The sequence below is a fragment of the Uranotaenia lowii genome, chromosome 2 (assembly GCF_029784155.1).
Source record: "Uranotaenia lowii strain MFRU-FL chromosome 2, ASM2978415v1, whole genome shotgun sequence".
Classification (NCBI taxonomy): domain Eukaryota; kingdom Metazoa; phylum Arthropoda; class Insecta; order Diptera; family Culicidae; genus Uranotaenia; species Uranotaenia lowii.
Genome location: NC_073692.1, coordinates 177,532,664 through 178,098,386, shown reverse-complemented (window position 1 = coordinate 178,098,386; position 565,723 = coordinate 177,532,664). Strand labels below are relative to the sequence as shown.

General features: G+C 36.0%; 11 protein-coding genes and 1 long non-coding RNA gene across 17 annotated transcripts; 4 read left to right on the top strand and 8 right to left on the bottom strand.

Annotated features, from left to right (window-relative positions):
- Positions 1-56,381: 56,381 nt before the first annotated feature.
- LOC129745867 (uncharacterized) lies at positions 56,382-70,678 on the bottom strand. Its single transcript, XM_055739238.1, has 3 exons — positions 70,375-70,678; positions 57,628-57,858; positions 56,382-57,560 (listed from the first exon to the last, which is right to left on the bottom strand). The coding sequence occupies exons 1-3, from the start codon at positions 70,454-70,456 to the stop codon at positions 56,650-56,652; spliced, it is 1,224 nt and encodes a 407-aa protein (XP_055595213.1). The 5' UTR covers positions 70,457-70,678; the 3' UTR covers positions 56,382-56,649.
- Positions 70,679-100,673: 29,995 nt separating this feature from the next.
- On the top strand, positions 100,674-168,058 carry LOC129749396 (uncharacterized). Of its 4 annotated transcripts, none has more exons than XM_055744363.1 (5): positions 100,674-100,839; positions 108,662-108,756; positions 133,111-133,410; positions 166,255-166,749; positions 166,862-168,058. In XM_055744363.1, exons 3-5 carry the CDS (start codon positions 133,263-133,265, stop codon positions 167,920-167,922), a joined length of 1,704 nt encoding a protein of 567 aa, XP_055600338.1. In that variant the 5' UTR covers positions 100,674-100,839; positions 108,662-108,756; positions 133,111-133,262; the 3' UTR covers positions 167,923-168,058. The 4 variants fall into 4 exon arrangements, with proteins under 4 accessions (XP_055600338.1, XP_055600339.1, XP_055600337.1 ...); XM_055744364.1 differs by having other exon boundaries at positions 108,557-108,756; XM_055744362.1 differs by having other exon boundaries at positions 108,533-108,756.
- A 16,981-nt stretch (positions 168,059-185,039) lies between these two features.
- LOC129746593 (uncharacterized) lies at positions 185,040-319,295 on the bottom strand. Of its 2 annotated transcripts, none has more exons than XM_055740331.1 (6): positions 319,016-319,295; positions 250,027-250,507; positions 198,649-198,792; positions 198,492-198,587; positions 186,580-186,680; positions 185,040-186,518 (listed from the first exon to the last, which is right to left on the bottom strand). In XM_055740331.1, exons 2-6 carry the CDS (start codon positions 250,087-250,089, stop codon positions 185,456-185,458), a joined length of 1,467 nt encoding a protein of 488 aa, XP_055596306.1. In that variant the 5' UTR covers positions 250,090-250,507; positions 319,016-319,295; the 3' UTR covers positions 185,040-185,455. The 2 variants fall into 2 exon arrangements, with proteins under 2 accessions (XP_055596306.1, XP_055596305.1); XM_055740330.1 differs by having other exon boundaries at positions 319,124-319,295.
- Positions 319,296-335,432: 16,137 nt separating this feature from the next.
- Positions 335,433-345,347, bottom strand: LOC129748348 (metallophosphoesterase 1 homolog). Its single transcript, XM_055742920.1, has 5 exons — positions 345,084-345,347; positions 344,878-344,993; positions 344,561-344,823; positions 336,026-336,560; positions 335,433-335,955 (listed from the first exon to the last, which is right to left on the bottom strand). Exons 1-5 carry the CDS (start codon positions 345,125-345,127, stop codon positions 335,780-335,782), a joined length of 1,134 nt encoding a protein of 377 aa, XP_055598895.1. The 5' UTR covers positions 345,128-345,347; the 3' UTR covers positions 335,433-335,779.
- Positions 345,348-349,353: 4,006 nt separating this feature from the next.
- Positions 349,354-366,107, bottom strand: LOC129749324 (enolase). The gene is made up of 3 exons (XM_055744264.1): positions 365,955-366,107; positions 359,556-359,829; positions 349,354-350,889 (listed from the first exon to the last, which is right to left on the bottom strand). Exons 2-3 carry the CDS (start codon positions 359,820-359,822, stop codon positions 349,855-349,857), a joined length of 1,302 nt encoding a protein of 433 aa, XP_055600239.1. The 5' UTR covers positions 359,823-359,829; positions 365,955-366,107; the 3' UTR covers positions 349,354-349,854.
- Positions 366,108-377,166: 11,059 nt separating this feature from the next.
- On the bottom strand, positions 377,167-416,138 carry LOC129744840 (structural maintenance of chromosomes protein 4). Its single transcript, XM_055737569.1, has 6 exons — positions 415,829-416,138; positions 415,145-415,763; positions 413,728-415,002; positions 412,596-413,670; positions 377,809-378,408; positions 377,167-377,745 (listed from the first exon to the last, which is right to left on the bottom strand). Exons 1-6 carry the CDS (start codon positions 415,947-415,949, stop codon positions 377,374-377,376), a joined length of 4,062 nt encoding a protein of 1,353 aa, XP_055593544.1. The 5' UTR covers positions 415,950-416,138; the 3' UTR covers positions 377,167-377,373.
- On the top strand, positions 385,639-412,564 carry LOC129744842 (plasminogen receptor (KT)). Its single transcript, XM_055737571.1, has 3 exons — positions 385,639-385,975; positions 386,041-386,281; positions 411,054-412,564. Exons 1-3 carry the CDS (start codon positions 385,892-385,894, stop codon positions 411,185-411,187), a joined length of 459 nt encoding a protein of 152 aa, XP_055593546.1. The 5' UTR covers positions 385,639-385,891; the 3' UTR covers positions 411,188-412,564.
- Positions 398,399-399,353, bottom strand: LOC129744841 (uncharacterized). The gene is made up of 2 exons (XM_055737570.1): positions 399,216-399,353; positions 398,399-399,137 (listed from the first exon to the last, which is right to left on the bottom strand). Exons 1-2 carry the CDS (start codon positions 399,329-399,331, stop codon positions 398,606-398,608), a joined length of 648 nt encoding a protein of 215 aa, XP_055593545.1. The 5' UTR covers positions 399,332-399,353; the 3' UTR covers positions 398,399-398,605.
- Positions 416,139-432,624: 16,486 nt separating the features above from the next.
- Positions 432,625-435,476, top strand: LOC129744762 (probable ATP-dependent RNA helicase DDX23). Of its 2 annotated transcripts, none has more exons than XM_055737457.1 (2): positions 432,625-432,792; positions 432,878-435,476. In XM_055737457.1, exon 2 carries the CDS (start codon positions 432,907-432,909, stop codon positions 435,418-435,420), a length of 2,514 nt encoding a protein of 837 aa, XP_055593432.1. In that variant the 5' UTR covers positions 432,625-432,792; positions 432,878-432,906; the 3' UTR covers positions 435,421-435,476. The 2 variants fall into 2 exon arrangements, with proteins under 2 accessions (XP_055593432.1, XP_055593433.1); XM_055737458.1 differs by having other exon boundaries at positions 432,625-432,797.
- A 6,105-nt stretch (positions 435,477-441,581) lies between these two features.
- LOC129743666 (uncharacterized) lies at positions 441,582-443,458 on the bottom strand. The gene is made up of 3 exons (XR_008736647.1): positions 443,259-443,458; positions 442,007-442,530; positions 441,582-441,937 (listed from the first exon to the last, which is right to left on the bottom strand). It is a non-coding gene; the product is annotated as an uncharacterized LOC129743666 (long non-coding RNA).
- Positions 443,459-497,584: 54,126 nt separating this feature from the next.
- Positions 497,585-498,610, bottom strand: LOC129747063 (farnesol dehydrogenase-like). Its single transcript, XM_055741076.1, has 2 exons — positions 497,875-498,610; positions 497,585-497,812 (listed from the first exon to the last, which is right to left on the bottom strand). The coding sequence occupies exons 1-2, from the start codon at positions 498,448-498,450 to the stop codon at positions 497,639-497,641; spliced, it is 750 nt and encodes a 249-aa protein (XP_055597051.1). The 5' UTR covers positions 498,451-498,610; the 3' UTR covers positions 497,585-497,638.
- Positions 498,611-509,393: 10,783 nt separating this feature from the next.
- LOC129748641 (basic helix-loop-helix neural transcription factor TAP) lies at positions 509,394-510,736 on the top strand. The gene has a single exon (XM_055743306.1). It carries the CDS (start codon positions 509,853-509,855, stop codon positions 510,600-510,602), a length of 750 nt encoding a protein of 249 aa, XP_055599281.1. The 5' UTR covers positions 509,394-509,852; the 3' UTR covers positions 510,603-510,736.
- Positions 510,737-565,723: the final 54,987 nt, after the last annotated feature.

Below are 565,723 nucleotides of genomic sequence, written 5' to 3'. Positions count from 1 at the left end.
GACTTGCCAAACCAGATATTTCTTCGCAAACTTTGACAGTTTCATGGGCTTGAAAATATCTGCTACCTTTCCCCTTCCTTTTGTCGTATAAAACTCCTGTCCCGGAAGCTGCTTGTAGTCGGCTTTGACATAGGTTTCGTCGTCCATTACCACGCAGTCAAACTTCGTCACCATCGTCGTGTACAGCTTCCGGGATCGCGCTTTGGCCGTCGTATTTTGTTTATCATCGCGATTTGGAGTCACTACCTTATTGTTAGTCGATAGTCCGGCTCGTTTTTGGTTCCATTCACGGTTGTAGACGATACACCCAGCTTATGTGCGGCATCTCGGAGAGAGAGGTTAGGGTTTCGCTTGATACTACCGGCAACTCTCTTTGTCGTCTCAGCGGCTTCCGGTTTTCGATTTCCCCCCGATCCAGACTTCCTGGCTGTCGACAAACGTTCCCCAAACACTTGAATTAATTGTTGGTGGTACTACACATTATTTTTTAATGATCAAAATAATTTGTAAGAAAAACAAAACATAAAAGGTTGAGTTCAAAAATATCATATTTGATGTATAACCTTTCCAATAGTTGATAAATTTTATCATTTTATTTCATGAGTTGCATTTAAAATTTGAAAAGATTTCAAATGTTGGGCCAGCACTCAGCATTCAAAAAATACAAGATAGGAAACAAGAAACCTTAGCCTTCTCAGATGAATTGACTGTTTTCATTAGGGCTTGTGATACGCTGTCAAGTCAAGTTGGCAAGACAATTGTCTCCTGATCCGATGTTAACGAGTTCGAGCCAGAGAATAAACATCCAACATAGTTGTACCGGATATTTTTTTCAATGCGGTACAACCATGCTCGTTCCTTTGGTTGGTATGACCTTGAATTAAAAAAAAAAATCAGTGGGAATGTTTATCAAGAAAAAGAATTTATTTTATTTGCCGTTAGAAGTTAGAATTGCATTTAAATTTGGGGTAATCCACTTTCCATAGGCCGCTTCAGAAGCGTTTTTTCTATTCACTTTGTAATCATTATTTAATGTTACCCAGGAAACCCCATTTTTTTGTTTGCTAAAAAATCACTGAAGTTTTGTTTTATGTGTCTATACAACTTTAGTTCAAGAAATAATTTAAACATGACTTAAAGAACTTAATTTCAGAACTTTTTTTGTCATTTTTCCCAACCCCGCTTTTAGATGGGTTTTATATTTTTTCTTTTTTACCTTACATACGATCTTTTTTTAACAAAAACTATTCCAGAATGGTGGTGAATTTTAGATTAAACTGTCAATAGCTATTTTAGACCGAAAAACATACGAACCAAATATTTGTTGTCTGGTTGCCAAACAGTTGCAATCAGCAAAGATTGTTAAATTAATTTTTTTTTAAATTTTCTGTGCAAAAGTTTAAATACATGATTGGCTTCAGTTTTAAGCTGATTTAATAAAACCACGTATAAAGGCGCTAGATATATTAAACCAAATTTGAAGAAAACAAATAAGCATTTTTCCAAGTTGCAAAACTAAGTTCGAATTTTTTGGAGGCACTGATCCCTCAAATATGCTCTTTTTTCTACCACCGTTAATTTTCTTCTAAGATAGATTTCCTTTAAAATTGCTTCATTTTCAAAATTGTTAACGTCATATCGCCATAACTAGAGGTGATAGACAAAATACAACCGACCGAATATTCGGTACGTCGAAGTACAGGTACCAAAATGCTGTTCCCTTGTGTAGGTTATGAATCTTCTTTTTTTTGTAAATCTTTATTTGAAACGGCTCACGCCTTCAGGTTTTAAGGAGCCAAACTCGTTTTTTGTTTTTACAATATTTTGCTTTGCTTTACACTTTTATTTTAAAGAGAAAGAGGATAGGAAAGGAAAATATGAAAATAAAAAGAATTATAGCCGAAGATCGATAGCTTTTAAAAAAAGATAGATTTCGAGCATGTAGTCCAAATCTAGCACAGCTAGTACATCTCTCACTGGGACGTTTTTCTAAGTTATGAATCTTGAAAACAATAAGATAATAAATTCATGTGTTTTTATGATGGTTTAATGGCATTGCGGTGAACTTTTTACTTCGAAAATTCTTGATAGAAGAATTACAGATTGAAATTAAATGACGGATAGAAGTAATAGCGAGAGGCGCAATTACGTTCACCCATACATCCAACCCGATGGATTGGCAAAGCACGTGCTTCCCAATCGGACAAAAAGTCTAGACCGCATGGCTCTGGTGAAGCTTTCCTATTGCTGAGCCAGTTCAAGCGATGTGTTATTGGTTTTTTCAGATTCCGTTTTTATCGGCAGCGCTACTTATTGTTTTCACGCAAGTACCGTAAACGTCCCTACTTTTGCCAACTATTTTATTTTTTGAACTGTATTTGAAATATTTACCCCCAGAGCCATGCGGTTTAGACTTTTTGTCCGATTGGGAAGCACGTGCTTTGCCAATCCATCGGGTTGGATGTATGGGTGAACGTAATTGCGCCTCTCGCTATTACTTCTCTCAGCCATTCAACTGATGCGGGACAAAGGGTCTAGAACGCACCTTTGAAGCTTTCCATAAAAATATGCTCTTGGCTCATTTTTCAACATCTTTCAATTTTCTTCTATTAAGCATCTGCTTTGTCTATCCGTCATTTAATTTCAATCTGTAATTCTTCTATCAAGAATTTTCGAAGTAAAAAGTTCACCGCAATGCCATTAAACCATCATAAAAATAATAATAAACGGTGACTATTCGTTAAAAAGAAATTCATGTGTGTGTGTACATTTTAAATCTTAAAAATATAATTTAAATTTTGGTTCTGATTTTTAGTTTCCCATTACAAATCTTTAACACCATGTATGAAAAAATGCAGCTATTTTTTTTATATTTGACCCATTCCAGCGTGACGTCACAACGTTTGCAAAACAATTTTTTGGTATATTGTAAGTAAGTTTTACAGGTCATATCGCACATTGTTTAAAATCGTACATTATAAGGTCAAAATTTAATTCTCTACAATTTGAAACCAAAATTATTTGTCTAGAATAAATAGTTAACAAAATATAAGCAAAAGAAATCGTGACGTCACAACGCGCCTCTTTTCCCACTTTTCAGTTTTTTTACAACGCCGCAATTTTCTGCTCTTCTATTTGATCAAATTTTATGAAAATTTCAGGAAAGTATCGATTCATTACAACCAACAAATCGCTGTTTTAGATTTTTTCAAGTTTTGATTTCAATTTATTTTAGAGCGATTCAGTTTCGTGACGTCACAACGCACCCTTTTTTAAAGCAGGGTTTTGCAAAGCGTTGTGACGTCACGAAATTTTATGGTTAGCTACATGAAATAAATCGAAGCATAATCTTAAAATGAATGCTAAGTTTACTTAAAATGCTTAAAAACTTAATAAATAATGTGATTTGGTGATGAAATCGATCCATTTATTCCGAAAAATTAAAAGGAATTACGTCTCAAGCAGATAAGGTTTGCAACACTGCTCACATCACTTTTATTCGAAGTTTTTTTGTGCGATCATGTGAATATCATTTAGGACAAAACTAATACTAGGAAATATTTATTCGTAAAAGCGTTGTAATGTGTTTCTGAATCTTTTTAATCTTTAATTGAAAAAGAAAGGAAAAATAAATGATAATTTCGAAGCCTTCGATCTTTTCATAGATAGTTAATCGACACTAGAGTGCATAAATCAGCCATCTAATAAAAATCTTATAAGTTGCAAGCTTAAATAGATCCTAGGCCCAATACAAAGTCCAGTGCCAAATTTGGGGATTGGCCCACGGAAATAGAGGGCACAATGGGCCTAAAATTTGTATGGAATTATGAGAAATTGGGTTTGGAAGGACATTAAAACCAAGTTATGCACCAATTTCTTAAGTCCCTATCGGCTGATTTGATTTAATTATAGTCATTCACAAAAATTTCATTATGACAAATAGTTTATCTCAAGTTCCCATTTCGACAATGGTTTAGTTAAAAAGGTTTTTGAGTTTCAAAAATTAGCTTCTGATGAGTCAAATACAAAAAATACCTGAATGATCGTTAATCGACGCTTATTTTGAACGTTATAGCTGTTTTATGATAATTCTAATTGAAACGCGTTCCTCAGATGAAATATTGTCATAATCAAAGCTTTAAAAAACCCAAATGAAAAGAAAAATTGGTTGATAAAGACCATAATTATCGACGAAAAACGGTTTTTTTTTTATCATGCCGAACAAAATCTACATAATTTCATACAAACTTCAGGTACATTGCGCAACCCTTTCCCTTAGAATAATCTGACCCAAATTTTGCATGAGACCTTGTGCTAGTACATATTTGAATTTATTTAATTTTGTCATTCAGTTCAAAGTCTCTTTTGTGAGATTTTATGTGAATACAGGGTTCGATTTGGATTTTCTAGTGACATTTTTTGAGGTGGAAATTTCAATAAGGGCAGTTTTCTATTAAAAAAATTTAATTAATTTTATTTATTAGTTTTCTATGAAAATCTTATGAATTTTTTAATAAAAAAGTTAATCTTTTGAGTTTACCATGTTCAAAGATTTTTTGAATCTCATTACATTTATTTCATAGAACTTATTTTGATTGAACATAATGCCAGAAAGAAATAGAAGTTACTAGCGGTGTTTTTCATTGTAACATAGATATATGAAGAACTTGATCTTTTGCAAGATTTTTATTCAAATCACAGATAACTACCTGCTTTATGATTCACAAATTTTCTTTTACAAAATCGATGAGGATTTTATTTGTTTGATAGTTTGTTTATTCTTGAATCAACCGTTTTTAAGCGCTGTTTTATATGTTTAATTAGAAATGTTTAAAAAAAAACTAAGTTAATGCAAAAAATAGTAGTTTCTTTAAAAACTTGATAGTAGAATTCGTTTATTGGAGCACATTGTGGTGTTGAACTTGTATTGAAGAAATACTATCAAAGTGTTGAAGTAAAAAGTCTTGAACATTTTCGAAAAAAAGTAAATAAATTTTCGTGACGTCACAACGCATTCTTTATCCGGGTGCAACTCACAACCTGCTAAACCGATTTTCAATCTAAAAATTGCATTAAATTCCACTCAAAAAGTTTGAAGAGACCTTCAATTTTTAACAATATGTGAAATTTTAGTAAATCATAAATTTAAAAACAGTAGAATTTTTGTGACGTCACAACGCTTAAAAATAGATACCTTTATCAACGATTCTAGAGCGTAAACTTACAGTAACTGTTATTTATCTTATATCATGCTTAAAAAATGGCTTTTCTACCCTCATTTTGCAGTATTTTTTTTTGACATAGCTAGATTTTTGACAAAGTTATGTTATAAATAAAGAGTATTTGCAAAAATCAATTTAATTTCATACTAAAATTTTTAAATTTCAACGTAAACATACTCAATTCTAAAAAAAAGGTAGCTAAAAATCTTTTAATGGAAAATGACACTCAAAAAATAACCTTTCTAACGCTATGTAATTTATTTTTGAATAATCAAAAATAAAAATCGGTTCTCCAGTTGAGGGGTGCTTGGAATGGGTCATATATATATTTATTATAGACATTTTACCACGGTTGTGGCTTTCGTGTCTCTAAAAATTCAGCTATGCTAAATAAAAATCGAATATAAAATTTTACGAATTTATAAAATCAAGTTTGAAATCAGGCGACTTTTTTCTAAACAAGATCTTGAAGTAATTTTTTACCAATATCGCTGGGTTTTAATATACCCACCTATCATATCGTCATTGTGGTTTCCAGATCATTCACAAGATGATAGTTAAAATTAAATTATAACCCATTTTCATATTTGATAAAAAAAAAAGTTGATTATATTGGATGCAATTGATTAAGACTCTATGCTATGTTTAAGTTGCTCATTTTTGTTAAATAAATAGTCATAAAACCGCATCCAATACTGGCTTTACATATTTACAACAACTGATCAAAAATTAAGAACATGAGAAAACTGCAAATGGGTCGATTTTTCGAAAATGATACATTTGGTAGCCTCAGAAATCCTTGGCCAATGTGTTTTTCGATCTCAAAAAAATAATCAGATCCGATATGTCTAAGAGTTACCACCATTCTGGATTGATTTTTTTGGAAAAAAAATATCCTCAGTTAGGAAGGAAAAATCTCTAAAGGCAGGGTTGAGAAAGTACGACAACAATTCGAAACTATGCTCTATTTTTACGTTTCATGTAAGTTGAAATATCTCTGTTATTTGTAGTCCAATTTTAACAAAAACTACATAAATATATAGCCAAAGGTTAGTGTTAAAAAGTTTCATAATTGAGGAAAAATGGGATGAAGTTTTTACAAAGTACAACCAAATAAACAGTGAAAGTTAAGTTCCTTAGCCCCTGTGCTTATGCAATTTTTGGAAAATAAAATCTCATCGATAAAGTTTTTCGTAGAAAAAAAGTTTATTGTAGTAATCATGAAAGTGAGCTTCAGTGAATTTTCCAGCGAAAAGAAAAATTTGGGTACTAGAAGGTTAATGGAGGATCAAAATTTTGTCTAGATTCTCTAGTTTCAGAAGTACAATACTTAAGAAAATAATAAAATTTTACACATTTAAAAAAAATTATTTGAAAAAAATATAAATATTTCAAACATCACAAAAAGGCGTATTTATCATTATACAATTTTTTTAAACCTGCAATGCGCTTGCTTTCAAAAATACCTTAGATTAATTTTGATTCAAATTAGCTTTGAAATTTTATCAAATTCCCAAATTTTCTAAGCACTGGATAGTAATAATTTTTTTCTTTTCTTTTTCTGGGATTTTAATACTTTGCAGATGATTTATCCCTTAGAAGAGAAGAAAAACTTATGTAGCCTTTTCCAGAAGTCACAATTTTTCACAGCCCTCGAAAAAGATTTTAAACTTTTATTTTAAATTGGGAAAGTGTTATGAAATTGATCCCATATTTTGTTTTTAATGTTTAATCAATTCAAGAAATAGGAATAATGTCTCCATCAAGGAAAAAAAACATTGTTCACTTTAGTCATTCATTCTTAGTTGCAAATTTGTTGCTTTTCTAAAGGAAGGTCTTTTTATCTCAGTTAAATCTGAAATGAATGAAATGAACTTTAACATTTCATTCATTTCAGATTTAACTGAGATAAAATGTAGTATGAGAGCATGAAATTCAATAGCAAATAAATGAAAGTAGAGTTCAAAAGGCTTCAGAATCACATTGCATGATTTTATTTCAGAATTAAATAAAGGTTTGGATATAAAATTCTTCGCTCACAATTCACAATGAGAAATGAATTTCAGAGAATTGATAAAAACAATAAGCCACTTCCAAACACCTATCCAGAAAAATATACCAGAAGTGCAACAAAAACTCAAAATTTTCAAACTTTTTTCATTTCATAGCAATTATCATCAAAAACTTATCTTAAATATTTGCATTCTCGTACTTGAAGATGCAAAATGACAATCATAAACATTTCGTTGCTTTGACCTTACGCTGATATAAAAAATGTCAGAAAAAAGATGTAATTGAAAGATTTTTTGAAATTTCCTTTATTTTCAACAACAAGCGTATTGAGCTCATGAGTCGATAATTTTAAATTTCTTAGTATACTATTATCAAAATCATGTTTTATTTAACATTTTCTCGCGTGGAAAATTATTGATTCGTTTATTGAAGTTGTATCAAAATATATCAAAGTATGTTTGTATAGATTATATGGATTTGAATGGATTATAAAAGTAATTTTTTTCTCTTATATGTATTAAAACTTACCTTTTCCGCTTAATATTAAAGTTGTTTTCATTGGCCGATTTAAGAAAAAAAATGTTAAATCTCAGATACCTAACCAATAGGCCAAATCGTCATATGAAACAAGTCAAGCTGTAGCTCTCTAATTTAGTCGATTTCATCGAGTTGAATTCGCTGCTAGATTCTACGGCAGATAATGCTCATCGTGTCCCGATTAATGGTGCTGATACTGCCCCAGTGGGAGTTCTCATTATGCCCTTACAGTAACTGATTTTCAGCTTTTGGTTTAAAACAATAAAATGCATTTGTAAACATTTTAATCTAATTTTTCAAATTTAAGCCCGTTAAAAAAATAGACTTTTTGAGTGTCTGAACACGAAACAATGAAGTAATTCACAAACTATAGCTGTTTTCGATGATTAAATTAGCGTCCTTCTCAAGGTGGCCATTCTACCCTCATCTCCCCTAGTTTTTTTTTTAAACTTTGATCCATGTATTGAAAATTGATAAAATAAAAAAGATAGTTAGGGATTAAGATTGAGATGCTCCTCAACAGATTGCTTTCTGTGACGCAACTTTTACATCATTGAGCGAAACAACTCCCATAAAATTCTCCTCCCCAGCAGCAAGTTCAGCGCCCTGTTGTTTTTCCAGCCGTGCACTTAGACACCTCATAAGGAAAAGCGCGACAGGGCGGCTCACTGACATGCATTTTCCGGATTTGGGCCTCCCTCGTCTCGCAGTTGTTGTTGTTGTTGAATGAATAAACGCATCTCCCGAGGGGCTTTGATGCAACTTTGGCAAATTGATGAGGTGGGGGTGTCTGTCACCTCGCCTACGTTGCCTTCATCTTCCTTTGCTTCCCTTCAGGTCGGTATTTTTCGCGATCAGCCTCTCGAGATCGAACGTGAGGTTCCTCTAAACAGGCTGTGGAATGTTGAACCGAAACCCTGAGACGGCTGCTTCTTTTTGCTATCTGCCTATTGGCGTAACATTTTAATAAGTTTTTTTTAGGCTGAAAACGATTTCTTGTGTGTGATAAATGAATAATTGCTGCCTGGTCCGGTACCTTATTGGCATCGAGTGTATTTCAGTTTTTTTTCCTTCTCTGGCTACCTTTCAACTCACCATTTAGGTTCATTTTGCATGCCAAACCCGTTTCGGGTACTGATTGGTGTTCAAGTGCTCTAAAGCCATACCTCTATAGGTTTACAACAGCAAAAAACGAACAATATCTATCGACGAGTGTTTTGAATTGCAAGTGCTGTATGGTGAAATGCAATTTTCGGTTTCATTGACACCATTGCGTTGGTGGAATTCGTAATTAGATCGGTGAGACTACTAAATTGGCTGTTAAAGGATAGAGATATAGCCATCTTTTTTATGAGAATTGAAACATTTTACGACAATCCTTGAGACGTTTTTTTAGCATGTGTAGATTATAAACATTGTAATGACAAATTGTACTCTTAAATGACAAAATCTGTTTTCGTAATTCTGCCACCAAGTTGATTTAATGGTTTTTCAATTTTCCATGAATCAATGATTCACTATAATTCATTGAATCATCAACTTTTGCAGAGGTTATCGTAAAATCATTATGAAATAAGGATTTTTCAAAAATTTTGACGTGAAGAGACAATAAAACACCCTGCTTTGACCCTTAAAAGTTTAATGACTGTTATAAGAGTTAGTGAAATCGTTCTTTTACGAATGAAGCTTCAAAACTTATGTTAAAACTTGCATTGCTACAGCTTACAATAATAAATTAAATTTGTAAAAAAAAACTAAATTTAGATTTTCTTGAAGGCGTAATTTTAAAATGAGGGTTGCAGTTGGAATCAGTGCTCGAAACAGTCACCTTCATTGACAGAAAACGGGTTGAATGTGAGAGAAAAAGCTCTCCCTTTCATCTTCTTCGGCAGTCGATGAAATAATCTCCGTTTGGAGAGAGTGAGCTTCTTGTTGACTGTGAATGTCTTCTCTTTTGTTTCACCATTCGTTCCACACTCATTCGTTCCACAAAGTCGTGACAGGATCAAACGTTCAAAAATCATTCAATTGGATCCTCTTTGAATGTGTGAGCCAATCATATTTGTCTGTGCTACTTTGCATATACCAAAAAAGTGATCAAAATTAATAGCGACTAAATGGTAAACGATAGACACTTGGTGTCTTCGAGACAATTTCTCTACGCAACAAAAACTTTCGTATTCTATTGAAAAACATTTGAAAAATTCATCTAGAAGGGAAAAATGCCTATTTTCAATCAACTTATATAGTTCGGCTGAGTTCGTACTTTTTTATTAGTGGATTCATTTTTCAAAGTTATTAGCTTTCAGACGATGTAAGCGCACGAAACATTAATTTTCATTAGATGAATTGCAAACTGATGCGTCTTTACCTATAAAAAGTCAAAAAATGAATGATAAATCACAACAACAGAAATAACTCAATAGTGATTGAATGTATACTAATAAACTAATGCAATCTAATGTATCGTTTTTACATCATTGAAAAGCTGATAACTTGAATAATTGAATCAAATGATAAAAAAAATACTCTTGAAGTAATAAATTCACTGATTTTCTGAAACTTATTCAAAAAAAATTATTTTACCCTCTAGTGGTAAACCCGACGGGGTGTACTAAAATCGCCATTAAATCAATTTTTTTTACTACAATAATTTAAATTTACTTTTTTCGCAGAATATTTCTAAATAAGTTAAGCTAACAAACCATACTAATGCAAATGGATTGACAAGCAGTAGTCAAAAGCAACAGCAAAGAAAAGTTTAAAAATATGAGAAAACTAAAAATTGACCTATTTTTCGAAAAATGATCAATTTGGTAGCCTCAGAAATCCTTGGTCAATGAGTTTTACGATCTAAAAAAATATTGGCAGTAAGGTCAAACAGTTACCGCCATTCTGGATTGATTTTTTTATAAGACAAATTCCAAAGTTAGGTAGGAGAGATGAACCCCGCTTAAAGGTGGGGTTGGAAAAGTATGGCAACAATTCGAAAAATATGTACAATATTTACTTTTAATATAAGTTGAAATATCTCAGTTATTTGTGGAAAAATTTCTACAAAAATTACTTTAAAATATAACTATTGGTCAGGATTTATATATTTCAAAATTAAGGAGAAATTGGTTGAGTTTATAGAATCTACAATCGAAAAAGTACTGAAAGTGAATTTCTTTAGCTCCTATGCAATTGTCAAAATTTCTGTCTCATCTTAAAAGTTTTTCAAAGAATAAACCTTGTTTGTAATCATAAAACTAGGCTTTTGTGGGTTCTGGAGGATTAACAAAAACTGAAAAATTCTCATTTTATTATTTAAATTGCTAATAACTTTTTCTGCTTTTTTCATTCGATTTCTGTGATGTCCTCGACAATTTTTTTTAATTGCACGATCTACAGATCTATTAAATAAATCAGGTGTATACACGAAGTATTTTTTAAAATATTTTTTATCTCCCTTCTATGTGAATCAATCATTTATTTTTAAATAGAATATGAAATATCTTGTTACGTTCATAAATTCTCTCAAAGACATCAAGGTTCTATCGTTTACCGTTTAGCCGCTATTAATTTGATAGCTTTGCGCCGGGAACAACGCGTAAGTTCAACTTTTCTCAAACGGATTCCATTCATTCAAAATCGAAATGACTGAATTTGCATCGAAGCTCACAGTCATGTCCTCGAAGTGACTGTGACCGTAGGCCAAAACGAATGGGAAGATGGGCGAAAGAAAATTGTAAACGCTGTCAGTCAGAGAGAGCTTTTTGAGTGAGAGAAGGCAATGGGTGAAACGAAAACGGAAGACTCTGAATGGAGAGAAATTTCAGTGGTAGTCAGTAGTGGTCATATCACCTCTTGTCTGCAACTCCGATTCTCTACCTCCCCGTGGTGCTAGCTGGGGTGCGAGCAACCTTAGCGGAGATCGGGTACCCAACCCCGGTGGATGCTTTGGTCGCATGCAAACTGAGTTCTGCGAGATAGTGGTGTTAGCAGCGGGCCTTGCGAGCCCGTGACTACAAAAAAAACATAAGCAACGAACAACGAACAACAAATTTCGGATGGAAATCAGCAAAGACCCACGCGACGAAAAGGGAATAGCGATTGGAAACTTGGAACATGGAACTGCCGATCTCTTAATTTTATGGGCAGTACCGACGTGCCCTCCAACGAATTGGAGAGCCGCAAATTCAACATCGTAGCGCTGCAGGAGGTATACTGGAAGGGCTCCACGTTACGAACGTACCCAGATGGTCGTGCCATCTACCAGAGCTGCGGCAACACACACGAGCTTGGAACAGCTTTTATAGTGATGGGAAAGATGCAAAAGCACGTGATCGGATGGTGGCCGATCAACTCACGAATATGCCGGTTGAGAATCCAGGGCCGGTTCTTCAACATCAGCATCATCAACGTGCACAGCCCTCACCTCGGAAGTACCGGTGACGACAATTTGATAGACAGCCAGCACTCCTCGGATTTCATCGACCTCAGATCCTGTCAAGGTGCCAACATTGAGTCAGACCACTATCTGGTGTTGGTGAAGACGCGCCCAAAACTCTCCGTAGTGAACAACACACGAAACCGATGCCCGTCTCGGTTAAATATCGCACGACTGAAGCAACATGAGGTCGCGGTAGACTACGCGCTATTGCTCGGAGCAGCGCTGCCGAGATGGCTAGTTCGGGTGTTCGTTTTCGTGAGAAGAAAGAATTACTAAAATAAATTGTTTCTGGATACTTAGCAGCAGCTCACTCTCCCCATCTTGAGGTTCAAACAGTGAGAAATTACTGCTATAGGCAAAGTGTGTATGCTCAAAGTGTTTTGGTCAATAGCGGCAGCTAATTTACCTCATTTAAGGGCTCAAAAAGTGAGAAGTGTCTTTTTTTCTAATTCTATATTGTTGTTATCAGTGTTTTGATCAAATTGGGTATTCGTGCGCCAAGAGCACTGGGAATAGATTCCTAATACGTTTGGTGTGTGGTAAGGTCATTCTCTCTCTTTTGCAATACCTGTGTGTAAAACTACCTCCAATTCGTGTTGGTGTAACGCGATGAAAGCTTTGAGCATCTTTATATCACACGACACTCTCCATCATCGAACTTCGGACAGTGTATTGTGCATATGAAAACAAAAATCTGCCTTCCTTGCGGGAAATCTTTGATAGAGCAGTTATTCGATGGCTTCAAAAATTTATTTCCAGGTATTTTTTCTCGAAATCTTACAACTTGGCTTTATACGTTTAGTATTGGTATTTCCCATTATTTCAGTACCAATACTGTAGCTAAGACTTTCACCTTTTGTTTTTATTTACGGACCACAGCACTATTGTTTATGGTTCTTTTTCGAATATTTAACTGCTCGCATTTTCGCGGTTTTTATCAGTTCATCGTTGGCTCTGTTAACAGCATTTTAGTGTTCGCGTTTGCATTTTGAAGTGATCTAAGTACATCAACCACAAAAATGTCTAAATTCGACCTGCCTGCCATGGATGGGATTGACGAAGGAGACCTTCTGGCCAGCCCAATCCAGAGTTCCGGTAGGGTGAAACGTCCAGCCATTTCACCGGTGGAAAACGACGAAAAAAGAACAACGTACGTCTCGGTGGTCGAGCGGTTAGCGTGGGAAGACGGTAATCGCTGGTCCACTGATGGCATGGGTTCGATTCCCATCTTGGTACTGGGTGTTAAATGTTAATCTTAAGTTGTCCACGTCATTTATTCAGTCTGCAAAGCCTAAATCGGCTAAGACGGTGTATGTCTTTTAAGAAGGACAACGATGATGCAAACCGGCTTATGGTTAAGCTCATCAATGCTGATGTAGATGAGACGTTCTACGGCAGCCTAACTTCCAAAATTGTACGCATGCAGCAAAAAATCCCTCAAGGTGACATTCAACCAATTTTTCTGGGATGTAGCTACATTTCGGGTGAGGCGTGCTTCCATGCCGTCAACTTGGAAAGTTTGGAATGGCTTAAGGAGGCACTAGGCGCGATCCAGTACAAAGGAAATCTGCCAGAGTTCGAGATCTTGCCTTACGAACCAGAGCCCTAACTGAGGCGTGTGTCTGCCGTTTCCCAGCAATTCCGCCGGTGGATCGAAATGGGACTCAAACACTGCTTCACACCATCCAGAAGCAGAATCAAATGCTAAGCGTGCGTTTCTGGAGGATTATAAAAATCAAGCGGATTCCCGGTGGAAAATTTTCGGTGCGGATTGAATTGACGAAAATTCAGTCTCCATTTTGGAGGAAAATAAGCGAAGAGTTTTCTACGCGCTTTCGAGAGTTGATTTCAACATTTTCGATAAGAAATAATACCAATTGTGGAATAATTAGTTTTTTTAGTGAACTTAAAATCTAAATGGAATAAATAAAAATTGAACTTATCTACTTCTGATTTGTACATTTTTTTCTAAATGCAGTCTGAAATTATTGTGATATTCATCTGAACATTAACTCTATGGAACACACACATATAGGATCTCAGTGAAACTTCATGTTTCTTTGAAGAGATCTAAATACTACTTAAGACTAAAGCGTACATCTTTCAAGGATATAATGTCTAGCATTTTACTAATGCTAATACCACCAACCCGCAGAACGAGTACTACGTATGCCGTGACCGAGACTCGATCTCATGACCTCTGGCTCTGGAATTAATTAATATTTATAATTATTGTTATTATTAATTTTAATATTATAATGATTATTATAATTTTGAGAACCAGTTACTCAAAAGGAGGGTACAACAATAGTGATTACTGCCATCAACTCAACAACACAAGGTGTCTCCTCCGATAGTGTTCCCAAGATTCAAGGTAGGGAAACTGGGGGTAAGACGCCCACGTTAAGCGGAATCTTTCATTACTCGTAAATGAAGAATGTAATCCAGTAAATTCGACAATAGTTTTGAAAAGGGGACTGTTCTTCACCAGAAATATACAAACAGGAACGCCTATACCAATTATTTACGTCTTAAATGTTAAATTTTAAAAGGCTTTCTAAAGTATGATTTCCATTTCGTTTGGGGCGAAGTGCGCATATGTGTGTACCCAAACGCGCCGTTTAACGATTAATAAGTGTTTATTAATTCAAGGGCTGGCGAACGTGGGGTGCCCGAGAAATTGGAGAACGGTTGCTATGAACCGAGTGAATTTTAGGAATTATGTTCGTCAAGTTATGTCGTAAGACGGAATACTATGTAAATAAATAAATAATAATAATTCAAGGGCCTCCGAAAGTGTTTGTCAGGTAAAAACACTTTTTTTCTACTTCACAGATGGAAAAATCTATTGCTACGCGCAGTGCTGCCAGATATACTGACGTTCTTGTGAATAGTTAATTTAATCTATATTAAATTTAGGAATTTTAAATATATTCGTTTATATTCAAGTTAAGTTTTCCAATTAAACATATAAATATTCTAAAAATTAAATCTTCATATAAATTTAATTTAATATGAAACATGCTTAAAGATACGCGGACATGGCGCGTTTTGCCCTGCCTAGACATGCTTTTTAAATATCTTTAAAAATAACAGAAAAAATAATTGAATAAGGAAATTTTTCGTTGTGTGATGATTGTCAAGACCAATGTTCATCATTGGAACAGATGCCAGGTAAATATTTTGCTGATAGATGTCGTAATTCTTTACGAGAAATGCTGAAAAATTGCAAGAAATGCTCCCAAAAAAAATTGTTTTCTTTTTTCGTCAAATTTACGCAATATAAAAAACTTAGAAGGCCCACAAAAGTTTAAAAACATATAAAAGTGTAAATAGAACAAACTAGCATTTTCAAAAATGTTAAACAATGTTTCTTTAGTGAAATACTGATGGTGGTGCGCAGTCGTCCCGACTGCGCATTTTATACCCAGTTCCCCTACTTGCGCCGAGGAAGCTCGTAATAATGAGAGTAGGGGGGACGCAAAAGATTCTCTGTCGTCTCTAATGCGCTCAATATCGCTGAATCCGATTTCTTTTTAATTCACACATTGATGATCAATTTAGTTCGATTGAAATGTATGAATAGAAAAAACGTAGTTGCTGTTTGTTTTGTGTTCTACGTTGGTTTGAAGCCATGGCTTCGATTAAAGTTGCACAGATTAACCTTCAACATAAACAAACAGCAGCAATAAATTTATGTCGGCTCGTCCAGAATGAGAAAGCATCTATTGCATTGGTTCAAGAACCTTATTTCAGAAAGAGAAATTTTTATATCGGGAACATGGTCGCACCTTACTTTACTGTTTTCAGCAAAGTAGGAATGACAAACGCTCGAGAAATGCCTCGTGCTTGCATCCTTGTTAATAATGCTATCAATGCGATTTTATTGCCGGAACTAACTACTATGGATATCTGTGTTTTAAAAGTTTCTTTGTTGAGCAACAGCACTATGAGGAAATACATTTACTGTTTAGCTTACTCGCCATATGAACAACCATCTCCAACGGAAAGTTTGAAGAAAGTTGTTACATACTGCAAATTTCATAAAATTCCGCTTATTATAGCTTGTGATGCAAATGCTCACCATGCTATTTGGGGTAGCTCAAATATCAATCTAAGAGGTGCCAATCTCATGGAGTATTTGAGTGGCAATGATTTAGAAATACTGAACTTAGGAAACAGTCCGACTTTTGTTCGTACCGATAGATATGAAGTCATTGTTATCACTCTTTGTTCAAGATCCGTTTCACTGGAATTATGTAATTGGAAGAAGAATCCTTATCTGATCACAGATTCATCTACTTTGAACATTTAGGAGCGTTCCTAAATACTGTCTCGTTGAGAAACTCAAGAGCTACAAATTGGGATCAGTACTTGGATAATTTAGCTACCCGATTTCATGGATACTTTCCTCAAATAAACACTCCTACTGATCTAGACGATGTCGTGGATAACATGACAGAAATGATAGTGAGCTCCTTTGAAGAGGCATGCCCACTACGCACTTTAAGAATAAATAAAAAAAACTACGCCATGGTGGAATTCAAACCTTGCAAAACTGAGGAAGTGCTGCAGACGTGCGTGGAATAGACGACGTACGGAAGGGTTTGAAGCTTTTAAGTCTGCTCGAAGGGCCTACAGGAAAGCCACGAGAGCGGCTGAGCGTTCAAGCTGGCAGACCTATTGTACAAACATTTCAGGCTTAAATGAGGCGTGTAGACCCAACAAAGTCTTGGCTAAATCAAATCATTATCAGGTATCTAATCTCAAATCCTCAAATGGAGTTTACACTTCAAGTGATGAAGACACATTAGCATGTCTGTACAATATTCATTTTCCGGGTTGTGTTCAGTCAACCTTTGCTGTTGAACAAGAATTTTTCTCAAGTAGTTCGGAAAACTGGTTTTTCGCTCGCAAAGTTATAACTGATGAATCTTTTAAATGGGCAATCGATGGATTTGCTCAGTATAAATCTCCCGGTAGAGATGGGGTTTTTCCTATTTTTCTTCAAAAGGGATATGATCACCTCAAATTCGTAGTTAAAAAAGTAATGGTAAGCAGTCTTGCAACCGGGTATATTCCTAAACTGTGGAGAAAAATAAATGTAAAATTCATTCCAAAAGGTGGAAGAGATTCATATGACGAAGCAAAAAGTTTTCGTCCTATAAGTCTAAGCTCATTCTTTTTAAAAACTCTGGAACGTTTAATCGATAATTATATACGAGAGGAATGTCTAACACATTATCCTCTCCATGAGACGCAGCATGCGTATCAAACTGGTAAATCATCGATTACTCTTTTGCACAATATCGTGTACCAAATTGAAAAAGCTTTTGCCCACAAACAATCTTGTCTAGGAGCCATCCTAGACATAGAAGGAGCATTCGATAATGTATCATTCGTCTCAATTGTAAATTCAGCGCAGCACCACGGAATTCCCGATGTCATCATTAATTGGATACACTCTATGCTTAGTAACAGACATCTTCACTCGCAGTTAAGACTGGCTGAAATTGAAAAAGTAAGTACTCGTGGCTGTCCTCAGGGGGGTGTTCTTTCATCCCTTCTTTGGAATTTAGTTGCGGATAGTTTGCTGAAAAATCTCAACGATCAAGGAATACCTCCTTATGGATTTGCTGACGATTATCTACTTTTGATATGTGCACCAGCACACTTTTTGACATAATGCAACAAGCCCTACGATCAGTGGAAAGTTGGTGTTCGCGAGTAAACCTTTCTGTCAATCCCTTGAAAACCAACTTAATTCTATTTACAAAAAAACGCAATATTCGTGGAGTTCGAGCCCTGTTTTTTATGGCTCGCAAATTTTCCTATCGGACCAAGTAAAATATTTGGGCGTTATTCTAGACTCCAAGTTATTTTGGTCTGCTCATATTGAATTTAGAATTAAAAAGGCCTGCATGGCTTTTGGACAGTGTCGACGAGCAATCGGTAATAACTGGGGACTCAAACCCAAACATATCCACTGGATATATTCCACTATAGTTAGACCAATTTTGCATTACGGATGCTTAGTATGGTGGCAAAAAGGTGAAGTTGCTACAGTTCGGACAGAACTAAATCGTATTCAAAGAATGTGTCTTTTGGGGATGTCCGGATCGCTCACAACAACACCTATAGCCGCTCCTGAAGCTCTATTCTCTATAAAACCTTTACATGTGTTCCTTAAACAGGAATCCCTTTCATGTGACTTTTGTTTACAGGCGGTCAGTTTTTGGCAACCTGACTATGCTGTGCGACTTCCGATCCATACAAATGTTTGGAATGAGATGAATTTCTCCGAACAAATTTGTTCCATACAGCACCCAATTATTTAACACTTGCGAATAACTTTCCCTATAAAAACTTCAACACAAAATTTTGTCAAATCCAAGAATGGACATCAGGTTTTGTGGAGGAACAAATGTCCTCGCATATAGTTTTCTATACAGACGGTTCACTATCAAACGGCCGCGCTGGTGCAGGAATCTTCAGTCACGAGTTGAACATAGAACATTCTCAACCTCTAGGTAAATACTGCACTGTTTTTCAGGCCGAATTGTTTGCTATTATGTATGGTGTGCAAATTGCGCTGCAAAAGAAAATCATGTTTAGGACGATTTGTATCTGCCCAGACAGCCAAGCGGCTTTAAAAGCTTTAAACGCCTCTAGCACCAGATCTAAACTGGTAATCGCATGCCGAAAAACAGTTGTAGAACTTGCTGAAAGCAACAGCCTAAACCTTTTATGGGTACCTGGCCACACGGGAATTTGTGGAAACGAGTGCGCCGTCGAACTCGACAGAGCTGGATCGGAAAAGGAATTCTGTGGTCCAGAACCGGCTGTCCCAATTTCGCCATGCTGGGTCAGAAACCAAATAAATTCTTGGTCTTCTGTCCAACATGAACGGTATTGGGAGGAGTTGGACACTTGTCGCCAAACCAAATTATTCTTAGAAAAACCCTCTCAGATGGTATCAATATATTTGTTAACTCTGTGTAAATCTCATTGTAGCATCCTGATCAGAGCAATCTCTGGCCATTGTAAGCTCAACTATCACATGCATAAAGTTCAGCGTGCTGAATCTCCTGTGTGTGGAAGTTGTGAATCAGACGTAGAAGATTCTTTCCACCTGATATGTAGCTGCCCATCATTTGCTCAACTACGTTTTCGTATTTTGGAACAACACGTTATAAGTGAATCCAATTTCAAGAACCTAAACCTTATACACTTACTATCTTTCATTACTCTTTGTGGAAAAGAGCTCTAAAGCTTTAAATACTTTTTAAACTTCCTAACTGGACATAGGTTTTCTCAGGCAAATGATGAAATCTATAAAATAAAAGGCCAGGCATAATTTTCCCGATTGTTTGGATAACGTGCCGCTAATTGAGCCAACCCCTTTCTGATACCTGATACCTGAACATGTGGTCGCGGCAGACTACGCGCTATTGCTCGGAGCAGCGCTGCCGGCAGAGGACGAGCTTGACGAAGCTTCTCTCACGGACTCTTGAGACACCATCAAGAAAGCCATCAACAGTGCTGCGGATAACGTCATCGACACGTCGAAATGTGGAAAATCACCCGACAGAGGAAGAAGCAGCGAGTCTCAACGCACCCCGCATCCCGCAAAGGCTTCGTGCCGCAAGCCGAAATGTGCCGGGATAAGAACGGAGGCATCCTGACGGACAATCGTGAGGTGATCAAAAAGTGGAAGCAGCACTTCGATGAACACCTGAACGGCGCACACGCTGGAGATCAAGACGGTGGGGGAAGGTACATCGCCGGCGTAACCAACGACGTAGAGGAGCCACTCCCAACGATGAGTGAAGTTAAGGAAGCCATTCGCCAGCTGAATAGAAACAAATCGGCTGGGAAGGATGGCATCGCAGCTGAGCTCATAAAAATGGGCCCGGACAAGTTGGCCGATTGCCTAAACCGGTTGATAGTCCGGATCTGGAACATAGAACAGCTACCGGAGGAGTGGAAGGAAGAGGTAATATGTCCCATCTACAAGAAGGGCAACAAATTGGACTGTGAGAACTACCGTGCGATCACTGTCCTCAATGCCGCCTACAAAGTGTTGTCCCGAATCCTACTCCGCCGCCTAACGCCACAAGCAAACAGATTCGTGGGAAGTCATCAGGACGGCTTCATGGAGGGACGGTCAACGACGGACCAAATCTTCACATTACGGCAAATCCTCCAAAAAGGCCGTGAACACCAAGCCCCTACGCATCATCTATTCTTTGACTTCAAAGCCGTGTGGTATGCGGTCGACCATAACGAGCTATGAAAAATCATGGAAGAGAACGGCTTTTCCGGGATGCTGACCAAACTGATCAAGGCACCGGTAGATGGAACGCATTGCTGTGTACGGATTTCGGGTGAATTGTCGAGTTCATTCGAATCGCGCAGGGGTTTTTGACAAAGCGATGGTCTATTCTGCATGATATTCAACGTGGCGCTAGAAGGTATTATTTGACGAGCGGTGGGTGAAATGCGGGGCACCATTTTCAACAGATCTAGTCAACTCATCTGCTTTTTCGACGACAATGATATAGTTGGCAGATCATCTGCGGTGGCGGAGGAGATCTACCGCAAAATAAAGAGCAAAGCAGGAAGGATTGAATTAATAAATTAATACGTCCAAGACGAAGTACATGCTGGCCAGCGGATCCAAGACCGACCGAGAACCCGCTTGTCCAGTAATAACAAGGTCAAGACTTTGTCTATCTCGGCTCACTGATGATCACAGACAATGACACCAGCCACGAGATCCGGCGGCTAATGATCAGAGGAAATCATACCTATTCTGAACTCCACAAACAACTGCGGTCGAGAAGGCTTAGCTCTTGAACGAAGTGTTACCTGACGCTCATGACGGTTATAAGACTACGTACACTCGGAGTATTCAAGCGACGAGTGTTAACACGTTCGTCGCCATGGGACCCATATTCGTGTGACGGGTGTATTTCCTGGGAGGCCCCGTCACATCAAAAACGTGCGACACTCTCTTACTCAAGTTAACCACATGTTGCAAATCATTAAGTTCTCCCTGTTTTCTTTCTCGCTCCGAGTACTGCTTTGGGCCCGGATAGTAAGGCTACCAAAATGAGCGTGGCGACGAACGTGTTAAGAACCATCTTTGTCGGCGTGCAGGAGAACGGAGTGTGAAGACAAAGGATGAACCACGAGCTCGAGCGACTTTACGTGAACACTGTATCCAGAAGGTGGTGAAGGCTGGCCGGATACGCTGGGCCGGACATGCAGAGGCGCAATAAGCGAGATAGTAAGACCAAGTAGAGCATGATCTGGCGAATGTAGGATGTATGAGAAATTGGACAATGGTTGCCATGGACTAAATCAATTTTAGGAAAATATGCTTATCAAGTTATGTCGTGAGACGGAAAACTAGGTAAATAAAAATAAATGAAATAATGCCAACTATTTCTCCTTAAAAATTATTGTATCAAAACTAATGTTGCACGAAACAGTGTTTTTTTTTCTCTTTCGCCAAATGGCACCTAATGTATTATGTAAGAGAATAAAAAAATCATTGGGTTTTTAGGGCCAATCGATTTCCAGATTCGGATGTTTGGTTTCCTACCTACCTGATTGAAGAACTTTAATAATTAATTCATAATTTTTCTGTCGGTATGGCAGTCTAAAGAAGAATTTAAATTTCGTTGGAACAGTTTTCAGTGTTGAATGAAAACATCATTCCCCTAGGGATAATGCGATGCAGTCCGAACTCCGTGAAATGTCTCTTCACAAGTTCATTATTATCAACCATCGGTTCCTTCATTAGGCAAACATACAGTCCAGACAAATTACCCCTCACGCGGGCTTGTCTTGTCGCGCCTCGAATGTGAAGAATATGGTCATCGATGACATCGGCCCCATGCTAAGTATTTAGGCTGACGTCTCGCCTGTTTGTTTTGTAGGTACCTTCGTTTGTAGGTAGGTACTATTGGAGTTGGGTTTGGATATCAGGAAAAAAAACTTTCGATTTTCATTTACTCAATGAAAGCGAAATTTTCACGTTGAGAGGTAGTACCATCCAAGAGTGTCGTCAATTGCCGCGACTTGGTGCTAGTTTTTCCTTTTTTTGCGCATCACATCGTATCGGGACGGCATTTGCCATATTTGCCGGGGTACCTATTCATCAATCTGTCAACTAGAACCGGTAAACGATCGATTATGGTATTGTTTGGCATTTCGCGATCGCACTTGACGCGCAACTTTGTTTCTCTTCAGGAAGAACATTGGTTAATACTTGCAGTTTGAAAAAAATAAGTGCATATGAAAAATAAATTAAAATATCGTCAACAATTTCCAAGATTTATTCCAGGAAAAACATTTGATCATTTGAAAATCTTCACCAATTAATCAAATTTTGGTAAATATATTTTCCCAATGTTTATCAATTCAGAGCAGAGCGCGTGGCGGTCAGGAAAATAAGGAAATATTTGTTACGCAGCTTCGTACCGATTTGGACTGATATGTCTCGCCCAGGTAACCAGTTATCTACACACTTGGAATAGTAAGATAGGATGCGGATGGATGCTGTGGAATTGTTTACTACGGCGCTTATGGAAGTTCATTGACGGGCTCGAACGATCGAGAAAAATCGAGCGAACGTAGTGATAGTAGACAAGTATGAATGAAATTTGTAGCAATGCCTCCAATGAAAAATAACTCATTACATTAGTCTGCGGACTAGGATTCCATAATGTTGTTAGATTTAAATGGTTCGAAGTTTTGTTAGTAAATGCTCATATAATCGGTAAGTATGACGATTCTTCTTAACCTTGCTTTGCGGATAAAAAAAAAGGAAAATTAGCCGGTAATTGTCATAAAGTCCAGGATTACTATTTTGGCTGAATCTTAAAAACTACTGAACCGACCATCTACAAGTTTACAATCTATTTGTGAAGAGCAGAAATTATTAGGGGATAGTGGAGAACCGTGGGCCACTCTAAATATCTCAGCTGTGTGTTGAGAAAAAACTCAATCGTCGTCGGTTTGCGTGAGCATGTTTTTCTTTATGTTATTGACTTATGCACGAATCATATCTTTATTGAACTAGCCTAGAAAAATGTAGGTACAAATTGAACAAGCACCCACAAAATTGCATCCATGGGACACCTAAAGTACATAACAAAAATATGCTCGTACGCCTATGAACATAGTTTTGTCATATTATTTCACGTTGAAAAGGAATTTTTGATAAATCATCAATATGTCACACAAACGCAACCAATTTATAAATCATTGCTTGTGGGGAATCATATATCACATTTTGCGGGGTATCTTGGGCCTCCTATATTTTGGTGTTTTTATACACATTCAGAAATAAAAAATACGTTTTTCCTATCTGTAAAGTTTTCTTATGCTAAATGAATAGTTATGAAAAATGTTTTGTCCATCTTTTCGATGCGATAGAGACTAACATAAATCCTATATAAGGAATTTTGCCGAAACGTTCGCGAGCAAGGAAAATCGAAATTTTTGATCATACACAACTCTATTTTTTATTTACTCATCTGAAATTGCTTTAAAATAACTAAATAAATTATGAAATTTCAAAATTAGGTAAACTCATAAGCTTTGCACGTTATCTAGTCAATTTGGATTAGGTTACCCACGTTTCCCCACAGTTTATCAAAATCCAAACAAAAGTACATTTTTTACAGTCGGAACTTGGGAAATTAATGTTTTTAAAAAGTAAAAAAATGCTAAGTGATACCTTAAAAATGTAGAAAACCTTTCCATTTATTTTGTTCTTTTTATCTTTTATAATAAAGAAGTTATGAAGCAAAGAAAAAAATGGCCCACTCTACCCTATTTATATATATTTTTTAAGTCAACAAAATGGTCAAAAAAAGATGACGTTTTTGAACGAAAATCGTGACCATTCCGGTTTGGATTATGAAATTTCACTATGTCAGTTAAGTTTTGGCTGATTTCAAGATTCAATAAAAGTAAAAAAAGGTTTTTGGTTCCAGTTGTCATATGTCATAAATGAAAATATAATACAATATTAAAAATCAATGATTGTCTTTTGAAAACCTTTGTTTTTTTGACTAAATATTTACCTTTTAATTATGAAATTGGGCTGATTAATTGTATAATCCATAAAATATGAAATCCAATGGAAACTAACTAAATTTTATTTTTTTGTTAATATTTTTATCACATTAAAAAACCGCGAAAAACATACAAAGAGAGATTTTAGAAAATTACATAGCTGTATTACAACATGAAATGGATTAAATATGCAGATTTGAAATTCTTGATCAGTCTCTTCATTATATTCATCGGTTGGAAATGAATGTAGTTGAACATAAAGGCATTTTTTATTAAAATTTTCTTGATCCTTTTAAAAGTATAGCTATAAGAGCATTGATTTTTTTTAGTAATCTTTTTCAATAATCAGCTGTGGTCTGTAAAACAAAGCACTTTTATTACTTTAATATGAGCTCTCAATCTACCAAAAATTCATATCAATTATACATTTTTCAATACGACTTTTACAAAATGAGTAATTTTTGAAGCAAAACACCCATTTTTAGGGACTTTTTAGCTTTAAGGTCGTTTTCTGAAGTCCACAAAAATCAAAACTTTAATTTAGGAAACATCCAATGACAGACACTTGGACGTGTAGTAGTTTATGAAAATCGGTTCAGCAGTTTTAATTTTATAACCAAAACAATAATCCGGGTCTATATGACCTTAATCTAACCGGATAAAACTAGACGTACTTAATTCAAATAAGGTAGAATATGATCAAACTTAAAAGACAATAAACTGTAACAACACAAAACCAGATTAACCAATGCTTAAAAGGTGATGGAAGTTATACAAGAGTATCAAGATAAAAAAAAGTCAAAGTAAATAATTAATTTATAAAAACTAACCAGAAAACTACAAGATACATAATACTAAAATCATGTTAGCAAAATAAAACAAGAAAAATCAAAACAAAAAATAATGAGACAAAAATAGAACAATTTTAAACAATACAAAACAATCAAAAACACCATGAAACAAAAAAAAACAAGATTTTTCATAATGCAACAAGATAGAACGGGAATAGGAAACAAGAACAAAAAACACGGTGTTATATAAATCAAGAAGCAAGAGTAAACAAAAACACTAGATAGATATTTTTGTTTTATTATTATCTTGCCTTGTTTTACATTTTTTCTTGTTTCGTCTTATTTTTATGTTGCCCTATATTATTCAATAATGGATTATTCTGTTTTGTCTTGTTTACAATGTTTTTTTTTCTGTTGAAATAAACCACGTTTAATCTTGTTTAGTATTGTATTATTTTATTAAGCCTATATTTTTTCTTGTTTGCTCTTGTGCGGTCAGTTTTATTTCCAATCATTTAGTTTTGTCAGGTTTAAGTTGTCATCTTGTTTAAGTTAGCTTTGCATTGAAGATGCCTCATGAAGTTTTAACTTGATGTACCTGATTTCAACTAGTTATGTCAAGCTTCGCTTTGTTTTATTTTGTAAATTTTTTTAATTTTTGTTTTGATTCATTCGAACTCTTTGAAATCGTTGGGCTTTTTCGCCAGAAATTTTGATTGTTTCATGTGATTTTCAGTGGTTAAAAGAAATTTTAAATTTAGTGGAAGCCGCCATCTTGGAGTTTAAGATAGCGACAGAAAAATTTGACTTCTTCTCGTTTAGCCCTTTCATCGAATACCCAGAATGTGGGGCTTTCAGGCGATCTATAGTCATTTACAGCATTTACAGTTCAACGGAAGCCGCCATCTTTGCGCCAAAGTGCTATTCGACTTCTCTTTTTTTTTTTTCGTTTTCCGCTTTTGGCACGGACCAGAGTGTTCCATAATGCCAAATACGACTTCTCTTCGTTTAGCCCATTCAATTTATTGCCATATTACGGGGGTTCTAAGCGATTATTTCTTTATTTATTATTATTAATTCATCGAACAATTGTGCTTAAATCAGAGCTGCAAATTATCAGTGTCAGACAGCCAATATCAGCCGACTTTGATACTGATTAGCATGTCTATGTCACGCGATACTGATTTTTGGTCAGCGACATAAGCTAACAATCCCAGACAACCAGAAGTCGTATATTCTTTTACAGGTTATATCGTATGAATGTTATTTAAACTCATTTTCGTATATCTGCACCTACAATGTGCGGCCCATGCATATCCTTTATCGTATTTTAATACATTGCATGTTTTTATTACGACAAAATAAACCAAATCAAGAATATGTGTGCTAATGTACCTATATGGCCTCCAAAATGATACGTATATACTGATTTTGCTGAATTATATACGAATTGTTTACACGTTTATTTGCACGTATATTTGTGTTGCAAATTGGATATACCTACCCATCAAATGGTTGTCTGGCATGTCATGACCAAGTTGAATGAACGACATCATGCTTGCTATGACTTTCTTCTTACAGCCAACAACTACATTTTCTCAACTGTTGCGCAACTTATAACGTCAAATCAATCCCAACAGAGTCAGAAAATAAAATAGAAAGATGATCGTATGTGTGATGCGAGTGGAGTGCAAAAATGTCGTTCGATATTGACATTGCTGCCTGACTGACATTGTAGCTAGGTCATTCAACTAGACGTTGGTCAAGAGAAAAGATATTGACTGAAATTTATCAGCCTTGGTTTAAATGAATAACTTCATTGGTGTAACCGACGAATAAAACGGCTTGATGGCTCTCCGAACTGATATATGTAAGTGCTCAACATCCTGGAATATGCGCATCATTGCGCTGATTGGTTCATTGTAACCGTAGGATGTCCTATGAGTTCGACTCGATAACAATGAATTAGATCGTGACATTCTGAGCATGCTAAGCAGGTTTGGTGATTTGCACATATGACTGTGGAGTTTTTCGACGACATTCGAGAGAATCTAGTCCTAAAAGCTGGTTCCGATGAGAATAAGGGGATGGTTCCATGGCAGATGACGTAAGGTGGACTTGAAAAACCGCTTTTGCACTCGTTTGATTCGTAAGATCCAATTCACAATCCGCAGCGCATTCTATTGGAACGAAAATTTTGAGATCGTCTGCATATGCAATTTTTGTTCCATTATCTAAACTAGCATTCAAGTCGTTGAAAAACAAAGCAAACAACAAAAGTCCTAAAAGGCTGCCTTGAGGGACGCCGGATCGGATTGTAAACGGAAAAGAAATGCTATCATCAATCTTAATCCTTATGCACCTGTCATTCAGCCAATGAATCATATTGTTGTGAACACCAAGCTTAGAAAGCTTTGCAAGTAGAATTCGATGATCAATCGCGTCATATGCGGCTTTAATGTCGGTATAAACAGCATTCTCTAGTTGATTCAAACATAAAGACGTGTATTCTAAAAGGTTCGTATTTACATACCGATCTTTCAGGCATAAGCCCATGTTGTTCCGATGAAGTATACTGCAAAGAAGTTACTGGAAAGGCTTGGCTAACTACAATTTTGATCAGTTTTGATCAAGCAGACAAGCTTGTTATTCCACGGTATTGTTTCACGTTACGACGTTAGCCAGTTTTAAAAATCGGAAACATGAACGAAGTTTTCCACAGCTCTGGAAACTTCCGTTGTTGGAAAGATCGGTTGAAAATTCGAGCCAGAGGAGATAACACTGCTTCGATACATCGACAATAAATAACTGATGAGATTACGTCAGGTCCTGGGACAAAGGAGCTCTTAAGTTTTTAGCAGCAACTTCGACAACTTTTTGATTGACTTCAAAGGTGTTAAAGTCTATGGCATCGATAGGAACATGGCGAATGGCGTCGATACACTCGCGTTCTGAGGAGGTCTTGTCCAAAAGAACTGACCGAAAATACTCAAAAAACAAATCGCAACACGTTTGTTGGGAGTGAGCCTCAATCTAATGGAAAAACACTGACGAAGGAATTGCGTTTGATTTCTGTTTTGAATCAACAAACTTCCAAAAACGTCGGATTACTGCGCAGACCGGATTGTAAACACATCACATGAAGTTTGTAGAGAAAGGTATTGAGTCGACGATATGCTGTCGACGTTTTTTTTTTGCACACCCTAAAGTGCAAGTATCGGTACCGCTTTTCGATTCGTAGATTCTTATCACAATAAAAAGTGTATTTCTTTATCAACGCCGGTATGACTCGTGCTGATCTCCTGAATAGCCTTGGATTATCCCGGACAACTGCAGACTATCTAGTGGAAGCCGTCAATAGGACTTATGAAGCCTTTTATTTTGCCGATTTATTCATCGAAGAGTGGAATTTTGTTTTTTTTGTGTCGCAGCTAATATTGCAACCCAACAAAACCCGTTCTACTGAAGAATCAGCGTCACCTGACAAGCTTGATGATTCTAATCTAAAAAAAAAAAAACAAAACATTGTGGCAGCTGCGATCGAGATCAACAATGACGATGATCGTGAGTCAACATCCGATCAGGGTGGTCCAGAAATCACTCTTTTAGAATTGCACCAAATGATCAAAAACGGCATTTTGACTGCTAGCAGTTCAACAAATATAAGAATTGATAACATTGCGGAAAATATAAATTAATCAATTGAAAAGCTACAGCATGAGGTTGAGGAGGTGAAAATTTATCAACAATTTATTTCTAACGAATTCGAACAAATGAAAGTTTCACTGGATGATCATAAATCTATTGTTTCATCTATGCAAAATGAGGTAGCTGAACTTATGAATGATCAAACACAAAATCGACAGTATATTGAAGAACAGGCTTGGCAAATATCATCGTCATGAGGCGTGAAGCTGTGACTGTGAAGCCTCTTGGTCCGTCAAACTCAATTGACTGTTCCTTAACGACCAGTCACTTCGTTTGCCAGTCATTCATTCCCCATTCATTTGAAGCTAAAATAATAACCTAGTCAAACAATAGCATTCAAACGACTGATGACGAAAAAGAAACGCATTTATTATTATTGTTGCTCCTGCCAGCAAGCCGAAACGACCGAAGAGGAACAAGAAAAGCATTTATTATTATTGTTGCTCCTGCCAACAAGCTCGTTTTCAGTTTTTTATTGCTATTGTTGCTTTCTGCTAGCAAGTCGTTCAATTAGTTGTACCTGCCGTCAGCAGCCGATCGAAGTGTGAAGAGATTTGCCAGTCACTCTCAGGAGAAATTTTGACCATGTGTAGGAGCTTCGCCAGTCGATGATGTAGAAATGTTGTTTGTTGTCGTGCTTTATCCGTCATGCGAGTAGTGAGGCTCCGCCAATTGAGAACAGTGCCAGTCGTTTGATGAAACAAAACTAATCGGGTCAAGCGTGACGGGCGAAATTTACCATCACTGTTGAAGAGTTGAAGTTCGAAGTTAATATGATCAAACAATCTTCAATGGAGGGTCACCTGCTTATTTCACATGTGGTGCAGCTTATAAACGAGGATCTTGTTCATCAGTTAAACAACATATTAAGTAGCCTGGGAATATCATGTATTTTTTATGACATTATTGATATTACACGACTGTCTTCGTCGAATGACAGAGGTCTATCTCCGATCCTGGTCTGCTTCATGAACATAGCACTTAAGGCTTAAATAATGAGAACGGCGCGGGAAAAACCACACCCAGAATAATAAGGAATTTTTTTCTACGGGATTTTTCACGTAAAGTAAGATTTTCCTACAAAATATCGATTCTACGTGAATCTGTAGTATCCACAATGTTACAAGGAAGCGCTGGTGTGAACTACTTTGCATCCACATAACTGAATCATGAATTTCACGTAAAGTTTACGTGATCTCCTGTTAACTCGTTCGTTTGATTTCCTCTTGTCCTCACGCACACAAACAAACATTAGAATCGTGCATTGAATAAAGTTGCCCGTGCTGTGCTGGTCTGGAGTTTTGCATCTGTTGGCGTTTTTCGATTTTTCCGCGTACACAAGGTCAGTGTTTTCATCTTTCACACAAAATGTGAGCCAGTTTTTGACCAGATAATAAAGATACGGCTTCCTATTACAGATCCAAAGTTGCGAATCTATCAAACGTATGGTGATAGACAAAAAGTGGAGCAGCGGCCATATTCCCAACATGAACGCCTTCAGCACCGCCTTCGTCTCGGCCGAGCCGGAAGATAATATTTAAAACCTCTGCAGTTTCAGCAAAAGTTGACCCTTCAGCAGCTGCAAAAACAACTAGAAAATCAGGTAAGTAGCTGGTTTGCTATGCCATCAAGTTGTAATGATATTTTTTTTCCATAATTCCCTGGCAGCGACAATTGCAATCACGGAATTCAGCAAAAAACTGCTCCTGGCCCAATGCAGCTAACTCGAGAAAGCTTCCCAGGGCGAGATTCAGTAGCTGTATTGCAGGAATCGGCCTCCGTCGCCCTGTCTGCAGGATGTGCGAACTGTCACCAACCGGCGGAAATCTCCCAATTGTTTCAACTCCTTCGATTAACGGCCTCTTTGTTTGGTTCCACGCTCTTTGCCGCCCTAGTTACACACTTCCGGCATGCGCCAGGCTAGACTATGAAATGTGGTCATCCGAATGAAGGAGGAAGATACGTACCCGTTGACGATTCAAAAGAAATTTTGTGAAATGATTGAGAAACGTCGGTTCCCGTCTGCCTTCTACAAAAAAAAACTGTCCCATTTAGGTGCGGTTCCAACAATCCGTAAAATTGTCGGGAAGCGACTGTACGTCAGATATCTCGACAGCCCGCTAGAAAATAACTTTGTTTGGTGCCACGGAGACTACCCTGATCCATTCCGTCGGATGGGCTACCGTTGAACCTTTCATCGATCTGTGTGGCCACGTACGGTGCAGACGAGAGTGGAGCCGATTTATATGGCTTCCTTGAAAAATCTTCCTGCCGGATTTGCCTTTTCCAAACCCATCGTGCTAACGCCTCCAAAGGTTTTTTTTAAATAGGTTTAAATTTAAATTTTATGGAATTTTGATCTAGGAACAGAACTTTGTCAACATCAGGAGTGAACCTACAACCGAAGATTTTTTTCCTCAACTTTTATAAGGCAGAGGAGGTTAATTCTAATACTAGCATATATTGTAGTCATTAGTCTAAAATCTACATTTTCTCCAGGTTGCGAGGAAACTGGCATCGGCGGAACAATATAAGTGACGAAAGCAAACGTCGAGTCATCCAGCTGAGTAACAAGCTTAAAAGATGTGTAAAGCACCATTCCGAATCAATAAATTTAGGGTAAGCAATTGATGTTACTTAGTAGGATAATTTTTTCACTAATTACTAACAACCGCATTTCGATTGCCTTGAAAAAAAAAGTTACACTGACTGTTAGCAAAAATTGTACATTGTTGGTACAGGATTTAGTGGAATTTTTACTTCAATATTTGATGCTGTTTAAAACTTTAATGAAGTGTTAAAAACAATTTTGAATAGGCTTCCAAAATTGGCTCTATATTTTTTGTCTCGACATTCTCAGTTGAGATTCCGTTACAATTGTGTTGTTCAAATTAGATGTAATGTTTTAATTAAATTAAATAATGGACATTTGTTAATTGATAGGTTTAGTTATTAATGAGCTATTAATGAACTATTATGTTTTTAATTAAAAATTGATTTGTAATTAAATATATTTATTTTATCAAATTCTAAAAGTATGCATTGTCCCGTTTCTTATTATGTTCAATTCACGAAGGTCAAAATCTTCTCTAAACTAACCAATTTCTTTAATCATAGGTTTTTAGTATGATATTTTACTTCGAAAGTTTAGTTTTGCTGAGTTTATCTATGTACTTATTTTTTGTAAATAGAAGGTTGTCAACCGTTTCTGATTATATGAATTCCCATTACAGCATTCAAATTCGAATGATAATTTCCATGCTCGTACTAATTAATCAAATACAAAAAAATTTCCAAATTTTATATCGGAATCTGGTTTTAATGATTTTTGGAACGGATTTGTTTCTCTATTTTATTTATTAATGCTATGTTATTTTTTATTTATTATACACACTTTATCACGGCTGTGTCTTTCGTGTCTCTAAAAATTTGTTCATGTTAATTATGTTATTAATCGATTATTGTTTGAGGAAAAAACTAGAAGTTGTAACGGAATGAAATTCTTGAAATCATCTATTACTCACCACAGTAGTTATTAAAAGACAATAAATTTTCAAAACGCATACAACTCTAGATAGTTACAAATTCATTAAAATTTCATTTTAAGTTTTTTAAGCTTTTTTCGGAAAACAAATAAGACTGATAGAATTTATTTTTTCAGCTTCCCAGGAGAATTCCAGCTTTAAGTCAAGTTTCGCCGAACGCCTGCGTAACTGCTACCAAAAATCATGCTGCTAATTGGTCGTTGTATAGTCAAGATTGTTGGACTACACCATTTTTTTTTTAAATTTGTGAATGATTTGCTCGAAGATTGATTATTCTGAACTCGAAGTCACTATATAAACTGTCGTCGTTATATTTAGGTACATTAATTACTGCTACAGTTCAATATATCAAATATAGTTTCTCTTCATGTAAACTTGTTTTGTTATAACACATTTTTTTTTGAATTTATTCAGATAAATATAAAGGCTAATAATGTATTAGATCAGGGGTGAGCAACCCGCGGCCCGCGGGCCGCATGTGGCCCGCGAGACCCTTTTATGTGGCCCGCGAAGCTTTTTTTCAAATTTTTATGCCTTAACTTTTTTCTACAATGGATTAACTAACCTGGAAAACTTCAGATTGTTAAATCTTTTCTTGCATTTCAAGCCTTTATTATATTCTGTTTTAAGCTTAAATGCAGTATTGTTTATTGGCATAACGTAATATTGGGGTGTTTTTTTTATTCAGCATACTTTTTCCTTATTATTTAACTCCTACCCCCCTCCTACACATGATCAAAGGAGTTTCGAAGCCCGTTTGGTGAAGTCATTATTTACATTTCAAGCTAAAATAATGTTGAATGATAGAAAATATGCTCAGCAGATAATTTTCTTAAAATTATTCTATCCAATTCGGCAAAAAGGTTTGTTCTGTTAGCATTCAAATACTGGCAAAAAAAAAATTAAACCAAAACTTGAAATTTATTTTTTATTTCTGAATATTGACGGAAATTACGAAAATTAAATAATAAAGTCTGGGTGAACGACTTTAGGTTGTTTATCATCATGAATCATCAAAGTTACCCACGAAAATTATTAGTTCTTGAAAAAATCAATAGATATCTGAAATTCTCTGATTCCACCCAAAATATCCTTGACGATTTTCTGTGATGCTTTTTTTCAGAAATTTTATCAAAAACTTATCACAAACATCGATAAATTGGGTTATTTCACTAATTATTCGCAATCCACATTACCAGTGTCAAAATATTGCTCTAGAAATCCTATCACAATGATATCTAAATAAGATTAAAAATGATAAAAAATATGGATAAAACTTCTAAAATCAAAAATGTAGTTTTGAAAATAGTTGCTTTAAAGTTTGTGAAATTGAACATTTTTCAACCTTTTTCCACATCTGAATGCACTGATGTAATACTGAACTTCAATTTAAAAAACGGGGTTTTTGACGTTTGTAGAAAAAACAATTACAACAAGTTTTAATTGTGGAAAAAAATATCAGAAAGTCAAATAGCGATCAAAAGTACAACGCTAAGAAGACAATGATTTCTTTAAAAATATTTTTATCACACTCTTAGTTATCACTGTGGTAAGATCCGGAAATTTTTTAAATGGAAGTGATGACGGAAAGTATCATCGATTTAAACAAGAAATTGAGAGAATTTTATAATGACAAAGATTTAGCGAGATACCTTTTCAATATCGGGTATTTAAAAAGCCGTGTTGAATTACTGTTTTTGTGCATGTGAAATCGTTTTATCTTTGTAGTTTTATTTGTAGTTATGAATGTGTTTTTGAATGTAATGTCGTGAAGCTCTGATAATTATCACAAAAAAAATTAAGTGCGGCCCACCGGCAATATTTCAAATTTAAATTGGCCCGTTGGTTCAAAAGGTTGCTCACCCCTGTATTAGATTATTATGCTCTTATTTATAATCATAAGGTTGGATTGTCAATCTTTTAAATAAAGTTAAAAGAAAATTTTGAAAAAAAGCTGTTTTAGTTTAACTATCTGATCGTCATAAAATTTAATTTATATTATCGACTCACGAGTGAACGATATGTGTTCAAAAGTAAATAATAAAATTGAATGAATTTTTTTTGCAGATTTCCATAACCATGAATGGCGGAACGTGCTGTAGGATGACTCAAAGTATTTGCTTCGTCTGATTTCAGAGCGCGTAACAAATGGAGAACGTCTGAAGTGACTTTTTGTTAGTCTAGAGCGCCTTCTGATGTCAGGCGAAACAAATATTTTGGGCCATCACGCGGCACGCGCCGTGCGGTATATTTTCCACTATTATCCAATGCGATGAATTTGATTAAAATTTCGGGTGAGTTTCATATTTTGAAAACATTTGATTTTATCTTTATGAAGCGTCAAATTCATTAAAAATTCACGTAGATTTCAATAATCATACCAATACATTTCACCTTTATTGATAGTTGCATTCACTTAAAATTCACGTAGATATGATATGATAGCACTTCCTGCACCAATACATCCATAAAATAATCCACTTATTTTCTGCGTAGAAGCTACGTGAAAATCAATTGGATAAAAATTATGTAGTTTTTCACGTAGCCACGACGTGCAGATTATTTTGGGTGCACTAAGCTGCATTGACATTGGACTCAATATCGTTCAAAGGATTTACTTCAACCACCGACTGACGCACTTAAATCAACGCCTCCTAGAAATAGCGAGAAATTTTTAAACAGATCACTATTACAAATTTGTGTGGTTCTCAAACGGATTTGTGTTTCTAAAAAAGTTAAAAAATCTAAAGCTTTTAAAATAACGGATATCCAAGATTTGCCAAATCATAATTGAATAGTGGAAACATTCTCTGATAGCAACTGATATGTTTTTTTTAAATTTTGTTATGATGCACGGTTTGATATAACGAAAATTTAATTTCACTGGTTGTTTGAATTGTATAGAGTTAATTTATAAGATACTTGCACTTGTTGTAAGTCAGTAGTGTGGCGGCTACAACAGTTTTTTAAGCTACTTTGCCACAAAACAACCTAAAAACTAAAAAATTCAAGAATCTAAGCATTTCTCATGACTGAGTTATAATAATAAATAGTTATGTACATGTGAAATGCCACAATAGAACCACAATAAAACTTTGGCATCGTTGTGCTTTCAAAACTCCTTAGATTTTTTTTGTTTTTATACAGACCCCGTTCGATTTTTGCAACATCCAAGCGAAAACCGTTCGATTTTGGCAACATCCAAAAAAGACGGATTTTTTGGTCACTTTTTTATTTTTTATTTTCATTTCAAATTAATCAAAATTAATGTAAAACGTAATAATAATTTAATATGTTCATTGACACGTGCGGCGAGATGAAACGCTAGGTAGAAGAATTTGTAAAGGCATGAAGAATAGGCGGATAGGCAAGCATCAGATGAGCTTCATGCCTATTCTTCATGCTTTTACAAATTCTTCTACCTAGCGTTTCATCTCGCCGCACGTGTCAATGAACATATTAAATTAATAAATTTATCGGCGATTAAAACTTATCATCAACCAATAATTTGGCAAAAAAGGGGGGTTAATAAATGGGAATAAACAAATTACGATTCACTTAGATAATTTTCGCAAAGTAGGGACGCCGAGAAGATAAAATGTGAAAAATCAACAAGTAGCAACAACTCTAAGCGAAACCCAAAAATTGCAATCATCGCTAGAATCAGGTGCGCATCTAATACCGTATTTTTTTTCACCTGGAGGCAAACTAGAGGCAACCTAGGTTCGCTCTAACTGCTGTCATCGTGCTCATTTATTGCTCGAGAGGCAACCTAGGTTCGCTCGAAAAAGGGACGGAGTCGCCCTGAGAAAAAAGTCAGTTTTGCGAGAAGTTCACCAATACTCTCAACGTTGTTGTCAAAACATTAAACAGCTGCTTTTGGCTGAAAACAAAACAGTTGAAATAATGAACGGGCAAATGATTATTGCCGCGATTTTGAACCTCTCAGCCAAGCAAAATCGTACTATCTGCAGTCCAGTGCAATCCGGACACGAAAAACGGCAATCCGGATGTGAAGAACCGAATGAAGAAATACAGAAGGGAGAACAAAATGACAGCTGCATGTAAACATTGCGCTCGTTCTCACGCACACCTACGTATGGAATAACTCGAAATCCGAAACTTGCTTTTTTATTCTGACGGTTCCAGAGCCAAATCCGGAATCAAAAAAAAATACGCCATAAGAAAGCACATGTAAGTCGGTGTGATGCTACGTTTTTGCCTGACTGTGTATTGACAGTACACAGTCCAACTGGCCTGCTGTGTTTAGGAATGTGTTGATCAAAAGTCGATCACGCTTCCTATACATAGTAGTCTGTTGTACGGCAAAGGCGTACCACCACACTTTCATGCTTTCCAATAAAAATGCCCTAGACTTAAAGTTTCAACACCTATCCAAACTTTATCCTACGAAGCTCATCTGATGCTTGCCTATCCGCCTATTCTTCATGCCTTTACAAATTCTTCTACCTAGCGTTTCATCTCGCCGCACGTGTCAATGAACATATTAAATTAATAAATTTATCGGCGATTAAAACTTATCATCAAAACGTAATAATAGCATGAAATTTTTCAATTCGGCTCATTTATAAAAGTTTTAAACTGTAAAAACACGATTTTTTTCATGTTTTACTGCCTAAAACTAATATAATTGAGCCAACTTTAAAATGTTATGCTTATTTAAGGTTTTACATCAATTTTGACTAATTTGAAATAAAAATTTAAAATAAAAAAATAACAAAAAAAACCGTTCGATTTTGGCAACATTCGATTTTGGCAACATAAAATTTACGGGTGCTAAAAACGAACGGGGTCTTGTAACCGTCCATATTTGAACGATCACTGGTTTATTTGAAATTCCTCAATTTTCTTAAAATTATTATTTTTAAATATAAGGTAAAATCACACTTCTACCGAGTAAGATAGTTAGGGTAGTTTTAAGAAAAAAAGCCAACCAACAAACTAAAAATGCAATCAAAAATTCACTAAAAATAAAACAAATAAAAATTCAAAATATAGAAAAGAAAAGAGTAGGTTGCGGCACAACGTCTTTTTCAAATTTAAACCAACAGTACACTGCTAGGTTTGTAGACAGAAGCAACAACACCACACTCTCCACAAAACACCACAGAACTTTACCAAAGTGGTATAATATTGCCCTATGGTAAAAGTTCATGGAAAAATGGAAAAAACGGAGTTGGAAAAAAGTGAGACTTCCGCTGATCTTCCACTTCGTTTCGGACCAGCAAAGTAGCAACACTTACGTTACAAAAAAGTGTTTGTTGAACAAGAACATCGAAAATTGTCTCTCAACTATTTCCGGAAGTGTCTATCCGTGTTGAGTGACCCCGTTGACCAAAACCTTTGGCTTAATCCGTGGGTAGCGTCCATTTCTACCAGGATAAGCCTTGGTGAATAGTCTGGTCCCGAAGAAGGCTGAGGTGGCATACCTCGTTTTCCGGATATTCCGAAGGAGCGTCCATCACCATACGCTCTGGCAGACTCGTGGTCGGACTGACCAAAGACTGGTGTGGAATCCTCCATTGGTGGCCCAACCGACAGAAAAGCAACCCCCCGAAGGTGAAACCAATATCCCGACGGCCTCGTGGTGCTGATTCCATCCGAAGGATTCAGGTGCGAATCCTAGCGAACCTAAGCGGACCAAAGCTTTCCGATCGGCGAATCGGATCCTCGAGGATAAAGGAGCAAGTCATCGGTAGCGGCGGGCCCAGACACTGACACCACACACTTAAAACGTAAGGGATTGAAGTGCCGAATAAAATCCAGACTTTCGGTAACATAAGTGTGATTTCTATCTCCTCTTATCACTTTCTTAATTACGGCAAGCTTGAGCCGACCCTGGGAATCTTGGGGAATCTCTTGTGACTGAGCGGGCGTAACGAAAGGATAGTTACATTTTGGCGACTAACGTGAAAAACAGCTTCCCTGTTTTTAAGATAACTGAGGGGGGAGAACGATTAAGACCATCGTTTTCATCGGTGTTTCTGAGAAATCCATGTTTAGTTACCAAAAATCTTGACGTGAACTTCATGTAATGGAAAGTTTTTTGTGTTAAATGTAAAAACACGAGGTAAAAGTTAACCTCACCTTCGAAGAAAAACTTCTATTATAGTTCAACGATTCGATCTCGCGTTCGATTATATGGTGCAAAAATCAACAAAAAATAGATCAAGATCAATATAATCAACAAGCAAATCAAATTTTTCTAAATTAAATCAGCAAATTATTTATTTTCCAAATTATTAGATTCAGTTTTCAAAAGCATCTTTTTACCGTCCATAAAAAAAAAATCCACAATGGAAAACATCATCCCACAGTATTTCACTATGAATGTAGCACATCTCAGCGACGATGAATTGATCCACGAGTTGATCATTCGCCGCATCGCTTTTGTAGGTGACTCTCGATCTGCGCAAGAGCGAAACTGCAGAAATGCGTTAAAACAAGAAAAAATAGACGGTCAATCCGATATCGAATATGTAGCGTGTTGGAACTCAGTTCAAGAAGAGTTGCAACTGTGCGACTCGAAAATCACAGAAATCACGAATTTTCTAGAACCGGGACGGAACAAAAAAGTTCCTGATCAAAATTACAAATCGCGTCTTTTGCATTATCTGTTTCGTGTTTTGAGATTGAAACCGCATACGGTAGACGAATTCGAGCTGTCTAATATCTCCGAAACAGCAAGTCTTTGCGTTAAACTATTAAACAATTATTTTTCATTAGTTTCACCTTTTCCGGCAGTTCGGAGAGCCGAGAACGACAGCATAAATGACACTTTAATTCGCATGCGTAATGAATTTTCGAATCCAATTAATCAAAACGAACCCATTGATACTCAAAATCCCACAAATAGTTCAGAAATGCTAGAAAAAAATAACGATGAGCGAGAAGAAGATCGTGTAGAACAAACTCCATCTCACCGCGAGGAAGAAGAAGAAGTGGATGGAGCAGTTGGTGGTTCCTTTGATCCGTCTGTAGATCAAGAAATGCACCGATTACGTACAGAGAATTCGAAATTAAAAGCACTGCTCGAAAATGTATTATCGCGTATGGAACGTCTCGAAGCAGATCGTGTTCAACAACCAATCGTGGCCTTAAATAATGAAAAACAAATTTCCACACAAAATCGTAAAAACCCAACAGAATCGATACCGGAGTCTAGTTTGTCTAGCCCAACTGGGCCAAAGTCCAATTATAAAGAAATTTTAGGTTGGTTAGAAAAAGAAAACGCTTCTTATAACGCGAATAGAACTTACCGGGAGAATCCGAATAATCAAAAGAGTATTAACCAGGATGTAGATGTGGTGAAATCCGTTAAAGTTGATCATAATTTGAGCCACAATTCACAGATTCGCGATCCCGCGGGAAAAAGATATCCGATCCATAAATGGAATATTAAATACGACGGTAACGACAACGGCCGACGTCTTAACGAATTCCTTAGAGAGGTAGAGTTTACCGCTAGATCTGAGGGATTTTCCGAAAACGAACTTTATTTTTCCGCGTATCACTTTTTCACAGGCAAAGCTCGTACCTGGTTTATGGAGGTCAATGCCCATAACGAGTTGCAATCCTGGTCAGCAGTTGTTTCAGAACTCAAGAGGGAAGTTTTACCAGCTGATCTTGACTACCAATATGAGAGACATGCACACTTACGTAAACAAGGCTCAAAAGAGCGTTTCCAAGATTACTACTTGGAAATGTCTCGCATATTCCGAAACATGTCTATCCAGCTCGACGAGCACAAAAAGTTCCAGATTCTATTTCGTAACCTCCGCTCGGAGTACAAGAGCGCCATGCTATCCGCAAATATCACTACAGTAAACAGTATGAGGGAATTCGGGAAGAGCTTCGATTCCATCAACTGGCAGTGGTACGTGAGGCCAGAACGCGATCGAGTCTCCGATCGGCAGGTTAACGATATCGTCTCTAATAGTAGGTCCACTAACAATAGACAGTGGAAATCAGGGGAAAAATCTCAAAGAGAGTTCAGGAACTCAGAACGGTACCCAAATCCGAAGAACAGCTCCAACGATCAACAGCCGAAACACAAACCTCAGTTTACGAAAACCATCCAACCTGATAACAGATCAGACCAAATTGGGAAATCTGATAACCCGAAGCCAGGGCCCAGTCGAGTTTTGACTCCTCTGGAACGAATCGTGAAAAGTTACCTCCCACCGAAGGAAGGTACTTGTCTGAATTGTCATAATTACGGTCACAATCACAATCAGTGTAAGGAAAAACGATTGACGTTTTGCGAAGCATGTGGTTTTCCCGGCTTTTTCGGAACAGATTGTCCCTACTGCACAACAAAAAACGTGACCAAGACTACCCAATGAGGCGGGGTGGTCAAGCGTCACTTCTCGAAAGTCCTCAGTCAGAAATCGAACACACAACAGCTATCCTAAGCCAACTTGGTTACCATGAAGTCTGTTGCCATCCACAACGTGAGCAGGAGGTTAATACAATTTTTCTCCACCCACAGCGTTATGACAACAGACCTTATGTGAAAATCGAGTTGCTCGGGATTAAGCTCATTGCCTTATTAGATAGTGGTTCAAATAAAAACATTTTAGGAAAAGGCGTCCATAAAATAATTTCCAATCTTAACATCAACTTGTCATCTACTGATTTGACTTTAATCACAGCAGGAGGTAGCCCAGTTCAGGTATTAGGAGAAGTTGAAATACCCGTTTATTTCAACGGAACAACTAAACTTGTAAGTTTCGTTGTTGCACCGTCACTTAACCGACAGTGTTATCTCGGCATGTCCTTCTGGGATCAATTTGGGATCTACTCATCGCTTCGCGAAACATTCATCGAAACAATGGATGATTCGGTCGAGCCGATGGATGAAGAGCTCAAATTGAGTCCCGAAGAACTGTCCGAACTGGAAGACATTAAAAATCTATTTTTAATCCCAAAACCTGGTGATATAGGTCGCACTAGCCTGCTCACCCATACAATAGAGATAGCCGATGAGTTTCAAAGTCTGCCTCCAATCCGCAAGAATCCATACCCGTGGAGTCCAGACACGCAGCGAAAAATAAACACAGCGTTAGACGATATGATTCGCGATGGCATTGTTGAGCGCTCACAATCTTCGTGGGCACTGCCAGTTGTTCCTGTGGCAAAACGAGACGTAGATGCCATTCGTCTGTGTCTTGATGCGAGGAAGCTCAACGAACGAACTAAACGCGACGCGTACCCGCTTCCCCATCAAGACCGGATCCTTAGTCGTCTCGGCTCGTTTCGCTACATCTCAACGGTCGATCTCAGCCAAGCTTTTTTACAAATCCCACTAAACCCCAAATCACGTCAGTATACAGCTTTTTCCGTCCCTGGGAGAGGGCTGTATCAATACACTTGCCTTCCTTTCGGTCTTTCAAACAGTCCCTCTAGTCTCTCAAAGCTCATGGACATCACGCTAGGGTTCGGGGAGCTCGAGCCCCACATATTTGTATATTTGGACGACATAGTTGTCGTGAGTCGAACGTTCGAAGAGCATGCAAATATGTTACGAGAGCTAGCAAAAAGACTTAAAAGGGCCAATCTTAGAATAAACTTAGAAAAGTCTAGATTTTGTGTACCTGAATTGCCCTACTTAGGGTATATCCTATCAACAGACGGTTTGAGACCTAACCCAGATCGTGTCAATGCGATCGTGACTTATGAGGTACCCAAATCTGTTCGTGCATTAAGAAGATTTATCGGTATGTGTAATTATTACCGGCGATTTATTGCTCAATTTAGTGCACTTACCGCCCCACTAACAGACCTTCTTAGGAATCGCCCTAAGAAGGTAGAGTGGTCGGCTGAAGCGGATCAGGCATTTCGGCGCATAAAAGAAAGGCTTATCAGCGCACCAGTAATGGCAAATCCCGACTACAATTTGCCATTCACTGTACAGACAGATGCCAGCGATCATGCTGTTGCAGGAGTATTGACCCAAGTGCATAATGGGGATGAAAAGGTTATAGCTTATCACTCGGAGAAGCTCAAAGGTGCTGAGCTTCATTATCATGCCGCCGAGAAAGAGGGATTAGCAGCACTGAGGTGTATCGATAAGTTCAGATGTTACATCGAAGGGACTCGATTCACCTTAGTGACTGACTCTTCCGCTCTCACCTTTATAATGAGATCTAAATGGCGAACCTCATCCCGATTATCACGCTGGAGCATACAACTGCAACAGTATGATATGCTCATCAAACACAGAAAAGGAAAGGATAACATAGTTCCGGACGCTTTGTCCAGGTCTATGGAAGTCTCGGAACTTGTCGAAAATCAGGACTGGCATTCGAAATTGTTTGCCTCGGTGAAAGAAAACCCGGAAAAATTTCCTGACTTTAAGATCGATAATAATCTTTTATATAAATTTGTATCGGCCCAGTCCGACGTTCTCGACTATGCTTTTGAATGGAAGTTATGCGTGCCAACGGAAAAGCGAAAGGAAATCCTTGCACAAGAACACGATAACTCGTTTCATGTGGGGTACGAAAAAACCGTAAAAAAAATCAAAAAGCGCTTCTACTGGCCTCGCATGGCGTCTGACATTAAAAGGCACGTCTTGAACTGTGAAACCTGTAAAAGAATCAAACATTCCACCATATCCGTTGTTCCAGAAATGGGAAACCAAAGAGTCACAACAAAACCGTTTCAGATACTCACAATCGACTACATCCAATCACTACCAAGAAGTTCCAAAGGCAATGCACATTTATTGGTTTTAATGGATGTATTTTCCAAATATTGTCACTTGATTCCGGTTCGAAAAATTTCGTCGAGTAGCGTTTGTGAGCTTCTGGAACAGTTTTGGTTTCGACGTCTTTCGGTTCCCCAATTTCTGATATCGGACAACGCCTCCATTTTCCAATCGAAGGAATTCCAACAGTTCCTCGCTAAGTACGAGGTAAAACACTGGGCAAGTGCCAGACATCGTTCACAAGCGAACCCAACAGAGCGACTGAATCGCACAATAAACGCGATGATTAGGAGTTACGTTAGGGAAAACCAGCGAGTGTGGGATTCTCGAATCTCCGAAGTAGAGTTTGTGTTGAACAATACTGTTCACACAACTACTAAATATACTCCCTATTATGTGATATTCGGTCATGAGATAATAACAGCAGGTAGTGAACATCGTTTTCAAGATCGAGATACTCTTTCTGAAGAAGAGAGAATTACTAGAATGCGTGTAGTAAACCGAAAAGTATACGATAGGGTTACCGGATTCTTACAGAAAGCTCACGAGAGTACGAAGCGTAGGTATGACCTGCGGCATAAGCGATATGCTCCAACCTTCTCAGTTGGCCAGCGAGTGTTTAAACGAACGTTTAAACAATCGTCTGCTGCGGGAAATTTCAATGCCAAGTTGGGTGAAGTGTATGAGCCGTGCGTTATAATCGCGAAAAAAGGGACATGTGCGTACGAGGTGGGAGACGAAAAAGGGAAAAGTCTGGGAGTGTTTTCTGCAGGAGACCTCCGGGCTTAGTTCAATGACGAAAATAATCTAAAAGTGCATCGTTGATCTAAATGGAGTTTCAACGACGGAGTTTTGGCATTGTTCAAAACCGTTTCTCAATACCAAACCAATTATCTCGTCGCATTCGAGCAGTTTCCTCTTGATCGAGATGTGCAAGCAATGCAGACGTGCATTTGCAAATAGATTGCAGTTTACTAAAGGTACCTTTGAAAAAGAAAACATATTTACACATTTGTTATTTTCCAAACAAAACAAAGCTTTTGTTCTTATTATTTATACTTTTGCTGAACATAATATAGTTAAAACACATTTTGTATTATGAACGCGGTTAAACAAAAATTCGAGCAGTTTTGTTCTTTGTTCCATCTTTGAATATGAAAAATAAATGAAATGACGTCACTCAGCTGAGAACAGTATTTATTTGATTTGCTTGCTTTATGATGCCGAATGAATTGAAAAATAATGACAATAAATGAACATTAATGATCATTTGGCCAACTTTTAAAAAAATGATACTGTCTTATTTCCCTCGAAGTAATTTGGATTATTTGAAGATCGAATCGATATTTATTATGTTTCTAAAAAAACAAAATCTCTTCTAATAAAAAAAAATATTGGAAGCAAAAACAAAATGGAGTATACCCTCCAATACTAAAATGCACCTCGCGCGATTTTTCTTTAGATTTTCGTTTTAAAATTTTCAACCATCTGATCAATGGTGAAAAGAAAATCATTATTTTGTTATTTATTTACGTTTTTCAAATATTTATTCATTTGTTTACTTTATAATCATCGAGTCCCATTATTTATTTATGTGCAGTTACGTACAGTTTCTTTTTGTCTTAGAGCTGTATATAGTTGTTCTTCTTCGTTTATTTATTTGAAGTAGTTTAATTAATATCTAGCCAAAAAAAATTAACTGGCTTTGCTAAACTTGAAGTGAAGTGTTGTTTGAAGATTGATTGGAGGTTTCTAATAGAGTGGTACAGGTGCGGTACTACGGTGGAAATTTGAAAGTCTCCCTATGAAAAAAATTGCTTCCACAATTTTTTTCTCCTTCGCCGTGGGGTAGTGTAACCGTCCATATTTGAACGATCACTGGTTTATTTGAAATTCCTCAATTTTCTTAAAATTATTATTTTTAAATATAAGGTAAAATCACACTTCTACCGAGTAAGATAGTTAGGGTAGTTTTAAGAAAAAAAGCCAACCAACAAACTAAAAATGCAATCAAAAATTCACTAAAAATAAAACAAATAAAAATTCAAAATATAGAAAAGAAAAGAGTAGGTTGCGGCACAACGTCTTTTTCAAATTTAAACCAACAGTACACTGCTAGGTTTGTAGACAGAAGCAACAACACCACACTCTCCACAAAACACCACAGAACTTTACCAAAGTGGTATAATATTGCCCTATGGTAAAAGTTCATGGAAAAATGGAAAAAACGGAGTTGGAAAAAAGTGAGACTTCCGCTGATCTTCCACTTCGTTTCGGACCAGCAAAGTAGCAACACTTACGTTACAAAAAAGTGTTTGTTGAACAAGAACATCGAAAATTGTCTCTCAACTATTTCCGGAAGTGTCTATCCGTGTTGAGTGACCCCGTTGACCAAAACCTTTGGCTTAATCCGTGGGTAGCGTCCATTTCTACCAGGATAAGCCTTGGTGAATAGTCTGGTCCCGAAGAAGGCTGAGGTGGCATACCTCGTTTTCCGGATATTCCGAAGGAGCGTCCATCACCATACGCTCTGGCAGACTCGTGGTCGGACTGACCAAAGACTGGTGTGGAATCCTCCATTGGTGGCCCAACCGACAGAAAAGCAACCCCCCGAAGGTAAACCAATATCCCGACGGCCTCGTGGTGCTGATTCCATCCGAAGGATTCAGGTGCGAATCCTAGCGAACCTAAGCGGACCAAAGCTTTCCGATCGGCGAATCGGATCCTCGAGGATAAAGGAGCAAGTCATCGGTAGCGGCGGGCCCAGACACTGACACCACACACTTAAAACGTAAGTCAAACTGTAAAAATTTAGCTAGGGACGACAGGGAATGTTAGGGATTGAAGTGCCGAATAAAATCCAGACTTTCGGTAACATAAGTGTGATTTCTATCTCCTCTTATCACTTTCTTAATTACGGCAAGCTTGAGCCGACCCTGGGAATCTTGGGGAATCTCTTGTGACTGAGCGGGCGTAACGAAAGGATAGTTACAGTCTGTATTGACTTTTTTTATTTTTTGTATGTATTAGATGCATCGTGAAATGAAAATAAAATTAATAAAATAACAAAACCTTACTGATGCCTAGTTTTGCTATGACAGAGAAATCAAAACAAAATAATGCGTACATTAAGCTTTTGGTGATTGAATACGTGGTTTATTCTCAACTCGATTTATATTTTAGATTTTTAACTTTTCATCGCAGAAATTAAAATATGAAAGTAGTATTATTTCAGGTTAATGTTGGTCTTATTTTTCTGATCTATGAAAGTGAATGAAACCTCCATGATACCTTATTTAGCAGTCGTTGGAAAATCAACAATGTTTCGTGCTGTCATTTTGCTAATAATGCTTCACTTTGGTATTGTTTTGTCATCATATCATGCTATCATTTTGGAATTTATAGCTCATTTTGGTTACTATTTGTCATTGATTTAGACATCAAACACATTGGGTAGTACAGTAAGTTCAATGTAAACTATTTCGAAAAAATTCGAATCGACAAAAATAGTGGGTAGATAACTGTTACATCAGCATCAAGGAAATTTACCGAATAATACTTTCGATTACGTCCACATTCAAAGCGCAAAGCAAATGCATATTCGATATCAAACGCAACTATAATGACATTCTTACCACGTCCGAGAGCTTCCAAGTACATTTTCCATTGAAATTAACTTTCATCATATGCCGACCGAAAGCTTAGACCTCCAGCCAGACGAAATAAAAAAAAAACTTTCATTGCGGTAAACCACACACAGCTGCAGCAGCCTTCCGTCAAGGTTTGCTAGACAGAAGTCGAGAGGACAGTTGCTGCCGGTAGCTGTCATTTCGACTCACATTTGTCAAATTGTTGCTAAATTTATGCTTTAAAAGACGTTCGCTGGCAGATCCATGCGTTTTCGTATTATGGACGTGGATTTACTGAAGATTCCGCTTTAAAATAGTCTGGATGATTTCATACCTTATTTCAGTTGAAATGATGAGAAATTGTTTGTAAACAAGCAAGGTTTGCATTTATTGTACCTACTAACGCGTTACTGAGAAATCCGTTTCAAAACACCTTTTTCCGATTGTCTATAAAATATATTTTTAAACAACTCAAATTGCGCGGAAATATTCTACAAAACGTTAAGCGCCACGCAACGATCCGATTTATCAACCTCAATTGAAACAAACATTCTCATTTTCGTACAACATCAATTAGTAGCCAAGTAACCGCCATCAGAAATCGCTCAAGATGTTGATTAATACAATAGGCGATGGAAGCGCTGACGAATTTGGGTGATGGTTTTGCATTAGTGCAAGTGGGATGCAGCTATAATTTCACCCAACTTTTGACAGTTCTAAAGGCGTTTTTCTTAAGGAGAGAAAGAATAACTTTTCGCTTCCATCGCCCATTGACTGTATTCAAACAACTCTTCACGACCCCAGCTCCGGCTATCAGATTGCGTTAATCTCACATAACACCATCCACCGTTCGACGAATCATGATGGTGCCTTGAATCGTCAATATGCATGAGCGAGCGACATAATGAAGGATTCCAAGCGAATTCTCAGAAAAAAAAAACGAGCCACGCTCTGCTTTTAACACTAGCGCGAAGATCTTGGCCTTCATCTCAGTGCCACAAATTCTCCCATCAAAGATAGACGAAGAAAAAAGTCGTGTAGCCCCACGCATTTATCTGAGCGTGGCCAAAAGTTCACTCTCGCTTTCATTCAGAGTTCAAACTCTACACCAGTTGATGTTGGAGCTTCCCAGGCGCCTTCAAGCGACCCCAAGCTGACTAGTTGCGAAGAAAGAAGTCACACAAATCTCCGATCGGCAGCGAACGTAAGAGCATAATCATGATATTACTGCATAGATACATGGAGGGGCTATCCATATCGAAGAAGCATCCACCTACACATGAGATGAGCTCTTCGCGCCGACGACCGCTTCCTTCCATAATAAACAACTCGAACTTTGATGCAGCTGTCTGCCTGAAGCCGCATCAACATGTTTGTCTTGATAATCAATTCCACATAATAAAAATAAAACGAGCGAGAAAATGTGAAACCAAACAACCGTCACGATGAGACTTCACGCAGCATCTTCACAAAACTTCGTCATCTCTAAGGATGATGCCGTAATCGTCTCGTCAGAAAGACTGCTGTTTTGCGCTTGAGAATCATCGTAGAGATTATCTCGATAGTAGCATCATCGTGATAAGAGCTTTTAGCTCGAGCGATCGATTCATCGCGTGCTTCGCTGATATTATGTTGCATACATATTTGAAGATTATGCTTATTGGATAAAGGGGAAACAAAAAAACCGGCTTAAGACTCAAAACATAGATCAGCATCATCAATGCTACTCGGAGACAGTAAAGATCGTCGATCATTGGGCTCTCTTTTGTTGATTCGAATTTTTTTCGGTTGGATAAGGATTATTACACTCAGAGAGGAACTCAACTCTCACCAAGCAACGATCGTTCTCTGTTCATCGAGACTTTTTGCTTTTGGTTTAAGCCATACTGATTGATGATAAGGGAAACAACAGTAAAGAGAACCAAGGTGTTGATCAACTTTGAGAAGAATTGCTGAAAACCTGTCTCGAATATTTACAAAATCTGTGTATTGGCTTTTCTGGTTGATGATATTCGGAGAATTTGAAATCAAATAAAAACAATTCCTTTGTTGTTTCGGCCTACTCACTTCAGCCATCCTCAGAATACTATATTATAAGACAAAAACTTCAATTAATACAACATTGGAATTCTTCACAATATTCCATCACAATATCATTGCACTTTTGCACTTACGATTTGTATCGCCGCTACGTCAATGACTGTTTGATAGCAGGTTATGAAAACGAAATAGATTGCGTGCTAGCCGAATTTAACAATCAATGCTAAAGCATAAAATTTACGCTGGAAAAAGAAACTGAAAACTCGTTGCGTTTCTTGGATCTCAAACTTTCTAGGTGTCAGGAAAAAAATGAGAAAAACTGGTACACCAAACAAGAAAACGAAAGATATTTGGATTATTATTCAGAAAGTCCATATATACACAAAAAAAACACAACGATTGCATTGATTGACCGGGCATTGAAACTTAGCGACGTTGAAAAACGTGAAATGAGCATCAATAAAGTTTGAAAAATACTTCATTTAAATAATTACTCATATGAATTTGTCAAATATATTAAAAAAAGAGGATAGATGCTATTTACAACTCGCTACGCAACAGCACTACGGAAAATTGAAAAAAAATACGTCTCACTAACATACATTCCTGGATTGAGCGAAAAAGTTAGAAGAGTACTGAAAAATCATGGCATAATTGCATTCTCGAGACCAATCAACAAAATTTAAACCTGTTTATTCATAAAAACGAAAGATAAAATTCCAAAATTGAATCATTCAGATGTGGTATATTCAATTCCTTGTGAATGCGGGAAAGACTGTGGACAAACATCTCAAATTCTGGAAAAAAAGGATTAAAAATCATAAAATGAGTCTCAAACAAAACACCAGAGCTACAAGACTGACACAACATGCCATAGAACAGAACCATAAGTTTAACTTTGCAAAGCATATATTTTGGAAAGAGCAAACCAAGACGGAAAACGAAAAACAGCTAAAACACTACACATAAAATTAAAAAAAGGAAGATCAGTGAACATCAAGCAAGATTTGATTGAAATTTCTAAAATATATAGCTCTTTTATTAAAAAAAACTAGCGCTCGCCGCAATTCGCAACTTAAACGACGGATTCATAAACGACGTCACTGAACACGACGACACCAGGAACGATAGACGCCAGCTGCTAGAAGCAATTCAAAACTGGACTTAAATCAAGTAAAACAGCCGTTCAGGAAGCACGCAACGATACAAATCTTTTTTTTATTTTTATGAAAGTTTAATGGCATTGCGGTGAACTTGATACTATGAAAATTCTTGATAGAAGAATTAAAGATTGAAATTAAATGACGGATAGACAAAGCAGATGCTTAATAGAAGAAAATTGAAAGATGTTGAAAATGAGCCAAGAGCATATTTTATGGAAAGCTTCAAAGGTGCGTTCTAGACCCTTTGTCCCACATCAATTGAATGGCTGAGAGAAGTAATAGCGAGAGGCGCAATTACGTTCACCCATACATCCAACCCGATGGATTGGTAAAGCACGTGCTTCCCAATCGGACAAAAAGTCTAGACCGCATGGCTCTGGTGAAGCTTCCCTTTTGCTGAACCAGTTCAAGCGATGTGTTATTGGTTGTTTCGGATTCCGTTTTTATCGGCAGCGCTACTTATTGTTATTGGTTGTTTCGGATTCCGGAAAACGGAATCCGAAACAACCAATAACACATCGCTTGAACTGGTTCAGCAAAAGGGAAGCTTCACCAGAGCCATGCGGTCTAGACTTTTTGTCCGATTGGGAAGCACGTGCTTTACCAATCCATCGGGTTGGATGTATGGGTGAACGTAATTGCGCCTCTCGCTATTACTTCTCTCAGCCATTCAATTGATGTGGGACAAAGGGTCTAGAACGCACCTTTGAAGCTTTCCATAAAATATGCTCTTGGCTCATTTTCAACATCTTTCAATTTTCTTCTATTAAGCATCTGCTTTGTCTATCCGTCATTTAATTTCAATCTTTAATTCTTCTATCAAGAATTTTCATAGTATCAAGTTCACCGCAATGCCATTAAACTTTCATAAAAATAATAATCAACGGTGACTATTCGTTAAAAAAAACGATACAAATCGTAAGTGTAAAAGTGCAGTGATATTGTGATGGAATATTTTGAAGAATTTGTTGTATCAATTTAAGTTTTTGTTTTATAATATAGCTTTCTGAGGATGGCTGAAGGTAGTAGGCCGAAACGTCAAAAGAATTGTTTTAATTTGATTTCAAATTCACCGAAAAGCATCAACCAGAAAAGCCAATAAGAATTAGCGGTGATCAAAGCTCGTTAATATAAAATCTGTGTATGTTTTCTACATCTATGAGCATAAATCTATTTTCTGTAGAGGGCTGGTGATATAGCTCAGCTGCTTCTATGAGTTCGAGCCCAAAAGTAAACATCGAACACAGTTGTACCGGATAAATTTTTCAATGATTGTTCGCCAACTGCATCGTTGATAAAGGGCGATCACGAAATTATTGCGACATCGAAAATGTCAGTCCAATTTTCTTATAATGTTTAGAATGAAACCAAAGTTTTAGGATAGTTTTATACATATATTTACTTCAAAAATCAAAAGAAAAGTTAATCAATGGAGCCTTGTGTGTAGAATTGAACGCAATTTCGCTTGATGACCTCCATCAAAGTCTTTATGTACAGTGTCATCCGGTACGAGTTTCTCAGTTTTTTTTTTTTTATTTTCGGAACATGTCCTACTCGTATTTGACTGTTGTCTTGCTCTCCCGAAGATCCCGCTTCATTATTGCCCAGTACTGCTCCATCGGGCACAGCTCCGGACAGTTTTGCGGGTTCAAGTCCTTTGAAAAATGCACAGAATTGGCCTCATACCACTCCAGGACACTTTTGGAATAGTGGCATGATGTCAAATCTGGCCGAAATAGCGGAGCTTCGTCGTGCTGCTGCAAGAATGGCAAAAGGCGCTTCTCGAGGCACTCAGATTTGTAAATCTCGACATTTACTGTGCCTTTTTTAACGAAAGGCTCACTCCTCAGTCCGCAAGGTCACATGGTCTATCAAACGAGATATTTGGAGGTGAACTTCGACATTTTCTTCTTCTTAAATTTGTCGTCCACATTGAACTTGTCTTTTTGTTATCCTGTCCCGATTTTCTTCCAGCTCCTTTGCCGTGGTCCAATGTCAACCGCTCCTAGAACAGCTTCAACACTCTGGAGATGGTTAAATGTTGAATGTTCATTAGTTTTCCCAACTGACGGTGCGACATGTCAGGAAATTCCAGGTGTTCGGAAAGAATTTGTTCTCTCGACTTGCGTTGGTTCACCTCCATTTTAGTTGAATCGAAAAACATGACTTCAAGTTTGACAATATTTAAACAATACACAGCAATGAGGAAGTGTGCAAAATTTGGTTGATTTTTACCCAATAGTAATATACACTGAACCTCGGAAATACCCAAACTTGATAACTTTCCCGCCAACCCGAATGAAACTCCCTCCCTACAGGTTTGGCTATTAAGCACAAAAATAAGCTCTTAAAGGAGAAGAAAAAAAACAGTTCTTCGCTTGAAGGACAAGTTTGGCGTATTTGAAAGCTGTGATTTTTTCACAAACTTGAGTTGTAAATATTGAACTCGGGTTTGGGAGGTGGCAGTTCTCAAGTTTGGGTATTTCTGATTTTCAGTGTAGTTATGCTATTATCCTTTTCCACCCCTGTTGGTGTGAAAATATTTTCGAATAATCTCCTATTTTTTATTTTTTTTTAAATCAATATTTTAATAATTCAGTTACCAGTTTGGGGTAAGGGGTAAATAATAGGGTAATTAAAAATCAGAAAGGCATCTTGTAAACCTTGTTTATATATGCTAGAATTTTATTATCTTGCATCATGCGACTGTTCACATTACAATTTCGTTCATCCAAATATTTATTTTTATGATTTCAACTTGTAGAATATTTTTTATTATTTTTTACCGCTAAATGTATGCTGCATTCTTATGCTTTTTCATAAAGCAGCTTCATTGACAAACCAAATGTAAAAATATGTTCTTAAAACAAACCAAAAATTACTGCAATTAGTGTTTTTATGCTGTATGGGCTTACGGAATCCCAAATTGTGTTGCACATTTCCAAAAAAAAAATCCCAAAGGGTTTTTTGGAAGCCTAATTTTTGAGTAAAAATTGTTTAAATTAAAATGATTTAAAATTTTTTTCTTGATTTTTGTTGAGTTATTCCTTAGTTTTTATCAAATTCGCCCGGATAGTGACCGGATTTTTGGTCGACAGTTTTTAAATCAAATTCCTGAAGTTTTCCAGATTTCTAGATAAAATAGGACAAATTTCTCCGGCCTGGCTCTGTGCTGCAAAAATTCTGACAACCTAACCTAGAGTTGCCATCCGTCCCGCAAAAGCGGTACATGTCTCGCTTTTTTTTCGAAAATGTCCCGCCGTCCCGCTTTTTTCAACAATTTTTCCATTGAAAAAAATCAGTTTTTCTGATTTAATTTGATTTAATTTCTATACGCTTGCTTTTTCTTCGACCACCACATTCTTAAGAAAATGATATTCTTAAATTTTGCGATGCAAGTCACATTAAGACTTATAATATGTTTCATTTTCACATATCCCGAAACACCACGAGATTTAATTTTGTATGAAATATTATTTCTTCAGGAATCTCATCTATGCATATCAGGAGATTTTACTTGATTTAAATTAGAAAGACATTAATAGGTACATTTCACTTCATTCATCAAGAATGGTAAAAAATGGGTTTCATTTGACGAACTCATGGCAAATATCAATCATTCAAGCTTTGTGAGCCAAAGTATTGCTTTTTAGATTGTATGCAAAACTAATTTAAATTTATAAATATTTTATTTGTTAATATATTTTTATAATTTTGTTTCGGTCAGGCTCTATTTTAATATGTGACTCGCAATTAAACTATGTTGTTTTTATATGTTCGAACATGATGAAAATTAGTAAATCAGTTTTAAAGCATTTTCTTAAATCAAAATAACGTTTAAATAAATAAGTATCACATAAATGTTATCGTTAATTAACTCTTTCGATAACAACAGAGTCTTTTAAAGGGTCAAAAAGACTTCATTTGGGCTATTCAAGTAGTAGACTGCTTAAATAATGATCCGCTGACTCAATTTTGCAATCAAATGAATACATTTGATTGGTATACAAAATTCTATGATTTTGATGTTAACACTTTTGGGTTCAAAATCGAAAAGCTCGTGTTCTACCAACTGAGCTATGCCACAGTTGTTGATTCATCAAATTTTCATATCAAGAATATATAAATCCACTGCATTTTTATACCCAGAGTATCTACCTACAATAAACAAACATAGAAACATATAAAGAGTTTTTATTAAACATTTATAAATTTCCCCCTTTTTCGGCTGTGTCCCGCTTTTTTTCTCAAAATGTCCCCCTTTTTTTTGAAAACCATCTGGCAAGCCTAACCTAACCAATAAACCTTAAAACTATTGATGCTTAAGATGATGATGATTTTTTAGAAGCCATTAAAGTTGAAAAGTGTTGCTTATTACCCTAGTTGAGGGTAACTCTAAAATCATTTTTTTTTATTTTCTATGAATGTAACATGATGTTTGTTGTTTGATGCGTCGCACAAAGGGGTGAAAAAGGCGAACAGAACTATCTTCTGTCTTTACTATTTAGACCTATAGCATCTTAAAGACAAACACAATAAGGGCTTTAAAATTATTCTTTTAGAAATTGATTAAACCACCAAGCAGTGGGATAAATAAATCTATCTTTTTTAATATCTACTTTAAAGCCAAAAAGTCTAAAAAGTGTACCAATTCTAGCAACTTTTTCTAAAAGTCATGGTATCAATAAACATTTGGCCAGCTGGCCAGCTGGCCAGCTGGTATCGTCATCTCGTCCTACGAAAAAACCTAGAAACCTATAGCAACTATATAGCTCACCTTTTCCGGATTACGCAACGACGGAGGATTGATCCGGATTTTCACAACCTTCCACTGAAGCTCGAAAATACCCAAACTTGAGAACTTTCCCCACCAACCCGAATAAAATTCCTTCCCTAGGTTTGGCTTCTGACGGCTTAGTTCAAAGCTGAGCTCTTTCAACAGAACTCATCCTTCAAAATCTGATACCGCAATAAAATCGAAACCTAAAAGTAAATAAAAAATCAACAGAAATGGGAAATACATCAACGTATATGAGAGACTTTCTAATGAAGCAGGAATAAAAATTATCCACCATCAAAACAGTTCTTCGCTTTGAATTTACCGCCCAAACCTAAATCTGCAATGGAGGTAATAGAATCAGATTTGACTACAACAAAAACTTTCAGAAAACAATTCTCCGCTTGAAGGGTAAGTTTTGCGTATTAACGATTGTAATTTTTTTCACAAACTTGAGTTGTCAATATACAAGTTCACCACTCTACTTGAGTTGTAATTTCGCATCACTACACAGCTGATCACGTGGCCACTGATAAAACGTGGCTATTGAAAAAGTTGAGTCTATTCGAGATATCGGTGTTATTGTGGACAAGGAACATTCAGCTGTAACGGTGACAAAATCAAAAACATTCCTAGAATTTTCGGTCAGGGATACCAAAGGATGACATTACAACTCTCAAAGCTTTATATTACTCGCTTGCTCGCTGTGGATTCGAGTATAAGGTTCAAATCTGGGCACCAAACACGGATTGAAGCTACTCGAGTCAGTTCAAAATTTCTTGTTTCTGGGATGAATCATCCAATAGGAAGGAAATCCCATTAAATGTATTTCTTGTTTCGCTTGAATGTAGTAGTCATCCATCATTTTGGTTGGGAGCTGGAGTCCTTGTGCCAGTAGTGCTTTTTCAAACACACCGTCTTCGGCACAGTGTACATTTCAGCACATTTTCGGCACAGAGATTTGCTAAATAGGCATTAGATTTTTGCAACCTCTTCTCTGGGTGTAGGAATCAATTTTATAACCCGTTTGACATATCTTTTAAATTGTTCAACCAAAAGTATGTTTATTTTGATATCAATGTTAAAGATAAGATTAGATAATCCGTCTGTATGATATTAAATTTTCGTTGACAGTGATCAATAAATAAAATAATGATTTTTTTTTTAAATATCTTAAATATTCAGATTATGATTCATAATGTATATTGCGAGTGAATTTTAGGCATGAAATATAATCTAGAAAGTTTTAAAAACAGCAAAGTTGAACTCTTTTGCTGAATATGTTCCATTGAAAATTTTAAGTTCGAACGAGATTTCTTGAAAATCGATTTTTAAAGTGACAGTTTTAAACTATTCATAGAGCTATGTGAATACAAGAGTAAAGTTTTTCTATTCCAGCGATCCTGGTCTTTGTTAAAACTTCAAATTGCTATTTTAATATTTTCAGCTTGGTTGTTAAGAAAAGCTGTTCAAATTTCATTAGTTAACTCAAGTACACACGATTAAAAAAGTTTATTCATTATATCAATATAATGCGTTTGACATACTTTAAATCAGTCTTATGAACCTTCCGGATATTTGTATAAATATTGGATATTTTTCATCATGGATCAAGGCCTTAAAACTAAATAAGAACGTTTCGAAGGTTAATACTACAAGCGAATTAAATACTTTCTACATTAAAGAAACGGTTGTACTCTACTCTTTTATTTGTTTGTTTTTTTTTACAATCACTTTCACTCAGGTTCACTCAAACGCTCATTCACGCACACCGTTTATTTACTTAAGAGAGCATCCTACATCAGTTTTCCTTGTCAGCCATCGAAGATGTAGATAATTGTGTACGTCTACTGTTTTGTTCGTTTTAAATAATTAAATTAAAAATTTAAATCACATGCCAGCGTTAGGTTTGTTGATTCCGCCTTTCATTCACACTTGCTCAGGAGGAACGGTCGAGTTTTGTCCTACTTTAGCACGTCCTTTATGCCGTTTAGCGGTGGCATTTCCTTTATCGTTTTTCGGAAATCATTGAGCTCACAGCACAGGACATAGCCCAAACTTGGGTTGCTGTAGGAATCATTTTCTTTGAGGGAGTTGATCCAGGTGATTTGATCACATATGCTGGTACAGAACGTATCCTTTTCCCGCTCTTTGTCGGGCAGTTGCGCTTTGTTGAATACGGCAAAGCCGACAGCTCGATTGCCTGATTTTACGACAGTCCAGTGGAATTTGGGCACCGGAAATCGTTTGTCCTTCAGGTACACATCAACAGGGTTGTCATTTTTGTCTTTCAGCGACAGAACTCCATGTGCTCCGCTGTAGATTTCTACCTCTCGCTCGGCTAGATCGCTGATGTCACTGATGAGGTTGTCAAAATTTTCCAGCTCTTCTAAATCTTTCACAATTTGGTAGTTCCACGCCAGTTTTAGTACGGCCTGGTATTGCTTGTGCGTGAGTAAATCCTCGTTAACATATCGGCGTGACTCAATCTTGGGGACATTTTTCGTTCCAAATACTCCCTTAAATCGTTCGGCTTGATCATTGATGTTCAAGGCTTTGTTGAGTTCAACTTTGTAGCGCGTAGTTGGATGTTCTTGAATGAAGTAACTGGCATTGTTGAAGGTTTTTAGTGACAAGGCTTCAACGGTATTATCTCCCGATCTAACCTTGGTATGGACAAATAGAGTCTGACCTCTTTTGACATCATAACAGGCTTCTCCCAAGATGTACGATCTTTCATTGACCGGATTGGTGTAACCGTATTCAATCGAACGAGCAGTTGAAGGGCAACCCCGAACCGGAACGATAATCTCTTCTATGGAACGAGCCATGCAGGAGAGCTCCGAAACGAAATTTTTGTCCTCTCCATCGACCACTGAAAATGAAAAAAGTTAAAAATTAAAATACAAGTCTAAACCAAACAACGTTTCAATAAATCGTACCAAAAGTTTTATCCTTCTTGCAGGCTGCTTTCAAAACTCTCTCCGAGGCAAATTCCCGGAAATAGTTGGGGGCACAGGAAATCAGCACCTCGTCACCTGCACTTAATGTGATGTCTTCAGTTTCGTCACTGACGTTTTCGGTTGAAATAAGTCGCCCATCCTGACTGAAGATCAACGGTGAAAAAAATGACCAGTCCGGTTTCAGGGGCACAATACAACTTCGGTCGATTGCTATAAGAACAAAAAAAAAAGAAAAACAAGTTAGATCAATATCGGTTACACTAATTAATGATGTCAGAAACTTTCTTAATCAGGTCAGTGGCATGTTCTAGAAGTGGTACGGTGATGCTAAATAAGCTCACTAAATAATCACCACGACCACATGTTGTGACCGAAAAAATACTCTGTAGTATTTTGTTTCCGGTTTGATCCGGTTCAAGGCTTCATTATCAGTACGCGGGAGCCAAATTTCGGTTTATTGTTACATTTTTTGCACACTAATGAATTTAAATGACCTTTATGTGCTCTGATTTACTCTCGAGCGAATAGCTCGTATCAGTCACCTTGCTACAATGAAGTTCATTGATTCCGTTTACGCAAAAATTGTTTTGTTTTCTTTCGCGTTGAAACATTTCAGGCAGAGGACGAAGCATACTGTCATATTTATTTTTAAACATATGATGAATGTTAGTTGGTATGATAGATGCTTATCAGATTACCTAATTAATAATAAATTTAATAATTCACTGGAATAATAAAAAACATTGATTTTAGATATTTATCATGGTAGAATAAACACTAGAAATAGAGCGAATGGATGAGAGAAGTGTAGTTGCTGCATTTGAATAATGTGATTTAAGGGGGAAAAAGTCCCGGAGCTCAATTGTCACTAAAGCAGTCACTAAAAGCACTGCATTTTAGGAAAAGTGTTCTGTACTTAGAAAGTGAGTCCTATTCCATTACACATGACTTTCTCTTACTATATTTATTTTTTACATAGTTTACCGTCATCACTTGATGAAGTTAATTCCTAAATTTCTCGCAGCATGTCCTGCCCAGCATTTACCACCATCTGGATACTGGGTTCGCAGTAAATCGCGCAAGGTCGTGGTTTGTCCTTCGCCTCCGCCTCCGAATACTCCGAACACTGGTCTTCCACGTTTCGTGTCTGTAGAGGACAACCGGTATAATAAGCGTAGTGTACAGGTTACACTTCGTGCGAGGGCTAAGTCTTCTCGACCGCAGTTGCTTGTGGAGTAGACTGAGTCGATTTGGGGTCATTTTTTAATTTCTCAAACCCTGGGGTCTAAAAAGCTTCGTCTTGGTCCAAAACTCATTCCTGATTTTTTGCAGAATTTTTAAGTAACTTTTACATGAGTAAATTTGAACTTTTAGGTTTGTATGAAAAAATTGAATATTTTGTACTGAAAAATCCACATCATTTTTGTTTTTCTTGTGGAACCGAGCCACCTGATGGTTTTTGTACCAATTTATAAAATTCCTAAAGGAAATTTTCCGCTGAACAACTTTGTCGAGGACACTAACTTTGTATCTAATTAAACAAAAAAGTTATTAGCTGTTTAACAGGGGTATGTCTTTTCGCATAGATAAACAGTAAATTCAATTGACATCACTGCTCAAGCCTCGCGAATTATTGCATGAAAAGTAGTCATGCAATACCTCGCTAGGCACCCAGCAGTGATGCTAATTGATTTTATCGTTTGGACCGATCGAGTTTTGGACCAAGACGAAGCTTTTTAGACCCCAGGGTTTGAGAAATTCAAAAATGACCCCAAATCGTTTCAGTCTATTGTGGAGTCCATAGTAGGCACGACTTCCGCTGATCATTTGCCGCCGAATCTCATGGCTGCTTTCATTTTCTGCAGTCATTAGTGAGCCGAGATAGACAAAGTCTTCGACTTTTTCCAGCTCGTCGCCATCGAACGTGACCATGTTATTACTGGACAAGTGGTTTCGATCGGTTTCGGATCCGCAGGCCAGCATATACTTCGTCTTCGGCATTTAAATCATCTACCCAATCCGTCCTGCTTCGCGTTTCAGTTTGCGATTGATCTTCAGCCACCGCCGCAGATGATCTACCGGCTATATCAATGTCATCGGCAGAGCAGATAAGTTGACTGAATCTTTTGAAAATCGTGCCCCGCATTTCGCACACCCTCGTCGAATAACACCTTCTAGCGCCACGTTGAACATCATGCAGGTCAGACCATCGCCTTGTCGAAGCTCCCTGCGCGATTTGCATGAACTCGACAATTCACCCGAAATTCGCACACAGCACTGCGTTCCATTCACCGTCGCCTTGATCATTCTGGTCAGCTTCCCGGAAAAGCCGTTCTCGTCTATGATTTTCCATAGCTCGTCACGGAGGAACTTTTGGAGGATTTGCCGTAATGTGAGGTCTGGTTCGTGGTAGACCGTCTCTCCATGAAGCCGGCCTGATGACTTTCCACGAATCGGTTTGCTTGTGGTGTTAGGCGGCGGAGTAGGATTCGGGACTGTGCTTTGTAGGCGGCGTTTAGGACAGTTACCGCTCGGTAGTTCTCACAGTCCAATTTGTCCAATTTCTTGTAGCCCCATCACCCTCCTTCCACTCGTCCGGTAACTGCTCAGTGTCCCAGATCCTGACCATCAACCGGTGTAGGCAATCGCCAACTTATTCGGGCCCATTTTGATGAGTTCATCTGCGATTCCATGCTTCCCAGAGGACATGTTGCTATTCAACTGGCGAAAAGCTTCCTTAAATTCACTCATCGTTTAGAGTAGCTCCACTTCGTCGTTGGCTTCGCCGGCGATGTTCTTCCCTTCTGATTACCTCACGATTGTCCGTCAGGATGCCTCCGTCTTTATCTCGGCATATCAAAACAGCTCAGGAAAACTACTGTCAAATGGTCCTGTAATTCGAAACCAAGGTTGCTGATATTCGTTCAGAATGATTTTTTATCCGATCCTAGTAACCAACGATTTAGCTCCTCGACATAGGTAGTCTGTTTTCTTTACAAACGACGCCTTCCAGCATCGAACGACGCATACCTACCTGGTTTATTTTTCTTCCCCTCTTTAGTGATCAGTTATTTTCTGAGTAACTATCGACAACCATCAAACAATCATTATTCGTTCTTAGTGAAATCATTGCCCGTAGACACATTCATCAATCAAGAAGACAGTAAGATGCTATCGAAGTTTGAACTTTTCTTATACCGTGCTTGAATTAAAGGGAAACTTTCGATTGACTTTATTCAATTGTCCATTGTAGTTCAAGAAAATTATTTCTATATCTCAATTCTGGAATAAAATTTTGGAATATCTCTATTTAAAAACATTATTAAATTTGAAACGGATGAGGTGAAACTTTAATTAATCAAAGCAATCGGAAGATTCCTTTTAATTTAACAACGGTATTATTTTTTTTTGTTTCGATTATAGTCGTTTTACCATCTTTATGGCATTCGCGACTTTATTAACGTTACAGTTGGCGGATCGTTATTGAAAAACTTATCCGGTACAACTGTGTTCGATGTTTACTCTTGGGCTCGAACTCGAAGCCGCCGGCCGTGGCCTAGAGGATAGCGTTCCAGTCTTCTAAGCCAGAGTCCATGAGATCGAATCCCGATCACGGCACACATAGTACTCTTTCTGTGGACTGGTGGTTTTAGCATTTGTAAGATCCTAGCCAATAATATCCTTGAAAGATGTACGCCTTAGAGTTAAGTAAATTAGATCTCTTCAAAGAAACATGAAGTTTCACTGAGATCCTATATGTGTGTGTTCGTTTTTAAAGCAATAATGGTAACCAGTGAAAAAATTTGTCAGCTTTCAAAACAAACTATCAAAGGGAAAGTTTAAAAATTTCAAGTTGGAAAAAAGCCAATGCACAGTGGTTTAAAACTCGAAAAACGTGATCATGGGCTTTTTGAAGGCTTAAATGTCAAAATAGCTTTATAGTATCTTCTACAATGTTCCATCATTTTAAAATGCGCATCTTTTGTTGTTATTTTTTTTCTGATCATTCCACCTATAAGTGAGATAGTTTTTCTATTTTTTGTATATATCTTTTATTACTATGATGTCTTCAAGAAAGTTGTAGATCATCAAATTTTAAAACTTTGTTGAAGACATCAAAGCTCTATCTTTTAAAACAACATGTTTTAAAGACAGTTTTTCAAAAACTAACCTCAAAAACGAAAAATTCGTTTAACTTTTTTCGAAGCGAGTTTTGAGACTAACTTTGTGTGAAAGAGTTGTGACAGTTGTAAAATTACACAACTTCATTGAAGGTGTCACTATTTTCAAGTTTAATGGTACTTTTTGGGTGCTTTCTTTAAAAAATTTCATGTTTTTATCGTTCAATATCTCTGAAAGTTGCAAACATAAAAAAACAAAAATATATACATTAGATAGGACAATCTTTCAACATTCATGAACATATAGTTTCATTTGCCAACTGAAAGATGCCAGTTTTTAAGTTTTAGTATATTCCTCGATCAGCCAACTATGCCACAGTCGTGTTGAAGCGGGAACTTATTGTCGTGTTCCCAGAAGATTGAAAAGCAGAGACTAAACTATAAGATATGTTTATTCAAGCAAGTGTGACAACTGAATGACAGAGCTTTCACACAAGGGGTGGCATTTATACCAGCAGGTACTCCTAGCGTGATGATAGCATGCTGCGACATTCTAGTAGCTTCTAATTGGTCGTGTGCTCGTGGCCTACCACACTTATGTAAGTGTGTGAAAAAATACTGCAAATTTGCAAATCTACCATCTATTTGTCCATAAAAGTTGAAAGATTGCTTTTTCTAATGTATGTATATATTTTTCTTTTGGTATGTTTGCACGTTTCAGAGATATGGAACAATAAAAACATGCAATTTTTTAAAGAAACCATCCAAAAAATACCATTAAACTTCGAAATAGTGACTTGACACCATCAATGAAGTTGTGTTGTTTTACAATTGTCACAACTTTTTCATACAAAGTTAATCTGAAAGCTCGCTTCGAAAAAAGTTAAACGAATTTTTCGTTTTTTGAGGTTAGTTTTTGAAAAACTGTCCTTAAACATGTTGTTTCAAAAGATAGAGCTTTGATGTCTTGAACAAAGTTTTAAAAATTTGATGATCTACAAATTTCTTGAAGACATCGTAGTGATAAAATGATATATACAAAAAATAAAAAATTTATCTCATTTAAAGGTGAATTGACCAAGAAAAAAATTACAACAAAAGATGCGCATTTTAAAATGATGAAACATTGTAGGAAAAAACATAAAGCTATTTTGACATTTAAGCCTTCAAAAAGCCCATGATCACGTTTTTCGAGTTTTGAACCACTGTAGCAAAACAACAATATTTCTAATCATAAAATGTGGAGTATGTATTTACCATTGCATTAGACTAGTGGTCGGCAACCTGCGGCTCGCGAGCCACATGCTGCTCTTCGGGTGAGAAGTTGTGGCTCTCTAACGTTAATTTCAATAACAATGTAAATTATATAGGGTGTAGCAAATCCCTATATTGCTTAAATATAAAGTGATGTAGACCTAAGCAAACAATTGTTAATACACAATACGTTAGATACAATAGTTTGACTCCTTAAAGCCTCAAGTTATAAGCCGCTTCGAATAAAGAAATTTAAAAAAATTTGTTAATTTCAAATATTGTTTATTTTAGTCAAATTTAGACCTACTTAAACCAAATATTAATCTTTACTATGTAGAAAACCTGATACAAATTGTTATTTTTGCCAGAAATATTAAATTTGAATACCAAATCGAAATAAACATCACTAACTTTAACGAGAAGCATTTTTTTTATTAAATTAAAATAACAAGTATAACTATGGAATCGAGGTTTGAAAACAAATACATATTACGACAAGAGAAAAAAAAATCCAATTAGAAATCAGAAATGCAAAATAGTTCCTCAAATTGAATAGACACATATCAAACTTTCCAGAAGTTCTATTCAGAGTATCATGAGATTCGTTTGAGACTCTTTTTAAACCTTATTAATATTATTTAAAGATTGAATCGATACTCTTTGTAGAGTGTTCTAAGAACATTTATTATTTTAAAGCCATTAGATGTTCTTCCAGGACTCTTCATATTCTTTTGAACCTTTCTTCAAACTCATTGAGGGCTATTTTGAACTCGTGAGATTGGTCTGAGACTGTTTTTAAATTTATCTTAAACTTTTGCAGGACTTGTTGAGACTCTCTGAAGGATTTCCGATGCTCTCTGGAGCTCTTTTTAGAGACTCTTTTGAGTGTCTTTGGACTTAATTTGACACTTTTGAGCTTGTTATAAAGTTGTTGTCAGACTCTTTTGAGAATCTTAAGGACAATTTAGAAACTCTTTTAATTTTTTTAAAGATTGTTTCGGGATTTTCTGGCTGTTTTGAGGCTGTTTCAAAGCTCTTCTGAGACTCTTTTACAGTTCTTTCAGGGCTCTTACGACTCTTTTTGGTATTTTGGAGACACTTTTACGACTATTCTGAGACTCTTTTAGGACATTTTGAGACTTTATTTTTAGGAATTTTCGACTCTTTTTGAACTTTCGCAGAAAAGATTGAAATTCATTGGATCCCATTCTTTGGAGTTTTTTTAATCCTCTGATGTTGTTTTCAGACTAACTTTAAACTTATTAGAGACATACATATATCAAGACTCCTTCAAGACTCTGTTTTGTGGGGCTCTCTATCAATACTCTTCTGGGAATTCAAAGACTTTTTTGTTCCAATCCAAATGTGAAAAATTTTAGAATCAAAAAACAAAATTTGAAAATTTTAGTTCATAGGCAAAAAAACGGTGAATATATAAAGTTTGTTTTTTTATATCAGTTCCCAAATTTTACAAAGGAAAGCTTATGTTCACATAAGTTTGCTCAAACAAATCACATAACAGTATTGTAACATGTATTCTATTGGAGGAATTCATCCACAACTTTTTTCAAAACATGTTTTGCTTAATATTTTGGTTTAAGAGTAATAATCTCAAATTTGACAAAACATTTCTAAGTCCCTTATACTGAAGATTCTAATATTTTTTGCCACCATGTGATTGACCACAGTAAGTTAAACTGTATGCTTATAAATATAAAAAATAATAATTTGTTTAAACATGCTCAAAAATTTCATGAAATTCTCATTTTAAACTGAATGAGGTCAAAGAACAGAAAGAAAAGTCAATTATGATCTTAGAGCATGCTGATTCTTGATTTTAAAGCTTTAGTTTGAAAAAACAGAATTAAATTTCACAGTATTGCAGGAAAAAATGAATTTTCAAAGTTCTCTTTTGAAACAACCCTTGGTTTTCAAAAACTAGAGGTGCTGAAGATAAAGTCTGAAACCTTGTGTTTTTTGGGATTTATCGTCAAAATTGGAAATAAAAAAAAAAATAGAAGTTATAGATCGATATTTCATTGCAACCAACAAATGTGTCTCTTTCGAACATACAAATTTTGAAAAATTGTTATTTTCGGCTCTTCTGACTCAAAAAGTTTTATTTGCAAGCGAATTTAGTTGTTCGTGAAAATCACAATATATAGTTGAATAAAATTTATTGTTATATTTATAGAAAAGCAGGCAAACATTCTATACTTTAGGAAATATTAATAAAAAGTAGAGATGTACCGAATAGTGGTATTCGGCGAACGGCCGAATACCGAATATTGACCTTTCCAACTATTCGGCCAAACGAATATTCGGCCGAATATTCGGCCGAATATTCGGTCGAATATTCCATTGAGTTTTAATGAAAAAAAAACTTAGCGATTATTTCAATGCTCTCTATTTCTTCCATATTAATGCCCCTTATGGTTTTAGTCGATTATTTTCAAAAAGGTGATATTATCGGATGATGTATTCAAGATATTTTTTAAGTAGGGGTCTTTCTGATTTTTAAAATGTCACCAATAACCGGAAAGACATTAGATGACTATTCCCTTCTAGGGCGTTTATAACCAAAGATAGCGTTTCTATGAAATCTGGGACAAAACTTGTCGAAACAGGTGTAAAACTATTCGAAATTGCTTCTTCGATTTCGAACTAGACGAAGGTCGAATTTGAGCAAGATATCTTCAAAATAGTTGTTGAAAAGAAAAATGATCTTTAACCAAGCATACCATACTTTCAACCACACGATTTTTTTACAAAAAAAAAAAATTTATTTCGAAATTAGGAAAAAAATTCGTAATGGAACACAAAATCTGAAAGGATAAATTTGAGTTTTTTATTTGATTTATTTAGCAAATAATCTTAACAAACCCGAGCGAAATTCGGGAAGCTTTAAACAACATCTGGACATCTCGGCCAGATTGGACCTATCTGGCATGTTTACTGGATTTATAGGCAGGCATGAAGATATCAAGAAAATCTGGAATAAACTATAATCATAGTTTAAAGCGATACTTGTCTCCTGTACGATCAACAGTGAAAGATACGTGGATACACCTTAGATGTTTTGCTGAAACCATAAGTTTTGTGTAGCTTTTACAACATTACTTTTGGAAATTTTTATAAATTATCCAAAATCATTTGTAAATTCTGAAAGTCTGTAGTAGATATTCGGCCTGTTCGGCCTATTCGGCCGAATACTTAGCTCAACTATTCGGTGAGCCGAATATTCGGCTTAACGGTTTTTTTGAGGTATTCGGCGCCGAATATTCGGCCGACCGAATATTCGGTACATCTCTAATAAAAAGTAGTAAAACCTATCAATATTTACCAAACAGTTGTAGGTTTCTCGAATAAGGAAGACTCAAATTTGAAGTTTTTAAGATTACTTTTTTTCTAGGAATAGATTTTGCTGATAGATTTCTGGAAATTAATATTGCTGAAATGGGCTTGTGATATAGCTCAGTTGGCAAGTCTGTTGCTTCCTGAGCCGATGTCCGTGAGTTTGAGCCCAAGAGTAAACATCGAACACAGTTGTACCGGATAAGTTTTTCAATAACGATCCGCCAACTGCAACGTTGATAATGTCGCGAATGCCATAAAGATGGTAAAACGACTATAATCGAAACAAAAAAAAATGCTGAAACCTAGAGGAACAAAAACCCGCAAAATTTATACGAAACAGACAAAAGAATATATGTTTTTACCACTTCTACAATCGAAATCTTAGGATTTCGTTCGATTGAACCTTGCAAATTCCCTTCTTTCACGGAAAAATTCATTCTCACTTGTATTCAAGTTTTAGCTAAACCATTAGATTTCTAGATTCAAGATTGTATTTTTTCACATGAACAATAGTCGAATAGTTGAATTACACCACTTTCGGGGTCTACTAGAGGATTCTGCCCAAAAATTTTGTTCAAAGAACTTTTTCATTGAACGCTATCTCAAAAACCACTCGACAGATCGTCTTAAAATTTCGCACAAAGTTATTGAAAAAAAGAAAGCGTTGTGTTTTTTTTTCGAATACACTCATTACATAAATATTGAAAAAATTAAAATGAATAAAAGTGTGATAATCATGTTGCTGATTGAATTTTCAAATCGTTTTGATCGTTAGTCACACTCATAGATAAGGACTATATTAGTTATTTTCATAGGTAAGCTGCAGAAAATAAAGATCGTCAACAAAAATTGCCTTGATTTAGAAAAGGCGTAGTTTGTAGTGTACAAAATAAATGGCGTATATGTTGCACAAATATGTTGGTCAATAAACTTATTCATTATTCGTTATCTTAAAACTACTTGACACATCGTCACACAATTTAGCACATTTGAACATAACATTTTTACTAGGTTGCATCACTGAAAATTTTATCAACTTTCTTCACCCATCCGTTCAAAAATTACTCACAAATAACAGTGTTGATTTTTTTTTTCAATACACACCTTATGATTTTAAACTCAAGGTCATCTGCCACTTTTCTGATAATGCTATATCTAAGTGAGCGAAAACCAGTTGTATTCCATTCCCATATTTTATCAAAGTTTCGTACTACTTCTTTTGGTATTTGCATGGATATTTGATGCCAGCGGCCTTGGCTTAGAGGTTTGAGTGTTTGTCTTCTAAGCCAAAGGTCATGAAATCGAATATTGGTTATGGCATACATAGTACTTCTTCTGGAGGCTGGCGGTTTAAGCATTTGAAGCACCCATAATACTCGACAATCGAACTGTTTACAATGCAGTAGATCTAGCTCGGCCTTTCTTTGGTCAACGTAGAATATCTTCTACAGGACCTACTAAATATAACTCTTTACCGCAGAAAATAAAAAATTCTCAAAACCGTAACATATTTAAAACGAAACTAATACAACATCTTAAGGAAACGCTGAACCTATAACAACCAATCATCATTCCAGTTTTTTTTTATTTGTAATATTTTTAATTTTTATTTCTCATTTTAATTTGTAATTTTTTGAACTTAATAATTAAGCAGTAGTGTAATGTCCTTAAATATATTTTTTCTGTTATTTGTTATATTTACTAAGTAAGCAAGAAGGATCTCTTAAAAAGAAAACCTTTTTCCACTAAGATTCCCTTCTCTAGAATAATACTTTAATCTTAATAAACATTTCCTCGCATTAAATATATTTGTGTTCTCAACATGCTTAAATTTTTTTCTCGCGTTTATTTGTAAATTTTTGCTGCCAGACATGTAGAGAACTGAAGTTTCCATTACCAGGGGACTCAGTTGAGTTTTTTGGTTTGGGGGAGTGTGGCGATCCAATAAAAAAAAACAAGCATGATAGTACAACTTCTGAAAGTTTGTACGCTTGAGTACATACATAGCTCTGGATGAACCATTTAAGGGAACATACGTTACACTTAGGATAGCTTGTGTTAACTGAGGTAAAGTAAGGTTGCACTTAGGATCTAACATATGTTGTTATGTCAAATGCTCAAACAGTGTTCAACTGGCACTTATCAATAGTGGCAGTGTATCTGAAAGCATATAGTATAAAGAAATAACGCCAGTTAATGTTACAAAAGATCTAACAACTGGTCGCAGTGGTCTCTCCACATCAAAAAAATAGATCTGTGATTGGTGATTGGCTTATCTTGCTTAACGTATGTTATTTACGTTATCTCGTGCGTTGCAACATAAATTACACACAATAATCATTGAAAGATGAATTACTGATTAAACCATTATCTTTTTTTCAAAATTTTGAACTGTTAGAGCAATATAGTAACATATTCGACAAGAAAACACAAATTTGTTGAAATTTCCTAAGAAATCAAAGGGCAAACCTACCGTCCACACTTACTCCATAAATCAGGATAAGTGTTTACAGAGGGAGAATGACAACGAAGGTTCAAATCCTCTATAGAATATTATAGGGTAAGTGAAGACACCAGCAGTCCATAACAATTTCTTACGTGATAACCTTTCTCGCGTTGCTTCTATCAAGCTCATCTCCTCGCGTTTGTAAACAACATGTTCTGCACCACATTGAACGTAGTTTTATCCAAATTGATCCACTGCTGATTTTTTAAAGTTGAACCAGAGGACTGAGATCAACGGAGAATCATCGTCAATGATCAAACAAATTCTGCAGCCAATGATTGAATTTGTGGTAATTTACTAGAGAACTAGAAGGTTTAAGTTAAAATGAGAGAAACCGGTGCTCAAAGAGAATGAAAATGTGCTAATTGTTGCAATTTGTGAAGCAGTTGTGGAATTTTGATCATTACCATTCCAAATGCAAAGAATTCGCTCTCCACTGCAATACCTTGAGTTGAACTATACGAAAAACCGTCCACACTTACCCTAGGGTACCTTACTAATCACAATTCACATTCACGATTTAAACTGAAAAATCCAAATTCAAAATAACAGAAATGAACAAATTCCAAAGAATACGAATACCTGGTAAAGATTTTTCTAAAATCACTATAAAACAACGGTTTCTAGCTCTGTTGAGGATCATTACTACAAATAGGGCGTGAATCTGAAAAGGAGCAGGTGTTGATTCTTTTAGGTTTTAAGGAATCTAAATTTTTTTTTTTGTTTTGAGAATACACAAAAAATTTACTCTATAGATGTGCATTTCAAGCATGATCTCCCGTTCTTTTATACCAAACAGTATTTTATCGATGAACCGGATTCCCCGTTATAGTAAAAATACCCCCAGCAATAAAACTCAGATTGTTCCACACTTTGAGACGTTCCAGTCCAATTGCACTTGTAATCGAAGCTCTAGCACACCCGCTGCCTCCTTCCATACCGCAGAATTCACAATTCCTTTGTTGTATGTACAATGCCAAGCCACACTCCAGAGCTCTTTAATCAAGCTTCACTTTACACAAATTGTTTTTCATTTGACCTTTCCGGCTGGAAGCCAAAAGAAACTGCGATTTCTCCGGCCAATGCTGATGCCGTCAGCATTTCGTCACTAAATTCCCAGATTTCCAGCTCATCCTCCATCCGCCAGACACCGACTACAGACTGTCTGGCAGAGCTTCGAGCAGCTGATTCGGCTCAAGCATCGCAGACATTTTTCTTGGTACAGTTACGCAGATCCAGCAAGCTGAACAACGAACATACTCAACCATTTTGCCTCAGAAGCGATCAAAGTCGTTCAACCGGAGCGTGTAATCACTACAATGGATTCTATTGAAAAATTGCACATGCACTTCCTGAAATTCAAGCACTTAGAGAGAGACAAATTACGGTCATTTTCAGATATCACGTAGGTAGCACTCTAGAACACACCCCCTTTTTACATTTGATCATCTAATACAGGAGGAAAATTATCCAAGTATAAAACCGTACCACTTCCTGTGACGAAATTTCTTCCAACGGTGAGGACGAAACTGATTGTGTATATCAGCAGATTTGTGCTGTGTCTTGCCATTTTTTCTACTGTTTCGATTTGTCTTCTGGGTTTCTTTTTATCACAGTCACTCGAAAGGTCTTTGGATCAAAAGATCCTTCCAGGCGTTAAGACCTCCGCACTACAACCGGATCAACCTCTGATCAGTACTGAGTCCGAGATACACTTTTTAGCACCACGTTTTCCTGTAGAATCCGGGATTCCTTGTTCTGCTCGTAGGATTGAAATGTGACTAGCGAAGCATCCGTTGCGGTTGTCAAATTTATAACCTCTCCAAACATGTACACGTTCTTATTGGCGTACACTACTGATAACAACCACCGACACTTAGCATCCGCATCAGACTTTCTTGGAGAGAAGAAGAGAGTGAAAAAATCTCCCGACAGGATTCTGATCATTCAAAATTAGAGATGATTTTCTTAAAAAGGGGGCTCGCTTTCTCTAGATCGCAACGAAATCAAAAGCTCTCTCCCTAAATCCAAGCCAAGATCTCTTCCGTGCTCAGAATACCCATTCTCTCACCATAATTGAACTGGTAACTCTAATCACAGGGCGCAATCAAATGCTCCAATTCACATTATCAGCGCCGTTGCTCTTGACAATGGGCCTATGACGACGGATTGGGATGGTGATAAATGCTGAACCAGAACATGTGAACGAGAAAATCTCCCGGCTGGTCTTCATTAATCATCATTCTGCTTGCTTCAGCAATTGCCAAGCCAGCTCATAAATGTATCATAGAGCGATCAAGGCTCATTATCAACTAGAGTACAGGGAGAAGCAATGTACTTTATACGATCCAGTTTAAACTAGTTTGGGATTGGGTTAGAGATTATGATGAAGGAAAGAAATGCTCCTACATCCAAGTCATTGAACGATTGAAATTTATAACTGAATCAATTAGAACAGATTATCAGGATCTGAAAAAAGATAGATTAGAACAGAGATTAGAGGAAGAAAGAATTAAAAAAAACCGAAGAATGCAGGAGGAAAATGATAGAGTAAAAAAGAACTATGATATCAAAAGAGTTTGTAATAATGGTTGAGAGCAGTGAGATTGCCCGGCCTCAAAATAATGAACAAAACTAATAATTTTTTCGCTTATACATTTCAAATTTCAACCATTTTTACCCATCAGCGAATTCCCTTACATTATGTGTTTCTTTTTATTTGGGTGTATGTTATAAATTTGAATGGACTCACTTTTATGAAGCTGCTTTCTCAGCCAGGCAATGCTTCCAGTGCTTCTCGGTGTCCCATCGTAGAGATCTGCTTCAAACCTGCGCCAAACCAGTCGAAATCCTGGGAGCAAGAATGATCCCGGTGGGCGGAATGTTCGACCGTTTCCTTTTTCCCCGACATCGATCCCCATTTTCCTACGACCACCAGTCGCTGGTCCTGATGATGCACAGGCATAACTTGTCACTCCAACACAACGAACGCTCGACTGCGGATGAGTGGTCCTATCACCACTTGTTGCGGCCGGTGCGTTCTTTTTTCCGCATGCTTAAAAATTCCTGCTCGACTCGTCCAAAAGTGACTGATGATCCAGCGTCGCCTGCTGCGGTCCTGGATTTTAAGAGGGCCTTTGAAACGATCGATCGGTTATTGCTGATAGATGTACTAGTGAGAGTTGGTATCAATGATACGGTTCTTAACTGGTTTAAAAATTATTTGGATAACAGAATGCAAAGAACAAAATTTGGTTCATCTTACTCGCGATACAGAGAAAATAACTTAGGTGTCCCACAAGGAAGTGTCTTGGGTCCATTGTTATTTATACTGTACATCAATGACATGAAACAATGCTTACAGTACGGTCGTCTTAAGCTATTTGCGGATGATTCAGTCTCCTACTGGAGTGGAAATGACTTAGAGCTTGTTATTCAAAAAGCAAATGCTGATTTGAAAAATATTGCAGATTTCCTAAAACAGAGAAAATTGTGTCTGAATCTCAATAAAACCAACTGGATGATCATTGGCAACCGCAAAATCGGAGAGTGTTCAAACTTGTTGATTGATGGTTGTGCAATCGAAAGAGTACATCAGGTTAAATACCTAGGAGTACAAATAGATGAAAAGTTAAATTTCATAGCTCACATAGACTACACTATTAAGAAGATTGCCATAAAATATGGAGTACTTTGTCGGATAAGCAGATATATGACTTTCTGGTCAAAAATTATCTACGTGAAATCTGTTATTATGCCACACTTTGATTATTGCGCTACAATATTGCTCCATGCATCAGACACGCAGACAAAGCGGCTGCAAAGAATACAAAACAAGATAATGCGAGTGGTAATACGATGCAACCGATATACTCCTAGTGCTCTTGTGCTTGATATGTTGCAATGGTTGTCAGTAAAGCAGAGGATTGCGTATAACAGTATGATTTTTATCTACAAAATTAAAAAAGGAATGTTACCATCTTATTTATTGGACGGTCTGCAATACGGAATTGACATACACGGATACAATACAAGGAGAGCCCAAGATTTCAGATTACCAAATACGAAAAAAGAGATGAACAAACGATCTGTGTTCTACAATGGACTGAAAATGTATAACAGCCTACCACGGAGCATCAAAGACAGTTCAAACTTGAATATTTTTAAGAAGCTGACAATAGATTATATAAAACATACAGTTTGAAACAAGGACTAATCCTAAAAAGGATCATACAATAGTGATGAAGATCTGGCGGAACATCAGATAGAAATTTGTACGGTGATGGACATACGCGGGAGTAAGACGAACAAGTCGTACAGAAATTGACAACATAAGTAAACAAAACATATTATCCTAAGGATAAACTGTCTCTCCTTCTTCAAAAGATGCGTATGGGGTGGAGGAAGGACCCAGTTGGGCCTGTGGGACCATCACTAAAAAAAAAAAAAAAAAAAAAAAAAAAAAAAAAAAAAAAAAAAAAAAAAAAAAAAAAAAAAAAAAAAAAAAAAAATATGCCTGTCCAACGAACTTCCTTTGGCTTCAAGAAAGCTTGCGCAAGGTTGTGTAGATCGGTGGGAGAAAATCAGGAGTGAAACGAGAATGGCTAAAGAAAGGGCTGCCTACATGAGGCTTTAATTAATATCAGTCGCCATAGCTTTTTGTGGTAGATTGTGCTAACCTTCGCGAGCCCTTTCTGTTTTCCTTCTTTGATGATCTCTTTCTGTCGATTTTTCTGTTGAGTTTGGCTGGAGGGATTAAGAAGAGCATTAGATGGGCGCCTTGGTTGCTAGAGTAATCGAAATACCTGCATGTACTATTGACCAGTTAGCGTTTTTGACGTCTGCTTCATTCCGTCCGATCTCCTGGTCGAATCTTACTGGTCTTGTGACCTTTTGCCGCTCGTGGAATTCCTGAACTCTTCCGTCCAATCTTTCAGTTTCCGATGTGTCAGCTCCACAAATCTTCGGGTGCAGCCTCGTGGTAGCTTCGCTTGCCGTCTTCATCGAATCTTGGCTTTGTGGCAAACCTTCCGCTCTCGACCACCTTTTTTCTACCTCCCTTTTTCCTCACTTTGACGTTACCCGCGATTTTCCGACAATTTCTTTTTTCTTTTTTTTACCTCTCGTTAGTTTTCCGGGAACTGCACAAACTATGGACTGTCGTGTTTATAAAAATTGGTTCGATACAGTGGGTACGATTAGGTCGAACCAATTCACGCTTAGTGTATGTGTTTGGGGTTTTAAATTGTATTTTGCGGATTTTTGCTCAAATTATACCATTGATAAAAGTTTAAAAAACAACTGTAACAAGTTAACTACCAAGCTCAGAAAACATACAAATGAAAATATCAAGGATTAAAGGAATGATAGAATCGAAGAACATCAGTATTTCAAATTTCTACACATGATAACTGGCCAATAACTTCACCTTAAAGTAATTTCTCAGAAATTATGTATAGAATTGACATACAATCCAAACCACATAAAATTTTCAAGGAGGAACTAATATCAATACATTACAAGGTTTTTTCACCTGCCAGCAGGACTGGATTAAGCCATTCTACAGTAGGAATTTTTGACCAAAAAGTCGCTTTCTGATTAAAAGACTCTGAATGCCTCATTTTGACTTATTTTCCCTATTTTTTGGACTGTAAAGGTGTGATTCCACGTTTAAACCGCTTGCTATCTTATTTGGTTATTTAAAGTATATTGCATGCATTTATGAATGGGGAATTGATAGGGGAAATTGAAGGAAATGAGACCTTTCTCGTTAACTTAATGCTAAGCGGTGTTAAGCAATAAGTTTAAAATATGATTCAATCGTTTTGGTGCATTATCTGACGCTTTCTCATTTGTTAATACGATTTTTTTTGGAAAATATAAAATATATTATGGGAGGAGGGTAAGTTGGGGTGATTGAGGCTCTTCTCGTCAACTTAACGTTAAACAGTGTACATCATTCGATTCAGCAATATATTTTACACCTGCTTTGATCATATTTGTGTATTTTCTGAAGCATTATTATTTGTTATAATGATTTTTCCAACATATCGCTCGATTATAGGTGAAAACGAGGTGATTGCGGCTATTCTAGTAAGCTGAGTACTAAGCGGGGTGAACCAATCGATTCAGCGACAAATTTTACACTAAATCACTTGGTTTTTGCAGTTGATATGTGAATTCCTCGATTGTTACAGTGAAATTTACACACAAATTTAAAAAAAACTAGGGGAAGCTGAGGATGCTTAGTCGTTTCTATCCATTCTAGTGCAAAAAAGTTACACGATTAGCTAGAGGATGAATAAAGCTACCAAAAATGATTGTTCATGAAGAAAAACTGTTGGATTACACTTTGTTTGACCGCACTTCTTTGAAATATTTCTTAAGTTTAGGGGAAAAGAGGAAACAAAAATAAGAATACATCAATAGATTCAGCCGACATTTTTACATAAATAAGTATGGTTTATATTATTTTTTTGTTGGAAGGTAGACTGCTACAATCGGAATTATAACTGTACCCCAGACTAGTTCGCTTTTCGGCTTTTTTGCAGATCAAAGCCGGACTCATATGGGTTGTTCCTCATGCATTTTCAAATATATCTGCCAAATTTGAGATCAATTGAACCAATCTCTGTTCTGCGCAATAAGTAGGTATATGTGAAAAAAGTCAATTTTTCTTGAAAATTTTCTCATGAGAGTTCTAGCAGAGTTCTAAGCAAGTTAATATAAAACGATAATTTTAAGATGCATGATGGTTGATATTATTAGCAAATTTATGGATCTGTTTTAGATAATCGTTTAAAACAAACCGAAAAAATTTAAAAAAAATCATAAACTACCAACTTGTTCAGAAATTTTACTTACAAGTTGAAGCTTTAAAATCTGCAGTAAATCCAAAACAATTTTTTTTCACAAAATCTTTTCTTGTCAAGATAGCCATGTTTTTTACCATTCATTTGATGTTTAAAATGTAACTATCGCAAGAATTGGAGCAAAGTTATTCAAATATTTATGCATCAGTTTTTAAACCATTATTGTGTTCCTAATCAAGTTCTAGCATCATACAACCTGAAAAACGTTGCATCAAGAGGACATGAAAATATCTTTGCTTGTGCACAAGTTGGTGTGGGGAAAACTTGAATGAAAAATATTTTATCAATTCAAATTTGTTGCAAACATCTGTAAATAACTTGACCGCTTTATATCCAATTTGTACATTTATCATATCAAAAGCAAGGTTATAAACAGGGCTATCTTGATAAGAAAAGATTTCGTGAAAAATATTTCTTTCGGATTTACGGCAGATTTTAAAACTTCAACTTGTAAGTAAAATTTCTGTACAAGTTAGTAGTTTATTATTTTTAAAAGTTTTTCGGTTTGTTTTGAACGATTATTTAAAACAGATCCATATATACTTATACTAATAAAATCAACCACCATGCATCTTAAAATTATCGTTTTATATTAAATTGGGCTTGTGATATAGCTCAGTTGGCAAGTCTGTTGTCTCCTGAGCCGATGTCCGCTAGTTCGAGCCCAAGAGTAAACATCGAACACAGTTGTACCGGATAGTTTTTCAATAACGATCCGCCAACTGTAACGTTGATAAAGTCGCGAATGCCATAAAAATGGTAAAACGACTATAATCCAAACCAAAAAAAAAATTTTATTTTAACAGGAGCTTGCTAGAACTCTCATACGAAAATAAAAAAAAAACTTTTTTCACATAAACTCATAGAGCAGAACAGAGTTTAGTTCTATTGATCTCAAATTTGGCAGAAATATTTGAAAATGCATGAGGAACAACCTATATGAGTCCGGCTTTGATCTGCGAAAAAGCCGAAACTAGTCTACTGTACACCAAAAAAAATAGAGGGAGAGGGGAAACCTATCTAAATAAAAGTTTAAAGTCATTTTATTAGAAAGTGGTGTAGACTGTAGACCATTCGATTCCTCGTGTTTTTTTTTACAGAAATAATGGTTGTGTATTGGGTGGCCCGGGGCAATTTTTCTCGGGGGGAGAGGCGGGCTGTTATTCTCAAAATTAGATTCGTAATTCATTTCATAAATCTATCAACAATTAAAATGTTTTATTTAGGAAAAATCAAAGATAGATATTGAAATATTTTTTATTTTATCGTTGATAGCTAGGTATGTACTTCATTAATAGCAGGATAAATATTTCCTCCATAACAATTGGGATATAACATTAAGATTTCAGGCTTGGAATCCAAAGTTGAAAAAAAAAAACCAAAACAAGTAAATTTAAATTCTATGGAGATACGGATATAAGAGCTCAAGAGTATAAATCGAACCCTGAAATCAGATTTTATTCAAAACCATAATTTAGTGTCCAAAATTAAAATAATATTTATCTTCAAATAAATATTTGAGAAACCAACTTTAATTGCAACTCAAATTCAAAATTGAGAAACAAAGTAACAATCAGGACCAAAAAACCGTTACTATATTTTAAATTTAATTTTTTTTTTCAATTTCATATTCATAAACACAAAAATATTGTTTATATGTAATGTAATGCGGATTTTAAATTTCACATCAAATATTGGAAACCGAAAAGGTTGATAATAATTTCTCTAAATGTGTCAAAATATTTATTTGAACAGGTAAATTCAGAATGTAGATTAGATGTTCTAAACACATAATCTGTTATCATTAAAAAATCAGATGAATTTAGAAGTTTCAACAAAGATCTCGAGCTCCAGAAATTTAGAAAACTTTAAAAACAACATAAGACTTGAAGAAGGCCATTAAATTCTCTATTTGCTTCGAAAACAGATTGAGAATTTCTTATTTGAAAATGATATGCTTAATTCATGATATTTACTTCAGTAAGAAAAAATTTATAATAAAAGTAAGGTACACCGGGGTGAGTTTGAACGATTTATCGTATAGTTCAACGCTAAAAAATCATTAAAGAATCAGCTGTGGGTGAATTTTGATAAAATTACGTTCAACTTGCTACAACATCTAGCCAGGCTAGAAATTCTGGGACTGAGCGAAGTCCGTTGGCCTAACACTGGAGAACACAAGACACAATCCGGGCAAGTCCTGCTTTACTCTGGCATACGAGGAGAAAACGCTACTCGGGAACGAGGAGTTGGTTTCCTGTTAAGCCCGCAGGCCCCTGCGGCCCTCATAAGATGGGATAAACGAAAGAATAATCGTAGCCAGATTTAGAACACGGGTTAGAAACCTTACAATGGTCCAGTGTTGTCCAGTGTTTACGTTGCCGATTTGCAGGAGAAAGAGCAGTTTTACAGTCAACTAAACAGCGTGGTTGAGAAAATTCCGAAGGGTGATTTTCAAATTTCTCAAACCCTGAGGCATTCAAAGCTTCATTTTAACCAAAAACTCATCCATGATTTTTTGCAGAGTTTCGAAGTAACGTTTACATGATTAATTTTAACTGTTGTGCCAATTTGTAAATTTTCTCAAGGAAATTTTCTGCTGAACAGCATTGTCCAGCTTTGAACAGCTTTGAAAATCGTTAAGACTTTGTATCTCATCAGATAAGGCAGGCAGGGCAATCAAACCCAAAAAATCATGGATTAGTTTTGAATCAAAAGAAAGCTTGTTGAACCTTATGGTTTGAGAAATTCGAAAATGTCCTCAAATCATCTCAGTTTACTTGTCATTAAACAGTTCATTTAGACTTCGATTTAAGCAATCAAGAATACAAGTTCTAAATGAAATGATTTGCGTTTGGCAATGCTCCTGTCACAAGATTTATACATTTCTTTCAAGCTAATTTGAAAAAGATGAAAACTGGTTGGAGATTTAGCATCGAACTGGACACACTTGAACCATTATCGAACACTGCAAATCTGAATGTAATGAAGTTTCACAGCTTATTTTTTCCGAATTTTCTTGTAATGTTAAGCCACTTTTAATATGGATTAAAAAGGATTTTATAATTTTTTTCTCTGGTAGAACACAAAAAAATTAAATAAATTTTAACTTCGTGCTTAATTTGTTTTTTGTTAGGGCTCTTGCGCTATATACTTGTTATTTTTTTTAATAAAAAAAAATATATATATACGTAGGTAGATAAGATGACGTTTCGATTGGGTTTTTTTTGAATACCAATACTTACACTTACGAAATTTTTGAGGATCCGGAATTTGAAACTTATAGCGCTTTGAGTGTCGTCTTAATCAAGTCTGATTGAGCTGAAATTTGATCTGCTTTTGAAATTTTACGACAACATCTCTATTTTTCTTTAAAAAAACTGAATAAAATTCAGCTCTATATAGAACTTTATTGAAAAACCTCAATACACCAAAATGAATTTCTGAGGTTAGAATACAAAAAAAAATAAAAACCTCTGTCGAAAGTTTCGTGTTCCTGAAACATCGTCAAAGCAACGAATATATATGGTTAGTTTAACTACTTGATGGTTTGATTATGATTTCTTTTCCAAGATTGATCGATTTTCTGCTGCCAATCATTTAATATGGAACCAATTTGGAATCCAAAAATAATTCCTCATGAATGGTCAGACGTCATATGAACGCCTTGCCCGCTGTATGTCGGTCAACGAACTAATTCCGGTCCCCCCAATTGGTCGAACGGTTCAATTCTCTTACTTGGGCTAAGTTTAGAACTGAACTGCTCTCCGAAAAACCGTACAGCGGAGTAAATTTGATAAGAATTGAAACTTACTATTCCAAGTTTCTGTGGTGGCAAAAAGTATTATGCTCACAAACTTTAACAAATAAGCTTTAAAGATTCCGGAATCTTCTCATCTCCGGTCACGTGCAGCGATCAACCGCTCTTAGGATTACAGCTGAATTATATTCGTCTCAATCTGATTCGTGTGGATACAAAGACTCCGGGCGTCGTTGTTCATAATGTGCTCAATTGAGTCAACAGTTGACGTGCGGAATTGATTCCACTTAATCTTTGACACCCGCAACTTCTCGAATCTTGCTTGTGTGAACCCCAGTCGGACCGAAAAATCTACGCTGTAGTCTGGAGGCATCATGACGCCGCCATCCGAGAGAGAGTTATGTGCTGATGATGGTCCTGTTACTGGGCGCTCCTCGCTTTAGTTACGCGTTTTAGTTATTTGCCAATCATTGTATAAAATCTACCCGGACTTCGGGTAGGACATTGATAACGTTTCGGTTCACTTGTTCTCTCTCTAGCGTGGCTGCTGCAGTCGTAATCAATCATAGTTTTGTCAACAGTTTGACATCGTGGAATAACCATCGGGAATGTGTTGCCCCGGGATGGTTATCAATAGTTTGTGTTTATGATATTTTAAATATTACAAAGGGGGAAAGGCAGATAGAAGTTGACGTAGTTTTACAAATAACAGGCGTAGTAAACAAGATGTTTTAAATGCCTGTTAAATAACCTTTTTTCATTTAAAAATAAATATCAAGACAAGTTGTTTGAAATAATGTTGCGATTTTTTTTCCCAAGCAGTAACCGAGAATAAATGAGTATGGAAATTTGTTTTATCATCTTTATCAACCTTTCATTCTCAATTACCTACCGAGCGTTTGGTAAAACACAACTATTGCTTTGAAATATCTCTATCAACCTTAAAAGAACTTTCAAACATAAATTATGTAAACACAATGAAAACATTTTCCTAAAGAAAGACCAAATAGATACATATAAGGGTGGCAGCCAAATGGGTCAAGTCGAATTTCGCAAACCGACCATATACATTTTGTAGATATGTTCAAATAACTGACCTGTACAAAATTTCAGCTCAATTGGCCTTGATTTAGGGGTGCCTCAAAGCGCTTAAAATTTCGGTTTTTACCATCAGCAATCACCAAGTCTGAAAAATCGATATTTTTATTTTGATGCCAAATTAATCAAATACATATACATAAAACTTCAAAATCTGGTGTTATCCACAAAAAATTTTTTGTGAAAAAATACTTAAGAAGGTACGGGAATCGGAAAAATCGAAATTCAATCACGACTTTGCCTAACTGTTATCCAAACAAAATAATCTCTTTCTTAAGTGCCGTACAGTTTATTTCTATAAAAACCGAAGCGATTCAATAGGACTTCAATCAATCAGAAAACTTTTGAGAGTAATATCATATGGCCAATATGTCGAGTAAAGGGAAAATAATCATCAATCATCTCACGTATATTTCATTGATTTTTCCCATATGTGCTGAACAATGTATGTACAGCTAAATTATGTAACAATCTAGACACATAATATAGTTAACTACTTGAATGAGTCAGTCAACAGCCGGCAGCCATTCCGAACCTGCGGCCTATGGGTCTCTGGTTAGGGTTCCTCTTCCTGACAGACGCCACGATTGAGGTAAGGAACATGAGTGAGTGCACCTCACAACTTCAACGATCTAATTGTGACAACGAGAGCTTATTTAACCCTTGAAGCGATCGGCTTTTGTTTACCATTAGGATGGACAGTGCGGGACTGGGCAGCTGTTTCCCTCTCCTTCTTAGTCCTAAACCACGATGGACTTCGGGGTGGTTTGTTGACGTACATACTTGCTGGTTAGTAGCTAACTTACTCTTCATAAAATTATTGCTAGCAATCGGGTAGCAATAATTTTATGGAGATCCATTTCGCTTGCAGAATGGTCGTTCATACATAGTACATTAGAGTGTTGTACCTGTCAAGTGCATTTTGCGGTACCAGACGTGACATCGCACGATGTGAAAGTGACTTTTGAGCAGTTAGGTATAGATTTATTGGCGAGTTAGTTTTCTCACAGCCATAAAGCACCGCACATGTGCAGATTAATTTATTGTTTTCAAACTTAACAATGTATGCAAACAAATTTTCATTAAATGCTTTAGCTGTAAAATTTTAACTAGCATAATTTACATGACAAATTATCACAACAGAGCATCAATTTCAGATTGATTGAATTTTTCGACAAAAATTATACGAATTAGTTCTAAAACCACATAGCTTTTTAAGTGGTTATTTGTCATAAGCTAAAACAAGCCGTTTTGTATGAGTTTAAACGTTTTTTGTTTATCATACTTTTTTCTCGCAATATTTTAAACATTTGAATTCAGTCACTTGTCATGAAGATACTGCTTTCCGATGAATAAAAACTAATCATTTGATTTCATTTGCTTCTCGCATAATCATTAGAAAAGATTTCATTGCATATGAAATTAATGTATGTTGAATGTTGGATATCCTCCATGAGTGCACGGATTCATCGCAGTTTCTGCCTAAGTATGTATTCACGTGCATTCTTTAGATTATTAAGATCAACAAATCTCAAAATTTGCATGAATTGCCGAAGAAGTGTCTTAACCACGGGAAGCATAACTGTAGTTATACTTCAATATGAGTCGGGAACATTGAAGTACCGTAAACTGGTTGAACAGTGATCACTTTTTTGATTCATTTTCGAATATTTTGGAAGGGGTTGCATTTTTGTAACACCTCGAAAATTCAAATGACTTACTGAAGTAAGGAGTATAAAGCATGATCATTGATAGCAGAATATTGAAACGACATTAGTGGCTATAACTAAAGGTTTGACACTATATAAGATTTCATGTTTCCGGGTAACTTTGATCACTATGGTTTTTTTACGTATCTCAATATCTTCAAAATTATTGTTTTGATGCCATTTAGACAGAAGGCTTAAAACATCAATAACAGTGATTTTTTGTTTGGACTCATTGAATTTTTAAACGTTTTCTTTCAAAAGCAATTATACTCAAAAGATGGACAATTATTTTGCATACATTTAGGGGCAAAAATTATTGACATTTCTCAACGTTTTTGGCCTCAAAAACTTCCTTAGGTCCTCCTACTGTTCTCTTGTTCTTTTTTTTTTCTTCAAACCTAGCCAGTTTTTGCTATTTTTCAATACAGGTTTTCTCAAATAAAAATGTCCTTTTTTTATATCAAAAAATTTTCATAGAACGACCATGAAAGTAACACTAAAACTATGCCTATACAAAGGAAAAAGGATAAACTTTCACATGAAACAATCCATTTGGCTCTGAATGCTACCATTCTATAAGGAGAGTTGGTTGTTTGTGAATTTTCGAAGAAACGGATATTTTAAAAACTTTAAAATTACATTTTAAGTAATATCAAAAAATTACCAACTAAAAATCAAATTAAGCCGATATTTGATACCCAAGTTATAGGCTGTCAAACGTAGAAAACAGTTCAATTCCTTGTGAATGCGGGAAAGAATACTGTGGACAAACATCTCAAACTCTGGAAAAAAGGATTAAAAATCATAAAACGAGTCTCAAACAAAACACCAGAGCAACAGGATTGACACAACATGCCATAGAACAGAACCATAAGTTTAACTTCGACAAAGCATATATTTTAGAAAGAGTAAACCAAGAAGGAAAACGAAAAACAGCTGAAACACTACACATAAAACTCAAAAAAGGAAGAACAGTAAACATCAAGCAGGATTCGATTGAAATTTCTAAAATATATAGCTCTATTATTAAAAAACTAAGAGAGACGCCACAATTCGCAACTAAAACGACGGATTCAAAAACGACGTCACCGAACACGACGACAACAACCAACATCACGACGACACCGGGATTGATAGACGCCAGCTGCTAGAAGCGATTCAAAACCGGACTTAAATAAAGTAAGACAGCCGTTCAGGAAGCACGCTGCGATACAAATCGTAAGTGCAAAGTGCAGTGAAATTGTGATGGAATATTGTGAAGAAATTTTTGTATTAATTTAAGTTTTTTGTTTTTATAATATAGTTTTCTGAGGATGGCTGAAGGTAGTAGGCCGAAACGTCAAAAGAATTGTTTTTATTTGATTTCAAATTCACCGAAAAGTATCAACTAGAAAAGCCAATAAGAAAACAGTTTTGAGATATTTTTACTTCAGACTCAGTTGATGATGATTATCTGCAAAAATTTCATGTTGATCAAAGTTACCCCGATGATCAAAGTTCCCCCAGTTTACGGTATTAAAATATACCATTGATGATATCAGTAATTTGGTTAAAAAATTGCATTCTTAAGAAAACTTTCATTTTTGTCAACTGTTAACACTTCAGTCAAAAATGTTGTACACACAACGAAAAAAATCTGTAAAATCACATCACATGTGATGTAAATAAAAAGAAGCATCATATATGACGGAGTTTTCAGTGCTAGTTGGAAATTACACGCCAGTGAAATGTTGCAACGTGTAAAATAAAAAATGATGTAAAGTATGGCAACATGTAAAATAAAAATGATGTAAATTATAAAACCACTGAATATTGGAGGAAAAACTTTCCAATTGGAATCTGTTTTGTTTTATTTATTGGTATTTATGATTCAATAATGGAATTATCTCATGTCATAATAAAAATAAAACCTTTTTGTTATTAATTTAGTTTATTTCATTTGGTGACAATGATTTTTTTAATCTCACAATTTTTTATATTAGGAGTCACATTCACACTTATATTTTTTCTCGAAGACCGGATCCAAAGTTGAATAACTTGGAGCTGCTTCCAACACCGCTTCCTGCTTCACGAAGATCTCTGGGAACTTTAATCGCGGGAAAACTGCTTAAAAAATACTTTTTGGTGCACGACTTTGACTTGACACTTTGTTTAAATTTGTCTGATCCTATTAAATTGAAATTCAATGTCCTCATCACATTCCATGTCGTGTAATTTTAAGAAATTTCTATTTCCATTACATCACATATGATGTAACGAAAACGAAGCATCACATATGAAGGGATTTTCAGTGCGAGTTGAATATTCCACGTCTGTAAACTTCAAAAGACGTGTAAAATTTAAAGACATGTAAAATATTAAAGACGTGTAATATTTAATTCGCACTGAAAATTCCGTCGTATGTGATGCTTCTTTTTATTTACATCATATGTGATGTAAATTTACATCAAATAATCGCGTTCCGTGTCAAGTAATATTTGTGTCATATGAATTCAGTGCTGTTAAGGATTCAACTTTTTTTAATTTGTAAATTTACATCAATAAATCGAGTTCCACGTCATGTAATGATACAGGTTTTCAATTTCAGTGTTGTTAAGGATTCAGATTTTTTTTCTGTGTAGTTCAAAGTAATTTAAAACCCCGAATTTGAAGAAAGCTTTTTTTATTTTTTTTTAAACACACACTACGAAAAAAATCTGTAAAATCACATCACAAGTGATGTAAATAAAAAAAAACATCATATATGACGGAATTTTCAGTGCTAGTTGGAAATTACACGACAATAAAATGTTGCAACGTGTAAAATAAAAAATGATGTAAAATTCGGCAACATGTAAAATAAAAATGATGTAAATTATAAAATCACTGAATATTGGAAGAAAAAAATTCCAATTGGAATCTATTTTGTTTTATTTATTGGTATTTATGATTCAATAATGGAATTATCTCATCCCATAATAAAAATAAAACCTTTTGTAATAAATTGAATTTATCTTATTTAGTGACAATGTTTTTTCAATCTCACATTTGTTTTATTAGGAGTCACATTCACACTTTTCATTTTTTTCCCCCGAAGTATCGGATTCGAAAATGAATAACTTGGAGCCGCTTCCAGAACTACATCCTGCTTTCCGATGATCTCTGGGAACCTTTCTCGCTGGAAAACTGCTTAAAATAACTTTGGTGCACGACTTGACTTGACACTTTGTTTACATTTGTCTGATCCTGTTCTTGACAGTTCATAATTTTACATGACATTATCACGTTCTACAATACGCTGAATATTGATTAAATTAAAATTCAATGTCCTCATCACATTCCATGACGTGTAATTTTAAGAAATTTCTTATTCAGTGTTGTTGTTAAGAATTGTGTGTGACCAAAAAAAATTTGTAAAATTACATCACATATGATGTAACGAAAAAGAAGCATCACATATGATGGAATTTTCAGTGCGAGTTGAATATTCCACGTCTGTAAACTTCAAAAGACGTGTAAAATTTAAAGACATATAAAATATTCATGACGCGTAATATTTAATAAGCACTGAAAATTCCGTCATATGTGATGCTTCATTTTATTTACGTCATATGTAATGTAAATTTACATCAAATAAAGTGTGCTTCATTTAATATTGGAACACAAGCAATTTTCTTTACTCTTTCATAAAAAAAAATTTAAAAAATTATTCATTGCTGTTTCGACGAAATTCTCGTACTTTTCCCGTAATACGGCACAGTAGGCGGCGCACACCCTTTTCGTCCACCGTTTTGGCGATTTGATTCCACCAGTTCTTTATTTGAGTCATGTTCCTAACAAGTTTTCCCTTTGCCTTAAGCCTCCGCTTCGTGATTGCCCAGTATTTCTCTATCGGCCGGAACTGGGGGCAGTTTGGGGGGTTGAGGTCCTTCGGTATTACGCTGACCCCGTTCGTTGCGTACCATTCCATAACCGTTTTGCTGTAATGGCAGCTTGCGAGGTCCGGCCAAAACATTACTGGACGGTCGTGGGCACGAATAAAAGGCAGAATCCGTTTCTGTAGGCACTCTTTTTTGTAGACTTCTGATGTCATTGTCTTGTCAGTGAGAAAGACTTTGGTTTTCTGTCCACAACTGCATATCCCCTGCCAAATCATGTACTTGCGGGCGAATTTATCCGCAAACACGAACTTAAATTTTGCAGGTACATCCCCCCGAGCCGTCGCCAAATAAAATTTTTGACCTGGGATTTGCCCAAAGTCCGCCTTCACGTAGGTCTCATCGTCCATCAGAATACATCCGTCGAACTTGGTCAGCACTTGGTCGTACAGCTTCCGAGCACGGATTCTGGCCACATTGTTCTGCTTCAGCGTCCGATTTGGCTGTTTGCTGGCTCGGAATGACCTTATTCCTTCCCGGAGACGAATTCGTCGCACCGTACTGTGAGCGGCCTGGAACTTATTGGCCAAATCGCGGTCTGAAAGATTGGGATTCCTCTTGACGGTCTTGATGACTTTCCCACGCAGTTTCCGGTCGACAGTTCCACTCCGACGCTTCGAATGCGGCTTCCGAGCCGTCGTCAATGTTTCCTTGTACTGCTTGATAACACGCCATACGGTATTTCTGGGCATTTTAAGCTGTTTAGCTAGCTTCGATGCCGACAACAATGGATTTTCAAGAAAACTGTGCACAATTTGATCTCTCCGTTCGGCTTCCATGGCGGTTGTTTACAAAATGCTATCGTTTGGTGTTATGACATAAAAACATGGTGAAAGGTAATGAATTTCCCGACACGTGGGTGAAAAAAGTTTCCAAATCCGTCCTCTAGGAGCGCCACAATGAGCAAAAGAATTTGTTCCAATATTAAATGAAGCAGACTTTAATCGCGTTCCGTGTCAAGTATATATTTGTGTCATTAGAATTCAGTGCTGTTAAGAATCAACTTTTTTTATTTTGTAAATTTACAATAATAAATCGCGTTCCACGTCATGTAATATTAAAGGTTTTCAGTTTCAGTTTTGTTAAGGATTCAGATTTTTTACTGTGCAGCCTTTTTCACAAAGTCTTATAAATTAGCTCGTCTATTCATTCATTGCTTGATTCAAAATGGTTGGAAATAGACTTTCTCCTTAAGCTGTACGTTCAGGGGATTCTGCTAGGATTCCGGAGAAAAATTATTAGCCATCCTCTTTTGGAAGCAACTTTAAGAATATTTCTTTCAATAGAAAAATACTAACATCGCTGGAACGTGCTCAAAACAAACACTTAACTGAAGCCAATTGCCGATTACGAAGCTAATTTTTGACAGATCGTGGGCGTGCAAGAAAATGTAAACAAACGCGTGGAAATACTTGTTTGTTTGTAATAAATGAATATTTTTTCCGATTTGGTAGCGATTTTCGAAAAATGATAAATACAAACAAAAAGTAGAAGGTTTAGAGATTATTGTGTGCCATAGGATAAAATGTGTATCTGCCGTGAAGCATCGTGAATCGACAACAAAAAAAAATGTAATTTTTTACTATTCCAAAAACTTTTTGGAGTATTTTACATATTTTTGTAGTAAAACATAAGCCAAATGCATATTTTCAAATGCAATTTGTTAAATGAGCAGTCAATTAACATTTCTTCAAAATTTAGAAATACCAAAACAATTGATAAGCTAGAAATTTCTGTTCTAAAATACATGAACGTTTGCTATGTTCTACAAGGTTTTTTTTTCTGCAGATGCATACAATCAGGCGTAATAACCTAAAAGTTGAAGGGCGGATTTAGATATTTGATGGTGGTTGAAATGAACAAAAATTAGATTCATGGATTACTACACAATTTAAGTTTACTTTGATACTATCCAATTGGCATCGTTCAATGGTTATATTATTTTTTTTAACTGGGACCTTATCGTCTGATTTTTTTGGGAAAACTTTATTAAAATTAATTTTATACCGAACAGAATTTTAAAAAGAATTCACTCTTATATGTGTTGTGAGCCTATTTGGTTAAATAATTGTACTGAATCAAAGCAATCGACATTTTTTACTGTCTTGAATTAAAATTTAACTTATCTATGAAATGTGATAACTAAACCCAATCAAATAGTTTATGGTTACAACGAAGAAATCGTTCATGCATATATACCAGCGCAAAGTGCATGAAGTTCAATAAATATGTAATGTTTAAATGAAGAGAGACTTGTTGGATTTTACCACCGACTGACCATTTTAAAATGGAACAATCCGATAGAATTGACTCTTCAACCGGGCTTATTTATTCTTATTTAAGTGAAAATAAACTTCAATTTTTCAAAGAAGTGTTTTTTTAATCATTTGGATTTATGAAAACTTGAATCAAAAAATTATAAAGTCGCCTATAATTTATCGTTCACTCGCAATGTTGCTCACGCAACATCGTACTACTTCAGATGGCAGCAGCGCAGCTTCAAAACTGGTGGTTCTAGCTGGCAGTGGTGATGCTAAGATAGGCTTGCCAGATTGCCCGGTCTTACACGGACTTGCCCGGATATTGGACACAACAGCTTGGTTCGACCCTTTTGTAGAAAAAATCCTGGATTTTGCACGGATTGATTCACTTTATTTCCGAAATTGAACAAAAAATCATAAATTGAGTTATTTTTTTTTTAATTTGCGTCCAAAAACGATTTTTCTTTAGAAAGTTTAATCTAAATAATCATGAACAATTTTTCGGAAGCCTTAAATACGATTCAAAACATGCTGATGACACATTCTACGCGCTTGTACCGCTCAAAAATGATTTTTATACGTTCACGTATCAAAAAATCTCAAACTTGTCTATAATTTTGATAATTCAAATCACACAAAACCAACGGAAAAAAAAGAGAAACATTTTTTTAACATGTTTTATATGATATTGAAAAACTAATTTTTTGTTGGAAAAACTGGTTGTTTCGACAACTTTTCCAAAATAATTAATTAAAATATATGGATTGATCTTTATAGGAACGTTTTGAAGCCAAAAACACAGCTTTGTTTTGTAGAATAAAGAATATGTTTATATCCAATGTGGTTGTTTTGGAAAAACCAACAAAAACAGTCGCATTTGAGTGAATTCACGTCACATAAAAAGTGAACTTTTTAGTTTTACGAGAAAGATTTGAGATTTTCTGACATAAAAAATGAGATCTTTTTTGAAAATGATAAGACGATTCTAAAACATTTTTTTTAGAAATCGGTTGGAATCTAGCTGAGTTACAACAGCGCGAATGAGTGATTTGATTTTTTATAAAATTTCATAAGGGTAATATGCTCTAAAAGCTAATTTGACCCTCCAGATGGTCGGATTTTTACAAATCGTACATAATTTAGTTGATTTTTTTTTAATAAGTTCGTTATTTTGAAATAAAAATACAAAAATATTTTAAAAAAAATCAAAAAAATGTTTTGAGTGAATCTTTAAATGAAGATTGTGATAAACAATAGTAATTTTAACGTATGATCCCTCAATATGTTGCTATTCAAGTGCCAATCAAAATAAGCAAAAAAAATAAGGTGAAGATACTGAAAATTAATGATATTAAAAGTCGGAACAAAAAATATCGTTTTTAAAAGTGCATATGAAATTTGAAGGCACTTAAGAATGGTTCAGAATAACTTAATACTTCGTGACGTGAATTCAGTCAACTAGCGTGTTCTAATTTAAACTGCGAGTGAATTCACGTCACAACTTCAAATCAGCATAACTTCGTTCGTTGTTGTTTGATTGGGAAGTTTTGCACATCAAATTGTGGGTAATTATTTTTTCTACAACTTTTTTGAAGACTCCAATATTCTATTTTCACAGAGAGAACAAAAAATCAAAGTTGTATGTACTGAAGTCAAAAATGGTCAATTCCAGCGGGAATTCAAGTCACAAATGTAAACGATCACAACAAAAACAACTTAATGTTTTTATTGATCAAATTATATTTATTTTGAAGGAAATTCAATTTGCTACCGTTTATACCATTTTCAAGTAAATTGGTTGACTTCTAAAGTGATAACAGTTCAGAAAAATCCGGAAAAGCGATATCACGTCACGGTGGAAGGTGCCTGATGTATTATGATGTAAAAATAAATTTTCAAGTGTATTCTTTTTTATTTCTAATGAATAATTCCGTTGTTTTGACCAAATTTGCTTGGATATTGCCCGGATTATGGATTAAATATTTTGAAATCATATGCCCGGATTTGACACGAATGCCAAAACGTTGGTAAAGTGTCACAAATAAACAAAAAAAAAATATGCCCGGATCTCGCCTGGTTTTAAAATAATATTGCACGGATTCGCCCGGTTTTCTGGCAACGTTAAATGCTAAGAACTAAACGAGTTATTGAATCTTGTCTTATATAAACTTTGAAAAAAAATGCTGCTGGTTTCTAGGAAAAAAACGAAAACATTATATTCGAATGACTTTCTGTGTTGAACCAATGAATTTATATTAAGGCTAAATTTTGGATTTCCCAGTATTAGTCAGTGAAACTTCGTAAACGTGTTATCTATTAAATTTTTTAAACCTTATCGGTCATGTTCTTAAAGTAGGAACATTTCTAGTTTTGAAAATCATAAATGGATGAAGGAAGATAGGAAAAAAATGACAGAAGTTGATATGATCGAGGAGAGATTCTATAAAAAGCGTTTTCATCAAGCACGGACCAACTTTTTTTAAGTGGTAGAATCGGAGAAGTTTGAGTCTTCTACTATAATTTTATCAAGAAAAAGCGAGACTGCGGGACATTTCCCTAAAAATGCGGGACATGTTCCGCTTTTGCTGGACGGATGGCAACCCTACCTTAACGATCATCAAATGAAATTTGTTTTATAAACTTTTTAGAGAACAAGGAAGAATTGTGTCCTTAGAAAAACGGTTTACAAAGGCTAAAATATGTTATTTTCTTGTATATTCAAAGAAACAATCTGTGAAAAATAAGAACGAGTACGGAATTATTTGAAAGAGCATTAACAGTTCTTGCAAGGTGTGAAGGGAGGTCTTCCATAAAGTTTTAATAAGATAGTTCATGTTTTCAGATTGTAAAATGATTGCTAAAAAATATACTTACCAAAACTATTTTAAACTATAAAATTAAGTGAATCAAATTGTGGAAAGGTTTTCATAAATAACTTTTAAAAACTATTTTAAAGTTTCAAACATCATTTATTTAACAAATGGGCTTGTGATATAGCTCAGTTGACAAGTCAGTTGCTTCCTTAGCCGATGTCCGTGAGTTCGAGCCCAAGATTAAAAATCGATCACAGTTGTTCCGGATAAGTTTTTCAATGACTGTTCACCAACTGCATCGTTGGTATAAGTCGCGAATGACATGAAAATGTTAAAACGGCTATAATCGAAACAAAAAAAAAGTTTATTTAATAGCTTAGACCATGTATTAAATTCTCTGATTTTTTCTGTTCTGTGTTGATGACCACATCCAATCTCATTTGACGAACAGAAATAGAGAAACAAATATTTCTGAACTTGTGAATTGAACAATTGAGGAATATAGGTTATGACAGCTGCCAGAGATTTGTTCGATGGGAAACAAACGCTGTTTTTAAAATCCCTTCAAGGTACAAGAAAACAGGTTTCGCAACGCTAGAGTACATTCCTGATATACAGTAGGTTCAATCGATAAGGGATACCTATTAACTAATCGCCCTGTCAATAAAAACCAACTGCACTCAGCCACATTACCCACCCAGTTTTCATTCAACAAAGTAGGTAAATTTCTTCGCTTATCGATGCCTTGCTGTCAGAAATAAGTGGTGGCAGAAGTAGAAAAGTAAAAGTGATAGAGCTCTGACCATGGGTTATTTATTTATTTTTCTCGAGCTCAAGTTTCCCTGCTGCAACGGTCGGTTTCCAGGCCATCAGTGACAACGCAATCTGGACTGGGCCACTGGGCGGACATGCAAAGCCGGCTGAGTGAAGATCCTGGGGCTGCTGTCCAAATTTGCTAATGAACTTTAACCAGCCAGAAGCATTTGAATGATAGCCAACGCGCTCAAGTGACGCAATGGCCTGATCCAATTTGTGTTTGAGGATCTCGCACGCCAATCGGCCAACCTTATGGCCTGGTCCAAATAATTGCCAAGTCTGGCATCATTTCTTGAGCTCTGCAGACATTTTGTTGTGATTCATTTAGAGCCCATAGCATCGATACCAATTTAAATTAGCGAATGATTTGATTGCACTGTTTTGATGCAGTTAAAAGTTAAAATATCCGACATATAAGCTTTTCGGCAGATCGATTTCAATGAACTTGAATTGAAGAGTGGGAGGTCAAAGTAAATACGTAGGAATTCGTATGCAACATTTGCACTTTTATTTTTGAAACTTTCCTTAAAATAACTCTTAAAACCTAGGGTCAAATCAAAATTTAAAACTTTCGCGTAACATCTAGCCTAGCTAAACATTTCACGCAACTTCATGCATGATCAGGCGCTGGCTTGCATGTCAGGAAAAAAAAAACAAACCTATTGCAAATATTACGTGACCGACATCCTAACTAGAAGTGGACGCGATTGTTACGCGCGAGGTCGTCCAAAAAGCAGAGACCCCACGAGTTTTCTTGCGCCTGTGCTGCTGCTCATCCTACTACCCAAACCAAATATCAAATGTGCATACATATGAATGCAAATTAGGATGTAGGAATTTCATTGAAACACTTTCTTTTTTTCCCTTCTGTCGGCCGGAATCGATGGTCGTAGTCGTTTGTTGTGAACACCCCGCGCCACGCCGCGCCGTGTCGTTTGGCTCGATGTCAGACGTTGCGACAAATTTGAAGACGACCGCGTCACCAGATGGATTGCGGGTGGACTCAAAGTTATGCGTCGATTTGACTCGGACTGCAATAGGAAGCGCTATTTAAGTTCCAAGAAAGATATGGTGTAGTTCCGCGTTGGAATCACAGTTTCGGGCGATGGCATAACAGTTTGTCCGGATGTTTTGGGTACTCTGTGGAAGAAGATAAACAGAGGAGCAAAGAAAAAATCTATTTTTAAAAATTCAAATTTTTATGAGTTTATTCGTTTATATTTAGTAGTGTGGCCCTATAAGTTATATGAAAGTATTTCAATGCAAAAATAAAGCACAGAAAAAAAACGTTGCTCTTTGTATTGATCTACTCAAGTGAGTTACAGACGATTCAAAATTTAGCTTTGAGTAGACAACTCTGATGGGGCCCTCCAACGCCTTGAAGGTGAATTGGTGATCGTTTTTAAAAGCGAAATAAAACTTTTTTTTCAGAGATTTACATCCAATTGGATAATTCATCCTAGAAGCAAAAGAAAGAATAAAATACCGACGGATAGTGAACATCAAACTCAGTACATCTGTCTTAACTTTCCTTGCTAGTTGCACCACTTTATCCTGTGCTAGGGAGAGTTAGTTGGAGAACGAGTGTTTATTGCCACAGTATTTCTGCTTGGCCGAATGGGTCAACAGGCCAAAGGATGTTCGGCCGAATAGGACATTAGGCCGGTTGTAAGTCCGAATGTTCATCAGGCCTATTGGTTGCTAGGCCGAATAATCGTTAGGCAGAATAGATATAAGGCCGAATGGTCACTAGGATGAATTAATATAACGCTGAATGAATATTTGACGAAATGGATGTTAGGCCAAAGAGATATTTGGCCAAATGGATGCAAGGTCAAATGGTCGTTAGACCGAACGGTCATAAGGCCGAATGGAGATTAGCAGAACGGTCGTTACGCCGTTTGGTTGTTAGGGTTAGGATACTTGCCTTGGATGAGATATCTTTTCACTGGTTACCTTACCGAAGGACGGAAAAACAAGCAAGCGCAAAACTGTAAATAACAGCACTAAAGCCTCGTCCACACTCGGCAACCTGAAATGCAATTTCAGTTGCTGAGACTTGTTTCTGGTTACACCTTGGTTGCAATAGGTCTCCCATACTTGTCGTGAGACTTTAAACATGCATTTGTTCCGCACGGGCCAACTACTATGAATTGGTAGATACAAATAGAGTTGCCTCTACCACCAGACATTAGAAGGCCAAGCAGGAAAACTTGCAGTGCGAACGAAAAAAAAGATAATATGTGATCGCTCAGATAAGCTCCCTTTAACTCAGAAACGCATTTATCGATGTATAGTCTTCTCAGTTTGTTATCATCGCATTTGTTACTATTCGGCATGAGAACCATTCGTCTCAAGACCATTTGGCTTGGTAACCATTTGGCCAAATCACTATTTGGCTTTATAACTATTGAGCCTAGTATCCATTCGGACTAAAATTCATTCGGCCTAACATAAATTCGGCCCAACATGAATTCGGCCTAACATCCATTCGTCCAAACATGCAGACAAGCGTTAAGAAACTCTTATCCATTCGACCTAGCGACCATTTGGCCGAACGACCATTCGGCATAGCGACTATTCGGCCTAACATGCAGACAAACGTTAATATGTCATCGGCCTTGTATCCATTCGGCCTAACAGCATTTAGCTGAATAACCGTCGGATCGAAAATTAACAAAGCAGTTGCTGCGGGAGCTAATGTGTGTTAATGCCAATTTGATACAGCATTTTGTACTTCTTCACCGCAGAGGACAAATTCGGCGTTTCGGAGAAGATTCGCAAGCAGAAACTATCCAAGTTTGCCAAAAAGTACATGGCGTGGCAAGCGAACGGCTCTTGCGGAAAGCGGAGCGCACCCTTCGTGACGACCGGCACGATAAACGGGCAGGTTTACCTTCAGGAGTGGTGCCTACAGAAGCACTTACTACTACCATTGAAGCAGCACGAGGGCTCGACCATCTTCTGGCCGGATCTCGCTTGGTGTCACTGTTCAAAGGACGTGTTGGAGTGGTACGAAGCCAACGGGGTCACCCTAGTGCCAAAGGAAATGAACACGCCCAACACGCCGATTATGAAGTAGGCCGAGCTTAGGCTCAAAGTATGAATAAAAAGAAAATGCCAAAAGTTGTTTATTAGTTTTTATTTTACTGTCAAAAAAATTTCAAAAGGATCGGTCTACTGGGCGAATTTCTACAGCGTTTTTTCCGTGATGCAATTTGAGGTGACACACCCTTTAAAACTTCTTTCATAATTTGTCAAAACTCTTCGTTTATTTACAGAAAAAAGAACTGTATAAGTACAAAAAAACTGCTTAAGCTTTTTCCACAACTTCTTTTGCCATCATTTCATATTTGGATTCATGGCTTCCAAATTATCCAAATTAAGCTCTTTTTAAGTTCATTGTACCTCGGAAAAATGTGTGTTTTGTTGCCTTGTGTAATTTATTAAAACCCTTTCTAATATATAATTGAGCAATTTGAGGGATAAGAAACAATAAATTAAGTAAAGACTGAAATAGGGTTTTTGAAGAATATTTCATATAATTATAAAATTTGCTATGACTTAAACAATTTTTTTTAAAATAAAATGAGTAGTAGGTAAGTGATTACTTATAAAATAATAGGATTTGGGGTTTGTTAATTTTGTTGTGTATCGTGAGTTAAGTTGATGTGTTAAATAAATAATCAAAGTCAACAGTTTTTATAAACTTCTTCGGTCATAACCAAATAAAGAAAAAAAAAAAAAAAAAAAAAAAAGTTAAAATGATCGATTTGAAATTCTGAACTTGTTTAGTTGCACTTCTAAAGGAAATCCCGTTTTAAAAAAGTAGAGTTTTGAGATTCAAAACTTAAGGTTATGGAATTGCAATTCGATATTCACAATCAGAAATTTGTGCCAATTTGTGAACGTCATATAGTGTCGTAGAATGAAACGTAAACAATTCATATTTTATTTTTTTCTATGAACTATTTTAGTTGAAGGAACATATACATATGTTCCGGAGAGATCATTAAAATGAGGTTTATAACAGTTTCTGGAATGTTAAATATTTTTCGGCGATGTCCCGCTGTTTTTCGTGAAATGTGTCTTTTTGATTTTTTTAAGAGTATTGGGTAAGCCTAATAATCAGTTTTTAATCCTAATTTTATTTTTTATTCCAACTGTATTTGGAACATTGTTATAAACAGCAGTTTCTAGAGCCAAATACCAGATTTTTTTTGCGATGCTACAACATTATTAAGTTATAACCAACACTTTAAGGTTGTAGCACATTCATGTTTTAATTTATATAATGCAATTTTGCATTTTTTTAGTAAACAGTTTTATTAAATATCTGGTAGCACTAAAAACCTGTGGAATTAAATATTAAAAGGTTTTCCAGTTTGTAAGGTAAACAATATCTAAGATAGCTAACAACCGAGGAAAGCGGAAGTTCCCTGAATTTTAGTTTGAAATAAACGAAAATGGAAAAGCTATCCTTATGTCCCTGTAACGTTTTACATTTGTTTTAAAAAGTTTCAAAATGTTTCTCTAACTTGATATTTCACTTCTACAATACTAAATACAAATTTGAGGATATTTAAGGTTCGTCTTAGAGAAAATTGAATAAACTTAGGATTTGAGGGCTCAGGAACGGGAATTTAGCGAGACCAAAATAATAACGCAGAAATTATAAGATTTAGACAAAACGTAAAGGGTGATACGGTCAAAATTTGGTCAAGGGAAAACGCGTGTAAATCGGTGAAATCGTTTATTTCATCAATAAATTAAATTTATTTTTCAAGATTAATTAGTAAAAAATTCAAGAAAAATATTCAGTTAGGGTTCCGCTTTTCCAAATCCGAATTGCCGGGCCATACGCTTAACCCCTGCCATCAGATTTTGTACAGCCACCTTGTCCACCTTCAACGCCGCAGAAAGCCAGTTTTCCTTGAACTGCTGCTCGTCCTTGGCAGATTATTTGGTCTTCTTCAGGTTCCGCTTGACAACAGCCCAGTATTTCTCAATTGGGCGGAGCTCTGGCGTGTTGGGAGGGTTCTTGTCCTTGGGAACCACCTGCACGTTGCTGGCGGCGTACCACTCCATGGCCTTTTTACCGTAATGGCAAGATGCCAAATCCGGCCAAAACAGTACGGAACAACCGTGTTTCTTCAGGAAAGGCAGCAGGCGTTTATTCAAACACTCTTTCACGTAAATTTCTTGGTTGACAGTCCCGGAAACTATGTATTACTTGCTCACTCTTAAGGAGGTCGCCAATAGCCCCTAGTTGCTGGTCAAGCCACGGCAACCGTCTGGGGTGGGCTACAAACGCCTCTTTTGCTGGGCCAGCTAGAGCTTGAGAACCACTAAGGCTCAAGGTCGGCTCTCGCTTTAAGAGACTGGTCGGATATCCAATAAAAACACTACGGACTCTGGTAAAAATGTTATGTATTATGACACTTACGTTCGTGTAGTGTGGGTGTGTGGTGTGTAATCTGCTGCTGCTGGTACCGGCCGGCCGTAACGGGTGCGGGGCGCACTCACCATGCGCTCGGGACTGCTTCGATGCTGTTTCAAAACGTGGTCATCAACTATTGACCATTCGATGCAATGGAACCGGAGGGTAGTTGATTGAATTATTACGAACCCGTTTGAAGGGATCAAACAACACTCTCTGGAACCAGATCGAGATGAGTCAGTTTGGCGGGTATGGTTGTCGTGGTAGATACCGGGACCTTCTGCGGAACTTCTTTTGCTCGGAATCTTGGCTTCAGGACGTATCTCAGAACATTGGCGGTTCTGATTAGCTTACTGGTTCGTTGGATCCTTTGCCTCGGGCACACGGCAACTTGTTTGGATCCAACTAGCGGATTCCGCTAACCAATATCTGCACTGTCGCTTGTGGACCTGGGAATTAGGCTCACTAGCTCGTTTGCCTCGTGCAAATTGATGCTTCGTCGACGCTAATTTGCAGAATCCAGAAAACTCAGGATAGAAACGGGATCTGGCTCACTGGTTCGTTCGCCTTGTGTGAACCCAAACAAGGTCGAGTCGATCCGGTCAGATTAGCTGTGACCAGAATCCTCGAGACCAGAAACTTTTTGGTCAGAAACTTTGGGGTCCTAAATCGGAACAGGCATTAGGATGGGTTTTTAGAAACAGCTGTGGGAAACTCACTTGACTAAGGCTCTTCTCTGGAAAAACAGGCACTTTCCACTTTAAAATTGGCTTTACTTTTAGTTATTTAAGTAAAACTTTTTGCACTACGATCTAGTCGCTATCGTGATTGCAAGCGGAAAGACTTAACTTAGCCAAGGAGCGGATTTTCCCACCCTTGCCAGTTTCCGTTCCATTTTCCGTTGACATTAGTATGTCCGTCGCCGTTCAGTTGGTGTTATGTGTTTTTGTTTGTGTTCTGTATTTGAATTTTTAAACTGCTGAATGTTGTCCGTTACTTTTTAATTTGGAGTGCTTAAATTATTCGTTTTTATTTTATTGAACCTATCTCCTAATCTTTCCTGTTTAACAATTTTGTGTTCTTTTTATACAAAATAAGGCAGGAAAATCGTCGATATTTAATCGACGAACTTCTTGAGCACTCAAAAGGAATGCTTCAACCCGGTAAATTTGAATCGGCAGAGAGGTAACTCAAATCGCCAGAGGGATCGTAACGATCTCTCTGGCGATTTTGCATCATCACATCGTTAGAAAGGAACACACCATACGCGTGCCTTGGGTGAGTGCCACGAATTAAGCTAAGACACGCCCTCCAGAGAAACACACGAACACAATCCGAATCGTGTTTGTATGTTTCCCTCCGAGACGCGTGTTCGCCTGCCTGAGAAGTCGACAGCTACGATTGAAAGCACACACGGGACACGGGGACAAAATGCGACCACACCGTACGAGTGTACGATTCAAACTGATTTCGCATGTACGCATTCGTATTTGTCGCCTCTAAGTATCTCGGCAGGACAAACCGAATGAAAATATTTGCGTTCTTGGAGTGTCGCCGAAGTTAACCGTTTTATTCTAAGTTCGGTGACTCAACTCTCAATTTTTTGCATGCTCTGTCGATTTCTGAGAGGACGCGCTTACTGGGAAGTGGCTCGCTCCCTATGGGTCCAATGGGGCAAAATACCCTAACGGTTACATATGAAAATGCTGCTTTTCTAGCCACAGGTACAGATGGCTTGCCAAACCAGATATTTCTTCGCGAATTTTTACAGTTTCATGTGCTTGAAAATATCTGCTACCTTTCCCTTTCCTTTTGCTGTAAAAAACTCCTGTCCCGGAAGCTGCTTGTAGTCGGAATTGACGTAGGTTTCGTCGTCCATTACCGCGCAGTCAAACTTCGTCAGCATCGTCGTGTACAGCCTCAGGGATCGTGCTTTGGCCGTCGTATTTTGTTTATCATCGCGATTTGGAGTCACTACCTTCTTGTAGGTCGATAGTTCGGCTCGATTTTTGGCTCGATTCCCGGTTGTAGACGATACACCCAGCTTATTTGCGGAATCTCGGAGAGAGAGGTTAGGGTTTCGCTTGAAACTACCGGCAACTCTCTTTGTCGTCTCAGCGGCTTCCGGTTTTCGATATCCTCCGATCCAGACTTCCTGGCTGTCGAGAAATGTTCCCCATACACTTTAATTACATTTGTAACGGTTGATTTGGCAACTTTTAGCTATTTTGCATACTTTGCGTGCGAGTAGCTCGGATTTTCGCGATGCGCGAGCAAAATTTTGATACACTGCTCTTTCTTCTTGGGCGGCATTTTGACAACTGAAGAGTGAATTCCAAAATCAAAATAGGAGCAACATTCTACACACACACACCTTCAAAATGAGGGGTGTTCAGGTTTTTAAATGCAAAATTGAAAGAAATACGTCAAGTTTATATTGACCAAATTTTGACCGTATCACCCTTATTCATCCAACCTGGCATGGGATTATTTCTAAACCCAGGTAAGTAGGAAGGAAGAAAAAAATTTTGAATTTCAATACGATTTTCTTTGATTGGGATGATTTAAAAACATTTTTGTTTTTTTTTTCAATTATATTCATACCAACATATGAAAATTATTAACTTCGATGAAAAAAATTTCTTGGATGTATTGAAGTTAATGAACAAGAACTAGGTTTGTTTTTCTTTCCTCAGCACAACGACTAGGTTCTCTTGAGTGCCATCAACACGTGTGTCGATGAAGAGCATGGAATCAATGATTGTGCTCATTCTCTTTAACCGTAACTCACGGAAAAGCGCGCGCAGCTTAAGTCACTCTTCTCAACCGTAAAAGCGCACAGCATACGCCTCAAGCATGTGTCGCGCACATGTGCATCCAGTCTGACATCATAATACCTACCCATAGCAAGGGGGACCTCACACAGCCATCCAGGTCCATCTATGGGGTCTCTCTTCTCTTGGGTCGATCGGGTGGCTGAGCTAAGTTGCATTATTGGCACAGCATAAACAACGAGACAACAACTGAACCGAGCCAAAGGAAAAGAAAAGCAAAACAAACACACAACACCAACAGATTGACTGTCTGGTTAATTCAATTTCAATCCGCCAACAAAAGCCATCCGGAGACCATCCAATCAGTCGTTCCGCGGCAGCTAAGCCAATCGCACGCACTTTTGAGGAACCCCTCGAATTCGGTCCTACATCATTCGAAGACACTTGTTGTCACCGAGAGAGTGAAAAATCAAGGAAACAGCTAAAAATAAGGGTTCGTAGCTTGTCGGTCGTTGAAGTTCCTTTTATCCGCGCCGAAATAAAATTGGCGACGCGTGTGTGATCAAGTTTTTCGGTGTTTTGCACTGCTGAGGGGCAAAAATTTGATTGACGGGAGACATTATTTTTAAGGTTCGCGCAATAATTTACACTGGAGCAGCGCAGCAGCGGTGTGATTAATAACTGATCAAATTGAGAAGCTGCTGGGAATGAAAATTAAACAAAAAAATTATGTGAAGAGTGTTGGTACACGAAGATTTTGCAGGAAATTGAATCGACTCGAAAAGTGAACACTGACATGGCCAATCGAAGAATGATGAATTGATCTTATTTGGACGGAGCTGGTTCAAGACTTCCTAGAAAAAAAGACAATATCGTGTGAACTGTTGAGAAAAAACTGACATGGTGCAATTGTTTAAAGCAAAATTATTTTGTGTAGTGAGAAAAATTTTGAAAAAAATCTTCAAACTGTGTAACGTTATAGAAGGTGGATATCGACTGGGAAAATGTTTATGAAAAATTGCACAACATTTTGCTGAAACTGTTATAAAAAAAAATACACCTTACGATCGACTTCGAAAGAGAAAAGCATGTATTCCGAGTAACAAACATAGATGGATCATAGTGTGGAGAGCCTATTTTTTAGTTTTAAACAGACTAGAGAACTTTTAAAATAATACTGTTCAGAAGGCCAATAAAAAAAATTAAAGAGACTTCAAAGAATAAAAATGTAATTCAAGTGACCAGATTTTCTTTATAGATGTCTGATTTGCAGAGCATTACATTTCAAAATATTTTTCTTAATTAAAATTGATTTGCATTCCAGTGTTAAAGGCTCTAAGATCAAGAAAGCGTAATTTTTTTTAACTCGAAGTGCAATAAAAAATGCATTTAATATGTTCATGTGAAACTTCATTTTTTATGAGTTAATGATTTCTGTGATAAAAACCCGATTCAATTCAATCAAATTGGACAATTCACACTCTTACTTAACCAGGATCAATAATTGATTTAAAATTTTGATTGATTTTTGTCAAAATCTCAATCATGGCCGTAGGATTGTGGAGGAAGGGAGTCTGATGGTTATTCTCTCCCCCCTTCCCATGATCATCTAGAAAAAGAAAGCAAAGTTTTCTACTTTACACAAAAATTTTAAATTCTTCGTGAAATTTTGATGATTGATTAAGGTAATTCAAGAACAACAATCTTGACTCAGAACTGAGGTCAAAATTTCGAAAACGAATTCCAGCTTTGGAGTCTTGCTACAGTTTTTCAAAATTTTCTTACATATTGATAGAAATTCATTCCTGAATATTAAATTTTAAATGAGATTATTCTCGAGATGATTATAACAACCAAAATTGTATTTTTTTTTTAATTTTTTGGATTATGTATCCAGTTTAGGATTCTGGATTTTCGATTCGAATCATCATTAGAAAATTGATATTGATTTTTTATTATATTCGTTTTAAAATATTTAATGGCATTCACGGCTTAAAAAAGCACTGTTAAACAAAAACGACTTTTTTTACTCCAACGTTTCGATCCTTATTGGATCTTCATCAGGGGTTAAAATTTATTGCTAATTTAGGGAAAATCGTCTTAAATTTTTTTTTCATTCTTACCGATAAAGTGTCGTTTTCTTGTAAAGCTTAATTCGGCTTATCTTGAAATGCTGTCTTTGGGTTTTTGTGTTGGATTATGTTGGTTATAATTTTGTGCTCTATGTGTTTTAAAGTTAGTTGAGACTTACTGTTGACGAATTTTCGTAGAATATTCGTTTGTCTGTTGAACATTGAGTGTTTTAAATTTGTCTGCAGTGGAATTTTGCAATGTGAACTGCTTTGGTTTTCGAGTTGTTTTTAAATATGGTGTTCATAGATTTGTGTTGATGTAATTTAATATTTGTGATGTTGTGTTTTGATCCTTCGTATTGTTTTTTGCTTCTTGTTATTGATTTATTTTAAACACTGAAAAATATTTGTGTATGTTGAGTGTAATATATCTGTATCATTTTTTATGTTAAGTGCATTCATTAACATTATGTATATTGATGTGGAAAATTTAATATCTTTAATTTGCATCGATTTTGCAAGAATCAGATTTGAATCACACCAATTTATTTTTTTCCACTTTTGTAAAAAATAATCTAATCTCTAGAGCTTGATAAAATTAGCTTATTTGTGTTGAGCGTGGAATAAATTTTTTTTTAATAAATTGAAGGCTTTTTCAAAATAAAATCAAGTCGTTGTTCGATTCAAATAAGCTTAATTCAACAGACTTTAAAGCAAATTTTAAATTTCAACCATCGTTGAAAGTAAGTTTCCTATTTTATTGCTTTAAGATTCCTTATACAAATCTAGTTATAAAAATTGAAAGATTTTAGGAAATTTTGATTTTTTTATATATTAAGTGAAAAACGATCAGATTATCTCAACGAAACTTCATGACTTTATTATTCAGGAAAAAAGGAAATCAAATAAAATTAATACAAAATCTGTAATATTTCTACATATTTTCTGATTCTTATTCAAATTAATCTAACAGGATATCGTTTTTTTTCTGATGAAAGATTGATAATGATTTTTTTTCTTCCAAAAATCCAACGACCCCGTTTACATTACACGAGATTGCAATAAAATTTATTCATATTCATTCAAAAATCTTTTCCAAACCATGAAAATTTAAAAAATGTGATGTTTGTGAAATTTAAAAAAATCATCCATTCAAAACCTCAAAAAATAAATTTAAAAGATTTACGTTACCTTTGAGCTAATTTTGATTCAGAATACAAAAGAAGTCATATCAAAAGTAACAATTTTAGCTTTTTTAAGGTCAGCAAAACTTCGTTAGGACTATTGCATTAATTTTCATTAAAAACTAAAACACAAGTCTCTAATAAAGCTAAAATCTGGCTATTAGGCTCTATCCTAGAATCGTCATCAAAACAGTTTTATAAAACTCGATAAAATCATCATTATGTTTAAAAATTTAGCAATTTCTGCTTTTTTTTCGGTTCTGTGAGTTCTCCGTGTTTTTTTCTATTTTTTCTAGCAACCATGATAGTTGATGAATGATAATTGCATTATTGAGATATGATCTGGTAAAATTAATAACCAAAAGCCAATGTTTTAAGCATATTATGAGTATCTTTCTACTGCCAGTCAATATTTTAGGTAAAATGTGTATGAAATAGTATCTTCAAATACATGCGCCTCATCAAATCTGATGGTCAGTCATTATGAAATTGATAAAAATAGTCTGAAAAAATATTTTCAAATACCTGATATTGTAAATCCATCAATATGGCGTCATTTTGTGCCTTTCGATTTTGCATCCGACATGGCGTTAGTCAATTCAATGCTTAATTGCTTTATTATGGTCAGATGAATGGCTAGTTTTATTATGGTTTTATGAGAGCCATATGAAAAGCTCAAATTTGACATTTCTCATGCAAGCCAACAAATTACAAGCTAAGAATGAGTTCCTCATTTCTGAGTCGTTAATCATAAGTACAGTAAATGAAGAAGTAACTTTTAAAAAGTCGAATTTTGTTGTCTGACGCTTTCTTGAAATCTAAGATGGCGGCTTTTGCTAAACCTTAAAATGCTGTAAATGACTGAAAATCTTATGAAACCTCCACAATATGAGAACTGAGTGAAAGGCTAAACTAGAAGAAGTCAAATTTCTTGGAATCGAAGAAGACAGCTTCCACTAAACTTTAAAATGCTGTTAATCACATGGACCTTCCACAATATGGGTATAAGTTGAAAATGATCGACGAGTAGAAGACACACTTAGCTATCAGACGCTATCTTGAAATCCAAGATGACGGCTTTCACTGAACATTAAAATGATTTTAATCACATGAAATATGGCTCAATAAGTTCAAGAGGAATTTTTCTAACAGCGATTATCAGTCGTTTACAGAATTTTAAAGTTCAGTGGAAGCCGCCATATTGGATTTCAAAATGGAGTCAGAAAGAGAGATTTAATTTATACGTGTTTAGCCTTTGAACTCAAAAACCCAATATTGTTGGCGTTTCATACGATTTTAAGTGACGAACAGCAATTTTAAGCTAAGTGGAAGCGGCTATCTTGAATTTTAAGATGGCGTTAGATAACGAAATTCGTTGATCTCTTTCTTCTCGTTCTACTCGTTGATCTCTTTCAACTATTACCCATATTGTAGGGGTTTAATGCGATATTCAATCATTTTGAAGTTGAATGGTAGCCGCCATCTTGGATTTCAAGATGGCGACATACAACGAAATTCGACTTCTACTTAGTTAGTCCTTTAACCTAATACACCTTATTGTGAATGTTTCATGAGATTTTCAGTAATTTACAGCTTTGAAAAAAAAACACAACAACCATTATCGTCAAACAGCAAATTTTGGGCCCTTTCATTTAAAATTCATATTCATCCCACTTATGGTGATTTGAAGTTTTCGAAGATTTTTTTATATTTTTTTTTTTTTATTTTAACTCAAAACCAACACACATAACTTATCAAAATGTATAAATATGTGCAATCTAACCTGAGCGTGTCCTGATTTGACATCTTGATCGAGAACTGTTACTAAGTTTTATGACGGTTTAATAATCAAGAACTGAATGCTATTATAAAACATGCAAAAGAAAGCTTAGGGCAAACTTCTTAGTTTGTGTTTCTTTGTTGTTTTAACAGAGCATTCAGAACTCTTTCAATACAACTAAAACAGTATGTGTAGTAAATGCTTTATTAGCGTTCTCAAAACTAACTGAAAACAAAAATTCAAAACGAGAAAACAAGCATATTTCATGACCATAATAAAACTATCATAAAACGAGCTGCACAGAAAATGGGATATTAAAACTATAATAAAGCTTCTCATGCTAGTTGGCTTAATCTGTGTTACTTGGATTTTTTTTATATTTTTGTTAATTTTTGATTTAAATTAACTCGATTTTTTGGCATCTATTCAAGGTTTATTGTATGCAAATTTTTTTTCTTTAAAAGATTTTACTAAAAAAAAAATCAGTTTGTTGATTTTTTACATTATTTATTTTGCAAATCACAACAACAATAAATCGTCGGTATTGAAAGTTTAACAAATAAAGTTTCTTTTTTTAACAAATAATTTTTTTAAGGCATGCAAACAAATAAAGTTGTGAAAATTATTTTTAACAGAAATATTGAAATTGATGTCAAAATTTGGATTTTTTTTTTGATCGGTTGAAAAAAATATCTGCAAAGCAAGGACTGATGAAAATAAAAACACTTTTCTTGGTAATGCAATCAATGTGGTAACCTTATGTTTAAATCCCACATTGCATTTGGGTGAAATGATTTAATTTTCAAAATTCAAAGTTTTTAAAAGTGTCTCTATGGAAAAAGCACCACGTTAGTTTTCTTAATACTATATTAATGCTTTTTTGTTGTTCAAAGAAATTGATGTACGGTTTTTTTTTTTAAATTTCTTCTCTTATTATTTTAGAAACAAAGGCCATTCTACATTTTGTTTGTCAGTTGCATTCGTGATTTTTGGAAATTTTTAATTCAAATTAACTCGATTTTTCGATGCTGTTCCATGTCGAGTGCATGCAATTTTGTTACCCACAGGATTTCGTCCAATTTATTCTCATTTATTGGTTTTTGCATTTATTTATTTTCTATTTATCATCAGTTTTTGCCAGAGAATATTATTTCATCAACCTCAAACTGAGAAGTTTCTGCCAAAAAAAATAATTTTTTTCTTTGTTTTAATTGATTCAATAAAGAAAGAAATAGAATTGAAGTTATAAACAAATTCTTCTTTCTTTATAAAATCTAATTAAATTTTTGATAAATGAACCTTCATCCGTCCTTAATATTTCTTCCGTTTGAGTGTCTGGAGTATTGATTAGATACTCCTGACTAAAACCTCTATATCTCTCTTGTTTTCCAACTTATTTGAAAAAAATATTGTTTAAAACATTATTGTTACAAAACTTAAATTTTCCGTTATCCTAAGTTAAAGAAAAAAAATCCGAAGAAACATGCTTCGGAAAAATGACCTTAGATCAGTTACGAAATGCTCTTGAAAAATGGCACTTAGTGTTCACGAAGCTGAAGTTAGAAACTAAAACTGCGCAAAAGGATTTGTTTTTTGAAATTTTTAAAGTTCGTGACCACACAAAAAAGTGAAATAGTGGTGTAAAAACCAAATTTTTCAGCTTTTAAACTTTTCAACCGTCAAAATTGTTAAAGTCATACCAGATGAATTTTGAAAAAAATGATTGAGAAGTTAACTTAATTTGGCACATTTTTGCATCTTTTGATTGATTGATTGTTGTTTCGTATACACAGAGTTTTTGACATGTTTTTTTCATCACAAGCAAGAGGTTCAAAGATCAAATCCCGTCACCCTAAATCTAGGTTAAGAGAATTTTGTAAGTCTTCGGAGGTAAAATGAACACTAATACCACAAAGTGTAACAATGTATCGAAAATTATAAACTCTACTTAGTATAAAAGAATGTTAAACTTCTTGACGGAATCAAAAAAATCAAAATTAGCTGATTTTCAAACTTTTTTTCAATTTGGTATTTTTCAGATTTTCCAACACTTAAATTTTACTTGACGCTGAATTTTAAGTACATATATCTATGAACAGAAGAATTTTGCAATAAAATTATATCCATCAGAAAGACACCTTCCTACCGATTATATTAGTGTTATTACATTAGCGCTGAGATACTTAAAAAAATTATAAAATAATTCAATAGTGTCATATTGACACTCAAGAGCGAATAAGAGTTAAGAAAGTTTTGAATGCCTAAGCTACTGCCATTAACGAGGCTAAATGATTCCTTGGATATAAGGATTTGTAGGCAGTAGATAATTTGAAATGATTAAAAAAATGTAAAAAACTGAAATCCGATAGTTTTCTTATAAATAGGATCAAAATCTAAATCTTAAAATTGAAATTGTCAAAGTTCAACTGCTGGTTTGCCGAAAGCCAAAACTTCTTCATATAAAAAGTGAAACCCCTTACATTAACTTGTCTCGACGCAACCTCAGGACGGAAACAACAACATTATCTGCGAATTCTCAGGCGTGTCAAAAATGATTTACTTGTGCGATTCCGATCAAAAAGACAACAAAACCTGCCACAACTTGCACAAAGTTACTTATGTATGTCCTTTTCCTCTAGGAGGGAGGCAGGAACCCCCCCTCGACGATCATCGGTTTTATCGGACAAATAATAATAATAATGAAAAAAAAACTATAAGCCCGGGACCCCCCGGAGTCTGCAACCTTTTTCGTGGGGAACATTTTCGAATCACCTTTTCGCGCGCGGACACGATCAGCAAACACGATGACGATGGGGCACACTCAGCAATTCGGTGAGGACACAAAGGAAGGAACAAGTTTAAGAAAAGGTGTTTCCTCCATTTTTTCCTCCATTTTTCCTCCATTCAGCCCCCCGCTTAGAAAAGAAGAAAAAAGCCCTACCAGTGAAAACGGAAGAGAAATATTGATTTCGGTCAAGTTCAAAGTGATTTCTTCGGCCATTTCTTTGCAAACCCCGAGCAACGACCAATCTTTGTCATCGATGTTTGGGGAAGGCTCATTCATCTATGTTTGCAGACTTTGAGAAACAAGCATTTCGAATTAACGTGAACACAACGTGACTCAATTCGTTTGCGGGATGTTGGCTTCAGGAAATTTCGAAGTGTTATTTACAGAGTGACTGAAACGCATTTGAAAAGATTGTGTTTGTGAACCCTTTTGCAATCTATTTTATTCGTCCATTGAAAACTCACGTATGGTTTATTTTTTAAATGTTCAAGAAAAAGGAAAATTCAACTGCATGGAATGTTTGAGAAGTCGGAGAGAATAGTGTCCTTAAAAAACTAGTAGAAACCTGAACGAATAGTATTGCAAGGTAAGTAACACTTCTTTAGATTAAGAGTTACCTATAGCTTATCGAGTTGACTTCGTTGTACCATAAACTCAATAATAAGTTATTAATATTGAGCTGTTCATTCAAATAGCTTTCTTTTCTTTGATAGGCTATTTTGTGGAAGCATTCCCTTACTAATACTGGTTGAATTTTGGTTTAAAGTTCCGTTATATTGAAAAAAATGCTTTTAATACAGGTTTGAGCAGCTTGTCCATTTTTTGGACAGAAATCTTTTAAGATTTGTTCATTCCATATATTTGGGGCCGTCCATAAATGATGTCACGCGTTAGGGGGGGGAGAGGGGGTTTCGATTTTTGTGACAATTTGTGACATGGGGAGAGGGGGGGGGCAGCTTGAGCGTGACATCACTTATCATTACAAAAAAAAACACAGCAAAACAATAACAAATAATTTTATCCTAAATTCAATAAAACTATACGTGCACCATTCATTTAACTCACGTAAGAGCATAAGCATAAGAAAGTTCACAAGAACACTTTCATTGCAACACTCAGGAAAGTCCTTCCCACTTAAATTGTGGCAAAACGTGAACGGATTGCTTGGCTATTCTAATCTGTGAAGAAGATTTGGATTGCGAATGGATTGAAGAAGAGGAACTAGATTTGGATGGTTGGATAGACTAGATTTGGTCATTGATATGGAATGTCATCAACATAATCCTTGGACTCATGATTGAAATGTGTTTTAAGCAATGATTGAAGGCTTGTTAAAAGTTGTTAACCTTTTTTTCAATTCTTTGAATAAAACTGATGAATTTAAAAAAGCAACATTTTTAATCAAATTTCTAAGAGTTGAAAATTTTACTCCAGGGGGGGGGGGGGTTAGGAAAACGTGACGTAATACAAAAGGGGGGTTACGGAATTTGTAACAATATGTGACGAAGGGGGGAGGGGGGGTAAATTTTTTCCAAATTTTGCGTGACATCATTAATGGACAGCCCCTTTGTATTACACAGTTTCCAATTTGACATGTGGTCTGCCAAACAAATAAGTATTGGCTCGACCGTAACTCTCGAAAGGTTCTTCAAATCGCCTAACCTTACCATAATTCTCGTTATTTCTACTTATAACATCATCACTGGTTTTTCCAAGAAATTTTGTAAGTCATTATCATTGTTCTGATGACAAGTCACTTCATCTCTGATTTCGAGTTATTGCACCTCTCCAGATCCAACCAAAACAGAGTATCAACTTTGTAATACCTATGGAAGTATCATTCGGGGAAAAAGGTCAAATTTGGAGACAGCCTTCTTTGTGTATTTAGCCATTTATTTTGTCAATAGTTATGTAATACTGAATGATACTGAAAAATTGATGTTTAGCAATTGAGGTGCCTGACGATCTGTGAAGGCTGCAATCACAGATCGTCAGGCACCTCAATTGCTAAACATCAATTTTTTTTAGTTTTTCCTCCTTGTTTATCTCTGGAATATCCAGGCGAGACTTGCCAACGAAAAGTTTTTGGCTAGAAACCTGCCAGGAGTCCGCTAAAGAGTTATTTTTGCTATCCATTACGGTTACAATATTTTTCGCACGATTTGATCATCGTATTTTGTTTATTTTAACGGCGAGTAGCTTTTTTACCTTGCAGAAATGAGGTCAAGCCTGTTTATAAGCCATCTAGACGAGCCAGTAAAATTTTTGTTTTACTTTCGTTATCCAAATTTTTGGTTTGCGCTTAATAAAATCTCTAACATTCCTTCACAGAATCATTTCATCTTCACTTTTTGACTAGTTAAATTTGGAATGAAATAGCTCACCATTAGATCCTCTAGGACTCCATGAACGATTTACCATATGAGTTTTGGTCAAATATTTGATTTCCAGCTGTTTTTAGGTCTCCTACAAGGACTTTCCTGAATGACAATGACCCTCACTGACCCTCTTTATTGGACGATATCTCAGAAACTACTTGACAGATCGTCAAAAATTGCACATGTAAACCATGGCCGTAGGAACGGGGGGGTGAGGGGGGTTATTTTATAAAAATTTTATAAATTTTATCAAAATTAATGTGAACGACTGATGTATTTCGATAAACTAAAGTCAAGTGTTTTTGTTCATATTTTTGTAATAATTACTAAAACTCGATGTCAGTGATAACAATTCGGATTCTGTATGTCACTGAACTTCAGTTTAGATCATCATTGAAAAACAATCCTGATTCGAGTTTTGGTATGGCATTTTAAACTTTAATTTTCGAAACTCATCCTTTCGGAATATGAAAAGATAACATCTAACATTTAAAAGGTTTGAATTTTGACTTTTGAATTTTACGTAGAATTAGATCTATAGAAAATTTCATGGTGATCCACATTTGAAAAATTTGAACAGTTTCATAATTCGCAATTTTCCTTCAAATTCACAAATTCAATTTCGAATGAATTACTAAGAAAGAATTCACATTGAAAGCCAACAATTCAGAATACAAATAAAAGATTGCTGGTTGAGAAATCTGATCCAAATTTCGAATTTTTGGCTAATAATTAGCAAGAATTATTATCTGGAACTCAGATTCTAAAAGTCGTTTCCGAATTCGGAATTCAGATTTTTAATTCAGGTTCAGGAGGCAGTACTGAGATTTGGAGTCAAAAATAAAAATTCAGATTCAGCTTGAAGTTAAGTTTTAAATCAAGATTAAAATATCAATGTAAGAATTTTATTAAGCATTCAAATGACAGACGATCGCAGTTCCATAATTTTTATTCTAAATTCAAAACTTATATTTTATATTCAATCAGAGTTAGTTTGGAACACAAACCAGAAGAAATCACAAAGTAAGAATAAAATTTTGGTTGTAGAGAAAACTAGATATTATTTTCTTTAATTCAACTGAAAAAATAATTTACTGGTTTTTTGTTTAACATTATTTAATTGCAGATTCTTCTTAAACAAACTTTCAAACTTAATTTTGTTTTTATTTAAAACGAGTTTACAGAAGAAGAAAATAAATCTGGTTTGAACCACAATCCTAATTTCATGAATTTATTCCTAAATATTTTTTTACCAATGCCTCAAATGATCATGCTTGTGCTTAATAGAACCTGCTTACTACTTCCTTTTATTTAAGAAAATATATTTATTTTCTTAAAAATTAAATCTTCAAATTAATTCATTCCATTCTTTTTTAAAATTTCTTGAATGAAAATTTGGCAACTTCTAGAACTTATTTTCAAAAATAAAAATTAAAATAAAAACTTACTGTTAATGTGAAATAACTCAAACTTGAATAATATTATAGGACCTTTTTTTTTATAATTATTCTTTTTGCATGCATTGTTCATACAAAAATGTAATAGAAAAAATATTTTCGCCAAAGCCCCCCCCCGCATGAGCCGGTTCTTCCTACGGCCCTGATGTGAACTATACACCAGTAGCTTGCTTCACTGAAAATTTCTTCAATTTCCATTCGTGCATGAAGAAGTTATTCACAAAACAAAGTGTTGCAATTTTTTTTTCGAATACACTTTTGTTTCAGCTTACTTGCATAGGGTTGACCAACACAGAATATTAACAAAAAAAAAATGACAAAAGGCCTTAAACCAACTATGCAATAAAAATAAAAACATCAAACAGTTTTGCTTTGCAATAAAGCAAACTAATGCGAAGGACCCGTTTAGGGGGGGGAGGAGCTAGCAGGTTATTTAGAAGTTCAAATAAAGCTAAAAATAATAATAATAGATAAGTACCTTAAATACACAATACATATGAAAATCAATTACTTACATCTTAAAGGCGAACCAACCTGTGGCTGAAAACCGCTTAAATAAAAAAAAAATACTTACATCACTTTCTTACTCATGATTACCACACAACTCAAAAAATAATAAATTACACTGATAAAATAAATCCAAATAACTACAGATCACCATGACATATTTGAGTTTTTGATATTTTCGGCAAGTCATTGATAATTTTTACAAAATAATGTTCCTTTTCCTAAGCAAGAAATTTGTTTCAAAATAATTTCTAAGCAGTATAGTTTTCAAATTTGTTATAACTATTTTCAAAACACAGATTTAAAAAAAAATCTGAATTCAAATATGAAAATAAAAATAACCTAGATTAATGTTAGGACAATGATAATATTTGTTATTTATTATTCATCTTAATAACCATTTATTTTCCTCATTTTCAACTGAAGGGTTGATTGAAAAATTCTAATGTAGTGCTTTGAATTTGAATTTGATTTGAAAAAAAAAATGCATATGGTTGAGAACATAAAAATTTAGGATTGAAATACAAAACAAACTTATCAAAAATATTCCTAAACATTTTAAAAGCTTGACTTTAAATTCCGTCAACTTATTTTAAAATTGAAAAAAAAGTTTTACAAAGTTCGGCAAATTAATTTAAATATTCATACAAACATTAAGATGAAAAAGACAAGTTTTTTTTAAACATTATATCAACTTATTTATAGCATTTATGTTTGAATGTTTAAATTGGAAGATTTGAGCGTCTTGAACTCGAATGATTTGTCAAATTTAGACTTTCACATTTAGTATTGTTCTTTTTAGTTGAAAAATGTGTCAGTATTAAATGAAATCAATTATTGAAAACTGACTATTAATCCAATATTGAAGAAAAAATCTGATTCTAATTTCGTTTATTATACTTCATTAAATAAAGAAATTATATTTTGATGATTATGATGATGCATGATCTAAACAAGTAAAACTCAACAGTTTAAAAAAATTTGGAATGACATCAATACACGTATTGATGACCTTACAGCAGAAAGTTTTAACCAAAACTTAATTTCATTCACAAATTTGTTAGAACCTGCAAAACAATTAGATTTATGCTTCAAAAAGTATCTCAATTTTGTTTTAAAACTTTTGTTTAAAATTCGCTGAATGAGGAAAAGTAAACAAATGAAAAACTCTTATAACTTTTTCACAGATCCAAAATTACTTGAAATCTTGTTAAAAGTTAATAAGTGGTAAACAATTTTAATTTTTATTAATTAAGAATAATCACCGTGATTTATGTTTTGAAATTAATTTTTACGGCCTTAGCGGTGAATGTTATGTTCTCGTAGTGAGAACATTTCAAGAATTGAAAATTATAGATGGATAGAAGAAGATTAGAAGAAAATTACAGGTGTTGAAAATGAGCGGGTAGAAATTTTTAAGAAGCATTTTCACTATTGTTCAATCACGGATCAACTATTTTGAAATGTTAGAATCGGACAGGGTTGAGTCATTACGCATTGTGTAGTATTTTATACATGTACATAGATTAAAACTTGTTTGAAAGCTGCAAGATGCATCACTGTAATGAATCATCCTGTTTTGCCCTATTGATGGAACTTTTTCAAAAATTGCTCAAGATGTATCGTGTTTTTCATTAATTGTCTATGGCAACTCGTAGGTTTGAAAAATGAATTTGGGCCATTCCATACCAAGTGGCTATGAAAACGCATCGTTTTATTTTTATTTACATAGTATTCCGTCTCACGACATAACTTGACGAACATCATTCCTAAAATTCACTCGGTTCATAGCAACCGTTCTCCAATTTCTCGGGCAACCCACGTTCGCCAGATCACGCTCCACTTGGTCTAACCACCTCGCTCGTTGCGCCCCCGCTCGTCTTGTTCCTACCGGATTCGTAGCGAACACCTGTTTTGCAGGACAGTCGTCCGGCATTCTCGCAACATGTCCCGCCCAGGGTATCCGGCCAGTCTTCACCATCTTCCGGATACTGGGTTCGCCGTAGAGTCGCGCGAGCTCGTGGTTCATCCTACGCCTCCACACTCCGTTCTCCTGTACGCCACCAAAGATGGTTCTCAACACTCGTTGCTCGAATACTCCGAGTGTACGCAGGTCCTCCTCAAGCAATATCCATGTCTCGTGCCCGTAGAGAACAACCGGTCTAATGAGCGTCATATACAGGTTACACTTCGTGCGAGGGCTAAGTCTTCTCGACCGCAGTTGCTTGTGGAGTCCATAGTAGGCACGACTTCCGCTGATAATACGCCGCCGGATCTCACGGCTGGTATCATTGTCTGCGGTCACCAGTGAGCCGAGATAGACAAAGTCTTCGACTATCTCCAGCTCGTCGCCGTCGTTATTACTGGACAAGCGGGTTCGGTCGGTCTCGGATCCGCAGGCCAGCATGTACATACTTCGTTTTGAACATATTAATCATCAACCCAATCCTTCCTGCTTCGCGTTTCATTTTGCGGTAGATCTCCTCCACCGCCGCAGATTATCTGCCGACTATATCAATGTCATCGGCAAAGCAGATAAGTTGACTGGATCTGTTGAAAATCGTGCCCCGCATTTCGCCCACCGCTCGTCGAATAACATCTTCTAGCGCCACGTTTAACATCATGCAGGATAGACCATCACCTTGTCGAAGCCCCCTGCGCGATTCGAATGAACTTGGCAATTCACCCGAAATCCGCACACAGCACTGCGTTCCATCCATCGTCGCCTTGATCAGTCTGATCAGCTTCCCGGAAAAGCCGTTCTCTTCCATGATTTTCCATAGCTCGTTACGGTCGATCGTGTCGTATTTTGGAGGATTTGCCGTAATGTAAATATCTGGTCCGTCGTAGACCGTCCCTCCATAAAGCCGGCCTGATGACTTCCCACGAATCTGTTTGCTTGTGGCGTTAGGCGGCGGAGTAGGATTCGGGACAACACTTTGTAGGCGGCATTGAGGACAGTGATCGCTCGGCAGTTCTCACAGTCCAATTTGTCGCCCTTCTTGTAGATGGGGCATATTACCCCCTCCTTTCACTCCTCCGGTAGATGTTCTATGTCCCAGATCCGGACTATCAACCGGTGTAGGCAATCGACCAACTTGTCCAGGCCCATTTTCATGAGTTCAGCTGCGATGCCATCCTTCCCAGCCGACTTGTTTCTATTCAGCTGGCGAATGGCTTCCTTAACTTCACTCATCGTTGGGAGTGGCTCCTCTATGTCGTTGGCTACGCCGGCGATGTACCTTCCCCCACCGTCTTGATCTCCTGCATGTGTTCATCGAAGTGCTGCTTTCACCTTTTGGTCACTTCACGATTGCCCGTCAGGATGCTCCCGTCCTTATTCCGCAAACTTCGGCTTGCGGCACGAAGCCTTCGCGGGGTGCGTTGAGTTTCTGATAGAACTTTCGTGTTTCTTGGGAACGATGCAGCTGCTCCAGCTCCTCGAGCTCCTCCTCCTTCAGGCGGCGCTTTTTCTCCTGGAAAACTCGGACTCGCTGCCTCTTCCGCTGTCGGTAATTTTCCACATTTCGACGGGTGCCTCTTTGCACTACTGCCGCCCGCGCGGCATTCTCTTCGTTCATCACCCTCCAACAGTCCTCGTCGAACCAATCGTTCCGTCGAGTTTCATCGAACCTCTCCGATTTAGCACTTATTCAGTAGGATGACTTATTTTAATGTAAATAAGGAATATCAAAAGTTCTTCTATTGTAAATATCTAAGAAACCGTAGAAGCTACAGATGAAGTAAGACTTTTGTTTCGAAGATTAAGTTATTGTCAATCAAATGACTTTGTTGAATTGTGTGTACAGTGATTTCAGATCTGATATTTTTATATTTTAAAACTTAAAATGCGATTTTCTCAAAATAATCCCATTTTCTATTATTATGGCGTCAATGTGTTCAGCGTAAAATTTCACATAAGAATCACTCATTCACTCAAAACAATTTTACTTGTTCCGAAAATATTCAACTTTTAAAATTAAAAGATCGAGAAATTCAAAAAATTAGGCTTTTTTTCTAAAAACAGAAATTTTATTTTTTGAATATCTCATTTTTATGGTCACTCGGTATGAAATAGCCCATTTGTCATTCATAGCCAGAAACCATCTGTAGAGTGTCCATTTTCCGGCCATATTAACGTTCTGGGGAATCTGGAAATCTGACGTTCCATTTTCCGGGTATTCCCTTTCCGCTTATCTTTAACATATAATTTTTTTTTATTTTCAAGTAGTATCAAAGAATCGTATTTGGGATAAAAATCGAGTTTATTTATTATTCATGCAGTGACTGTGAAAATAACAATGTTCAAATAATAGAAGAGAATATGATCTGAAAAGCAAACTTTGTGAGTATTTAACCGACAAAATTAACTGATTTTTGTTGTAAAAGTTTGAAAGTTTTTTCACAACCCATAGAAGTTGGTTGGCTTGACTCTAGGTTATTCATAAAACGTAAATTTTAGGGTAACTATTCATTTGTTTCAAAAAGTATTTTGCTACTGTCAAGTTGACAGTGTCAACAGTTTGGGAAGCGACGGTTCTAAATCATGAGTGTTCCAATTCCTCTCATAGCGTTTCTTTATTGGAATTGCTTAGTTTTACAGAGTCTTCTCGTGATTCACTTTTACATTTAGTTTCCGAACGAAAAAGAATATTTTTTTTTTAAATTTATTTTTCTGTTTATAGAAAATCCATTCTTTCATTTTTCGATTTTTTCCAATTTGGGACGTGTAAAAATTTACAGCTATTAAGGTGTATTTATTAAGTTCGGGAATTCCTAGGATTTTCCAGCCTTTCCCACGATTCGAGAATTCCTGAATTTTTATTTTTTTGCTGACATTTAAAAATTTGAAAAATTTAAGCTTTGCAGTAAATTTGAGGCCAAATCAGATTTTTTTTTTGTCTGGCCTCTCAGGGAATGAGGTAATGAGGTTCCAGAAACGAACATCGAGAACAACAGAAAGAGGCAACTAAAACAATTTTGGGCAATTAAATGATTTTCGAACTTTTGTAGTATCATGAGTTGAAAGGAGTTTGTGAGATATTTTACTCTAATATGAGGTTATAAATTATGTTTATTTTTGTGCAGGTAGTTTTTTAATGTTTATGGTAGCCCACTATATTGAATTCTGCTCTTTAACCGTGGGAACTTTGAAAACTGCTTAAACAAACCATCGAAAGCATCCTCGAGGATCTTCATCGGAACTCGTGAAACAAGCCCAGTTATTAATCCGGGAAAGCTAAATAAATAGCTGTTTACACGCAAACTTCCCCGAGTTCCTTCCTTTTTCCGAATGGAGGGTTCATGTTCCTCAATATTATTATTATCGTGGTTGTTGTTGAAGCCGACGTTATGTTTTTATTTTGTTTAATCGTCAAATCGTGCGTGTTCCTTTACCGGCTAAACTCCACCCCCTTTGTTCGCCCTTTTCGCCTTTTTCGCAGCATGAATGGGAATAAAAACATGAATGGCAGAAAAAGGCTAAGCCACGCATCATCGAAACATAAGTGCTATTGTTGTTGATGTTTATACTGCTGATGTTTCTAGAGCTAGAGATGCTTAATACGCACGACACGGTCGGCGTGGCGTCTTGATTTTTTCGCCAGCTTGTTTCGGCCACCCCCGCGGGGATTGAATTTTGCAGATTTGTGCGATTTCACGTTTTGGCAAGAGAACGTGAAGATCGACGATGATGTTGATGATGCTTTGGGGCGTGTGCTGTTGATGGTTTAGCAGCAAGCGGGTTCGAAAACGAGACGAAAAAGAATCGAAAGTAATTTTAACATCGAATTGAGCTTTTTGCGATGCAATCTTGCGCACTTTTAGTAATGGCTTTTCTTCGCAATATTTTGAGAAGGTTTGATGAAATCTTCTAGAAGTACGTGATGAAAACAGTCAGGTGATAACTGTCACATATTCAGAATACAAATAAGAAAGGTTCAAAATGAACCTAAACTTTTAGTTTTGGATTTATATTATTGGATTTTGAAAATTTTTAAACACACCACCCCCTTTTTTTTGAAATTCAAGTTCAGCGCCCTCCTCAACAAATCTTTAAAAATAATTAAAAATAAAAAAAAAAGGAATATTCAAATAAAAAATTGTTGGTTTCCGGCAATGATTCATCGTTAAAAAAACTGACAAATATTTATGATATTTTAAATTTAGGTCAGAAATTGAAATAAATTTGCTAGAGCTAGCACAAAACCAATTAAAAAATTGGTCAAAAAGGGTGCTCCTGATTTTCCTCAATTTTCGGTAAAAATATCATTTGGATGTCATGATTTATTAATATTTTGAAAAAAATACATTTTCTTCTGAGTTGAATAACAACTTTGATCAGTCGGTTGGGTAGACTCGAATTATTATTATCCATAAATTATGCCAAACTGAAACCGTTTACTTCTGAATTTGACAAGTTGCATCAAAACCTACGTTGATTAATTGAAAAAGTTATCTGAAAAAATGGAATTTTTATCACAGATTGAGATTGAACCTTATTTAAATAATCAAAATTCAATATTTTCACTAGATTTGAACTTTCGAGAAATTTTCCAAGAAAAACTAAAGTCCTTAGTTTTACAGAACACTTACTATCAATGGGATTATTGGCCGATGAGACCGATCGTTTTTTTGCAAAAATCATCGTTTCTTTCAATCACTATTGAATGTTTTTGAACGGGAGGTGAGCGAAGGAGAGGATAAGTTTCATCCTTACCATAAATTTCACTGAAAAAAATCAAAAGTATTTTGAAAAACATTAATTTAGAGAAGAATGATGGAAACTTTTAATAAATTTTCTCGATATACTGATTTTGATACCCTTTTATACAACTCATATGTTGATATTTATAAAGAAAATTTTCATAGACTCTCCAAAGAATCTTTCGAGTGAAAATATTACAAACATTTTTGAGGAAGAAAATGAAAAAAAATAACTTCAAATTATCAATAATATTTTTTTTTGCGACTATATACGACTATAAGTAAAGTTAAAAATTGAACAAATACTATTCCTACTTCGAAATTTCAACGGCAAATTTCTCAGCAAAATTGAAATATTTCTGTGGACATTTCCTCGGTTATATTTCACCAGAAGTTACTTCAGAACTTGTATGGAAAACTTATTTTAAAGCAGCATTTATTTATGTTTTGTAGAAAATGCATCAACAAATTAAAATATTACTTTCTGATAAGAATCGACATTTTTTTAAGTCGAAAAGTTCAATAACGACTATTGTGAAGATAAAGTTTAAACCTTTTTTATTACTTTTTTTAAATAAAAGATTTTTTTGCGATTGTAGATGTCGGTTACAATTACAGTTGCTGTTGATATTCTATGGGATATTTGAGAATCTTTTAATAAAATAACCTTTCCGGTTCGACCGAGTATGATGCAGCTTTCCCAGGGAAACCTCTCAATTATTTTAACAATATATGAGAAAAATGGTGAACTCTTTTGGATTTTTTTTGTAATTTCTTGATTTGAAACGGCTCATACTAGAGGCTTTAAGGAACCAAACTCGTTGTGAATGATTCCAATTGTTTGCTTAGGTCAAGACCGTCACTTTTTTGAGAGAAGGGAAAAGAGATAGGAAAACATGAAAGTGAAAAGAATTTTAAATGAGGATAAATAGCTTTTACGAAAAGGTATATTTCGTACATGTTATCAATGTCTATCGCAGCTAGTACATCTCTTACTGGGGTGCAGTCTTTTGAATTTTCTAAGTGTTTTAATTCTCTAAAAGCCAAAAAGCAAAGATAAAATGAGAAGGTATTTTTATTAAAATTGGAATTATGCAATTATTACATAGAAAAAAGTCGTGTAAGACCGAATGTTTTTATAACAATCTAAAACATGATTGCGAATTAAAGTTTTTTTTAAATGGTCGGGTAAAACGGACACTGCGTAGAAAAGGTATATATTGCCGAAAAAATGCTGGACTAGTAAGCATTTGATAATGTTTTTCAACCAAAAAGGGAATCAACTGGTCCAAATCCGGTAGCGGAACAGTGTGGTTTTCGTAATTCGTTCTGTTTTCACCAGGGATCAACTTTTAGCAATTTTTATGGCCTGTTTGAGATACTGGGTACTTTTTGACAAACAATTGCACTTGCCAAGGTCTGCTGAAAGCATATGGAGGATCAAACCGATAAAAAACTTGAAATATCTGGAGAAACTTATGTGTCCGTCTTACCCGACCTAGCAACTTATTTTTCATGACGTTTGTTGCTCAAGCCTGTAGTTTCCTCCAGATGGTCAATGAGAAGCCTTATAAACATTCTACCGTTGAAAACGATTGAAATTTCTGATAATGTTGAGAGTTATGGACTATTTTCTGAGTAGAAAAAATTACATCGAATGGTGCAGCCTGAAAGTTTTTGTTTGTTTTGTTTACTATTCTGAGACTTTGATTGCTGCAAATCAACAAAGGGTCTCCAAAGTGTTAATACATTTAGGAAAACATATTTTCATCGTTATATTTTTTCTAAACATTGTAATTTCCGAAATACTGAAAGTGTCCGTCTTACTCGACTTTCCCCTACACAAAAGTTTGAGATCCCCCACTAAAAAACATGCACATTTTGATCATTCATATCTCAATCGTCTTAGGACATATTGCATATCTGCTGATCTCATTTGAAAGATAATGAGCAATAGCTATTTTCGAGGTATTTTGCCCAGAAATAATGTTTAAGTTTTCTACCTTAAACTTATCCTCAAGTTGAAAAAACAACTATTCCTAAGCTTCCAAATGAACGCTTCTCATCTGCAATACGATGTTAAATGAGAAAGATATAATTGATATAGGTTTGTATGTTTTTAAAAGAATGATCCCAAACTTCTGGCCGATACACCTTACTAATGGGTGATCCCAAGCTTTTGGACGATAACTGAAGTGTCTATTTTATTTATTCAAAGTACAATCTTAAATTTTTGCACGAAATTTTTTATTGTGTTCTGAGAAGTAAAGAATAAGGATTCTTATGCAATTCAAATTTTGAATTTGGTTCACCCTATTCCGAGATGGTCGGTTTTGAATACTGAGTGCGATTTTGTGAAAATATTTTAAAATTTTATTAAGTTTAAGGTACAAAACTAAAACATTATTTCTGGGGAAAAAAACCTCCGAAATAGCTATTGCTCATTATCTTTCAAATGAAATCAGAAGATTTACAATATGTCCTAAGACGGGTGGTCCCAAATTTTTGGCCGGCAGTGTATATCAATCATATCGATTTGATATTTGATAAATGTAGTTGATCGACAATCAATCCACCAACTCTAATTATTCAATATTCAATTTTATTTGTATGATTAGTTTCAAACATTCAATTAAAAAAATTGATATGTTCAACTACAATTTTATGATTGATTTAATCATGATTATACTAAATTCATCCATAATATGCTGATTGATGTTGGACATTCAACAATATATATTGAAGATTCAACTATAGTGCTATTGTAGATTTAACTATAATTATTATTGAATCAATTATACTTCTATGATCTATATTATATGTTCAACAATGTATTTACAGTTAATTTTTCGTATTTTTCAGGCACTAATAATTTTTATTCGAATTGAAAAGAAAGAAATTGTAACAAGTTTGCAATAAATGATCTATAAAGAAAAAGTGGATAATCGTTTTTTTAGTTTTTTGTATACTTCTTTGGAATTTTTTGAAATTTTTTTAAACATCATAAAAAAATTTAAATGAAGTGTCAATTTTGATAGCTAAAACAATTTTGTTAACGAAGAGTCTTGATCAATTACACTTGAACAAACCAAAATTTTGAATTCAGAGTGGATTATATACTTCAATTCTAAAGCTTGCTTTCTACTTACAATTGAAATTATTATTCTGTGGATGAGCAGGGTTCCAGAACTTTTCCAGCACGTATCCGGGCCGGACAAATCCGGCTAATTTTATATGAAAACCTGACTAAATCCGCGCTATGATTTCAAAATTGACGACCTAAAATTCGTGCAATATCCGGGATGAATTAGTCAAAACCCATAAATTACTCAAAAATAATCAAGAAAAAAATTTAAAAAAATATATTTTATTTGTAAAATTTATCGACATTTTAAAATCGTATTTAAGGCTTCCAAAAAAACTTTTCATAGTTATTTTCATAAAATTTTCCCAAAAAATTTCGGTTTGGAACAATGATTAAAAATCACAGCACAATTGGTTATTTTTTGTTTAATTTGTCAAATAAAGTTCATTAGGCCAGACAAAATCCGGCATTTTTCAATAAAATCCGGACAACGGGCCTCTCTTCAAAAATCTGCCATAATGTCAATAACAACTATCTAACAAAAATTCGATTTGCAACTAGTGAAAACGCAGGTTTACATTTTTTAAAGTCTTTTGAACTGTAAACTATTATATACAATTCATTTTCAGATACTCGAACATTGTCATCTGTAATTTATCTTTTTACGTATATTTCATTCTAAATAATCCTAAAACAGATTTTTAATATCATGAAAAATCTTTATTGTTAATCAGTTTTTGTCGAAAAAACTTTCTTTACAACAATGATAAATCAAAAATATTTCAGCTTTGTACCTGGATGGAAAATTTCAAGGGTAAAATTTATGGAATTAAGGAGAGGTCGACTGGATAATTTGATGCGTTTGTTATTCGGCAGTTTAGTCAAAAAAATTCGAAAACAATTTTTCGATCATTCCGACGTTTCGATGCTGTTTAGCATCATCTTCAGGGAATTCTAAAATATTATGTATTTCATCTTAAATTTTAAATATTAACATACAAATTTGATAATCTTCCTTACAATCACGTAAAAATTTATTGCTTATGTGAAGTTTATTGTCCACTTAGATAACACATTTAACTACCACACACTATAATTTTTGGAAATGTGCCACATATTCAACAAAACCAACACAGTCAACCAATCTAAGCGCAATTTACTCTTCAATATTCAACTCTCTCAAAAAACAGATCTACAGAAAAAAAAACCAAGGAAAAATTTCAAAAATATTGCAAAACAAATGGACCAGATCTAGCCGCTACAATATCGTCTCTTGGTAGCCATATTGGTAGCCATTTTTTTTTTAATTATACCGCTTCGATCAGACCTCGTTGATCGTAAGAATTTTAAAAATTTAAACGTTAGTATTTTAATATTTAAGTAAGTTTGAAATGAAAAAAAATCATTTCTGGTTCATTCACAGTGCAACACAAAAAACAATAGGGAAATAAGGCAAAAACGTGGACAATAAGCTTCACATAAGCAATCAATTTTTACGTGATACGATCCGATTGTAAGAAAGATTATCAAATTTGTATGTTAATGTTTAAGATTTAAGATCAAATAAATAATGTTTTAGAATTCCCCGAAGATGATGCGAAACAGCATCGAAACTTTAAATTTTTCTCAAAACGATTGGCTACTCAAATCAAGGACCAAAATGATCGAATCGAATATACAATCTGATAATTATACGACTTATTTAGGGTCACACCGGCAGGCATCCATCTCGAACCCGAACTTAACGCACTGTTTTACAGTGTCGGCTAAATTATACCGCCACAGCCAAAGCCAAATGATCGACGCATAAATGGTTAATGATCTGGTAGGGCATTACGCGAGATAATAAGCCGAATAAACCGAAACCGCCCCAACTTTGAACAAATTAGCCTTCTTTCAATAGATTTATTGAGCCAAGCCGAACGAAGGGGCAATCAATGAAGCGATTCGATAGGGAAACCAATAGCTGCTAGCTACGTTTCGCTGTTCGGGGTTAGGTAATCACTTACTTAAATTTTTCTGCGTTTATCATTGATCTTTCTCGATGAAGTTGTGAACGATTTTTTTCCCTCTAAATAAGTATGTTTATGAAACCATGTCAATTACCCTTGTTAAAAAGCTCAGATTATTCCAAAAAAATAATCCAGACACCGTCATTGTTGATCAAGAACATAATTCAACATGATTAAAGTGTGCTTTTTGGATCATATATGATTGAATTTACCTCTCAAAATTTACATCTAAATTCAACAGCCCATAAATTTATCAATCAAGCGTTGATTATGTCAGTATGAAAGCAAAACGCCACATTTGACACCCCCAAAAAAGGGTCAGAAGCTGTGACCGAACAATTTCGTTCGATGTCAATTCCCCTATATAGATGTCTTGTTCCAGCTATTTTGACAGATTGAAACGAAAACAAAAGTGCCGAAGGGCTTACAGTATAAAGTGTAATGGGCGACTTGTGCTTGTCAAACATCTCCAGGGGTTCAGATTTGCCTTTTACGATTTGAGGTGGCCCAGTGTGTTTCATAATATGGATAGGCATATGTATTTTTTGGTGTTCTCTTAGTTGCTCTCAACATAAAGATAAGATTATGCTTAAACATCGTTGGGGGTTAGTTCTCCGCGGAATTTTTCATACTTTCTAAACGTTTTGAAAAGACATCTTGCAAACCATAACATGAATATGGAACAGTTCCATTACGAGGTCTGAAATGACTGGGTTTAGTTAACATGATGCAACAAAAAACTACTTCTTAAATCGCATAGTTTTTAAGTTTTTATTTTAGGAGGTTGACAGTAAATGGAGCTACCTATTAAAGAATTCAAAATTAAATTGTAATGGTTAAAAAAATGATTCTGAAATGATGCTTTTTAATTAAAAATTTGCCTAAACAAACAGTGCATACAGTCGCTATAAAAAGGTTATTCCGTTTTAATTTATTTAGAATTTAAATCCTGATCGACATTTTAAGATCTTATTTCAAACATTCCATACTTTTTTCAACACATATCTCGGCAGTGCAATTTTTTTAAGATGAAATCCGGGCAAGTGAATTAAAAATTTTAAACATAAAACTGGACGGAAATAACGAAAGTTATAAAACTTGCGTAAAGTACATTAGAATGACAAAAATGATTAAAAGTTTCAAAATTTCTAAATATCTTAGAAAAATTAATTACAAACACAACAAATTTGACACAAGCATTTTTGCGAGGAAAACTTATTAACGTACACCATACTTTACCCCGCAACATTTCATTATTTAGGAGAAGTAGTACCGGGATAGAAGTGGCACTACCTTAACCTATACAATGAAATCTGGTTGGTCCGAAGTCTACATGTGGTGAACACGTATACTCTGGACGGGCTTGCCCGGGTAAAGTATGGTGTACGTTAATAAGTTTTCCTCGCAAAAATGCTCTTTCGCTCTTTTCAACATCTGTTAATTTTCTTCCACTTTTCTATCCATCTTCATCAATTTCATTTCTGATATTATTTCTCCAAAAATATACATTTCACCGATATGCCGAAAAATAATTAACAAAATTTTTTAGAATTTTTAGGAATTTAATCCCCCTTCCCTTTAAACTTTTCTAAAACAAGTGTTAACAAACATATCAGAAAAATGATTTGCCTTCTGCGGAATTTAGCGTTTTATCATTTCAAGCCTAACAAATTTTATTTTATGACATTGAAATTATTAGGAACGTTGATTTTGAATTGCAATTCGACATAACTTTGGTTCTGAAACTCAAAAATCCTACCTCGTCTGTGATATGAGTTTTTCTCTATGAACTGTAACCAAACAGGTTAAGAATTTGCAAGCAACCAATTTGACTTCGAAATTCATTCATCTGAAACTAATTTAACACATCAATAAGTTAGTAGTCTTGTTGGCCTTGTGACATGAGTGTATTTTTAGAGATAGTCAACTGAATGAGCGAAAAATCTAAAACAATCAACCATTTCTTCATCACCACGCTATGATTATAAAAAATAACAATTAGGTCTTTACAAATTTTATGCTGTTCAGAAATATTCCTTAGAAAACCAATTGCAGCTTCAATTTGAATTTGTGATTCTGGTTTCTCTAAATGCTAAACTTCACAGCAAAAGAGCTTTGATAAATAACACAAAAAAACACATTTTTCTAAGGTGCAAAGAATTTGTGAGCTTATTTTAGTTGATTTTGGTGCCTTGAATTCAAAACTTTAGTAGATTTTTTTCTAACAGTTTTAATAATTAAAATAACTTTTGAAAAAAGTTAAAAAAATGTTTACGAAATTTCGGTACTTTTTGATAAAAAAATTAATTAAGTTCTAAATCTATGAACAACTTTCCCCAAGACCGCAACAAATTTTGAATTCTACAAAAAAAAGTAAAATTTCTTCTGTTGTGGTATGAGCCTACTTGGTTGAATGATTCAACTGAATCAAAGCAATCGAAAGATTCCTTTTTCACTTTTCATTCACCGTGGTTGAATTAAAAGGAATCTTTCCAAGGCTGATAAATATCAGTCAATATCGTTCCATCTGAACAACGTCTAGTAGTAAATGTTATCGAAAGAATATCAAAGTCGTCTACCAGTTGAATGACCATGCTACAATGTCAGTAAGTTAACAATGTCAATATTGAATGACATTTTTGCATTCCACTCGACTCACACGTACGATCGACTTTCTATTTCATTTTCTGACTGAGTTGGGATGGATTTCATGTTATAAGTTGCGCAACAGTTGAAAAAATGTAGTTATTGGCTGTTAGAAGAAAAAAGTCACAGCAAGCATGATGTCGTTCATTCAACTTGGTCATGACATTGTAAGCTTATGTCGCTGACCAAAAATCAGTATCGCATGACATAGACATGCTGAGCAGTATCAAAGTCGGCTGATATTGGCTGTCTGACACTGATAATTTACAGCTCTGAATCTTTCGATTGCTTTGATTCAGATAAATTTTCTTCTTGCTAACTTTTCCGTATTCTGAAAAATACAGGAATTTTAACGATACAAGAAAAAGTTTAAATGAAACTGAATTCAGGACATTTTTTTAAACAGAATTAAATTTGATTTAAAAAAAAAACTTTCTTTAGTAATGTCATTAATACTTGTATTAATATCTTTTTAAAAACCTAAGAAAAAATTTAAAATTTTACATTTTTTAGATAATCTCTTAAAATTTAATATCCAAGCTGAAAATTATTCTTTAATTCAATGTAAGATAATGAGTATTCTGAATCATTTATTGATTCTCATGTAATTTTTTTTATCAGTTTAATTTCGTTCTAGTCTGGTCCAGTTTTGAATTTACAAATTCTTCATCACAAAAATCAGAAGTGATTGACAAATTCTGACAAAAAAATTAAGTTATGGAAGCCGAATTCATAAGAATTCGGATTTTTCAATCTATTAAACTTTTTCTATAGTCCCACTATTCTAAATTTTGATTTTTTTTTTTTTAATAAGTATGTATTTGCCATTAAATTATGAATTCTTCAGAAAAAAAATCTTCTTGCAAGCGTCGAAATCTTTAATATAAGAAAAACACTTGAAGGTGTTTAATTCAGAGCTTAAAATTTTGAACTATAAAATTTGCGCTTGAAAATTTTTAATCGTTTCCCTTCTTTCAATTACACTAATTTTCAGCATTTTTGAACTTAGTAAACTGAAGATCACTTTGAATGTGAAATCGGGCGCTGAATCCGAAAATGAAATTAAAAAAAATACAGTAGAACAGTTTTTGAGTTAAGCTCCAAAGATAAAATTTTGGAAAACCAAAAAAAGTACTTGTATTAAAATTCAAATATCTTGGAAGGAATAATATAAATATGAAATATCTTTTTTGCATATTAAAGATGAATGAATTAACTATCGATCATCCGAAATTCATTTTTGCGTTTTGCCATGCATAATTTTTCCTATACTAAAGCTTGATTCTTTTAGAAATGGGACACATTCTTTTGCTTATAGCTCGTTAACTAGTAATCGGACATTCGAAATTTTGACAGCATTTTGCTGCGTGTGAAAAGTTCTTTCCGACCTATTTTTTTCAAAATTTTAAATTTACGCGTTTTTGAGATATTCACGATGCAAGAAAAAATGAAAAAAATAATTTTGCACAGTTTCCTTCAAAATCCATCATTATCAAATTGATAGCTGACAAAACCGTTGATTATTCAAAGAATTAATGTGTGTGAGTGGTGGAAAAGAAGAGATGAGAAGTACACCGCGTTGCGTTAAATTATTCAAAAATGCAAAAAATACTGTTACTTATGGTGAAGTAACCATTACTTCTTCAATTTTTAACCGATTTTGATAATAAATCACTTTAAAACTTTGTTTTGAGTTGATGTAAATGGCTTGTAGAAACTCAGATTTTTTAAAAGTTAACTTTGAGTCTTAAACTTTCGCTAAAACCAAATTTTCTTAAAGTCACTAATATCATACGCACAATCAGATCATACGCAAAAATGAGGTTCGGATGATCGATAGCAAATTCATTCACCTTTAATATGCAAAAAAAAAATTCAAATGAATGTTATGCATTTCTTGATATAAAAATTTCAATACAAGTACTTTTTTTTATTTCTCCAAAGTTTAATATTTGGAGCATAACTCAAAAACGGTTCTACTGAGATTTTTTTGAATTTCGTTTTCGAATTCAGCGCCCAATTTCACATTAAAACCATAGATCAGCGAGTTAAGTTAACGATTTTTTTTAAGTGTTATTATAAATTTTCTTTATTGAATCGATAAGGATTTTTTAATTAACCTGAAACAATTAAAGAAAATATTTGAAAGATGCAATTACAAAGCTAAATTTTAATGCGTAATGTAAACAGTATATGCTTTGTGCTTTCATTATTTTCGAAAAATTTCCCATATTCCTTTTTCATTTAAATCAGTTTTTTTATTGATCAATCAAAAATTTAAATGTGCCTATCAATACTTTGTCAGTTCTATCAATGGTGAATTGTACATAATTTATAACAAATATGTAAAGTTAATCTTATGAGCTTCAAGAATGAGCTTTGTGAACCCTTTATATTGATTTTTCAAATAGTTTGTCTCTGACATTGATCACTAGAAATAAATTCTTCTTTTTATCAAATTTGAAATTAAATCATCATGTGTTTTGAAAATATTCGCTTAAGTTTAAAATGGATGTATTTTTTTTCCTTATCAAGGATTCTTATTTCAAATCGTTTGATAATCAAGGTAAGTTTCTGACACTACCAGAAATTTCTATGAGGTTAAGAATTGAATTTCTTCACAAATCTAGTGTTATATTTTATTTATTCAATTTTAGATAACTAATTCTTATGTGCAGTGCTTTAAATTTTGGTTTCTTTCGAAATTTTAATTCGTATTTGTTTTCTGGTGTTTCGGAAATATTAAATTGAAATTTGATAACAGCTTAAATTTGTTTTTCAGAATTTGAATAGTTTCTTGAATAGTTAATTAAAGACTCACCGGAAAAAACATCGATTTAATATTTTAATTCTTTTTATAGTTTCATTAAATTTATTACGTTAACGAGTTTGTGTGATGGTCTTGAGCAGGATAATGGTTTAAGAAATAAATTTTCTTATATTTTGAGCATTTATGTTATTCTTACTATTCCTAGATTTGAATTTCGCAAACAACCCATACAGGAAAAATTTAAAAAAAAATGTAGTTTGTCTATGATTGTACACACCATATTGTTGTCTTTGACCAGACTAGAAAATATTCGAAATAGAACATGATTTTAACTTAAAACATTCATTTTTTCATCCTTATAGCACCATGTACAAGACATGTGCAAGTAATTTGAGTCATTTTTCTACGTTTTGGTGCAATTGATGCCAACTTTGATGAAATAATTCTTAGACAACACTTTTTGAAAATAGTGAAAACTTACTTTAAATTATATTTTGTTGTAATATAGTTTAGTGATCAAATTATTGATGCTGTTCAAATCATTAGAGAAACCCATATTTACAAAAATATATTTTTGAAGTTATTGCTCAAAAAACCTTAAGTGTCCGCTTTTAGACCAGTTCCCTCTATATTTTGATTTCTCGAATTTTAACGAGTTAGTTAACATTGGATTATATAAGCTTTTTTTAAAAATAATTTAATTGTTCGCAAGATAGAATCCTATGACCTATGACAGTTTAAATATTGACTGAAATTGATTGGTCGCTAGGTGGTTTAATGAATTTTTCAAAAAAAAAAAAATTTATAGTCCTTGTAATGTTGGTCATTTGTCTCGAAGACTCTATTTATAGGTCTGAAACGCATAGTTTCGGCAGAAAATATTTTCGATCCCGTTTTCCATATTATACCCTTGCGTAAGGCGGGTCAAATTTTAGAAATGAGAAACATTGCCTGGTCACAACAATGTTTTCTTTAATATTCAAAGCATATAAACAGCAACTATTTGCTTGCTGAGAACATCCTCTCAAAAATCCATTATTGATGTACGGAATAAATCTATAAATCCAAATCAAATTCATTACTACACTAAAATGAACAATCAAAAAAATATTTTCCAAAAAATATTTATGAACGAAAAACACATTATTGGGATTCACTACAGATTTTAACTGATTCTTCTTCGTTTGAAAAAAATTTATTTGAAAAATAATTTGAACAGTGTACAAATGAGTAGAATACCATTTTAGTTTCAAATATCCTGGAAAATATGTTTTTTTTTAAATCAGCAGAATATAGCGAGAATGAAGAGATTTTTTATAATTTGGAGAAAATCTGAAGACACCCAGTGCCAAGTTTAAAGACACTAAAGTGTTTAAAATTAAACCATTTTTTTTTGCTCTTCCATCTCTAGGAAAATTCGAAGAATAAATCGATTTTTCAGTAAAAAAAATTATCAAATTTAACTTTATTCCCCTCTTTCATTTATTTTTAAAAATCTAAGCAGGATAAGGAAAATATGATTCGGTATCCGATTTAAAGCTGTAAAGGGTGATACGGTCAAAATTTGGTCAAGGGAAAACGCGTGTAAATCGGTGAAATCGTTTATTTAAAAAATCAAATTAAATTTCTTTTTCAAGCTTATCTAGTATAAAATTCAGGAAAAATATTCAGTAAGGCTTTCGCTTTTCCAAATCCGAATTGCCGGGCCTTACGCTTATCCCCTGCCATCAGATTTTGTACAGCCACCTTGTCCACCTTCTTCGCCGCAGAAAACCAATTTGCCTTGAACTGCTGCTCGTCCTTAGCAGTTTTTTTTTTGTCTTCTTTAAGTTCCACTTGACAAAAGCCCAGTATTTCTCAATTGGACGAAGCTCTGGCGTGTTGGAAGTGTTCTTGTCCTTGGGAACCACCTGTACGTTGTTGACGGCGTACCACTCCATGGCCTTTTTACCTTAATGGCAAGATGCCAAATCCGGCCAAAACAGTACGGAACAACCGTGTTTCTTCAGGAAAGGCAGCAGACGTTTATTAAAACACTCTTTCACCTAAATTTCTTGGTTGACAGTCCCGTAAGCTATGAAAATGCTGCTTTTCAAGCCACAGGTACAGATGGCTTGCCAAACCGGATATTTCTTCGCGAACTTTGACAGTTTCATGTGCTTGAAAATATCTGCTACCTTTCCCCTTCCTTTTGCCGCATAAAACTCCTGTCCCGGAAGCTGCTTGTAGTCGGCTTTGACGTAGGTTTCGTCGTCCATTACCACGCAGTCAAACTTCGTCAGCATCGTCGTGTACAGCCTCCGGGATCACGCTTTGGCCGTCGTATTTTGTTTATCATCGCGATTTGGAGTCACTACCTTCTTGTAAGTCGATAGTCCGGCTCGTTTTTTGGCTCGATGCACGGTTGTAGACGATACACCCAGCTTATTTGCGGCATCTCGGAGAGAGAGGTTAGGGTTTCACTTGAAACTACCGGCAACTCTCTTTGTCGTCTCAGCGGCTTGCGGTTTTCGATTTCCTCCCGATCCAGACTTCCTGGCTGTCGACAAACGTTCTCCAAACACTTTAATTACATTTGTAACGGTTGATTTGGCAACTTTTTGCGATTTTGCCAGCTGCGTGCGAGTTGCTTGGAATTTCGCGATGCGCGAGCAAAATTTTGATACGCTGCTCTTCTTTATTGGATGGCATTTTGACAACTGAAGAGTGAATTCCAAAATCAAAATAGGAGCAACACATACACTTCCAAAATGAGGGGTGTTCAGGTTTTTTAAATGCCAAATTGAAAGAAATACGTCAAGTTGATATTGACCAAATTTTGACCGTATCACCCTTTAAACATCGAACACAGTTGTACCGGATAAGTTTTTCAATAACGACCCGCCAACTGCAACGATGATAAAGTCGCGAATGCCATAAAGTTGGTAGAACGACTATAATCGAAACAAAAAAAAACTAATATCCTATTTCCACAGAAAAAACAGGAAATCGAGGTCGTGAAGTAAAAAATAGTCAATTCCAGTGTGAATTCACATCACAAAAGTAATCGATCACAACGCAAACTACTTAAACTTTTCAATGACCAATTTATTCATTTTGAAGGAAATTTAATTTGCGACCGTTTGCTACTATTGTTTATTTTCTAGTAAATTGGTCGACTTCTAGATTGATAACAGTTCCGAAAAGTCCGGAAAAGCGATTTCACGTCACAGTGAAATGTGTCTATCGATTGTTTTAGCTCTTACATTGTAGGGGTGTCGCCACTGTTTCTAAAATTGAAAAACTCGATTGATTAATGTAAAATAACAAAAACCAGATCCATTTTACGATTTTTTTAGTGCTCATTGATAAAGGTTTTTTTTTCAATTTTTATTTTTCAGATAACTTAGTCAGCTCTTTCCGGATTATCTAACAGCAGAAGCCAGCTACGCCCAAAATCACCTTCAATCTTTCAAAAATTCAGTGCAACCACAATTCCATAGAATAGCATAAGCCGACTGCAACATAACAGGGCCGGCCACACGTTGAAGCCATGAGTGTGCAACGCTACAAATTAATATTTATACTGGTGTTTTTCGCGCAATTTGCTTTTCTGGTCCAGGCAAATGATCCCCCACACTTGGTTCATCAAAGGCATGGTGGCATCAATGGCCAGCGACCTACTGCCTCCATAAACTCAGGTAAGGTCACCTAACGATACTGGTAATGCTGTTTAAATATGGAGGTCACCTTTTTCTCTTATTCATGCAAAAAAAAAAACAATCTGATTCGAACCAAAAAGGTACCACAACCTATCAATTTTTATCTTTCGAAACACATGTACACATTTCTTGGACCTGAAATTACACACTTGTTAAGCACAATCTCCGGTGGCAGTTAAATATTTTTATGGCACACACCATAAGTAATGTTGAAACTTCAATCACGAGACGCAAGGTTGAAAAAGAAGCCGCCAAATGATCGGTCCTTGCCGAGGTCGAAGAAAAAAATCAAAAAGAAAACCCGCAGAGGAAACCATTAATTATATTGGTGAAATTATATTTATCAGTGTCGATTAAGACTGTCAGTTCGGATCCAATTGCTTATAAACATGAGCTTTTAACGATGATTTGGATGCGTAAATATTTTGCTTCCAAGATGATACCCCTCGGTTGGGATCAGAAGGGGAGCCGGCCGCCTTTCGTAAGATATTTAACGTCTTTGGAGGTATTTTTTTTTATCTGCATTGGATGTCAACTTTGTTGCCGCTTCAAAGAGGATTCAATTATGTCTAGTTAGTATAAAATTTAATAAGATACCTACCTTGATGGTCAAGTGCAAGCTGTCATTGCCGGTAGCTTAGCCGGAAGGTACCTCGTTTATACGATCAGAGATTTGTTTATTTTCTAGGTTATGTGAGGTGGTGTTTTTTCTTTGGCAGTTTGACTCAGTTTAGAAGTGAATTTTGTATCAATCGTAAATAATTTCTCGTCATATCGAAGCGTTTACCAAAATTTGAAAGTGGTTTTAGTAATAGACTCTTTGAACAAGAAAAATTTATGATATTCTGAAGAACAAGGCCATGTTACGTATTTACTTTGGTTGATCTTAAATCCGTAAGAGCAAAAATTCAGTGAAACTTGGTCATCACGGTTGATTCCAGTTAAAATTTGTGATCAGATTTTCAGAATCAGATTTTTTCTGCATTGTGGCCATCAGTACTTCGGTATATAATGCTTGTAAACTTTTTGATAACTTCACCCTGTCCATCAGCTCATTCATGAAAGTACTCTCTAACTTTTTTTGTAGAGAAATGAATCCAACTGTGTTAGATGAAATTTCAGGGACTAGATAAGAGAAAATCGATTTCTCATCATAACTGACAACCCGTGCAGGATATGAGAAGGCAATGCAAATCTTGCCGTGCTTAAAAATGTCCACACTTGATTCCAACTACCGTAAGATGAAAATGATGGGAATAGAAATAGACCAAGAAAAATGATTATGATCACATGGGAGAACTATTCCCTTCATTCCGATAGACATCGACACTCAACCAGTATAATATTCGTACGCCAGGTTGGTCTCCTGTAGTAGAATGTTAATACATGGGCCCCGGAGAGGCGCAAGATGTGGGTTCAAGTCCTACCGGGAGACAAGGCGATTTTTTTTTCGCATGTTTTTCAACATCTAGTCCCTGAAATTTCATCTAACACAGTTGGATTCATTTCTCTACTAAAAAAAAGTAGTACTCTCTAACTATCCACTCTTCCGCAACTTTCTCCAGAACAAGATGTGTATATAAAGGAGGTGTAACGATATTTTAAAGTCCTGATGTAGCCATTTTGATTTGGCTACTGCGGAGTTCGTGGTGTTTGTTTACCAACAAAGCCCTCAGCTCGAACAAATTTGCCGATGTTTACAAACAAACTCACTGAAACTCACCACGCTCTCCTCGCCTACTTACTTACAAAGTCAAAGAACCTTGTGATCTAATAACCTTGCTCCAGAGTGCCACTTCAAGTTTTTGCGTCATTGAAGGTTTCTTGAACTTTCTGGATCTTGTAAGACTAGATCTGAAATTTAATTTTCAGGACCCAATAATATTTTGATCTAATATGCTGAGATACTCTGTTAAAAATTTAGTTGAAGCTTAAAAAATAGAATATTTTCATAAATTGGCTGTCCACGAACTGCAAAATAAGCCAATTTTTGTAAAAATCTTGGACACCCATGATCCAGAGCCTGTATAAGACAAAATCGTTTAGGCCAAACCCACCGGGCGTTGCTATTTCGGTATGTATTTTAGATGTTTTGATTGGTTGCGTTTTTATCTACTTACTGATTCTCGCACCCAGTGTTGACATCCAGGTTGCGAAAGGACATCCTACTGCTCGAATGCTATTTCTCGAATCAAGTTAGCGACTGTTGGTGCGATGATGGGTTGATAAATATGTTGCTAAATGTACTCGAATCGAGGTTTAGCAACCATTGGTGTGCTTGGTCTTAGACGTGTCAAATACAACAAAAATAACCACCAAATTTTTGTTCTTAAAAAATACCGATTTAACAGTGGATTGAAGCCTTTCTTGCAGAGTGTAAATTATATTTGGGTTCATATGACTAGAGTATCCTACCCGGGATTTTCCGATAAAATTCTAGAATCCCAGAGTCCCGGAAACTGCAAAAAAATCCCTGGGATTTCCGAAGCCAATAAAAACTACTATATTGATCAAATGGATCAAATTGAGCAAGGAATATTATATGGCTTAGACTTAAGAATTTCACAATTTGTTTTTTAGTGTGATTTAAGAATGAGAATGCGAACAAACCCAGGCCAAATCCGGGCTTTTCCAATGAAATCTGGGCAACCGGGTCGGACCGTACTTTTCAAAAATTTCATATCAAATATCCGGGTCAATCCGGTTAAAATCGGACAATTCGGCAACCTTATCATAGAAATTCAGGTCTGAATATTAAATTTTCAATTGAACTCATTTTGGAGGTTCTAGTTCCATATTCCTATTACCAAAATTGTATTTCTACATATTTTCGTATTTCTGATTTTGTATCAAGTTTAGGATTTTTGATTTTCAGTTCGTATAATCATAAAAAATTAGGAATGAAAAGCTGCTTTGCAATCCTTGTTTGAACTCGGGTTTTCATTTCATATAAAATTTGAATCATGTTTATCGAAAATCCATTTTCAATATTTTGATAATAGTTTTCCGAATATGGAAAAAAAAGAAATTGGTTTTATATTCAAATTCGAAGTTCTTAAACTTTATTCTAACACAAAATTTAAACATTTACAGCAAAAGGGGCGATCCAAAATTGAAAACCAGATTCTGCTTCATCAGTCGAAATTCACATTTAAAATCAGATTCATAAAACAGATTTTAAATAAATAATTGAAATCATGAATTAGAATTAAACCAGTACTACAGAATTTAAATAATAGATTCATGTATGAGGGCTCTAAGATTTGGCTCATGACATTCTGATCTGGAATTAAGATTCGGAAATCGTATTTTTTGTTCGGAAATCGTATAGGAATTCGAAAACAGATTCAAAGTTCAATTTTTGAATTCAGGTTAAGAATTCAGTTATAAAGATTTAGGTTGTAAATGAGTTTTTCAATCAACATAAAATTGTTCAGAAATTCCAGAGAGCATAAACTTAAAAATTTGCTTGTCAAATCAATTTCAAGATTTCAAAGTTTTTAATCAAAATTAGTTTGTACACAGCTGAAAATCACAAATATAAAGTAGAATTTGAGTACATTTTCTAAGTTTTGAATCATGCAAAATATCCCATATTATATTTTTAAAAAATCATCCACAGGATTTTCAGTATAGAGTTTATTCTTTATGAAAAATATTTCCTGTTTCAGAAACATGTCACCTAAAAAACATCTTTTCCTAAAAAATCTGCACATTTTTTTTAAACTAAAATCATAAATTTAGTTTGCATCAAGCATGATTGCATGATTGAAATATTTTTATCTCCAACTGTTTTTTTTGTTGAAAATTTTACTTATTTTCATAAATGGTTAGGATCTTGAATTTTTCAAAATAGTTTAGAAGATTGGGCTTGTTTGATTTGAGTATAGAATAAGTTGGTTTTTTAATTGAAGGCTATCGTAAAAAGAAATTTTTTATGCTCAAATAAAATAACTTTGATCTAACAGACTTTTAAAGAAATTCAAAAATTTTAACCATCGATGAAAGCAAATTTCATATTTTGTTTCTAGAGGTTCCATGAAAAAAAATTAACGCACCCTTTAGGCTAAGGGCCACTTTCTTTTTTTTTCTAGAGTAACTTTTTTAAGGTTCTATTAATGACACTTTACCATCCTTGTGGAATTCGTGTCTTCTAATTTCATACGAAAACTATGAATGAGTACTTGAAAATGTAAGAAACAAAACCACACGCCTCCCCCCCATGAGTCGGTTCTTCCTACGAACTTGATATGCACTATACTGTCTATATATCCTGAAATAAAAGAAAATCTTTGGAAAACCCGGAAAATTGGTAAAGTGTCCAAAAATAGGATACCTTTAACCATGATGTTCCATTTTTTGACCTGACATCAATTTTTTCAATTCTTATTAATCAGTCAAGATGCAAATTTCCATAAAGGCTTAATTTAGAACCTATAATAACCATTTACAACATTTGGTTTTGTCAGCTTTATGTAACCACAAGAAAACACAAAAAATTAGCTTAGTATGAGGAAAACATGGATTTATATAAACTATAGCTTGAAAGGGTCCAATGTAGGGCAACTAACCCTACAAAGAATCTATAAATCCAAACAAATCCAATAAAGAAACGTTACGAAAAGAATTTGAATGTTCTATTTTGCAAGACACATCATTGGAGAACTTCCGTTTTGCAAACTGATGACAGCAGCAAAATCGTCGGCAAAAAACTGACAGATTTTGAAAAAAAAGTATAGTTTTATGAAAATTAACGAGTTTTGATGAATAACCTGAAATCTGGCTATCCAATAGTAAAAAATCTTTTTCAATAATTTCAAATTTTTTCAGCAAGAACCAGTCAAGTTTGTCGGTTAAAGTACTTAGTTTTTTTAATTTTTGAAAAAGGCTGAAATGATTTGCCAAGCTTCTCCTAAAAATTTAAAAATACCATAAAGTATGGTTTCGTATGCAGCAGAGTGACAAAATCATAATTTTCATTTTTTTCACGGGATCCTGAGAATACGGGAACGCTTAAATGGCCGGAAAATGGACAGTGTTAAACGAGAGATTGATTTCCAAAACTCTTTTTTGTAAGAAGACTTCACAAAATAATCGCAGTCTTTAAAAATCGATCAAATTTATAGTCGAAGGCGTTTTAACCCGCAAGGGAATTTCGAACAGAAGTACCCAATGGTGGTGGATCATTTTTTGAAATCGAATAAACTTGAAACGGACAAAATTTCTTTTAATTATGCAATCTTATCAGAATTTGAATCATTTAAAATTCGAGCGTAAAACACGTGAGCTTAAGCACTTTCTGCCCCAATTTTGGTACCATTGTTTTTAGTAGAGAATTGTAGGAAGTTAGTGAAATATAGCAAAATATTTATAGTCATTCGAAAGTTAATACGAAGGTATAAACGAAAAGCTGCAGTTTTATCAGACTGCGCAGACTGGTTTACTATGAAACCTTCTATGTTAAACATGAAAAATTACAAATTTTACACAGATTCGACTGTTTCTATCAGAATGGCGTATGCTCAATAGCGACACGTTATCCAAACATACGGGAAAATTGATCCTAAAGAAATGAGAGAAAAGAATATTTACCACAGTTTAAAGGAAGAACAACATAAATCGAAGCCAAAGGTTAACATATTTTTGAGAAATAATGGCATGAGCCATCTTAACCCGTTGCACAAAGGTCAAAAATGTGAAAAACGTGATCGTTGCTTATAACTTTTTTGCTTAATGTTTTATCTTCTAGGTGTCACCAAAGAATTTTTACAGTAAAATAAGCTGTTTAAGAAATTGTAATGATATTTATGATTATACTCCCTGAAAGTGAGACAAAAAACTTAACTTCTTAGCCGCATCTCTTTGCAGTCTTGGACAAACTTGTTCAAAATAAAATTCAATGAAACGATGAGTTCCTTAAAGATTTATCTTCTGAGTTACAGGTTAAAATATGAAAATAATCTTTAAAAATCAGTTTTTTCTAGCATAACTTTTTTTTGGTAATTTTAAAATTTTCAAAATATTTTACAAAGTTGTTTAAATAAATTAAATACATTATTTTGATGAACATTATAAGCATGTATAATGTGATATTTAAGATTTGAGATTGAGAAAATGCATTAAAAAGTGCTATGCCAGTCTCAATTTTACGAACTTTCGGCATCACGGTTTCGTCTATTTAACACTGTAACCTAAAAGGTAGGTTCTTGAGATATTTATGTGCTTGTTGTGATTGGATTATTTCCACACCTTCTATTATTTTTCTTCATCAAGTTCAACATTTTAAAAAAATGAATTAATGTAGGTACCTAAATGTTGCTTTTAAGGTCCTTATTTTACTTTAGGTCGGTGTCTATAAAAGATGTCAGAAAATCAAAGATTTAAGTTTTTAATCTATCTTGGTTGTTAAGCAAAGAAAATGATCTCCGTTAATTTGACTCATTAACAACTCATAAATGGCTTAAAGGTACCTTATCCAACCATTCAGAAGTAACTGATCCTTGCTCTCAACAAACACTTGCCGCGTATCGATGACCGATATCATCCCTAAATGGGTATTAAAGATTACGACTGTGTGACAGTCGTCAACCGATACAAATGGCTGAGAAAATTGCGCGCGTAAGAGATCTTTTTTGTTGCTTACCAATTCCATTGATTTGTAGTCATTCACCTGGCCGGCAAGCAGCCGCTTTTTGTCCACAAACCTCGAACATCGAAAGTATCGGAAAACCTCAGCACCGCAACCGGGAGAGGAAAAAAAAATCTAACCAATGCAACGAATAAAGTGTTTAGTTGATTATCAGCCTCGTGGGTATTAACCATTTCTTTTACTTTTTCGCTTCTTTTTGTACCTTCCATCTAGTCGCTTCTTCAATCGATTGGCGCTGATTTTTCTCGGAAATAGACAAGCTTTTTGCCGGTTTGCTAAATATATGAGTTTAAGCTGCTACTCCATCAGTTTGGCGCGGCGCATGCCTTCCCCCCAGCTTTGCACTAAAGACCCTAATTTGGACAAGGTGAATCCACACGCCTCAGTTTTTCATATATTTAGTATCCTTTATTGAAAAAACTTTTGAACTTTGATTTCGAATTGAATTCGATTATTCGAACCATTGAGACATACGTAATTATTCAAATTCAAAGAAAAGGATCAAGTTATGATTCTTGATCGTTTGATATTCACTTTTCAGTATCTTAAACCTAAGTTGTTCATTTCATGATTTTTTTTGAAAATATTGATTTTTTATTTTAAGCATAATATTATTAATATTCAAAATAATCCAAATTAATTTGAACAGTTATTTTTGTATAAAATATTTTGAGCCCACGGTGATCGCCATCATTTTCCTGGCAAGAAACAAACTGCCCGGCTCGACCATGCTTTTCCAATTTATTATGCGATTCGCGCGAATCGGATTTAATCATAGATGCAAACAGCGAAGAAGACTCAGCTCAGATCGTGAATGAATGAAACTGTCTATTTATTTTTTGTTTGTTCATCTAACTTGAACTAAACGGCTAGCTTAAGCTTGCCAGATTGCCCGGTTTTATCCGGGTTTGCCCGGATATTTGATGCAGAATTTCGAGAAAGTCCGGTCCGGCCCGGTTGCCCGGATATCGTGAAAAAAGTCCGGATATTGCCCGGATTTTTTTACAATTTTCACAAAAAAACCCAAAAAAAATGAAGTTTTTGAGTAAGTTTCAGCAAAATCGATGAACGGTATGGAAATTTTCAACGGTTGTTTCAAATAATTTCGCTGATTTACTTTTATAAACCTTTAAATATTTAAGTGTTCCAAAAAGTTGTTGGAAGTCTGCAATTACATTAATAAAATATTAATTTCATATTTTTTGCATTTTTTCTTTGCTTTTATGTATAATAACACCTAAATTTTGCCCGGTTTTTGCTCGGTTTTTGGATTTGAAAAATTGAAATCCATGCCCGGATTTTGCCAGGATTTTTTGAAAAAATGCCCGGAATTGCTAGGCCCGGATGGGAGTGAAAAAAATACTGGCAACCTTAGGCTAGCTCCACATGATGCTGGAGAGCCCCGGCAGATTGATGCTGGTAAGTCGCATTTTGCAGAATAGATACCGGAAGATTTAGTTGTGGTCTTCGCTGCATCGTTTAGGATTGTTGTAGGTTAAAGTTAAATGTTTTCGATGTTAGATGTGTTCGGTACAAAAGTTACGCAACCAGACGTTCATTGATTAAGCTGTCGTTTGTTTGGTTTCCCATGAACAGGAAGATGCGTCCCAAAATCAAATCAATCGTTGTACTGTTCAAAACTTTTGCAACCCTGCCGCAATCTTCAATTTCCCGTAAGCTAACAAAGCTTTTAAAGGAAATTCCAATGAAAACATTTTGTAACTTGAGTGCTTAAAGTAAAAATATAAAAACGGATATACAATAATTTTTCATTCTTACAAGAAACGATCTGTTGTCAATAACGACAAAACTAGTAAACCCACTGTAATAAAGCTTAGTTCTTTTAGAAATGGGACACTTTCATTTGCTCGTTAACCAGATATTGGATATTAAAAATTTTGACAGCATTTTGTTTCCTGTAAAAAGTACTATTCGACCTATTTTTTTCAAAATTTAAAATTAACGCGTTTTTGGGATATGCACGATGCAAGAGAAAAAGAAAAAAATAATCTTGCACAGTTTCCTTTAAAATTCGTCATAATCAAATTGATAGCTGACAAAACCGTTGATTATTCAAAGAATTACTGAGTTTCGTGGTGGATAAGTATGCAAACACTGTCAATAATGTCCACAAAGTTCAAATCAAGCATTTGAGTGAAGCACATGATCGGCAACAACGGTTCAGGGTTATCAAGGAAGTCAAGTCTCATACCAGCATTTTTATTTTTCAATAAACGAACAACTAAGGGTAGATCGCTGAAATGTCCAAAACAATTTTCTCCGTTAAGCTGAAAGTGTTGCCTAGCGAATACTCATTGAAATCCAACCTCAAACAACCATTTTTTGATAGTTCCAAAACTCCTAAGCTGTAAAACCGATACCGAAAAAAAACGTTCAAAAATGTTGTCAAAAATAATCAAATTTGTTCATTTCGAAACAACTGTTTCCACTAAAATGCTTCCAGTTTTTTTTTTTTTCAAAGAGAAGTATTGGACCGAAAAGTATCAGAAATTGAAGAAGGAGGGTGAAACCACCTAAAATATTGATTTTATGAAGTATAAGTTGGAGAAACTGATCAATACCATGACTGAAAAAAGTGTGCGCCGGCCAATGGGAGATACCAAGAATAAAGTAGAAATATTTTTAACAAAAAACGGTAAATATTTTTTTTCAAATTTTTTCATGAAATATCATAACATTACCTTCATTTTCTTCATAGAAAGTATTTCGTTCAAACGAATGGTTTTTGAGATACATGCATTCGTAACTGTCTCATTTCTAAAAGAACTAAGCTTTATCCGAATCCAATCCAGAAGTTTATTTTTTATCAAATAAGGTAGAAACCAATATTTTTTTGGAAAAATAAATTGATTGCACTCAGTACGAAAAACGTCGTTTTTTGAGTTTTTTGCAACTTCCTGGTCAACTATTCAATTTTTCCCTTTTTTTCTAACTTAACTGATTACTATGATTCCGGATATTTTTTTTTTTAATACAGGTATACATGTAGTCTCTTTAGTATACTAAAATAAGGTTGCCAGGTTGCCCGGTTTCATCCGAGTTTGCCCGGATATTTAATTCAAAATTTGGGAACAGTCCAGCCCGGCCCGGTTGCCCAGATTTCATTGAAAACTGTCCGGATTTTGCCCGGATTTATTCACTTTATTTGGCAAATCAAACAAAAATAAACAAATTTTGTTGTATTAATGTTCTCTATATGCCTCCAAACGAATTTCTTTAAGCAAATTTTATGAAAATAATCATGTATTAAAATTTATCGATGAATTTTGATGAAAATTTTTTTTTTTTTAATTTTTTTTTCATGATTTTTGTTGAGTAATTTCAGAGATTTGACTAAATTTCCTCCTGCCCGGATTTTCGGTCGTCAGTTTTTAAATGAAATGCCCAGATTTGCCCAGGTTTTTAAATAAAATTGCTCGGATTTGTCCGGCCCGGATACGTGCTGAAAAGGTTCGGGAAACCTTATTCTAAAAACAACCACTTTTCAGAATTAATTGAAAATATATCACAAAATATCCGACATAAAAGCACAAAAATAATTTTTTCCTACTTTGGAAATTAAAACTTCCACGAACATTTTTCAAATTTGATATACCTATTGAGAAACAAGCATAAACATTTTGATGTGATTGAAATATTGTCTTTTTTTTAATACCAATCCAGTGTCGGAGATCAAATCAGTACAAACACGTGAAAAAGGGTCTCTGTTAATTAGGATGGCAGCCAAATGAGTCATGTCGAATTTTGCAAACCTACCATATACATTTAATAGATTGGTAAAAAAAACTGACCTGTGCAAAACTTTTTCTCAACGGGACTTGATTCAGGGGTGCCTCAAAGTTTCGATTTTTTTAACCTCAGAAATCACCAAAAGGAGGACCAAAGGAAATTAGAAAAATTGACATTTTAATTTTGATGCCAAAACGACTTAAATGCACAAAACGTCGAAATCTGGTGTTATCTGATAAAAAAAAGTCAAAAAGCTACCTTAAAACTTCAAAAATTCAAAAAGATTTTGTCAAAAATCGACTTCAATATTTGAAAAATCACGTAAAGGAGGACCAAGAGAAATCGGGAGATTCTAAATTTTAATTTTTATGCCAAATGACTAAGAAATGCATAAAACTATAACTCAATGATCAGGTCCCAATCTCGAAATAAAATTGGGCCGAAAATCGACTTTCTTGGACTAAGTCGTTTTTCCGGAAAATGTCTTAGTCACAGAAAGTTGATTTTTGATCAAAATCACTAGATCTCGACGTTTCATGCATTTTAAGTCATTTGGCATAAACGTGATTTAATAAATATTTAAGTCGATTTTTCACTCACTTCCATCTGTACCGTTGAGCCGTCAACACGTACGCCGGAGCATCGTATCGTTGCTGTGTACCTGCAGGAACATTTTACATTATTTATTTTTTCCTTACCTGTATTTCAATCAGCACTTTTCAGTGCTAAAATTATTTTCATTTTCTTTTATTCATATTTTCTCTTTTCTTTCCAGCATGGGGAAGTCTTCGGCCGGCTCAAGGGCCGGAAGAAAACGGATTGCTGAACCTAATCCAGGGCCATCTGCCAAAAAAGTTGAAATTTCCAATTCATTCGATGTCCTTCATAACATCGGTGATGAGGAAATATTCATATTTAATTCTGATAAGAGTACTAAGAAACCTTCTTCTTCTTATACTCTTAAAAACGAAAAGGTTCCACCAATTACGGTCACGATTCCTGACTTCAATGCCTTTCGAAAAGAAATCGTCACTTCCGTCAAGGATGTGAAGATTTCTTTTCAGATCGGTCGAAGGGGAACTGCTCGTATATTGGCGGAATCTTTTAATGATTTTCAAAAAATTTTAAATTATTTGAATAATAAAAAACACCAATTTTTTACGTACGACACTAGAGGTGATCGTCCTTTTAAAGTTGTACTTCGTGGTCTCACCGGCGATCAGACACCGGATGAGATCACAAATGAATTAAATTCTTTGTTAGGTTTTTCTCCAATTCAAGTAATTCAAATGAGGAAAAGAACCAACACGAATAATACCAGTAGTGTTGGGTTTGCTCCTGAACTTTATTTGACCCATTTTAAAAAGGATCAGGTTAATAATTTGAAAATTTTGGAAAAGGCTCGTCTTATGTTTCATTGTCGAGTAAAATTTGAACCTTTTCGTAAATCCCATACCAATTTTTTACAAAATATTACGCAATGTCGTCGTTGTCAAGCTTTTTGTCATGGCACTAAAAATTGTAGAATGAATGCCAGATGCATGTTTTGCGGCTCATTCGATCATGAAAAATCTAAATGCCTTTTTGGTGGTGATAAGCCAAAAACAGAATTTTTTAAGTGTGCGAATTGTGCAGGTAATCATTCCTCGAATTCTCTAGATTGTCCCGTTAGGGCAAAAATTGTTGCTTCTAGGAAAAATCCCAAAGTTTCCAGAAAAGTTTCTTCTCCTCCTTCCTCTTTTTCGTCTTCACACGTCAGACCGGCAAACAACCTGCCTGTTCGCAGTCAGCCTCGGCCTACATTGGAATCACGGCTGGGTAATACCCGAAGTGATTTTAATGTTACCTGGGCTGATTCTGCGCCACAGACTCGTTGTTTATCGTTCTCAGAGGTGGTTGAAAATGGGTTGCCCTCTTCAGGTTTAACTAATAAAAATGGGAAAAAACCAAGTCTCAACGTTCATGCGAAGGCTTGGGAAAATCCCCGAAATTCAAATACTTGTTCTTCTCCTTCCTCTTCTGATTCTAACAATTTTGTTGATTTGGGTGAGATTACTGAGGAAAAATTAAAATTTTTGCATCAAAATTTAATGGAAATGATGCAACTTATGTTGAAAGCAAATTCAATGTTTGAAGCTTTCCAAACTTCTTTTAATTATGCTAACAAAATTATTATGACTTTACGATTCCCTCATGGATCCAAATAGATGTTTAAATATTATGAATTGGAACGCTAGATCTTTGCTGGCTAACCAAGATGAATTCATTTTATTTTTGAAAACTCAAAACATACATATTGCTGCCATCACTGAAACTTTTTTAAAGCCAGACAATAACTTGAAAAGCAATGCTTTCTTTAAAATTTTACGAAATGATCGACTTGATCGACAAGGTGGGGGTGTAGCTATTGTCATCAATAGTCGTCTCAAATTTAGACTTCTTCCTTCTTTCAATACAAAAGTCTTAGAAACAATTGGAATTGAATTAGAAACTTCTATGGGGAAAATTATAATTGTTGCCGCATATTTGCCTTTTCAATGCAGCGGTGAACAGAAAAATTTTTTGAAGGGAGATTTACAAAAACTCACCAGAAATAAATCTAAATTTTTTATTATTGGTGACTTTAATGCAAAACACCGATCTTGGAATAATATTTCATCAAATTCAAATGGGAATATTTTGTTTAATGACTGCTCTGCAGGTTATTATACTGTTGAATATCCTAATGGGCATACTTGTTTTTCTTCAATTAGAAATCCCTCCACAATTGAGCTGGTTCTAACGGATTTAGGCGAGCATTGTAGTCAATTAGTTACTCATGCGGACCTCGATTCAGACCACCTTCCAGTAACTTTTTCTTTATCCCAAAGTCCCATTGAAAACCCTTTAAAATCAACTTTTAATTTTCAAAAGGCTAACTGGGAGCGATATATGTATTTTATTGAACGTAATTTAGATGTAAACGTTCCATTGAATTCAATAGAAGATATTGATTTGGCTGTAGAAAATTTGACAACTTCAATAGTCAATGCTAGAGCCGCTTCAATACCTAAAGTTAAACATAAATTTAATCAACCTTTAATTGATGATGATCTTCAGTTTTTGATACGACTGAAAAACATTCGTCGACGCCAATATCAACGTACTAGGGATCCTTATTTGAAATTAATTTATCGCGACCTTCAAAAAGAGATCAAACGTCGTTTGAATTTCATTCGTTATGAAAATTTTGCTAAAGCAGTAGAGGACATAAAACCCTACTCAAAGCCATTTTGGAAATTAACTAAAATTCTAAAAAAGCCCCAGAAGCCAATTCCTACTTTGAAAGATGGGGATAAACTTCTTTTAACTAATTCAGAAAAAGCTCAAAAATTAGCCCAACAATTTGAGTCTGCTCATGATTTTAATTTAAACGTTGTAAGTCCAATTGATGCTCAAATTTCCCTAGAATTTGATGATATTCTTTCTAAGCAAATTGTGTTTGAAAGTTCTTGTGAGACAAATATTGATGAACTTAAATTGATTTTCAAAAAATTTAAAAATATGAAAGCCCCGGGGGAAGATGGGATTTTCTATATTCTTATTAAAAAGTTGCCTGAAAGCACTTTAAATTTTTTAGTTAAAATCTTCAATGAATGTTTTCACTTGGCTTATTTTCCCAATAAATGGAAAAATGCCAAAGTAACTCCAATTTTGAAACCTGGAAAAAGTGCTTCAGAGCCTTCAAGTTATCGACCAATTAGTTTGCTTCCTTCTTTAAGTAAACTATTTGAGAGAGTTATTTTGAATAGAATGATGATTCACATTAATCAGAATTCTATTTTCCCTGATGAACAATTTGGTTTTCGTCATGGACATTCTACTACACATCAACTTTTGAGTGTAACTAATATGATTAACGCTAGCAAATCTGAGGGTTATTCAACTGGTGTTGCTCTTCTTGATATTGAAAAAGCTTTTGACAGTGTTTGGCACAAAGGTTTAGTAGCTAAATTAGCTCGATTTGATTTTCCTGTATATCTCACCAAAATTATTCAAAATTATTTGACTAGCCGAACTTTGCAAGTAAGCTATCAAAATTCATGCTCTGAAAGGATACCCATTAGAGCTGGTGTCCCTCAGGGTAGTATACTTGGGCCTATTTTATACAATATTTTTACTTCTGATCTTCCTGATGTCTCAGAAGGAAAAGGTAGAAGATTATTTGCTGACGATACTTTGCTTTCAGCCAAAGGTCGAAATTTACGGGTGGTACGCAGTAGATTGCAACAAAATTTAAATTCCTTTTTGAATTACTTGAAAATGTGGAAAATTTCTCCTAACGCTTCCAAAACTCAACTTATTTTATTTCCCCATAAGCCAAGAGCAAATTTTTTAAAACCTAATGAAAATCATTCCATAACTTTTAATGGGGTTTCTTTAGAATGGTCTGATCACGTGAAGTACTTGGGACTCACACTTGATCGGAATCTTTCTTTCAAGAATCACATTGAAGATATTCAATCTAAATGTAATAAATACACTAAATCTCTTTATTCTCTCATCAACAGGAAATCCAGGTTGTGTCTGCGAAATAAGATGTTAATCTACAAACAGGTATTCCGACCAGCGATAATGTATGCAGTTCCGATTTGGTCTAGCTGCTGCGCGACGAGGAAGAAAGCCATCCAGAGGATTCAGAACAAGGTTCTGAAAATGATTTTGCGGCTTCCACCTTGGCACAGCACCGAAGATCTTCATCGATGCAGTCTTCCATCGCAGAGATTCGTTCTCTCTACAATTAGTTTAATTTTAGGATAGCTTTAGTTTTTAGTTTAAAATATTTTTTTTTTCACTACAGGATGTTCTCCTTTATAAAAATGCTTGATTGTGCTCAGCAAATTTAAGTCGAATAAATAAATTTTAGTGATTATTAAACTATAGGGCTCTGAAAGTTCATTATTGAACTGAACACCTTATTTAATGTATTAATGAAATATAAATGTAATGATGATTTTATACAAATAAAGACATATTTAAAAAAAAAAAAAAAAAGTCGATTTTTCACAAGTTTTTTTTTTAACACTAAACGTACCGGAGGCGGTCAAATGACGGTTTTTGAACTTTAAACGATGATTACGCCTTATACAATTGTTTTTTCGCAAATTTAACGACAGGACTATTTTTGTTTTTGAAATGCAAGTATTTTTGCGTTTTTAAATTTTTTTTAAGTGTTACGGTTTTCGAATAACGTATGTGGTATACCTATTCATACCGCGAGCGGTCAAATGACGGCAAACACCGTTTTCGCTAAAACTCCCTTGTTTCTCAACCGATTTCTATCAAATTTAAAGTTTTGAAAAGCTTATAACTCGACTCAAATATGTTTCTCAGACAATTTTCAGCTACAATCAATAACTTTAAAGTTATTTACAGTACAAGAAAAATTTTATGAAAAAACATGCTTCAGGAAAAAGGTTGTAAATCAGTTATTAAATGCTCGAAAAAAATTTCACTTAGTGCCTGAGAAAGCTGAAGTTAGAAGCTATATGTTGCACGTAAGGAAATTTTTTTTAAAAACTTTCTAAGATCATGGCCACAAAAAATGTAAAAAAGTTGTGTAAAACTCGTACTTTTCAATCAATCAACCGCCAAAGCTGTTCCTGTTACAGTAGAAAATTGTGAAAAAGTGAATTGAAAAGCAGACGTAATTTGTCACATTTTGGCATCTTTAGATTTTTTGAAATACGAAGTACATAATTTATGACGACTTTTCAAAGGTAGCTGTTTTTCTAACTTTTTATCAATTTGAATTTTCTAAGACAATTCCTACACTTAAGCTCAGCTTTGCACTGGATTTTGAGTACGTTAACGTAAGGTTTAGGCAATAAAACTATATGCAAAAGAAAGCTTATTTCATACCGGTTCTAGTGGTGTAACTGCATTGGCGATGCAATGCTTGGCAAAAATATGATAAATAAAACACTGAACTAGTTTCTGAATTTTGAGAAGTCAGCACAAATTCTTGCTTGGCAGACGGGCGCAGTGGGTGGTAATATCTTAAAGCTATTTTGCACACGAAGACGGGTGAAAGGAAACGAAAAAACAAACGAGCATTCGCTCAAATTTTCTGGTTTTATTTTCAGAAATATATTTATTATATTATTGTCAAGCATCGCACCGCCAATGTAGTTACGTCACTAGAACCGGTATGAAATTTGCTTTCTTTTGCATATAGTTTTATTGCCTAAAGCTTACGTTAATGTACTCAAAATCCAGTGCAAAGCTGAATTTGGGTGTAGGGATTGTCTCAGAAAATCCAGATTCATAAAATGTTCGCAAAACAACTACCTTTGAAAAGCCGTCATAAATTATGTATTTAGTATTTCAAAAATCTAAAGATGCCAAAATGTGACAAATTACGTCTGCTTTTCAATTCACTTTTTCACAATTTTCTACTGTAACAGGAACAGCTTTGGCAGTTGATTGATTGAAAAGTACGGGTTTTACACAACTTTTTTACATTTTTTGTGGCCATGATCTTAGAAAATTTTTAAAAAAAATTTCCTTACGTGCAACATATAGCTTCTAACTTCAGCTTTCTCAGGCACTAAGTGAAATTTTTTTCAAGCACTTAATAGCTGATTTACAACCTTTGTCCTGAAGCATGTTTTTTCATAAATTTTTTCTTGTACTGTAAATAACTTTAAAGTTATTGATTGTAGCTGAAAATTGTCTGAGAAACATATTTGAGTCGAATTATAAGCTTTTCAAAACTTTAAATTTGATAGAAATCGGTTGAGAAACAAGGGAGTTTTAGCGAAAACGGTGTTTGCCGTCATTTGACCGCTCACGGTATGAATAGGTATATACAAAGTGTCGGTATGTTTAGTGTTAAATAACAACAGAATACGGCGTTTAATAGATTTCTAAGTCATTTGTTTGTGTACACGCTCGAATTTTACTACCCATTTATGGTTCAAGAATAAACGACCTTTTTCCGCGTTATACCATTTTATGACATCTCAGTGAGAACCTCTAAAATGACTTCTCCTGAAGAAGTTGGAATATGGTTATTTTTTAAACATAGCAAACAAGGGCAGAGAAGTTGAAAAATGGTTATTATTATTTAAACCAGATTTGAATTATGGATTTACAACTACACAACTACAAAATTTATCGAATATTCCGCATTCGTGTCGTTATACCCATACAATCACGTTACGGAACTGGTCGATGAAAATCTTTTCTGCATCAGAAAACGCTATTCTTCGGGAACATTACGACCCATCCAATGCAAAAAGATGAAAGAAAAATACTACCGAAGTGGGACGGTTTTCCGGTAAACCCTTTAAAAGTTTTAGATTGAAATTCTAGGTATTTGAAAAAAAAAAGGTAGAAGTGCACAGATGCTTCTTGACATTTTGAGCTGGGAGATCTCTGTTGCAGCAAGTTCTGCTAAAAACATACCGACAGCAAGCAGTTTTTTTGCAGTCCAATCCAATTCAGCTTTCCGGATGGTACGGAAATTGACCTTACCAGCATCCAGCTTTTCAAAGCTTTAGAATCAAGGAGAGCCTCCAGATTTCAGCATCCTATTGTGGAGGAAACCATTTGCAATTTAGTTTTCATTTCAACCACCTAGCAAATAGTTGAAGGTTTACCTTCGGAAGAGGATGTTCACCGAAAAAAATTGATAACTGAAGCAGTATAAAGTTATAAATATTCATTTTCGTTAAACGCACCTGGCTGCAGAATCAATCATCTGCAAAATGGCAGTGATGAAGCACCAAATTGTTCAAGCATTTTGTGGTTAATGCTCGAGAACTGCAAAAATGGTTAAAATATTATCTAGAAAAAAATATTCAAAATAACCATATTAGCGGTTTTGAAGCAAAAACCATAAAATGGTTATTTAAGAACCATAAATGATTATAAAAAATTAGCGTGTATATATGTATTCAAGATCTCATAAACGACCCTCTTAACTGGCAGGTATGTTACGCTAAAGTAACTATATTATTCCATTTGATTAAAACTGCTTAATCAGGGGTGCTGATGGTGTTATTTAGCTCTATTGAAATTCCAGAAACCCATTTCAGAATAGCAGCTGCACAATCCGAGGTTACTTGAATGGTGAATGAATATAACGTTTCTTGAAATTTTATACAAGGAATGACCTCACCTTTGTTTTTGTGTTGATTCATTCATCCTTCACATTTGGGAACCACATTTCCAGGAGACCGAGAGAAGCATCACGTTGCAATGCAAACGAATCAGAGCAGATATCCTTAGATTCGTTTAACTTTATAAAAATTAGTATGATTACAGGTGAATCGCAGGAAAAAATCAATCGCAGCAAGCCGAGCGCAGATAAATACATTTGCGTAGACCGCATAAGGGCAAAATAAATCACATCAGAGCCAATCTCTCTATTAGTTAAATCCTTTCAACAATTAATTTATGTATGTTATTTTCGAGGGTTCTTTAACACAGCGCACCCAGACCCTCGGCCCTCGACACAATAAATGTATCCCCTAATAACTCCAGACTTCCACACGAGAATGAAATTTAAATTCAATGAGTAAACACTCCGTTTCTGCAGCAACCGGTTTGCTATTTTTTATGAAATAACACTTAGGTATTCCTCTCTGAATTTTCGAAACTTCCGGTGGACACTTCTGCACTTCCTTCCAGCTTTCACTTCAAGCCATTTCTAATTTATTCCCGACTGTTTTACGTACTGCAATTAACAATTTTGTTAAATTTTCGCGGACAGTAAGAAAAACGCGTGCGCTTAGCAAAAGTCATGGCCTGCCAGCGTTCAGTTTAGATCCTTTGGTCAAATTGCATTTCAAAACTATTGAGAAGTGATTAACTTATAATGGTTTTTATGATAAGTAGAGCTTATATTGGGCTAACTGGATCCACTGAAAACAAGTTTTGTTTACTCTCACTTATATACCCTTTTTAAATGTTGGTGTTGAAATTTTATTTTTCATTTCAATTTATATTTTTTTCAAATTTGGTTAAATGCTAAAATTGGATTCCTGAATTTTCAGCTCTAAAAATATTTTAAATGCAGTTGATTTGCTAGAGAAAGCCCATTCGATGTTCAGCTAAATCATTTTTTAGATCAAGTTATTTATTTAATAATTGGTTTTTATCCTTAACTCAGATAGCAGAAGTCAGCTTCTGAGCCCAGGTTCGAAAATTTTATTTGAAAATTGAAATTTTTAAATCCAAGCCCGTTAAAAATTCAAAACTCAACTTGAGTTTTCAAAATATTATGCTCGTTTTTTTCAGAACAAAATTTTACATTTTCCAATATATACCTGAAAGCTAAAATTAACTCATGGTAAATTTACATTAAAGATTTTTCTCTGATTTTGGCAACACGAAACTTGTTGGACCTCAGCGTTTGAGAATTTTTAAAATGACCTCAAATTGACCCTGTCTATTTGAAATATTCATTTAAGTTTTAAATTTACAAGAATCATGCTTGGATCTCAATTGTTCGTTGTCGTTGCAAAAAAAAAAGAAAGATGAAATCCTACATAATCACTTACTTGAGACCTGGCCAAACTGTTGTTTTTCCATAATTTATTTAGCGCAAGTTGTTTAAAACTATTTTAAGTCTCAAGTTTTAAGAGTCCTGAATTTCCTAAAGCAATGTTTCTCCTCTTAAAACAAACTTTGAATCTACACTAAAGTGATTGCCAGTATTTTGTTATGTTCGTCTTTAGCCATTGCCAGACATCCTGGTCCTGGGAAAATTTCCTCCCCTGACAGTGCAGTGGTTCGATTGGTCGCTCATTCAAGGCTATTATAGACAACACTCAATCATTCACACACGCACGACGACGTCATTTAATTCATTGGCACAGTAAGAAATCGATGTGGTTTCAATGCGGTTTTTCTCGTTTTGGTTTCGCATAGCTGAGGGAAGATACCTATGATGGCATAATGTTCCGGTCAGCCAATTGACAGATGATACTTGACGCGAATCCGAAAAAGCTTTTCCGACTCACGTGTGCATCTTCAATGACTCCCAGCACCTAGTTGCAGGTGTGCTTTGGCGTGAAAATTTCTTCAGAGGAACAAAAAAAAGCAAACTGGCTTATTTCCATCGAATGTTGAATGGGATGGGATTATTTGCGGCCGGCTTCCGATGAAGTATGAAGCATGTATGTCGCTGTGTTATGTTACAGAGGTTATGTTTTGTCGTGTGGTCTATGCTATGCTGTAATAGAGAACAATGAGGGAAGTGTATGATCGATGAACTGAAGAAGCTTAAAAGTTGGCTTCCCCTGCCTGGTATTTTCTTTCACTTTTGTTGTTGTTAGATAAGCGCACCCCCGGAGTTGTTACGGTGCCATTGGCCTTTGACTTTGCGATTTAATTGTGCTTTTAGTTGCAGTAAAAAGCGGCTGTAACGTAAGAAGAATTGAATGTAATTGAACACAATTTTTTCGAGATTCTTGTTCTAGTTATTTGCTTTAATATTTACATTAGCAATAATCAAATGATTTTTTTTTATTGTTGAGCATAAATTCCAAATTTACTAGTTTCAAATTATCAATTTTATGCTAAAGTAAAAATAATTTCGTTTCGGTCTACTCAATTCCATTTTTCTCATATGAATAACATGGGATTCATTTTGTTTTTCTTAAAAATTTTAAACGGTGCTCCGATCAGTCTGGTCGAAGCCCGACTAATTTAAAACGAGATTCAGTATTTTGTTTCAAAAATGAGTTTCAAATTTCTCATGAAAACTGTCCAACAACTTAGTTATTTTGATGGAAGAGATGCGCTTTAATGTATATAGCAATATTTACAAGCTTGTTCTATTCTTGTGATTCAACATGATTAGCCTAATCATAAAACAGAAATATATGACCCATTCCAGGCACCTCTTAACTGGAGATCCGATTTTAATTTTTCATTATTCAAAAATAATTTGCACATCTTTAGAAAGGCTTCATTTTCGATCAAAAATTTTCAGTCACATTTTTTTTAAAGAATTGAATATGTTATCGTAGAAAATTAAAACGTTTAGTATGAAAAAAAAAAGATTTTAATAACTATTCTGTATTTAAAACATAACTTTGTCAAAAATCGAGTTATTTCAAAGAAATTCATTGCAACATGATGTTAAAAATTCCGTCTTTAAACATGCTATGAGAAAAAGAATAATAACTGAAAGTTTACGGTGATTAAAGTACCTTTTGTTTGTTTGTTGTTGAATTATAGAGACAAAAGTACCTTATTTTTGAGCGTTGATTCCTTTAAATGTCACATAAGTATTGTCGAAAATTGAGGGTCTCTTCAAAGTTTTTGAGAGGAATTCAATGCAATTTCCAGAAACTTGTGAAAATAGGTTCAGAAGCTTGTGGGTTGCACCCAGTTAAAGAATGCGTTGTGGTGTCACGAAATTTATTTGCTTTTTTTAAACGTTTTGGACTTTTAATTTCAATACTATTATAGTATTTCTTCAAAACAAATTTATCATAACAATGCGCTTCTAGAAATGAATTCGATAATCAAATTTTTCAACAAAACTAAGAAACTTTTTTTTCGCATAAAAGACGTTATTTTAAATGTCTATAATAAAATTCTGATCAGAATCACAGATAACCTGTGATTTTAAGAAAAATCTTGGAAAAAGGTCAAGTTCTTCATATTTCTATATTAGAATAAAAAAAATAGCTAATAGCTAAAATAAAATTCCATGAAATGAATGCAATGAGATTCAAAAAATATTTGAACTTGGTTAGTTTTATATATTATCTTTTTATATCAACCTAATTCATAAAAATTTTAAAAAAATGATTGGTTGCAAAATTATTTAGAAAAAACTGTCCTTTATTTAAACTTCCACCTCAAAGGATGTTACTTAAACATTCAAATCTAACCTCATATTCACATAAAATCCCAAAAAAAAAACTTTAAACTGAATAACAAAATTTAACAAATTAAAATATATACTAGCGCAAGGTCCCATGCAAAATTTGGGCCACATTATATTATGGAACAGGGTTGCGCAACATTCCTGAATTTAAAATGCAACTTTGTGGTTTTTTTTCGGGATGAACAAATAAAAACAGTTTTTCACCAATAATTTAGGTCCTAATCAAGAGAATTGTTTTTATAATTTGAGTGTTTTTTATTCTTTAATTATGACAATTTTTCATCTTAAGAACGCATTTTGATAAGAGTTATCATAAAACAGTTATTAAGCTTCAAAAACGGGATTATAAGCGTCGATTAACGATCATTCATGGATTTTTCGTTAATTGATTCTTCAGAAGCTAATTTCTGAAACTTAATATCTTTTTTTTTATCATAACCCTTATCGAAATGGGACCTTCAAATAAAATATTTTTCATAATTAAAACTTCGTGAAAAACTATAATAAAAATAAATCGGCAGATACAGACTTAAGAAATTGATTGAAAACTGGGTTTTCATTTTCCTTCCAAACAAAATTTTATTTATTTAATTTTATTTATTTCACACACCGTCTTGGATTCAAATGTCCTACAGACTGATCTTAATATCTAAGGTTCTTAATCCTATGTTTAAACATCGTTTTGGACACAGTTAAATCCAACAAATTGTTCACAACATTAAAACACTGAAAACAGCTGGTCAGAGGATTATTCTGTCCGTAAGTAGTGCGGTGCATGCCTAGTGCTAAAAGTTGTCTTCATCGCAGATGTCTGGATGGTGCAAGAAAGCATACTTCATTGAGTAGAGCTGCACAATCCACGTTGCCGGTAACCAGATCAAACACAAAAAGCCGTTTTAGTTTTACACGTCTGGAAGAGAGGGTTCCAAATTGATAAACATGCACCGACTCTCATAATCCGGAAGATTGCTGGGATCGTTCCACGGAAGTGACCTGAGAGCGTAACGAATGAAAGATAGCTGCCTGCACTCTTTCGATTCGAAGACTCCAAGATGTATGGTAAGGAGCCCACACACAAACGGCGTACTCCAATACACTTCTCACCAAGGAACAGTACACAGCTTTAACAGTGTTTACATCCTGAAAAGATTAGAATTGCGCCTCACGAATCCAAGAACAGAGAAAGCCTTCGCTGTGATGGCACTGATATGGTCGCTGAACGTTAGTTTTTTATCAACAATGACGCCCAGATCGTTCATGTAGCTGACTTGATCGATGCTGGTACCGTTGATACTATACTCGTAGAAGACATTGGACTGACGGCGACTAAAAGTTATGGACTTGCTTTTTTTTATGTTCTGCAACTGCATCCCATTTTCCAAGCACCACAGGAGAAGCTCGTCGATGTTAGATTGAAGAGCGTGGCAATCTAGAACCGATGAGATTATTTTGTAGATCTTAAGATCATCGGCATATAGCAGCATACAGGATTTCAAACGGATAGCCAGGTCGTTAACAAATAGAACAAATATCAAAGGGCCTAGAATACTGCCTTGCGGGACACCTGAGGTCAAGTCAAAGATACGCGAACGTGATCTTGACAAATGTTTTGGCAAATTTCGCATAATTCCTTACACATTTCAGGATCATTGCACCATCTCGTTTCTTGATCCGATCCCCCAAATTAAGTATTGGACATTGTGCTAGACCTAGGATCAATTTTAGCTGGCAAATTTTAAAATTTTCATTAGTCGGCTGATTTGGGCACTCTATTGTCCATTAACAAACTATTCATAGATGAATAGCTTTTGAAATAATGATTTATTTTTTCTTTCCTTTGCAATTAAAAATATTCAGAAACACATTTTTACGAATAAGTTATTCCTTGTATTGGTTTTTTTTTTTAAATAATATTCACTTGATCTCATAAATAAATTAGAAATAATATTGATGTGCGCAGTATTGCGAACCTTATCTGCTTAATAAGCCTTTTTGGATTCAATGCACTTAATTTAAACTTAAATGAATTTATGTCATCACCAAATCACAAAGACTTTTTTTTATTAAATTAAGCATTAACTACAATATCATAGTTTGATTTATTGTAGGTACTTAAAATTTCGTGACTTCACAACGCTTTGCAAAACTGTGTTTCAAAAAAAAAAAATGGCGCGTTGTGGCGTCACAAAAATAATTCGCTCTCAAATAATTGAAATTAAAATTCAAAAATAGAGATTCGTTGGTTGTAATGAATTGATACTTATAAAGTTTGATCGAAAAAACGAGCAGAAATGAACAGTTTAGAAAAAAAAACTCAGAAAAGTAGAAAAAGAAGCGAGTTGTTACGTGACGATTTCTTTTAATTATATTTTGAAAACTATTCATTCAATACAAATACTCTTGCTTCCAAATTGTAGCGATTTAAATTCTGAAAATTTGTTTTGCAAACGTTGTGACGTCACGCTGGAATGGGGTTTTTTTATACTGTTCTCAGTGTCGAAAAGCTCACTTCTCTTAATAAAATTGGGGCCTAGAAATTTGGCTGAAACTGTAATTTTCAGTATAAATTAAACTTTAATATAGAAAAAAACAATTCCAAACAAAAAATATTAAGACTACGTTCAGGATCCATGTCCTGATCAGATAACGATACTGATGCTGTTCGAAAAACTGTTACCGATTATGATATCATCCCGAAACCTTAATCTAATTCTTACTCTAATCCTAAGCAAGATCAATATCTTGATTCCGATCCTGACCTGGAGACTGCCTCATCCTGATTTTTATTTTGATTATGATCCCGATCCTGATCTTTATCCTGCCCGATCTGCACAGAAAATCCTGATCCTGGATCCCAATTGTGGATCCTGGATTTTCCACCTGGATTTCGATTCATCGTGAACACTGGTCCCGATCCAGATCTTGGATTTAGATTCCGATCTCAGTTCCTATGTGATCTAGGTTTTGAGCATAGACCTTGAACCTGAACCCTGATCGCGGATCCAAATGATTATTCTAGATTCTGATCTCTTAATTCCATTTTAACTTAAGAGAATTTGAAGCAAAATATAAGTGTTTTTACTTGGAAAAAAAACTTTAGGGGGCACTTGAATCAATCAACATGTAATGAACGTTAACTGATGCGTTTGGGTACACACATATGTATGCGCACTTTGCCCCTAACGAAAAGGAAATCATACTTTAGAAAGCCTTCCAAAATTTCCCTAAAAGCCGTATCTTATCAATTCAAGTGTTCCTGTTTATATATTTTTGGTGAAGAACAGTCCCCTTTTCAAAACTATTTTCCAAATTACTGGATAACATTCTTCATTTAAGAGTTATAAAAAAATCTTCTTAACGTGTGCGTCTTATCCCTAGTTCCCCTTATATAAAGATGAAAAAGATACATTACAAAGGCACCAACCTTTGTTTTAATACGCCAAAATCTACCAAATCAATGGTATAATAATAATTGTTTATTAATAACCATATTAATTTACAAATCTTTCTTCTTTTTCAATTGCAGGGTTAATTAAAAAATTCCTCTATTTTATCTACTATTTGAAATAACACTTAATTACGATTTGTAATAGGAATTTTCTTTAAAAAAGTATCAATTAACAAAGGAAAATTTATTAAAAATACATTTATAATAGTTGAATTTAATTTGATTACAAACTAAAAATTCAATATTATTTCAAGAGTGTCAGTGATCAAAGTGAGAGATAAAATTCTTTTTTAAATTCCAACTCATTCAGTGATCAAATTAGCAGGCTACAAAAGTTTAAATATAAAAATAAAAATTAACCCTTTCCTTACCATAGTAGCACAGATGATCCACAACTTTGCACAGCTCTCATTTGAACAGGGTGCTTTGGATGAACACCATTTTCTCACCGAATGTGTAGATAGAAGTTAAGAAACATTGCACGAAATTTGAAGAAAAACGATTCGCTAGGTTTTGCTCGGCAGATCAAAAGCTGCAAAAAAGTCGGATTTTTTTCGAATTTTATTCAAGTCGTCATTTGTTGTTCAATAACTTGATAAGTTTTTTTAATAATTTCCCTCAAATAAAAATATTATTGTGCAGAAGGTTGCTTATGCAAGCAGAATCAAATGATGGTTTACTTAGATTTCAACTAAAACAAATCGGTATCGAATTTTGAATACGGCGAATGCGCCAACATCGCTGTTTCATGAAAAACGCGTTCAAAGTTTGACAGCTCCATAAGCTCCCAGCAAAAATTTTATTTTGCTTTCTTTATTTCTCGAAAACCAAATATCCTTCAGTTAACGTTGTAAACTTAAAATGTAGGTCTCTGAACGTACTTTATCACCCTGCTGATAACTCCATTTGTTTACATTTGGCTCATTCGCCCTATTCAAAATTCACTACCGATATAAATTTTCAAGTAAGTAAATCACTGGTGATACACTGGGAACAAAACGGACTTTTCTTCTTGTGAAGCTTTTTATCAATACTCATAAAAATCATGCCGTCAATAAAAATTTTTGCTTCAGGATAGTTAATTCATCTGCTAAAATGACCACATGTCTCGAAATTTTTGTAAAGGTTCGTGATTTTTTCGAAAAACGGCATGTCTTGTTTTCCTGGCACAAAGTGTCATGGTGGCTATTGTTCAAGGCAAAAAATGAAAATTTCAAAAATTTAATAAATAGACTATTGAGGGATGGGTATATCAATGAAGTTTTTCACCATATAGGATCGTTTTTGTTTGTGATCAATAAGGTGATGAAATTCCATGTTTTTTGCAATAATTTCTTGTTTTTCATTTACACCCTATGTGTTGTTATCTTCCCAATGGAGCATATATGATCCATCTCAAAACCCAAATTTACCGAATGGATCATTAAATTAACCCTCAATTATGCATCTTTTTTTCTAGAACTTTGTTTGTAAATAAATATTCGTATTTTTAACACGTGTAAAACCTCGTGGGAAGGAAAGGGTTTAAACAATAAAAGAAAGTAAAATGTTTATAAATTTTCAAGCGCAATTATAGTTTAGAATTTCAAGCTCTGAATATTTTATCGTTGTCAGTTGAAATATTTGGGTCCTGGAAAGGACAATAGGTAGAAATTAGGATTTCCTTATTTAAAATCTAGATTTATTGGCTCCCAAGAATATTATGTTTGTAGAACACAAAAATTTAGAGTTGAAAAACCAGGGTAAACTAATTAAAAATATGTCAGAATATTTCATTTGTTTGAGCTTGAAATTCCGTTAACTTATTTGAGAATTTCAAAAAAATAAAAAGTTTGAATTCCATTCGGTAAAAGTAATGTTGTTTTCTTTAAATAAGAACTAGCTGACCCGTTGTGCTTTGCTACACCTTCCGGAAATAAATGTAATTTGTAAAAATTTATTCAAATTTAGATTTTAGAGAGCATTTTTTTAAATCAAACCAACAACTTTGAAATGTGAGCTGCAGCTGCAATTCTGAATTGCAATTCAAAGATGGTATATATTATTTACTGAAACTTGATCTCTGAACTCGTTTTTCAAGATCTGAAATTTGTACTCTGTACCCAAAAAAAACCTTTTTAAATATGGTCCCTTCTTTGAAAAGCTCATTATCTTAAATTTACATGGGAGCTCTCCCATCTTATTCAATTTTGTCCCCCACTGCTTGAAGAAGGTAGGCAAATTTAACCGGCTCGATACCCAAACAGCACTTATTATGGTAATGAAAAATATATTAAATTAGTTTTGTATTAAATACAGTGCAAATTTCTTTTTTTCTAAATAAATTTACTACGGTAAACATATAAATATTTAAAAAAAATAACAGTTGCATCACTAAATAAGTTCTCAGCGTTTTTTTATTTTCTCTTTGAAAGTCAAATATTCAAAAATGTTGGCTAAAACAAATTTCTAAGTTTACATTTGTCCCGTATATTGGGGCAAGTGTCAATGCAAAGCTTATTTACCGATGCGTCAGAGTAATGGCTTTGAAGTGAATTTAATACGAATTCCTGTGTTTTGTTCTATCAAGTTTCACTGATATATCTGCAGTATTCCTGCAATATAAATTTATGTTTGTTACTCCAATTTTAACGAATGCTGTTTAAAGGGAATGACCTTCATTTACAAAGACATTTAAGAATTTTCAATATCTGCTGCAGTTTCAACATTCGGAATACCCCTTCTGGTCTTTCCAACATATTGAATCATTTTGAAGATGAATTTCTTAAAAGTTCGACTTTTGCCCTTTCCCCACCGTGTAAGTTGACAGAAGGGAATATTGTTTTTAACACTTTAAGGGTTAACTCAAAATTTCTCTTAAAAATTTTGCGTCCAGTTGAATATCAGTTCTAAAGTCTCGCTTTTCAAAAACGAAGCGGATCAAAAGTCTCTTCTATGCAGCCATGTAACACAAAAACACTTTTCATGTTAAGTACGTACTTGAATTGGTATGTAAGCAAAAAGTACGATGGCTCCCATTTTCATTTCTAAATTCATTTCAGTTGTGTATTTGGGCCGAAGTAACAATTTCTAGAAGAAAACATAGTTTTTAATTTTTTTAACAGAAAAAGTTGAACGATTGAACATGTTCTAATGTTCCTTGAATGAAAAGTCGAATGATACCTACATTAACACGAACTAAATATGGAAGTATTTTTTGCAAATCTTTCAATTGGTTTTGATTCGATTGATAAAATTAAAATACCAATCCGTGTCAGATCTAGGCGTCATTTATTACCACGTGCTGTGTACAAATCAAATAAGCAAGAAAAAAACACATCTAGGTTGCATATCGCCCCATGTGTTTGAGAAACAGGCGCCTTTATTGTTAAATTTTCCAGCAATCAATGAACAGTGTGCTTTGGTTACTATCCTCTTGCGACGACGTTTGCTCGCCCGCCCATGGAGACGAAAAACAAACGCCTCAAAGAAAATATTCTTGGTTGAGAAATACGCGCCAAAATATTCCCACTGATCAGTATGCTATGCCTGGGTTACTATCCTTTTACGACGTTGGCTCGCGACGCCTCGACCATAGAGACGAAAAACAAACCGCCCAAAGGGTGAAAAAATCTCGGAAAATGGATGTCATGACTTTTATTTGTTTCGAAAAACTACAAATTTTGTATGGTAGCTCTCCCTCCCTTAAGTCGGATGTAGTTTTGACTATTACAGAAACCATCTCCGGCCTCAAAAACCCTTAGATGCCAATTTTGACGATGATCGGTTCAGTAGTTCCCGAGTCTATAGGGAACAGACAGACAGACAAACATTCATTTTTATATATATAGACTAGCTGACCCGTTGTGCTTTGCTACACCTTCCGGAAATAAATGTAATTTGTAAAAAATTATTCAAATTTAGATTTTAGAGAGCATTTTTTCAAATCAAACCTCATCATACTTCAGAACCAACAACTTTGAAATGAGAGCTGCAGCTGCAGTTCTGAATTGCAATTCAAAGATGGTATATATTATTTACTGAAACTTGATCTCTTAACTCGTTTTTCAAGATCTGAAATTTGTACTCTGTACCCAAAAAAAACCTTTTTAAATATGGTCCCTTCTTTGAAAAGCTATTATCCTAAATTTACATGGGAGCTCTCCCATCTTTTTCAATGTTGTCCCCCACTGCTTGAAGAAGGTAGGCAAATTTAACCGGCTCGATACCTAAACAGCACTTATCATTGTAATGAAAAAAATATTTAATTAATTATGTATCAAATATCGTGCAAATTTCTTTTTTTTAAATAAATTTACTACGGTAAACATATAAATATTTAAAAAAAATATCAGTTGCATCACTAAATAAATTTTCAGCGTTTTTTTTTTTATTTTCTCTTTGAAAGTCAAATATTCAAAAACGTAGGCAAAAACAAATTTCTAAGTTTACATTTGTCCCGTATATTGGGGCAAGTGTCAATGCAAAGCTTATTTACAGATGCGTCAGAGTAATGGCTTTAAAATCGAATGCTGTTCAAAGGGAATGATCTTCATTTACAAAGACATTTAAGAATTTTCAATATCCGCTGCAGTTTCAACATTCGGAATACCCCTTCTGGTCTTTCCAACATATTGAATCAGTTTGAAGATGAATTTCTTAAAAGTTCGACGTTTGCCCTTGCGCCACCGTGTAAGTTGACAGAAGGGAATATTGTTTTAACACTTTAAGGGTAAACTAAAAATTTTTCTTAAAAATTTTGCGTCCAGTTGAATATCAGTTCTAAAGTCTCGCTTTTCAAAAACGAAGCGGATCAAAAGTCTCTTTTATGCAGCCATGTAACACAAAAACACTTTTCATGTTAAGTACGTACTTGAATTGGTATGTAAGCAAAAAGTACGATGGCTTTTTCAGAATTATTTAAAATAAAAAGCTCCCATTTTCATTTCTAAATTCGTTTCAGTTGTGTATTTGGGCCGAAGTAACAATTTCTAGAAGAAAACATAATTTTTAATTTTTTTTAACAGAAAAAGTTGAACGTTTGAACATGTTCTAATGTTCCTTGAATGAAAAGTCGAATGCTACCTACATTAACACGAACTAAATATGGTAGTATTTTTGCGAATCTTTCAATTGGTTTTGATTCGATTGATAAAATACCAATCCGTGTCACATCTAGGCGTCATTTAATACCACGTGCTGTGTACAAATCAAATAAGCAAGAAAAAACACATCTAGGTTGCATATCGCCCCACGTGTTTGAGAAACAGGTGCCTTATTGTTAAATTTTCCAGCAATCAATGAACAGTGTGCTTTGGTTACTATCCTCTTGCGACGACGTTTGCTCGCCCATGGAGACGAAAAACAAACCCCTCAAAGAAAATATGCTTGGTTGAGAAATACGCGCCAAAATATTCCTACTGATCAGTATGCTATGCCTGGGTTACTTTCCTTTTGCGACGCGACGCCTCGACCATAGAGACGAAAAACAAACCGCCCAAAGGAAAAAAAATCTCAAGAAAATGGATGACTTTAGTTTGTTTCGAAAAACTACAAATTTTGTATGGAAGCCTCTCCTTCCTTAAGTCGGATGGAGTTTTGACTATTACAGAAACCATCCCCGGCCTCAAAAACCCTCAGATGCCAATTTTGACGATGATCGGTTCAGTAGTTTCCGAGTCTATAGGGAACAGACAGACAGACAAACATTCATTTTTATATATAGATAAAACTTTAACCGATAATATTGATGAAATAAATGAACAAACATAACCCACTTTCCATAAAATAAAATATAGGAATATGAAGATGAAAATGATAAATTCTTGGTTCCTTTGATTTAATTATTGACTTGGTAGATATTGGCGTATTGATCTCGAATCTTTTGTCAGATTGTGTCGGTTATTTGGTGATATGAAGATTATTAGATTAAGAATCAATCAGTTATGAGTTTAATCAATAAGTTGATAACTGATTGACTAATGTACATGAAAAAAACTAAATTTGAAATTGTTTGTTGATCTTTATAAAATTTAGGAATAATATTTTGATGATGATGCTGCTGCATGATCTTTAAAAGTAACATTAAACAGTTTTAGAAGGATTTAGAAAGTAAAGTATTGCTGACATTACTGAAGAAAGTTTCAAAAAAGATTTTAATTTCATGTGACAAATTTGTTGAAGTCTGCAAAACAATTTGATTTTTGCATTTCAAATTTTCAAAATTCAATTTAGTGAATACATTCTTAAAAATTCGATAAAAATCACTTATTTCACAGAATTAAGAAAAGTGCAAAAATAGAAAACTTTTATAATTTTTTACATAGGTGTCAAAATTTCTAAGGGTTTGTTGATAGATGATAAAAGCGCTTATTTTAAATTTTTTTGTTTTGTTTTAAAGTTTTGTCAGAAAAACCCAAAGTTTTCTTAAACCTTCATAATTTTCTGGACACCAAAATCAGTCAAAATTTGCTTTTAAAATCTTTGCACCTCAGAATAATGTGAATTTAGAGGCCATGTGTAATTTATGAAAACCCTTTTGAATGTGGAGTTGAAGAACAAAAAACACAAAATAAAATTAAGGCTAAAATTGATTTCTTGAAGAATATTTCGTATTTGCTTATAATTTGTAATGATTTAAACAACTAGTTTTTTATGGACCCGTTAATCGAATCCATATGCTGATTCTTTTCCTGATTCTGGAATTATGATTCTTGATTCTTATTCGTCATCATGATACTTGTCCTTCTAAATTCGGCTTTCGGTGACTGGTCCCGGATCGTTATATTGCATCTAGATTTCAGATTCTAATCACATCAGGATAAATTTACATTTTTATTCCATTATACAGCTGCGCTCAAAATGAATGGAATCGCGTGAAGCAGCGCGATGTCTTCCAAACTTGAAACTTTAGACTGCTACACAAAATTAACTTCAATTTTCTAATTGGTGAATTTGTAGGTTTCTTATATAAGAAGAAAATGTTTTCCATTCATTTTTTAAACCAAATGTTATGTTAATTGTCTCCCTTAGAGAAATTTTGAAATTAAATATAGAAATGTAATTATTAAAACACGAAAAAGCTCATTAAATTTGATGTTGTTACAGATCCCCAAAGTCGAGCACTATTTTCTCCACGGTTCGAGTACAACGAATGGCATCCGGTAGGACGCGGAGATCCATTGAAGAATGACCCAACCTACGATTACAGCCCACCAGTTCTGGATCGAGTCCACTACTGGAACGAAGGCTTGGCAGCACATAAGGAGAAAACTGGAGACATCCTGTTGCTGGGAGTTCCCTCGAAAAAGTCCAGTTCCAAGGTGGCAGAATCATCATGGCCTGGCCCGGTTAGTCCTGTTTCAAATGGCCTCCCACTTCGAAGAAATTACTACCCTCAACAGATTAACGATCTTCCCACGGTTCTGATGCCACCGCCTCTCAACAACCATCTTCAACCGGATGCGGGCACAGGAGATGGCTATCTATGGGCACAGGCGAGTAACCACCAGCCGCAGCGCTATGAAGCACCTGCTGAGGGCTTCCGGTATCGTCCAGGTGTGCAACCTCAAGCCAGTCATAACTTTGTCAGTCATTATTCAGGTAACCGGGGTAGAGTTGGGTGAAAGTTTGGTTTGATGGGAGGAAAAGCTGTAGATGAATATCACAGAAATTTAACGTGGATGATTCTGTCTTTTTCTTTTTATGGTTTTAGGTCCCAAATACCCGGATCCAGCTGTGAATCACGTCGCTCCCTACCAACAGCAGCTGAATCCCAGCCATCAGTACACCACCACTCTTCGATTGACCACTCCCGATGGCTCAGGAACTCCGAAGAAGTCTTTCCTGCAGAGTATCCTGAAGAATGAGAAAGCTTATCCATTTACAAAAACTACTACTACAAACTCCGTTACGGAATACACCTCCAGCTATTACGATGCTCAAAATATCAACGCCATGGCCACTACCATAGTTCACAGTCCACAGACGACCGAGTACATAGTGGCGGAATCTTCAAGCGCATTACCTACGGTCAGCACCGATATTAAGGCACCTTATGTTACCGCTACAGGTCTATTGGCTCCCTTCAGTACAACCACTAGCACCACAATGTCTCCTCCACCAGCCGTTACAGCAGACTCTCTGTTTTCGCATTTTGACGAGCCTCCAGCTCCTCCAAAGGGACCTCTCTTCGTGGTCATCGAGGGACATAGTCGAGTAAAAACCTACGGCCTCAACACCAACGGAACACTTCTTCAGCTACCCAAAATGGTTCCAGTGGTTGGATCCGAAGATCCGGTCATTCGACACGTAGTTCATCGGGACGAAACCGGAAGTGCCATCGAAATTCCTCACGTTACCATGAAACCCACAACTCCAAAAACCATGACCACAACTACGCCACCTCCACCAAGCTCATCAACTGCCAAGCCTCTCTCGTCCAGTGAGGAAACTAGCGAAGAACGATCAGCCATCAACTCGCTGCTAAGTCTCTTGGATTCCTCCTTCGGAGATTACCTCAAGAACACCGGATCCGATAACGAGGGCAACGCCATCGATAGTGGCGAACGGCACGATAAGGACTCCAAGGCTCGAAGGAATGTACGAAGTACACCCCAGAAAGCACACATCTTCCTGGTGGGTTCATTCGAGGTTACCGGAAATGGAGCCGAGAGTTCGGCTAGTTCGGAATCTTCAAGCAACCCGAACAACAACTATCGGAAAGGAATCGTCCTGGATGATAGTCCTCCACTGGTCGGAGAGTTGGGTTATTGAACTCCTATTAGTTGAAGTTCAGCATAAGACAGCCAGAAATTGGATCACTCTCTGTTGATTGTTACGGACTAAATGCGCTCAAATTGGTGATACATAGAAGATCTAAAAAAAAAAAGTGTTTCAACAAATCTCGCAACCATTTGTACATAGATCAAAACGTAGTTTTTTAAGTTAGTTATGAATAAATTTTAGTGAATTGTTAAGTTTTTCGTAAAATTTGTTTAAAAAATGTTGACAAAATTATTCCAAAAGAATTGAGAATCTACTTGAAATCATAAAAATCAATTCAATTACAATAAAAAATGTGAAAACACAATAGTTTGGAATCGAAAAATTCGCTCTCTTCAATTGAAAACAAATAAATTCAAATAAAAAACCTTTAAAAAAAAAGTTGAATGCATTTTCTGTTTCTTTCTCGATCCGAATTGGTTAAATTCCGAATCTCTGAATTATATTCAGTTTAAAGAAAAAAAAATTTCAATGTAGTAAAACAAAAATGATTTGAAACTCCGATATTTTTTCCAACCGTTTTTTGAGTAACCAAGATTTTTTCCAATCCATAATGTTTACATAAACCTTGTCAATTTGTATACATAAGTCATGTCGTGAGATTCAATAAACCGATATAAAAAAAATCATGTCCTTTCTGAAATTAAGTCGTTCTATTTCCTTCTCTGAATACCGCAAAATCAGAATCCCGGGAACTACTTGTTTGATATCTTCGATATATCCTTTTCATTTGAATACGTCGGTAAACCTTTAAAAATTTAAAACTAAAGTCCTACAGTACTGCGATGCCAGAGATTCAAAGTTACTGTTAAAACAATTAAGCTGCTCTTGGAGCATTTTCAGGAGTATTCTCCTGACTTTTCTGGAACTGTTATAAGGTGATAATGTTTCAATCACAAACAAAGTTAAAATAAAGGAAACTTTATGATTAAATAGCCACGAAAAAGTAAAAAATGATGAAAAAATCAACAAAAGAGGAATCATCGCCTACGACCAACGATTTTCCATCATTTGTAACGTTTACAGATTTCTTCAAATAGATTACCTTTTGGATCTAGTTTCTCAAAAGAAATTTGGAATTTCGACAATCGAAGCTTAAATGATAAAAAATTGAATCAGATAGTTGTAAACAAAATTACAGAAACAGGTTTTATGTTCATTCAGAAAAAAATAAATAAAATTCATTCTATGTGTGTAGCTGTAAGGCTTGAGTAAACCTTAGAAAATAAGTTGATTATTCAATTTTTTTGAAATTTTCAAGAAGTTAGAAATAATTTTAACTAAAATCATATTTACATTCTTGGAAACACTTTTTAATGTTTCTGAATGTTCAATAAATTCAGTAGAAAGTATTTCAAAGAAGAGAATTTAAACCAAGCGAGAAAAGTTGCAGATGCTCTTGTTTAATATTAAATTTCTCATATATCACCTTACAAAATATATTGATAAATATATACAAAAAGGTTTATAACTGTGAAATCCCGGTCAGCAAATTTCTGGCTTCATCTCGAGGTTGAGGCTCAACTGACATTATGGATCACTTGACACTTGAGAGCTCAGTTATGCTAGCGATTGCTATCGCTGATGTTAAGAGCTTGTCTCTCATACTCTTACAGCCAGATACATAGCTAGGATGTCACATTCTCCCTTTTTATGGTGATTGTAATTTTGTTGTATTTTGTTACATGTTGTTATTTATTATCATTTACCATGAGCTAGACCCGGCTCACTATCGACTACCATGGGCTTAAACCCGGCTTAATTATTAATCATCGACGGCCATGGGCTAGACCCGCCTGCGATCGAATGCTATGGGCTGAATACGTCTTTTTATCCTTATATATATTCATATCGACGGCCATGCATGGGCTACAGCCCGGCTCACAAAAGATTACTTGAAATATTGTTATTCATATAATTTCAAATCAAAATATCACTAAATAAACGTCCTACCGAGCTTTATTATCCTCAAATTATTATTCGGTCGGATTCCCTCTTTTAGCGAACGGTTTGGATAACCACTCTATCCCAGTCCCGTCTCCAGTGATGCCAACTGTTTTCCAGAAAAGTCTGGAAGATTTTGATAAAATGTCTGGAAAAGTCTGAATGGCTAACTTTATAGGTGACGAACTTTTTTTTTTTTGGTCACCCGATCGCAATATTGTAGTAGTCTAGGGATCAATACTCATAACTTGAAAATAATCAATGTCTGAGTCTATGTAAACGAAAGCTTGAGCAACCGAAAGCTTAGACCCATTCAGCTGTTACTTCTGTATTCTGTTTCACAGTAAATTCAGTCTTGCCGTTATGAGCTATTGGATTTCAATAGTGTTTTTTTTTATTAAAATGTTGAGCTTATAGAAATTTCTTAACAAATCTGGAAAATTTATGAAAAGTCTGGACCAGACAACATGAGGTCTGTATTTCTGGATGTCACATAAAAATCTGGAAGTTTCCAGAAAAAATCTGGAAGGTTGGCAACGCTGCCCGTCCCTCCCACGTGGAAGGAGCACCGGCACTTGTGAGCTCAGTTATTCTAGCGATTGCTATCGTTGATGTTAAGCGTTAAGGTTCCGAAACTCGTTCGTTTCCCCTAATCTTGCATCAAGATATTTCGCCAGCGAAACAAAAATGTGAATTATGATCGTTAGGGCGGCAATTGATGTAATGTTCATCGGATTTCAAAATGAAATCAAGAAACATACTTAATTGGTGCCTGAATTACTTTAAAATACAAAAAAAGTCGAGAACTTATATTATTTCGAAATGCAGTTTTTAAGCGCAGATCGACTTTCTAGTATTATTTTTCATAAATCCGATAGATTTTCATATAGATATGGAATAATTAAGAATTTGCTTATTAAGATAATTTTAACTCGTTGGAATTCACATGGTAAGCTGTTGAATTTAAAAAGGGTATTTTTAATTCTTCAGTAACTTTATCTTCTATAGATTTGGAGATGGTTTAAATGTATCGTAAAACAATTCTATAAAGACTCAGCCGCATAACAAAAAGAAATACAATAAATGTTTTCTCAAAATAAAAATTGAGAATTTGAAATCAAAATTGTGATAAAAACAATTTAGCTTTGATTGTTTACCAAAGTTTTCAAATTAAAATTTATGGACAATATTACCCAGGTAACCACCAAGCATTTGAAACAGCACGGAAGTAGCACTATATACGCATATACGGCAGATGGATTAAAGCTACTTAGCATTAGATAAGCATTTATGTAGCCCTGAATGATGGAGTAAATGCAAAGAATCACTTACAATGACGTCTTCTGCCATATCAAAAGACAATCTTAAAAGGGGTGTGTCCACATACACCTTTTTCATTTTTCCATTCTCGCGAGTCTTATAGGTCTGATAATGTCCATCGTAGATTTTACTACGGAATCCGGCATCTGTTCGCTTAGGTGCACTCTCTATTGGATAAGTGTTTACATTTAAATGGAATGGGTATAAATCAGGTACGTTGGTATATAAGTTGTTTTGTTTGATTATACCTAGACATTATGATACGATTATGAATGAACAACCAACTGAACACCTAGGTAGAATTCAGCAAACTGTTCAAGTTAAACATCATAATGAAAACATTTGGGTAAAATAAAGACACATATTATTATTCGCCCAACAATCCGTTTTACAAAACCCTCTACGGTTTACGGTACCTACAAACCAGAAATAAGCATCTTCAATAAATCAGCATTATATCTGCATTTCCACTGCTTCTTGCAGTCTGTTAGCATTTAATATGCGTAGCTGTATTTAATCAGCATCCGAAATGCGATTTTAAATATTTTTCATTGCATTATTCAAGCATTGAAATCGCTGTTTTATGGCTATTGTGCATTCAAAAAGCTTTTTACTGACTAAAAGCTTTTAAATAGAATATCACATGCTAATTTAAAACAACTATGCATTTCAAATGCTTATATACTACAACAAGCAGCGGAAATGCAGATATAATGCTGATTTACTGCTTATACTAATGCTTGGTGGTTACCTGGGTACAATCACAATCAATACCTAGAAACAGAAGCTCATACAAGGCTTCAGAATGGCAAATAGAATTTTGATTTCTAATTTAAAATACTTACAAGTATGAAACTCAAAATCAGAATGCTGAATACGAATTCCCAAAAACATCTTTAGATTCAGAAATAATTAAATTCAAAATGAAAGAAAATGAAAATAAAGTTTGGAGATCGTATCGAATATTGTTTCGAGTTGTAACACGAATTGGAATCAAATATGAATGAAAAGACTAAAAAAATACAAAAATGTTACAACAATGGGAATAAAAAACATTAGAGCGCGATTTAATTTTTTTTTTTGCATACCTTTAGATTTAACGAATGATTTTCCATCTTTCAAGAATATTCCTAATCAATCAACATTTCGCTTTAAAAGCCTCGGTGTAGAAATATTGTTTTTACTTTACCAAGCTATTATTTTTTTGTTTTTTGTCTCAAACTCAACAATGAACTGGTATAGTCTCAAACTAATGATGCCAAATGTTTAGGTTCAAATATTTGAAGTTGACTAGGGGAAGATGGGGTTACTTGATCCCCTTTTCTTATTTTCATCATACGTTTTTGGAAAAATTTAGAAACTCGCCGTTTTTTTACATTTTCTGACAGCGTGTAATTTCAAGTTTATATGCTCCAAAACTTGAAACGATACATGAACTCGAAGATAAACTAAAAAACTTTTTCGTGAAACTAAAAAAATTGAGATATTTTTTAAGTTACAGGAGACTTGATCCTTAATACAGGGTGCCCTGACCTTAGTCAAAAAATCAAGTAAAATCTGAAGATAAATGGTCAGTTAACTATGTTTTGCCATATTAGTTCTCATTTCGCAGTTTGTAAGTATCAGACAAAGAGAATTTTATAAGTTTGTCTTCTACCCTAAAGTCATTGCATACTTTAGGGTGCAATTTTCTGGTTTCTAGATAAATTCATTGTTTTTAGTTTTTTTACAGATAGCTACTTGATAAACATTAGTCATTGGACAAATATTAGTAATTTCATGATAACCAATGATCAATATCCATTCAGAAGAAAAATATATCATTTTGGACTCTAGAGTTCAATTATACCGAAACATACATTTCGGAAAACTTCTTCTTAAAAAAAATTTAAAGTTTCCCATTGCTTTGAAAATATGGCAATATGAAGTTCATATTATAATCTAACGATGGACAAATCGGAATTTATATTTTAATTATTATTTTTTATGTGAGAAACATTTTAAAGTGATAAAAAAGATCTTCAAATCACGTTTTATTGAATTTTTCAAACATATTTCAGTAGTTCGAAAAATAAATTTTAAAAATTTGTTGAAATAACAGCATTGTTGTTTTGTTCTATGTCGCACATTTTTCTAGAACATTTGATATTTGAAAGACATTCCTGTTTTGAGATATAGCGAAGGAATCAAGTATCCCCAGGGATCAAGTATCCTTACCCTCCCCTATAGATTTTGAGTTTAAAGTTTTTCGTGGCATTTTTGCCTAACTTCGAATATTATACCCACTTTTATCTTTAGAAGTCATTCTGTGGGCTCTTTCCTTTCAAACAATATAAAAAATAAAAAACAAATTTCTCATTTTTAAAATATCATATTTTAACCAAAGGGATTACAACGGAATAGACACAATGGTTAATCTGAAAATCACGTTGATGCAAAACAACACTAAGGGTTGATTCTGACTGATTTGGGAGTTTATAAAAATTTGTGCATATTTTTGTAAAAAAAACTGTAAAATGTATCAGACATTGAAAGTAAAGGTTTTGATTAAATGATGATTTTCTCGATGATACATAGATTTTCTCTTTAATTTCCATACAGTTCTACTAAAATACAGGAATTTGACCAAATTTAAAAAAAAACATATAAATTAGAATTTCAAATATTTTCAAAAACAGAATGCTTTGCAGTCTTCAACATGGATGATAGAAAAATTAAAATCTTTAGTATCAATAAATATAAAACGCTCTTCTGTGGTGTCAGAAATGAAAAAGTTATATAGATAAATTTGTTAAAATATATATTTTTTTCAACTAGTTTTTTGGTTTTAATGATTATGCTTATGATATATACACAACCACTTCTTGTCAGCATTCCGGTGAAAAGTAAAGTAATTTTTATAGACAAAACACCTAATAGACGACTTACGAATAAAATTTGCAACAATGACATTTTTATTTGTTTGTTTTAATTGGCTAGAAATATATGTAAGTTGAGAGTTCCTCTATGAATTTTTCATCATTTTCATACTCGTTCGAAATGAGCTTATCTTCGATTCATTATAACGAGAGCCCCGACACACTTCCGTTTCGTTAGCGGGTGGCTTAAGCGCCACTTCCTTACGGATGACCACCCACCTAGTCTTGGTTTGCCCAGCTGAATGAGACTCGGACGTGAGTTCCTTTTTTGGTTCCCTATTTTGGGAAAGAAGCAGAAGGGTCTCTGAAAAAGGATCCGAACTTCGGCTTCGAATTCGAATCCGCCCCGAAATCGAGAACAGCCCGCAAAATCACGGAAAGGGGGATCATTCGTTGTTCGCTAAAAAGTTGAACTAGAGAAGTCTGAAAACTAACGGACGAATTCCCACCCTCTTAACTTGCTCAGGAATGGGAAAAGACCGTGATTGGATTCGCAGCCAATCACCGCAGTAAAGAAAGCAAACGCAACAACGAATAACATGTGGCCCCTTCCCAATGCCCCAATTATGTCATCATCCCTCTAGTGTTTCCAGTCCAAAATACCTAAGGCGATTTAGTTAGGTACATTTATTGGATCCTTTTTATTTCTGCCTCTACTCTCGCGTTAGTTGTACAATTTTGTGTGTCTGTTTCGAGTTTCAATGCTAATGCTGGTGGAGACGCTTGGTGTCTCGTTCGATGTACGATGTGCTCGATCATAAGATTTTCCCCATACAAATGATTTGCATTTTCCTCGCGGGGGTGGAAATGGGCTACTTTTCCGGCTCGCCAATCCAAAACAATTCGATTGCACGTCCAAAAAATGTCATAGGACGAAATTTGTAAATTGCAACTCAAGCGGCTATAGTTGAAGTGACGGACACGTTTTTTTTTGGTGCTGATAAATCATAAAAAATTAAAATCAAGTTTTGAAGAAGAATCAGTTTATTTTTCTATTTGGATTGTCCCCCGGATTTTGCGGAAAGCAGGAGCGTCTGGAAAAGCTGAGGTCACCGAATTCAAATGATGCCCACCAGATCAAAACGACTCTTCGAGAGACAACAAATTAACCGTAACTTTCAGGACCAAGGGATCCGGAATCGAAAAATACGGATGAGTATCGTTTTCTTTAGTGGGGAAGAGGGGGATAATTGCTAAAACAATTTCTACTAGCTGGTGATCGATACTTAGATATTTTTTATAACTTTGGAGGGATAAAATTAAAAGAAAACTAACCTGAATCTTATTTCAAAGGTAAGGTAACAGATTTCTATTATTTTCAAATATTTAGTAAATTTTCTATTTGTCGTTTCAAAATTTTTAGATTACCTTTCAGTTTTATCAGAACATAACACATTTCATTAATATTGGGTATATTTTTCCTTTTTTGATTTTTTTTTTTCTATGAGACCGGTATGAAAAACGGAAGGTACCACCACGCTTCAAATTAGAGTAGAGGTTCCGGATGATATGAAATTGTGATACAAAAGAAGTGAAGAAATTTCAAAGAACCGGAAGTGGCAATTCAAAGGAACCAGAATACTTAATCATAGAAGATTTATAATTCACTGCAGCATCGCTCCCATCATTTCAAGTTATTCATGAACTCAGCTGGTACAAAATATTGGTGCGCCCTTTCCATTTTTATTTGTGTAACTGTGTTATTTTGAAACATTTTTTCGTTCATCAATCCTATTTGCCAAGTAGGATTTCCTTTAAACATAAATAACCCTTCCCTTACCTATCTGAAACAGCATCTTTATATGTAGGGTCGTATGAGTTCTCTGCACCTGAAAAGTTTATTTTGCTGTTTCAGACCATCCCTACATGATTACATTGACTTGACACGGTGTGCATTACGGTACCATATTAATCCTCAATAACAACACTTGAAATGAATATTGAATCCAGGTATTCATTTTGGCATCTTGTGTTGGGCTTGATAATTAGTTGTACCTTGTGTATCAGCCAATTCAAGATGTGTGTAGTCACCCAATGCTATGCTATGCTATGCTATGCAACTCAAGCGGCTATAGTTGCATGCCGTTCAGAATAATGTCATGTACATAACAATTGCTAATCAACAAAGTTGGCCATGGGTGAGTACTCACGTTTGCTGCTTATTTAGATGGGGGTTTTGGAGAAATCTATCCCCTCATTTTTGACTTCTCGGCGGTCTGATGCTGTCGCAACCTCCTAGTGCTGTGCTGGTGCAGGGCGAACGGCTGATGGAATGTCCATGCAGGTAACTATGGCTGAACGCGTGGTTGGACCTAATGTGATCCCACGCGTTCAGTAAAACTTTTTGCTAAGTTCTCCCGGCTTCCACTGCTGGTTGAAGAATTTCCAAACTCAAAATTGCTGTCGCGTGTTGAAGAGCTGATGACGAATTCAAATTAAGGTTTTTTCGCTTCGATTGATTGAACTTCGCTGACCAATTACCCTACGTGGCGTGCGCACTCTGGATATGACGTGTCGATTCCGGCGGGCTTCCTTGTCGTCTCGGCAGGGTTTTCAGCTTGGCTCGGTGAGATGAACGTGTGCGACGGGCTCTTTGAGGAGGTTGTAGTGGACGCCTCAAGTCTGTCGCAATGATAGTGGGTGGTTCTTATGTGTGACAATGCTATGCAATGCATAGAGATGACTCTCTAAACCATACTTTCTGTATGTATGTATGTAGATAATCCACCATGGGTGCACGGATTCACCGCAGTTTCGCCAACGCATGCGCTAAATTGCATTCTTTAGATTATAAGTTCAGCCAATCTTCAATGCAAATTACCACATACCCGACACCATGGCTTCGTGTGAACTGTCATGTAATGAATGTATTTCGTGTTTGTGTATGTCTTATTTGTAGAACGAGCAAACAGTTTCGCAACCGTATAAAATTCATAACATTCTCAGTGTTATGAATCTTCGACAGGTATTCCGCATGCGTGTAGATACCTGCCCAGCTGGCAACTGATTGAACGTTCTTATATAATATAATCAATAAATGAAATTGTTATACAACAGAATAATCTCACCTTTATACCCAACTTACCTCAAGACACACTAAGCTTACCTTTAGCTGTAACCGACCTTAATCAGTATCATAACCATATTTATTGCCAGCTGATCTAAAATAAACAATTTTTAAAGTATAAAAAAAATTGCGATGCAAAATATTTGAGACAAAATATCGAAAATGATATGTTCATTTTAAGTACAAAAAAACTAAAAGGTTTATATAGTGATGTGAACATATGATATGAGTATAAAATAAGTATGAAAATGAATGATTTCTATATTTTATACATGTAATTTATCTGAATAATATGATATTATTCATTCAACCATCATATAATATTAAACAAAACAATATGAATCAATATAAAATAATATAATAGGAAATCAAATAATAAAATGTCTTATGGAATAGTATGATACCATGTAAAATAATATGAAGTTATGAAATACAATACCTACTTAATTAAATAGAATATATTGCAAACATGCTATAATGATTATATGTTTTTTCCGTCTCTACAACTAAAGAAGTTCAAGGGTAAATTGTTATTTTCATTGGTTGGATACGATCAATGCCAATGATTAGAAATAAATAAAAGAAGTAAAGCAAATACTAAATTTATGTGATGAATACACTTAAACTATATTTAAATTCAAGAAATTTCTGCACTGAAAAAGGCGATGATTTACTCGGTGAGAACTGAAATCTGTGATTCACATTAAAAAATATGGTGCTTTTTGATAAGAAATGTCAAATGAATGAATGTATGTATAAAATAATCTAACATAATAATTTTTTACAAGATAGCAAAATACTATTTTTCAAACATGCTGGAAAATTTGTAAATTATCAATCAAAATTTGTTGGATTGAAAACATGTAAAAAAAAAACCAGAAAGAATTCATTTGAAAAATGATTTAAAAACTGTGATACAACAAACTATATAGAATGAAGAATAACAATATAAGAAATATTTTGTATGAATTAAAAATATTTAACTGCTGCTTTTCCAATGCTGGAATTTCAAATGAATTTATTTTATTTGTACAAAATAATAAACTACAATACCATTTGATGCTGAAATTGAAATTTGTTAGTAACAAGGATTCTGAAATAAATTCGATGATCTTAACTAAAAAATGACTTAAAATCTTGACTTGAATTCTAATAAATTGATTTCAAACATCCTGTTTATGTATGAGCAAGGAAGAATGACCTAAATGGGTTAAATTTCTACCAAAAGGAAAATAACGCTGTGTGGGAACCGGTGATCTTAAAAAAAAAAAAATTATAATATATTTGAATCAAGTAAGTATCATATACTAGTTAAAATAAATGATCAACATATAATAAAAAGCAGCAGAGCTAGAATTCTATTTTCACACTTGGATCTGAAATCAACAATAACTATCTCAAGCAGCGCATTTTAACACGATGTAAGTAAAGATTTTTAACATGTTGTTGACAAAATGTGTCCATATATCTAATCTAAACTTCCTCTGGTCGTTTTTTTCTGAAATTTGCAACATAAATTATCAATTAAAATTTTGGGATATGTATTAAAATATAATTTTGATGATTGGTTTCTACTTAAAATAATTGAACGTTGCACAAATGTTTCGTGATTCCTGCTTCAACATTTTTTTTATTTCTGAAGAAGCTGAAAATTATTATTTGGAATAACACGTAAGAGAGTTATCGATGACCCTAAAATAAGTTATAAATGAAAAACCACATTATAAAAAACGATTAACAAAAAACAAAAAAAAAACATTAAGAAAATATTAATGATCAAAATAAAGTTACGACCATATTTTTACTAAATTTAAAATAAATCAATATCAGCTTGGTGATGATTTGGTTTAGTTGCAAGAAATCAATAGAAGATTTGCGATTATAATGCGAGTGTTTATTTAAAATACCAAGAAATGGGAAGTCCTAATGATATTAAATACACATAAAATTATTAAATAGATATTAATGAAACAAATTATAAGTTATAAAAAATCCAACTGATAAACAGCAGACCACTTTTAAGTTGGTATGACATTTAACTATCAAGATAAATGCCATCATCGTTCATCCGTTTTCCTAAAGTTAAATTAAAGTACATACCAACTTATTTACGAAAAATCAACGCATGCTTCGATTACTTTTAATTCCAGCATACATAGCATAGTATGCTTCTTGAATGAATTTTACATGCAAAGTTCATTCGAAGCGGACGATCCCGCGCTGCCCGCCGCGAAACCGTTCCCTCGTTTACTTAACATAGGCTTTATGTTGAACGTATCTGTATCTCTTGCAAAATTTTTATAAAAACTTTTTCAAAACAGCTGGAGAATAGAAATAAGACTGAAAAAATAGTGATGTTGTAAATTGCATCTGCTGATGTTTCTGGCTGTTTTTTTTCGCACTGGCGGGTGGTATCTTATAGTGAACTTGTTTGAACGTGTCACCAAGACCGCGTCTAGTATAATTATAAGCATTATCAAAAACAAGAATGAAGCAAAATAGAAGAGGAAAGAACTAAAAATATACATAAAAAAAAGAACGGGCTCATCGGCTTTTTCTAGCTTCTCGTCCAATCATCAATGATAGTCATTGATTGATTTACTCAATTTTCACACCAACACTACGTTTGTACCAGCGAAGCCAGCTCCGTTGCTGCTTTCTCTCGCCGACCACACACACCATCACAACTTTTCGTTTAACAATAAAAAAAAGCACCAACCCAACCCCTTATAATTTCACATACAATCTACGTTCCGACCGAACTCCCACGAGAGAATCGTTGAAGTATGTTTTCTTGAAATTAGCTTTAATGCACTTATATCCTTTAGGCTCATCGGGCCTCATATGATTCCAAACAAATAAAAAATCCATTTTTTCCAAGAATTACTTGAATTGTCATGACGTTACTGATTCCATGAAGCTATAAAATGAAAAATTTGATTAACTTGGGAAAATGATGAATGAAATGAGAAAACTCTAATACTCTTAAAGGCTTATATAAGTTCTGAAAATGAGAAAACTAGCAAAAAAAAAAATATGTCTTTAATCTAATTTATGGTCTCTATGTTATATGTTTCCAATTTCAGAAAAAAGCACAAAATGTGACCAAAGGGGAAGCTGAAAGTAAAATTTACTTATGTTTATTTAAAGCGAAAACTAATAAGTTTACGTTTTGAATGTTTAGTATGATAACAAAAATATGACGATTTCATTCTAAACAAAGGATGTTAAACTTTCGCTCGGATCAGCTCAACCTACAGTTCTAAAACGGAAATGAATAACATATTACTAAAAACTTCTTCATAACTTCCGTTTTCGCTTAATTTAACGATGCTGAAACAGAAATGCAATTAATGAAATCCCTAAAATATGATTTTAATGAAATACTTAAATCCTGAAAGGAAAAAAAAGGGAGTAAATTGCATAAGTTTCAATCTTGATAGATCTAAAAAGATTAACAGTTTAAAAGATTTATCCATTCCTATCGTTTTCAATCGAAAGCAAAAGGAAACAGTGGGAAGTCTTTGTGTGCGTCACACAGGCGCCAGAATGTCATCAGCATGAATGATTATGACGAATACATACTGAGAATGAAAGGTATGAGAAAGAGAGGCAGAAAATACATTGGAAACGCCGCGCCACACATGATACTTTTCCTTGCTGCTTTCCGCTTGCTGTGATGGAATTGATTGACACCTTTCATCGAAAAATTTGATCGTTAATTTTAAAATGTTCACCAAAATTACTTCAGTAAAGTATTATGAATATTAAAGTGTCACAAACACATTATCATGATGGTAATAAATGAATGATTATTTGAACCTTGTTACCTGGGATTGTTATCCAATCTAGAAAAAATGATTAAATAAGTATAATAAATATGTATGATCAAATCTGGGTTCAAAATCTTAAATGTTTAATTCAAAATCAATTATAAAAATATTCGTAAAACGAATATTATGAAGTGATCTCACTAAGTCTCCTTCGGCGCCACTGCTTGAAGGTTTGAAAGCTTTGGAGCGCATGCTAGTCGAGAAAATGAAAGCTTCCAACTCTTTCATGCATTCTCCTCAAACCCGTTATTTTGCTAGCTCGTATCAACACGCTCACAACAACTTCGAACTCTCTTCGCCACCAACACAGTGAAGCACTAGGAAACATTGAATGACGTAACCCAACCCGTAAACTATTCATTCATATGTATAACATTCTTATATTGTATAAGTAGTACTAACACCCGCGCACACATTTCTGTGCATCCCGTCTGGCTTGATGTGCATGTTTTTCCTCGCGTCTTTCCACTCTTCTAGATTTCTCATTCGTTAACCCATACACTTGCACTTATTAAGAATAAAGTTGCGCCAGCTGCCAGCTGCGTCTTCGAATTTTTAACGCCATTTTTCATAATTTGCTTTTGACGATGCACACCTTGCCAATATCCCCGTTAAATTCTTAGATTGCACAAAACACTACTCTCTAACACAGATTCGAATAAGTTTGGAATATCCCTCTTCCCTTGTCTGCACGGATCAGAATGATGGATTTAAACTTCATTTCTTGTATCGCACATAGGTATAGAACAAATTCCCCAAATTAGTTATCCCGACGCCATTTTTTCACAATGCCACCAGAACATATTTCTTCTTCAATTTCACACTCTTTCACTAAAACATAATTCGTGGATGATCACTTTAGCCACGCCGATACTCCAGACCGGACATTTTATTTGATTTAATTTCGCTTTCGGAGCTCTCCCACAACCAACCGAACGCGACCGAAGCAGAAGGCGAACTCTCGACTCTCTAAACCATACTTTCTACTCCAAAAATGTGTCGGGTGATCGAATACATCTAGAGGCGCGCTAATGATGATCGAGTTAATGATTATTTCAGGGTGGTACCTTGCAGGCTGATTTATCCTCTCGTTGAGTTGAATTAAATCTTCTAATTTTCTTTTTAATTAAATGATTTGATTTGTGTTGATTTATTATTAATTAATTTTATTATTAACGTTTCATTTTATTCAATTCCACCAATTACTCTAACTTGATTTCAATGTTTTTCTTTTGTTGGTATACTAGTAAATAATGGTCCGTTACATCATTAACCCTTCGTTTCATAAAGTAACAAATCTGCAACAATTAATGTATGGAAAAATGGAAAAATCGTATTTTATTTTAATTTCTTTTCTTAATGTACACATCATTTCCAACTGTTTAAAATAATTTTTGAGGAAAAATAAAAAATCATGAAACGAAGGGTTAAAGTGAATTTTTGAATGATAAGTTATATTCAATTTAAATCATTTCAGCGAATTATGAAATTAAAAATAGAATTGTTAGGACTAGGATTTGTCGATCTTGGATCGATCTTTCAACTCAGATTTTCAATTTTTGGAATGATTCTTTGGCATGAAAAAATGAAATGCTTTAAATTACACATCTATTGATATATCATTATCATCATTACATTAAGTTTTATAGACAATTTACCAAAAAAGTGGGTCTTTGACAGAACTGAAAATGGTAAGTGGAAAGAAATCGAATAGTTAGAAAAAAATGTGAGCTAGAGTTTTCGTGTTGTTTTTGTTTTTAATTCAAGTGCATTTTCTCAGTTGAAATTATCAAGTAAGTTCAATCGTCTTAATTATGCTTTCTATCAAAATCAAGTCTTGCAATGAAAAGTGTATCAAGAAAATTGGAATTGAAATTTATTTAAAGGTAAAGAAAAACAGAAAAAAAAACAAATTGATTCCAATAATTTCTTATCTTGATTGATAGGCAATGGATTAAAAAAAATTACTTTTCTATGCTATAAATACATGTCGTTTTCCAATTTTTTACTTGATTAAAAATAATCAATAATTTAATTTTATTTACCTTTTAAAACTTGCTTTTAGAAGGGTTTACTAAAACCGGTGTTAAACCCAAGTTAATATTTATTTTAACTTACTTTTTGCGCAGAATGTTTCAAAATATTTATATCTAATAATCCATACTTAGGCAACTATTTGACAAGCAGTTGGCGAAAGCTTTATCTAAGAAAACCTTAAAATGAGAGAACTGGATATAAATTTATTTTTTGAAAAATTACACAAGGCATAAAAATTCTGAGGACCAAGAATTCAAGAACCAATAAATATTAATTTGGGAGCCATTTTCTTTTTCTAACAGCCCTAGGTTTTGAGCTATTTTCTAAAAATAGGTGAAAATTCAGTTTAAATGTTTGTGCACTTTTCTGGCAAAAAATAGAGCATAACGAATGTTTTAAAAATTATTATTTGAATTCTCTGATCAACTTTCCCGGAGACCGCGAATAAAGTTAATTTCTGAGAAAAAAGTTATAGATGCTATATTTTTATTTATTTTTCCAAATTCTACAAAACCCGAACATTGGACGAAATTTCAAAGAAATTTTAAGACTAATGGAATCTTTGATAGTTTTCAAAGCGAAAAGTCTAATTGTTTTGAAGTCTTCTACAAATTTGTTAAATAAGTAAAAATAATTAATATAATATACTTAATCACTTTATTAAGTGATGTGAAAAATAGTTATAATGGTCAAATATATAATTTTTTTTAAAAAACCTAGAATATCTAGGCAAAATCTGAATCGTTTATTGAATGGGAAATGAAAAAGAAAAATTTAAAATCAGTTTTCGTTGTTAATTCAGGTTTGTGTCATTAGCTATGAATGATTGATTTTAATTCAACATGGAACAATTTTATATTTCCACCGGTCAACCAAAACTAGAGGTGATTAAGAAAAACTGACAAATCACTGAAATTCAGAACGTCAAAATCTTTTAAAATCAGATAGCAATTTAAACATATTCACCAAAATTGCTGTTCTTTTTAATATTTTTTTTAATAACAAATGGTTTTATTGAGGCATTTTACTTATAAAGTTTTTATGTGCCGGAAAAAAAAATGCTGCTCTCTAGAGTTATCATTTTGGTCGCGTCAGAAACCATTGGTTCACGTGTATTTCGAAATAAAATTTTAACTTTCCATCACCCGGGTTTATCCTTTTGAAAGATAGAAAAGCAGACAAATTAAAGGCTGGTTTCGGAAAACGACAACAAATCGACAAATAGGTTAAATGCTTGTAAATAATCAAAAAAGGGCTTAAATTTAGTTTTTTAGCCCATTTGGAAATACATTTTTTGGAGAAAAATATGAAAAAAAATTGTTTCCTTAACGATGAAATTATTCGTAGAACTAAAAGTGGTATGTAATCATAATACTAAACTTTTGTGACTTTCAGCAAGAAAAATTGGTTTAAATAGGTTTAACATTAGATAAGTAAGTAGTTACAACGTTGAAAGAAAGATATGAAAGTAAGACTTCCAGTAGAAGTCGTACGCTTCTGAAACGTCTATTAGAAAATTGATCACTCCAATGAAAATTTGACTGCAATTTGTTTGGAAAACATTCTCATGGAGTAGAAATTTTTGAATATTCAAGGGTATATCGACTAGGAAAAGTTCAAAACTTTTGTGAAGTTCAAGCGCTTTCGTATATTTTTTGACGGGTTTATCGCGCATGGGGAGTGGGGGATGATCTTTCCGATTCCACCCCCCTCCCAACTTCATTAGACCGCGCATGTTCAAGGGTTGCCCTAGAGTTCTACAATCAAAGTAGAGTTTTGCAGAGTTTGTAATCGTAATAAAAAAAAGATCAATATTATGGGGTTAGAGCTATATGGAAGCTTTTGAAAGATTATATATAGCTAAAGGCGGTTTTGTCTAAGAAGGATCTGTTTTTGAAATGTTGGAAGATAATAGGTATCAAGGACTTTGAGAGAATCGTTTTACAGATTATTACATTATCATACGAAAACCCAATAAAACAAAACTCATTTCATAAAATAACTTTATTTCGCTTTCGATCGTCGTAGATGTTTGTTTTAATTCTTAGGTTTCTTTGAAGGTAACTGTACCATCTATCGATTACCAGAAGCATAATCTTCGTCTATTTGGATAAACGCTTAATTTTTTTTCTTATTGATGGATCATTTGTCTTTCATCTTGAAAGGCTCTTCCTAAAACTAAGGTCGCTTTTGACTTAACTGATTGCTACAACTACTATAACGTTTGTTAATAAATAGACATACTCGTGGTAAACTGGATCGTTCGATAAACTTCGCCTAACTTCGGTTAACGTCTCGTCGTCGTCAATTATTCAATAGGCGCTTGCTTTTAAAATCTAACTTATGCACATTCGTTCCCGGCCGGGCTTTGGAATTTCCAAATGATTTATAATAAGGAGTATATCTTACAATGCCACGTCTCGATACTTCCGGAAGTCATCCGACTCAGCGCCCAGTGACTGGCGACTGTTGTTAGCGCTGTTCAGATATCCGGTGTTGTATCCGTACCCGTACCCTCCCGCTGGATGATGATTGTGATGGTGATGATGATGCGGATGATGGGGACTTCCAAAGTATCCTCCGCCAGGACCAGCACCCGCACCAGCTGCCGGGGGGAAATTGTTGTGGTACATTTGATAAATCTGGTACGGATGCATGTGATGATAGTGAAAGTAAGACGGTGGGTAGGCACTGTAGGCCGGATTATAGGCGATCACGTTCCACGGATTGAGCGTGTAGTTCTTCAGCAGATTGTTCCCGTAACGGTACTGAGCAAAATCGTTCTTTTTGTATGGCAGTGGAGACTCGGAAAGGGTTATGTTTCCTAAATTCTCCAACGAAACACAATTTCTACCGAGAATTTTGTTGGGTTTCGTTGATTCGATTGTATAGTAGATCGGGTCATTGGTGGCCGAAGTTGGATCGGTGTTCATTTCAATTACACTGCTGTTATCCTTCTTGTCACCATCGGTAAATTTGTTGTTCAGTTTATTTTTCAAATTGTTATTTAGCACACTATCCGTTTCGTCCAGTCCTTTCTCTTTGCCCAACTTCTTCTCATTAGTACTCATAAACTTTGGTGGAAAAATGAACCTCAAATCCAGCAACGATTGGGTTTTCTTGTGTTCCGCGGCCATCGCCGGAGGCGGAGGTCCAATGTACTGCGAAGGATTTAACCCGAAGATACTGGCATTGAACTCACTCTGGGATCCGTACATATTATTGTATGCCGTATATTGCTGAACGATATCCACCGAATTGTTCTCATGTGGGACATAGCCTGGATTGTCGATTCCGGTTGAAGGTCTTCTGCTGGCCTGACTCCGTTTGCTGGCTCGCAGTGAGTTCAGTCCATTTGGAGCAGTCCCGTTTGGAGCATTGAATGGTGTAGTTGGAGTTGGTGTGGTCAGTTGAAGCCGCGATGCGAGGGATTCGAGCTGACTGAGGACTTTCTTCTCCTGGCGCCATCTAAAACGATATTTTTCGTTTATTAAACGATACGACAACAAGTAATTAAGAAATATTTCACCTTAGAGCCGTTGGAATAACGCAGAGGAGGGCCAGGCAGTTGACTATTAAACGTACTAAGTAACCTATTAATTCCGTTAGTCCGTGAGCTGATTGCAGGCCCTGAAATAAAATTAAATTGAAAAAAAACTTTTTAATGAGAAAATCTAAAATAAAATAAGGTAAACTGTTTGAGAACGAAAGATTGTGGGATTTGAGTTTTGAAAAAGTATTTCATGGACTACAAAAAACAGTGTTCCATAAAATAAATGAGTAATTGCCATAATCCGTTAGCCGGTGTTAACCATCTGTTAGCCATCTGTTAACCCATGGTAGAAAGTACTTCCTGCCGATTGATTTTCGTGATTTTCGTGAATTCTAAAACAGCTAAACGTCCTCGTTTAAAAGCGTGAGCATTCAAAAAATTATAGTCCACTTCGTCGAAAATGACGACCTTAAGATAAAATGATCATAACGGTGAAGGAAGCGGTGCCGAATTTGGGTGATGGTTTTCCACTAGTGCAAGTGGGATGCAGCTAAAATTTCACCCAACTTTTGACATATCTTACGGGATTTTCTTTAGGAGAGATAGAATAACTTTTCGTTTCCATCGCCCATAGTCCTTAAAAACGGTACTAAAAAGTTTCTGATTTTTAGTACCCTAGCCTTTGATAGATGAATCCTTATCCTGAAAAACCTTATAACGTATTGAGAGTGTAACATCTCATCACTATCCAGAATCCTCTGGTAAATTAAACAATTTGTACCGAGTCAATACTCTAAATACCACTAAATAAAATGTGTGACGTGCAAACCCTTGTATTTGCTTTCGATAATTTGTAACCAGCAACGAATAGAAAATCAGCTTCACTATCGAAGAACGATTCCTCAATACTCGCCAATAACGTCACCGTCAACGCAGTATTTCAACAAAAATTTGAAGTTCATGTAGAATTTCCTTTATTGGACCTAGTAAATACAATACTTTGTATAACAGATGAAGCCATCATTTTCCCCGGGGCCCCTATGAATCAATATTTCCATATGCTGTCCCAGAGAATACATAATATTTTAATAACACAAAGGAACTGGTAATGAGTTCAGTAGGGGAAAGTGTTCCTAAATGCGTTGCGATTGACGAAATGGCTGATAGATCAACATATCTAATCAGTGCGGTTTGAGGGTAATCCGTTTTTGACACATGACATGAAAAACATTTAATGTTTTACAAAATTAAAAAAAATTATAAATTCAAACAAGTTTTCGTTAGGTTTGTTGAAATATGAATGAATGAACTTTAATACTCGTGCGTACAAAGTTAATTGTTTTTCTTTTTACTTCATCTAGACATCAGAAATCCTACAAATTGAAACTTATAGAACAGTTTTAAATGATAATATATTGGAATAAGAGACAAGTTTTGAACTCCCATATCGGGCAGCTAAAATGCCACTATGAAGAAAAAAGACATAAGCCATATACATTTTTTACTTTTTTTTTCATTGAAATATTAAATCTACGCTCTAATTACAATCTTAAAGAGAAAATAGAAGAGCTAAATACTGATCCGATAAAAATATGATATAAACTAAATATTATTATGAAATATTGTCATATGGCATCCTTGACTATAGTTGGTTTATGCAGCTTTGACGCATGCTCAACATCAATTTCCACCATTTTGAATTTAATTTTACGAAAATATTACTAGTGGAACTAAAATAGGATATTTCGGGGGAGTATGCACCTGCTAAGGAAAATGACCGAGTATGCGGAATACAAAAGCTGAACACCCGAATACATTGCAACATGTGCTTCGTATTTTTATCTTCTACTCATATTCTGTCAAAAAATTACTTTTTATAGTAAAAACTTTGAAAAAATTCGATTATTTTCAAAGGCCTTTAAAAGCAACCTTTGAAATCATTGGATGTTAAACGCCCCTGTGCAGGCAAATGATGCTCCAAAACATTGGATCAAAACGACTCAAAATAAACAGAATATTCACTGTGAAAATAAATTAATTCTGTGAAAAAAGTGAAAAAATATGTTTTTCCTAGCTTATCCACACATAAAAACATTTCACAGATTGTTAACGTTTCTCAATGAAAAAATGATTTTTTTTTTTAATTTTTTGGCTTTATTTCTAACTGTGTCGATTTCATCCAAATTTTTCTGCTGCTTTTGGCGACAAATTTTGTGAACCGATTCGATTTTCAGTGCACTTTTTTTACTCAAACCCGATCGAAAGTTATAATTATTATGCATCCTAATGATAATTTAGGACTAAGCTAAGAAGAAGATCGATATATCATTCCGATAATCAGTCTGTATTCATGGAAAACTGCACTCCAAAACTAAGAATAAAACACGTGATTTTGTTTACATCTTACCGAACAGCACATTGAGAGTAGTGCGATTTGTCCAAAAATTGATGGGGGCATAGTGTTGGAAGAAGCCACGAAAAAAAGCGGGATGAAAACGAAAAAAGCGGGACATTAAATAAATTATTTAAAAAAAACTTAATTCTACAGCCAAACTTATACTTACTGTACCGTTCATAATTGTATAGAAATTGGAAATAAGCGCGCTGCCACTTCGATTTTGAACTTCCATAACTTTTTACTCAGAGGATATTTTTTGATAGAATTATCTGCGCAAGTATGATCAACTATCACAATATTATAAATTTATGTGACCTGAGATAAAATAATTCTACGAAAATCGGACTTTTTGGACTTTTACCATTCAAACTTCATTATTTCAGAAACAACGCTACACATTTTATTGAAATGTTACAGTTTGATTACTGAGTGAAGTTTGATCAATGGGATCAAAAGTTACGCAAGGTACAATATTTCAGGCATGAACCAAAAAATAAAATTTCAATAAAATTTTGGACGATTCATGAGAACAACATCTTTTCCATCCACAAATCAGTCAAAAACTTCCTGACACAAGCAAGAAAGAAAAGAAAAAAAAATGAATGACCCATTTGTGATTTGAAATCAGAATTTCACGATATTTGATAGTTTTTGATTGAAAAAGATTTACAGGCCATATGCACCGATTTTTCCACAATTCTCGAGGATTAACACGTTATTTGAATGAAAATATTTCAAGTCGTTAATGTAACAGAGGACTTGATACCGTGTAAAACAACTTTTGTGTAATTTGTATAAAAAAAATTGTTTTGTAATTTGTTTAATAATTTAAAAAATTAAGAAAATTTCCATCTTAATATACTTTGGACAATTGAGTCGAAAAAGTGGTGTATTTATAACATAAGGCAATTTAATTACAATTCCAGCGAAAAAATTAATCTCTATAACTCCATAATCCATAATTATTTGGAAGCAACTTAAACAATATTTTAGACACGAATGCCATAATGCTGGTAAAGTGTCAAAAATAAAACCTAAAAAAAAAAAATTAAACAGAACGCTCAACTGAGAAAAGACGTATTTAAACATTTTCTGTGTTAAAGCAATGCAAATTGAGAATCAAATTGATTTTTAACCAGTGTAAGCCAGTGAACTTTGTAAAAGTTTTCCAAGAAGAAAAAAGCGGGACATTTTGAGGGAAAATTTTCAAGTCAATCGAAGCAAAACTGTAGAAATTATAGGCCTTTATCTCCTCTTTTCTAATACTGCAAGAGAGAACGAGAGAGAGCAGAAACTTCAAACGCGTTTTTCTTGAAAGCACATTTTTAAAGTCAGGGGACATCGTCATTTGAAAACTACTTCACCGATTCTTTTCAAATTTGGAACATATTTTCTACATATAAAATACCAAACCCCAACGATTTTCTTTTTTTTAACTTTGGGGAGATTTTACTGATAAAAAATGGCGGATTTTTCCGTGAAAAATCGTAGTTTTTACTTCAAACAGCCACAAAAATTTCATAAAAAAAAGTTTTAAAGTTAAATAAAATCGTTGGGGTCCAGAAAAACATCTATTTAAAATATTTTGCTCTGATTTTTTTACTTCAGATGATTCTGTGCTGAGATACAGTGTCCACCGCGAATCTTGTTTTCTAAAAGGCATCCTCGGAAGTGCTCCGTCACCGGCTCATTTTTCAATATTTTTCTACGAAAAAATTACTAAATGTTCTTTTATCAATGTTTTGTATAATGCAAAAAATTTGAATACATTTGTTTGAACAATAGCTCTAAAAAAATCGTGAAAATGGTGTTTTTAGACCCGTTAGACCCTACTCCCCCCTTAAAGGCTCATCCTAAACCTTACCCAACTATTGATGATATCACAAAGCTTATTGTTTTAACTAGACACTGGGTACCTCCACCAAAATTTTCGTTCCCATACTCCGAACATTTGAAAAGTCGGAGTGCTTTTTTTGTCAAATCTGTCCGCTCTTTGTAGTCAACCTCACTGGTGGAGTTAATAAAACTGTTCAATTGTTAAATCTTGTTACTAGGCAACTGACTTGATTTTCAAAACTCATCGAAAAAAACTGAAATTATTCAATAAGATAAAAAGAGACGAATTTATTCAGCAAAAGCATCTTTAAAAAAATTAAAAATAATTATTAGCAATCCATATTTTATTTGTCTGCGGCTAGCGAAGTAGACAATGTGCAACTCAAGACCCCATACACCCAACCTTCGGGTAGTGGTCATATCACCTCTTGTCTGCAACTCCGATTCTCTACCTCCCCGTGGTGCTAGCTGGGGTGCGAGCAACCTTAGCGGAGATCGGGTACCCAACCCCGGTGGATGCTTTGGTCGCATGCAGACTGAGTTAGGGGGCTTCGTACGCGTCTGTTCTCCATGTCAGGGGCGGCGTGCGGAGTGCAACAACGTCCTGGTGGTGTTCGGGACCCAAAACAGCAACATCACGACGGTCCTCCTGCGAGATAGTGGGGTTAGCTGCGGGCCTTGCGAGCCTGTGACTACAAAAAACATAAGCAACGAACAACGAACAACAAATTTCGGATGGAAATCGGCAAAGACCACCGCGACGAAAAGGGACTAGCGATTGGAAACTTGGAACATGGAACTGCCGATCTCTAAATTTTGTGGGCAGAACCCACGTGCTCTCCAACGAATTGAAGAGCCGCAAATTCGACATCGTAGCGCTGCAGGAGGTATGCTGGAAGGGCTCCATGGTACGAACGTATCCAAATGGTCGTGCCATCTACCAGAGCTGCGGCAACACACACGAGCTTGGAACAGCTTTTATAGTGATGGGAAAGATGCAAAAGCGCGTGATCGGGTGGTGGCCGATCAACTCACGAATGTGCCGGTTGAGAATCAAGGGCCGGTTCTTCAACATCAGCATCATCAACGTGCACAGCCCTCCCCTCGGAAGTACCGGTGACGACAAAGACAAATTTTACGCGCAGCTGAGCGTGAATACGACCGTTGCCCAAAACATGATATCAAGATCGTCATCGGGGATTTCAATGCTGAGGTCGGCCAGGAGGAGGAATTTAAACCGACAATTGGAAGGTTCAGTGTGCACCAGCTGACCAACGAAAACGGCCTCAGACTGATAGATTTCGCCGCCTCCAAACGAATGGCCGTACGTAGTACCTTTTTTCAGCACCGCCTCCCACACAAGTACACCTGGAGATCACCGTACCAAACTCAATCACAGATCGACCACGTTTTGATCGACAGCCGGCACTTCTCGGACATCATCGACGTCAGATCCTGTCGGGGCGCCAACATCGAGTCGGACCATTATCTGGTGATGGTGAAGATGCGCCCAAAACTCTCCGTAGTGAACAACACGCGAAACCCGCGCCCGCCTCGGATAAATATTGCGCGACTGAAGCAACCTAAGGTCGCGGCAGACTACGCGCAATCGGTCGAAGCAGCGCTGCCGGCAGAGGGCGAGCTTTACGAAGCCCCTCTCGAGGACTGTTGGGATACCATCAAAACAGCCATCAACAGTGCTGCGGAGAACGTCATCGGTTATGTGGAGCGATCTCGACGGAACGACTGGTTCGACGAGGAGTGTAGGAGGGTGATGGACGAAGAGAATGCCGCGCGGGCGGCAGTAGTGCAGAAAGGGCACCCGTCGAAATGTGGAAAATCACCGACAGCGGAAGAGGCAGCGAGTCTGACTTTTCCAGGAGAAAAAGCGCCGCCTGGAGGAGGAGGAGCTCGAGGAGCTGGAGCAGCTGCATCGTTGCCAAGAAACACGAAAGTTCTATCAGAAACTCAACGCATCCCGCAAAGGCTTCGTGCCGCAAGCCGAAATGTGCCGGGATAAGGACGGGGGTATCCTGACAGACAATCGTAAGGTGATCAAAAGGTGGAAGCAGCACTTCGATGAACACCTGAACGGCGCACATGCAGGAGATCAAGACGGTGGGGGAAGGTACATCGCCGGCGTAGCCAACGACGTAGACGAGCCACTCCCAACGATGAGTGAAGTTAAGGAAGCCATTCGCCAGCTGAATAGAAACAAGTCGGCTGGGAAGGATGGCATCGCAGCTGAACTCATCAAAATGGGCCCGGACAGGTTGGCCGATTGCCTACACCGGTTGATAATCCGGATCTGGGACATAGAACAGCTACCGGAGGAGTGGAAGGAGGGGGTAATATGCCCCATCTAAAAGAAGGGCGACAAATTGGACGGTGAGAACTACCGAGCGATCACTGTCCTCAATGCCGCCTACAAAGTGTTGTCCCGAATCCTACTCCGCCGCCTAACGCCACAAGCAAACAGATTCGTGGGAAGTCATCAGGCCGGCTTTATGGAGGGACGGTCAACGACGGACAAGATATTCACATTACGGCAAATCCTTCAAAAATGCCGTGAACACCAAGTCCCTACCCACCATCTATTCATCGACTTCAAAGCCGCATACGACACGATCGACCGTAACGAGCTATGGAAAATCATGGACGAGAACGGCTTTTCCGGGAAGCTGATCAGACTGATCAAGGCGACGATGGATGGAACGCAGTGCTGTGTGCGGATTTCGGATGAATTGTCGAGTTCATTCGAATCGCGCAGGGGGCTTCGACAAGGTGATGGTCTATCCTGCATGATGTTCAACGTGGCGCTAGAAGGTATTATTCGACGAGCGGTGGGCGAAATGCGGGGCACGATTTTCAACAGATCCAGTCAATTTATCTGCTTTGCCGATGACATTGATATTGTCGGCAGATCATCTGCGGCGGTGGAGGAGATCTACCGCAAACTGAAACGCGAAGCAGGAAGGATTGGATTGATGATTAATACGTCCAAGACGAAGTACATGCTGGCCTGCGGATCCGAGACCGACCGAACCCGCTTGTCCAGTAATAACAAGATCACGATCGACGGCGACGAGCTGGAGATAGTCGAAGACTTTGTCTATCTCGGCTCACTGGTGACCACAGACAATGGCACCAGCCGTGAGATCCGGAGGCGAATTATCAGCGGAAGTCGTGCCTACTATGGACTCCACAAGCAACTGCGGTCGAGAAGACTTAGCCCTCGCACGAAGTGTAACCTGTATACGACGCTTATTAGACCGGTTGTTCTCTACGGGCACGAGACATGGATATTGCTCGAGGAGGACCTGCGTACACTACCATCTTCAATACTGATGTTATGAAATCGCTTGGTACATCTTTGTACCTGAAAATGATCACATTTTCATATGTGATGAAAGAAATTAGAGAAACATGAACTATCAAAGAACGAAAGAACATAAGCCGTAAATATCATGAAAATTTCGAAAAAGATACAACGGCTCACCGACAGGACTTGAACCTGCAATCTCCGCTTCGGTACAACGGCGCGTTAGCCAATTCCACCACGGTGAACGTGATGGAACCGGCGAACACGAGCAATCGAGCTCTGCCGATCAACTGCTGGACCTTCTATCGAAACACCATGTATATCCCGCGTGTGATCTTTCCCTCTATTGATCTCTCTTGTTTCTCTAACCCCACCCATCGACTCGGGATTTAAGCCGAGCAAGCACATGGTCGATTGCTTCGGGTTTGCCGCAACTTACGGTCAGATGAAGAAGCAATCAGTGCCGCTCAAGGTTCCGAGCAGACCAGTTACACAGGGAGGTGTTGCTCTGTTGAAATCAATACTGATGTTATGAAATCGCTTGGTACATCTTTGTACCTGAAAATGATCACATTTTCATATGTGATGAAAGAAATTAGAGAAACATGTTCTTTGATAGTTCATGTTTCTCTAATTTCTTTCATCACATATGAAAATGTGATCATTTTCAGGTACAAAGATGTACCAAGCGATTTCATAACATCAGTATTGATTTCAACAGAGCAACACCTCCCTGTGTAACTGGTCTGCTCGGAACCTTGAGCGGCACTGATTGCTTCTTCATCTGACCGTAAGTTGCGGCAAACCCGAAGCAATCGACCATGTGCTTGCTCGGCTAAAATCCCGAGTCGATGGGTGGGGTTAGAGAAACAAGAGAGATCAATAGAGGGAAAGATCACACGCGGGATATACATGGTGTTTCGATAGAAGGTCCAGCAGTTGATCGGCAGAGCTCGATTGCTCGTGTTCGCCGGTTCCATCACGTTCACCGTGGTGGAATTGGCTAACGCGCCGTTGTACCGAAGCGGAGATTGCAGGTTCAAGTCCTGTCGGTGAGCCGTTGTATCTTTTTCGAAATTTTCATGATATTTACGGCTTATGTTCTTTCGTTCTTTGATAGTTCATGTTTCTCTAATTTCTTTCATCACATATGAAAATGTGATCACTACCATCTTGTTGCATGTTTCTCCCGAACAAAATGTCTCAAAATCCCATACAAACTTCAGGCTCGTTGAGCGACCCCTTCCCGTGATCCGATGTGGCCCAAATTTGGCATGAGATCTTGTACTAGGCCTAGGATCAATTTTAGCCTGCAGCGTATAACTTTTTCAAAAGTCAGGTCATTTGGGGCACTCTATTGCTTATGGATTTCTAATCTGATTAATATAAACAAACTGTCATTCCATATCCCCAACTTGCTAAATAAACGTAAATTCAACTTCATTCCAGTGAAAAAAAAACATCGTTCTGTTTTTTGCCAAAGAATAAGCCAGCCACAAACAGATGTACAGAATTCTTCGAACCCCACCCCCCCAACCCCCTAAGAGCAATCTCTAGATCCGCGCCTGATCCTCCTTCTTCAATTTCAGCTACTTTTCGTTATAATACTTTTCTCTTAAAAGAAACTGATGGCAATTCATTGGATACAGCCGATACAGCTGTTTCGAAATTAACAAAACTTGATTATTTTGAAGCCACTTCAGAGCGTATTTACTGAAATGTCTGCTGACAAAATCTGACAATACTGAAGTAAAACCATCATGAGATTGAACTCAAAGTTTAATCGGTTAGTTGAAATCGTATGTAGTGAAGGGTACATACAAGTTTACTATTTTAGGTTTTAAAAACAGCGAAAACCAAAGTTTTCGTTTTGAAAATTGTTGTTTATTTCCACAGGAGCAGAATCTTGGTAAATCATCTTTTTTTTTTACAAAAAAAACCAGCAAATACATACTTTAATATGCTAGGGACCTTGCCACGAGCAAACATGTTATAGGATTCAACCGCTGGAATATGTTTGAAATAGGGGTTTTCATAAGTTTTGTCGGCCATGAAAAATCATCTGTCTACAGCTTACGAGCTCTGGTAGTAGGGGAGAGGCGGGCTATATGCGCATATTAAGGAAAACACTCATTTTCTCCCATATTCCGATAGATAGGAGCCTGAAAACTATATGCACATGAGCGGACATCTGTTTTCTATACGTAAGGGCAATTTTTCTGTTAAAATCTCTTAAAGTTTTTGTGAAAATAATTTTATAATAAAAGAAGTCAAAATAGCCGATTTCCGAAACCGGCGGGCTAAATGCGCATATTTATGTTTTAAGCTATATTTCATTTACACTCGCAATATTTTGAAATTATTTAACTGAAAATGGTAGAAACGGATGTTAGGCATACGTCAAGGCTGAAATTTTGGTGAATTTTTTTACATCACTAGTTCTTTTGCATGAAACATAGTTAAGTATGCCATATGGCCATATTTCATGGTAATATTTTGTTCATATTGTATTTTTATCGGATCAGTATGAAGTTCTTCTATTTTCGCTGTAAGATCGTGATTTAAGCGTAGATTTAATGTTTTAATGATAAAAAGTAAAAAAATTAAAAGACTTATCTATTTTTCTTGATATAGGCATTTAACCTGCCTTGATATGGGCATTCAGAACCTGTCTCGTATTCCAATATCTTATCATCTACAACTTTGCAAAAAGCCTCAATTTGTTGAATTTCCGATTTCCAGATGAATAAGAAAGAAAAACCATTAAAATTTTTGTTCACAGAATCTGTACGTACGATAATTAAAATTCAATATATTATATCAAAACTGACAAAAATCTTGTATGAATTTTTAAATTTTTTCGACTTTATATAACAATTTAATTTTTTCATGCCGTGTGTTAAAAGCGTACTACCCTCAAACTGCACTGATTAGATATGATGAATCTCTAGCCATATCGTCAATCGGCTGTATGCGCATATTACCTAACATGCGCATTTAGGAACACTTCCCCCTATCAAAAATTTGTTCTTCAAGGTAAGGTTCGAATGACTCATCATAACTAGGCAACACTTTCAGCTTATCGAAGAGAAAAAAGTTGGAAATATCAGCGATCTACTCTAGTTTTTCGTATTTTAAAAGTTAAAAATCATGTTATGAGACTTCACTTCTCTGATGACACTTAACCCTATTTGCCATCTAAGAAGGTATATCACAGGAACAACAGAGTTATACAAACAAATAAACCAGATGAAGAGATTGTATTAAACTTACCAAAATAGCATATAGCTACAATAGTGGAGGTAATACATCTACAATGACAAGAATCCTACGTTTCGATTTGCTCACAAAAAGCAAAATAAATGATTTTAAGTAATTTGAGTAAAACGAACAAAAATTTCCTTGGCCGAGATATAAACTCCAGTTCTCCGAGATCGCTGTCCGATATCTTACCACGTTGTCAACTCATCAGTTGATATAATCCACGCTATAGTTCTATAGCACAGTGGTTTAAAACTCGAAAAATGTGATCATGGGCTTTTTGATGCCTTAGATGTCAAAATAGCTTAATTACATGTTCTACAATGTTTCATTATTTTCAATTGCGCATATTTTGCCATTATTTTTTTTCTGATCGATCCACCTAAAAATGAAATATTTTTTTATTTTTGAATTTGCCATCCAATCAAAATGATGTGTTCAGAAATGTTGTAGACAATACAATTTTAAACAACTTTTTAAAGACTTCAAAACTCTATCTTTTAAAACCACAGATATCTAAACATTTTTCTAAAAACTAACCTCAAAAAACGAAATTTTTGATTAACTTTTTTCAAAGCGACTTTCGAGTCTTACTTTATATGAGAGAGTTGTAACAATTGTAAAAGTACACAACTTCATTGAAGGTGTCAAGTTTCTATCTTGACGTTAAATGGTACTTTTTGTGTAATTACGTTTTAAAATTGCATATTTTCAATGTTCCATATCTCTGGAAGTTGCAAACTTACGAAAACAAAATTATATGCATTTGAAAGGCACATTCTTAAGCTTTAATAAACATATAATTTCATTTGTATGTATCAGGTTTTACTACTAAAAGCATTTATCTGAAAGATGGTAGTTTTGAAGTTTTTGTTAAGCCAGCCTGGCAATCTCTTGCTGTTTAGCAAAAGGAAGGGTGAAATCTTTTTTTTTATTCTACTCCTACCGTTGACAAGTGAAGACGACAGTTCTTAATTTGTTACCGATGTGTTCTAAATCTAACATTCAAAATTAACGATAAAGGCACTAGGAAAAAAAGTTCTACTTTTGGCAGTTTAGAAACATTGTGGTATGACTTAAGTAGTTCCGTGAAGTAATGTTCAAAATGTTAATCAATATTAAAGTACTTACCCAATACTGGATGGTCATGTACATGACAAGTGCTAGCTCGGGAACTGAAAGAACTCCTATGATGATGGACCAACTTAAAAGACCCCATGATACACCCTAAAATAGGAAAATTTCTTCAATAAAAGTAGTCAAATTTGACAATTAAATTAAGACCGACCGTGGACAGGCCATGGATGAGAATTGCCGACGATATGAAAAGTATGAAGAATTCCGCGCACAGCAGATAGGACGGAACCGGAAGATTGCCCCGCGCCTCCAGTATCCACGAGACCTCGCAGGAAAAAGCCACCAGGTAGGTAATCTGCGTGAAAGGAGAAAGAAAATAGAAATGAAGGCCTTCCATTAATAAAAGCTGCGTAACAGATGCAAAACATAATCGAGCCTAACAATGCAACAATGCCATCCAATTAGCGACTGTGGCTCAACGGACTCCAATTCAACTAGCTGAAGCTGAGCCAAGCTGACTAACTAACTGTGGCACCGTGTTCGTTGATGGATTATTACAGCGATTCACTTTTTCTTATCTGCATCTAGTAGCTCCTCGATCTAAGGCTTCGGTGAGCTGTTAGGCGGACAGATCCGGAAGATTTGGTCTACCATTTTTCAACCGATAAGTCGAACTACCGGAGCGAGCCACTTTGTTATGAGTAGTAGTAGTTAGGATGGGAAAAATATGATTCACTGAATTTAGTACCAACCGGTAAGAAAGATTGCGATCAAAAACTGCAAGACGAGATCGAGACGAAACAATCATGGCGCAACGAATCGTCATATTATTATTATGGCTTGGGTGTTATGTCATACGGCAGAAGATTTACTTCCATGTTTTGTTGCGGGAGTTTAGGCATTGGAAAAACATGATTGAGAAGTCCCCTTAACCCCTGTATTGTCTTAGTTCAAAACTTTAAAAAAATGAATGAGCCCAATAACCTTAATTTTAAAGCGATGTTTCATAAATCTCTTGAAACGAATCCTTTACTGGGGCATTTAGATTATCTTGTTCTCACTCAAATTATCAGAACATAACAGAATAATAAATTATCCAACATAGTAAATCAAACAGAAACATTGAATGTTCATATTCGGCAAAATAACTGTAGCTGGCAAAAAACAAACTGAGAGAAGTCTCGCTTCTTGAGTTAGATCCTACCTCTAAACTAGGGATATCATACGTCCTCTTAAAAGAGTATGTTTACTCTTTTTCGACCGAGAAATGAGCGTACTTTTCTTTTGTGGATATTAAGTTTTTATTTAGTTTTTGAAGGTCGTATGAACCAACACAAACAAAATTGAGATATTGGTTGCAAACAATTGGTAAACATGTATTTTATGATGGGTATAAACTAAATTTCATTTGATCAATAAATGACTGCAACAAAATGATTTAAATAACTCTAAATTTAAAAAGCTGCAACAAAATGGTTTGAAATTAGGGCGTTTAACGACTTCCTCATTTTTGAGTGCAATTTGTCTTACGACGTTTTGCGCTGCACTGGATTGGCATGTAACAAAAGAACGGAAAATAACAGTTCGGCGAGTTGATTTTTGTGCCCTTAATGCATTTTTGCAGAAAACGTACATAATTAAGTGTGCTGAAAGCCTTGATATTTAAACAGAAGAGTGGTTTGAACTACCTCAGTAAAATAAGTTCCTTCAACCAATTGTTGGGTAAGTTCAGTGATGTACTTTAACTTCATAGTTTTCCCCTCACAATGCACAGTGCTCCAGAACGTAACTTTATCGTAACAAAATTAATTACGAAGATACTATAAAAGATAGACAAACGATGTCTCCAGCAAAAATGCTCATTAAACCATACGCATAAAGAATCTTAAATCAAATATCAGAGAGTGTCATTTTTGCATGATTTACACATTGAAACTTTTTCCAGTGAACAGATAGAGCCAAACTTTCTTCCACAAAAATGTAGTAAACGGTTTTTAAGGCAACTTTATCGAAGAAACTACATACATATGACGTTTTGAAGGCGAGTTATAATTTTTAGATTGTTTAAATATTGGGGTTTGTCGAAAAAACTGTATTTTGTACAGTATCTTTTGTGAATGAATTCATACAATAAATATGACTTCGTGCATTTCACAGTGGTTTAAAACTCGAAAAACGTGATCATGGGCTTTTTGATGCCTTAGATGTCAAAATAGCTCAATGACAAGTTCTACAATGTTTCATTGTTTTCAATAGCGCATATTTTGCCATTATTTTTTTCTGATCCATCCACCTAAAAGTGAGATATTTTTTTTATTTTTTGAGTTTATCTTCCTATCAACATGATGTCTTGAGAAAACTTGCAGACAATACAATTTTAAACAACTTTGTTAAAGACTTTAAAGCTCTATCTTTGAAAACAACAGATTTATAAACATTTTTCTAAAAACTAACCTCAAAAAACGAAATTTTCGTTTAACTTTTTTCAAAGCGAGTTTCGAGTCTTACTTTATATGAGAGAATTGTAACAATTGTAAAAATACACAACTTCATTGAAGGTGTCAAGTTTCTATCTTGAGGTTAAATGGTACTTCTTGTGTAGTTACGTTTTAAAATTGCGTATTTCCAATGTTCCGTATCTCTAAAAGTTGCAAATTTATGAAAATAAAATTATATGCATTTGAAAGGCACATTCTTAAGCTTCAATGAACATATAATTTCATTTTTATGTATCAGGTTTCACTACTAAAATCATTTATCTGAAAGATGGCAGTTTTGATGTTTTGTTAAGCCAGCCTGGCAATCTCTTGCTGTTCAGCAAAAGGAAGGATGAAATCTTCTTTTTTTTCCATTCCTACCGTAGACAAGTGAAGACGACAGTTCTTAATTTGATAAGATTGAAGAGGCCCTGCCTAGAAGCGTTAGTTTCATTATAGTTAGTTAATCATTTATCTGAAAGAAGGTAGTTTTGAAGTAAGCTGGTTCAACTAAACTTCAAAACTATCAGTTTTCAGGGCTTGCGATATAGCTCAGTTGGCAAGTCTGTTGTCTCCTGAGCCGATGTCCGCGAGTTCGAGCCCAAGAGTAAATATCGAACACAGTTGTACCGGATAAGTTTTTCAATAACGATCCGCCAACTGCAACGTTAATAAAGTCGCGAATGCCATAAAGATGGTAAAACGACTATAATCGAAACAAAAAAAAACATCTTTCAGATAAATGATTTTAGTAGTAAAACCTATCATGTTTTTTTTGTGTGTCATAAATAAACCAAAACAAATCATTTTTTTAAATCACGTAGCAAAATAGTAGAAAATTCTGAATTACATTTCAAAACTAGAATATAAAATATGTTGCAAAACTTCATTAGCGATTTTCTCAAATCACGTCAGATAGCTTATACGACCTAATCAAAACAAACTCTAGAATTGTACTTCCTTTTGTTGATCAGCATATTTACAGAGAAACTCATTTAGCAAATAACTATTAGTGAGCAACCGGTTTTCACGAGGTGTGACAGATGTGTTCTGATAGACAGAGAAATTTATGTTAAAACCGAATTTAAGAAGTCGAATTCTTCAAGATGTCTGCTCATGAAAAGGTTCCAACCGGATTCCAATTGGTTTTTCCAGGTGAGTTTGTGTGAAATATCATAATTTTGCAAAGGTACTGCCTCTGTGGTAAAATAATAGATCAATACATGACTGAAAAAAGTAAGCAAAGATAAAACAGATCTTTTATGATACAGCAAGAGTATTTCTCGTAATCAACGATAAAGTTATTTTATATTTTACATTGAAAATCTTTTTATTACAAATCCGTGCGAAAGGTAGTATGGGGTTTGAGGGTTGCAAACCTCACCCACATGGAGATTTTGTCCAAATAAAAAAACAACAGGTAAACTCGGCAGAAGTGAACAGCAATCGCGGGAAACATCAGAGCACCTGCAACGGTTCAGGCGTAAATATTGGTTTTAAGTATACCAGTTTTAGCAAAATTTGAAATTTTAGAATCGGCTAAAACACCCACTCCCCACCGGTGTAGGAGCAAATTTGAAACGGAAACACTTTCATTGCACACACTCAATAATTGAGAAGAAAAAACCCATTTTATTAGAAAAATTGCATAAGTTTTGAGTTTCACTGTTAATTGTCTTAAAATTAATTCTACGAATATTCTTTTTGACAAAACAATGATTTCAACTATTCTACCAGAATTTCATTAATTTAAAAGCAAAAATGACTACACAACGAGGAAAAAAGGTCAATTGAAACAATTCTTCAATTAATTCAATCAAATTGCTTTGAATCAATGGAATAAGGTTTTGTTAAAATGAAATGAAAAAGCAATTTTTTTCAAATTATTGCTGACATTTATAAAGGAAACGAGAAATGTTTATCTCAAAGCCAAAGGAAATTTTCCTTTGATTTGTCGACATTTTTGTTTGACAAAAACTTGTTTCACTATTTGTAAATTTATGTATGGATACAGAAAAATATGCTGATATTGACGAAAACTCCGAGCAATCCATACGAAACTAAAAATCTCTCAATTATGATATATTGACAGTTCTACACGAACACCACTTTAACAGAAGGCCTCAGCCCTAACCTCAAACCATGGGAGAACAGAATCGATTTTTGAGAAGGGCGCACGATAAACGCGATTTTCCGGTCTAAAATCGACAAATTCGCCCTGTGGAAAAGTGTTACACAGATGTTCGTGTTTTGATTTTTTTTTTGGGTGTTCAGGGCTGCCAAGTGCATTGATATTTGGAAAACGATGATAATGCAATTAAGCATTGTTATTGAAAAACCTTTTCATGAGTACTGAGAATTTGCAACTTGCCCGTAGATTTATATTCGAATGTGAAATTGAACGCATCATTTATCTGAACGAAAGAACAGCTTACTGTATCGCACACTTAAGCGAAGAAGCGAATTATGTGGATTTGTTTATAATAATCAGAGCATGCAGGAGATTATTTTCAAAGTCAACATAGACGGGCTTTCATTAAATTACTTTTTTTGTAACAGTTAATGATTTGGCATTCGTTTAGAAGATAGAAACAAATTTTGAATCTATCAAGCAGTATATGAAAACATATTTCAGATGTTTTAAATTCACCTTGAAAATTCATTAGGAAAATATGGCTTATCTTCATCAATTTTGGGACGCCTCATAATGAATTCAAACGTTTAGCTGTTGACATTTAAAAAATTTAATCAATTCAGAAATATTATAATTAGTTGAAATCAAACAAATACTGATTTCAGTGACGCACCAAGCATCACTGGTGAGGCTGCCAGCAAATCAAAGTTTGAGGTTATGGCTGAGGCCAATTTTTCGCCAATACTATCGTCCGTAACAACAATAACAATAAACATTTATTTTACCTCATCGAAAAAGTATTAAAATTTTCTTTTCGTTTATTTTTTTCAAATTTTAGAACGCTGACTGGATTCACTAATTCGTCGAGCCCAAATGAAAAGCTTTTTATTTAATTATATTAAATCGAGAATAATGTGACATCTATTATTTATACTTGATATGGTTTTTATTAACATCTATTCTCAATTTATGTTACGTATAGGGTGGTTGAAGCGAAAAAAAAACAATCAAATAATATCTCAAAAAGAAACTATTATAGAAACTATCACACCCAATGTTACGCAAACATGTGTGAAAGAAATCATTGTTCGCTAAAATATTCTCACCGTGAACTAAATCGGTCTGTAGTATATTTTGAAATCCTGTTCCAAATTTGCATGAATTTGGAACAAAGGCGTATAACTGTTGGGAATTTTGAAATCGATAACTGTGCTAAAACAGCAATTTACGCCACCGGTGCCAGCCGAAATGTTTTAGCGTGGTCGAAAACCGTGTTTTGCATCTACCGTTGGGACAGCCCTCAGCGAAGCGAACGTACAGTTCTGCGAATTCAAAATTCAAATCGTTTCGTTCGGCAGCCGAACACAATCAATCGGACAACACATCGGGGCGTGGCTAGAAGTAGTAGATACAAGGTAACAGGAAACTAGCGAGAGAAGGGTGCGAGGCAATGTTCACTCGGTCCGTCGGGCAACCAGAGCTCGTGTACATTCGTGTACAGAGGTGCCAATGTGTCTGATTTTTCAGGATTTGCCTGATTTTTCGAGGCTCAGCCTGACAACCTGATAAGCCATTGAGTTTCCCTGATTATTTAAAACATGCCTGATTTTGCCTGATTTTTTCGAAAGTGATGAAAAATGGATAGCAAGGAACTGGATTAGGTACCATTGCTGAAGTGAAAAAGTGAAAATGTGGTTGAATCAAAGCAATCGAAAGATTCCCTTTAATTATTATTTAAAAAAGGGAATTAAAGGGAATCTTTCGATAGCTTTGATTTAGTAGAATTATTCAACCAAATAGGCACACAACACATATTAGAGCAAGTTCATTAGTGTTTGGAAAAAGTGGTAGAAATTTTGTCACCTTTTACACATTTAGAAAATTTGGCCATGCAAAAACATTTTCAAGATCTGTGGCCTTCAAGTTTTTTAACAACACGTGTTGCAGTTTCGCAGGCTGTGATGCAAACATAGCAATATTTCTATCACATGCGGTTGAAATGAAACTAGTGGCCATAAAAATAAAACGCCCAAAGATCTTGAAAAAATTTTTGCATGGAAAAATTTTTAAAATGTCAAAATTTCTACCACTGTTTCCCAACACCAGTGAACTTGCTCTTAGAGTGAAAATTTGGAGCGATGACCAAAACAAAAGGTCATCACTTTGAGCGAAATTTCCGTTACTTTAACGTAGCAAGATTTTGCCTGATTTTTATTTCACCAGTTCCCTGATTTTGAAAAAAAAAATGATGGCAACCCTGTTCGTGTACGGTAAGTTTCGTTCTGATGTTTTGTTGTTGTGATTTTATTCCTGCGAGGCATGGAAACATCAATGCAGAATTGTTCTTTTCTTTTTTTTTTGTGCAATGACGTAATGTTTGGAACGAAGATGAAATCAATCTACAAATAACAAGTTATTGTCGCTGAATCCCCAAACCGGAGTTATCGTCAATGAGCGCTGGCGACATTTACTAGCGACACTCACTGGCGACAAGTTATTATCAGGACGTGTACAACTTCGGGTGTGTTCTTATACCAAAGATTTTTTATTTCAAAGGAAAGTGCCGCAAAAACAAAGGATTTTTTCCTTTGGTTTTGGTATAAATAAAAAATCCTTTGGTTCAAATGCATTTTCCTCTGTTTCAAAGATTTTTTCTTTTGAAAAATCTTAGATTCAAAATATTAATGCTTTGATACAAAAACCAGTTTCATTTGATTTAAAGTTATTATCTTTGCTCAAAGGTAATTTAGATATAGATTTAAAAGCATTTATTCATTGAACCATTTTCCATTTATTCCAATTGGAAGATTTTTACCCTGTTATTTCGAAGTTCCTATTAGGAGTTTGAATAATAAAAAGATACAATTTTAGTTCTTAAATTCTTTTTTATACACAAACACATAAAACACTGGTTCACTATAACCGAGTAGGGTCCTTGATATCGTTGACAAAGTTTCGCATTCTCCGTGGGCCGGTCAATAAACTTCCGAAAGCCACTCCAGCTGCTGGCTGGTCCGACTGGTGATTGCCGTTGAAGATTGGGCCGAAAAAATACGACCGCGGAATTTGGGGAGGTGTTACTTTGCGCAGCTTTCTCCATGTTCAAGAGACTTGGAAATCTATCCGTCGGCCGTGGTCCTGTAACTATACAAGCGTTTTAGAAAATCTTGAATTCACTTAAATATTCAGTATTTATTAACTTACACTTACCATTTTGCATCCTGAATCCTCCTTATTTATAGCTTACTCCGATTCACTGGTTTGATTTTTAAAACGAGCGGCCGAACTTTATTCGATTTTTCGGTTTTCTGTTCTTCTTGCAAGTCAATGCAAAATATCTTCTAAGTTTGAAGTTTTTGTTTCAAAAAATTATTCTTTTCAGTTTAAAACATTTTTCTTCGGTTGAAAGAAAATTTACTTTGTTTCTAAAGAAATATGCAATTGAACAAATTTCTTTTGAATCAAAGAATTTGTTTGAAATCAAAGTCCAAAGTTATTCAATTCAAAAAATTTATTCTTTCTTTCAAAAATTATTCTTTACAATCAAAACTATAATTCATTGATTCAAAGAAAACAGGAGCTGGATTCAAAAAAATGAATGTTTTGAATCAAAGTCAGATTTAATTCGTTCCAAAATTCAAGTTTACTCTGCGTGAATACACGGAATCGTCCATCTTGTGACAGGCAATCGTACTCATAGGCATAGTAGGCAAACAATTCGCTGTCAAAAAGCGCTCCGTCTCCACCCCCCACCAATGAGAAACTTTTGGTACTCCTTGCCTACTGTTGCTCAATATGCAACCACCCGTAGCTGTATAGGCACGCTGGTTATTACTTTACAAAAGCGTTGCCAGTAATGATATTTCACAACGTCGCTAGTTGGCAAGGTTGCCGATCACCAGCGCGAAAACTTCGGATTTCAACTTCAATGACAATAAACTCGGAAGAAATCAGTCGAATGATTCTTTCCGAAGCTGGCTACCACAAAACCACGTCTGGATGTTGTTCTAACTCAAAATTAAACTCAAAGAGGTGATGTAATTTTAAAAGCTCCTCAATGCACTTATTGTGACTTAGTAAATCCCGTTTTGACCAATTGTCTGCCTTTTATGTGAGTTAAGTCCCTTACTACGTACAAAGAATACACTTTTGCACCTTTCAAGTTCATTAATGAGTACATAACGTTTACTCAAGGGGCATTGGGCAGTTAATTTTCTTTGTCAGCCATTATGTAACTTTCAAAGCCTTCATTCAAGTAAATATGTGACTTTTGGTAGCTTGGGATCATCTCGGAAACAAAATCAAAGAGTTCTATTCACTATTCTTTGACACAACTTTCTCATCAATTATCGTAAAGTGATCAATGATAAAATCGATACAAAATTTTATTCAAACAGTTACTCCATTGAAGAAGTCAATAATTTATGAAGATGCATCATTGGATCCATACACTACAAACTGCGTATTTGAAGAGTAATATTGAAAAAGATATTCCGGTATACATCAAATGAGCCCATTTACTTTTCTTATCCATAAATTTCTATCAGGCTATAAGTATTTTTTTATCCTAAAAATAGGCTCATTACTTCATCCAAAAACCTCGTGCATGTTCCCCGTGCTGCGAGTAGTAAAACAAACTAAAAAGTCTGCCAAAATTGTCTTAATTATTTACTATGATTGACTTGATTTTATTCATTTTACACATATTTTTTCAACAAATCGTCAATTAATTGTGTTGAATATTTTGAAAAAAAAAGAGAGTGGATATATTGTATAGTCTTTTTTTTATCCTAAATCTCAAAAAAAGTTTATTCAAAAATGGATACCCCGAAATGCTTGAGAGAAAAATAAGCTTCTGAAAAAAAATACAGCAACTTACTTTGGAAACTTTTTGAATTTCCGAATTAAAAAGAAATATTCTTCGGAAATGATGTTTCTTTACTAGAATGTTTTTGTGACGCGAGATTTAAATTTGCACCCCTAGAGTGTTGCCGTAAGACGTTATTCAACGCAAAAGAAATGATAGTATTTACTTCAAAATCCATGGTTGTAATGTTTCTTTTCCTGGATATGGCTCTAACGTCAATACCTATCTGGAAATCTTCTCTTTCACTTTTGTAACCCAAGGGGAGACTCATTTATTCGTTTGAAAGCTATAGTCCTGTGTGAATAGTTAGCATTCATGCTTACCTTGGAGCTGCTTGTTAAACCTCACATAGGTATATCCATCATAACATGGGTCATAAATGTGCTTCACAAAGCCAGAATGGAATCTTGTTCCCATGATTAACTTACTAACAATTCATTCGACCAACCAGACAACCAGCAGAAAGAGATCACTGCAGCTGAACTGAACTGAATTAGTTGACACAACGAACGCCAACACTAGCCCTCCCTTTTCTTGGGACAAATACGAGTATAATGGCAACTCCCAGCCCAGGCAGGGTCGCAACCCAGACTAAGAACTTGCTTTCGGCGGCTGGAATTTGCAAAAAAAAGCTAGTACACGCTCGAAAATGTTAATAAATCAGAACAGCCAGTAAATGAGATCAGCGGGAAATTGTAGTCAGCCTTGAACGACCCGAAGTAAGCGTGCTGCTTATGCGCCACCCTAAAAGGGACAGCACCCCAAGATTGAATTGCCCGGCTGAGACTCACTTCAAGGCGAGTCCATGTAATTTATACGATTAGATAAAGGATCGAACAAGGTTGACTTCCGTATCAGCAAACCGATAGAACTCGAGGGAACCTCGGACTCACTCCCCAAAATTATCGAATCCTAGAAGATATTCCCAAAAACATCCGGTACGATACCACCCATACCTGAAATTATCATCATTGGACTACCAAAAACCCATCCCCGAAAGGTGAACGGTTGTGGAAGTGTAGACAGCTAAAATCATTCAAATTCAAATTTAAACACGCCACGCATAGTGATGGAATTCATAAATGATAAAGTCAAAATTCTTGGTGGAGATTAACATCAGAAAAATATATTATTTCAATTTTCTGTATTAGCATTTTAAAGCGTTTTTATGTACAAACAAAAGTAGAGTTCATTTCATGTAAACTTTTCGGGTAAGTATTTGTTGTTTAATACATTTTCATTAATTAGGCCTAATTTTCTATTTACATTTTTCTTACAGCTAAAAATCTCTCCTACCAGTGCGTGCGAATCTCTAACTAACTAACCGTGCAGTGCTTTCGTCGACGTTCCGGTTCGTAAAATCTTGCAGTTACTGTACCGCAGAGCAAAGGCTAGAGCATGCTAGGTTGCTAGGTACGTTCTCTCTCGTTGGAGGGGTCGTCCAACTTTTTACCACATGTGGTTTTCAATTTTATAAATTTTGAAGATCATGATCATTTCGAAAAACAGCAAAATTTGAGTGCGTTTAACGCATAATTTCTCAACAATTTCAATGTTGCATCCGTCGTGGACGGCACTCTGCGGGATAAATACAAGGGCGAGGAATATGAGAAATGACTCACCGATATAGCGTTTTTCAACCAAACCTGCGATCGATTCCTGTCGTAGCTCTCCTCGATGCTGCGCTCCTGATGGGTTCGCCCGTGACGGACCCGATTCGGCGGGGTTGGCCGAAATGGATGATGATGGTGTAAATGAGCTTCTCGGGATGCTTCGCTCCCGCTCCACTCGTTTTTGACGGAACACGATGGGGCGGGTCGGAAAACTCACTTGAGCTGCGATGTTCCACAGCTACGATGGTTGATGTGCGCTTCCGGCAGGGTTGATCGACATCAACCCTTATGATGATGGAATTGGCCGGAATTGCTGATCCGTTGTGATCGGAAGTGCTGCTGCCAACTCGCTGTGAATGAAAGGCTGGCCAATACGGCAACATATTAAGCACATGCACGGGCACGGTTTCTAACGCACGTCTTTACCTGGCTCTAATTATTATTTCACACGCACTTATACGGTCCTAGCTCGCGAAGTGTAGCCTATAGATGCGGGGCTACACAACAAAAAGAATTAATAACTAAATTATTTCTGAACTACATCACTTTAAAGAAATACCTTTTGAAAAATCGAAAGGTCAGCAAACGATTCGCGAACCAAAACCACACTTCCACGCGCGATCACAAATCAGATCAAAGTGGTTGGAAGTGTGTTCCTCAGTTCAGGGAAAGCGATATCGGGCGTTGACCCCAAGCGGAACTACGTTAATCCCGAAGTCTTTAGAAATTCTTCGGGGTTTTGACGAATTTGGTTTGTCGCTCGTTCTATCGACTTTTGATTCGGGTCTTGCTTTTCCTTTCCAAATCATGTCGCCAAACAACATGAAGCCGCCATGAAACGAGTAAGCATGGCATTCAATCTTCGATGCAACGATCGACAAAGTCAGCGAATCGATCAAAGCTGCTAGTCTACTAAAAGGCGCCCGATTCAGCTGAATAAGTAGTTTCAAAATTTTCATAATGGTGCGACCGCTACATAACACCGGACTTGTTTTACGAAAATTTGGTTTTCGGAGCAAAACCAAATTTTCGTAAGGGGAAATTAAACTGAAAATTTTAATAGCTATGTACAATGGAATAAACCTAATTCTAACTAAACTACTATTTACAAAAACAAACATATAAAATATTCTTGAATCACCCCTAAGAAAAGTAAACTTTCGCATTTTGACTTCTCCCTCTGGCTTTGGCGTTGAAAAACCTCATCAACTCCCAGCTCTTTCCTTCAGAGCTTCACTCACACTTTTCTCTTTTAAACCCAAAACCGATAATCCCTACTTGATCACTCCAATCCATTTGTTGGAAAAACTTCACGTGGGTTTATTCTAACATCGTCTGTTTTTGTCACTCTTTAGTAACAAACCCAGCGAACTCAATCATACCATCTAGGCAGATTTTTCACACCGGTACATTTACCGATCAAAGAATCCCTACCCATTAAAACAAAATAATCATTCATATTAGTTTTATCCTGAACTCATCTGACCTTGTCACTCTGTAAGTAACAAGATTCAGTGATCTGAATCATACCATTTAGGCAGATTACTAACACCGGTATATTGACCGATCAACGAATCCCTGCCAAATGAAACCACTTAATTATTCAACTAGCATTAGTGTTCTAACCTCAAACATTCGTTTGATAAAATGAACACCCAGCTAGTGCACTGAGCATAAATAATTTTTCGACACTTTCATTTTGTGCTCGAAATTTGCATACCGCACAACCTTAATGAACAGCTAAAATGTCTGTTCGCAAAATCAAGCAACCCATGTTTGCGAGACGGAAGATATCAAAACGCGAATGTAAACAAAAAAGTTGTGGCGAAAATTTTTGTGTTCCGAAAAATTTAATTTTTATCTGGGAAATACTACAAGAAATTCTTGAAACTGTACGGAATATTGCAGGTAATCATAATTATAAGTGTTAATGATATTTTTTTCTTCTTTTAGAGAGCGACAACGGGTGAATTACGACTGCCGGAGAATTGCTGCCGTAACGATTTGCTGCTGGATCTGGTCGCTGCTGCTGTTAATCACAATGCTTCGGTTTCCGACCAAAAAAGATACCCTCTCCTGCAAAAGTACTTGCACTGCTTCGAGATGTGAGCCAATGCGATAGATGTTCTGGAAGCTTCCTAAAATGGCCATGGTGGATGTTCATTTTTTGAAATGTACTCGGATGTTCGCTATGACGGAAAACAACAGCTTCTTTGCGCTAGGGTGTTTTAGCAGCACTATAAGCCAGCTCCGTGTGTATTCCCATCAGTCGTGATGGACGATTAAAACCCAGAACCGAACTCCCAATCACACGACTGTTTTGAAGAATATTCTACAATCATCAACAAGCAAAGGAAACAGTATTCGGTCCTAAGGTAAATGGTTTTGAATTATTACTAATGCTCTTTTTTTTTTTTTTAGGTACAGCCGGAAGAAGGTTTCTCCGAACTATTCAACTGCTACGAAGAGGGTTTAAGAGTGCCTACTATGATGGTGCTAACGACGACCGCCTGACATTCGATTTCCATCCAGTTCCGGGCCGTATGAACTGGTGCTGTTGTTGGACCTGTTGCTGGACTAGCGTCCTGATGCTTTGTCAACGCGGATAACCAACCAGGATAACCAACCAGAACGAATCTCCCAATCGCTCGACCGTTTTGAAGAACTTTCTCCAATCAACATCATGCTAAGGAATCAGTATTCGGTCCTAAGGTAAAAGTTTTGAATTTTTACTAATCCTTTTTTTTTTTTTTTTTTAGGTGCAGCCGGAAGAAGGTTTTCCAAGCGATTCAACCGATTCGAAGTGGATTTAAGTGCCCGCTATGATGGTGCTAACGATGACCGCCTGACATTCGATCTCCATCCGGTTCCGGGTCGTATGAACTACTGCTGTTGTTGAACCTGTTGCTGGATTAGCGACACAATGCTTTGTCAACGCTCGGCGGATTGTTGACTCCCCTGGTTGGTCCCCTGGTCGTTGCGGATTTACAACATGGACCGGAGTTGCGGATAATCGATCCAAATCGTGGCAATAAAACTATTCCCATGGTGAGCCACCGATTTGAAAAATGTCCCACACTGGACAGATTTTCGGCAAACAAACGTGCCTAAACCTAACGTGGCAGATAAGGTTTTTACCAACTCCACGTTTAATAAACTGCCTTAAAATATTCCATTAATATATACAAAATAATTCAAAAACCAAATCAAAGAAAAAAATTCAAACTGATAAATTAAATTCTAATAATATTTACAAAAAGTTAATTCTTCCACCTAGATTCAATAAGGACTTATGTTAGATTCAATAAGGACCCATTGTAATCATAGAAAGTAAGGGAAGAAACAAATGTAAGTGGGTACAAAAACACCACATTAATTTTAAAACTAACAATAGGTTAAGCTTGTGAACTAAAAACTAACATTATTGAAGGAAAAGAACTTGAAAGGAACAATGAGATGAGGTAAATGAAAATGTAGGCTAAGGTTAGGGAAAATGAGCGGATGCAAGATTTGTCACCTCAATCTCATTTCCTATTTATTTACAAATATGTACAGTCGCGTTCGCGTTCGGTTTCGTCTTGTTTCCAGACGGTTTAGGTTTTATCTCTTTTCTATTTCGATATGTTTTCGTGGTTTCTTTAGACATCTTGCGTTCATTCTAAGACCACTTTCCTTAATTTTAAAACATGTCGCAGCTTGCTCGACTTACTTAATTTTGCTCAACATTGTCTCGCGCCTGCTCGACTTCTGAGTCTTACCGCGATCAACGTTCGGGTTTCCCCACTGCCGAACTCACGCTTTATGCTTCCGATTTCTCGTACTCCTCATCAACGTCATTCCGACTCCGAGTTTTGTGGACTTAAGGTCATCGTTCTCGCAGTAAAACCGCGGAACTCGCTCTATTATTCATGTCGAGGGGAACGCTTAGTTAGCCGCAACATTTCTTAAAATAAGAGAAGCTATCTCAGAACTTCGCGAAGAATAATCGTTCACTAGAGTGTACGATGTTTCATATACCAGATCATTAATGTCATGGTACCTTGTCCTGCCTACTAGATAGGTTTACGTAGCTTTACTTTAAAAAAATTTTATAAGGGATCTGCAAGTTTCTTTAAGAACTTGCAGTGAAATATTCCTAGTCTTTTTCCTTCTAAATTATCTAAGTCGTAACAATGACTTCCCACCACTCGTTTGACAACTGCCTGCACGTATTTTGGGGCCAGTTTCCCACAGAATCCTTTTCCCTTGTCTGATTGCTCTGTGTTTTTCTTAAGGACCTTCTCTCCTACGGAATAGGTCGGACAGTTAGCATTGGATCTTAAATTGTAGTAGGTGGAATGTTTTTGATATGCCTTTTTCAGATTTTCTCGCACTTCTTCTAACAATTTCTCCCTCTGTTTCGGTTCCAACTGCCCACTACCCTCGGTCGTGTCCCTAAGACCTCGGTATTCGCGTCCGTCGGTCACCATGTTTCGGCCAAATAAAACAAAGTACGGTGAATAACGGGTAGCCTCGTGAATCGAATTTCGTACGGCGTTAGCTATTTCGTAGACGTTGTTCGCCCATTCCTTCTGGTCTTTTTTTATCGATGCTCGTATCGCGGTCGTGATTACCCGGTTCACTCTTTCTGCATCGTTCACCTGCGGATGGTAGTTGGGTGTCCGCCAATGAGTCACGCCGTGTTTCTGTAGAAGACTCTGGAACCTACTCGATACGAACTGAGCTCCGTTGTCGGATAAGACAACTTCCGGTACCCCAAAGAGCAAAAACAGGGAATTCTCAACAAAACTGACCAGCGATTCCGCGGTTGCCTGACGAAACGGTTGTACGATAACGAACTTACTGAATACGTCGGTCACGACCAATAAACAGGTGTTGCGTCGCTTTCCGGAAACTGGCAATGGCCCGACGTAGTCCATCGTTATGAACTGCCACGGGTACTCAGCTATCTTTTTCTGCGACGACATCGGAGGTGTTGTGTTCTGGTTAGTCGCCTTACTCGTCTGGCAGACTAAACAAGACTTGCAGTACTTTTTGATTTCGGAGGTCATCAATGGCCAAAAGTATCGCTCCCTAACTGCTGCCAAGGTCTTCTCTGCTCCAAGATGCGCCTTTCCATGTATTTGGGTTACAATTTCGATTCGTTGTGGTTTCGCAGGGTAGCTTTTCCATTGGTATCGAGGATCTTCGACTCTTCCATTGGCTTTCACGTATTTCCAAATCTCTCCGTCTATGACTCGGAAGTCGGGATATTTCGCCGGTTCTTCTTTTATTTTTTTGGCCAGCTCTCGATGCTCGTCATCAATGGGTGTTGCTGAAATGAAATTAACCGACCGTGAAAGACAGTCGGGCAGAATGTTCGCTTTCCCTTTCCTGTACTCCAGTATAATGTCGTACGACTGTATCTTCAACGCCCACCTCAATAACTTTGCGTTTCCTGACTCCGCACCCATGGTAAAAAGCCAAAGTAAGCTTCGTGCGTCCGTCACAACCCGAAACTGTGTTCCTTCGACGTAATGTCGGAAGTGTTCTATTGCTAGAAGCACCCCCAGACACTCCTTCTCCACAGCTGCATATTTTCTTTGGGTGCTGCTTAACTTCTTACTGAAGTAAGCTATCACCCTTGTCTGTCCCTCACACTCTTGCGTTAGCGCCGCGCCTACCGCATTATCTGACGCGTCCGACTCAATCGTAAAAGGTTGATTAAAATCAGGATTTCCTAATATCGGCGCAGAGACTAGAGCACCCTTCAGCTCTGTAAACGCTTTTTCCGCCGCTTCAACCCACGTAAATCTCGTCTTGGTTTTCTTCAGCAGATCTGAAATCGGAGCGACGATCTGGCTGTAATTCCTAATAAAGCGTTGATAGAATCCTGCTAAACCAAGTAAACGGCGGATATCTTTTACGCTTTTTGGTCTAGCGTAGTCGAGGATTGGAGCAATACGCGAGTTGTCTATACACACCCCGTTTTCTGTTAGTAGGTAGCCCAAATAAGTCACTTGTTTCCTACAAAATCGACTTTTATCGAGAGAAATAGTAAGATTAGCCCCAGAAAGCCTTCCTGCAACTATCTTTAGAAGTCGAACATGTTCGCTGAATGTGTTTGTGGCTACGACGATATCGTCTAAGTACACAAACACATGTGGCTCGAGGTCGAAACCAATTACTCTTGCCATGAGACGACACATTGAAAATGGGGCGTTTGTCAACCCAAAAGGGCACACCTTGAACCTCCATAATCCGGTACTCGTTCTGAACGCCGTGTAGTCCCTCGATTCTTCTTTCAGCGGTATCTGAAAGTAGGCGTCTTTCAAATCGATGACCGAGAAAAATTTCGCCTTCTCCAACTTGTGGAAGATGTCGCTCATCGATCGCATAGGATAGGAGTCTTTCCTGGTTAGGGCGTTAATTTTTCTTGAGTCCAGGCAGATTCTAAGCTTCCCATTCGATTTTCTCACAGGAACTAACGAACTAGCCCACTCGCTCGTGCATTCCTCAATCGCATCTAACTTCTTGTATCTTTCCAGCTCGATGTCCATTTCGGCTTGGATCGCAGGCGAACATCGATACAAGGGTTGACGAATTGGTTTCGCGTCTTCCTTCAGGATAATCTCGTGCTGAAGCATTGTAGTCCGGCCCAGACGATTGCCAGTTGTGACCGGAAACTGACGAATGGTTTCCACAAGTGCTGCTCGATCTCTGGTGGTTAACTCGTGCTCTGTCTCCACAGTCTCAGGTGTTGTCTTCGACGGTTCCGGAAGCTCCAATGCTGGAATATCCAAACTTTCATCTGGTTCGGTTTGCTTCAGAGCTGGTAACGTATCAACAGGACATAGGGTGATTTCGATCGAGTCAACTGTTGGTGACCTTCCATCTTCCCTTTCAGCAATTGGAACTCGTTCAAACCCGTCTCTTCCTTCGATCATGGGTTGAATGCCGAAGGACTTCCAAAAATTGTAGCCTAAAATCAATCTCCGACATACTTGCGGTACTACAAGTGTGGAAATAACCCTGGTTGTTCCCCAGAACTCGATAGGAAGCTGTACGTACCCCAAGCATTCATGGACTGTTTTGTCCGCAGTCACAATCTTAAGCGGACTCGGGTGTAATTTCAATCCGTTTCTTTCAGCTATGTCCTTGACTCCAGTTACGCTGACGCTAGCGCCCGAGTCTAACAAAGCATCGTAGTCCTGATCAAAAATTCTAACTTTAACGTGGGGACAAGTTTCTGGATGGACCCTCACCTCGCACACTTTCATAAACGGATCACTAAAGGTCTCCTCGCTGGGAACTTGATCTATTGGTGGAATGCTGCCGTTCCCTCTCTTGCATTCCCCCTTTCGTTTCCCGCACGTGGATTGCGGGGGTGACTATCGCAGAATGTTGAAGTTTTTCCCGGATTCCCACAAATGTAGCAAAAAATTCGCTTCTCCTCCTTGCACTGCCTCCACAGGTTACCATGCTTCCGACAGTTCCAACAGTACGTCCCTGGCCTCTCTGCTGTCGCTGCATGATCGCCTTCTTTGAACGGTTGTTTCCGAGCTCCGATTTCGTTCGTATTTCGACGCCTGTCTTGAAACTTTCCTGACATTGCATTCACCTCTTCCGTCTCCGAATATTCCGAATAAGTTTGATCTGATTCCTCCGCTGCTTGAATATGGTGCAAGTTCGACGACTTCGAAGGCCCTTCGCGAAAATTTCGGAGCGCGGGATCGTTTGCATCGATCCTATACGCGTAGTACTCCAGTTTACTCAGGGTTTTAACGGTTCTACACGACAGACGAGACCTGTAATGTTGTCGCATGTTCTCAAAGATAACCTGAAACAAATCTTCTTCGCTTAGAGGCCTCGAGAGCATTTTATTCATTCGCTCCACATCCATTCTGAAAGACAGGAACGTTTCGTTTCTCTGCTGCTTTCTCTCATGGATTTTCTGGCGACTTCCCTCATCTTTACCTGGATTACCGTACACGTATCGCAGACCCTTCTCAAATTCCCTCCAAGACGTGAACTCTTCTGCGTAGCTGAGGTACCAATCGTATGGTTCTTTCCTCAGAATCGTGTGAGCTCGCTGTAGTAAGACATCTTCCGCGATTCGGTCCATTTTGGCTAACCTTCTCACCTTGTGAAGAAAATCTTCCAAAGACCTGTTGCGTGGATCCGCGTCGAACGTCAGGTGCCATTTTTCCATTCTGCGATCTGCGTTTTGAATTTCAGCATCGCTGATTACTCGTTGCCTCTGCCTTCGTCGCGTTCCTGAAGACAGTTCCTCTTCTGACGACCCGTAATCTTGTCTAGAGTTCCGCCAACCACCTTCACTCCTGCGTCCCTCGTTTCTGGCTCTGGAAAAATGTTCATCGGTTCCTGGATCCCGACTCATCCTCGAATTCCAAACATCGGATCTTCTACGGTTACGCTCACGGCTTCCTTCTCTTCCCGACTCCTCAGATTCGCTTTCCGTATCCGGCAGCCTTTGCTGGAACTCGTCGTATTGTTTCTTCCATCGATGTTCCGCATTTTTAGACGTACGATTCATCAGAGATTTCCCTGCGATTACTTTTGGGGGTACCGGATTTGTTTTACGGTTCGACCCTTCTGCAATTCCGTCTTGAGTCGGCTTCTGATATTTTAGAAGCTGTTCTTCCAGTTCTTTGATCCTCTTTAACAATGCTGCCGTGGTTTGATCCGTTGAGCCATTTCCGTTCCCGTTTTGGTTTTGCTCCGTATGCTGCAACTTAGGGATGGTTCCAGTGTATGGTTTTACCCCTTGTGACCACACTGTTTGTACTGGAGGAGGTAATGGATATGGACCCATGGGCCAAGCCGATGGTGCAGTGTAAAAATTCGGAACCGTTACCGGAAATGGTAACGACGGAGAAGAATAGTAAGACTGTGGTATAGTCACATTCCCAAGTGAATGGTCTATACTCACAGCTGACGTTTCCCCTCCACACGTTGTCATTACCGGTACGAGAGGAGAAATATTCCCAAGTGGGGCCTGCTGATGTGTCCCAGGTGGTCTAGATTCATGTCGAGACCTAGGAGGTGAATTCTGACCAGCCGTTCCCAAACCTCTATGTTTTCCTACCGACAATGCTTTCTGTGGGTCCCTATCCGACTCTGTTTCCGAGGTAGTTTTCTTCGAAGCCCTTGTTTGCCGATATTTCCCCAGAATCAACCTGATATCGCTAGCAAGTTCCTTCACCATTTCCTTCGATGCCTGATCCGGCGCGTGACTTCTCAAAGTTCGTTGCAGGTAATGCTTCAAGCGTGAGAAGCTCACCTCATCCGACTTTTCTTCCATCTTCTGGCGCAGGTCGTTCACGTGTCCTGCGATGTGATCTAATTCCTGTTCGATCGTGTAAGGAGACGTGTAATCGCGATTGTCTTTCATATCCTCCTGAAACAATCTCCTCAACAATCTACATTTGTCGTCGTAATCACCCTCTAACGCTTTTGCTTCGCCCCGAATCAAGAGTTCGTAATTGACCTCATCGTTGGACAAATGGTCCACTCGAGGAAAACTGTCCATTTTTATTGATTACCAGCAGAAAATTGATTTAAAAACAAAAATACGAATAAATAAATAATAAAATATTATTAAAAAAAAATTAAATAAAACAAAACATAGAAAATATTGAAAGATAAATTTGAAATATGTATAAAAAAAAATAATAATAAAAAAAAAAATCGAAAATACAAAAAAAAATGAGCAAATTTTTGGAAGGAACACAGAAACCAACAACTATTTTATTTAGTTACTCTCCTGCTCCGAAAATTCTTGAAAGCGATCTTTTCTAAGGATTTTTAAAACTGACTGCGCGCTTTGGCGCACGGGGCTCAGTATAGTCTCCTACTATACGCAATATATTTTTGAATTTAAATGTATGAAAGCATTCCTAAGCAATGGTGATCCAAACAAATAATAAACCAGAAAATACTTGAAACGTCTATTGACCTAAACCCTAAAGGTACATAGCATTGATAAACTAAGAAATATGAAATATGAAAACAAGTCCAAAAACGAAATAAGATCCGAATTGTTCTTCATTCAACTGCAGCCTTAGAACCTGCAGTTCAGTTGAACCCGTTTTCTGCAACGAAGTGTTTAAAAGTTCCCTTAAAAACCTTTTCGTTGGGCGCCAATTTGTAGTCAGCCTTGAACGACCCGAAGTAAGCGTGCTGCTTATGCGCCACCCTAAAAGGGACAGCACCCCAAGATTGAATTGCCCGGCTGAGACTCACTTCAAGGCGAGTCCATGTAATTTATACGATTAGATAAAGGATCGAACAAGGTTGACTTCCGTATCAGCAAACCGATAGAACTCGAGGGAACCTCGGACTCACTCCCCAAAATTATCGAATCCTAGAAGATATTCCCAAAAACATCCGGTACGATACCACCCATACCTGAAATTATCATCATTGGACTACCAAAAACCCATCCCCGAAAGGTGAACGGTTGTGGAAGTGTAGACAGCTAAAATCATTCAAATTCAAATTTAAACACGCCACGCATAGTGATGGAATTCATAAATGATAAAGTCAAAATTCTTGGTGGAGATTAACATCAGAAAAATATATTATTTCAATTTTCTGTATTAGCATTTTAAAGCGTTTTTATGTACAAACAAAAGTAGAGTTCATTTCATGTAAACTTTTCGGGTAAGTATTTGTTGTTTAATACATTTTCATTAATTAGGCCTAATTTTCTATTTACATTTTTCTTACAGCTAAAAATCTCTCCTACCAGTGCGTGCGAATCTCTAACTAACTAACCGTGCAGTGCTTTCGTCGACGTTCCGGTTCGTAAAATCTTGCAGTTACTGTACCGCAGAGCAAAGGCTAGAGCATGCTAGGTTGCTAGGTACGTTCTCTCTCGTTGGAGGGGTCGTCCAACTTTTTACCACATGTGGTTTTCAATTTTATAAATTTTGAAGATCATGATCATTTCGAAAAACAGCAAAATTTGAGTGCGTTTAACGCATAATTTCTCAACAATTTCAATGTTGCATCCGTCGTGGACGGCACTCTGCGGGATAAATACAAGGGCGAGGAATATGAGAAATGACTCACCGATATAGCGTTTTTCAACCAAACCTGCGATCGATTCCTGTCGTAGCTCTCCTCGATGCTGCGCTCCTGATGGGTTCGCCCGTGACGGACCCGATTCGGCGGGGTTGGCCGAAATGGATGATGATGGTGTAAATGAGCTTCTCGGGATGCTTCGCTCCCGCTCCACTCGTTTTTGACGGAACACGATGGGGCGGGTCGGAAAACTCACTTGAGCTGCGATGTTCCACAGCTACGATGGTTGATGTGCGCTTCCGGCAGGGTTGATCGACATCAACCCTTATGATGATGGAATTGGCCGGAATTGCTGATCCGTTGTGATCGGAAGTGCTGCTGCCAACTCGCTGTGAATGAAAGGCTGGCCAATACGGCAACATATTAAGCACATGCACGGGCACGGTTTCTAACGCACGTCTTTACCTGGCTCTAATTATTATTTCACACGCACTTATACGGTCCTAGCTCGCGAAGTGTAGCCTATAGATGCGGGGCTACACAACAAAAAGAATTAATAACTAAATTATTTCTGAACTACATCACTTTAAAGAAATACCTTTTGAAAAATCGAAAGGTCAGCAAACGATTCGCGAACCAAAACCACACTTCCACGCGCGATCACAAATCAGATCAAAGTGGTTGGAAGTGTGTTCCTCAGTTCAGGGAAAGCGATATCGGGCGTTGACCCCAAGCGGAACTACGTTAATCCCGAAGTCTTTAGAAATTCTTCGGGGTTTTGACGAATTTGGTTTGTCGCTCGTTCTATCGACTTTTGATTCGGGTCTTGCTTTTCCTTTCCAAATCATGTCGCCAAACAACATGAAGCCGCCATGAAACGAGTAAGCATGGCATTCAATCTTCGATGCAACGATCGACAAAGTCAGCGAATCGATCAAAGCTGCTAGTCTACTAAAAGGCGCCCGATTCAGCTGAATAAGTAGTTTCAAAATTTTCATAATGGTGCGACCGCTACAAAATCTACTCCTAAAAAAAACATTTTAAACGTTTGGGAGAACCTTAAACTGGTTTTAGACAATTGATCTCGATGTTAGTTGCTAAATTGTCTGCAAAAAACTTCCTAAAGCCCCGATGTTCTGTTTGCGTGTATTGATTTGTGGAATGCCATAAACGTTCTTTTGTTTTGAGTTAAATGTTTTTTTTTGCTGTTGTTTTGTTGTTTAGATGTTCTCAATAGAAATGGATAAAATGCAAAAAAAAACCATGCTACTGAACATGTAGTGCGTTTTTTTCTGACTTCGCCAAACTCAGCTGCACGCTGCTAGTTGAAAAGAGCCGGGCGTTGCTCAATGGACAGTTTAGCTGCTGATCTGATCCGAAATCTAGGCATAAACTAAAAATGCAGCTGTGCATTGGGGGCGTATTGTCTCGTTTTGTGGAATTTGATTAAATCTGCAGTCTTTGATAATGGAATGCTCTTAATTTTGTAGACCGAATGTTGGTTAAAACTTTGATTCCTTTCAACAGCAGACCCCGTTCGATGTTGGCAACATGCCCAAACATTTTCTGTTGCTAAAGTCGAACGGTTATTTTTCTTAATTTTTTAAATCTTTTTTTCTAGAAAATAATTATTTTTATTAACGCTATTTTTACTCAATTTCCGACCATTTTTAGTCATTTGTCATTATTTTTTTCATGTTTTTGATGCTTTTTGCACTATTCATTTTTGTTTATTATCTTGGTATTTCTTGTCATAGTTGCTGGTTTTGTTATTCTTCATCATTTTTGCTTGTTTTTTGTCATTTTTAGTCTTTTGTATGTATTTGTTTTTTAATTTTTTAAATTTTTCATCTTTTTGGCATTTTTGAGTACTTTATAATTTTTTTGAAAAACTTTTGTTTTTTCCTGTTGTATTTTATCATCATTTCAGAACGTCAAAACGTATTTGAGGTGATTTTTCTAAATTATATTGATCCTGTTATAGAGAAAACTAAAAGGTAATGTCACTCAAAGAAACCGTTCGATTTTGGCACATGTGCCAAAATCGAATGTTGCCAAAATTGAATGTTGAAAATTCTAATTGAGAAAGATTTACTGAATTATTGCTTAAGTTTGATAAAGTTCAATTTTGACCTCAGCAGGTCAAAAAGGAGCCTTAAAACATATCACCGTTGGAAATGGATTGAAATTCAAACGCTTTTTGATAGAAAAATTCCACAAAAGGTGCTTTCTTAATGATTTTTTTTATATTGTTAAAATTATAAGATATTGCTTGGTTTTAATTAACAAAGGGCCTCTAAAGTGTTTTTATCATTAGATTAGCAGAAGACAATGTTATTTTTTAAATATTGAAAGTGTCCATTTTACACGATTTTTACCTGCATTTGTTTTTTAACTGAAAAAGTACATAGAAGGTGGATTATTTCTCCATTATATCAGAAAAAGATTTTTAAATCCACATGGATAATATTTATTTATATAAGGCATATACACAGAACAGTAGCATTGAAGCTGCATTGGAAAAATACAGCTATAAAAGATCTCGTTCGAAATCCCAGATTGAAAAACAAATCCCACGATCATGTATCTAAATTTTCACAGTTCCATTCTGAATAAAATTCAGGATCTTAAAAAGATTCCCGAAAAACTTCGAATCTAAATTATGGCTTGCGGTATACATAGCTCAGATGGTAGTAGGGGAGAGTGGGGATACTTGATCCCCTTTTCTTATTTTCACCATATCTTTTTGGAAAAATTTAGCAACTCGCCGTCTTTGACATTTTCTGACAGCTTGTAACTTCAAGTTTCCATGCTCCAAAAATTAGAACGATACTTGAACCCGTTGATGAACTAGAAGCATTTTCGTGGGAGTAAAAAAATTGCGATTTTTCTGAAGTTAGAGGAGACTTGATCCCCTTTTGAAGGAGACTTGATATTTTATTCAGGAAGCCCTAATCCTTGTATAAAAATCAAACAAAACCCGAAGATAGAATGTTAATTGACTATTTTGGTCATGTTTGTTCTCATTTCACAATTTATAGCAGACATAAGAAGAAAATTCTATAACTTTGTCTCAACGCTAATAACATTGCATACTTAAAGGCGCTATTTTTTATAATTAAGAGAAAATTAATTATTTTTGCTCTTTTCTTCAGACAATTGTTGGATAAATATTAGTTTTTGGATAAATATTAGTAATTCCGTAATCAGCAATCATGACGATCAATTCAGAAGAAGAATATGCCGTTTGGAAGGGGGATCAATTGTAACCCAACTCTAGGGATCAATTGTACCCATAATCAACATTTTAGAAAACTTTTTCTGAAAAAAGTTGAGAGTTTTCCATTGCTTTAAAAATATGGCATTATGAAGTTCATTTTACGCTCGAACGATTAATACATTGGAACAAATATTTTTTTCATAATTTTCCTATGTAAGGAACATTTTAAAGTGATGCAAAAAGATCTTCAAGTTACATTTTGTGAAATTTTTTAAACAAAGTTCAATTACTCAAACAATTATTTTGTAAAAATTTTTGAAACTACAAGCATTGATATTTTGCTCATTTTGGCACATTTTTCTAGAATATTCGATCTTTGTAAGATATTCCAGTTTCGAGATACAGCTAAGGAATCAAGTATCCCCAGGGATCAAGTATCCTCATTCTCCCCTATACTTACCGGCTGAGCAGATGTCTACAAAAACATTAAATCCACACTTCTTATTTAGAGATACATACGCTTTGATACTTTAACCTAGGAGAAAAAAAACTTTCAAATATGGTAATTTGTTTTTATGTAAAGAAGATCAAGCGAAATAATTTACATAAACAAAATAGCAACAACTGTATTGAAAAAGTAACACATATTATTGTGTAAAAATTACTAAGTTCTAGTGTTATTTTTGGAATGGATTACTAGACAGTGGAAACCCGGTATTGTCACCTCTTGATGTATTTTAGAGTGACAAAGTCATGAGGGTGACAAAATCGGGAGATTTTTTTAAAACGATTTTTAATGGAATAAAAGGTGACACGAAATTATTGCGACACATTCATCTCATTTTTTACTATTGGGTGAAAATCAACCAAATTTTGCACACTTTCTCATTCATGTGTATTGTTTACATGCTGTCAAACTCGAAGTTGTGTTTTTCGATTCAACGAAAATGGAGGTGAACCAACGCGAGTCGAGAGAACAAATTCTTTCCAAACACCTGGAATTTCTTGACCTGTCGCACCAGCAGTTGGGAAAAATATTGAACATTTACTATTCAATCGTATCCAGAGTGTTGAAGCGGTTCCTGGAGCGGTTGACGTTGAACCATGGCGAAGGAGCTGGAAGAAAACTGGGACCGGAGAACAAAAAGACTGAGGGAAAGGTGAAGCGGATGATTAAGGCATATCCCAACGTCTCAAGCCGTGATTTGGCCAAACAGATTGACATCTCGCAGAGCTACATCCAGAATGCAAAGAAGAGAGCTGGCAACGCTGGCAGTGAGCAAAGCTGGCAATGAGCGGCAACAATCGACCGATAAAACTCGGGCACGGAAGCTCTACGAGAAGATCATGACAAAATATGGCTGCTGTGTGATGGACGACAAAACGTATATAAAAGCCGATTCAAAGCAAATTCCGGAGTTGAAGTTTTTCACCGGAAGGAGAAAATTCGAAGTTCGCCTCCAAATATCTCGTTTGCAGGCCATCTGCTCTCGCGGACTGAGAGTGAGCCTTTCGTGACAAAGGGCACAGTGAATGGCGACGAAGCTCCGCTATTTTGGCCAGATTTGTAAAAGTGTCCTGGAGCGGTATGAGGCCAATTTTGTCCATTTTGTTCCAAAGAACATGAACTCGCGAAGCTGTCCGGAGCTGCGCCCGGTGAAGCAGTACTGGGCAATAATGAAGCGGAAGCTTCGGAAGAGCAAGAAGACAGTCAAAAACGAGAAGGACATGTTAATAAAATGAAAAAAAGTTGAAGAGGTTGTATATAGCACACGACCGCAAACGTAGAATTACGACAACCTATATTGTACCTTACCAATGTATTTTTCGAATAAAATTAAAATTTTGCAATTAAGTTGGTTGGTATTTTAAGTAGTCTTAAATGGGCGCTAAAACACTATGCATTTGCATAACTAAAACTATCCATGTCTTATAGATGTTTTGGCGCGGAAGTTATGTGAATAAGCTACCATTATCAGACGCTAAGCATCAAACGAAATAAATTTGCAACGATAGTTCTGCTATTTAATAAACCTAATTTTCTTTAAATTAGAAAGTTTTAATCTACAAATTTTCTTTTTGATTGATTAGAAAAACTCGATTCATAAAAATACAAAAATTAAAACAACAGCTGTTTATCTAAAAATCCAATAAACATATTAATAAATGGACACCTGATACCTTCCTTTCATATGTTGTCTTTTACAAAATTTTCAATTGGACGGTACTTTAGTGTCAGTCAAAAGGCGCTTCATGTAAAAGGTATTTTCAATTTTAAATACAAAATATTATTTGAATATTGCTAAAATAAGTCAAACCCTTGCATTTATTTCAAACCATCCGTAGCAAAGAAACGCATCAAATTATACGCCTATGAATAGGCAACGATTTCTTTAACATACAAATCAAACGCTTGCGAGTTAAGCGGGCCATAGACAACTCAACTGGCCTGTACAAATTCGATGATTACACGACGATTGTTTGATTCTATGGTCGCCCACACACGATACAAACATATTTCACGCGAACACAAATGATTGCTGGCGAAAACAGGAACAGCAACAAAAAAAAAACCATCTCCACCCCGGCTGGAAGGATGGTTTGTACAAAATATTTCGATCCCGACCGATTTTACTCCAACCGTTTGGGCGCTCATTCAAGCAGTGACATACACGATGTAAATCGTGTTCACAGCGACAAAATTTCATCGCATTTGTACAAATGTTGTGTAGTCTGTGGCCCCCTTTAGCTCGTTTGACATTTTTATACTTGCCACCGCTGACTTTGATCAAACGCTTGAATCAGTGCAGAAGAGAGAAAATGCTCTTTGAAGAAAGCTCCTTCTCACGATTCTAGTTGGAATTAGTATCAAATCTGTATTGATGTTAGTAAAGGACGAATATGTGTTACTAGCGATTTTTCGATTTGAAATTCCAAAGTTTTTCCCGCTTTCTTCCTCGATAAAAGTGAAGATTTTCCCGGTTTCTATTATACTGATTTTTGAACAGAAAACATTAGTGATTTTTTTTAATTTAAAACCCCAAAATTTCTAACAATTATTTCCCAAAACTTGTTAACCGGTATGAAATCATGAAAATTTTGCATGGTCGCTTAGTCTTTTCGCATTAATTGAAATAATTTCATGAAATTTTGAGACGAACCCAACATACACCCAAAATTCAGCCTCTGTGCCAATGGCGTGTAGTCAATTACATAGCATCATTGGTACAAGAAGATAACGCGATCGGTGCTGATTCGATTTGCTCCCACCGGCATTAATCTCACAAGTTAACCGAATTGCGTATGTCTGAAAGAAACAAAATAAAAACGCTTTCACGTCCCTCCCTATATTTCGCATCACAAGACGAAGAAGGATGGAAATAAATACCGGCCAACACCAGGCAGCCAGCGAACCGAGCACTGTGCGTGTGAATGTAGCAAAAGCAACAACAAAAACATCCTTCTAATTCAATCCCTTCAATCCATCGGCAAACTACCACGGCCAAGCTGTGCGTGTGTATGCAGTAAAAGCAACAACAAAAACATTGCTTCAATTCAATCTACCGGCAAACAACCACGGCTAAGCTGTGCGTGTGTATGTAGCAAAAGCAACAACAAAAACATTCCTTCAACTCACCGGCAAACAACCAACGGCCAAGCTGCCCGGCTTTAGCAGCTGTGTATATGTAGCGTGTGTATGTAATAGCAGGCAGTAAGCAAAGCACAGTTCTCATTCAATGGGTTTCCCGTTCCTTCACTCCCGTTCCCTTTGCCGTTTCCATCACAAGACAAAGAACTACCTTGAAAGGCGGCCAAACGCCGGGAAGCCACCATTGTGCGGTTTATTTTGTGATTGTTCGGTGGCAGAAAGCGTATGACAAATATCCCTCGTCCTGCATGAAGCTCAAATAGTACACTGGTTAAGATGTCGGACTGGCAAGACGATATAATTGGTGATTTGAGTTCAACTCTCCCTACGGGCGCAGTATTTTTTTCTTGTTTCTGGGGTGAATTATCCAATAGGAAAGAAATCCCATAAAATGTTTTTCTTGTTTCGCTTCAATGTAGTGGTCATGCATCATTTTAGTTGGAAGCCGAGTCCTTATGCCAGTTACGGTTTTTCAAACATATCATCTTCGGCACAGTGCACATTTCAGCGCATTATCGGCACAGAGATTTGCTAAATAGGCATTGGATTTCTGCAACCTCTTCTATGGGTGTAATTGATATCCATTCATTGTTTTACTCCACATTTATTTTTAAATAAGTCTGGTTAGCTTGATATCTTTTATGGGGTTTTTTGAGCCGGAAATAATTGTGTAACAATTTACATAAAGAAACACAACCATATAGAAAATCATCTTTTCCTGGCGAAATAGAGATTCTTTTTGTTAGAAATATTATTTTGGTTCGAAAATGTGAATTTTACCTCACAACAAGGCACGTTGCCAAAATACATGCAATATGCATAAAATGAATATATGTATATCAAACATTAAAATCATTCGTCGTCAAAAACTAAAAGGAGTTGTGAAAAACTAGTTATCATAAAAGGCCATCATCATCCGTGAGAAATTTATGCCGAGGAACAACAAAATTCGAAACTCTTCATATTAGAAACCATTGGACAAATTGGATAATCTTAGTATCATTGAGTTATCAATCGTTTTGTGTTTTGTCGATTAGTTTGATTTTTAATTTTTTTACAATTGAATGATGCTTTTAAGTAGAGCAAACTTGAGGAGAGCGAAAAAGCGAGATATCTCGTATTTGATCCGCAATGAGTTCATTCATTAGCAAACTTATGGAGTATAGACGCTTTGTTTATAAGGTAAATCTATATCGAAACAGATGATCACTACTCTTACATTTGGAAATAATTTCAATCATGAAAATTTCCCGGTGATATTCCAAACTTTCTGGTTTCCCGGTGACGCGATGAAATCTCAAAGTATTTCCCGGAATCCCCGGTTCGCTAACAACCCTGTAATATTGTTGTGAAAACTTTGAGCGTGTGGGAGAAATGTGGTATGTGATGTGTGTGCTGATTATGATACGCAATAATGATCACGCACTCCACACACCATAAACATCACAATACACACGCACATTCATTACAGAACACATCTCACATCACAAAACATTGAGGTTTTTAAAGTGCGCAGGAATATTAGCTTCCTTTGTTTCTCTCTGCCACCGAGGTCCTCCTCCACTGGAGCTCTCCGCAACTAGTCGGCTCAGCCGCGCTAATCGTCTCCGCTGCTGGCTGCTTCATGCTGTTGCACTAGTGAACAGAACTGCTAGTCGATATCGGTGTTGGATTACCACTGGTGGGGTCCAAACACCGATCGAAAGAGCAGCGAACTCTGTTCACCTCGACGGGCAAAACGAAACTGAAACCGAGTCGACCGAAGGGCCCTTTGTTTTATACCTTTCGTAGGTAGGGAAAACCAAAACCCATCAAAGCAGGCGTTGGTGATGACGTCATAATCGTTTAGATATGATGTCTCTGAAAGAGGCGTTTTTCGTGACGCGAGATCCGTTCGCGAATTTCAATTTGCCCCCCTATAGTGTTGCCGTAAGACGTAATTCTACGTCAAAAAACTGAGAATCTGGTACCGGATGGCACTGTACAGACTGTGATGGAGGGCAAGCAAAATTGCGTTCAATTTTACACTCAAGGTTCTATCGATTAACTTTTCATTTGATTTTTGAAGAAAATAAATGTATAAAACTACCCTTAAATTTTGGTTTGAGTTTAAACATTATAAGAAAATTGGCATGACATTTTCGGTGTCTCAATAATTTTGTGTTCGCCCTTTATATCGGAAAGATTTACACAAAAAAGATAGTGACCAGTTTAATTTCGCCAAAATTTATCCCAAGCTAATTGCGGCGGCTGTAGGATGCCATCTAGCGACTGTTTACCGCGTAAAATGTTCTTTCCCTGGTGGTCCAAGTACAAGAAAGCTGCACGCACTGTAAAAGTGGTTAAATTGATCAAGACGTAACTGGAGCGGAATTCAGTAAGATCAATCGAGAAGCATGCTAAGGAATCGAATATCTCAAATTCTTTCATGCAACGATTGGTCAAAGATGAATTTAATACATCATCAAAGCACTATGGGGTTTGAGGTGGCGAAAAGTCAAAAACTGAACTTTATCGGATCGCTTTATAGTTTTTAATAGTTAATAATTTAATATTTGACTAAGATATACCCAGTTTTTCAACTCATTGATTGGATACTGAACGCATCACAGACATCAGATTTTCAAAAATTGAAAAATTTATATGACGGAGAAAAAAAATAAAATTTCGTTTATTTCAATGGAATCATTTTTTCTTAAATTCCAAGTATATCACATAAAACCCCGCGTTTCCCCATACTCTTTTAACTTTTTAAATCTAGTTTTAGGTTCTATAAATACAATGAGAGAGTTTCCAGGCACCCTAAAGCACCCTTTTTGGAGCTTTAGTCAAATAAAGCTGAAAATATCATGCCAATATGGGTATTTTTTACCCATTAACGAGTATACATTCAACAAAGTTGTTGCTGATTTGTCAAAAAATCTTTTTGCATGCTAAATCAATCATTTCACACATTTTATTCTTGACTTTCATGAAATGATTGATAAAATTCATCATTTAATTATCAATAAGTCCGATAAACGGCTTTCAAAAGAAATAAAAAATTGGGTCGGAAATAACATCATACATCCCATTTTATACGTTGTTTTAGAACAGTTTTTGTATGAATATATTTAAAATTAGTAAGAATAACAATTTTCATACAAAATTTTCAAAATTCACATGTAAATGTAAATGTAGATGTAGATGTAGATGCAGATGAAGATGTAGATGTAGATGAAGATGTACATAAATGTAAATGTAAATGTTAATGTTAATGTTAATGTTAATGTTAATGTTAATGTAAATGTTAATGTTAATGTTAATGTTAATGTTAATGTAAACGTTAATGTTAATAGAAATATATATCCTCAATTCTTCTTGAGGTTACCAACATACAGAAACAACAAATATACAATATCGTTTAGGCAATTCTGAGTTAAAAGTATGTTTTTATTGGATTTGCAAATTAAGAAGGATGTCAACTGAGGAATTATAAATCTGAAAGTCAATTTGGCGGTGGTGAAAAAAATTGCGCGAATTAAAAGCGGTTCCAGGACTATAATAAAATTCTGACGACGGCAAACAGGCAAAATTAAACATTTTTTTTTTTCAAGAAAAACCCCTCCCTTTGCAAATCATCCGTCAAGGTATCGAACGAGTTCTGAATAGGGAATGACAAAAGCTTTTAAAATTGAAGGAAATAATTTTAAACTACAAAGCGACGGAAAAAAGCATAACACAGCTACTCCGGAATATCAGGGCGGACCATGGGAAGTATTATCTTCAATGTGTTTTAGTTATTTGAGGTATAAATTTATTTTAATATGATTCTAGCATATACTATTTATTTAATTAACATCCGGGTGTGGTTTGCGCAAATTGTGAGAAAAAAAACTTGATACTTATCAACCGCGACTTAACCTTCGATGCCTCAAAACATATTATAAATTTTGTCTTTGTTTATCAGTTTCGATGCATATATATTTAATCTTATTATTAATTTTTAATTAATTAATTAATTAATTAATTAATTATTAATTATTAATCAATTATTTATCGCTCTACGAAATTTTTTCAGTTCTCGAAAAGACCTTAAAAACATGGGCATCCCCATATCAAATTTTATAGAATTGAGCAACCGGCCGAAAGCTCGCAAATAATAAATAACTTTAATAATAAAAGCCTTTTAGACACGCTGTGCTAAGAATGCCCAAACTAAAACGTGTGTGGAGACAGTTTTCTCGAAACTGGATTGATTTTTATACAGAATAGAGTAACTTTGGTTACCGTGTATATTACATAAATATCCGGGCAAACCCGAATAAACCCGGGCAATCTGGCAACCTTAGTCATACTGTATAAGCAATTGCGAGCTGTTTTCGTTTATTTATAAAAAATAATATATAACGAGTGCTCCTACGTACTTTTTGGGTCATATAAACTTGAATGATTCCACGCGAATTTGAATTAAATATTATAAAAAGGTAGCAAAAATTTCAAACAGATATTTTCTAAACATCATAAATAAAGATCATTTTATTGTGTTGGTACTGATTTTTTTTTTTAAAAAAAAGGAAATAACAGATAAACCTTTAAGTATGTAGTTGAGTTTTTAGTCTATGGTAATGTTTAAAAAATCAAAAAAAAAATCCTTAAAATCGATTTGCTACACAAAGTTATAAAAAAAATCTTTTCAATTTTAATCAATTACATATGACAAATTTCAACCTCTATTCATTTTATTTTTCTAATAGGTGAAAATTAGTACACAAATATTTTGAAAAATGGTTCAAGATACCTACAAATGAAATAAAAATAATGGCTTCGACTCACGTTTTTTCTTTTTAATAAGAAACTTTTAAACAATACTTTAGCAAAAGAATGCTTTGAATCAGTTTTTTGCAAAAAAGTTTATCCTCCTGGCAATACATGTAGGTATGAACAAAATATATGTAAACAATCTGTTGAAAAACTACATATCTTCTGATTTGCGACTTGAGAAGTTTTAGCTTCTAAAATTGACAAATGTGTCAATAAAGAGATAACTGAAGCGTACAATTTCTCTTTTGTCCAAAGTTTGACCCACCTCACTTCGAAGCATAACTAACGAATCCAACCTTTGGCACCCGCTGGGGAAAAAACACTCACCCAACAATCAGCCAGGCTGTTTTTTTGTTTATTTTTTAAAAGATTAACAAGTTAAAAAAAAAAATACGAAAGACACATCAAAATTGCATCGCGCAAATGTTTTTCGGCAAGATAAAGGCATGTTGTGATGGTTTGGGTTTTTTTTCTGTTTTCGAAAGCATGTTTTCATCTTCGGTTCCGATTCAGGGGGTCGAAAAAGTGTAAACTTTAAGCATACACTGTAACGAGCAGCAGCGGTGTATGCGGGTTGCATGCGTTGACCTTAAAAAAAACTTTTTAAGCAGGTGAAATGGGTGCTCGTCAAGCGGTGAAAATTATGACCAACCGTAAATATTAACCAGCAGCTCAATAGTAGGGAAAGGTCAGATTTGTGAAAGCTCAATCTACTGCAGTCCCATGTGAGCTGATTTTTTTATCTGAAATTTGTATTTTTTTTACGTGTTTTATTTACTCAACAATCATCGAATTAGTCTTTAGTAGGTCATAAACAGTTTCGAGAGCTTTAGTATGTTTTATCGAATCTCGCCTAGATTTTGAGGGATGAATAAAATTATATGTTTTTCAAACAATCACCTAATTTTTGTTTATGTTGGTTAATATACTGATATATTGTTTTCATAAAGATTTAGATAAATGTTAAACACTTATACTACAAATGTTGTTAATCATTTGACACCTTGCCAAACCACAACGGTTTTGATTTTGTTTTCGTGCAATTAAATGTTTCGCCAATGCGATTTGCACACGAAAACAAAACAAAATAAAACTATCGGTTTCATTCTCAACAAACCTGTCGGATGAACTTCACACGAAAATCTAATTCGGTCGGCTGCATAACGCAACAGAAAACGGTAAAGTTGCGTGAAATCACTTGCTCAACTGTAGTCGTTGAAAAAATTGATTGACTTTTTTTTTCACACGTTGAAATGAACACATTTTCAAAAAAAATTATTCTCCTATGAAAAGGGGGGAAATATGAGAAGAAAGATTCAAAGAGATATTTTTCAATTTGTGTTCTTTAACGAGAATATAATAATAATTTGTTCATTGGATTCCTTCAAGTAGAAAAATTTAAAAAATTCAGCTATGCTTAGCATTTGAGCCTTTTTTGCTGAAGCCCAAACAGCCGGTGAAAATTATGAGGAGAAAGAATTCCAAACTGGGGCTCACGATAGACATGTTAACGTTCACTTTTGGTGCAGCAATCGTCATGAATGGAAACAATTTGTTGAAACAAAACAGCTGATTGGAATTGCCGGATTGTTTGAGTGTGGAATTCAACTGCAGGAAGTAGCTGCCAAGGTTGTCGAACTTGGTTCAGTATGGATGGCTGCATGTTGTAAAGTATTTGAAATATTTGTTTTAGAACGTCTGATGTTTTTTGGGATATTTATTTGATCGTTTTTTTTTTGTTAGTTTATCTGATTTCTTTATTCAATTTTTGTATATTTTAACTCAAATTTGAATTGCCAGAATAGACTGAGTCGCTTTTGCGCCACTTTTGAATATCTCAAACCCTGGAATCTTAAAAGCTTCGTATTGTTTCAAAACCCATCCATGATTTTTATTCACAATTTTTAAGAAACGTTCACATGAGTAAATTTGAACTTTAACGTTTGTTAGAAACTTGCAAAGTTGAAAATATTGACAATGTTTGAAAAATTGACAAAATTGAAAAAAATTACCTATTTGACAAAATTGAGAAAATTTACAATATACCATGTATTAAGATTTTGTCTATTTTACAATTTAATAAACATTGTCAATTAAGTTTATTATGTCAATTACGTCAGTTTTGGTAGTTTTTTCGATTATCTTAATTTTATCAATTTTTTTTTTCAAATATACTAGCTTTGTCATGATTTTGTCAATTTGTTCAGTTTTGTACATTTTCATCAATTTCGTCAATTTGTCCGATTTGTCATTATTTTTTTTTTTAGATTGGTCAATTTTTTAAATTTTTTTTCGGTTTTGTTAGCTTTGAAAATTTAGTGATTTTTATCTTTTATATTATTTTTGTAAATTTCTAGTTCATATCATTTATTGTCAATTTAGTCTATTTTATGTCAATTTTGTGAATTTTGTTTGTTTTGTCAATTTTGGACCCTTTCTCAATTTTAACAATTTTGTCAATCTGGCTAATTTTGCCCATTTTATTTTAAAAGTCTATTTAGCTAATTATGTCAATTATTTCTGACAATTCAAATGTTTTCCCTCTATTGTGTTGTGAGCCTTATTGGTTGAATGATTGAACTGAATCAAAGCAATCGAGAGATTCTAAAGGTATACCGTGGTTGAATTAAAAGATTCAAAAGGTATACCGTGGTTGAATTAGAAGGAATCTTTCGATTGCTTTGATTCAGTCAAATGTTTTCATTGTAGTAACATGTAGTAAAAAATCCTTTTACAGATTACCTATTTAATTTAAAGTTGAACTAAGTTCAAACATGTTACTTGCAGTTTGTGTTTTTCTTTGTCGGAAGGATATTTTGGTGGATTTGTGAAGGTTGTATCTTCTTCATTATCCTGGAATGCAACTTTCGGTGTAATCACCTTTCGGTTTAAAAAATCAATATCGATCATGTGCAACGAAACCTCTTCACGATGCACGTGTATCTACACCTCACTTATCTTTTGGTTTATTCAAGTGGTTTCAAGATTGCATCGCAAAAAGGAGATATATTGACGGTTCCGCATTACAGTGATTTCAGTCGGTCATTCAAAAGGCCAGTTGATTGACTGGTATTGAAAGTAGAAAAAAACCAGAAAAATGAAACTTCTAATTCTTTTTACTGTGACTTTGCTGATGCTGACTCAGTGCACCGGAAACCCATTAAACGCAGTTCAGGAAGATCCGTCTAATCTCTCAGTGCTCAAAACATTCCTTGCGAACATTCCGAAAGCCATACCAGCTAAACATGTGGATTCCAAGGATCAAGAACCAATCATTGTGGGCCAAAAGAGCATCATCAATGCACCGGTTACCTGTCCCGAAGGTCAGATGTTGGACAAACGTGGAAAATGTCGGAACATTTCGGTTTTCAATAGAGTGAACGTTCTTTCTGAGAATGAATAAATTTTAATCGTGACAGTGCTTTGAATAAATGGGTATGAAAGAAAGTGATACCATCAAATGGGACAAATTGAGACTAAAATTGGAAAGTTGGTTGTGATCTGAATTGTATCAAATATAGTAGCGTTAATTTTTTGTCAATTTTGAGGACGCTTTCGTCCGATAATGAAATTGCATACTATTTTAAAGAACACCCAATTATCCATTTTAGATGTGGCCTGGCAAACAAAACGGTAGGTTGTGTCGTTCGTGATTTCCGAATGATAAAGTTCTTCAAATCGTCTCGTTACAACACACTATTGACAGAATTTGGATAACCGTATCTCTTCGTTTGAATGTCTTTCTTTACGTATGTTGGTACTTGCAAACATTCAAGTAAGCTCATCGAAAGTTTATTGAGTGCAGATTATTTCGTTATGTCAATTATTTCTATTTTTTTAAAATTCTCTACGGGACTCCTCCCGTTTTAAAAATGTAAGGTGATTTTCAATACAAAAAATATACATCTCGTTAAACTTAAAACTCCCGGTAGATTTTTTATTTTTTGAAAAGTAGGTACCTTCAAACAGGACAGCATGCCTGCTGTTGCATTATGCCCCATTTGACGGTACTTTTCAAGATAAAATCAACACGTAGTAAAATGCAACATTTGTATACCACAAAATTTATTCCACTTTTATCTTGATATAATGTAATAAAGTTATCATTTAATCATAACAAAATAATTATAACATAGTTTTTCACATGTGAGAATGATTTTTAAAGTTTTTGATTCGCACAGAAAATTTCGACATCGAGTAATAGATGTACAAAATTTTACATAATTCGATGCCGTAAAAAACTTTACCCAGTATGACGGATTGGCTTAATAAAGCACAAACAACAATTGCAAATAATTATCCTATAACAATACTGTTGGTATAAAAATATTTTTCGAACAATCACCAGTTTTTTTTTTAAATAGGTTAGTTGCTATACTTTGGACCCTTTAAGCAGTGGTTTTTTAATATTAATTCATGTTTTTCTCATAAATAGACGGGAGATTTATATCTTTCAAGAAATTTATTTATAGTTCGTGATCTTATCTGCAGATGGCAATGAAATTTTCCATTATAGGTTTCGCCGCCCGTGGCGTAGAGGATAGCCTTCAAGTCTTCTAAGCCAGGGGGTATGAGATCGAATCCCGGTCACGGCATACATAGTACACTTTCGGTGGGTTGGTCGTTTTAGCATTTGAAAGATGCTAGCCATCATATCCTCGAAGGATGTACGCTTAGAGTTAAGAAAAGAGGAATCTCTTCGAGGAAACATCATGTTTCATTGAGATCCTGTATGTGTTTGTGTTAGTTTAAAAAAAAGCCCACCAGTTTATCCCGAGGTTTAAACCTCAAGCAGGCGGTTGCAACCCTTAGAAGTTGTCAGTGTTGGGGGTAAGCATAAGGTTGAGTATAGCAACCATACCTATATGCAGGGGTGAGACCCTTTTGTGCGGCCCGCGAAGCTTTTTTCGAATTTTTATGCCTTAACTTTTTTCTACAATGAATAGTTAGGAAAATATCTGATTGTTAACTAGCATTTTAAGCGTTTTTTATGTTCTGTTTTAGTCTTAAATGCAATATTGTTTATTGGCATAACGTAATATTGGAGTGTTTTTCTATTCAGCATACTTTTTCCTTATTATTTAACTTCATTATTATTTAACTGAGAGCAATATTTAATAAAGTGAGTCGGAAAAACAGCCAAAAATCGGAACCTACACATGATCCGAGGAGTTTCGAAGCACGTTTAGTGAAGTCATTATTTTCATTTCTAGCAAAAATGATGATACATGAAAAAAATATGCTCAGCAGAAATTTTTTCTCAAAATTATTCTATCAAATTCCGCAAAAAGGTTTGTTCTGTTAGCATTCAAATACTGGCAAAAAAAACCAAACCAAAAACTTGAGATATTTTTTTTTTATTTCTGAGTATTGATGAAAATTACGAAAATTAAATAATAAAGTCTGGGTGAACGATTTTAGATTGTTTATCAAGATGAATCAGTCGACATCAAAGTTACCCACAAAAATTTAAAAATTATCTGTGATGCGTTTTTTCATAAATTTGAGAGAAAATTTATCACAAACATCGATAAATTTAGTTATTTCACTTCGCAATCTACAATACCAGAGTCAAAATATTGCTCTAGAAATCCTATCGTCATGATAAAAATGATAAAAAATGTGGATAAAAATTCTAAAATCAAGGAAGTAGATTTGAAAATAGTTGCTTAAAAAAATATGTGAAATTGAATTTTTTCTGTGATTTCGACAAACTTTCTCAACATCTGAATGCAATAATCCAATACAGAACTTCAAATTAAAAAACGGGTTTTTTAGCGTTTGAAGGAAAAAATCATCTAGTCTTTGAGGACAAGTTTTTATTGTGGAAAATATAACAGAAAGTCGAATAGCGATTCAAAGTACAACGCTAAGAAGACAATGATTTCTTTAAAAATATTTTTATCACACTCTTAGTTATCACTGTGGTAAGCTCCAGAATTTTTTTAAATGGAAGTGATGACGAATAATATCATCGGTTTAAACAAGAATGTTGAAGAACGAATGTTCGCCAAGAAGTATGTACTATTAAAATTGAGAGAATTAAAAAATGACAAAGATTTAGCAAGGTATCTTTAGAATATCGGGTATTTAAAAAGCCGTGTTGAATTGCTGTTTTTGAGCAAGTGAATTAGTTTTATCTTTCCTTTTTAGATTTGCTTTCGCCAAAATTTGTAGTTATGAATGTGTTTTTTAATGTTATGATGTGAAGCTCTGATAATTATCTCAAAAAAAAAATATTTTAAGTGCGGCCCGCCGGCAAGCTTTCAAATTTTAATTGGCCCGTTGGTTCAAAAGGTTGCTCACCCCTGCCTATATGTATTTGCATCGTCCCGGGTGACGATTTTGGTTGTTTATTCAGAAAAAGTTTTGCCCGCGCCAGTGGAGAAAACGAAAACGGCATTTGTGAGCATAAAGATCTTACCTAGTCAAGCAACTTGGAATACTTAGTTTTCCCAAAAGCTATCTTGACTAACATTTGAAAAAGGCCAAACTTTTCAGGCAAAAATTTTGTACACATTTGAAGCTTGAAAACTACAATACCTATACAAATGTGGCTCATGAAAGCGTTTTGAATTTTTGAATTTTTATAAATGAAAATAAAGATTTTTTTTTAATCCTTCACTAAGAAAAATGCATTTCAAAAACTATAAATCAATGTCCCAAAAACTGCCATCTCAAAATTTGATGATTCTTTTTCTAAGCCGAGTAATAATAAGGCCTGCAAGTCGTCCATACATTGCAACTTCTGCGTAATTGAGGGAAAAAAGTTTTGTAACAAAAACTTTTTCATGATTTTTATTGAAAATCATTTAATTTTTATTAGTGTAGATTTCCAACCTTTAGTTCGAAAGCTGCGCCCTTGAATTCATTGTTCTTAATTCGAATATATAAGAGCTTCGATTGTAATAATTGATGGTAAAAGTAAGTGAACATCCTACACTGAAAGAAATGCAAACTAAAAACCATTTTGAAAATTTGTAGCAACGTATTTCGAATTTACTGAAAGCTGTCAGAATTCAATCAGTTTGACCCTTATTTTCAGTAAGTTTGTGCACAAATTTCACTCGCCTCACGTAACTGCGGGATAAACGAAATCTTTAAGCTCTCCTGTTGCTCACCAAATCTACAACCTAGCAGCAGGAGGAATTGCCGTGTCTTTGCGGGGTTTGTTGAATGATTTTTGAAAAACGGATCATTGGTAAACGAGGAGATACAGCCAAAGCCAAATAATGCAAAACCAAAACTGGGTGTCTTTTTAATGTAAGATTTTTTTTCTACCGGAAAATCCGAGATAGTGATCAAAGCTTTCTTTAGACCCCCAAATATAGAATTGATGTATAGTTGACAATTTCAAATGTTATAGAATCACGGCAATATAAGAGACTTATTAGAAGTTATTAGAATTTTCAATAGAGCTCTTTTTTGGAATCTTTTCCATTAGGAGTGTGCTACAGGTATTCTGGTAAAACATTTTGGCTAAATTTTTCAATATTGAGAAACTAGAATAAATTATCAACACAATTAATAAAAAATAAAAAAAATCAGTCAAAATTGCGGCCAAATTTTGAAATAAATAAATGTTTGAAAGGTATTTTATACTTTGAGTGAGAAACAACTGAATTTCACTAATTTGTTTTAACGTCTATGCCTAACTAGACTAAGTCGATTTGGGGTCATTTTCGAATTTCTTAAACCCTGATATTGCTACCGTTATCTCAACTGGTGGACTGCAGAGCAAAAAGAGCAGCAGGGCTTATAATTGTAGATACTGGGACATATATTTGGGCGGAGGTAAAAACATTATTACTATAGCGGTTTTATCCAGAAGTAATCTGAACAGTTGGTATAAAATCTCGAATTTCTGTCAATTTCTCGTAATAAGTAGGGGAGAGTGGGGTAACGTAGGCCACTCTAAATATCTCAGCTGTGTGTTGATTAATAATCTCAATCCAAGGCCGTGCGAACGGGGGGGTTTTAGGGGTTTAACCCCCCCCCCCCCCCCCCCATGGAGATTTTTTCCAATTAAAATTTTCCAGTTCTAGAAAGGATTTTACCGTACATGTTAGAAAATTTTCTCGCCTCCGGCGGAATTTAATCCCAAATCACTCAAGGCCTAAGATATTTCCACAGATATTTCATTTGAGGACGTTTCCAAATTGATAATAATTTTTTTTTCTTATTATAGAGACTTTCTGATAATAATTATTAATTGTATATTTCAGTTTGTATTGAATCTGTATTGAATCTTGACACAAAAAAATGGGTTGTATTTAGATTGGGTTTTTATTAAGAAGTGTAACCAATAAAATTCAGAAATTGAAGCTAACAAAATTCATTCATCGAATACTTATTTCACATATCAACAAATTGGACAGGCGTGACAGATGTGACAGGCGTTTAATAATTACAATACTTCAATTTTATTATCAATCACATTGATTATAAAAAAAGGTCATTACAAATTTCCTGCGAATTATAAATATTATTCAAGAAACACATTTAGCTTCAATTTTGTTTTGTGTTTCTTGTTCTTCTAATACTCAACTCCACATTCAAAGGGGTTTTTTTTAAGAATTACACAAGGCCACAAAATTCACATCTTTCCAAGTGCAAAGAACTGTATAGCTCATAGGTGGCCAACATTTTCAACAGACGGGCCAAATTTCAGAAATGAGATTGGCTGGCGGGCCAAAAAAAAACAAATTATTCTGACATATTTGAAGAAAACGAATAATAAAAGATTTTTAAAATGCTATAAAAACATTGGCCTGGGTCACATCAAGTATAGATAAAGTTTGCCGGATTACCCGATTTTATGCGGGTTTTCTCAGATATTTAATACAAAATTTGTGAAAAGTCCGGTCTGGTTGGTTGCCGGATTTAATTAAAAAATGCTCGGATTTTGCCCGGATTTTCTCACTTTTTTTGCCGAATCGAACAAAAATAATTTTGATTTTTATTTTTTTCATTTATACGTCTAAAACGCGAATTTTTTTAGCAAGTTTTATAAAAATAATAATGAAAGGTTTTGTGGAAGCCTTAAATACAATTTAAAATCTGTTATTAAGTTTAACGGGAATTTTTTTTCAATTTTTATTTTTTTAGTAGTTTTTGGGTATTAACCAAATTTGCCCGGATTTTTAGTGAACAATTTTGAAATCAAATGCCCGGATTTTTCCAGGTTTTTAGATAAAATAGCCCAGATCTGTCTGGCCTGGATACAGACTGAACAAAATTCAGGCAACCTTAGTATAGTTTCATCTTAATGAGTCATTTTTGTTACTAGAGTATTTTTACAAATTTTGCTCCATTTTAAAAATAGTAGGAATGTTATGCAATACGAAATTATTTATCCCTTGCAACTTATATAGATCAATCTTTCCAAGGCAATTAAAACTTCCTTGGTTTATTCATCCCAAAAATGTCAAATAGTGTGACTACAATGAATATTAAGTAAATTTCATGGTCTCTAAGTATTATAAAATGACCATCTATTTTTTAAAGTTTTCGTTCGTTCTTCTTAGAAAAATTTTATAGGCAAATTAAAAAAAACCCGCAGATTGTAATTTTTGAAATAAAGTAACGTCACATACTTTTGACATTGAAAAGAATACTTTTTCAACGAACTCAAGTTATATCATAAATAATATTGATTTTTCAAAGTACGGAACTCAACCTCAACTCAATCCAACTATTTTTAAATTTTCCAGTAGGTACCTCGATTTTACAAGTGTATTGGAAAAGCCTTTTATAAACAGGATGAATACGAATTTGATTCTTTGATAATCATTGCACTTTTTTTAAGTTTAAAATTTGGGAAAAATCGTTCTTCTTAGAGATTTGTCAGTACAAAACCGATTCTAGTTGAATTCTACTACCTAACTGTAAATTCTGTTCAGTTTTTCATTATTGATATACTTGTGCATAAATACAACGTAAGATGCCAATTAGAATATATTTGGAGTTGGTTTAATTTTCATAAAGCTGAGCAAAAAATAACTGCTGTGAAAAATGTTCACAGCAAATTTTCGATATTTTACAATATTTGAAAAAGTTATCAAATTTGGATGGATGAACGAAGTTGTTAGAAATGAATTTAAGTTACGAATGGTTGAAGTTGATGTAAAATGATGGTTTTAATTATGATGTTGATAAGATTCGAATTTTAAATGATTTTGATACGATCTTACTATTTTTCTGAGACTATTCAAACTCCTCAATATTAAGACTAGAGTCCGCTTGAATGCTCTTTAAACCAATTATATGTAGTGACCAAATCCCAATCGGAAAACATTGAAAAATTTGTTATGGGATTTTCAGATAATGGGTCAAATACCGGAAAATTTTGAAAACTTGAAAACCGTAATTTCAGTGACGGTATACTTTTTGGTAAAATTATATGAGACCCTCAGAGCTCAAGACGCATATGTAAGTGCAAAAATGATCGATTTTGAGTAAATAATGCCAAACGATTCTAGATGATTCAAATTAAATTTGGTGAATTTTTCAGATTTTTATAATTATATCTATTATTTTAAGAGGAGAAATCACCGTGAATTTGTTTTATGAAAAATGAATTTGCGGCTTTATCGGTGAGGGTTAAAGAGTTTGAATGAAAGACGGATAGAAGATCAGAAGAAAATTCTAAGGTGGTGAAAAGAGCGAAGAGCATTTGAAATAGAAGCTTGACCACATGCTAAATTCTTTGTCCCGCATCAATTAACTGTATTGAAGAAGTAGTACCCAATAGAGAAGTCCGTTCGGCACATGTGCACACTCACATGGCGGTCGAACCATCCATAATTAACTGTTTCGAAAAATGTAGTGCCTTCTCTATTGGGTACTACTTCTTCAATACAGTTAATTGATGCGGGACAAAGAATTTAGCATGTGGTCAAGCTTCTATTTCAAATGCTCTTCGCTCTTTTCACCACCTTAGAATTTTCTTCTGATCTTCTATCCATCTTTCATTTCAACTCTTTAACCCTCACCGATAAAGCCGCAAATTCATTTTTCATAAAAAAATATAATTATATCCTCATTCTTGTACGCTCGAAAGAAAATTACAACTGAAAAAAAATGGAAAATGGCCAAACACGATAATTTTAAAGCATGTTTTCTCGAAATTAGTTTTTAAAAACTTTTACCCCTTTGGCTTATATCACTTCAAGGAGATTTCAGATCTCTGTTTTAAATTTTGTTAGTGTAGATTCAGATATATGTATCCCAATGATATACGCAGACCAAGAAAAATGTCAAATTCTTTGACCATGGCTTTTCCAAAAAGAGCTTCGCGGGCCACAAAAATTTGGTCGCGGGCCACATGTGGCCCGTGGGCCATTGTTTGGCCACCCATGGTATAGCTAATTTTCTTTAAATTAATTAAATCCAAATATACAGTTATTATTTTTTTCTATCATCTTTTCATTTTTGATATAACTTTTAGATGTGTTAAAATCATTTAAGAAAAATCGGAATTTTTTAGACAAAACTTTAAAGCTTCACAAAAAAAAACAAAAAAGGTTTGAGTATCATGTACGTTTGTCTTCGTTTTGTAATTCTGAAAACAAGCTATTCATTAATGTTTACTAAGAAAAACACAATTTCGACCTTTTGTCCTTGTCAGGACTTAATATTTTAATTGACAGCGAAAAAATATTGAAATTTTGAAATTTTAAACTATTTTATTTGCATTTTAGAGTTTACAAATGTTTCACGTATTTTTATTATTTTCAATGATCTTATTTGAATCGATCATGATTTTTAGTTAATCTATGAAAAGTTTTAAAAATGATTACAAGTAGCAACTTTGGAACAAAATTTCAATGTTTTTGAAACGCTTCATTTTTTAAATATTTACAACAAAACATGGAATTACATAATTTTGAATATTTTTTGTTGACTTACCGGATTTATTGTGCATTTTTGGTGTTGTTATTGTTTCTAGATAAATTTGAATTTCGAAAACCGCCCCCATGGACGGGCCCTTCGCACGGGCCTGTCTCAATCCAACTGTCATCGTCGTCTCTTTGCGTAAGCATGTTTTTCTATATGTTGTTGACTTATGTACGTATCAAATGCTTCTTTTATATAACTAGCCTAGAAAAATGTACATACATAATTAAACAAGAACCCGCAAAATTGCATCCGTGAGAAACTTAAAGAACACAACAAAAATATGCTCATACGCTTATGATCTTGGTTTTGTCATGTTCTTTTACGTGGAAAAGGATTTTTTGATGAAACATCAATAAGTCACACAAACTCCACTTATTTGCAAATCATACCTTGTGAGGAATCGTGGGCCACATTTTGTGGGGTATCTTAGGCCACCTATATTTTGGTGTTTTATATACATTAAGAACTTAAAATACGTTTTTCTTATCTGTAAAGTTATCTTATGCCAAATGAAGAGTTATGAAAAAAGGTTTTTCCATCTGTTCTAATGCGATAGAGACGGACAGAAATCCTATACAAGGAATTTTGCCGAAACGTTCGCGAGCCAGGTTTAAGGAAGTATTCGATCATACACAACTCTATTTTATATTTCCTCATCTTAAATTGCTTTAAAATATCTAAATGAATTATGACATTTCAGTTTTGGGTCAACTCATAAATTTGGTGGCCCACGTTTCCCCACAGTTTTTCAAAATCCAAAAAAAATACTTTTTCATAAACAGTCTAAACTCGGAAAATTCATGTATTTAAAAAATAAACAAATATGCCTAGTGATACCTTGAAAATGTAGAAAACCTTTCTATTAATTTGTTCCTTTTTATCTTTAATAATAAAGAAGTTATGCAGCAAAGAATAAAAGTGGCCCATAATACCCCACTCTCTCCTACAATTTAAGTTTGAGCTGCTATACTGAGTTATCCAACCAAATAAGAACTGAAACTACCAATTAAAAGATTGTCATCTTAATTGTAAGAATTAACGAAATGAATAAATAAATCAGAGTTACATAAACATTATATTTGACAGTTTAGAACAAAATCAGTTAATCAATTGCCAATTTTCATGTAATGTGACATTCTTGCCTAGAAACATCAACATAGAGACAACCACCTTGATGGACATTTTTCATAAGTTAAGAGCAAAGTATACCTGTTTGTGTTTTTATTAGAAAGTTACGCTAAAAGATACTACTTCAAAAGTTGAAAAGGACCAAAAGTGACATGGGACATTTTTGCGTAAAATTTTCCGAGATTGCGAGGTGAACGCTCGTGGAAGCCGAGAAAGTAACTTCTACCTTTTCGAGTTGAAACTCACCTCATAGTTAGGTAAAGCTTATCTTTATCGAGCTGGAAAAAAGGTACAACTCACCGAGAAAAAGGGTGAATCCAAAAATGGTTAATCTAACCTCGTAGCGAGGTGAAGTTCACCTGAATTGAACTGAACTAAAAAGAACAACTCACCTTGAAAAAAGGTAACTCCAAATAAGGTAAAACTTACCTCGTAGCAAGGTGAAGTTTACCGTTATTAAGATGAACAAAACGGTTCAATTTGCGAACCCGTGTTAAGCTTATGTGGAAATCGGAACAAAATGGTCAGTGTTTTCTTACATTTCATTAAGTTGTGATGGTTCTCGTCATACTACTTTGCTTATGTTTCAGATTGGCCCACACAGCTTCGAGGTCTATTCAACGTCATTCTCCAGATATTATTCCAGAAATACCGAATCTGACCGGATTAGTCGATCTGAGAAGGGCATGAATGTAGGGTGTAATGTAGGAGGATTCAGCGGCCATAGTGGCTCGGGAAAATGCGAATCCAAATTGCTTCGAGCCTGGCGAAGGAAGGATACTTTTCAATCAGCGAATTGACTGACCTCAGCGGCCATTTTGTTCCACAATCTCTTCATCTCTGTTGCTTCCCGAGTCGTCCTACCATTCTTCTACATCTTCTGCTTGAAAATTGCCCAAAATTTTTCGATAGGGTGGAATTGAGGGCAGTTGGGTGGGTTGATGTCCTTTTCAACCTCCTAGCTGTAGTGGCAACATACCAAATCTGGCGAAAACTGTAGGGGAGAATGAGGATACATGATCCCTGGGGATACTTGATTCCTTGGCTATATCTCGAAACTGGAATGTCTTACAAAGATCAAATGTTCTAGAAAAATGTGCCAAAATGAGCAAAATAACAATGCTTGTAGTTTTAAAAATTTTAACAAAATAATTGTTTGAATAATTGAACTTTGTTTGAAAAATTTCACAAAATGTAACTTGAAGATCTTTTTTCATCACTTTAAAATGTTCCTTACATGGGAAAATTATGAAAAAAATATTTGTTCCAATGTATCAATCGTTCGAGCGTAAAATGAACTTCATAATGCCATATTTTCAAAGCAATGGAAAACTCTCAACTTTTTTCAGAAAAAGTTTTCTAAAATGTTGATTATGGGTACAATTGATCCCCTAGAGTTGGGTACAATTGATCCCCCTTTCATACGGCATATTCTTCTTCTGAATTGATCGTTATGATTGCTGATAACGAAATTACTAATATTTATCCAAAAACTAATATTTATCAAACAATTGTCTGAAGAAAAGAGCAAAAATAATTAATCATCTCTTAATTATAAAAAATAGCGCCTTTAAGTATGCAATGTTATTAGCGTTGAGACGAAGTTATAGAATTTTCTTCTTATGTCTGCTATAAATTGTGAAATGAGAACAAAGATGACCAAAATAGTCAATTAACATTCTATCTTAGGGTTTTGTTTGATTTTTATACAAGGATTAGGGCTTCCTGAATAAAAGATCAAGTCTCCGTTAATAGGGGATCAAATCTCCCCTAGCTTCAGAAAAATCTCATTTTTTTACTCCCATGAAAATGCTTCTAGTTCATCAACGGGTTCAAGTATCGTTCTTATTTTTGGAGCATAGAAACTTGAAGTTACAAGCTGTCAGAAAATGTCAAAGACGGCGAGTTGCTAAATTTTTCCAAAAAGATATGGAGGAAATAAGAAAAAGGGATCAAATATCCCCACTCTCCCCTACTGGTCCTTTGTACAAAAAAAAAACGTTTTTTAAGGCACTCCGTCTTGTACATTTCGGAGTCCATGGTCTTGTTCTTCACAAAAACCGGGGTTTTTCGTCCGCAGCTGCAAATACCTTGCCAGATCAAACACTTTCTTGCCAACTTATCGGCAAAAACGAATTTGAACTTGGCGGAGATATCACCCCGACCAGTGTTTTTGTAAAATTTTTGGCCAAGAAGCCGCCCAAAATCAGATTTCACGATTTTTGAACCAGACCACGTCGGGTTTTTGACGTTGTTGTCCAAAATTAATTTTCGCCTCACGGCTTCCATTACGTGTAACTTTATTGGAACAAAACGATTCGTTATGAAATTTTCGAACAAAGAACTGTCATAACATTCCAGATCCGACATCTAGGAGCGCTATGGTATAATAAACAGTGCGTCCAGATTTTGGACGATCCATGCTTTAACAAGAGTAAATTTTATCTTTTAGGGTTTTACAGGAATATAAAATGTTTTGTTCTGAAAAACGAACAACTCTGCTACCAAGCTTCCAACCGATGATGTGCAAATTTACAAATTTTCTCAAGAAATTTTCCTGCTGAACTACTTTACCGATAACCGAGCAAATTGAACTTCCTTCTATGTAAAAATACATAGGGGAAAGGCGGGCTAAACGCGCATACTAAATAGAATACCTACACAGAAAAAAATCTGAATCCTTAAAAGCACTGAAATCGAAAACCCATAATATTACATGACATAGAACGTGATTTCATAATGTAAATTAAAAAAATAAACAAAATTGAACCGTTAAAAGCACTGAATTTGAATCACACTAATATTACAGGACACTGAACAAGATTTCGTAATGTAAAATTCCGTCATTTATGATGCTTCTTTTTGTTTACATCATATGTGATGTAATTTTACTGATTATTTTTGTACACACAAAACAACTGAATCCTTAACAGCACTGAACAAGAAATTTCCAAAAATTACACGTCGTGGAATGTTTTAATGACAAGTAATTTTCATTTAATTAATATTACATTACATTGAACGCTATTTTATCGTGTACAATCACAGACTGTCGAAAGCAGGCAGACAGAAAACCAGTTGAGAAATGTCTGCGATATGGCTGTTCAAAAGTTTCATCTGATATGTTAACCTTGTTGACCTGAACAAATCTAGGCACCTGGCACCCCAATTAGAAATGTAAACAAATGTTTCGAATATCGGTGCATGCAAGTAAGGTTTGGTAATTTTTGCTCTTCATATCGTAATTTATTCAATAGTTTTCGGAATTTTTCAGATCAGGAAGATTACTCGGAAGCATCGAGGTCATGACGATCTTGTCAACCAACATGACGACGTTGCGAATGCTGAAAACGGCAGCAAAGGATGAACCAATCCGGATTACAGTAATAGTAAAAGTAAGTAAAAATTCTGTTCACCAACCAGCATAAAAGGCAGCACCCAATCGTCAACAGCTGTTGCCGGATTTGATTTTCGATTCACAGCTTCATTAAATTACCCTCTCCCCTCGCCGCTGAAAATAATCAACCTGCCTTTGAAGAAATTGCATCAAGTTTGGAAAAATTTGTCTCTGATGCCGTTTTCAAATCCCAACGAGAGTGCCAAAAAGGCCTAATCCTTCACATAAAAACATCTGGATTATTAATTACACGTCTCCAAAATTTACAGACGTGTAATTTTCTAATCGCACTGAAAATTCCGTCATATATGATGCTTTTTTTTATTTACATCATATGTGACGTAATATTACATTTTTTTTTCGTTATGTGTACTTTATCCAATATTCCAATAGATAGGTGTCTGAAAACTACCGAAAATTTTCAAAAAAAAACTGAAACTACTTATTCCACTGTCGTGGCCGTATTTGCTTTGAAATAGGTCAGTAACGCAAGACGTCCCTTTCTGATCTGAAACTCATTCAAACTCAAATGACGTGCTGAAGAAAAACCACATTATAAGTATTATTTCCTTTCCATTTCTTGTGGGACCATTATTAATGCCACGATGACTCAATTAACCTTAACTCAAACCACCAAGAGAAGCTGATATCTTCTGAAGTGTTTTGCTATCCATGTGAAGAAATTGAAAGCAACCTAACATATTTCAGCATGGCGTGATCTCGTTTAAAAATGCACGAGACTTGTGTACAAAACTGTTGTAGGGCAATCGTTTACCATATTTACTCAAGTGGAGTCTTCCATTTTAACCTAATTCTGATGTTTAATTAGCATAATTTTTATTGAAGTGCATCCTTTGTTTAAGGATTCGTAGTTTAATTAACACACTGCTGAGACGAGGAATTTGTCAGTTGGTAGAAAAACTTTTCATTAGAAACTTACAACCTAGTGGCCGATGAGGGTCCATTGATGAAGCTGTTTAATAAAGCGTGTAATCATACACAGACACTTGATCCGGACTGGTCATGTGTAGTGAAAAGGAAATTTTCTCTACGTCTGCCGTCAGATATTTGATCGATGCGTCGCAAATAAGTGCGTTCAATTAATGCAATGTGTATTCAAGTGTGTCGAATATCTCCCGGTAGATAGAGATAATAAAAACCATGAGTGAATGATGCGTTTTTTTTTCTTCTTTTATTACCCTCAATTGGAAAGGTGGTGATAAAGTTTTCCAAAGATAAATAGATTTTTGCTTGGGTATAGAACTGTAAAAAAACTTATAAGTCCAATTTTTTATGACAACATTCATTTACATCTAAATATCAAGAATAAGCTCTTCAGTTTACAATCAAACGTATAATAAACAGTACTCACCAGTGACAAACAAGCCGACACGCAGCAGTAGATGAAAATATTTCGCTTCGAAAAATATCCCATCCTTCCGACAGCAGCTCGTATCCCGCAGCACTCATCGGACACAGAAAAGAAACAAAAATATTCAAGATATGCTCCAAACGGGTTTTCTCGCTTAATCGCGCGTTCAGGTCACTTGTTTTTCAGCTCCCAAATCACTCAATTTAGATGCCCTTCTTTCACCTATCTTTCTTCAACCTATGCGTGGCGCATCATTATCCAATCATATTTCTATGATTATTTTATGATTTTTTTTTCTATCTGTCGACACCTTTTTCGGTAGACCTTATTCGAATTTCACTATCGTTGAACAAAGCATCAAATTTTAATCACTTTTCGTTGGTCGTTTTCTTCCCTTTCCTGGTTCACTTCGACTTCACAACCGGCTATGCTCGATCTCGAATCATTGGAAATTCACCTGCCCCGGCAGTGTTGAGATTGACTACATAGAAAATAACGCATCAACGCAAATTAGCAGATAATTAAACCTTTTTGTGATCACTTTTCCTCATTCCCCTGACTCTCAAGATTGGTGCATTTGTGTGTGTGCGAGTGGAACATTCAAAGGCTAACACTTTCGGTTCGGATTCCGGTTGTTTTCGATTGATGGTTTGGCTGGATTAATCTGTATTTGAAACTCGTTCAATGCCATATTTTTGGTTGTTTTACTGCTTTATGTAATTCTGTAAATAAAAAAGAGGAAAACACAGTTAGAAAATACGAAGTTATTTATTTTTTAAATGTTTAACAAAAATATTTAGAAACCTAAAATATTTAAAACCGTTTTTAATTATTCATTCATTTTGCTTTGAATAAATGTCTCAACCAAAACATTCGGAAGCACCCATTTGCCGGTACAGACGAAAATGAATTGATTCCACAAGAAGAACTTGTTTTTTTCGGTCTGCTTGATTCACTTTTCCTCTAGAAATCTCCATCTTCTTCAAGGGGTACCCGAGATGCATTGTGGAGCACATGAAGATCATTTGTTGGTACCGAATCTTAAAATACTTTTTTCATTTATTTTTTTATATTTATATTTTTATATTTTTTTTACATCTTCCACCTGAAGGTTTGAAAAAGTTATTACTTCTAGACAGGGCCGGGGGATGTTTGGCAAAACAATATATTTAAAGCGAATTTGTTGGCTACCAGTATTGACTAATACAAAAAGCTGTATTGTTGAAAATATTATACACTCAGAAAAATACTATTATGTATGCCATAAGATTCTCTTATGAAGTGGCGCCATAAGAGAAATCATTGAAATTCATAAGATTGTCTTATGACGCGAATGAATTCTGAAGATGAACACCTAAAGTAATGGGAGTTTGATGGTTTTCATAAGAGGCTCTTATGGAAACAGGAAGTCACTTCTAATAAGAATAATTTAAGAAATTTTATGTTAAAAACATTCACTTTATTGTTTTCCGGATTTGTTTGAAATTTAATTGTTTATGGCCACCACCAGCAACACCTCAACACCCGGTTCCAACAATTTTTTTTGTCGCATCCGATTCATTGGCCTTGTGTTTTTCCGGTCCGCGTTCTGAAAAGCAAACAAAAAAATATTTTGGTTTACAAATATATTAATCGTTCACATCAAAACCATCAACTCAAACTTACCACTCAGAAGATCACAATAATTTTTCACTGTTTAGGAAAACTAATAACTAACAACTAGCGAATGCTTCGTACCGTTAGACGATGGAAAACGGATGGAAAGAATGAATGTGTTCATTATATTTTCACAAAGCCGTTTCTTCTATTTTTTATAAGATGTTCTTATGAAAACTGAAAGTATTCCATAAGACTCTTATGAAACACAATTTTACGCTCTAGAAAACGGTTCATAAGACGCATCTTATGAAAATTTTAATAAAAATTTGCCTGAGTGTATAATTCATGTGTTGCTCATTCCAATAAATAGGAAGGATTGAATTTGAACTTTTTTCTTAAATTATAATGTTGAATAATGTGATATACCTATATGTGCTTAAAGATTTGTAAATTTTCCGTTACAAAATTTTAAACGATAAAATAAGATTGAAAACCTATTACTCTTTTATGAGTTTATGGAATTTATAATGCTTTCATCATATTTCGGTGACAATCGGTCTTAGCTTTCCGTGAATATTTTCATAGAATTTTCAATGGTAGGAGTAAAAGTAAAGTTTTTATGTTGGATTTGTTTTGATTCCTTCTATATCAGTGTTTAATTTAATAAATTGCGGACCAAATACGAGAGTTTTCGTTTTTTCGCTTGTCGAAAGTTCGCCACAACATAACTCAAATGTTATAAATTTCATAATTAAACTTGCTACTACAAAGTTTAAAACAAAATTTTTGATAACTCTAAGATAGTTCCAGTAATATTTTTTTTTATATACAATTCCAAAATTTTGTGTTTCACAACTTAGACTTTGCGGTCCTTAATGTGTTAATCGCAAATTGAAAATAGCAGTTTAATATGAAATTGAGGCTAGCGAACAGTAGACAATGTGCAACTCGAGACCCCATACACCCAACCTTCGGGTAGTGGTCATATCACCTCTTGTCTGTAACTCCGATTCTCTACCTCCCCGTGGTGCTAGCTGGGGTGCGAGCAACCTTAGCGGAGATCGGGTACCCAACCCCGGTGGATGCTTTGGTCGCATGCAGACTGAGTTAGTGGGCTTCGTACGCGTCTGTTCATCATGTCAGGGGCGGCGTGCGGAGTGCAACAACGTCCTGGTGGTGTTCGGGACCCAAAACAGCAACATCACGACGGTCCTCCTGCGAGATAGTGGGGTTAGCTGCGGGCCTTGCGAGCCTGTGGCTACAAAAAACATAAGCAACGAACAACGAACAACAAATTTCGGATGGAAATCGGCAAAGGCCCACGCAACGAAAAGGGAATAGCGATTGGAAACTTGGAACATGTAATTGCCGATCTCGGAATTTTGTGGGCAGTACCCACGTGCTCTCTAACGAATTGAAGAGCCGCAAATTCGACATCGTAGCGCTGCAGGAGGTATGCTGGAAGAGCTTCACGGTACGAACGTACCTAGAAGGTCGTGCCATTTACCAGAGCTGCGGCAACACATACGAGCTTGGAGCAGCGTTTATAGTGATGGGAAAGATGCAAAAGTGCGTGGTCGGGTGGAGGCCGATCAACTCACGAATGTGCCGGTTGAGAATCAAGGGACGGTTCTTCAACATCAGCATCATCAACGTGCACAGCCCTTACCTCGGAAGTACCGGTGACGACAAAGACGAATTTTACGCGCAGCTGGAGCGTGAATACGATCGTTGCCCAAAACATGATATCAAAATCGTCATCGGGGGTTTTAATGCTCAGATAGGCCAGGAGGAGGAATTCAAACCGACAATTGGAAGGTTCAGTGCGCACCAGCTGACCAACGAAAACGGCCTCAGACTTATCGATTTCGCCGCCTCCAAACGAATGGCCGTACGTAGTACCTTTTTCCAGCACCGCCTCCCACACAAGTACACCTGGAGATCACCGTACCAAACGCAATCACAGATCGACCAAGTTTTCAATGACAGCCGGTTCTTCTCGGACATCATCGACGTCAGATCCTGTCGAGGCGCCAACATCGAGTCAGACCATTATCTGGTGAAGGTGAAGATGCGCCCAAAACACTCCATAGTGAACAACACACGAAACCGGTGCCCGCCTCGGTTAAATATCGCACGACTGAAGCAAACTGCGGTGGCGGCAGACTACGCGCAATTGGTCCAAGCAGCGCTGCCGGCAGAGGGCGAGCTTGATGAAGCCCCTCTCGAGGACTGTTGGAATATCATCAAGACAGCCATCAACAGTGCTGCGGAGAACGTCATTGGTTATGTGGAGCGTACTCGATGGAACGACTGGTTCGACGAGCAGTGTAGGAGGGTGATAGACGAAGAGAATGCCGCGCGGGCGGCAGTAGTGCAAAGAGGCACCCATCGAAATGTGGAAAATCAGCGACAGCGGAAGAGGCAGCGAGTCCGAATTTTCCAGGAGAAAAAGCGCCACCTGGAGGAGGAGGAGCTCGAGGAGCTGGAGCAGCTGCATCGTTCCCAAGAAACACGAAAGTTCTATCAGAAACTCAACGCATCCCGCAAAGGCTTCGTGCCGCAATCCGAAATGTGCCGGGATAAGGACGGGGGCATCCTGACGGACAATCGTGAGGTGATCAAAAGGTGGAAGCAGCACTTCGATGAACACCTGAACGGCGCACATGCAGGAGATCAAGACGGTGGGGGAAGGTACATCGCCGGCGTAGCCAACGACGTAGAGGAGCCACTCCCAACGATGAGTGAAGTTAAGGAAGCCATTCGCCAGCTGAATAGAAACAAGTCGGCTGGGAAGGATGGCATCGCAGCTGAACTCATCAAAATGGGCCCGGACAGGTTGGCCGATTGCCTACACCGGTTGATAGTCTGGATCTGGGACATAGAACAGCTACCGGAGGAGTGGAAGGAGGGGGTAATATGCCCCATTTTTGCCCCATCTACAAGAAGGGCGACAAATTGGACTGTGAGAACTACCGAGCGATCACTGTCCTCATTGCCGCCTACAAAGTGCTGTCCCGAATCCTGGAACGCAGTGCTGTGTGCGGATTTCGGGTGAATTGTCGAGTTCATTCGAATCGCGCAGGGGGCTTCGACAAGATGATGGTCTATCCTGCATGATGTTCAACGTGGCGCTTGAAGGTGTTATTCGACGAGCGGTGGGCGAAATGCGGGGCACGATTTTCAACAGATCCAGTCAACTTATCTGCTTTGCGATGACATTGATATAGTCGGCAGATCATCTGCGGCGGTAGAAGATATCTACCGCAAACTGAAACGCAAAGCAGGAAGGACCGGCTACGTCCAAGACGAAGTACATGCAGGCCTGCGGATCCGAGACCGACCGAACCCGCTTGTCCAGCAATAACAAGGTCACGATCGACGGCGACGAGCTGAAGATAGTCGAAGACTTTGTCTATCTCGGCTCATTGGTGACCGCAGACAATGACACCAGCCGTGAAATCCGGCGGCGAATTATCAGCGGAAGCCGTGTCTACTATGGACTCCCCAAGCAACTGCTGTCGAGAAGACTTAGCCCTCGCACGAAGTGTAACCTACATATGACGCTCATTAGACCGGTTGTTCTCTACGGGCACGAGACATGGATATTGCTCGAAGAGGACCTGCGTACACTCAGAGTATTTGAGCGACGAGTGTTAAGAACCATCTTTGGCGGCGTACAGGAGAACGAAGTGTGGAGGCGAAGGATGAACCACGAGCTCACGCGACTCTACGGCGAACCCAGTATCCAGAAGGTGGTGAAGGCTGGCTGGATATGCTGGGCAAGACATGTTGCGAGAATGCCGGACGACTGTCCTGCAAAACAGGTGTTCGCTACGAATCCGGTAAGAACAAGACGACAAGTGGAGCAAGTGGAGTGTGATCTGGCGAACGTGGGGTGTCCGAGAAATTGGAGAACGGTTGTCATGGACCGAGTGAATTTTAGGAATTATGTTCGACAAGTTTAGTCATGAGACGGAATACTAAGTAAATAAATAAATAAATAAATAAAATATTATTTATAATTCATGAATGAAGAATGCAATCCAGTAAATTCTAAGAAAGTTTTGAAAAGGGGACTGTTCTTCACCATAAATATATAAATTGGGATACTTGAACCAATCATATAAGTCTTAATAGTTAAATTTTGAAAGGCTTTCAAAAGATGAATTTCAATGTAAGCGGCGCTTCTTGACCTAAGATAGAGAGGGCGTCCTTAAAGTGCAATGGCTAACTATCGTACGGCCGGCTGCGTTCCCCAAATAATGCTGAAATTACTCTCGCGTTATTTTTGCATTGTTTATGCGAACGGTTTTAGGAAAACCTCCCACACAGAAAAAATTTTTGACTATTACGTGTCACTGAAAACTGCAACCTTTAAAATAAATCACATGTAATTTTAAACTGTTTTCCTTGAAAGTTAACAAAGATTCATTTATTATTATAGCAAATGTCCTGTAAAAAAGTTGTACACTAATAATTAAATGTCACGTAATTATGTTTTCGACCTGTAAAATTACGGTATATGTCCTGCTCCTTTTTGTTACAGGAGTTTTGCATAATTTTACAGGAAATATTTTTTTCTGTGTAGGGGTAGCGGTTGGGGGAAGATTTCCTGAAAACAAGGAAGACTTCTATATGATCTCTATTCCTTGAACCTTGCTAGAAGCCAGTCGTGGAAAAAGCGTAGAAGATACTAGAATAATTGTCGGTTGAAAGTCGGTCGTAGCAATTGAGCAAAAAAAATAAAACTTGAATTTGATCATCGTACGTTGAGTGCGAAAAGATCCAGAAAATAGATCTCAGAAGTGTGAAACGTGAGAAGTGGAATCCGTACGCAGGAATCCGTCGTGGACCCAGTGAAGGCTACTACGACGACTTATGTGTGGACACCCGGAGGACGTAACTGGCAATACGTTGGTAAGTCATTTTACTTTTTGGACATTCTTGAAGACTTTGGGATTGAGATGCGCTTACACGAATTTTCAAAGAGCCGATCTAGATTCCCAACGATATTGCCAATTCGCTTCTTCCTTTTTTAGTGCGCGAAAATAAAAACTGCCCTCCCCCCCCCCCCCCCCCACTGAAGTGTTATTGCTAAATTTGTCTGAGTTGCAATAAAAAGTTTTCAAAGCCATAAATATTGTAAAAATCGGTTGAGAAACAAGGGAGATATGGCGATTTTAAGGAGTGTTAAATTGACACTCAGGGTCTGATTTGGGAGTTTTTTTTATCTGGGATATCAGGGTGCGTTCATAAAAAAAAGTAATGATGCAAAATTAAAGATTTCAAGAATTCACCAAGGGTCTTCGAAATTTTTTATCTGGATGCAGCCGAATAAAGCTACAAGCCGCCAAACTTCCATCATTATCATATTGACACTCAAGAGCTTAAGAGGGTAAACGCTATGAATTTGGAAAGACTTAACATAAAAAATTTAGTGAAGTGCTTTGAGAAATTTGAACGGTATCTGAACTTTAAACTCAAATGTGATACATTTTATAAAGAAACTTTATTCTACACAATTGTGTACAACACTTTCGATAATTTAATGAGACTAGTTTGAAGAATTTGGTGTGGTAGTTTCTGAGATAGGGAATACCAAATTTTAGGGGTTTTGGGCTTCGATTTCTTTGCGGTCCTTTATGTGCTAAGATTTTTCTGTGCTATTTTTTTAGTGTCTTGAAATAATTAATTGGATGATGAAGAATCGAATTTCGCATTACCTTTCCCAGCTAGGGATACGAGAGAAATATTTCAACTAACCAGTCTTGACGGCAGCCAAACATTTTTTTTTTCTCGACTTTATCTTTTCGTTCATAAACATACAAATTGGGCGGTTCTGTTTTGATGCCAAAATTCGGCTAGTGAATCTCGCCGATTTTATCGCCTCTTCCTCTACACCAGGCTTTATAAGCTGTTTTTTTTGTTGATCCCAACAACCTGCTCAGATTGGAAGAAACGAAGCCCAATGCAATTTTTCAGGTGCCAATTCGTTTTTTTTCTGGTGAGAAATCGAAAGTTTTGCGTTTTTTGTTTTTCTCGGTGTTTTTTTCTGGTTTTATGTTTTGCATCAAAGCGGTTGTAATTCAGTTGTGGATCGCTTACTTTTGCTTTAATTTTCGGCTCGATCGTTGCGCAACTGGAACAAATTGGTACGTCAGGAAGAGAAAGACTAGGAGATAAATTAAGCCAACGTAATCAGAGAGTCGCAAGCTTGCAACAACGAGGATGTAAGCTAGTAAATCGATGAGACTTTTTGTGTAAGTTCAAAAAGCTTTAAAAAATCATTGAATTTCAAACTTAAAGATACTGAATTTTTGATAAAACAAATGGCAATTGCTTCCACAGTATATTTTGGATTTAAAAAAGTTTGATTCTCAATTCATAACTAACACCAAAATTCAATTAGCAATTACAAATTGAAACGTTCGTCTTACACAATTGCCAATTATTCAAATCCGTTTTTCAAAAACACTGTTGTTTTCTAACAAACTGCAATTATAATCCAACACTTGAGAAATAATTTGTTCGTTTTGGTTCGAATGAGAAGCCTACAGCTCAATGTTACATTCCAAAATGCAATTGAAGATAGAGTTGGGCCAAGTTAAAGAAAAAACAATGGAACACTCAACGAAACTCATTCATGGCAGAGTGAGGATTTTTCAATGTAAATCTGTTCACACCAATTTTATGCGTCCAACTTGAATCGGCCTCCAACCAGCTAAGGTAAATCTATTCCGAGAGGAACACTAATCGTTCTTGCACTCATTTTGAGAGGAAAAAACTTGACCTTTACTCGCTGCAGTCCGGAACGCCCTGAGACCACAATGCACAATTTTTTGGTTTTTATTTATTTTTTGTTTTTGTTGTTCTCGGTTCTTTGCATAGTTTTGGTTCTGGTTCTGGTGGCTCGAGAATGGCTTGAATTAGTTCCCGCAGTGTAGATAGGCTTTTGCGAAGCGCCTCGCTGATTTTCCATCTGGCCGCCAAGAAATGCCTTGAGGCAATTTGACTTGAGAACGGAACGATGCTTCAGGGTTGGATAAATACGATAATTGGAATGACAAGATTGGTGAGTTCTCGGCAGCAGCCACACAGAATCAAAACCACAAGAAATGAAGGTCGATGAAAAGACGAACCAATTGCTCTTGCCTCAACTAGGATAAATCGCGAGACGGTCATGCGACAACGACCTTACCATTGATTATTGGCTTAAAGACTTGGATAAACATGAACTTTTGTTTCTGTAGGATTATAAAACACGTTTCAAACATCATCTAGAATTGTTTTAGCTTTGTGCAAAACAAAAACTCCAGTATAACAGTGCTTTACATAAGACATAAGTAGCTTGAATGAATTTTATTTAAAAAAAATCGCAATACTAGTGTACGAACCCTATATTTAGCTGTAAATTCGCACTGTGAACTGCTCTATGAAAAAAAATTCATTCCACTGAGCAGGTCTACATGGCAACGTTTGCAATCAATAAGAGAAGGTACTGATCGCTTTTTACGGGAGACAAAAAAAATCGAGACTTATTAGCTATGCTAATCATTCTCGTATGTTAGGTATCGAACGTTATTCGAACCACACTCGAACTACAAAAAAATAACCATTGGATATGTTATGTCTATATTATATAAACTGAGAGGAAAAAATACTCCAACCAGCCATAGCATCACAGAGAAGAAGTTTTCTTAAAGCAATTGATCTTTATTTAAGTTTCATAATAACTTTATCTGAAATAAAAAACAAAGACAAATACTCGATAAACTTAGTTGACAAGCCTTTCTCAAAAATTGTTTGCAGTCCCATTTTCGCTCATAGTTTTTGCTGATTTCACGACAAGATTTAAAATACAACCCATAGTTTGAAAAGAAAATGTTATAAGAGTTTAGACTGTTTTTTTGGGCCTCACGCTCATCAGGTCTGAAAAGTTTATCAATGAAAAATGTTGCAAATTCTTCATCATCAACTACGGTTATGACTTTCTATGGAAGTACTTTTGAAGTTTGATGTTAAAATATTTAGTAAATAATATTCACGAAATAAAGTAAAAAAGTCATCATTTCAAAGAAAAAGATCAAATTAAAAACCTTTCCATGATTTTTAAATGTTCATTTCACTGCATTGATAATTTTCTAACTGAAATGATTCTGTTGTATATTTCTAGATTCCTCGACAACACCGAGAACTGGATTGCATGTGTTTTTAGATAAAATAGTTTGCAGGTTTCATAAACACCATTTATTAAAGATCGGAATAAATCATCCTGAAAGATGAAAATTCCAGAAGAAAAAATCAATTATGAAAACTTCGAAGATGATTGATTGATCAAAAGTATTTAAATTTAGTACTAGCTGACCGGTGTGTTTTGCTACACCTTTCAAAAAATACGATATTTTCATAAATTATTCAAATTTTTATTGTTTTGTTTGCATTATTTTAAATCAAATTATAACATAACTGAACAGCAACCGTTTTAAATGAGAGCTGCAGCTGGAATTTTGAGCTGTAATACAAAGACGATTTAAACTAACTTTCTGAATCTTGATCTATAAATCTGTGTTATAGATCTGATAATTTTAATCTGTTTCGCCAAGCTTCGCCTCGCCGGAGGGTATCAAATCGTTCGTCCGCAAACAACCTAACTTATTAAATATGTTTTTTTTTGCTTGATAATGCATGGGTTTATGCTTAAAACTGTTAAGAGAGCCCCCTGTCCTTCCCATCATCCTCTGCTGAATGGAGGTCGTGGTATTTAGTAACCATACCAACTTTTTTCGTACCAAAAATCCTCTTATATCATGTATAGTTCCATTAGATGATAAGTTTTCAAGCATTACAACAAAATTTATATGGAGCCCCCTCTTTTCTTCCCCTCTCTACACTGTAAAGCAAATGGAATCAAAAAGATAACAATCGTAGAAACATTTCTCGTACCCAAATACCTTTCCATGCCATATTTCTTTCCATTTGTTGGCTTCGTTAGCATAAGGTTGCCATAATTTTTTCAGCACGTATCCGGGCCGGATAAATCCGGGATATTTTATCTAAAAACCTGGCAAATTCCAGGTACCGTAAACTGGGGGAACTTTGATCACTTTTTTCACTCATTTTAGAATATTTTGGAAGGGGTTGCTTTTTCGTAATACCTAAATGCTTTAAAACCCTTACTGAGGTAAGGAGTTTTAAACATGATCATGGATTGCAGTAAATTCAAACGACATTTGTGGTAATAATTAAATGTTTGTAACAAAACCAGATTTCGAGTTTCGGGGTTACTTTGATCACTCTGGTTTGTACATATCTCAACATCTTCAAATTGATTGTTTTGATGCCATTTAGCACATAAGGCTCAAAATTTCGATAACAGTAATTTTTTGTTTAGACTCAATTGAATTTTTCAACGTTTTCTTCAAAAACAAATATACTCAAAAGATGGACAATGTTGCTGCATACATTTAGGGGCAAAAATTTTAAACATTTCTCAATTTTCATATGTGATGAAAGAAATTAGAGAAACATGAACTATCAAAGAACGAAAGAAGGCTTATGTTCTTTCGTTCTTTGATAGTTCATGTTTCTCTAATTTCTTTCATCACATATGAAAATGTGATCATTTTCAGGTACAAAGATGTACCAAGCGATTTCATAACATCAGTATTCATTTCTCAATATTTTTTGGCCTCGAAAACAAATAAAATTTTAACTTCATGCAATTCCCTAAGTCCTCGTACTGTTCCCACATTCTTCTTTTCTTCAAACTTTACCATTTGATAGGGTTTTTAGCCATTTTTCCTATACAGGCTTTTTCATGGAAAATGACCGTTTTTTTCAATATTTAAAAATTATTATCAAATGACCATAAAAATAACACTTAAACTTAACCTAAACCAAGGAAAATAGTTGAACTTTCACATTAAACAACCCATTTGCTCCTAAATGCTTAAATTTGATCAGGAGAGATGTTTGTTTGTGAGCCTTCAAAAAAATAGATTTTTTAAATCTCCTAATAAAAACCAAATTCAGCTTATTTGTAACACAATTTACAGGCTTTCAAACGTAGTAACAGTTTTCAAATATTTTAACTTTATACTTAGTTAATGATGATTATCTGCAAAAATTTCATGATGATCAAAGTAACCCCGGTGATCAAAGTTCCCCCAGTTTACGGAACATATTTGTTTTCAAAAGTCGACCAAAAATCCGGGCAAAAAAATACGTGCAAATTTCGTCAAACCCCAGGAAATACTAAACACAAATCCAGAAAAAAAACTTGAAAACATTTTTTTCATCATAACTTATCAGCAGTTTTAAAATCGTATTTTAGGCTTTAAATAAACCTTTCATGATTAACTATATAAAACTTGCACAAAAATTTCGTTTTGTATGCATAAATAAAACTTTTAACTACACAATTTGTCTTTTTTTTGTTTGATCCGGGCAAAATCCGAACTTTATTCAATGAAATCCGGCAACCGGGCCGGACCGGACTTTTGTCAAATTTTGTACAAAATATCCAGGCAAACCCGGGCAATATGGCAACCTTACGTTAGCATAAATTGAGAACTTATGCTAACAAAATTGTATTGAGCCAACCTCCCTCTTCCTATGTACCTACTCAGTGAAAGGAGGATGGTTTGTCAAATAATCATAGTATAGAACTATACCAAAACATTTTGCATGTTATGATTTGTACACTTTTCGGATTTTGTAAAAAAAATGAATGAGGAGGGTTTGTATTCATTTTCTTCCTATATTCCCAATCCTATCCTCCTACTTTAAGGAAGGAATTGTTTCACAAGAAATATTTCTCATATTAAAATATTCTCCCATGCCAATTTGGTTTTATTTGTGAAGTAAATTCTTGATGAATTCTCGAGTTATGCAAAAAAAATGTAAAGAAGCCCCCCTTTTCCCCTTTATATCTTTCCGCTGAAAGAAAGACGGGGTTTCAACTTCTCATAGAAAAATTTCTAGTATTCAAATATCCTCACATGCCAAACATGGTTCCATTTGCTCGATCAGCTCTCCAGTTATATTGAAAATTGTAAGGGAGACTCCCCTCCTCTTTTTCATCCACCTCTTTGAAGCAGTGGGGGATACCAAATTTTGACAGAAGAATTTCTCGTAGTTGTGCAGTAAACATTGTATGAAACTCCCTCCCCCTTTCCTTTCTCCTCGCTGGAAGAAGCAAAGGTTCTCAAAAATCATTAGAACATATCTGGTTCCGAAATACCCTCCCATGTCAAATTTGGCTCCTTTTCTTAGTTAGTTTTTAAGTTATGTAAAAACTTAAAAAAAAAGCGGCCCCCTCCCCCTTTTGATCTCCCTACTCGAAAGAGGGAGGGGCCTCAAATAATCACAGAAATATTCTTCGTATCCAAATACCCTCCCATGTCAAGTTTCATACCATTTGCTTGATCGGTTCTCAAGTTATGCAAACATTAGTGTTTTGCTTGGGAGACCCCAATTGTTCAACTCCACTTTCTCGTAGGCGGGAAAAAGGGTTTTAAGTTATAAATGTGTTCATCTTTTCTTCCAATTGTGTAAGAAATGAGTTAAAAAATTTAACAGTTTTTTTGTGGCCTACCCAGAATTTCCCCACCAGGAATTCCCGGAAATACAAAAAAATTGGGAATTACCGAATCCCAGGAAACGCGAAAATATCTCGGGAATTCCCGAAGCCAATAAAAAGTGCCAAATTATTAATAAATTTTTACGATCTCAATTAGAAAAATGGATCAGATTGAGCAAAAAAAAGATAGTTCTACCTTGATGTATGGCTTAGACTTAAATTTTTTCTTTAAACTGGTTAATACATTGCATTTAATTTGAAAAAAAATGTTTTTGCGTTCGAAAACTTAGCGTCAAAGTGAAAAACGACAAAGAATCATTAAAACCAAACAATGCTAATAAAGAAACGCTACGAAAACAATCTCAATTTTAATTTTTGCAACATTCATCGTTTAGAACTTCCGTTTCACAGACTGTTTACAGCATGACAGTAGTAAAAAGATCGGCAATGAAATAACATAGGTTTTTTGTAGTAGAAGGATTGTAATTTGAAAGTCTACGAGATTCAAATAAATTGATAAATAACCTGAAGTTCAACTACCCAGCTTCTACCGATAGGGAAAAGTCTTTCTCAATTATTTCAAATTTTGCAGCAAGAACCAGTCTAATTTGTCGCTTAAAGTCAAAGTTTTGCAATACATACAACTTAAAACTTTAAAAATGTCATTTAGATAAGGTTTCGTAAGCAGTAGAGTGTTAAAATCCTCATTTTCCATTTTTCCCAGGATCCCGAGAATTCCCGAGAAAAGGATCATCAGATTTCCCGGTTCCCGAAAACGCAAAAACAGCCAGCAAATGGACACTCTATTGCTAATTAAATTTTTGATGCATTAAAAAAAGAGAAAGTAATATCGAGGACATATAGGGGCTCTTAAGCATTAGGGGGATAAATAATTTCAAGGAATCACTTAGGCAGTAAAATTATCTAACAAAATTCGAAAGATACAACCCAATATGTTGGTAAAAAGTTGTTTACAATCTTATGAAATATGTCCCCCATCCAAGAAAGACCAATAGACACATTCCACCGTGACGTAAAATCGCTTTTCCGGACTTTTCGGAAATGTTGTCATTCTAGAAGTCAACCAATTTACTTGAAAATAAAAAAAAATATAAGCAAACGGTTGCAAATTAAATTTCCTTCAAAATGAATATTATTAGGTCATTAATAAATTTAAGTTGTTTGTGTTGTGATCGATTATTTTTGTGACGTAAATTCAAGCAAGAATTGGCCATTTCTGACTTCAGTACATACCACTTCTATTTCCTGTTCTCTCTGTGGGAATAGGATATTGAAGTCTTGGAACAAGTTCTAGAGAAAACGATTTTCCACAATTTGGTGTTCATAACTTTTCGATTGAACAACAACGAACAAAGTAATGTCTCTTTAAAGTTGTGATGTGAATTCACTCAGTTAAAACAGTATAGGGTAGTGTACTGAATTCACGTCACGAAATTTCAAGTTATCTGAAAAACTCTTTAGAGCCTTCAAATATTATGTACACTTTAAAAAATGATATTTTGTTATTTAAACTTATTGATTCATAAATTTTCAGTATCTTTGCCTTACTTTCTCCTTATTTTGACTGACACTTGAATAGCAATATATTGAGGAATCACACGTTAAAATTACTGTTTCTCACAGTCTTTATTTGAAAAAATCATCAAAAAAATTCTTTTAATTTTTTTTTCAATATTTTTGTTTTTTATTTGAGAAAAACGAACAAATTAAAAATCAACTAAATATGCTCGATTTGTAAAAATCCGACCATCTGGAGGGTAAAAACAGCTTTCAGAGCATTTTTTTTTTATAAAATTTTACAAAACAACAAAATTGTGTGACGTGAATTCACTCTTTCGCGCTGTTGTAACTCAGCTGGATTCCAACGAATTTCTATAAAATTTATTTTTTTAGAATCCTCTCATCATTTTCAAAGAAGATCTTATTTTTGTTATTGTTTTACAATGTTAAAGTTTTCTCGTAAAATTATAAAGTTTATTTTTTTTGTGACGTGAATTTACTCATCTGCGACTGTTTTTGTTCGCTTTTTAAAACAACCCCATTTGATATTCAAAAAATCTTTTTTCTACTCAATGAAGCAGTATTTGTTGGCTTCAAAACGTATTTAAAAAAAATTAAAAAAAAATCAATCCATATATTTTTATTAATTATTTTGTAGAAGTTGTCAACATTAACACTTTTTCCAACAAAAAAAATTGGCTTTCAAAATTATATAAAACACTAGCTGATTTTACCCGGCTTTGCTCGGGTTCACATAAAATTTAAATCAAAATGAATCGTTTGACTTTTCGAAATTTTGGAAGCTTTATGATAATCATTGTAAGAAATTTGGCTCAAATTTGGCCATGTAAGTTTTGTTAGTTTTTTTTTTTAATTGTGAGATTGAAAATTGATTGATTTTTTTTAATTGTGAGATGGAAACGATAAACACAGTGAATACTGTGTTTATCGTTTTCATATTGTTACAAAAAAATTATAGTTATGAGGTTTTAATTAATCGAAATTCACAATAATTCTCCTTGAATGCTTATTCACCCTCTCACGAAAAATATTTTTTACAACCATCATTTTTTTTTAAGAATTTTGAATAAATTTGGCATTATATTTTTATCTTCAAAAGATCAAACTGTGTTTTTTTTTATTTTTCTCATCCCCTATGTAATGAAAATAAGCAAAGTAGCATAAATTTTAAAAAAGGGGTTTCATAGAATGTATTATAGATGGCCCACGTGTTGCCCAAGAATGAAAGTCGAAAAATTTACATATGTAAACATTGCATTACCAAATAACTTCGCTGAATAGTTTATCAATTTACATCCATGCATTCGAAAGTTATTCACAAAACAAAGTGTTACATTTTTTTCGAATACACTCCTTACTCAAAATCCAGAGCAAAATTGAATTCAAGTGTTAGAAAATCTGATAAATTGCTAATTGATGAAAAGTTAAAATGACAGCTACCTTTAAAAAATCGTCAAAAACCTGTGTTACGTATTTTTAGAATCTTATGTTGCGAAAATGTGCCAAATTCCGTAAACGTTCCAATCCACTTTTGAAAATTTTTCTGCTCCGACTGAAACAAATTTGGCGGTTCATTGGTTGAAAAGTACGGTTTTAAAATCACTTTTTTACATTTTTGTGGTCATGATCATAAAAAATTCCAAAAAAAATATGCCTCATGTAGTTTCAAACTTCTGCTTTCTTGGACACTAAGTGAAATTTTGTATTTGGCCTTTGGTAGCAGATCTAAAGTCATTTTTCCGGAGCATCTTTTTTCGACTTTGAATAACGCAATACTAACGTGTTGTAGCTGAATATTGTCAGAAAAACATATTTGAGATACATTACGAGATTTTTTACTAATCGATTCAGAAACAAGAGAGATATATTGGTTTAGTCAGGATTGTCAAATTGACACTCCAGGAACAATAAAGGTTAAAAATTTCTGAGACGGATAAGGGTTAAAGAATCAAGAAAAATGTTGGACTCAAAACAAATCTTCCTTTGAAATACAAAAAATAAAAATAAATAAATTAGATAATGTCAAATAGAATGTTTTATTTTGATTTGAACTATGTGAATTCAATTTGAAGCATGAGACATTAACCGGCCCATCCTTGAAGCAGCAACCGATTGAAAACACGCTGATGACGTGGGAGAAGCAACCCAGGAAATGGTTTATCTCAATTTGGAAGTCAATGAGCAATTATACTGAACAATAACTTTCATCGCATTTGGAGCCGAATGCAACAAACACCCCCATCGAATATGATGAATAAAAATGTATTCGAATCGGGAGGGTTCCTGGTATTGTGATGCAAAATTTAAGGCGATCCTTAGCTTAGTCATGAATTTATTAGGTATGAAGTACAGACGTTACTTGATTTAAAAAAATATATATCAAAAGTTATTAATGACATTCGATTCATTAGAAAAATGTCCCAAAAAGGTCATGAGTACCAACCCATTGCAATTTAACTCGAATCGACGACATTCAGTTGACCTTGGTGGGTCTTGCTGTTTGAATTCATTCAGTTTGGTGTGGTTACAACTTTGATCCACTTTAATAATGCTCCATGTTCGGTCATTGCCAGCCAAGCCTTGATCGATCGGAGCACTTTCAATTTTGAATGGAGTACGGTTCACGGTGCGGTCGACGAATTTCGAGGCTCAATCAGCTGTGTACCCACGATAGCGTTGATACATTTTTGCTTCTGTTCTGCCATTCATTCACTTCGACCCAACATCGTTCATAATGGGTTGAGCTTTGATCCAATTATTATGCTGCTACCTTCGGAAGGTCACCTATGCTTTGGGAACATTTTTCTTATTTTGAAAGATAAATATAAGGTTAGTGGACAAATAGCCCACAGCTGTTTCAGCGAGTTTGAACCACTTTTTTTCAGCTCCAGCTGAGAGTTGGAACAGTTCCATGGCAGCCCAAACAGGAACGCGGGAACAACTTCGAAAAACAAATAGGCACTTGACAACAAAATAAATTAAATTGAAGAGACAGCCTCATGTAGATATACATATGCCTATCAGAGCCGCGCAGCATGATGTTTTGGAATTTCCCCCCTCGTGTTCCAAACGGCAAAACTAGCGGTTCAATTATTTGCGCACCATCACTTGACTTTTTTTCACGTGCAAAAAGTTGCTCTAGGATTGGTTTATCGTGGTTTGGCGTTAAGTGCTGCTGTGAAAGATCACCCAGCTGACGGTTGAGATTCATTTTAACAGCAAAACACTTACCAAACTGAATACTTTCTACGGTTCCGTTTGGGCATTTTAGGTCACTACTTTGCCTAGAGATTAATTTATTTCGACTTAAGGGGATCACCTTGAATATTACCTGTTGAATAGTAATATTCCGTTCATTCTCAAGCTAAATTTCTTTAATATATTACCTCAATTGTTTTTATGGAGCTGTATATGCTTTTCGTTAAAAGTATGGACCTAAGCCGATTGTTTTTAAATTTTAGCTAGGTAATAATTCTAAAAAAAAATCTAACATCGAATGTATTCCACATCCATGTTTCTCAAAAGCTCCTCAGATATATACAAATAGGTACCTATTTCATTCTGAAAAGAAATTGTAACAATTCCGCCTTCTGATAATAATACGACGATGAAGATGCATCGGTGGATTCAAATGACTCCAAGTCCATCGAAGTGCATTTTATGCACCGTTTTCGCTCTCTTGTTGTTCAGGTACACATGAGCAAAGAATGAAAAAGTATGTTACATGCAAAAAACAGTTGCTCGACGCTCGAGAAAATGGGCTACAAGTGCTGTTTAGCCGAAGGAAAATGGTAGCTGCTTATAATGCAACAAACATTTTTACATGCATGAATAAGCTTGCCAGATTGCCCGGTTTTATCCGGGTTTGCCCGGATATTTGATGCAAAATTTCGAGAAAGTCCGGTCCGGCCCGGTTGCCCGGATATCGTGAAAAAAGTCCGGATATTGCCCGGATTTTTTCACAATTTTCACAAAAAGACAAAAAAAAAATCAAAGCTTTTGAGTAAGTTTCAGCAAAATCGATTAACGGTATGGACATTTTCAACGGTTGTTTCAAGTAATTTCACTGATTTATTTTTATAAACCTCTAAATATTTAAGTGTTCCAAAAAGTTTTCGGAAGTCTGCAATTACATTAATAAAATATTAATTTCATTTCTTTGCATTTTTTCTTTGCTTTTATAGATAATAACACCTAAATTTTGCCCGGTTATTGCCCGGTTTTTGGATTTGAAAAATTGAAATCCATGCCCGGATTTTGCCAGGTTTTTTTGAAAAAATGCCCGGAATTGCTAGGCCCGGATGGGAGTGGAAAAAATTCTGGCAACCTTATGCATGAAGGTTCAAGACTGTTCTGAGGAGGGGAAACTAAATAATACTTCATACATACATGAGTACATTGTTCCAGATGGTTGTCTCAACCATTGTGAAAAAAATGCCTTATAAATATTATTACCACCTATTTAGGGGCCGTTCACTAATTACGTAAGCACAATTTTGGAAATTTATAATCCCCCCCCCCCCCCCCACTTGGTAAGACAAAGTAATATTTTTCAAAACCCCCCCTCCCCCTAGTAATATCTTACTTTTTTTTCTTTGAGAAATTGACACGTTTTTTTCAAAAACGGCTTGAAAATATTAAAAATGTGAAAACCATGCTTAAAAGCATAGCACTTTTTAAGTATAACTTAAATAACCGCATTTGAAAAGCACAATTTATGCAAAACAAGAGATGAAATGTCATGAACATTGTTTAAGACTTAGCATTTTCGGGGTAACAATAATTTTCAATAAATTTCCAAAATCGAGTAAACAATATAAAATCTTAATTCCGATTAAAAAAATTAGAGTGAAATATCAGGTTATCACAAAGTATCATAAAAAATTCCTTTCTTATCTAAAAATCCTAAAAATCTTAAATTAATCATTTCTAATCTATTTCACTAGAATTCGTGCAAAAATGTTTGACGACAATTACGTTGCCAACTTACTAAAAAGCTCAGACTCATTTCAGCGGTTGGCAATAAAGTTTAAGGATTTTGTTTAGCAAACTGTTTTTTAAATTCGGAGTTGATAGTGTCTATCACAGAAAAAACTGTTTCAAAATTTATTTTCTAAAGCGCCTTATATTGAGTTTTGAAGATTTTTTGTTGATGAAGTCATTTTTTGAATATGATGGATTCAAATCGTGTTGTCACAACGCGCCACTTTCCATTTTGTCTCTATAAATTTTGCATGAAAAAAGATCGTTGTGATGAAAAGCTACGATTTTTTAAATATTGAGATTTATTGTTTTTGATTGTATGTTAGTTCGAATTGGTCCTCAATACATTTTATAGATTCAGAAGTTTTTTTTAAATTAATTCAAAGACATTAAAAGATATATAACATAACATGATAAATAACCAACAAATAGGTCGTGACAAATAAAAACCTGAGTAATATGGTTTCGTATGGCTGTGACGAATTATCAATATAACATTTCTTACGTAAAATTTTTGGAAACCCCCTCTACCCCCCCCCCCCCCCCCTTTGTGCTAACGTAATTAGTGAACGGCCCCTTACCCGTAAAACCAGCTTATTGAAATGAATTCAATTCAATCAAAAGCATTAGGTACACTACAATAAGATGGATGCAGTGCGTGGAGAAATTGAAAAAAATGCATTATCTTTGAATTTCCGTGTAGAAATTAAATTGGATTTAATTGAAAAAAAAAAAAAATGTTATGATATGTGATGATGAAGTGTGCTTCCGAATTAGGAATAAAAGTTAACTACACTGTAGTAACTTTGCAAATCTTACTTCGGTGAACTAATATTTTCGAAAAGCCGAGCGTCCCGAAAATCGTTAAGTGAATGACCAAGGAATGGATGTTGCTCGTTCATCCCAGTATCATGCAATTCGTGCATACCTTCTCATTCATGAATTTCAACCTTACTGTCCCGCCCTTACACATCGTTACATCGTGAGAGGTTCACAGTTTGCTTGATGCTGTCATCTCTCTTTCTATTTTATTTAACACGCTCGAATCCAACTATGTATATATTTATGAGAAAACACTGAACTCATTTTTGAGCTTCACCAGCTCTCGCATACTACATACACATGATTTTCCAAAATTTTGACTCAGTTTTAAAGATCACCGCACTAACTGGTTAATACTCTCATCATTTATCTTATTTTACTGCCTCAACGAATGAGGAATCTCGATAGAGCGACTTCCAAGTTAACGTCTTTAAAGTGATAAAGGAAATGAAACAGTTCATTTTCACAAACTTAGCATCTTAAAAATTTAACGAAACGGTGCAATTTTTTTCGTGAATCTTATGTAAAATTGAATTTTTCAAACTCTGGGGTCTTAAAAGCTTTGTTTTGGTTCAAAACTCATCCATGATTTTTTGCAGATTTTTTAAGTAACGTTTACATGAGTAAATATAAACTTTAAGGTTTGTATTGAAAAATTGAGTACGGACCCCGTTCGTTTTTGGCAACACGCCCGTAAATTTTATGTTGCCAAATCGAATGTTGCCAAAATTGAACGGTTTTTTTGTCACCTTTTTATTTTTAATTTTTATTTCAAATTAGTCAAAATTGATGTAAAACCTTATAATAGCATAAAATTTTTCAATTTCTCCCAATTATATTAGTTTTAAGCAGTAAAACATGGAAAAATTCAAAACGAACGGTTTTTGCTCGGATGTTGCCAAAATCGAATGTTGCCAAAATCGAACGGGGTCTGTATTTTATACTGAAAAATCAACATCACTTTTGATTCTTCTGTGGAACCGAGCCCGCTTATGGTTCTGGTGCCAATTTATAAATTCTAATAAGGAAATTTTCTGCTGAACAGTTTTGTCCAAGACCATAACTTCGTATCTAATAAGACATTAAAGTTATTAAAGTGCGAACACTGGATTATTGAGACACATTCAACATTGCATAACTTGTTTAACATTGGGTAAAAATCAATCAAATTTTGCTCACTTTTTCATTGATGTGTATTGTTTACATGCTGGCAAACTCGAAGGCGTGTTTTTCGATCCAACGAAAATGGAGGTAAAACAACGCGAGTCGAGACAACAAATTATTTCCAAACACCTGGAATTTCCTGACCTGTAGCACCGGCAGTTGGGAAAAATATTGAACATTCACCATTCAATCATCTCCAGAGTGTTTAAGCGGTTCCTGGAGCGGTTGACGTTGGACCACGGCAAAGAAGCTGGCAGAAAACCGGAACCGGAAAACAAAAAGACGGAGAGAAAGTTGAAGCGGGTGATTAAAGCAAATCCCAACGTCTGAAGCTGTGATTTGGCTAAAAAGATTGGCATGTCGCAGAGCTACGTCCAGAATGCAAAGAAGAGAGCAAAACTACATAGATACATACAAGGTACAGAGCGGCTAAAACTCGGGCACGGAGGCTCTATGAGAAGATGCTGACCAAATATGGCTGCTGTGTGATGGACGACGAAACGTTTATATGATGATGCCAATTCCGGGGTTGGAGTTTTTCCCCGGCAAGCAGGGTTTATTTTATTTAAAAATTCAGAGAGTTATAATTAAAAAAACAGGGAAAATCAGGCTAACATAGAATGATCGAGCAGAGTGCCTTTTTTGGTCACCTTTGTAACAAACGAAATGAAGCGTTTTTCAAATAAGTGATTCGACCGTTGTTTAAAAATCTACCTTTTTGGACTTGTTTGGTTCAAATATTCAATATTTGAGATATCTACTTATCAAAGCCTTTTGCAAAAAATCTTCATAGTAGTTCTCGCGAAGTTAGGCTTGAATGTGACAGATTTCAAAAGTTTCCGTAGCAAAAGGTACGCAAGAAAAGTTTAAGAAACTTGAAACAAAAATTCCGATTGCCCTAGAAATGTTCATTCATGTTAATCCTCTAGTCAATAAATTTTGATTAAAAGTACATTTGCCTTAGTCGCTGACTTTAAAACACAAATCAATCATTTATTCCTTTTCCATACTTATTATTTTAAAAATTATGCAATTGGCTGAATGTTGGGTGAAAACGGGATATGTTTACCGTGAAATTTCCTGCATTTTTTAAGGAGTTTCGCAATATCCAAGATAAATAGCAACTGTAGAATAAAACACGATTTTAAAATAAAGGTTTTACGCAATAATCAACTTTCCCGAAGACTGCAAGTGATTTTGACTTTGAAGTTTGGTTCATTCTCTCCTTCTATTGAAACGAGATTCCGATGATATTTCAAAACAAAATGAATTATAGATATTTTTCAAAGTGTAAGTTTAAACGCTTTGCAGTCTTCAACAAGAAGTAAAAAATAATTAAAAAATATCAATGATTGATTTGCTTATGCTTATGCTTATGCTTATGCTTATGCTTATGCTTATGCTTATGATACATACACAGCCAGATCTTGTCAGCATCCCGGTGAGTAGTAAAAGTACATTTACTACTCATCTTAACTAGGCCGGGCCCACTGTGCAGTATTGGACGCAGAGACAACTGGAACACAGGGAGGAAGAAACGTGGACAACAGTACCATACGTTTCCTTGGCTACTTATAACTAAGGTTTTAACGTTGGAAGCACATATGCTAAATTTACTGTGCTCCTTGATGATGGTCCGTATGCATTCGTCCTTCTGTGGATGGAAATGATGTTTTTATGCACAGAAATCCGAAACTCCATGATATAAATAATATTTCCTTACAAATTTGCATATTTTTTTCCTTGAACTTCTTTTTTATTTTAACTATTGTTTTAACTTGAATAGTTATGGTTAAAATTTAGAGTTTCGGATTTCAATGCACTATCATTTCTGGTCTTTGACCTTGGTTATAGCGCCTTTTCTCGCTCTTGAAAAGAAATATAAGAAGAACAAAAAAAACGTAGTTAGTGTTCCCAAATCCCCTTTCCCCAGGAAAACTTCTTTCAAAATAATTAAATAATATAAACAAATCACGCATTATATAGCGTCGAATGCGATTCAAACTATCAATATAATATTGGGGGGAGTTCTGTTGATAACATTCAGTGGGTTAATTTAAGTGCTTCTACTGTGTGTGGGTAGAAAACCTATCTATTTCAGTGGTACAGAATAAGGAAAAAAAACCCGGTCCCTCAATGGTAAGGGTCAAACTAAAAACATAAATTGAATTGAAATAAAGAAAGAATATACTTAGCTTTTCAGTCATTTCCTCATACTTATCACAGAAAATCTGAGGGAAATTCAATCGAAGCAATCCGAGCGAAACCATCAGCCAGCTGGGTTTTTGGGCAGCTTGACATCAGCAATCAGCACATCCAAAACAGCAAAGGATCTCTTTTTTCTCCCACACTCTCTCAGTTACCGTACTTTTTAACGTATCTTTTTAACTTTTTAACAATATTTTCTTCCTTTTTTCTATTTTTTTTTGCATGCCTTCAACGTTCTCTGCATTGACTCTTGGAATGTACTACCAATCTTTGTTATCCCATTTGATCCGTCTAAGTAATAACGAATCTTTTACGTTTTTCCGTACTCATTTTACCACCAAAAATTATTTTTCTCTCACTTCCACGCCATTGCATTTTACCTAGTGCAGTTTTTTTTAAATATTGCGCACCCACGTCAAACAAAATTAATAAATTTCCCCATTGGCCGCCCTCAAAAGTTTTCTTCTCACAATCCTCAAATCTTCCCATGTCACAATAATCACTGTAATCATTTTCTATCCCCGTTACTTTCCCAGCACCCTTCCAACGAAAACCACACATTAACAAAAGGCTCTTCACTGGTTTACGAGATAGGAATTCACAACCAGATTTAAACGAACTCTCTTCATCACCAACACGTGTTTTTTCCAACAAACATTTTTTTCGGGTTTTCCTCAAATTTTCTCCATTTTTAGAACACGAAATTCCAAACTTTCTTCTGAAAAATTGTGGCCACATTATCACTGGATCCCGGATGTTCGGTAGTAACATTTTACATCGGATTTACTTCAATTTATCGATAAGATCCAGAAATTTTGCGGACGAATAAAAACAAAAAAAAAAAAAAAAAAAAAAAAAAAAAAAAAAAAAAAAAAAAAAAAAAAAAGAAAACTATCAATGATTGATTTATCATAAAACTGTTTTTTCAACGCTTTATCAGTAAAACTGGGTGCGATAGACAAAATCCGGCAAAAACATTCGAGTTAAGGACGCCAAAATACTCTAAAACCAGTTATAAAACATTGAAAGAAGATTTGGATCATACAGAGTGTGAAGTTATTGAGTTCAATGTTGGAATGACGACGAGCAAGCACTGAATTTCTATTGAGTTTTGAACGGATCTGTTCAAATTTTCTGTAAAAACAAAAAAAAATCAGGCAAAATCAAGCTTATTTCCAAAAATCAGGGAAAAAACGAGGCTTGTCAGGTCATCAGGCTAGACCTTCAAAAATCAGGCAAATGTTGAAAAATCAGGCATGGCAAAAATGGAGGAAAAAAACTGAGAAATTGGTACACTGTAATTATTTTCATGGAGGGCATCAAGCGAAAATACGTTCAATTTTACTCTCAAGGCTCTATCGATTAAATTTTCTCTTGATTCTTGAAATAAAGCGTGCATCACGCAAAATCTGGACACATTAAAAAGGGTCTATCTCGGAGCTATGTAAACGAAATAAAAATAGTTTGAAATCAAAATGTAGGGCTTTTATTGCACTTCAAAGTAAAAATAATAAAAAAAAATATTCCGATGTTGTTTTGATGAAATTTCGAACTTTTCGTCTAGAACCACTTATCAGAGTTTGGACACCCTATACTGCCCTCAGTGGCCATTTTGTTCCACAATCTCTTCATCTCAGTTGCATCCCGAGTCGTCCTACCATTCTTCTCCATCTTCTGCTTGACAATGGCCCAAAATTTTTCGATAGGGCGGAATTTAGGGCAGTTGGGTGGGTTGATGTCCTTATCGACAAAATCCACCCGTTGGCCCGACACCACTGTAGTAACTCTTAGCTGTAGTGGCAGCTTGCCAAATCTGGCGAAAACTTTACTGGTCCTTTGTGAGATCTTATGTACGAAAAAAAACGAGTGGATGTTGTAATGTAAGAAAACAAAAGGTAAAATAATTCACACCTTCCAAAATTAGTTTTTGGTCTTAAAATCTTTCCGATATTTGATTTTTTTTTTCGAAATTTACATAAAAAAAAATCATTCAGTCCCCCCTTCGGGGTTATTAGATATTTCGACGGGAGCTGAGGTTTGGGTAGGGGTGTAAAATTAATATTTGTTCAAATCAAAATATAAGTAAATTGGCATGACATTTTCGTTGTCGCCCTTCAGGTGTTTAACAGGGCTATGTCTTTTGGCTTTTAAAAACAATCAATTCAATTGACATCACTGCTGGTGCCTCACGCAGAATTGAATGAAAATCAGGCCATCAATACCTCGCTAGGCACCCAGCAGTGATGTCAATAAAATTTATAGTTTTGCAATGCCATACCCCTTTTAAACAGCTAATAATCCTCCATTTGTCTGATAGGATACGAAGTTACAGTCGTGAACAAAGTTGTTCAGCAAAAAATTTACTTTAGCGAATTTATAAATTGGCACAAAAATCATAAGCAGTCTAGGTTCCACAAAAGAAACAAAAATGATGTTGATTTCATAGTATAAAATATTTAATTTTCTCATACAAACCTACAAGTTCAAATATTTTCATATAAACGTTACTTAAAAATTATGCAAAAAATCATGAACTGACAGCTTGAAAAATACACACACAAAACTACACCACCAACACACATACACAACAGCTGATTTTGATCAAAACACTGAAAATTGAAGACTGTGCTAAAAATTCGATGCTGTGGAAAATTAATCACAAAAACACTAGACAAACGAATTTTTATCCTAAAACATCTGTGTACGAAATAAATCGATACACTTCATCTTATGTCTCAAAACACGAATTGACTTAAATTATTCGGAAAAAAGATCCAAAAACATTTATAAACGACCAGCTGAGTCGACACTCTCAAGAAAACGGCATCTTTTCAATTAGAAAGCATAAATTATGATCAGCAGAACCAACTAAATAAACACTGTTTTAAGCTCCTGAAGAAGCTCCAATAAGGATCGAAACGTTGAAAACGAAAATCAATACGTTGTTATTGCTAAAAACAAGACTGCAAGCTGAAAAAACTCCCCGAAAAAAACATATTTATATTTTATTTATTTTCATAATATTCCGTCTCAGCGTCTTCAGTTGTTCGCAAAATATCCGTTCAAATTTATTTCTTACTTCATAAAAGATATCCAATTTTCACTTTTATTCGCTGTCTCATTTATAAAAAAAATCGATTCTGTAAACTCAAATTTTAGTTTTTTTGATTTAAAAATTCAAATCTTTAGTATATTTGAATGATTGTTTGAATGTGCGCGTTTAGGGAACAACTTTTGAAGGTAACGTCTAAGTCAGTAGTATGCCTTAAATTCCAGATTATGCAAAAAAATCTGTACATTGCTCTAAAAAAATCAGATTTTTCTGTGAAATAATCCAAAAATTCTGTGATAGATTTCTACGATACTATTTCTTTTAATTTCATTGATATATTGGGTCTTCTTTATATTCAAATCTGGAAAAAATCCGTCTATATTGAAAATCTTATCATACTTTTCTAATTCGAAGTACGAAATCCAAATTTTATATTGGCCAAAAAAATTATAATTTTGAAAATCGATTCAAAATTCAAAAAAAATCTGCGAAGTCTGTGAATATTTACAAATTCCGTGCTCTGTGACACAGATTCTGTGATTAAAATTTGCTAAAAATTCTGAGAAATTACAGATTTCTCAGTGATTTCGGCAACCTTGATCAAAACAACTCATTCATAGAATAAAGTTTATATTAAGTTCCAGTTTCTTATTAATCACGATAAAATTTATTTTTATTTTAAAAAAAATGGGAACATAAGGTAAGCTAAATCAATTGATAAAACAGTTATTTCCCAAACCGATTTCCATGAGTTCGAGCTCAAGTGTAAACACCAAACACAAGGGAACCGGATAGGTTTTCAATAACAGACCACCAATTGAATCGTTTTGTATTATAAAATAACTGACCCGGTGTGCTTTGCTAAACTTTGTAGAACTGAATAAATTTGTGTTAAAAATAATTTCAAATTTCGTTAAATGGAATTTCATCATCAAGAACAACCTTTTTAAATGAAAGCTGATTCTTAAAGTACGAAAAGTAATGGCAATGAAGATTGATTGTAATTCTGAAGTTATGGCTCTACCTTCATTGGCTTCATAATTTCTCGAGTTCTGCATAAAAAAATATGTATGACAGCCTTCCTCCTCCTCCCCATCTTCCCTCTGAAACAAAGTACAAAAAACAGTTTTTGTACCTCAAAGAATTTAACTTTTTGTGTGCCTGGTTTGGTACGCTGTGACATAAATTAAAGTAATTTTTGTTTCTATTCGAACTTAATTTTACATCTTTTCTGTCCCTAAAGCTGATTTAATAAGGAATATACAAATGCGCTGCATACATTCAGAGGTGAAAACCGCGTGTGAGACATAAGCCACAAGGCAGCGCACCTAGCGGTTTATTTCGGAAGCTAGTGGTTTCGCTCAAGATCAAAGATGGTTCCAATCAAGATCATATTTTACTTTTAAAAACTACGCGAATGATTGATATTCTGATGAAAAACTTGTTGCGAAAACTCGAATAATGCTTTTTTTATGATTTTTTCTACCATTTTAGTCATTAAGAAAACACGTCGAAAAAATCATTAAGAATCAGTTCTTAACGGTCAAGGGTTACATAAATTGACGTTCAAAATCAGCATAGATTGGTGAAAATGGCAGCAGAAAATGTGTAGATTTTCAAAGCTTCTAAAAACATTATTTCATTTCATAAATTTTAGCTAAAATGACAAAGCTTGTATGAAAAGATCTGGATCTTCAACATTACGATAAGATTCACAAACAATCATTGCCTAGATATTATGAAAAATAAATAGTTCCGCTCAAGATTATTCACCCTAGCCATAACATGAAGAATCTTTTTGCCAGCGGCCTTGGCTTAGAGGTTAGAGCAGAAGTCTTCTAAGCCAGAGGTCATGAGATCTAATCTCGATCAAGGCGTACATGTTCAGTAGTTCTTCTGGTGATTTGACAGTTTTGGCATAAGCATACTAAATAGCTGCCACTTATGGAACTTTGAAGGCAACTTCTGTCTGACTGCCACCGCTATCTCTTTTAATTTCCTCTTGAATTTTGTTCGTTGCGTAATGAGCTCAACATTCTCTGACTGATATTAATACCTGATCAGAGGTCACTTCCTTTTAAACATAATTCAAATTTGAGAAAGTACCTCACTATTCTACCGCATAAGAGGACTTGTCAAAACTTATTCCCCTAAACTTTTCATCAAACTTTCCATTCCGAAGTGCGCGCGCGCGTTTGCAAAATCATTACTAAAATTAGCAATTTAATTCGCTTTCTCACCCATCCGGAGGCTGCCGTTCGCTGTCCAGTTGCTAAAATTTATTACTGTTAGTAGTTGGTAGGATAGATTCATCAAAATACAGCAGCAGATTTTATTTTCAATTGCACTTTCGTTTGGATTAGTTTAGTTTGGTTTCAAGTTTGTGATTTTTTATTACTAAACTTTCAAGAGTTGCTACTGAGAGAGGTGCTTTTTTGACTGATGTTGTGCCCATAAAGTAAGAAATCAACAAGGTACTTCCTGATGATGGCATGTCCAATAACAGCGATCAGTGAAAAAATAACTAAGTTTATTAGTCGATCGGCTTGATTTTTTTTCTTTTGTGACTAAGTGACTAGGTTGAGGAAAGCAATTGAATTACCCCTCAACAACTGATGGGCGAGCTTGCTTATGATCAAAGCTAAAGAAATTTTGATTACTTTTAGGCACATCTATTACATGCATGCAATTTAATGACCTTTTTTCTTTTTTTTTTTTTTTTTTGGGATTTTAAACCAGTTGGTTTATTCATCCCCAATTTAATGACCTTCCTAACGAGAAACGCTATGCTTGATGCATTTTCCTCATTGCGTTGCCTCAAAAAATAAAGCATAGATACATATGAAGCAAACCAACTGCAGTCAGTAGAATTTCATGGTTACGATCCAATGGCAATATAATGACATATGAATTTTGCGCAACAGTTTCTTCAATTTTAACGAATGTTTAGATGAACTAGAATTTAGCTACATTTCAAAAATCCAACAAATGATCACTTTCGGCTTAATCTATTTATAAAAGTACGCTACAGTGATAGATTTTTACGCAAATAGCACCGTGACATAGCCAAGCTTCTCGACCCAACTATGACTCTAGAAATGCAAGTTTTCTCCTTCTTCCGACGACATGCCGGTAACGAACCTATCATTAGCAGAAAATAACAGATGACAATATTGCACAAAACCCGTTGTTGTTTTCATTGGAGCGTATGTTGTTTTTTCTAAAATTTTAATTTAGTCCAAAAACATCTTTTTCCGATTTCAGTTATTTTGTATCTAATGAATAATTTTGTCATCATCAATAGTCCCTTACCAAAAAAAGGTTTGAAGATTAACGTTGAGTAGTTCATCAACCAGTCAATCCATGGGCTATATGTAGTCAGTTGTAAAGGTTTCATTGCTTGCCGTCTAAGGAATTCACTCGATGCTGACGGTGACGCGGATCGGATTGGCATATGACTCATCGAGAAATATTGTGTGCGATTTTAATGGAAGTGAAACCACCCTCATTTACAACTAACTACAAGGGAGTAGGGTAGGCGCACCGTGAATTGGCACCCAACCAAGGTTTTGGTATGTTGGATTTGAATTTTTACTTTGGGGTCATGAAAAGTCAATTTGCCTTATTCTCAGAAGAAATATTGTGTAGGAGTACGCTGGGAGTGACTCGACGAACATCCGGATGGGATGAATGTGAGTGTTTTGATATTTTCGCGAATTAGAATAATGTCTTAAGAAATCAGTTTTCAATAAGTAGAACAACCTACTATCATCGTTTTTTTTCAAAGTAAAATATTTATGTAGGAAAATAAAATGTTACAATTCGCACTTGATAACACAAGGCAAAAAAATCACATTTTTCCAAGGAGCAAATAAATCTCTTCATCCAGTTAGAAATTATTCTTCACAAAAGATTCCCCAATCTGTGATTTTCCTGTCGCTCTGTTTTTGTTTACCAGATCCGGAACAATTCTGAAAACTTTCCTAGCAACAGCTTTCCCTAGCTGTGCCTTTCTTATCACTCTGTCTCTGTTTACGAGAGCCGGGATAATTCGATAGTATTCTTTGAAACAGCCTTCCCAACCAGAAGGCCAAATCAAAACAAACAATCAGCAGCAGTGAAGTAGACAATGTGCAACTCGAGACCCCATACACCCAACCCTCGGGTAGTGGTCATATCACCTCTTGTCTGCAACTCCGATTCTCTACCTTCCCGTGGTACTAGCTGGAGTGCGAGCAACCTTAGCGGAGATCGGGTACCCAACCCCGGTGGATGCTTTGGTCGCATGCAGAATGAGTTAGGGGGCTTCGTACGCGTCTGTTCTCCATGTTAGGGGCGGCGTGCGGAGTGCAACAACGTCCTGGTGGTGTTCGGGACCCAAAACAGCAACATCACGACGGTCCTCCTGCGAGATAGTGGGGTTAGCTGCGGGCCTTGAGAGCCCGTGACGACAAAAAACATAAGCAAAGAACAACAAACACCAAATTTCGGATGGAAATCGGCAAAGACCTACGCGACGAAAAGGGGCTAGCGATTGGAAACTTGGAACATGGAACTGCCGATCTCTAAATTTTGTGGGCAGTACCCACGTGCTCTCCAACGAATTGAAGAGCCGCAAATTCGACATCGTAGCGCTGCAGGAGGTATGCTGGAAGGGCTCCACGGTACGAACGTATCCAGATGGTCGTGCCATCTACCAGAGCTGCGGCAACACACACGAGCTTGGAACAGCTTTTATAGTGATGGGAAAGATGTAAAAGCGCGTGATCGGGTGGTGGCCGACCAACTCACGAATGTGCCGGTTGAGAATCAAGGGCCGGTTCTTCAACATCAGCATCATCAACGTGCACTGCCCTCACCTCGGAAGTACCGGTGACGACAAAGATGAATTTTTTCGCGCAGCTGGAGCGTGAATACGACCGTTGCCCAAAACATGATATCAAGATCGTCATCGGGGATTTTAATGCTCAGGTCGGCCTGGAGGAGGAATTCAAACCGAAAATTGGAAGGTTCAGTGCGCACCAGCTGACCAACGATAACGGCCTCAGACTTATTGATTCCGCCGCCTCCAAACGAATGGCCGTACGTAGTACCTTTTTCCAGCACCGCCTCCCACACAAGTACACCACGTTTTGATCGACAGCCGGCACTTTTCGGACATCATCGACGTCAGATCCTGTCGGGGCGCCAACATCGAGTCGGACCATTATCTGGTGATGGTGAAGATGCGCCCAAAACTCTCCGTAGTGAACAACAAGCGAAACCGGCGCCCGCCTCGGTTAAACATCGCGCGACTGAAGCAATCTGAGGTCGCGGCAGACTACGCGCAATCGGTCGAAGCAGCGCTGCCGGCAGAGGGCGAGCTTGACGAAGCCCCTCTCGAGGACTGTTGGGATACCATCAAAACAGCCATCAACAGTGCGGCGGAGAACGTCATCGGTTATGTGGAGCGATCTCGACGGAACGACTGGTTCGACGAGGAGTGTAGGAGGGTGATGGACGAAGAAAATGCCGCGCGGGCGGCAGTAGAGCAAAGAGGCACCCGTCGAAATGTGGAAAATCACCAACAGCGGAAGAGGCAGCGAGTCCGACTTTTCCAGGAGAAAAAGCGCCGCCTGGAGGAGGAGGAGCTCCAGGAGCTGGAGCAGCTGCATCGTTCCCAAGAAACACGAAAGTTCTATCAGAAACTCAACGCATCCCGCAAAGGCTTGGTGCCGCAAGCCGAAATGTGCCGGGATAAGGACGGAGGCATCCTGACGGACAATCGTGAGGTGATCAAAAGGTGGAAGCAGCACTTCGATGAACACCTGAACGGCGCACATGCAGGAGATCAAGACGGTGGGGGAAGGTACATCACCGGCGTAGCCAACGACGAAGACGAGCCACTCCTAACGATGAGTGAAGTTAAGGAAGCCATTCGCCAGCTGAATAGAAACAAGTCGGCTGGGAAGGATGGCATCGCAGCTGAACTCATCAAAATGGGCCCGGACAGGTTGGCCGATTGCCTACATCGGTTGATAATCCGGATCTGGGACATAGAACAGCTACCGGAGGAGTGGAAGGAGGGGGTAATATGCCCCATCTACAAGAAGGGCGACAAATTGGACTGTGAGAACAACCGAGCGATCACTGTCCTCAATGCCGCCTACAAAGTGTTGTCCCGAATCCTACTCCGCCGCCTAACGCCACAAGCAAACACATTCGTGGGAAGTCATCAGGCCGGCTTCATGGAGGGACGGTCTACGACGGACCAGATATTCACATTGCGGCAAATCCTCCAAAAATGCCGTGAATACCAAGTCCCTACGCATCATCTATTCATCGACTTCAAAGCCGCATACGACACGATCGACCGTAACGAGCTATGGAAAATCATGGACGAGAACGGCTTTTCCGGGAAGCTGATCAGACTGATCAAGGCGACGATGGATGGAACGCAGTGCTGTGTGCGGATTTCGGGTGATTGTCGAGTTCATTCGAATCGCGCAGGGGGCTTCGACAAGGTGATGGTCTATCCTGCATGATGTTCAACGTAGCGCTAGAAGGGGTTATTCGACGAGCGGTGGGCGAAATGCGGGGTACGATTTTCAACAGATCCAGTCAACTTATCTGCTTTGCCGATGACATTGATATAGTCGGCAGATCATCTGCGGCGGTGGAGGAGATCTACCGCAAACTGAAACGCGAAGCAGGAAGGATTGGGTTGATGATTAATACGTCCAAGACGAAGTACATGCTGGCCTGCGGATCCGAGACCGACCGAACCCGCTTGTCCAGTAATAACAAGGTCACGATCGACGGCGACGAGCTGGAGATAGTCGAAGACTTTGTCTATCTCGGCTCACTGGTGACCGCAGACAATGACACCAGCCGTGAGATCCGGAGGCGAATTATCAGCGGAAGTCGTGCCTACTATGGACTCCACAAGCAACTGTGGTCGAGAAGACTTAGCCCTCGCACGAAGTGTAACCTGTATATGACGCTCATTAGACCGGTTGTTCTCTACGGGCACGAGACATGGATATTGCTCGAGGAGGACCTGCGTACACTCGGAGTATTCGAGCGACGAGTGTTAAGAACCATCTTTGGCGGCGTACAGGAGAACGGAGTGTGGAGGCGAAGGATGAACCACGAGCTCGCGCGCCTCTACGGCGAACCCAGTATCCAGAAGGTGGTGAAGGCTGGCCGGATACGCTGGGCGGGACATGTTGCGATAATGCCGGACGACTGTCCTGCAAAGCAGGTGTTCGCTACGAATCCGGTAGGAAAAAGACGAGCGGGAGCGCAACGAGCGAGGTGGTTAGACCAAGTGGAGCGTGATCTGGCGAACGTGGGGTGCCCGAGAAATTGGAGAACGGTTGCTATGAACCGAGTGAATTTTAGGAATTATGTTCGTCAAGTTATGTCGTGAGACGGAATACTATGTAAATAAAATAAATAAATAATCAGCAGCAGTAGCCTTTAAAATCCGCGCTTTCTAAGCCAATTCTGTCCTTTTCCACCGGCAGGTCAAATCAAAACAAATAATCAGCAGCAGCTGCCTTAAAAATCTGCTCTTCCTTACCCAATTCCGTTTATTCCACCGGAAGGCCAAATCAAAGCAAACAGTCAGCAGAAGCTGTCTTAAAAATATGCACTTTCTAAGCCAATTCCGTCTTTTCCACCGGAAGACCCAATCAAAGTAAATAAACGTTTTGTTAGATGCTAGAAATTTGTTAACAATTGAAAATCTCGATTTTGTTTTGAGAAAATTGAGCACTGGTTTTGGATGAACGCAAGCCGTTCTGAGTAAAAATAAAAATTGAAATTGTGCGTGTCTTGTTAACGTAAAATTTGCAAATTTCTAGGAATCGTTAGATTTAGTGTCCGGGATTACATTTAGTGCAAAGTTCATCAAAATAGTTTCATAAATTATGAAAAAATTGTGATTTGTGTTTTCGTTTTTTTGGTTTACGGATGACGCGGTGGAGATATTTTGTTAAAGCGTTTGGAAAATCAGACAAAAAACGAATAGAGATGGCGCTGAATTCGTTAAATAGGAGGTTCTTGTCATTGCTAGCATTAGCATTGCGTTTCGAAGTTCAAACGGTGAAGGTCTTCATCAGCGACAACTACAAGCTAAGTACATTTTCATTATGTTTCATCACTAATTCTGCATAACTTTTTTCTGTCCAAGAGAATAAATTTTCAAAGCTAGTTCATCTTTCAATAAAAGCAACAAATATTCTAGATTTTTTTTTTATTTTACCTAACAATCTTTTAAAACAACTTAACATGCTATCATTGTTTAACCTTTTATAAATAATTACTATCGTATTTATATACACTGTTATTTCAGTAATTTTTTCGAAATGAAAAACAAACAGGTATTGAAAACGGCAAATTTCGAAATTTATTACAGCAGAATTAGACATTATCAAATTGCTTTCTGTTTCGTAGTCGAATGATTAGGTGAATGCGATCATGTTTATGAAGACGTTAAACATTTATTTACGTGTTTTGTAGTAGCTTATTGTTCTAGTAATAAAAAATCGCAATATTTATGGTTTCTAGTATCTGATGACATTTTTTTTAAAGATTTGTTACAAAAATTGAAATGCAGATGGCGCTAAAGAGCTAAGACATGCGAGTTTGAAAAAAAGCGTTACAGGAGTTACGTTTCCGATACGAAGTATAAATTTAGGCGATTTTAAATGTCAGTAGAATTTTGGAACTCATTGAAGATAAAAAAAAACGTTAAATTCTCTCTTTTATAAAGTACATGTTCTATTTTTATTAACTTAAATAGTTAAAAGCTAAAATTGCAAAACAGCTATAGTTTACAGCCGGCACTGTTAACCAAAATTGCTTGACAAATATTTTTTTCAAATTCTAGGAGTTGAAACCCAAATCTACAAACTTGTACAACTAAAAAAATTGTAGTTTTGTAAACATGCTTGACTATAAAATCTAATATTTCAACCACACAAATAACAATTAAATGATTATATTCCTTTGAAGTCTTAACAAGAAGAAGAATAGCCATGCTCTCTTGGTAAATAAAAAAAGTAATAGAAATAGTTATTTTTAAGGCTTCCTGTTTTTCTGTTCTTGTTTTTCAAGAGCGAGGTTATTTTCGCAAAAAATGGATTAAGCAAATTGTACTAAGACTTATTCACATCATTTTTGTTGTTTTAAACAAACCTGGAGATGTAGAATACAATAAGTTTTGGTTGATTATTAACGATATTTTAAAAATCGTATAAATGAGGAATAGGATAGTGCCACATCAACGAACTTGAAAGTGGACTTTGGGAAGTTTAGAACCAATTTTGAATCAAATAATGTATCGCGTGAACGTTCAAATCAGTATCAAGACTTTGTCTTTAAATTCCATCAGGCCTCGATTAAAGTAACACGTACTTCTAAGGTGAACGATTTTTTTTTTCATTCGTTTTGCAATTAAACTAGTAGGAGAATTTATTACTCTTGTATAACACGTGGAGGGGGTATTTTGGAGCTTATGGTATTCAAAAAGCGTAGCAAGAAGTAGTAAATTAAAACAGATTTCGAAAAATAAATTAGTTGATTCACAGATAATCAAGAGACAAATTATTTTTTACAATCGAAATTTACACTCAAATCCAAAAAGAATATTTAAAAGTTTTACTGGAATCTTTTTATTCAAATAAGATGATTTTCAAAGTTGCAAGACGAGCATCGATGGTTAGCTAGATTTCGAGAAAAAAATTTTTTTAAACCTTTGCAGCTGTAGTAAACTTTTGTATTTCATCAGGGAATAGTAAAGCGTAGCCTAATGTACAGTTGAGTACTTAATGAGATCGTTACACTAGTCAAAAGTGTCTCCTAGTCATATTCTTTCTCCCAATCCGCCAACCTATAACTTTTTTGCTAGGATGCAGAGGTAACCTCGGTCCTAATGCGCAATATTGTTCTTTTATCCCTTTCTCTTTTTTTCCAAATCTATCTATTGACTACTAGGACGTGGCCGGCGCCGTTATTGATGTCAAAAGAGAGAGCATCAGTTTTGAGCATTGTGAATGTGCAGCCAATCCCAGGTTCCATTCTTTTGACCACTGAACAAAATTGATGGCCTCGGTCAATCACGGAGTAGCAACCATTGGTGATGTGGAACTTGTTCTACTGAACCACGCCTGCGGTCGTGGAATTTGAAATGCAAACACTTAAAATTATTTAAAAAATTAAGAAGCTTTAAAATTGGCATTTCAGGTTAAACGATTAATGGTGGATGTGAGTAGTCAATCAAGCTAAGCTAAGCTAAGCTAATTGAAAATCTCGATTTTGTTTTTAAAAGTTATAGTTCTTAATCATAGTTTTTTAAACCAAATTAACCGTTTACAAAAAAAAGGATAACAGAAAGGTGGAAAATTTTAATTAAAAAAAAACGAAATATTTACGAGACAGAAATTCAAACTTATTCAAACTATTTTCGTGGTACGATATATAGCTTCCTAGGAGATTGGTATTTGATGTTTGAAAGTTGCTGGTAAAAACCCTTCAAATTTAAATACATTTTTTTCCCCATTTTGTGTTTGAAATCCACAAATCTTTATCTGGAGAAAATGTTATGAAGAAAAATTTCCTACTATCCCAATCAACCATCTCTGCGTTCTTTCAACCCGGAAATCTTTCACTCTCGGTGTTTAGCAAAAGTTCATGGCTCATTTCCAACTGTAAAATTTAGTCGTCACGACAAACAAGCCTCTCGCCGGGGCTATATTGTTCCGCTACTGATATAAATCAAAAATTTAAAATCCACGCATCGAATGTTTCGACAATCGTGTCATCGCCATCGCCAACTCAAGCTTTGTTTATCTTCCGGCATCTTCAGTTAGTAGTCAGTCAGTCGCATGAGAACTGGTCGTTAAGCCATACATATGACTGTCGATGAACTTCTGCTGGCTTCAAGCAGAGGCATATATTGTATTTTGTTCTTATTTCAGTTATTCTCGAAACATTCAACAACTCAAAATACCTACCGATTTAACCATTTTTTTAAATTGTGTGTAAAGTCTTAAAATTTTGTCTTCAGCCAATTTTTCAACAAAATTGAACGTTAAGACGCCTCTGTGCTGGGGTTCACTATGGAACGGGAATTTTCGACACGATAGCTTGAGCAAATGCGAAGAGGTGTAAAACACTCAAGTAACCTAAACAAATACTTTTTATGCAGTCACCAAAATATCATTCCCATTAGGCTTAAGAAGGGTTTCAAAGACAATGTGATACGAAAAAAACCAATCACTGATGAAAGAGTTTGCTATTTCAAATTTTAAAGATAGATCATTTTTAAACTGTTAACTTCTAAATTTGATGTATGTCTTGGATATGTTAACCTTCTCAAACGAGGTGTTCTGAAATTAGGGTTGTTATGATTCCACACGCAGCACGTTTGTGGTGCCAAACCATTTGTGGAAGATTTACGGTCCCATGTAAACCACTTCAATCAATCTGTAAAGTACATGGCTAAGCACCAACATCAGGTAGGTAAAAGTATATTTAGCACCCCTACAATGTTTACGTTGCCATTTGTTGATGTTATTATTGTTGAGGTCGTTGTACAACAGCCACGTTTTTTCCATGTTGAATCTACAGACACATGGCTGACTGTAAATATTTGAGCTGCTTGAGCAGCTCTGAGATCATTCGGTAGAAATTTACATACCGCACCATTATGATATGTGCTGGATGAGATAACAGATTGAGAAATTGTTCTAAGCTTCATACATTGTTGAGAATTAGAAAAAAATTTATGAACCATTCAAATTGATCGAAATTAAAATTTCCCAATCACCTTTACAGTTTTATAGCATCAAACATGTGCATGAAATTCCAAACAAGAAACTGGTGTGCAAAATAAAGGAAAGATTTTGTAAAAAAAAAACCAAAAATTTATGTGGAATCATTGAAAAATTAAAAAAGACATGTGTCACTTCATGTAAAGGGAGGGAAACAATACACATTCATCAATCAAAAACGTTCACTAAAGAATTTAGTAAGTTGCTATCGTAATACCGGTATCCAAACTTTCCTTATAGGGCTTTTGCTACACACACATACAAGAGGTCTGTTGGGCACACGTTAAAGATTTTTTTCACGATTCCACTGAAGTTCAATTGAAATGTTGATTTTTTCTTAAATATATGCGATTTGTGACTAAAAAACAGTCAGTTAGTGTATTTCTAATTATCTTCTTTCGAACAGAACTATTATTTTGATTTTTCATTGATCGTCAGCGAGGAACCGAGCAGAAAGTTTAAAAAATCAAAGATTCCCTTAGGGCACTTGAAATTAACCCTGTAGTACTTTGTAGGCGGATTCTGATCCACCTGTAACAAGTTTTCTCACTCGGAGGATGAAGTTGAGTGACCATGTTACGATATTTTGCAAAAAAAAATTCAAAATATTTGTTATGTTTCCATTGATAAGAGTCGAATTTATATCAAAATCTTCATTTTTACAGGATAGCTAACTAAAAAGCTGGAAATAAATTTACACATTAGTGAACAGATACACTGGCTTATTAAAAATTATCCGTATTTTGAAAATTTTACCATGATTTGATCAAATTATCGAAAGAAAATTACATTTTCCTTTCGATCCGCATTCATTTTACAAGCAGATGTTAAGTTTGTTTGCCCAACGGCTCTCTAACACACATGCACTGAGCAAATGCCCTATACCATGGTTGAATTAGAGGGAATCTTTCGATTGCTTTGATTCAGTAGAATTATTTAACCAAGTAGACTCACAAGACATTTAGGAAAAATCTAGATTTTCCGGTTTTGTGCTTTGGTGATAGTATGCAAGTTAGTTGCATGCCAGCTTTTGTCCGATTTGTTACAATTTATTAAAAAAATCGGATTTTTTTATTATCTCACCAAGGAAAAATTTAGGAGAATTCTTAGGAGGTGTAGGATAAAATCTTCGAACCATTAACCAAAATGGATACTGATCTTAACCTTCCTTCTATTAACAAAAACCTTCCCAGAGATACTTGACTATGGATTTGCAGACGTACAGACGATTACCAAAGCTGGTGGTATTAACTCACCTCCGTGTTTGTATATTTTGTATCTAACTTTTGGAAAAGGCAGGGACAACAGGTTGCAAGTTGAATGAAAAGAGCATCTAACTAAAAATCCTTCCCTTATCTCCATTGACTTTTAGGACGTGGCCTGTGCCGTTATAAATTATTTTTCAAAGAGGGAGCATGAGTTTCGTGCGCTAAGATTTACTTCTAATCCCAAGTTGCTTTATGAACAAAATTAATGGCCTTGGTCAATCACGGAGTAACAACCATTGGCAATGTGGAATTTGTTCTGCATAGCCACGCCAGCGATCGTGGGATTCGAAATGTATCAAATAAAATTAAAATTAAGGGAAAGATAATAGTATTATTATAATTATTTTTGATATAATTTGAATGTTTACAAAATATTTCGGGTTCAACGATTTAACCTTCATCCGTCCCAAAAATTTTTACCCGTTAGGGTTCCTGGAGTGACAATTTGACACTCTTGACTTAAACTATATCTCTCTTATTTCTCAACAGATTTTAAAAAAATTTAAAGTTTATGAAACTTCTGAATGCAACTCAAATATGTTTTTAGAAAATATTCAGATACAAAACTTCAGTTTTCCGTTAATCAAAGTCTAACAAAAATAAATCCGAAAAAATATGCTTCGCAAAAAAGAGTGTAGATCAGCTACGGGATGCTTTTTTTTTTTAAATATGTCTTTATTTGTACCAATTCATCATTACATTTATATTACATTATTACATTAAATTAGGTGTTTAGTTCAATGATGAACTGTCCAGAGCCCTATAGTTAACTAGATAATAAAATTTATTTATAAGATTTAAACTAGCTGAGCGCAATCAAGTATTTAATGTAGGAGAACATCCTGTGTTGTGGCCATGAAAAGCCATTGGTGGACTGTGGGTGCGGCGCTTGGCAAAACTACCACTGCTTGCCCTTTCCCCTTCTGGGATTGGGCTTTGACAACCCCTGGTGGTTGCCAAACAGTGGAGGCAGGTCCGAAGACTGTCTGCCTGGAGGCCAAGGCCGGGTCTATGTGAGCGCTTGGGAAACTACCACTGATGATCCGCTCCCCTCGTGGGATTGGACCTCAAGAGACAACCACGCATGGTTGTCCCATCAGTGGAGGCAGGTCCTTATGACGCTGCCTGGCGGCCAAGGCTCGGGGGGATCTCGGTCGCCTGGTTGACCGAGATCCAAACTCTTTCGGATGGAGGGCTCTGAAAAGAGCCGATTGTGGCAGCTGGACCCGGGAGCAAGGCGTCGGAGCGAAGCAGCGAAGAAGAAGGCACTTATTTCGCTTATATTCTATTTTATTTCTCTACTTCTACTTATCACTATTATTTACAAATGATATTTACACTATCGTCCCATCTTGACGGCTTGGTGGTTTGATTACGACTGACTTCTAGGCGCATAAATAATGCGCCCTTAAATAGGCTGACGAGCAAGCACACAAGCACGTGCTCGCGCCAGATGGAACCGCCCAGAACATTCTCGACGCTTTCAGCGAGAGCAGCCGTCTGGCTCTCTCAGTGCGGTACTCTCTCGTGTATTCAGCGTCGCTCTCTCCAACTTCAGTCGACTGGTCGGACTGAACACACTCGCCACCAGAAAGAATGCTCTCGGAGGATTGTCTCGGCTGCTGGAAGCATTATCGTCGACCTTGGCGGATCTCGGAAATTCATCGCTGCTGTATGAGGCTTTCGTGGAAGCACCACTCTTTGATGGCTTCCTCTGTTGACGATGATGCTCTTGATGAAGATCACTCCTGGCTGGATCTTATTCCCTCTGGATTGTGCCGGTTTATCACTGCCAGCTCGTTCTCGAAAATTCCACCTCTCGACTTGCTCGTTTTCATTGTCTTCTCGATGCATGCTTCCTTCCTGCTCCGCTTGCCTACTTTGCTGCCCGATCCACTCCACACACACTCATGACGGAGGTATTCCGTCGGAAGGTGCCGGCTTCTACATCCGGCTCGAAGGACCATTTCATGTTGTGGCCATGAAAAGCCATTGGTGGACTGTGGGTGCGGCGCTTGGCAAAACTACCACTGCTTGCCCTTTCCCCTTCTGGGATTGGGCTTTGACAACCCCTGGTGGTTGCCAAACAGTGGAGGCAGGTCCGAAGACTGTCTGCCTGGAGGCCAAGGCCGGGTCTATGTGAGCGCTTGGGAAACTACCACTGATGATCCGCTCCCCTCGTGGGGTTGGACCTCAAGAGACAACCACGCATGGTTGTCCCATCAGTGGAGGCAGGTCCTTATGACGCTGCCTGGCGGCCAAGGCTCGGGGGGATCTCGGTCGCCTGGTTGACCGAGATCCAAACTCTTTCGGATGGAGGGCTCTGAAAAGAGCCGATTGTGGCAGCTGGACCCGGGAGCAAGGCGTCGGAGCGAAGCAGCGAAGAAGAAGGCACTTATTTCGCTTATATTCTATTTTATTTCTCTACTTCTACTTATCACTATTATTTACAAATGATATTTACACTACCGTCCCATCTTGACGGCTTGGTGGTTTGATTACGACTGACTTCTAGGCGCATAAATAATGCGCCCTTAAATAGGCTGACGAGCAAGCACACAAGCACGTGCTCGCGCCAGATGGAACCGCCCAGAACATTCTCGACGCTTTCAGCGAGAGCAGCCGTCTGGCTCTCTCAGTGCGGTACTCTCTCGTGTATTCAGCGTCGCTCTCTCCAACTTCAGTCGACTGGTCGGACTGAACATCCTGTAATGGTAAAAATATTTTAAACTTAAAACTAAACACTATCCTAAAATAAAACTAATTATAAAGAGAACGAATCTCTGCGATGGAAGACTGCATCGATTTGCCTCTGAAGTTGTAGATGATTTTGTTGGCCATCTCTTCGATCGATTCAATGCCCGCAATCCGATGAAGATCTTCGGTGCTGTGCCAAGGTGGAAGCCGCAAAATCATTTTCAGAACCTTGTTCTGAATCCTCTGGATGGCTTTTTTCCTCGTCGTGCAGCAGCTAGACCAAATCGGAACTGCATACATTATCGCTGGTCGGAAAACCTGCTTATAAATAAGCATCTTATTCTTCAGGTACAGTCGGGATTTCCTGTTGATGAGAGAATAAAGAGATTTAGTGTATTTATTACATTTAGATTGAATATCTTCAATGTGATTTTTAAAAGTACCGTACCCTAAGTTGCAATGGGTTAACGGCTGCGGTGTGTATGTCTGTGAAAATGATGGGTCAAGCCATCATTTTCCTGATAGTGTCGTTACACACAATCTTGTTAAACATGGTGTCATAATATGGCCTAAATTGGAAGTGGAGCTGGACATCTCTATTTAGTTTAAGTTTAGCGGTAGGTTCAACGATGTCTATTTTTTCATGATCCATGTTGATAAGATGAATGGGAGTTGAAACACTTGCCCTCCCTTCCGCAGAACAATCGCAACATTTTGTAGTGAAAGTATCACAATTTTCCATAATAAAAGTTGATACTTTCAATAGGGCATAATTCGTTTGGTTAGGTAGTTAGTTGGTTTAGTCTTATATAGAATTCAAAATAGAGAAAACGTGTAGAAGTATCACGATGTTAGGTGAAGGTTATGGTATTCGCCTCCCCAATGCTCAAGTAAGTGTGTATTTGCGGTTTATGAATTTCGTTGGCTTATTCTTAAATCAAGCATTTTACAAGAACTAGAGGCTCATTGGATGGGAATGCTGTTGTTGAAGAATGTTATATTTCATTTGGTAAGATGTTTTTTTAGCTTTTTATTTAATTATTCACTTTTAGCAGATCTTTACATTTTTCGGTTAAGTTTTGAAATTCATCTATGGAAGTAGATAATAGAATGTACGGTTTTGAAGAATAAAAATGGTAGTCCAAATACTGATTTCGGGCATTTTAAAATACGCACACTGTATATTTTAATAGAACCCCTATGTAGACTTAGCACAGTTTGTCAGAGAGACTGACCAGAATAAGTGATTAGGTTTTAGAAGAACAGCATTGTGCATTTCCAGTTCTTTTGATAAGTAGATGATATCGATCAAGATATTAAAGCTAGATTATTACTGGTTTGAGCTAGGCTTCATATTATATATTGATAGATAAAATGAACTAATATCCTATTTTTCTTTTCTTTTTTTCTCTTTTTTTTCTTTTTTTGTATTTCTTTTCATGTGACCTTTTGATGATGACGAACGAGCCTTCAAGCCATATCCTCTCAACATTGGACCCCTAAGATGGTTTCGAATCCCAAGGATTTAATCAACACCTATTACAGAGTTCTATAACATGGTGAGAGCGTTCTAATTTATTTTATTGTTTTAAATTATATATAAATACTGTAGTTAGTTTCGTTGGGATTATTTAAGCGACCTGTCTCAAACCGCCAACGTATTTCCTCCAACTGGTATCATGAGGGGTTAGTTCACTATCTTGTTCTGCTTTAAGTTCATATTCACCCGAAGTGGAATTAAGGAAGTGCAAGATGGTATAGCCAACGTCTCAAGATCGCTTACTATTCTAAGCTGCCTACTCTAAACTTTTATTTCCCTGACCCCTCTACCCACATTTCCTTTTCAGCGTCAGCTTCTCACAGCTATTTAAACGCCACAAAAAAAAAAAACAAAAAAAAAATATCTTCAATGTGATTTTTAAAAGTAAGATTCCGATCAAGTGTGAGTCCCAAGTACTTCACGTGATCAGACCATTCTAATGAAACCCCATTAAAAGTTATGGAATGATTTTCATTAGGTTTTAAAAATTGAGCTCTTGGCTTATGGGGAAATAAAATAAGTTGAGTTTTGGAAGCGTTAGGAGAAATTTTCCACATTTTCAAGTAATTCAAAAAGGAATTTAAATTTTGTTGCAATCTACTGCGTACCACCCGTAAATTTCGACCTTTGGCTGAAAGCAAAGTATCATCAGCAAATAATCTTCTACCTTTTCCTTCTGGTACATCAGGAAGATCAGAAGTAAAAATATTGTATAAGATTGGCCCAAGTATACTGCCCTGAGGGACCCCAGCTCTAATGGGTGTCCTTTCAGAGCATGAATTTTGATAGCTTACTTGTAAGGTTCGGCTAGTCAAATAATTTTGAATAATTTTGGTGAGATATACAGGAAAATCAAATCGAGCTAATTTAGCTACTAAACCTTTGTGCCAAACACTGTCAAAAGCTTTTTCAATATCTAGAAGAGCAACACCAGTTGAATAACCTTCAGATTTGCTAGCGTTAATCATATTAGTTACACTCAAGAGTTGATGTGTAGTAGAATGTCCATGACGAAAACCAAATTGTTCATCAGGGAAAATAGAATTCTGATTAATGTGAATCATCATTCTATTCAAAATAACTCTCTCAAATAGTTTACTTAAAGAAGGAAGCAAACTAATTGGTCGATAACTTGAAGGCTCTGAAGCACTTTTACCAGGTTTCAAAATTGGAGTTACTTTGGCATTTTTCCATTTATTGGGAAAATAAGCCAAGTGAAAACATTTATTGAAGATTTTAACTAAAAAATTTAAAGTGCTTTCAGGCAACTTTTTAATAAGAATATAGAAAATCCCACCTTCCCCCGGAGCTTTCATATTTTTAAATTTTTTGAAAATCAATTTAAGTTCATCAATATTTGTCTCACAGGAACTTTCAAATACATTTTGCTTAGAAAAAATATCATCAAATTCTAGGGAAATTTGAGCATCAATTGGACTAACAACGTTTAAATTAAAATCATGAGCAGACTCAAACTGTTGGGCTAATTTTTGAGCTTTTTCTGCGTTAGTTAAAAGAAGTTTATCCCCATCTTTCAAAGTAGGAATTGGCTTCTGGGGCTTTTTCAGAATTTTAGTTAATTTCCAAAACGGCTTTGAGTAGGGTTTTATGTCCTCTACTGCTTTAGCAAAATTTTCATTTCGGATGAAATTTAAACGACGTTTGATCTCTTTTTGAAGGTCGCAATAAATAAATTTCAAATAAGGATCCCTAGTACGTTGATATTGGCGTCGACGAATGTTTTTCAGTCGTATCAAAAACTGTAGATTATCATCAATTAAAGGTTGATTGAATTTATGTTTAACTTTGGGTATTGAAGCGGCTTTAGCATTGACTATTGAAGTTGTCAAATTTTCTACAGCCAAATCAATATCTTCAATTGAATTCAGTGGAACGTTTACATCTAAATTACGTTCAATAAAATTCCTATATCGCTCCCAGTCAGCTTTTTGAAAGTTAAAAGTTGATTTTAAAGGGTTTTCAATGGGACTTTGGGATAAAGAGAAAGTTACTGGAAGGTGGTCTGAATCGAGGTCCGCATGAGTAACTAATTGACTACAATGCTCGCCTAAATCCGTTAGAACCAAATCAATTGTGGAAGGATTTCTAATCGAAGAAAAACAAGTATGCCCATTAGGATATTCAACAGTATAATAACCAGCAGAGCAGTCATTAAACAAAATATTCCCATTTGAATTTAATGAAATATTATTCCAAGATCAGTGTTTTGCATTAAAGTCACCAATAATAAAAAATTTAGATTTATTTCTGGTGAGTTTTTGTAAATCTCGCTTCAAAAAATTTTTCTGTTCACCGCTACATTGGAAAGGCAAATATGCGGCAACAATTATAATTTTCCCCATAGAAGTTTCTAATTCAATTCCAATTGTTTCTAAGACTTTGGTATTGAAAGAAGGAAGAAGTCTAAATTTGAGACGACTATTGATGACAATAGCTACACCCCCACCTTGTCGATCAAGTCGATCATTTCGCAAAATTTGAAAGAAAGCATTGCTTTTCAAGTTATTGTCCGGCTTTAAAAAAGTTTCAGTGATGGCAGCAATATGTATGTTTTGAGTTTTCAAAAATAAAAAGAATTCATCTTGGTTAGCCAGCAAAGATCTAGCATTCCAATTCATAATATTTAAACATCTATTTGGATCCATGAGGGAATCGTAAAGTCATAATAATTTTGTTAGCATAATTAAAAGAAGTTTGGAAAGCTTCAAACATTGAATTTGCTTTCAACATAAGTTGCATCATTTCCATTAAATTTTGATGCAAAAATTTCAATTTTTCCTCAGTAATCTCACCCAAATCAACAAAATTGTTAGGATCAGAAAATGAAGGAGAAGAACAAGTATTTGAATTTCGGGGATTTTCCCAAGCCTTCGCATGAACGTTGAGACTTGGTTTTTTCCCATTTTTATTAGTTAAACCTGAAGAGGGAAACCCATTTTCAACCACCTCTGAGAACGATAAACAACGAGTCTGTGGCGCAGAATCAGCACAGGTAACATTAAAAACACTTCGGGTATTACCCAGCCGTGATTCCAACGTAGGCCGAGGCTGACCGCGAACAGGCAGATTGTTTGCCGGCCCGACGTGTGAAGACGAAAAAGAGGAAGGAGGAGAAGAAACTTTTCTGGAAACTTTGGGATTTTTCCTAGAAGCAATAATTTTTGCCCTGATGGGACAGTCTAGCGAATTCGAGGAATGATTACCTGCGCAATTTGCACACTTGAAAAATTCTGTTTGTGGTTTATCACCACCAAAAAGGCATTTAGATTTTTCATGATCGAATGAGCCGCAAAGCATGCATCTGGCATTCATTCTACAATTTTTAGTGCCGTGACAAAAAGCTTGACAACGACGACATTGCGTAATATTTTGAAGGAAATTGGTTGAAGATTTTCGAAAAGGTTCGAATTTGACTCGACAATGAAACATAAGACGAGCCTTTTCAAGAATTTGCAAATTATTAACTTGATCTTTTTTAAAATGGATCAAATAAAGCTCAGGAGCAAAACCAACACTACTGATATTATTCGTGTTGGTTCTTTTCCTCATTTGAATTACTTGAATCGGAGAAAAACCTAACAAAGAATTTAATTCAGTTGTGATCTCATCCGGTGTCTGATCGCCGGTGAGACCACGAAGTACAACTTTAAAAGGACGATCACTTCTTGTGTCGTAAGTAAAAAATTGATGTTTTTTATTATTCAAATAATTCAAAAATTTTTGAAAATCATTAAAAGATTCCGCCAAAATACGAGCAGTTCCCCTTCGACCGATCTGAAAAGAAATCTTCACATCCTTGACGGAAGTGACGATTTCTTTTCGAAAGGCATTGAAGTCAGGAATCGTGACCGTAATTGGTGGAACCTTTTCGTTTTTAAGAGTATAAGAAGAAGAAGGTTTCTTAGTACTCTTATCAGAATTAAATATGAATATTTCCTCATCACCGATGTTATGAAGGACATCGAATGAATTGGAAATTTCAACTTTTTTGGGCGATAGACCTGAATTAGTTTCGGCAATTCGCTTTCTACCAGCTCTTGAGCCGGCCGATGACTTCCCCATGCTGGAAAGAAAAGAGAAAATATGAATAAAAGAAAATGAAAATAATTTTAGCACTGAAAAGTGCTGATGGAAAAACAGGTAAGGAAAAAATAAATAATGTAAAAATGTTCCTGCAGGTACACAGCAACGATACGATGCTCCGGCGTACGTGTTGACGGCTCAACGGTACAGATGGAAGTGAGCTACGGGATGCTAAAACAAATCGCTTTGTGACCAAGAAAGCTGAAGTTAGAAGCTATACGTCGAACAAGGATATATTTTTTCGAAATTTTTAAGATCATCTCCACTAAAATGCAAAAAGGAGGTTAAACCATACTTTTCAATGAACCGTCAAAATTGTTTAAGCCACACCAGATAAATTTTGAAAAAAAATATTGAAACGTTGACAAAATTTGATACGTTTTCGCTACCTACTTTAGATTTTCAAAATACGAAACACAGGTTTTTTGACGAATTTTCAAAGGTAGCTGTTTTATGAACGTTTTGTCAATTTGCAGTATCTCAGATTTTCTAACACTTAAATTCAACTTTGCACTGGATTTCGGATATATGAGCGCGGAGTTTCAAACTGACACTCAAGTTCTAATTAGGGAGTTTTTTTGTCTGGGCTTTCAGGGTGTGTCGATAAAAAAAGTAATTATGCAAAATTAGAGATTTCAAGAGTTCATTGAGCGTCCCAGAAGAAATTTTTATATTTTGATGCACCCTAATAAAATTACTAGCCGTGAAACTTGCAATTGTGTCATATTGAAACCCAAGAGCAGATTAGGGTTAGGGTGGATATGAGTAGTCAATCAAGCTATGCTAAAATGAGCTCAATCTTATTCAAGTCTGTCAATCAAAATAAGATATAATTTAGATTGGAGAAGCTTCAAAAAGAGAATAATGAGGACAAAATTATAGCTTAGCTTAGCTTAGCTTGGTTGACTACTCATATCCTCCTTAAATCAGTGAACTCGAAATGCTTCATTTACAATTTTTTTTTTCAAATTAATTCTAAAAGAACTTCGTGTTTTTTAGTTAGTATCACAAACTATGGAAACCGTCTATACGTCTGCGAATCCATATTCAAGTACCCAAGGAAGGGGTTGTGTTAGTTGGTGAAAGGTAGAGATAAGAATCCATTTTGGTAAATGGTGCGAGCATGATTTTCCTACACCTTCTATGCTCCTAAACATTTCCTAAGGAAACTCCTATTTCTATGAGGCTTTTGATAAAAATCCAATGAAAATGGATCGAGTAGAATATTGAAGGCAAATCATAACCATCCAAATTTCTTTCTTGATAAACTAGCTCTTTTCCCTAACACTGATCCCTGTTGAAGCAAAGAGTTTTTAAAAAGACTTTAATTGTTGAAGACGGAAAGCAACTTATAATGAAAACGAATTATATTGTCATAATTAGACACAAATTTTTCCAAGTTGGTTTTCTATGATTATTGCCATTTTGAAAACTCTTGCATTCTTTTCTTTTTCCTTTGCCTCATATTTGAGAGTCTAATTTTTTTTTTCAAATCCATAAAGAGTTGATACACTGATTTCAAATATTTCAAGGATTTTCAACCATATTGTGTAGCATGGATCGAAACAATTTCGTAATTGTCATTTAATTCATTTCAATAAGTACAAGGATCCAACATAAAAACATACATTCTTATATTATTTTCAAAGCTAACTTTTAATCATAAGTAATGTTATTACGTTGTTAAAGTATTGAGAGGTACGAACTAAACCATCAATTTCGCAAACACACTTCCATCTAGAAAAAAAATTAAAACTAAGCGCTCAAAAATGTTAGTCTTAAAGACAATCTATTTAGGAACGCTTTTTGGAAGGAAGATTTTAAAAATGGTATTCACTTCTTTTCCTGGATCGAACCAAAAATAGTTGAAACAAACGATACTATTAATAAAATTGAAACGAAAACAATCTTAAAAGAAAAATTCATGTTAAGACTCGTAAACTCATTTAGAATTTATTTTCAATCATCAAACTGTAAGTTAGTTATGAGTGTCTTTCTGAAAGCCATCATCTAAGTTTTTGATCTGAGCTCCAAATTTTTAAGTTTTTTTTTGTATTTTTAACTTTGATCAAAACAAAAAAACATTTCAACATTTCATTGAATTTTAAACTTGATGGTTATCACGCGAACATGATCAAAGCAATAAGTTGGTGGAAACTAAAATTTTAAAACCATTTTCTATTTGCAAGGTTTAAACTTTTTAATTTTTATTAAAACTATTTTGTTGTCTTATTTCCAACATTTTTTATGAAATATCTGTGTTGCAAATGTATTTTTTGCTATTTTTGTTCATTCTTTTTTTTCAACTGTAAGCTACATTGTTCAAAAATAAAAACTAAGATGAAAAAAAAAACAATTTTTCAAAAAGCATGGAAGTTCGCTGTCTTTTTACTACTGATTTAAGACTTCCTGGACAACTAAAGCTTTTCAGTATATCAAAAATTAAAAAATCAACTTTCCTTGGTTACTCTTTTAAATGGTAAATTTATACCTGAATGTAAATATTGACTAGGAAAAAGTATTAAAACTGATGCTATAGGAAATGGTTGGAATATATTTTTCCAGTGCTAAAATAAAAAAAAATCGATAAAAATTCAACTTGCTGTTTCATTATAAAAAAATAAATTTACTGAAATTGAAATGCAAACTTTTTCCTCATTTGACTATCAATCAACTCTTTTGATCTCTAGAATAAACAGTCCAAATCATTTCAAATGTGTTAAAAAAATATAAAAAGTTGCTCTGTTAACCACTTAGAATTAAAAATTTCTTAATATTTTCTACCAACCGCCTAGTGAAATAACAAGTCCATTCTCTGTTCGTGTTCATGAAAACCTCTCTTCACTAATCTTCTTACGAGAAAATATTTAGGTAGCACATTTTTCCAGCAGCATCTTAGAAAGAAAATCATGTGCCCGAAACGTAACGCGGAAACGTATGGACTATCCCACCAACCGATAAATATCAAAGTTTTAAGATAAAAAAATACTAAGCTCCAGATAAAATAGTTTTTCCGCAAATCCTCGTACGTCTGCTAAATGTCGGAAGCCCTGGTGGTATCCATCGGAAGAGCTTTCTCTTCGGCTTCCTCATAAGATTTTAAAACATCCGGATTCAAAACTGATGGATGGAAGGCTGCTCCTTATGTGCACTGAACTTAACAGAATCATTGTATTTTTCAAATTGTATAACAAAACATTAAATTAAATAGAAACACAAATTTTGGCAGGAGGAAAATTTTTTCGCTGCCAGCCTAACCAAGGCCTACTTCCGAATCAAGAATAATGAGGACTAAATTATAAAAAAAATAAATATCTCGATGAGATGTTTGAGTTATTATTATGATTTGCTCTCTCGATCGGGAAGGTTGTATGAAATTTGAAACAGAAACTTTTTTCCCTTTTTTATCCCGATTCACACTCGTGTTTTCGTTTAACGCTATTTTCCATATTTTATTATTTATTTCAACAAGATTACCGCAATAATAGGAAGATAATGAATGCTTCGAAAAATGACAAATTTTACCAAAACATTCTTTAACCCACTGATCATGGGGACAATCGGGAAAAGTGTTTAAAAAGCCCCAAGATTGTTGAAAATCATGTAGAAGCGCAGAAAATTCCTTTTTAAGATGATCCTAGATCATTGGTCGGCAACCTGCAGCTCTTTGGATGTAAAACTGCGGCTCTTAAGCTCACTGTACTCATATGATTTATTTGACGGAAACATATATTTCCAAATCGTGCTATATTGATATTTGAGTTTGGTGACGAAAATCGATATTTTATACCACGGCTTTATGACTTACGATTTTCAAAGGTCCAGAAAAAAAATCAAATGGCCCGAATACCAAAACTCTAGATTTGATTGGAGCTGATTTTTTTTGTTCGTCGTTGATTTCGAACCAAGATAAATATGAATCAATCCATTTTTCATCAACCTTTTCATGGCTAACATTATTCTTCTACACAGTAAACGAAAATTACCGAGTTCGGTAATTTTTTACCGAAATCCTAACATGTGTAAATCGGTAAAATGTTCGATAATTTTTTCGGTAAAAAATAAACGAACATCGGTAAATCGATTCTTTATTTACCGATGTTCGTTTATTTTTTACCGAAAAAATAACCGAACAGTTTACCGATTTACACATGTTAGGATTTCGGTAAAAAAAATTACCGAACTCGGTAATTTTCGTTAACTGTGTACAACAATAGCTAATATCAAATTATCTTAAAAAACGCCAATGTGTTTAGTTTTTATTTTCATTGGAACATGAAAGCTGAGCTGGAGACAAAAGAGAATGAACTTTTTTTTTCGTATATACTGATTTATAATTTACAGTTCAGAAATTATGAAAAATGTGAAAATAAAAATTTATTGCTATTTTGGATAACAGTGATTTTTAGATAAATGCTGTTTTGTCAATAAACGATATTCTTATCAAGTTTCTAAGTCTTGAGCAACCACAACCAACGATACGCTCATTGAAAAAGCTTGAGAAATATTTTAAAAATCTTTTAGAACGAAGCAATTATTTTAAAACTATTTTAAGCCTGAACGATTAACAGCAAGAAAAATAAAAAAAAAACGGCTTCAATCCTTTTCTGTCGTCTTGTTTGAATTTAAGAAAATAATAATATTGGCTAAGAGTGAAATAAACCTACCCATTTTAAAAACATATATTAAATGTTAAAGATATATTGATTTTGCTCTTAAAAAATGCAAACCTTCAAGTCACTCATACTTAGAATTAAGAATACAGAATTTACAAGTTTGATAGTTTTTTTAAATTTAAATATCGAGACCGGTAATTAAGCTGCGCAGAATTATGGTCGTTTACAGTAAGTATCTATATCCACCCTTAAAGTTTTATTTTAATTGGTCATACGTCACAAAAAATAGCTGTGAACTTAGGAAACCGAATCCAGATATAAGAAACATTGAAAAACGAATCTTATAACTGAGTTCTCGAAACGAATTTGAAACAATGAATCACGAATTTATGAACTGTTTCATATGGTTTTTCAAATTAAAGTACCTGCTATATTTACATTTAATTTTGGCCTATTGATCAAAAATATTCAATGGAAGACCAACAAAAATGTTAAAATGAAAACATTTATAGGAACAACACATCATGATTGAGCTAATCTGGTCAATTTTACTTATGATTATTTTGCTTCATAAGCAAAATTTTCCAAAAAAGACACTGTAAAAATGAAAATTTTAATAACAGGCCAAAATTTTGAACAAAGTTTCAATATTTATTTTATGTCTCAGAATAAATAAAATTTTATTTTAAGGATCATTATTTACCAATCCAACTTTTCAAACTTTAATGTGAAATCTTTGTTTAGGAAAATGTTTTAATCCTGATTTATCATGCCAGTAAAACAATTTGATTATACTGATCAGCATTTTATTTACTTAATCTTCGCATTAAGTTTTGGAAATAGTTTTATTTTTCGATCAGTTGCCAAAAATGCCCGAAAATGTCTATTCTGCTATAAATTCTTAAAAATATTAAAATGACATAGATAAGGTTTCTGAAGCATGATTTTAGATGACCAAATTTATCGAATACATAGATTAAATCTTATTTAAAACCATATTTTGAAATATTTATTTGCTTCATTAGGATAAAGAAAATGTCAGACCTTATCACTTTCAACAGGGTGATAAATTGTTTCTTACACATGACAAACATCCTTCAACTTATCTTATTCTACTTATTTTAATTATTCATATCATTAAAAGTACTTACGTAATAAAAAAAAACAGATTTTCTATGACTTTAAGATTGTTTTTCAAATTATTGATTTGGGAAACGATATTTTGAAAATTTGTTGTTTTTGGCTCCTTCTACTCAAAAGGTTGCCGACCACTGTCCTAGATGAATAAAGCTTTCAGCTTTCGCAGGAAGTCTACACTCCGGGAAATTCTCATTATAATTTTCATAAGATACGTCTTATGAAGATCCTTTAAGAGTGTAGAATTATTTTTCGTAAGAGTCTTATGAAATCCTTTCAATTTTCATACAAAATTCTTATGATAAATAGAATAAACGACATTTTGAACAAAATTATGAACACATTTAATTCCATCCATCGTTTTTAATCGCCAAACAAAGTTGCGGGATTATTAATTTTTTTCTTCTAAATTTTAGGTTTTAATTTAAGTTTATTCTTTTTATGAACTTTTAACATATTTGTAAACTCAAATTTGTTTTTGTTTACTTTCCGGTTTACATAGACGGTGAAAAAAACCTAACGTCAAATAGTTGGATGCGGACGAACAACTTCTTTGGAACCGAGTATTTCTGCTGATAATGACTATAATGTATGTTATTCCAAACCAATTATCCGAACAATAAAATGAATGTTTTTAACATCAATAATTTTGAATCATTCTCACCAAACGTGACATATCATGTTTTTAGAAGATCCTCTTGTAAAAAGCAACAACCTCTAATTGAAGTAGGTGTTCATCTGCAGAATCCATCCGCGTCATAAGCGATTCTAATAAATTTCAATGATTTTTCTTATGGCGTTCTTATGAAGTCATAAGAGAATCTTATGTTATATATGGTAGTGCAAGTGCAACCAAATTCATTTATTTTTCTTTGTCATACTTTTTAATTTTTTTTTAATCACTACAAACTTTTGTTCCTACAGTTATAAAATCTCTTGAACCATTTTTATTTTCCTTAATTTTAAACAAATCAATACAGACGCAAAGCTATATTTTTATATAATTTTTGTTGAAACTGTTCCACATATAACTAAGATATTTCAACTAATATGAAAAGTGAATATTGTACATATTTTTCGAATTGTTATCGTTGTTTTCAACCCCGCACTATAGACGGGCTTATGTTTCATCTTTCCTAACTTAGGATATTTTTGTCTCAAAAAATCAATCCAAAATGGTGGTAGGACTTGTACCTTACTGTCTATCAGTTTTTAAAATCGAAAACACATGGATCAAGAATTTTTTAGAGTACCAAATTGATAAGCAGTGTATTTGGAAAAAAATGCAACACTTTGTTTCGTGAAAAACTTTTGAATGTATGGATGGATTTCTGTCAAGTGGTTTTTGATATAGCGTCCAAAACTGAAGTTCATTGACAATTTTTGTTGGGCAGGATCGAGAAAAATCCAGAAAAGCCCCAGTAGGAGACCCAAAAACAACTGTAAATCGACTATTCGACCAAAGTTCACATGGTAAATCGTTAAAGAAGTCCTAGAGGACCCAACAGTGAGCTATAATTCTAATCAAAGTGAAGATTATTGATTTCATGAAATGCGAGGAATGTGAGAGGTTTTTTCAAGCTCAATCCGAAAATAGGGGAAGTAATAAAAAATTGAAATTTTTCTGACTGATTTTTCTAGCTGACCTATAAATAGGCCTGACTTCATTTCAACAAGGTAGAAAAGCTGCCCACCGGTAAAATAAACAAAATACGGTGATTAAATCGTGCGTAAAATATTTGAACTGCTTGTGGGTAGATATTTCAAAAAAAAAATTGTAATGGACAGACAAACGAACTCTTTAGCGGTCACCTGGCAGGTTTCCAACCAGAAACTTTTCGTTGTCAAATCTTGCCTGTATTTCCCGGAGATAACCAAGGAGGAAAAATTTAAAATTTAATGTCTTGCGCTTCGGAAGGCTAACGATCTGAAAAAACTGCAAATTACTCAGTTTTTCATCACGATAGACACGATGAATGGCTAAAAATACAAAGAAGAATGCCTCCAAACGCGACCGTTTTTTCTGCAAAGCTCTTCAATAAGTCCCACAAAGTTTATACTCTGTTTAAGTTGGATCTGGAATCGTGCCATTACGCAAAAACGATGGCGGAGTGATAAAAAGTCAAATATGTTGTTTTCATGCTGACGGAGGACTATTGGATAAATTTGTTATAACTTCGACCAGATTCGAAATTATAAGTTATTTTGAAAGTCAAGCTTCAGGAAACAGCAAACATAATCCAAAAAAAGTCTTGATTTGAAAAAATGGTGGTGCATTATAGAGGGCGCACGTGTTGCCCAAAAATGTATGTCGAAAAATGTTTTCATTGGACGCTGTCTCAAAACCACAAAATAGAACGTCGCATAAATTTGCATATGTAAACATCACATTATCAGAAAACTTTGTTGAAAATTTCATCAATTGCCATCCATGCATTCCAAAGTTCAAAAAACAAAGTGTCGCATTTTTTTTCTAATAAACTCCTGAATTTTTCGAAAAATAGGTCCATTTGCAGTTTTCTCATGTTTTTAAGCTTCTCTGTTCTGTAGATTTGGACAACTGCTTGTCACAAAGTTTTCATTTGTAGGGATTGTTAGATTTTGAAACATTCTGCGTAGAAATTAAGTTTGTGATTGGCTATTGTTTTAAGCCTATTTTTGTGGAAACTGATATCAAAAAACGTTTTCTACTTATTTTGTTCTCCCTGATTAAGTTTGATTCATGTCACAAAATAAATCATCAAAAAACATCTGGTGCTAAAAGAGCAGCATTTGACAGAAATATCACGAAAATTGTCTTGATTCACCCCATTTTGCGGTATTAATGATTGAAAAAATAATAATACCATGTTGAGCAATTTTCATGAGCCATTTACAATAAAAATATGCCCTTTTTAATTCTCGGAATTCAATGAACCCTAACGTAATATTTTTGAAACCCATTGCTCTGAAAATAAGGCGTAATGAAGTCCATTCCTCTAAATTCTCATATTTGACAATTGACATATTGGATTGAAATTCTTTATTTTGGAATCGATCGAAAATTATCTTTTTGTTACCTATATTTAGTTAAAGTAAAAACATCTCAAAATAAACATTGGTTACTTTTAACAATGTAGATAACAGCAAAGTTCTTTTGCTCTATTTGACTATTTTTTCTAGATTCTTTGTAAGATATGCCTGTGATGAAATATGGCTGAGGAACCAAGTCACCTCACCCATCAGGTCTTCTCACTCTTCGTTATATGTACTTTTATACTTTTATAGAAATACTGAAATCACAAACTTTTTTTAAATGCCTGTTGTTACATTTTTATAGGTTTTCAAATTTTCACATAGTTTTGTGTAAATAGGGTGGGATATGTCCATTGCATTAAATCATTTTTCATTCTTGAAACAATGACATCCAGAGATGTTACTTATTGTGGTGACAAGTTATGTAGAAAAAATTATACCATTTTTTTTTTGGATTGTCAATGAAAAAAACAAACTGTTTTTGTATAAATAACAACCACCCAAACTTAAAATGGAATAGAAAAATCATACAAAAAATAAAAATACCACTCGCAAAACAAACAACGTCTACCGAAAGTAACTGTTTACAGCACCCCAATTATGGAATTATCGAAACGAAAAAAGGGGTTGGTTGGTTGGTTGTGGTTCGCCATATTGTGTGTCACGCGCTTATTTTCAATCCAATGTCCGCCCAGAGTGCAATCTCTTGGATCAAAAAAAGTTTAATAAACCATGCGAGGTATTAGGATGGTACGACGCGTAATGTTTGACGTTATTTTTCATTCTTCGGCACAACTGCAACACGAATCCTGTTCCACATTCGATCACATTTTTTGAACAATAAAATCAATCTATCAATAATTCTTTAGACCTACTTTGGGGGGTGGAGTTCTTTTGAAATGCATATGGAATAAGCTCAAAGGAGAGTTGTTCAATTTTGCCCATTTTTAACCTATGGGAGGGTTTGAAAGGATTTTCAATTCAATCGAAGTATGAATTATAAATAAACTTTTTGGTGTTATTTATGAATTCCAATTCATCAGGGGGACAGCTCACCACTTGCTTTTTCTGTACTCATACTTTTTCATTGAACTTTTCCCCGAGTTGATCAGCTTCCTGCTGAATTAGTATTCTTTGTGCGTATATCACTGCGCCGACTTATTATTCCTTCTGACATCAGCGACATACATTCGAGTTGCGCATTTATAATTCACTGACTAATTTTTTTTATAATTTTAACGGGTATACCCGCGCCAAGTCTTCTTCAAGCTAACGAGAGGCACCGTTTTTTTGTTTTTTTTTCTCTTATTTCAACTTTGGGGAAGGTACCATTCAATCGTATAGCCTTTTCTTCCGCACCTTCAAAATTGGAATCCACTCGGATTGTTGACTTTCGAATATTGAGCTTGAACAATGAATCGAAGATTTATCCGATTTTTTGTTGAAGCAGTGATGTTTTTATTTTTTTTGAGGTTTTATGTTTTAAAAACAAATAACATTCTTATTTATTAACAACATATTTTAAAATAAAAAAAAACACTCATGTTTGATAAATGTCTTATGACGAAGCTGTTGAAAACAATCAGACTTAACAAAACAGTTGCACAACATCCTGCCCAAAAGATTATAATTTCATTCAAATGTTGAAAGATTATACCTATAATCTCGCGGTTGGCTCCCTTAAACTATAAACTTCCAAATTTCCTTATGGACCCCTACGATTAACGCTCAAACTCTCAAACTTCAAACTAGTCAGAGGCCTAGAGATTATCGCATTGGTTTTCATCTCTCACACGTTCCGGCACGCGATGGTGAATGAAGTAAGGCATACTTCATAAATCACCACCCCGAATGTCTGCCTGTAAATTAAGTCGCACCTCGAGAAATTATATGTAACGGGCGCGGGGACTTTGGAGAAATTTTTTGGGCCCACTTTATGGCGCTGCCGACTTGTTGGGGTCAAATTTGTGGCATCAGATACCGGCCAAAGTATCAATTTCGTTACGAGAGTGAACTCATCAGTTTTTATTGTATTTTACGAGTGAGTCATGACGGCAGTTGCTCTGGTTATAGGTAGAAAGTTTATGAAAAGTTATTTTTACTGAAAATAATTATTAATTTTTGTTTTTGTAATTGATGGTAGGTACTTTTTGAATGAATCTTTATTCAAATAACGATTTTTTTCACCTAGTTTAGGAAGTCCTATAAAATACGACAAAGATGAATTTAAAATGTAATGAGATAGCCAAGGAATCGGGCGTCTGGTTAAGATGATGGCCTTAGATAAAGTTTATTCTTTTGAAAAATAGCATGATTTTTTCGAGCCCAACAATTGGCAGGATTGCAAATGCCCAAACTTAATTTAAAATGTAATCTGAACTTTTCGTTGTAAGCTCCACCTTATTATAATTGAATTTTTGCGAAACCATCTGGTGACTCTATTTTTGTTTTGTAAATGATAGAGAATTTAATTTAGATCGTTTTATTATAACATTTCAAGACTCTTAATTCGAAAACTTTCTTGTTTAAACAAAATATTTTTGAAAATTGAAAGGTAAATCTGTCAGTGTGTCTAGTTTCTTTTCAAGTAAACAAAATCTGTTCGGTTCGTTATAACTATTTTTTTTGCTACTCCCCCATTTTAGCCAGAAAATTTTCCAGTGAGTTAAAAATATTGGAAAGTTATTTGTTTCGCGTGAGAACTAAATATTCAAGAAAACCCATAAAAAGTGACATTCTCCAACAAAAATTTCGCGTTTTTCTATACAAAATTTTGAATCAAACCCCGGGTACCTAAATCTCATTCTGGGTATCTGCAAACAATCTGTCTTTGGGTTTGACCGAAAAAGAAACCATATTGAATACATCCCGACCAGACTTTTATGGCAAAATTATAGCAAATTTTGCTATCACGCCCTGAGAGCCAAGTTTGCTCTCATTTTGCTTGACATAAGGTGGTACACAGCAAAAATGAGAGCATAAATTTTCATACTTGGTTAGCAAAGTGATACCAAATTTTGCTAAAACTGAGACCATAACTACACCTCATTTTTCGAGAGCTTGGAAAGCAAAATGATGCTTATTCAAGGCATCAATAGAATTTCCTTTACAGCAAAATTTGGCATCAATATGCTCTCAAAACATCCGAAATATGAGGAATCGATTGGGCCTCAAAACAAGTAAAAATTGGTATCATTTTGCCAATCATGAATGCAAGTTGTTGCTCTGCTTTGTACCACCTGAAAACAAGCAAAATATAAGCGAAATTGATTTCAAGGCGTGATAGCAAAATTTGTTGTTGTTTTGCCCAATAGCTTTTTTTCTCAAAAATATTTTCTAAGGTCAATCGAAATCTAAATTTATTTCTTCTTTCGAGATCAACTATCAGTTAAAAAAAATAGATCAACTAACTGGACTCAGTGATAGATACACAACAAAAAAAAACGCCTTAATGTATACTATTCTTTATTTTAATTTATGAATTGGAATTTGGAATTTAAGCATGTAGCAAGTATGTGTACAATCTTATGTCCAGCAGAATAAGAGCAAATTTTACTCTCAAGCCGCAATAGCAAAGCAATCTATAATTTTGCCCTAAAAGTATGCTCAGGATCCGCTGAGAAAGAAAATTAGAAATTCATCGACAAAAGCATATTATTCATTAAAATGTTAAAAGCTGGGAACAAGTGAAGACGCTGGCCCCGGATCGTCAACAGTAGAGGTCTTTTACCACGGTCTCATGCGCCGGAGAATCGACGTGGGACGTTAATAATTTGAGTAAACTTTCATAGCAACATGGATTCTTCAACTTAGTACACTGCAATGAGTTGCAGGTTTCAAGGTTGGAGAATGATTCATTTTGACCACACAAAATTTCCATCGAACGGTTTCGTGTATGTTGAAAGTTGAGGAATGAATGACTTGAAGAAATTAAAATCAACCAAATAAATAAAAAAAAAATTTTGAAAGTTCAATTCAGAATATAAAAATATATTCTAAGCCAGAAAGCGATCATTTATTCGCTTTCTCGTTTTTCATTACGGGTATGCGAATAGGATCAGTGTGAATATCGCCTAAAACTAGGCAACTACCAACACCCGCCTACAAGAAGCATTGTATAACAGTAGCATATACAGACTCCTTTCGATTTTTTCAACACGCCCGTAATTTTTATATTGTCAAAATTGAATGTTGAACCCCTTTCCCCCTCCCCCCTCTCATTCGAAATTTCCAAAAAAAAACCCGAAGGGGGGATTTAAAAAAGTTTTAAATATTTTATATAAATTTCGATAAAATAATTCAAATATCCGAAAGATTACTTGATTTATAGGTTTTGTGCAATGATACAAGCTATTGTGCAATTTATTCCTATTTATTTGTTTATTACATTATTTTTTATTAAACCACGATGCTCCAACTCCGATTGACAAAAAAAGGATTTGAAATTAGTTCGGCCTAATTAATCAAAATAAATGTAAACATAATAAACATCAAATTAACTAATATTAGTTTTAAGCAGTAAAACATAGAATAAGTCTTTTTACTGCTTAAAACTAATAAAATTTAGCCAATCAAATATGTTGTCCTGGCTACAAATATTCTTAATGTATAGCTTTTGTATTTTCCGTAAAAAAAAACTCTTTGTTTACATTTTGTGTCGTACGACGTAAAGTCTAGTCCACACTAGGCAACTTGAGCTGCGATTTTTGTTATGAGACGAACTTTGTTGTCTGTTGTTGTTGTAAACCTGAGATGGCATTAGTGTCTCCCGAATAAAATGGGAGACGCTGAGACCGTCTCCTAGTGTGGACTAGGCTTAATGAAAGCTCACGCTAAATATTATGTTCATCAACTTTGATTGAGTTTAAATAAAAAATAAAAAATGAAAGTGACAAAAAAGTGTTTTGCAATGTTGCCAAACACCAATGGTTTTGCACAGATGTTGCCAAAATCAATCGGGTCTGTATCGTGAAAAATTACCAGCATTAGAATTTGTATTATGAATATCGCCTTTAGATATGCAACTACCAGAACTCGCACAAAGTGTACAGTTGAATCACCGTAGAACAGTTACATGTTTAACTGAAGGAGATATTCATAATATAATTTCCAACCCGAGGGAAAATCACAGCGAAGCAGGTTTGTGCATATTTGCGAATGTGGTTTGGTTTAACTTTAAAAGTCGTGCATTAAAAATTTCGTCCCATATAAAGAACATTCTTAATTAAAAGAACTATACTTACAACCAAATCCGGGTGAAAGTTCGTACGGTCTCCAACACAGAACGGTCCACTAATTCGTTCGAAATGTTGTAGTTTTTTTCCACCAAAGATTTTAAACATCGTACCGTCATTCGCGCTTGGCAGGTGCGTTCCGTTTCACCAAGTTTTTCTTAATTAAGGGGATTCAAGAAACATGTAGCTTATCGTATCACGGTCATATCGAAGAATGGCTATGAATGGAAGCATATATTCAATGACCGAGCTCCGGCATTTTCAAAGTAACCCGCAACTGAACTTGGAACCAGCGCTTCTCGCAGATCAATTACTTCACCCTCGGCTTTTCCAAAAGCTTGGCTCGGTTTGTCTAGACCCGTTGGACAGTTTATCGTTGGTCTAACTCACTAGTGAGGGTTGATGGTCTCCCGAACATAATCATCCCGAAAACGATGCTATCGTCGCATAGGGTACGAAAAATCAGGAATAAAGACGGGAAAATAAAGCGGAAGATCGAATTCATTTTCTCACCTACTTTTGATGTTGTTTCCCAGCTATTCCGTTTCCAGGTCGAGCTGTGCCCCAGCCGCTCCTCGATTATTTCTAGTCCCATCTTCCCGAAATGACGTCAACGACAAGTAGGTGATATTTATTAACGAAAATCTACTTCGATTCGATTATCACTCGCGTAATTCCTTTTTCTTGCGTACACGGAAACATTCACGCTGAAAAAATTCTCACAATAACAAATAACATACGGTTCACCACTCGAACTCAAATTAGATAAAAAATTTACTTGATTATATTTTATTTATAGAGTAAGTTTTAAAACGATTGTATGATAAACTAATTTTATTTAAAGTATGCGATTGAAAACATTTTAGATTTTTTTTAACCAAACAATTTTAGTATGATTTTTTTAAATGTAAAATAAAAAAAAACCAATCAAAGAGAAAATTAATCCGTGACTGTTTCATACGTTTTATACTCACACAATCTACCACATACTGAATTGTACAAGTTTTTTTAAAACTTAATCTAGATTCTTATTTAAGCAATTTAAGTGAAATTGATTTTTTTTATTTAGATATATTTGCTTGATTAATTAAACGAACCAGGGTAGTAAAACAGTGAACATAAAATTATTTTCTTCCTATCATCTGTGTTTTTCAGTATGTATAAGTTTTTATTATTTTTTTCTTTTATTCCGGGATACTAAACTTTCAGAGTATGATCAAGTCTAATAAAATTTCTAAGTGGATTATAAATTTACTTTGGTTTCTAAATTGAACAAAAATGGTTTTTAACACTGATTTTAAACAGATTAAGGATTGCAAATAAAAATTTAAGCATAGTTTCTTCTTCGTTTAAGCCATATTTTCTTTTAACTTGATTAAGCTTATGTTTCAAGAGTATGATTTTTTATTTGTTTAAGACGAAACGAGTCATTTCAAATTTGTATGTTAATTTATTGCAATGATGTCCATTTTTTTTACATCCGAAAACTCAATTCATAATTTTCTTTTTTTTTAAATAAAATTTATTGATACCTTAATGATGTCTAGTTTTGCTATCAACTAAATTGTACACTAAATTTTGCTTTCAGTTTGCTGTTTATACCTTATTTTGGTCTCAGTTAGCAATCAAACCAATATTTTTCGAGACCTTAATTATGCCTCATTTTGCTATCGAGTATAATCCAAAAGCAAATGATGCTCTCATTTTGCTGTTAACACCTCATTTTAGTATCAATTTGCTATCGATTTTGGCATCAGAGGCTGCTCGGGATGCGTTTGAAATTCGAACAAAGTTGCTATCGACAAACCCTAATGTCCTGTTCATATACCTGATTGATAGGCATGATTTCCCAAAACAAAGTAAGAAATCTAAAATTCATGTTGATATTATTTTTAAAATTTTGAGAAAACGTACAAAACCTTAAAAAATCAGTTAAATTTGGGTATATTTACAAAATTCTGTGTTCTGTGACACAGATTTTGGTGTAAAATTTTGCTCAAAATTCTGTGAAATTAAAGATTTTTTTGTGATTTCGGCAACCTTGTCCATGTTGTTGACCAATTTGAGTAAAAAATATTAAAATTCTCTGTGTGTTTCCAATTCATGCCTTTTTAAGTTGAGGTCGCCAGAAATTTTCCAGCTCGTATCCGGATCGGACAAATCCGGGATATTTTATCTTAAATCCCCTCAAAAATAGGACTTTGATTTCAAAATTGTCGACCAAAAATCCGCTCAATATTCTTTCAAAGTTGGTCAAAACTCTGAAATTGGGCTTGAGCCTGCTAAAAAGAATAAATCTAGCTCTTTACTCCTACACAGATTTCCATAAGAATGCCGGAATGAAATTCGAGTAAAGACTATTGGTTTCTCTTTTTAACAAATGAGGATTTGTAAGTCAGGATCGTGAGCACGCTCATCCCAAATTACTCATCAAAAATCAAGAAAAAAAAAGTTTTTACCTCAAAACTTATAAACTGATTATAAATCGTATTTCAGACTTCCGTAAAACCTTTCCTGATTTTTTTTCTAACTTACCCCAAATTTCATTTTGGACGCACAAATAACACAATTTGTTTTTTTTTCTGTTCGATTTTTCAATGATACCGGATCGGACCGGACTTTTCTTAAATCTTGTATTGAATATTCAGGCAAACCCGTATTAAACTAGGCCAGGAGTTTCCAAGAAAGATTTTCTTAGACCCCCAATGAATTTATGATATCCTTCTGCACGAATATTTTTTGGACGCTCTTTGGAAGCTCCGACAGCAAGACATATTATTAGCAGCCCATGATGTCAATTTGAAATTTTGTGCATAAAATAGCACTTTTCTATTTTTCAAGCAATTTGAACTTACTATTTCAGTATTATTTTAAATAAATTATAATTATATTCAAATGCGAAATTCAACAATATTCTACCATAATCATTCATTTTCCGTTCAGTTCCGAAGAAAAATCCGGAAAACATGCTAAAGGAAAATAGTTTCAGGAAGTTAGAAGAAAGAAAATGCATTTAAACAAAATTTATAATTATTATGGTCGGGTAAGGTGGGGTAAAAGCACGATCTTAGTGCTAACCTATTTTTAGAAAAAAAAAATTCAGTTGTTTTTCCAAAAAAAAACAAGAAAAGCATTCAATTCCTTAGACTTTTACCTCTCGTCTGAAAAATTACATAGATAAACGATTGACGCATTTGAGAGCAGTAGTGAAAATGCGTAACTGCTATCGAAACGAACTCCTACCCCACCTCTGCACAGTGGTTTAAAACTTGTAAAACGTGATCATGGGCTTTTGAAGGCTTACATTTAAAATAGCTTTATGGTATGTTCTACAATGTTTTATCATTTTAAAATGCACATATTTTATCGTCAATTTTTTCCTGATCAATTCACCTATAAGTGGGTTATTTTTTTTTTGTATTCATCATTTTATCAACATGTTTCAAAGACATTTTTTCAAATACTAATCTCAAAAAACGAAAAATTCGTTTAACTTTTTTCAAAGCGAGTTCCAAACCCAACTTAGTAAGAGAGAGTTGTGATAATTGTAAAACTATACAACTTCATTGAAGGTTTCAAGTCACTATTTTTAAGTGAAATGGTTTTGGGTGACTTCTTTTGCAAATTGCATGTTTTTATTGTTCAATATCTCTGAAAGTTGCAAACATACCAAAAATATATACATTAAAAGGGGCAATCTTTCAGCTTTCATGGGCAATTAGTTTCATTTGTATGCATGAGGTTTTACTACTAAAATAACTAAAATGAAAGATGGAATAAGATTACTAAGTTATCTTGATTAAATATTATTTTTTTACAAAAAATAAAGTATAGATTTCCTCCTATTATTCAAACGTGTGCAGCATGTTTTATCAATTTCTTCTTGTAGAACATTTGCTTGGACAAAACTCGAATTTAAACAGTTGTAGTTTCCAATGAAGATGGAAAAACTCAATGATTTCCTAGTATTATTTGACTTGGTTTCAAAAGGACTTTTTCCAAATTTGTACAAAAGCAACACATGTTTGCTCAAGTTCTTATTAGCAATTCAATAATCAGTTTGAATATCTACCAATTTTCCAATTTTGTTTTTCATTTTTGTTAAATGTACATTCATTATATAAGGCTACATTTTAAAATGAACGTTAATATTACTAGTATAAGGTTATCAGATTACTCGGTTTTATCCGGGTTTGCCGGATATTTAATACAAAATTTGGAATCAGTCCGGCCCGGCCCGGTCGCACGAATTTCATTTAAAAAGCCCACATTTTGCTCGAACTTATTCACTTTATTCGGCAAATCAAACAAAAAAAAAACGAATTGCATTGTGATTTTTTTTTTTTATTTAAGCCTCCAAATCTAAATGTTTTGAGCAATTCATTCACTCCATATAAATTTTTAATAGAGGATTGGCAAGTTTACGTAATATGGCACATTTTCGCAGTTTTAGATTTTACAAATCTGTTACACAGAATCTTTGACAAATTTAAAAGTTCAACTTTGCTACCGGATCTTGAGTATTCAAACGCAATATTTCCGCTATAATTTTATATTCATCAGAAATATATTCTTGTGTCCAACGTGTAATTTCTGACTTCAGATTTCTTGAACATTCAGTGAAATTTTCTTAAGTATTTCGCTACTGATGTACATTCTATTTTTTGAACCATGTTTTTGGATTTTTCTTCTCAGACTTTGAATATCGAAAAACTAAAGAGTTGTTGCTGAATATTGTCTGAGACACATGTTTGAGTAACGTTACGAGGTTTCTAATACCTACTATGTTTAAATTTGTACAAATCGGTTGAAAAACAAGAAAGATATTGCGATTTTTAGCGAGGAGTGTCACATTGACACTCAAGGTCTGATTGGGTAGTTTTTGTCTGGGCTTTCAGGGTGCGTTCATAAAAAAAGTAATGATGTAAAATTAAAGATTTCATGAATTTATTGAGGGCTAGGGGAGGAAAACTGGAATTCGCTGGATCGTTTTTGTATCTTTTTTTTACTGTTCGGCAGAAAGTCAGCAATTTACGAAAAGATTTGTCATCGTTCAAATTTCAACTTTCACAACCAACCAACCAATAATCAAACAGTTATTATTTATCAGCTTCAAAAACTTCATCGAAATTTGAGCAAATTAACACGCTTGAACCTGCCAGAAAGTGCCAGAACAAAACGAAGCCTAATTAAATAATTGTTTAATGCAAAACAAGTGCTTTTCAGCTTTCAAAACGATTTTAATGAAAATGACTCACTTTGACGTTTAAAATTTTTTTTTCCTTTTTTAATTCAGTCTTCTTGTCCCAGATTGGGGATTCAGAAGCTGTTTTTTTTTTCTTTTTGGTTGCGCCTGAATAAAGATACAAGCCGCCAAACTACCATGAGTGTCGTATTGACACTCAAGAGCGGATTAAGGTAAAAAATGTACTATACAGGTATAAGTTTTATTAACTCAAGAACGGACAGGTCAAATGGGGCTTCAAGGTATAGATTTCATGCAACCAATCAACAGGCTTGAACGCGTTTAAGGAGTAATGATTGGACACGTGACAGAAAAATCTCTACTTCTGTTCCAACTATAAAACCAGAATTAAAAGCTTCCCTTCTGGAAAATCTGATTTCAAGGCTAGGACGATGAAAAATAATGTCAAAATAAAAAAAATTGTCAAAAAAGTATTAGAAATCTGCTGATAAAAGACGTTGGCAAATTATTTAATAAAACTCTAATCTCCCTAATATGCCTAAGTTTTCCATTCCTCGTTTCATTTATTTTGCAATTTTCGTCAGAATTTGTTTTTATCTATTCTGATACCTTTTTGACAGCTTTAAGAAAGGGTTAAAATTAGTAAAGTTTTACGACCGTTTGTAAATTATGAACTGCATGTACATATGTGCTTTAGAACTGTTCTTCTTTGATTGCATAGCACAAACCATATCACCGAAACAAAAGTTAATAGACAAAATCTGACAAATGATTCCAATTAACAACGCCAAAATCTTCCAGAAATATTAATTTAAATATTGTCACCAAAAATGCTGTTCCTTCGCCTAACTAAAACAAAGTTGGTACATTTCTTCATTATAATACAAATGATTATGATAACAAATAACCGATAAAAAAAACGGATAATAAACACAAAAAATGCCTGTTACCTACCTTTAATTTATCGATGATAATTTTGATAAATGGTCTTCATCAGCTTCCAAACAACTGGGTCACTGCATTCCAAAGAGCCAATAATTTCTCCTTTTTGGTACCAATTCAGCAATTCAGCTATGTCAAATCGAATTCAATGATTTCTTCCACTCGAGTGTCGATATATGAAAATTAGAAACGAGCGATACACACAAACAAAATCACACCGAAAAAAAATCGTCCACAATAGTATCTCCAAACAACTATCGATCGAAAATTTTTTTTTTCGAAAACACACCTCCGATGAACAAAATCCACAACACACAATAATCACATTGGATCCACTACATTAAGCCACAGACTCAGACACACCAATATTGAAAGACGAAGAGAGAGAAAGAAAAAAATAATCAGAATAAAATTCCTATAAAATGTCCAAAACCCCGGCACAGTTCAAACCACGTACAAGTCAGCGGACCAACAACGTGTTTTTTTTCTTCTGCTTCATGAAAGCGCGCGAGTTTTACACCCACAACAGCAGCCGAGCAATCGACCAACAAGCAAACCAACTCACTCGCAAAACGGCGGCGACGAACCCCCACCCGGAACCTTTTGTTTTTTTTTTGTTTTGCCCAAACACGACTCGCGACTCGATTTTTTTCGGTCCGAAACCACCACTGAAACTCGACAACGTCCGTCGTTCGCGCCCGTCTCGATCGAAAGCCTCACCCAGACTGAACGTAAAAATCTTTCGTGGCTCGCGGTTTCGGATCGCGCGGAGTTGGTGGAGAATCAGCCACGCCACAGTTCCCAAACCCCAAGCCGATCCAACGAAGCTGTGGGTTCATTTGGATCTCTCGTGTGGCGCACTGTTTTAGGGAGAGTTATGAACTTTTTCTTTCTCCACCAGTAGGATTTATTTGATTCATGCACGCCACACTGTTCGACAAATTAAAAGAATTTTATAAATATCTAAAAACTTAATTTTCTAATTTTCTAATAATTAGTTTACTACTCATATCCATCTTAAATCATTGAACTCGAAATGATGTGTAGACATGATTATACACCAACAATAAAACAAATATTTCACATAACATATTTTATCAGGCTTTGCTCAACATACGCATATGGAATTCCATGATCGCTGTCGTGACTAAGCATATCAAGTATTACCTGGCCAATGGTTGCTACCTACTCCGTGAGTGATCGAGGGAGACCATCAATTTTGTGCAAGGGCCAAAAGAATGCTGTTTGGGATTAGCAGTACATTCACAATACACAAAACTCATGCTCTCCTTTTGAAAAGGATCAATAACGGCGCCGGGCACGTCCTTTTAGTCAACGGGGGGAAACATGAAAGAATGTAAGTAGGATACTTATTAGGTTCAATTAACAACCTTTTGCTTCTATAGATTGGAAAGCCTTGTATTGTAAAATTTTGAAACAAATGCAAGTCAATATCACCAACTATAGAAATTGCCTATACGTCTGCGAATCTACAGTGTCGGACAATAGAATAGCTCAATCCAAAACAGAAAGTGAAAAAAGTTTGAGAAAAAAATTTCCATTTAAGTGCATCAAACCATTTACAAATTGTGAATTCCATTCTTCGAAGAAATTAAAATCATCCGTAGTTAAAACAATTGTCCTTTATTTAAAAATGCGTTTTAAGCATACTTACTTACTAAAATAACGCGACATAAAATAGGACCGCTTTAGAATTCATGGTAAAAAAAAATTAAAAAAGGAAATTCATACCGTGATCGATTTGAAGGGTTAGTACTTGGTGGTATAACCCTTATTACGCATCACTTCTCGCACCCAGTTCGGCATCGACTCCACCAGCTTTTGGCACGTTCTCACGGGGATAGCGTACCACACCGCCTGGATTCACTCCCACAGCTGCTGCTTGTTTTATTGATTTTTCGGTGTACACCTTACGTTTAACTATTTCCCATAGGTTCTCTATGGGATTGAGATCAGGGGACTGTGCTGGCCACTCCATAACGTCTACCTTATTATCCTGGAACCACTTTTTAACCGTTTTAGCGGTATGTTTGGGGTCGTTGTTCTGCTGGAACTGCCACTTTAGGGGCATCTCCCACTCACCGTGTGGCAGCATTACTTCCCGAAGTATCTGGGCATAGAGATGCTGGTCCATAATCCGGTCGATCCAGTACAAGGGACCCACCCCGTACCAAGAAAAGCACCCCCACACCATGATGCTACCTCCTCCATGTTTGAAATTTTATTTGTATACTGGGGCATATACGCACAGCCGAGTGGGCGATTGGGCGTTCACTTTGGTCTCATCCGTCCACAGCACATTTCTCCATAGTTTCTCCTTTTCCGGACCGACCCAATCGAAGTGGTTCTTCGCATACTTCAGCCGCGCCTTCAAGTGCTTCGGCGTCAGCATCGGCACCTTCCGGGGCCTTTTTCCTCCTAGTCCCTTCTCCGCCAACCGTCACTGAACCGTCCGGGAACTCACAGATAATTTCAGCTCGTCTCTGATCTGCTTGGACGCTTTGAAAGGGTCCTTTTGCGAGGCCCGCTTGATTGCCGAATCGTCCGATCAGATCCCGTTTGCCGGTGCTGTGAAGCGCGTTGAAAACGAAAGTTTTCGACCTTCCTAAGTAGTCGGCAATCTTGCGTTGGCTTTTGACAGCCTTGTACAGATTCCGGATGATCGCTCGCTGGACCTCCGTGCAGTGCTGTGCCCGACCCATCGGTTTTTCGCTGAAAACAGAGTAGGAGGAAGGAAATCTTTATTTTTTGTTTGTTTTCATGATTTACATGATTAATTTTATGGGAAATACTTACCAGGTACACGAAACTTGACAAACAACACCGAAAACAACACATTTTCTTCAAATCTAGAGCGCTGAAAATGCCGGAACAGCCGAACCGATGAGCTGGTCTTATTTTATGACGCGACTTTTTTCACCCTCTGACAGCTTTCTGGTCGAGTAGAACAAACGGGTTGCTTTGATTGCAACAAACGTGCAGTATACAAAGTTGGCATACTACAATAAGTGCTTTCCGCTAGGTATCGCATATTATTATATTTGTATTGGCAGTTTAGTAGGGTAGGGGTATGGATCAGAATCCATTTTGGTAAATGGTGCGATTGAGACCATCGACCCATCGACCAGCACATAAGGTCACTTGGGTATCCCGAGATGGCCGAACAGAAAATCAAATTGACCACATCTGTATCAGCCGAAAATGGAGAAGGAGCCTTCTTGATGTCCGCAACAAGCGAAACGCAGACATTGCATCTGACCATCACCTCGTCCTTGGCGAGATACGACTGAGAGTTGCGCGTGTCCAACGGCGCGAGGAGAAAGTCGGGTGTCGATACGACGTCCGCCGGTTGGAGAATCCAGAGGTGAAAAGGGCATATGTTGAACAGCTAGAATCCCGAGCCTCGGAGCTGCCGACAGACGGAACAGTCGAAGAACAGTGGTGTGGAATCAAGAATGCCTTTATCACGACGAGCCATGGTACTCTCGGTAAAGTTTGTGGAAGAAGAAGTGAATGGATGTCGGATGAAACTTGGAGGATGGTCGATGATCGGAGAAAGGCGAAAGTCGGAATTGAGCAGGCATGTACCGGGTCAGCCAAAGCAGCCGCCCGCTTACGATATGCGGAGCTGGAAAAGGCAGTTAAACGAGCTTGTAGACGAGACAAGAGAGCCTGGACAAACTCCCTAGCCGAAGAGGGGGAAAGAGCCGCCGCCAATGGAGACATCCGATTACTTTATGACATTTCTCGCCGCCTCAGTGGTGCAAGGACTAATGCAAGAATGCCGCTGAAAGACCGAGCAGGTCAGTTATTGACCGATCGAACAGATCAGCTCAAACGATGGACTGAGCACTTCAAACAACTCTTCCGAGTCTCGAATAGCGATGGCCAACAGAACCCGCAGCTTGAAGCGCCAACAGTAAGTCGCATAAATGGCGTTAACTCGGAAGCGCCCTCGCTGGCTGAAATAGGAATCGATCGCCTGGAATCGATTGCATTCCTGCTGAAATGCTCAAAGCCGACTCTGCCTTGTCAGCACAAATGTTGCACCGTCTTTTCGCTGACATTTGGGATACTGCAACATTCCCGGCCGACTGGATGCAGGGTATCCTCGTAAAGGTCCCAAAGAAAGGAGACCTAACAGAGTGCGGTAACTGGTGTGGCATAACTTTGATCTGTACAACCCTCAAAGTACTCTGCAAAGTGATCCTGAACAGGATCCAGGAGAAAATCGACGCTACACTCCGACGGCAACAAGCTGGATTCCGATCCGGACGATCATGTGTGGACCACATCACAACGCTACGAATCATACTGGAACAAATCAACGAATTCCAGGACTCTCTTCTGCTGGTGTTCGTTGATCTCGAAAAAGCATTCGACCGACTTAACCATGAAAACATCTGGGCGGCTCTAAGGCGACGAGGGGTCCCAGAGAAACTAGTCCATCGAAGCACAATACGAGGCATTTTCGTGTAAGGTCTTGCACGACGGTGTCTTGTCCGAACCAATCCCGGTAACTGCTGGAGTGAGATAAGGATGTATTTTATCACCGCTACTTTTTCTAATCGTAGCTGGTAGCTGGGCAACAAGTTGAGAAAGTGGAGTGCTTCCAGTATCTTGGTAGCCAGATAACGCCTTATGGTAGTACCAGAAAAGACATCGAAACCCGGATCAGAAAGGCCCGATTTGCGTTTGCGAGTCTCCGAAACATCTGGTGGTCACGCCAGATCTCTCTACGAACGAAAATCCGAATCTTCAACTCAAACGTCAAATCCATATTGCTGTACGGGTGTGAAACTTGGTGCACATATGCGGTGACGACGCGAAAACTGCAAGTATTTGTAAATTGCTGCCTGCGGAATATCATCCGCGCTTGGTGGCCTGGCAACTGGATCTCAAATGAGGAACTAGATCGCCGGTGTCATCAAAGGGCGCTAGAAATCGAGATTCGGGAACGTAAGTGGAGATGGATTGGGCACACGCTGCGGAAAGATGAGAGGCAGACCCAGAAACTCGTGGCGGCGAAGCCTAGCCGCTGAAATCCGAACTGTCGACGAGAATCTTGACTGGGACCAGGTGAAGACGCTGGCTCCGGATCGTCAACAGTGGAGGTCTTTTACCACGGCCCTATGCACTGTAGGATCGGCGCGGGATCATTAAGTAAGTAAGTAAGTGCGATTGAAATTTCCTACACCTTCTATATAAGTTCCTAGGTATTTCCTAAAGAAACGCCTATTTCAATCTATGAGGCAGTGATAACAAGCTCTAAAGCTGTCGGATAGACAAAAATATTACTTACACGCACTAATGCCTGTCTATCTTTCTTTCATATACAAGGTACACTGGGGTAAGTGTGGACAGTGGCTATTAAAACAATACTGCGCACTATTTTTTCCAACTTTTTATTCAGAATGTTAAATTTACCTAGATTCTATCCAATTACTGTAAAAGCGATACGATTCCGACAGTAACGGATGTTTATAGAGAATTTTTGTTAATTTTCTATTCTTAAATACGATGTCGAGTTGATGTGCATCTCTTTCAATTGCAAATTTCTCGTAAACTAACTGGCTCTTGACGACAAACTCTACATTGAAACAATCCTTACGTACGAAACAGCCAGTCTGGAAAAGAAACGGCGGTTAAAAATGAAGGAAAAAGAGTTTATTTACAAAACACTAAAATTTTGTCACCAAACCCATCTTGGGGTAAATGGGGACGGCTTTATACAGACTTGATATTAAATTTTTTTCTCAATTTTCTTTCCTTCATCCAATACAGTTTAGCTATATTTCGGATTATGAAAAGTTGGGGAAAGTACTTGTATGTTCCGGAATATGTATATATTTTCGATAAAATCGGATCTCGTGTGTTGCAACATAAATTACACACAATAATCATTAACAGATACCTTACTTATAGCACCATGAACTTTTTTCAAAATTTTTGACAGTTCGAGCAACAAAGTAACTAACGCATTCAATCAAGAAAACACAAATTTGTTGAACATTTTCTGAGAAATAGGGATTTTTTTCATTATCTGACAATTTGCGCCGGGGGTCTTCAGAGTTTCCCTAAAATTGCAAATTGGGTTCATTTTTACGACTCCAAAACATTTCATATTTTTCACATATTTTTTCGAACTTCAGATATTAATTTTTCGAGTCATATTCCGTTTGAGTTTTTTGTATATAAAAGAAAACCATCTTTCAATACTACATAACTCTGTTATTTTCAACGGAAATAATGAAATAGCACATCAAAACGCATTGAAATTTTACCAGCTGTTCAAATAAAATATTTAAAAAATGTAAATAATGACCTTTAACATGAAAAATTATGAATTGTTGATATTAGTGACTTAATGAGAAAAAATTTATAAAAAACGCATTTTTTAGAGAAAATTTTGTTTCAACGAATGTTTTCGACTCGATGATAGCATTTAAAAAATATGATTTTCTTTTGCGCTTGAATGTCAATTTAAAATAAAGATTTCAAGTGGTTATTTATCAAAATCGGTTGAAAATTGAAGAAGTTATGGCTACTTTACCATAATAGTATTTTTTGTAGTTTTTCATAATTTAACGAACCGCAGTACACTTAGTATAGTATAGGAGGAATGAAACTTGATAAATCTCACTCGTTCCAAGTCAAAATTATTTATTAACTTACCAGAAGGTCACATGCCAAGTTTCAGGAAGATCTGACTATAGGGAGGGGTTGCTTGAGTCTCAAACGTAAATAAAATTTTGGGGTATTTTTCCCGAATGGAACGAAAAATACTAGTTTTCCATCAATAACTTCTTTCATCACTAGCTGATTGTTTTTTATGGTTGATTTTCTTAAAGCCTAATTTGAGACAAATATTTCACCCGAAGACTGTAACTCGATTGGATTTGAAACAAAAAAGTTATTGCGGTTCAAAGATTGTATTTTGGTCGAAAATTCTCGTATACAATGCAATGCGTAAAAAGTACTCATTGCGTGTTGGACAAAATTTGCGGCCTTTGAACTGCAATAACTTTTTTACTTCAAGTCCAATCTGTAGTGACCGGACGTCATTTGTAGAACACATTTTTCAATTTTCACGGATCAGTTCTTTAAGACGTCTATCCTTCCAAAATTTCTTTACTCAACTGCCTTTTCCCACTACTACTCAAAAGCTTTGCAATATGGATTCACAAACACTTTTCAACCCATCTTCACTAACGCACACCAATATGCAGGCTTTATTCAAACTGACTTCCATCTGCGACTCTCATGACACTCATGCACACTCTCACATCTCAACTTAACGTTCTCATTTGCGCGTTCACGGTTATCTAAATTCGATCAACCTTACTATTCTTACTATTCAAATATTCTAATACTCCTATTCCCTACATCCGCCTCCTTGCCTACTCTAATTATTTTAATGTGTTGATATAAAAAATCCATTTGACATAGCATCAATGTGTTTCCTTGACAATGTCAATCTTCAGAAATTTTCTAGTTTTATTTATTTATTTTTTTTTTTTACCTCAAGTAAAGTTTGCCTTTTGACTAGCCTTTTTAATATACAATACAAAATCATTAAAATTAAAAACAAATTTAATAGCTTTGTTTTGAATAAATAAATAAGTAAGGACTTTTATAAAATAAAAGATGATAATTGTGTATACATACATCTTTCATACCTCTAGCTTTAAAACGTACCAAACGCTAAAAAAAGAAAAATCAGAACTCATTCTGCTGGTTGGAATATTCACTTCAGCATTAGCTGAGGAGTTTAAGTCAAGATTTATTTTTCTACACTATCAGAACTATACAAAGGAAATTACTAAGAACATTTAATTAGCTCAGTTCATGAATTTAAATTTCCAAATGAATGTATTTTGTGAATTTAATAACCTTTTGTTAAGTTTAAACAAAACAGAAATACGTGATCAGGGATTAACCCGTCATGAACTTTTCGAAAATAAGAGATTTTTTTTCAGAAAACAAGCACTTATTCGAATTTTGAAAATTGAACTACAATTTCTAAACATTTGTATTCGTTTTCTAATTGGTTCCGAGATAAAACAAATATTCTGGAATTCGAATGATGGGTTGATCATGTTATTTGCACAGCAAAATATATTATCAGGCCATGAATTCTATTTTAGACTAATTCGATTTGAGTTTCAAAAAGATTTTTCAGAAAACTTATGGGTGCTTATTCAAACTCCGATAACTGAATTACAATTTCTTATTATTTAATTAGTTTAATTATTTCTAAGATAAAAAAAATAATCTAAGATTCATGTTATTTTTACCATTTGCACAGCAAAATATGTTATCAAACCACAAGGAATATTTTAATATTATCAGCTATCAATTATCAACAAAAGATAAGTTTCCTAGTAAATTAACAGATTTTACGTGATTGTGACGTCTCAGTCTGTACCAATTACTAGAGCAGGGCTGCTTTGGCACTACCTTCTTTAAATATTCCTTGATCAAACCATGAATTCTTTATGAGAAAAAAAAATTGATTTTGAGTTAATAAAAAAATTACATATTATCCTTTTTTTTATTCGGCATCACTGATCTCGTTTTACATTTTCATTCCAACCTAGAATTGTGAGCACTGAATGCAAAGTGTGATTAGCCTAATGTGGACTAAGGTTCCATTTGATTTGATGAATTTGAATTCTTTTCCTAAATTTACCGATTTCTTATAATCTTGGTAGATACATAAATTTATAAAAAAAAATTCTAATATAGTCAAGTTTTCTGATAATGTACTGGTATGAATTAAGAACAACTTATTCGTTATCTGACTAATATCATATATAGATACATCATGTTTTAAAACAAACTTTGTTCCTGATTATAAAAATATTTCTCTTTTAAATTTTGATGGAATTAATGTTTTCAGTTGATGCGCTCTTAAATTTATCGAACCACCTTAAATAAAAATGTTGGTTGTCATTAAATAACGCTTCTAACATATCAAGGAGTAACTGCCGTAACGTAGAGTAAACACCCCTGCACGCATATCTGTCAACAAACTGCCGACAAATTTTGCGAGCCGGTCTTATTGATTGTTTGTTATGATTCAAAAGTTCCTTAATTTTAAAAGGCATTACTCTTCCGTGAATATTATGTTTTTCAGCGGCTTCCTTATTTTTTGTCTTTGAGTGGTTTTGGCGGTGGCCAAAGTGATCCAGCTTGCCGGCCGAGTGGACCAACAATATTAACCGTAAGTCCCTATAGTAATCTGGACTTGAAAGGAATAAGAGACAAGTACGTGTACTGGCTGCCGGCTGTTATTTCTGATTTCGGCGAAACGAGAAAGTTACGGAAGTATAAATTTTCCTATAGTCCAGCAGTCTAGGATTTTCGAGAATGACAACCCTTGAACTTGGGAAGAAACTTGTTTATCCGTGAGTACTTCTTCGGTTGTATCAGCAGTGCAGGGATAATGGCAAGTGATAACCTATTAAGGCCTTCAATTTAAACCTCAAATTCTTTGGAATAGTGTCCCACTCGAGCTGGGCTGTCTTGCAATATTCAGAATCAAGCCTGCTTCTAAAGAAGAAATTTTTCTTCAACCTGCCTCGCTTGTCCAGATAGCTGTCTGACCCCTAGTCGGCAGAACTTTAATAACATCCGAAATAAACTAAAATTGTATGTTCAAAACGCTTATAAATTTTATCCCGTCAGTTTTGGTTGTAGAGAATGCGTTATGTTGCAGAACTTCATGACTGCAGCGTCATATAGCCTTGTGTCTCCGTCGCTCGACATTATATATTTTATAGTTTAAAAGAAAACACTAATTGAAATGTACTAAAAGAACGATATTCTCTCCAGATTTCCGTTCGAAAATCATGTTTCGAATAATAAGAATTTTCATGTTTCATCGCTCACTCAAGCCATCATATCTTTTCCATTAGTTTTCAACTTAAAGCCCAAAACGCAATCAATTTGTTTTATTATTTAATCTAACGGCTGCTTTACAATTACCATTTTTTGATAAATTAAACAAATTAAAATACCAATTCGAAGCTTGTTTTCTGTGAGGACATTTTAATTAATTTTTGGCATTTTACGTTAGGCATATTTTATAGAAGAAAATCAGTTGAATCAAGTCTTTGCTAATTTTAGGTTCCAATTTTCTAAGGACTTAATTGACAGAGATAAAGTTTCTTTTTGTTTTACAATCTAAATCTAAATTATATGTAAACTACGTTGATTATTTTATTTGAACCTCTCAGAGCATCAAACATTCCAAGATTTCCAGCTAAAAATCTATTCCAATTCTCTTTTCTGACCCCTCATAAGCGGGACATCATACCTTTTCATTTTTTTTTTATGATTCCATTAGAAATTCTGCCAATCGTCTGAGCAAAATTTTTTTTTTATGTATAATTTACTCGGATCTTACGTCGGTAGATCATAATACAATGGTTCGTTTCAGATACGAAAATTCATTCTCAGTTTCTCGTTCTTAACTCGAACCTTCCGTTCGAGCATTAATGCAATTCTTCTTTTCGAGATAAATTCCATTAAACAAGTTGTTTCAACTCTTTCTTATTTTCTATGGACATTTCGTCGGCAGTGCGTGAAAAATTTATTGTCAATATAAACAAAAATCCGTTCAAAAATGTACTTTCTCTCTGCCCCCTTCTATTAGCAGAGCATTATTAATCTCTGTTTTTTTTTTCATTATTATAAAATTTCTCAATCTTCCGTCGGTCAAGAATAAATTATTTTTCCTTGCATATCAATGAATTCGATTTTTTTTAAGTTATTTTAATTCCGACCTTTCGTTGGCATTTCATTTCAAGATATTTTTTCTCTAACCTTTCGTCAGCAGAGCATTGAATATTTTTCATTTCGTAGACAAAAAAATTATCTAAAATTTGTTTTTTTTTTTTTCATTGACCTTTCGTCGGCAAGGCATCATGCATTTTTCTCCTATTATTTACTCTGACCTTTCATCGGCAGAGCATTAAATATTTTCACTTATTATAAAAATTCATTCTAAAAATTTATTTTCTTAAAACTTCTCCTGACTTTTCGTCGGCTGAGCATTTCAAAAATCATTCTTAAATTTCATTGTTTCTTATTATTTCCTCTGACCTTCCGTCGGTAGAGTAATATTTATTTTTCATTTCATTAAAAAAATCATTCTTTACTTTCTCCGACCTTTCGTCGGAGAGCATCATGCATTCTTCTTTTATTTTCTTTCCTACTACTCTGAGAGCATAAAATATTTTCGTTTCATATAAAAAAATCCGTTCTGAAAGTTTATTTTTCTTTAATTTCTCTGACTTTTCTAAAGCAGAGCATCATACATTTTTCTTATTATTTCCTCTGACCTTCCGTCGGTAGAGTATAATATATTTTTCGATTCATATAAAAAAATCCATTCAAAGAGTTTTTTTTTCTTTACTTACTCTGACCTTCCGTCAGTAGAGTAGATTATATTTTTCGTTTCATATAAAAAAATTCATTCCGAATTTTTTTTTCTCTTTAATTTCTCTGACCTTTCGTCGGCAGAGAATCATACATTTTTCTTATTATTTCCTCTGACCTTCCGTCGGTAGAGTATAATATATTTTTCGATTCATATAAAAAAATCCATTCAAAGAGTTTTTTTTCTCTTTAATTACTCTGACCTTCCGTCGGTAGAGTAGATTATATTTTTCGTTTCATATAAAAAAATCCATTCTGAAATTTTTTTTTCTCTTTAATTTCTCTGACCTTTCGTCGGCAGAGCATCATACATTTTCTTTTTATTTCCTCTAACCTTCCGTCGGTAGAGTAGATTATATTTTTCGATTCATATAAAAAAATCCATTCAAAGAGTTTTTTTCTTTACTTACTCTGACCTTCCGTCGGTAGAGTAGATTATATTTTTCGATTCATATAAAAAAATCCATTCAAAGAGTTTTTTTCTTTACTTACTCTGACCTTCCGTCGGTAGAGTAGATTATATTTTTCGTTTCATATAAAAAAAATCCATTCTGAAATTTTTTTTTCGCTTTAAATTCTCTGACCTTTCGTCGGCAGAGAATCATACATTTTTCTTATTATTTCCTCTGACCTTCCGTCGGTAGAGTATAATATATTTTCCGATTCATATAAAAAAATCCATTCAAAGAGTTTTTTTCTTTACTTACTCTGACCTTCCGTCGGTAAAGTAGATTATATTTTTCGTTTCATATAAAAAATCCATTCAGAAAGTTTTTTTTTTTTTTTTTATTTCTCTGACCTTACGTCGGCAGAGCATCGTGCATTTTTCTTTTTTTTTTGTAATTCTTATTTCCTCCTTCCGTCGGCAGAGTATACAATAACTTTCGTTTAATACAAAAAAAATCATTCAAAAAATTTATTGTTTCTGATTATTTCCTCTGACCTTCCATCGGTAGAGTATAATTTATTTTTCATTTCATACAAAAAAAAATCATTCCATAAAAAAAAATTTCTTTTACTTTCTCTGACCTTTCGTCGGTAGAGAATCCAACTTTTTCTTATTCATCATACATTTTCGTTACGAGGTAAAAAAATTAATTTGGCTATTCGTCGACAACAACTATTTTTCATTTTCAGCTAATAAGAATCTATTTTCAATGTGTTTACTATAATTAATATTTTTTTTTTTAACTTTTTGATGGTGGATAGAATTTACTCCTTACCTTTCCTTGGCCTTCATCAACTCATTCAATTAGAAGCACAACTAATCAGTGTGATAAAATGGCGATGTCAGTTTTGCTCACACAAGCATTATGTTTCTCATGGTATTTTCTAAATTAGTCATTAAATTACACAGATTCCCATTTGTTTAGCGGAATACTTACCGATTGGGAGAGTATGCTGCGCCATTGTAGTGACCGGACGTCATTTGTAGAACACATTTTTCAATTTTCACGGATCAGTTCTTTAAGACGTCTATCCTTCCAAAATTTCTTTACTCAACTGCCTTTTCCCACTACTACTCAAAAGCTTTGCAATATGGATTCACAAACACTTTTCAACCCATCTTCACTAACGCACACCAATATGCAGGCTTTATTCAAACTGACTTCCATCTGCGACTCTCATGACACTCATGCACACTCTCACATCTCAACTTAACGTTCTCATTTGCGCGTTCACGGTTATCTAAATTCGATCAACCTTACTATTCTTACTATTCAAATATTCTAATACTCCTATTCCCTACACAATCGTGTTGCAGTTTTCGGGTCAAATATTTGTCTCAACTAAGGCTTTAAGAAACTTAACCATAAAAAACAATCGGCTAGTGATGAAAAAAGTTATTGATGAAAAACCAGTATTTTTTGTTCCTCCCGGGCAGAAAACCTTAAAATTTTATTCACGTTTGAGACTCAAGCAAGTCCTCCCTATGATCAGATCTTCCTGAAACTTGGCATGTGACCTTCTGGTAAGCTAATAAATAATTTCGACTTGGAACGAGTGAGATTTATCTAGTTTCGTTAAATTATTAAAAACTGCAAAAATCACAGTTATGGTAAAGTAGCCATTACTTCTTCAATTTTCAACCAATTTTGATAAATAACCACTTGAAATCTTTGTTTTAAATTGACATTCAAGCGCAAAAGAAAATCAGATTTTTTAAATGCTACCATCGAGTCTAAAACTTTCGTTGAAACAAAATTTTCTCTACAAAAATGCGTTTTTTATAATTTTTTTTCTCATTAAGTCACTAATATCAACAATACTGTTGGTCAAACGCAAAAACAGTGTTGAGATGATCGATAGAAAATTTATTCACCTTCAATATGAAAAAGAGGGATTTCAAATGACTGTTATGCCATCCGAGATATTTAAATCTGAGTATAAGAACTTTTTTAATTTTTCCGAAATTTCATATTTGGAGCATAACTCAAAAACGGTTCTACTGAGATTTTTTTGAATTTCATTTTCGGATTCAGCACCCGATTTTACATTAAAAACTTAACTACATTAACTTGATTGACTAAGTTCACGATTTGGCCGCAAGCCGAAAAATGTCGAGATAAGCACGGGGGCATCCTGGCGGACAATCGTGAGGTGAGGAAAAGGTGGAGGCAGCACTTCCATCAACACCTGAACGGTGCGCATGCAGGAGATCAAGACGGTGGGGAAGGTACATCGCCGGCGTAGCCAACGACGCCGAGGAGCCACTCCCAACGATGAGTGAAGTTAAGGAAGCCATTCACCAGCTGAATAGCAACAAATCGGCTGGAAATGATGGAATCGCAGCTGAACTTATCAAAATGGGTCCGGACAAGTTCACCGATAGCCTACACCGGTTGATGGTCCGGATCTGGAACACAGAACAGCTACCGGAGGAGTGGAAGGAGGGGGTAATATGCCCCATCTACAAGAAGGGCGACAAATTGGACTGTGAGAACTACCGAGCGATCACTGTCCTCAATGCCGCCTACAAAGGGTTGTCCCGAATCCTACTCAGCCACCTAACGCCACAAGCAAACAGATTCATGGGAAGTCATCAGGCCGGCTTCATGGAGAGACGGTCCATGACGAACCAGATCTTTACACTACGGCAAATCCTCCAAAAATGCCGTGAATACCGATTCCCTACGCACCATCTATTCATCGACTTCAAAGCCGCATACGACACGATCGACCGTGACGAGCTATGGAAAATCATGGACGAGAAAGGTTTTTTTGGGAAACTGATCAAGGCGATGGTGGATGGAACGCATTGCTGTGTGCGGATTTCGGGTGAATTGTCGAGTTCATTAGAATCTCGTAGGGGACTTCGACAAGGCGATGGTCTATCCTGCATGATGTTCAACGTGATACTAGAAGGTGTTATTCGACGAGCGGTATCAACTTATTTGCTTTGCCGATTACATTGATATAGTCGGCAGATCATCTGCGGCGGTGGAAGACATCTACCGCAAACTGAAACGCGAAGCAGGAAGGATTGGGTTGATGATTAATACGTCCAAGACGAAGTATATACTGGCCAGCGTATCCGAGACCGACCAGACCCGTTTGTCCAGTGTTAACAAGGTCACGATCGACGGCGACGAGCTGCAGATAGTCGAAGACTTTGTCTATCTTGGCTCTCTGGAGACCGCAAACAATGACACCAGCGCAGCGGTGAGATTCGGCGGTGAATGATCAGCGGAAGTCGTGCCTACTATGGACTCCACAAGCAACCGCAGTCGAGAAGACATAGCCCTCGCACGAAGTGTAACCTGTAGATACCGGTATTTCTCTACGGGCACGAGACATGGACACTCGGAGTTTTAGAGCGACGAGTGTTAAGAACCATCTTTGATGGCGTGCAGGAGAATGGAGTGTAGAGACGAAGGATGAACCACGGGCTCGCGCGACTCTACGGTGAACCCAGTATCCAGAAGATGGTGAGGTTGGACGGATACGCTGGGCAGGACATGTTGCGAGAATGCCGGACGACTGTCCTGCAAAACAGGTGTTCGCTACGAATCCGGTAGGAACAAGAAGAGCGGGGGCGCAACGAGCGAGGTGGTTAGACGAAGTGGAGCGTGATCTGGCGAATGTGGGATGCCCGAGAAGTTGGAGAACGGTTGCCATGGACCGAGTGAATTTTAGGAGTTATGTTCAACAAGTTATGTCGTGAGACGGAATACTATGAAAATAAAATGAACACGGTAGATTTTGACTATCGACTAAGGATTCCTATTATAGGAATCGACTTACACCCAGCCGCAATTTTCTTAACCCAAAAGGTGGTTGAAGGCTTAGCTGGTGTGTGGTTATTGGGCAGAAATACTTCATGTTAAAGATATTTTTTTTTTGTTTCGATTATAGTCGTTTTACCATCTTTATGGCATTCGCGACTTTATCATTCCTATTATAGGAATCGACTTACACCCAGCCGCAATTTTCTTAACCCAAAAGGTGGTTGAAGGCTTAGCTGGTGTGTGGTTATTGGGCAGAAATACTTCATGTTAAAGATATTTTTTTTTTGTTTCGATTATAGTCGTTTTACCATCTTTATGGCATTCGCGACTTTATCAAGGTTGCAGTTGCGTTGCGTTGAAAAACTATCCGGTACAACTGTATTCGATGTTTACTCTTGGGCTCGAACTCGCGGACATCGGCTCAGGAGACAACAGACTTGCCAACTGAGCTATATCACAACCCTCATGTTAAAGATAAGTATGTACCGAATAATACCGTAGAATACTTCAACGGGTAGAGCTTGTGATATAGCTGGCAAGTCAGTTGCCTCCTGAGCCGATGTCCGTGAGTTCGAGCCCCCATCGAACACAGTCGAACCGGATAAGTTTTTCAATAACTGTTCGCCAACTGCAACGTTGAAACAAAATAGCGAATGCTATAATGATGGTTAAACTAGACTAGAATCTAAACAAAAAATTTGGTAATCTGGAGCCATTGTTGCCGATCGAGATTCTTGACAACAGCTCGAAAAAGTGTCTCTCTGCAGAATTGGTTCTGATTGAAATTCAGCAGACAGCTTCTGATCCGAGTTTCGATGCCCGTCCAGAAAATCAAGCGTTATCTGGCTTCTAAGATACTGAAAGAACTCTTGTTTATCAACTTACTGCCGAACTACCGTAGTTTCAAAGGATTTTATAAATTGTTTTTTTTTTTTTTTGAGTTGACATTTTCTTTATTAAGTTTGAGACCTACGGCGAAACTCAATAAGCAATAACTCAATAGTACGAGCTGTAGACGAGAATCTTGACTGGATACACGGGGCTGGGACTTTAAATAAGAAAGTCAGTAAATGTTGAGCGAAACTGATTATTGAAATGGAAATCTTTACACAGCTATGATAATTTTAAGTCAACAAGGGCTAGTGGAAGGTTGAAATTTAATCTAACAAACACAAACGGTTCTAATTTCGACAGTATACGAAAGCAAAAACTTTATTTATAATCATTTCGATGAAGTAGTAGGTACATTTCAATTTGGTTGGGTCACTTTAAGTCATATGCAAAAACGATAATAACGAGCTAATTTAAAGCATAAATTTTCAGTCAATTACTTCCTGCAAGTCTGATACTGAACCAACTGCGGCACACACAATAGTTTTGGTTTTCGAAAAATTACTTTAATATAACACAATTATTCCTGCACTTTCCGGTAGATACCTAAATAGTAAACCTAAAAACTTGCACAAATCCCGTGAGCAATCAATTTTAAGCTATTCTTTTTTCACACAGTCTATATTGAGTAAACATTAGATAGGTAATTTGGAGTGTTTGTTTTTGCTGCACACGCAAACTGCTCGTAGAATTCGTATCGTTATGAGCAGGGCGAAATAAATCAGTGGTACCGAGAGGACCACCACGTACGATATAAGCTGGTGGAATCGTTGCGTTGTCCATAGGACGGTGTATTTTAAGTTGGTACCATCTGCAAAGAAAATGTTTCAGAATTGTGGTTCTATGATTAGAGTACCTACTAAAAATTCGATTCGCCTTACCAATGACGGCAAAGCCGTATCCTATGTCGGGGACACCCATCCGGTAGGAACAGGTTGGTATCACAATTTCCAGCAATTCCTGGGTGTCCTGATGGTAGTTGAGATCGAAGCTGTGGACCTTGTAGAGGGTCTTCTTGTCGCCACTGAGTGGCATGTAAGTAGCTGCCCGAAGATGTTTCCGATGGATCCGCACGTAGCGGGAAGAATGCAGATGACCGGAGAAGATGACATTTGGTTTCAATTTTCCTATGGCATCATAGATGAACGAACTTGCCGAAGTGAGAACGGGCATGTGGCTCAGGAATATTCGTATGTACCGATCTGCCACGTCCTCTTGCGTTTCGCTGCCCTCTAGGCGCGGATCGTGTCCGGGTCGTTCGTGGGTGATCTTGTTGATATTGTAAATGGTAACGTTTTCGTTCACGACCCAGGCCGGCTTTTCGCTGAAGTACTGGCGAAATCTGCGTACAATCGAGGGCAAAACCTCTTCGCCGGCCTCCCCACCGATGTCGTTGTCCCCGGGAATATAGATGGTCTATGGGAAAAGGAAACAGGAAATTTATAAAATCCATTGATATTGCATAAGAATTTATTTGAAACAAATGAAAAGAAGAATTTCTAATAGAATCTAAGGATTTCATAGCAAATTTTGAAGGATTACCTGTCCTTTCTTCTGAGTTTGTTTCACTCGAACGGCTATTCTTGATCCATTATTTTTCGGGTAGCACTTAGTTATTCGTTTTTCGACTGACTTCCATGTTAGCTCTATAATCATAGAGTGAGGTATATACATTAGAGTGGTAGCGAAAGGGGTCAAGTCAAATATCGAAAACCAACCATATATGTATGTACGTTTTGTCAATTGGCCCAAAGAACTGCCCTATGCTCAAAGTTTCAATTTTTTATCTTCAAAACCCATCTAAGAGGGGACCAAAAGAAATCGGAATAATCGAAATTTTAATTTCGATACCTAATGACTTGGAAATACATGAAACATCAAGATAATATTATTACCAGCTTGAAAAACATACGCCTTTTCTGCTGCCATTTTTTCCAATATATGCAGACTTTGAACATTAATTTATTTAGGGTTAAGTGGGTTAATTAAAGCTTAGTTCTTTTAGAAATGGGACAGTTACGAATGCGTGTATCTAAAAAACTATTCGTTTGATCGAAATACTTTATAAAGAAGAAATTAAGGTAATCTTATGATAATTCATGAAAAAATTTGAAAAAAATTATGTATCGTTTTTTGTAAGAAAAATCTCTACTTTATTTTTGGTATCTTCCATCGGCCGGCGCACACTTTTTTCAGTCATAATATTGTTTAGTTTTTTCAACTTTTATTTCGTCCAATCTGTATTCTAGATGGCTGCATCCTCCCCCTTTAATTAATACTACGTTTTGGTCCAATACGTCTCTTTTAAAAGGAACTAAGGGCAATTTAGTGGATAAATCTGTTTCAAAATTAACAAAACATGATTACTTTCAGTTATTTCAAAGCGTTTTTATGGAATTTCTTCTGGTTAAATCTGACAATAACGAAATGAAACCATCATGAGATTAATATTAAAGTATAATCGGTTAGTATAGATCATAGGTTGCGAAAGGGACATACAAGATTACTCTTTTTAGGCTTTTTAAAACAGCAAAAATCAATGTTTTCGTTTTGAAAATTATTGTTTTTTTTTTCATAGGAGCAGAATCTTGGCAAATCATAGTTTAAATAAAACAACCCGCAAATACATACTTTAATATGCTAGGGACCTTACCGAGAGCAGACATGTTATGGGATTCAAACTCTGGATTTTTTTTGATATAGGGTTTTTCACAAGTTTTGTTGTCCTTCAGAAATCACCAGTGTCCGGCACAAAAACGCTAATCCGCTAATCGCTAATTAGTCCGCTAACTTTCGGTTAGCGAATTAATTTTCTCGCTATATTTTTATTCAGCTAGCGAATAAGAAAGTTCCGCTAATTTTTAGTTCCGCTAACTGATGAACGCTACCTCTTTAAAGTGTTAATTTGGCCATAGACTTGTAGATCATAAATTCGGCATCATTCAGATTTAAAATTTTGAATCCGATCAGGTATTTAAATTTTCGTTTAAGATTGATTTCAGAAGTTATTCGACTCGATTTTGACTGGAATCATAGGAATTAGCGTCTTTTGGATTGTCTTCACTTGAGTTCATGTCTTAAGCAAAAGCCTTCTTTGAATATAAAAGAGATGAAAAAGTTGTGAGAATTTGAAATTTCCAGACCAAAATAAGTCAATAAATCAATCAATCTTTTGAGCATTAATGTCAAAAAAGACGAAAAACTATTTCGGACAAAACATAACGTCTTCCTAAAGAGAATCTTTGCATTAACTGATGTAAAAAATTAATAAACGGGTGAATATTTTTAAAAATTTGATTCTTTTATTTTCCTTTTACTTTCTACCAAATACGCTTACTGAAACTAAAAGTGGACTGACGCAACTGATATGGACAGAAATATTACAAAATAAGTTTGAAAACTGCATATCATTTGACAACTTTTCTAGTCAATATTAAAATTAAAGATGGCTGTGTGTTTTGCTTATCATTTTCAAAACTTTCTACTATCGATTAGCGATTAGCGCTTTATTATAGATCGATAACTTTAACGCAACATTTAGCGGTTTTAATTAGCGATCGTTAACTTTGACCGAGATAGCGATCTAATTAGCGCCGCTAACTTTTCAGTTAGCGATGCCGAACACTGGAAATCACCTGTCTCATTGCCTCGGTACCAGCTTTACAGCTTACGAGCTCTGGAACTAGCAAAAATTTGTTGTTTGAGGTTAGGTTTGAATGACTCATATTTAGGCAACACTGTTGGCTTATCAGAGAAAAAAATGTTGGACATTTCAGCGACCTACACTAAGTTTTTCGTTTATTCAAAATTGAAAATTCTGGTCTGAGACTTGTCTTCCCTGATGACCCTTAACCGTAGTAGCCGATCATTTCACTACAATGCTTGATTTGAACTTTGTGGACATTTTTGATAGTGTTTGCATACTTTTCCACCACTCACACGCACAAATTCTTTGAATAATCAACGTTTTTTCCAACTAAATTTGATAATGATGGTTTTCGAAGGAAATTGTGCAAGATAATTACTTTCTTTTTCTCTTGCATCGTAAAGATCTCAAAAACGCATGAATTTAAAATTTAGAAAAAATAGGTCGATTAGTAATTTTTACAGGCAACAAAAGCCTTTCAAAATTTTAAATGTCTGATAACAAGTAAATTAGCTATTAGCAAAAGAAAGTGTCCCATTTCTAAAAGAACTAAGCTTTATGAACAAGGGGTAGTTCCGAACAAACGCCATAAGCACCGTTGTGGTCATAATAGATAGTAGGGTCTCAAAACTGATCAAATGTGATAGCAGTGTTAGGCAAAAAAGAGCTAATCCGCTATTCGCTAGTTAGTCCGCTAACTTTTCGTTAGCGGTTTAATTTTGCCGCTAAGTTTTGATTGATCTATCGAATTAAAATGTTCCGCTGTTTTTTAGTTCCGCTAATTTTAAACCGCTAACGCTAATTTTAAACCGCTTACGCTAAACCGCTAACACTAACGCTAATTTCTCGAATTATTAGTGACAGAATATACTTTTTGTCATTAATCAAGTTAAAGTGACATTGGGCATCATTCTGATTACTTAATTGAATGAGTTTAAGGAATGCATACTCGACTTAGAGAAAAAATGTATTTAGTGTCATTTTTTCTCTTTTAGCACTTTTTTCGCAACATTTACAGAAGAAGATAACAATAAAAGGTGCTAAACAATATAAAACTATTTTAAACATCCCTTCATCAGCATTTGTTTTCAAATGGTTTACTTTTCACGATACTGTTGTTTGAGATTTTACAGATCAGTTCATATTAAAATAAGATAAAATCACCATTGTAGCCTTCGTTTTAAGTTCAAATAGAAATTGTATAAATGTTTACGTTTGACAATGCTCCTGGAAGTTTGAAAAAGGGGAGAACAGATTTAAAATTTTAAATGATGATAATGTAAAATAATGCATAAAACATTAAAATAGAATGATTTTGTTGATATTGTTCGGTGAAATAAATGACTATGTCATTTGTTCTTTTACGTTTCGATTTACTGTTATTTTTCAATCATTTTCAAATCTCCAATAATATATTTTAAAAAATGAATTAAACTAACTAAAATGAATTACAATACTGTTAGTACACCAATTTCTATTCCCCTATCTATATGCATGGGGGTACAGAAATAGACTGATCGCTATTGTAGATCTGAAGATGATTGAAAAATAACAGTAAATCGAAACGTAAAAGAACAAAGTACATAGTCATTTGTATCACCACGCAATATCAAAAAAATCCTAGAGTTTAATCAAACGATGATCGAAACACGTCGAAAAAACGGAATGAATTGCATAAAAGATTTTTTGCAAAGAAATTGCATTCTATCTACTTCGCACAAAACTGATTAATCAAGTGAATTTTTACCCAAATTTAAATTAAAAAAAGAGAAATAGCTCCCATCTTCAACATTCTGTTCTTTTGCTTTTGTATGTGTTCGAAAAGTCGTCTTTTTTTTAAATAGTAGAACACACTTGTTAAAATTTCAATCTTTGACAGTTTTTGTTCTGCCCATACAATTGTATGAAAATTTGATCAATTTATCTAGTTTTAAATACTTGAAACTTTATTTATTCCCCTTTTGGGAGTTGAAAAAATGGAAGGGGGTAGGGCGTGAAAAAAGAAGAATGTGATGTCTGTTCCGGCCTTTATGTGGGTCAATAGTTAGCGATTAGCGATAAGCGTTTTAAGCTTAAAGCGTTAACTTTATCAACACATTTAGCGTATTTAATTAGCGATAGCTAACTTTGAATGAGTTAGCGATCTAATTAGCAGCGCTAATTTTTCGGTTAGCGATGCCGAACACTGTGTGAAAGTTTATCATTCTATCGATAAGATACAGTTATAACTTGCAAACAGAGTTCCGAAAATCAATCAAAATAAACACTCAGGATACGATTCTTATTTGAAACATTCTGACTGTATAATAGGAAAGCGCCTCTCGCAACTGCTTCGCCCGACTGGTATGCAATCTCGATCAGCACTTCACTCAGCAATGCCAACCGAGTCACATCTTTCAGAGTCATATGGTTTTGCAACTATCGCATATCGGAGATGAGTGAGATACAAACTGATCCATTCTGAATGTCACTCACTCAGTATCCGCCTGGTTTCCTTGAAATTGAAAACACGGCGGAAGTGAACATCTTTCCCTCACAAACGCAACTACAATTTGATTTTATTCTTACTGGTGTAAAAAAAACGCTGTAAAATCAAATAAATTTATTAATTGGCTACGTTTAAAATCTAACAACATTTGCTAATGATCGGTTGCATGTATCACTCACTCACTGCCTGAACCATTAACTCCTGATCCCAGACCAACAAGATTCGCCGTATGCATCGCTCATTGGTGAGATTCCAATTTGATGATGGTGCTGCACTGTTTGACAGCAAGCATCATTCGAGGTGATCTGTATTTTAGCGATGAATAGAACGAACGATGATCGGATAGGTCCAGTAGCAATCAACAACAAAACCCGATCGCTGTACGTTCAGTTGCGAAGTGCAATCAGGAACATTCACTGAAAATGAATGATTTTCGGAACACTGCTTGCAAACCTATCTATTTAAATTTTGTAATTACAACAGCTATTACCAAAACTCATGTCTCTGAGAAACAAAAATCGTTTTGAGACGTGTTTTATCAATTAACTCCCTCCCAACCCCCTGGCAACTTGACAGTTCGGTCGAGTTTCGTGTGTCTGTTTCAAAATCGCAGATGTCGCATGTGTGCCGCTTGTTTACATACTTTTCGAGTCATGCATATGGGAAGGGCACACTATTAAATGTGGTGCGAATCAGGCAAATTCATAACTTTCGAATGAACAAAAAAAAAGTTTTAACCGAAATTGTTAATCTTATTCAATATTCTACCGATTTATATATTGTGTAGGAACAGTATTTCTATAAAATGGCAAAAGTTCTGCTATAATATGATTGTTTTGTCATTTTAAAATGTTCATATGCATCGCAGCTTATGGCAATCACCTAATGATTGATGTGTTAATGTTGTATTTTACTTTTATTGTGCTTGAGTGTCTTCAACAGTTTCGGTGGAAGGTAAATTTGTCCCAAAAACTGCCGGATATCAGTAATTTATTTAAAGCAGTCCAGAACTTTCATACCTTATGTAGGACGCACAAATTAACGCTCTACTCGTTTTCTTGGACTAAAATTTTGAAAACAAATTCACTTCACATAAAACATAGCATAAAGTTCCATATTCAAAACTTTTTTTTTAGTTATTGAATCAGTTTCAGAAAACATATTTCAATATGGGTCCTTCCGACATGTTAAGCAGCTCGATTTTCGATTTGACAGAACCAGAGAACCAGAAAAAACTGGCACACGCGATTTGTATGGGAAACGTCAAGTTGCCAGAGGGTTGCTCCCTCCCCAATGCGAATGAAGATAAAATGTTGCTTTTGAAAGTTTAACGTTCTGTTTTATTGATACGCCATGCAGTGTAATATGATTTTCTGCTAAAAAAATAATTTCGGCTACCCTTGAAGCAGTGTTTATATTTACCCTTTTTTTTCGAAAAACGGGGTAATTATGAACATTTGTTTTCCAAACATTGGTTGATTTTAACAGTCAAATCAAGGACAACTTGTCAAATCTTGAAAATAAGCCTATATACATTACTTTATAAGTTTCTTAGAATTGTGGATCTATTATTATATGAAAAACCCAAGCAACCAAAAGTCACAAGTTTCTTTTCAATAAGTAATTTGATACTTGAGTTACCATTCTAAAACGATATATGTAGGAAATGTAGGAAAGAAGCATTTGTGCAGCAAATTGAAGAAATCTCGGTAAACTTTGGAATCCGGCGCGTAACATCATGGCGGCACCATGTACTAAACATAATAATCGTAAAAGAAATGATAATACAAGTCGACTATTAAGACATTTTCAACAACCATCGTAAACACGTTTTCAATGATTCATTTATGACATTCTTGCCCAAAAAGAGTTGAATCGGATAGCAGTTTAATCTTTCATCGCAGTTTAGGCTTCCATAAATAATTTTTTGGCATTATTCGAGAACTTTAAAGCTAATAAAGGGTGATACGGTCAAAATTTGGTCGACATCAACTTGACGTATTTCTTTCAATTTTGCATTTAATAAACCTGAACACCCCGCATTTTGAAAGTGTGTGTGTTTAGAATGTTGCTCCTATTTTGATTTTGGAATTCACTCTTCAGTTGTCAAAATGCCGGCCAAGGAAGAAGAGCAGCGTATCAAAATTTTGCTCGCGCATCACGAAAATCCGAGCTACTCGCACGCAAAGCTAACAAAATCGCTAAAAGTTGCCAAATAAACCGTTACAAATGTAATTAAAGTGTTTGGGGAACGTTTGTCGACAGCCAGGAAGTCTGGTTCGGGGGAAATCGAAAACCGGAAGCCGCTGAGACGACAAAGAGAGTTGCCGGTAGTTTCAAGCGAAACCCTAACCTCTCTCTCAGAGATGCCGCAAATAAGCTGGGCGTATCGTCTACAACCATGCATCGAGCCAAAAAACGAGCCGGACTATCGACTTACAAGAAGGTAGTGACTCCAAATCGCGATGATAAACAAAATACGACGGCCAAAGCGCGATCCCGGAGGCTGTACACGACGATACTGACGAAGTTTGACTGCGTGGTAATGGACGACGAAACCTACGTCAAAGCCGACTACAAGCAGCTTCCGGGACAGGAGTTTTATACGGCAAAAGGAAGGGGAAAAGTAGCAAATATTTTCAAGCACATGAAACTGTCAAAGTTCGCGAAGAAATATCTGGTTTGGCAAGGCATCTGTACCTGTGGCTTGAAAAGCAGCATTTTCATAGCTTCCGGGACTGTAGTCATAATTTTATAATTAGAATCCATCTTCATTGCCATTACTATTCGAACTTTAAGAAACTCTCATTAAAAGAGGTTGTTCTTGATGTTGAAATTTCAATTAAAAACGATATACTAATATACAAAAATCCAAATAATTTTCACCACAAATTTCTTCAATTTTACAAAGTGTAAAAAAATCTTATCCGATTCACATGTCGTCGATGTTTTCACTCGAGCTCGAACTCATGGAAATCGGTTTGGGAAACAAGTGTCTCAACTGCGCTGAATACCTTATGTTTCCATAATTTTTAAAATATAAATAAATTTTATCGTGATTCATAAGAAACTGAAATTAATTAGAAACTTAATTATATGAACGAGTTGTTTAGCGCAATGTTACTGTAGTTCTTTTGAAAATCCCGAAAAAAAACTTTGCTCCGTAACTTCTTTGCAAAATTCTCTGTTGATTATACCACTAACATCCGGATACAAAATATCAGAATTTGATTGCTATTTACCATAGTCGATAAACTTTCTTACATTGCCCAGTGAACCTACCTTAGCACTCGGATGGGTTGGAAAGATCGCACCGAACCGTTCGTAATAATCCTTAAAATCTGCCTCGTTCGAGGTGTTGCCCTCGTCCATGAGATCACCGAGAAAGCATATCACATCGGGCCGCACGTGTTCGACGGCCTTCTCGTAGTACCAAGCCAGGTACCGGTCCGAGTCGTAATTGGCCAGCCCGGCGTAGAAGTGCTTATCGAAGGATTTGCCCAGAATTTGCGGATCCCCGACCAGCAACATTCGCAGGCAGTTACCTAGAAGAACAAAAAATTATAATCATTCAATCTTTACGACAAAGGTCTTCTTACCTTCTTTGCAATAGATGTTTGACCATTTGAACTTTTGTAGGATGTAGATGAAAAACTCATTGTAGAGTATGAGGATGATGAAAATCATACAGTATAAACGCCACACGGGGTGCAGTCTGCGGAAATAAATTTAAACAAAATCAACCCACTCGACCTTACAGACTATTTATTAGAAAGGTTTAGCCTTGACAGCCCCTGGTACATACCTCATAAACTTCTTTCTCATTCTGGAAAGCGAACCTCGGCCCATTTTGCGCTGATTTCGATTCCAAAATAGAACCTCATTCTTTGCCAACTCCTAAAGAAAAAAGTCACACGAACTGATATACATCCTTATCTATGTAATGACAGCCAAGATAGCGAGCGCCCTAGGGAATTGCCAACGATGACATAAGCAATCGCCCTCGAACTATTCTGCGGCACACCAAAATCAAAACTGTTCCAGCCAGGCAGCAGTGGGCTTTAACGTTGGCGAATGTTTATTGCAAAAAGCTGAGGCGTGTTTACAAACAAGGCAAACTGTCAAAGCGTGCTGCACGTTAAACGAAATTGAAGCGGGGCTGACTTATTCTTAATCCTAGACTGTGGGCAGCCTGCCTGTTTCCCTTAAATTTATGCGAATAAGCTGTTTTTGGCTGTCAAATAATTAGAAGATTTGTTCACGTTTACATATTTTTGGCATATCTTGGTTGACTCCAGTAACATGTATTCTTGTTCCACAGTCAGATTTAATGAACCAAAAATACTTGCATGAAGGGCAAAATCATCGGAGATGACTAATTAAAACCTGCAATAAAATGGGAGGCATTTAGACCGTCTCGAGACCAACTGTCTCCTAGTGTGGACTAGCCTTAACACTGCAACATTTAAAAGCGCCAGCTCCAGCGTCAACCTCCTAAGCAGCCTTAGTTCAAATTACATGTTTTTAGTTCAAAAGTTACTGAGGAACTATCCGAATTCGCTCAAATTTTTATTTTATATGCCTAAAATATCATAGCCTGATTTTTCAGGATTTGTCCAGATTTTCGAGGGGCCGGCCAGATTAAAAAAAACGCTTGATTTGTCCAAATTTTTGAAAAAATGGTCTTTATAATGTCCAGATTTTCAAAAAAATATCTAAGTTATAATTAAATTTACTGTCAAATGATGAGAGCATCAAAAAAATCTTTGATAAAAATAAGCTCAACCAGTTTAACCGATAATAATCTTTGGTCCAAATTTTTTTAGAGCCGCCGACCGTGGCCTAGAGGATAGCGTTCCAGTCTTCTAAGCCAGAGGTCATGAGATCGAATCTCGGTCACGGCATACATAGTACTCTTTCTGTGGGCTGGTGGTGTTAGCACAGATTAATACAGACTAGACACTCTTTTTCAGTTTTTAGCAATTTTTATGGGCAATGTCGGCACCAGAGGCGCGTCGATCACAAAAAATTAACTGACACTATCGAAGCTGGCGATTTTATTTTGTTCGAATTCTGAAGTTGGAATGCAAGTTGCCATGATACAATTGTTTTTGTTTTTTTGGTTCGAGAGAAAAAATTGAGAATATTAGCGATGGCAAAAAACAGTGGAACCGCGAAAGAAGGTCGGCCGCTTCCGAAAAACCGACTATAACAGTTAGGAAGGTTAGTTGTTTTGTCCTTGTTATCGAAAGCGAATTAACATTAATTAGGTATAATTATTTTCCAGAGCATAGCAGTTGACGCATCGCGATGCCAAGAAAATGAAGACCTCAAGCTTGATCGGATTAGGAAAACTACTGATTGACTACGATGACTTCCGTTAACCATGCTATTTTCACGAGCAGGTGGATGTTGACTTGGCAGTAGCAACACCTGTTCCTGTTGCTTCCGTTACCCAGAAGCTGATCCTGTAGCCAGCTGATGATTTTGAAGCTCGACGTGGGGAGGAAGGATGACTCCGGGAAGGATCCCCAAGAATATTAAAAACTGTGGCCCGACGATGTGGAAGGGTCCCCTTAAAAGTGTAGTGTCAAAGTGTAAAAATAAATTTAAAATGAATAATGGTTTATAAATAAAACAAATGGATCCGGAACCTATAACTTTTTCTTCATATTTTGAAGAAAAACTAAATTATTTCAAATAATAAGCTTCATATTTAAAACAGAAAAAAATATTGTTTTGTAGGGTTTTATTATCAGCTTCCGGCTGAGTTTTTTTTTCTGCGGAATTAGAATCTTAATATACAGCCCATCCACCAAACAGAGAAAGATTGATTCGACAAGTCGTGAGTGTGTGTCGTGTGTCCAAGCGTCGTGAAGCATACTATCTGCTCCGACAAGAGTCATTGTCCGGCAAAAAAACAAATTTTGCGCAAGAAAATGTGCAATATTTACAATTTTAACTTCCTTCATGTCTTCTTTTGCTGTGTACTTTCGGAAGATGTGAGTCCACTGACTGTATTTTTAATCGGCGACGACCACAATAAGGTTTTCAAATTTGGAATGAAAACGATTTTCACCCACCATTGTTTTGTTTGTTTTTATTTTTGACTAATCGATATTTTCCATGGCTACTTAGACAATTTTTGTGTTTTTTAAAGGTTGAGGCAATGTCGATACAAGATGGCAGTGGAATCACTTGGAATCACTTTTGCGAAAAATTGGCTAGAATTTTCTATGGAGAGTCATGTCTGTATTAGTCTGTGGTGTTAGCATTAGTAAGATGCTAGCCATTATGTCCTTGGAAGATGTACGCTTTAGTCTTAAGTAGAATTTAGATCTCTTCAAAGAAACATGAAGTTTCACTGAGATCCTATATGTGTGTGTTCGTTTTTTTTTTTAAATGATATTTGAATAGTGTTTTTCGTTATAAACTTCAGGCCAGGCAAGGTTCTTTTCGATGCAGTTACTTAATTTGAGGCGTTTTCAGCACCTGTATTTCGCCTTTAGTTATGCAATCTGATCAGAGCTGCATGTAATTTTCATCAATTTAGCGGTGTCCTGAAAAATCCTTATTTCTTTCACCGCGGTGACCTGATTTTTGCCAAAACTACTTGGCACCTCTTTAGCGAACGCAAAATGTAGGAATGCGTGCAAAGCATAATAATGAAAAAAGGGTGCAAACTTTGCTTGCTTTGATCCGTTGGTTTTTCTTCCAGGTCAATTGAAAGTACACTGCCGGCCAAAAGTTTGAGATTACTCTTCTAAAACATGAAAACACACTTATCAAAAAAGACATTTGTTAAATTTTGAGCAATAAATTGACTTATAACTTCAAGTTATCAAATAGCTACCTAAGTTATCGATCAAAAGTTTGGTGTCACTCCGTAGTATGGTGTATCTGTCGAAAGTTTGAGATCGGTCTTCAAAAATTTGTAAGGGGCCGTTCACATACCACGTGGACAACTTGAGGGGAGGAGGGAGGTATGGAAATGTCCACGCTTGTCCACGGAAAGGGGGGTAGGGGTTTTGGTCATGTCCACGTGGACAAACTTACTTTAAAAATATTTTTTTAAAGGTGAATAAATATTAAGAGGTTCAAATCAAAATCTTAAAATAGCAAAGCTGTCCAGTTTGTTGAAACAATTAGTAGCTACTTAAAAGCAAGTGATAAGTATAATAATTTACAAATTTAATATTTTTAAAAATTTGTGATACCAGGAAATTCTAACTCAGTTTTTTTTTTTCAAAATCAGCCAATTCTATAACAAAAAGGCAAAAAGTGATGTTTTCTAACTGTCAAATTATAAGTATTTAAAAAAAAACTATTTCAAAACTGTCCACGTGGACATCCGGGGAGGGGGTAGGGGTTTGCAAAATGTCCACGCTTGTCCACGGAGGGGGAGGAGGGGGTCAAAAATCTCATTTTTCTGTCCACGTGGTATCTGAACGGCCCCTAATTTTATTTCATCTGTGTCTCGGTTATCAAATTCCATGCAGCAGTTGCCCGGCTATTTATATTGGTCAAACTCGCCGTAAGTTTAAAGTCCGTCTCAAAGAACACAAAAATGCCGTTGAGAATGAGAGGGCTGCGGCTCACACAACAGAATTTGACCATTCCATCGATTGGAAAAAGGTCAAATTTAGGAAGTTTGTACGGGAAACATCCCATCTGAATGCTTGGGAGTCGTTGTTCATCAGCACTGCAAAAACCCGTTGATGAACGAAGACGATACGCCGATCATTTTGTCTCTCTTCAACCTGATCAACCTAAGATTCTCATAATGCCAATTGCGTTCGACGAATACTACATTAAGTATGAAACTGGAGCTGTGATTGTCCTTTGTGTAATCAGTAGAACATCGTCCTGTAAATGGGCAACATCGAGCCCGAAACCAGTCGACAAAAAGGTAATTTTCAATCCTTTTTCCGTAAAGTAAGAACGTTCTGTGTCGTGTCCTGTAATACGTCGTGTGTTATGTGTGAAGCGTTCGAGTGTTGAAAATGAACATTGCTGGCGTCGGCGTAATTCTGCGAAAATGACTTGTGATATTCGAATAACTATTCAAAAATAAATGTTTTTAAATCTGTTGTGTATTTACCAATAATCATGTATTTCATTCTTACTTTAGTACTCAGTATCATTCCATTACAATAACAGTAACAAACATAGTTTTCAGTTTTAAATTTCGATAATAAATTCTCCTGATGGTGTTTGTACGGTGTTTTGTTTCGGATCCCGAAAGGACCGAATCAACAGGGTATACTGGAGGTATTTCCGAGGTGGTTTTTCTTTTTTGGAAAACGAAAAATCTTGCATTTTGCTTGCTGATTAAACACTATTTAAGCCAATTATTTGGGCTCCGCCTGAGAGTGCCATTCGGCGGAGCCTGTTCACACACACGATACTATTTAGTAGTAATTGATAACTGCCCTAGGCAATAATTATTTGTATGACTGGGTTTTGTTTTATATTATTCCTTTTAATGAGTGTTAGAGAGTGACAGACTACGATCTACGCGCTTTCATTGATTTTTTATGGTATGTGCTAAAATAGGTAGAACACCATCAACCACCTTACTGTGGGTGACGGAAGCTCTTGCCAGCGAACTTGGCACCGGATCCAAGCTCTTCCTCAATGCGGAGGATCTGGTTGTACTTGGCCAGACGTTCCGATCGGCACGGGGCACCGGTCTTGATCTGTCCGGTGCTCAAACCGACGACCAGATCGGCAATGAAGGTATCCTCAGTCTCACCGGAGCGATGCGAAACCATGGTTCCCCAGCCATTCTTCTTGGCCAGTAAGTGGGCATTGATGGATTCGGTAACGGAGCCGATCTGGTTGACCTTCAACAACAGGCAGTTGCAAGCCTTCTTCTCGACGGCAGTCGCAATACGTTTGGGGTTGGTCACAGTCAAATCATCACCAACGATCTGGATGGTGGTGTTGGCAGTGATCTTGGCCCAAGCGTCCCAGTGATCCTGGTCGAAGGGATCCTCAATACTGACAATCGGGAAGTCCTTGATGAAGCCCTGGTACAACGCTTCCAGCGCATCGGGGTTCAACCAGGCGCTCTTGTCCGAGTTGGGGTTCTTGAAGTCCAGATCGTACAGACCATCCTTGTGGAACTCGGAAGCAGCAACATCCATACCGATCTCAACCTTTCCGGTGTATCCAGCCTTGGCGATGGCATCCTGGATCAGGTTCAGGGCTTCCTTGTTCTCCAGAATGTTGGGGGCAAAGCCACCCTCATCACCGACAGCGGTGGCATCCAGACCGAACTTCGACTTGATGACGTTCTTCAGATGATGATAGACCTCAGTGCCGATCTTCATGGCTTCGGTGAACGACGAAGCACCGGTTGGCAAGATCATGAACTCCTGCATGGCCAGCTTGTTACCGGCATGGCTACCACCGTTGATAACGTTGAAGGCCGGCACCGGCAGAATGATGTTGGCGTTTCCGGCCAGCTCGGCAATGTGCTTGTACAGTGGAATGCCCTTCTTGGCGGCACCAGCCTTGCAGACAGCCAGCGAGACACCCAGGATGGCGTTGGCACCGAGCTTGGACTTGTTCTCGGTTCCGTCCAGCTTCAGCATCAATTCATCGATCTGCAATCGGAGAAAGAAATAGATATGAGATTTTGTTAGATTTTGTCATGCTGGATTTTTTTTTAGAATTTGGTAGTCTTCGCGAAAGGCACAATCAAATAGAAGATAATTTTCCATTGTTGAATTGATTATATCTTCTCCAACTAAATTATTAATTATACCTACTTTTGGATTTGGACCTTTTTGGATTAGCTGAAAGTATCATTTTTTTTTCATTTTCAGCTATTTTGATGGTTCGTCAATTTAAAAACAAACAACAGTTTTTACTACATAACAACAATAGCCGTATGTGATGTAACTTAAAAAAAAAATCTAAATAAAACACTTGCTTTATACAACCACCAAATTGTGCTATCAATAGATTCAAGACGGACGAGCTGTAAAAATGCTTCGCAAGTCATGCGAGTTCATTGATTTTCCTCTCGTCTTCTCTTGGCTTCTGTGCCAGCCGCATAGGCGACAATTTCTAATTATAACTTATCCCTTCGATTTCGGGGGAACTGATTTGCTTCTACGATGATAATTGGTGGAATCGAGTAAATAGCATCGGCATGAGATGCACCCTGCGTTTTCAATCATGTTACACCATGCGTACAAAAAAAAACATTAGAAAAATCAATCGATGTTGAATTTAATCAACTTGAAATGATAAAAAAAAAAACAATTGTTCAAAGGTTATAATTTAATTTATTAACAAAACTCTTTTATAAGGTGAACCTTAAATGAGTTATATTCGGCCTGCGGAGCTCATACAACATTAGGTTTAGAGTTTTTTTTTAAATAAAAAACAAATATTTGTTTAAGAAAATTACTTTGGCTATAAAAGGAACTTAGAAAAAAAAGATTCTTTGAAATAGCAATTTTTAAGGATTCTTATGAACTAAAAATTTGAAAAAAAACGTTCAATTTCAATTCATTAGAGTACAAATTATCTAAACACAAATACTCCATTCTGTTCCGACAACACAAAGCCAATGTTTTTTTACCCAATGTGGTAAACCATGTAGGTAAAATCGTAACTCTATGGAATTCATGATGAGGCTTAAATAAATCGCCGAGGAAACGTAGGAAGTTAAAAAAATCGAACCAGCAAGCAGCGAATCAATGGGTTGGAAAAGCCAGAATTTATCAACCTAGAATCAGTCATCAGTTTCTTGATTCAAATACTTATGAATATGGAAAGATAAAATATCAATACTTAATTCCAAACAAGGAACGGTTATTGTTTTTTCTTCAAACAGATTATTGAAGGATTTGATAGTCCTTGTTATTTGCGTCTGTAGTTTTAAAACATTCCTGTGCTTTTTCTTGTTGTTTAGAAAAACAGGACATCAAGTGAACCTAAAATCAGTTTCCCTTTTTACCCCCCCTCTACACCCCCCCCCCCCTCACGAAAATTATAAAATTCAGACACAGTACAGAGTGCATTTTTATTGGGTACATATTTTATGCTTTGGGGAAATCCTTGCAGAATTTAAGAAATCTGTAAAAATTGTCCTTTAGTTTTTTTGTTGATGCTTAGTTTTTAAGCCAAAAAATCTAATTTTTGTAAAATTAAGTAAGAATTTATCATTTTAACAGCCTCAACTTTAAGTTACTTCAAAAAGCTCACGTCAGCGATCATAGCATTCGAAATGCATTGAATGATTGGATACAGTAAAATGTTATGTTTTTATTAAAATCACGTGAAAATTATAGTAGTTTGAAGACAAACTAAAGCATTTCGGGCTTAATAATTTAAGGGGATATGAAAAGTCAAACAAGCGCTAGCTAAGCTAAGCTAGACTAGCTTCATAAATCAAGCAAAAGTTTACTTTTTTTGGACGTTGCAATTAGCGCTGAGGACCCAAAATATGAAAAAAGGGTGCGGAATAATAATAGTACCACTTGTGTTTTTCAACAAAAACGATATTATATTATTTCTAGAAATTTACTGTGTAAAAGTAAATAATAATACTTCTGCGAATTATGTGAATAGATAACTGTATTTTAAAGAGTTTTCTAGAATTCCATAGGTTATCAAAGGTTTTAAAAGGAGGTTTTAAGAGATGCTCTTCTAGAACTAAGAAATTTGATATTTGAGCTGGGATTCTTTATCTAACTACCAAAAAAAATTATCCTGCTTTCGATAAAATATTTGCAATAAATAAAATTAAAACAGATTTGAATAAAAAATTTAAAATCTAGGTTAAGGGTGAATAATTCAACTCTCACATATCACATTATAGTAGAATCGGATTTAAAATTAAAATTATAAAGTAGTTGGGGAAACTGTACATAACGCACCAGTTAGGCATTAACGCTATTTACAGCGCTAAAAATCATGTAAGAATCAAATTGAACGTTTACGACGATTCAGGGATTTAAGACGTAAATTACTAGAAATAAAAATAACGACAAAAACTTCATTTTGATGATATTTTTGTTAAAAACTCAACAAGCTAGAGAACACACCGTGGGGTAGAACGCCGAAACTAGTGAACAGAACGCACCATACTGGAAGGGTGGTCAGAAATAGAATAATGATTATATGGAATTTAATGATTGGTACATCAAATGATTAGTAACATGTACATCGTATTTTTGAAAAATAAGCATACTTTGGCAAAAATCATGTGTTATTGCTAAACGTAGGGGAGATGAGGGCATAACGAGCACCCGAGGCATAATGAGAAGTCCATTTTTCTACATAAGTACGTATTTTCTTAAACAAATTTTCAAGAGCACTTGTTTCGTACTACCTATAGTATTAATTTTTCACCAAAAAAGAAATATCCTTTTCATATTTACAGAAATATTAAATAATAACCAGCAAGGTTCTCAAGTGACGAAAATATTATAATTTTTGAGCACCACCAAATAAGCTTTTATGACCTTTAAATCATCTTGATCTGAAATGTACGCACTGCATCATGATCTACACATTGTTTTTCAATTTTCAGCATCATAAAATTTTTGATTTTTCACTTTAATCAATTGTAAAACGCGTTTTTACTTTAATTTGTTCACTAGAGGCGAACAGAGCACTTTCAATGAAGGCATATTGAGCATTTTCTGCCGGGGAATCTAGCAGCGAATTCGACTCGATGAAGTCAATTGAGTAATAGAGCTACAGCTTGGCTTGATTCGTCTGTCGATTTGGCCTAATGGTAAGGTGTCGGAGAGGTAATCAGTAGACTCGAGTTCGATTCCTGTTCGAGAGGATTTTTTTTTTGCACATACCATTCATGATTGATTTTTTTTATTGTTACATTATACGGCTAATAGCATCAAAGTATCATCCGTCAAACAAAACACCAGAAACATAAGGTATGAACATGTGTTCATTCTTTGAATTCTACAAACAGACCTAGATTATTTTGTTATTGGTTTGTTTGATGAATCTACGCCTCACCGTTTAGTGCAATCATGATCATGAATGATAAATGAAAAAAAAAATCACCTCGACCAGGAATCGAACTCGAGCCTACTGATTACCTCTCCGACATCTAACCAATAGGCCAAATCGTCAGACGATACAAGTTAAGCTGTAGCTCTATTACTCAGTTGACTTCATCGAGTCGAATTTGCTGCTAGAATTTCCGGCAGAAAACGCTCATTATGCCTTCATTAATGGTGCTCATACTGCCTCGGGGGGTTTCTCATTATGCCTCCACAGTGACTGGTTTTCAGCTTTCAGCAAAAATTTTTAAAATGCATTTTTAAATGTTTTAATCTACTTTTTCAAGTTTCATCCAATTAGGCAATAGACTATTTGAGTGTCTGAACACGAAACAATGATGTAATTCACATATTACAGCTGTTCTCTATGGTTAAATAAGCGTTTTCCTTAAGGTGGCCATTATGCCCCCATCTCCCCTATAGAAAATTTCGCTTTTTGAAAGACACTTTTTGATATCCTTAAAGGTGAAACGCCTTCAAGTAGGCATCGAAAATCAATTTCTTGGCTGATATCGCGGCAAATACGGTGGCAGGTGATTTTTTCGAATCAAACATTGATGCACCTTTTAAACTTGAAAAAGAAGAAATTTGATATGATTATGCATTTTCATCGTAATTTGGGAGTCAGCAAATAAAAAGAATGACATTTCGCTTCGATATTCGGTTTTTCTCAAAATTTAACAGCATTCTAAATTTGGTCTAGCGCGAAATCTGCCCCGATTTTGATATGATTATTTTTAGTTAAAATTTGTGACAATTAAATGAAATTTAAAAAATATTTATGGTCATCCAAAAGGGACATACGCTTGGAAAAAAAAAGCTGAAGTTTTATTAGTCTATGCAGTCTGGTTTGCCATAAACCTTAAAAGTTAATCATGAAAAATTACAAGTTTCACGCAGATTCGCTGTATTCTTCTGTTTCTAAGAATTGAAGAAAAACATCATTCGTAACTCGTAGCCATAGGTTGTCGTATTTTTGAAAAATCATGGCATGTGCCATCTTACCCCATTGGTGCGTTTTGTACAGTTTTCCCCTAAATCTCTTTTTCTGTTTTTGGACCTTCCGGGGGCAGGGTGGGGGGTTGTTAACCTCAAAGCACGATGGTCTTTGTTTACTTTATTTTGCCCAGGAGGCATAATTTGTTATTCAAAATATACTTCACTAAGTAATATTCGTCGGAATCAATAAACCTTGCATTTATAAAATTCATAAAGTGAAATTGAGTTCTTGGGGGTCTAATATTCGGTTTTCCAACGATTATGCCATGGAAATCCAATACAGATCTTAAAAAGTTTATCTCAGAATCTTTATGAGAGGAAAAGATACAAATCAGCTAAATCATGTTAAAGCTCAAAAAGTTTAGCAGACTTTGGTTTACTCATCACTCCTCTCGCCCCTGCAAAAATTGAAAGACATCATAAGCTGCATTTCGAAATGAATTTTTCGAAGGAAAACATCATTACATAATGATGAGCATGACTGTAGAAGATTTCTCAAATGCTTATAGCTAAAATAATTCAACAGCTGGTAGATTTGGCTATTTATTCCTAGTGTACATTATACAATCTGATACTTAGTTCTCAAATATCACCGATGCTTGACTAGACCTCGATTTTTTTTTTTTTCAGTCAACATCGATATCCAAGACGAACAACCAATATCTTTGTTTGATTTAGTAATTTATGAAAAAGTTTAAGAAAAAGGAATTCTTAGAAGTTTTTTTTCTGGAAAAGTTGAAGTGGTTTTTTTTGTGAAATAATCTTATTTCGTTTTTGAAACTTATGAGCAAAAAGCTGCTCCTTTCCAAAACAAAAAGTTCCAAATCTTCAACAGGTTCAACAGGTCCAAAATCTGAAGTTGAAAGATTTCCGTACCCAAACGCGCATGTTATTCGAATATTTACATTATTCTATCAGTCAGACTTTCTACGAAGCCTTTTTAATTTTCTTCCGCTGCCATAGTGTTTTACTTCCCCCAGCAAGTCTCGGCCATGAAACCAACAAAATCGATTACAATATACTGCCGTTCCAAGCAAGATTGTCCCATGTGGAAAACGTGCAAACGAGAACAACGCGTTTGAAATATCAGCTACAGTGAACGAAATAAGAATAGCACCACTATGTGTTTTGCTTGTTAAAATATGAATGATTGAAAATCACCAAAATTTTCTTATACAAATTGTTTTGAATTGTTTAACGGATAAATCAAGCATAAGTTTACTATTTTTGGACGTTGCAATTGGCGTTGAGGACCAAAACTATAAAAAAAGGTGTGAAATAAGAATAACACCACTTGCGTTTTTCAACAAAAACAAGAATATTTCTTAAATTTTACCATGTAAAAGTGAATAATAATGCTTCTACGAATTATTTGAATAGATAACTGTATTTTAAGGAGTTTTCAAGAATTTAAAAGATTTTCAAAGGTTTTAAAAAGGGGTTTTAAGAGATGCTCCTCTAGCATTTAAGAATTTGATACTTGAGCTATAAAACTTTATCAAACTGCTTTATTTCTTCGTTATCATTCATTAGTATGATGCAAATTGACGAAACATAGATTTGAGGCTGAATTTGAATAAGAAAAACAGGATTCAAATTCAAAAATACTAATAATTTTAATTAAACAAACACTATTTCTCTAGTTTCAAGTCATAGATAGCAGCACTATCTTGCAATTAAACCGAATTGATGCCCATTTTCGAATAATTAATCATTTTACAATGTTTTCTGTCACAAACAAATTACATTTCCTACAAAAAAAAAATAGCAAACTAAAGCCAAAAATGCTCCGTGTGACACTTTTGCGTAGAATCAGAACGCATACCGATGCTAGTTCTACGAAAAACTGTCACACGGCTACAGTGTAGTTTTTTCCCCCAAAAACTCAAGTTAAACCGTAATTTGAGAATAACGTTCCTCTTGGTTTATAAAAATGTATAGTTGAGTATGGATCCTGTAAGCAGTGCCTACCGAAAAGTGTTCTGTGAAAATTTCTCTGAATAAAACACTCTAGGCCTCTCGCTCCTCCTCCGCTCTCTATTTGAGTGTTCTTTTCAGTGAATAACATTAAATTCAACAGTTTAAACTCATCTTAACAGAATTTTTTGATAAATTAGCATTTTTCATAAAATTTTCTCTAGTGTGACATTCTTACGTAGAACTATCAACATATAGACAATTACCTTGATGGGAATTTCGTATAAGTTCAGAGCAAAGTATACTTGTTTGTGTTTTTATTCGAAAGTTAACACTAAAACAGAGCGTTTCCAGCAAAAAAGTGAAAATGACCCATAAATTACATGGGACAGTCGTGCTTGGAACGGCAGTATATGCCTTTAACAAAAAAAAAAGTGTTTATATAGGAAACGGAAATAACAATGAAATTTTCCTACTTAAATTTGTTACTATTCATATTTCGAATCCACAATTTTCTACATTCAGGGGGAATAGCAGCTACGGTTCAAACAGCCATCCTATCAGATTTTAAGTATCGCTAGTTTAGCCATAGTCATTTTCGTGGCATCGCATAATATGATGGTCGGCTGGATCGAATTTTCGGGTTAGAACCAATTTAAATGATATATTTATTTATAGTTTATTCTCCGTGCAGGATGTTGAATGTTTTGCAGTTCGCTATAAAGAAGAAACCTCGGAAAGTATTTTAACTTTAGTTTACATTTAGTTATCTTGATGATGAAGATTTTTTTTTTACAATTTTTCGCTTTTTGTATGCATACACTGTTGCCATTTTATTTATTTATTAGACGAAGGATTAAGAACTGAAAATGAAGGAATAACATGACGAGATTGACGATGCCCTAAATTTAATTGAGTAATGAAAAAGCTCTCCTTAAAATTTACTAGTCCATTTGCATAGCTCCTAGAAAGGTGTAGATGAAAACATAATTTTATTTCCTAGAGTCGATCTGTGTCGAGTGTGACTTTTTTCCTTACTGTTGGTCATTCTACTTTGAAGAGATGTTCCAATTGCTTATCAGGTTCAGTGTCAACAGATTGACCTCTAAAATAACCATTCTGTTTATTTTATGAAAAGTAAGAGGAGTGAGCGTTCCTCATGGTGTTTAATCAAGTGGACTCGCGGTTGCAAATAAAAGACAGCTGTTGTACAAACGATATTTCCAATTTGTAAGTTAATTTAAGTTAAAATAAGCTATTTTAACTAAATAATGTCAATGCAACAACATTCATTGATTTTAAAATAAAGATTAATTTCCTGAGTTTAGAAGATCATAAAAGTTTATTATTTGAGAAATTTGTAAGAAATTTTACACAGAACTTATAATATATACTGTCCTGATTATGTCAACTATTTGATTTCAAAGTTTTTATTTCTACAATTGATATAAATTTCTTCCCTTAGTTTTCGATACATTTTAAATATTATGACTTCACAATAAATGTTTTTAAGTAAACTAATTCATGTACCATAGAGTGCCTCAAATGACCCGACTTTCGAAAAAGTTATGCGCTGCCGGCTAAAATTGAGCTAAATTTGGGCCAGATCGGATAACGGGAAGAAGTCGTTTAACGAGTCTGAAGTTTGTGTGGGATTTTGAGACATATTGTTCGGGAGAAACATGAAAATCCATTTCTTCATCAATAACTGTGGACCCTGACGGCCGATTTTTTTTTGAATACGGTTTTTTCTCAAAGCCTAAATTATGAAAAATATTTCTTTCGAGGATTGCATTTCGATTCGAGTTAAGGTAAAATGTTATAAGGATTTAAAAATGGGCTTACATTTTTAAGGGTGATATTCATCACTATTAATTTGGCCCTGCGTCGAACATTTTGACGATAGTGATAGTGATTATTATCATCTTTAAAAAAGTTAGCCCATTTTTGAAGCCTAATAACTTTTTTATGTTATCTCGAATCGAAATGCTATCCTCGAAAGAAATATTTTTCATAATTTAGGCTTTGAGAAAGAACCGTATTCAAAAGAAAATTGCCGAAAGAGTCCACATTATTGATGAAAACTGGATTTTCATGTTTCTCCCGCACAAAATGTTTCAACATCTTATACAAATTCCGCTTTCCTGTAATCCGATCTGGCCCAAATTTGGCATGTGATCTTGTACTAGGTCTAGGATCAATTTTAGCCTGCAGCGCATAAAATTTCATAAGTTTGAAATTTCCTATACAAATTTGGGGCTGTCTAATGTACCACTAGAATATTCCTTACTCTCATCCCTCGCACTTACCTCCTTCTGCTGCGTGACGCACAGTCCGGATCCCAGCACGGCCGGGGCAATGGTCTTGTTGATGTTCTCAACGGCCTTCAACACACCCTTGCCATGCCAGTCGGCCTTGACATTGTCGCGCAGTTCCAGCGCCTCGTGGACACCGGTCGAAGCTCCGGATGGGACGGCAGCCCGGAACAGTCCCAAATCGGTGACCAGGTCGACCTCAACGGTGGGGTTGCCACGCGAGTCGAAGATCTGACGGGCAATAATACTCTTGAACGGCATTTTGGATCTACGGAGGGTTGGTAGAAGAAGAAAAAACGAAACGTTTGCCGTTAACTAATGACCTCTGAACGAGTGTTTCAGCTGTTATCAGCTCATAATGATTGGTGGTAAACAAACAAAGGTTACAGTAAAAGTGAAAGATTGTTTATTTGTTACGTTGCTAAACTACGTCAGACGTTTACAGCGGTAGAAAAATAAACAGTGCTTACATAATACTACGGATCATCACCTGAGGTTATGAGTTATTTATTTATGGATGGATTGGCCTAATCGATTTCCAACTGGAGAAAACAGAAGTTTGTAACTGTGTATCATACGAAACTTTCCTATTTGTAAGAGCAAGTTCACTCGTGTTGGGAAAAAAGTGGTAGAAATTTTGACACTTTTAGCACATTTTGAAAACCTTACCATGCAAAAACATTTTCAAGATCTGCAGCCTTCAAATTTTTTACAACACGTGTTTTATTTTCGCATGCTGTGATGCAAAAATAGCAATATTTCTATCACATACGGCTGAAATAGAAACATTGCTGTAAAAAAATACAACGCCCAAAGATCTTGAAAATATTTTTGTATGGTAAAATTTTCAAAATGTACTACAATTGTCAAACTTCTACCACTTTTTCCCAACACGAGTGAACTTGCTCTAAAGAAATTGTGATATAAAAAAAATCGTAAAAAAAGTTTCCATCCATAAACCCTAACATACTTGTCGATGTTGAATATTTCGGCATCGATTTTTTCAAAAGGGCGTATGCGTTAAATGTAAACAAATCGAGTTATCAGTTGGGTGAAAAAGTACGTTCGAAGACCTACATTTTGAACCTACTCACGTGTCAGATGGATGATTTATGTTCGAGTTATTGATAAAACAAAATAATATTTTTGTTAGGAGCTTATGGAGCTGTCAAACTTCAAACGCGATTTTCTCGAAACAGCAATATTGGCGCAATCGCCCTTTACTAAAATCGATACTGATTTGTTTTTACACTTTTCCGTTGAATTTATACACCTCCGCAATGACCCTTTTTAACCCTTATTAACAGATTTTTATTCCAAAATTTTACCTTATTTTGTTCTGCTAGTAAAATTTTGTAATTATACCCGAATAAAGGTGGTATGTACAATAAGCCTGAGTCGATTTGGGGTCATTTTTTAATTTCTCAAACCCTTGGGTCTTAAATGCTTCGTTTTGGTCCAAAACTCATCCATGATTTTTTGCAGAATTTTTGAGTAACGTTTACTTACTCATGTAAACGTTACTCAAAAATTCTGCAAAAAATCATGGATGAGTTTTGGACCAAAACGAAGCTTTTAAGATCCCAGGGTTTGAGAAATTCAAAAATGACCCCAAATCGACTCAGTCTAATGTACAATGCCAAAGTTTGGGCCTCAATTTTCATATATGGCATACGGACACCAAAATTAAACCAAGTGTAATTTTGCTGGAACTTTGATGGTATTTTGGTTAGCCACCGCTTCAAAATTAGTTCTGAGAGCACAACGAAGCCAATTGAAGGTATTAAGTAGAACCAAAATTTGGTACCGCTCGCTGAGCTTTAAAATTTTTTTTAGAAATTGCGGCTAAACGAGTTATCAATTAGCTTTTTTACTAATCAAAATTTGCAATAAGTGTACTATCTGTATATAAAAAAGTCAACAAAACCTTTATTCGGGCAAAATGATACCAATTTGTTAACAAATCCTGATAGCAATACGACATCTCGATGATGCCCAGTTTTGTTAAGACAGAGAAATCAAAACTAAATGAAGTGCGCACTACGCTGATAATGACTGGTTTTTTTTAAATTTGTATCAGTTCAAATTTAATTCAAACACCTTGAAAAATCTGATGAAAAAATCATGCTATCATTTTCATCTAACTTTTCTCATTCATGAAAGTGTAAATGAAGTTTTAATGATGCCTCAGACAGCTGTTGTAGTAAAATCAACACCTTATCATGCTATCGTTCAGCTTTTGAAGCTTTATTATGATATTGGTTTGTTATCGAATTTTAACATATTGATACTTCAATGAAATCTCATTGGGAAGATTACAGTATTAAAATATGCTATCATTATCATTATCTAACAAAGTTAACCAGTTCTTTCAATGTCCTCAAGTTTATTATATTCAATCCAAAATAAATTTTTGACCAATACCTTTAACAGTAAAACTTTCCAAATTTTCTAAAAGCAAAAGTTGTTCTGAGTTCTGAATTCAGTAAAAATCATACAATCTTAACATTATTTTTTGTTTCTGTGTCTTTTTGTAAGATCCTGCAATCCATAAAATGGCGAGCAAGTTTGATGAATCCCAAAAAAGGTACTTAAAAGTCCCCCGTTCGATAAGAAGTTCATTTGAAGTATGTTAGTTTATTCGATAACAATTCCTTTATTCGGCAAAAAAAAACAAATGATAAGGCATATAAGGAAGCAAAATCCAAAATCATTTTAGGAATTTAAGTAGATAGAATGCACTATTAAAGCTTAGCTGTATAATTAAGCACAATTGAAATATACATTAAAGTTAAGAGTAAGAATGCGCTACTATTTGGATACACTAAGTGACATTGTATTTAGAACCACAGAAAACAGACGTACAAGCTCGAACAAAAAACCGTCAAAAAAGTGTTTAAAATTTCAAATGCTATCACCAAAAAAATACGTTAGAAACTGACTGTAAACAGTACCATCTATTGTTCAAGAGTTACAAATCAACTTTGAAGTGCCCAGTTTTCGAAAAGGTGTAATCGTAGCCAAAAAACAAAAATTATTTCAAAAAGGTTGTTGGGATTTTTACACAAGTTTCGTGGGCTAGCTTGTACGTCTGTTCTCTGTGTTAGAACCTTAAAAGTGTTCATAATTATCAAATGAAAAAAAGGGAATATGTTCGAAATTCACAAATGAAAGTTTGAAATGGGAAGACAAAAATTTCAGTTAGAAAAACAAAAATAAGGGAAGCAGATGTAAGTTGATAACTTTAGTCTAAAACCACTAAATTTTAACATGAGTTTGCTTTAAGCGTTTTTTTTAGAAATTCATAAAATGCAACTGCATAATATTGCTTATTATTCTATTTCAGATATAAAAATTCATTATTTAAAGTTGAATAAATCTGCATTAAACATAGACTAGAAATCTGTAAAAAAAATAATAAAAATAGCAGAAATTTGATTGATGACTCAATGAATTTTCAAATTAAGTTTTAGCATCGAAATTAACAATTAAGAATTGAAAATATCAAATTGTTTAAATAATAGTTCAATAGCATCACATTTAATTTAAAAGTTCACATTTGAATACTAATTTCGAAAAACCATTTCAACAAAGAAAACTACTGCTAAAAAAATGTATTTTTCCATGAAAAAAACGAGTGGAAAAATAATTATTCAAATTCTATGAAATCTATCTTGAATTTTTACAACATGAGTAGTATCAATGTTCAAGAATTTTCAGAACATTTTTAAATTCAAGCAAATACTAAAAGGCAAAAAAAACTCACATCATGTACCTGAGTACTTTACCGTTTTTTTATGTTTAAAGTTTAAATTAAAAAAAAAAACTTCAAACTACACGATGTGAGTATCTTTTTTTGTATTTGAGTCTCACACATCATACGTTAAAAACTCAAAATGCTATCAAAATTCAATAATTTTATGGATTTTCTTAAATATAAAAAAATCCGTTTCGAAGCATGCTTCTTACATTTTGGAATTTTGTCCTGATTAAGAACAAACCTGATAAAATAGAGAAATTTTAATTTCTCAAACGAATTTGAAAGAAGTTAAAAAACAGTCAGATTTTTTTCTCTGCATATTGGATTACACGATACTATTGTATTTCCATATTGCTGAAAGGGTCCAGCTGATTTTTTTCTTTATGTATAGCAAAACCCGAGTTTGCACTTTGTTTGTTCTGTTTACTAAAAAAAAGTAGTAGGCGATGCACGATTTCGAAAGATTGATGTCAAAAGAAAATTTTCCATCACCCTTTCCTCAAACAATCTAATTTACTGATTCAGTAAACCTGGATGTGGAATAATTATACAATTCCCAGGAAAAGTTTGATGATTTTGTTGAATATAAAAAAATTAAGCTCCGAGTCCACGCAGGTTGTAGGATTTGTATCAGTAGCGAGCATAGAAGATGCTGCAGAAAGCAAAGATTGATATAAATAATTTTTCACTTGACTTCATGCAGAAATGTAGAATTTTTAATGGTCGTACTTTTATCCCACATCATTCGAACTTTTGCCCCAGGTGGGGCAAATTCTGCGATTCAATCCGTCATTCGATTCTTTTCGTAATTTTTTAGAACAGCGATAAAAGTCAAAGCAATCAAATGCGGTGCATAATTTTTAAGAAAAAACTGCGTATTTTTCTCTAAAATATGATACCACTAAGGTCGTACTTTTACCCAGCTATTGACTGCTAGGACGTGGCTGGCGCCGTTATTAATGATAAAAGAGAAAGCATCAGCATCAACGATATGCTAGTTTTAGGTTTCCGAATTGCCTGGTTTTATCCGGGTTTGCTTGGATATTTAATACAAAATTTGGGAACAATCTCCACGAGAACTGCAGTAACTCAGAATTGCGACAAAACTAGGTTTTGTAGCATGATGGAATCGAAGAACAGTTGAAAAATGAAAATCCAACCGGTCTCGCTGTTCAAAACGTTCCATAACTTTTTTCTATTCTGATTCCCCTGCCATGATGAAATTTGCGCGGTGAAAATTGGGGGAATCGAAATAACAATTTTGTCTTTCAACCATTTCCCATCGATTCCACTAAGTTACACAGGCTAGTTGTGCCGCGTTTTTGAGTTATTGATGAAATGAGATTTGTTTACGAGAACTGTAAATGAGCCTTTAGCTCTATTTTAAGTTAGGTTTAAAAAAAAACCTCCCACTGGATAGCTTTTAATCAACCTTTAAAACTAAAATTAAAATTTTTTAATTTTTCTTAGGGAAATTTTCTAACAGTTTCCGATTGACTTTCAATCGCAATAATCAATAAACAAGTTAAACAAATGTTTATTGCATGTTTTAATATATAAATAAATAAATAAATAAATTTCAAACACAGTATAAACAGATTTATAAAAAGTACCTTAGTGAAGTTTAATTTTCAAAGCAGTCATTTTTATTCGAAAAATGGCGTCAAAGGTCGTTGACCTCGCAGGAAAATTTTCTGGACTGGACCGATGCAAAAATGGACCAGCTGATGTTGATTTATCTCCGACGATAGATAAGTTTATCGACCAATTGTTTCATACAAACAAAAAACAACATCATAGTGCATACATATAACAGAGGTCATTCTTCGTGCAATCAAAAAATTGATTATTTCTGACATCCGTTTTGGTAAAGTATCACCCCAGCCACAGGGAAGCCTGAGCGAAAAAAAAATCCCTCCACCATTTGACCTCTATCCACGTTTAGAGGTCGTCCATGAGCTGTGCTGAGGTGAGGTGTTCCCGACTCGCATTTTTTTCACTGACGTTTGACACCACCGGTAAAAGTGGAAAATTTAGCCAACATTTTTCTAAAGTTCAAGAAGTGCTCAAACGTATAATTTGCCCTTGCCTTGGCATCAGGACAATCCAACATTACATAACCGGGGCAAGGATTCCACCATGTTATTTTTTCTCGAGTAGCTCCCATATCATTGCGTTTATCGCCTGCCGAAAGCGAAGGTCCACTTTTCGTAGGTGTGATAATGGAAGAGACCAATTTGCAGCAATTTCGGTTCCTTCGAAACGTTTTTCAGATGACATTGAGCAAATTTCGTATGATACCAGTTTTATTGTTTAATCGTTTGGTAGATGTGTGATAATTTTTCTTTGGCCTCGCGGAATTATCCAATCCAACTCCGAACTTTTGCACTGGAAGAACTCACTGGTGAAAAATTGTCACACGAACTGACTACTCTAGGTAAATGCAGACACACTTGCCACTCTGTGACTTAAGCAAGTCAATTTCAAATCAACTTTAGTTTTACAACAAACTGTATACTCTAATCTAGCGAACTGATAAGAACAATCGAAGGGCACGTGCAATAGCACATATGCGCTATTGTTGCACGTTTAAAGGTAATCTAATAACACAAATGCAAAATATTTTCACTTACTTTTTCACAAAGTATCTCTCACTGGACTGTCACAAATGGAATCTAGAAATGCAAGCGTACACGAGAAGGGAGTTCAGAACCGTTCGGACCGAGCTCACTGGATAAACTAAACGGACCGACTTCGACGATGGGGTACGGTCGATTTTGCTCGCCGTTCGTTGATGAGAGCAAACCGCGAAAAATGGTACTCTTCTCGTGGGGCTGGTTTAGTTTGTGTGATTGGCCGCGAATTGGTAGCATGTGTCGATTTCTGGCCTTTGCTGGTTGTTCTACTGCAGTCTTGGAAGACAACAGTAATTTCCTGAAGATCATCTGTCACTGCAGTCTTGCAGCAAGTCGGTCATTGAAGTTGACCGATTGACGTTTAACTTATTAAAGTATTAAAGTACCTAAATTTTTCATCACCTAACATTTCGCAAAATAAATATAAAACATTTCTTAGTTAATGAAGAATCAAGAATTATCCATTTTTTGTCAAATGAAAAAAATCACACATTTATGCTTTCTTGGGAAACTAAATCGGTTGGAACGTTTAAGATCTTATATGTTCTCAGTCAGCAGCGGCGTTCCACAAGGGAGTCATTTAGGACACCTTCTTTTCATCACTTTTTTAATGTTTTATAGATAAGCTTCCTGTGTTGTGTTGGTATATACTGGTCATATCCACTTTATTAGAACACATTTCACTCTGTTCTATTTGTAAAATGTCTCATACATACAGAGGTGTTCGAAAAAATAGAAATGCTTCCAATTCCTACATATAAAGGATTTGTTTGTTGAAACTTGGATTTTCTGGTTTACATGTACATATGTGCAATATAAGCACTATTAGTCTGGTCATTCTTTTTCAGTTTTTAGCTAGACGTATCGGCAATGTCGGTAACAGAGGCCACCATACCAGAGGTACCATCATTGTAGAATGAAATGCAAGATGTTAATAAAATAAGAAACAATAATCAAAAAAAAGTCGCAAATCACGACAATCATAGAAGCTCGCAATTTTGTTTTTTGTCAATTCAATTAAATTCAAATTCATATTGACATGGTTATCGTTAGTTGTAGTTCTAATTTGTTGATTATAGAATCTAAACAAATTTTATACAGGTAAGGTGTACTTATCTCAAGCATAGATAAAATTCAAATGAGAAATAAAAATTTTGTTTCATTACAGATGCTAATCCGGATGACCTATAGATATTTCCGGATAGAATGCTGGCAAGCCTTTCTCTAAAAAAAAAAAGGATTTTCGAATACTCTTCCTATGATAAGGAGCTGATGCTGCCGTTGGCCTCCCGGTCCCTGCAGTTCGATGCAGTGCAGTTTAATTAATCCGAATGGGCGTAAAAAAGTTATAGGAAATTAAAGGCAAAGCTGACAAATCCTAAAAAATCCTAAGGTGGCAGGGCAGTCACTTTTCGGAAATATTTAACGAAATTTTCTTTGGAGAGTCATGTCTGTATTAGTCCGTTGTACAAGGTTCGAAAGATCTTGACGAGTTAAGAAAACTTCACTTTGGGCCAAAAAAATCTACCATGGGAGCAAAAAGTTATGAAAGAAGGAAGTTGTTTTACATGTTAAATGAGTAGAAATCCGTCTTTCAAAACCATCTCCTGTCGACTAGATTTGAAAATTGGCCTGCAAATTAAAGATTTTAGCTACTCTGTTCCTTGAAAAATACAACTTCTTCAATTCATAACTTTTTCTAAGACACAAATGCCACAAGGATGGTAAAGTGTCATTAATAAAACCTTAATAAAAGAACTTTTTTCACTCCCACGGTAGATTTTCTTGGCTCAATCCGCGATACGAGATAAATTTTTGACGTGTTATAGTTAGGACAAATGTACGGCCGTTTTCGAAAGCTGTCTGAAAGCTCCCTAACTAATCTAAACTCTTGTATGGAGGACATGGTGTCGCTAGTGTTTGCTTAATAACTCCCATTCCAACTTTTTCTTGTCCAGTCAAGATCTTTCGAATCGTTTATTGCACATCAGTGTACTCCAGAAAACCAAATATGTATGCCCAGTCTTCTTCAATATAATATCAAAAAAATTTAATATGGATGTAAGTTAAGGTTGCCAGAATTTTTGCCGCATGAGTCAGGGCCGATCGAATCCGGGCTTTTTTCACTTTAAAACCTGGCGAAATCCGTGCACTAGATTTTAAAATTTTGAACTCAAAATCCGGGCAAATTGAGTTCAAACCAATGAATTAGTCAACAAACATCAATAAGGATGAAACTTGAACCTTTTCTTTATATAGAAACGGATCAGGTGACTTAAAATCGAATTTTAGGGTTTCAATAATCCGCTCATGATTATTTTGATAAAATCTGATTGAAAAACCTGTTTTCGAACAAAAAATTAAAAATATAATAGCTCAATGTGAGTTTTTGTTTGATATTACAATGAAGTTAAAAAAAAATCCGGGTAAAATCTGAACTTTTTGCAACGAAACCCGAACAACCGGGTCAATCTGGCAAGCTTAGTTTTTTTTATTCGCAGCCCACCACACTCCCTTATTAGACTGGGTCGATTTGGAGTCATGTTTGAATTTCTTAAACCCTGGGGCCCAAAAAGCGTCGTTTTGGTCCAAAACTTATCCATGATTTTCTTCAGAATTTTATAGTTACGTTTAGATAAGTAAATTTGAACATTTAGGTTTGTATGGGAAAATTGAATATTTTGTACTGAAAAATCAACATCATTTTTGTTTCTTCTGTGTTACCGAGCCAATTGATGGTTTTTGTGCCATTTTATAAAATTCCTTAAGCAAATTTTCCGCTGAACAACTTTGTCGAAGACCGTAACTTCGTATCTGATAAGGAAAAAAAGTTATTAGCGGTTTAACAGGGGTATGTCTTTCCGCATTGATGAACAATAAATTCAATTAACATCACTGCTTGAGCCTCGCGAGGTAATGCATGAAAAGTAGTCATGCAATACCTCGCTAGACACCCTGCAGTGATGTCAATTTAATTTATTGTTTATCAGTGTGAAAAGACATATCCCTATTCAACAGCTAATAACTGTTTTGTTTAATAAGATGCGAAGTTGTTCAGCGGAAAATTATCCTTGGGAATTTAATAAATTGACACAAAAACCATCAGCTGGCTCGGTTTCACAGACGAAACAAAAATGATGTTGATTTTTCAGTACAAAATACTCAATTTTTCCATACAAACCTAAAAGTTCAAATTTACTCATGTAAACGTTTGTTAAAAATTTTGCAAAAAATCATGGATGAGTTTCGGACCAAGACGAAGCTTTTAAAACCCCTGGGTTTGAGAAATTCTAAAATGACCCCAAATCGACTTGACAATTTAGAAAAGATTGACAATTTATTTTATATTTTTTTAAATATCGTTATGTAATGTAATGTAACTGAAATATGATTGTTAGACAATATTCAGCTCTTTAGTTTTGCGTTACAGTATTGTTCCGATTTTGTCAGCCCCATCTTGAATTTAGGGCTGACAAAACAGGGTACCGTAATCCGGGGTAATATTGATCAATTTTTTCAATATATTTCGAATATTTTTTCTGTTAAGGGGAATGTGGCATATTTTATATTTTTTAAACCAGTACTGGACTCCTATGAACGTAAAACATGAATGCAGAAATTTATTAGACTACTTTAAATTTGATTAAAAAATCGTTTTCGTCTCTGTTCAGAATTTGAAACTTTGAGGTAACATTGATCAGTCTCTATTCTGACGGTTTAAACAAGTTTTCTTGATCATAAAGGTTACAAAACACCTTCATAATATTTACATATGCAAGTTTATCAATTTTACCATGATTTTTAACGATATATTTTGAAAATATTTATAAAAGAAAAAAGAATTGTGATGCTGCCTACATTCAGGGGCAAAAATTATAATGCTTGGTAAATAGTTTAAGCTTAAAAATAAAAATGAAAATTTACCTTTACACTTTCCCCCTAAGCCCTCCCACTATTTCCATTTTAATTTTTTTTTTTCAAATTTAAAGAATTGATAGGGTTCCTATCCATTTATTCAATACGGGCTTACTCTTGGAAAAAATCCTTATTTTTTAAATATTAAAAATTTATCATAAAATAACTATTAAAATAGCACTATAACTGTTCATATACAAAGAAAAAAAGATGTTCTTTCACATTAAACAACCCGTTTGCTTCTAAATGCTTTTTGGTTTCATCAAAAAAGCTGTTTGTTTGCGAGCCATGGAAAAATAGATATTTTAAGATTTTGAAATTAGAGTTTTAATTACAGAAAAAAATTTCAATTACAAACCAAATTTTGTCTATTTGATACTCAATTCATAGGCTTTCAAACGTAGAAAACAGTTTTCAAAAATTCAAACTATAAACTGAGTTATTGATGATAATGTGGAAAAGTTTAATGTTGGTCAAATTTACCCCGGTAATCAATATTACCCCGTTTTACGGTACCTGACAAAATCGGGAAAAAAAATTCTTGAATATAATTTCAATTTTGATTTGATAATTGTCCGTTTACTTATTATTTCTATATTTTATGTCAATACCGTGATAAGGGGTGACATAGACCCCTTTTCTTTATTTTTTACCCTTCTTACAAAGAAGGGTATACAAGTCGCTTGAAAAACCAACTTTCGATCCGAGGCCCAGGGGGCCAAGTGTCATATACCATTCGACTCAGTTTGTCAAGATCGGAACATGTCTGTATGTGTGTATGTGTTCCCTAAAGGGCTATCCATAAACCATGTGATCAAAATGTGGTCAAGTTTCAACCTCTTTCCATTCGACATCAATGCACACTGGTACAGAACATCAATCTAGCGGTACTAAATTAATAGCACCCAGGGATGAAAAGATAGACTTTTAATGTCTTGGACAACATTGTATAGTTTTACAAGGCGCATACTTTGAAATAAAATATATAGAACCGAGGGGTCCACCAATAGCAAGACAAAAAAGCTAACTTTTTTGTTAAGCATTTTACGGCTTTAGTTTCTTCTACAAAGTTGTTTATCTTAACAAAATACATAACTTTGCTTAACAAGCCAAAGTTCTACAGTTTCATTCTAAGGAGTTACAATGAAATTAAAAAAAACCTTGAAAAAACAGTTTTTTAAATCTGAAACGTTGTAGGTAAGACAAAACAATTTTCAGTCTTTGAAACAAAGTTGAAAAAAGTTAAGATCTACAATTGTTTAATACATTATGATGTGTTTTGAAATTGCTGAAGCGCTGTAGAAAGCATTTAGTGTAATATATTAACGATTTTCAAAGAAAAAGTTTATCGAATTGCGCAAATTTCCGCACCCTCAGCCAATGTGGATTTTACTTTTGGTGTTACGAGGAATCATTACCATAAAAACTAGCGTGGAACTCGGTGGAACTCGAAGCAATTTTAAGATTGAAAATCTAGTATTTTGTTCACAAATATCACTTTTTTTAGACACTTTATAAGTTTCTTAGGTTCTTTGATGCAATTAACTAGCAGAATTTAAGAATTAGAAATAATAAGATGATTTACCCGGTTTTCCGTTTCAAATTCATCAAAATGATCATAGATCCTGTAATCAAATTAAGTGCAAACTTGGATTTTAGTGATAGAAAACCTGAGAAGTTGCAAATAAAAAAAAATTCAAAAAACAGTTTTAAGAACTTTAAAAAAATTTTCAACTGTTAGTAGAGCAATCATGACGTTCCATTGATTGAAAAATACAGCTTTTACACCACTTAGACCGGAACAAATTTCAAATGATTCTTTTGTCACTCGGAAATGGAACAACGTGAGAAGGGGGGAGGGGGGAGGGGGTGGTCAATAAAAAATAATGCAAAAAATGCAAAATAATGCCAAAAACTAATTGCAATTAGAATAAATTGCACGAAAGCTTGTATGCAACAAAATTACATACAATATCATTGCACAAAACCTCTAAATCAAGTAATTATTCATAGAAAAATTCAATAAAATCAAGAATACAATTTGTTTTTTGATCTTGTAATCTTTCGGATATTTGCATTTTTTTCTAAATTTACACAAAATACTTCAAAATTTATTTATCCCTCCCTTTCGGGTTTTTTGGAAATTTCGTATGACAAAAGAAGAAAATCATATTTGTTCCAGCCTTATTTACATTTTTATTGATCATGATCTTGAAAAAATTCTTAAAAATATATATCCTTGTGCGCAACGTATAGCTTCTAACTTCACCTTTCTCGGACACTAACTGATTTTTTTTTACATTTCGTAGCTGATCTGATTTGTAGTTTTTTTAAATTGATTTTGAATAACGGAAAACTGAAGTGTTGTACCTAGTTGCAAAATTAAGAATTCATGAATTCATTAAGGGTCGCAGAAGATTTTTTATTTGGATGCGTCTTAATAAAAATACAAGCCACGAAACTTCCATTAGTGTCATATTGACTATCAAGAGCAGATTAGAATTAATGAATTCAAGTCGCAGACACATTACTTCGATTTTTTATGTTGATTCAAAATTTGCAATCATGAAACTGCAAAGATGAGAAATAATTTTTTAAATATGTCTTTATTTGTATCAATTCATCTTACATTAATATTACATTATTATATTAAACTAGGTGTTCAGCTCAATAATGAACTGTTCAGAGCCCTATAGTTAACTAGATAATAAAAATTTATTTATAAGATTTTAATTTGTTGAGCGCAATGTAGTATTTAATGTAGGAGGACATCCTGTAATGGAAAAATATTTTAAACCTAAAACGAAACACTATCCCAAAATTAAACTAATTGTAGTGAGAACGAATCTCTGCGATGGAAGACTGCATCGCTTTGCCTCTGAAGTTGGAGATGATGTTGTTGGCCATCTCTTCGACCGATTCAATGCCCGCAATTCGATGAAGATCTTCGGTGCTGTGCCAAGGTGGAAGCCGCAAAATCATTTTCAGAGCCGCAAAATCATTTTCAGAGCCTCGGCTGAAAGCAAAGTATCATCAGCAAATAATCTTCTACCTTTCCTTCTGGTACATCAGGAAGATCAGAAGTAAAAATATTATATAAAATTGGCCCAAGTATACTACCCTGAGGGACACCAGCTCTAATGGGTATCCTTTCAGAGCATGAATTTTGATAGCCTACTTTTAAGGTTCGGCTAGTCAAATAATTTTGAATAATTTTGGTGAGATATACAGGAAAACCAAATCGAGCTAATTTAGCTACTAAACCTTGTGCCAAACACTGTCAAATGCTTTTTAAATATCTAGAAGAGCAACACCAGTTGAATAACCTTTAGATTTGCTAGGGTAAATCATTATAGTTACACTCAGAAGTTGATGTGTTGTAGAATGCCCATGACGAAAACCAAATTGTTCATCAGGGAAAATAGAATTCTGATTAATGTGAATCATCATTCTATTCAAAATAACTCTCTCAAATAGTTTACTTAAAGAAAAAAGCAAACTAATTGGTCGATAACTCGAAGGCTCTGAAGCACTTTTTCCAGGTTTCAAAATTGGAGTTACTTTGGCATTTTTCCATTTATTGGGAAAATAAGCCAAGTGAAAACATTTGTTGAAGATTGTAACTAAAAAAATTAAAGTGCTTTCAGGAAACTTTTTAATAAGGACCTGGGTTTATTTTGAAATTTTGTTTTATCTATATTTTGATTAGAAAAGCATGCTGCTTAACAGAGGTATGTCATTTCGCATTGAAAAACAATAAATTCAATTGACATCCCTGCAGGGAGCAAAGTACTGCATGACTACTTTTCTTGCAATACTTCGCGAGGCTTCAGCAGTGATGTCAATTTAATTTGTTGTTTATCAATGCGAAAAGACATACCTCTGTTAAACAGCTAGTAACTTTTTTGTCTAATAAGATACGAAGTTACGGTCCTCGACAAAGTTGTTCAGCGGAAAATTTCCCTTAGGAATTTAATAAATTGGCACAAAAACGGTCCACTAGCTCGATTCCACAGAAGAAACAAAAACGATGTTGATTTTTCAGTACAAAAAATTCATTTTTCCCATACAAACCAAAAAGTTCAAATTTACTCATATAAACGTTACTTAAAAGTTCTACAAAAAATCATGGATGAGTTTTGGACCAAGACGAAGCTTTTTAGACCCCAGGGTTTGAGAAATTCAAAAATGACCCCAAATCTACTCAGTCTAATGTGACAATCTATATCGGTGGACGGACCAATTAAATTATTATATCAAGAAACTTTTTAGTAATTACAGTAATTCTGATTAACTCTATTTTTTTCTTAATGCATCGACAAGTCTAGATCGACAACATACAGACGAAAATTTGGTGGATGCGCCATACCCGCGAAACAAAATTTTGCCTCTCTCATCAACATCCAATCTCCCCCGACGGTACAACCCAGTGAGAGATTTTTCAGCTCCTGGTCACAGGGAACGGAGCGGCCACGGTTGGTTCTGTGCCGCGGACGACCTTGCTAGAGGTGAACAGGGCTGCATTTAGGTACCGGCTTTTTTGCTCCGCTTCTGACAAGCAGCAATTTGGTTAGCAATATGTTACATATGTTGGAAACGCGTTAGCGGTTCGTGTTGAATTCGTTTTGGCAGTTATTTCATCACTCGAGGCGTAGGTTGCGTTTTTATTGCGCACAAGCTGCGTAATGAATAAAAAGTGAATCAACTTCAAACAACTTGAGCATTTCGAATTCCAATGCAAGGAAAATGAAAGACCTAAAAGTCGTACCATAAAAATAAATAGTTTGGAGTAGTGAAATGGATTCAGAAAAAAAATTGAATAAATTAAAGTAGAAAATTTGAAATTATTACCTGGCGTTCGAGGATGGTTTTTTTTTCAGGTAAAGCTTTTCGAAGCTTTCGTTAATGGACAGTTACAGGTGATGTTGAAAGCTCGTGCATATTAATTTGCTCTAGGAAAAAAACATTTTACATTCAAATTTTCTATTGTACACTGGGAATTTTCGAACAAGAAAGACACCGTCAAATGGGGCATCATGCAAAACCGGGATAGAAACAACATGTGTATACCACAGAACTGATATAATTTTTAATTTTATATAACGTAATCGAGTTATTTTTTAAGGAATACAAAATTATGATGACATAATTTTTACATCTTAAGCTACTTTTTTTCATTTCATTCAAAATTTAAAAAAAAACCATCAATACATAAATGTATAAATTAGAATATTATTCGATGCCGTAAAAAACTTTACCCAATATGACAGATTGGCATTATGATCACTTGCAAACTGCTCTTTTGTTTTCAGGTTTCAAATTTTGGGTCAAAGTTCGACAAAAAAGGGCTTCCATATTATCTCTTCACTGTTTGGCGATATTGTCTTGATTATGTATAAGATTGTAAAGAAAATTGGTAGGGGAGATGAGGGCATAACGAGCACCCGAGGCATAATGAGAACTACGCTTTTCTACGAAAGTGCGTATATTCTTAAATAACTTTTCATGAGGATTTGTTTCATACTCCCTATAGTATTAATTTTTCACAAAAAAAGGAATCTCCTTATCATCTTTACAGAGATATTTAAAAAAAACTAGCTTGGTTCTCAAGTTACGAAAATATTATAATTTTTGAGCACCACGAAATAAGCTCTTATGATCTTAAAATAACCTTGATCTATAATGTACGCACTGCAACATGATGTACACATTGTTTCTCAATTTTTACCATCAACAAATTTTTGATTTTTCACTTTTATCAATTTTGAAACACGTTTTTACTTAAATTTGTTGACTAGGGGCATATAGAGCACCATATTATCGAGGCATAATGAGCATTTTCTGCCGTAGAATCTAGCAGCGAATTAAAATTGATTTATAGCGCCACACCTTGACTAGTTTTCATCCGACAATTTAGCCTATTGGTAAGGTGTCGGAGAGGTAATCAAAAGACTAGAGTTAGATTTCTGTTCGAGGTGATTTTTTCCATTCACAATTCATGATCGATTTTTTTATTGTTACATTATACGGCTAGTAGCATCCTCCGAACAAAGCACTTAATGTATGAGCGTGCGTAAATTGTTTGTATTCTACAAACAGACCTAGAGTATTTTGTTATTGCTTTGTTTGATGAATCTACGACTCACCTGACTTCATCGAATTGAATTTGCTGCTAGATTCCCCGGCAGAAAACGCACATCTTGCTCTGATTAATGGTGCTCATACTGCCTCAGGGGGGGTTCTCATTATGCCTCCACAGTGGCTGGTTTTCAGCTTTTGGCAAAAATTTTTAAAATGCATTTTTTAACGTTTTCATTTAGTTTTTCACATTTCAGCCCGTTAGGGAATAGGCTGTCTGAACACGAAACAATAATGTAACCTCCATATTATAGCTATTTTCTATGGTTAAATAACCGTTTTCCTTAAGGTGGCCATTATGCCCCCATCTCCCCTACATGGGAATTATACAGTAAAGGTAATTTATTTCAGGTGTCAAATTTGGGATTGTGATCTAGAAAAGGGATGCGAGAGAAACGTCAAATTTGACTCTCATAAAACCATTATAAAACTGAACTAAGCCATTCATCTGATCATAATAAAACTATTAAGCGTTGAATTGACTAACACCATGTTGGGTGCAAAATTGAAAGACACAAAATGGCGCCATGTTGATGGATTTACAATGTCAAGTATTTGATAAAATTTTTTCAGGCTCTGTTAAATTTCAAAGCCTAATGATTTTATCAAAGTGTCATGATGACGTTTCAAGGGTAGGGCCAAATAGCCATAGTAAACAATTCCTTGTAAAGATTATATATCATATCACTTAGCCAATTTGTCATAATGTTTAGATAATGTTTTTCACAAATTTATAGAATGCTAAAATTTTGTCATCTTTTGCTCAATTTTTTTTTTGTTTTAAAAAAAATCAAAAATAAAATAAAATAAAGCCTAATATTTGCATGTAATAATCAGTTTGATTACCTTTTTCAGCAAAATGCCATTTTACTATTTCCAAATAAAGGAAAACATTTTACACACAACACACATCAGGAAGACGTACTTCTAAAATTAGATTCAGGCGCATTCTGATGACGAACGGTCGAATCAGGTATGTGACACTATTCCTTTTTCAACCGGTTTGCCATTTGATGATTGTGTGATTAAAGTTCATGGTACAATGACGTTTTGGTATGAGGAAATTCGATTTGCGGTGCTTCTTTTGGTTGAATGTAACGACATATTTTCAATGGAGTTTCTTTTCTCAGTTCAGAAGAAACTTAGAACGACATCATATGTTTGCCCACTCAGAAAATGTTGTCAATATTTATAATTGAAATGTAATGGATTTGTTTTTGTTTGTTGTTGAATTATAGAGACTTTAAGACAAATGTAATGGGTACTTACTTCTAAAAACAGCATATTTTGTCCAATTGTTGTTAAACGCACTGATGTATAAAGAAATTATCATTATTTAAAACTAATTTATACCTGTACCATCTTAAGAAGCTTCAACGGAAGCCTCCATCGGTTGCGTCATTGATAGTCCCGATACATCCAGAATGTTGGTTTCAATATTTTCCTTCTGGGAATCGGTACCGGGTTGGCTATCCTGCTGAGATTTGTCTTTGATGTCCTTTTCATCTTTCAGCTGATCGAAGCCGGGATCGGACTGCAGGCTCAGGTTGGGATTGAACGTGAACGATTGGTGCTGGGTCTGAGTTGAGGACTGGTGGAATTTCGGTGGATCGTTCTGTATCGTTACTGAGTTGGTACAATCGGTAACCTTGTAGATGCCCACCAGATAGTCGGACAGCTCAAACATGTTCGATCGCAACGAAATGATGATGAATTGTGCGTTTTTCGTTCGCTCCTATAGTTTAAAAACATTTTTAAGTTTCTAAAAATAGGATGAAAAATAAATAAATTAAATTACCTTAATGTAGTGAGCAACGATGGACACGTTTTTGAAGTCCAGAGCGGCATCGATTTCGTCCATCACGTATAGCGGAGAGGGTTTGTAGTAGTGAAGCGCAAAGACCAATGCTAACGAGGACAGGGTCTTTTCACCACCGGACAGGTTGGAAATCATTTTCCACGATTTCTTCGGAGGTCTGACACTGAACACTATACCTTCATTGAAGGGATCCATTGAATCGACCAGTTCAAGTTCGGCATCGCCACCGAGTGTTATCATCTGGTACATTTCTTTCAGCTTCTTGGTGATGATGTGGAATCCCTGCATGAACTCGGTGAACCGCTTTTTCCGTACGTCGTCGTACAGTTGTCGCATTTCGTTTCGCTTGGCCGTGATTTCTTCCAGGATGGCAACCCGCTGCAGATAGGCTTCCTGCTTTTTGAGGAACTCTTCAATGACCGACAGGTTGGGTTTACTGGAGTTAAGCTTCTCTTCCAAGGTTGTGATTTGGTACTGCAAATCGGCCAACTTGTAACTGTCCAGTTCTTCTTCCGAGTACTCTTTGAGGGGCTCCTGCGCCGGCTCACCGGGTATTTCGTGTAGCTTAAGAGGTTTCAACTGTAAGCAGATAATATTATATGTTCAAACCTTATTTCTCTGAGGAAATTCGTTTTAAAATACAAGCTATAACCGTGGTTCGTAACTATATTTACACAAATATTGTAAAATTTCACGATATAAGAATGCTTCCGTGCTAAAATAAGAAATTTTCTTCGATTTTAAAGCAGCAGTTACTTCTTACCTTCAGCATGCAAAAAAGTTAGTTTTCGATTAATGGCGGTGAATCCGTGCACCCATGATAAGTAACTCTGTTTATATGAAAAAAATATGCTTTAAAACCTATAACATATGAATCATGATTTATAAACATTATATTGAAAAACTTCATAGTAATGAGTGCTAGAAAATGTCTACTACGGCAAAAGTAAGGTGAATCCGGACACCCATGGTCAACACTTATAATCATTTAACATAATTTGCTGCTAAGATTGATAATGAGCTTGAATATTATGATAATTATTAGAAATATTTAATTTATGACATACACTTAATCGTAAACCATGCGAAAATGAGGTGATTCCGTGCACTAACGGTGAAAAAATATTTTCATTTTATAACAAAAAAACATTGTCGAATGAGCTATTGAACGATATCAGATGAAAAAAGAATTTAAAAAAGTGTGTTATAAAAAATTTCCCCTTTACCAGTCATTTTGACTGGTCACGGTCCAATTTGCCGGTCATTCTAGTGTTAAGAGCAATCTCAGTATACTCACTCCTCCAAAAACCCGGAAGTGTGCCAGAGGGTCATCAGTTTTAACACAAAACTTTTAATTTTTTGCAGATTTGAAATTTTTTATTTTTCTAAATATTTGAGGTTTATTTTTTTTGTAAAAAAGTCAAACCATATTTCAGATGCACATTTTCCATCCAAATTAAATAAATTAAAAAAATTAAATTCATGAACGGTAGTAGATCCAGTTTTTCAATAACCGGGAAACTGATTGTAAACCTCTAAAACTTCTAAATAATAATTTTTTTACTAGCAAACCTCGCTAATTGGCACCCAAAAAGTCGTATTTGTTGAACGAAAACTGAAATATTTTCTATACACTCAGTGCTGCTCCCTTCTGAGAAGAGGGATCATAACAGGCGACTAAAATAGCTTGTACACCCTCCATGGGGATCAATGGTTTGAGTATTCAACAACGTAAACGTCAAAAATCATACAAAATTATCAAAGCAACCGTTGTTCGTATTCGCACTGTTGGTAGCAAATTTCAACATGCTTGTTTTTATGAGCAAAAAGATTCCCAATTGAGCATTCAATAGATGATTTTCTTCTCGAACAGAGTAAAATAAAAACGAACACACACATATAGGATCTCAGTGAAACTTCATTTTTCTTTGAAGAGATCTAATTTACTTAACTCTAAGGCGTACATCTTTCAAGGATATTATGGCTAGCATCTTACAAATGCTAAAACCACCAGACCACAGAAAGAGTACTATGTGTGCCGTGATCGGGATTCGATTTCATGGACTCTGGCTTAGAAGACTGGAACGCTATCCTCTAAGCCACGGCCGGCGGCTAGCTGAGTTTCGTTTTAATTCAAATTCAAATCAAGTGTTTTCCGGATGGCAATATAAGGTTAATAATTCGTCCAAAAGATCAACCAAAGTATATTTTCACCATTTAAAGCATTGTAGATGGCCCTGCAGAACTTGCTTCCAACAGATATACTTTTAAAGCTGATTTGTTTTTCCAAGACACGCATGGCTAGATGTATGAATCTTGTTGCCGGAACCAAGGTTGCTGATCTTCACTCAGAATGGTTTTTCACCCCGATCCTAGTCACCAACGAGTTTACTCCTCAACGTAGAAACTCTGTTTTCTTTAGAAACGACGCTTTTCAGCATCGAACGACGCAAATCTAGTTTGTTTTTCTTCCCCTCTTTAGTGATCCGTTATGTTCTGAGTTACTATCGGTAACCATCAAACAATCATCATTCGCTTCTAATGAAAACATTGCATGTAGACGGCGTCGAATTCTTCGACATCTACTCGACTCGCTGACGATTATGCTTCGCCGCGAACGCTTCATGAAGGAAAGTGAGTTAATTCTTGGAACGCAAGAGGTGCCCAAAAACCAAATTTATGCCAAAATTGCCTTATTTTCCTCTCAAGGTGTGAAAATTATTTTATAAAATATCGGTCTTAGTCTTTATCCCAGGAATTGATCCTTAGTAGCATTCTTCCTTAAAGGTCTGATTTTTAACATGAATCAACCATCGTCATCAACTCGCGCCGAATCAACTCGCAAACGAATTCCTTCAGTAGCGAAGCGAATGATTGCTGGAGTAAACAATGACTAAAAATCGGAAGGAGAAAATCAACAAGGAACGCTAGGCAACACAAACAGAATGAAAATTCATAGTACATGGTTCACTAAGACGGCGTTCTTATGTTGTATGTTTTGATTCGTTCGGGAGTCAATGCTTAACAGCGTCGTAACTGAGGTTGCGTCGTAACGATTGGAAATTTTGAAGCAAACGAAGCGATTATCAGTAACCCTGGCCGGAACTCTTAAGATGGCGTTGCGAACATCGAAAGTCCGTATAGAAGAATTAATGTTCGCGGCAAAGCCCACTTCTTTATCTTGAAGTGACGGTATCTTTGCATATATGTACCTCCGGCGGTTTTAATTCTTAATCACTTTAGACCTAAACACTAAATGACTTTCGCGAATTAAAATTGATTTCTTATTGTCAATTTTGATTTGCAATTAAATAAATCTTTTGTATTGAAACTCGAATCTTGACACACAAAAACCCTACTTCGTCTCTAAAAATAACTGATTCATTTTGAATCATATTCATATTATTCATATTATTCTTGTATTATTTTTGTAAATTTAATTTTTCGACCTTATCCGTAATAACTATATTCTTTTAGTAAGCACATTTCAAGATTATAACAATAATTTATTGGAAAACATTTCAAGATTATGAAAATTACAGACGAATTGAAAGTTAGAAGAAATTAATAAAAATTGATAATGCGCGAGTAGAGTAGATAGAAGCATTTCCATCACATTTATTCCTCGTGGAACGATAATTATAATTTTTTTTTTTAAATATTTTGAATAAGTTTGCCTTCATTATTCATCTCCAAATTTTTGTATTCTGTAAACATCTTCTCTGAAGCCTATAAATCTAGATTTTTTTTAAGGAACACACGGTTTCATCCTTTTTCTTTCCGGGCCCAATATGTTACTTGACGGCGACAAAAATTCAGAGCTTGAAATTTTAAACTTTAATTGCGCTTGAAAATTTATAAACGTTTTACTTATTTTCATTGTTTTTTATTGTATTGTAAGTTCATCATTTTGGAATAGATTGAAACGTTATGAAAAAACAAACTTTTGTAGCCTTTCATTCTGATGACTGAAAGACTGTCAATATAAAAATGAATTTTATTTCTGACTTTAATCAATGACACTCTTGAAATAAAATTGAATTTTTTTTAATCAAACGAGTTTTAAAAAAAATCTTTATAGTTCAAAATGGAAAACCATGTTAATAAAAAATTAAGATAAATAAATAACAAGTTCAAATGGATTTTTTTTTTTTCATTATAGAAAATTGACATTTCAAATAGTGTTTAGAATATTATTTAAAATTTAACATAAAACAGAGAATTCTTTCAATAAACTCTTCCATTGAAAATATATAAAATAAACGTAATTTAATATAGTTAGTAATTCAATTATTCTGATTTCGCTAAACAACTTTTAACATGGTTAATTTCTGACCTGCGTATAGTTCGGATTTATCGGATTCGGATTTTTAAATTCGGATTTAATTTTTTTTAAAAATCGGGTGTTATATTTAATGTATTCTATATGCTTTGCACTGATTCTTATACCCAAAGCTTTAAATTTTGGTTCGAAATTTTAATACGCATTAGATTTCTGTATTTTGAAAATATTGACTTAATAAATCTATTTCAGAATAAGAATCATCATTTTGAATTTTTATAATTAACTTATCGGAAATAGCATTGATTTCAAACTTTGTTCCTGATTGATTTTAAATCGTATCAGTAAAGTTTATTATTTTTTTGAGGTTGTGTGAAAGTCATTAGTAAGAAAATGGTTTAAGGGGGGAAGGGGGGGGTAGGCTTTGGCACTTTAAAAAAATCGATTTTTTTTTTATTTTTTTTTTTCTTATTGTAAAACATTTCAAGAATGTTGTGTCAATAAGAAAATTGACAATGTGTGTTGAATGTCAAATTTTAAAGTCAATTAAAGCAAAACTGTAGAAATTATAGGCCTCTAATAGGGGTCTAATACTGCAAGAAAACAAGAGCAGAAACTTCAAACGCGTTTTTCTCGAAAGCACATTTTTAAAGTCCGTGGACATCGTCATTTGAAAACTACTTATCCGATTCTTTTCAAATTTGAAACATATTTTCTACATATAAAATACCAGATCCCAACGTTTTTCTTTTTTTTTTCGATTACAGATTTTACAGAGAAAAAATGGCGGATTTTTTCGTGAAAAATCGTAGTTTTTACTTTAAACAGCCACAAAAATTTCATAATTTTTTTTTTAAGTTAAATAAAAACGTTGGGGTCCAGAAAAACATCTAATAGAAATATTTTGCTCTCATTTTTTGATTTCAGATGATTCTGTGCTGAGATACAGTGTCCACCGCAAATCCTGTTTTCTAAGAGGCATCCTCATCACCGGCTCATTTTTCAATATTTCTCTACGAAAAAATTACTAAATGTTCTTTTAACAATGTTTTGTATAATGCAAAAAATTTGAATACATTTGTTTGAACGATAGCTCTAGAAAAAAATCGTGAAAATGGTGTTTTTTTCGATGAAAATTTTCGATGAAATTAATTTTTTTTAATATGGCTTTTTCCTTCAGATATCTCTAAAAAGCAAGTAGAAATAAGTTTTATGTCTTCTTTTAGAATATGAAACATTTTTTGAAATAACTGCTAAAGGTGTCCACGATGAAATTGCCACACACAAAATTGATTCGCAAAATTCGAGTTTTCATCCGATTGCTATCAAATTCTCAGGGATTGAAAAATAATTGTTAAACTTAATTTTACCATTTTACTTGCATTTTATTTACAGTCCATACGCAAATGCCCGCACCTTGGCCTTAACCCCGGCCATAAGATTCTGCACAACCTGTTAATCAACAGTTTCTTGCATGTAAACCCATACTTTCTTCAGTTTCTCGACTGTCTTCACTGCCTTAGGTGCTGCTTCATATTCGCCCAGTACTTCTCGATGGGGCGGAGCTCCGAAGTGTTGGGAGAGTTGAACATTTTCGGCACGAAATTGACCTTATTGTCCGCATACAACTTCAGCACGTCCTTGGAGTAGTGGCATGAGGCCAAATCCGTACAGAAGATTGTTGGGACGTTGTAGGCCTTCAGGAGAGGAAGCAGCCGCTTCTGGAGGCACTCTTTTATGTACACTTGTCGGTTCATCGTGTCCTGGGTCACGAAAGGTGCACTCCGCTTCCCGCACGTGCAGATGGCTTGCTAAACCAGGAATTTATACGCAAATTTGGACATCTTCTGAGTGCGGACATGCTCCGGAACGCTGAACTTATCCTTGACCGTGAAAATCAGGTTGCCGGGGATCTGTTTGAAGTCGGCCTTCACATATGTTTCGTCGTCCATGAAGCAACATTCAACTTTCGTCAGCATGTTGAGGTTTAACTTCCTGGCGCGGATTTTGGCGGACTTGTTCTGCTTCTCGTCACGATTAGGAGCTTTTTGCACCTTGATAGTTCGAAGCCCAGCCTTAGTTTTGGCCTTCTGGACAAAACTTCGGCCTAGGTGCAGCTTCTTAGCCACATCCCAAAAGGAGGCGTTCGGGTTTCGGTTGAATGCCCGAACTATGCGGTTGTGATTTTTGGTGTTGTACGGAATACTTTTTCCTTCACTTCTGGGCTTCCGATCGGTGGTCAATCGTTCCTCGAACCGCTTAATAAGTCGCGACACCGTGAAATTTGCGATTCCTAACGTTTTAGCTATGGAACGATGCGAGAGATCTTTCGACTCCAATTCTGCGAGTTTTGATCACAGGATTTTAAAACTTGCAGGATGTAAAGAATGCCCTATAAACTAAAGCCACTCAAATTTTCATTAAATTCTACCCAACGGTTTAAAAGTTAGAGTAATTCCATAGTGTGGCAGTTTCATCGTGGACACCCTTTAACTGTGCAAAATTTTCCTTCTTTCCTTTTCATGTTGATTGTTTACAAAGTAGGTACATTCGATTTGCGGAATGTCAAAAAAACATACGTGAAGCTGATAAAATTCCCGACACGTGGTCGCCAAGGACTTTCAAATCCGTCCACCAGAAGCACCACAATATGAGCAAATGTTTGCTTCAATTTTAAATGAAGCAAGTTTAATAAAAAAAATAATTTTAATTTCCATAGAAGACTTTGACTAATTTGTGATACCATCAAGTTTGAAACATGTTTCAAGGAGCAAATGTTCTGAAAACACTTCAGAACTTAAATGAAAGACAAAAACGCTAGGAAAAAAGTTCCACTTTTTGCGCTCTCGGATCACTGTGCAGTGTGCCGGTGTTTGGTAGGAATTATCGACAGTGGAAGTAAAACAAATAATGCTTTACATTAAAACATAAAAAAAACTAAATTTAAGATTCTTTGAAAAGAAGTAGGAGCGACATTTGCACGGCTTGGAACCGTCTCGCGTACATTTTAGAGATCGCGCCGATTACATCACCATTCGAAGAAAAATTGTATTGTAAGTTAAGAATGTTTCTTCATCGAAGACTTTGGAAATTTGAATTTGGCTTTGCACGAAATTATAAATTACATAAATTCGGTCCAATATAAGTGTAGTTACCTTCGTCCCATTACACTTCATCCTAAAATACGTCATACCACTTCGTTCAACACGACAAAAGGAAAAACTAAACAAGGAAACGTTGCTTCCTCTAAACATGAATGAACTCGATGTGGTTGGATATACCCAAAGGAAATACTCGATGAAGGAAAAAAAATCCCTCGGAAATATGAGAGAAGAATCATATCCATCGCAATTGATAACCGGAAGAGCACGCGGTTGCGCAATGCCGCCAAAACATTGATTCCGAAGAATCGATGTTCTCGTTCGGGCCCACGAGTTCTTTTGCTGTTGTTGTAGGCAGCCACTCCATAATAATAAACATTCAATAACGAAGTCCAGGGATTGGGAGCATGGTTGAACCGGGTGGGTATCATCTACAAAATCGAGAAGAGCGAACTTCTGCGTATGTGTCGCAAGAACTGCTTATTTTATTAGTTCGCTAGTTCTTGGGCAGACAGGACAATAAACGATTCATCTACATACCGTTTTGATAGTGCTAGATTGTTCGATTTTAATAAGGTTTTTTTTCAATAAAAGAAGTGACGTAAGAAACGGGTTTCAAATTGCGTAAAGCAGTGATATCTCTGATAGATTTCGGTAGCTAATTTTATTGTATTCAGCAATGGGAAGTTTTTTTTCTCATCCCTCGGGATCCGAGGTGCTCAAAAAGAACCAAGAATATATTTCGGAAATGAACAGGATCAAGGTAAAGAGATTTACAGCCAATACTGATTTTGATGAGCTGATAATTTAATATGATTCTTGATTTAGATGGAACGTTGGATCCAAATGCACTACCAGATAAAGGAACGGGAAGCGGCCATGCAGATCAGCCGGGCCCGCGAGCTATTCTACTGGCTAGCTTCGTTTTACTGTGTGTCCACTGTAGGCTTTATTGGTCGCTTTAACGTGACCCGCCGATCTGTAACCCTTGCCCCGATAGTGCCATTATCGTTCATCGTTGCCTATTATGCAGATCTCGCGTACGGAACCAAAATACATCGAATAACAGGTACGTTCCTCTTTTACTTATTCTTGATAGAGAACAAAATACAAAAAAATCAACTGAGAAGTTCCATTGGAATGCGGGCGACTGTTCCGACTTGACCCTGTACAATTTCACCCTACAGTTCAAAAACCAATTTTTTATGTTTCAAAAGTTTGAAAATAAAATCATTAAACAAAAATGGGCCCTATCTTCTCTGGAAGAGCTAAATAATCTTCTACAAAGATGTAGCCAACGGTTTTTGAGGTAACTTTGACGAAGACACCACATACCTACATACATATTGCGATTCGTAAGCGAGTTGTGATTTTTTGAAAGTTGAAATGTTAGGGTGTTTCGAAGACAAATTCTGGCTCTATCTTTTGTGAATGAATTCATACAACAAAAATGTCTTCAAAGTAGCTACATGAAATCAAAATGCGAACTGCGAACAGAGCTAACTTGTATCTGAAGGCGTTCATTAATTATAAGGGATATTTTAGCAAAAACTTGTACTTTTCTGTCATTCTCGCATTGGTGCAAAAAAAACATTTATGACGGCATTAGGCCGGAACAAATTCAGGGTGTCGACTCATATCTGGTAATAAATTCCCTGATTTTCCAGTCGGTTTTCTAGAAAATTCCAGGTTTGATGTACAACCTGAGGAAGCAATTTAAAATTATAAAAAATATATTTCCCCCGAAAATAAACGCACAGAAAGCTTTGAGTCGAGAATACTAATTTATTACACAGCAAAAAAAGTGTTGCTATATTACATCAAAAACTTGCACATAACTTGAGTCGCAAAACCCCTCTTATATTACATGATTTTCACGTAAATTCGATTGCTTGTAAAAGATGTAAAAAATTACACCAAATGTTTGTAATGTATCAAAGAAAACAAACGAGAGCATAGAAACGATGGAAGTGTTCTGTTGATGTTTGAGGATATTGTTATTAAAATGTTACAAAGTTTTCTGAAGAATTGTGGTTCTTTCTTCAAATGTAGTATTAACAAGGAAACAAAATAAAAAACGGAAAAGCGAAATTAATATCAGTGAAAAATGCCTGCTCTATGTTTATTAGCTAATGCAGAGATTCATTTAACGCAGGGATTAGCAAGTTATTGAAACTTATTCTGAGGGTACGATAAGTCAACTTCTTTGTCCCGACTCGGAGAAATGCTTCAGGAAGAAAAGTATGATTTGGTTTTGAAAGCCGATCGCATCTCATCAGAAATAAAATGCTTGCTTCACAAAACTTATATGCTCTCACCACACAAAATAAGAAAGGAGTTTGATTTGGAAATGAAATAATAGAAGATTGATTTCAAGACTCTTCGTATTAGTCAACTTTCTATAAAATGAAAAAAATGAGAATTTTTTATTGGTATCATACGCATATTCTACATCGATCCGAGAAATTCATTACATTAGCGAACCATCAAAACTATCGGCTACACATTACTAGCAACTTCCTCTTTAGTAATTAAGCTTTTAAGTTAAGATCTGGAAGGCGATGCGATCCACATCCGATTAGCACTAGATGAATAATTTGCGATTCCCCATAGTTTTTTTTTCAGCTGCTTTAAACCATTGCTTAACCATTTTTAGCTTTCCGGTTCTAATACATCAAATATTATTGGAAGAGACATTCAGGTTTGAATTGAGGTAAAGGTCAACATTGTCCTGATCATCCTGATCAATATATGCGTAACCGGAAAAATGGGGTGAAAAACACATTTTCTTCAGCCACATTTTCAAATCCGGATGATGGAATTCCTACAAATAAAAATAAAACCTAAATAAGTTATATATCGATTGATTTGCTAAATTATTAGCTAAATTTTGATAGTACTTACAAATTTGAAAAAATCTCTAAGCTTTGAAAACCTTCCATAAATTTGGAATCGTGAAAAATAATATATGACAGCCGAAACAACCGTGGCTACTCTGGTGTTATAATGCATAGCAAGTTGTGATATTACACTATCAGACGTGCTCAAAATAAGTACATTATTAAGATGTAATATAAGCTTCGAAAATATGTTATATTTTTCGAATATGAGAATTACATCGTAATCACTAATAATACGTTGAGTGGCTTACTTTTTTTTTTGCTGTGAACGATAATTTGAATGGAAGTATTATTTGTGATATTAAACATTTTAAGATAAGTCAGTCAGTTCGGATCCACTTGTAGAAATTTTTATGGTTTCAGCATAACAATTTTCTTCTTCTGTGCGTCTTCCAAAATTTTCCTCCGTTTCATCTCAAGCGATTTTGCTTCCGCTTCTCGATGACGCTTCATCAGCTTTGTTTGATTTGATTCAAGAACTTCCTTCTTGCGGCGATCTTTGTCTTCCAAATACAGAGGCTGTGAATTTCAAACTCGCTGAATAGGTTTGTTGGAAATTTGGACTGATTTTATCCCTCCAGCATAAAAAAACAGCATCATAGATTTGTCGTTTAGCCACCACTACTGGTTCTTCACGCATATTTTCGAAGAGACATTCGGAATTTACTAAAAAACCACATTCAACATTCGCGTTCCATGACAGCAGATCATTTTGACTATGTTGAAGAATTCTGGACACTTGTCATTTGCTAGCACTCCACTCCAAAAATGATCCAGCCGGTCATAATTATCAAATTTATCGCCTCTGGCAGTCACTCCGGAATACTGCCGTACTGCTAAACCTGCTGAGGATCCACTAACGCGTCCAGTATCTGTCAATATAGTCAAAGTCTTCTCAAATCGTGTTTTGGCCAATTTGGTATCGCTGCTGATAACTGCCGGATCAAGGCAAGAGGCGGCCTTGGTCAGAGGATAAGATAGTGGCGATCCCACCATTAACTTAAGTACAATTGCCTTCAGTATTCCGTTGCATTCGATACGAAATTACAGAACTTGCTTTTCCCTGAGCTTAGGACATTTTTTCATAGCATTCTTCCATATCATATCAGTGTCATATCCGAGAATAATGTCTTTCGATGGTAGATGATTTTTTATTTAATTCACTTCATCCACTGTAACCTAAATTAAACATGCAAAACAAGCCTCGGAAACGCAAAAAATCAAAGCGCTAACGATAATTACATGAGCAACGTACACTGAAGTAAATTTTTAAGCAAATGACGTTTCATGACGTTTCAATTTCTTCAAATAAATTCAGGATCATTATTTTTTCCCTGATTGGTGGAAAAATTCCCTGATGTTCCCTGATTTTCCCTGATTCAAATTGAACTCCCTGATTTTCCTGATTTTCCAGGTTTTTCCAGGTAGTCGACACCCTGAAATTTCAATTCTTTCTTTTGTCACTTGGAGTTGGAACATCACGAGGGGGGTGGGGGGACAATAAAAAATAATGCGGAAAACAAATAAATTTGAATAAATTGCACGGAAGCTTTGAAGCAACAAAATTGCATACTATATCATTGCACAAAAACTTAGAAATCAAGTAATTTTTTATCGAATAATTCAATCAAATCAAGAATTCAAAAGGTGAAATAAATCCCATTTTCTAAAATTTTGTTGTTTGGTCTTATAATCTTTCAGAAATTGGAATTTTTTTTCGTAATTTATATAAATTTCTTCAAATTTTATTTATTTCCCTCTTCGGTTTTTTGGAAATTTCGAAGGGGGAGGTGACAGAAGAAGAAATTGATATTTGTTCCAGCCTTATTTAGGCATTTGAGCTAAAACTTCTAGCCTGGAGCTCCATTGTCTTCATTATACAACGAATTATGATGAAAATTTGCACATGGGAGTTTTACAGCACATGTAAATGATCTCACGTGTCAAATTTCGACAAGGAATCAGTAAAAGGGGTCGTCCATAATATTTTCGATTTTTTTGCAATAACTACGTTGTAAGGCATCATCATATCGAGGCAAAAATTCAAAAAGGAGAATATTGCAGGACGAGGAATCGATTCCTGATAACAAACTTTCTATTAGACGACAGAAAAAGGGGTCGTTCACATTTACTGTTCAATGTTTTTGCAATAATTGTTTCATTATGCATCTGATCCAGACAAAAATTCATTCACGGGTGTTTTACAAAACGCACAATTGATTTATGAATTCAAATTTTGAATCAATCAGACGACAGAGAAGGGGTCGTTCAAATTACCTTTAAAATATTTTATACATAATTTTGTTGTTATTGCCATTTCTTAAATTTCCGTTTGGTAGACATGCAAATAGGTTGCTTGCAAATTCATAAGCATTTTTTTTTCGTGAAAAAGCGTCCCAATTACCAACCAAATACAAAATCATCAGCTTTAAAGTTAAAAGCGAAACGAAGCTCGTACAGGATCAGCTAGTATTGTTATATTATTGCCATAGTACGTCATCTTGAAATCCAATATGGCGGCTTCCGCTAAATTTTAAAAAATGGTAAATAACTGAAAATCGCATAAAAAATCTAACAAAACTATGACAAAAAATATAACAAAAAATGAAAAAAATATGGAAATAATATAAAAATATTATGACAAAAAAAAAAAATACAAAGCTCTAACAATAATATGAGAAAAATATGACAAATTCGATAAAAATATGACAAAAAAAATGACAAACATTTGATAACTTTGACAAAGAAATGGCAAAGTCAAAGAAAAAAAAACATGAAATAAAAAAAAACACATTTCTGGATCTCTAGGTCTGGCCAAAAAAGAGGAAATTAAAATATGAGGAATGGCAGACATAAGAAAACAAAATGTAAAAAATCTGACAATACTATGAAAAATGACAAAGTAAATACAAAAAATATACAATAATGACAAAACTCGAATAAAAAAATTGACAACATTATAAAAAATATTACAAATGTGAGAAAAATATATAGCAGTCATATAAATAATATAAAACGACAAATATAAAAAAATTGACAATAAAATGACAGAAATACTACAAATATGATAAAAATGTGACAAAAATAAATAAAATATGACAAAAATATTACAAATATGACAAAACTATGACAAAAAATTTACAAAATTTTGATATTTTGTCGAAATATTTACATAGTTTTGTCTTTTTTTGTTCTGATTATATTAACGATGTAGTTTGCCGAAAATTACTGAAATTTTTTCCGATACAATGGTATAACTTTGTTCGATGTTTACTCTTGGATTCGAACTCACGGACATCGGCACAGGAGGCAACTGACTCGCCAACTGAGTAACATATATCACAACCCAAGTAACACAGATTATGCCAACTAGCATTAGGAAGTTTTATTATGGTTTAATTATGGCATTTTTTTGTGCAGCTCGTTTTATGGCGGTTTTATTATGGTCATGCAGAATGCTTATAATTTTTTTTCGACCATATGTTTTTAGATGGTTTTGAAAACGCTAATAAAACTTTTATTAAACATGCTGTTTTAGTTATTTTGAAAGAGTTGTGAATGCTTTTTTAAAACTATAATAAAACACAAACCTAGAAGTTTGCTCCAAGCTTTCTTTTGCATGTTTTATAATAGCACTCAGTGCATGATTATTAAACCGCCATAAAACTTAGTGACAGTTCTCGATCAAGATGTCAAAACAGGACACGCTCAGATTAGATAGCACATATTTGAATTGGAACTCCCATTCTTACACATTTTTGGTAAGTTATGCGTGTTGGTTTTGAGTTAAAATTAAAAAAAATACATCTTTGAAAACATGAAATCACCGAAAGTGGTATGAATATCTTTACAATATGAGTATTGAGTGAAAGGGCCCAAATAGTAGGAAAAAATTGTTGCTTGACGCCATCATTAATTCAAGATGGCGGCTTCCGCTTTTATTTTCAAAGCTGTAAATTACTGAAAATATCGTGAAATCTTCACAATATGGTTATTAGGTGAAAGTAATAAACGAGTAGAAGTCAAATTTCGTTGCCCGTCGCCATCTTAAATCCAAGATGGCGGCTACCACTCAACTTGAAAATACTGTAAATGACTGAAAATCGCATAAAACCTATATTATAGGGGTATAAGTTGAAAGAAATCAACCGGTAGAAGTTGAATTTCGCTATCTGACGCCATCTTGAAATCCAAGATGGTGGCTTCCGCTAAACTTTAAAATGTAGTAAATTACTTAAAACGACATGAAACCCAGGTGGTAGTGGGTGGAAGGGCTTAACGAGTAGAAGTCGAATATTGCTATCTTACGCCATCTTGAAATCCAAGATGGCAGCTTTCTATAAACTTTAAAAATACTCTAAATCATTGAATATCGCGTGAAACCTCCAAAATATGGGTGTTTGTCAATTGAGATAAGCTATAAAAAGTTTATTTTTGCATTCTGTCGCTATCTTGAAATCCAAGATGGTGGCTTCAGCTGAACTTAAAAATACTGTAAATGAATGAAAATAGCATGAAACTCCCAAATATATTGTATTGGGTGCTAAGGCTAAATGATAGAAGTCAAATATCTCTTTTCGCGTTTCTCTGAAAATCTGTAAGTGACTGAAAATCCCACAAAAACCACCACAATACAGACCCCATTCGTTTTTGGCAACATCGAATTTGGCACATGTGCCTAAATCAGACGGTAAACAGAAACAACATAACCTTATAGTTTTCGCTAGAATAAGACCAATACAATTTAAATATAATAGCATGATATGAATAATAGAATTAAATAAATGGCAAAAAAATCAAAAACTATAAACAAAACAAGAAAAGTGCTAAATGCATTAGAAACATAATGAAAAAATAATAAAAGTGATTTAAAATTATCAAAATTGTCTTAAAATAGTAGTTTTAATGTAGTATTACGTGAAAAAAGTTGTTTTCAAGCGATTTTCATTGATTAACAATATTTTAAATTCAGTGGAAGCTGCCATCTTGGATTCCAAGATGGCGTCGGAAAGAAAAAAATCGACTTCTAGTTTAGCCCTTTCACCCAATACCCGTATAGTGGTGGTTTAATGCGACTTTTTGTCAGCATTAAGCATTAAAAGTTGAGCGGATGCCGCCATCTTGGATTTCAAGATGGCGTCTGATAGCTAAATTCAACTTCTACTCGTTTAGCCCTTTCACCCGATACCCATTTTGTTGGGGTTTCATGCGATTTCAAGTCATTTACACCATTTTAAAGTTCAGCGGAAGCCGTCATCTTGGATTTCAAGATGGCGTCAGACAACGAAATTTGACTTCAACTCATGATTTATTCCACGGGTCATTCAAAACCAATCCCTTTTCATTAAAAAAGTCTGTCCTCATTTACTGTACTAATGATTAACAACTCAGAAATGAGGAACTCAACCTTAGCGTCAACCTTAGAGAAACGTCAAATCGTAGCTTTTTTTGGGGTCATCATTAAACCATAATAAAACTATGAATTGACTCACGCCATGTTGGTTACAAAATCGAAGGGCACAAAATGACGTCATGTTGATGGATTCACAATGCAAGCATTGGAAAATATTTTTTCAGGCCTTTTTCCCTCAATTCCATCATGATTGACCATCAGATTTAACGAGGCGCATTTATTTTAAGATACTATTTCATATACATTTTACCTAAAATCTTGACTGGCAGTAGAAAAGAAGCTCAATATATGGTTAAAACATTGGTTTTTTTAGCTATTAATTTTACCAGATCATATCTGAATAATGCAATCATCATTCATCAACCATTATGGTTGCTGGAAAAAATAAAAAAAAAAACTCCGAGAACTGTCAGAACCGAACAAAAACAAAAATTTCTAACATGTTTTATAATAGCTTTTTAAAAGCTTTGGTGACCAATATTGATGACCAACAATTATATGTCTTGATGACGTTTCATGATTTTGGCTTTATTAGAGTCCAGGTGATGTTATAGAATGCGCTTTAGCTCTTTATGAAGATTAATGCGATAGTCCAAACGATATTTTGCTGACCATAATAAAGCTAAAATTGTTACTTGGGAAGCCCATAGTTTTGTCCTTATTTTGTCATATTTTATTCACATTTGTTATGTTTTTGTAACATATTTTTCATTATTTTTTTTCGGATTTTTGTCATGTTTTGTTGAATTTGTTTTGTCATTTTACTGTCGTATTTGTCATCATTATATTATTTTTCGGACATACTTTTGTCAAATTTTTGTCATATTTATTCCATTTAAAACTCAAATTTTTGCCATAATTTAACCACTTTTGTCGTAATTATTTCACAGTTTATTACACTTTTGTAAAATGTTTGTGATTTTATTTTAAATTTTGTTTTAATTATGTAAGTTTTTTGTCAAATATTTCTCCTAATTTTAGTTCTGTCAAACTTTTATTATATGTGTAAAGTTGTGATCATATTTTGTAATATTTGTTCCGATAGACTTCGGCACTCGACCAGTATAACTTTCATACGCCAGGTTGTTTCCTGTAATAGAATGTTAATACATGGGCTCCGGAGAGGCGCACGATGTGGATTCAAGTCCTACCGGGAGACAAGGCGATTATTTTTCGCATTTTTGTAACATTAATTTTCATCTTATCTGGTCCCTGAAATTTCAATTTACACAGTTAGATTTATTTCGCTACAAATAAAGTTTCGCTGACTGAATGTTTGAGTCAAGACCCATCTCTGCTATCTTTAAAAATAGTTATTTACTATATTTTGAAATTAGGTGGAAGCCGTCATCTCGGATGGCATAGGACAGCAAAATTTGACTTCCACGTATTGAGCCTTTTCACCCAATTAATTACGTTGTGGGGGTTTCATATGCTTTTCAGTCACTTTTTAAAGTTGAGCGGAAGCCGCTATATTGGATTTCAAAATAGCGTCGGACAACAATTTTCAACTTCTATTCGTTCAGCCCTTCACCCTATATCCATATTGTGGGGGCTTCTTGCCATTCATTGAAAAATACTGATACCGCGTTATTTGCGAAAAACCGCGCTAAAAAGGCGCGAATTTTTTATAACCGTCAGAGGAACGGCGATGGTTATTACATAAACAAACATTTGAAAAACGATTTTTTGAGAAATTAGCACTAGCGATGAAGAAATACCTGAAAGAATATTTTCAGTGTATATCCGGATGAATGGACTCGCGCAACCGTGCCGGATTTTCGCGCAAAAAATCGCTTGCACGACGGGTTGATGTTTTTTGAAGGCGATTAAATGAGAAGCGGTTTTCCCTGCGATTTGAAAATTCACTTTGCAGTTCGCTTCGCGCTCACTGTGTCCTCGACCTTAGTCTTTTACAGTCTGTTTTGAATCCGTCAGAGAATAATTATTTTTAATTTATAGTAATAGAAGCTTGGCGAACCTCAAAATGTAACGGAACGTCTTCAGATTTTCCCCAAAGTTTCAAATTTGGTTAGTTTTTGCAACTTGAGGTTTTTTTCTTAATTTTTTTTTTTTTTTTTTTTGTATGGGTTTATGAGCTACCTGGCTGACCCGGAAAGGAAAAACAGATCGGGGGACAGAAGAGGAAAATTTACATGAGAGTAGAATAGCTTAGAGAAGGATAGCGGCAACAGAACCCGAGGGTTCTGAAGCACCAGTTTAGGGAAGCGTTAAGATAGTGCTCGACGGACTGGGACAATTGGGCCCTACATGAGCTTCGAGTCAACCCAACCTCCAATTTAACCGAGCAGTAACAGTATGGTAGCAAAAGTTATCATATGCTAACGTCTCGATATCATTGTCAGAAGGGTTCACTATCTTACCGTAGTTGAGTTATCCCTGCCTGTCACCTAACCTTACTCGATTCAAAAACTTTGAATTTATGATCGTTTTTACTCGAGATTAATATAGATTGACTAATAAAACATATTTCCCGTATTCAGAACAAAACATCTAGATAAGAAGCTATCTCTCAATGCTGCAATTATAAAATTTCGCTTAACACAAATATTAATTGTACCAATTTTTTTGGAAAATAAAAAAATAAAAAAAAATACAATTATGAATTGCATGATCAATATCTTTTGTACTATCATTGACTTTAAAAACAACAGGATATAAACCATAAGGCAAATGGCGATTCTGTTCTTCTAAAACCTCATTGCTAATTTTGAACAACTTTTCAAAACAACCTTCCTTGATCTTTGGTTTGGTTAAATAAATGTCAATTTTTAAGACCCCGATATTATTTTCCTGAACGAGAAGGTTCTTGTTTATCAAAATCATACCTTCGATCTTCTACATCCTTATTTGAATTTCAAACCTAATCGAGCTATAGATGGAACTACAAAAAAAGTAATAAAACAAGAAAGAACTAGATTCAGATTGATTGGGTAATTAAAGATGTTTCCCAATGTGTGATTCCTTAGGAATTCCAAATAAATACGCGGCTGCTCTGTAATTATATTAACAACTTGGATACCATAAAACAGAATTTTTAATTGTCTACCCCCCAACTTTTGTATTAATTTTACGTTATACAAACAATAAAATAAATAGCATGATTGAATTAATAATCGGACCATACTGCTAATGACAATGCTATTCTTCTAAAATTTCGAACGCTTAGCAACTTCTTAGAGCAAGTTTACTCAATCTGTTTCGGATGAAATAAATTACACTCCTATTTATAAATCTCCAATATTATTTTCCTGGACTATCATCTATCTTTTACTTTATTATTTCAATTTCACACCTAACCAAAAAACAGACAAATCTATCAAAAAGTATTGAAAAGAAAAGGAAATATTCTTGCCAGGAAACTGTCTAAACAGCATCTTGATCCAATTAGCCTCTAGTTCTTGTAAAATGCTTGATTTAAGAATAAGCCTTCGAAATTCATAAACCGCAAATGCACACTTACTAGAGCATTGGGGAGAAGAATACTGTTACTTTACCTTGCCTAGTAGCACATAGAACATTGAATACCTAACCATGTGTTAACCAATTGTTAACATCTTCATCCACTAATTCTTGTACAATTAAATTGCCTTTCTAATTTTGGCAGTTATCATTCATTTACAATACTGTCTATTCTAATCTAACTTGCGCATGGTGGAAAAGTGGAAATATCAACATTAAAACTGCTAATTGTGATATTTCCACTGCGCAATGCTGTTGTTGTCCAACGGAAGGGAGGACAAGTGTTTCAACTCCCATTCACCTTATCAACATGGATCATCAAAGAAAAAGTATACGATATTGAAGCACCTTTTAATTTACTTTCTATGATCTCATATCGAATAAGGCTACGTGCAACCGCCCTTTCAGGTTTATGTTAGTATAGAGTCTGTTTCCAAACCGTCAACTTCCATAAACACAGTAATGCACGCCGTCGCCGTGACCCTTTACAGCCTAGGGTACGGAACTTGAGGTTTTTTTCTTAATTAAAAAAAAATTATAATAAGTTATTTCGTGAAAACAATTTAACCATTTTTAAGGTAAATTAGTAGCTCACTTTGCATGATTTTTAAAATTTATTAAATGATAAAAGGTTGAAATCCCTAGACATATCCATAACATTTAACCAATTTTTTCGTAACATTTTGAACAAGACAACTCAATAGGTTTGAAACCGATATTTTCTTATACTGACACGTAATTTCGCATCAAGTTTCAGCAGTTATTTATATAATTGTTTATTTTTTCTTAATTTAAGCGTAAGAAGATGTTTGCAATCAATCGCAGATCAAAAATTGGAAAAAATGCCATATAAGGCCGGAACAAATTTGGAATCTTTCTTTTGTTACTTGGAGTTGGAAACATCACGAGGGGGAATAATAAAAAAATAATGCAAATTAGAACAAGATACAATCAATATTTAACAAAATTGAAAAATCGAGTTTTTTAAGATCTAAAATTTGAACAAATACAGAAGGTGATACCAGCGAGAGTTTACAAAAGAAGAATTTGATATGTGTTCCAATCTAGAGTTAGGAAACTTCATTTTCGAACAATTCAAGAACTGTTGTTTTATCGAAAAACCCAACACACATAAGCAAAAAAAAAAACAATATTCCTGAACAAACCGTTCATTGCGGAGCAATTTATGTTTTACATTTCGGCTGCCTGCAAGTTGACTTTTTTCATAAAAAGTATGCAAATTTGAAAAAAATATATCAGATTTTCAAAGCGTAGGTAGTTTACTCAAAAGATAACTCAAAAAATTACAGCTTGTTGCAATGTTCGATGAGGTCAAAACCCGACAATTTGATCGAACTAAATAGACACCTAAAAACAAATTCCATTCGAATTTGGCACAGTACTTCATTTTTATTCGTTGATTCGCGCTTGATGCACAATTTTGACTCAATCAACTAGGTTACTTATTTTGCTAGTAAACCATTTAACTAAGGATCATTAAGTACTTCAAGTTCAAAACTGTGCTGAAATTTCTATTTAAATTATGGATTATTAGAGTCGATGATTTTTCAAATAGTTCGAAAACTCATGACAACAGCTAGTAATCTGGAAAATCGGCATGCTCTCCGCAATTGTCAATCGTCCACCAAAATTTATCATCACGAAAATCGTAGGTGTGCCGCTTCCAAGTAACTGCCCTTCGGCCTCCGATTATGTTCGTATCGTGCCACTTCGAATCAGCCGCCAAAAACTCCCCGGTCCACGTGTTTCGGACCCGATATACTCCCGGTTTGATACCATGCTCGTCCGGGATAAACTGCCAGTATCCGTTCTTCCAGATGCGGTTAATGGACCGATCGGTAAGAACCAGTCGCTTTTCGGCGGACCAGCTCGAGTCATCGCCCACCAGCAGCCACTCCTTCAAGGCCAAGTTACGGATTGCGTACGAATTGTTGTAGTGAGGTTGCGTACGAAGTTGCCATTTGGCCGTATTCAAAGAGACCGGTTGCCTGGTCACATAAACCCAGCGAAGGTGGTCCCATTTGAAGACTCTGTCAATGTCCGCCGTTAGATGCCCACCGTACTTGATTGACCGGAGCATAACGCAGCTCTCGCGGAATTTGCTAAAACTGTAAATTGAGACCCCTTTTAAAATTACTCTGAGCGAACGATGGCATATTTTTAAGATATATCAGACGATTACTTACGTGACCCGTGTTTCGCAATCGCATCTGCAGAACGAGCTTGCTCCTTTGGAGAAAACCTCTAAAATTAGGCACCCGAACCAAAATAGAAGCAAATAGAAGGTCATCTTGCCATCCATCGGAACTGGTCGGTGCAAATCAATTGCTCATTTATTTATAGAAAACGGTTGCAGGGTACGGAGCGAATTGATCGGAACCGATGGATTACTCACGTGTTTAAGCGATAAGTTGAAGGGCACTGGTGCTATGTTTAGAAATTTAGATAGTTTTTAAAAAGTCGGATAGAGATGTTCATTAATTTTGAGCCATTTTTGTCTTAAGTTGATGCGAGATTTTTTAACTGATTTAAACCAATGATCACTGCAATTTGAAGTCTTCTCCAATCCAGTCATAGACAAATCCACTTTAAGCAATTCCTCTCCTCTCCTCTCCTCATTTCTTCGTAACGATACGAGGTTTACGCACGAAACTCTTCTCTTGGAGACTTGAGGCCGGATCTCTCCTTTTCTCGAGATCCGACCCCTCTTTGAAATGACTTGAGGTTAACATACACTTGCTTCTCCTCTTCTTCTCGTTTTTGGATTGATTTTTCTCGATTATTAAATAAATTAACTGCCGTATAGTCTTCATGGCCCAAGGCCTAGTCGTCTCGAAATCAACGAATAATCCTCCTCTTGTTGACGCAAGGCCTGATCTGGCCTCTTGCGACTTGAGATTCGACACAAAACTCTCCTCTTGAAGATTTGAGGCCTGGCCTCTCCTCTAGTATAAGCAGCTTACTGGACACGCGCCCATCAAGACACGCGCGCGGTACTTGACGTAACGACTCGGATGATTCCTTGCGAAGGTTTCATCCTAAACACTCTACTCCAAGCGTATTCCCCGCCAATGGAATAACCCTTTCCTAATAACATCCACCGCGAGGAAGGTGTAGTCTTATCCATGCAGCTTCGATCATTGGAGTACGTGTTACTTATGGTTTTTTTTTTCGTATATACATACGCCCTAAACTCCACCTGGGGCCTTCCTCAGACCATAACCCAAACCGGTAACTGCCCTTTAGGCAATATTTCGGAAGGTCTTATTCGCGCATGTATCGCGCTACTCGCTACACTCGCTATAAAGTTCATATTTAAATTAAATAACACCCTGGTCGTGATACGATCAACTACACTTATGGTCTATCGTAGTTCATTTGATATCTCCGGACTCATTCAGCTAAGTAAAGTAAAGTTACGTTATCACAGTTTGCGTCAGTCTCCAACTCCTTTGCAAAGCAGTCATTATCCGGGCGAGCCCATCGCAGACTACATGCCAAGTCAGCTGTCGTATCTGGTTCGCAGGCGGCGAATATGTTGGCACGTTTCTCTTCAGATCTTGGACAATAGAATACCACGTGTTCGGGTGTCTCCTCCGCGTCACCGCATGTCAGACAGACCGGCGAGGCCACATATTCGAACCTGTGGTGATACTTCATGAAGCATCTACGGCCAGTTAGGAATTGCGTCATGTAGAAATCTACTTCGCCATGCTTTCTCTCCATTCACTGTTTGGGATAAAATGATGGGTCGACCTTCCTCTTTCTGAGCTGTCCCACAGCTGCTGCCAGTTGACCATAGAGATATCTCTGGTTCGTGTTCTCACGTTTTGTGTGCCTCTATTTCCGTAGCAATAGGAGTCCTCCACCCAAAAAAACGACGCATGCAGCCTTCGATGAAACGGTGCGGTTTGCACTGATGACCCGCAAATTCATTTGTCTCTGTACATTGTTCAGCTTCTGCTGGTTACACTAGATGTTAGGGCCAGATTTCCAGGGCACCTTTCCATATCGAAGGATTGACGAAACCACACTTGAAATTACCCTCCGCTGACTACTTCGGATACCCGAATTGATCGCCATTATCCTCGTCAGTGCGGCCGTTCCTGTTGCCGCCTTCTTGCACACATACTCAACGTGGCTTTCAAAGCTGAGCTGGTCGTCAATCATCACACCCAAATATTTGGGCTTGCACTTTGATTCGATAGTACATGATCCAACTGTAATCCTGTATGTTTGCGGAGAAATCAGGTTTGATATCAGGACCATCTCGTTTTTGTAGTGAGCCAACTGCAAACTCTTGGAGTGCATCCAGCTCTCCACCACTTCTACAGCCACTGAAGCTCTTAGCTGGACGATTTTTGTTGAGTAACCCGTTGCTAGGAGCACGACGTCGCCCGCGAAACTAACCAACTTTTCTCCCTCTGGCAGGCTCAATGTCAGCACCCCATCGTACGTAATATTCCACAGAACCGGGCTCAATATCGACCCTTGCGGTACTCCAGCTGTAACATCCATTTCGTGATGTACTGTAGCTTACCACACAAAAACGATCCCCTCTACTGTTCTTGAGTCTGGCTTTATCAGCCGTTTCGATGACAGTTAGAATACTTATAAATACATACTTATTGGCTTACCACTATGAACGAGCATCTATGAATACTCAGATTCTTTTAGGAATTGGCCCTAATGACGGGTTAAGGTTCTACAGGCTACTCGAAATCAACGTCGTTTAACACTAACTTGCCACATCGGGGTACTACGTTAACGAACTCCTTATCCGTGCGTTGCTGTAACTCTTCGTCATCAGCTGAAGCATAGATCATCTTAAATCTGGACGCATCAAAACGGGTCTATCTCGGAGCTATCTAAACGAAATAAAAATGTTTTTTACTCAAAATAGAGGTTTTTTTATTGCACTTTAAAGGAAAATAACAAAAAAATTAATCCGATGCTGTTTCGATGAAATTTCGAACTTTTCGTCGAGTACCACTCATCATAGTTTGGACACCCTATTCGCTGACCTCAGCGGCCATTTTGTTCCGCAATCTCTTCATCTCTGTGGCATCTCGAGTCGTCCTACAATTCTTCTTCATCTTCTGCTTGACAATTGCCCAAAATTTGTCGATAGGGTGGAATTGAGGGCAGTTGGATGGGTTGATGTCCTTTTTGACAAAATCCACCCGTTGGCCCGAAACCACTGTAGTACCTCTTTGCTGTAGTGGCAGCTTGCCAAATCTGGCGAAAACTCTATTGATCCTTTGTGAGATCTAATGTACGAAAAAAAAAACGTTTTTCAAGCACTCCTCATTGTACATTTCGGAGTCCATGGTCTTGTTTTTCCCAAATACCTGAGTTTTTCGTCCGCAGCTGCAAATACCTTGCCAGATCAAACACTTTCTTGCAAACTTATCAGCAAAAACGAATTCGAACTTGCCGGGGACATCACTCCGACCAGTGACTTTATAAAATTTTTGGCCAGGAAGCTGCTCAAAATCCATCTTCACGTACGTTTTGTCATCTATGAGGATGCATCCGTCGTTCTTCGTTAGAACCTTGTTGTATAACTTCCGGGCACGTTCTTTGGCTACTAAATTTAAAGTGAACTTTAAAATCGTCATAACTCTTTTGAAAAAAATCGGAAAAATATGAAATTTGGAACATATTACTAAAACCACGAGATACATAACCTGTTGAAAAAGCAACTTCCGGTGACCACCGGAAATGCCACAACTGGCCAGCCGAAAAAAAAAAGTTACACATAAGCCGTTCGGGTCAATATGACCCGAGAGTTTGCGCGCGTTCCCCTGATGACATATGTTAACCGATTTTCATGATTTTACATTCATTAGTTAGGAAATTTATTCTAGTTTCTGAATCTTTAAAATTTCAGTTGATGTAACTTACACGAACGTTTGGATTCTGATCCGAATGGAAAAAAACCCCGAAAATTATGTCTTCTCAGAATTCCCATATCTTCTAATTGCTTTGACGTATTGAAATTATTTTATAAGTTTTGAAATTGTGAAAAATAAATCTTTTTAAACATATAGAAAAATTGAAGGTCATTTGGAATTTTTGGTCGATAGCGTGGAATTTCTGAAAAAAAGGTTTTTTTTTTGAACTTTTGCTTTGCAGTGTTGTATCTCATTCTTAACTGAACCGATTTCCAAAATTCAAATTTTAGTTTTATTTTGATAACATGATCATCATTTTCACTGAACACACATAGTATCTCAAATATTACTGTTATTCGTAATACGAGAATGAAAACAAGAAAAAAAATCGTATTTTTCGTACCTGGCTGTTACGATGCGCGAGTTTCTCATTTTGTTATCGTGATTTCTTAAAACTTTTCATGAAACCTGCCCATTTTTTATATACTCAATGATAGATTTTAATCTCTACAATCGATTGATATGCTTTTTATGTGGTTTCTCAAAAATTTGTAGCAACGTTTTCCGAATTTACTAAAAGATATCGGAATTCGACTAGATTTTCAAACGTTTTGTAGCAAGCAAGCACAACCCCCCGGGAGAGCTTAAATCGAACAAAATCCATGGCTCTCCCGGTCGTGCTCTCGAAATCTGCCTTCCTATAGCAGGCTGAAGGAATCGTCCGCATGGCTACGTAGGGTGGTTTGTGCTGATACGTATGAATATTTATACGTAACTCATAGCTAAGTCATTGTCTTCATCATGTTGATTGTTTTTCAGCTTTTCAAAGCTACAGATACCTAGTTCAGAAATGTTTTAAGATATTTTTTAAGAATCCTCATTTTGCAAAATAATTTCGGTGGCATCTTCTTTGATTTTTATTATAACATAAAATTTACATAGATACATACATACTACTTTTACATACATACATACATGCTTTGAATTGCAAAATTCATATTTGGAAAGTCAAAAATTTAAATAATAAAATACGAAAAACTTGTTTGGATCTCACAATTCGAAGCACAGTATTATGAATCCATAAAATCATTTGTGAAGTTTGAATCATAAATTATTTATAATTTATTTGAAGTTTTTTTTTCAAATTTTTGTTCTGAATCCTGATATTAAGTTAAAATTATGAATCTTTTTGAAGAAAATATGAGTAAAATAATTAAAATCACACTTATGTAAATTAAGAATGTCTTTTTCAAACAATATCACTGAACCAAAAGATGTCGTTCAAAATATTATGAAATATGACAATTTCCTGAAACACAATGTCTTTACCTTTTAAAACACGACTTTTTTTTTAAATTAATATGGCAACTACTAATTCATTAAAAGCATGTTTTGATTCTCATAACACCACGAAGAGTTCCAATTATGATTTAATCTACTTTCATGCATATTTTGTCTAATATATCACATGTAAATTAAAACTCGATATTTATAGTATTATAAACTCAAAGATTAAATCGTTGTAATATTGGTTGTGATTGTTTTGAATATAACAATACCCACGCGCTTCCAAAATAATTTAAATTAAGTGTCGTTTTTAAACCACACTATGCAATAAAGATAAAATAAATTATGATCTAGGTCTCTGTAACTTTGAAAAGCTGAAAGACAATCAAAATGATGAAGACAATGACTTAGCTATGAATTACTTAAAAATATTCATAAGAATCAGCACAAACCACCCTACGTAGCCATGCGGGCGATTCCTTCAGCCTGCTATAGGAAGGCATATTTCGAGAGCACGACCGGGAGAACCATGGATTTTGTTCGATTTAAGCTCTACCGGGGGGTTGTGTTCGCTTGCTACAAAACGTTTGAAAATCTGGTCAAATTCCGATATCTTTTAGTAAATTTGGAAAACGTTGCTACAATTTTTTGAAAAACCACATAAAAAGCATATCAATCGATTGTAGAGATTAAAATCTATCATTCGGTATATAAAAAGTGGGCAGGTTTCATGAAAAGTTTTAAGAAATCACGATAACAAAATGAGAAATGTGCGCATCATAACAGACGGGTTCGAAAATCACGATTTTTTTCTTGTTTTCATTCTCGTATTACGAATAACAGTAATATTTGAGATACTATGTGTGTTCAGTGAAAATGATGATCATGTTATCAAAATAAAACTAAAATTTAAATTTTGAAAATCGGTACAATTAGGAATGAGATACAGCGCTGCTAAGAAAAAATGTTACCTCTTCTGAAAAGTGAGAATTTTTTTTCCGGTAATTCCAAGATTACGGCCAAAACTTCCATGGGACCCTAAAGTTTTTATATATTTTTGAAAAGATTTATTTTTCACAATTTCAAAACATATAAAAAAAATTTGATAGACCAACATATACTGCAGATATAAGAGTTTTAAAATGATGTCTTTTTTCGGAGGTTTTCTGTTCAAAGCGTTCTATAGGTCATCTGCTAAGTCAAATCGATTTAAATTTTATATATTTAAAATCTTGAATAAATTACCTAAACAATGAATCTTAAGTCATAAATATCGGTCAAGATATGTGACCAGTAGAACGAAATCAATTTACTAGTCAAAACAAGCGAAAAATAATTTGTTGAAAATTTTGCGAACGGCCTAGGAAGGTTAATTTTCATCTCGCGGCTTCCATCACGTTTAACTTTTTTGAAACAAAACGAATCGTAATGAAATTTTCAGCACTGATAGTCAAAACATTTCACTCGAAGTGCGTCGAATCGGGAAGTGCTTTAAACCGACGGAAGATTGTCGTCGAGCGAAACCTCAACAGGGTTGTCCAGATGAAGTCTTTATTTATTCAATCTTTTCGGATGCTCTTAAACTAAGTACAATAAAAATATATAAACTATCTTATTCTAGGTTTAGTTGTTTAGTAGTTGAAACATTGAAATCGAAATGACTAGATAATTCATTGAAACGCGCACAGCATACATCCAACGGGTCGATTTGACCGTATTGGGTTCGTCGCAGAGCAAGTCTAAGAAAATCGCGCGTTCGGGTTGTTCTGATGGGAGCATTTAACGACAGTAATGAAGAATGGTGTGTTTCGTCGTACAAAGCCAAGAACTGCAAAGCCTTTCCGCAACAGTAGCGGAGATATGCTGGGAAAAGTGTAGATTACTGTCCAAAATAATTCCAAGGTCCTTGACTGTCCTTGGTTCAAAACGGTCGTTAGTTCTTTACATAAGAAATTCAGTGGACGACGTAGACGAGAGAATGAGATGACACTGCACTTAAACAGTAACATTGGGTACAATACCGTTTTAATAGCACCAACTTGAAAGTATGTCTATGTCCTTTTGAAGAGCACAACAATCAACCAGAGAAGAATTCGATCGAAAAATTTTGAGAAATTCGGCGTACAGTAGCTTTTCTGATTCGATCATGGAGCCTAGATCGTTTATGAAGAGAAGAAAGATCAAAGGTCCTAAGTGGCTTCCCTGAGGAACTCCAGACGTGATTTCAAAAGGTGTTGAGTTAATGTTTTTCAGTCGTACAAAAGTAGTTTGGCCTACAAGATATGAGTTGAGTCAATCTGGTAGTCTAGTGCGACGCATTTTTCCGATAGCCAGCTCGTGTGATACCTTATCGAAAGCCTTGTTCAAGACTACATTCACAGCATCGACTTGTTGGCGTTTGTCTAGTCTAGAAACCAAATTCGAAACGTAAGTCATAAGGTTAGTGGTCGTGGATCTACCTTTCATAAACCCATGTTGATCTTCCGAAATAGTATGACGCACCGATTGATAACGCAAGTCAAATACTAGACTCTCAAACAACAGGAAAACAGCTCAGAATCGATATTCCGCGATAGTTTTCAGCTTGGTGTATGTTTCCGGATTTGTGAATCGGCGTGATCGATGCATTTTTCCAGTCATTGGGGAAAATACCCTCCATCAATGCAATGACTGGTCGAAAATAATCGACACAGGAACGAACAACAAGCCAGCGCATTTTTTAACCAGAGCTGACATTTCTCAACCAGAGTCGACGGTTATTGTCCGGAGCATATCGTTGCGGGGAACCACCTCAGAAGGCACCGCCGGATATTGCAGTTGGCAAGGCAAAACCTGTTTTCTTACTCAATTAGTTTGTACCGCGGAGAGCATATTTCGCACTCGTGAAGAGCTATCTGGGCTCATGCTTAACATTATCTGTTTAGTCTTCATTGAACCGTCAAAGTGGGAGTCGAATCTGTACTTAGAGTGTATCTTAGAGTGACATCGTGCAGTCATGGCTAAAACAAGAAGTGGGAGCTCACGGCCTGAAATGTACCCAAATAAACTGAGGAATACCTGGGCAGCGCATATCGTGGAAGTAACTACGCGGTATCATCAGGTATCTTCAACCGAAGAAAGTTACAGGTCCACATGACATCCCCAACGTTGCAGTGGAGCGATCGTGGGATTCCCTGGGATATATCTACTGGATACAGGTGATCAAAGGTTGAAGAAGGTGATCCCTTATGGATATACCCGTCCTGACATGGGTCTATTCGAGTTTCTTGGCGATCCATTGCAGCAGAAGGTGGCATTTTTAGAATGTGACCTATTCAATCCTGCGATAAACGGTAAAGCGGCTCTTTATAAACATTTTGGCAGTGTTCAGAGTTCAGAGATGGTTATGATCCTAAGGGTTGTCAGCGGATAGTGGCAAGGAGAAATTTAAAGGATGTGTATCACGATGAGAATAAGAAGAGAGGCACAGAGGAAACTGGATTGGGAGAAAATACAGAGAAGCATCAGCTTTGTCGGATTGCAAACCTTTGAAATCCGTAGGTTTGACGAAAAACGAAAAATATACTGACTTTGACAACATGAAACTTGAGGACCTTTTTTTTTGGTCGTCAGGTAGAACGTTCGTTTATCCGTAAATTTCCTAAAAATTTTCGGTAATCCGTAGAAAATCTGTAGATTTCGAGCATCGATCCGTAGAAGTGCTCACAATCCGTAGATCTAAGGAGAAATTCGTAAATCTGACCACGCTGGTGGTCACCGATGCTTCATGAACGATGGGTTTGCCCTGCAAAGAAGATGGAATCTGCAGCCATTCCCCAAAGATGCCGGATAACTCCATAGAAAAATTCTCCTCTTAGATGCTCCTCTTAAAGAGAACTTTGTTCTTCACCCCTTGAAAAAGAGAACGTTCAATCTCACACTTAAAGCTACAAAGTTGAAGCAAGATCTATTGGGAGTAGATCTCGGCGTAGTGAATGTTTCCTACGAAGGCAATTATAGGAATAAGACTTCACCTTCTCTGTAGAGGACATCGTAGGGTAATGGTATTTCACGGAAGAAGTAATACTCTCGAAGTAAAGTGCAAACACAAAATTATTGGGACACATGCAACCAGAGGACTGAACTAGCTGTCAAATCGCATACAAACGCACCGTACCAAATTTTTGGTACCAGAACGTTAGTGTGGTTCCCGAAATTAAACACTTCACCCCATAACAGACTCGAAATAGGGTAAAACTTTGGTTGCCAAACGCATCTGTTGTTGGCATACTGCAGATTCAGAATCAATTTTTGTGCATTTTGTGCCCAACCATAATTTATTAATGTTACCAAAGATCCCTTTGATTGACATTCCCGAGCCGCAGATATCATTTTTAGGATTATTAAAAAAATGCCTTTGGTTGAAATTGTTGCAATGAAGACGACCATGTTGCCCATATACGTGTTTCACTCGTTTCATTTTTCTTCTTCCTGTGGGTTTCTTGACTGAAAATTTGGTACGGAAATGTTTGCTTGCTTCAGCCCCTTGCATTCAACAGGGCATAACTTTTTACCATTGCGTAAAAATCAACCAAATTTTACACACTTTTTCATTGATGTGTATTTTTTGCATGCTGTCAAACTCGAAGTCGTGTTTTCGATTCCACGAAAATGGAGGTGACCAAGGCGAGCCGAGAGAACAAATTCATTCCAAACACCTGCAATTTCCTGACCTGTCGCACCGGCAGTTGAAAAAATGTAGAACATTCACGATGCAACCGTCTCCAGAGTGTTGAAGGCGTTCCAGGAGCGGTTGACGTTGGACCACGGCAAAGGAGCTGGAAGAAACCCGGGCCGGAGATCAAAAAGACGGAGGGAAAGGTGCAGCGGATGAGTAAAGCAAATCCCAACGTCTCAAGCCGTGATTTGGCTAAAAAGATCGACATGTCGCAGAGCTACGTCCAGAATGCAAAGAGGAGAGCTGGACTACATACATACAAGATACAGAACTTCCCAAACCGCGATGAGCGGCAACAATCGACGGCTAAAACTCGGGCACGGAAGCGCTACGAGAAGATGATGACAAAATATGGCTGCTGTGTGATGGACGACGAAACGTATAAAAAAGCCGATTTTAAGCTTATTCCGGGGTTGGAGTTTTTCACTGGCAAGAGCAATTTCGATGTGGAAGACAAATTTAAGAAGAACAAAACGTCGTAGTTCGCCTCCAAATATTTCGCTTGGCAGGCCAACTGCTCTTGCGGACTGAGAAGTGAGCCTTTCGTGGCAAGGGCACAGTTAATGGCGAGATCTACAGTGCCTCGAGAAGTACCTTTTGTCGTGCACGACAAAGCTTTGCTATAGGGCTTGTGGTATAGCGCAGTTGGCAAGTCAGTTGCTTCCTGAGCCGATGTCCGTGAGTTCGAGCCCAAGAGTAAACATCGATCACAGTTGTACCGAATAAGTTTTACGATGACTGTCCGCCACCTGCATCGTTGATATAAGTCGCGAATGACATAAATATGTTAAAAAGACTATAATCGAAACAAAAAAAGCTCCGCTATTTTGACAAGATTTGGCATCATGCCACTGTTCTTAAAGTGTCGTGGAGTGGTATGAGGCCAATTCTGTCCATTTTGTTCCAAAGGACATGAACCCGAAAAACTGTCTAGAGCTCGGCCGGTGGAGCAGTACTGGGCAATAATGAAGCGGGAACTTCGGAAGAGCAAGAAGACAGACAAAAACGGGAAAGACATGTTAAGAAAATGAAAAAAAGCTGAGAAACTGGTACCGGATGACACTGTAAAGACTTCGATGTAGGGCATCAAGCGAAAATGCATTCAATTTTACACTCAAGGCTCCATCGATTAACTTTTTTTTTGATTTTTGAAGTAAATGTATGTATTAAACTATCCTAAAACTTTGGTTTGATTCTAAACATTATAAGAAAATTGACATGACATAATTTCGTGTTTGCCCTTTATTGTGGCTCTCGTTGCCGGGAGAGTCACTCGAGTCAGCTTAGTCAGCTCGCGAAAAAGATCGAACCTCGAGTCATTATAAGGTGATGTACGACCTTGAGTCATTAATACACAGATCTGGTCTTGAGTCCTCAAGAAGGTTTACAGTGCCATAGAATTCAATTCGTAAGAAGATTTCACTAATACGCAAGATCCATGTACGACTTTGAGTATACAACACCCTATTACACATTTTTTTCAATTCCCTGAGCTCTGACCATCATTTCATTTCTTAGATTTTTCAATAAAAAAAATCGTCATACCTGCTAGAACTTGTGCGATCCACTCCAATTTTCTTTCAAACAAGTTTTCGTGTAGATTTCCGTGCTTTCCAAGAGACAACCAATTTGTTCAAGAATTCGAAGGACTTTCTCCTTCATCACGTTTGTTTCGAGAACGATTTTTATAGCTCATCCTCAGGCACAGGATACGTAGCCGTTTTTGGATCATACCTTACCCTAAACAATCTACCCTTCGTCAAAGAATTGTCTATTATGTTCATTAACACTTTGCTGTGGTTTAGAAGTTGATTATAACAGTTTCACTTAATTTTCACCAACAATCTGATATAGAACTGTTCAAAATTCTGTTTTTATTGTTTGTGTATTACCTATTCCGATTTCAATTTAAAATATTGTGCGAGACTAAAATTAATGAAGGTTTTAAATCAAAGAAGAGTAGATAAATTTAAAATTACAATTTAAAAATACCTTTTTTTACAATTTTAAAACAAAAACTTTCGCATTTCCGAGGGGAATGAAACATTAACATTCGATCTATGTCCAGGGAAAATTGCATTCAATTCATCTCTCTTTCCTATGTTTTTCTTTTCCCCCAAAAGCCGAAGCCGAAATGATTATGCAGCACGAGCCCGAACTGCTGGAATGGCCCAGCGGCCTGCCGACAGTATCGGAAATCGATACCGCCCGGCTGGAGATAGACGATAAAGTCCGTCTGCATCCCCATCAGATGTAAAGAGTGGTACCAGTAGCAAGTGTAGCATTAGCACCAGTCACCAAATCGTGTCCTTGCCGTCGCCACTATCGGAGTGGCGACCAAGAGGGAGGCTCAAACTGTTAAAGCAAGTTATGAAGAAAAGTGAAACCCCAAGGTGCCGATTAAACGACCGAGCAACGAAAAAGGAAACGAGACAATTAAGGGGAAAAAGGTTTCCTTTAATGATGTCGTCATCGAATGGAATTATTAACGGTCACAAATTACACGAAAGGTATAAGTTATTGGCGTAGATGTTTGTAACACTGCTGTCCTTTGAAAGGGGTGGAAAAAACCGGCCCCAGGTGCACAAGAACACTAACAGTTAAATTTCAAAGTGTGGATTTTAACCTATTGAAAACGATTAGGCTTTTTGGAAGTCATATCGACTTGAATAACAACTAATGTTACAGATGATCAAACACAGATAACAACAGATACAGAATATACGTAGCTTAAAAAAATCTTCTGAGAAATCCCTACAATAAAACTGCAAGAAGTTGCATATCATAAAATACATTTTCAAATTTGCTGGTCGTAATTAAAGACACGTTAATTGTCAATGTTATATTCGTAAAGTAACTTGTAAATTCATTGCTGTTCTTCGTAATGCTGTCATCTTTGTAAAGCCTTGTTCGGCTAAATCCACAACTTTTTTTAATTAAGTATGCGATTTCTCCTGTAGAGTTTTCCTTTAATGTGTTAAGTGAAGAAGAAAATAAGCCTTTGTTGTTTTAATTTACACCGCTTTACTAAACGACATTTAATTCGACACAGGCCTCTGAATTCTATTTCTATGCTTATTTCTTGAAGCCGTATTTCAATAAGTTTTTTTTTTCATTGAGTCAAATATTATTGAAAATATTTACCACAAATATTATTGTTGATCAATTCATAGACCGACAAAAGCAAATAAATGATATAAAAATGCAGAAAGAAGAGAGATTTATAACATCAATACGGTCATACTAGAAACAGTGCCGTTCCTGTTACACTCCAAAGCCTCAGTATTAATAGGATAAAAACCATTCGAATCACATACGGATTTTTCTAGGAACTTCTAGTGTTAGTTATTAAGATTGAACAATAAACGTCGTGCATTAAAGCTAACAATTCAAAATTGTTTCCAGCTATCCCATCATATACGGAACAATAATAGCTGTATCCAATACTCAAATCTTTTGCTATAGTCCTTGCATGTTACCCAATTCCCTTTCATACTCTCGTGTTACAACAAAATTTTAATAAAAATGTTTCAACAGTATCAACTTTCTCAAACTATAAACATTCCCGTACACGACCACGTTAATAGTAAAATTCAATAAAACCAACTGTATCTGAATCCAATAAAAGTAACCCAAATGTAATTATAAATTCGAAAGAAACTTACCTTATTCTTCCAGTGGGGAATGGTGTCCTTCACTTCGCTTAATTTCTTTTCGATCGATTGCAGGATCTGCTCGAACTCCAACCGTTTCATTTTACCCTCGGCTTCCTTCTTCTGGATGGCCACGATCTCCTTCTTAATACTGGAAGAGCCCTCGTGAGCTTTGTCGATTTCCACCTTCAGCTCGTCGATTTCCGTCTTCAGCTGGCTGGCTTCCTCGTCCAGCTTTTCTCGGTCATCGTTACCCTTTCGGATGGCCTCCTGGGCCGCCACCACTTCCTCTTCCATACTTTTTATTTTATCCTCGGTCTTTTTAACATTTCGCTCGGACGTTTTGATCTCCACCGTCAACTTTGAGATGTTGGCCGATAGCTTATCGATCTGTTTGGTAAGATTGCTGATTTTGGTTTGCAGATCTTTGACCTTCTTGTTGGTGATTTCGGTAATTTGAGTGCTGATTTGATCCACCTGTTTCTGGATTACACCCGCCGAATCGCTGGAAACTTTATGCTGTGCTTTACACTCTTTTACCTTCACTTCCAAAGCTTGCACTTTCTCAGGATCTGAATGGGTTTGTGCGACACGAGCTTCCTGGCGTTCAACTTGTACTTTCAAACGGGGCATTTGTTCGGCCAAACTGCCTACGTCCATCTTCAGCCGTTTAATTTCGCTTTCTTTGCTCTTCAGTTGTGAAGACAGTTGTTGAATCGTACGTTCCAACTCACCCTGCTGCTCCTGGAGGAAATTGATCTGCGATTGAATTTCCTGTGCCTTCACCTGCAAATGCTCAACTTCTTTGTTCGACTTGGGTGTATCGGAAGCCGACGTTTTAGTTTGGACTTTGGTGCCCATGCGACCACGCTGCATCGAACGACCTCCACCGGACATGGTACCGGACGTTTCGATGACATCTCCGTTCAGCGTTACGACTCGATAACGGCGAGCACCGTATGCTATCCGTTGACCTTGATCCAGATTGTCAGCCACCAGAGTGTCCCGAAGGGCAAAATAGAACGCAGGCAAGACTCGCTCATCCTCAACACGGACCAGATCGAATAATCGATGAACGTTCTCGGGACTGAAAATTAACAAAATTAAATTAAAGCAAACAAATTTTATTTTAAAGCAAACTCACGTTTGAATTCGGCTGTGGCACTGCTGCTGGTACTGTTGAATCTTTTCCAGCGCAATAAACGACGCCCGACCGATGTCGTTCTTTTTCAGGAAATCGATACAGGCCTGTGCCGCATTAACGGTTTCCACCACAATGAAATCTAAATGCCCACAGCACGTCGAAATGGCGACATCATACTTGGAATCGATTCCACCGAGATTTCCCAGGCGTCCCAAAATTCCCTGAATTCGGCCTTCGTTCTTCTGCCGCATGATGGCGTCCAGCACTTTGCCTTGGGATCGCGTGGCTTGCATCGATGACATCGATTCCTGCAGCTTTCCCTGGACCGCTCGCAGCTCCTGGCGAAGCTCTTTCTCCTCGGCGATGTTCTCCTGAAGTTTCCCCTGGGCTGTCTGCATATCAGTTCTCAACTGCGGAAGGGATTCCTCTAGCTCCTTCAATCGTTCATTCTTTTCCTGATAGGTTTTGTTTGAATCCTCGTAGGAGTAACGGAGTGTTTCTAGTTTCCGTTTCTCAGTGGTTTCGTTATGTTGACAAATCTTAAGCTCAGATTCAGCTAGTGAAAGCGCCGATTTAGAGTCATCAACAGCTTTCTTAAGATCAATCAGCTCCGTTTGAAGCTTTTCCTTTTCTTCCAGCAGAACCTTTGTCTCATCTTTGAGCGTGGCCAAATTCTCAGCCAATTTAGTTTCAATGTCGGTTTTTTGTTTGGTAAGAGATTCAATTTTCTTCTCAGATTCGGTGATTTCCTTAGCATTCTTTTCAGGGATTTCCTTCAGTTCAATCAGCTTCGTCTTTTCCGTTTCAATCTGGTTCATGGTTTTCTTACGACGCTCATTTGTAGCCTTCATGTTGGCCTGAACCTTCGTGTACTTATCCAGCGAAGTCTTCAAGGCAGCTTCCTTGTCTTCCTTCTTTTTCACCAAACCATCGTACTGTTTGATCTCTTCCTTGACCAAATTTTCCTTCTCGATACGTTCTTTCTTTAGAGCTTCATAGTTTTCATCGTGCTTCTGCAGAATTCCAGAGGCATGCTCACGCTCGGTGTCCAATTCGGTTACCTTTTTCTTCTGCTCGCTGACGTACTTTTGGATCTGCTGATTTTTGGTTCTGGTGAGCGAATTTTCCAACTTCAGATATTCCACAGCTTCGTTCATGGGCTTTTCCAGATCTTTCATCTCTCGCTCGGCCAACTTACAACGGTTATGCTTTTCCGTACGCTCCTCGTTTAGGATTTCCACCCGCTCATTGATTTTGACCAGAGGTTGTTTGTAGCTGTGGAATACGTGGAAAAAAGAAAAATTGAATTCAATAAACACGATTTTCATGCAATGTCGAAACATTTACATTCCACAAATCATTCATCAGACTTTTGATACAAATACAAACATCATCGAAACAGTTTAAACAGTCTTACCGAGTGGTTCCAACGATATCCTCCAGATACTCCAACAGCCCACAGTCGTTCTCGGTCATGGCTTTGGGTTTCATCATCGAGATCGACTCGACCTCTCCTTGCAAAATCAGAAACCGATTGTGGTCCAAATCAATGCCGTGCCCTTTCAGCAGCTTGAAAACTTCCTTGAAGTGCACCTTTTTCTTGTCGATCGTATAGTACGATGAATTGTCCCGGAATGCCGTCCTCGCTACGACAAATTCCGAATTGGGAACCACCTCATAGGTTCCATCTTCCTTGTCCAGGATCTGCTGAAAGTGAACCCCCACCGTGCAGCTGTTTGTGTTCGGATGCTTCGAAGAGCTGTGAAGCAGGACCGACAACTTTTTGGACCGAATCTTTTGGGCCCGGTAGCCGAACACAAACAACATCGAATCGATGACGTTCGATTTGCCACTTCCGTTCGGGCCAATGATGGCCGAAAACCGATGATGGAACGGACCCAGCATAACGTTACCGGCATAGCTTTTAAAGTTGTAATTCGAAATATTGGTTATAATCAACCGGGCGCCCTTGCTTTCCGTGGAACAGTACGGCGGCACCGGTGGCGGGATGTAAATTCCTCCGACGCGGGTTCCACCTACAAAAATCAAATTTTGGTTACAACCCATTTTTTATAAACCTAATTTATTTTAGACAACATACCTTCCTCATCTTCGGACAAATTGGCGTCATCGTCGATGTCCACTTCCATGGCTTCAGGTGGCGGAGGTGCCGCTGGGGCAGTTTCGGTTTGGCCGCCGGAGCGGCGCTTGTTTTTACTCATAACGGATTGGGAACTTCACGGTTGGCTGTCTATCGACCTAAATGAGTGAGTATCTATTAATCGAACAATCAAACTTTCGGCTGCACTGATAAAACACTTTTTAACGCTCTTTTTTTAACAAATCCAAACGGATTTCGTCAATGTTTACTAACCGACCGATGAAGCTTTCCGGCGGCCGATGGCGGTTTGAGGTTAGTGACAGTTATTTGAAAATATTCACGATGAGAAATTTTTACCTAGCTCAGGGTTTTAATGAAAAAGTTACTCAATCATAATTCCGGACTAATTTATTGTATAAAGGTTTGTGGTCGGGATATTATCCATTTCAAAATGGATATACATTTTAAACCAGCTAATATAGAAGAAGGAATATTCACATAAATTTTGTATTTAACTAAATACGCTACCATATTACAAATCAAAAAAAAAATAAGTAAAAACTACTCAGCGCATTATTGAAATTCCATGAAATATTTCATGCAACAAATTTATGATTTTTTCCAAAGGGATGCGTGTGAAATAATTCAATTAAATTCCAAACACTGAGAAAAACCACAGCTTGTAAAATTATGAAAAGCCATTTTGAAATGAATAAAATTTGAATCAAAATGTGATGATTTAAAGGGTCCTACGCCGTTTGGCCTAAAGTCATTTAGCATAAAGCCGTTTGGAATAACGCCGTTTGGCATAAAAGTCGTTTGGCAAAAATTATTTGGCATAATGATCATTTGGCATAATGGCCGTTTGGCATAATGGTCATTTGGCATAATGGCCGTTTGGCATAAAAATATAAAAACTCATTCATAAGGTTACATGAAGATTCGTCTCGCATCACTCGAGCCATAAAGTCGCGTTTTCAAGTTTCCCGATCTTCGCGACTCAAAGTGTAAGAGATCTCGTCCAAAAATCCGGGGATTCGTGCCGTCAGGACGGTTGGTGTTTTGTGCGGCGACATTTATTAACCCCAGCTCACAGAAGGGGTACAATCATCAATTGTTGGTGAATAAAGCGGTTTTTTCTGCCTTGCTGATCGATCACCACGAGGTCCGCCGCCATTGTTCGGCGAACTAAGAGTTTCATCATTACCTTCATCATCATCAAACTGGTCGTTCTCGCCCGAGACCGAGTCGAGAAGTGGCAACCATCTTGAACCAAAGAGGAAGGGCCTGCGCTCGTCTTGTTGGGTTCTTCGGCTGACGTTGTTTTGGAGAATCAACGGAGGACCACGTGGTTGGAGCAGTCCATATACACTGGAAAAAAATACCACTCTAATAAGTGCAAAAAATAGTGAGTTCTTTTTTTATTCTTTTTTCACTTTTACTTCCTCTATCTTATTTCCCTTTAAATATATATATTTCGATCATTTTGAGCTTCGCTCATATTTTCAACACGGAGAACATTCGTTTTCCCGTTGAGAAATATGAGCGAAGGCGGGGGACTATACCTTCCAACTGGGGATGATGCAAATGTCTCCTATGAAGATAAGGAGCATCTGGAGGATTCGGTTGATGCCGGTCCTTCAGATGCAAATCGTTCTCGGATGGATGACAATGTTGCATCATCCCCTGTTGAGAGGAGAGTCAACCGGCTCCGACAATATACAGAGGGCTCATCTTCCTCTGGGCCATGGGTGGTTTTCATCCGGCCCAAAGCGAACGGTAAACATCTAAATGTGGTTCAGATCACCAAAGATCTGGCGAGGTGGCCCTCTGTAACCAGTGTTACGAAATTGCGTCCGAACAAGCTGCGCGTTGTGGTGGCTAACTGGAAAGCCGCAAATGAGATTGTGGCCAGCAAGTTCATAAACCTAGAATATCACGTCTACATCCCGTCTCGAAACGTAGAGATCGAGGGCGTGATCACTGAAATGAGCCTACAGGCGGAGTACGTTAAATCCAACGGCGTTGGTAAGTTTAGGAGCCTTGATTCGACTTCGGTCGATATCTTGGATTGTCGCCAACTCCAAACTGCCACCGTCGTGAATGGAGTTAAAAAGTACTCCCCTTCGGCCTCATTCCGTGTGACCTTTGCGGGTACCGCCTGTACCGCCTACAGACCACCGGTTACGACACCGCCCTCCCTCACTACGTTTTGATTGACGGAGTTTTAAGATTACCTGTGCGACTCTTTGTGCCTCGCCCAATGGATTGTAAAAATTGCATTAAGTTGGGGCACACTGCGTCGCACTGCTGCAACAAGCCGCGGTGCCCCAAATGCGGGGAGAATCATGGGGATGGAGCGTGCTCAGCAATAGAACAGAAATGTGTCTATTGCGGGGGCTCACCCCATGAAATCTCTTCGTGTGAGGCATTTAAGAGTCGCTGGGATAATCAAAAGCGCTCTTTAAAGGAACGGTCAAGGCGGTCTTATGCCGCCATTTTAAAGGGCGCGGCGCCTCCGATCCAAACTCATTCGAGTAATATTTTTGCTGTATTGCCAGTTGACAATGTAGACACGGACACAGCCGACGAAGAACTTCCAGTTGTGTTTACTGCTAATTCCCGGAAACGTCCAAAACCAGCTCCTAAGAACACCAGAATCCCCAAAAAAATAGTCACGTTGAACCCTCCAGTCGTCGAAAGACAAAAAGCGCCAACTGTACAGAAAGAAAAACCATCTCCTCCTGGATTCCGAATGTGTTTTACACCTCAAAATAAACCCGAAGTAGCGGGAACATCTAATACCTTCAATCCCAACGTAGTTTCACCTGAATCAACTTCCCAAACGGGACTTTTTAAGTTGTCGGATATCTTGGATGGAGTTTTCAAGTTCTTCAACGTATCAGAATCAATCAGAAGCATTGTACTCTCAATGCTTCCTATTGTGAAGACATTTTTAAAGCAATTGATGCAAACTTGGCCCCTCATTTCAGTGTTTATCTCTCTCGATGGCTAATTTACGCCGAGAGGTCGGAGATATCACTGTGTTACAGTGGAATTGTCGTAGTATTATCCCTAAACTGGATCCGTTCAAATTTCTTCTTCATGAAACTAGTTGCGATATTTTTGCCCTTTCTGAAACATGGCTTTCTTCCGAATCAAACATCTCCTTCCACGATTTTAACATTATCCGTCTGGATCGCAACGATTCTTATGGAGGGGTGCTTTTGGGGATCAATAAGCGCCACTCCTTTTTTAGAATCCACCTCCCTTTATCAGGAGGAATTGAAGCTGTTGCATGTCATACAACTATAAGAGGTAAGGACTTATGCGTTGTCAGTTTGTACTGGCCTCATAGAGTTGCAGTGGATCGAAGTCACCTAGAGGACCTGTGCTCAGTACTTCCTGAGCCAAGGTTGATCCTGGGTGACTTCAATTCACATGGAACTGTCTGGGGAGAACAAATTGACGATAGTCGTTCTACTCTTATTTATGACATTTGTGACATTTTCAATTTAACAATTTTGAACACGGGTGAAAAAACACGAGTACCTAAACCTCCTGCAAGACCAAGTGCAATTGACCTCTCACTCTGCTCAAATTCACTATCATTGGATTTCCAGTGGAAGGTAATCTCTGATCCCAATGGTAGTGACCACTTACCAATCAAAATTACAATCACCAATGGGGCCAGCACTTCGAATCAAACAAATATGGCATATGACCTTACAAGACACATCGACTGGAAAAAATATGCGGACACGATTACAACAGCCATCAATTCTATGAATGTTCTTCCTCCTTTGGAAGAGTATAACTTCCTAGCTTGTTTGATACATGAAAGCGCAGTCTGTGCTCAAACGAAACCCATCCCAAATTCATCTGTACGTCGAAGACCTCCTAACCCATGGTGGGACAACCAGTGCTCCAAGCTTTATAAGGACAAATCAAAAGCATTCAAAGATTTTAGAAAACATGGAACCCTCGATCTTTTCCAAGCATATCTGTCCCTTGAAAATCAATTCAAAAAATTGATTAAAGGGAAAAAACTAGCACATTGGCGTACATTCGTAGAAGGGTTATCACGAGAAACGTCCTTGAATACCTTGTGGAAAGTAGCACGAAACATGCGTAATCGATCTTCAACAAATGAAAGCGAGGAACATTCACATAGATGGATATTCAACTTAGCACGAAAAGTCTGTCCCGATTCCACACCGAACCGAAAAGTTGTTCGGAATGTGTCCCTAGACAGATGCGATCTGGATTCCAGCTTTTCGATGGTCGAATTCTCACTTGCCCTCCTCTCTTGCAACAATTCAGCTCCGGGAATTGATAAAATCAAGTTTAACTTGTTGAAAAACCTTCCGGATGCCGCAAAATTTCGCTTGTTAAATTTATTTAATCAATTTTTGGAGCACAACATTGTCCCCCAAGAGTGGAAACAAGTGAGAGTCATTGCTATCCAAAAGCCCGGAAAACCAGCGTCTGACCCCAACTCGTACCGTCCAATAGCGATGTTGTCTTGTATTCGGAAATTGATGGAGAAAATGATTTTGTTCCGATTGGATAAATGGATGGAAACAAATGGTCTCCTTTCATTCAGATACTCAATTTGGGTTTCGAAGGGGCAAAGGAACAAACGATTGTCTTGCTTTGCTGTCTTCAGAGATACAAATGGCGTACGCAAAACGTGAGCAAATGGCTTCAGTGTTTCTAGACATAAAGGGAGCTTTTGATGCAGTCTCAATAGAGGTTTTGTCAGACAAGTTGCACTCCCGGGGTCTGCCTCCTCTATTGAACAACATCTTATACAGCTTGCTTTGTGAGAAACATCTGAACTTTGCTCACGGAGATATTGCAGTTAGAAGAATCTCCTACATGGGCCTTCCACAGGGTTCATGTTTGAGTCCACTTTTGTACAACTTTTATGTAAGTGACATCGACAGTTGTCTCTCTGAAGGCTGCACTCTAAGACAACTTGCAGATGACGGCGTGGTGTCTGTCACAGGATCTTCCGAGTCTCATCTGCACAGACCTTTACAAGATACTTTAGACAGATTGTCTTCCTGGGCTTTGGGGCTTGGGATTGAGTTTTCCCCTCAGAAAACGGAGATGGTTGTTTTCTCTAAGAAACATAGACCTGCTCAACCTAAGCTTCAACTCCTAGGTAGGACGATCACTCAATCGAGGTGTTTTAAGTATCTTGGGGTTTGGTTTGATTCCAAATGTACCTGGAGAGCCCATATTGAGTATCTGAAAGGAAAATGCCAACAAAGAATCAATTTTCTCCGATCAATCACTGGCACCTGGTGGGGAGCCCATCCAGAAGATCTTTTAAAATTGTATCGAACAACAATTCTTTCAGTGATGGAATATGGTAGCTTTTGTTTCCAGTCGGCTGCCAAAACTCACCTCATCAAACTCGAGCGTATCCAATACCGTTGTCTTCGCATCGCTTTGGGCTGTATGTCCACAACGCACAACATGAGTCTTGAAGTTTTGGCAGGAATACTTCCTTTGAAAGATCGATACAATCTACTATCACTTCGGTTCCTCATCAGGTGTGAGGTCATGAACCCATTGGTGATTGTGAATTTTGAAAGGTTACTTGAGCAAAATCTTCGAACTAGATTTATGTCTATATACTATGTCCTCATGTCAATGCAGGTAAACCCTTCTTCGTATTCTCCAACTCGTGTTTGTAGCCCAGACTACGACAATTCTTCTGTCCAGTTTGATTTGTCTATGCAGCAGGAAATTCGTGGAATCCCGGTTTCGCATCGCCCTCTTCTGATTCCAAGAATTTTCGAAGCTAAATATAGACACGTCGATGCTGATAAAATGTACTTTACCGATGGATCACTTATAGAGGAATGAACAGGATTTGGAGTGTTCAACGAAATATATAGCGCCTCTCACAGTCTTCAGTCACCATGCTCTGTATATGTAGCGGAGTTAGCAGCTATTCACTGGGCTTTGGACAGTATCGCATCACGGCCAGATGGACACTTCTATATTGTAACGGATAGTCTGAGCTCTGTTGAAGCAATCCATTCTATAAAACCGGGAAAGCACTCGCCGTACTTCCTCGAGAAGATACGAAATAATTTGAGTGCTTTATCAAAACGTCGCTTTACCATCACCTTTGTTTGGGTTCCCTCTCATTGCTCGATAGTGGGCAATGAGAAGGCAGACTCTCTGGCAAAGGTGGGAGCGATGGAAGGCGACACGTATCAACGTGAAATCGTCTTCAGCGAATTTTACTATTTGGTGCGAAGAAACTCTCTTGTCAACTGGCAGCGCAAATGGGACGAGGATGACAAGGGTCGGTGGTTCCACTCGATTATCCCAAAGGTAAGCCTTAAACCATGGTTCAATAGATTGAACTTGAGTCGGGATTTTATTCGTATATTTTCCCGTCTCATGTCCAATCATTGTTCCTTAGACGCGGTACTCTATCGTTTTGATATTGCTGGCAGCAATCTATGTGGTTGCGGCCAAGGTTACCATGACATCGAGCATATTGTTTGGTCGTGCGAGGTCCATCTTGTCGCTAGAACGAATTTAATAGACTCCCTAAGGGCCCGAGGAAAACCACCCTATGTTCCAGTGAGAGATGTGCTGGCTGTGATAGATTTGGACTACATGTTCGAAATATATCTTTTCCTAAAAGCTATTGATCTTCATCTATAATTGATTAATTTTAGATATTCAACTTTTCATATAATTAATTTTACTACTTTTATGATTGCAATTTTATTTTAACATTTTATTTTATTTTAACATTGAGTATTTCCAGGTATGCGTGTAGTCATGATACAGCGGAAAAAAACGACGGCATGTACCGGCAGGTAAAATTGTTTAATTTCTAAAGATTAAATCAATCAATAATTTGCCTTTTTTTCTAGGTCAACCCTCGCCCCGGCAGCAGAATCCCGAAGATCCAGGGGTCGAAGACAGCGAACGCTACAAAGGATTCGACGAACACCCACCGATATGATTTCATCAAAGATGCCGAATATTTGCTGACAGCGATCAAAGCTTCCGAAGGTGTAAGGTGGAGGTGCGCTGCTGCTCGCAAAGCTAAGATATTCTGATTCAACCTGCGGAACCCACTTCATGAGGTTGGTGAATCACGGGACAAAGAATAATGCAAGGGGCTATAAAATTCAACTCACTTCGTCAGCCAAACAGTGGCCCCTGAAAGATGACCGAAAACTGCTGAAAAAACGAACAATGGAATGTTCAAATGCATCCGGCTGGTAAGTTCAATCACAGAGAACAGAGTTCGAGCTGGAGCTCAACACGTGTGTTTGAATACCAACCTAAGTTTCAAACCAAATGCGTAAGTGGTCTAACATACATAAGATGTCGCTACCGGTACACCTATTTTTGTTTTTATTTTTTCGACACGCTTAGAAATTAATACTCATCGCTTATCTCAAAGAAGGCCAGTGCAATGTATGACAGTAACACAAATTTCGGTGTAATAAATTTTAAAACATCATGATTAAAAAAAAAATGCAAATCATATTTCAATCACAATTGAACGCTGTCAGATGCCCCATATTGTTCAAACAATTTTGGCGCTGAATTGAAAGTTGAATTCCAAGTGTTAAAGTATGTGTTAGGATTTTACTATCAGTTAACAGTTTTCTAGAACAGAAAATGTGAACATAAATGTTATAATTGTAAACTATGACTCGATATTCTGGTTGATGTTACCTGAGATCGATATATGAGGACTTGTAACTCAGGGTTAGTAATCAGTAGAAATGATTTAAGTTATTTATAAACATGAGTTACAAGATACCATCAACCGGAATACCGACCCATAATTAACAATTATAACATTTATGTTCACATTCTCTGTTATAGAAAACTATTTAATGACAGACATACTTTAAAACTTGGAATTCAACTTTCAATTCAGCGCCAATATTGATTGAACAATATGGGGCATATGCTGGGACATATGACAGCGATTAAAGTATGATTGAAATGTGATTTGCATTTTTTTTAAATCAAGATTATCTTAAAATTTATCACACAAAAAGTTGTGTTACTCTCATACACAGCAAGAAAAATTCGTGTAAATTTAGATCGAAAACGATGCACGAAAACGGAACATCGATTTTGATGTAAAATTCTATCACGGTGTATTTTTTTCAAGGATGTAATTTTTGACGCGTGTAAATTTAGATCGAAATCAATGCACGAGATCGGATCACGAAAGCCGTCGTGTAAAAATACACAGGGATGTAAATTTTGAAATTTATTATCGTAAATATTGATATTTTTGCTAAATATTCAGGTTTTTGGTTTTGTCTTTGAATGAATACGCCGCATCTTTCATTTTTAATTAATATTTATTTCCAAAACTGAATATAATATAACCATCACGGAAAGCGTCAGGCTGGAATTGTTGTTGCATCCGATGATTCCCAGCAAGGAGATGTTTTTACAGATCAGCGTCATAAGTATCCTCGAATGGTTCCGGAACATCATGGTTTTTCGGTCAGCATCTCCAAAAGTTTTTCCGGATAATCCCTGTCCCGATTTCAGCCTCTGCGAAAAATCTGACCTTGCTGCAATGGAAAGAAAATTAATCAGTTTCAACCACATTTTTAATTTTCGGTACACTTACTGCTTTAAAAGGCTCTATTGAAGTGCTGCTGTAGCTACGCTTTCGAAAGACTCGTTTCCGAATCCTTTTCTGACTTGTTTACTTTGTGCCCGACGCGCAAACTAACTTGAAATATAAAATGGCACAATTTAAATATTTCCATTCAATTTTAAATCAAACAGATATAATTTTACACTGTTTGTGATATAAGTTTCATTGACCGGTTGGTTTTTGCATGATGCAATGTAAAATTAAATCGAAACAGTTTATTTCTATTCAATTTTCGAAAATAGACTAATATTACATCAAAAGGAGTTTGAAATTACATCTTTTCGTAATTACACTCAAAAAAAAATAGATCACTCGTTTTTTAGATTCCGTGTACTTTTAGAATTTTTTTGCTGTGTACATTGCAATGGCCTCATTTGAGATAAGCTATGAGTATTAATTTCTAAGCGTGTCGAAAAAATGGAAAAATATGTGTACTGGTAGCGACATCTTATGGATGTTAGTCCACTTACGAATTTGGTTTGAAACTTAGGTGGGTAGGGAAAGTGAGCCTTAACTTGGCATGCTCCTTATCTTGGCACGCCAAAATGCATTTTGGTAATTTATATGTCAAACATATACCTAAAAATATAAAATAAATCAAACATAAAAGAAAATCGCATTTGTCTACATTCTGCATAACATTTGTCCGCAATTGAATCCAAATTACTGCGTAATAATTTTTTTTCACATGACGAACTGGAAGTAAAATTACGATTTTCGGAAAAAATCTGAAATGAACCTACCTTGCTAGTGCATCTGCCACCTTCGGATCGATTTTAAAAACACACTTCCCTATGAAAAATCACTAAAAAATACCGTTGGTTACAGCAAAACGTGGCAAAAAATATAAAATTATAACCTACTCCAAACAACGTACATATTTGATCTAAAATTGAAGAAAATATAAACATTTTTTTCGCCTAATCTTGGCATGAAATTCCACTAATTGAGGTTTGTATGTATGTGTGAGAACGAAATCAGCAGGCAGATGGTAGCCGGCAGCCGGCAGCCGAATCGTCGGCCGTTAGTGCACAGTGGTCTGGAAATTTAAAACCGGTCGAAAGTAAAAAGAATGATTGAAATAACTTAAAAATACCATAAATGTATTTTGGACTATAATCAATTCATTTATCTCTCAAGCGTATTTGGCATCTTACTTGGAATTATAATACTAAAAGTTTAGCTGCCTTTTTTTTGGTAAATTTCTTTTCCTCTCAACTTCTGAGCACGAAATCAACAGGATTCGGATCCGAATCGATATCTTGGATCTCAACGTTGAAGTAACTTTATCCATACCCAAAAAAACATCTACAATTGGAAATAAGGTTCAACGTATTTTGATTTTATTTTATTTGTGCTGGAGATAAACATTTGCTGTATATGTGTCGCTTTGAAAGGAATGGTTACAAAGTTCAAATTATGACATTCTAAATATTATGTTGATTAAAAAAAGTAATTGCATTACAATGTTGAAAAATTATGCTAATAAGAGCTAAATTTTATTGTTTTCAATTTCATGTGAATCAAAAGTAATATTTTGACCAAGTTTGTTTTATATTATGGATCACTGTGCATCAGCAGAGGTGACGACGTTTGTTTTCCTTAGGAAAGGAATATGCGAAGGAAGCGCTGCCGAGTTTGGATGATGATTTTGCATGAGTGCGAGTGGGATGCAGCTTGAATTTCACCCAGCTTGTAAATTTGTTGTTCGGTTCCATTGGCTATAGTCCCCAAACGAACGAGTGAGATGCAATCTATTTCTATCAGGCTGGCTGGAGTGAGCGATAGTTTGTCTTGTTTTGCTATCCGGGTGTACTCAAACGATTGCTAGAAAATTCCTAAGGGCGACATTTTAAATATGTAGGTATGATTCAAAGAATCGTTCGCTTACTTGAGTTTTAGCTTAAGCTTGCTCCTTGCCTCGGTCATAATGGTTTTTAAAATGTCTCTCCTCCTTTTATGGGAATGGAATAAAAAAAAACATGAACATTCACTATCGTATGTTAACTTCAATGGGAACAGATCCATCATGATTTCATTTTAAAAAATTGAACAAACGATTTGTTTGCTTGGTTAATTTATGTTAACCAATGCAATATTGTGGAACCTATTTGTTCTAGATTGTCATTCTGATAATAGAAATTTTAAACACACCAAAAAGTGAAACAAACAAGTGAAACTTTTTTACGTAAGATTATAATTCTGCACGCAAATATCAAATCTAAAAATTGGTTGACATTTCGTACTTTCGACTTTTTGAAAACAACAATGAACATTGTTGTGCTTCCTTCCAGGATATTATCAACGAATTCGTGGGGGCTGTTGTTGTATTAGTGAGGCAAATTTCTTCTAGAGGCGGCTAATTTAAGGAACTCATAAAGGGCCACAATTCGGAACGGGGGCCACAATAAGGAGCATTTCAATCAAAAGTTTGATCAGGTTTATCTCAAATTATCCACCGCTTTAAAGCTAGGATATATTTTTACTACATTTCAGGCTAGTAAGCAATCATATTTGTCTAAGGACTTTTGAAGGTACATATTACAGGAAGACTACAATCATGGGAAATATAGTCAACCATGCCTTAGAGGCCAAGTTCGGGTACATTTACCCTATTCTCACACACGATTTCAACAAATTTTTGTTCGGGGCCCGATGTCTGTTCTCTGTGGTTCAATCATGCTCTAATTTGAATTCTTAATTCAAAAATCCGGATCATTCTTTAAGATCTTTAACCAATTTGATCATGAGAACCAATATGTTGTGTTAAATTGTTAAACCTCCGGCATTGTAACTATCCATTAAAATAATTTTTGCTGCTTACAGATCCGGGTCCAGCCACTATACGACAACGTCATCGTCGGACTTCCAAAGCCAACAACCGGCTTGCTACCGCCTACGACTATGTACCGCCTCCAACCAGGATCTGCACCAGATGACCGCCATTCGGTCCTTGAACTCTATGAATGGAAAGGCCAATCTGGATAAATTTTTAGACATTAAGATTTTTATCATGAATATGGAATATTAACATAAAAATACTATGTTCCTACTCTTCTGCTAGTTTTCATTTCGGAACCTAAATTAAAGGTTCTGAGCCATCTGAAATAGTAAAAACCTATAAAACTTCCGGAGCTCCATTTTTCCTAATTGTATATATGTATTAAATCAATTGAAATCAACTTTCGATTCTATTATACACAATAATTGAATCAAATATAAATATAATTAAATCAATTATTTTGGTATAGTTGAATCAACTATATATATAATAGAATCAATCATACAACTATAGTTGAATCTATCATATTTATGATAGAGTGAAGAAATTCAATCATACATATGTACTTGAGTCTATGATATTTACACAGCAAATTTTTTTTTGCTGGAAACCAACAAAATTTTGCTGGTTTTTGTCCCGCTGACTTTCCAGCAAAATTTCCAGCAATTTCAATTGCTGGAAAAAACAGCAAACGTTAATGCTGGTTTCCAGCAATTCAAATTGCTGGAAAATCAGCAATCCAGATTGCTGGAAACCAGCTATTTCTTTCAACACAACCGGCAGTATTTAGTATGAAATTTATATTTCAATTCAAAATTACAGTTTAATATTGGTTGTGCATATAATAAGCAATAAAAACAATTATTTTCTCCCATTTTCAATAAGGGATTTATTTATTTAAAAAAAAAAAACAACTTTCTAAAACCGGCTCTGGGGTGGCCTCTTTGTGCCGCAGTGTTGATCATCCGTCACCTCCCGAATAGGATTGCACCGTGAAAAAACCATGAATTCCATATTCACAAACTATAAATTGTATGGTTTACACAATGATTATTATCTTCCTCGATACCGTGAATGCACATTGGAATTCATAGTTTTCGACCATACATTTCATCGTTTTGACGAAAATAACCATGAAAAAGGGGTATTGTTATGCAGCGTGACCATGAAAAAAATGGCGATTTTCCATACATTGGAAAGCCAAAAAATATAAAGTTCATGGTTCTTTCAGCTTCCAGTTTTTCATGGTAAAACCATGAAAATCCGATTATTTACATTGTTAGCCCGCTGAAATAAAAATCTTTGCTCTTTTTGGGGTGTTTGTTATTGTTTTTGATTATGTCATCATTTTTATAATTTTTTTAAAACTAAAAACAAATGAATTAATTTACATTAACTATTTATTTAAAGAATCTTTAACACTTTATGAACACTTTACTCACGCACTCTAAATTACGAATAATTCGCTGGATTTTGATGCTCGCAACTCCCGCATCTCATTGCTGCTCGTGGCATCCGTTGGCTACCGCATCCTGTGCCACTCGTTAGTGTGTCGGTTTTACACTGCTGGAATTAATAAAAAAAAGGTTCTTAATCTGTTTGCCCTTTGGACAGCTTCGATATTAAACTTACCATTGCGCCCATTTCCGATTACTTCGAACAAATTCACAAAAAAAAAAACCTCGAAAAATTGACTACCGGCCGAGCGAGAATGAAAGAAATAGAAAAAAAACACGTGCCGCGGCTGTCAAAATATTAAACGTACACGAAAAACTTGGAGTGTGTAAATTCTTGAATTAAGCTCGGATGTTCTTTTTACCATGAAATACAAGATAACATTAAAATTCACTGGAAAATGAATGTGATACCATGGTTATCTCCTATTCGGGCTGTAAAAATAGTTTTTATTAGTATCTTATATGGAATATCTACCTGTACAATAAAAACTTACCCTTGACTTGATGCCTGGTTGCTAGAATATAGAGGACAATAAAATAATTATATTAATTTAACCTAAATTCGTAAAATAGAATCTCACCTTACTTCAGCGTACGAAACAAAAACAAACTCCAAATTGACAACTCAATTGCTGATTTTCCAGCAAACTAGATCAATTGCTGGAAATTCCAGCAATTTGAAAACCGATTGCTGATTTTTCAGCAAAAATGACAAGCACATAACCGAATGCTGAAAAATCCAGCAATTCGAAAATCGATTGCTGGTTTCCAGCAAAAATTTGGATTGCTGAACGTTTCCAGCAATTTTTTTTGCTGGAAATCGAGGCAAAAATTTACAGTGTATAGTTGAGTGCGCAAAATCAATCATATCGGTATTATTGAACCTATTATATGCATTGTTAAACACACAAAAACAATCCGATAATCTATTGTATATATAATTGAAAGTTTGATATTTATAGTTAGCCGAGAATTAATCAGAAATATGATTGAATAAAAGTGGATTACTGTTAAAAATACTATACTTTTTTCTCCGTGTAATTTTAGGACGGCCCCGTCTTTCTAGGTTTGTTCAAAACCCTAGGTAGGCCCCCCCGCATAAATGAGGATTGTTACCGAACGATCTCTCAAATAGTCAAAAGACGATTTGATGAAGTGTAAAAAAACGCTTAGCAAACGATTATTCAAACTGTGAAATACATAAGTTGAATCGTGAATTCCAAATCCACATTATTTTTAATATGTCGTTAGGTTATGTAATTGTTAAAAACTGTTAAAACACTTGTATGGATGAACTGTTCTACATGCAGTCCAGGTTTGGTTTAAAAACCGATGAGATTATTTAAGACACATTAATGAGTTATTGATTCCAATAAGAAATTCCGTTCAATACAATTCAATGTTTCATGTAAACACCAATTTGATGTTTCTATGTCTTCAGTTTGCATCTATGGTAGAACACGCATAAAATAATCATAGTTCAATAAAAACAACGAACACCATTGATACTCCTAGCTCTATCCCCAACTGAAGAGAAAATAGAAAGATTTCAGAGGGAATTGCCTAAAATTTACGTCAAGTGTTGCATTCGAAATCTGCTTGATTTAAAAATATAATAAAATGTAGAACTAGTGAACCTGTATATAAGAGAAGTGACATCTGAAGCACAAAATTCCAATCGAGCAAAAGAACTGTCAAAATCGATTCCAATCGATCCGAGCATTTTGTCGCAGAGCTTTTACCTTTCTTATTGAAAACTCAACCAAGGAAGGTATTGTGATTGTTGTTATAGTTCAAACAGATAATTTTTTAGCTGGTCATATGAATTTATGATTAGGTGCAATTTTTTTTCAATGCTTTGGTGAATTGTGTTTCTAGTTAGAAAACTAACTGATTATTAACGAAATTCAAGTCATTCATACCGTTTATCGCGATCCTTCGGGCATTGAGTTCAATGTTGTTTTGTTGGATTGAAGGAGCGTTCACTTTAGAGCTTGAACATTGAGCCAGAAACAGTGCTGGGGATTTTTTTGTCCAAGATTTCGGCGATGTTGCCACATATTTTATTTTAAGAGGGATCAGATGTCGCTTCTCTTATATGAAGGTTCACTATGTAGAACAATGTTATTTTGTGGCAAATTTTATTTGTTGCGACTGCTGCTGAATAAGGTTGCTTAAGATGCATTCAATTCATTCAAAAATGACTAGTGGACCAAAATTGTAACTCCAGCGTATAGTCCTATTTGTCGCTGGTAGTGTTCGTGATATTATGCTGATTGTTTCAACAACACTTTTCAGTTTTGGGACAATCAACCTCAAAAACTGCCATGTTTGTCGACAAGCTGCTCGTTTTTTGTACCGAGAGTTCCTGAGGTTAATTGTCCTGTCTCATCTGTACACGCTCAGCAGGTGTGCGTAAGAAATGTCAAAAACAACTCTTTTGTAATTGTCCAGATGGATTCGCAAAGAAACACTTTAATAATCGAGCATATTTCACTTAAAGTGTTGTCAAAAGCATCGCAAAAAGCAAGACCTAAACTTTTTAGTATGATATGTGCGTACCTTCCAAGTTCATTATCGAATTCGAAAAATCGAAACTCTATAGAGCTATAACAGAACATAAAAGAATAAAAGAAATATGTTCATAAATGCGTACTGATTTTTCGCAAAACTATTTGGCATCTTTGACCAGCGTTTCGTTCATTTTTGACATAACTCATGAACGGTATGGTTAACAGTTTGAGATCAATTTAACGGTTACAGAAAAATCGAAGGAAATCGTTCATACCATTCTATCATCTTTCCAGATACCATCACCTTTTTACATGAAGGTTCATGTTTCGTTTTTATCGTTCAAATTTTTCGTTGAAGTAAAGTTTAATGAAACATCTACGTTTACAGAGACAATCACGTTTTCTGAAGCTGTATATATATCGTATAGACTGTTTGAGATATAGTTTTTTCGTATGCGGGCCGTGTTTCTAGGTTTACCCAAAGCTAGGGACAATCTCCTAACCCGGTCCGCAACGCGAAGCGTAAGGACCATACATCATTTTAGTTCGAAGGCGAAGCGTGAGGAGGCTTCCTCGAAATTCTGATTCATTATTTTAGGATGGCCCCATCTTCATGCCCAAGGTAAATGCATTATTTACGACCGTTATGCCAAACGGCCATTATTCCAAATGATTATTATGCCAAACGTCCATTATGCCAAACGGCAATTATGCCAAAAGGCTTCATGCCAAACGGCGTTATGCCAAACGGCTTTATGCCAAATGACTTTATGCCAATCGGTATACAATCGATATTAAGAGATAGAATCTTACGAATTATAAGCGACGTTGTACTGAAGCGGAATTTGCGGTTTCAAGTCCCTATCGGTGAGCCGTTGTATCCTTTTCGAGAAATTTATGATGTTTACGGTTTATGTTCTTTTTTCCTTTTGATATCTGATGTTTCTCTACTCCCATACATTTACGGAAATAGAATTAAATTTTATTGAGAAACGAAAGCTTTCTTTGATAAAAAAAAACGTGATGGAAATGATCTTCAATGCTATTTGACAGCGTGATTTGGCATATTTTTACATAAAATTTTGTAAAATGCAATTTTTGGAACTGCATGCGATTCTTCTATTTTATTCAATTCCTTGAAGTTGATCAGTAAAAAAATAACATATACAGAATTGGAAACAGTAGTCAAAAAGTCATCTATTATTCTGTCTGCCAATTAAATTTGTGAAAGAAAGAAGAAATTGATACGATGCAAAATTTCAGCCCCATTTGGAGATGTCGATCATTTTTGTACAATTTCAACTTACATTTTTTTCAAGTGCAACTTTTCAGTCGCCCTTCAGAAACAGTTTTAAAGTGTTGTTTTGTTCGAGCGCGGAGCTGCCGATTTTCAAAAAGTTTTTCAAAAATATTGAAATTTTTACTTGGAAACTCCTTTAAAAAGCTGTTGGTTCTTAGAAAAATCTAGTTTGAAGTTATCGGAAGCGGTCACCGGTCGGGAGCTTTTGGGGTTTTCTAATAAAACCTGAAAGGTAAGGTGAGATCTCAGTTTTAAGTCAAACAGCAAAAAATCGTTCCGTATACGTTTCAAATTCTAACTTATTTCTGTAATTTTAGCTCGAATCGAAACTAATTACTATTGAATAATGGCTGGGGGAGACAAGAAACGACGTTCCCGTTCCCGTGAACGAGTGGGTGGCGGTGGTGGTGAAGGAGGTCGGATGATGGGGGACCGGTATCAGGAACGGGAACGAGAAAGAGACCGGGACCGGTTTGACCGAATGGATCGGGAGAGGGAACGGGAACGGGACCGAGACCGGGATCGGTTTGATGCTGGCCGGGATAGAGAACGAGAAAGGGAAAAGGATCGGGAGAGGGATCGTGGAGGACGCTCGGAACGACAGTCAACGGGAGAATCCGGTAGGAAACGGTCAAAGTCGCGGGAACGGGAGAAGGAGACCGACCGGAAAAAGAAGGACGAAAAGGAAAAGAAAGAAGAAGCTGCGGATGAGGATAGCGAAGAAGCGAAGGCCAGGGTTAAGAGAGAATCCCAGAAAAAGGAACCACTTTCGCTGGAAGAGTTGTTGGCTAAGAAGAAAGCGGAAGAGGAAGCTCGTAGCAAACCGGTGTTCATTACGAAAGAACAAAGGGCAGCGGAAGCTCTTAAGCGGAGACAGGAGGAAGTCGCCGCTATGAGGGCTGCATCGGCAAGTGCTGTACCAAAATTTGGGGATGTTCCAGTGACTTCTCTTTTGAACAGAGAAAAAAGGGATCCGCTGGAGAAGTATGATCGGCGAGATAGGGAAAGAGAAAGAGAACGAGATCGGATGAGAGAACGAGAAAGGGAAAGAGATGGAAAGGATCGTGACAAAGAAGGGGATGATAAGCGCAAATCACTGGGACAAGAAGAAAATACTACCAAGGATAAAGAAAAGGAACAGGAAGCTATCCGGGAAAGGTATTTGGGGATTATCAAAAAGAAACGACGAGTTAGGAGGCTGAACGATCGGAAGTTCGTTTTCGATTGGGATGCCGGTGAGGATACGTCGATTGATTACAACAATTTGTACAAGGAACGACATCACGTGCAGTTCTTCGGCCGCGGGAATATAGCCGGTATCGATATCAAAGAGCAGAAGAAAAAGCAAAGTCGATTCTATGGCGATCTTCTGGAAAAACGTCGAACCGAAGCAGAGAAAGAACAAGAGAAGGTCCGGTTGAAGAAAGTCAAGAAGAAGGAAGAGAAACAGAAATGGGACGATCGTCACTGGTCCGAAAAGGAATGTAATGAAATGACCGAGCGAGATTGGCGTATTTTTAGAGAAGATTACAATATCACTATCAAGGGCGGCAAAATTCCGAATCCATTCCGTAACTGGAAGGAGTCTGGCTTTCCGAAAGAAATCTTGGAAATCATCGACAAAGTCGGCTACAAAGATCCGACTCCAATTCAGAGGCAAGCCATCCCTATCGGTTTGCAGAACAGAGATATTATTGGTATCGCCGAAACCGGTTCCGGTAAGACGTTGGCTTTCCTGATTCCACTATTGACTTGGATTCAATCGCTCCCGAAAATGGCTCGCCTCGAAACGGCCGATCAAGGTCCTTATGCAATCATTATGGCTCCTACCCGTGAGTTGGCGCAGCAAATCGAGGAAGAAACACTGAAGTTCGGCACACCTCTGGGAATCCGAACCGTCGTCGTCGTTGGAGGTTTGTCCCGAGAAGAGCAAGGCTTCCGACTTCGATTGGGTTGTGAAATTGTCATCGCCACACCAGGTCGTTTGATTGATGTGCTTGAAAACAGATATCTTGTCCTTAATCAATGTACCTACATCGTCTTGGACGAAGCTGATCGGATGATAGACATGGGTTTCGAACCTGACGTCCAGAAAATCTTGGAATACATGCCTGTAACCAATCTTAAACCGGACACTGAAGAAGCAGAAGACGCTTCCAAATTGATGGAAAACTTCAACACCAAGAAAAAATATCGCCAAACGGTGATGTTCACCGCTACTATGCCTCCGGCCGTTGAACGATTAGCTCGAACCTATCTGCGTCGTCCTGCAACCGTATACATTGGTTCCGTGGGTAAACCAACCGAAAGAACCGAGCAAATCATCCACATCGTCTCCGAAGGCGAAAAACGCAAAAAGCTCATGGAAATCCTTTCCCGAGGAGTCGAGCCACCCTGTATCATTTTCGTCAACCAAAAGAAGGGTGCCGACGTCCTTGCCAAAGGTCTGGAGAAACTCGGCTACAACGCTTGTACCCTGCACGGTGGCAAAGGCCAAGAACAGCGAGAGTACGCCCTGGCATCGCTCAAAAACGGTTCCAAGGATATCCTCGTCGCAACCGACGTGGCCGGTCGTGGTATCGATATCAAGGACGTGTCGTTGGTCATCAATTACGATATGGCCAAATCGATCGAGGACTACACCCATCGTATTGGTCGTACTGGTCGTGCCGGTAAGACCGGTTGCGCCATCTCGTTCTGCACCAAGGATGACAGTCATCTGTTCTACGATCTAAAGCAGGTCATTCTGGCCAGTCCGGTTTCGGTTTGTCCACCGGAGCTGATGAATCATCCGGATGCGCAGCACAAACCGGGCACCGTGGTCACCAAGAAACGGCGGGAGGAGAAAATATTTGCCTAAGCTACAGAGTGAAATTGTTCCGACTAGAAGAAGCTTAATAAAACTGATAACATTAATTTAAGTCATTCTTACTTTCCGTAGCATTATCACCAGTCCTTTGTAGATCAATATTTCACTGTCGTTAACTTTTGTTTATTTCTTACTACAGAAAAGTTTCTCCGCTACGTGCTGCTGGATTTACCTCAACTACGTAGAAATCTTACGCCAGTACTGGTAGTCGGTCTGATATTAAGATAAACAAGCTTGGGTTTGAAATCTGATATCAGCTAAGCAAGGTAAGATGTAGATGAGTGTTGTCTTTTTCAAATGAGTACAGTGAGGTTAAGGAAATTAAATAAATAAATGTATGTATGTATGTAAGGGTCCCCCATAGGTAGCAAGGTCCTGCCTATGTCTGTGTGGCCTGGCCTTCGAATTGCTTCTAGGGCTTCCACGGTCCGATGGTTCGTCGAAGGAAGGCATCCAACCATCAGAAACCTACAATGGCCGGCTACCCGTGCCGCTTGCAAAACTTCTTTAGGTTATCCCCAGATGCATTCCTTCTAAAAAAATATACAATGGTTATAAAATATCTGCTGGAAAGGAAAATTACTCAAAATATTGAATGAATATACAGTTTATTAAAGAGAACAATTTTTGTCAAAAAAGGATACGTACCTGAAAAAAAATTGATGTTATGTCTATATAAATTTGTATAAAGTTTTATATTCATTTATGAAGTGGTGATCAAATACTATACAACAACAAAAAATTGAACAATTTACGAATGTTCAACACTGTATATCCAACTATTGCTTGGATGAAAAAATAATTTCATTTTGATCATATGAAACCTCTAATCTGCTACAATCAAAGGACTCTAAAAGTTAGATTTAAAATGCCAAAATGAATAATGGGTTGTGATAATGGAAAATTTATCTATAGAGAATAAAATAGAATCAGTTATCTGTTGATGACACTCAATTTTGATTATTTAAAATTGTTACCTATTCCAAGAAATATATCGAATACAGGCTGTATTCAAAATCTATAGAAACGATTTTAACAACTGGCTTAGTGAAAATGGCGATTAAAAATCCGAATATAAAAAATACAACTTTTTTTTGTATTGCGAAATATATTCATTTTTCGACTATCATCAGATATGATTTGAATAAAACAGAAATTTGGCTGGATAATAATTTAAAATAAAGTTTTTTTTAAATGACGAACCCGCTATAAGTTACATTGTTTATTAAATATTCTAATTATTTACACTCGAGATACTTTGAATTTTTGAGAACCATACTCTGACCTTTCATGTTAAAATTAATAAAAAATATAAAACAATATAATAAATATAAGTTTTTTAAAAAGGATTCGAATCTGAAATGAATAATATATGAGCATATATATGCTGAGAAAAACCATCATGAAATCAGACGTGGATAACAGGAAATCAACTAGTTTATAAATAAATCAGAACAACAGAATTGAAAAATAACAAAAATTTAAAAATTCAATCAAATGACCTCGCTGTACTCAATATTTGTAGGAATATTGAAACCATCCCCCACCCACTAGCAATTTAAAAAAGTAGTAGATTCAAACTCCTCCAACAATTAACATGTTTGCAAAACTACAGTTATTCGTGAAAACATTGAACCGATCTAATCCAGAATTCCAATATTTTCACACAGACACAATAAAAAAAACTCACTGTATGCGCCGCTAACCCCGCCGAATTGCCCTCTAGCTAACCCATACGCGCAAGCAGATGTTCCCACCCGCGCTCCTAAGCTGAGCAATTGCACATGCAATTTGAAGAGAGAGAAACAGTCCTAGAGCGGAACCTGTGACTTCTGCCAATAATTTTTTCTCTTGTCTTATTGCGGAAATTGCTCCTATTTAGACTGGTAACTCGGTGATCATTAAAAAAATAGCTACTATAATTTGTTAATGTTTTTTGTACTAAAGAAAAACAACGAGCAACGAGTATGTGCAAACAAACAAACAAACAAACAAACAAACACACACACACACACACACACACACACACACACACACACACACACACACACACACACACACACACACACACACACACACACACACACACACACACACACACACACACACACACACACACACACACACACACACACACACACACACACACACACACACACACACACACACACACACACGCAGCACTTATCATCTTGAATTAACTTTGTTAGTAAATTAATTACTGCAGGTACTTAGCTTTTCAATCCACAGGAAATTAAATAAATAAATATAAATAAAATAAATTAACAAATAAATAAATAAAAAATATAAGCTGCACACTGCTCCTCCTCCTCCCCCACTCCAATTTCACTGAACAAAATCAGATGTATTTCGAAAAATATGAAACAAGAGAAGAATTATGAAATCTTTTAACAAACATTTTCAATAATTATAGAACAACCAGCAAATCTATAATATTCAATCCAAAAAAAAATGTTACTAAGAAGAAAATTGTCATAATTTGTTATCTGGTAGTTTAAAATTCTCACATTCAAGTATCTTTAAAGAATTTCTTGTTATAAATTTCATTTTACAAATGGAAATTATACACACGTTGTTGAGTTTCTGAATATTAGTGCTAGACCAAACAAGAAGTATAGTTTTGAGATAAGTTTAAGTTAATTTTTGCTATGAATTTCAAACTGGTTAACGGTGATTAAATTATTCATTGAAATATTTTACTGAATAGTGATTTGGAAATTATCGTAATATTTTTTTCTAATTTGGATACACAATCCTCGTTTAAAATTCTGGTTTTGATTTTTCAAATCTTCAATATAAAAAATCAACACTCCAACTATGTATAAATTCAGTTAATAATAAGATGATCAAAATGAGATACTGAAATATAAAGCTTTTGGAACTTAATTTTAAATGATTTGCTCTTGAATTTCAGGATTTAATACAACATTTTCAATTTTAATTATACTGAAACAATTGAAATAGCAACAAATAAATTATAAAGAAGATGAAAAATCGTTTTTTTTTCATGTAGGTACCTATTTATAATTCCAAACTCTTGAAATGATATTGATATATAATGAAAAACATGGAATGAAGCCATGAAGGGTTAATTTAGTGAAGAGTATTTATCAATTGCGATTGAAATAGCCAAACTTTCAGATGTAGAGTATCAAACCCTAAACTGGATTTCAACTTAAAATTTCAAAATTATTATGTGAATGAGCTGAAAGCAGTTTCGGCGATTTAATTGGTGTAGATCTTGAAATCCAGCAGTATAAGTCAAAAGTCACAAAAAGCTCTTTCGAGTATTAGCTTGATGGAAATATAAAACATAGGCAAACTGAATTTGAAAATTTTTCGCTTCATTTACTCGATTTTTTTTATCAACTTTTTTGTCAGAAAACTAATTAGTTTAGAGTTTAATCGATCAATGAAAACTGATGTAGCAACTGACCTACATGAACAAGAGATAATTATTTTGAATCTATAATTTATCTTTTATTCATTCAACGATGCAGATTTTAGGGAAGAATGCCACTAAGTGGCAAATTCTCGAAAAAAACGATACAGATTTTTTTTCCTAATATTCAAACAACGATTTGGAAAAATAAATTTATCATTTTTTTTTCAATTCTGAAATTTTGTCGTCCAGAAGCCACGGTAATTACTCACAGTCTTCAGAAAAATTGATCATGAAGATAGAACCTATTTTTTTCTAAATCATTTTGATACTGTACACTTTTGATAGAAAGTGCATAATTTTTGTCAATGAATTTTAACGTTGTGTTTATAATAGTTGTACCGAAAAAAAGCAGATACAAAAAATACAAATTTGCATTCAGATGTGTTGGAGATGTTTTTAAATTCTATTCCAAAACCTCAAAACCCTTCATATTAAAACAGCTTTTATAAATAGTTTTTATCCCTTATTGGCTTCAAAAACTCATAGGGAACGCAAATATTACAAATACTGCCCACAATTTTTTCTTTTGATTTATTGTTGCTCTGGAATCTCTTGTGTTTTATTAATGCATTAACTTGAATTTAGAAATCTTTAAAAGGTTTGTAAAACGGAATTCTTACATTTAAAATTTTCATATTCAATTTCTGTTCTCTTTTTACGGTCGATGTGATAGATTTCAAACCAAATTAAATTAAATTGGATCTAATTTTTTTTTTGAATTTCTTAATAAAGGTTAGTTTGAAGTTTCTTAATTCATATTTGAATGATGTAAAATCGAGGGAGAGATTAATTCGTGCAAGAGCTTGAGCTTAGCTTGAGCTTAGATAAACCGAGGGAGAGATTAATTCGTGCAAGAGAAACTTTACTGTGATTCAAAAACTCAAATGATATTTTGCAATCTATGTAATTATGAATTCCTTGTAAACGCAAGTGAGAATAGTACTGCATTGGATTTTGGAATAAGTTAGACATAACTTTGTACAGATTTTAAATTTTCAATATACCAACTGTAAACAAAAGAAAAAATACAGTATCGGAAATTCTAATTTATATTTTCAATTTCTGATTCGTCTTAGCTTTTTATTCTTGAAGTAAAACTGCATGATAAAGGCAATCAGTGTATAACTTCAGATAAAAAATCAAGTATTTCAGTGTTATAACAATATTCACTCCTCTATTTCACTTTTTCAAATTTGTCAGTCCAACAAAATCAAATCATAATGAAGATTTTCAAACAAATACAAAATTTATCACAATTTGCTTATGTAAATTTAGGCATATTAGTGACAAGAAAAAAAATGTCCCTACATTTCATTACCTAGCTCAAATGTTAAGTAGATAAATGGTTAGGAAATTCAAAGTCAACACTCTAAGAAATTCAACAGAAGTTGATTGGTATAATTCGGTCCAGAGAACTGCATGTTACAGCTGCTTGAGTTTGGTAAACCGACTTTTCTTTAATCTTAAGCCTTTAAGTGATAAACAAACTTTTTCGTTGATTAAACACCCCCACGGAGTGGAAAATTTTTTAAAATTGAAAAGCACATCTACTAGGGGAAGTCCAAATTTTTTTTAGAAATTCGAGCATTTACGGGTATTTTGCAACGGTTTTTTGCCGCTTGGGGGGGGTGATCACCCCGATCACCCCCCCCATAGGACCGCGCCTGACTCTGGCATACGAGGAAAACATACTACTCGGGAACGAGGAGTTGGTTTCCTGTTAAGCCCGCAGGCCCATGCGGCCCTTATTAGATGGGAACCGATAAACGAAAGAATAATCGTAGCCAGATTTAGAACACGGGTTAGAAATCTTACAATGGTCCAGAGTTATGCGCCAACTGACGTTGCCGATTTGCTATAGACACTATAATTTCATATAGTCTGGCAAAGAGAATGACGGGAGCCAATCGAACTGTCATTCGCACGGAGCCAATCGAGCATTCTATGAAAATGTTCAAGCTCTTCATAGCTCTCTCCAGTTGCAAAATAAAAAATAGTTCCTCAGATTCTTAAATTACCTGCTATGTTTGTCAGTTGAACGTGAAATCCCTTTTAAAAATATATTATGATGTATAGGTGAAAAAAGTAGTGAAAATTCTGCTAAAAAACTTTTGTTAATGTCACTAAAAAGCCAAAAAAGTTTAGTGAATTGCAATACTTCAACCATGATATTCCAATATTTAGAAAGTTTGCTCGATTGGCTCCCGCGAATGACAGTTCGATTGGCTCCCGTCATTCTCTTTGCCAGACTATATGAAATTATAGTGTCTATACGATTTGCAGGAGAAAGAGCAGTTTTACAGTCAACTGAACAGCGTGGTTCACTCTAATTCCCCTCGACTCAGATTTGAAGGAAAACAATTCAAAATGCGCCAAAACTGGGAAAACTCAAAATTTGATTAGAACGGCACAACTCAGAAATGAATTGTAGGGGGTTTCGCAAATTCTGAGTTGTTTTAAATCAGGCATTTTTAAGACGCGTCTGAGCGGTCTGAGCCAAAACAACTCAAAATTTTTAAAATTTGAATATGGTTTCAAAAGGGATTATATTTTTTAAAGAAATAAATAGAAAATTCGAATCAAATTTAATAAAAAAAGCAAATATGTGAAATTTTTTTTTATTTCTATTTCGAGACGTATGCGTGTTTGTCTTGTTGTCAAAAGGTTTTAGGACTGAAATTGACTTGAAGCGACTGAAATTATTAAAGAAAAAATGTACCGGCGGACAGAAATCTGCGTTCAGGTTGAGCTTGGGAGCCACGGACTCGTCTAGCGTAAATTTTGGAACAAGATCTTCAGCCGGGCGAGCGAGCGTTACCAGCATTTCCAGTTGGACTGAAGCAGCAGAAAGCCTTTCAATATAACCCCAATCACGGAACCACAAGGAACCTGGAAAATTAAGCAATGTTTGACAATTAAATCTTCGTGGGATTTCTACTGAGTTTCCGATCGCCGCAGATTACGTTATGAGGCGAAACCGATGCTCGTTTTTTTGTGACTTGACTTCAACGGGTCCAGACGTTTCTGCTTTTGTTTAGGTACCTAAAAGTGCAAACGAAGATTAGAATTATTTTATTAATTCTCAGTCGAAAGTACCATTTGAAATTTTACTTTTGGTTGAATTCCTCAGCAAATCCTCCTCCGAGTTCCTCTTCCTTGGTGGAATTTGATTCAAGATATATATTCTCGACTCCTTCCAGGCTTTTGGCTCATAACAAACTTCTAGATCAATGAGAAAGTTTTGCGATTGCGCATATTTTTGATCTGAGCACGTATCCTGGTTTCTGGCTTCTGCGTCCTCAGTCGGATCAAATAGTCCAGGTACGAAACAACAACGTACTTCTGCTCTTCCTGTTTTTCGAGATGCTGTTCCCTCAGCCTCAAGTCTGCATGAGCAACAGCTTCCGAGGGTTCGTTTTGATGAAACTGACACAGATTGTCGATGTAGATTTTCAGCTGTCGGATGTGATTTAGCATTTCTTTGTGCGTCTGCTGGGCCCCATTGACTTCGAACCGATCCGACCCGTCTCGGTTGAACACCCGGTTGAAATTGATAACATCCCGTTGGGCATTCTTGGAGACGGATATCTCCTCAATCTGAGCCACCTGTTTGCTGTTTTTGACGAATGCTCCAGCTGAAATGCAAAATTAGCAGAATTTCAATAACCAATATTTCACACTTCGTGGGATGTTTTTTTTAAAGCTCGTTAAAATGTTTAGATAGGAAATCCGGTTTTCAAATTAAACTTAGATAGGGTGGGTTTGTTTTAAAATTTTGAAATGTATTTGGTTGGTTAATGTTAGTTATTTAAATTTTCATTGTCAATTAGATAAATTGAATTAAATTTTTAAATTAATTCTGTTTGAAATCTGCATATGAATCAAAAGAACTTCGAAATTAAATATGAAATGAAGATGAAGATTGTTACTCTTGAATAACTGGGAATTTGAAATTTTGGATGTGTAAAGTAGAATACCTCGCTTGCCTTGACCCTGGAAGGGTGGAAAGAGCTATTAACCCCCTCACCCTGGTGTCTCAACGGCTCACGCGTAATATTTATTTTTTACAATGACAAACTTATAACACAGTATAATTTTGACACAGTTTAAGGCTGTACTTTTTTATTTCTTTATTTAAAATAACATTTATTATTATCTTAATCACATGGAGGTCCACTATTAAAATTCTTGAAGGAATATAACATTTAGAAAACTCTGTAAATTTTCATATCACACGACCATAAAGATTGTTAAAATTCACTAATAAAACTTAACAAAATTACTAAATATGAATTTCAGGCACATATATCCAAAAATATATTTTTTCTTTTAAGTATAGGTAGAAAACTGAAAGTTTACGTACCATGATTTTTTCGTCTATTGCAACTTCCTCGTTCGGTTCCCTGAACGGAGAATTTAATTTCGTCACTTCCAGACGTCTATCAATATTTTTCTAACGAAAATGGATCACGGCATTTTCCCTTTCGATGTTCAACATTATGGCCAAACTGGGACGAGATGTTTGTTTAACAGCTGCCGGGCGTTGTCCATTCGGGAGGTTCATGCGTGATCGACCAGGTAAATTTTACGCGATTCAGGCGTAATCTGCCCTCATTCGTGACGGTCACTATCCACATCGGATCTTCCTACGTTAGTTAGTCTTTTCCCATATAGTCCACGTACATCAGACTGATAACCTTTAGCCGGCGTCGAGTATTTGATTGCCTCCGTTTTTGGAAAAGCTCCTGGTTTAGGTTTTCCTGCAAAACCGAATCCTTTAGTTGAGATTTTTGTGTCCAGTCAAGAACGCATCGTTATCGTTTTGTCCTTCCATGGTTCCTTAAACTCAAAGGGGAACAAAATTTTAAACATTGTGCAGCTTCCGTTCCTACAACAAAAGATAAGTGGATTTAATTTTGTCTTTATTTATTCGAAATTACATAGTCTTATCTATCACAATATTTAATGTAATCAAAAGTTGACTTACCATTTTTTAATTCATTATTTTTCGTCAAATGCACTGCCACCGTCGCATCCATTTTTCGCAATCATTTTGTTTTTTGATTATCTCTGAGTTGTTTTCATCTATTTTGCTTGAAAATGTGTGCGTCTTTGCTAAGTCCCAGGATTTGGAACTCGCTAGATGAAAACAACTCAAAATTTTGAAGGTTTTGTACTCAGATGTTTTCATTTTCATACATGGTGCGACTCCTGAACCAAAACAAATCAGTCTCTGAATAATTTAAAATTACCGTGTTGAGAAAATTCCGAAGGGTGACATTGAAATCCATTTGGGCGACTTCAACGCAAAGATTGGCTCCAAGACCTTGAGCGAATCATTGGGCACCATGGTCTAGGGCAGATGAGCGAAAACGGGGAGCTGTTTGTAGAATTTTGTGGCAACAACAACATGGTGATCGGTGGATCGCTCTTCTCCCATCGACGAGCACATAAAGTCACTTGGGTATCCCGAGAGGGCCGAAAAGAAAATCAAATTCCAACGGCGCGAGGAGAAAGTCGGGTGTCGATACGACGCACACAGGGGTAAATGAACCTAATAAGCGATCAAAATTATTTGCGGACAAACGGTAAACGATAGACATTTGATGTCTTCGCAACATTTTTATATTTTTTGATGATCTATCAAATTCTTGAAAGAAAAAAGTGATTTTTTCATCTGGAAGGGAGATAAAAAAATTATTTCTTGAAATAATTAGTTTAGTGTCTTGATGTCTTCACAAAAGTTGTAGATCTTATTATTTTAAGCAACTTTGTTGAAAACATCATAAAGATCGCATGAAATTCAAAAAAGTTACGAGCATTTCAAAAATAACGAAAATTTTAACAAGTAATTTTGAGTGTTTATTTAATATCTTTTTAAGTACACGATTTTCAAACCTGGTATATTTGAGAAAGTTGTTCAAATTGTTAAAACACACAGTTTTGTAGAACATTTCAAATACATATTTCAACTAAGAAAGGAGATATACTGCAAAATATCCAAAATAATGCATTTTTTCAGTAAGTTATAACCTTAAGAGTTCGGACGAGTTCGGATAATTTTTTAAGTGGGTTTTGTTGGTCAAGTTATTGGCTTTCCATTGATATATACATTAAACATTAGTTTTGAATAGATTTTGTTCAAACAAGCAATCAAAAATGAGCTTTTTCCTCTTAAAACAGGAAAAATTGAGGTTTTTTTTCTTCGAATTTTAAGTGTTTCTAAAGGAAAAAGCTCATTATTGATTGCTAGTTTGCAGAAAATCTATTCAAAACTAATGTTTTATTTATATATCAATGGAAAGCCAATAACTTGATCAACAAAATCCACTCAAAAAATTATCCGAACTCGTCCGAACTCTTAAGGTTATAACTTACAGAAAAAATGCATTATTTTGGATATTTTGCAGTATATCTCCTTTCTTAGTTGAAATATGTATTTAAAATGTTCTACAAAATTGTGTGTTTTAACAATTTGAACAACTTTCTCAAATATACCAAGTTTGTAAATCGTATACTTAAAAAGATATTAAATAAAAACTCAAAATTACTTGTTAAAATTCTCGTTATTTTTTAAATGCTCGTAACTTTTTTGAATTTCATGCGATCTTTATGATGTCTTCAACAAAGTTGCTTAAAATAATAAGATCTACAACTTTTGTGAAGACATCAAGACGCTAAGCTAATTATTTCAAGAAATAATTTTTTTATCTCCCTTCCAGGTGAAAAAATCACTTTTTTCTTTCAAGAATTTGATAGATCATCAAAAAATATAAAAATGTTGCGAAGACATCAAATGTCTATCGTTTACCGTTTGTGCGCAAATAATTTTGATCGCTTATTAGGTTCATTTACCCCTGTGTGCGACGTCCGCCGGTTGGAGAATGCTATTACTTTATGACATTTCTTGCCGCCTTAGTGGTGCAAGGACTAATACTAGAATGCCGCTAGAAGACCGAGCAGGTCAGTTATTGACCGATCGAACAGACCAGCTCAAACGATGGACTAAGCACTTCGAACAACTCTTCCGAGTCACGAATAGCGATGGCCAACAGAACCCGCAGCTCGTAGCGCCAACTGTAAGTCGCATTAATGGCGTAAACTCGGAATCGCCCTCACTGGCTGAAATAAAAGCGGCAATCAAAAGCATGAAATCCAACAAATCGCCTTGGATCGATTGCCTCCCTGCTTAAATGCTGAAAGCCGACCCTGCCTTGTCGGCACAAATGTTGCATGCATGTCAGCGAAAAGACGCGCTGACATCTGGGATACTGCAACATTCCCGGCCGACTGGATGCAGGGTATCCTCGTAAAGGTCCCGAAGAAAGGAGACCTGACAGAGTGCGGTAACTGGCGAGGCATAACGTTGATCTGTACAACCCTCAAAGTACTCTACAAAGTGATCCTGAACAGGATCCAGCAGAAAATCGACGCTACACTCCGACGGCAACAAGCTGGATTCCGATCCGGACGATCATGTGTGGACCACAGTACAACGCTACGAATAATACTGCAACAAATCAACGAATTTCAGGATTCTCTTCTACTGATGTTCGTTGATTTCGAGAAAGCATTCGACCGACTTAACCACTAAAACATATGGGTTGCTCTAAGATGACGAGGGGTCCCAGGGAAACTAGCCCATCTCATTGAAGCACAGTACATGGCATTTTCGTGCAAGGTCTTGCACGACGGTGTCTTGTCCGAGCCTATCCCGGTAACTGCTGGAGTGAGACAAGGATGTATTTTATCACCGCTGCTTTTTCTCATCGTAATGGATGAGATCTTGACTGAATCGATTGACTGTAGACCAAACCGAGGATTGCCGTGGAATCCTTCAACAATGGAGCAACTGAACGACCTAGACCTGACAGACGATATTGCTTTGCTCGCCCAAACAAAACAAACAGAAAACTCGATGACCTCACCGAAAGCTCCAGGGCAGCAGGTCTCAAAATCAATGTCGGAAAGACCAAGCCGATGGAGATCAACACAGGATATCCTTCCAATTTCGTGGTAGCTGGGCAACAAGTTGAGAAAGTGGAGTGCTCCCAGTATATCCAGCCAGATGGTGGTACATCGAAACCCGGATCGAAAAGGCCCGATTTGTGTTTGCCAGTCTCCGGAACATCTGGCGATCACGGTAGATATCTCTACGAACGAAAATCCGAATCTTCAACTCAAGCGTCAAATCCGTATTGTTGTACGAGTGTGAAACTTAGTGCACATATGGGGTGACGATACGAAAACTGCAAGTATTTGTAAATCGCTGCCTGCGGAATATCATCCGAGCTTGTTGGCTAGGCAATTGGATCTCAAATGAGGAACTACACCGCCGCTGTCATCAAAGGGCGCTAGAAATCGAGATTCGGGAGCGTAAGTGGTGATGGATTGGGCAAACGCTGCGAAGAGATGCATGAGAACAAGATTTGCAGAGAGGCACTTGAATGGAATCCAGAGGAACATCGAAGGAGAGGCAGTCCCAGAAACCCGTGGCGGCGAAGCCTAGCCGCCGAAATACGAACTGTCGACGAGAATCTTACTGGGACCAAGTGAAGACGCTGGCTCCGGATCGTCAACAGTGGAGGTCTTTTACCACGGCCCTATGCACGGTACATGGTGATACGGTCAAAATTTGGTCAATATCAACTTGACGTATTTCTTTCAATTTTGCATTTAAAAAACCTGAACACCCCTTATTTTGAAGGTGTGTGTGTGTGTAGAATGTTGCTCCTATTTTGATTTTGGAATTCACTCTTCAGTTGTCAAAATGCCGTCCAAGGAAGAAGAGCAGCGTATCAAAATTTTGCTCGCGCATCGCGAAAATCCGAGCTACTCGCAAAGCTGGCAAAATCGCTAAAAGTTGACAAATCAACCGTTACAAATGTAATTAAAGTGTTTGGGGAACGTTTGTCGACAGCCAGGAAGTCTGGATCGAAATCGAAAACCGGAAGCCGCTGAAACGACAAAGAGAGTTGCCGGTAGCTTCAAGCAAAACCCTAACCTCTCTCTCCGAGATGCCGCAAATAGGCTGGGTGTATCGAGCCGGATTATTGACTTTCAAGAAGGTAGTGACTCCAAATCGCGATGATAAACAAAATACGACGGCCAAAGCGCGATCCCGGAGGCTGTACACGACGATGCTAACGAAGTTTGACTGCGTGGTAATGGACGACGAAACCTACGTCAAAGCCGACTACAAGCAGCTTCCGCGACAGGAGTTTTATACGGCAAAAGGAAGGGGAAAGGTAGCAGATATTTTCAAGCACATGAAACTGTCAAATCTCGCGAAGAAATATCTGGATACCTAACTGAATATTTTCCTGAATTTTATACTAATTAAACTTGGAAAAGAAATCTAATTTGATTTTTTAAATAAACGATTTCACCGATTTACACGCGTTTTCCCTTGACCGAATTTTGACCGTATCACCCTTTAAGTAAGTTCTTCAGACCCATCGGAAGCAGAAGCAGCCAAAAAGGAGTACAAAACAGGCTGAATCCGTGAAACCGAGGACTCGAAAACTATAGGACTATATTATGAGTATCTAAATTTATATAAGGTTGAGGGGGGATTGTTCGGAATGCAAGCCCCTTTTTACCTATCCGTCTTGTGGGGTGACTATGGGTTTTGGGTAAAGTAGTCAGAAATTTTTGAGCACGTATCCAGGCCGGACAAGTCCGGAATATTTTATCTAAAAACCTGGGAAAATCCGGCATTTGATTTCATTTGATTATGCCGCAGCCCGTGGCGTAGATGATAGACTTCAAGTCTTCTAAGCCAGCGGGCATGAGATCGAATCCCGGTCACGGCATACATAGTACACTTTCTGTGGGTTGGTGGTTTTCGCATTTGTAAGATGCTAGCCATCGTATCCTCGAAAGATGTACACTTAGAGTAAATAAAACAGGAATCTCTTCGAGGAAGCATCGAGTTTCATTGAGATCCTGTATGTGTTTGTGTTCGTTTAAAAAAAAAAAAAAAAAAAAAAAAAATTGTCGACCGAAAATCCGAGCAATATCCGGGAAAATTTATTCAGAACGCAACAATTACTTAAATAACAAAAATCGAGAACAAATACCTGATGAAAATTTTGTTCCTCAAGGCGGTATAAAGCAGGGGGTGGGTAATGGGGAGCAGTTTCCCCGGCCGCCCGGCCCAGGGGGAGGGGCGAAGAAAATTAAAATTTGATCATTACTGAGGTATCCTCGAGTATGCCTTCTTGGCTCTCTCACTAGCACAACTGACCGCACTGACTTGACACTTGGAACAAAAATTCAACCATTTTCTGTCTAATTTTCTTTTGGTCAGATTTAGTAGGTTCGCAATATCAACGGCAGGTGGCGATCCTGAAAAATTCAACTAGAAATGCCCTGTAGGAAAAATGGACCAGTTTAGTCCGATTTTATCGTAGAAATTGCCTGTTTTTATTTTAAAGTTGGGTGGCATTTCCTAACTGGGATAGCATTTCTTCAAAACGATCGATGCGCACTCTGGAATCGATATTGCGTACTGTTGGAAAAATTATTCATAAAATGAAATCGCGTGTCCAAGCAGTATAGTCAGTGGTTCTAGCATCTAGCACGCAACCTCATCAGTTGTGCGTCAAACTTGAGATGAACCCTGAAATGGGCCGTCCGGGATTCCACAATTACTTAAATCATACTGCTCTAAGTTCTAGAAAACTAGGAAAGGAAATGCAAATCGGAATTAAAATAACTAATATAACAGGAGAGGGGCCCCCTGGAAATAATATTTAGAACAGTTTTACTCTAATACATGTTAAAGGGCCCTCTAGAGTAAGTATTGCAGAGTCAAACCTAATATGACGGGAAGTATTAGAGAAACATGAGATATCGAAGAAAAAGAACGCAAGCCTTAAATATCATGAATTTTTCGAAAATGTAAAGAAGCATTGCATTGTTTTTTGGCTGAACAAATAAGCACAAATTCATACAATATCTGGCCGTTTGATCTCAAATTTTTCAAAATAAAACCCGGACAAATCTAAGCAGAATTCGGTGATGAAAAAGTACAGAAATTATAAGTTTTCGAAATAAAATTTGTAGAAATATGAAAACGTGAAGAAATTGGAGTAAAACTCTGGATGTTTTCTAGGGCTTTGTTGGGAATAAAATTAATTAAACCAGGCAATCTTGAATACTCACTTTATAAGCATAACTATAAGTGTGAATGATGCAAAATTTATCTTAGTTTTTAGATCATTATAGAAATTTGCGTTGATTTATACACTCTATACCTTTTTTTAATTTTGAAAGAAAAAAGAAAACTATAGTTGACTATATAGGATCACACGGCAAAACTGAATTCCGTTATGGAAATTTTATTGCAATTTGAATATAAGATTTGAAATTCTCATTTAAAGTTTTCCAATTAAGCCCAAACTTCATAGTTTTTATTCTGATGTACTTTTTTTTCTAAATTTTTCTCTTCTAAAGGACATATGTTTAATTCAGCATATCATTCTCTAATGACCATTCCTAAATTATTATTATCAAAACAAAAAAGGCTCTCATAGTTGAATTGCAAATTTATCGAGCGATTCTCTAAAGATGAACATTTCTTTATTTTCAATCTCATCTTACGATACTGTGTCTTGAAAATTTGATTTCCATTCGAATTTATAGTTTTTGAAGGTGACTTTTTCCACATTTAGAAGAACTTTTGACAAAAGCTTCTTATTTTTTTATCATAACAATTTTTTTAAATAAATGAAGTTTTCATCTGAAATTCTTAATTCATTTCAATACGATTTAGCAAATTTCTTCGAACCCTTGATAATTGGGTGCAGGGAGGTGTTTGTGATTGATTAAGATTAAAAAAATTGATAGAATTTGTAAATCTGAAGAAATAACACCGTTTTTCAAAATACTACTTTTTTCAAAAATAAATAATAAGTTGGATTTTCGAAAAATTTTGGCATATTTGGTCTATATCTTACACATACATTAAAATATCGTAAGATAGACCCGAATGACCCGGGTGGTTAAAACGTGCGATGCGAATTGGCGGGAAACTTACGGACTCAGCCTATGCGAATGCGAAATTGACATCTCTTTCGCCGCGTTGAGTATGTCAGGTTTAAGCGATTCACATACATTTTCATCAAATGTGGTTCACCGCATTGAATCGCATTCACCGCATCGCATCGTATTCACTATGTCATCGGCCTTAGTCTGGGACAGTCTTGCCGGCAGCGGCAGTATATGTCTTATGGTGAATTCTCACTCCAAATGTTGAGGTCTTATTGAAAGGATAGCTCTGAGCTCTCAACTCTAAATTTAAAATTTTTGAATGCCATAATAAAATTTTTGATTTCATGAATAATTTGTAATAAGAGAAAAAAAACCGAGAATCCGTTAGAAATGATTTTCATTTTAAATATCTCCAGGCAATCAGCTACTATAACAATTAAACACATATTTGCCATCCTACATATCTACATATATTTTATCCACCAGCCACGAGGGAAAAGTGGATTTAATATTGAGCAAAAATCCCCCCGTTTTGATACGATGATGCTCTGCCGGACGATAAGCCTGGGGCCATGCACGCACCTCCAACATTATGAAGTGTGGGCATAACTATCACTATCTACTGTGTAGGAAACATCCATCAGGGATCGAGGGTTAAAATGTGATTCGTTTCTTGGATTAGAAAAAAAAAACTATGACGAAAGAAAGGCAGAAAATGTTTGAGATAGGGTGGTTCGGAAATTTACCTAAAATCCATGTTCTATTATCGAATTTATATTCAAATTATACTTCATATTTGGAATATGTCAAAATTGATCAGTACTCATCGCTGGAGTCTTTTGACAAAAAGACCAACTAACTTTTAAATAAGATTATTTTTCATCCACCCACCCTAAAAACGCATGCTCCCACTTGTTATTCCGGGCCGATCATCATCGGATCAGTCCATCAGAAATCGGTAAGGCTCACATCGCCCCGACATCGAATCTTCCTGCAGGCCCGTGGGGTGCATTTCGATAGAATGCTCTTTTTGCACCTCGTTTTTTTTTGTTGCTCGCTCTCCATTTCTTCCGTTGGTTGGTTGCTGATTTACCGGTTGATGATGGTTATTCTCGGAGCCTGCGGGATTTTTGGTAGCCGGTATTCAACCATTGAGACGTTACAGAAAAAAAACACAGAGATCCATACCAGCCCTGACGATTTCGATACGATACGATACGATACGATGCAGAAGGACGAGAGAAAAAAAAAAGTGGCCCTAACAAAACGGTCGATCAAATATGCCACCAAGATAAGGAAAAAAAGGTAGCTAGGTCCTGATTTATACGGAAGATATGCTATCTCTTGGAATCATCGCAAGCGAGGCAGTGGCTTTCGAGACTGATGGGTGTTTAATTTTGATGAAGCTGGAGAAAAAAAACTAGCGAGACAAGATTTCATGTTTAATGCATGGTATACAGTTTTTCTGTCTACATTTTTCTCTGAACTCTTCTCCAGGATTGGAAACAAAATTGGATTTTAAACATTTGAAAGTCTAATAAAAACAATCTTAAGCGTTATGGAATCACCAACATTGATATGGAGACCCCAACATGATAAAAAAGCTAGTTTTCAAGCACATCAATTTCAAATTTCATAAATTTTAAACCCTCCTTATTTACCTACTTAAGAATGATCTATTCAAACTTTTTGCTCTCAAGCAGACCAATGTAGCTAATAACAGTTTCTTAATGAAAGATCTATTGATGATCTTTCTAAGAATGTTTGAATCATAAGACATAAGATTAATTAAAGTTATTAGCACTGGAAGCAGAACCAATGAGCTTTAAAACACATCAAATAGAAGCTGGTTAATTTGCCGAACCGTAGTGTGAATAAATTGGACTGCTTTTCCTGCCAAATTAAGCACACCATATCTACAATAACAAAATTAACCTTTCCGATGTTGTAAATTAGATCTACGGTAGGTAACCGGTTGTAGATAACCGCACTTTTTACGACTAGGTAGTCAGAGATAGATTTTCGTATAATTACTCCTCGTTGTGCTTGGCTTTTCGTTCTTTGCTGATTTGAAATAAGATTTAATTAGATTTCGAATTATCAACACTGTTGTTAAAAAGGTGAGTGCGCTCTGTGGTGAGGTGTTAATTCCATTAAGCCGATTTTTGATTAAGCAATGATTAAGACAATTTTCGGTCGAAGAAATGAAAACAAAACCGTTCAACGAACTACACTCGATTCTAAAATAGCAGTTTCAAAATCTGTACGTACTGACCTCAGTTATACGTAAAAAAGCAGACGCTCAAATAAAAAATGCATCATCTGCATAACTAAAGATGCATAAAAAAGGTAGGGGAGAGTGAGGTGACTGTCGTGACTGATCGTCGCCTCATTCGGACACGTTTGCTTTTAATTTAATGTTCTTCCTTTTTATTCCAATTTCACTTCCTAAAATACACGCTTTTCAACACAAACACTTCGAATCATCCGTATCTTTAAAGCTCGCTCTATTAACTGACTCATCGTTCCTCATAAACACACGACACCTATTCTGTTCGAACTTTTCGCTTTCTCTCACTCTCTCATACATGTATTATACTCTGAGTATTTTTTAATTGATATTCGCTCGTCTATTCTAGCCGTCATTCTTGACAACAGTATCGATGTTCACAAAATCGATCAAACAAACGTACAGGGTCGTTCATACGACTTTTGAATACTGCTAACTTATAAGCCTAAATAGAATGATTTCAATAAAACTAATATTTACCTATCTATTTATAATATTCTCTACATTCGCCTCCACCTGTACTCTTACTTGTCAATTTCGCCAATTATACTATACGTTGTTGTTTATGTACTTATTTAAAAAGTAAAATTTAAAATTCGTTAATTTATTTTTTTATACATATCAACGATACATTATTTACTATATCATTTTAAAACTTATTTTTGCCTAAAAACTTTGAAGAAATCGTCATGTTGCTAATGGAATCATACTCAAACTTATGATTTTATTCAATTCGCTTTTTTATATCTTACAAATATACGTCAAAAGCTTTGCACAAAACAAAATCTTACATATGTTGTTTCAGTTGCTTATTGACATATATTTTTATAACAAAGATTAGTTTTGAGCTCGTTCGAATAATATTTAACCAACAGTTTGTACCTTATTTCCGATTTTTTTTCTAATGATTACTGATTTTAAAAGTGTACCGAATACATGTTTCTTTACTCTTAACTCCTTTTAGATTACAATTTACTCTCAACTTTTTAATCTCTAGTCACAACTACACTTATTTCTAATTTTACCTATTTTTGGCACTATTCTTATTACTTTCAACATATTACTCTTAATTCGTTGTTTTTCAATCATTACTCCTTAATTTTGCGCTTCAATCTTTTTTATCTTTACTCTTTACTTATTTTCTTTTTATTTTCTACTTTTGTCTCTTTGCTATTTTCCTTTCTACTTTTTACCTTTGACTCTTTGTTCTCTACTTCCATTTTATTAAATATTTCAGTTTTATGTTTTAATTTACTTTGAACTCTTTATTCTTTATTCATGCTCTTTACTTATTAATTTTTTTACTCTTTTTCCATTTCTTCAAACTACTTGCTTTTTACTCTTTATTGTTGACACTTTACTTTTAACCTCTTACTCTATACTTTTTCTCTTCAATACTTATTAATAACATTTCACTTTTTAATCTCCATTGATTAATAACTTTTCACTCCTTATTCTTTACTCGTTACTGTTTACATTATTATTCAAAACTCTTATTCATATACTTTTTTACTCTTCATACTTAACTCTTCCTCTTCATACTTTACTCTTCATTCATAACTCATTACTTCTTATTCTTTAACATTTTGAAATTTGCTCATCACCTTTTACTCTGCACTTGTCACTCTTTACTATTTACTTTTGATTCATTACTTTTAACTCTTTACGCTCTCTCATTACTTTTCACTCTTCACTCCGGCCTGACTATTTCCTGTTGTTTAATCTTTGCTCTTTAAAGTTCTCCATTGTTTACTTATTACTTTTTATGCTTAACTTGCTATCATTCACTTTTAACTCTTTAGTTCTTACTGTTTAATTTACACTCTTTATACTCAGGTCCTTGGTATTCCCTTTATACTTTTAACTTTTTTTTTTTTACTCTCAACTCATTTTTTTTAAATGTTTACTCTTTACTCTGTATTCTCTACTATTCCCTCTTTATTTTTCACTCTCTACCTTTTATTGCTCAATCAACATTCTTTACCCTTTACTTTTTACTCTTTAATATTCTATTTTTTTTTATATTTATTATTCACTCTTCACTTTTTCTTAACTTATAACGCTTAGCTCTCCTACTTAATCTAACTTGATCTCTCTTTTATATTTACTCTTCATCATTTACTCTCTATTTCTTACTCTTTAATGTTTACTCTTCACTCTTCCTTTCTCACTCTTCACTCTTTCCTTTTTGCTCTTTACTCTTCCTCCTTCACTCATTTCTTGTTCCTTTTGACTTTTTATTGTTCCCTTGTTATTCTTTACTCATTTATCTTCATTCTTTTCTTCTCATTCTTCCCTTCACACCTCACTACCTACTCTCCCCGCTTTACCATTTACTCTTTGATATTCAAAGTTTTCTTCATAATTGGTTTTTATTCTTGCTCATTCCAACCCATAACTGGTTTTGCTTTATAACTTCATTATTTTTGACTATAAATATGCTCCTTTTATTATTCATTATCTATCGGATCTATCGTTTTTTTTATAACACAATTGTTTAGCAAAACATTTCTGAAGTACCTATTCATCTCGAAAATATGAATACTTTACTTTTTCTACTTATTTATGTGTTCTTTACTTTTTTACTTTATGCTCTTAGCTCTAATCTCCAATCTTCATTTACAGTGTTTTTTTTTACTTTGAACTCTTAACTCTCCATTTCCTACTCTTTACGCTCCACTATTTGTTGTTCACGCCTTTTTCTATTTTCTTCACTCTTGATTCTTTGCTCTTTTTACCTTTTTATTCCCTAATCACTACTTTTTTTCTATTTTGCGTTACTCTACAATCTTTACATTTTTTTTTCTTCACTTTAACTATTTTTTTAAATCATCCTTCTTTTTGCTATTGACTTCAAATCGCTACTAATTTACCATTTTTCCTAAACACTTTCCTCTATTCTTTATATTCTTTTTTGTTAACTTTTTCCATTAGACTTTTTTTTTTTTACTTTTTACTTTTATAGCTTAACTTTTTTTTTTTTACTTTGCAATATTTTCTTTTGACTCTTTAAATTTTCAGCTTTTTGCTTTTACACTTTACTATGCTCTCTTTGCCAATTATTTTTCGATCTTGGTTCTTAATTCTTACCTTTCTGCCTACTCTTTATTGTTTACTCAGAATCCTCTGCCTTCTATTCTTCACTCTCTACTGAAGATGCTGTACTTTTCATTATTCACTTTTTACTCTCTACTCTTTACTAATTACTATTAAGTTTTTGTGCTCCTAAATATTTACTCTTAATTATTTTAATTTTACTCCTTGTTCATTAGTCTTTATTTTCCTCCTTCACTCTTCGATCTTCAGTTTTCACCATTCGCTTTTCTTTATACTTTCTTCTTATTTCTCTTGAAATGATATTTGGCACTTAATTCTTTACCGACCACGTTTTGATGTTTAATTCTTGATTTCTACGTCATGCTACTTAGTACAAAACGGGATTTTAACTGTTTACACTTAACATAAACTGTCTTGACTTTAAATTATTGGCTATTCTTTTTGTTTAGCCTTTTAGCCTTGACTATTGTCTGAGTATTGAAATCGTAACTATTATTTTTGATTCCGGAGTCTTTTCGACCTATTTCGATTTTAAACTCAGAATTCTTGAACATTGTCACTAGATTCCTGAATTTTCTGATTCTTAAATCCATAATCAATACTTTTCCATCCTTTTTTTCATTGAATCTCTGCTCTTTACTAACTACTATACTCTTATTCATTCTTTGCGTCTACCTCCGCATTCTTAACTATTCATTCTGCTTTTTAAATTATTTAGTTTTTTTTTTCTTCACTCATTACTTTTCTATAATCGTTGCTTTCACTCTCTGCATTTTCATGTTTTTTTTTTCATTTCTACGATTTTTGCCCTTTATCCTTATTTTTACTAGGTTTTTGGACGCTTAAACCGGGATATATTTACTCTGTTCTTATAGTTTTCTTTTAACGCTTTCAATTTTTGAGACTTGAACATTATCTCTTGTTTTTTTTGTTTATGATTAGTTGAATTCTAATTTTCATGTTTTCTTGGCGCTTGGTTCTGAGTTACTAAAACTTGAAACTTAGAACTCCTACCTCTTCTTCAACTTTATCAGTTTGGGCTGTCACCCAAAATCAGTAGGTATTCATTTCATGTAAACGTCACATTTTTGGGACTGTTATTCACCCAAAAACAGGACTTAATTTGCATCAACTTAACCTGTCTGGGACTGTTATTCACCCAAAGCAGGACTTTATTTTAAAAAACTTACCCTGTTTGGGACTGTTATTAACCCAAAGCAAAAGTTTTTTTTTTAAATTTAACCTGTTGGGACTGTTATTCATCCAAAGCAGAACTTTATTTTAAAAAAACTTAACCTGCTTGGGACTGTTATTAACCCAAGGCAAAACTTTTTTTTTTTTAATTTAACCTGTTTGGGACTGTAATTCACCCAAAGCAGGACTTCATTTTTATTAAACTTAACCTGATTGGGACTGTTATTCACCCAAAGCAGGACTTAATTTTTATTTAACTTAACCTGTTGGGACTGTTATTGACCCAAACACAGGACTTCATTTTTTCTTCTATGTATTCATGGCTCTTATGATTTACTTCACTTTTAGTATTGGGTTTTGACTCTTTACTCTTCAATCCTCACTCATGACTCATAATTTAGCTTCTTAAATCGTAATTTGTAGACTATTTACTTTGTGACTGTTAACTCTTGATTACTTACATGTTTATCAACTCTTTATTTTTGATTTCTTGACTTCATCTTATTCAACCCAATTAGTTTAATCTATTAGGGACCGTCATGAACCCTAACAGATTTTTTTTTTTCATCCAACTGTTGGGGACTTTTCCACATCCTAAATTGACTTTTTTATATTCAATTCAAAATTGGCTCTACCTACTAGAGACTAAAAATAACCATAACAGAACATCATATTAAATTTGTTATTTCCTTTGAAGACTTTAATTTATGTTTCGTTTTTTAAACCTTTTCCAAGCAATCAATTAAGAATTTGTTGTACATATAAGGAACTATTACCCCTGAAAAGACTTTCACTATAAATGATTTCCAAAAATCCAAACTCTTTGGGGACTTTTTCATCACTTCATCAACCACCATTATAAATCAACTTAACTATTTTTGTGAAAATTTGCTCTTAAATATTCCTTCTAAGTGAATTTAAAAATAATTCACATTTTAACATTTTATCACAAAACCTGAAAATTTGGTATCGAAACCCAACTTTTAAATGCTCATTGCACTGAGAGTAATATAAATTATCAGAAAACATACACCAAACATACAGTTTGAAATTTTCTCACTTTTTGTGATTATTATCATACCAAAGAAATAAAAATTCCAGCTTCCACAAGAACAACACAAAACAACCCTTAATATGTTTATTTATCTTATTTATTAATTGCAACAGCCGAACATTTTTTGACAGAGTGAAAAGAAATTTGCTCAACATAGTTTTCATTTGTCCTTATACAAAATTTTGATTACCATTCTGTTTTTTTTAATGTGGCCGCCATTTTGAATACAAATTATCGCCGCAGGTGAACCATAATGTGTTTTTATCAAAGTTTTCTTCTAAATGAAACATACCTGTTCGATACTCTCGCCCGTCTACCAACCACGCCATTGTCGTGACTGATCGTCGCCTCATTCGGACACGTTTGCTTTTAATTTAATGTTCTTCCTTTTTATTCCAATTTCACTTCCTAAAATACACGCTTTTCAACACAAACACTTCGAATCATCCGTATCTTTAAAGCTCGCTCTATTAACTGACTCATCGTTCCTCATAAACACACGACACCTATTCTGTTCGAACTTTTCGCTTTCTCTCACTCTCTCATACATGTATTATACTCTGAGTATTTTTTAATTGATATTCGCTCGTCTATTCTAGCCGTTATTCTTGACAACAGTATCGATGTTCACAAAATCGATCAAACAAACGTACAGGGTCGTTCATACGACTTTTGAATACTGCTAACTTATAAGCCTAAATAGAATGATTTCAATAAAACTAATATTTACCTATCTATTTATAATATTCTCTACAGTGACGTGGGCCATGAGGAAACGTGGACCACTCTACATATCTCAGCTGTGTATTGAGATAAAAATCTTAATCCAACTGTCATCGTCATCGCTTTGTGTTAGCATATTTTTCTAATTGTTGTTGCCATATGTACGTATCATATGCTTTTTTTCTTTTACTAGCTTAAGAAAATATACTTACATAATTAAACCAGCACCAGCAAATTTTATTGGTGGGAAATCCAAGGTTCATAACAAAAATATGCTCATATGCTTATGGTCTTAGTTGTTTCATGCTCTTTTACATGCGAAAAGAATTTTCCCTAAATTATCAATAAGTCACTAAAACGCATAGGCAACTGTGGAGAATCATGGGCAACGCAATGTGGGGTTCTTGGGCCACCTAAATTTTGGTGTTTTTATACACGTTCATAACTTAAAATAAATTTATCCTATCTGTAAAGTTTTCTCATGCTAAATGAAGAGTTAAGAAAATGTTCTCTCAATTTTATTCAAGTCGATAGAGACGAACATAACGCATATATAAGGAAATTAGCCAAAACGTTCGCGAGCCAGGTTTTTGAATGTTTTCTATCATACACAGCTCTCTTTTTTATTTCCTCACCTGAAATTACTTACAAATAACAACATGAATTAGGAAATTTCAGTTTTGGGTGAACTTTTATTTACATTTTGCATGTTATTTGATCAATTTGGATATGGCGGCCCACGATTCACCACAATTTCTCAAAATCCAAAACAAAAACTTTTTTTAAAACAGTCAGAACTCGGGAAACTAATTTACAAAAAAAATTAAAAAAAAATAGAATGATACGTTAGAAATGTAGAAAATCATACAATTTAGTAATTTAATTTTATGTCGGAAATAGTCCAATTTTTTTAAAGTGTTGCCTAGCTATTCGAATCAAACTCTTAAAACGAACACAAACACATACAGGATCTCAATGAAACTTGATGTTTCCTCGAAGAGATTCCTTTTTCTTAACTCGTATTCGTAATTAACGTACTTCTTTCGAGGATCTGATGGCTAGCATCTAACAAATGCTAACCACCAAACCACAGAAAGTGTACTATGTATGCCGTGACCGGGATTCGATCTTATGCCCGCTGGTTTAGAAGACTTGAAGGCTATCCTCTACGCCACGAGCTGCGGACTAACCTCAAACAACATTTTTTTTGCAGCTAGCACTCCACTAGTACTTTTTTGCAACTCTGGAACTCCAGAGCCCGTAAGCTGAATAACCGGTACCGAGGCAATGAGACAGGTGATTTCTTGTTTGTTTGTGATTTTAAGCCATACAGGTGATTTCTTATAGACGACAACACTTATGAAAACCCCTATTTCAATCAAATCCAGCCATTGAATCCTTTATCATTTCTGATCGTGGCAAGGTCCCTTGCAGAAGTCTTTCAGTCGTCGTACAGTACAGACGTATTTTCGCGCACCGCCGTCAATTCAAATTAATTAGTGTTCCCTAAAGCCGCCGCGTATATCAAAGTGCCAACGTTTGTTTTATTACCTTTTTTGTGCCGTGTTAACTGTACGAGGAAAAAAAATGCCAAAGTGTCAAATTCCAACCTGCGATGTTATCGATGGCGTCCACCTTTGGACGTGTACGGGTCCCTGTCATCGAAGATTCCACGCCGCCTGTATCGGAGTGCAGCGGAATTGCGAGGAGTCTATAAGGCGATTTATGCTGCCAGTCTGCTATGACTGTCAGCATTCAATTAAGGACCAGATAGATCTGTCGAGATTAATGTCTCGACAGAATGAAATAATGGAGCAACTGAAACTCCAAAACAGCTCCCAGGAGAGAATTAGTTCACAATTAGTGAAATTTTCATGCCTGGAGACCTTGATTGAGGGTATAGATACGCTCTCAAATCAAATAAACGGTCTGAAAAAAGAGCTGTCATCGCTTAAAAAATTGGAACTGTCAAACACGGCGACAATAAATGAAATTGTCCAGTCCTGCAACGAGGATAGTCGTTCGTTGAAAGCTGACTTCAGCCAGGCAGTATCAACAATATTAGCAGCTAGTCAATCACCAATAGACATTCAAGCGGATCTTGATAGTCTAAGACTGGAAATCGGGGAACAACACCGTAGCTGCTATATAAATTTTGAACAGGAGCTCACTCCTACGCTCCAGTCAATCGCGGTGGAACTGAACGCGTTAAGAGCTACAGTGAGGAATCCTGGCGTAAACGAGGACCTTATTGATGAATTACGGTCCATTCACGACGCTGTGAAAGCCAAACCGGCCGATCATCAACACGACTCAGGACCAACTCTAGCCGAGGAAATTGCTTCGTCGTCAAGGGTAAATCCATCTACTTCGTCTAGCGGCTGGAGACGAATCGGAAACAAAATGCTTTGGAAACCTCAACAGTACTGGGAAGAATACGACGAGAGGAAACGGAAGCGTGCGGCTCAAGTCAAGGCCGCGGAAAAAGCCAGGCGAAAACAGCATAAAAAACAGCAGCATCAACAAAGACAAAAAGAAATGTTCCTATCAAGAAAACAACAGAAGCAGTCACGAAAACAATCCCCCGTAAAATATTCATCAAAAGCAAGAGCCACTACTGATAAAGAGCTACTGGCTGCCGCAAAAGTCGCGTTTAATAGAAAATCAACTCCGAAAGCGAAGATCCCGACCTTCATCAACTTCCAACGGGGAGAAACATTGAACCCCGGTCCTAGTTCTGCTTCACCAAATGTGCTAAGGCATCGAAAAAGGCCTTCAAATATTCCTGCGCCACCCCCGGTTTCTCCACACCTTCCGAACTCATCAACATACCAGAACAGTAACACGATGACGACAGTGCCACCTGCTCATCCATACGCTACCTTCAATCAGCCATTCACCGCACCTCTAGTTGCACCGTGCTGTCACCACGACCCATCGGCATTATATTTCAACCCGGTAATGTATAACAACCCATATTTTCTGCCGAACCGACGCGTGCCTATGTAAGCACTAGCTCCTCTGTATTTATGAACCAAGCGGATCATGTTACCATTCGTTCGTGCGATCACCCAGTTATCAATAATAAAGAAATTGTGGCATATTGCCAAAACTTTAACAGAATGCGAAGCGCATCTAAACTAAACACAATTCATAAAAATTTAGTAGCAAGTAATTATACTATCATTTTAGGAACCGAAACAAGCTGGGATGATAGTATAAAAAGCGAGGAAATTTTTGGATCGCGTTACAATGTCTACAGAGATGACCGAAATTTCAATTTGTCCGACAAGAAATCAGGCGGAGGCGTTGTAGTAGCAATAAGCTCTGCTTTCGATTCTGAGCTCATTGAAATAACTAAGCACAAAGAATTTGAGCAGGTGTGGGCAAAAGCTCAAATCTTCAAGGAAACTCATATTTTTGGATCGATCTACTTTCCTCCAGAATATGCCAGTAAAGATTATTTCCAAAAGTTTCTACTGAGCATAACAGAACTATTCAAAAGCTTCCAACCCGAATTCAAAATTCACCTGTATGGCGATTTTAATCAATCGAATCTACAATTTTTACCCGATGAAGATAATGAAGCAATCCTTTTACCGATTTTTGGAGATAATGAAACATTACAATTCCTTTTCGACAATCTTGCTACCTTATGTCTTAATCAAATAAATCATGTGAAAAATGCCTGCAATCGCTATCTCGATTTACTGTTTTCAAACTTGACTGATGACTTTTGTATTTTGGAAGCTACTAATCCAATTTGGAAAAATGAGATATTTCATACAGCTATCGAATTTTCAATTATATGTTCTGACAACAAAGGAATACCAGAATACGAATATGAGGAGACCCTTGACTTTTTCCATGCAAATTACACAATGATTAAAACTAAATTACAATCAGTTAATTGGCAATCATCATTTCAAAGCGAAAACCAAACTGTCAATCAGGTAGCTATTTTTTATAACATTCTTGGTAATATCTTGAGTAAATATGTCCCAATAAAAATAAAGCGACGAACGAATAATAACAGAAATCCGCCATGGTTTTCAAAAGAGCTAAAGCATCTTAGAAATAAAAAGCAGAAAGCGCATAAAAACTGGAAAAAGACACCATCGCTTTTAGTTTAGAATATCAAGAAGCATGCAACAAGCTAGCCATATGCCTTAATACCTCCTTCGAAGAATATAATAGGAAAACAGAGGAAAACATTAAATCTAACCCAAGAAGCTTCTTCAAGTATGTAAGTTCCAAATTGAAAAGTAATAATTTTCCATCTCGTATGCACTTGGACAGCGCTAACGGTAATAATTCCCATGAAATATGTAATTTGTTTGCCAATTTCTTCCAAAGCGTTTACACCAGTTTTTCGGAAGCCGATCGCGACACTGCGTTTTTCGATTATTTTTCCGACTCAGCATCATTGACTGTGGTAGATTCAATCACCCTTGAGGAAATACACAAATCAATTTGCTCCCTGGATAGCTCCAAAGGGCCCGGGCCTGATGGAATTCCTCCATTACTTTTAAAAAATCTTGTAAATGAACTAAGTGTGCCCTTGTTTCTATTGTTCAACTCATCGTTGAAATCCGGTGTTTTTCCTCAAGTATGGAAAGAATCTTTTCTTGTACCTATTTTCAAGTCGGGGAAAAAGTCCGACATTAAAAATTACCGGGGTATAGCAATCTTATCGTGCATACCGAAACTTTTTGAAGCAATAGTGAATCAAAAAATATATAATCAAATAAAAACACTCATAACTGAAAAGCAACATGGATTTGTTAAAGGACGATCTACAGCGACTAATTTACTTGAATTCGTTTCTTATAATATCCACTCTATGGATCAAGGAAATTCCGTTCAGGCTCTATACACGGACTTCAGTAAAGCTTTTGATAGAATCGACATCCCTTTGTTAATTTTTAAACTACATAAAAACGGATTCAGTACACAACTGCTGAAATGGATTGAGTCGTATTTGACAAACCGTACACAAATTGTTAGATTCAATGGTTCACTTTCGAAAAGCATCTCCGTTACATCTGGTGTGCCTCAAGGCTCCCATCTCGGTCCCTTATTATTTATCTTATACGTCAATGACATTACTTATTTACTGAACCAGCTAAACGTGCTTATATACGCAGACGATATGAAGCTTTATATGATAGTCAACAACGAAGAAGATTTCAGGGTGTTTCAAAATGAAATAAATATTTTTTACAAATGGTGCAGTAAAAGTCTTCTTGAACTAAACGTGAAAAAATGTTCACATATTGTATTTACAAGGAAAAAATATCCGTCATATGAAATTGTCACATTAGGAAATGAGCCTGTGGAGAGAATCAATAAGATAAGAGATCTAGGTATTATATTGGACTCAAAACTTACTTTTGTAGATCACTATAACTCAGTAATTCAAAAATCAAATAGTATGCTTGGCTTTATAAAACGTTTTAGTTATAATTTTCAAGACCCATATACATTAAAAACATTGTACACAGCTTATGTCCGATCCATACTTGAATACTGCAGCGTTGTGTGGTCCCCCTTTCAAATTTCTCATAAAAACCGTTTAGAATCCATTCAGAAACAATTTGTTCTATTTGCTTTACGAAATCTAGGATGGTCACAGAGCCAATTACCAAGCTACGAATCACGCTGTTTACTAATAAATATTGAACCATTAAGTGTTAGAAGAGAATTTGCTGCAATCTCCTTTGTAAACGACATAATTAATCAGCGTGTTCAATCTACTTATCTACTAAATAAGTTAAACTTTTATTGTCCGAGTCGCCAGTTGAGAACCAGAAATCTGTTTATTTTAACCTCTGCTCGAACTGATTATGGTAAAAATAGTCCAATCAATTGTCTTATGCAGAATTATAATAAAAACTACCAGAACATAGATTTTACTATGTCTAAACAGCAGCTAAAAAGTGCTTTTTACGGCGACAGGCACTTAAGAACCTAATATTGTAGTATTTGAAGTAATATTAAGATTGTACTTCTAGTTTTAAGAATATATATGTAGCCTACGATGTTTGGTGAAATAAATAAACTAAACTAAAGTATGTATTTGCTGAATGTTTTGTAAAAAATAAAATGATTTGCCAAGACTCTGCTCCTGTGGAAAAAAAACAACAATTTTCAAAACAAAACCTTTTGCTGTTTTAAAAGCTTAAAAAAAAAAGTAAGCTTGTATGTATATTTCGCAACCTACGATCTAAACTAACAGATAAAACTTGAAGTTCAATCTCATGATGGTTTTGCTTCGTTTTGGTCAGATTTTTCTAGCAGTGGCACAAAAATAATCAAATTTCGTTAATTTCGAAACAGCTTAATCCACCAACCAAACTGTACTCTTTTTCTATCAAAAGAAAAGTATTGGACCAAAAAATAGCGGAAATTGAAGGAGGAGGATGCAGCCACCCAAAGTACAGAATTGACGAAGTATAAGTGGGAAAAAAGGATCAATGACATGACAGAAAAAAGTGTGCACCGGCTGGTGGGAGAAACCTAGAATAAAGTAGAAGTATTTCTCTGATTTTTTTTATGAATCATTATAAGATAATCTTTATTTCCTTTATAGAAAGTATTTCGATCAAATGGATGGTTTTCTAGATAGGGGAACTGGGGGTAAGCCCGGACCCCTAAGGAAAATGATCATTTAGCAAGAACTGAGGGCAAATTTTGTTCTGCTTCCTTCAGAATCAATAAGATATCTACGCTGTTAGTGATTTCAAACCGTTATTTTATAAGTAAGTATAGTATTAATTTAAAAAAACAGTATTCGTAAACTAGGGGGGGTGAGACCGGCACCTAAAATTGGTTATTAATTTTTTCATCATAAGCTGAACCGATTTACATCCAAAAGCCGCTCAATGAAAGATATCATTAATCTGTACAATGCAGATAATTATGGCATTTATCAGGTTACCGGTTCCTGAAATTTTACCGAAACAAGTTCCAAAATATCAAATCAAGAAACTAGACATTATGTTTACCTATCACTCGACACATAAAATCACACTAAAATTCAGTGATGAGCTCTAGTTATGTTAAATGTTTTGGAAATCCGTTCTCCCTCCTCGTGGACAGTTAAGTGGGAGGGAGTTGGTACAGGTAGAGGAAAAGGGGTATTACACGTCCAGGGTTTATACAATATTTTTTAGAAATTTAATGGATGCTTGTCCATTCAACAGGAAGGTTCTAAATTGCCAATATCTTAAATAGGGGAGCTGTGATTCCATAGAAAAGGCTTTCCAGGTCAAGCAGGTGCTGCATAAACCCCGCTTCCTGATTCATCGTAAAGATGGTCTCACTTGGTCCTAGTTTCGAGCTTGCCACCTTCCTCAACATATGATCCTGCGTAAGAAAACAGTTTTACGAGAGACGTTATACGATGAAGCTACTTTGAGGAAATCACCCGCAGTTCGAGTTACGACCAGTGATGTCAACCTTCCAAATTTTGTCAGGATCTTCCAGACTTTTTGGACCTTTGCCAGACATTTTTTCAGGTTTCCAGACTTCCAGAATTTTGTCATTTCTTCCAGGTATTTCCAGACTTTTGAATTTTGACATCAATTTTATGACAAAACAGCCAAAATTCAAAATTTTTATTGGAAAATGGCAGGAAATGGTTCGAATTAGTAATTGAAGACTGAGGAATGCCACGAAGATGGTAGTTAAACAGGAAGTTAAGCATATTATAGCGCCAGCACTAAATTTTACTTCGGAAGTCCGGACTTCCGATCCCGAACTTACTTCCGAACTTTTGACAGTTGTGTTTAAAAAAAATAACAGTGTATTATATGCAACGTTGCCACACATAAATCTGTATCCACCAGAGTATCTCTACATACATTACACTCCTACGGACAAGAATGAGATACACAAACGATTCAAATGAATTTGTGGCAACGTTGAATGAAAACAGAAAATTTCGTGGCGCACGCTTAAATAAAACGACTCAATATGTTTTCGCCGGAAGTCAGCCATGATGCCAGTTCACCAACGACGTTTGTAAAATTTTTTTCTAAACGCACAATACAACGTAGAATCGCCGACACCACCACAATATTCTCAGGCAATGATAGTGTATAGAATGTATGGTTATTAGATATCAAGTAATGAGTGTTATTTCAAAGACTGCAATATTGAAATCAGACTACCATAAAAAAATTAAGTCATCACCTATAAAGTTCGCCATCCAGACTTTTCCAGACTTTTTTTTCAAAATCCTCCAGACATTTCTGAAAAATAGTTGGCAGCACTGGTTACGACGGAAAAAAAATCTGGGTTTAAAAATTCCACAGTATTGTGGATTTCAAAAGTCTTGGAGCCAATTTTGATCGATAGCCCCAACTACCAAGGATAGTTTTCCATTGGTGCTCGAGGCATCTGAGGAGAAAATATGTTTTAGTAACACCTAACTATCCACAAACTATGCCGGGCTTACCCCACTCAAAGAGTGACGGTTTCAACACCCCCACCCCCCCCCCCCCCCCTCCCTCAACATGCATATTTTTAAGAATAAATTTGTACCACTTTAGAGATTTCACTTACCTCAACTCGAATCTCAGCGATAACCAACAAGGAAAGATACCAACTACAACGGATTTTTAGCTTTTCACGAATTAAACCTTAAATTCCATCCGTGCAAAAATACAATCGATTGCGCATCAGCGGCACTCCAGTTTGTATTGTTTATTATTTTGACGTTTGACTCTGCACGGTGGGTTTTATGTATGTCAATATGTCTAAAATAAGAAATACTGACATGTACAGTGTTTAAAAACACTAAAAATCTAGGTTTTCTAGTAAAACTCCTAGGGTGACGGGCCTACCCCCAGTTCCCATAAATACACGAGTTCGTAACTGTCCCATTTCTAAATTAACTAAGTGAAGTGACTTCAAAGGTATTTCCACTTTCGAAACAATTATTATTTTTTCAACAAAATAAATACGCGACATATTTTAACCACATTAGTTTTACGAATGAATCCTCACGCACTATAGTGCTCTCTCTTTCTCTTCATTCACACTAGTTCATGCACCATGTCACTCAATCCATTCATGTTACACTCTCGACCCGATTGAAGCATATTGGAGTAAATGCTTCTATTACGCTGTTTTAAAACTTGACACATTTGAATAATTTTGCTTTTAAATTATACTCAAATAATACTATGAAGAACGCGTATGTATATGTTAGACTATTTCACTTCTCGACTTTTTTCGCAGATCAAAGCCGGACTCATATGGGTTGTTTCTCATGCATTTTCAAGTATTTTTGCCAAATTTGAGATCAATTGAACTAATCTCTGTTCTGCGCAATGAGTTTTTGTGAAAAAAGTCCATTTTTCTTGAAAATCGTTCAAAACAAACCGAAAAACAATAAAAAACCATAAACTACCAACTTGTACAGAAATTTGTCTAACAAGATGAAAGTAAAAATTCTGCAGTAAATCAGAAAACAATATTTTTTTCAAAAGCTTTTTTTGCTAAGCTAGCCCTTTTTGTTACCTTTCTTTTGATGTAATAAATATACAAATTGGATTTATAGCAGTCAAGTTATTTACAGATGTTTGCAACAAATTTGAATTGATACAATATTTCTTATGCAAGTTTTCTCCACGCCAACTTGTGCATAAGCAAAGATATTTTATTCAATCTAGTACCACATGGCTGGGCCAGGAGTTAAAAAAAGCGCGCGCTTTGATCAAGTTGTATGCAAGTCCTCTTGATGCCACGTTTTTCAGGTTGCATGAAGCTGAAACTTGAATAGGAACACTGTTATGATTTGAAAACTGATGCATGAATATTTGAATAACTTAGATCCTGTTCAGGCGATAATTACATTTTAATCATCAAATGAATGTTATAAACAGGGGTATCTTAATAAAAAAAGATTTTGCGATGTTGTGTGAATAATATCAACCACCTTGCATCTTAAAATTATCGATTTATATTAGAGATGTACCGAATAGTGGTATTCGGCGAACGGCCGAATACCGAATATTGACCTTTTCAACTATTCGGCCAAACGAATATTCGGTCGAATATTCTATAGAGTTTTCTATAAAAAAAAACTTAAGGAATTATTTCAATGCTTTCTATTTCTTCCATATAAATGCCCCCCATGTCGATTACTTTCAACCAGATGATATAAGCGGATGATGTTTTACAAGATATTTTTAAGAAGGGGTCTTTCTGATTTTTAAGATGCCATCAAAAACTGGAAAGACATCAGATGGCTAGTTGTTCTAGGGCGTTTATCGCCAAAGAGATTGCGTTCCTGTGAAATCTAGGATAAAACATGTCAAAACAGGTGCCAAGCTATTTGAAATTGCTTCTCTGAGATTAAATTAGATGAAGGTCAAGTTTGAGCAAGATATCTTTAAAATAGTTGTGGAAAAGATAGATGATCTTTAACCGTAAGCAAACCTTACTTTCAACCACACGTATCCAGACGGTAAGGCATTCAGAACGATTTTGAAAAAAAAAGAGCAAAATAGATGTATGTATATTTTGAAATTTTTAAAAAATTGAACATAAAATCTTAAAAATTTTAAAGAGGCATTTGAGTTTTTTATTTGATTTAGCAAATAATCTCAATAAACCCGAGCAAAACTCGAGAAGTATTAAACAATATCTGGATATCCCGTCCAGTTTGACTTATCTGGATTCTTTACTAGATTTATTTTAAAAATTTACAAGTCTGTAGAAGATATTCGGCCTATTCGGCCTATTCGACCGAATACTTAGCTCAACTATTCGGTGAGCCGAATATTCGGCTTAACGGTTTTTAGGCGATATTCGGCGCCGAATATTCGGCCGACCGAATATTCGGTACATCTCTAATTTATATTAACTGGGGCTTGCTAGATCTCTCATAAGAAAATTTTAAAGAAAAATGGATTTTTTTCACAAAAACTTATTGCGCAGAACAGAGATTTGTTCAATAGATCTCAAATTTGGCAGAAATACTTGAGAATGCATGAGAAACAACCCATATGAGTCCGGCTGTGATCTGCGAAAAAAGCCGAAAAGTGAACTATGTAGTCTAGTATATATTCTTCCTATGAGTTTATCAATGTTATAAGATTCAATCTATTCTTCCACTCGTATTTCCTACACTAAGCTTTCTCCTGGTCAGTGAAGCACGGTAAAGGTAAGTTGATAAAATGGAATAAAGGTGAGGTAGCTGCTGTCTTAGTCGATACTAGCTGGACAATATACATTTTGATAGATGTTAACGAACATACCTATTAGCCCAAGCGAAATTTAAGTTAAAATATCAAGTAAATTGTGTGCGGTATATAAAAATCCTTCTGAAATTTGTTTCTTTACTTTAATCTAAATGAAGATATCATAAAAAAAAAGTTTATTTGATTATTTTTACATTAACTATTTTAATAACTTTTTTAAAAAACATCTTTTGATTACTTGTGGAACTGTGTTTTAAATTACTAGCAGCAAAACAGTAAAAACGGATGATTAAATTAAAAATTAAATTAAATTAAAAATAAACCACCGGATAAGAATAAAATTGTTAAAAAATTCTATCAAACATATTTTTTTAAATTATAAATAGCTATTTTTAAGTGATAGTATATCGTGCACTGTTTACTTTCTTACTCACTTTTTTCGAGTTAGGTGTAAATAATGTAAGCGAACAACTATTTAAAAACAAACGGACCTACAAAATTTCATGCACTGTTTTTTTTATAAAAAAAATTAAGCTTTTTCTCATTAAAAAAATATTATTTTTGTGAAGTCCATATTTCAAAAGCATTTTGAATTTTCAGATTCATGTTTTTAGAAAATTTGTGAATCTATTCAAAATAAACGTATTTTTAAACAAACTAAGTCATATGAACTTCATCTATTGATTCGAACATAATAAAATGTCAAAGAAATTAGCCAAATCTTTAAAAAAAATTGAGCTTTTTTAAATTTTGAGACCTCGGACGAAGGAAATATGTAAAATGTAAATTTGGTGGCATGGGTTCTATTCCCATATCGGGGTACTGAGTGTTGAATGTGAACATGGGCAACGTTTATTCAGTCTGTAAACCCAAAATCGGCCAAGACGGTATGTCGTTAAAAAAAATCGAAAATTTTATTTGAAAACTACTAACCAAATTTCAATGTCAATTAATATGGCTTAAACACATTTCATTACGGTGCTTGCAAGTATTCTTTTTCAGAATTAAGTTTTCTCCGGAAAGGAAAACTTTGATAATGATGATAAAATTATCTCGTTTTCTATAACGTCAATCATCGTTAACTATTCCCGATCAGAATTGCCTATGACCGGTTGAAGTTCATATGAAGTTTATACGAACGTGTCGGTGCGCAAAGCGATGATTATTGCATAGTTCCGGAAAAGTTCCGTTTTCCATATAGGCAGCAATCAATTATGGAATCGATCTATCGGAGTGCTCAACTCATATGTACGTAAGCAGCAACTTTAAGTTGAGGGGGGATTGATTACGATCTCTCCAGATACCTTACCTGCTTTAAATTACCTCTGCCAGAGTGGAGTGAAGTGGTTCTATCGTTGATCCGAGAGTTATAGAATGATGGACAAGAAATTGCGCGAAAAGTGAAAGAATTTCTTTAAGCATCAGCCTCGCGTTGATCCACATTAGGTGAAGAGGAAACAACTTCCATTCTGATATTTGATCGGATCTTCCGATATCCCCGGAACTTGTTTGGGCGAGAGTTCAACAACTTTGCTCGAATCTTCGAATATTGTTATTGAAGAGAGAAATTGGGAAGAGGCAGGAAAATTGCACTAATTTTAATTATGTTTTTGTGCGTTCCCGGTCTGCTTGCTCGGAAAAGAAAGGCAATTGACCCCGGGCGGGCAGCACTTTTCGATTTCTTTTCTAACCAAGCTGAAGAACCGAGCTAGAATTCCAAAAGTTCAACCACTGCTTCCAGTTTGATGGCTTGTTTGAAGTGCGGCCGCATTTTCCGGGTACTTTTCTGGCGCTCAATTAAAACGTTATTCAAATTATCCAACAACGAATCACTCCATCCGAATGTTTGTTTAGAGGAACAAAACAAAAAACCTTTCATCGAAGGGCAATTAATCTTCCTCCAGGTCAGAGACGCTCATAGAGGCACCTGTAACGGCTCCCAAACTTTAGGAAACGAACCGGTACGGAAAAATGAGGTGATAGGGTTCAGCAGACGCATGGCCTGGACTGAGGTCCGTTGTAGAGTTGCCACGTGTGTTGGGTGAGAAAAAAAAAACAAAAACAAACAGAAAAAACTCGAGGAGCCGAACAAAATTGATATAATTTAAAGGTGTCTGGGCTTGGTGTTTGCCTCGCTAACCGATTAATTCACCTAACATTGGCAGACTGAAAGGACCTCAATGATCACCTTAAGACAATTGCTTATGTTTTATTTTTCTTTCAAGAGAAGTGGCGATGATTGAAATCCACTTCGAATGACCAATTTTCGAGGACCGAAAATTGCCCTTTTACTCAATAGACTAAACGCCTAACATCTGGTCCATAATCGGTTGTATAGTTTAATTGCCAATGTTGGATTGGTCTTTAATTCAATGAATTTTATCCTACATGATTGTAGGTTAGTTGTTGGTGGCTTAACTTTTTGGTGGTTGCTATCACTATCAAGATGAGAAATTTTTGACGATTCAAACTTTGTATGGTTGCAAAACAATTCAGCAACTGTGGGAAGAAAAACGTAGACTAATTTCAACTCCCATGAGTTAAGCCTAGCCTTTCTCAAATCAGAAATTCATTCTTCTTATAGTTCAATAGTTTTATTTTTGATTAGGACTTTCAAATATTATAAAAATAATTTCAATAATGTGAGCGATAGTGGAATCAATTTCTGAAGCAGAATTTGATAATATTATCAAACTCAGTCCCTCACCCGTCCCTGAATTTTCATTCGTTACACTGCCCCTATTCGCATATGAGTCCCATGTGCATTTTCATCGTTTTTGAGTTATCGATAGAAAACGCTTCTTTGAGCTCCAATTTACCCATAAAACAAGTTTTTGTTCGAAGTTTGTTCCCAACATTTTGAAAAAAATATGACCCCTGATGTCCCATGTGAAAAATATTCGCATATGAGTCCCATCAGCGCCAGAGCTTACAATTGAAGGAGAGGATATATTAAAAATGAAGTAAATCAATGATTTAATGCTTAAATCATTAATTTACACAAAAATTGAACGTATAAAACGCAAAATTATTCCGAAGAAATCTGGTTCTTAGTCACAAAAAACATTAATAAGTAACTGGTAACCAAAATTATTTTTTCGACAAAAATCAACCGATGAACAACGCTCAATAGATCAGTCTTCGGTCAGGATGGTTCCTTCGTAAGTAATTTCGACGATCTAATGTGTGATCGGGAGGGTGGTACTTGAAGTGTTGTTTCGGTAACAAAATAACAATCTTTTTCCATTACTTTGTTCTATAAGCACAACAATATCCCTACCACTGTTTTCGTTTATTACCTAGGAAGATGTTCCCGGAAGAAATCTCCTTCTTTGTCTTCAATCCAGCAGACTTTTGGTCGGTGTTATTTACGTATCCGTAACACACATTGAATTAAATGATGATAATGTCTGATAAATTCGCAACAATTTCACACGAATGAAAACAGAGTTTTGAAAAAACACTGGAAAGCACATCCACTTGGTTAAAAAAAAACCTAGATTGAAATCAAGACCTTTCGATAGTTTTCTTCTGTCATCAAAAAGAATGGTAAACAATTGAAAAAAATATGTTAGAAAAGAACTTGCCACTTGCCGATAACTTTAGCACCAGAGACTCATTTGCGAATAATCTCTGTTCGAGGGTTAAGAATATTCGCATATGAGTCACATGAGTGTTTTATTGAAATTTCTCCTTAATTATTAGTTAGTATTAGCGCAAAAGTAAACAAAAGTATTCTTTGAAGTGCTTTCTATCCGAACTATTGATAGGTTTTGCCAACAAATGATGCATACGTTTGTTTTTATGAAAACAAGTTTCAAACTTTACAAGCGTTTTTCTCGGTTTGCTGTTTTTACACATGGGACTCATATGCGAATAGGGGCAGTACAGTCCTTGTAGTGTCATTTTGACAATCCTGACTAAAACAGCTTCATCTCTCTTGTTTCTTAAAACGATTTGTATAAAATTTAAACCTTGTAATGTCACTCAAATATGTTATTCAAAGAATATTCAGCTACAACCCTTCCGTTTTCCGTTGGGAAAAAGACTGTAGATCAGCTACGAAATGATTAAAAAAAAATTCACTTAGTGTCAACAAGAAAGCTGAAGTTATACCAAACATATTATTATTATATTTGGTTATACGCTAAGCTATACATACATACGTGGATGGAACGCAGTGCTGTGTGCGGATTTCGGGTGAATTGTCGAGTTCATTCGAATCGCGCAGGGGGCTTCGACAAGGTGATGGTCTATCCTGCATGATGTTCAACGTGGCGCTAGAAGGTGTTATTCGACGAGCGGTGGGCGAAATGCGGGGCACGATTTTCAACAGATCCAGTCAACTTATCTGCTTTGCCGATGACATTGATATAGTCGGCAGATCATCTGCGGCGGTGGAGGAGATCTACCGCAAACTGAAACGCGAAGCAGGAAGGATTGGGTTGATGATTAATACGTCCAAGACGAAGTACATGCTGGCCTGCGGATCCGAGACCGACCGAACCCGCTTGTCCAGTAATAACAAGGTCACGATCGACGGCGACGAGCTGGAGATTGTCGAAGACTTTGTCTATCTCGGCTCACTGGTGACCGCAGACAATGACACCAGCCGTGAGATCCGGAGGCGAATTATCAGCGGAAGTCGTGCCTACTATGGACTCCACATCAACTGCGGTCGAGAAGACTTTGCCCTCGCACGAAGTGTAACCTGTATATGACGCTTATTAGACCGGTTGTTCTCTACGGGCACGAGACATGGATATTGCTCGAGGAGGACCTGCGTACACTCGGGGTAATCGAGCGACGAGTGTTAAGAACCATCTTTGGCGGCGTACAGGAGAACGGAGTGTGGAGGCGAAGGATGAACCACGAGCTCGCGCGACTCTACGGCGAACCCAGTATCCAGAAGGTGGTGAAAGCCGGCCGGATACGCTGGGCGGGACATGTTGCGAGAATGCCGGACGACTGTTCTGCAAAACAGGTGTTCGCTACGAATCCTGTAGGAACAAGACGAGCGGGGGCGCAACGAGTTGCCCGGAGAACGGTTGCCATGGACCGAGTGAATTTTAGGAATTATGTTCGTCAAGTTATGTCGTGAGACGGAATACTATGTAAATAAAATAAATAAATACATACGTAGCGCGTAAAAATATTCATTTTTGATTTTTTAAAGATAACTACAAAACTCATTTCATTTTTAAAATTCATCTTCTGTGAATAAAACTGTTTTGATAGCTAATTGATTGAAAAATACGGTTTTTACATCCCTTTTTTTACATTTTTTGTGGTCGTGATCTTAAAAAAACACAAAAATATATCATTTTGCGTAAGGTTAAGGGTAAGGTAAGGGCCGTTCAGATACCACGTGGACAGAAAAAGGGGATTTTAGACACCATCCTCCTCCTCCGTGGACAAGCGTGGACATTTGGCAAACCCCTCGCCCCCTCCTCGGATGTCCACGTGGATAGATTTTGAATGTTTGTTTTTTTTTAATTCTAATTTGAAAGCTATGAAAAACTACTTTTTGCCTTTTTGTTATTGATATGGCTGATTTTGAAAATAAAACGAATAAGTATTTCCTGCTATAAAATAATTTTAAAAGTTTAAAATTTCTTTATTATCATATTTATCACTTACTTTCAAATGGCTACTAAGAGAAAGATCACTCGTGTTGGGAAAAATGTGGCAGAAATTTTGACATTTGTGGCACATTTTGAAAATTTTACCATCTAAAAAATGTTTTCAAGATCTTTGGGCGTTGTATTTTTTTTACAGCACTGTTTCTTTTCCAGCCATACCTATGTGATAGAAATATTGCTATTTTTGCATCACAGCATGCGAGAATACAACACGTGTTGTAAAAACTCTTAAGGCGCCCGCACAATAGCCCGTCGGACGTCGCGTCGCGTTGACATTTCATTTTGGGGATACCATTTTCCGTTTGAGCCACCACAATGGTGCGTCGCGTCAGTGACAGCATTGTACTAAAACGCAAAACTTGTTCTAAACAGCAGCGTTCTCCAGCGTGAATATTCATTTTTTATGCTTTTTTGTTAAAGTTCGACTCAAATATACTCAAAAATATAATTATCGTAATTTTTTCTGTGTTTTGTAATGTTTGGCACCCCGAGTTTGGTCTCAAAAATTCTTGAAAGCCTTGTCAGAGAAAACTGTATTGTGCTGCAAATAAATTCCAGTGCGTCGCGTCAGCGTTTTAGTACTCAACGACAGCCTTGACAGCTGACGCGACGCGACGTCCGATGAGCTATTGTGCGGGCGCCTTTAGAGGCCACAGATCTTGAAATGTTTTCGCATGGTAAAGTTTTTAAAATGTGCTAAAAGCGTCAAAATTTTTACCATTTTCTCCCAACACCAGTGAACTTGTTCTGAGTCAGGGGTGAGCAACCTTTTAAACCAACGGGCCAAATTAAATTTTAAATCTTGTCGGCGGACCACACTTAAGATAACATTTTTTTTAAATAATAAGCAAGAGCTTCACATTATTTTTTCTGACATTTACGAATTCACGTGTTTGCAATCAGAAATTCAACACTTTTAAATTCTCTCAATTTTTACAATAACAAATTCTTGGCGAACATTCGTTCTCACAACTTTTTTGTCGAATCCGATGTCGGTTTTACTCGACTATTTTTGAAGAGTGTAATTAGCAAGCTTGTTTTAGATTGCTATACAAACAGTTTTGATGGAGAAAATTTACTAATTCAAATGGCCTCGACATCGATTGCTATTAGTATTTCCATAAAATTTTCGTGTTTTTCGTCGTCCGAACTGAACCTGCCAGCGCCTCCAAGGATTTTTTCTCCGGGGCGCAACAAAGCCAGCACTATGGAGACCTTCGAGTCCGTCGACCCAGTCGCGCTGCTTCCCGCCCTCATCTTTAGTCGTCCCGGCCCTGAGTTCGAACTTCCAACAGTTTCGGTCCGTCGATCAATCAGCTACCGCATTACGGGTTCCATCATCGGGGCGCAACAAATCTGGCCTTTTGGGGACCTCGGAGCCCTTAGTCTCAGTCGCGCCGTTTCCAGCCAGCGTCTTCAGTCGTCGTTCTGCCTTTCGACAGATTTATCGATTTTCTACCACACCTGGGAGGTACTGCCCCATCGGCAATGGCTTCGACCCCGGGATGCACTACGGAGACCTCAGAGCCCCTCAACCCAGTCGCGCAGTTTCCTGCCAGCGTCATCAGTCGTCTCGGCCCTGAGATCGATCGTGGCAATGAGGTTCTTCAGCCTGCAAGTACTCTACATCATATGGAACATTATTTTTGTGTGATAAATTTCCGCCCAACAGTATCAACATCATTCGTTGGTTATCACCAAGCTGCGCTTGCTAGTACTCCAACATGTTCTTCATCGCACCCCACGATCATCACGACTGGTACTGAGTTCTCATCTCCGGGACGCAACGTATCGGGCCTCACGGAGACGCCTGTGCCCTTCGACTCAGTCGAGCTGATTCCTGCCAGCGTCATCAGTCGTCCCGTCCCTGAGTTCGTCTGTGGCGTAGGGGTTCTCCGGCATGTTTTACCAGGCAAGTACGCTGCTTCTGACTGCCTTCTTCCGCGTGATGGTATTCTCCATTACAGTGACAATCACTCCAGATTGGCTTCAGAACCGCTTGATTTCATCAACATCTACTATCAGAATGTCGGTGGTATCAATTCCTGCGTGATTGATTATCTGCTCGCTACTTCATGTTCTTGCTACGATATTATCACCTTTGGACCCGATTATTCAGCGTTTCGCTGCGATCGAAGCCCCCGTAACAGCAAAAAGACCAAATTCAGAGCTTTGTTAATCGATGATAAATCTTGGCATAATCTTGAGCTGGTGTGGTCCCGTATCGAACTCGGCGACCGGAAGCTCTACGTAGGCGTTCTATATTTGCCTCCTGATCATTCGAGAGATGTTACCATAGCTGAATCATTCTCAGGCTGCATCTCTAAAATAAGCTCTTTCCTCGCTCCAGAAGATGACATAATCGTTTTAGACGATTTTAACATGGCAAGTTTAAAGTGGTGCTCCAGCCAAGATAGCTTTCTGTATCCAGATCCTGAACACTCTACTTTTTCGGCTTCTTCGAACATCATTCTTGACTCTTTGAGTACAGCAACTTTACGTCAGATCAACAGTGTTATAAACGAGAACGGCCGGATGCTTAATCTTTGCTTCACCAATGACGGGTTCCGTTTACCAACTATCGAATCGGTACCTGCACTGCTAGTTAAAGTAGTCCCACATCACCCGGCTTTACATTAGATATCTCTAGATTGTGTACCCCCGCTGATAAACTCACACCCTTCTACTTGGACTACAAGAACGCCGATTTCGATATAATTTTTCACGTACTGGCAACCATAGACTGGGAATCCGAGCTCGAACTAGCAAACCCTAATGCTGCAGCCGAAACTTTCTCGCACATCCTCAAGTACTTAATCGACCGTCATGTGCCGAAACGCATCGCCAATGCCAATCCTCGGACTTCATGGGCTTCAACAGCTTTACGACAACTGAAAGCGACAAAAAGGCGCGTCCTTCGAAATTACAGTAAGCACAAATCTCCGCATACCAAGGAAGAATATCGCAAACTCAACTCCGCCTTCTCAGCTTGTCAGGCGTGCCTCAAGGAAGTCATCTAGGGTCATAAGTATTCCTGATCTACTTCAATGACGTGCTGCAACTTCTCGATGGACCAAAATTAGCGTATGCTGACGACTTAAAACTGTTCTACTCTATCAATGGCCCGAAGATGTGAACTTCCTGCAGAACCAGTTTAACCTCTTTGCCTCCTGGTGTGATGCCAATCGCCTGCCTTTAAATCGCAGTAAATGCGCAGTAATATCATTTTTTCCGCAAACGACGCGTCGTGTCGCGAGGCCTGTTCACAGCCGTTTATTTTCTTGGAAACGATGCAATCTCTCGAGCTCAACACGTGAATAATCTTGGTGTGATTCTTGACGTGCGGCTGGATTTTAAGACTCATACCAACTATATCGTTGACAAGGCCTCCAGAAGCCTGGGTCTTCTTTTTCGCATGACCAAGGACTTTAAGGACATCTATTGCCTGAAGAGACTTTACTATGGTTTGGTTCAATCGATCCTTGAATATGCTTCTGCGGTTTGGTGCCCATATTATCAAAACGGTTCTGATTGCATCGAAGCCATCCAACGACGTTTTTTAAGACCTTCGACATTTAAACTGGCAAGACCCTTTTCGACTTCCCAGCTACGAAAGCTGCTGCCGCTTGATCGACATCGACACGCTGCAAGCCCGCAGGACCGCCACTCGTGCGTATTTCGTCGCTGATCTGCTTTGATCAAAAATCGACTCTCCCGCACTTTTGGATGTTCTTCCACTTAGTGTCCGACCTCGAGGTTTGACGAATCGGGATCTTCAGCTCTTCGTTTCTCTCAGACTGAAGAATTACGGGGCCAACTCTGCGATAATTGGCGTCATTAAGACTTTCAACCGTTTCTCAGAGCATTTTGATTTTGACGTTTCGAAGGTTGTATTCCGAAGAAGAATTCTTAGTGTATTTGTAGTTAGTTTCTTAATTTTAAAATATCATTTTGAACAATATAGATGGGTTGATTTAATAATAATAAATAAATAATGATTTTCTATTGCAGTTCTACCTGAAGGTGCCCGTCTAACCCGACTTCTCCACAATTGAACTTGTCCTCAAAGCCTAGATTTTGTTTTCCTAGCAAGCTCAAGCTCAAGCTCAAATGCCAGAAAAAAGTTAACAATCTGAATGATTGTGGGGCAAATGCAGATAAGTGCTTATTTGATAAAGTCATATAAATTTGCCTAACAATCCATTGTAGAAAAAAAGTTAAGGCATAATAATTTGAAAAGAGCTTCGCGGGCCACATGCGGCCCGCGGGTCGCGTATTGCTCATCCCTGCTCTAAGTGATTTTTTTTTGAATATTTTAAGCGATTTTTAACGAGGAATGTCAAATAGACACTTCAAGTTCTGATCGAACACGCGGACATCGGTTCAGAAAGCATCATACTCACTATATCACAAACAAAATCACAAGCCCAGGTTAAGTTTTTGAACTATAACAAGAACGCGTTTCAAACGGATACCTTCTGCAAAAAAAAAGCCGTAATTACCACACGAACGATTTTTCGTCTCGTAAATTAGGCTGTGTTATTATCCGTTCTTCTGAGTTCCCGCAACTTTCTAACAACGCTTTCCAAAAATCTGTCCAATTGAAGCCGAAACTTGTGCACTTCCCAATAATAATCTACAAACTAAATTTGGCACGTGTTGCAGAAAACAGAGGTGCGCATCGAGCTGCAGATTTTGACAGGTCGAATAATAAGTTTGAAATTTGAAAGATTCTGACAGTTACTGTAACTCGTTAATCATTTGTTTGCTTAACAAGTTGAATGGCAGTTAACAAGTTGAACAGGCCTGTTCGCATAGTAATTGCGTGGAAAATTGCCGTTTGCAACAATTTAATCACTTTTAAAGCCAGGGGAATAGGGAAGAATTCCACCTAGTGGTAAATTCTTCGCAAAAAATCTCTTTTACTGCCGTGCAAATTGAGCATCGAGTAGGGGAGATTAGGGCATAACGAGCACCCGGAGCTTAGAAAGAACTTTTTTTTTCCACGAAATACGAATTTTCTCAAATAAATTTTCATGAGGAATGGTTTTGTAGCTCCTATAGTATTATTTTTTCAGCAAAAAAGAAATATCTTTATCATCTTTACAGAAATATTAAAAAATACGAATTGGGTTCTCAAGTGACGAAAACATTATAATTTTTGAGCACTAAAAAATAAGCTCTTATGATCGTTAAATCATCTTGATCAATAAAGTACCCACTGCAACACGTTGTTCCTCGATTTTCACCATCATTAATTTTTTGAATAAATTTCAAAACTCGTTTTCGTTTTAATTTGTTGACTCGGGGCGTATAGAGCACCATTGATCGGGGCACGATGATCATTCATAGAATGTAGCTGGGAATTCAACTCGATCAATTATAGAGCCACCGCTTGGCTAGTTTATACCTGACAATTTAGTGTATTGGTAAGGTACCAGAGAGGTAATCAGGAGACTCGAGTTTGATTCCTGGTCGAGGTGATTTTTGTGGTCATTTACCATTCATGATGTATTGTTGTTGCATTATACAACTAGTAGTAACATTCACAAAACAAAGCACCAGAAACATGATGTATGAGTGTGTGTGAATTGTTTATATTCTTCAAACAAACAAACATTATTTAGTTATAGCTTTGTTTGACTGATCTACGACTAATTGTCTAGTGCAGAATGCATTGAACATGAATTAAAGCATGGATCACCCAAAATCTGGACGCACTGTTTATTACACCATAGCGCTCCTAAATGTCGGATCTGGAATGTTTTGACAGTACTTTGTTCGGAAATGCTTCCTCTATCAGTGCTTTATTTCATTACGGTTCGTTTTGTTCCAAAAAATTTAAACGTGATGGAAGCCGCGAGACGAAAATTAATTTTGGACACTCAAGTCAAAAACCCGACGTAGTCGGGTTCAAAAACCGCGAAATCGTTAAAAATTGTCAAATCAACCGTGTGCAGCGTTCTTAAACGTTTCCGTGAGATGCATACTATCGATCGGCAGGTTCATATCAGGCGTCATAGCGGAACTAAGGATCGGAAACTGCATTTGAAGGTGTAGAGTATGATCAAGGCAAACCAAAGGCAGTCGGACTATGACATTGCCAAGAAATTCAATGCCGACCGGTGCACCGTCAGAAGGATTCGTCTGCGCGAAGGAATACGATCTTATCGGGCCAGTAAGCAACCAAACCGGATAATGAAGAAGAATGTAGAAGCCAAAGAACGGGCCCGGAAGTTATACAACAAGGTTCTAACGAAGTACGACTGATGCATCCTTCTGGATGATGAAAAACGTGCATGAAGATGGATTTCGGGCGGCTTCTTGGCCAAAAGTTTCATAAAGCCACTGCACTGGTCGGGGTGATGTCCCCGCCAAGTTCAAATTCGTTTTTGCCGATAAGTTTGCAAGAAAGTGTTTGATCTGGCAAGGTATTTGCAGCTGCGGACGAAAAACCCCGGTTTTTGTGAAAAACAAGACTATGGACTCCGAAACGTACAAGGAGGAGTGCCTGAAAAACGTTTTTTTTTCGTACATTAGATCTCACAAAGGACCAGTAAAGTTTTCACCAGATTTGGCAAGCTGTCACTAAAGCAAAGAGGTACTACAGTGGTATCTGGTCAACGGGCGGATTTTGTCGAAAAGGACATCAACCAACCCAACTGCCCTCAATTCCACTCTATCGAAAAATTTTGGGCAATTGACAAGCAGAAGATGAAGAAGAATGGTAGGACGACTCGGGATGCAATAGAGATGAAGAGATTGTGAAACAAAATGGCCGCTGAGGTCAGCGAATAGGGTGTCCAAACTATGATGAGTGGTACTCGACGAAAAGTTCGAAATTTCATCAAAACAACATCGGAATAATTTCTTTAATTATTTTTATTTATCATTTTTCCTTTAAAGGGCAATAAAAACCCTACATTTTAAGTACAAAACATTTTTATTTCGTTTACATAGCTCCGAGATAGACCCTTTTTAATGCGTCCAGATTTTGGGTGATCCATGATTTATTAATGAAAAAAAATTGCCTCGACCAGGAATCGATCACGAGTCTGCTGATTACCTCTTCGACACATAACTAACAATTTCTCAAGCTGTAGCTCTATAATTCAGTTGATATAATCGAGTTGAATTCGCTGCTAGATTCTACGGCAGAAAATGATCATCGTGCCTCGATTGATGGTGCTTATACTGCCCCAGTGGGGGTTCTCATTATGCCCCTCTACAGTGACTGATTCTCATGTTTGGCAAAAAATTTTAAAATGCATTTTTAAACATGTTTATCTACTTTCCCAAGTTTTAGCTCGTTAGGAAATAGACTTTTTTAGTGTCGCCACTATTGCATACATTTTGAAACTAAAATTACCCTTATATGAAATAACCATCAAAACCATTTCTGACGATCTGTCAAGCGTCCACAACCACGTGCCGTTCCTCTGATTTTCTGAAAAGCGTTACGAAACGCTAATTTATGCCCACAAAAGCGGTCAGACCCTAGAAAATCAACTGAGACATTTGGTGCTAAAACACAACAGCCGATATTTCCAAACAATGCAAGATTTATAACTAAATATTAAGAAAACGATCCTTCATCGTCGTTCCGAGTCTAGAACAGAGCCCAGTCTGTATGGCAGCCGGGATCGGGATTTCCTCGAAAATTTGCCATGACCGCAACTAATTTCCACGGATGGTTAACTTTCGGACTCTATGACAGTCCCACACTTCGGTATCTAGGAACCGAATAACTACAAACAGAACACCGCCCGGAGAATGGCAAACCTTCAAAGGTGGCGCTTAGCAGTCCAAATTACAGACCCTAAACGATTCGGATACACCTCTTTTTTGCTTGCGCCTTCCTTTCTCTTTTCCTTGTCACTTTGTGAGCTGGGAAAAGCCTGGAAATGCCGCAACCAAAGTCAGGTAGAGATAGGTACCGCATGCAATTTGTGATTGCCACAATGGGATGCGAGAACAAGGATTCGCTAAACGCCCACATTCGCCCTTTATTGGCACCTTCTGTAGTGAGCTTAAGGGGAAATTAAATTTGACCTTCGAAAAATCCCTAAACTACGGGTAACTGAATGTTCTTATTACCCCTTAAATGGTTATTACCGGAGAATCTCAAATCAATTACTCAAATCGTCCTGTTTTGGTTTGGAATTTCTGGTTCATCCCACGCGGCTCTTTGCAATTCCGAAAGATTTAGGGTGAGAAAAAATCTAGCCAATTTATAACTTTTTTAAGCAGCCTCGTCCTGTCCGGTAGAGGTTCAACTTAGGAAAAATTGTGCCTTACTAGCCACGTCGGCCAAATCGTAAAGCTGCCTTGGAGGAGGAAAAATAATCCGCAGGATCTACTCTGTAATTAACCGCCCTAAGGACTTAGGAATACCGGGCACAAATTGGCACACACATGTGGTGTGGGACTTGGAAGCTAAAACAATAGCCAGACTGTCTGCTCAATGATGTTTCAAGAAACGACAGCATGTCTACTTAACCGTTCTTGGGGACGGCCATCTGGCTGGAAGAGCATGGGATAAAAAATTATGTTTCGTAATGGTAATGGTTCATTTTAGCAAAAGGTGATAGGAAAAGTTACACATGAACTTCATTTTTTTGCTATTTTTAAGGATTGCGTAGGTTGGTGGATCTTTTTTCCTTTTTTAAGGTTAAAGATTTGTATGCGTTCGAATCAACTCATACTTTGTGGGTGCTTCGTACTTCCTTCCATTAATTTTTTTTCCCAAATTGGAATAAAATATTTTCTTTTAATAAAAGGGAACACACACATATAAGACCTCAGTGAAAATTCATGTTTCTTTGAAAAAATATAAATTCTACTTTACTCTAGGCGTACACTTTTCAAGGATATAGGGTAACGGAGTTATTTCCGACCAGGAGACTATTCTATTTTGGACCACCTCTCTTAGCAACTAATAATGAAAAAAATTAGTGCATTACATTAAGTGCCCGGGCTTCAACAATATTTGCAAAAAAATTTCATGATTATCTGTTTTATAAGAGAGCTAGACAAGGTGGTCCAAAATTGGTTCTCTGGTCCAAAATAAATCCGTTACCCTAATGACTAGCATGTTATAAATGCTAAAACCACCAGTCCACAGAAAGTGTACTACGTGTGCCGTGACCGAGACTCGATCTCATGACCTCTGGCTTAGAAGAATAAATCGTCACGGTCAGCAGCATGATGTTATGTAGGCGATAGCTGTACGAGACGCACCAGCTGGGTAAGATGGCCCATACCATTAATTGTCAAAAATACGCTAACCGAAGGCTTCGAATTATGTTTTTTGTATCCGTGGCCCAAACAACCATTTTAGACCCAAATTCCTACTCAAGCAACCGCATCCGTGCCCCATTATACCAGTTTCATCTCAACATTTTTTAGAACCGGTATTAAGTATTGGATCTTATTTCTTTGGTTCAATTCTTGTATAAGTTCGACCCAAGTATAGATCACGGATACAGGTGCTCTTACTCTGCAACTTTTCGATTTATCACTCGTATACATTTTCGGATGACTATAAATTATTTATTGACCCATTCCAGCGTGACGTCACAACGTTTGAAAAACAATTTTTTGGCATATTGTTTGTAGATTTTACAGTTCATATCGTACATTGAAAAAAATTATACCCCTAAGTTCAGGGTTTAATTCGTTACAATTTGAAGTCAAAAGTATTTTTATTGAACAAATAGTTAATAAAATATAAACAAATGAAATCGTGACGTCACAACGCGCCTCTTTTTCCACTTTTCAGTTTTTTTTACAAAACCGCATTTTTCTGCTCTCATATTCAAGCAAATTTGATGGATGTTTCAGAAAAGTATCGTTTCATTACAACCAATAAATTGCTGTTTATGGTTTTTTTCAAATTTTAATTAGATTTTTTTAGAGCGATTCAGTTTTGTGACGTCACAACACGCCATTTTATTTAAAGCAGGGTTTTGCAAAGCGTTGTGACGTCACTAAATTTTATGGTCAGCTACATTAAATAAATCAAAATATTATCTTAAAACTAATGCTTAATTTACTTAAAAATGCTCAAAAACTCAACAAATAATGTGATTTGGTGATGAATTCGATCCGTTTATACTAGAAAAATAAAAATAAAAATTTGATCTAAATGGCTCATATTAGCAGATATGGTTTGCAACACTGCGCACATCAATTTTATTCGAAGTTTTTTTGTGCCATGATGTGAATATTATTTAAAAAAACTTATGCTACGAAATATCTTTTTGTAAAAGCGTTGAAATATGTTTCTGAATCTTTAAATATTTAATTGCAAAGAAAAGGAAAAATAAATGATAATTTCAAAACCCTGCGATCTATTAAAAATTAGTTAATGAACACTAGAGTGCCTGATTTTTTTCTAACCTCCGGCGGAAATTAGTCTTAAATCACCCTAGGCTTGAGACATTTTATTTTACGACAATACATACATATATGCCGTTCACGAATTGAAACTAGTTCTTAATTGTAGATTTCGGTATGCAATTCAATCAACCTTTTGCATTGAAACTCTCAACTTGACATACAAAAAACCCTACCTAGCCTTTAGAATGGGTTTGCATTCAAAAATGAAATCATCAACAAGTTGGAAGCCATATTAATCGCAGCGCACTAAATTGGACTGCGCACTCATGACTGCGACATTTGTGCGAACTTGTACATTCGTGCGACCTGTCAAGTCAGTGTAAAATCTGTCGGAGTTCTTCACGCTAACCTCTTTTCAGTCAACCTTTGTACGGATAACTGCGACTGCAAAACATTGCACGAAATCCAATTTTCAATGAAAGAGATATCATGACCCACGATGGTCATTAGGATTACCAATTGTCAATCTAATACCTGGTATACTCTACTTTATAGCTAAAAATTTTGATTTACAAAAAATGTGATGATATGAAAAATTCTTCAAGAAACCATTTTCAGTTTCAATTATATTTTGTGTTTCTTGTTCTTCAAAAACGTTTTGATAAATTACACAAGGCTACAAAATTAACATCCTTATAGGGAAAAAGAAGTTATAAGCTAATTATGACTAATTTGGGTGCCCTGGATCTAAATACGCAATTTCAATACCAGCTTTTGTTTTTTTTAATAACTTCTGCAAATATTTTAAAATCTTCAAGAAATTTCTGCATTTATTTAACATAATTTCAAACAAAAAACAACATCTTATAATAAAGGTTTAAATCAATTTTCAACTTTCCTCAAGACTTTAAGAAATTTTGAGTTCTGCAAAAAAGTTATAGAGGTTTTCAATTTGTGTACTTTTTCCGTTTTTAATGAAGTTTTAAACCAAATTGAATTTTAGATATTTTTAAAGCAAAAATCTAGTCGTTTTGCAGGTTTGAACGAATTTTATTAATTCAATTTTTTTTAAACTTTTTTCAGTAATGTCAGAAATTTTTGTAATGATATCTTTCCCAATTTTTATAAACTGTATAATTTAACTTTTTTAGATGCACCATACCATCATTCATCATGCATCATCATCCTTGGAATATTATTCCTTAATTGAATTGAATGCGTAATTTAAACAAATTTAGATTTTTTTCTGTTACCGTAGATTTGTTACTTTATCAGTTATCAATGATTGATTTCACTCAAAATTAATTTAAAGCGTATAAACTCCATATCACTAAAACGCAAGGTAGTTGGCAAAATTTGACAAAAGATTAGAGTTCTGGACGCTTTAATCTACCAAATCACTCATTCGATCATGGGTTCCAAAATGCTGATCCTTTAAAGTATCATTTTTTTCAATTTTTTTTAATGGTATAACGAGTTTATTAAAAAAGAAAACCTTCTAAAATATTAAAAAAAAACTAATCTTTTTAATCTTCGCGTTGTTTTTACTTTCAAATAAATTTACCAAATTTTAAATTTAAATTTCATGAAATATTTTTCATAAGTTTGTCTTTGTTTTTCAAATTTGAATTTTTGTGTTCCAAAAACATAATCTTCTGCTTTTGAAACTAAATTTTTAATAAGAAAAACATGGTTTCCACCTTCAATCATTTTCCGGGCGCAACATTCCAATTTTTATCGACAAATTATTCCGATCTTGAAATTTTAACCTTTAAAACCTTCGATTGGAATATTATAAAAGTTTCTTTAATTATATTATATTATATTACAGACCCCGTTCGATTTTGGCAACACGCTCGTACATTTTGTGTTGCCAAAATCGAATGTTGCCAAAATCGAACGGTTTTTTTCTCCACTTTTTTTATCAGTTATTTTTACAAAATAACTAATATTATTACCAAAAACGTTATTTTTAGCCAATTTTCGACCATTTCTAGTAATTTTTGATTTTTTTATCATGTTTTTGATGCATTTTGCACTTATCTTGTTTTGTTTATAATGTTTGTTTTCATTTGTCATATTTGCTGTTTTTTTTGTTCTTCATCATTTTTTAGTTGTTTTTAGTCATTTTCAGTCTTTTGTATGAATTTGTTTTTTTACTTTTTGAATTTTTCATCTTTTTGTCATTTTTTAGTACATAATAATTTTTTAAAAAAACTTTAGTTTTTATTGTTGCATTTTATCACCATTTCAGAACACAAAAACGTATTAGTGGTATTTGTCTAATTAAAAATGGTCCTGTTATAACGAAAATTAAATTGTAATGTTGTTTCTAAAAACCATTCGATTTTGGCACATGTGCCAAAATCGGATGTTGCCAAAATCGAATGTTGCCAAAATCGAATGTTGCCAAAAACGAACGGGGTCTGTATATCATGTTTTTCAACCGATCATGATTTTTAATTTATCTTATCTCTTATTGATTCGAATTAGTCGATTCAAATAGTTGATTCAAACTAGCAACAGCAATGTTAATTTAATTTGTATTATCTTTGTGCTTTCATTATTTACAACAAAACTTGGAATAAATTATGTTTATTTTTATTATTTCAGTTCCTTATTGATAATTTCCCAATCTGTAAATTGTCAGAGTAAATGAACATGTTGTGTTATTAATATATAAAGCTATTATTTTGACTTTCAGATCTCTTTTAGTATTTTATTTTGATAACTGGACAAATTTTAGTAAAGAAATGGGTTTTATTTTTACTTTGATCAGCACTGACAGCCTTAAAATAAAATAAATTAATTTTTTTTAAAATAAAATTCCGTAATCAACTATTGAATAAATTTTGCTAGGTTCAAAATGTTCCTTTTCCTAATCGAGAATTCACATTTCTAATCGAAATAATTTTTTCCACAATTCAAGATACTACAGTGGTCTAGCCAGCATAGAATTTATTTTCAGGCAAATTTCTAGTTCAGAATAAGGAACATCATTTTGAATGATTAATCAATGACTTACCGGAAATAGCATTGATTTGAATCATTTATTCTGATTTGTTTTGAAAATGTTGATTCATTTTACTAGTAAATTTTTTTCTATTTTTTCCTCGGACAGGGACAGCCTGCTGGAGTTAAGCTTCTCTCAAGCCTCTTCTCCAACAGGCACAAAACCCTGTCAAAACAATTTTAACAATTCGTTTACAATATTATTCCAAAATATGTATGGGGCCGTTCACTAATTACGTAAGCACGATTTTGGAAATCTTCAAACCCTTCCCCCCACCCCCTGGTAAGACAAAGTAGGATTTTTCGCTTAAAAATAGATACCTTTATTACCGATTCTAGAGCGTGAAGTTGCTGTGATTATTTTTAATCTTATATCATGCTTAAAAGATGGCTTTCTAACAATCATTTTGCAATGTTTATGTTTCAAATAAAGAAAAATTGTTAAAACCAGTTTATTATCGTACTAAAGTTTTTAAATTTCAACGTCAACATACTCCATTCCCAAAACGGTGACTGAAATTCTTTTGATGGAAAATGAAGCTCAAGAAATAACTTTCAAATTTGGGGCAAATTATTTTTGAATAATGAATAATCGTTTCTCCAATTGAGGGACGCTTGGAATGGGTCGATTATATTTTACTCACTTCCCACAAATTTTAACTAAAACAGTCGTGTCAAAATTGGAACAGAATGCGCGCAAGGTCACGTGTTGTACGCTGAAACGCTGATAACTTTTGAGTAAAAAACCGAATATTAAAAAATTAATGTCATTCTTTTTATTTGATGACTCCCAAATTACGATCAAATTGCATAATTAGAACAAATTTCGTTTTTGTTGAAGATTGAAAGGTGCACCAATATACGCTCCGAAAAAAATCGTCTGCCACTGTGCAGTGCCTGATTATATAATCGACTATATACACGCACGCACACGCACAATGGCGCTAGATGATTTGAGAGAGCATTTATGATTGTGTTGTACCGGTTCGATCGGCATGTTGTAAATAGACGGAAACTACTGAGTGATGCGTCACGCACACTAGTTGCTTTCAGGCTCGTTCGTTACACATGCGTCGGCGTCTCCATTCTCAGTAGTGTGCCAGAGTTTGGCTGAATGAGCCAGTGTCTCGAACCCCGTGCTAAGGGTGACTTCCTACCATTAATATGCAATTGCACATTGGCGACCTAATCAGGACGTTTTTTTATCCAAGTTTGGAAATTCAAATTAAAAAAGGAAACTAGGAAGTCACCCTTTTCACGGTAGGCAATGTGAAGTTAGTCGTGCGTGGTGTTTTTTTTTATTCGGTGTCGGAAAATGAACAATTTATCGTTGATCATCTGTAAGTATACAAACGAAAAAACCTACAAGTTCGGAAGCGTGTTGGGAGTCCGCTGTCCGGTCATTTGAAAACAAGTGTGCTGGGAGTCCACTTGCCAACTACAGAAGCGTGCTAAGTGTCCACTGTAGTTGTAATCCAAGCGCGTTGAGAGTCCGCTTGCGAAATGAAAAGACAAGTGCGCTGGGAGTCCACTTGCAAAAAGCGTGCTGGGAGTCCGCTAAATGGAAATTAAAAGTCAAGCGCGTTGAGAGTCCGCTTGCTAAAAAAAAAAACAAGTGTGCTGGGAGTCCACGTGACAGCTATCAAAGCGTGCTGGGAGTCCGCTGTGCGTCGAGTCAGCTTGCGAATTTAAAATAAAATGTGAAGAGACCAATTGCATGAAAAGAGCGTGCTGGGAGTCCGCTTAGTTAAAAAAAAAAACGAAAGCGAGATCAGGATCTTCTTGCCCGAAAACAATTGAAATGGCAGGTCACCTACCCGCTACAAAAGCGTGCTGAGAATCCGCTGAAATGAGGATTATGAGTCCAAACTCATTTAAACCGTTTGGAAAAAAACTAATAAAGCAGATGTGTTGAAAGAACACTTGTGGGATAAGCATAAGTGTTTAAAAATGAAATTGGAGTTACAAATGCCAAACGTGTAGAGAGTCATCTTGCAAAAGATACGCACAAGGGTGATAGAGATTCACTAGTTGGGCGTCAGCTGTAGTAGAAATTGAGAAAAACATAATCCCGTTGAATTGGGTCGAAAAGCGTAAATGAAATGCGTTTATGTAAAGGAAAAAGGAAGAATGGAAATGGAAGTTCACTTACATGCAAGTTAAAAAAAAAATGTTCGCTTGGCAGAAAGATTAGCGAGTGTGTGCTAACATAAAAGAAAACATTTGAGAGAGGATCAACGATCAAAACTAAACAAAAAAAAATACAAAAAAATACAAAAATACGAAATACAATGATCAACACAGAAGATGAGCACAATTGCGTTGAAAGTTCTTAAAAAAAAAAGCCTTTTTCTGAAATAGTTTTTCGGTACCATATATTAAAAAAAATAAGGAAAAGGAAGCGAAGAAAACATTATAATAAACATTACAGAAGCAGAATTGGTTCTCAAAGGTGAATCAATAAACTCGTTCGTTTTGTTCAAACAAACAATTGGATATAGCTAGAAAACTAATCTATTTATAAAAAAATGAAAAGAAGGAGCTAAATATTGCATTTGGATGTAAAATATATGAATTTCCAAGACCGGAAACTTAAATAAGAAACACGATAAATGGAAGCAATCGACGGGGCATGAGTACGAACATTGAATATACATAAGAGAAAAAAATGAAAGTAAGCCAGGGTAAATGGTTCATTTTATTTATTACAGAAACTTGCCCTGTGGTCCAACCAAAAAAACGCGAGTAGGAAAAAGAGTACTAAAATTTCAGCAGTCTTCTGAGCTCACTGCAAAGAAAATACATTGAATAGTTGAACGGAGCTGATTTGGAGCACTGAGTTTTTTCAGTTTGTTTTTGCTGTTAGCCTTTGGTACATGCTCACTATCAGTGGGCTGTTTCAACGAAGAAAACAAACATGGCAACAAAATCTGTAATGATTTTTCTGAAAATGCTTATTTCGTTCTGATAAGAAAAAAGATGTTAAAATATCCAATCAATAATGAATAAGAAAAGTGATGAAAAAGCGTTCTTAGGAAAGAAAGATTTGTTTGTACTTTGTATGTGAATAGTCCGCTAATATGTATTCCTTTTCGTGATTCAACCACTACCAGCTCAAAAAAAAAATGAAATAAAGGAAAAAAATTGGTAGAAAACATATGTAGCTGAAAATATGAAGCGAATTAAGCATGTATGACAGTATGGGTGAAGTAGAAACGAACACTCTTTATCATTAAGTTGGGCGTCCACAACGATTGGTCCCCACCAGCGGAATCGAGCAAAATCTGAAAAGAGGGAGAGCGACGCAAGGAAAATCTCCGAGAAGAAGCATCGCTTGTAATAGAAATGATGAGAGCTGAGCCTCAGTCAGTCGGTACACACACAGGCGCAAACTTGCCACATTAAAAGAGCCCTAGGATGACGGCGATAACAACAGCCACGAGCCTTGAATATAAAAGGTGATTTGAAATTGATGCGTGCATTTAGGCGTTTAACTGGCGTGTCTACATAGAGGCGCGTTTTATTAGTGATGTCGAGTTAGTATTAATCACATCGTAGTGTCTTGACTGAGAACAGTGAAAAGATTGAGAAAGAGAGATTACAGAAATCACTTGAAGCAGAAGATATTTTACTTATCTTTGTCTGCTACCCTTCTTTAGATATTTCCATCTCGTGGCAATGCTTGGAGGTCGAAAGTTTGTTATGATTTAGATGTGTGAATTCCTTTCCACGCCCACTATTTCGAGGGCAAAGCTCCTGCACTGCTTCAGCTGAGCGCTATTCACGAGCGCTAAGCTCAAACCAGTGTGTGTTCAAGCCGAGCCACACACAACAATTACTGAATGAAACTTTAGTCTTAAAATACTCAACTATTAATTAATGACGCTATTTAGTTGGAAAGTTAAAATCGTTTACAACTACTAGTAGTTGTGAGAATGGTCAAACATTGGACGAGGACATCAGTTTTTCAGGAGTGAAATGAAAATGATGGTTGTTGATGTGGAAGCTTTGAGGGAAAATTAATTGGCAAAATATAGAACCAATTTCATGATCCGTAGAAATGTACATGAATAACTGTACACATCAAAGAGATACGCATGTCTACAAGAATGTAAGGAAATCTCTAGAAAACTTATTTATACCCTTTCCTAAAAGGGGTTCTTAGTTGAATAGAATGATAACAGACACTGCTGGAAAACGTGAGCTAAGTTTATTTATCTCAACTACTTTGAGAACGCTTTTAATTTCCGCACACAAAAAGGTTATTATATCACCGGCCTCAAGAAAATAAATCAAAACTGGCGAAGCAGTCAGAACAATTCAAATTTCAAAGCAGCGTCGTTAGTTTTCCGTGCAAGGTGGTTTCTTACTTTAGTTAAGCAGAAAGTGCAGAAAACTCATTTTATAAATTAACGAATATAATAATACTGATCGGAATTAGAGAAGTAAAAAAAAGTCTTAAGCTATTAACTAATGATGCAGTTCTACATATATGCCTGTATACCACTATTTCATGTAGTGGATACAAATCAAATAAAATTGACAACTCGAGAATTTGACTTAATTGCGTTTCAAGCGATAATCGAGATAATAGAAATGTGTTTAGTTGCTGAATAATCCAAATAATATTTAGTGTTAGAGTGGTACGTTAGCCTATCAGAAATCAGTTCAATCGTCTTCGTGTCATGCAATAAAAGTGTTAACACGTCATTAAAGTATGGTAAATGATTATGTTAACTAAAGTTTAACCGCATTAATAAGAGAAACAGGGGCGTTCCATCAGGTGTTATCATTTTGGCTAGGAATTCTGCTCGGAACATGCTCAGTACATGGTGCAGCAGTCGCTCGCTAATCTAACGACTTTGAGGCCAAACGTAAAAAAAATACATTTTTTTAGACCAAGTATCCGAACTGCAGATTGTCAGTGTCAGACATCCACTGTCAGTCAACTTTGATAGTGCCTAAAATGTCTATGTCATGCGATACTAAGCTTACAATGTCATGGCCAAGTTAAAAGATCAACATATTGATTGCTTGGTCATTCAATTCGTAAACGACTTTGATGTTCTTATGTTGACATTGACCACTGATCGCTGGTCAGGATCGAATGAATTTTACTTAAAATTACCAGCCTTGCCAAGAACGTTTTTCGTCATATTATAAAGACGACTATTGATTTCGATTAAGTATCGTAGACTAAAAATAAATGTGTTTTAAGAGCTACAAACATCGGAAATGAATAGGTGAAAAAAAAACTGTTTTGTCAGATGAAATTGCTTAAACAGGAAAATCGAAGGCCGCGTTAATGCGATGCGAAATCATTTGAAAAAAGTGAGGTTAGAAGGTAGCAACTGGCCTTAGCCGGAGCCTCCCTAGAAGGTTCCATAATAAAGCGCAGTCGTTAAAAAAAAAAAAAATTCCAATTAACGGGCTAGCACTGTATATAAAATAAATGTTTTGGAGTATTATACACGAAACCGTTCCTCTTCATTAACGTTTAAGGACGAATCAAAAAAGAGGCATTATTGATGGTCCTAACTGATCTTTGTGGATTCAAATCAAAAAGGAGAGCGGTGTGTTGCAAAAATTTAAGTTTGAAAAATTCCGCTCAAATGCTCAAATTTCGATTGAAATGTATGTTTAACATGAAGCATTTTCCCATAGATGCTGATGAATAAATAGAATGGAAATATGAAGTAATGAATGTTGTTCAATGTTTAAAATATGATTCAAGCCTTACAAGAAATACTGAAGTTAGAATTAAACATAACTACAAAGGGAAGTTTAAACTGTTTGTTTGGAAAAAAATTTATCAAACAAAAAAGGGACGAGACTTATAAAATTCAAATCTCAATAAAATTGGCGTGGGAAGTTGATTGAACATATATATTGCTGTTAACTAACTAACGGACTGAATCGATGAAAGTTCATTTAAAAAGGAAATTCGAACTATACAGTAAAAACAATGAAAACACTACAAACACGCTTGAATATCAAGTGGTTTTTTTCTTTCATCTGTGTAGAGGGGAGATGTGCAGTGCCTGATTATATAATCGACTATATACACGCACGCACACGCACAATGGCGCTAGATGATTTGAGAGAGCATTTATGATTGTGTTGTACCGGTTCGATCGGCATGTTGTAAATAGACGGAAACTACTGAGTGATGCGTCACGCACACTAGTTGCTTTCAGGCTCGTTCGTTACACATGCGTCGGCGTCTCCATTCTCAGTAGTGTGCCAGAGTTTGGCTGAATGAGCCAGTGTCTCGAACCCCGTGCTAAGGGTGACTTCCTACCATTAATATGCAATTGCACAGCCACCATAATTGCCGCGATATTAGCCTAGAAATTAAATTTCATTGCCTAATGGCGTTTTAGGAAGGATAAAAAATGTAATTAAAAAGCAAAACATTCGTTTAGAATTAACAATGTTTTTAAACATTTGATGTAGCAATTAGGCTGGAACAAATATCAATTTCTTCTTTTGTCACCCCCCACCCCCCTTCGAAATTTCCAAAAAAAAACCCGAAGGGGGGAATAAATAAAGTTTGAAGTATTTCATGATAATTTTGAAAAATTAATCAAATATTCTAAAGATTACAAGACCAAAAAACAAATTGTGGAAGATGGTAGTTATTTCACCTTTAGTACTCTTGGTTTTATTGATTTTTTCGATAAAAAATTACTTGATTTAAAAGTTTTGTGCAACGGAATAGTATGCCTTTTGGTTGCATACAAGCTTTTGTGCAATTTATTTCAATTTATTTGTTTTTCACATTATTTTTTGTTGTCCCCCCCCCCTCGCGATGTTTCAACTCCGAGTGACAAAAGAAGGATTTGAAATTTGTTCCGGCCTTATTATATTCCGTATAATCATTATTCCATTTCTGACCACCCTTTTGGCATGGTGCTTTCTGTCCACTTGCTTTGGCGTTCTATCTCACGGTGTGTTTTCAATCAGTTGTAGTTTTTTTTTACATAAATATCATCAAAATCGAGTTTTTATGATTTTTTTTATCTTTTCAGTTAGACGTAAATCAGATCCTTACATCGCCGTAAACGTTCAACTTGGATTGTAAATTATTGGCAGCGCTGTAAATAGAGTTTTTGTTTAACTAGGGCGTTTTGTACAGTTTTCCCCTACATGAATAGTGTTACCCTGGGGGAGGAAGACTGAAATTTTCTGCATCGTTTTCTGCATTGTTTTTTTACTGTTCGGCAAATAGCCAGCAATTGTTGAAAAGATTTGTAGTCGTTCAAATTTTAACTTTAGATGATCAGTTTCGTGTTGCGAGTCATGTAACTCAGTTGTTTGCTGAATTTAGCTAAATTTTTAGAACAGCAATTAATCAAACCATTTTTATTTATCAGCTTCAAAACTTTGACGAAATTTGAGCGACTCAATACGTCTGATCATGCAAGAATTTGCCGGAGCAAAACAAAACCTAATTAAATTATGTTTTATACAAAACAAGTGCTTTTTAGCATCAAACAAGTTTTATTGAAAATCTCTAAATAAGAAAGTAAAATTTTGATCTTTCGCACTGGTCGGTAGATTGATGAGAGAAATTTGACGTTTGAATTTTTTTTTCTTTTTTTAATCAGTCTTCCTCCCCCAGGTGTTACCATGTTGCAAATAATGCCAAAAAACACAATCCTTCCTGAATACCCATTCCATCCCATTTGTATCCAAGAACCACAACCCGACAAATCTGCTTCAGTGTCACCCAATCGAAGATTTTTTCGAAACTTTGAACTCATTGGTATACAAAAATAATCGGAAACAATTAATTTTTTTTCACAGCTTGAAAGAGAAATTCCAAAATTTTAGTTGCCACCCGTTAATCGCGTATGACTTAAAAAAAGCACCTCTATCCTAACTAGAAGCATTACAGCATCGCTAAAAGAATAGTGATGCATCGTACGTAACTTTTTCGGGCGATAATTTAGCTAAAAATTCAATTTCAGTTGAACGTCAAATTTTTGGAATTAAGAGTTGTGGAAGAAAATCAAAATCTTATCCAGATTTAGAATACTGGTCCAAAAGTAGGCTGTGATTTTTATCTAAGCTCTTACTCATAATTTGGAATTTTGATATGAACCCTTGTTTCTGACCCAGAACGATAATCTTGAAGATTCGGATTTAAAATTATTTGATGAATTGAAGGGATATTTTCATAAATTTAATTTGCTTTCCTTACACAACTTCAACAAGTTAAAACGGTTCACCGGCAGGCTTGATCATCAGTTCGTGCACTTGCACTCTCGGTGGGGTACTTAGCACGTACAAAACGCCATCGGCAATGTCTTCGGGTTCCAGAAAAGGGAATTCACCAAGATGTTCCAAACCCTTCGTCATCTCGCTTCTGACCGCACCTGGGCTGATGCTCTGTGGAACACAAAATTGGTTTTAAATCTATATCAAAGAGCCGTTTAAATTGTCTAACTTACAGTGACTTTCACTTTAGTTCCTTCGGTTCGCAACTCGTGACGCATGGTTTCGGTGATTGCCGTCACTGCATGTTTCGAGGCTGGATAGATGCCTAGAGAGGGCATATTTATCACATGATGACCAAGAATGCTGTTAATGTGAATGATGTGTCCATCAACCGACCGTTTCTTCATGGATTGGAAACCTTCGCGACTGCACAACGCCAATCCCATTACGTTGATATCCAAAATTTCTTTGAGCTGCTGGGAACTTGACTTAAGTATTTCCTTTTTGGGAGCTACTCCAGCATTGTTAATCAACGCATCCACACCACCGAATTTATCTTCAACCCACTTGAATGATTTTATGATGTCCTCTTCATTGGCAACATCACACTTGATCGCATGCAGATGGCTCTTAAAATCTTCCGGTAGCTCAGATTTAAGGGCTTCCACCATTTCGACTCGTCTAGCCAAGCCCACCACGACCATTCCAGCCTTGGCCAGATGCACCACGATCGCGGCACCAATGCCGGAACTGGCACCGGTCACAACGGCCACTTTTCCCTTCCAACGTTCCATTCCGAAAGCTGACATCGTACTACTCTCTGATTCAGGAACCTGTTACGAAGCTACAAAATCAAATCGATAAGAATAATGCAAACGTGATAAGCAAATCAATCAGCTTCCAACCAACTTGCCGGAATGTGACTGAAGCAAAGGTATCACTCAACGCTACGCAAGCAAGAATACTTCTAGCTACAAACAAACCTAAACCTTTAAATATTATCAGCAGCTTGGTTTGATCAAGGTACAAATATCTACATCGCCCCACGCCATGCCTAGTCTAAAATCGTTTATCATCCCCATTACCGAATACTCTCAATTGATAAAATGTTTTCTTCTATCAAAAGAAACGCTCTAAACTGGAAATTGTTGTTGTATTAACTTAGTCAGTAGTAAGAATGAGTTGGACATTTGATTCGTTCTGGGAATGATGATTTTCGCATTTTTTGACGAAGGTATGAAATAGTATTGTTTCAGCGTTGATTTAAACGGTGTTCCTTCTCGAGCTATAAAAAAGTTCACTCCTAGATATATACTGTTTTTGGAAATTTTTTGGACTTCAGTTGATCGGAATACCGGGATTCATTTCTTATCATCTTATTAAGAATCTGAGTTTAGACGTGAGATGCTTTTTGGAAATTTTGTGTACTCTCGGATAAAAGGTCTAGATTCCCTTTTAAATGATAGTTTTTGGATTGAATCCTAAACACTATACGGCACGACTTGGTAGGCTGTGACGGTCGACGACGGTTGTGTTTTTTTTTGGCAGGAAAATTCTGAAGACTCTCAAACCATCATTTTTTTTTAAGTCAAATTTGTACTTAAAGTTTTGAAGACTGCGATGGCGGAAATAGAATAAGCGAGGAATGATAATCAAAACAAAAAGAATCATCGACAGTAAAACGGGAAAATTGGATGTTCGAAAAGTATTCGTATTTTTGCAAATATTCGAAATGTGTTTCACCATAAATCCTGATTGAACGATAGGGATAAAGATAAGTATCAGATTTAAATATGTTAAAACCATCTGAAGCAATCCCTTACACAAAAAAGAAAAGTCAATCGTTAGCCCCATTAATGCTTTTTAATAATTGCGATATTTTTTCCTTATTAATGGCTTTGAGTGTATTTTACTTAACCATAACTTTTAAAAATGACACACAAATATTTTAATGTAAAATTGTCGAGACACATTGTCATAGTATTATTCTCACTAAAAATTAGGTGAAATTTTTTAAGAAGTAGAATGATGTGAATGCTAGTGATTTTTGAAATGGTGTTTGCGTGCTCAAAACTGTTCACGATTTCGACAGCAATAGTTTCTAAATGTTATATCAGAAAAGCTCAAACATCCTCCGATAAAATCGTGTTACATTCTATATTTAATCGAGATTAATTTAATCTCTCATTCCCCTTTTGAATGTTTCGGTGTGTGTGAGTACTCACATAATAAATTTAGGCAGAATTTAAAGTTGAAAATTTTATGCATTTATGCAATAATGGTTCAATGATACAAGTTGTTGTATTCGTGTATGTTACTTACATATCTCTTATTCTTCTACACGTATATAAAAAAACATAGTTTAGCATACATCAGTGAACGTAATTTAAACACTATCTTGAGGTTAGGCCTGAAAATCTGAGCTGTTATTTTTGTATAAGAAACATGTTTAAAACATTGTAACAGAACTTAAAGCTACAAGAATTTTTGTTCAAGTGACTCAAATGATATACCGTAACAGGGTATCAAATTCGACTTATTGACGAATTAGGTTCATTTGAAATATTTCAAGTACTAGTCAAGTTTCACTAGAAATTTAAAAAAGAACTCTACAACATTGGAGATAAAATGTAAATCTTTCGTTATGCAACTTTTAAAACACGATATGTTGCATTGTTCATTTAAAGCTCGGTTTTATTGGAAAAAGGATTCAATAAGATTGCAATAAATAGTCAATCCGTTCACTTCCTATGAAACCATAGGAGTGTAGAAGAAAAAATCACAAAGGCAAGTTTCAAGTTTTATTATAACTTTTCAAATTTTTCTTTTTATCAAAACCTAGTTTTGATTGATTAAGTGTATAAAAGAATTAATTATGTTAAAAAGAAAGTCTATCATAATGAAACTGTAATAACATTAAAAGAAATTTTCGAAAAGCTTTTGAATAATTGCAAACAGATTTTTAAAAAAGCATTTAGAAAAATAAAGAAAAGAAATAATAATCTCAATAATAAAGGAAGACCAAAAAACAGGATGTATAATATTAAATCGCACTAGTCAAAAGTGTCTCCAAATCATATCCTACCCCCATTTCCAAATCAAAATTATTTTGCTAGGATGCAGAGGTGACCTCGGTCCTAAAGCATGAGCTATGAATCTTTCAATCCTTTCTCTCTATTTTCCTTCTATCCATTGACTACTAGGACGTGGCCGGCGCCGTTATTGATGTTTAAAGAGAGAGCATCAGTTTTGTTCATTGTGAATGTTTTGTCAATCCCAGACACCATTCATTTGACCTCTGGACAAAATTGATGGCCTCGGTCAATCACGGAGTAGCAACCATTGGCGATGTGGAACTTGTTCTACTGAGCCACACCTGCGATCATGGAATTCGAAATGTTTATACACTATAACAGTGTCTTAATTACAATCATAATTTTTTTTTTTGAATTGAATATTGCTTTGCAACTATTTATGATTCATTTCGAGTTCAATGATTCAAGGTGGATGTGAGTAGTCAATCAAGCTAAGCTAAGCTAAGCTAATCCTAAACACTATACGGCACCATATAATTGCAGCACTTTCAAGCAACTGATCTGTATCTACTAAGTTTATGTTTAAATGCAGTTCAATTGCTTGGGGCAGATCACGGTGGAGACACCCCCCCCCCCCCCCGTGCTAGCGTTTTTTCTCTATGACCGTTTGCGAGCAAAAATGAATGAAACAAGCGGGAATTATTCGAATCATCGTGATCTGTTGATGCACCGCTATGCGTGTTGCCTTTTTGTTTCAACGTATGCTGACGACATTAAATTGTCTCTTTTTTGCGGTTCTGCCTAGCTAGCTTGTGTGTATCAGTTTCTCAGTAGCCCTAACCAGTAGCTAACTAAATTACCTGTAGCACGCATAAGCGGTATATACAAGCATAGCATGAAAATTTAAATTTTTTTAAAAACAAATTTACGTTGAAAAATCAAGCTGCATGCTGATGACGTTGAATATTTGTGTGGAACAAAAATCGAGTACTATTAAAAGCGTGAGGATGATCTTTCTTTTTATGGCAACCGTCAGAAATTGGATGAACACGAATTCAAACAAATAGAAAGAATACGGCTACCGGCTACAACAAAGTAAAACGAAAAGTAACAAACTTGAACTGCTAGACTGCCAACACAGAGTGTTCAGAAAAAAAATGACACAACTTTATTTTCGACGTTTTCAACTGTAAAAATTTAACAATTTCAGAAACTCATAACGACAACACCGTGCCCGAATGGCTTCTCCGCCTTTTTTAGTTGCAGAAAAGTTCGTAACTGAGTAAGTGAGAAATTTTATGTCTCACTACACTTTTGAGACCAGATTTGGGTTAAAAAGCCGCTAATTCGACATCATAGCGCTGCAGGTGATATGCTGAAAGGGCTCCACGGTGCGAACGTACGACGATGGTCATGCCATCTACCAGAGCTGCGGCAACATACACGAGCTTGGAACAGCTTTTATTGCGATGGGAAAGATGCAAAAGCGCGTAATCGGCTGGTCGCCGATCGACCCACGAATGTTCCGATTGAGAATCAAGGGCTTCATCTTCAAAATAAGCATCATCAATGTGCACAGCCCTCACCTCGGAAGTACCGGTGATGATAAAAACGAATTCTACGAGCAGCTGGAACGCTGCCCAAAACATGATATCAAGATCGTCATCGGGGATTCGCTCAAGTCGGCCAGGAGTAGGAATCCAAACTGAAAATTGAAAGGTTCAGTGCGCACCAACCAGCTGACCAATGAAAACGGCCTAAGACTCACAGATTCCGCCGCCTCCAAACTAATTACCGTACGAAGTACCTTTTTTCAGAACCGTCTCCAACACAAGTATACCTGGAGACCACGTTTTGATAAACAGCAGGCACTTCTTGCACATCATCGACGTCAAATCCTGTCGAGGTACCAACATCGAGTCAGACTACTATCTGGTGATGGTGAAGATGCGCCAAAAACTTTCCGTAGTGAGCAACATACAAAACCGATGTCCACCTCGGTTAAATATCGCACGGCTGAAGCAACCTGAGGTCGACTACGCGCAATCGCTCGAGACAGCCAGAGTGTAGGAGGGTGGTGGACGAAGAGAACGTCGTGCTGGCAGCAGTAGTCCAAAGAAGCACCCGTCGAAATGTCGGAAATCACCGACAGCGGAAGAGGCAGTGAGTCCGAATTTTCCAGGAGAAAAAGTGCCGTCTGGAGGAGGAGGAGCTCGAGGAGCTGGAGCAGCTGCATCGTTCCAACACGAAAGTTCTATCAGAAACTCAATGCATCCCACAAAGGCTTCGTGCTGCAAACCGAATTGTGCCGGGACAAGGACGAAAGCATCCTGATGGACAATCGCGAGGTGATCTAAAGCTGGAAGAAGAACTTCGATGAACACCTGAACGGCGCACATGCAGTAAATCAAGATGGTGGGGAAGGTACATCGCCGGCGTAGCCAACGACTTAGAGGAGCCACTCCCAACGATGAATGAAGTTAAGGAAGCCATTGGCCAGCTGAATAGCAACAAGTCGGCTGGGAAGGATGGCTTCGCAGCTGAGCTCATCAAAATGCGCCAGGACAAGTTGGCCGATTGCCTACACCTACTGATGGTCCGGATCTGGAACACAGAACAGCTACCGGAGGAGTGAAAATAGAGGGTATTTAATATGCCCCATCTACAAGAAGGGCGACCAATTGGACTGTGAGAACTACCGAGCGATCACAGTCCTCAATGTCGCCTACAAAGTGCTGTCACGAATCCTACTCCGCCGCCTAACGCCACAAGCAAACAGATTCGTGGGAAGTTATCAAGCCAGCTTCATTGAAGGGCGGTCTACGAAGCACCAAATCTTCACGTCACGTTACAAATCCTCCAAAAATGCCGTGAACTCCAAGCCCCTCACACCATCTATTCATCGACTTCAAAGCTGCATACGACACGATCGACCGTGATGAGCTACGGAAAATCAAGGACGGAACGGTTTTTCACCGAGCTGACCAGACTGATCAAGGTGACGTTGAATGGACGCAGTGCTGTATGCGAAATCTGGTGAATTGTCGTGTTCATTGGAATCACGCAGGGGGCTTCGACAAGGTGAGGGTCTATCCTGCATGATGTTCAACGTATCGTTAGAAGGTGTTATTCGACGAGCGGTGGGCAAATGCGGGGCGCGATTTTCAACAGATCCAGTCAACTTCTCTGCTTTGCCGATAAAATTGATATATTTTGTCGGCAGATCATCTGCGGCAGTGGCAAAGCATGAAAGATTGGGTTAATGATTAATATGCTTGTCCAGTTATAACAAGGTCACGATCGATAGTCGAAGACTTTGTCTAACACGACTAACTGGTGACCGCAGACAATGACATGAGATACGACGGTAAATTATCAGCGGTAGTCGTGCCTACTATGTACTACTATGTACTAAGTGTAACCTGTATATGACGCTCATTAGACCGATTGTCCTCTACGGGCACGAGACATGGATATTACTCGAGGAGGACCAGTGTCCACTCAGAGTATTCGAGCGATGAATGTTAAGAACCATCTTTGGCCGCGTGCAAGAGAACCGGGTCTGAAGGCGAAGGATGAATCACGAGCTCGCGCGACTTTACGGCGAGCCCAGTATCCAGAAAATGGCGAAGGCTGGACGGATATGCTGGACAGAATATGTTTCGAGAACGCCGGACGCTACGATTTCGGTAGGAACGAGACGAGCAGAGGCGCATCGAGCGAGATGGTTGAATCAAGTGGTGCGTGATCTGGCGAATATGGGATGCCCGAAAAGTTAGACAACGGTTGACATGGACCGAGTTAATTTTGGAAATTATGTTCGTCAATTTATGTCGTGAGACGGAATACTAAGAAAATAAAAATGAAAAGTAAATTAAAACAGTATCGTTGAATACCTACTTATTATCCCGTTTGGGATGTGAAAACTCTTTTTTTTCAGTTTTAACGCTCTAACTTGAATTTAAAAATCTAGAACAGCTGGTTTGAATTACCTGAATTTCATCCATAATATGAATATTTAAAGTGATAGATTTGAAACGCAATAAAATTACATTTCTCAATATAGTTCATTTCATAACTAATTTTCAATTATGGTAAATTAAGGGTGAGAGAAATTCGTTCATAAGAAACATTTCTTTGATTTAAAACCTCGTATCAAGGTTAGGTTGGGTCTAAGGACATATAAGAAGCAAAAGAAGCCGAAGCCAGGTCAAAAAAGCTTCAAACCAAGAGCTCGTGAATAATATGAATAATTTCTGTGTGGTCAATTGGTGTGCGTTATCATTGCCGACGAGACTTATTCAAGTTTGATTACAGAATGCTTCCGGGTGACAAGTATTACACTGTACGGGATGGCCAAAGTGTTGACGAGACGAAGACATCAATTTTTACCGAAAAATTAGGTAAAAAGGCAAAGATTTAGCAAGCCATATGTGGGTGTGGCATGCTTCCGGAGCCATTCGTGACTACTTACACAATGAATACAGCTGTTTACGTTCGAAAGTGCCTGAACCGTCACCTCATGATCCGCAAGCATGATCACCCAGTACGGTTTTAGCCGGATTTGACATCAGTTCACTACTTAAAAGACACAATGGCTTGGTTCAAATCCACCAAAGAGTCCAGATCGTACCGAAGGAGATAAATCCGTCAAATTGTCCTCAAGCGAAGCCGATTGAAACTTTTCGGATCCTTACCAAATCGTATTTGATAAAATGTTTGTTCAAAACCTGCAGATTCTATCGAAAACGTTGTAAAAGACTAGGAAAAAGAGGCCGAAATCATCGCATATCAGTCTGTGCTGAAACTAATGTGCAGTTTTGGACCAAACATTTGATCACTGGCCTACGATTGACTGGAATCTAATTTTTTCTTGATTCACTGTAAAAAGACTTTATAGAACATAGAAGTGAAAAACAATTGGACTTGCTCCCAACTTGTGTTCTTCCTGTGCATTTTAAATCGTGATTAGACTGAATGGGACACGCAATATGTATGATATTTGCTCATAAATTCGGAATTGTAAAGATTTTCCAAATCAAGAATACCTATCTACCTACAAATGTAAGGAATAGTTTCCTAGTTCCTAGTTCCTACAAATGTAAGGAATAGATCTTTTTCTGCATCTTTTCGAGCCGTACAACTCCGGGCTATTTTATCTAAAATCCTGGCAAAATTTAGGCATTTCAATTAAAAATTTTCAACTCAAAATCCGGGCAATATGCTGGCAAATTTGGTTAAAGCCAAGAAACTATTTAATTAAACTTAAGAAGAAAATCATTTTTTAACGAAATTTCTCAGCAGATTTTTAACCCTTTGTTAGGTAGGCTTGCAAAAATTCGATCGTATTTATTTAATACTAGCTGATCCCGTACGAACTTCGTTTCGCATGAAATCATTGGTACGTCAAAATGAGTTTAGAAAATGAATTCGAAACATTCTTTCGACAATTTTGGGGAAAAAATCAGCAGTGTTTAAAGTCGCTACTATTACTTTTGCTTGAAATTCAAATTAAACGGTTGATTGGCTTTTTATTAAAATTTATGTGAGAGTGTTTTCTTCTCGATCGGTTGCAAAATCTAGACATTATGGCAGAAACATGTACTATTTGTTTATGTGCACGACTCTTTTGCTTGACCTTCACACTTAAATTGGTATCAATTAACTGCCTCCAACAAAATTATTGCACAAAACACTGAACTTTCAATGAAACCCTTTTTTTCTGTCCCATGGCCCGAAATTCGATAATTGAAACCAATTTTACGTTCCTCAAAACTCCCTTGTGCCATTTTTTCTTTTCAAATTATGTGTAAAATAACGTCAGGAACTTGAAAACAGTGAACAGTGAATATAGACGCCCTTTTCGCCGACCCTTGAAACGGAACATGCTACCTGGAGTCAATTGCTCATAGTTTATAACCCTCATCTGAACATTTTCATCTCAATCCGATGCATGATCACGACAATATCGCGAAAACAGTGAGCAACTGACATGGACGGCCTTTTTTTGACCACGATTCAAAACTTGACACCTGAAATCAATTATCTTTTCTGTTAAACTCCCATGTGTCAATTTTCATTACAATTCGATGCTCAATCAAGAGAATTTCGTTAAAACAGTGAACAGATAATAACCCCTTTTGCCGACCCCTGAGTCAAGATTTGAAACCTGAAAGCAAAAGAGCATCCCTCAAAACTCATATGCGAAAATTTTCATCTCAATCCAATGAAGAATAACGTCAAAATCGCAAAAACATTAAAGTTGGGTATGGACGACTCCTTTAGCCGACTTCTGATCCACAATTCAAAACTTGAAATCGATTACTCGTCCCTCAAAACACTCATGTGCTAATTTTCATCACAATACGAACTATAATAACGCCAATATCGCAAAAACATTAATCAGTGGATATGGACGACCCCTTTGGCCGGTCCCTGACCCTAAATTTAATAACTGTAATCGATTGCTCGTCTCCCAAAACACTCATGTGCAAATTTTCATCACAATCCAATGTAAAATAAAGCCAATATCGCAAAAACATTAATCAGTGAATATGGACGACCCCTTTTGCCGACCCCTAACCATAAATTTGATAACTGTAATCGATTGCTCGTCTCTCAAAACACTCATGTGTAAATTTTCATCACAATCCGATGTATAATAACTCCAATATCGCAAAAACATTAATCAGTGAATATGGACGACCCCTTTGGCCGACCCCTGACCCTAAATTTGATAACTGCAATCGATTGCTCGTCTTTAAAAACTCTCATGTGCAAATTTTCAACACAATCAGACGAAAAATAACGTCAATATCGCGAAAACATTATTTGTCTTGCATGGACGACCCCTTTCAGAAGGGGTCATTCAAAAATCTGAAAACATTTTTCATCCTTCCTGGACCTAATAAGTATCCATGCCAAATTTCAGACCTCTAGCTCTTGAGACGGCTGAGTCTATAGAGGACAAACAAACAAACAAACAAACAAACAAACAAACAAACAAACAAACAAACAAACATACAGATAATTGCTTTTTATATATAGGTATAGATAATTTGCTCGAAAATCCCGTTTGTGTGCTAAATTTAAAAAAAATATCCTAACTCAATTTGAGTTTTCTGGTGGATTTTGCAAATAATTTGAAAAAAAATTCGAGCAAAATTATGGTTTTTTCAATGAAATTCTGTCAGCCAGGCAGGAACGGACCTTTCCTAAATTTTGTACTGAATATTCTGGAAAGTCTGGTAAAACTGGGAATTCTGGCTAGCTTATTTAAAGGGATTTGAAACGCTACCTTATTGAACAATACCATTATGATTTTTCCCAAATATATTCATTTTGGAATGCCTTATGTGATGTGGTCACTTACGAATCCAATCTGTCAATTTTGTAAAATTAGGAAACCAAAAGTTTCCAGATTTTCATTCCAAGAAGAGTTTTAGTGCTTCAATGTGCACATGGTTCTTACTCACAAAAAATAGTGTCGATTACATTATCGAGAAATCTCTGACGAGCTCTCAATTTTGAATTGATGTTTACTCCACTAGTTCAATCTTTTCATGAAAATTCAACCAAGTTTGGTCGGAATTCTTTTTTGAAACAGTAGGTATATTATTTGTGCATGCCATAAAATTCACAAATTCTTGAGAACTATGATATAAATTTGAGTACAAAAAAATATTCCAAACTTGTCTGAACTCAGGGTGTTATTCTGATTTCCCGAAAAAAAAACGGAAATCTTCCTGTTACATTTCCTTTATTTCATAAATTTAAAACCTAGTTTGTACTGCATGTGCCCAATTTTTACTATTTATCTTTTAAATTATTGAAACATGCAGTTTATTGTTTTTAAGAACCTCTAGAAATGACATTGACGCTAATCTTCGGGATCGGCTACCTGAATCGCTAAAAAAAACGTTTGAATTTCAACCGTCATCAATCGACAAATATTGAATTTCGATCGAATCGGCGAGTATTAAAGTAGTTCGTAAAACATCTTCCAATTACATCGATACGATCACCTCTAGCTACCTTTTTGATCCTGCGATCCATCCAAATCAACCACGAGTAAAGAAAACGAACCCGAAATAAGGAAGCGCCACTTGTCGCATCACGGCCAAACCTTTCCAGCAGAAAAGGATTAGCCAAGAAGTCAGGCAGAAAAAAGTGGGTAACCTAGATCAAGGCTGATCGTGTGTTTTTCCACAAAACAGTAGAAAAAAAAAACATTCCAAACAAAGAGTAGTCGCGCCAAAAACCTAATTGGAAACCGATACCTACCTAAGTCAGTTCTTCGGCTGAGGAAATTGCCCTAAGAGAATATTGTGATGAGATGAGAGGTTTAGAAGGAAGGATCACATTCCTCCTACGCAGTTTATCGAACTAAAGGTAGGTTTGTTGTTGGGTGAAAAAAAAGAAAAGGTTCAAAGAATTGAAAAGAGCGACCAAGGCTCATCGGGAGGGGCGGAGCTTAAGAGTGGCGCTTACTTAATCCAAATACGAGCGAACGGCAAGTGCGCTCTCCGTACGAACCAGGCTCGGATTTGGTCGAGGGACCCCTAAACGATCGTTAAGGTCCGTCGTATGGAAAGGTTTAGATGAAGATGATAACTCGCTCTCTCGGGAGAGAGTGCAGTTAGTCGGACAGTGCAAAGGGTCGTCTCTTTTCGTCTCGCTTTCGAGTCGTTCGCTTGTTTTGTTGGTTTCTCGCTCGCTCGATAGGCACCTGTTTTACCTGTGCGGAGATGTTCGATCGTAAAATCTATTCCCGGATCGCGTGGCGTTGATCGAGGCTCTGGAGTTGGGCTCCTGAAATCAGTTGATTACGAAACCTCGACCCGATAGCAAGTGTTTTATGTCCCGAGTGCGGTTCCAAAGTTTGTTTCCAAGTATCCATGTGATTTTTCTGAGTGCATCGTGTGGGCAATCTTTAGTGATAAGCGATTGAAGTTGAAATTTTGATCGCCGTTGTAGAAAAGTGGACGAGTTTCTGCATCAGATTGAACTTTAATTGAAGCTAATTACGAACCGATTAAAGTCGGAACCCGAGTAAGGGAAATACAAAAAGTTCTCCCGGTCTGGACAGTTCGATCGGCGCAAGTGATCACAACAAACGAAAGCGAAGAATTTGTTAATTGGATTTAAGTGATTTCAAGGACTTGGACTCTCGGAAAATGAGTTCGGCGTACATGCAGTACAATCCCGCCTCGATGATGCACGGGGCAGGGCTGGAATCGTCGTACACTCACTATGGAATGACGACCGGTTCCCAGTGTTACGGTTATGCCACGGACAGTGCGTCCTCCGAAGGTTATCACAGTCCAGGACCGGTATCTAGTCCCGATTCCTATTACCAATCCCCTGAGGAGTACAGTCCAATTGGGTATACCGGTTACGGCTATGATGGAACGAATGGATGTACCGAATCCTACTATGGCTACACGGCAAACGATTTCAAAACTGCCAGTCCCACGATCCCTAAGTTGATCCCGTCTAGCTCAGTAACTTCGACTCCCTGCTCCAGATACCCCAACGATCGCTACAGTCCTTACGCGTTACCTGCCAAGTTCAGCCGCCCTCAAGGATTCCCTCATCCACAATCCAGCTCACCGACTCCAAGTACAGTCAGTTCATCCAGCAGTTCCTGCAGTATCAAGAGTCTACCAGCCTCAGACCTTCCTCAACTTGGCTCCCAACCTCAAGACCCCTCCACCTCACCCCAGCAGCCGGAAGTTGTGCGCAAACGTCGTCTGGCCGCCAACGCACGCGAACGGCGGCGCATGAACAGCCTAAACGATGCCTTCGATCGCCTCCGGGATGTAGTGCCCTCGCTCGGAAACGATCGGAAGCTCTCCAAGTACGAGACCCTTCAGATGGCCCAGACCTACATCGCGGCCCTCAACGAGTTGCTGTCCCGAAAGTGATCCTGTCCTGTCTTGCTGCCGAAGGTTTTTCGACTGTAAGAAATTTGTTGAGATTATGTAAATCAGTGAGGATCGCGTGACCTTCCCGTGAAGGTAACGATAGTCTGGCTTAAATTAGGCCTGTTGAATTAGGTGCAGCTTAGCAATGATTTTTTAACTTAAGAAACGTAGGAAACGTGAAGGAAATTTACTCCATCAAATGTATTTTGCTTCTTTTGTAAAGGATATACTAATGAGATTATTAGGTAAAAGTTTTTGAATGTTTTTGAAATTTTTCCTAACATATGTAGGTTTGAATTGTTAATCAAAATATGATAATTATTTTCAATTTAAAAGAAACGTGAGAATCATGATCATTAAAAAATAAAAAAAAAATAATTAAGGTTAATTGAATGAGTCTCGAAAATCAACATTTCACATCTAAGCAGATTCATATTTTTGATCATAAAGTGTTCAACGAAAGAATTTCAAATTTGAATTTGAAATCTGAAATCTGAATCTGAAATCTTAATCTGAAATCTGAATCTGAAATCTGAATCTGAAATCTGAATCTGAAATCTGAATCTGAAATCTGAATCTGAAATCTGAATCTGAAATCTGAAATCTGAAATCTGAATCTGAAATCTGAAATCTGAATCTGAAATCTGAATCTGAAATCTGAATCTGAAATCTAAATCTGAAATCTGAATCTGAAATCTGAATCTGAAATCTGAATCTGAAATCTGAATCTGAAATCTGAATCTGAAATCTGAATCTGAAATCTGAATCTGAAATCTGAATCTGAAATCTGAATCTGAAATCTGAATCTGAAATCTGAATCTGAAATCTGAATCTGAAATCTGAATCTGAAATCTGAATCTGAAATCTGAATCTGAAATCTGAATCTGAAATCTGAATCTGAAATCTGAATCTGAAATCTGAATCTGAAATCTGAATCTGAAATCTGAATCTGAAATCTGAATCTGAAATCTGAATCTGAAATCTGAATCTGAAATCTGAATCTGAAATCTGAATCTGAAATCTGAATCTGAAATCTGAATCTCAAATCTGAATCTGAATCTGAAATCTGAATCTGAAATCTGAATCTGAAATCTGAATCTGAAATCTGAATCTGAAATCTGAATCTGAATCTGAAATCTGAATCTGAAATCTGAATCTGAAATCTGAATCTAAATCTGAAATCTGAACCCGAAATCTGAATCTGAATTCTGAAATTTGATGCTGATATCTGAAATCTGAGTCTGAAATCTGAATCTTAAAATTATTATTTGAAATTTCGGAATTTAGATCAAAATTCTGTACTAGAAAGTTTAGTTTCTTATTTGATATTCGACGTAGAGTTGAATCGATCATTTTTTGTTAATCTTTAGCAAAAACACGCCAATCTAAACTAGCTCAAATTTGTGTAAATATAATGCTCAGTAAAAATGTAGATAGGAAAATTGTACAAAAAATATCTACAATGCACATACTTGATCGTACTCACGCTAGTACACCAATAATTAGCTTTTAAGGCAGTAATAAACCGATTTAAACAACTTCACACTCAATTTTACACATCGCTGTAAATGTTAACTGATAGGAATTTTTCGCAAATTACCCCTTTCAGAAAATAAACTCCCATCAAAAACATGTAATGAGAGGTGGCCAAAAGGCAGATTCCACAATCGCTATGGATTGTGCTTCGAAAAGGGGAAGAAAAAAACCGAAGAAAGGTGTGACTGTAAATGAATGTAAATAGTTTATAATATTTTAATTTTACGAGAGCCAAACTCATAGACTCAGAAGCTCAGGACCGACCTCCAAAAGCTCAATTATTGGGTCCAATTATCGTAACCGTCGGAAGGCGACTCCACGACGATTGTCCAGTTCAGTCCAAAAAATGGATGGTGTCTCGAATCAGCCGCCGAACAGTCCAGTCAAGCTTGAATCGAAGAAGAGAGAAATTGTGGACTGATTCGATTAGGCTTAAATTGGGCCCCGGAAAGATTCCAGAGGACGATCGAAACCAGTTGAGGCAAAGAGCATAAAAAATGAACACACATTTCAATAAAACATTCGGCTGGACTGAGCATCAAACGAACAAGAAGCCAGGAGAAGCGAAATGGCGAGGTGTACATACAAACATTCGTAAATTATATCGCTTTAGGCGCGTCGTTGTACAAAATATGAAAACATACCTTCCTAATCTACGTGCGTCTAGGTGGGTATGATTTACTTTTAACCACCAGCCACTGACTGACGTTAACAAATGTTTTGGGTAGGCTGACGTGCCAAGAGCAAGAGAGGTAGATGAAACAATCGAGACGAGAAAAAAATCTGAAACAGGGCTTCTGTGTGTAAATATACAACCAAATTGGAGAATAATTGTGCAATTGAGGTGAGCTGAGGGTGAGATGAGAAGCTTAGAGAAGGTGAAGATAGAAGGTAGATGTTTAAATCAAAATTGTTTGTACCATAATGCATATGATAATAGAAACAAATGAAATTATAACTTATGATTATTGTCTCTCGTTATTAGACAATCATATCCGAAAGGCGCCAGCTAACTAAATAGTTGTCTTGACGTGTGATTTCGATTATGGTAATTGGGTGATGAAATGTTTTGGTTTTTTTGTTAGAGGTAAACGAGTAAATTATTGAAATCTACAAGGAACAGCTCATCACCTCATGACTGTTTCATCTTCAGTTTAGTTTCAAGTGGATAACGAGTCATTTTGAAACAAGGCTGCTAAATGATCGGCACAAGGCAAATAAATTTACATTTTTTCGGGGTGCGAAGAACTTTAAAACTGATTTATACTTATTTTGTGACGGTGATTCCAAATATGCAATTATTTTTTTCTAGCAGCTCTTGTTTTCGAAATTACATTGAAAAATGCGTAAAAATTCATTTTATCAATGTTGGCATTTTTCGGGCAAAGCTAGAGAACATTACAAAGATTTGGAAATTGAAGGATGTGATTCAATGATCAACTTTTCCGAGGATCGCGATTCATTTTGACTTCTGAGAAAAAAGATATAAAAGTTTTCCTGTTGTAGATTTTTCCAAATTTTGCCCCCTCCTAGAGAGTTTTTACAAGTGAATTTTTTTTTCAGGGTATTTCATCCTATTGGATGATTCATCCCATTTTAACCCTTTAATGCATGACTTTTTTTAAATGAGAATATCAGCTATTGGTTTATTGAATTTATTACATTTTAATTCGAATAACACAACACAACAGGTTTGAAGTCGTTATTTTGAGTATTATAAAAGTTATGGCCAATCAAAGTTGAAAAATAATTTTTGAAATTCTTAATTTATTACAATACGATTTTGCCAATTTCTTCCAAACCTTGATAATTGGGTGCAGGAAGGTGTTTTTGATTGATTGAGATTAAAAAATTTGTTAGAATTTGCAAATCTGAAGAAATAACAACGATTTTCCAAAAACCGCTTTTTTCAAAAAAATAAATAAATTTTATTTTTGAAATTTTTCCGCATACTTTGTTCAATATCTCACACATACATTAGAATATCGTAATATCATTCCATCCAAGTAGCTCGGCTAGTGCGGATGTCATTTTTTCACTACCGTTTTAAAGCGAATTTTTTTTCGAAAAACAAAAGTTTGGCAGTCTTATCAAAGTTAAAAGTGCAGTTTTGCCGCAGATTGTGGTTTTTCCTGCTGGAACGATTGTTAATTGCCGTTCCCCACCAGCCAACTACCGGCGCGAGTGTGCTGTTATCAATTTGTCAGCAGCAGCGGATTGGTTGCCGTTTTCTTCAACACCACCAAGGCCATTGTTTTCGAAAGGGTGCTCTTTGTTCGCTCTGAACATACGGGCTTGCGTACCGAGGAGGGCGTTCCGAGGATTCTGGTTCTGATTGCCGTGATCGGGATTTACAAGGAGGACCCAACATTTTGATATTGCTATCGCTATCTTCAATCAACGAAGGACGACTAAGTGGTGGAGCCGGTGCCGGACACCAAAGCTGATTAACTCGTAAAGAAGTGCTTGCAAGTAATCCTTAATTTATCCTTTTTTCACTGTTTCTTGTTCTATTTTTTCTCTTTATTTATTTTTCAAATATTGACTGCTTCGCTCATATTTTTCAAACGGAAGGCATTCGCGCTTCCGTTGATAAATATGAGGGAAGGCGGGGGGTTAAACCCGCCAACTGTGGATGATGAGAATGGCATCAGAGAGGATGAGGAGCACCTAGAGGATTCGGATGATGCTGGTCCTTCAGGTATGAATTTTTCTCGGATAGAAGATAATTTCGCATCATCCACGGTTGAGAGTAGAGCAACCCGTCTCCGAACTTACCCAGATGGTTCAATTTTCACTGGGCCTTGGGTGGTTTTTATCCGGCCCAAACCTAATGGAAAACGTCTTAACGTGGTACAGATAACCAAAGATCTGGCGAGGTGGCCCTCCGTGACCAGCATTTCAAAGGTGCGACCAGACAAGTTGCGCGTTGTAGTGGCTGACCGGAAAGGTGCAAATGAAATTGTTGCCAGCAAGTTCATTAACCTAGAGTACCATGTTTTTGTTCCGTCTCGAAACGTTGAGATCGAGGGCGTGATAACGGAAATGAGCCTTAAGGCAGAGTACGTTAAATCCAACGGTGTTGGTAAGTTTAAAGGCCTAGATTCGACTTCGGTCGAAATCTTGGATTGCCGTCAACTTAAAACTGCCAACGTTGTGAATGGAGTTAAAAAGTACTCGCCTTCAGCCTCATTTCGTGTTACCTTCGCAGGTACCGCCCTCCCTCACTACATTTTGATCGACGGAATGTTGAGGCTTCCTGTGCGACTCTTTGTGCCTCGCCCAATGAGTTGCAAAAAGTGCATTAAAATGGGACACACCGAGTCCCATTGTTGTAACAAGGCACGCTGCCCTCGTTGCGCAGAGATTCATGAGGAAGGAGCATGCTCAGCAATAGAACAGAAATGTGTCTATTGCGGGGGCTCACCTCATGACATCTCTGTGTGCGAGGCATTTAAGAGTCGCTGGGATAAGGAGAGGCGCTCTTTGAAAGAACGATCCAATCGTTCTTACGCCGCTATTTTAAAGAACGCTTCTCCCCCGACTCAACCTCAGTTAACTAACATTTTCTCAGTGCTACCAGTTGACAACGAGGACACTACTGATGAAGAGAACCCATTCGTATTTGTAGCGAACTCCCGGAAACGTGCCAAAACAGCTTCAAAGTCCTCCAAAGTTCCAAATAAAATCCCTACTATTAGTTCTCCAATCAGCGCCACTAAAACATCGGTAGCTCCAAGAAAAGAAAAACTTGTTCCTCCTGGATTCCGAACGACTTTTTCACCACCAAACTATACATCATCATCGGGGACTTCAGCCGCAGCGAGCTCTCCAACTGCTAACGCGGTTTTGTCAGAATCAGTGTCCCAGCCTGGACTTTTCAAGTTTTCTGATATTCTTAATGGAATTTTCTCGTTCTTAAACGTATCTGAATCCGTAAGGGGCATAATTACTACAATGCTCCCTATATTAAAGACACTTTTGAAGCAATTGATGCAAACTTGGCCCCTTCTTTCAGTGTTTATCTCTCTCGATGGCTAATTTAAGCCGAGAGGTCGGAGATATCACTGTGTTACAGTGGAATTGTCGCAGTCTAATCCCTAAACTGGATCCGTTCAAATATCTTCTTCATGAAACTAGTTGCGATATTTTTGCCCTTTCTGAAACATGGCTTTCTTCTCAATCAGATATTCCATTCCACGATTTTAACATTATTCGTTTAGATCGCAACGATTCATATGGAGGGGTGCTTTTAGGGATCAACAAGCGCTACTCCTTTTATAGAATCCACCTCCCGTTGTCAGGAGGAATTGAAGCTGTTGCATGTCATACAACTATAAGAGGTAAGGACTTATGCATTGTAAGTTTGTACTGGCCTCAGAGAGTTACAGTGGATCGAAGTCACCTAGAGGACCTGTGCTCAGTGCTCCCTGAGCCAAGGTTGATCCTGGGTGATTTCAATTCGCATGGAACTGTCTGGGGAGAACAAATTGACGACGTTGACGACGTTCTAATCTTATTTATGGCATTTGTGACAGTTTCAATTTAACTATTTTGAACACGGGTGAAAAAACACGGGTACCTAAACCTCCTGCAAGACCAAGTGCAATTGACCTCTCACTCTGCTCAAATTCATTATCATTGGATTGCCAGTGGAAGGTAATCCCTGATCCCAATGGTAGTGACCACTTACCTATCAAAATTACAATCACCAATGGGGTCATTTCAAATTCAACAAATATGGCATATGATCTCACAAGACACATCGACTGGAAAAAGTATTCGGACGCAATTATTTCAGCTATCACTTCCATGGAGGTTTTACCTCCGTTGGAGGAATATAACTTTCTTTCTCGTTTGATTTTTGATTGTGCAGTTGGTGCTCAAACGAAACCCATCCCAGGTTCATCTGTTCGTCGAAGGCCTCCCAATCCATGGTGGGACAGTCAATGCACCAAACTTTACGTCGACAAATCGAACGCTTTTAAAGTTTTTAGGAAACATGGAACCCTGGATAACTTCAACACGTATTTTTCTCTTGAACAGCAATTCAAAAACCTGATCAAGGGGAAAAAACGTGCGCATTGGCGTAATTTTGTGGGAGGTTTATCGCGGGAAACATCCTTAAGCACTTTGTGGAATGTGGCTCGGAGCATGCGTAATCGTTCTTCCACGAACGAAAGTGAAGAACATTCGCATAAATGGATTTTCAATTTCGCGCGGAAAATCTGTCCAGATTCCACACCGGTGCAAAAAATCATCCGAAGTTTGCCTCCGAATAGATGCGATCTTGATTCCGGTTTTTCGATGGTAGAATTCTCACTTGCTCTGCTTTCTTGTAACAATTCATCTCCAGGAGTTGATAAAATAAAATTCAACTTGTTGAAAAACCTTCCTGATGCAGCCAAATTTCGCTTGTTGAATTTATTTAATCAGTTCTTGGAGCATAACATTGTTCCCGAAGATTGGAGACAAGTGAGAGTTATTGCTATCCAAAAGCCTGGAAAACCTGCGTCTGATTTTAATTCGTACCGCCCGATAGCGATGTTGTCTTGCATTCGTAAATTGATGGAGAAAATGATTTTGTTCCGATTGGATAAATGGGTGGAAACAAATGGTCTCCTTTCAGATACTCAATTTGGGTTTCGAAGGGGCAAAGGGACAAACGATTGTCTTGCTTTACTGTCTTCAGAGATACAATTGGCGTACGCAAAACGTGAGCAAATGGCTTCAGTGTTTCTAGACATAAAGGGAGCTTTTGATGCAGTCTCAATAGAGGTGTTGTCAGACAAGTTGCACTCCCAGGGTCTGCCTCCTCTATTGAACAACTTCTTATACAGCTTGCTTTGTGAGAAACATTTGAACTTTGCTCACGGAGATCTTGCAATTAGAAGGAACTCTTACATGGGCCTCCCGCAAGGTTCATGTTTAAGTCCACTTTTGTATAACTTCTACGTAAGCGATATCGACAGTTGTCTCTCTGAAGGCTGCACTTTAAGACAACTTGCAGATGATGGTGTAGTATCTGTAACAGGAGCTACAGAGTCTCATTTGCACGGGCCTTTACAAGATACTTTAGACAGATTGTCAACTTGGGCTTTGGGACTTGGGATTGAGTTTTCTCCACAGAAAACGGAGATGGTTGTTTTCTCTAAGAAACGTAGACCTGCTCAACCTAAGCTTCAACTCCTAGGTAGAACGGTCACTCAATCGAGGTGTTTTAAGTATCTTGGGGTTTGGTTTGACACCAAGTGTACCTGGAGAACCCATATTGAGTATCTGAAAGGAAAATGCCAACAAAGAATCAATTTTCTCCGATCAATCACTGGCACCTGGTGGGGAGCTCACCCAGAAGATCTTTTAAAATTGTATCGAACAACTGTTCTCTCAGTGATGGAATACGGTAGTTTCTGTTTCCAGACAGCTGCTAAAACTCACCTCATCAAACTCAAACGTATCCAATACCGTTGTCTCCGTATCGCTTTGGGCTGTATGCCCTCAACACATACCATGAGTCTTGAAGTTTTGGCAGGTATACTTCCACTAAAAGATCGATTCAATTTATTATCACTCAGATTCCTCATCAGGTGTGAGATCATGAACCCATTGGTGATCGTAAATTTTGAAAGGCTACTTGAGCAAAATTTTCAAACCAGATTTATGTCTATATACCATGTCTTCATGTCCATGCAGGTAAATCCTTCTTCGTATTCTCCAACTCGTGTTTACATCCCAGACTACGACAACTCTTCTGTCCAGTTTGATTTGTCTATGCAGCAAGAAATTCGTGGGATCCCGGATTCGCTTCGTTCACTTTTAATTCCTAGAATTTTCGATGCTAAACATAGACACGTCGATGCTGATAAAATGTACTTTACTGATGGGTCTCTCATAGAGGAATCAACAGGATTTGGAGTATTCAATGATATCTTCAGCGCATCTTATAATCTTCAGTCACCATGCTCTGTATATATTGCAGAGTTAGCAGCAATTTGTTGGGCTTTGGACAGCGTCGCTTCACGGCCTGCAGGACACTACTATATCGTCACAGATAGTCTCAGCTCTGTTGAAGCAATCCGCTCAATAAGACCGGGAAAGCACTCTCCATACTTCTTAGAGAAGATACGAGTCACATTGAGTGCTTTATCAAGACGTTGCTTTGTTATCACCTTTGTTTGGGTCCCCTCACATAGCTCGATAATCGGCAATGAGAGGGCAGACTCTTTGGCAAAGGTGGGGGCGATAGAAGGCGACACGTATCGCCGTGAAATCGTCTACAACGAATTTTACTTCTTGGTTCGAAGAAACTCTCTTGTCAACTGGCAGCGCAAATGGGACGAGGATGAGTTGGGTCGGTGGCTCCACTCGATTATCCCAAAGGTAAGCCTTAAACCCTGGTTTAATAGGTTGGACCTGAGTCGGGATTTTATTCGTATATTTTCCCGTCTCATGTCCAATCATTATTCCTTAGACGCGGTACTCTATCGTTTTGACATTGCTGGCAGCAATTTGTGTAGTTGTGGCCAAGGTTACCATGACATCGAGCATATTGTCTGGTCGTGTGAGGTCCATCTTGTCGCCAGAACGAATTTAATAGATTCCCTTCGGGCCCGAGGAAAACCACCTAACGTTCCAGTGAGGGATGTGCTAGCTGTGCTGGATTTGGACTACATGTTTGAAATCTACCATTTTCTAAAAGCTATTGATCTTCGTCTATAATTCTATTTTATTTTCATATTTCCCTTTCTATCTTCTTTTTTCTTTAAAAAAAAGTGCTAAGCTAAGAAAACGATTGTCAAAACAAAGAAAACGAGTTTGGCTCCTTAAAACCTAATCGTATGAGCCGTTTCAAATAAAGCATTATAAAAAAAAAAAAATATCGTAATAAAAAAACCATGTACTGATTTCTTTTAATATCAAGATTATTGTTTGTGAATACATCACACAAAAATTTCCACGCGTTTTCGAGATATTTGGATTTTGATTAGTGTTGTTTTAAAACAACACTATGCATTAAAGGGTTAACAAGTGAAATTTTCAGTTGAAGAAATTTAGTAACGGGAAACTAGTTGATTCTAAAAGGTGTTAAAAATAAGTGTTAACATACATGATACATACACAGCCGGATCTTGTCAGTATCCCGGTGAGTAGTAGAAGTACATTTACCACACATCTTAACTCGGCCGGGCCTACAGTGCAGTATTGGACGCAGAGACAACTGGAACCAAGGAAAGAAGAATCATGGACAATAGTACCATACGTTTCCATGATCATAACATGTTTGAAATATCACGTTGAAAGCACATTTGCTAAAATTTACTGTGCTTCTTGATGTTGGCCCTCGTGAGTTCGTCCTTCTGTGGGTGGAAATGAGGTTTTTCTGCACGGAAATCCAAAACAATGCAGTAAAAATTGAATCAATGGGAAAATCGTTTTTTTTTATTAACTTTACTGAACGTTTAATCACTTTAAACTACATGTTTCAGATTATTGTGCATCATCATTTCTGGTCAGACACCTTGGATATGGCGCCTTCACTCGCTCTTGAAAATAAATATTGAAAGCACAGAGAAAAAATTTAGTACCGTAAACTGGGGGAACTTTGATCATTGCAGTTGATTGCAGTAAATTCAAACGACATTGGTGGATATAATTAAATGTTTGTCACAAAACCAGATTTCGAGTTTCGGGATCACTTTGATCATTATGGTTTTTACGTATCTCAACATCTTCAAAATTATTGTTTTGATGTCAATTAGCAAAGAAGGCTTTAAACGTCGATATCAGTATATTTTTGTTTGGACTCAATTGAATTTTTCTACGTTTTCTTTAAAAAACAAATAGGGGAGAATGAGGATACTTGATCCCTGGAGATACTTGATTCCTTAGCTATATCTCCAAACTGGAATGTCGTACGAAGATCGAATGTTCTAGAAAAATGTGCCAAATGGAACAAAACAGCAATGGTTGAAGCTCAAAAAATTTTAACAAAATAAGTTTTTGGGTTATTGAACTTTGTTTGAAAAATTTCACAAAATGTGACTTGAATATCTTTTTTCATCATTTTAAAATGTTCCTAACATGGGAATATTATAACAAAAATATTTATTTCAATACATCAATCTTTCGAGTGTAAAATGAACTTCAAAATACAATATTTTCAAAGCGATGGAAAACCCCCAACTTTTTTCAGAAAAAGTTTTCTAAAATGTTGATTTTGGGTAAAATTGATCCCTAATATATGGGTACAAGTGATCCCGGTATAATCTTCTACTCAATGGATCGTGGTCATTGCTGATTACGAGATTACTAATATTTATTCAATAGCTAATATTCATCCATCAATTATCTGAAAAAAGGGCTAAAATAATTGATTTTTATTGTTTATAAAAAATTGCGCCCGTAAGTATGCAATGTCATAAGGGTTGAGAATAAGCTATAGAATTTTTTTTTTCTGACAATTATAGATTGTGAAATGAGAACGAACATGACCAAAATAGTCAATTAACATTCTATCTTGGGGTTTTGTTTGATTTTTTCCATGGATTAGGGCTTCCTGAATAAAGTCTGCCTTAACTTCAAAAATATCGCAATTTTTTTACTCCCACGAAAATGCTTATAGTTCATCTACGGGTTCAAGTTTCGTTCTAATTTTAGGAGCATAGAAACTTGAAGTTACACGCTGTCAGAAAATGTAAAAGAGTGCGAGTTGCTAAATTTTTCCAAAAAGATATGGTGAAAATAAGAAAAGAGGATCAAGTATCCCTACTCTCCCCTTCTAAAAAGATGGACAATTTTGCTGCATACATTTAGGGGCAAAAATTATAAACATTTCTCAACATTTTTTGGCCTCAAAAACAAATAAAATTTTACCTTCATGGAATTCCCTAGTCCCTAGGTCCTCCCACTGTTCCTATGTTTCTTTTTATTCAAACTTAACCATTTGATAAGGATTTAGCTATTTTTTCAATATGGGCTTTTTCATAGAAAATGACCGTTTTTTTCCTCATCCAAAACTTATCACCAATTAAACTTTTACATAAAACAACCCATTTGCTCCTAAATGCTAAAATTTGATCAGAAGAGATGTTTGTTTGTGAGCCTTCGAAAAACCAGATATTTTAAGATTTTAAAATTACATTTTATGTCATATCAAAAATCTTCTAATAAAAACCAAATTACCTAAGCTTATTTGTAATTCAATTCATAGGCTTTCAAACGTAATAAACAGTATTCAGATATTTTAACCACTGACCATACTGACTGGACACTCGATTTCGTTTTCTGGATAATTTTTCCAACAGTACGCAAACCACACAATCTTTTAAGATTAACTCTTCCAAAAGATTTTGTGGAATAATTGTGAAAGTGTACATCTATGACAACCCCCTGGAAACTTGACAGTTCTGGCGTGTTTCGTGTGCCTGATTAAAAATCGCAGATGTCGCATGTAAACCTACATACTTTTTGAGCCATGCGTATGGAAAGGGCACATCATCAAATGTGGTGCGAATTAGGTAAATTCATAACTTTCGAATCAAGACACGAATGCCATACAGATGGTAAAGTGTCTCAAATAAAATTATAATAATATAACTTTCGAATGAATGAAAAAGGTTTAAATCATAATTAGTATTCTCCTTCAATATTCTACCTATTTATTAATTGTTGAGGAATATAGTGCCCATTTCCGGCCATTTTCTCATTCCCGGGAATCGGGAAATCTGGTGGCCTATTTCCCGGGAATTCCCGGGATCCCGGGAAATATTCAAAATTATGTAAAATATATGCACTTCGTTTCAAATATACATAGCTTATCGAACCTTTCACGCATACGAGCCCATAATTTGTTCAAAACGTACATTTCACAAAGTTTTTTTTAATTATTTTTAATCAAATTGATCAAACTGTTTTCAATTTTTCAACAATGATAAATTTAAAAACAGTCTAACGAACTATAAAATAATCTGAATAAGTCAAATGAAGAATTCATCCATGCAACTAGGGGTTGATAAAAAAAAGTTTTTATTTGTTTGATTATTCCAACCATTTTTCGTATTTCTGAACACTTTACATATTTGCTCTTCATATAAAAAAAGATGTATTCTTCATTTTGAGGTTTTGAAGTTTATCTGGCCTTCAAAGCCAAAGGGAAACAAGTGCATGAATGTTACTTTCGAGAAAACACAATTTTTCTACCTGTCGCGCGATTTTTCAAAAATTTTTCGATCTGTTGTGGGTTTTCGTTCAATGAATACGGCGTGGAAATACATATAATAATTTTAAACTAATCTATTTGAAAAAAATAATTGCATCAAATGGCTGCAAAATGTCTACTGCCACAGGAATCGGCATATTCTCAATGAGTATTGTATGACTACATTTTCAAAAAAACAATAAAAATGATTATGGAGGCTTTCACGCTTTTCCAGAGAAATAATTTCATACATGGCGGTGTAGGAAATAAAGGATGATGATTTGAATTTCTCAAAAAATGGCATCACTTGGAGTGCGCGTACGAATACAATGAAAGAGAACTTGAGAAAGTGAGAGAATGAATTCCTCTGAAACCTGATTCAGCTAAGCAAATTTGGAAATGATAGACGCGCGAAATGTAAAGATGAAAAAAATAATAGGTTTTGTAAGTTGGTTCAGAAAAAAATATCAGCAGTGATTAAAATAGGTAAGAAAGGCGGGAATTCCCGGGAATAAAACTACAATTCCCGGGAACCGGGAATTCCCAAATTTTTAAAATTCCCGGGAAATCCCGGGACGGACACTCTATTGAGGAACAGTTTTCCATAAAACGAGAAATTTTCTGCTATAATATGAAGGTTTTGTAATTCTTAAATTTGCATATGTATCGCAGTTTATGAAAAATTATTGTTCATTGTTCTGGTAATGTTTTGTTTTACATTTATTGTGAACGATTGTCCTCAATATTTTCGGTGGAAGGGGTACTTGTCACAAAAAACTGCCATATGAAAGTCCAAAAGTTTAAGAACTATTAAAAGACACACAGATTTACGTATGTGTGTCGTTTGCTTCGACTGAACTTTTGAAAACAGATTCACTTTACATATAACTGAGCTCAAAATATTGAATTCTAATTGTTTTTTTTATTTGTTGAATCGATTAAAAGAAAACATATTTCAATATGCGTCCTTCCGACATGTTAAGTCGCTTGATTTTCGATCTGACAGAACCAGAGAAACAGAAAAAAACTGGCACACGCGATTTGTATGGGAAATGTCAAGTTGCCAGGGGGTTGATCTATGACTGACACAGTATCTTAACAATTCCAATGTGTCGTCATAGAATGGTGAATAAATTTGTATCATTCTGGAACTTACCGTCAATTGAACTCTATCATAGAAAACTTTGGTAAATATCGGAAATTTGAAACCTGGAACACGGGCAACTTAAAAGAATACTTAAACAAACTGTCGGGTTCCAAGGCACAACATAATTGGAAAAATCCCCTTATTTGTATGACGATTTCTGATGTTATTCTTACTCACATCTCACTCTTCTTCCAGCTACTTGTTTTCAAATCACAGTAGTGATTTCAACACAACTTTAAACATGAAACCCGAAAATGTTTCGGACATTGTACTTCATTAGTTGGAAAATTAGGTTGAAATTGAAAAAAAAACTACTCTGCACTCACTGCCAATTCCAGGGGGGTCACCTCACGCCTCTTCATAAATTTATAAACGGTTTTTCAGAATTTCCAAATTTTGTAGTCTCCTGAAAGTTTTCAGGCAGAAACTCTCGAATTGCAACATCAGTTCAGAATAAATGAATGAGAAGGATGATAGAACGAGCCAGGGCCGTAGGAAGAACGAGCTCATGGGGGGGGTTTTGATGAAAAATTTTTCCTATAACATTTTTTCTTGAACAATGCATACACAAGTGAAAAAATGTATATGTATTAAGTATCAATTATTCAGTTTTAAGTTATTTTGCATTAAAAGTTATTTATTTTTGAACATAAGTCCTATGAGTTGCCAATTCTTTTTTATGAAGCTTTAAAAATATGGAGACTTGTGATATAGCTCAGTTGATAAATCAGCTGCCTCCTGAACTGATGTCCGTGAGTTCGAGCCCAAGAATAAACATTGAACACAGTTGTTCCAGTTAATTTTTCAATTACTGGTGCGCCAACTACATTGTTGATAAAAGTCGCGAATGGCAAATGATTTAGAAATGACTTTTTTGAACTTTTTTAAGAAAAAAAAATCTTTTTTTTGCTCAGTTACATTCGCAAGCTTATTCTTTTGAACCACAAGCATAACCAATTTAAGCATGGATGGAAATGTATCAAATATTCAGATATAAAAGTAAAACATTAGGTTTACGGTTCAAATAAGGTTTATTTTCTACCCTAGTAAACTCTATTAAAATTTAAGATTTTAGTTAGAACCTTTGATTTTGGAGAATCAGCAATAGATATATGTATGTAAATAATGTTAAATAAAATTTCCAGCTCAATTTTTACCTGAGAATGAAAAACAAGATTAAAAATTATAATTTTTTTTATATTTCATAGTTTAAATCCTGTAATCGAAGTTTTCAAAAATGGAAATCTAGATTTTTGAAAAAACAAATACTTTGAAATGAAACCAGATCTTATTTCTCTATGATGACTTTGATTGAATTTGAAAATTTTTATTTTAAATCAAGAATAAAAGTTATGAAACTGCAATCTTCTTCAATTTGAATCCATAAAAAAATTAACATTGATATTTCAAAATTGATAAAAAATTGCTAAATTTGATTACAAACCTTGGATTTAAGTTCCACGTCTGAACTAGAGAAACCTGAATCAGAGAAATCCAATGAATTTGAAACAAAAAAGCGAAATTTGTTTCAGAATCCTTAACCAGAAATCTTTTATTTGATTTTGAATTTATGGTTTTCATTATGATTTTTTAATGATTTATTTGTAATTGAAGTTGCAAATTTAAATAAAATTGTGAATAATGAATTTGTTTCACATTTTTCTATTCTGGACTCATGTGATTTGAACGCCCCAACAAATGTTCAGAACATCTTATTCATGTAATACCTCATCTAACTATAGTTAAGCTTTAAAAACTAACTTTTAAATAACTTTCAAAATAAAACCTTTATAACTCTGCTTTGAAAATAGATAGAGTTTTGATGTATTCAACAAAGTTTCATTTTTTTACGTATTCTATAACTTTGTAGTATAAAGTAATGCTCTATCAATTGAAATAAAAAAGATAGAATTTTCAATTTTTTTAAAGATGACTTTGACTAACTTTTGATGCCTTCAAGATATAAGGCATGTTTCAAGAAGCGAATGTTCTCAAGACACTTAAGGGAAAAGATGAAAGACAGAGGTGCTACGAAAAAAGTTCCACTTAAAGCCCTTTCGGACCACTGTGCAATGGTGATCCAAACTGAAAACCAGGAACAATAAACTGGATACTTACTAGATATGTTTCCGCATGTATCCAGGCTGGGCAAATCTAGGCCTATTTTTTCCTAAAACTTTGTGAAATTAGGGCATATTGTTTCAAGAATTTTCTAAAAAACCGGACAATATGCAGGCAAATTTCGGAATTATTCCATTAAAATCAAGAAGAAAAACACGTGGAAAACTGTTTTTATTGTATAGAAACACATAAGCCAATTGAGAATCAAATTTAAGGCTTGCAAAGAATCTTTTATGTTTATTTTGACAAAATTTGTATAAAAAAATATTTGGGCGCAAGATACATTATTCTCAGGACTCAATTTATATTTTTGTTTGATTTGGCAAATAGAGTGAGAAAATCTGGTCAGAACCAAGACAATCTAGAAGCTTATTCTGACTTTATAAGGTTTCAACATTTGGGATTGAATTAATATCCAAAAATGAGAAATTTTTTGAAAAACCGTTGTAGATTTGTGGTCCTGGAATGAGATTTTCAGGTTTTGGAGTCAAGATTGTCACATTATTGTTACTCTTGAATCATTTTAGTTGTTCATCAAAATTTGATTTGAAATTTCAAATTTCACTTTGCATTTTTGAACCTTCATGGGGGGGGTTTAACCCCCAAAACCCCCCCCCCCGTTCCTACGGCCATGGAACGAGCTCATCAATTATTAAAGAAGCAAGTAGGTTTTCTACATTTCTACAAGAAGAAACTAATAAAACTTCAAAAAATTAGTACAAGCGCGATATAAACAAACCATCGCCTACTTCCCTCCTTAAAAATAAGTGTTAACAAACATGTCATAAAATTGGCTCGCCTCCGGCGAGCTCTGTATAACTCTAGGTCTAAGAAATTTAATTTTAAGAGCTATGTTAATCTTCTGTAACGCCTATAAATTTAAATTCTTTTCTTAGAAAATCATTGTAAGTACCACTTAGTACTTATTGTTTTCTACAGGATACAATATTTCAATTGGCGGCATCAAAATATTCAAAGTTTTAAATTATAAACTATTAAACCTGCGCAAGAAAATTTACAAATGTTTTTATTATTTTTACTATTTAAAATCATTTTTGAAAAGATCATTAAATTTATGAAAAATTCGAAAAATGATTCGAAGTAGCAAGCTAAATTTTAATGTGCAATGTTAATTAAATTAGTATTTGATTTATGGTTTCAATATTTTCTACAACATTTGGAATTCCTTATTTTAATTATTATCAAAGATAAATTAAATGTTTCAAATATAAAAATTTGTTATTGTGAAACTCAAAAAAAATTTCGTTTGTTATTTTGAAAATCGGAAAATTTGAATATCATTTTATCCCAGACTGGCACATTTGAAACACAGCTAATTATTTTCTTTTTTTTTTATCAAATAAAATTCAATCATCAACTATGTGTTTTGATTAAAGTTCAAAATGGATCGATTCGATGCTGTAAAAAACTGTAGCCAGTATGACGGATTGGCTTAATGATATCACCTGCAATTTTTATATTGCTTTTACTATCACATATAAACACTATTGTTGTAAAAATATTTTTCGGACAATCACCAAAGTTTTTAAAATAAATATTTTTATAGTTCAGTTATCAGTCTGGGCTAAAATGCATCAAAATTCAAATCAAAAATTCACCTTTTTAATCTCGTTTCCATATGCTAGAGAATATGACTGTTGCATCAAGCGAACTACTGCTGTTGGTGCTTTTTGCGTTATGACATCACAAATTTATCAAAAACTAGAAATTTTCCAACGTTTTCACATGATTTTTTATTAAAAACGATTAGTGGCCGTTCAAACATTGCGTAAAGCAATTTTCGGTCATTTTAACCCCCCCCCTTCCTTCCCTCTACGTAACACATTCTTATCAGACTTTCTATCCAAAATCCACAAACCGTAACGAACCCGTAACCGTAACCCCTTTCCCCCTTAAACGTGTTACGTAATATATGAATAATCCCTTATAAGAAACGTCTTCCTCCTTCAAGCAGTGGGTGATAAGTAAGGGAAAGAGAGGGTTGGGGCGCCCATACAATTGAGAATTTCTGAAGCAAAGAGGATCTTATTTTTTAAGAGAGGTTGTTTGCGTACGAATATTAGGCATAACTCGAAAATTTATCAAACTAATAGGGCAAAATGTAGCATATGACGTTATTTAGATACTAACAATGTTTTACGGTAGTACGCGAACCCTTCCCTTTTTTGGCAAAGGAAGAGGGTGGAAAATCCATACCAGTAAAACATACATTTTGGTATATTTGAAGAACTAATGAAGCTTTATAAACAGAGTAAAAATTTCAGATAATGAAAAACAAACATAAAGGGTGATACGGTCAAAATTTGTTCAAGGGAAAACGCGTGTAAATCGGTGAAATCGTTTATTTAAAAAATCAAATTAAATTTCTTTTTCAAGTTTAATTAGTATAAAATTCAGGAAAAATATTCAGTTAGGCTTCTGCTTTTCCAAATCCGAACTTCCGGGCCTTACGCTTAACCCCTGCCATCAGATTTCGTACAGCCATCTTGTCCACCTTCTTCGAAGCAGAAAGCCAGTTTGCCTTGAACTGCTACTCGTCCTTAGCAGTTTTTTTGGTCTTCTTTAGATTCCGCTTGACAAAAGCCCAGTATTTCTCAATTGGGCGGAGCCCTGGTGTGTTGGGAGGGTTCTTGTCCTTGGGAACCACCTGCACGTAGTTGGCGGCATACCACTTCATGGCCTTTTTACCGTAATGGCAAGAGGCCAAATCCGGCCAAAACAGTACGGAACAACCGTGTTTCTTCAGGAAAGGCAGCAGACGTTTATTCAAACACTCTTTCACGTAAATTTCTTGGTTGACAGTCCCGGAAGCTATGAAAATGCTGCTTTTTAAGTCACACGTGCAGATGGCTTGCCAAACCAGATATTTCTTCACGAACTTTGACAGTTTCTTGTGCTTGAAAATATCTGCTACCTTTACCCTTCCTTTTACCGTATTAAACTCCTATCCCGGAAGCTGCTTGTAATCGGCTTAGACGTAGGTTTCGTCGTCCATTACCACGCAGTCAAACTTCGTCAGCATCGTCGTGTACAGTTGCCGGGATCGCGCTTTGACCGTCGTATTTTGTTTATCATCGCGATTTGGAGTCACTACCTTCTTGTAAGTCGATAGTCCGGCTCGTTTTTTGGCTCGATGCACGGTTGTAAACGATACACCCAGCTTATTTGCGGCATCTCGGAGAGAGAGGTTAGGGTTTCGCTTGAAACTACCGGCAAATCTCTTTGTCGTCTCAGCGGCTTCTGGTTTTCGATTTCCCCCCGATCCAGACTTCCTGGCTGTCGACAAACGTTCCCCAAACACTTTAATTAAATTTGTAACGGTTGATTTGGCAACTTTTAGCGATTTTGCCAGCTATGCGTGCGAGTAGTTCGGATTTTCGCGATGCGCGAGCAATTTTGAAACGCTGCTCTTCTTCCTTGGACGGCATTTTGACAATTGAAGAGTGAATTCCAAAATCAAAATAGGAGCAACATTCTACACACACACACCTTCAAAATAAGAGGTGTTCAGGTTTTTTAAAGGCAAAATTGAAAGAAATACGTCAAGTTTATATTGACCAAATTGTTTTGAAGTTTGATTCAAAATGATGCATACAATAAAAAATCACAATTTTAGTAATTTAACAAATTTCATTTATTTTGGGAATGTTCAGTTTAAGAACCACTGTATGCGTAGCATAAATCTGAACCATGAGCGAGAGAAACAACTGCGAGATCAAGTGGACTGGGGATACCGTGAAACTCACCTCCCGCTCAAGCCACTGGGTTGCTGAGCCTTCTCTGCTGCTGCGAAAACAATAGCCGTCGTCATCAGCGGATCCGATTCTCGATCACCAACAATGATGATTTGTGTGGCTGATAAGAGGGAGAATTTCTCTGATAACGATTGGGAAAAAACATCGCACCACCCGAACCAATTGTGAGGAGTTGCGAGCGTCTTTAACAGCGAACGATGGTTAGTTGACCACCGACTACCGATCAAACTACGAGTTCGTACCCTGGCCGGGTGTCTTAAAGGCCTTAAACTTTAAGTCCATAAACATTAATTTATAAGCAGAAGTTATTGATAAGTAAAGTTAACTTAAGCAAACCAAATTAAAGTTAACGTAAAAGAGTTCCGCGAGTTTTACTGGTTCCCGAAAACCCCAGCATACAAGGGGATATTCAAGGGTTTCGTGCAAAGGCATCCTATCTGCTGATAACGTACAACGGTCGGATTGAGATCAGCAGATCAAGTCCAGCCACGGAATAACTGCACAGGTTGGTGGTAATAGGCCCATCCGGGATCAAACATTGGTCCTTCGAACCGGATGAGGGCCTTGGCCGGAGGATTCTACATCGCTACAATCGGACACAACGGGGGACGCCAAGCCAACGGAATCTCCATTTTCCATCGTGGAACAAAACGCTTTTGTGAAGCGGCGCCATTGCTGGAAGTGATTTATCACTAAAGGAGTCTATTGTTCATCATCCCCAATCATCGACATCAAAAGTGCAACTGTTGTGATTCACGATTGCTTACGGTTCCTTTCTTTTTCATTGCCAGATTTGGATAATTCTGGCTGGGTGCTCGGTGCATGCAGTACGGTTATCGGTGGCCAACTCGTTAGTCAACGGCATACGTAAAGGTGAGGCGCGGCTGTCGTGGTTGATCGCCCCCTCCCTTGGGTTCAACGCTAGCCATCTCAAGGTTCATTGACCTTTTGCCAGGGGCAATCGGTGTAACTACGGGTTTCGTTCGCGATCAGGTGCATGCTCAAACCTGATTGGCGCTCCGGAGGAAGAGGCATCGTAACGCATGGTGGACAGAATTGGATCAAGGGTCAACGTGGTGCCTGAGTTTCACACAGCAACGCCGCAGTTTGGTTAACGAGATTATGCTACGCTTGGTAAGCAACATAAACACAGTGGTTCTTAAAACAGTTGGTGAACTATAAATTTATGATTAGAATTTAGAGCAAATTATCGTGACTATTGTGATATTTCGGAATTCATGCATATTTTGTGGGTTTGTTTAAACAATATATGGTTTAAGAGGATACCTTTTCTAATATTTAATAACTGCGCAATTCCCTGAGAACAAACTGTTCGTCAGAACAATTGTCTGGTTTTTTGGACTTCCGCCTTGATAAACTTCACCTTGTTCTCTGATTATTTCGGCGAGTTGATTGAACATTATCCTGCTGTTATTTATTTATTGATTGTGTGATTTCCACGGTTTACAAGATGCCCACTATCAAAGGTGTTAAGGATTCAAAATCTCCAACGTTGAAATATTTAACAATAAAATTAAAGGAAATTCAATCGTCCTTTGCAGATGTTTGGGAGTTCGTTGAAACCTTTCAGGAAGATGCAACGCATGCGCAAATTTCTGTTCGATTATCAGCTATCGATGATTTGTGGGAAAGGTTTTGTGAGGTACTGATTGACATCAAATCGCATGAGGATTTCGCAGCAGATGAAGATCTTTATGTAAGGGAACGGAAGGAATTAAGTGATCGATATTATTATGCGAAATCTTTCCTTATGGACAAGGCGAAGTGTCGAACGGAGTTGAATACGCTAAATCAGTCCGTTCATATCGGTGAACCTAGTCACGGTAGTTTCGATCATGTTAGGCTTCCACAAATAAAGTTGCAGTCCTTCAACGGAAACATAGACGAATGGCTAGGGTTTCGTGATTTGTATCTCTCACTCATTCATTGTAAGCTAGATTTGCCGGAGGTGGAAAAATTCCATTATTTAAAGGGATGTCTTCAAGGTGAACCGAAAGCATTGATTGATCCCCTTCAGATTACAAGAGCTAACTACACAGTTGCATGGGATATGCTTCTGAAGCGGTACAACAACAGCAAGCAGTTAAAAAAGAGACAGGTACAATCGCTTTTCAAGTTATCCTCGGTGAACAAGGAGTCTGTTGCTGAACTACTACAGTTGTTGGAAGGATTTGAGAGAATTGTCAACACATTAGATCAGGTTTTAGATGCAAATGATTATAAGGATCTTCTTTTGGTGAATTATCTCGTGTCTCTCCTAGACCCCGTGACTCGTAGAAGTTGGGAAGAAGAGTCAGCCTCCAAAGAAGAAGACACTTTAGCCGATTTGACTGATTTTCTGCACAGGCGGGTCCGAGTTTTGGAAGCTCTTCCACCAAGATTGAATGATAGTAAGAGTGCTCCTTCACAAATGTCAGTTAAACAGAGAGTAAGTGTCAGAACATTTCATAATAATGTGAATATGAATGGATCGAAATGTTTTGCCTGTAAAGGTCAGCATCCCTTGTATCAATGTCAGAAATTTTTGAAATTGTGTGTGTCGGAAAGAGATTCGGTTCTAAAAACTCACTCTTTATGTCGGAACTGTTTTAGAACGTCTCATATGGCTCGAGAATGTCCGTCTAAGTTTTCATGTCGGAATTGTGGAGGGCGCCATCATACACTGGTGTGTTTTAAAGGCAAGGACGGAGAAATCTCGGAATCTTCAAGGTCAGGTGCAACCAATAGCGGTGATCAGCTGCGAGGTGAAACATCTTGTCGGGCTTCTAACACAGCTTCAACATGCTTGACCACGGGCGTCGAGCGCAGGGCTAATTGTAGGGTTCTCTTAGCGACTGCTGTGGTTCTTTTAGAAGATGAAATGGGAAACAGATTCCCAGCTCGAGCGTTGCTTGATTCAGGTTCAGAAAGCAATTTTATTTCGGAAAGATTGAGTCAGCGTTTGGTGATGAGTCGGAAAAGGGTAGATGTAGCGATACTTGGTATTGGTCGGACATCTACCAGGGTTAAACACAAGGTTCAAGCAGTGGTGCGATCGAGGGTGAACAATTACTCTAAGGAAATGGAATTCCTGGTTCTGCCCAAGGTAACTGTCGATTTGCCCACTGCTACGGTATCAACGGATGAATGGTCATTCCCAGATGGAATTGAGTTAGCGGATCCATCATTTTTTGAGTCAAAGGTGGTGGATTTGGTGTTGGGAATTGAGTCGTTCTTTGATTTCTTCGAAATGGGAAAACGGATTCCCATCGGAGATCAATTACCAACACTTACAGAGTCAGTTTTCGGTTGGATAGTTTCTGGAGGTTTATCGCAAGAGGTATCAGCACGGATTGCTTGCAATGTTTCAACAACAGAGTCTCTTGAAACCCTTGTCGCTCGGTTTTGGGCTTGTGAGGAGCTAGGTTCGGAAAATCTATACTCACGAGAGGAGAGGCTTTGCGAGGAAATTTTCCAGAAAACGGTACAGAGAGACAGCAATGGAAGGTACACAGTCTCGCTTCCTAAGAACGAGGAGGTTTTCCCTAATTTAGGTGACTCAAGGGAAATAGCGTTACGGCGCTTGGGCGCAACTGAGCGCAGGTTAGCAAGGAATATGGATTTGCGGGAGCTGTATACTAAGTTCATGGACGAATATATACAGCTAGGTCACATGGAAGAAGTTGTGGAAATTTCTGGTACAAAACGGTGTTTTTTACCTCATCATCCAGTTGAGAAGGAGAGTAGTACGACTACCAAATTGCGAGTGGTGTTTGATGCTTCATGTAAAACTACTACTGGAGTTTCTCTGAACGATGGACTGCTAACAGGGCCAGTAATCCAGGACGATCTTCGGGCAATAATACTTCGCTGTCGAATGTGTCAGATCATGGTCGTGGCAGATGTTGAAAAAATGTTCCGCCAAATCAACATCACCAGGGAAGATCGTCCACTACAGTCAATTTTATGGAGAAAATCACCATCAGAGCCAGTCAAAACGTTCGAGCTTAAGACTGTAACGTACGGCACCAAACCAGCTCCGTTTTTAGCCACGCGCACCTTGAAGCAGTTAGCATTGGATGAAGCAGAGAGTTTCCCTCTAGCATCAAGAGTATTTTTGGAAGATACATACATGGACGATGTTGTATCAGGGGCAGACGATGCAACCGCAGCTCTCGAACTGAGAATTCAGTTAGATAAAGCTGCAAAGGCAGGAGGATTTCGGCTACGAAAATTCGCATCAAATTGTGCAGAAGTCTTACAAGGGCTTGCACAAGACAGTGTAGCTATTGAAGAGTCTTCAGACGGATCAGAGATAGATCCTTCGATGAAGATACTTGGGCTCACATGGTTACCGAAGTCTGATGTCTTCAAGTACAACTTCAACATTCCTGAAATTCCAAAATCAACGGTTTTGACGAAACGCAAGGTGCTGTCGGTAATTGCTACACTCTTCGACCCGCTGGGACTCCTTGGCGCTGCAATAACAACTGCGAAGATATTTATGCAGCAGCTGTGGACGTTACGGAATAACGACGACCAAAGATTAGATTGGGATCAGCCATTACCTCCAACGGTGGGTGAGGATTGGCTGAAATACTACGATCAACTAGTTTCACTCAACAGCATTCGTATAGAGCGGTGCACCATTATTCCAGGAGCAATTCACAAAGAAATTCATTGTTTTTCGGACGCTTCGGAGAAGGCGTATGGTGGTTGTATTTATTTGAAAAGTGTCAACTTAAGTGGAGTGGTTAAGATTTGTTTGTTGGCTGCTAAATCCAGGGTGTCTCCGTTAGCAAGCCAGTCAATTCCACGGTTAGAATTGTGTGGGGCTTTGCTTACTTCCGAACTTTTCAAATTCGTTCAAAAATCCATGAAGTTAGAATGCCAAGTTTACTTCTGGACAGATTCCACTTGCGTTTGGCGATGGTTACAGGCTGTTCCATCTACTTGGACCACCTACGTGGCAAACAGAGTTGCGAAAATACAACAACTCACGGAGGGTTGTGAATGGAGACATGTTCCCGGCGTTGACAATCCATCAGATCTGATTTCTCGGGGAATTCCACCTGAAGAAATCGCCCAGAATCGCTTGTGGTGGGAAGGTCCAGAGTGGTTGGCGCTAGAGAAGGAAAACTGGCCAGAACTACCAGATAACCATTTAAAGGAGATTGGCGAAGAAGAAAGGCGTCGAGCAACAGTAACAGCATTGGTAACAAACATTTCGGAGCATGAGTCAGATTTTAATCGTTGGTATTTTAGTTTGTATTCAGATTACACTAAAATGGTTAGATGTACAGCTTACTTGATAAGGTTTATCAAGCTGTTAAGGTCAAGACGGCAGGTCAAATTCGAACCCTTTCTTCAATCAGCTGAAATAGATGAAGCTGAGAGAGCTTTAGCTAGATGTGTTCAAAGGGAATGCTTCCCTGGAGAGTTGAATGCTCTATCTAAGGGTGAGTTTGTGTCAAGGCAATCGAAACTGAGATGGTTCAATCCCAAAATGTTCCCCGATGGTCTGTTAAGAATTGGTGGTAGATTGAGCAAGTCAAACGAGTCAGAAACTGCAAAACATCCGATTGTCTTACCAGCACGTCACGTTCTTACTCGCCTTATTCTAGAGCACTTTCACTGCCGATTATTACACGCAGGTCCTCAGTTGGTTTTAGCTACAGTTAGGTTAAAATTTTGGCCCTTAGGTGGAAGGAGTGTTGCTCGGCATATCATCCAAAGGTGTCACGTATGTTTTAAGGCTCGACCCACCCCGATACAACAGTTCATGGCAGAGTTGCCAGCCTCGCGCGTAACGGTTTCGCGTGCATTCAGTAGATCAGGAGTTGATTATTTCGGTCCGATATACATTCGTCCGGCTCCCAGACGCCCGGTAGTTAAAGCATACGTTGCCATCTTTGTTTGCATGTCCACTAAGGCTGTACACCTTGAGTTGGTATCAGATCTATCCACAGAACGATTTATACAGGCCTTGCGCAGATTTGTTGGAAGAAGAGGTAAATGCTCAGAAATCTTTTCGGACAACGGTACGAACTTTGTTGGAGCCAGAAATCAAATGTCGGAATTATTTAGCCTGTTGAAGAGCCAGGACCACCGAGAACGATTGTTTAAGGAATGTAGTAACGAAGGAATTAAGTGGCATTTTAACCCTCCTGGTGCCCCACATTTTGGTGGTTTGTGGGAAGCTGCGGTGCGTTCTGCGAAAAAACACATTTTAAGAGTAATTGGTGAAAATCCGGTAGGCCCAGAAGATTTTACAACACTTTTGGTTCAGGTCGAATCCTGTTTGAATTCACGGCCAATTACACCGCTTTCCAACGACCCAAATGATTTGGAACCTTTGACACCTGGTCATTTTATTATCGGAGAGTCTTTACAGTCCATCCCAGATCAAAACTACGAGAAAATACCGGATAACAGGCTTAACCAAATTCAGCTGGTGCAGAAAAATATTCAGTTGATTTGGAAGCGTTGGCGTAGGGAATATTTGTGTCAACTTCAAGCCAGGACAAAACGATGGAACCCTTCAGTTACGGTTGATATAGGAAGCCTTGTCATCATAAAAGAAGAGAATGTTCCTCCATGTAGATGGAAAATGGGCCGAATTGTAGAGCTTCACCCAGGACAAGACGGTATTACTCGAGTAGTTACTCTGAAAACGAACTCAGGTCTGAAAAAGCGTCCGGTTGAAAAGTTGTGTCTGCTCCCTATGTCGGATGGGAATGAAATTACAGATCAGAATGCGTCAGAAAAACGGTCAGAATGAATTGTCAGCTACATGTCAGAAGTTTGAGAGATGTTGTGTCAGATTACGATGATAGAATATCTAAATGCTTGGTGTCAGATGATGTAAGAAAAAGAGTCAAATTGCTATATTGAAATTTAAGAAGATGTGTCTGATCCCAAGGTTCAGTTTATGCAAAATATTAAGTCAGATGACCACGTTAAAACGATGAATTTGAGTCACAAAAATAAGCAAGAAAGTTCACCAACTGATATTCACAATTTATTATTTATTAATTCAGAAATACATGTTTGATTTCTGGGTGGGTGAGGATGTTCAGTTTAAGAACCACTGTATGCGTAGCATAAATCTGAACCATGAGCGAGAGAAACAACTGCGAGATCAAGTGGACTGGGGATACCGTGAAACTCACCTCCCGCTCAAGCCACTGGGTTGCTGAGCCTTCTCTGCTGCTGCGAAAACAATAGCCGTCGTCATCAGCGGATCCGATTCTCGATCACCAACAATGATGATTTGTGTGGCTGATAAGAGGGAGAATTTCTCTGATAACGATTGGGAAAAAACATCGCACCACCCGAACCAATTGTGAGGAGTTGCGAGCGTCTTTAACAGCGAACGATGGTTAGTTGACCACCGACTACCGATCAAACTACGAGTTCGTACCCTGGCCGGGTGTCTTAAAGGCCTTAAACTTTAAGTCCATAAACATTAATTTATAAGCAGAAGTTATTGATAAGTAAAGTTAACTTAAGCAAACCAAATTAAAGTTAACGTAAAAGAGTTCCGCGAGTTTTACTGGTTCCCGAAAACCCCAGCATACAAGGGGATATTCAAGGGTTTCGTGCAAAGGCATCCTATCTGCTGATAACGTACAACGGTCGGATTGAGATCAGCAGATCAAGTCCAGCCACGGAATAACTGCACAGGTTGGTGGTAATAGGCCCATCCGGGATCAAACAGGGAAGGTGTTGCAAAACCTACCGGGTCTGCTTTTATAATATAAAATTAAATGAAAAATTCTTTACATGGCTTTCCAAAGACCTCCATCCAATTGACAGCTTCTGAGGTACATGAGTTTTGCGATACAATCAGTATTGTACTATGAACTATGGAAAAATAGACCGGCTAATAACTTTTCAATCCAGGGACAAAACTTCAAAAGAAGATCCCGAGCGCGTTTGTTCTGAACTCAATTTTCTATCTCGCGAAACCATGGTGGTAAAAAGTTAATCACAAGCCCGTTTCCAAGTGCGACCGGATGCTAATTAAGTTGTCTAGTGGAACCCCACGTCAACTCCTACACGACCCGTGAAATTCATCTCGGCGAAACGATTGTTTAAAAAGTGAATCGTATCTCTCGGGAAAGAAATTGAGAAAGGCTGACAAAGGAGAAAAAAATTGAAGCCCCGAAATTCTACGTGCAAATATGAAGAGACAAAAAGGAATGGGGAAAAAATCAATAAATTTCAAGGTGATTTCAGAAGTTTCAGCGAGGGCTGGTGAAGAAAAGGTTAGGTCAGTCCGATGGGAAGATAACTCTTGACCCCTGGTGTTAATGGACAATTGGACCCTGTAGCGCCACTCACAACCGAACGCAATTCATATTTCACAGTTGTTAAAATCTGTCAAATTAGGACGAAATTTATGATGCCATAAAGTCATTCATACAAGCACTTGTTCAATGAACCTTTGTCGTGTTGGCGTTTCGGGTTCTTTGTGGCGCAAACCCGGAATCGGAAGATAAGCCCGAAACATCAACAGAAGGTGTAGCCCAAAAATGTCCTGAATAAGGGCAATCATAAACGGGACGATTGGCGATTGTTTCGTCTATCGGTTTTTGTAGTCGTTTTTTTTTGTTATTTTTTTGCCACGGCCCATATTTGGTGGATAAACATTGCGTGTAAATATTTGCTGTTTGCTTCCCTTTTCTGGTTCCACTTATCTTAATGGGAGTTTCGAGCTCATAAAATACAATTGTTGGGATCAGCTCTGGGTGCATCGGCAAATTGTACTGGGATTTGGATATTTGACAAGGTCAATTATGTCTGGAGATAAGCTGAGATATTGCCAAGTTCGGCGAAAATTGTCTGGACAATGAATGTTGGATTTTTTTTGTGAGTTGATAAAATTTTCACACATATTTTTTTAAAAATTTTTGTTTAAATAGAACATAGAATAGAACATAGAATAGAACATTTGCCAATAACTCGTTGATCATCTTTATAACTTTTCTTTCGCACTTTTCTTTTCAACATAGGGGAGATGAGGGCATAACGAGCACCCAGGGCATAATGAGCACTCCGTTTTTCAATATAAGTACGTATTTTCTTAAAGAAGAATAAAGAATACGTATTTTCTTAAAAAAGAATAGAATCATTTGGCTTTGGGAGGGTTAAATAAGGGGTAAATATTTCAAAATACAGTTCAAAAATAAAATAGTTGGCAAAAGTAGGGACGTTTACGGTACTTGCGTGAAAACAATAAGTAGCGCTGCCGATAAAAACGGAATCTGAAAAAACCAATAACACATCGCTTGAACTGGCTCAGCAATAGGAAAGCTTCACCAGAGCCATGCGCTCTAGACTTTTTGTCCGATTGGGAAGCACGTGCTTTACCAATCCATCGGGTTGGATGTATGGGTGAACGTAATTGCGCCTCTCGCTATTACTTCTCTCAGCCATTCAACTGATGTGGGACAAAGGGTCTAGAACGCACCTTTGAAGCTTTCCATAAAATATGCTCTTGGCTCATTTTCAACATCTGTAAATTTTCTCCTACTAAGCATCTGCTTTATCTATCCGTCATTTAATTTTCAGTCTGTAATTCTTCTATAAAAGAATTTTCGTAGTAAAAAGTTCACCGCAATGCCATTAAACTACCATATAGTATTTTCTTAAACAAATTTTCATAAGGATTTGTTGCGTACTATTCATAGTATTAATTTTTCACCAAAAAAAAAATATCCTTCTCATCTTTACAGAAATATTAAATAATAACCAGCTAGGTTCTCAAGTGACGAAAATATTATAATTTTTGAGCACCACCAAATAAGCTTTTATGACCTTTAAATCATCTTTATCTGAAATTTTTCTCAATTTTCAACATCATAAAATTTTTGATTTTTCACTTTAATCAATTTTAAAACGCTTTTTTACTTTAATTTGTTCACTAGAGGCGAACAGAGCACTTTCAATAAAGGCATAACGAGCATTTTCTGCCGGGGAATCTAGCAGTGAATTCAACTCGATGAAGTCAACCGAATACAGCTTGGCTTTTTTCGTCTGTCGATTTGGCCTATTGGTAAGGTGTCGGAGAGGTAATCAGTAGACTCGAGTTCGATTCCTGTTCGAGGGGATTTTTTTTTGCACATACCATTCATGATTGATTTTTTTTATTGTTACATTATACGGCTAATAGCATCAAAGCATCATCCGTCAAACAAAACACCAGAAACATAATGTATGAGCATGTGTTAATTCTTTGAATTCTACAAACAGACCTAGATTACTGTGTTATTGCTTTGTTTGATGATTCTACGCCTCACCGTTTAGTGCAATCATGATCATGAATGATAAATGAAAAAAAAGTCACCTCGACCAGGAATCGAACTCGAGTCTACTGATTACCTCTCCGACATCTAACCAATAGGCCAAATCGTCAGACGATACAAGTCAAGCTGTAGCACTATTCCTCAGTTGACTTCATCGAGTCGAATTTGCTGCTAGAATCCCCGGCAGAAAACGCTCATTATGCCTTGATTAATGGTGCTCATACTGCCTCGGGGGGTTTCTCATTATGCCTCTACAGTGACTGGTTTTCAGCTTTCTACAAAAATTTTTAAAATGCATTTTTAAACGTTTTTATCTACTTTTTCAAGTTTCATCCAATTAGGCAATAGACTATTTGAGTGTCTAAACACGAATCAATGATGTAATTCACATATTACAGCTGTTTTCTATGGTTAAATAAGCGTTTTCCTTAAGGTGGCCATTATGCCCCCATCTCCCCTAGTATGTGAAATATATTATGCATGCAGAAAAAATCCAAAACATGAGCGCTAATGATCATAGCAGCTTTGCCTATTAGCGACACGTCGCATCCGTCGCGACGTTTAAAATAATAACGACGCACAGCAAGTTTCCTATAGGAGACTTGAAGCATGCGATTGATGGCCTAAGGAAAATGTACAGTAAATAACATAAACAATGTTCGACTACTGCATCGAAATCGCCTACTGGACTGAAAAAAGAAAAACAAACCTACGAATGACAGGAATCTCGCTAGTAAAAAAGCGTCGCTAGTACTTCTGTCGCTATTCGGTTTGGTGCTATACACATAATAGAACATGCATTTCAGATACTACTACGGCCAGGCCAACCATGTGATGAAAAGGCAAAAGATACAGGAATGAAGCGTGTAGTTTCCTGCCAAACGCTTCATATGATAATACAAGGTTTTCGTTATTTTGGGTTTCTTTAGGGTTTCTTCATACAGACAGGACACTATAATTTCATTGCGGTTTCAGAATTCTAGAAGCTAAGCAATGTCGACACTAGAGTACTAGAGTACACTGCTATCTAATGAAAGATTCTCAATCGTGGTAGCTTTCCGTTCGTTTCCATATCACCATGGTCTCCAATATAATTCAAAATCAACATAAACAAAGTACCTACCTTTGTGTTCGCAAATTTTCCTTTCATCAAAAGAAAAAGTTGCAAGTGCTGTAGCTTTTTTCCGACATTTTCGATAACTTTGGGTTCCGGAATCGCTTGGATGGAAGAAAAGCCGTATGAGATATTCCTTAACGGTTGTTAAGTTAAAGTGACAACTCGTATGCATTTCGGTGCAAGTATCTTTGATCGGCAATTCCGGATCAGTCCAGTGATATCACTCTTTCATTCCTTCTCGAAGCCTGGGTAGTGGATTTCAAATTACCATGGAGATTTGGTAAAGTCTGAAAACTTGAACTCGCTCAAATACCTGTTTCTATCTTTATATGATAAAATTGAGGCTGTAAGAGCAAGTTCACTGGTGTTGGGATAAATGCATAAACATTTTCGGGGTCTGTGGCCTTCAAGTTTTTATACAACACGTATTGTATTTTCGCATGCTGAGATGTATCACATTCTATCACATACGACTGAAATAGAAACAGTGCTTTAAAAAATTACAACGCCCAAAGATCTTGAAAACATTTTTACATAGTCAAATTTTCAAAATGTGCTACAAGTGTCAAAATGTCTACCACTTTTTCCCAACACGAGTGAACTTGCTCTAAGTAACCCAATACCTCCGATCAAACGATGAATTGATTGTTTACAATCGAACTTAAAACGCCCAATTGTCAGAGCTGACCATGATTCATTTCTCAAATTAACTGGTAGGCAATGTCGCCAACAGATGGAAATGCAGTAGTTCTCGCGAAAAATTGAACGGAAATTCTTCAGAGTGTCCTGTCTGTATGTCTGTGTTTGGAGCACACACTCGTAGGTTTGAGGAGCCACCCTTTAGAAAAAAAGTAGGAGGTAATTGCTGGGTCCACATGGATGTCATGGGTTCGATTCTCATCTCGGCACTGGGTGTTAAATGTTAATCTTAAGTTGTCCACGTCTATTCAGTCTGTAAAGCCTAAATCGGTCAAGACTGTGTATGTCTTTTTTTTAATTGCATTTTGTACTTTTTTTAGAGAACATTTTCAAAGCCGGTCATGAGCATGAATCGGCAAGGTTTTTTTTTTGAAAATTTTCCTAACATTCTGCCTTATGATCACTTCTAGCTCCCGATTAGCTTAAGAATCTGAGATTGGAAGAATTGCATGATTTAATAGTTTTCATTTTTAATTTAATTAATTATAATATAAATAAGAATGGATTTTTTTTGCATACTGGAAATTTATTTAAAAGAAAACAACTCAATTCAATATTATATTTATCCTACTTTCAGTTAATCATAGACGTTTTTACTAAGAGTTTTCAAGCATAAGCTAGCACAATTCCTTCGCTCAGAAGTTTTTGCTCCATTTGATTAATCCCGTACACTTGATTCCACCGAAAGAGCTCAAACGCTATTTTCCTATCTATTTTACCAGCTTATCCCATCAGCATCTCGTTTTCCCATGACTAGAGATCATCAGCCGTGGCCAACGTCATTGCTGCTGGTGGGGTTTTCGTTGGGTGTCCGGTAGGTCATGCTATAGCAAACCGTCAATCGTCATCATTTCTCGCCAGTAGTGGCAGCGGAAAAACTCGTAATACATCAGAACGTTTTGTCCTAATATCAAGCGGGGCCATTTATTCAACTGGTGCCAGTATCCTATATGGTAGTCAGAGAGTCGGGCGCCATCAATTTTAGTCTTCGCCGCTTGGCGCTAAGGCACAGCAAAAGGTCACGAACGCGGAAGACAGATTAGGTTTACGAACAATTGGCCTGGTTAAAGAGGAAATACTTTAGTATTTTTTTTTCAAATAATGTGTTCCGAAAAGTAAGAACAAAGTTGATTGATTATTGTATATAAGTACAAACAGTACAAAAAATATATCTGCGAATTGGCGAGTGTATTGCGGATGTGTTTACGATTTGGTGACAATCTATCTAGTGTTTTTGAGATAGCGTCCAATACAGAAGGGAAGTCCCAAAGGGAGACCCAAAAACTACGGGAATTCAACTATTCGACCACAATTCATGTGGTAAATTGTTTAAGGAGTCCTAGAGGATCTGACAGTGAGCTAAAATTCGAATAAAAATGAAGATGATTGATTCCATAACGTTAAGGAATGGGTGAGGTTTCATCAAGCGCAATCCGGAAATATCAATAAGGAATACGGTTAAAAAAAAACAAAAACAATCTGACTGGTTCGTCTAACTGACTAATAAACAATCCTAACTAAATTTCTACAAGGTAAAAATTGCCCACTGGAAATATTAGCAAAATACGATGGTCAAATCGTGCGCAAAATATTTGGACCGCTAGCGGAGGGTTATTTAAAAAAATCGTAAATGACAGCAAAACGAGCTCTTAAATGGGCATCTGGCAGGTTTACCCCTGGAAATTCTTGACATTTTTCTTGACAAGTCTTGTCTGGATGTTGAAACTCATTTTTGAAACTATCGGAATTATGAGTACTAGGAATGTGCTAGCTCAGTGGCACGAGACTCTTTGACTATTTCTCAGAGTCGGCGATCCACAGGGTAATTGGAGGGGCTACGCGTTCTAAGGTACGGCGAAGGCTCGTTTGTCTTGTCTCATAAAAATTTAGATATATAACTTTACTGTAGTAACGGAATATTTATTAAAAGAAAATAAAAGAGTTGTTCGATTTTTAATGTGTATTATTGTGTAGTGTAATGTGTGGGGGAATGCAAATTTTCCACTTATCTTTCTGCTGCTGCTGTTTCTCTGCTGCTGCTTGCTGGATGCTGGTTTCTGTGGTAGATTCTGCTTACAACGATCAGCGGTGACGCGTTGGTCCAACCGCCGAACAAAATGGTGGCTGCAGAGTCAGTCTTCGGAAAAACTATACTGACTCTGACGTGGAGTGGGGGGATGAGGTTCACACAGGTGCTTCCTTCTTAGACGCTATCGACCTACCCAGGCTAACCTGATTGGTAGAATCGAGAAGGGCCCTCCTTTGGAATTAGAATCGGGTCTTCCCCGATCCGAGGGAAAATCCTCCTTAACAATTTATGGCCCGCAGACCAGAGGATCTCGATGATCTTTGACGGGTTAGACGTAGTGGGCTACTGGGCCCACTAGGCCGAGGAGTGTGATCGGGGGCTGCTCGAACGGAATGCCGCTCGAACAGCGAGAAAGATTTTAAACGAACGGAAAAAGGTCCTATGAAAGGAGATTTGGTGGTAAGTATTGGCCACTGGAACTGGGGGTAGGTTTACTATACCTGAACAAGGTTCGTGTCCCGCAGGATTTCCAAAATGGCCACCGAGACACTTTTCCACTACTTTCTCTACTCCACTATGACGATTTGATCACACTCACGCCTGATTACTAAGTGACCATTGGCAATCGAAATCAATCACCAGTACTCCATTGTATTCTGGCAAAATTGCGCCAGTACGAATGCGTTAACGCCTCAACCATTTTCTTTCCCAACGATGTTGCATGCAATTATCCTCCATTTGTAATTGGGAGAATTTTACGGTTGCATTCAACCCACTTCATGTTGTGTTGTCTAGTGTGTTAACAAATTCTGTTCTTAACTTAACATACATCTAACAATATTTTATTTAAACCTAACAAGAAATAAAGCAAATGAACATTCACTCAAACTTTACAATGTACCATCAAAAAATAGCAAGAATTTTGTAACAAACGGTTACAATGTTTCAGAGATAAAAGAGTAGGAAAAAATGACAAATTTGATGTTTAGTACTTCAGGAAGCTGGCAATATGTGGAAGCTGCAAATCGCCACTTACTCTACCACAGAGAACAGGCGTTAAAGCTAGCCCAAGAAAATTGTGTAAAATTTCCAACAATTGTTTTGAACCAATTTTTTTTTTTGGCAGAGCAGCCAGATGTTTCCAAACGCGCCAAAGAGAACTGTGAATAAAAAAAACTGCACTGAAAATCGAAAATACTTGAGAACTGCCAGAACTGCCAGAAAGTCTCGCATATACGATGATGTAGCTGCCTCTCTCAACAACTTCTCGGTGGTCGAGCGGTTAGCATCCTGAGATAGTAATCGCAGTGCCAGTGTTCGGCACCGTTATCTGAAGAAGTAGCGCCGCTAAACAAATCGCTAACTCATTCAAAGCTAGCGGTCGCTAATTAAATACGCTAAACGTGCTTAAATGATTATCGCTTCAAGCTTAAAGCGCTAATCGCTGATCGATAACTGTTGATCTACAGTAACGTAAACTGATTTTTTTGGCTTCGTGTTGTGTGGATTTACAGTAATTTGTTTTAAATTTATTTATTAACATGATAAGCAGTCAGATCAGTCAACAGACTATTGCTCAGTTGCTCAAAATGGTTGTATCTCAATTCTTATGACTCAAATACTTTACATACGTTGGGATACGGTTGAGTTTATAAGGTCCAAAGCTAAATCTTTAACAAGTTTTCACCTTTTCCTAACATGCAGGAGCATTGCCAAACGTGGACATAAATACCATTTATAGTAGAACTTAAAGCTAAAGCTATAATAAACTTTTAACAACTGAATAATGTTTATTCTATGGTATGGTGATTGAATCTTATTTTTATATGAACTAATATGTAAATTGATTAAAAACTTTACAGTGGAAAGTACATATCTCATCCACTTGAAAACAATAATGCTAATTGAAGGAAGTTAAATATAGATTAAAGTTGTTCAAGACGTTTTATTGTATTCTTCTTTTGTGAATGTTGCAAAAATAAGTGCTTTAAAGAGGAAAAAAAAATTATCTGTGAGATGACCCAAAACACCCACTTTCTCTGACTACAATACGCATTCCTCCACTGAAACCATTCAGAGACTTTCAGTAATAACTGTGGTAATAATTCGTGAGATTGATACAGATATATGGGAGATAGCGGTCTACAATTAGCGGAACTTTTTAATTCGCTAGCTCAATCAAAATTTTGCGGCAAAATTAAACCGCTAACGAAAAGTAAGGGGACTAATTAACGATTAGCGGATTAGCGCTTTTGTTCCAAACACTGCGAAGTGCCATTGCAGGTATGGGTGTAATTCTCGTACTGGCAGTATATTTTTATTCTGATTTCCATTTTATTGCGGTATCAGATTTTGGGGGATGAGTTCTTCTTTAAGAGCTTAACTTTGGGCAAAGCCACCAATAGCCAAACCTGTAGGGAAGGAGTTTCATTCGGGTTGGCGGGGAAAGTTCTCAAGTTTGGGTATTTTTGCGGTGAGATAAAACAAACAACATTTTGGTCCGTTTTGAACAGGTCGTATGAACCTGGGTGAGGCAAACAAACCAAACTGATGAACCAAACAAAATCCACAAAACTATTGTTTTATGTAGGCATGCTCAATAGACTGAGTCGATTTGCGGTCATTTTTGAATTTCTCAAACCCTGGGGTTTTAAAAGCTTCGTTTTGGTCCAAAACTCACCCATGGTTTTTGCAGAATTTTTAAGTAACGTTTACATGAGTAAATTTGAACTTTTAGGTTTGTAAGGGAAAATAGAATATTTTGTACTGAAAAATCTACATCATTTTTGTTTCTTCTGTGGATCCGAGCCTCCGAGCTTATGGTTTTTGTGCCAATTTATAATTTTCCTAAAGAAAGTTTTTCGCTGAACAACTTTTTTGAAGACCGTAACTTTGTTACCTATTCACTGACAGGTGATTTAATCAGATTTTTTTTCATTTATTCTGTTTTCCAGCCCTGGGAATGAACTGTTAGGCATGGTTCAAGAAAATCGCTGTTAAAGGTTTGTAACACTTTCGTCCGATTGCATAATGGAAACACATTTTAAAAGTTGATCGCTATTTCTTTCAAGCTAAAAAGTGCTAAATTTTTGACAATGGGATGCAAAATTAATACTTGGAAATAATCCGCTTTGAGATATCCAGACTCAGTTCTGATGGGTAAGAATGATCGTCAATAATGTTCCTAATTGACTGGACATAGCCGATTCGTCCGTTAATCACTTAAGAAGTGCAACACTTTATTGTAAAACTGTTAGTTATTTCGACTGCCTCGGAGGAGCGAAAATAAAGAAATGAATACAAGCTTATCACCGGTACATTTTATACGGTTTTTACTTATATACTTTTTTCGGTGGGTGAAGCAACTTTTTTTATTTTAAAATTTATGTGATGATGGCTGAAGAAAAGTAATCCAAAACGTATTGTTAATAGAAAAAAACAAAGTTGTTCTACTCATCGAAAAATAGTCAATAAGTAAAAGTTGTATAAAATAAAGGATGTGAAATTCTTTCCAGTCAAAAGTAAATCTGATTGCATTTATCTAGCAATCAATTGAATCCGTCTATTTTAGAGCGGCATAAATTTAATTATTTATGAGTTCATATACAATTACGCCTTTCCAAAAACTGGTCACTTGAAAATTTAATTTGTAACTTTTGAATGGCGTAATAGATGGCACTGTTTCAAGTCAATTTTCAACGTATTCTTTTGGATGTCAGTATTTGAAATTTTACACACTTTTTTGAAGATTTTTTGTTCGAGATTGAAATTGTAATTTTAGAGCTAAAAATGTTTATAGAATTTCTGCCTGAAAAGTTTGGCCCTTTTCAAATGTTAGTCTTGATCATTTTTAATAAAACAAAGTATGTTAACTTGATTTACTAGGAAAGTTCTTTATGTCCACAAAGTTTCATTGAATTCTGAGAAGGTCATGTCAACTTCGTGTCGATTTGGAGTGAAATCCAAATTTGGAGTGTTCCAACAATAAAACCATTTTCTACAGGGTGGTATACTTTAAAAAAATCATCGAAAGTGCTCAAAAGACGGTTAAATGTGAGTTTGCAGACGACCTTTCATATCCTTTTAAAATGCATAAAAAAAAACTCGAATTAATCTACATAATCAAACATAAATCAAATCTGAGCTTAATGTTTGAAACTTTCTAAATCTGTAAATGAAATTTTTTAGACCTCAGGATTTGAAAATGCATAAATAACCCAAAATCTACATCAATTATGATAAGGGGAGTAATACTTTATTCTATTTCATTGAAAAATTGATATATCAACTGTGACAAAAGTGTTTTTTCCCGTGGAAGATTTATTTTGAAGAACTTGACAATGATTTTATCAACGATAATAAAAGAACCTTTGGTAACGTTTCCTTTCCTTCTTTTTTTTTTAATGATTCTGTTAAATAAAATAGGTGAAAACTGTCCTTTCATGCACATACGTATTTTAGCTATTTTCGCGCTTTTTGATTAAACCTTCTGAGTTATATGTTATATTTTATCGTGGCCTCTATTCGCCAGAACACAAAAAACAAATTCAAAACTGGCGAATCACCCAGCTACTTTCAGAACTGATTTGGACCTTTCTTCCGTGAGATTGGCCGTAACAATCGATTCCTTCCGCCGGTGTACGCGAGAATGCTCTTGAGAAATTAATTATCTCCTCCCGGAGCTCCGATACCAATCGATCTAGAACGTGATCAACCCAATTCAACTCAACCGGCTCGATCGGCGGGCTGCGCAAAGAAGGAGCAGAGCAAAGGCAACGCGTCCGTCGACCGGAACTGTGTATTATTGGATCAACAAACTACTTCTACGCGAGTTGAGAACGCGGCATGCTAAAATCGCTCGAATGATCGTGTCTTCTTACAAGGTAGGATGGCCCCCGTGTTGTAGAGCAGCCAATATTCCACGCGATTTTTATTTGGATAATTATTTTCGGTGCTCTTAAATACTAGACCACACCGGGCGGCGAGGAAACCGCTTTTGGAGTGTGAAATCACGGGGAGATTCCCATGGCCAGTGGCGTGGCCAGATATATGATGAAAAGTTTGAGAAATTTGAGAAAGATCTGGTTACTCAGAGATCTCAGAAAAAGTCTACGGACGTCAATTTTTTTTCTGCTGATTTTCAGAATTCCATAGTATCATTTAATCACAAAACTCACAGTAGCAAAACGACTCAAAGTGCTGAACAACTTTGTCGAAGACATTAACCTATCTTATTATTCAAAAAAGATATCTGTTTAACAGGGGTATATCTTTTAGCATTGATAAACAAAAATTCAATTGACATCGCTGCTGGTGCCTCACAAACCATTGGATGAAAAGTAGTCATGCAATACCTCGCTAGGCACCCAGCAGTGATGTCAATTGAATTTAATGAGGAATAAGTTTGAGATATTCAAAACGGAAATGGAGGGGTTTATTTGAAGTGTTAAAATCCAACATATTAGATCATGGTATGTTTTATTCAAAATGATATATTTAATCAGATTTTTGACGTTTTTCGAGAAATCTAACTTTTGACTGGAATTTTAGATCTAGGTCCAATAAAGGGTACAAGTTCAGTACCAAAACAAAAACAGTAGGTTCAAAGTAGGAAATTTCGAACATCTATATCTTTGAAAATCTATATCTTTGAACATCTATATCTTTGAATAATGGCAAAACTGAAAATTCTCATTGAAATTTGCAGATAAGACCATTAACTACGAATGGGTTTTCAAAAAACAAGAGTTTATATTAATTACCGCTCAGAGTCCAAAGTAGGTAACTGACTCTACTTCACTCTTTTATTTATCATATTTTGTCAAGCATCACAACGCCAATGCAGATCCATTTCTATAACCGATATGAAATTGGCTTTCTGGTGCAAATAGTTTTATAGCCTAAACCTTACGTTATCATATTTGATGTGGGATACCTTTTTTTCGAACTCTAGATTTTTTTAATTATATTAATCAATCTAGAGAGTTCAGTTCAGATTACTGAAACCCAGCATAAAAACCAAAACCATTTGCCTGAGCAACGATTAGCAATTCACACCTAAATATATTGTCGCTGAATCCCCAAACCGGAGTATTCGTCAACATCAGCGACGGCGACATCACTGGCGTCATTTCATGTTGACCAGACACCTTTCAAACATCTTCCGAGTGTCGGAACCAAACAAAAGAACGGGTTGCCAATCACCGAGGTGTTTGAAGAATGGTTCATCGTCGCTGGTTGGCAAGGTTGCCAATCACCAGCGCGAAAACCTCGGATTTCAACTGCGTTGACAACACTCCCTTTCAGTTGACAAGCCATACCCAGAGCCTCCTAAATACACCACTTTTCGAAAGCCCCACTTAGGCTGGATGATCCCCGCGTCAAAGCATTTTAGCCGATCTACGCCAAGATAGGCTGGCTTAGCAGACTCTCACGTCTCGCGGAGTACTTTTTGTCAACCACGCGGTCCAGTAAGTTCCTCCAGAGCCACCCTTTTCGGAAGAAGAGGATGTCGATCCGATTTTTTTTCTTGTCTTGCCCCAACCTCTGCTTGAATGATCTGCTGCTGCTGCTGCTGCTGAGAAAAGTGAGGAATTTGCTACCGATCCGATGAAAGATCAAAAAGGTGATGGTTAAAAAACGAAAGGAAATCAATAAGAAAAGGTTCACCAAATCATTCTCGGTCGGTTATCTTTCCACTACGAGATTTGTTATTTACTTTTTCACTTCCACTGCGGCTGAGATACGATGATCGATCTCTTTCACCTACCGAGACTTTGCTGGTTGATTTGTTTTGTTTGTTAACTTTTTTCCGCTGGTCCGTGGGCTCGGAATTATTAAATTTAAGCACCCAGCGAGAGTTATGGATGCTCCGGAAGTGCTCTTGTTCTCATCAGACGAAACGAGAAGAGACTCTACCTGTCGTAGGTATGTAGGTTCTGCGGAATTTCAGACAGGGAAACACGAGACGGTAAAAAGATGGGCAACAAACTGCTTGAGAGCAATTTAATTGCAACAATGAACCGTTCGCTGCCGAGATCCATATCGAGTAATTCGCCCATTGGCTTGCTGAAGATTGGAATTTAATAATCAATCAGAATGCTCTAAAAGAAATTTTTAAAAAAAGTCACATTATTGTCATTAGAAACCGTTAAATCTGACTTTTCGATAAATCAAGAACATTTCACACATAGTTACAATAGTTACATGAATTGGAAGAATTGTGCAACTGATTGATTTATTTTTTTGTTGAAACCATGTTTTTTTTAAAATACATATTGTTAAAAAAATCTGCAAATGTCAAATCACGCACCTTTGACAATGTTGATAGATTTTTGTAACTTTAATCTGAATGTTTTATTATAAAATGAGCATAAAATTTGTTAATAAAAATTAATTAAAATTTGTAAAAATTACTGCTGATGCATTAAAAATCTATAGAATTATGAACTGGACTGTATATAAAATGACTGTATATTAAATGGCTAGCCTCAAGTATTTAAAGCCTTCGATACCATAGATCACTCTGTGCTACTGGAAAAACTGCATATTTATGGTATCCGAGGAACGGCCAATAAGTTATTTGAAGATCATCTTAGCCGTAGAGAACAGTACGTTGTAGTCATCGGAAGCAACAGTACGCATTTGCCTTTAACTGTCGGCGTACCACAAGGGAGCAACTTAGCACCTCTGCTTTTTCTGTTGTACATAAACGACTTACCGAAGCTTGTTCCAAAAGGAAAACAAAGACTCTTTGCAGATGACACTGCGTTGTTATACATAACCAATAATTCTGGAGAAGTCGTTATTCAAATGAAACAAGATTTGCTACTGCTTCAAGAATTTTTCTCAGAAAATCTGCTGTCTCTTAATTTCACCAAAACGAAATACACCGTTTTCCACTCTCGGAGGTCGTTTCCAAATGCCACCTAGTAATGACCTAGTTCTTCAATCCACAACCATCGATGAAGCTCAAAGTTACAAATACCTTGGGCTCATTATTGATGCTGATTTTAAATGGACAAGCCACATCGAAAATCTCAAAAGGGAGATAAGCTCTACGTGCCTTCTCTGGAGGATAAAAAAGTTTGTTCCAATAAAGCAACGCTTCTCAATATACCATGCATTTGTCCAATCGAAACTGCAGTACATGGTTGACATATGGGGAAGTGCCAGTAAAAGCTGGTTGAAGTCTCTACAAGCTCTTCAAAACTGGTGTTTTAAAACAGTATTTGGAAAACCAAGATTATACCAACGATTGACTTGTATCGAGAATCTCCGCCTTCAGTTTTTCCTGTAAAAGCCTTGCGAGAATTACAAACTCTGATTCAAATCAAAAAGTTTCGCCACAATCCACACACCCACCCGAACCTGCAACTTTCTCTCTCAACTCATGGATATGATACACGAAGACACAATTACTTGACGACACGTCGTATGAACACGGAAAGGGGTGAAGCTACCTTTTCTTACTATGGTAGCCAAAGGTTCAACGCTCTGTCAACAGTTTTACGAACGGAAAACAACTGTACAAAATTCAATTTGAAACTCAAATTTCATCTGAGATATAATCTGAATCTGTACCTGTAAATCCCTGATGTCGACTATCTAGAAGATACTAGATGCCCACCGCACCTTCTCAATAGAGATTACAATCTCACAGAGGGTGCGCAACCGTCCTGAAAATTCTCATCATGCGTCAACCTCTGGAATCGACACCAACTAGTAATTATCATCATGAATGGTTGCTAGGTCAATAAGAAATCTTTTACACTTGTCTGCATGCTAGGCTGAATGGTCGTTAGACTGAATGTTCATAAGGCCGAATGGTCGAATCCGGCCTTGCATCCATTCGGCCTGCTGATCATTCGCCCTACCTACAGATCGGCCTAACATGCAAAAAAGCGATAATATGTCTTATAGGCTTAGCATAAATTCGGCCCAACGACCATTCAGCCTAACAACCATTCGGCCTAACGACCTTCTAGCATCAATTCGGCCTAACGATCATTCGGCATATCGTTCATACGACCTAATGACCTTTAGGCCAAATAACCTTCGGCCTAATGTCCCATACAGCCTATTGTCCTATTCGGCCGAAAATCCGTCGGCCTTTTAACCCATTCGGCCTAGCGTCCTTCGGCCTAACATCTTTGGTCTATCGGCCTTCGGCCGAACGTCTAACCCACATTTTTGTCAACCGTCATCAAAGTGATAAAAATGTTCGAGAAATGTTTGTCGACAACTCGGTAACCTAGATCTGAGGAAAATTGAAAGCAGAGGTCGCAGTGACGAAGAGTAGCTGTCGCAAATAAGTTGAGAATATTTTCTTCAATCAAGCAAAAATCGATCCTAACTGTCGATTTATAAGAAGGAAGTGACTCCAAATCGCATGAATAAGCAAACTTTACGGCAAAAACAAGATCTCGGAAGCTGTATACGACATTGTAGAAAAAGTTTGATTGCGTGGCAAAGGACGACGAAACCTATGCCAAGGCAGACTTTAGACAGCTTCCTGGACAAGAGCGGTACCGTCAACTGGGGCAACATGCAACACTTTTCAACTTCAATGGCTTCTAAAATCTTAATGCTTACAGATAATCATACCTCTTGTACATTAAAAGTTTTAAGGTTGATGGGACACCAAACTGACGTAGTCAGAAAAATTATTGGTTTTACCAGTTATTTTTAAATTTACAAAAACATGCGATTTTTACTCTACTAAGAAAAATGAGTATCTTTCAACAAACTTTGTAATAAATGAAAAATCAAATGAAAACGTTTGAAAAATTAAAGTTTTTGATACATTTGTGATGTCATACATAACACATAAAGCACCAATTTCAGTAACTTTTGGTTTTGTTCGAATTAAATTTTAGATTTTATCTGTCAAGAATGTTTTTAAAAAAAATCTGTTAATCTGCTGCATACATTTAGGGGTAAAAAATACTATAAAATATTCTATTATCTTAAATAATGATGCAAAACAATCATATCCCAGCATATGGAAACGCGATTTATGAGATTTAGTTCTGGTTTGCATTTTGTTGCATTTTGCCCCAGTCAGCTAACTGAATTTAAAAACTATTTATTTAAAAAAATTGGTGACTGTTTGAAAAATATTTATACGCCAACAGTGTCGGTATTGGATAATGAAAGCAATATACAGTTTGTAGGTGATATCATTAAGCCAATCCGTCATACGAGGTAAAGTTTTTTACGGCATCGAAAAATGAAAAAATCTGAACATCTATTGCTCTATTTTTTAAATGTTTATGAAAATAAAAAAGTTTAAAAAACTCTTTCGCGATGATTAAAACTATGTCAGCATCAATTTGTTATCATTCAATGATTACTTTATTACAGTATATTGAAATAAAAATTCAATGAATCTTGTGGTATACAAATGTTACATCTAACCCTGCTTTTGCATGATGCCCCGTTTGACGGTATACAGCAACCGCAAAGGGAAAGACGGCAGACATTTTCAAGCATATTGAACCATTAAAGTTTGCCAAGAAATATCTGGTTCGGCAAGCTATCTGTACACCCAGAAATCTGACTCTACTCCAATGATTAACTTCCTTGGAGGTGAAATTTTTGGTATAGGATTCTAGGCCGGACCGGCTATAACAAGCTTTCATATAACTGGCATTGTGTTCCAAGCGCAATCGCATTGCATATGTCTGAAATAAATCAAATAAAACATATTCCATGTCCTATCACAAGACAAAGCAATAAGGAAACAATCAGCCAGCAAAAGTACTGTCGAATTATGTATCGAGTGTTGTGAGTGGATGTAAACTGACATTAGAAAAACAGTTTATTGTGTCTCATTTTCATCCTTTTCTCATCAAAGACAAAGGCGGTTGCAAAAAACACCGGCCAATGCAGTGTGTTTTTTTCGGTAATCGCCGGGCGGTGGCAAAAGGATTATGACAATAGATTGAGTCGATTTGATGAAAGAGTTAAAATCTTCAATATCAAACACCCAAAGACTTTCACGGATGATGTCGAAAAAAGTTGTAATCTCATCTATTCAAATATGAAAAAAAAGTTTAAATTTAATGTATGTAAACATAAAATTACAAACTCAATTATCTCTCAAACTACTACACCTAGCTCCAAAACCAAATATAGCTCCCGTAGAGCATGTGGAAACTTATAATTGAAATTCTTGGAATATTTTATTCCGAAGCTGATAGAATAATAAAAATTACAAATCCGCAAAAGAAATCAAGTTTGTTAGGTCGTAAAACTGAACAACATTTAAATTTTTTGAGAAAATCCAAAGTCCCTCGCCTGTCAGATAATAAAAATAATACCCATCTCAGCTTGTCAAAGGTAGGAAAAAGTTGGGACACTTCGAAGCCAGTTTTCAGGAATAAAATTAATTTAAGACACTGTTATAAACATTTTATGGAAAAGGATAAACTAACAAATTTGGAACTCAACGTTTTCAGAAATTCCAGCCTACCCTATCTTGAAATTGTTGATCAAATCATCTCCATCGAGTTTGCAAAAAACAGCCTCCAACAGTGTACAAACTTTCTCTTCAGTTAGTAATAGCAGGGAGAAGTTATAGCTTAATTCACTCAAGAGTGCGATTCACACAATCAACGGGATCCCTAAATGGTATTGTACTAAGAGATGAACTGCTACCCAATCATTGCATCCAACCAGATTTACGGGGCTAAGCTGTTTAGATACGTTGAAAGTGGCTTAGACGCCAAACAAGGATAGTTTGGGTAGGGAATTCCCGATCTCAAGAAAAAATATAATAATTACGCAAAAAGGGGATCTTCTCCTTGGGCTGAAGGCCATCAGCGAAGGTCTTTTCCAGTGCCCACATAATCTTACCCAGTTGATCACCCTCTATAGGAGGTTCGTCTTACCTGCTGGAGGTTGAAACTTGAAAATGCTAATTTGCGCCTCGTCAGTACGCCACCAATCACGCAATTTAGATATTGGATCAATACCAACATTAAGCTTAAGGCGTACACCCATAGCTTAGTGGTTGCTTAAAATCCGAATGTGCTTTTTCATAGAGAATAGTGTTAAATCAGGTCTCAATATTTAAGGTGCAACAGGCAAACGATGACGCGTTGAATATCTTCGATGCGCAACCAAACTTAACAGTCATCATTGGCCGGCCCGAGAGATATGAATAAGGAAAGTTAATACTTTATCGCCTCGTTCAAATGACGACGACACGGGCAAATCGACGGTTACAGATTGGCCTTCCTAATCTAAATTTGTGGGGCTCTGTGCTGCGCTGTGAGTAAACACTTTCGCCTCTGGAGGTGGTCCTTCCTCAACCTGATAGTTCACCACATAGCAGCAAATTACGTTAATTTTCATGGATCATCAGCTATGAGGGGCTGCGGTGTGTCAATTTTTATATGCTTCTTGTAAATACTTTTAGAAATCCGCAGATATTTAAATACATACGGTGTGTTTCGCAGAAGATTTAATGAAAACAAAAATACCGGAACATTAATTGTAGGATGGGTACAACTTTTCCCTAAGAAATTTAAATATTTTAACGATAAGCCTCCTTACAAGTACGTTTTTAAAATATTTTCTGCATAAAATCTATGAAAAACCAAAAACTTTCACTTTAACCACAGACAAACAGACGGAACACTCTGTTTTCATTCTTCGCAAAACTGTAATCACAAAGCTCCGAAGGTAGGCAACGTCGCCACCAGATAGCTCTGCCTCACTTTTAGAGAAATCACAATTTTGCATCATGGTAGCCCTTGTGATTATGTTTGTTTACTTTGACGACCCGAAAGCACTTCAACAAGCAACTCCACTTGAAAAAAGTAGATAAGAATCGAAAAGGGTTTTGTGATTCCGGATGAAGGTATTTGGTGATATCTGGACTAACAATTGTGCTTCGAAAGTGACTGTATTTGACGGAAAACTACCTGTGATCAACTATGAAATGCAGAAGTTTTTTAAAGGAAGCAGTAGTCATTTTCTTTCATTCGTATGAAGAAAATTGGGTAGTACAGTGAGCGAAATAAGAATAGCACCACGATGTGTTTTGCTTGTTAAAATATGAATGTTTAAAAATCACCAAAATTTTCTTCTATAAATTGTTTTGAATTGTTTAACGGATAAATCAAGCATAAGTTTACTGTTTTCGGACGTTGCAATTGGCGTTGAGGACCAAAACTATGGAAAAAGGGTGCGAAATAAGAATAGAACCACTTGTGTTTTTTTCAACAAAAACAAGATTATTTCTAAAAATTTACTGTGTAAAAGTGAATAATAATGCTTCTACGAATTATTTGAATAGTTCACTGCATTTTAAGGAGTTTTCTAGAATTACAAAGATTTTCAAAGGGTTTAAAATGGTGTTTTAAGAGATGCTCTTCTAGAACTAAGGAATATGATATTTGAGCTGTAATTCTTTACCAAACTACTTACTTTCTTCATTAAAATGACGTGAAATGATGAATCAAACATTTTCGGTTTATTTTAAATCAGAAAAACAGGTTGGTATTCATAAACTTTTTTTTTTTTTCAATAAACATAACTTTTTCCAGTTTCAAGTCATAGATGGCAGCACTATCTTACCGTTAATATCAAATTAAGTCTCAATATTGATTTTTCAGGTTAATTTAGGCCCATATTCATCATTTCGATGTAGTTTTCCAACACAGTTTTGTTGGAGTTCACGCTGCAGAAATCTTTTCCAGATTTGCAAAAAAAAACACCAGCACAAGAATATAACACCGCCAAAATTCCTACACATCTCAACTTCAGATTCAATTTCAAATCATACCAATAATACTGCTATTTATCTGGTTCATCAAGCTCCATCGGAAAGTACAAAATTATTCTGATTATCGGTCCAAGAAATTCATTTTTTTGGGTCCTTGATGAAATTCTTATTTTTTGGTATTGTGATCTTAGAATTTCCAAGGCGGTCACACGGTACCAAGTACTTATTTCTTGACCAAAATCATCCAGCACACCTGAATTAATCCCAGATATTCGAAAATGGGCATCAATTCGGTTTAATTGCAAGATAGTGCTGCCATCTATGACTTGGAACTAGAGAAATAGCGTTTGACTATTTAAAAACATTAGTATTTTTGAATTTGAAGCCTGTGTTTTTCTTCAAATTCAGCATCAAATCTATGTTTCGTCAATTTGCATCATACTTATGAATGATGATGAAAAAATAAAGCAGTTTGATAAAGTATTATATATATAGCTATATATATAGCTATATATATATATAGCTCAAGTATCAAATTCATAAACGCTAAAGGAGCATCTCTTGAAACCCCCTTTTAAAACCTTTGAAAATCTTTGAAATTTTAGAAAACTCCTTAAAATACAGTAAACTATTAAAATAATTCGTAGAAGCATTATTATTCACTTTTACACAGTAAATTTTTAGAAATAATCTTGTTTTTGTTGAAAAAACACAAGTGGTTCTATTCTTATTTCGCACCCTTTTTCCATAGTTTTGGTCCTCAACGCCAATTGCAACGTCCAAAAAAAGTAAACTTATGCTTGATTTATCCGTTAAACAATTCAGAACAATTTATAGAAGAAAGTTTTGGTGATTTTCAATCATTCATATTTTAACAAGCAAAACACATCGTGGTTCTATTCTTATTTCGCTCACTGTATTTAAATCCGCAAATTCTAATACCTACTTTTATAAATTCTTTCAGAAAACTTCAAGAGTTTGATTCTATGAGTATGACTATTGAAGGTTGACACGGCAATTTAACGGAAGCATTACACATATTGTGCAGTTTAGTTCGGGCCTAGAAGTTATCTGTTTCTCGATTACGATAACCTGTACCTGTACGGAACGGCTTGTTTAAGAATAAAATAAATAGATCGTTTTTAAAAAAAATCACTAGATGTCGATTAGTAAACGTTTTATGACTTGGTTTTTCAAACGACTTCAAATGAGAACAAGATAGATTTTAAGCACTTTTTTCACGAGGCTACAACATTTTATTTTCAATTGAATTTTGAACTGTTGCGCTGATTCACATCCGTAGGGTTCCTCAAGGCATTTCGAGTTTTGGAAACTCTCCACTTCCGACGGACTAGTCGCTGACGAGCATCAAAGTGATAATTGATTCCACCAAGATATTTTTTTTATATCCATCAGTTTCAGTTGTGTCTCTGAGCTTTGATCCTGTCTTGGAAATATTCTTACAGGATAGCAAAAAACAAATGTTGGTTATCAGTTAATTTTGTGAATTTTCTAAATATTCCATCTGCAATACATAATTGTGAGATAAACAATTCTAAACACATTACGATGCATTGATGCAGTAATAATAAGAATCCGCTCAGCTGCTATGTTCATTGAAGTTTGCAAAATTTCCATATTACCATCGGTCCTAACCAGGACCCTTCCTTAACCCTGGACACTCATGAATGGCAATAAGGGTCTTTTTGATTATTTCCTTTAAAACAATTGTCCGATTTCTTTGTTTTTATTATCCAGTGATTAAACTGTCTTGATCACGCGTCAAACAAGCAAATTGCGAAAAACAAATGAAAAATTTATTTGTTTACATTTTTTTAAACATGACAATATCGTTGGCTACCTGAATCAGTTTTTATTAAACATAGCTGATTGGTTGGCAATACCGACGATAGATGGCAATGTAGTTTCTTGCGAAAATTTATATGAATTTTCTTCTAAGTGTCCTGTCAGTTTATCTGTGCTTTATTTTTATGCTTGAAATATTATGTAATAGAACTATTTTGTTAAAAATGCCATCGAAAGATTGAAAAAAAAAAATTAAAAAGATGAAACTAAGCTTTCAAACATTAACCAACTGCATCGTTGATATAAGTCGCGAATGACATAAAGATGTTAAATTGACTATAAGACTATAAATTAAAATTTATAGTTTAAAATATAATTTTAGGGTCCACTGAAGAGGAGCAAATGCCATAGTAGCTCGAAACGTATGGTCAACTGGTAAAAAAGTTTTAATCATTCGATAACCCGCCGAAAAAAGTCGATTATTCAATTCACAATTGACTATAATAGAAACAAAAAAAAACCATTAACCATCAACATTAACCTTATTCTTCAGGTGTTCTGGAAACTGAAATATTGAGATAAAGATTCAGATGTTCACTCAATTAATTTAAAACGCTAAAGTATTGTTATAAGAATGAAACTATTTGCTAGAGTATGTGGAATTCAAAAAATATAGATTTTTTTTTTCATCGAAACGGTTACTAAAATCATTTTTAAAATAAAAAACCCGATTTTTTTTATTTTTCCTAATATTTTCATAAAAAAGACAAAACATATTTTTAATTTTATTTTATTTAATTTTAAAATTATGTTGAATTTAAAATAACAGTTCTTCTGAAAACAGCGAAACTACCAAAAACTGTTGAACAATTGTTATTCATCTAACCTGAAAATTACTTTTTTTTTTGTAATTCGTTTATTTGAAACGGCTCATACCTTGAGGCTTTAAGGAGCCAAACTTTTTTTGTTTTTTTTTTACAATTGTTTGCTTAGGTCTACAGAAAATTACTTGTATGTCAAAATAATTTTCCAAGCTTCACATATGTTATTTTTTCAATGCTCCATTTGGACAACATAAACTATCAAGAAAATATCCAAACTATTTCGATATTTTCCTTTTATTATTCTGAAACTATATCTTAACTGTATAGCAGGCATGTCAAACTGGGGGTATGCGGGCCGCATGCGGCCCGCGGCCTTGTTCAATGCGGCCCGCGTAGCCCCGTCTTAAATTGTCACAAAAAAACACCACTGATTTTTATGTAAAGTATTGCTGTAAAAAAACTAAAATTGAATGTAACGTTTTCGACTGATTGCAAATGTTTTTCAATGTTCAAATTTCCTCTCAGAAAACACGCGTAACATTGTTGCTCTGATCCACAGTTTAAGGTGATTCCCACTTCCGTGTAAGATTGTGTGTAAACATTCATAGCGTAAACAACATAAATATCTTCCAAGTATTTTGGTTCTATTATTTTTGTTTTACCGGGAACAACAGACATATTGTGATATTTTTTAAATTGAAGATATACGTAAGCATGAACATCAACATTATTCATTGTAAAAAAGCACATCCTAAATGATCAAAAAATTTCCGCGAAAAAACCGCTAGAGTCTTCTTATTGTCTCAAACCTATCCGAATACGTGAGTATAAACAGCATGGCCGTAGGAACGGGGGGGGGGGGGGGGGGGGTTTGGGGGTTAAACCCCCCCCATGAAGATCCAAAAAAGCAAGCAAGTATTATACTCTACACTCAAAATATTAAATTCAGAACCAAATTATGATAAAAGGGTAAGGTTAATCAAGAGTAACAATCTAGACTAAAAACTTATGCCCAAACCTCAAAAACCCACCCCAAGTTCAAAATTCTGCTACATTTTTTCAAAATTTTCTCATATTTTAATAGAAATTTAGGTCTGAATAATAAATTTTAAATTAAATAAAACCTATTTCGGAGGTTTTGATTCCATAACTCCCATCACCAAAATTGTAATCATATTTCGAAATTTCGGATTCTGCTTCCAGTTCAGGATTCTTGATATTCAGTTCGAATAATCATAAGAAATTAGAAATGAAAAGCTGCTTTGAAGTCCTGGTTTGAATTTTGTTTTGCATTTCATATCAAATTTGAATCATGTTTTTCAAGATCATATGCAATTCCAAATATGAAAAAAAAAATTGTTTTGTATTCAAATTCGAAGTTCTTAAACTTCATTCTACACAAAATTAAAACATTTAAAGCTTCAATATGACAATCCAATATTGAAAACTTAGATTCAGATCATTTGAAATTCATATTTTAATTCTGATTCACAATACAGATTTAAAATAAATAATTGAAATAGTGAATTTAGATCAAACCTGAACAAAAGAATTTTATTTAAAGATTTAGGAGTTAGGGCTCAAAAACTTGGCTATAAAATTCTGATCTGGTATAAGATTCGGAAATTTTATTTTTTGTACATTTCAGAAATCGTATGGAAATTCAGATACAGATTAAAAGCGCAATTTTTGAACTAAGATTCAGAAATCAGATTTAGAATTCAGATTCAAATTCAAAAAAAGTTTTTGCTTGTAAATAAATTTTATAATTAACATAAAAGGCTGAGGAATTCAAAAGATCATGAACTTAAGATTGCTTGTCAATTCAATTTCCAGATTTCAAATTTTTAATCAAAATTAGATTTAAACACAATTCAGCTAAAAATCGCAAATAAAAAGTAGAGTTTCACTTTTTTGTTTTAAGCGAAAAATACACATTTTATTTTTAAAAAAATCATCAACAAGATTTTTATTAGAGAATTTATTCTTTATGAAAAATATATTAAAAAAACATGAACTTGATCTTCATAAAAACAAAAATCTGCACAAAGTTCTATATTTTATCGGTATATTGTTTAATATTATTAACACATAAAGAACACCAAAATTCGGCATTTTATATTTCAGAAACCAATAGACAAAAAACTGCTAATTTAATTTATTTGATTATCGTGTTAAATTTTGTAGAATGAGGTTTCATTATTCGATTCATAACATTTGAAATTTCCATTTTAATGGAGCGTATTAGCAGCATGCGAAAAAACGCGATATCTCTTTGGTCAGCAATGTGTTTATTCAAGTTTTTTTAAACAATTTAAATTTCAAACTAAAAGCATTAATTTGGTTGAAGTTTTTCCCATTCAAATTTGATCAGAAAATCTGATGTTTTTTATCTTTCACTTTTTTTTAATAAGAGTTATTTTCATTGAAGTTCAAAATCTTTGAATTTGTAAAATAGTTTGGAAGATTGGGCTTGTTTGATTTGAGTATAAGTTTTTTTTTAAAATGAAAGGCTCTCCTAAAAACTTATTTTATGCTCATATCAATTAAGTATGTCCTACCAGACTCGTAAACAAATTCAAAGATTTTAACCATCTATGAAAGCGAAATGCTTAAGGACCAATTTTTTAATGTCACGATTTTATACAAAAACTTTTAATGTAAAAGTACTTCAAAATGATTAATCATATAGTTACAAACATAATATATTTAAAATTTGATTGTATCCGTGCATTGTTGATCAAAAAATCATTGGTAAAAATCAGTCATCAAAACCCCCCCCATGAGTCGGTTCTTCCTACGGCCCTGATAAACAGCATACATTTTTAATAACACTAGTTAACAATATTTTTTATTCGTAAATTGAGAGTCTTTTTTAATACCATATCAGTCACTGAATTAAAAAAAAATTAAATCCGAAAAATCTGATTAGAGCAGATTTGGAAATACTGTAAAATGAAAAAAATATCTGTGTTTTTTTAAAAATATCTTCAGCTACTGTTCATAAAATTATCTTTTTCTATAATCTGACCAATAAACTGCTCTACTCAGATATTTTTGTGACTTCTATTCGGATTCAGAGCTCGATTTTAAATTTGAAACTTGACGTCAATAAATGAAGCTCAGTTTTTTGTAAACAATTGCTATCACATCATATGAGGCCCTCAGAACCAAAGGGGTATAACTCACAATAGCTACTTTCGAGATAGCACGCTTCAAAGTTTCTTTGTTGTGCGATGTTCTATAGGGGGGAGTGGGGATACTTGATCCTGTTTTCTTATTTTCACCATATCTTTTTGGAAAAATTTAGCAACTCGCACTCTTTTACATTTTCTGACAGCGTGTAACTTCAAGTTTCTATGCTCCTAAAATTAGAACGATACTTGAACCCGTAGATGAACTAGAAGCATTTTCGTGGGTGTAAAAAAATTGCGATATTTTTTAAGTTAAGGGAGGCTTGATCCTTTATTCAGGAAGCCCTAATCCATGGAAAAAATCAAACAAACCTTAAGATAGATTTCAATACAATCAATTCAAGATTTTAATACAATTAATGGTGCAAAACTGCTTGCGAAAATAAGGGAGACCGCAGCAATTTCAAATTTGCTTATTTTCAATGTTTTATTCACCAAGAGGCATTATGCGCCAAGCAATTAAAGTTCCAAATTGTGCTAAAACCAGTTTCAGATACTATAAATTTGATCCGTTCCCGTGGCTTGAATCATTGTCAATTTTCGACATTTTTGGACGAAATTGGACATGAATTCGATTGTGTTTCTTACTACACAGAAGGACGCTGGCTTTCCTGCCACAAAATATTAAATAGATTTTGCTACGAGAGGAAGTAATATTATTTTTGGAAATGACAGGTGAACCTGTTGGAAATTTCGAGCAGACTGCGGTTCAGGATTTGGTATTTGCCGTTGATCTCACTGACCACCTGCAAGATTTGAACTTAAAACTGCAAGGAAAAGAAAAAAATATCATAACTGCTTGTGATGATGTAAAAAACTTTCAAGTGAAGTTACGGTTATGGATCAACCAAATTTCCAAAGAAAACCTTGTGCACTTCTCTACGTGTCAAGAACTGAAAAGATCTAATGAGGCTGCATCATTTGGTAAATATATATTTAACCTAGAACTAGAATCGTTACTAGCTACAAAAACTTGTCACCGTTCGAGATTATCTGATACAAATTTATCATCAATTATGAAAGCGTCAGTGACAAATGAACTTCAACCTGATATTTATAAACTAGTATAAACATAATAATATAAGAATGTTAAACATTAGAAGGTTTAATAAAAATTTAACGCAAAATATCATTCCAAGTTTACTCATAACTATATTCCATTGTATTGTATCTAATCTCTGCTAAACTAATAGATATGTTATGTTTTCTAACTGATTTTGGCTGCGGCCCTCTACGTCATAGATAATGTTAAATGCGGCCCGCACTTCTAAACGAGTTTGACATGCCTGCTGTATAGGTTCACTCAGAAAACAAGTCCAGGTGACTAAATTCTTGAAGCATGGAGAATCAATTTAAATTCATGATTGACAACGATTAAAAAATTTCATAAAAAGTAAAATTTAAAAGAAATGCATGACCTTTCGATTAACTTGAAATAAGTTTAAAATCGAAACTCATAAGAAATCACCAACCAGATCTGGAAATAACTTAGAAAAGGTTATATTTTTGAATTCTGAGTAAATTGTAGTCCTTTTTTGTTCTTTTGAAAATCTTCTGAATTTCATAAACCAATCATAAACGATTATTTGATTGATTGTAGTGGGTGTCGCATGAAATGTTGAATAGCGAT

Excerpts from the sequence above, each read along its gene's own strand:
- LOC129749324 (XM_055744264.1), bottom strand. The coding sequence starts at position 359,822 with ATGCCGTTCAAGAGTATTATTGCCCGTCAGATCTTCGACTCGCGTGGC. Across the intron at positions 350,890-359,555 it reads GCGTCACGCAGCAGAAGGAG|ATCGATGAATTGATGCTGAA; the intron begins GTAAGTGCGAGG and ends CTCCGATTGCAG.
- LOC129748348 (XM_055742920.1), bottom strand. The coding sequence starts at position 345,127 with ATGGGCCGAGGTTCGCTTTCCAGAATGAGAAAGAAGTTTATGAG. Across the intron at positions 344,994-345,083 it reads ATGAGAAAGAAGTTTATGAG|ACTGCACCCCGTGTGGCGTT; the intron begins GTATGTACCAGG and ends TTATTTCCGCAG. Across the intron at positions 344,824-344,877 it reads AAACATCTATTGCAAAGAAG|GTAACTGCCTGCGAATGTTG; the intron begins GTAAGAAGACCT and ends TTGTTCTTCTAG.
- LOC129745867 (XM_055739238.1), bottom strand. The coding sequence starts at position 70,456 with ATGGCAAGACACAGCACAAATCTGCTGATATACACAATCAGTTTCGTC. Across the intron at positions 57,859-70,374 it reads AAATTTCGTCACAGGAAGTG|CAATCGACCGAAGTTGTATT; the intron begins GTACGGTTTTAT and ends TTGTTCTTATAG. Across the intron at positions 57,561-57,627 it reads CAAGAAGGATAAAACTTTTG|TGGTCGATGGAGAGGACAAA; the intron begins GTACGATTTATT and ends TTTCATTTTCAG.
- LOC129746593 (XM_055740331.1), bottom strand. The coding sequence starts at position 250,089 with ATGGGATATTTTTCGAAGCGAAATATTTTCATCTACTGCTGCGTGTCG. Across the intron at positions 198,793-250,026 it reads TGTCGGCTTGTTTGTCACTG|ATTACCTACCTGGTGGCTTT; the intron begins GTGAGTACTGTT and ends CCTTTCACGCAG. Across the intron at positions 186,681-198,491 it reads ACATGACCATCCAGTATTGG|GGCCTGCAATCAGCTCACGG; the intron begins GTAAGTACTTTA and ends ATTTTATTTCAG.
- LOC129749396 (XM_055744363.1), top strand. The coding sequence starts at position 133,263 with ATGAGTGTGCAACGCTACAAATTAATATTTATACTGGTGTTTTTCGCG. Across the intron at positions 133,411-166,254 it reads TACTGCCTCCATAAACTCAG|ATCCCCAAAGTCGAGCACTA; the intron begins GTAAGGTCACCT and ends ATGTTGTTACAG. Across the intron at positions 166,750-166,861 it reads CTTTGTCAGTCATTATTCAG|GTCCCAAATACCCGGATCCA; the intron begins GTAACCGGGGTA and ends TTATGGTTTTAG.
- LOC129744842 (XM_055737571.1), top strand. The coding sequence starts at position 385,892 with ATGGGAAGTTTTTTTTCTCATCCCTCGGGATCCGAGGTGCTCAAAAAG. Across the intron at positions 385,976-386,040 it reads CGGAAATGAACAGGATCAAG|ATGGAACGTTGGATCCAAAT; the intron begins GTAAAGAGATTT and ends TTCTTGATTTAG. Across the intron at positions 386,282-411,053 it reads CAAAATACATCGAATAACAG|CCGAAGCCGAAATGATTATG; the intron begins GTACGTTCCTCT and ends TTCCCCCAAAAG.
- LOC129748641 (XM_055743306.1), top strand. The coding sequence starts at position 509,853 with ATGAGTTCGGCGTACATGCAGTACAATCCCGCCTCGATGATGCACGGG.
- LOC129747063 (XM_055741076.1), bottom strand. The coding sequence starts at position 498,450 with ATGTCAGCTTTCGGAATGGAACGTTGGAAGGGAAAAGTGGCCGTTGTG. Across the intron at positions 497,813-497,874 it reads GAACTAAAGTGAAAGTCACT|AGCATCAGCCCAGGTGCGGT; the intron begins GTAAGTTAGACA and ends TGTGTTCCACAG.
- LOC129744762 (XM_055737457.1), top strand. The coding sequence starts at position 432,907 with ATGGCTGGGGGAGACAAGAAACGACGTTCCCGTTCCCGTGAACGAGTG.
- LOC129744840 (XM_055737569.1), bottom strand. The coding sequence starts at position 415,949 with ATGAGTAAAAACAAGCGCCGCTCCGGCGGCCAAACCGAAACTGCCCCA. Across the intron at positions 378,409-412,595 it reads TTCCCCACTGGAAGAATAAG|TTGAAACCTCTTAAGCTACA; the intron begins GTAAGTTTCTTT and ends ATCTGCTTACAG. Across the intron at positions 377,746-377,808 it reads TCGTTGCTCACTACATTAAG|GAGCGAACGAAAAACGCACA; the intron begins GTAATTTAATTT and ends TTTAAACTATAG.
- LOC129744841 (XM_055737570.1), bottom strand. The coding sequence starts at position 399,331 with ATGGATGGCAAGATGACCTTCTATTTGCTTCTATTTTGGTTCGGGTGC. Across the intron at positions 399,138-399,215 it reads GATTGCGAAACACGGGTCAC|TTTTAGCAAATTCCGCGAGA; the intron begins GTAAGTAATCGT and ends CTCAATTTACAG.